The following is a 451,830-nucleotide window of genomic DNA, read 5'->3' on the forward strand; positions in this document are numbered from 1 at the left end:
GGAGGGGAGAAGACAAATTCCCCATTATGTGTATGATTGCTGTCTGTTGCTATAGCTAGGTGATTAGGAAACTGCTTTGTAGCGTGTGCAGGTACTGAAGGTAATATGCAATTAGTAATATGACAATCCTCCCTTTTCTTCTCTTCCCATGTGCTGTTCTGAGAGTTCTTCTGAACACCGCCCCAAGCCAATTATGGGAATTGTGGGGGTGCAGAAGGGAGAAGAGAGGGGAACCCCACTGCTCAAACAGTAGCCATTGCACAGGGCTTCTGCTGATGGGGCTTGTTAGGTGAATTCCACCCAAAACAGATCCCTCTCTTTTGCCTCTGACATTACTTTTTGTTTGGTCTTGTTTTGTTTGCCAGGCATGGAAGAGGTGAGTGGAAACATTTTCCTTCTGGTGAGGCTTAAAGTACGACGTTAACAATAACAGCAGCAGCAGAATGCATAAGGTTCTTCCATGTGTGAGTACTATGTGGGCATCAACACATTCTACTAGTTCCTTCCACAGGGGAATTTCTTCTAGAACACCAGGGGCATATCTGCCATTTCTGTATTTTCTGGTTGTGTAATTTCCTCATCTCTGCCCAGGGTGAGAATATACTCGATATGGTAGTTGCTCCACAAGCACAGAAGAGGCATATCTCTAGTTATAATGTGTTTATAGGTTTGCTTTGCTAGTTGGGGGGGGTATTGACTTTCCATTTCCAACATTTTTGTCATGTCGTCCAGTCATCATGAAGGAATTTGTGAAAGATCAATTTGGGGCTGCTTCTCTGAAATTTTATAATTCTGATATTGATTCAGGCATCTCAACCTATTACTACATAATGATAGGCCTGGAATGTGTTATCAGTAGTTTTTGACCCTTTATGCATAATCCAAATGGGAAATCCTTGTGCACAGGCCCAACTGAAATAAATGGCAGCTCCCTTTCATTTAACAGGCTTGCACAGGAGAACGTTTCATTGGATGGTATCCATTGCTTTGCATGAAAGAAATGAAGGTTGCTTTGGCTAAGGTGGCATAAATGGTTTTGTGTGCATGTTGAAAATCACAAAGGACTGCCTTCAGGAGCTTTGGAAATACCAAGTTTTATTGCAAAGCTTAAATCAAATCCTCCCCAGCTGGAAAAGTGTGAGACAAAGCTCTGGAAAGAGACAGGAGGAGAGCTATTTTCAGCCATGCTTTAGTGAAACATCCAGAGTCTATTGCGGGCCAGGAGGTGGGGGGAGCACAGAGGGTGAGATTGACAAGATGCATGTGCAAAATGACTCTGGCCTCTTACCAAAAGTGGAGTCAAAACGGCTGGTGATAGTCTGCTCAGCAGCTGGAGATCTAGAAGGGTATGGAGCATTGGTCTTGCAGGACTAACCTCTAAGGAGGAGGGGGGAAAGGAAGTAGTGGGCTTTAGGACGGACTTGAGAAGGTTGATGCTCCTTGCCGCAATGGAAGAGGAAAGCACCATACCTTAAGAGTAAAAAAAGGTTTATTTTTATTTTCGAAAAGGACATTTGTCACCAAAGGAAAAAGACTGTGCTAAAAGCATGGGAGCTGAAGAAGAAGAGGTCGTTGTCACTCTCTCTGGAGGGGCACCCTGGGGCTTCCGTTTGCAGGGGGGCTCTGAACAGAAAAGACCCCTTCAAGTGTCAAAGGTAGGAAAGGAATATATTCTAATCGTCTAAAGTTGAAGAAAGGCCAACGGTTTAATATGTGGTGAAACTTGTTTGACTGCTTCGCTGCATTTAAATAAATTTATTCTCAGAGCAGAAAGCATGCATTCAAACTACTTCCACCAGAATTGGAATGCCTGTCTTAATCCTTGGACTGTGTAGTTACCCATTTGAATATACAGTAGCAAGGCTTATTTCCAAGGAAGCATGCATGGAATTGGACTTCAGGATAGTATTAGGCAACATATAACTTGTGAGGTTCATATAGTATTGTGGGCTGGTTTGTGCAGCCAATGTTTTTGTTAGCATCCTTTTTATTTTTAAGGTAAGCTTCTAATGCAATGGTTACAGTAGCACATTTTAAAATGTAACTCATGGATTGAAAATGAGGCACTCAGTAAAATGAAGCCTAGATTCAATATGGTTTCAAGTATGGATGCAACATTTAAATGGTTAATTAGATCAACCTATTTCCAAATTTTCTGTTGATTAAAATGGTGTTCCTGATTAGTTGGGCAAGTGCTTGTAAAAAGTGCAAATGACAAGCACCATCTTTGTTGGAATTTTTTTTTTAATGACAAGCACTGTCTTAAAATGACTGTTTCACCCTTTTCTCACATGAGAAAATGCCTAATGTCTGCACACATCATGTAAAAACAAAAGTACATGTTTTGCTTTGGAACTATTGTTCTACTCCATATGCACATTTATTCAACAATTAAATTAATTAAGAAAGATTACATACATAAAACTCTCTAGATACGATGCTTTTTCAGATCTGTGGTTTGTTTAAACAAGGCAGGTGCATGTATCTCTCAATTGTTATTTGCCCCTTGTAGATTAATGAATATGTATGCAAACTGATTGTGGGGCTTTGTCCCATGAAAATAATTACATAAATTCTTCTCTGGTTTGGAACAAATTTCACGAACATCTGGAAAGTCAGCTGCTTCTCTGTCTTTAAGAAATGCTGTATTGACCTATCATACACGAAAGAGCATTTTGGATGGAATGATCTGATCATGCCCAGCAAGAGGGGAGGGTTCAACCATGCAGGCTGCTGAAGTAAAGGCTTATAGTCTTTCTTGTGTGCAAGCTATCAATTTCTACCTATCTAATCTGTAGGCATATGCTGCAATACTGCTAAAGGTAGCAGTGATTCATGTTGAAACTAATGGAATATATTAATCTTGTTTTATATAAGTTGCACAACATACAAAACATTCAATCATGCCTAGTCATGATTATTAGCTGGACGCTGGGTACCTTGCTATCTCCCACTGAGCAGCAAAATGTAATAGCCAATGTAGTAGCAGCAGCAGCAATATTAGCATAGTTTATTTTTTATATGCCACTGTTCTACCAAATTAAGTTGTTTTAATTTTTTGATGTTTGTTGCTCTGGGCTCCTTTGGGAGGAAGATTGGGATAGAAAATTATCAAAATAAACAAATGTACTCAGATACAGCATAACCAAACAAGCCATTCAATAAAATAATTAAAAATTCAGTTTACAATATCTAAAAGCAAATACAAAGAACACTAAAATAAAAGTAACAAGGCTGAACAGTTTTGTACCTTTAAACTGGCAGTAATAAAACTAGGTGTTGCATTTTAAAAGGCTGTTGAAATAAATGCATCTTCAGTTTCTATCAAAACAGACACACAAAGCAGAAGCCTGTGCAATTTCGATAGGGAGAGCATTCTTGAGTTGCACCCTGCCACAGAAAAAGCCTCATCTATTTTACACACTTGATGAATGTCCCAAGATAGCACCCCTAGAACAGGACCTCTAGAGTTAATATTCAGTCCCAGGTGGGCCTATATGGGAGCATGCAAGAGAGGAACAATAGAACATTAATTCATCTTTATTAATTGTTCAAAACTTCATGCACTGTACAAACTTTAAGAAATTAATGAAGCAAACCAATCCTCATATTATCACAGGACTGGAATTAGGTTACTACTGTGCTGTTCAGATGGCCACCACATTGAATGGGTGCTAAGCTTGCAGTGCAGGGCAATGGGGGGGGGAGGGATAATACAAAAAGCAGTGTAAAAATGACAGACATGCACCCAGCATCCCTAGACAGTTCACCAGTGCTCACAGTTGGGGGCTGTGACAGCACCCACGTTCTACTGACACATGAAGGAAGCCAATGAAGTCACGATGAGAGTATATCCACAGCGCACACCCATGCATCACTACAAAAAGCATGCAAGATGACACCATTCTCCCTCCAATGACCCCACTGACACAGCCCCTGTCGGTTTCCATACAGGGGTCCAAACCCCTTTATGCTCTTCGCAGCCACTGTTTTTGAGGACAGTACAGAACCGAAAGGAAGACTTGCAACACAGCACTCCCATAGCTTAATGGGCACATATAGTCTCTGGGATATGGGTTCAAGAGCTGCTTTGGGATGGAAAAGAACCTTTCCCTAAGCACCCAAGGGAAGGGGGTGATGGGACACGCAACAAGGGCAGCCACAGCTGCATACTGGCAGCAACTTCCAGTGGTTCACACTACCAGTGGGCGTAGTGTTGAGAAGCAGCGGGTGGAAGTTTAAACCCCATTAGGGAGAAGGGAGGAACATTTACATCTTTCTCATGCACAGGGAAAAAGTTGAGAGCAAAAATGTAGGACTCCCCAGGACTCAAGCACTACAGAGCAGATGCCTAACCACTCAGCCACAGCAGCATATAGCATTCAGATGCCAGGAGCAATGGGAGGGAAAGTCAGTAGTGAAGTCCAGGGAGGGAAAGTGAACTGGTGTAAGGTTGTGCTGTTGATGGCTGTGTGAATTAATGGGGAAAAGAACACAGCAGGGTGCTACTCCCTCATGCTGCCAACGTCTCTACCCTATTTCAGCCAACACATCTTTTGCTAGTGCAGCAGCTCAGCTGGAGAAGGGTTCAGCCAACACTAGCTGCCACTGCATCCAAGATGATCCGCTGCTTTATCTGGAGTTCCACTGGAGTAGTAGGGCTTCTGCCAAATGCTACAGCCCTTCATCTGCCAGATCTTCAGTAGTTATCAGAAATTCAACATTCTTGGATGAATCGTTTAGCTCCTGTAATCCTACTATTGCAAATGTAGCCTCTATGCAGCTTCCAGAAATACCTGTGTTACTGGAAAATGGGATTAGGTTCCAGACCTAAATGCTTTGGTAGAAGTAAGCTGTTAAAGGGAATGAGACCTTTGGCAGTCTTTGAAGCTTTGGTGACTAGTGATGGGATACTACATGCAGGCTCAAGAGCATATGTGCACCGCAAACTTAAACAGGTCTTTCTGTATTGCCCTTGGGATTCTCCCTAGACCACATGCTGCACACAAAAACCCCTTGAGTCTTTTTGCCAGGACATAATGTACTCCTGCTTGCCTTGGACAAGAGAGAGGTGTGAGTATGTAGAAACTCATCTGCACTGTATAGTTGTACCACTTTAAGAGTCATGGCTTCCCCCAAATGATTGTGGGAACTATAGCTTGTTAAGTGTCCTGACAGTTGTTCGCAGGCCCCTATTCCCCTCACAGAGCTACAGTTCCCAGAATGGTTTAACAGTCAGTCTCTCCTCCCAGGGAACCCTGGGGATTGTAACTTCAGCATTCCCTGGAGCAGAAAAGAAAGCTTGTGAAGTAGCAGCGTCAATTCTTTTTTCTTAATGATCTAGCCAGCTGCAGCATCACAGTTTTATGTGGTTGAGAAAATAGATGTGGAGTTACTTCCTCCCTAGAAGCATAGCCATGTGCGGAGAGGTGCCCATGTCTTCTCAAAGAGTGCAACTCTGTGGAATTGGGGGGAAATGGAAAAGTATGCACACAAGTTGGGCTGCTACTAACGTCAAGTCCTTTTGTCTATCTAGTGTTTTGTATTTTATGTTGGGGTGATGTTGAACCCTGTGTAACTGAAGATTAGGGTTGGTCTCTCCCGTTAGGCCTCAGGCAGTGGATTTGAAATGTCACTGAAAGGCAGCAAACATTAGTTATTTAATTTATTGTATTTTACTCAGAGGTATTTGCTGTATTGGGGTGCATATTTGGGAGGCAGGGTAGCATATGTTGTTTTGCCCAAGGCAGCAAAATGCTTCGGGATAGCCAAGCCCGGTGCTCCTTCTTAAAAGCAATGGAGAAATTGAGCAGTTTATATACCAATACTGAAACTATGCCAGATTGTATTGGGTCCAAATAATCCATCTCATCAAAGAGCACATGGAGTCACTGTGGTCTATCCACATTTGAGCATTATTTAGCTGTTAATCCACTCTGCCCGCCTGCCTTCAAATTGGACCAAAGCAGTCAACACCCACACATATTTGAATTTGTTTATAAGAAGCAACTTCAGTTTCCCCCATTCATATCAAGAGACTTTCCCTTTTTCTAATTTGTTGGTTCTGTTATGCCAGTTAACTGCCAAACAGGGCATTTATACAGATTTGTGCCACAAACAAATTTGTAAGGGCACAATCCACTATGAATTGCTATGTAAGCCCCATTGTGATGTATGTATGTATAAATCATCTTTTACATGTGAACAAGTAGAAATTCTAGTGTTAGTGGGACACAGTTGTTGAATACCATCCTGTGAACTTTGTTCAGTAACAGATTGGCAGCCAGTGTAAATTCTACAAACAAGGTGCTATATATATGCTGGCAGTAGTTTGTCCACATAAGCAATCGAGTAGTTTTGCACTCCTGCAACTTTTTGACCAACCTCAAAGGTAGCCCCATATAGACTGCATTGCACTACTCCAACTTTGAGGATACCAATGCATGGACAACTGCATTGGTCAAGCTATCCCAGCCCAGGAACGGCCACATCTGTTTTACAAGCCCAAGCTGGTAATAGGCACTCCTATTTATTTATTTTTTTAATATTTTATTAAATTTTAAGGATAACAACAAACAGAAAAAAGAAAAAACACATACACAAAAATATAAAGTTATAAAATACAAAAATTTAACTTAGAGAAAAAGAAAAATAAAAACAGAAAAAAGGAAAAAAGCACATTAAAAGAAAACACAAAAATCCCTCTTTTTAATTTCACATCTTTGATTCACTTATTTTCCTGACTTCCTCACATCTCCCTTTTTTGTATCCCTTTTAAAAATTAGTTCAGCAAATTCATGTCCAATTAATTTATCTATTTATCAATCCAATCTTATTTTTTACCTCGTTGCTAGAACCCCTTCAGTTCATTTCAATGTCATTAACATTCAAAAATTTTACAATGTTTCTGTAAATAAATTTTAAATTTCCTCCAGTCTTCTTCCACCAACTCTTCTCCCTAGTCTCGGATTCTGCCAGTCATTTCTGCCATTTCCATGTAGTCCATTACTTACATCTGCCATTCTTCCAGAGTGGGTAGGTCTTGTGTCTTGGTAATAGGCACTCCTAGCCACTGAAGACACCTGTGCCTCTAATGACAGAGCAGGATCCACAAGCACTCCCAAACTATGCACCTGCCTTTTCAAAAATAGTGTGACCAAGAGCAGGCAACTTGCTGACTTCCTGGTTTTGGGAACCACTCACCCACAGAGCCTCTTCCTTGCCAGGAGTCAGACTCAATTTATTAGTCCTCATTCAGTTCACCACTGCATCCAGACACTGGTCTAGACCTTTCTCAGCCATTCCCAATTCAGACACTACAGAGAAAGAATTGGATATCATCAGCATACTGTTGACACCTCGGTCCAAATCTCCAGATATCCACTCCCAGCAGCTTCATACGGATGTTAAATGGCCCTGGGCTTAACCTCAGATAACATGCTAATCAACAGAGCACTTCAACCCTATAAACCATCAAGCTGCCTTTAGCATGCTCTCTGTTCAAAAACATATGGCTGTTAACCAGAAGATTATTAGGAGGGTCCCAGCCTGTGAACACCTATTCCTGCTGGGAGATTTTGATGCCAGAGTTGGGGAACATTGGGATGGCAGGCTCCCCAAGGCTATGGGGAGCTGGCTTCAGGCACCAACTCTGTGTTACAAACATGTCTACAAACAGATTGGCAACATTGACCCCGTCATGGAGGAATACCTTGCAGGCGACTGCAGTGCCTGGAAACAGTCAGGTTGTGTATCCACAAAAGTGACTAGAGAAGGAATGACCACTGGGAGGAGCACAGAAAGAAGAAACTATGGTGCATCTACAACAGCAAAACCGGATGCCTTCATCTGCCCCAACTGCAGCAAAACATTTCTGCCATAACAAGTCTTTACAGCCACAGCAGGCACTATAACTCTCCAATGGTTTGATTTGACCTCTGAAGGCACACTCTTCCATTGTCTCCTGAGACAGACAGATGCCAACTAACCAAGCAGTGGTTTGAGCCCACCTAAGGACAGCTGTGGGTAGGATTCCTTCATTCTAGGTTGTTGATCTAAGGTCCCTTCCATCTCTACAGTTCTATGATTCTATGATTTTGTTATCCTGTCACAGAGAACCCAACGATGTATTCTCAAAAGCCTTTCATCTGGTGTATTTAAATTTTCTTCCATCAGCAGTTCTGAAAGGGAGTTCCAGAAAATCCTTTATTGTCAACATAATTGCCTCTGTGAATCAATCCGATGAGGTAGCATCTATAACTCACATCTTACGTGCTGCACGTCTTATCATGATATACATAAGATTTTTATGGATCTCTTTTATCAGAAATTTCCAGGATGATTGGATTAAATTGGATTGTTAAATAATACTAGATTGCTTTTCTGCTTAAAACTGGACACTTAATGTGATCGTAACTACAAGACTGAGAGCTGTTTTGTGAAACCAACAAAAACTCCAGTTGGAAATGGGACATACGAACTTGCCGTGAGTGAATGGATTTTTAAACTCCACTCATTGTGGCAGCTGCTGGTTCTGCTGAATTAGCCTTTTGGAGGAGTCGGGTTATGATACTTGACATATCCTTTCCATTCCAGTGGAACAGCTGTTGCTTAATACCTTTTCTCCTCATCAGTGCATTACGGACACATGTATTCATCCTTCCCTGTTTAATTGTGTTGCTTCTCTCTGGTCTTCCTGTAGGAAGAATTAGGATGTTTCTATATATCAGGATTTCTGGCAATAAATAGTATTTGTTTTCTATTTGTAATGCACAGTCCATACACTGGTTGAGCATCTGTTGTGAAGATAGTGGTATCACCCCCACCCCAGACCTTCCATGTGTCCCTATTTTCCAGGGACGTTCCTGATTTAGAGAAGCCATCCCAGTTTCTGTTTTGATCCCAGAATGTCCCACTTTTCCTTAGGATGTCCCTATTTTCATTGGAGAAATGTTGGAGGGTATGGAGTTATCTAACCCCTGAGCCAATCCCGTACAGAGAAGTTTTTTTTACTGTTTAATGTTTTATTGTGTTTTTATATATGTTGGAAGCTGCCCAGAGTGGCTGGGGCAACCCAGTAAGATGTGTGGGTTATAAATAGTAAAATTGTCATTTTGGAATGGGACATCCCTATTTTCATTGGAGAAATGTTGAAGGGTATGCCAGCCCTGCAATTTGCATCCCCCCTCCACTGGGGAAATCCAATTATTCTCTCACATAGTATATTTGTATCTATTAGGATGAATTATTTTCCATTGCTTGTGATGTTTAGGGAAGTTTTTAATGTTTGATCGTGTTTTTAATATTCTGTTGGGAGCCACTCAGAGTGGCTGGGTGAACCCTGTCAGATGAGCGGGGTATAATTTTTTAATTATTATTATTTTATTATTATTCTTTAGATGGGACAATGAGAAGAGGCTGGTTCACTCTTCTGAATTACAAACAGCAGCAGTTGAACTTTTCAAACAGCATGCAGCAAATAGTAGAGGGGATAGTAGAAGGCATTTTGGATCAGTTCAGTTTCTTGTGTGTGATTACACAGTATGTGATTACGAAGTCACATATAAAGTCAGCCACAAGGTTTATTGCGGCACACTTTGAAAAGTACTTTATAGTGCTGCACTTAATGAGTTTAAGTGGGTCCTTACTGTTTGTTTCAGGTTTTATATCTAGGAAGATGTTTTTTTGCATTGCTTGGAACGGCCATGCTGACTGGAATTGATTGGAGTTGTAGCCAAAAACACCTGGCGATGTAATATGTGCAAAGCCCACACGTACAGAGTATGGGTTGCTTTGAAAGTTTAAGGTACACATTATACTTTTAAATATAGTGTGCACTTTCGTCCTCTCTTCCCAGATCATCTTTTTCACTGATACCAGCCCAGGCTATAGTTGCAAAGAAACTGAGAACTAGTCAGTCAAGTTGTGTTGGCAATGTTATGTTCCAAGGGATTTATGAGTTTTTGAAAAGCTGCCTCTGGGAACAAGAACAGTTGGGAAGTCTTTCATCCTATTTTTAGAGTTTCTCCCTCTGTGTGGGGAGCTGGCTGTGAAGACCGAGAGTGGACTTTGTTGATTTTAGATGCTCAGGACATACAACGTAGTTGGAGACTGCTTGGCAAATGAAGAGCTTTGCTGCAGAGTTTTTTCCTTGCTCAGTTCCGTACAAACTGGAGTTCCTGAATTACCATAAATCCTGGCATGGACCAAGCTGTGGTTAGGCCAGAGCACTCTGATCTGGCTCCAAGCTCCAGATTTCATAGCCATGGAGGCTGAGAGTTGCTTAGGAGTACACTCCAGGAGTGCAAGATTCTTAAGAGACAAATTGTATGTGATGGTTGCCATTGCCCCTTCAGCAAAAATGGGTTTGCCATTGAATTCCTGTCATGTGGCGTTAAGGCTTAAAACCCAACATGGGTAGGTTAGAGGCAGGAGCTGAATCCACTTGCTTTTCCTGACCCTCTGAAACAGCCTTTCAATATCATCTTTCCGCTGGTGAGATGCCATGGGTTGAAGTAATTCTAGGAGGAAACATCTTTAAACTATGTTTTTGGCTGTGGAAGAATTATTTAGAGAGAGAAGGTTCAGACACTTTCAATGGCTTTTCGATTTTAGGCTGCTTTTACTCTTGGGAGGGCCTTGCAATAGGGTTGTTTAGATCCAATTTGTCAATGTGTGTGATTGGCACACGAGGATCCACACACTTCTGTTTTTTCACTCACCATTTCATTGCTTTGCTGCTTCTTGTCATCCATACCACTGGGTGGAGTTTGGTAGAAATATCCTGGGTATGTTTGGGATTTTTCTGTCCTCTCAATCCTTCCTCCCCTAGTTATCATACAAAATTTAAAAGCAGTTTGCTTGGTCTATTTTTAAGATTAAAAATATATTTGTTTTTGCAGAATTGTAATTTAACAGAATTGAGGCTAAGAATGGCTTTTGTTGTAAGGGTTTTAGAAATGGACTGACAGTGTAATCCTATGCAATGTTTACTCAGAAGTAAGCCCCACTGGGTTCTTACTCCCAGCTTCCAGAATCCAGACTGTCGCTATTTTGTTAGTCTGATGCAGCTGTATACCAACAAATTTAGGTTGCACAATTAAAGTGGATTTGGTGCTTTTGCGCACGCGCGCACACACGCACACACACACAAACCCCACATCCCCCAAAATTCACAGAATGTATGTGGTAAGAAAAGTGATGGGAATGTGCATTGGAAAATGTGGAATAAGGGCGATGATGGGCAATACCATACAATGTCTGTGCAAACAAATTGGAATGAAAACTCAACAAACAACAATGTCATATAATCTCCACACAGATTTTGTGCAAACAAAGCAGGATGACTGCTTAATAAATAGGTTGTCTGGAGAAGCACTTGAAACTCTGCAGCTAGTGCAGGCTGGTCCTTCCCTACCATGATGGGATAGAGAGTTGTTAGCATGATCTTTAGTTCCAAATGAAACCCTCCCCCCATTTATTTTTATTAATTTTCAAAATATTATGGAACCACGGAAACATGTAAACAATAACAAAAAAATCAATAATACATCCAACTAAAAGCAGGGTATACAAAACCTAAACATATAAAATAATAACAATGATCTGTTCTGATAGTGGAGCAAGAGGTAAATATAAATGATCAATTCCTCTTTCTGCTCTATAGCTTTAAAAACTTTATTAGTGTGGTGGAGCACTCCACTCCTCAGGTACCGGACTGAGTGGGTGGAAAAAGGTAAAGGGGCCCCTGACCATTAGGTCCAGTCGCAGATGGCTCTGGGGTTGCGCCGCTCATCTCGCTTTACTGGCCATGGGAGCTGGCGTACAGCTTCTGGGTCATGTGGCCAGCATGACTAAGCGGCTTCTGATGAACCAGAGCAGCACACAGAAACGCTGTTTACCTTCCTGCCGGAGTGGTACCAGTTTATCTACTTGCACTTTGACATGCTTTCGAACTGCTAGGTTGGCAGGAGCTGGGACCAAACAACGGGAGCTCACCCCGTCACAGGAGTTTGAGCCGCCAACCTTCCGATCGGCAAGCCCTAGGCTCTGCGGTGGAAAACTCATTGCCAAACCCCCAAATCTGACAATTACCAGATTGCATGAGAGTGTTGGGGGGGAATCGGGTTTGGGAGAATTTTAATTTTAGCAGTGTGCTAAGAATTCCCCCTTAGAACTCATTGGCATGCGTATGCACACACCTATTAGAATGCTGCCATTTTCAGGGGGTGACATCTAAATGTGTCCATCTACTTGCACAGCAGGATTTCCCCTTCCTCTCTTCCACCTGCACCCTTAAATTGTGTGGGACCTTCCAGAGCAAATGGGGGTTTGAAGGTTGGAGGGGAGAGAAGAGGAAGGAGAAGTACTATTGTGTAAGTGGAATCCCATTCATGTAACGTTGGGTATCATCCAGAGAAGTCTGTTCTCCCCCTTTTTGGGCAGGTGGCTTTGTGGGCAGGACCTGGGCCTCCCTCGTAAACTGGCCTATCGCAGGCCAGATCGTATTTCTGCCGCCAAATGGGCCAATGGCGGCAGGAGTTAGTGGGTGTTCCCCTGAGTGTGGGACCAACCAACCAATTGCGGCCCTTGGCCCAGGGGAAGTTTAAATGCCTGGCTGGCAGGGCTTTTCTGCCTTTTTTCTCACTGTGTCCATTCTCCCACCCGCCCACCCCCGGATTAGGGTTTTTCATGGATGGTTTGACCTTGCTATGGACAATGTCAGCCACCTAAATTTTCAGGGGCCGGGCAGGAATTTTTTCCACTTGATTAATTGGCACCACCACTTGGGTTTTCGCCTACCTCGTAGCAATCGTCACAACTTTGTAAGGCGGATAGGCATTGGGTAAACCTAGTCTTGGTTGGAGGTGAGGTGATAGCCTCTGCCTGCCACTCCATGGGTAAGGGTATCCTGTTAAAAGAATCCAGGAGGAGTGGCTCCTGTCCGATACCCAGACGCGGGCTAGGGCCATACTACTCCTCCAATGGGGACCACTTGACAGATGCCCCGATTTGACGTAGGGTGTGTGCCCCCCCCCCGCCACCGCCATCTTCATCCTTAGAAACACTCCCAGCAGATGGGCAGGTGTGACATATTCAGTTGCTTACCACACTGCCTATGTCCAAATCTCACATCTGTAACCAATAGAGTTGTAGCCTTTTTTTGATTCTAAATCAATATCCTGTGTGGTGTCTAGTTATTTGCACCTTAGGGAACAGGGTGGTCATGGAGCCTCAATATGCAAATGAAAAGCTGATAGTCTATGGCTGTGTACATCCTCCATACATTTAAAGGACATCGTTTCCCCCCAAAGAATCCTTCTGTGGTTCATTAAGAGTGCTGGAAATTGTAGCTCTTTGAAGGATAAGCTGTGGTTCCTAGGATGTTTGTGCTTTAAATGTATGGTGCATGCAGCATTCTTTGTGGAGAAATGTCTCCATGAAAGAGTTGTTTCTCTCCAAATATTGGGCTTGAGGCACCTTTTTCTCAGTCAATTACATTCTTCAAATACAAGCAGATACCCTCGCTCCAGCTTCTCCCAACGATAGCATCTCACATGAGTGTACATAGTTCTTTATTTTGTTATTTGCCTACAAACTGTACCCCATAAAACTTGGTGAAATGAGGGAAGGAAACCAGATGGAAACTGCTCAGTTTGATAGGAGCAGGAGAGCCTGTTTGCTCTGTTGCTCTGTTACTAGGTTTCATGTTCTCATTCCAGATATATTTTTTTTCTTTTCCAAATGTTAGAGGCAGAGGAAGGGCAAAGTCTCTGGAAGGCCAGGATGATGGCATTTGTGCTGATGAATGTGGCAGATGGAATGAGCAATTTCTATTTTAAGATTGCAGGAAAAGCCTGGAGCTGATCCCCAGAGGCTGATAAAGATCCAACAAGTGTCTAGACAGCTCATACCTCCCCCAAAAAGATAGGCATTTCTTCCTTTTCCTTGCTCCTCCACTTTGCAGGGGAGACACAGAGGACCAGGATGTTATGCTAGGCTCACCATTAGCAACTATGCAATTTTTTTAAAGTAGGGGTACACTGGGAAAGGGATTTGTTTTCATTGGGACCACAGCACACTGAGAGGGAAAGGTTAACCCTATCCTCCCCATGTCACCTAGGTTCTGATGAAAGGACCCCAGTTGTTGCTATTAACTGCCAGCTGGCAGGAAGTGGAGTGCCTGGTTTTAGCCAATGGGGGATGAGTATATCCCATGCATTGAGAACACTGCCCCCACTGTTGTGGTTGGGGGATTGCTGGAGCAATACAGTTCGGCAAAGGAAGACGGTTCTCATGTATGGCAATGCGGGGGAAGGAAAAGACTTGGGGTGTTTGCAGCAGGTCCTTTGAATATATCAGCCCCACACTCACTCCAGTTATTTGAGTGGAGGCTGTTGTTACCTATCCCAATTTGACGTACCCATTTAGGGTTGTAAGGAGAGAAGTCTTGGTACTGTGCTCAAGCTTAGGCCATTCTTTGCAGAGTAGTCCCTTTGTGTGCAACATGTCCTTTCTACGTCGTTTCACGTTACTGGAGTTGCCCCTTGTGAGGGCTAGGTGTGAATGCCATGAGACGAGAGAGAGGACACACACTAAGCAGCTGTCATCTGAGTTATGGTCTCCCTATGTGGGGTTCGCATCAACGATGGGGTTGTGGCCATGGGCTGAAGGGATATAGGATGTGGCATAAGTGTGCCCCTTTCGTGTGCTGACCAAACCCCCTTTTCAGCTTTTCCATGATGGTAACTGTCATGCTGTTGGTATCCCTATTGATAGCCCAGGAGGGAACTTTCTCCTTCACTCTCTCTTCTCTGCTTTTCCCTTTTCAGATCCGTAAAAGAAGCAAAGCATGCCGTGGGGGCTTATGGGAAAATGATGAACTGGTAACCATCAATGGGAAATCATGTGCTGGCCTCTCACATGCCAGCGCCATGCAGATCATCGACTCCTCAAATGGCATCCTCAACATTGTTGTTAAAAGGTAAATGATAACAGCTGTTGGCTCTTGGTGTCAGCTGAGCACGGTGAAAAATGCAGCACCCTGTTAAGGTAGCACAAACTGATTTTGATTAAATGTTCAATGTAATTATATACCTATGTGACTTCATATACCTTCCCAGCTATGCCTGTCCCAGAATGCATGCGAGTGTCATATGAAAATGACTCCCCCCGCTAACAGTACAGGGACTCTTTTTCATTATATGTAGTCTGTTTTTTAAAAAACCTCAGAATGACTCATATTAGGCTTCTGGACATGTTGGACATTCAGAGTGTGACCAGGCTGGCCTGTTTAAAAGAAGATGTCAGACGTGTAAGAAAAGCTTTCCTGCACCGTATTCCAAGTGCCTGATGTCTCTTTTAAGCCACAGCTGTCTTGCCTTCTAATACAGCATTAGGACACTAGTGATCCTTGTGGCCTGAACGGGTGTTGCATTGACATGCTATTATTGCACATTCAGTAGCTGAGAGCCTGGTTTAAATTTGAAGCCAAGCTACATGGAATGCTGCATGGGTAAATTCTTGCTTGCTCAGCACTTAGTCTAAATAGGATCAGTGTAATAGCATCATGTATCCGAGTTCTCATTCTGAAGGCTTATGGTTACTTTACTTATATATTTTTTTATAATTGCATTGGAGGGTAGATATCAAGAATATGTGAGCCAGGTAGGTAGGTAGGTAAATACATACATACATACATACATACATGCATACATGAAATATGAAAATGTGGGAAAATAAGATAGAAGCCCTTGTGGAGATTCTTAAGCAGTTAAAAAACAGAAAGCAAAAGGTTAGGTTAAACAGTTTTTATATTTCAGGAAAGTTAGCAGTGCTATAATAATAATAATAATAATTTTTATTTATATCCCGCCCTCCCCAGCCGAAGCCGGGCTCAGGGCGGCTAACAACACCAAAATAGTGCAACATTATAAAAACATTATAAAAATTAATTAAGATCAAGATTGATGGCAACCATAAAGTTTTGTAAAGGTTGCCAAAGGAGGGAGTCAGGCTGCACCCTAACCAAATAACCTGTACAGTGGAGCCTCGCAAGACGAAAAGAATCCGTTCTGCGAGTCTCTTCGTCTAGCGGTTTTTTCGTCTTGCGAAGCAAGCCCATTGACAGCTTAGTGGATTAGCACTATTAGCGGCTTTTAGCGGCTTAGCGGCTTAGCGGCTTAGCAGCTTAGAAAAGGGGGGGGAACCCGCAGGAACTCGCAAGACATTTTCGTCTTGCGAAGCAAGCCCATAGGAAATTCGTTTTGCGAAGCACCTCCAAAACGGAAAACTCTTTCGTCTAGCGAGTTTTCCGTCTTGCGAGGCATTCGTTTTGCGGGGCACCACTGTACCAAGACTGTTGCTATATATCAGGAGTAAGACGCGGACAGTGAGTGAGGAGAGAACCCCTGTGGGCTTGAGTCTTCTTCTTTGAATGCAGCTCCTTGTTGTTTTGCTGATAAACAGGCCACCATGGCTGCCCTCTGGAAGCATGGAGATAAGCTGCTCAACAACAACAACAACAAAAATCCGCTGAGCTAATGCAAACTCTTGAGTGAACCAGAGCAGCTCTTTAGATCCCAGCCACTCGGCTCAGTCAGCATGAGACCCACTGGAAAAACTCATGGCTGTCAACTGAGCCTTAGTTTAAAGTTGTGTTCCTGGCAACAGTGCCTGCATCATCACTAGCAGCGCCAATGCAGCCTCTATGGCCTTTTGGCAGCCTTCTCTGGGCTGGAGTATGCTTGTGGGCCCTCTATTAAGAAAGATGTCCAACGTGTAAAGAATTTTATTCTGACACAAGGTCAGCGTTAATTAAAGCATAAGTTGGAGCCATGGGACACTGCCATGCATGCTCATTTGTATAAAAATTAAAGTAGTTAACAATTTTCTCATTTATCAATTGGATGCAGTTAGCAGCTTCTTTAAGTGTGCCACAACAATGATAAAGCATAGGCTTAGGCAACTTCGACCATTTTCACATAAGGTGTCACTATTTATTTTTAAAATGCATTGATCTGATCCTAGATCATCTGGTACTTGCCCCTCCTGTTACTTGCATATATCTCTGTGGTGAATGTCAGATTTTGCACATACAAGAGGCCATGTTTAGTTCCCTGGCTCTCCCGTGAAAAGGACTGTGGATAGCAAGGCTGGGAAAGACCTCTGGTTGTTTGCCAAAACAGATGTGACCCAGGATCAGATTTCCTGATTACTTTCTTAAAGCAGCAGTGGGGAAGGAGGGTGCTCTCATTTGGATTGGAATCACAGTGCTCAGAAAGGAGGCATTGACACATTTTCCTGGGTGCTATCAGTGCCGCTTCTTAGGTCAAAACTGGAAGCCCTGGTTGCTGCTTTAAAGAGAGAAAATGTTGGGAAATCCAATTCTTCTCTCCCACGTCATATGTATTTCAGCCTTGAGACATTGGAGAGTACTGCAAATCAAAGGAAACTCTTAGCTAGTGTGACCAATGGCCTGACTCAGTATTATCTACCAGACCCCAAACTTGCATCCTAATTCCTTGAGAAATTTGGACTTCTAACTTGAAAATAATTTTCTCAAGAAATTAGGATTCACTATACAAACTTGATAAAGACTTTATCAAGTTGAGATGCGCTTTTAACCGTTTTTTCTGTCAGAGTATGTATATTGTGTGTTTACTGTTTGTATGGTGTTTTGTTAATGGAAGTATTCTATAAATCACGGGTATCCAACCCATCGATCACGATCTACTGGTCGATCCCTGCAAGGTTTTGGTAGATCACAGTCAATCGCTGGCCCCCTTCCGGCCCCAGCCCCTCTCCCTGCACCGGTGTCTATTGTTGCAGAAGGGAAGTTGCACCCTCCCTCAGAAGAGCTGCAAAAAAGTCCCTGCCCCCCTAAAAATCGGGGCATTTCCCCTCCCCCCAAAAGGTGAACAGTTTTGAGCTAAACCCCTAAAAAATTGGGGTAGATTACTGCCAGATTTTAATTTTGAAAGTAGATTGCAGTCTCTCAGGAGTTGGCCACCCCTGCTATAAATGTCATGTAGTTTTAGTGTTTTGTTTTGTTTTGTTTTGTTTCTTTTCTGTGTGGGGACACTTGTTATGCACTGTACCTAACCCAGTATAAGGCAGCTTCATATTTCTCTTTCGTTAAGAACTAGCTATTCTCCAAGCATCCAAGGGCATTGTGCATTTTCTCTGTTTCCCATTAAACACCATTCTTGCGGGGTTAATTTTTCTTAAAAACTATTTTATAGAAGATTGATAAATATCAAAATCAACAAACAACTAAAATTTTATCTCACTTTTCTGATAACTGAAGCTAACAAATGATGGATATTAGATATGCTGAGACCACACTCTAAATAATATGCACAGTTGCAATTGCTTAACCTAAAAAAGAGCTGAGTTAGAGGGAGTTAGAGCAACTCCCCTGTGGTGATGAAGGGGTTAGAGCAACTCCCCTGTGAGGAAAGGTTACATCATTTGGGGTGTTTTAGTTTGGGGGGAAAGTGAGCAAGTGGGGAGATGATAGAGGGGTATAAAATTATGAATGGAGTAGTGAGAGTGGATAGAGAGATTCCTGCCCCCCACCCTTTCTCACCTTACTAGAACCAAATCCTGTGAAAAATTAATATGTGTGCATGTAAATGCACATTTTTGGTATACTGTTTCAAGGGCTTTTGGGGGGCGTTTTTGAACAATCAAACAGTGTCAAAATTTTATGAAATATAGTGAAAATAAGATACAAAAATGCATTATATTATTGAAAAATGCCATGCAAAAATGTGCAGATTAGGGAAAATTACTTACATGTGTACACGTGTTGTTCCAGATGATGAATTTTTATGAGGACTTTATTTACTGTAGTTTTCCATGTATAAAACTAGATTTTTTTCCTTTAAAAATTATGCTAAAAAGTGGGAGTCATCTTATATATGGATAGTGCATAGGGTGGGCATTTGATTGGTTACTGCCTCGGCTGTCAGTGGCTATTTGGCGTGTTATTGGTTTCTGCGTCAAGGGCTTGTGTTGATTGGCTGATGCTGCAGCAATTGGGCGGGCGATTGGCAGCTTCTGACAGTGAGGGGATAAATGAAAGGTGGATTTCGCACCATGTGTGGGTGAGCGATTATCGGCAATCCCCTCTAAAAAAAGCTCAACAACCCTGAGCCATCTCCTCCCATTTTCTTAAATTTGAATCCCCCAAAATAGGCGGGCACCTTATACATGGGGGCGTCTTATACACTGAAAAATACAGTATTTTTATTCCTTGGCAAACCAATGTGGGAAATTGAATTTAAGATTAGAAAAAGGAGAAACTGAGAGAAACTGAAACTAACAGATTCACCCAATACTATTAACAAGCCATATTTCATGTTGTTGTTGTTTAGTTGTTTAGTCGTGTCCGACTCTTCGTGACCCCATGGACCAGAGCACGCCAGGCACTCCCGTCTTCCATATTTCATACTAAGAGGTTAAACTTCTTCATGAGAGACCAATGCATGCATAACTAGATACCTTTCCGATTTTTGCTTAATTTGTATGAGTGGCCTTCTGACTGCCATATATAGGAGGTTGGGGATTCACTCTCTGTATCTTCATTAGCCATTGTGTGACACATTTTCATAATTTCCTAACCATAAATTGACTTTGGTTCTCAAGAGAGCTATATTGGATATTCTGCACGAGATCCACATAACTTCATGAAATATTCATCTGCTGCTTTGTGTGTAACTGACCCGAATCTCTTGTTTTATTTTCTTCTTCTTTCCTACAGGGTGCTTAGTGGGAACCCATCTGTTGAGGGGCTCCTGCGTTCCCCTTCCCCCAGGCAGCTGCAAGTGCCCTCTCCAACGTCACCGCTCAGCCGGGCCTCCCAGTTGCGCAGTCCTGAACTGGCAGTTCCCCCTGCTGCCCTGGAACCTGAGCAGCAGCCCCGAAAGCAGCAGCCCCTGGAGAACATAACCTCACCCCCTGATAGCGAAGCCTACTATGCCGAGACCGACAGCGACGCTGACAACATTGCCCAGGAAAAGCACCGGAGAGCTCGCAAGAAGAGCCCCCGTTCTCCCCCAGGGGGACCAAACAATAAAGCGGGCGAGCCGCAGGACGAAGTGTCCCTTTCCGAGCTGAGCGGGTACGACAGCACCCCCGAGGCAACAGCGCAAGCTGCAGAACGCGGAGAAAACCTCAGCGGCGTGGCCAAGAGGGAGATAGTGTGCCAGCCAGGAAGCCGCACCGACACCCCCTTCTCAGAGAGTGAAGCTATGCTACTACAGCCACCCTTACCTGAAGACAGAGAGCCTTCCCCAGAAGCTATGCTCCTCCCACATGCAACTAAGAACATTCGAGCAGAGAGGCACCTCATCCCCATGATAGGGCCTGTGGAGCACCCCGTCGATGAAGACCTGACCACCACCTATGCAGAGAAAGCCAAACAAGCCAGTAAGTGTTCCTGGCAGACCTGCTTCCCTTTCCCCTCTCACCTCTTCCCTCCCTGCCCCTCTCCTTTTTGCAAATTCCAGCTTTTCTTCATGCATAATTTGGATCCCCTTAGTGCAGAATTTTAAGGAGTACACACAGCTCCAGTTATAATTCCGCATTGGTCACCATTACCTTAATATTATCTTCTTTTGATAATTGTATTGGCTCAAGTTACAACTCAGGAAACCCGAGAGCTCTGTTAACTGCTTCTCCACCTGATGTGCAACAGACCCTCATCCTTGCTTTACTACATTTATGTCCACTCGACTTCTTCAGTCTGTGGGACTGGCATTGTTACAGCTGCCACATAATACCGTATTGGCCCAAATATAAGCCGCACCTGAATATAAGCCGCTCCCTTAAAATTCTGCAGGCACTCACACCCATTCTGTTTAACTGTATGTCTGTTTCAGCAAACTGTATGTCTGTTTTCAGCTGCACTTTAACTTTTCACAGTCAGAATTTGGGGAAAAAGTAAGTCTTATATTCAGGCCAGTACGGTACTTGTTCCACACTTGTAAGAAATCCATCTTTTATAGGTGGTGGCACCTATACTTGGGAACTCCTTGCTTATTGACATCAGTCAGTTCTCTGGGCTATCCTATCCAGACATGCAGAATTTACATGCCATATTTCATTTTAGCTATTGTTGATCTTAATCATATTTTGACTATTCCAATACTCGTTTATAACTGCTTTATAGCAATATTTTTTAATGTTTTACTTGATACTGTTCTAACCACTTAGAGGTGTGTTTTATACATTTTGCTAAATATATAAATGTTTGTGTATTCCTACACATGGAAAGGGACAACAGTATGAGAACTAGCTTTCAAAACTATCTTTGTCAGGCACAAACAATGGTCAACCACATGTCCAAAAAAGCCTCGCCCAAAGTCTAGTTTACTGTTGAAAATTTAGATCTCTGAGTCTTCTTCAGAATCTTCCTGGGGGCTGCTGCTTTCGCTGCCAAATGATGTTATGGCCCTGCTTCTGGGATCACCTCCAAGTTGCGAGTGGTACTCCTCGTAGATTGCAGCTGGCCTGACTCATTTAGCTTGCTGCTCAATGATACAATGCCTTGGATTGGGTAAATGATGTCAGCAAAGGGGCTCTGGATCAGTGGTGATTTCTGCTCAGTAAGTGAGCCCAAGCAGTGACTCAGCAAGATGACAGCATTGATTTATTCTGTTTGGGTGGGGCGTAATGAACTTAATGCAGTTCCCCTGATAAAACAATAAAAATCAAAGAAAATGTGACGATATGCATGCTTTACAATACAATTTTATATCAGGTTTAGATCATATCTAGTCCAGAATCCACTTTGTTCAGATATAACACTAAACGATGGTTTGGCATTATGTGAATGATCCTCATGCTCACATGCTCCCGTTTCCCTCCTCCTGTGGTGCAGCTGTGAGGTGGTGACCAGAAGCTTTCACTTCCAGTTTTTTTAAATTCTATGTGGTTACCATTGTGTCCAAATCTAGGCAAACTGTGATTAGTCTCAACCTGTGGTTTAGTACACAGGTAGGCAAACTATGGCCCAGGGGCTGGATCCGGCCCAATCACCTTCTAAATTCAGCCCACGGACGGTCCAGGAATCAGCGTGTTTTTACATGAGTAGAATGTGTGCTTTTATTTAAAATGCATCTCTGGGTTATTTGTGGTGCATAGGAATTCATTCATTCCCCCCCCCCCAAAAAAAAATAGTCAGGCCCCCCACAAGGTCCGAGGGACAGTGGACCGGCCCCCTGCTGAAAAAGTTTGCTGACCTCTGGTTTAGTAGAACAATCCACCCCCCCCCAAAAAAACACCTCAGTGGTTTATGAATTTGACTTGTTTCTCTAAACAAGAGATAACCCTCAGTTATTAAAAAATGGAAGTAAAACCTTCTGATATTTTAATCACTGTGCCAGAGAAGGAGAAAATGAGAAGGAACCCAAGGTTCACCCACGTAACACTAGACCATAGTTTAGTGTTATGTCCGAATCCAGTCAATGAGTTATATCAGTTAAATTGTCATCTGAGTGATCTGTGCTCATGTACTGTTATCATTGGTGCTAGATTTCAGAACTCATACTGATACTCAGAACACATATTTCCCCATGTATAAGACTAGGTTTTTCACCTTTAAAATAGTCAAAAATTAGGGGACATCTTGTACACGGATAGTACTGAGTGTGGACTGGTGATTGGTTGTTGCCACAAAAATAGGGGGCGTCTTATAGATGGGGAAGCAGTTGGTTTAGAACTGTTACGGTTATATGCAGTTCACAGCAGCCTTTCTTGTGTTTTTCAATGTTTGGTTTACTGGTATACACAGCCTGCAATTCTAGTGTGTGGAGGCCTACCAAGTCTCTCTATTTGCAAGGCCATTTCTCCTAAACAATGCCCATCAGCTCACACCTGACATCATATGTGACATCAGGTGTACAGCAGGTAGATATGTAGCTGCAGACAGCAGGACTGGACCTCCCTCAAGCACACCAGCTGATTTACAAGCAATTCAATTCTGTTTGGTTTGGATGTTTTGGAAGGGAAACTAACCGGTACTACCAAACCTTGTAGAAAGTAGGATTGAACCCTGTGTGCATCAGTTGAGTGGGACAGCCCAGCTTCCAATCACCTGACTTCACTTTAACACTTGTCAAAGTGGGGGAGATTTTATTTTATTTTATTAAGAATCAAATTTCAGAGTCAAGAGCTGAGTGATCTACACTGCAATCCTATGTATGTTTAGTCAGAAGTAAGTTCCGTGGGACTTACTAATAGGTAAGTCAGGCAAACCTAAATTGCCAGCCCAGGAGCTTTAGCCACCTCAGATGGAGTATTTTTCTTTTTTGAATAATGCGCAGCCATGAGGCCAATGCTGAGCAAGGCACCGCATGCCCAGCTGTTCTCTGCTATTTGATAGTCCTAGCAGTGGGTGAGCAATGTCTTGCATCATGGCTTATTTTCATAGGCAGAGTCAGAAGGGTCCTAGGAAGGCCAGATTATTTCCTATGGAGCATTTCTGAGGGTGCTATAACTAAAGTATTCTGTGTTATGGGGCAATCCCAAGGCAGGTGGTGCTATGACTTTTTTTAAAAAAAATTGGTTGCTACAGTGAGGACGGGACGCAGGTGGCGCTGTGGGTTAAACCACAAAGCCTAGGACTTGCTGATCATAAGGTTGGTGGTTCGAATCCCTGCGACGGGGTGAGCTCCCGTTGCTCGGTCCCTGCTCCTGCCCACCTAGTAGTTTGAAAGCACGTCAAAGTGCAAGTAGATAAATAGGTACCGCTCCGGCAGGAAGGTAAACGGCGTTTCCGTGCGCTGCTCTGGTTTGCCAGAAGCGGCTTAGTCAGGCTGGCCACATGACCCGGAAGCTGTACGCCGGCTCCCTCGGCCAATAAAGCGAGATTAGCGCTGCAACCCCAGAGTCGGTCACAACTGGACCTAATGGTCAGGGGTCCCTTTACAGTGAGGGCAGCTCCTAATGTGACACACTTCCTCGTCCTAAACAATTAGCATTTGCATGTAGGAACAAGAATCTGAAATCAGTTACTTTTTTTCTTAAAAAAAATGTGTACACACACATTTTCACACACACCTTTACTTCCCTATGTGTACAACTCTGAGGAAGCCTCAGCCAATCTAGCCTTCCTAGGCTGTCTGTAAAGAAGAGGACCAGTGAACATACAACACAATCTGCTTTTGTGCTACTAGTGATCTGGGAATTTTTGCAATTGAAGTGTGCCTGCATGTTTTTGGCACATGGGTTACACATATAATACTTATCTGTAGTTACGGTATACTTTGAAGAACACACCATTCATTCCCCACTCCTCCAATCCTGAGCTGTAATGCAGAAACAATCCCTCAGCAGGAGTAGGGAGAAAAAACACCCAACTACCGTTGATTCATTCCGGACTGAGGTTGAATCCCGGGGGGGAAAAACTGTTTCTGGGGGGCAGGGTGTGGGGGACTCCTTGGTCCTGAACGGGGTAACTCTGCCCCTGAAGCACCAGGTATGAAGGCTAGGAGTAATTCTGGACTCACAGCTGTCCATGAAGGCACAGGTCCAGGGTAGCTGTTTATCAGCTGGTATGCTGGCTGAGTATGCCGGCTGAGACCATACCTGTCTGCACACTGTCTCACCAGAGTGGCACATGCCCTCTGGTATGCCGGCTGAGACCATACCTGTCTGCACACTGTCTCACCAGAGTGGCACATGCCCTGGTTATCTCCTGTTTAGACTACAGCAACATGCACTAGGTGGGGCTACCTTTGAAGATGGCTCAGAAACTACAACTAATCCAGCTAGACTGGTGACTGGGAGCGGCCCCCGGGAGCCTATAACACTGGTCCTAAAATATCTACATTGGCTCCCAGTTTGTTTCCGAGCATCATTATTCAAAGTGTTGGTGCTGACCTTTAAATCCCTAAACAGCTCGGCCCTGTATACCTCAAAGAGCGTCTCCATCCCCATTTTTCAGCCCAGACATAGAGATCCAGCTCTGAGGGCCTTCTGGTAGTTCCCTCATGGCAATGTGATTACAGGGAACCACTCAGATGGCCTTCTCGGTAGTGGCACCTTCCCTGTGGAATGCCCTCCCGTCAGATGTCAAGGAGAGAAAGAACTACACAACTTTTAGAAGGCAGCTCTGTTCAGGGAAGTTTTTAGTGTCTGATCCTGTTTTAGTGTCTGATACTTTTTTGTTGGGAGTGTACAATTATTATTGTTGTTGTTATTATTATTATTATCATTATTATTATTTATAGTAGGACACAGCTTAGGTGGGCACACACTGTTTTCGCTGTATTGTTCACACAGTACATTTGTTACTGTGGCTGATACTTCATGCACTCAGTTATATGAAACTCTCAGGCCTAAATAAGACAGTTTATTTATGATTTTTTTTTCTTTAGTGACAGTCTGAATCATGAGAGCTATATACAGTGGGAGGGTTGTTTCCCTCTTTGAAACATGAAATACACTCTGAGTATTTGCTTTTCTTTCATGTTTGATGCCGTTCAATCAAATTGGGGGGTGAAGGTTATAGGGTCATATCTTCAGGGGGTTGGATTAGATGACCTTTGGGTGTCCCTTCCAACTCTACAATTCTATGGGCAGGGGGAGCTAATCTTGATGTTTATTTTGCTCAAGGAGGCTTAGTTTGGTCAGAATCGAGTATAAACCTGCAGAGATAATGAAAAATACAATACTTTTGTTAAATGGGCCACCACAACCACTAGAGGGCCATGAAAATGGGCTTATTAGACTCATCTACCTATGTACTATCCAAAGCGGCACATTGGTTGCCAGATATGATTCCCCACCTCCAGCTCTCCCACCCCACTAGCATATCAAGTACCCCCACCCAGCCTTGTAGACAGCAGGATCTAGAAACAATCTAGATTAAAAGCAACGTGCTAAGGATGAGCATGGATAATTCTGGATTGGGAAAAACTCAGTTTTTGTTCTACAGACTAGTCAGTGTATACAAAGTCTGTGTTTTGTATCCAGAGACCTATGGTACTTGTAGCCAGAGGAGACACTAAAGGAGCTTTATTGAAAAACAGTCTATAAATCAGCTATTGGCCTGCCCTCCTTCTGCATCTATCTTTTTCTCTCATCATTCTGGGTAATTCTTCTACAGTTTCTTCTTCCCAAGCATGAAACTTTGGAGTCCTATTTCATTCCTCTCTTTCTTTTTAAAAATGTATATAAGTTACTGCCATTTTTGACTTTTTAAATATTGCTAACATTCTCTTTTTGTTCCCTCTTTTTGAATACTACTTAATGGTTTATTTGCTGGCTTCTCTACATTTCATCTTTGTTTAACCCTTTCTTCACTGACTACTTTTTTCTTTACTGGATTCAGTTTAAGCTACAATACTACTTTTTGCTCTTAAATCCCTTCACTCTTCCCCATCTTTCTCTTTTGCCCTACATCCTTCTGCCAATATGTTCCTCTTTGCTAAACCTTGAGTACTTCCTCTGTTTGACATCACTCCACCTTGCTATCCCTTGTCTCTAAAAATCCAGACCTCCTGACATTCAGCCAGTGTGGTGTAGTGGTTAAGAGCAGTAGTCTCGTAATCTGGTGAACCGGGTTCGCTTCCCCGCTCCTCCACATGCAGCTGCTGGGTGACCTTGGACCAGTCACACTTCTCTGAAGTCTCTCAGCCCCACTCACCTCACAGAGTGTTTGTTGTGCGGGAGGAAGGGAAAGGAGAATGTTAGCCGCTTTGAGACTCCTTCGGGTAGTGATAAAGCGGGATATCAAATCCAAACTCTTCCTCTTCTTCTTCAGCCATCTCTCTCCCTTGAAACAGGGCTTAGGCCACATTCCCAAAGAATCTCACTCTTCTCCCTTCATTCTGCCTTCTGTGCCCCTTCCCCTCTCCTTATAGCGGTATCTTTTTTGATCTGTTCTATTTCATATACGCACTGAATCGCAGGGGTGGCTAACCATGTTCAGGCAAGGGCCACATGGTAAATTGAGTGTGACCAAAGCAAAAATGTAGGTATGGCTGAAGTAGAAAATTGAAGCCCTTTTAATAATTTCCCCAGAATTCCCATTGCATATTTATTTTATTTCTTTGTTGTTTATTTAACTCCCTGCTTCCGTCCAAATCCTTCCCTTCGTTTAATTGCCTCCCCCCCAAAAAACCCATTTATCGCTATCTCTTCTTTCCATCAACGAACTCTTCTCTTTATGAAACCCCAAATCATTTTGTCTTCTTTCCATCCAAAGTGAATCCATCCCCTTCCTTAATCATCCTCTCCAATTAATTCTATTTGTACAACATCCAGTGACTAGCTATTCAGGCATAATGATAAACAAGTAATAATAAGCAGTCTGTTTACAGGGTTGCCAGCTTTTGATTTCAAAAATTCTGGGACCTGGCTGAAGCCAGGGTTGGGCCAGTAGAGCTTAGAAGATTTGCTGGGTCCAAGAGAATAACAATAGCTTCCTACTTATTTTTTTGTAACATAGTTTATGTTCATTTTCATCTTTAAACTGTTTAAATGGTTGGGTCAAGATGGATCATTGTCTACATTAGACATATGACATGCAACAATTACGTAAAAATAAAACAACAAAAAACACTCAAATAAACATTGCTGAATATATAAACATAGTTGCATTGAAGTTTATATACCAAAATCATTACAATTATTACAGATATGAAACGATGTGTAGTAATGTTTATTGGTTAGATTGGTGACCATAAGTAAAAGTATTTTGTATCAATAATGATTTGAATTTATGGGGGGGGGGAATATGTATAAAATATGTATTTCCTTCACTCGACTGTGCTGTAAACTCTGGGTGCTGTTCCACCATATACCTCATTATTTGTGTAATCAATAAAGTCACACTTTCTTCTGCAGTTTTTAGCATGGCATTGAGGAGCTGAGCAGGGAAAGTGGGTGTGAGGGCAGTCTTGACTCCTGCTGTAGATACTTCCTCTTTCTTCTGATCATGCCTTCTGCTGCTATGCCTTCCTGAGCTCTGCGGAACTTGTGGAGGGCAGCTATGGTGGAGCTGCACACACTGCAGCAGGGATCAGCAAACTTTTCCAGCGGGGGGCCGGTCCACTGCCCCTCAGACCTTGTGGGGGGGCCGGACTGTATTTTTTTAAAAGAAAATGAACAAATTCCCATGCCCCACAAAGAACCCAGAGATGCATTTTAAATAAAAGCACACATTCTACTCATGTAAAAATACGCTGATTCCTGGACCGTCCGTGGGCTGGATTTAGAAGGCGATTGGGCCGGATCCGGCCCCTTGTTTGCCTAACCATGCAGTACAGCATGTCTCACGTCTCACAGAGTGTGAAAGGGTGTTCTCTGCTTCATCTCCCATTTACTTAGGAGACATCTGAAGGCAGCCCTGTTTAGGGAAGTTTTTAATGTTTGAAGTTTAGCGTTCTGTTGGGAGCTGCCCAGAGTGTCTGGGGAAACCCAGCCAGATGGGTGGAGTATAAATAATAAAATTAGTAGTAGTAGTAGTAGTAGTAGTAGTAGTATACTTGGTGACTCAGGACTTGAAATGGGGAAATCTGTTGATTTCGGTTTCTCATCTTTCCCATCTTAAGTTCAGTTTGCCATACCCATTTGAACCGCTGCTTAATTGAAGGAGTGTGTTCAAGCTGGCTTTTCCCTGAGAAGCTATGTCCTGAATCAGTTGGGGGCACGGGAGGTCTTGCCGTTGCTGGATGGCACACCTGGGCCTTTAATGGGCAGGACATAGAGTGTGCCCCGGAACACATCTGCTGTTTTTGAACAGGCTGGGGGGATGCTTTGGGGTCCAAAGGACCTTCGTGGTAGCTTCTTCTTGTTGTTTTTAAACACACACTCACTCTACCTTGCACATATAAAGGACATGCAGCTGCTCTTATTCTCTAACCTCTTATATTTGGCTCTCTGTGTTCACTGTGACAACTGCCGTGGAAAAATTGTTTTGCCTGCCAAAGTTCACTCAACTTTGGCTATATTGAGAATGTGTTCTTGCTATACTGCATCAGTTACTCTTTATGGATCATATGTAAGGATATGAACAGGGTCAAAATGAATAGGGCATGATCTAGCCAACCTTAAGCACGTTTAAATCCAATAGATTTTGATTGAAATGATGTAAGCGCATGTGATTAACTCTGCAGCTGAAACGCATGAGACAACCAAGTTCATAGCTTTGCTGGATCATGCGCATAGTGTTTTGTAGGAGTTAAAAATTCAGCAAAGCACAGGACATCATCTGTTCTGTAAAACATTTCAATCTTTTTCACTTCAAATTCAAATATCTCACCAATAGAAATCTACTGACTGGGTTAAAACTTGATAACACTCATCATATTCTACAGGCTCAATATGTTTTTCACTCCTGTGTCTACATACACTGATTCACACACTGCTATATATACTTCATGAAAACATACAGATAACTCTCTTTCAGCCTTTATCAGAGAACCTTTGCCTTTATCAAATACCTGTTGATCTGCTATTGCAGTGAATTTCCGTTCGTATGGACAGACTTTCACAATTCGTCCTGTACTATAAATAGTCCAGCCTTTGGAGTTGTTTGCTTTGAGGTTGTACTGCAATGTTGCTTAATCTCTGGCTGATGTAAAAAGTGGTTCATATGACTATGTCATTCTGTAAAGGTTATTTGTTCTTTATTTTCAATGGGGAGTGAGATTGAGCTGCAGAGAACTTAGTTACATGGTTAAATAAACTGCTGCTTGCGTGGACCTCCCCCTTTTAGGCATTGGCACGGTCTAGATCTTATACTAGGACAAGGGGTTTCTACGAACTCCAGTAACATGCTGGAAAGTATTGGAGATATTAGGCAGTCCAAAACCACCCCACAGTGCTGCTCCACTTGCTTTCATATGAAACTGGAAGGGAAATGAGGACATGATGTGCTCCTGATTCACATTGCAGTAATTTCAGGTGTTCTTTATAAAATCAAAGCTGCTTGTTTTGAGTAGCTGTGTTAAATGGAGGCCCTGATGTATATGACAGCATGTGTCACTTTGGCAGTAGTAAGAAATACACCAGTAAGAAGAATTTGGTGCTTTTGGGAGGCAGTGTATGTCCAAGCCAATATCACACAGTAATGCATGCAGACATTTTTGTGACAAACAGTGCAGTAGACACCCTTCCACCTTCTCCCCCTGCAAAGTTCATGATGGGAAATAGTGGAGGAACTACCTGTTCCAGAGAGAGGAAAACACCTATTACACTCTTTCCTTATCCTGATCTCACAATGGATCTTTGCATTGTTCCGGCAGTACATTGTAGCAGGAAGAGCTGGGGCTATATATATTTTACCTTTGCTGATAAATTTCAGTCTTATAATTCTCCCATCAGGTGGCTTCTTCCTTGGTGATTCCATGTTACTTTGCCAATTCAAATTTATCTCTCCTTAAAAATCTCATACTCAGCTACAGCTGTTAGAACAGGGAGCATGTTGATAATTGTGTAACATCTGGAAAGTGTGGCGCCACTAAGGGCTCATCCATGCTTACTTTTTTGCCACTTTTCTAGGCACAGATCTGGGCTTTCCACGTCCAGGTCCAAGCAGGGGTATGTGTGTGTGGTTTGTCTTTCTTCTTCCCCTGGCATGCTTTCCCTGGGGAAAGCCATGTTTTACCACTGATCAGAGCAAGTTGAAACCGGATTTTCCATGGATTGTCATTTGCTCCAATTCAGAAGCAGATTGTGGGTTTTCCTGGGGCAGACTGGGACATTCTTCTTAGCAGTTTAGGAATAGCCTGGGATCCCACATTCCGTCGTGACCACCTCCTGATGTTTTAAAACAAAGGAAACATAACTCCAAGATGGGAAACAATCCTCTTTTAACTCCAGTAGGACAGTTGCCCAGAGTCCAACTAGGATATGAAGGCAGTCATGTTTGTTTGTTTTATTCACGTGTCTGCTCCATTTATGACTAATTATTTAGGCATGGTTTCAGGCCAGAGTCAGTCTTGGTTGCTCTGAGGGGATGTTACCTATTGTGAGAGGGGCAAGCAGACTGTGACCTTGCTTCTCCTGCTTGATCTCCCCATGGCTTTCTGTACCATTGATCATGGCATCCTTCTGATCTGTAGAATGGGCATTGGGAAAACTGATTTCAGTTTTCTGTTCCTACCTGGATGGAATTGCATTCTACAGAAAAGAGCAGGTTCGCAGCTTGCGGATGCTGCTGGATTCAACAGTGTCAGTAGAGGCTCAGGTGGCCTCAGTGGCTCGGAGTGCCTTTTTACAGCTCTGGCTGGTTTGCCAGCTGCAATTTAGGTCCCAGGTACCCCGGGGATCACCTGAACCCTTATATCCCAGCTCAGTCACTGAGAACAGCATCTCTGGTTGTTCCCCGAGTTGATGAGGCTCATTTGGAAACAACAAGAAACCAAATCTTTAGTGATCAGCCCAGTCCTTTGCCAAAAGAGATTCAACAGGCTTCAGCCGTTTCAATTTTTGAACGCCTGCTGAAAACTTTTCTGTTCTGCCGGGCCTATGCAGGCATCCTTCCGGAGTGGTCAATTGATGCCTGTTTTAAACTTTTTAACGGTGATGAATGGCCCATCTCCATTTGGAGAAATCTATACCGATGTTATCCTTTGCAAATGACTGTATCAGAAAAATGCCATTTGTGAAGCATGCCTGAGTATCAGGAAAGATGACAGTGTTTTTGGATTTAGTGCCTTCATGCTCAGTGACTCAAAGAGTCCCCTCTCCGGAGCGCAAGTGTGGAAACATTTGTGGCAAGGGACATGTCCTATTTTAAACCCCATCTATGGGAGGAGGATGGGAAGTGGAGCAAGTGTTTGACAGTTGACAATGTCCATCACACTGTTTAGTGATGATGCCTGGGGGGTAAAAATAGAGAGAGTTACCTCATGGCTTTCAGCAGCAATGTCGAGGAGACAAAAGAGAGGCTTTAAAAGGCTAGTGGAGCTGCAGGCAAAGGGCCTGGGCTCTTTTAAGGTTTTGGTTCTGCTCCAGAAGGGAGTTGTTCTGCTTCTCCCTCTGTTTATGGAGAGCTGTGAGTTAAGGGTGTGTGATATGCCCTTCTCTCCGGGACTAGATGTTGCTTTCAAGAGCTTGGACCAACCATATGCAGGTACCAGTTTATTTTGCATGCCAAACTTTTGCAAGCCTCCTCACAGGCAGAGGCTCCACGTGGCATAAGGGGCTTTGCTTTCAGATGGTTTGTGGAAGGAAGCTGTAGGTGAAAGGTAGCTGAATTTTTGGACAGTAGGAAGTGGAATGAGGAGAACCAGCTGGAAGGGGCTTTAAACATCCGGTCAGTTGTGCAGTGACTAGTTGCCTGATGCGATCACTAAATTATAATGGCTGTAAAGAAGGTAAAACAGTGCCGATGAAAATACTTGGTGGTTGATTCAGGACAAGGAAAAGGAAGCATGCCTTCAAAAAAGATGCACAGTGATTTTATGGAATTTGCTCCCACAAAATATAGGGGTGACCCCTTGGGGAGGCTTGCTCTGGAGGGTGACTAGAGAGAGTGACTCATGGGGGAGAGAGAACTCATTGGCTATTAGTCATGATGGCTACTGGGGATCTCCACATGCAGAGGTGAGGAGGGCAGACAATGCTGCCTCCGTCCCTGAGCTACTTGGAAACAGCTACCTTTGGAAAAAGGATGCTAAACTAGATGGATCCTTGGTCTGATCTTACATGATTATTAAACACAGAAGATTTCAGGCTTATTGGAATTTCAGCTATTGTTTCCATTGTACTTTGTACAGTCCGTGATTTTTTTATGAGGTGTATAGAGCCCTGTTGGTATCTTCAGCACCTTCTGTTCCCACAGATTTGTCTGTCACTCGTCTTGACCTTCAGTGTGCCCAACAGTGGAATGGATAACATTCCAGAACAGCCTGTATCTCAGTGATTGTGCCTTTAGAATGGATGGAGCAGCAAAGGGAGGAGAAGGAGGGAAAAAATGAGAGGAGGCTGAAGCAGGAAGCGCTGCCATTTCTCTTAGGGCATTTTAAACATGATATTAAAAATGTGTTTGAGACTCCTTCCTATTTATTTTTTTAATGTCTCCTATGAATACTGTTCATGCATGATGAGGGAGAGACAAGAAACGGAATGTACACACCGACTACACTGGAGTTAATTTTCATTAAGAATCGTTTTACAGGCAATTTAAGTCTCACACGTGAAAATGTTTCACTATGGTTATCTTGGACCATTGATTAAACGTCAAGAAAAATCCATCGGAAAAATATTTCCCCCCCTTTTTCTTTTAAATGTTTTCCATCAAGTTACCCCCTCAGATTCCAGAAACTCTTCAGCAGAGAAATGGAGATGGATGATAGCCTTGACTGCAATTGACAAGGCATCATTTTCTTCTTTAAGGTGATGAAATGTGTTTGGAATCGTGTATCCGCTCGTGGCTCCCATCATGTGCTCTCTCCTTGCAGCACGCCCTTGGCTTGTTGTCTACTGACCGCTCTCCCCCCCCCCCCCACTCATCCCCACTTAAATTCTCTCTGTTACAAACACACATACTATGCTTCTCTGTGCTGGAGTAGAGGACACTTGTGCTCGAGCAGCACATCCAACAAAATGAGGTTGCAGAAAAATACCGTTTCTGATATCTGCAAATGGAAGATCATATTTTTACTCTTTTTTTTTGAAATAATTTTTATTAATTTACAACAAAAATACATATTAATTTCACATCCAATTTTCACAAATTATTCCTTTTCTGGACTTCCTTCAGCTTTTCCGTTAATCGTCCATAGTCATTATTTAAATTACGCATTCCTTAGGTTTACATTGACATTATTTATATCTTTCTTTTCTATTTCCTTTAGACAATGCTTCTCAATTTTTCACAGTGCTTCTTTAAATCCCTCTAGCGTTATCCGTCCCTCACTTAAACTTTCCAGATATTCCACAAATTTCCCCCAGTCCTCAAACTTTTGGTCTCTTAAATATCTAATCTTCCCTGTCAATTTCTCCAACTCCGCATAGTCTTAACAGCTTCATTCTCCAGGAAGAAGATCATATTTTTACATGCTGCTTTACATTTATTTATTTATTTGAATTTATATACTGCTTGATTGTAGGAGGGAAAGAGACAAAGTGGTTTACATTCTAATAGAAAACTAGCATAGTGCAGGAAGGGGGCTACTTGAGCAAAAATCATAGAATTGTAGTCGAAAGGGACCTTTCACTTTGGTCTGCCAGGGGAGGAGGTGTTTCCTCTTCCTGGAAGCTATTTATGGGGGATCATCTCAAAAGTCGCCCACCTGGAGCCTGACATGGTACACCCTTCTCAACTCTGCATGCGTAGACCCAGCCTCAGTCCTATGAAACCTGTCTTGGACTACCACAGGCAGTGGGAAATTGTGACCTTGATTTTTGTCCAAACCTCAGATCCAAACTGGAAGAGCCAATGTCAGAAGTTTATTATTTTCCCCTATCCAGCCAGCTCTGATATCCCCACATTACCTGAATGCCTGGCACAGTACTGGTAATAGTTAGCAAGAGGGGCAAGAACATTCCTCATGTTGATAGGTAACTCTTAAGAACATAAGAAGAGGTTGCTGAATCAGGCCAGCGGGCCATCTAGGTCTGCTCTCACAGTGGCCAGCAAGATGCCTGTGAGAAGTCCGCAAGCAGGTCCTGAGTGTAAGAGCACTTTCCCCTCCTGCAGTTTCCAGCAACTGATATACAGAAGGATACAGTCTCCGGCTGTGGAGGCAAAGCATAACCATCATGGTAGTAGCTGTTGATAACCTTCTCCACAAATTTGTCTAATCCTCTTCTAAAGCCATCCAAGCTGGTAGACACCACTGCCTCCTGTGGGAGAGAGTTCCATGGTTTACTACAGTGTGAATAAGTACTGTATTTTACACATATGAACATAAGGCAGGCTTGGCTTTCCAACCAGATTCCCCGCAGTAGCCTGACTGTGCCTCTCTTTTTGTCACTGTTCCTTGCAGAGCTTCATCGCAGTGAGAGTATGCAGGATAAGAATGTGAAAGAAGCCAAAACCAAATGCCGAACCATTGCATCCCTGCTGACAGATGCGCCCAACCCCCATTCCAAGGGTGTCCTGATGTTCAAAAAGCGCCGCCAGAGAGCAAAGAAGTACACCTTGGTCAGCTTTGGAAGCGTTGATGAAGACCGCTGCTATGACGAAGAGGACGGCGTCTTCCCAACCAGTGAATCCGAGTTTGACGAGGAAGGCTTCTCTGATGCCCGGAGCCTAACAAACCACTCAGACTGGGACAATACTTACCTTGACATTGAGAAGCCCAAGGGGCCCCCTGCCCACGAGCAGGATCAGGCTCAACAAGGCCTCAGCGGAGTATCAGGCAGGGGGGCGCAGTTGTTTGAGCAGCAAAGGCAGAAGGCTGGTGAACATACTGTGGAGAGAGTCCCTACTCATGAGCCAGAAGAACAGCCCCAACCTCCACCTGTCCTTCAAGTGCATAACGTGTTACACAATGAAGCCCCCACTCCACAGAAGGCAGAAAGGGCCCCTCTGAGTGTCCAATTAGAAGCTGTACAGGTCTCTAGCCAGCTGCCATCACCAAGTCCTGCCCAACTCCAGTCTCCATCAGGCATCTTCGGAGGAGGAGGTGTGGGCTCCCCGAACTCGCCAAGTGCCACCAACATCTTCAACCGATCCGCCCGACCTTTCACTCCCGGTTTTCCCGGGCAACGTCCTATGACTTCCTCTGTCGTGTTCAGACCATCTGCACCAAGGAAAAGCAGTGAGAGTTTTGGTGGACAGAGAACAGCGGCGCCTCCTTTCTCCCCTGTCACTCCAGGGACCACTCAGCTTCCTGCCGCTCCCATGGCAGTGCAGCCTAGTGGCCCAGCAAGTGCCTCTGTGTCTCTGTATATCCCAACCCCTCCATCGTTGGTGCAACTCTCAGGCCCTGGAAATTCTGCGGAGGCCAAGACACCTTCCAACACACCCCGAACCTCCACAGCTTCCATATACCTATCGGCACCTTTTAAGCCAGCTGCAGAGGCTGTCGCTGCTACACCCCAACCATTGCTGCCTTCTCAAGGCCAAGAAACAGCTTCTTCGACTTTGTACATCAGCCCAGTCCAACAGCAGCCCCTCTCCCAGCCCTTCACTGCTGTAGTGCCAGCCATCTCACGGCCTGCTTCTGAGCCCTTTGCCTCCAGGGAACAGAGAGTTGCAGTTCCGGCTCCCAGAACAGGTATCTTGCAGGAAGCTCGCCGGCGGAGCAGCAAGAAGCCCATGTTCAAGACTGCGGAGGAGAAGAAGAAGAATTCCCCCAACCCCGAGTTGCTGTCTCTAGTGCAGAACCTGGACGAAAAGCCCAAAGGAGACCACCACGGGGCAGGCTTTGAGTCTGGGCCCGAGGAGGACTTCCTCAGCCTGGGGGCCGAAGCCTGCAACTTCATGCAAGCCTCAGGCCGGAAATTCAAGACCCCGCCCCCAGTAGCTCCTAAGCCCCAGCAGTCAAAGGCCTCTGGCGGACTGGTGAACGGCTCCTCCTCTGCCAACGACATATCCCATTTGAAGGGGAAAGGGGCAGAGCTCTTTGCCAAGCGACAGAGCCGCATGGACAAGTTTGTCGTGGAGTCTGCTCTAACACCGGCCCCAAAGGCCAGAACCCCATCCCCGACCCCTTCCCTGCCTTCCTCCTGGAAGTACTCCCCCAACATCCGTGCCCCACCCCCCATCGGTTACAACCCACTGCTCTCTCCGTTTTATCCCCTGGCAGCCAGCAGGTCGCAGGCCAGCAAGGCAGAGAGCAAAGTGAAAAAGGGGCCCACCCAGAAATCGGGGATCAAGGCCATCGACTTCATGCGGCACCAGCCGTACCAGCTGAAGTCCGCCATGTTCTGCTTCGGGGATGTGCCAGGCTCTGACGTCCAGGCCTCCTCTGCAAGCCAGGCAGCCCAGCAGTCCAGCCTGTCTTTCACCCCAGCCAAGCAAGTGCCCGTGAAAACAGCCCGGACCTATGAGATCCGCCGCTTCTCCACACCTGCTCCAGCGCCGGCTTCCAGCAGCCTGGCCCCTACGGTGCTGGCCCCCCGCTCTGCCACCACGTTGGATGAGCCTGTGTGGAGGACAGAAATGACCTCCACCTCTGCACCCGCTTCCCCAGGGCCCTTCCAGGTGGCTCCCCCACAGTATCTAAGCTCCCCTGACCTCAGCCAGCCAGGCAGGGGGCCTTCCCCAAGCCGACCCTCCTCATCCTCCAGTTTCCAGGTAGCGAGACCCAGGTTCTCAGCTGCGCAAACTGGGATGCAGGCACACATCTGGAGACCAGGTTCTGGTCACCAGTGAAAGTGCTTCCCCATCCCCATCAGTGGGCTTCTTCAAAAATTGTGTTTTTTTAGGTGTACACCTAAGGGTTGGGGGGCGTACATCTTCAAATTTAAAGTGTAAATGCAGCAGTTTATCCTAAAAGTGCACCCACCAGAGAGCTACGATTGGCTGCAGCTCACTGCTGAGTTCCCACTTTGTGGCAAACCCAGGTTTGCTGCCGTGTAGGAATGTGTTGAGATGGCCCACACGTGCAAGGCAGGCGTTTGGACAGAATAGTTACCTTTAGCTCCTCCCTTCCCTTTTCTGTTTAAGTTGAGTTCCTGTAAATTAGGACAATGAAGCCAAATGGGAGGCAAGCAGCCTCCTTTTCCGAATCACTGAACTATCCACTTTTTGGACTTGCGACGTTTCCAAGGGATTTAACTGTGTGTGGCCGGAGCAGGAGAAAAGTAGCAACGATAGAAGGGTTTGCCATTCACGTAGCAGCAAGATTCATAACCGCCCTAGGAAAAGCAGTGCTGTGCAGCTGTAAGCAAGGACATTTTCATCTCTGAGAACAGCTCTTCACCTCATCATCCGGAAGCCCCGTGTAGCTTGAGCGTGGTGGTAAGGTGGAAAAGAAGCAGTCGCAGAGGCATGGATGGACCCTCCTAATTGTCTCTCAACATCTGCCTGCTAAAGCCCACAAATTCAAAGTTTTCATCACTCTCTTCCAAACAGGATTGTCTTGGAAGCTTGTTGTGAGTTCCTTGGGGAGGCAGCCAGTGATGTATTGCAAGTTTCCGCTCATGCTAGGTGTAAGATCCCCAGTCTTTGCCCTGCCTTAACTGAGAGCAATGCTGTAGCACAGCCAAAGTTTTCCAAGGAAATGCAAATTGCTGTTAATATTTCTTAAATTTGTATACGGCCATTCATCTGAAGATCCCAAGGTGGATCACAACAGAAAATCACTTTCTCTTTTGCATTTACAGGAAAGGCTTGGCAGGCATTTCCTCAGTATCCCTGTGTTATGTCTCTGTCTCCACGTTAGCGTTACGAAGCAAATATGGGGACTGCCAGGCATGGCATTTGCCTTGTAACATGCCGTTCTCTCTTGAAATGCCCCAAGACTGTGCCCCAGAATCATCTGCTTCTTAACAGATAAGTCAGATAGAAAGTTTGAAAGCAACTGGTTGACACAGATGTGTGTGCCATTTGCTACGTAATTAAATGAGACAGGAGACATAAATTCCTCAAAGTTTCCTGGTCCTCCTCTGAACAGCTGAACGAGAGGCTGTGCAGGACTGCAAGGGCTGAAAAGCAGCATGAGATGAGAATTCGAGGTGGAAGAGGCACAGAGGCAGCAAGCAGTCAAATGACTACTTCTTTAAGGCAGTAGTGGGATGAAGGTGTGTGAAAATGCAGGGAAGATCTTCTCTCCATCTCTCTCTGCTTAGTAGCCAATTTGCGTTGGTCAGAAACCGGACAATGTTGTGTGTCGAAGCACCAGAGAAGGAGAACCCTTTCAGAAAAATGAAAGGAAGACCAAGTGTGGAATTTTGGAGTGCAAGGTTTGACATTAATCTCTTGCTAGAATAGGACACTGTAAGTGGGAGGGAGGAATATGTGAGCAAGTGTGGGAGTGGTTTTCAGAGTCCACAGGATAGAGTTTAAAGGCGTTCCTGTATCTCAGATGCTTGGTCTGACAAGCTAGCAACTGGAAATGCAATTCCAGGGCCAGTTTTCGTAGACTCTCCCAGGTCAATGAAAGCTAGCAGGGGGGAAAGGGATGGCTAGGAGTCGTATATCTACCGGTACTCAAAGCCAGGAAGGGATAGAACAGGCAGCTTGCTGGAAAAACTGCCCTGGATATGCTTGGGGTGTTTTTTGCATCCTCAGAAGCAGGTAGTGGCCATACTAAAACCAAGAAAGTCGGGGGGGGGGGAGAGAGATGGCATTAATCAATGTAATATCTTTAATTTCTGTCAACATAACTTGAAGCTTCTGAGTTTGGCCTCTTTACCCATTTGCACGAGAAAATAACTATGTAAGGTATGAAGCAAACCCAGCCCCTGTCCCCCAAATATTTAATATGATGGTAGGGAGATCCGTTTTAACAAAATGCTGTACAGTGTATATCTGATTCCCATACAAACTTGACCTTGCCTGGCTTATCTTGGCCACTGTCCAGGCCAGTTCACAATGTATTATTTGTATGGAGGCCCAGGTAAAACACCAAAGAACAAGGGACAGGCCACTGTTTACCTGCAGAAAGAGGGGCCTAATTAATTGTTTGTACTCTTAGGGCATTCAGTCTCTACTCAGAGAAAAGCGAGGGCAGGGCTTTTCCCCCAGCTCACTGAAACTCCGTTCCGGCACCTCTCAGATGGGTGCCATGCTCATTATAAGAGAGCAAGGGAGGTGAGCTCCAGCACCTCTTTTTCTAGAAAAATAGCACTGAGCAAGGGTGAATTGACTAGGCCCACGACCTCCTGTGGTGTATCATTGCTGCACAGTTTAGAGCCATTCGTGAGTTTGGGGGGTGAAGTTCTGAAGTGGAGAGGCTCCCCATGTGATTTAGAGCCCTATGCGTTTGCACATGAGGAGACTGAGCGGCTGAATAAGGCTTGTAGCATGGAGAAAAGCATGTCTGCCATTTGAAATCAATGCATCATGTATATGTTTTGGCCAGTTATCATGAGGCTCAAAAAGCAGCTGAGATGCCGATTCCTTACTCCCTGCTGGTTGGAGAAGATACACACAAAAAAATACATATATACTGTATATATGAGAATACTCCTGATCCTGTGAGTCAGGTGATAGCAAAGAGCCAATGCCCTGTCACTGCCTGTTATCGTAACAGTTTGGTGCACTCTTATCTTATTGTAGATGGAGTCTAGATATTGTTGGGCTACAAACTCCCATCATTCCCAGCCACCTTAGCCAACTGTAAGAGATTATAGGTGTTGGAGGCCAACAACATCTTGAGACGCAATGTTGGAGAACACAGGCCTGATCTCAGCTGTCTGTTGCAGGAAGTTATCCTTTCAGCAGGCGAGGGTGGTTGAGGTGGGGCTCCAAGTGCAAGAGGGTGGATAGGTTCAAGGAAGAGTAGATCTGAAATACTGGTTAACATTGTCTGAAGAATACTAAGTCTGAAGAATGCAAACCTGTCATTCAAGAGGGAGACAGATGGAGCACAAGGGTGGTTTGTAATGTGTGGTTTCCACAGCCAGATATGTACTTAGGCCCAAGGTCAAATAAGTTTGGGAGGCCTCAGCCTCCATGTAGTCCTACTGACCTTATGCAGCCAAGTTTGAGTGTTGAGACCTAGCAAAATCGGGCCTGGGGAGGTGGGGTTGATCACTGAGAGCCAGTGTGGTGTAGTGGTTAAGAGCAGTAGACTTGTAATCTGGGGAACCGGGTTCGTGTCTCCGCTCCTCCACATGCAGCTGCTGGGTGACCTTGGGCTAGTCACACTTCTCTGAAGTCTCTCAGCCCCACTCACCTCACAGAGTGTTTGTTGTGGGGGAGGAAGGGAAAGGAGAATGTTAGCCGCTTTGAGACTCCTTCGGGTAGTGATAAAGCGGGATATCAAATCCAAACTCTTCTTCTTCTTCTTCTACTTCTCAAAGTTGTGGGCCGTGAAATACAGGTTGCCAGTTTCCGACTCTTCTGAGCCTCCTGTGTGTTTTACAGCTGCTTGACTGTCTGCGAGAAGCACTGTAGTGATGGTAGCAGAACCTCCCTGGCCTGGCCTGGCCTGGCTTGCTCTGCAGCAATCGAAGGCAAAAAAAGCTCTCTTGGTGCCCTTTCACTAAGAGCCCTCCTGGAAAGGCTTAGTACAGGCAAGAAGTACGGATCAGGGTAGTGATATGCTTACCTTTGAAAACGGGTGCTGGGCACCATGAGAATGTAGAAGATAGGCTCTTCCCATTCCTTCATCCTGACATAGGTTTTCATAGTTTAAGAAGAAATGTGAAATGGTGGAGGGAGGCAGCTTCTTTGCAAGAAGCATGAGAAGAGAACGTACTAGAGGAAGGGATCCAGTGGCTCTGTTCTGCATGACAGCCCCTGTTGTGCCAGTCTGTGCTCTAGAAAGGTTCCAAGTCCAATCTTACAGCTTAGGAAGTGAAACCAGGAGCTAGAATTCAGAACAGCTTAGGAAGCAATACCGGGAGCTAGAATACAGAACAAGAGTTGGGTGCAAGGCATTTGGAGGAGCTCTTGATGAGGCTTCTGTCATTTTCACGGTCACACACAACCCAGCTGGAAACCACATCAGTGAAATTTTCAGGTTACCCTTTGTCAGATACCTTGTCATTGTTTGCTATTTAGACCGGCAGCTCGCTTGCTTCTCTGGGAGGGTGTTCAAATTTCACATCCAAGAAACGAACCGGCCAGCAACATCCTGAAATACACAGGGCTGTACATCTCAAGCAGTAAGAAAACTTTGTTCTGTTCTTTTGGAAATATTTTTATTTCATTTTATTTTTGAAGTTAAAAGTCACTTTACAACTGCTTGTGCTGAGGAATAAATTTCTGATACGCACTTTAACCGTTGCCTTCATTTGCCTCTTTCATTTTCAGTTTCTTTCACGGTGTGATCCCAAAACATCTTCACATTTGAACCAATGCTGTTACATTCAGTCAAAGTGACTCTGCATTGCACTAAACTGCTGGTCTAAGATAATGAGAAAAGGCGGCATTTAAGTAGCATTGATGCTGCTCATGTAATAAGCTGCTTTATTAGGCATTGGGAACCGCTGGTCAGGGATGATGAGCTCAGCCACAGTTTCAGTATATCCGTGTGATGTAAAATCTTCAAGGCAAGTGAATGAAACATAGTGTATCCTGAGATGGGGAGGGAACTCTAATGACGGACTTCAACCTCTCACCTGTTTGATTCTGAGAAATGTATTGCTCCCCCTCCTCACACACATAATGTACACATCTTGACTGCCTTATATTTCCCACACTCCTGCAATCCAGCCCTTTCTCCTGGTACATATCCTGTTAGTGGCAAACAGGTTCAGTGGGAAACAAATACACAGAAAACACTGGAGAGTCAGAACCAAACCTGAAACTCCCTAACAGCCAAGAAAAAAATCAGGATTCCATACTCTACATCCTTGCTCTCATCTGTGAAAGTGGTGGGATTCTCCAGCACCATTTGCCCCTCCCCCTTGAAAAAGTGGCTCTCTGTTCCTCTAAACCTATTAAGAAGCTTCTATCTTCTTCCCTCACAAACAGAGGAAATGATGGATGCCTCTCAAATCCCCAAATCTCCCCCTGGAGAGTTCTCAGTGGTCTATGCCCTTTTGAGGTTGCCCTTTGCGGTTTCAGCGTGAGGTTTAAGGCAGGGAATGAGGAAAAGCTCTTAGTCACCTCCATTGTGCTCCTAAACTGCAAGTTGTTTACAATATGGCAGATTTTAAAAAACCAGTGCAAATATGTGCCTTTTCTGCTATCATGTATTAGGCCCACTATGCATCTTGCAAATGCCTTCACTGAAAGGTCAAACCCACCCTGTACATGGCTTCCCCCAAAGAATCCTGGGAATTGTAGTTTACCCCCCCCACACACACACAAAGCTATAATTCCCAGCACCCTCAACTAACTAAAGTCCCCATGATTCTTTGGGAGAAATAATGTGCTTTGAATGTATGGTGTGGATGTGACCAGATTCTAATTCCTTCCTCCTTTACAAAGAGGATATAAGGCAGGCACACACGGCCACTAGATGGTGGTCTTGTGCTTCCATAGCTTAGCAGGGTTCTGCATTCACCTGCTGTAGTGATAAGTTGGGAGGATTTAAAATCTTATGGCAGACTTACAAATCCTCTCCACTTAATCTTTTGCCCTTTGGACTTCACAGAGAATCACATCTGGCAATTACTCTGTGCCACATATTTGCAGGGTTGCAAACCGATCGCACATTCTTGACTCTGCAAACGGATGGCTTCCAAAAAAATCTATTTCGCTCCACCTGCGCTGTTAGGATCACAGGCCATGTCACAATTCTTCCACTTCGCCCAGCAGGCAGCTGTGGTCTAATGATGCTAACCTTTTGTTGCTTGTGCAGGTTACAACTAGTAAGGGCTTGCTGTTTGCTGCTGCCTTAGGCTCTCTGCAAGGGTGAGATGCGTCACACGCCACTGAACTACAATAAAAACAAACGTCTGCGGAAAACAGAAATATAACAACTCAGCATGGAAGCAACATGTATGAGGTCTCATTCAGAGGTATGATTTTGCATTTAGTGGTAGGAAAATATGGTCACATCATCAACACCATATATTTAAAGCACATGGCTTCCCTAAAAGAATCCTGGGAACTAGTTTGATCCCCACAGAGCCACAAATTCCTGCACCCTTCACAGACTTCAGTACAGGATTATTTGGGGGGAAGTCATATGCTTTACATGTGTGTTGTGCATGTGGCCACATACCGTATTTTTTGCTCTATAAGACTCACCTTTTCCCTCCTAAAAAGTAAGGGGAAATGTGTGTGCGTCTTATGGAGCGAATGCAGGCTGCGCAGCTATCCCAGAATGCAGGCTGCGCAGCTATCCCAGAAGCCAGAACAGCAAGAGGGATTGCTGCTTTCACTGCGCAGCGATCCCTCTTGCTGTTCTGGCTTCTGAGATTCAGAATATTTTTTTCTTGTTTTCCTGCTCCCAAAACTAGGTGTGTCTTGTGGTCTGGTGCGTCTTATAGAGCGAAAAATACGGTAGCTGGGTTTGTAAAAGCCTAGAGGTCATTGCATTCCCTACGTCAGATGCAACAAAATCATCAGTGGTTTAAAACCAAATACTGTACACAGAATAGAAATACAGCAGAGCATAATTTTCTAAACCAGTTCATCCAACAACAGAATGAAAGGGTGAATCTAACCCTAGCCCACAATATTCAATCTATAATAATAATTTATTATTATACCCCGCCCATCTGGCTGGGTTTCCCCAGCCACTCTGGGCAGTTTTCAACAAAACACTAAAATACAATAACCTATTAAACATTAAAAGCTTCCCTAAACAGGGCTGCCTTCAGATGTCTTCTAAAAGTTTGGTAGTTATTTTTCTCTTTGACATCTGGTGGGAGGGTGTTCCACACGGCGGGTGCCACTACCAAGAAGGCCCTCTGCCTGGTTCCCTGTAACTTGGCTTCTCACAGTGAGGGAACCACCAGAAGGCCCTCGGCCCTGGACCTCAGTGTCCGGGCAGAACGATGGAGGTGGAGACGCTCCTTCTGGTATACGGAAACAAAGAAGATAAGCAGAAAGAAAAAAGGGGGAGTGTCAATTACTTAGGTTAAAATATGAATAAAGGTAAAGGACCCCTGGACGGTTAAGTCCAGTCAAAGGCGACTGGGCTTGCGGCGCTCATCTCCCTTTCAGGCCGAGGGAGCTGGCATTTGTCCACAGACAGCTTTCTGTGTCATGTGGCCAGGATGACTAAACCGCTTCTGGTGCACGGAACACCGTGACAAAAGCCAGAGCGCACGGAAACGCCGCTTACCTTTTAGAATATGAATAATATGAGAAGACAAGTGTAATCACAAAGAGGAAGAGGAGGGTTTGTTGTGTGCTTTTGAAGCAAAGCACATGAACCAAAGCTCCGCATTCTGTTTTAAAGACAACAATCAAAAGTACTTCTCATAAGAGAGCACCTTCCAAAAATGGGACAAAAGGGAACCAACCCTCCAAGCAGAGAATCAGCTCCAGAAAAGAGAGCATCTGCCTTACTTCGGCTCAGTACAGTGACCACTCTAAAGTCATCTTGCCCTTCTCACAATGTTCCAGTTTCTGCTTCGGTATTCCATTGCGCTAAAGTTTAGCACCTGGCTGCAAACAGCAGAAGAGCTATTAGGACTCTGTTGTGAAATTTAAGGACTTGTTGAGGCAGCTTACAATAATTGGATTGGGATAAATGACATACACTACAAAGCACACATTTAAACCAGAAGCATTCGGTATTCAGGCAATTCTACTACAGGGATGCGGGTGGCGCTGTGGTCTAAACCACAGAGCCTAGGGCTTGCCGATCAGAAGGTCGGTGGTTCGAATCCCTGCGACGGGGTGAGCTCCCGTTGCTTGGTCCCTGCTCCTGCCAACCTAGCAGTTCGAAAGCACGTCAAAGTGCAAGTAGATAAATAGGTACCGCTCCAGCGGGAAGGTAAACGGTGTTTCCGTGTGCTGCTTTGGTTTGCCAGAAGCGGCTTAGTCATGCTGGCCACATGACCCGGAAGCTGTACGCCGGCTCCCTTGGCCAATAAAGCGAGATGAGCGCCGCAACCCCAGAGTTGTCAGCGACTGGACCTAACGGTCAGGGGTCCCTTTACCTTTACCTTACTACAGGGTAACAAAGGCCTACTAAGTGACCTCAAGCCTCCTTTCAGCTTAATCTACCTCACAGGGTTGTTGTGAATGAAATGTGGAGTGGGGATCATATACAGTACATTGGGCCCCTTGGAGGAAAGCCTGAATATAAAGATAGCAAATGAAATAAAGTTCACCTTGTAGTCACATTTCTTCTGGCTGTGTTCATAGCTTTAACAGCAAGAAGACCCAAACACCTGACCAGGTTCCTGAAGAAAATTGTGCTAATTTGCATGCCAATAAGCTGCTTACTTGAGTTTGTTGGCTGCTGTGATAGAATCTCCTTTTTAAACACGTTGAGCCTGTAGCCTTACGAGCTGACCACATGACAACTGGCAACAGCATTGAAATGGACAAGATGCACCAGCAACCGCCGTCCTATTGCAGCTTGTTATCCGTGACCTTAATTCAATCTTGCAAGAATGTAAGATGACACAAATGTCTAGGGCTGGGAGTGTCGATAGCTATATGTGTGTACACATGGGGCAGAGCCAAGAATTTTGCCTGCTATACCTTTCGGTAGAGCTGCACATGCCATTGGCTTTGAATATTTAGGGAAGTTCTGTCTTCTGAAGCTCTCTCTCTCACACACAACTCTAAGTGCTGTGGACTTACAAGAGGAGTGACACACACTGCCAACAACGTGTGTTCCTTTGACTTTTGTATATATAGACAAGGAGGGTCAAAATAGCTTCTGCTGGACTGGAGAGTACATAGATTTGTATGCAGAGCAACAGAGTTGCCATATCAGCTTTCATAATGAGGGGCACCGCAAGCCAAACTCAGAAAACGATGTTAGGGACCTGAATGTGACACTTCTGCAATGTGTGGTGATACAAACCAGGACAGGCTCCCACAGAGAAACGGGGGCGCTGCATTATATCAAATTAGAACTTGGTAGGAACGACACGGGTGGCGCTCTGGTCTAAACCACAGAGCCTAGGGCTTGCTGATCAGAAGGTCGGTGGTTCAAATCCCCGCAACGGGGTGAGCTCCCATTGCTCGGTCCCTGCTCCTGCCGACCTAGCAGTTCAAAAGCATGTCATGTGCAAGTAGATAAATAGGTACAGCTCCAGTGGGAAGGTAAATGGCGTTTCCGTGCGCTGCTCTGGTTCATCAGAAGCGGCTTAGTCATGCTGGCCACATGACCCGGAAGCTGTCTGCAGACAAACGCTGGCTCCCTCGGCCTATAGAGCGAGATGAGCGCCGCAACCCCAGAGTTGGCCGCGACTGGACCTACCAGTCAGGGGTACCTTTACCTTTACCTTTAGGAATGACAAGAGACTCTTTTGCCAAAGCAGTGCCCCTCAGTGCTCAGCAGGGATTTGCTTATCCCTGGACCCTAATTTCAGAGCACCAAAGAATCTCAGGTTTCCCCAATTCTTTCTTCGGTTTTGTCAGAGCATCCTTACAATGCTACCACTCTAAGGAAGTGAAACAAAACATCAAACATCCTTTCGTTCTTACAGTCATGAGATTAAAAAAAATACATATTTAAATATAATAAACTGCATGTAACCTTTCATGTAGGTTTTATATAATGTGATAGTGAGAAGCATGGACAGAACGTGGTCCGTACATTTAAAATTATCCCACTGTCACTACTGGCCATGCAAAGCAAAGAACGAAGAGTCAGGATGAAGACCTTTCAGTCAAGCAGGCATAGTGGAAAGTACTTTCACTCAGGCATAGTCCCAGCCTGCCGTGATCCTACAACATGAGGACTCCACAGAAGCAGAGTCCACTGGGAATGACGGCTGGTCCATAAACACCCTAGTGGATCAAGATGAGAGAACCTTGAAGAGAGATCCCCACAGCTGGGAACCTTGACTGCAGCAGGAGAGTCTGGCCCTTTAACTACAGGAGACAGAACTTAGTGGGTGGGGCTTCCAGTCAATAACTACTATGTAGACAGGCTATAAAACTCAGCCAGTTGCTCTAGGCTCTTGCTACCACTTGGATGTGTTGCTTTAGCAGCTTTATCTATGATGCTGAACTCACAACTTGGGTCCTTTTGCCTGTACAGCCAGGAACTTCTGACCTCCGGTTTTGTGGACTATCACCCCTATTTGTGGTGGACATCCCTGCGGATCACAATACAGCCTGACCTTGAACTTCATATAGTTCTTCAACATGGAGGAGAGGCCAATGGACTGCCTGGGTGGGTAAAGTTATCTTAAATATAGAGCCTAAAGGGACATCATAGCTCAGCAAGCCATTCAACCTGGAACCTCAACAGCATACCATCTGGGGGTGGGGTGTGCAATAACATAACTTTTCAATTTGTAGCCCTAACAACTCCTGGCACCCACATGGAGAGGCCTCCATGGGATAGCCCATGTCTGAGAAGGGTGCTCTGGCCTGATAGCTGATTGCAAGAGACTGAGAGACTGAAAGACTGCTTGGGAAGGGTTTTCTCTTTCAAAAAAGAAAGGGAATCCAGAGAGTGGATGCTCTGCAAGATCAGGCGCTGACGTGAAACGACTCATATGTTCTTGCACAAGGCTATGGGAATGAGGTTACTTGCAGGGGAGAATGCTGAATGTATGAACCAAGACATGGAGAGCCTGCTTACAAGCAGCTGGTAAGACCCCAGCAGCACAGGATCCAAGGAAACCTTCAAGAGATCCATCAATAGCCAGCTAAATCCCAAGTCTTGATGACTCCCAGAGCATTGTCCCACAATTGACAGTAGTTATGTGAAAGAGGAAAATTCAGCAGGTGTAGTTTGCACAACAAGCTGTCATTCCCTCTTCTGCACGATTATTAACAGCGCAAGAGCCCTGCCGCCTTTTGCAACGGACCACAGTGGTTCAGAGTGTGAGTGCAGCATCCTCTTCTTCGGAAAGGCCTTTTCCTTTCAAATTCTATTTCTGATGGATTCAGGGACTCTGAGATTGTGTTAGGGGGTTTCAATAACTGAGGGGTCAGGGGCTGGGTCACAACAGTGCTGAGGGTAAGCATAAAAGCTCCTGGTGTCACATATCCCAAGCTGGAATTGCAGCAGTTACCAATGCAGAATCTGACAGCACTTGGTGTTTGGGAAGAAACACCTTGAATATGACCACCTTACTTGACTGCATCTTGAGGTCAGCAATTCCTCTACACTGCACCCTACACTGCACCCACCTGGCTGGGTTTCCCCAGCCACTCTGGGTGGCTTCCAACAAAACATTAAAAATACAATAAAACATCAAACATTAAAAACTTCCCTAAACAGGGCTGCCTTCAAATGTCTTCTAAATCAGATAGTTGTTTATTTCCTTGACATCTGAAGGGAGGGTGTTCCACAGGGAGGGCGCCACTACTGAGAAGGCCCTCTGCCTGGTTCCCTGTAACCTCACTTCTCGCAGTGAGGGAACCACTAGAAGGCCCTCAGTGTCCGGGATGAACAGTGGGGGTGGAGATGCTCCTTCAGGTATACTGGGCCGAGGCCATTTAGGGCTTTAACGGTCAACACCAACACTTTGAATTGTGCTTATAAATGTACTGGGAGACAATGTAGGTCTTCCAGAACTGGTGTTATGTAGTCCCGGCAGCCACTCCCAGTCACCAGTCTAGCTGCCGCATTCTGGATTAGTTGTAGTTTCCGGGTCACCCTCAAGGGTAGCCCCATGTAGAGCGCATTGCAGTAGTCCAAGTGGGAGATCACTAGAGCATGCACCATTCTGGTGAGACAGTCCACAAGCAGGAAGGGTCTCAGCCTGCGTACCAGATAGAGCTGGTAGACAGTTGCCCAGGACACAGAGTTGACCTGCACCTCCATGGATAGCTGTGAGTCCAAAATGACTCCAAGGCTGCGCACCTGGTCCTTCAGGGACACAGTTACCCCTTTCAAGACCAGGGAGCCCTCCACACCTGCCCGCCCCCGTCCCCGCCCCCAAACAGTACTTCCATCTTGTCAGGATTCAACCCCAATCTGTTAGCCACCATCCATCCTCCAAATGCCTCCAGGCACTCACACAGGACCTTCACCATGGCTTTCACACTTGCAGCTCTTGCTTGGCATGTTTTGTGCTTCCGGTCCCTTGCTTCCCTGTGTTTCTCCTAGGGCGCCTCCAGACTGCTTAATATTTTGTGAGACATTTAGGTTGCAAAAAGTGAAGCAGTCTACCCTCTAGCACAACAAATCCATTTTGAAATTGAAATGGACTGTGGAAAGTGATGGGGAAACACTTTGAAAGGCACAAGATAAATGAATGATGAGCAGGACAGGACATAAATGCTCATTGTTCTTGCATAACCCGCCTCCATGCAAACAAATCAGAATGAATGCTCAATAAAGACTGGATATAAACGAACTTCTGTGTATGCTTTGTGCAAGCAAACCAGGATGAATGTTAAATAAATAGGTCATCCAGGGGGAGCCCTCTATTCCCACAGTCCTGCTTTTCTCCAGATTTCCTGACACACATTCCTCTCAAGGAGTCAGGATTGCTTCATGCCTTACTTCCTTGCTCTGAGGCTTTCTAAATGGAGAGGCAACTTATAAATGTTAAAAGTAAATTTAGAAGTTAAATAATTTCCCCGTCTGCTGCAAGTACTCATACTTCTGTTGGTAAAAGTATGTGAACTGAAATGCAAAGTGTCTATTTTCTTCCTGCTTCACGCACTGGAGAGTTGAAACAAGTACACTGAGTCACCACCATGCCAACGGCAGCAGAAGTGACACGTGGCACGACATAGAGGGGCTGTGATCATATTGCTCATCTGTATTCCCCTCCGAGCCCCAGAACCTTTCCACGCCCATTCATCTCACAGAGCTGCCTGCCAAGTTCTGCAGAACTGCATGCCCCAACCGACCCATCTCTTATCAGCTTACAGCCCATTGCCCTTAAATGCGTGATTTCAAACATGTAATTCATATAGCTTTTTATGCAGGTAACAGCAATGCTTACAACCCAGAGGAAGGAGAGTGATGTGCAGAGCTGGTCCCCTGCTTGGTATCTGGCCCCAGGTTGAGGTAGCTGTCGTGGGAGTGCTGAGGCGCACTTTTCTCTCTTCCCAGCCTTGCCTGGGCTGGTGCTATCTGAGACTCTTGGACTCCGAGATCCCGTTGACTATTAATAACCCCAGGATGTCTGTGTGAGCAGTGTCTCCAAGAGTCAAATTCGCAGCACTCCACATCAGCACTTTGTGCCGTGCAGACCCTGAGCAGGGAGCGTGTGGGCCCCCGGATACCCAGGGGGGTCAAGAAGAGCTCCTAAGCCTCCTGCAAGACCAAGCAAGCGAAGAACGCCAGACACACCAAGGTCTGCTCTTGCTGCTGAAGGCTCTGTGGAGTAGCCTGTGCATGCGTGCCTGAGGTGAGTGCCTCCACAAGGTGATGGTGAGCTGGGAAAGGTAGCTAGGAGGGACGGGACATTGAGAAAGGGGGCGGAACAAATGGTGGAAAGTCTGCATTGCATTGCAGCGCACTGCCTGGCAGTGGGGTAGGGGGTTAACAGGCAAAGCAGAAATAAGTACTTGCACCTGTGAGCCTCAGACCCCTTTCCTCCCGAAACGCTCCCGAAACCACTAAATCCAGCGGACCCTCTTTCCTACACTAGAACAGCAAAGTCCTGCTGAAGTCCCGCTCTTGGGGACAATGACCATTACAGAGATCCCTTTTTCTTGAAGCGATCCACTCAAAATTGTCACCGCCGGCACTGGCAGCTTCAGCAGTCTTAAGTTACCATCCAGGACATTTGGGAAGGCTGCCAACTCTCCCGTTCCTTTCGTGGCCTTACTAAATGTCAAAATAGATCAGATCTTTCTCTTGGATGTATCTCGGTATACTGCACATAAGGGTGTTTCCTCCCATGTTTCCCCACTTACTAACTTATCTCACTAAGTAATGCTACAGCAGAAGTTCTTTCCTATTCCCCATGAGGTCAGGTAGTAGCACCAATGCCTTGCCACCTCATTTCTGCTCCTTTTTTCCATCACCGGAGCAGCTGTCCAGGGTCTTGCCGAAGTATGGGGCACATCTGCTACCCTTGATTTGGAGACATACACATTTGGCAACTACATGACATGGAGTTTACACTTCTTGGATGGATCCCAATTAGAAAGAAAAGTGTGGAAATCAGTAAATAACTCCATTCTAGAAGACATTTTGTTGACCTGTAGGGTTCTCATTTGCTCTGGCCAAGGTGCTACACAGCAACAATCAGCCTTCACTTCTCACCTCAAACTGTTCAAAATGGAATAAATAAAAATAAAAAAATACAATAAAAGCAGTTTTAAGATGAAGGAGCTCTTGGGCTCAAATGAGGAATTACAGGGTGAAATGTGTTTTGTCTTTTGAGACAAGAGTAATGCTGTCCTTTGCCCTTGAAATCTAAGAATAATGAATGAAAAACCTTGCTTGCAATGGATACATTTCACAAATCCTCTCAGTTTAATGCCTGCAATTCTGTGCTTTTAATCAGAGACTGGAGAGCAGATGGCAGAAACAGCAGAATTTAGATGTCCAGCTAGCTGATTTCTTCTGCTGCTTTAAATAGAAGGTGCAATCAGCTCCCTGGACAGCTAGATTCTACCAGTTATGCCATCTGTCAAAGAAGTCCTACCTATTTTGTCATGGCTGAGAGTTTGGGGTGCAATTGCCAGAACTCTCCCACATAATTGTATTTTTTAAAAAACTTCTTTTTATTCATTTTCTATAACCAAACAACAGCAAAGAAAGAAAAAGAAAAATAGCCAACACATACCAAAAAAAAAAGAAAACAAAACATCAACCAAATCAAAACACCTAAACCAACCAAAAAACAAACATTAATTAACAATAAATAACGTTTGACTTCCCTCCATCTCGGTTTTGGGTTATGTGAATATTAAATCCATTCTGCAGTTTTTCATTTTTTAGCCTAAACACATCGCAAGGGTTATATTAAACCTACTGTGATTTTTATATCTCTAGAATTTGTTTCCATATATGTTATGAATTTAGACCAATTGTCGATAAACCTTGAACCTTTTTGCTGTCTAATGTTCTGCGTCATTTTTGCCAGATCCATATACTCAAATAATTTAATTTGCCAGTCTTTAACGGTCGGGGTATTTGCGGTTTTCCAATTTTGTGCTAACAGAATCCTGGCAGCTCCCACATAATTGTAGAAGCAAAACTGGAAGTCCAAAGGTGGTCTTGTTTTATTTTTAACCACTTCCACAGCCTTAATTTTAATGATGGCTAGCAAATGAATGTAACAAATTCATCTGTTGAATTCCTTGTCTCAGACATTCCTCATCTTGCCAAGAGAAAATCTGGAAGACAAAAGGGTGAATTAGGATTGTGTGGTGAAATAATATCCCTGTGCTTTTGTTCCTACTGGTGTAAATAACTTCTGCATTAGCAAAAACAAAAGTTAATGGAAGGGGTTTCCCTATGCGATCGGTTTTTCGAGAAAAGAACTTTTTAAGTTTCAAGAGCTTGTCCTATATCTATATTCAACCTTCAAAGTGTACAACAAAATACAACGGCAGATTAATTATCATTTTATTGCATTGATTATGACTGGGAATGGATGAATAATTCCATTTTGGTTTATGTCAGTTTCTCATTTTTCCAATCTGAGCACAGTTCTTGACATTTCCACATCAGTTTCAATTTTTTTTAAAATCTCATAAACATTCATCAGCATTTTAGTGCAAATTTCTCTTCGTATACACATTTTTGTATGCAATTTTTGCCTAACACATTTTTCCAAAGCATTTTATTTTCCCTAATAGTTCTATTTCTCCAAAAATAATGTATTTTTGAATGTTATTTTCACGGATATATCCATTTTCATGCATATTTTATCTCAATATGTGCACTTTTGTACACATTGCTTGGCTGGCAAACTGCACTGCAAAATTCGGAGACGTGAATTTTGAACAGTTGCATTTCCGTTCACATATTGTTTCGTAAAATGTGAATTAGGCAGATTCACCTTTGTTTGTGAACTGAATTGAACCTATGCCTACCTTGTAGGAATGTGGCACATACGTAAATAGATTCATTTCTACACAGTCTTTCAAAAATGTTGAGGTTCTCAAAGGCAAAATGCAGTATACAGAGACCAGAGCGGCTGCTAAGGAAACCAGAATACACTGATTGGTGAGATTCTGGGAAACATATAAGAAAATTTAAATTTCCAGTGAATGCTCGTGATGCTCATGATTTGGGGGCAATGATTTGCTTACTTTAATGGAGGAACCCCTGCACAAAACCTTTGGCTAATGTGGTGGCTGCTTGCTTCATGGGAGATGAGACACAATTTCTGAAAGGATGTGAAAAATATAGGAAGGAGCGTGATGGCTGGGAGGACCACAAGAAGTGTTGTTTGCCCAGGTATGAAGTTGGCCAGTCTCTTTAGGCAGCCATATAGGGAGCAGCAGGAATAGGCCCGTAGAAGTGTGGGTACCGTTGGCATAGGGAAATGTCAGAGGGATGACCTGGGTGCTAAATTTAGGCTGTTCGGTAAGAAATTTGGGACCTCCATGGTGGCTTTCTCTAAATAGACCTCCTGTTCCCAAATAGGAGCAGTAGGGCAAGCAGAGGTTCTGATGATCAACGGATTAACAAGAAACCAGTAGTTCTAACAAGTACATTTCCCCCCCGCTATTAACAAAGGAATATTCTGTGCAGGAAAGAGATTACAAGCCAGCAATGAATTTAGAACTAAAACAGAACGGAATTGGGCATTATGATATAGAAACACTTGAAGAAGTAGTTGCAAATTAGAGAGTGGTGTGGACATGAACAGATTTTGCGGGGGGGACGGACTCCCGACGAAATTGCTAAAATCTAAGCAGGCCCTGGAGGTTACACAAAAATTCCCACAGTGCCGTTTCTTTGAATAAATTGGCAGCCCCCTATAGCTGCCTTGAAGTTAGGGGGGAGGGGGTAGATCTAAATTATGGTTCTGCTGAGTCAAACCTAATTTGGCTCTTGGACAGGGAGAGAGAGATTAAAAATGTCTCTTAACAATTAAACTTACTCCTGGTCAAATCATCACCTTCTCTGTCTAATCTATGAGGCCACCGCTTTCCTGAAGTTAAGCAGGTCTAACCTCCTGGGGAACCACATGTATGACACTTCCAGTTCCATTACAGAAGAATGGGTAAAATGCAAGTGTAAGAAAATGGCCGCTTACTCAGTCTCTGGGTGGGCAGCAGTTGCGGAATTCCCCCGGTCAGCTGCAAAGGATGGTGGGATAATCCACCACCCCTAGATTTCAAATTGGCTATCAGGTGGCCAGAGGGCCCAGCTACAAAGGCCAGCTGCATCCAAGTTTCGGACCATATTCAGATCCGAGAAGGAATTTCCTGCAAACAAGATTGACCCTGTTTGGAGGTTTTGCCTTCCTGATAACAAATAGTCACAACTTTTGGCAGATAAGGCATTGGGTGGAATCCTTTAGTCTAATATCGGGTTGGTGTGAAGTGGTGCATGACCTCTAATCCAAACTGGAGCGATCGCAGGGTACTCCATTAGAGGGGTCTAGTGAGAACTCTGTCCAGAAGCCAAGCATGGGCCACCTATGTAGACCCATGTTTTGAGGAAGTTCCATAATCTCAGGCACAACCCCATTCAAACATCTGCCACCCACCTGGAGGCTGAAATTGGATATGCACCTAATGGCTGAGCCAAAGCCTACCTAAAAGCTGTGGCCAGTTTTAAAATCCCAGAATGTTTTCTTGTTTGGTTTGTTACACATAAACATTGCCTAGGCCTTTGCTGCCTGGGTTGGGGGTCACTGGGAGTGGGTCCGCTATAGCGATGCAGGCAAAGAGTATTTCAGTGGAAAACGAGCAAAATTACATTTGACTAGAAATATAGGATTGTGATGCCAATGCAGAAGTTTGACAACTGTCAAAAACTGAGGCGTAACTAATATAGTCTTAATAGGGTACCCAAATGTTAGTGAGGTGATTATGAGGAATAGGCCAAAAGAACCAAAAGAAGCTCTATGTGCTGTTGTTGTTGTTTTAAATCAACGTAACAGAAAGGAAAGTGGACATATGCTGGACCTTTGCCATTGGGCTACTAAATGTGGAAGTTTATTGGTGCATTTTTTTCTGGTGGGTGGCTTGTCAGGTGTGTGGTAAAATTTCAGTGGTGGTCCCTTTTGCCACACCCTTGCTTCCATTTGCTTTCCCTTAAGCACAACCTAATGGGACGCGGGTGGCGCTGTGGTGTAAACCACTGAGCCTAGGGCTTGCTGATCAGAAGGTCGGCAGTTCGAATCTCCACGATGGAGTGAGCTCCTGTTGTTGGGTCCCCGCTCCTGCCAACCTAGCAGTTTGAAAGCACATCAGAGTGCAAGTAGATAAATAAGTACCGCTCCGGCGGGAAGGTAAACGGCGTTTTCATGCGCTGCTCTGGTTGGCCAGAAGCAGCTTAGTCATGCTGATAACATGACCTGGAAACTGCGGACAAACGCCGGCTACCTCGGCCTATAGAGCGAGATGAGCGCCGCAACCCCAGAGTCTGGACCTAACGGTCAGGGGTTCCTTTACCTACCTTTACCTTTTTAAGCACAACCTAATCATAAATTTAACATAAATTTATACATATACCATGCACTTTGCCCCTTCTGTTCCCACCCCAATATATATTTTCCTCTGGTAACTCCACTTGTAAGGAGCAGATTTCACTCATTTCCCTCTTGTGTAACCTACACATATGGCTAAGCATAGGCAGTCCAATGGAAGAATGGAAATCACTTAACTGTTGCAGTAGGGGGCTAATCCTGTCCCATATTCATCTTTATTTCTCTTGGCCTAAGCTAAGGGTATTTTGAGGGTAGGGAGGGTATATGTCTTACCAGCTGCCAACTGTGCCTTTGACTGGGGATGTGGACAAAGATTGCACTTTTTGAAATCGCTTACAAAATGTCACGCAATTCGCTGTTTTGTGCCCCCAAGCACAGTGAGTGAAATTCTTCGAGCAATCGCAGGATTACAGTGCTTTGCGTGGTGGTGGTGCTTTTTAAAATGAAAAGTCTTTTTTCCATGATGAATTCTGCTATTCTAGCGTTCCGTTATACAAGTAATCTCCTGGACATATGGCAAGTAGGGTGGCTATTATTATTATTATTATTATTATTATTATTATTATTATTATTGAAAACCTGTTAAAATTCCCAGAAAATCTCCCCTCATTTTAGGGGGGGTGTTCCCAAAGAAAGCTAAACAACTTTGCCCCCCAACTTTGTCTGGAGTTCCACTTTGGGGGATATGGCAGCCCTAAAAATATGTAAGATTACGTAAACCAAAACCACGCTAGAATTTGTGGCTGGAATTCATGTTGAGAAACATACAGTCTGTCAAAGTTTTTGAAAACAATTATGAATTTTGTACTTCTTTTTTTTTACTCTTTTTACAACAGACGTATCACATTTATGAAAGAAAACAAGGTTTAAAGTGGGATGGGTTCAATAACTTGAGAAAAATAAATGAAATAAGACAACATCACAAATCGCATCGCTATTGATAACTGAAACCAGAAAGAATAGAACATTGATAACCCAAGCGAGAAACACATGGGGACACATATTGCAGACGAACGCGCATCTCTGGAATACCTGAAACAGGCAGCAATTGTTAGTGGCAGAACTAATTTTTTTGCTCAAGCCAAGTCTGCCCATTTACCAATATACATTTTCATGAGCACAATATAGATACTCCCAATGTTAAAAACAAAACACCTCAGAGAAAAGCACTATCAATAACTAACCTTATTCTGTTGCAACGTAGATGTGACCTTTAAAACCAAAAAGCAGCTATGCTTTTAAGTAACAGATTTAAATAATAAATCTGATAATATGTAAACTAATCATCAGATTACGTTTCTGCCATACAGCATGTTGTATCAACTTCTATTAAACATTGTTGAACAGATTTCTAATAATATATCTGGAACATTTATATGGTCCAGAGTTAGCAGAGAATCTTCCTTAACTTCTTCAGCCTAGAAATCAATAAAGAGACTTCCTGGTCCTATCTGTCCTCCTCAGGGACATGCCACATTATCAAATTATTTGTTTTGGTTTACTTTCCAAATCTGCAGCCTACACAGTTATCTTACTGAATAAAATCTCCCGCACAGCTTATTCATCACTCAATTTCATTTGTTGTTTTGCTACATCCTTCTGTATATTATCATAGTTAACTAATCTAGTTCTCTGTACTGAGGTGACACGTCTGTAGGCCAGAGATCTCAGGTGAATCTCAACGAACCTCAAACATACCCAGCAGCTGGATACCAGGTCATGAAATTCCTATTGGTGCTTATTATTATTATTATTATTATTATTATTATTATTATTATTATTATTAGTCACCCATCTGACTGGGTTGCCCCAGCCACTCTGGGTGACTCCTAACAAAATATTAAAAACACAATAAAACACTAACCATTAACTGCCTTCAGATGTCTTCCAAAAGTCATATTGCTATCTTTCTGTTTGATATCTGATGGGAGGACGTTCCACACGACAGGTGCCACTACTGGGAAGGCTCTCTGCCTGGTTCCCTGAAACTTCACTTCTCGCAGTTGGGGAACTGCCAGAAGAGATTGCTGAAATTGGCCAAAACTGCAGAATATGCAGCCAGAATGAAAAACAGGTCATGTGCCATCATTGTTCCTCAGGGTTTGCTGGGGCTAGGAAAGATTCCAGAAGCATCTGTGTGGACTGGCCCCTTTTGTCTTGAGAGAGGAAGTTGGTAGACACCTTTTCTATATATGCCAGATGGGGGAAGGGATTAGCAAACAAAAGAAAACTCCACCGTGAAAGAGGCAACAGCTCTGTATTTAACTTAACACGAATGAGAAGTTCATTTACGCTATTCTATTCTCGTACAGAAACAGCATGCCTCTTGCAGGAACTCCGGCTCCCAATAAGAAGAGAAAGCCTACTAAACTCATTTTAGAACTAACCCAAGAAGGTAAGATATATGTGCACCTGAACGCAGACATAAAATCCTCTCTGAGCACTTCCTCCCTAGAGTATCTGTGGAGTGCCAAACAGAGAACAAGCATAGAAGCTTCTATGTAAATGAAGAGTCACGAGTGGTTAGGTTACAGCTTATGTAGAAGGACCACGACAGTCTCCTGCTTTCTAGAATATTTACAGAGCCAAACAGCTCACCCCAAAGAGCCAAACTGTATGTGATGATGTTTAGTCACATGCAGTTCGTCTCAAGTTTTTTCTTTTTCTTTTACAAGATGGAACCCACAGCAGAAGAATGGCACAGTAAGGGACACAATGGCTACCCATATTTTCCCAGCTGAGGAGAAAATATGGATATTTACGGTATTTCAATCTCTCACTGTCACTGATGTTAAGTCCTTAGATTTCAAGTAGCACTGCAGCGGCAAAGGTTATTTAGATATACACTGACCAGTGCCGGATTTACGTATAAGCTAAACAAGCTATAGCTTAGGGCCCCACTTTCTTGGGCCCCCCAAAAAAAGTTCACTATTAATATACTTCTTCTAAATTGTATTTCAGTTCAACAATAACTTTGATAAAATACATATTTTGTTATATGCAAATTGCTTTAGATACCTATTAGGTCCATAAATTACCATATAGCATATATTCAACACAAAAAACAGTGACAATTTGTTGTTGACAAAGGACAGCTAGACATATAAAGGGCCCCATTACCTTCAGTGGTTTAGGGCCTCATCAAACCTAAATCCAACCCTGACACTGACATATGTGCCTCTCCTGCGCTACACATTGAAAACAGTATTATGCCACTTTAAACAGTCATGTTTCATCACAAAGAATCCTGGGAACAACCACAATTCCCAGAGTTCACTAGGAAGAGGGATTGAGTGTTAAGCCACTCTCAGGATTGCAGCTCAGAGAACTCTGGGAACTATAGCTCTGTAAGGGGAATAGTGGTCTTCTCAAAACTCTCAGCATTGTTAACAAACTATAGTCCCCAGGATCCTTGAGGGCATCCATGACTGTTTAAAGTCATAGTACGTACAGTGGTACCTCGGGTTAAGAACTTAATTCGTTCTGGAGGTCCGTTCTTAACCTGAAACTGTTCTTAACCTGAAGCATCACTTTAGCTAATGGGACCTCCCACTGCCGCTGCGCCGCTGCTGCATGATGTCTGTCCTCATCCTGAAGCAAAGTTCTTAACCTGAAGCACTATTTCTGGATTAGCGGAATCTGTAACCTGAAGCGTCTGTAACCCAAGGTACCACTGTAATGCGTTAGAGGTACAGACAGGGTGGAAAAGAATCGGGAAATAAGTTATCTTGCTGTTCTGGCTTCTGGGATAGCTGTGCAGCCTGCATTCGCTCCATAAGATGCACACACATTTCCCCTTACTTTTTAGGAGGGAAAAAGTGAGTCTTATAGAGCAAAAAATACGGTAATTGTTTAATTATCTTGCTTTGACTGGAAAATAGGCATGGCTTCATTCTGAATATCTAGTTCTTTGACTTGTTGATGGGGGGGGGGTGCATAAATATACCTGCACAAACAAGCCACACGAAGCTCTGATTCAGTATAGTAAATGAATGGCAGCGCCTTGGCTGAAATGCTTCAGTATTGCTTGAAACCTTGTCGCATGGCCTCCAGCATGCTGTGCACATAGTTTATCAGCACAGCAGCCACAGCAAGTGACTGCTGGGGTTGGGATATGAACAGCTGTGACCTAAGAACCATGAGGGATTTTAATGGTGGCAGAAATTTTAGGACCAGGTGGCCTTCAAACATATGCAGAGCTCAGACCCTGCAAGGTGAGCAAAATGGTGTTGCTCCGATTGTGTGGCGTATAACTGGGCTCATCCCAGCTCTGTACTATGGAAACATCAACAAAATCACAGAGATTCCGTTGTTACAGTTCTCATGGTGGATTCCTGCTGAGGAAGCAACAATTGAATCCATGAGAGGCAACCGGGATTGCTACCTTAGAAATGAAATGTTAACAGCCTGTTTTGTTTGTTTATGTTTGTATGTAGTTGGGAAAATTAAATAAAAAATATTTCCTTTTTAAAAATGACGAAGACCAAAAATTGGCTTCTGCTGGCTTCCTTGGTGTCAGGGCTAGTGTACATTAGAATTTCTAATGAGCATAATCTGCCAATTTCTGTTTGGATTAGGGTGGAAATCATCAAAAGTAAAAAAAAAAAACCAGAGATACAGAGACTAAGAATTCTGCTGTCAGGTGTGCAAATGCCATGCCCATTTTCACCTGCCTGAGTCAAACATCTGTTCTGACAATGACCCCCGATATCTGCTGTAAACGGTGGAAGTGGACATGGCGAGAGAGTTCCGATCTCCACTTCATAGAATAAGCAACTGAGGACGACAGGTTGGCTTGAAGTAATTTTAGTTTGTAGGCTAGTGTTATTGCTTCTCAAAGGTACCGCCAGCCCTGCTTGATGCCACCTGAGTGATATTGCCATTAACTGAGAAAGAACCATTTGTCTGTGATAGCTGGTAGTGTGTAAAGATGGGTGAAGTTGCAGGGTGAGTAGAACAAAAAACTGAACATGTTCAAAACTCAGTGGTGCTTGCTAAGCAGGACAGATAGAAGTAAACGTGGTTAAAACTCTAAATGTCACTTCTGGGATAGCCAGATACTTTCTTCCATTGTGGGACCATCTCTGCTCTCCACATAATACCACCCATGACACAGCCCCTTCCTACCACCTCAAGCTTATTGCTTAAGCTTGGCTGGCAATGGCTTCTTTGCTGCTGCTCTTCCTCCTCCTCTCTAGCTCTCAGGTAATCTCACTCCCTTTCTACTTCTTCCTCCTGCAAAATTTTCTCAGCCTCATTCCCTTTATGTCCTCCTTTGTCCCATATACTCCCATTAATTCTGATAGCCTGGATCCAGAGGTCCTACCGTTGCTCTCTCCTCAGTCAACTGTTTGGTATTCCTGTCACTCCAGCTGTTCTGGGCCTGCCAGGGTCCCTCATCCTCTTGGCTCTGGGCTTCCCTGCTCTCTCCTGGCTTGGTCTATCCCTCGTCTTGACTCCTTATGGTCCTCCACTTGCCCTCCATCCCCATTGCTTCTGGAACACAACCATGGCCAGAATCCCCCGGTCTTCCACAGGGAGAAAACAACACACAGTTGCTGAGGAAATAGCAGATAAGAAAACCTTGTCTGTTATTTCCCCCTTCATTGATAGATCATAACAACTGCTTTTGATATGACAACATGTGGCTTTTCTGGTCATACTTCTTACATGAAAGAAACATGACTAGAAAAGGTACCATTGTGTGCATTACATGTACAGTAACAAACTGTTTGCAAGGACACACAATTTGATGTCAATAATGTAGGAATTTTTACAGGGCAAGATTGAGGCTTTTTGTGTGTGTCTTTTTGGTGATTAGTAACAAGATGGTGGCCATTCAAGACCACTATTTGTTTCTTCATTTATTTACTTATTTCACTCATTTCCTTTAGCAATAATACTTGCAAGGTAGTCTACAAACCAAAATAACAATGCTACCAATAAAATAACAATAAAACTATAATTGAAATCAAATTAATCAAAAGAAACATACCCACATGGTAATATATGCTTGAGTCAGGAGAAAACATGCACAAAAGTATTGTAAAATAGATGACATCGGTGTTATTTTTCTAGAAAAAGAGGTGTTGAAACTTACAATGAACACTTCCCTCATTCTCTCAGAATGGCAATGGCGCCCACCTGACAGGTGCCAGAACTGAGTTATGGAGAGTTCCGGCTGAAAAAAAGTCATTAATAACCTATTCAGAATCTATTTAAAAGCAATGAGAGTTCTCACAGAAGGGGATTCAACCATAGCAGAGCTGCTCCTGAAAAATCCTTGCCCCTGTGTCCATTCATCTAATCTTTGCTAAAAATGGGTCAGAGAGCAAGGCCTCAGCAGCTGATTTTAATGGCTGAGGTAAGTTTGTGTTTGCGGAATAGATCCTTCAAATAACTTTTGAAAGGTTAAAACCAGCACTGAAATGACTCGTTGTTAACCAGCATAGTTGTGGTACAGAATCAATAACTGCCTTGTTCATCTCAGCAAGTTGGAGAGCCAGAGTTTGAACCAACTGCGCTCTCCAAACTGTCTTTAAAAGCAGCTCCACTTGGAAAGCATAATTGTAGCCCAGTCTAGATGTGACCTGTGCACTGTGGAGACTGGTCCATTTGGGTGAATGGGGGCGCTGCTCCATCAGTCTTGCTCTCAGCCAGCTGTTACCTGTTTCTTCCAACCACTCCAAGGGATGGCACTGCCTGTCTGCTTCCTGCTCCTCCTCAGTCTCAGTACTACCTTTATGTAACTCAACAAGGAGGAGTAAGGTGACTAAATCTTGACTGTCATTGGCTCTGGTTCCACCTACTGCAGATTTCTTTAAAAGGCTGTGGGGATCATACCCTGTTAGAAACAACATAGGTTAGGGCAAACAACGCAGTTGGTAGGCCGCAAACCTTCAAGCAGTCTCCTCAGGAAGTGAACGCTTGAAACCTAACTGGGCGGTATACCATATACACTCATGATACAGGCGAAATCAAAGTCAGAGTGGACTCGAATGATTTTTATCTGCAAAAAGTATCGAAAACCTGTCACAACAGGCCACTGATAGCTCCATCAGCTGCTCCCTTGGGCTTGGCTGCAATAAAACCTTCACCACTCTGAAAAAGGTCAGCTGCTTGGCACTGTGCAAATGTGTGTTCCCAAGCCTACATTTTGCCAATATAATGGGAATGGAATCAATTACACAATATTTACAGAAAGGAAAGAAGGGTGCTTACCCCCACCAGCACATGTAGATTCTCTCTTACAATCCCAGGTCATTTAAGTTCTTCTTACCTATTATTAAATTATCAAGGGCCCATAATTTCCTTTCAGAGAAGGCCAGCTCCACCAGTCATACTTTATAGGCTTTTTGTTTTTTTAACTGCTCTGGTTGCACTGGTTTGGAGGAATGAAGAAAGAGGTCAAAATGTAGGTTTCTTGTAGTTGTAACATTGTCCTTGTTGTACACCTTCAGTCATGCCACAAGAAGGGTCCAAGCTGAACCTGGGGAAGAAGATCAGCATCCCCAGGGATGTGATGCTAGAAGAACTCTCTCTCCTCACCAACAAGGGATCCAAGATGTTCAAACTTCGTCAACTAAGGGTAGAGAAATTCATATATGAGAACAACCCAGATGTGTTCACCGACAATTCTGTGGTAAGTATAGAAATGTGTGGTCAATTGCATTTGTCCATGGTGATCAAAAGGATACCTAGATGGTTGCATGCTGTCAAAAGTGCCCAAAGGCAGGACCGGCTGTGGTTCCTGGTGAAGTTTGTTTTTGTGCCTATATAAAAGCTGGCCCTAATACAAATACTGATCTTCAAATTAGGTGTATACCTCCATACAAATGCATAGTAGTTAATAATAACTCTTTTTTTGGCAGCACTGTTGCTGAATGGTTGGATATATTCAGGAGGGGGCATTTGAAATCATTTGGGAAGCCAGATCAGGCCCACAGCTCACCAGAGTGGTTTTGGGTTAGTAGGTTGGACTGAGATATAAGACATCCAAATTCAAATTCCTGCTGTCAAGCTCATTTGAACAGACTCAAGCTGGTCTGTCCCTCTCATCCTAGCCTATGGTACCTGATCTTTTGAGGATAAAATGGAACAAGGACCTCTTGTCTAGATGAGGCAGAAAAGCAGGTCACCTTTCTATCTCCCTCGTATATTAATGTTCCAATAATATTATTTCACCTACTTCTGCAAATTGTTTGAAGTTCTAGCGGCAGTCGCTACAGGAGCTATTTCCTTGTGAGGAGAAAGTTCTGGAGATGTGTGGCCTTTTTTTTGGTGATATATGTTTGTTTATAAATATACAAATTGTGCATAGAGATCTGACAACTGTGTTCCCACATGGGAGTCTAAAACAGTGCAAGGGACCCAAAAGCAAATATAATCTACCTGCTGTCCTGCCCTGCTAAGAACAGACATAGATTGCTGCCTGTAGCAGAACTACAAATGATTCCCCTTGCTCTCAATCAAGGTGCATAGAGCCTAAGGCTAGGCAAGTTATTTTAGCATCTGAGGCAGAAAATCCTGCGAGTGCTTCTCCTTGGGAGTGGAAATACAACAGCAGGAACAATTTGCTGATCTTTTGTGACTCTCAAAATTAGTTGCCCCACTCTGCCAAATGTTAGAGCTGGCACTGCAACTGCAGAGGATGATTACCATCTAGAAGCAAGAAAGCCACATCACTTAAGAACAACAAGAGGGAAAATTTACAGCATACATATATATTTTATTATACATTGTTAATATACGTGATGCTATAAAAGATTGCTTTTATTCTTGGATTTGACTCACTGTGTTCGAAGTTGTACAAAGCGTTTTCGAAGCGTACAAAGAGGAGCACATAGGTTATAATGAATCAAATGACCCTTCTACCATTTTAAATATAGCTGAAATAGTTTAATAGACCTGGAGTCTGTTTTTCAACCCAAAGGGCTGTAATTCTCGTGGGGAGCTTCCAGGGGCTGCATACCAGGGGGAAATCCAAAGCATGTCCTGGATTCACATGTTGCCCTGTTCTGCATAGTGTGATATCTCATTATATTTCCTAGACCCTCCCTAAGTTTTGCAGTCAAACTAAGGAAGCAAGAGATAGTGGCAGGCAGAGGCAGAGCTTCGCTGCTTCTTCTCAGGCCACTGACTTCCATATGGCATGCAAAGAAGGTCCTAGTCTTTCCTCCATATCTAAGTAATGGGCCTTGGACAAGGGCAGCTTTGTCAAGCTATGTGCCGTCCAATAATTGCACATAATTGCATTCCTAAAACAGGTCAGTGGCATAGTGTGCAGGGGCTCAGGGGCAATTGCCTTGTGTGCAACATTGTTAGGGGCGCAAAATGTCAACACCCGGTGCTGCCTCAAAACAGCTCTGCGCTTTCGTCGCTGGACTCTGTTGTAAACAGCTTCTCCATGCGAACCAGGAAGTGGCCTTTCCAGACAACAGAACGACTCTCCTCTGCGGCTGCAATCTCCTGGGTGACACAGATGCTGTTAGGCAGTTGAATGCACATGCAAACCATGTCCATTTCCTTCCCTCCCATCCCCCCTCCGCACCTGCAAGGCCCCGGATGCTGGCAACCCACGCTATGCTGCAGACCGCCCCTGGACTCCCACAGGACTTATTGGTCCAAGACAGTGCCAGAGGTTAGAGTTCCTAATTCAGGATCCCCAACACCATTAGTGGTGCATGTGGTTCGCAGACATGATCACTGATTGGCTTTATTTTCAATGGCTGTTGTTTTTAGCAATGTTGGGGTACATACCCTCCAACATTTCCCCAATAAAAATAGGTACATTCTATTTAATAATAATAATAATAATAATAATAATAATAATAATAATAATAATAATAATATTTATACCCCACCCATACGACTGGGTTGCCCCAGCCACTCTGGGTGGCTTTCAACTTATATAAAAACATAATAAAACATCAGACATTAAAAAACTTCACAATACAGGGCTGCCTTCAGATGTCTTCTAAAGGCTGTATAGTTACTTATCTCCTCGGCTCAGGGGTCACATAACTCCATACCCTCCCACATTTCTCCAATGAAAACAGAGATGTCATACCATAGCTTCCTGAAGGACGCGGGTGGCGCTGTGGGTAAAACCTCAGTGCCTAGGGCTTGCCGATCGTATGGTCGGCGGTTCGAATCCCCGCGGCGGGGTGAGCTTCTGTCGTTTGGTCCCAGCTCCTGCCCACCTAGCAGTTTGAAAGCACCCCTAAAGTGCAAGTAGATAAATAGGGACCGCTTTATAGTGGGAAGGTAAACGGCGTTTCCGTGTGCTGCGCTGGTGCTGGCTCGCCAGCTGCAGCCTCGTCACGCTGGCCACGTGACCCGGAAGTGTCTTCGGACAGCGCTGGCTCACGGTCTCTAGAGCGAGATGAGCACGCAAACCCTAGAGTCGGACACGACTGGCCCGTATGGGCAGGGGTACCTTTACCTTTACCTTACCATAGCTTCCCAATATTTCTCCAATGAAAATAGGAACATTCTAAGGAAAAGCAGGACTTTCCGGGATCAAATCAGAAACCGGGGCAGCTTCTGTAAAGACTGTCCCTGGAAAATAGGGACACTTGGAGGGTGTGGGGAAGGGTTCAGGGTTCAGAATCTTAGGTGGCCTCTCACTCCTGACATAGAAGATGCAGGCAGCAATTCTGTCCCAATGAGCATAGGGAGATTTACTTCTAAATAAACATGTACAGAATTGCAACGAAACACCTCACAGTTATTATTTTAACTTTTTATAGAAATATTACCTGCGCAGGTAAGGGCAGGGTTGCTCATCATCATCAGTATCGCAGATTCCAGCCGTTAGCGATCCGTGACATGCAAAAAAAACCAGATCCTTGTAGCATTCATTGCTTGTCATGGATATATTGGAGTTTTCATTACTTTGGCAGCAACGGTGAATAGTGGTTTGAGTACTGGGGAAATGTAGTTCCCAAACAATCTGGCAGGCTATTTGAGGAAAGGCGTTTGACTCCCTTATAACAACTGACTAATTACAGAGGATTTCAGCTTCCATGTACAACACAACATGGATTTGGAGAGGTCTTAACTTCCCCCGTTTCAAACTAAAGGTTCCTTTCTACGAGGGCTGAGGACAGTGACTGAAGGCGAGTGACTGTAACTCCAGACGTGTTGTTAATAACATAGACTGTAAGTATTTGGGAAGCTCTTCATCAGGGAGGTGGAAATAGAAACACACATGGTGGTCTCAATCATTCCCTTTAGGGCACACTGAAAAGAGCTTCATGGCATCTCCCCAACTCAGCAGGCCTCCTCCCCCAGTGACGTCAGGACCTTGAGATGCCTAGCAGTTCCATCTCCCTGAGGTGGATCATTTTTCATTGCCTAGTTCTCCTGAAGCACATATAGAAATGCTGGAACTAAAGACAGCCAAAGTGCCTTGCGGCATCAGGAAAGTTGCCACTATTGGGACTTCCATGTGAGGCAGCTGAAGGGCACACAAGTGGAGTTCTCTCTCGTTGAAACAGAAGGCTTGGCCTGCACCAAACTTGAAGGTGCCCTCTGGGCTACCCAGGCTATTTGGTGACCAACTCAAGCCACTTTGGGCAAATGTCCAAAGGACATCAGTATGCCAGCTGTTAAGTTGTGGGCGAACATATCAGACAACACAGCGATTCTTCAAACAGCTCTGGGTTATTCAGAGCCAGAACAGAACTGAACTGAAGAGCTCAGTCAGCCTGCTTATATAGAGCTCCAGAACAACGTAACTGTAGCAACTTTCTAAAACTATCCAATCACTGAACGTCACTTTCAGTCCTTCATTTGCATACAAACTATCCAATCACTGAACATCACTTTCGATCCTTCATTTGCATACAAACTATCCAATCACTGAACGTCACTTTCAATCCTTCATTTGCATAACTATCTACAGTATCCCCCTGCTGGCCCAGAGTGAGAACTTCAGTACAGCCTTTAGTGTGCAGTAGACAAGCAGCTCCTGTGCCTTGGGGATATTTTGGTCCTATATTAAAATGGCATTGAAAGTAACAAACAACAAAAAGAAAAGTGAAATGTATTCAAATGCCCTTTGCTGATGTTTGAAGCAGTTACTTTTTACATGAGCTGCACAACACTTGGTCCTGTGTCCCACTGCAATGAGCACTGTACTCATGGGGTGATTAATACCTCACAGAGCAGGAATGAGCCATACCACATTGTCACTTTGCCAGGACAAACATTTTTCTAATGCCCCCGCCAAACCGTTGCCCTCCCTATCTCTTCTACCTTTGTGTGTGTGTGTAAATAGAATTTGCACACATCTACCTTCTCACTTGTCTTCTTCACTAGATATCTCATATCTCATCTCTGCCATTCCATCATTCACCAGCCTCCCAAGCTTGCAGAAATATGGTTGTTTTACACATATTTTGTTTTGTGTGTGTGTGTGTTGCAAACATTTATCCCCTTGGTTTCATGTTCTGTGGATGGAAGTTCTCATTTGCTCATTTCCATACCATTTGCCTGTACTCAAGATATTATGAAGGGGGGAAACCTTTCAAGATTCATCAGCATCTCTTTTTATTATGCCCAGATATTTATGAATGGGGACACCAATTGCACTGCCGGAATTAACCCTAAGAACTGACTTTTTGGCTTTCAAAGAAAGAACACGTTAAATGGGGTTTCTGTTCACCTGATTGTTCAAGAATTAGAACCAGGTATATTATTGGTTGGTGGGGGAATGTGAACACTGTGTAAGATGATGAACAGTGTGGAAAGAAGAAATAGGTAACATTTCCCCTTGCCCTCACACAAGAGCCCCTTTCAGCCATATCATATTAGGGTTAAATAAACATGCAAGGGGGAGCCTTGGGAAGCAGCACATTGTCTGCAAATGCATCCCTCTCCCCATAACTCTCTTTGAGTGGGAGGGCAAACCTGTGAACTCAGGAGCCTAGGGAACTCTAGGTTCCAAAATGTGGCGGGAGCCCTGACACGACGGCTAGGAGTGTTAGTCGGCAGGGTGTAAATTCAGGAAAGACAAAAATAAGGACTTCTTTGCACAATCAATGTATGCGATCCATTGTCCCAAGATGTAGTGAATAGCCACTCATTTGGATGACTTTCATTATTATTATATAAATGTGTGCAAGATAGGTCTCGCAACAGCTGTTGTATCCATGATCAATTGGTCCTTCAGTGAATATCTTGGTGAACAGCCCATCATTTTATCCCTTTTCTGTTGCCTCTGAACAAAACATACCTATAGCTATTGCAGACAACACACATCCATATGTCTCATCCCATTATGTCTTCATAATGCCAATATAGGTCATAATCCTGCTGGTGCCCCCAGTCTCTCCCAATCATTTTTCATAATAAATGCATTTTTCTATGTACAAACATCTAAAACAACCTGATGCATCAATACCCCTTTTTCCCTTTGGCTGTTTTCTGATTGGCACCGTCCGCTCTTGATTTTGCAGACTTTGCCTAAAGCACAGAGAAGAATCCTCTTTGGACTTTTGTCTCTCCTTTCCACCAAGCCTGGTGTTTGGTTTTGTTAACCCTTCTTCGCTAGGCCTTTTCAAGTCACCATCCGAAGATTCCCTTCCTAATTGTACTCAGGTAGAGCTCATCTGTCCCCAGAACTCTTGTTTTTTTCCTGAACAGCAGCTCTTGGGTCACAGTCACACTAGCTATTTAAAGCACAACACGTTGCTTAACAAACTACAGTTCCCAGGATTCTTTCTGGGGCATGCTTCAAATATATGGTGTGTGTGTGTGTGTGTGTGTGTGTGTGTGTGTAGCTGTAGAAAGGACCCAGTGGAAGGGAATGTTCCAGTTTAGTGTACCAGATAAGCGTGTCAGATTTCGAGCAGGAAGACCCACGTTTAAATCCCTGCTCAATTATGAAGCTCTGGGGCAGTCACCAGCTCTCAGACTATCCTACTAACATAGTGGTTGTAGTGTCCCTATTTTCCAGGGGCAGTCCTGGATTCACGGAAGCCAGTTTCTGATATGATCCCGGAATGTCCCGCTTTCCATTAGGATGTCCCTATTTTAATCAGAGAAATGTTGGAAGGTATGAAGACACCTGAAGGCAACCCTGCATAAGGAAGAGGGTTTTTTTAAAAATGTTTAATTATTCATTATGTTTTAAAATCTGTTGGAAGTCCCCGGGGCAGCCCGATGGGTGGCGGGGGTAGTAATAATAATAATAATAATAATAATAATAATAATAATAATAATATACTATTATTGAATCAACCATCCCTATTTTCATTGGAGAAATGCTGGAGGTGGTCAAGCAAAGAATATGTTCTTTTAAATACCCCACAGGCCAGAAGCTAAACAACTGTTTCAAGGGCGGGTGAACAGGACTGCGTCCGTACAAAGAGACAGAGAACAAAATTAAGGAAGTTGTTTACCAAGCCATATACAGCATATCTCACTGAATGAGACCTCCATCTACCATATGATATACCCAATGACTTAGGAGCAGAATTATGTGGGCATCTCCATTTGTTTGATCACCTCCATCCTTCCGTATACTTTGATCCTCTTGTGACAAGGCTGGTAAACTTGTCACCCTTCAAATAGACTTCACCTTCCATCCTCCTTGACCACTGGCCATGCTGACTGATTCTGCTCTGTGCCCTCTTTTGGTAGGAATATGTGGTCAAAAGAGTTTCTTTACTATGTGCCTAGGAATTAGGATTGTAGTGTATGGGACGTTTTGTGATTGGGCTAGACAGAGGCTACAGTATTGATGTTATTGTGCAGCTAAGTTAGATCAGTGCCCAGGGATTTCCTCTTCTTCACTCTCATCTGCCCACATCCCCTGCTCAGTCCGGCTTTCCATTTTCCTTGTTGAAGGCAACCACCAAACTTTTGAGCTGTCTGTAGAAAATCCAGGTGGTGCATGATTGGATCTCAGTAACTGAAATGCACTGGATGCATTTCCCTGCATGTGCACTTTCTATTTTCTACTGCAATCCCCACTAAATACCACCGGTTTACGTGCATGCGATTGTTTCAAATTGTGGGCCTAGCCATTCTTAGAACAGCTCGGCATTTCAGAGGATCAATTGCGGCTTTGTTAAGAGTGGGTGCTTTTTGCTAGCTCCTTTTGCTGGATAATGGGACGCGGGTGGCGCTGTGGGTTAAACCACAGAGCCTAGGGCCTGCCGATCAGAAGGTCGGAGATTCGAATCCCCACAACAGGGTGAGCTCCCATTGCTCGGTCCCTACTCCTGCCAACCTAGCAGTTTGAAAGCACGTTAAAGTGCAAGTAGATAAATAGGTACCACTCCTGCAGGAAGGTAAACGGTGTTTCCGTGCGCTGCTCTGGTTCGCCAGAAGCGTCTCAGTCATGCTGGCCACATGACCCGGAAGCTGCATCCCGGCTCCCTCGGCCAATAAAGCGAGATGAGCACCGCAACCCCAGAGTCGGTAACGACTGGACCTAATGGTCAGGGGTCGCTTCACCTTTACCTTTGCTGGATAAACACAAGGCTGGGGCGCCCACAATTTTGGTAAGCGCTCACAGGGACTTTAGCCTGGCAGAAGAGGAAGCAGATGCGAGGGAGGGAAGCAGCCCAGATGGTTCTTGGTGGCTGGAGTTTAGTGAGAAGCTGTGCTGAGGAATTGCCCACCTGCAGACGTAGGCATCATCGTCACATGTTCACCCTTCAAGCAGTCTGGCCTCCTGAACTCAGAAACCAGTTGCGGATTTCAGTTCGCATTTGTGCCGCTCCGTGCTTCCCTGTTTAGTACGGGAGCAGACAGCCCTACCAGCCACAGCCTCCAGCTCCAGGCAGCATCAGAGATGAAACCTTCCATGACTCAGATTCCCTTCCTCTCTTCCTCTCTCCCCATCTCAAGCCCCAATCCCATATTTCCTAACATTCAGAGGGAATTCATTCTCCTTGTTCTTAAAATGGGAAATTTATATAGGCAAGGGAGGGAGATTCCCCAGAGCTCTGTCAGTTTAGTTTGCTTGATGGCTCTGTGCCCAGACTGCAGATTGGGTGACCTGCCGTGAAGCCCTGGCGACTGCAGCTGAATACATGGAGTGGAGTGTTAGATAATTCTACACTCAGCCTTGTGGGGTTTTCACTTCTTCTCTCCTATATTTAGCTGACCGAACAGCTGGCCTTGGAAGCCTGTTTACAGCCTGGAAAGCTTCTCATCACCAAACAGTGCTGCATGTAACAGACAAGCAAAGAGCTTGACTCTTTAAAAAAACACCAATGTGGGATTTTGCTAGGATCTCTCAGAGGTGATTTTGCAGGTGGACCCAGTGGGCCTTGCAATTTTGCAATCATGCGCCTTTGCTCAACAGAACCCGAGTAGTTGCTGCTATCTCTCTGTTTCATGATTTGCACAGGCTGCCTGTGTGATTCCTTAATTTTTTTCCTGCAAAATGTATTTAGTGAAGGCAAATAGCTGGATAATATGAACATCGTCTAGTTAGTGCACAGATTGCCTGTTGTTGGCAAAAGTCAAAATGACTTGCTGGGATTAGCTACATGGAGAAGGAAACAACCTGCAGGAAAAAAACGCCCGACAAATCTGCATGCAGATGGCATAGCAGAGGTGTTTGTTTCTAATCATGGGGTGGAGAAGGGCACCCTGCTGATCAACCTATCTCCATTCTATTTCTACAATATTCAGAACTGGTGGAGGAGGTTCCCTTAGATGACAATTAAGCTGCCAACCAACCAATGTCATACACTTGTATGGATTTTCTGCCCACACCCAAATCTAAGTATGTAGGCAAACTTGACTAAGTCAAGTTTAAAATTGCAGGTAGGCTTGGTAATTTTTGTTCCTTTTCTAGCAGGTCTCCTCCTGCTGCTATGCATTGTTTGTGTCTTAGTTGTGCCTTTTAACCACCCGTTACATCTTGAGTGCTGCCCTAGTATCGCAACAAGGGGCACTTTGTCCTAACAATCTAGTTCTCAGAACCTAAATTATTATTATTTCTTAATTATCATTATTATTATCAATTAAATTTGTATCATCCGAATATCACAGGGCGGTTCACAATGTAAGTAAACCTAGCAAAGATACAGAGACTCTTCCCAGCGCCAATTCTCACTGTTGCTCCTTTCTAATATTTTATTTTATCTAAAGAATTTATATGCTGCTTAACTACAACACTCTCTAAGCGGTTTACAAAGATAACCTTGAGGCCAATGCATTGACACCTATGGCATAATTGCTCACAGGGTGGATTTGATTTAAATCAAATCAATTTAAATCACGATTTAAATCACTAGCTAGTAAGACTTGATTTAAATAATTTTTTACAGAAAGACTCATTCTTTCTGGTATAATCTTGATATTTACAACCAGATTAAGGTTTCATTTTTTGAATAATAAATTTTCAGAGTAGTTTTTACAGTTATATAAAAATTACTGATTTGGTTATACTATTAGAAATACATAGACTGATAATTATGAAATTATTGGGAGGTTTAATAAGTTAACTGTTTATCACTGAACAACTTTTCTGCTGTACTTCATTGGAAGGAGAAAAACAATCATTTCCTTAATAACAATTTAAACAATTTATTTAACTAAAACAATAACATCAGTTTGTTAACTGATGTGGTTAAGCAATTAAAAAACAAAAACAAAACCTAGACTGAGTTTTAGCATATATGAAAAACTTGAACAAATCCTTCTTTCCTGATGAATTGTATTTGGACTATAATGTAACTTAAATAGAAAACTTTCTTTAGAAATATTTTTCCTCCAAAAGCATTTTATTTTAAAAATCCAATTTACCGTATTTTTTGGTCTATAAGACTCACTTTTCCCTCCTAAAAAGTAAATGAAATATGTGTGCGTCTTATGGAGCGAATGCACGCTGAGCGGCTATCTCAGAAGCCAGAACAGCAAGAGGGATCACTGCTTTTGCTGTGCAGCGATCCCTCTTGCTGTTCTGGCTTCTGGGATTCAGAATATTTTTTTTCTTGTTTTCTTCCTCCAAAAACTAGGTGCATCTTATGGTTTGGTGCGTCTTATGGAGCAAAAAATACGGTACATTTTAAAAAATTGGATTGATTTTTATCCACCCTGCCAACAGCAATAGGGCCCACTAAGAATTTTGTTAGCTGGGAATAGGTGTAATGAATCTGCACCTTGATGTTCACACTTCTCTCTCTCTCTCTCTCTTTCTCTTTCTCTCTCTCTCCTCCCTTCCAGGATCATTTTCAGAGATTCATCCCATCTGGGGGACACTACGGAATTGATTCTCACGGTTATTCACACAGCAGTGGGAGGATGGTGGGCGGTGTAACTGTAGGGCAGTATGGATCCAGTAAACTGCAATACCCTCCTGCTCCTCCTCCAAAACCTGGGAGCAAAGGTGGAGCTGGAGGAACAGGAGGAACAGGAGGAGGCCACACCGAGGGATCTGCCGGCACAGGAGGAGGCGTGGATGGTAGCGGAGGAAGTGACACCACTGGCGGGAAAGGCAAGTATCTGTGAGCATATTGCATATATATATATATATATATATATATATATATATATATATATATAAAACACATACAAGTTTAAGTGAGGAAAGATGCCAGGTTTTTGGGGCTATTGCTCCAGAGATTGAAATACGTGTTTTAGTTGAGCAAGAAGCAATCCGCATCCTGCCTTTTGCATTATCTTTCCCAAAATCTGGATACCCCTGACAGTCATAAAACATTCAATTGTTTATGCTTCCTGGTCCAGGAAAAGGACAAGTTTGCAGACATTTCAGCACCACTGAAAGATGGGTTGGGTATAAAAAATATTATTATTATTATTATTATTATTATTATTATTATTATTATTATTATTATTATTCCTACTACTAACTTATTCCAGCTGCATCCAAATAAATGATAATGTGGCACTCTGGTAAATTCACACAGAATGGCACAACTTGCGTAATTTATTCTGAATGGAGGTTTTCTGATTCTTTGGTGCAGAATTTGGATTTTGTTTGAAGCAACCTACTGCTACCTTTTGACTTTATAATTCATAACATTTCTTTGCCCCACTGGCATTCTTTTATGTGTTCCTCTGCTTTGCCTTTAAAAAATGACCTAAATCATCTGTTGTTGTTGTTGTTGTTGTTGTTATATTTCAGGTGACGGCAAAGGTGGAAGTGGGAAACATGTCTCCATTTTTAAGACCTACATCTCTCCATGGGAAAGAGCTCTAGGCATGACTCCTCAAGAGAAAAGTGAATTCACAATTGACCTCCTTTCTTATGGCTCCAAAGCAGACCTCTGCCATTATAAATCTTTCAACAGGTAAGGGGAAACTTTTGATATATTGGTGGAGGCTGACAGTGGATGGTAAGTAAGATTATTGTGAGTTAAACGGAAAATGGATTTGATCTGGAGCTTCAGCAAAAGGAAGTAAGACCCTCGTATTAGGAAAAAGACCCTTTCCCCTTAAATGCAAGGGAGATGAGCTGTTTGGTTATTAGGGAAGCTGTGAGTACAAGACAAAATAGCCAAGGTCTGTTGATACTGGAAATCCCTGTTCCCTTCTAAGACTGAAACAGGCTCTGGTTCCACCCATTGTGAGAAGCCAAGGGGTAGACCTGAAACCCATGCAAAATGGCATTTTGGTTTCTTCCAAATTGATGATCCTATAAACTGTGAAGGGCTAAGCATAGAAGATGCAGAGAGTACACACACAAAGAAAGATGGAAACTGACAGGGAGTTGTTACGAGGAAAACTGCACGACGAAGTGGCAGGGGAGGGGAGGGTACATTGAATGTGGACAGTACAACACCAGGGAAAGATATTTGATTGTTTGTTTATTCAGTATCTATACTGCCTTTCATCTGGGGATCACAGGGCTGATTACAGAGGCGTACTTGGGGGGGACGAACATGAAACTAAATAGCAGACTTCTCTGTAAAAGGTGAGTGAATGAAGGAGCAAATCAGTTTATATTTGTTACAAAGCTCTGGTCTTCTAGGATGCAGTCATGTAGAAGACATGGGGTAAGCCAGACTGGTGTTCTACTGGACACAACCACCTTCCCTTTTAAATAAAATTCTGATGTTTAACATTATGATCAAACACAATCTGTATTGTGACATTATTATTTCTGATTATTGTTTTCTTCTACACTTTGAGATGAAGCCTGCAAACCCGGTCTCAATACATTTATTAACAAAGATTTTGTCTCCATGTTGATTTGTTCATACTTCCCTATTTTGGAATGTCTTTTTAAAATAATAATAATTTTTATTAAGTACAAATTAGAAAACATACATATTTACAACAAAAGAAAATACAAAGGGAAAAGAAAATACATATAACCAAGGGAAAAAATTAGAGAATACTTTGCCTTTTTTCATATTTACAGTTATTTATACCTCTATAAAATGCTATTCACAATAAAGGAGTGAAATGAAAGATAAGATATCAGAAAAAAGAACAAAGAAAAAATAAAGAAGTAAAAGAAAGGGATCATAGGTGAAAAATTTTAAAAGTAGATAAGTATTCACTATACATAGCCTTTATGGGACACAGGCTGTGGGTTAAAGCCTCAGCACCTAGGACTTGCCGATCGAAAGGTCGGCGGTTCGAATCCCTGCTGCGGGGTGCGCTCCCGCTGCTCGGTCCCAGCGCCTGCCAACCTAGCAGTTCGAAAGCACCTCCGGGTGCAAGTAGATAAATAGGGACCGCTTTCTAGCGGGAAGGTAAACGGCGTTTCCGTGTGCAGCTCTGGCTCGCCAGAGCAGTGATGTCACGCTGGCCACGTGACCCGGAAGTGTCTCCGGACAGCGCTGGCCCCTGGCCTCTTAAGTGAGATGGGCGCACAACCCCAGAGTCTGGCAAGACTGGCCCGTACGGGCAGGGGTACCTTTACCTTTACCTTTATACATAGCCTTTACCCATCTATATTTATATTCAATTGTATAATTTCATATTGTCCTTGTCCTTGTCTTTTTTTTTTTTGTAGTGTGGAACAGAGATGGGACTGCAATTCCCATCATCCCTGACCACTGGTCCTGTTAGCTAGGGGTGATGGGAATTGTAGTCCCAAACATCTGGAGGGCCGGAGTTTGCCTATGCCTGAGCTACGGCTTCCTTATGCACTGAACTGTCCCTGGTGCTGAGGCCAAAACCTTGATTGCCAATTCTACTTCTCCCTAGGACTGCAATGCCGTATGGGGGATATGAGAAGGCAGCCAAGCTGATGACCTTCCAAATGCCCGAATTTGATGCTGGCCCTTTGGTACCCGAACCTATCATTGTGTGCAACCAAGAAGTCACCAATAGACCGTCTTTCAACAGAACCCCGGTACCCTGGCTAGGGTCTGGAGAGCCTACTGAATACACCATTGAAGTGAACGTGCCAGTTGCAGGTGAAACAGAAGAATTATAGAACCTTCCTTCCCTGCCCCCTCCTTTCTGCATCTGCCCACATGCCAGTCTGTTACAAGGAGCTGAAAAATGCACTTCCAGTCCCAGAGATTCCTAATCTTTGTCCTTAGAACAGCCAAGTTCCCACTAGGTTCTCAAACGTATCTTTGCTGTGGTATTTATCCATATCAGAGGTAGAAGAAGGAAAGCACTAAAGTAGGAAAGAAGAAAGAGAGATGGTGTGGGGAGGGGGAGATAAATGACTTATATATCTGCCCTCCAAAACAAAACAAAGGGACAGTCTTGGAATGTTTAAGCTGCCTGCCTGCTCTGTACCGGGTTTGATCCTGTTTTATCATTTGGCAAAAACAAATAAAGCATCTAGAAAGAAAGAAGACAAGACTCTCTAATCTTTGTTTCATGTTCACAGTTTATTTAAAACATCCACATCCTACTGTGCTGGTCCAGGGGGGAGGTTACCGTGGGGCGAGGTCCAGGACCTGAGTTGAGGGTCAGCAGACAGTCCTCCATGGGCGAAGCGGGGTCCACAGCGAGAAGCCGGGCAAGGACAGGAACTCTGGGGGAACAGGACTGGATGCTGGCCAAAACAGCTCTTCGACAACGTTGCTCCCACAACCTGGGACCGGGCTGACTGGCCTTTATCTTCTCTGAGGCCAGGGGCAGTCCCGGCCCCCAGGAGACCCGCCTCTCCTGGCCTTAAGGCGAGCACTCCTCCTGGGAGACACCAGTTCCCTTCGCCTCTCTGCCCTGAGCCTCTGCAGTTCAGGAGAGGCTGAAGGGTTACTGGACCCAGGGGGAGACTCACCTGTAGGCACTGAGTCCTCAACCACCTCTGGAGCCAGAGTGGATTCACCTGGTGCCTGCTCCTGAGGATCCGGCACAGGTGTAGGCGCTTCAGAATCAAGGCCCTGCCCCAGCTCAGCGGGCCCTGGAGGCGGGGACTCCTGTGCAGGCTGGGATTCCTCCGGTTCAGCCTCTGAATCTGATTCCCGGGCCATCACACCTACTTTACATTGTGAGGGTGGGGGGAATCTAACAGGGCACAAAGAACTACCATTCAGCTTTGCCATGATCCAAGGTTGCCAAATATATTTGTGGCTCTGGCATCTAAGGATGGACCAATGGGACTGGCACCAACAACCGGTTCAGTTGCGCATCAACTGCCAATAGGTAGCTTTTGAAGTTGCGCAGGTCTTGTGGAATTATGCTGCTCATCTGCTTAGCAGTCCAAGAAGAAATTTAAACCTTTTACTCATCAACTTCCTGTTTGACCAGCCACAGTCTAAAGGCTCTTCCACGTAATGGCTGGATCCACACTGCAGCCCCTTACAGTTGCAAGGTATTGCTGTACTAGGTTGTTGTTGTTGGTTTTTTACAAATGCAATATCCGCTCATTTTTAAAAAATATATAGCCATTTGGTATTGAGAATAAAATGGAGAATCAAACTTCATTCCTAGAACTATTCAGCTGAGATGAAAGGTTAAAAGTCAATTTCAAGCTGCCTATTTTCAAAAAGGAAATTGGTTGAATACAGTGGTACCTCGGGTTACATATGCTTGAGGTTACAGACTCCGCTAAGCCAGAAATAGTACCTCGGGTTAAGAACTTTGCTTCAGGATGAGAACAGAAATCGCACGGCAGCAGCGGGAGGCCCCATTAGCTAAAATGGTGCTTCAGGTTAAGAACAGTTTCAGATTAAGAATGGACCTCTGGAACGAATTAAGTACGTAACCAGAGGTACCACTGTACTGGGGATTTATCCCCCCCCCCAAAAAAAACCTAAAGTAGTCTGACACAAGAAATCTACTTTAAATAGCGCCAAACTTTTTGCTGTTAGGAAAGTGATGGATAATGCACTAAAAAGTGTGGGGGGAATGATTGATTAATGGGAAGATGTATAACCACATGAAAGGAAATCAGGATGAATGTTCATTGTCATATAGTCAACCTGCAAACAAATCAGAAGGAACATGGGGAGGGGGGGAATCCTGACATCACCTAACTGCCACATAAGCTGTGTGCAAGCACACCAGGAAGCATGCCCAAGAAACAGGAACCCAAATATGGTGTGGGGGCAGAAGGTGAGGAAAAAGGGTACCTAGCTGGTTTTCCAGGACTGACACCACTCCTATCCGTAACTGTATTCATGTCATGCAGGTGGTTGACGTGACCTGAACTGCAGAAGGAAAAAGCAACAACTCAGCAAAGTCACCATAAAAGTAGGCTGCAGAATCCTGAAATAAAGGGTCAGTAGTCGCAGTATTACTTCAGGTTGGGGGCTTGTGTCGTGTACCTCACAAGCAAGCCAGAAACACAATACAGTACCGAGGCAGAGTGCAATTTTGGATCTGACCGAGAGTCATCGTATCCTAGCTGGGATTTCAGACTTTACTCAATACACCTCTCAGTTCCTGTTCAATGGTAATAGCATGCAACCACTTGCCTTGGAGCCTCACTTCCTGTGAATGAGATAAAAATCACACTGAGATGGGAGACTGGAAATTCCCCAGGTATGCTGGCTGCACTTCAAAACGTTACAAATTAATTGACCTTTTTCATGGAATCCCATGCTTAGTGCAGTCAGATGTAAGTGAATATTAAGCAGCGTTTGTGCAGCCATCGCTACCCCACATTTGGCAAACCCTCACCATGATCAACTCCTGCCCAGAAACCTATGTCCCCATTGTGGAAGGACGTGCAGATCCAGAATTGGCCTCCACAGTCATCTACGGACACACTGTTAAGACCATATTAATGGAAGACCATCTTACTCGGCTACGAGTGTTAAGTTGTGGGCGAACATATCAGATGACACAGCGATTCTTCCAAAGCAGCTCTTTATTTGTAAGCTGGAACAGAACTGAACTGAAGAGCTCAGTCAGCCTGCTTATATAGAGCTCCAGAACAACCTAACTGTAGCAACTTTCTAACACTATCCAATCACTGAAGGCCACTTTCGATCCTTCATTTGCATACAAACTATCCAATCACTGAACGTCACTTTCAATCCTTCATTTGCATAACTATCTACAGTATCCCCCTGCTGGCCCAGGGTGAGAACTTCAGTACATAACGAGTGATCGCCAAAGAAGAAGGAAGACATTGCAATAATGCCATGTTCCATGCTTTGCCTTCTCCAAAGAAAGAGAAAGCAGTCTGTTTTTGCTTACCCTCCCAACACCCTATTTCGTTTTTCATCTATTAGGACCCTTATTCTTCTAACCCTGTGTTGTTGCCTAAAAACTCAAGGAGTCACTCAGTATCCACACATGTAACTGGGAGTAAGTTCCAGTGAATTTGGCTGGATTCAATTCTGTGTAGACATAGTTAGGAATAAGCTGCTAGTCTCATAAGCTTCAGAAGCTTATATGTTGGGGAAAAAATCAGTTGGCAATTATTAAGGTGCCTAAGCAGTATGCTTACTCATAGGATTCAAAGGTAACAGGGTGGTAAATTAGATCTATTATGCACTGGCTACTGCCCAACGCAGTATGTTTGCCAAGTCTGCATGTACGGCAGTACCTTCTCTGCTAGAGTGTGAAAGTGCAGTAATGGAGAAGAATGGTATCCTAAGAAGCCACACTGCCTGCTTGGTCCTACGGCTGAAGAGAGAATATCTTTCTCAATGAGTCCAGAGGCATTGCACAAAGAAACAGAGAGGGGGACATGTGAGACAATTCGTGCTGGAAGATGGGTTGGAAAAGTTCAGTACTATCATTAAACTAAACTTATTAGGAAGAAACAGAGCATAAATTAGATAATGCATAGTTCTTCCCAAGATGGGTTTCTAGACTACTTATGTAAGAAATTCAGGCCAATCAAGTGTGTTTTGGGATTTTAACATGCAATTTATTTTATTTCAATGTTTTGTGCTTTTGTAAACCACCCTGGGGAGGACACAGGTGGCGCTGTGGGTTAAAGCCTCAGCGCCTAGGACTTGCTGATCAAAAGGTCGGCGGTTCGAATCCCTGCTGCGGGGTGCGCTCCCGCTGCTCGGTCCCAGCGCCTGCCAACCTAGCAGTTCGAAAGCACCTCCTGGTGCAAGTAGATAAATAGGGACCGCTTACCAGCGGGAAGGTAAACGGCGTTTCCGTGTGCAGCTCTGGCTCGCCAGAGCAGCGATGTCACACTGGCCATGTGACCCGGAAGTGTCTCCGGACAGCGCTGGCCCCTGGCCTCTTAAGTGAGATGGGCGCACAACCCCAGAGTCTGTCAAGACTGGCCCGTACGGGCAGGGGTACCTTTACCTTTTTTAAACCACCCTGGGAGCTTTGCTGAGGCATGGTATACACATTAAGTCAAGAAAACGGTTTTATTTAGCAAACTGCATCATGTTACAGTGACCCTGTTAAAGCAGATTCTCAGCGTGGGATTTCTTGTCATTGTGACTATGTTGTAACTCTTCTGAATATCAGTTGCCAGAAATTATGAGCGGGGAAAGTGATGTTTCCCTCAGTCCTGCTTGTGGGGTCCCCATAAGCATCAGGTTGGTCACAGGATGCTGGTTCAGATGGGTCTTTGGTCTGATCCAGCAGGGTCCTTCTTAAATTCTTATATTCTTACTCTTGAACCTAGTTCTGTTCCTTGAAAGGAGTTGGGCAGCTTGAAAGCACCTTTCATCAATTATATCTGAAAGGCCTCTTGTGTACGCCTTACACAGAAACAGGGATTGAGCTAATGTCTTCCATGCATTCAAACTTCAAAGCACAGAAACGTCGTGATGCGGGTGGTGCTGTGGTCTAAGCCATTGAGCCTATTGGGCTTGCCGATCGGAAGGTCGACGGTTTGAATCCCTGCGGTGGGGTGAGCTCTTGTTGCTCTGTCCCAGCTTCTGCCAACCTAGCATTTCGAAAGCACACCAGTGCAAGTAGATAAATAGGTAGTGCTGCGGTGGGAAGGTAAATGCCATTTCTGTGCACTTCGACTTCTGTTACAGTGTTCTGTTGCGGCAGAAAAAGTTTAGTCACGCTGGCCACATGACTCGGAAAGCTATCTGTGGACAAATGCCAGCTCCCTCAGCCTGTAAGCAAGATGAGCGCCACAACCCCATAGTCGCCTTTGACTGGACTTAACCACCTTCTTACCTTTTACTTATTAATGTGTGGGAAGGCAAAGGTAGGCAAAAAGAGTGTTTATTTTGGTAGACCTGTGGAATATGGAACACCCACAAGCTCTGAAAGGATTTTAGCAGAACAAGTCAGACTGCTCACAGTTGCCACACAAATTCAGTTACACAGCGCCTCAGCCAAATTCCACAGTGCATATTGGATGAGTAATTACTTCCACATTCTCCTGGAAGCACACAAGCATCTTCCAGTAGCCCTGAAGCAAGTGCAGACTCGGGGCTTTCTTCTATTTCTTCTTGTTAAGTGTTTGCCTTAATTATTTTGGGTCCCGCAAAGAATCTCAAGGCATCGCCTCCACGGCACCTCCAGTTTCTGAACGGGTCAGTACACAAAGACGATGACTTAGAGAAATGAGTGACTCTTGTGGTGAAGAGACAATTCTTTTGAAAAATATGTGCATCTCCTTGTAGTTTTCAGATAAACATATATACTTTAAAAAAATATTAATAACTTGGTGTTGCAGTTAAAACATTTTGCAGATACTAAAAATCCCAGCTCTATCAAAGACAATAAGCAAAAGATAGCTGGATGAAGCTTGGACTGCCCCCTATAGGCTTCACTGATTATTTATTAACTAATAAACACAATACAAAACAGAATACTTTGCAGCACTACCCACATCAATCCAAACCATGCCCAGCAAGTCCAGCAGCCACAATAGAAATATTCTAGAATTTATAGAAATTAATTCTCGTTTTCATGATAGTATTTCATAAACAGCTGAAACAGAAGAAAAATCAATAAAATGCCATTCTTCAAGCTGATCTACCTCTGGTCATTCTTGAGATCTGCATATCCTTCTAATTTAAGCATTGCATGCATATGCAGAACTTTTGCCAACAAAGGTCCGAATAGTTAAAGCTATGGTTTTTCCAGTAGTGATGCATGGAAGTGAGAGCTGGACCATCAAGAAGGCTGATCGCCGAAGAATTGATGCTTTGGAATTATGGTGCTGGAGGAATTATGGTGCTTTTGAATTATGGAGTCCCATGGACTGCAAGAAGATCAAACCTCTCCATTCTTAAGGAAATCAGCCCTGAGTGCTCACTGGAAGGACAGATCCTGAAGCTGAGGCTCCAATACTTTGGCCACCTCATGAGAAGAGAAGACTCCCTGGAAAAGACTCTGATGTTGGTAAGATGAAGGGCACAAGGGGGGATGACAGAGGGCGAGATGGTTGGACAGTGTTCTCAAAGCTACAAACATGAGCCTGACCAAACTGTGGGAGGCAGTGGAAGATAGGAGTGCCTGGCGTGCTCTGGTCCATGGGGTCACGAAGAGTCGGACACGACTAAACGACTAAACAACAACAGAACTTTTGGTAAGTTATCCTTCAATCCAACTCCATCTGCAGCAACGTTCTTGTACATTTGTGTACAGGGGAAGCTCAAAAGCAGAAGTGATCCACAATTGCACTCTGATCTGGGTTCACCTGTGAGGCAGGCGAGGAATCCTTCCTTGGGGAAGTAACATACCAGTCCTAGGGTTTTGAAAGATCTGCCTAGGCCAGCAGAACAGAGGCAGCTTGTGCTGGAAGAAGACTCCTATGGCAATCTCACAAGCGCCACTGAGTCTCTTTAGTCCTATATGCAAAGTTGAAAGTAGACGGCAACTACATTTAAATCATCTATTTGAGATTATATATTCTAATTGCGTATGAGGATAAATGCAAAACCCATTTACAGTAATCATTACTTCTGAAAACAACCATTGCTGCTCTGCATTGAGAGGCTCCACCACGGGCAACCTTCCTGAAACTGGTGGCCTCCACACGAACATCTGCGAATATGTGTGTGTGTCAATCTGAACTTTTTCTATGGTTTATTACTGTAGATCAGTGCTTTTTTGTCTAACAAAAATGTTTATCAGTACTCTCATTTTTCTACTCATATTGAAATACTGCCCCTCAATGAGGCCAAACTTAGATTCACAAAATGTTTAGGGGTATGCTTACCCCTGTGTCCCCCCAGAAAAAAGAACCGCTGTAGGTCATAAGTAAAAAGGTTGACATAACTTAGCATGACAGGAGAACCTTCCTGACTCAGGCAACCAGTCTGATCTCCAAAACATGTCCTGGAAGGCATTTAGAAACACCCTGAGCTTCTAATACTTTGCATAAAGGTCAGCACATGTAAATCTAGCTACCATTAAAATTTACTTACCACTTGAATGGATACCTATCAAGATCATAGTGGGATAATTTTGAGAAAGGAGGCAGATAGGAACGGCCAGTTTTGTCAATCCATCGCTAGAACCCTGTTCTTTCAACTGTTAATTAAGCAAGATGGAGATGGGCAAAGTTGGGAAGGAGGCAGGAAACTCTGGGATAAGTTTCAATAGCAGTGTAAAGCTGTGGAAATTATAGGACTTGCTAATCTCAAAGCCCACTGCATTCTCCTTTGGAATGCACCAACTAAAAACAGAACAAAAAAACACTAGATTTTGAATGCTTAGTCAGCTCTCCTAGCTCCCACAAAGAATTTATGCAGGATTCTCAAGGAATCCAACACCTGCTTCGTCTTAAGGACAGATATACCCTTTCCTTCCTCCTCTTCTCATCTTTCTATTAGTGTGAGTTCTGTAGCAAAATTGCCGCACTCACTTCTGTAGGCTTACGAGAATAGTAGAGATTCTTTCACTCTTTAGCTCAAGGTGTGTCCTGTATTATAGGATTTGCTGCCTGCTTACTTTGTAATTTTGCTGTCTGAAGCAGCATTTATATATTCTGTCCCTTTCATTTGATATTATTATACCAAATGTTTTATTAACCAAGCTTTCTTTATTCATTTTGTGTAAGGACTTATTGTGGGCGTAAGGTTTGTTATAAGAATTTAAGGACTCAGATATATAAATTAAATGTACAAGGCAAACAGGTACATAAATACATAAACCACATGTCTGAAACAGTACAGGAAGACAGTCCTGAAACCATTTTGACTCTCCCAAACTGACCAAATGTTTCTTTGCAAGGAGAAAGGAAATGAAAAAAACCTCCCCATTGTCTCTGTGCTCAGAAATCCTGCCTTAAGGGCACCTTTAAGGTGTGAATAGGGTGAGCCTGTGACCTGTGACCTGGATTCAGGAATTAAGTTGTTATAATAACAGCAGAGGATGAGATGGTCGGACAGTGTTCTTGAAGCTACCAGCATGAGTTTGACCAAACTGCTGGCGTGCTCTGGTCCATGGGGTCACGAAGAGGCGGACACGACTAAACAACAACAACAATAACAAAAGAGTGGCCAAAACCCAGATAATGCAATCAGGTAACCTGCCAGACAGGAGATAAGCAACATACTCAGGATTCTGTTTTAGACTGCGCCCTGTGATGTATGTGTGAGATATTAGGGGAGGTGGTCCTGGGCTACACCCCTTCTGTGATGTATGTATGATATTTCTGGTGGTGGTCTGGAGTTTGAGGGTGGGCAATTTAAAATGTCTATATAAGGGCAGGCACACCTTTGTTCTGGGTCCTCCTCCTTTTCTGCGTGTGAGGACAGCACCCTGTTGCAACAGCTTTGATAAAGATCAGGCTTACTAGCTGCTTTACTTCTCAGTACAGTGGTACCTTGGGTTAAGAACTTAATTCATTCTGGAGGTCTGTTCTTCACCTGAAACTGTTCTTAACCTGAAGCACCACTTTCGCTAATGGGGCCTCCTGCTGCTGCTGCGCCACCGGAACACAATTTCTGTTCTCATCCTGAAGCAAGTTCTTAACCCAAGATAATATTTCTGGGTTAGCGGAGTCTGTAACCTGAAGCGTGTGTAACCTGAAGCGTATGTAACCTGAAGCGTATGTAACCCAAGGTACCACTGTATTCTCTGGTTGGCCTCTGTTATTGTCTCCTACCGATGGAGAACCTACAAAGGACTCTATAAGGGCTCTTCTGTACCCCATAAAGGAATAAGGGCAGATTTTGTTTACAACAGGTTAAGGGTATACAAATATTCATAACGGATGGACATCCTAGCTCTAGCAAAAGATCCCAAACACTCTGGACACAAATGTGGATTGAGACACATACAGCTGTATTGGCTGGAGCTGATGGGACCTGAAGCCTGAAACATCTGGAGGGAATCAGGTATGGGAAGACTGGTTAAGAGCAATGCACAAAGCTTGAATTAAGCAGTGACATTATATAACTCGGGCTCACACTGCATGTGATATGGACTTCAATCCATCTCTCCCATTTTTAAAAAAGATACAATCTTCCTCTGTGCGCTGGAGGTGATGGAGAATGGATGTCACCTAACCATTCATGCTCTGCTTATTCACTGTGGCTATAAAAGATACAGGATCTCCCTATTTATTTATAAAATAGTTTTTATCCTGCTTTTCAGCCCCACACAGGAACACAAGGCAGCTGAATTCACAATCAACAGTTTTAAACGTAGCCTAATAAAATTAAATGGAATGTTAGAAACCCGAGCCTTTTCACAGGGGGTGAAAAAAGAAGAACTCTACAGGATCAGACCAACGTTCATGATTCTGCTCCCCACAGTGGCCAAACCAGAGGCCTCCAGGAAATTCACAAGCAGGGATTAAGGGGATTAGACCTTTTCTGCTGTTTCTCCCCATCAAGTGATATTTAGTGTTGTATTGTACTGCCTCTGATCCAGGATGATTCACTATAGCCATCACTTTCACTACTACTGACCTTGGGCAGAATGTACTGATGGCATGCTAGGCAAAATGTCCTTAGCAGTGAACAGGAGAGGGAACTCTGCATGCTCAAAACTCTGTGGTTTCCCAAAATACAAAAAAAAGTGAGAAAGCCACATGCCCCTAAGAGAAACAAACAGCCCACCCAGACTGCACACGAAACGGCCACTAGGTAGATCTAAGATAGGCATAGGCAAAACCAGACTACAATTCCCATCATCCCTAGCTAACAGGACCAGTGGTCAGGGATGATGGGAATCGTAGTCCCAAACATCTGGAGGGCAGGAGTTTGCCTATGCCTGGTCTAGGATGGTGCGTAAAAGGAGAGCTAGGAACAAATGCAGAAGTGAGAGGGGCAGTCAGCTAAGCTGCCCACACATAGCACAAGCCACCTTTTAATCACAGTGGAAGAGAAAGCAATTGTGCTGGATCTTGGAGGTAGGAGAAATTAGGGGAAGGAAGCGGTGGGGTGAGTTAGGATCCAGGAAGAAGGGAGGGAGAGGGAAAGGTAACAAGTGCAGCAGCGGCGCCCAAGAGACATGGTGCAACAGCAGAGAGAAATAAAGGGTGCAGGAGAGATAGCTGGTAGAGAAGAATCTGGAGGCAGAATGTCTTCCGCACATACACACAAGGCCTCACTTGTCACAACTAATAGTCGTTGATAAATCAATCCTCTAATACAGGGTTCCACTGGGCTCCAGGCTGTATCTGGCTCCTCTGCCATGCCCTGCTCCCAGCTCACATGCTGCTTCCGGTCCATCATCTTGTCTGAACATTGCCTAGGAGAAGGCAGAGAAGGAAGAAAGATTAAGCTGCCCTTCATTCCCCAGACGATCAAGAGACATGACACATGAAGGACTGATTGTGTGTGTGATTTATTTCTGAGTAAAATATGCCCAAGAGGAACAAATTTATTGAAGGGATCTAGGTGAATATTTTTGAGGTGGGGAAAATTGACTCTGGGTGATCTCCAGGTAGGAAATTAATTTGGGACGAACTTATTGATCAGAGCCAGAGGGAGAGGGAGGGCTCCAGAGGGATTCCGGAGAGCGTTCCGGGAGGGAGAGAAGCAGCTCATCTTCTGGGGAAGGAAATCAGCGTAGCACCAGTGGAGAAGGGGGGCAGATGGGGGAATCGGCGAGGTGGCTCCATGACTCCTCACCGGGGACCAGCTGGGACAGCACAGGTCTTCCGCTGCCCACACCCTCCCTGCGCAGAAGGCTTCCGCGCAGGGAGAGTAGGTGGAGACTAGGCATCAAAGAGCTTCTTTGCTGGAAGAGGTTCAAGAAACGCCCACTGACGGATTCTGCCAGCGATTGAGACAGCCACAGGCGAGTGGCTGTCTGGACAGAAAGGGTTCACTCAGGCTAGCCAGCCAGGTGTGGCTCCGGTTTACCCACGAGCAACCCCTAGAACCATTACAGTGTGGGAGAGAGGGAGAGAGAATGAATGAATGAATGAGGTGCATGTCTGTATAAATGAATAAGTGAGAGGTTGCTCATGTGTGTGATGAAATAAAAATATGATCCACCTAGATAATATCCCACTAGCCAAGTTACACCAGCAGAACAGGTGAAAGCAGGATGGAGATGTGGCAGAGCTACAATTTTATCCTAAGCTCCTTAATTTTTACTGACACCGATGACACAACCTCAGGCCAGATCAAAGGCGGGTGTAAATATTTCCCCTCCCTTTGAAGTCAACAAAGCAAAGAAAAATTAAAATTAAAAAGCTGTCTTCCTGCTTCTTGCCATGCCAATGTGGAAATGAAAGAGAACAGGATAATGTGTGGACCCACACCCAGCCACGTGACACCAAACGGCACACTGGGAGGCCACAAGTGAGATGAAAGGTGCCATGGCCCTTTCTAGAAGCTATTTAATTTGTTTCTTGTTCTTCTGATACTAGGTGGGCCTAGCTGCCACAGAGATGCATTAAAGTACCCAAGCCAAAGAAAAGCCCACAATCCTGAGGTAACACTACTTGGTGATGAAAGGATCTTAAAACTGCTTCACTCGGTAAATACATTTGGATAAGTGCTCCTGGAAATTTTAAAAATTGAAATGTATTCAACATACTGCATTTTGTAAATAAATTATGAGTACCACCAGGTACTTGAAGCTATATGCTTTTTCACCTTATTTCCTTCCATTTTAAATTTCTCAACCTGAGGAATAATCCACAGTTCAAAAAATATGGATGGGAAATACATCAAGAACAGGGGAGACTCATCAAGGGAACAAATCTGCAATATAGACGCGTTGCTAAAGGGGGGGGGAGTGAGCAAATGAGATTTTACTCAAATTTCCCACTGTATGTATAATATTTTTGTTTCCTCTCCAGACGTAAGGTTATCAGCCTCATAACTACAGCAATCCTCTTCAGAGGTCAACAAGGGAACACACCTCGCATTCTTCTAGCAAACGTGTCTTCTAGCAACGTGCCTGAGGCATGTTGATGCACTCAGTTGTGGGAAGCATAATGCACCGTTTGTTTATTTATTTAGATGAGTTATATTCCGCCCTTTGCATACATCACAGGGCAGTTTACAACAAGGCAGGTTATGACTGGAGAGTGGGCCCAATTCTCCTGGCTTATTAGTTCAGGGGCAGGAAAGCAGGTTGGGTGGCCTGTCTGTCCATGGTGGCAGTGCTGAGCAGAGAGCTCCAGCCTACACACCTAAAACCCATGGCTTTTTTTTCATCTGGAAATCACCAAAACTCAGTTCCGGCACCTCTCAGGTGGGCACCATGACATGGTGAGTTCTGGCACCTTTTTTTTATAGAAAAATAGCACTGCTAAAGCCTCACCCGTCTTAATAATACAGGACTTGCCCCTGATGCGTACATTCTGGGAATAGATGGCATGCTGGATGCTGCCAAGTTCAGATGTACAGGCCATTACTGTTGCCAGACTGCCCTCCCTAGTCTGAATCACAGTCAGTCTGTGTGTGCTGCTGCTGAATGAAGCTCTATGCCCACGTCTGAATTTCCTGGCCAGACCATCTATCTACTTGTTCTCCCTGACATACACACATTTGGTGTAGGGGCTGATACGAGTAAGATGCCAGTGCCAGAGCATTTTGGGTTTGCAGGTGCAAAGTTCTGCTGCTGCATCATTCACCATCCCTGCTGTTTGCCCCTCAGCCCTGGGCACCAGGCCTGCTGGAAACAGATGTTACCAGTATACATTTCTGAGATAGAATCCTAAGACATACACAAAATTTAAAACAAAATAAAAAAATTCCTTCCAGTAGCACCTTAAAGACCAACTAAGTTAGTTCTTGGTATGAGCTTTCGTGTGCATGCACACTTCTTCAGATACACACGAAAGCTCATACCAAGAACTAACTTAGTTGGTCTTTAAGGTGCTACTGGAAGGAATTTTTTTATTTTGTTTTGACTATGGCAGACCAACACGCCTACCTATCTGTAACAAAATTTAAAAATAATGCGATCTCAAGGACCTTAGAGAGCAAGCTTTCGCCGCCAGCCTGAAGAAAGCAAAGGCGGAAATGATGTTTGAGGTAGAATCCTATGTTGCAATTATTTAATCTTTTATTCATTCATTGTATGTATACCTATAGGCGCCAGGCAAATACGTTCCTTTTTAACCAGGCCTTTGGTTGACCTGATTGAAATCCTATATACTAAGGTTACCAGATTTTTTCCAATGAATCCGGGGACACTTTTCAAGTTCAATGTATTTTGTATGGGGACTGATTTGTAAATCCGGGGACTGTCCCCGGGAAGCAGGGACGTCTGGTAACCTTACTATATACCCTTTTAAAATGTGGCTCTTTTGGGGCGGATGTTATTGGGTTATTGTTATTATTTTGATTTTATATATTGCAATCTTTTCTGTGAACCGCCCCAAGACCTCCGCGTATAGGGCGGTATATAAATTCAATAAATAAATGAAAACAATAGCTAAGGAGAATCAGGAGGATGCAATCAGGTCGGCTCCCACAATAAAAGGAAAAGAATACAGTATTGTTAGTTTATTCTTTGCTGAGAAAACAGCCCCTTACAATAGAGCAGAACAGAAGGCTGGTATCTTCCCAGGACCACTTAAAAACATTAAGGAAATCACAGGGCGCTCCCGAGCAGCCCAACCACAAACACCCCGCCCCCAGGGGCGCATCTGGCTATTAACCAGCTGTTTAATATCCCTTCCATCTCCACAACTCTCTATTATTTATATACGCTCTGCAGTAGCGGCGGAGGGCCTCGCTGGCTCTCGCGATACTTGGGTTCCTTTATTCCCGCCGCCACATTCCACCCCCCCCCCGCCAGCCCCGTCCGCGAGCCGAGGCAACAGTCTCTCTCTCTCTCTCTCTCTCGGGCCGCGTCCCCTCGCGCCTGAGCTATCGCGAGAAGCGGTTGCCTTGGCTCCCCGTAGCTATAGCAGTAGTGACACAGCGGCCCGAAGGGCGAGGGGGGCGGGGAAGGAGGCGAAGCCGCCGAGGAGGCGAGGCGAGGCGATGCTCTTCGCGAGAGACGCTCCTGAGGGGGAACGGGCAGGGTTGGCCGGCGGTGAGTAGGCATAAGTTGGTAGACCCCGTTGAAACTCCTCGGAGCGGGCCTTGCTTCAAGCTGGGCCGGGTCTTTAGCCCGCCTCGAAGCCGGGGAGCCCAGAGAGACCTCGGGTGGGGGGAAGAGTGAGGCGGCGCGCGACCCCGGCTTTGATGAGGGGTTTTTTTTGGGGGGGCGGGATAAGCACCCCCTCCAATTCCCTCGAAATATGGGGAAGGTAAATCCCCCTCCATTTTCACTCACATTTTTTAGGGGGGGGCATTGTTCCCACCCCCGTCGTTTCAGGGCACCCCCCCCAAATATCGTGTAAATGCTGAACTAGACTCTTAATCCCCCCCATTCCGGTGTGGGCACCTTTTCGTTGTTGCTTTGTCACGCTACAGGTGTTAAATGGGCACAGCATAGCTGGAGAATGCAGTTGTCACACACAGACACACACACACCCCGAAACTGCAACAAAACACATCCTGTTGAATAATCTTAAGGACTCGGATTCATCAGATGCAGAAAAGTGTTATCATTTTGTCAGGCATGTTCATATGGGTTGGGGCAAAACATTGGCTCTGTTGGTATGGGCTATTTCGTTATCCTTGTTGGTATAAATTTGGGCTTTAGCAGGCCAGCTACTGCTACTTAGCATTTTAAGGCCTCCTGCAGCCTGGACCTAACTTTTTAAAATACCTCCCACAATTGTGTATGTGTGTGTGCATGTGTGTTATCTGGCAAGAAAAGATTATCTTTGTGGCATCTGAAAGCCTACTGCGGTCCACAATGCTGCCTACTGCGGTCCACAATGCTTATGCGACAATAAACCTGTTTTTAAGGTTCCACAGATCTCTTTTGCTCCGTTCTGAAGGATCATGCTTCTTTCATTGTTCCCTGCTTCACGTTACGCATTACTAGAAATGCCTGGTAACCTTTAGGAATCTTATAATTTGAAAACTGTGGATTAAGGCTGAAATTACAATATATAGACAGTTTTGAGCTATTCACTTTCCTCATCTTCCTAATAACAAGGCAGGGGTATTTTGAAATAAAGGCTGTTCATCATACTGTATGGCATTGGCTTCCAAACTATTATGCAGATTGTTGAGTTATTTACAAGTTTATCAGGGTTTTCTCAATGGGAAAATGAGTAATGGCAACCAGGGTTCCTTAAGTTTCTGCAAAGCAGGCTCCAGTCTTTTCCTGCAAGTAGATCCACTGCCAGTGGGCTGCAGAAGGTGGGAGGGTTTTGCTCTTCCATACAATGAAATCTCATCTCCCTCATGATTTGTAGCTGCAAGAGAGTATTATGTACAGTATTCTCCATTCAGAAAGAGCAGTGATGAACACCTTGTGTGTGTGTGTGTGTGTGTGTGTGTGTGTGTGTGCGCACACACACACACACTCTGAAATGTATCGTGCAACTCCAGGATCTTTTGGATGAGTTTGATCTCAGGTCTGATTTAAGTTCTAAAATTTCATTCCCCTGACAGGGGGACCCAGTTTATTTCCCCAGACCTCTCAGTGGGTTTTCATATGATCAACTGTGGTATCTTTTTGATTCATTGTCTGGGTTAGGGACACTGTTTTACAGCAGTTTTGTTCCCACTTAAAAAACTGTAGTTTAAATACACTATTGTCTTACAATATGCTATATAAACAGCTCGAAGAAAGCCACCCTAGCATATAAAATAGCTGCATTTCTTGTTACTGTGTAGTCACATCTACATACACGTGCAAAGAAACACAATGCCTCTAGTATCCCTTTTCGAGATTAAAGTTGCAGAAATTCTCTCACTGTAGTCTTAGGCATACTTATCTGGAAACAAGTCCAACTGAACATAGTGACATAGTGGGGCTCACTACTGCATTTTATTAGTACAGTGGTACCTCGGGTTACATACGCTTCAGGTTACAGACTCTGCTAACCCAGAAATAGTACCTCGGGTTAACAACTTTGCTTCAGGATGAGAACAGAAATCGTTCTGTGGCATCGCAGCGGCAAAAGGAGGCCCCATTAGCTAAAGTGGTGCTTCAGGTTAAGAACAGACCTCCAGAACGAATTAAGATCTTAACCCAAGGTACCACTGTACTGGTTTTGTGGTTCTTGAAGGGACCCTGCAGAAACATTTTTTTGAAGGGTTGTGGGAAATCAGGTGCTGTATTTATCAGGGTGTAATTCATTTCAAATCCGTAACTGGTATTTCAAGTTGAGCATTTTCTGAAGGCATTATTGACAAATTACAGTATCTTGAATTCAGAATTTAAAAATTAAAGTCTACCTGTATTTATCATTACAGTACCAACTAGCTGCCTCTGTCCTCATCTAACATGATGTTTAGCACACCCATTCAAACTGACTACAGTATAGGCATGAATGGAATCTCGTATTCAATAATATCCTTGACACATAGGGAAAAAATTCCATTAGTTTTGGGTGACCTCATAGTTTCACTAGATATGCACCAATTAAATCACTATATCTTCTCTGTAATGTAAGTAGTATATAATATCACATCTAAAATACTGTGAATATTTATGCAGTGCAATTTGATGTGGTTCATTACCTGCCCATGAAGAGCGGGGGGCAGCTGGGTACACTTGTCTTGGGCCGTGGTGGGCTAAGCTGGCCAGGGGCCCTCACCAAGGGCTTACTGGACTTATGCTGTCATGCCAAGAACACCCTGGGCCTCCCAGCTGACTGGAGACTCTTGCTTCAGTCAAGCTCTGCACTGGCCTGGTTCATAATGCCTGTCCGTGGACTGAAGCATAGTTTGAATGTTTAGAGCTCTTAGCCATTGTAATTTAGGAGTAGATTCTATTTTGCCAGTTTCCGTCAAACATTATACACCTTGTATAAAAAGTCTTTTTGGTCAAGAGAGGTCCCCATGAAAACTTCAGAAAGTTAGATTCCTTCTATGTATGAAAACAACAGCCACCTTCCATTGAATGCAGCTTCAAATTTCATGAATTTAAACAGGGGAAATGGTACATTAGACAACTTTTGTATTATTTAGCCAAAGAGAAAATGTTCCCCTGAGCTGTATTTTATTCTTAGTTAAAATGTACTAATTGCTTTTATACAATAAAAAGCATGCAGAGGGTGAGCAATTTAGTCTCATCTGTTCCAACTATCTACAGAAACCTATCCTCTTTTTAAAAAAATTCTTGCTAGGATAGCAGCACAATCATATATTTTAATATTCAATAAGGACAGGACTTCTGCCAGGCTTGAGAGAGGTCTGGGTAAAGAGTCCTCTGCTCCCTGGAAAATGAAGATAATGGTGGCTGCTGCAGGAGTTTTGCCAAGTGCTTCGCTTCTCTTAGTGCTGGGCCGAGCACCATCATCCACTGCTGCCGTGAGCCACCACTGTCCAGTGCTACCTGCCTCACTGTCTGTCTCCCATAGGGTTGCCAGGACTGTGATGGGGCAGACTGTGATGATGGGAAGAGAAACTTCACAGCAACTTCTACCTTGGTTTCCCCAGAATGCCCGTGGGCACATGTGGGAGAGTATCTTTATAACAGAGTTAAAAGGAAAGAGAAATCTGGGGCACACATAAAATGGCATGTAAGAGACAAGTGACAAATAAGATCAAGATACAGAATTTAGAAGGAAGTTAAATGACTCGCGTGTGAAGAGTTTTGATTTACCAGTGTCAAAACATTTTCATAAAGCTGCAGAATAAACTGTTAGACAGTAAAACGTCATTCTTCAGTACAGTACAGTCCTAGAATGAAAGGAGCTCTGATGTAGGCGGATTCAGCTCTGCCTGAGATTATGTCTGCTCCCTCCCACAGGTTCAACAAAGGAAGAGGTGTTGTGGCACCCTGTTGCATTACAAGTTATGTTGCTTTCACACCAGCTTTTTTCCCTGGAATGTTTCCTAATACCAGCTGGAGTTGCTGAATCAGGTTCCTCTTTTGAGTTTGGCTGCAGGAAAGCGAGTTGCTTTTCCTCAGCAATGTTTCCCAAGACACTGTTTTCTGAGGAAGGACAGCAGAACAGCTCCAACTCCTGCTGTATCACAAAGTGGGCTCCACTCATCTTGCAAGTCAGACCACTGCCATGGGGCTGGAGAAGGTGGGAGGGTTTTGCTCTTCCTTACAATGAAGCCTCCTCCTTCGTGACAGATTCCCCATCAGCTTGCTATGAGATGGAGCATGTTAGAACCCTTTCTTATCAGCTCGTTTATTAGTTGTTTCCTGTGCTGTTGTTTGCAGGTGTGAAATCCATGCATGCATGCAACCAACAGGACAGGAAGTCATAAGGCTAAGCAGGGGCAATCTTGAGAAAGATTGTTGCTTCCCCATCCTTCTTGGAAGTTAACCAGTGGGCACACACAAGTAGGAACAGTGTGCTAATGACAGCACTGCCAGATCATGCAACCCTGTACAGTTTTTCGGATATACAGGAGAAATCATGTGGGTGAATTATTAATTACTGTGTTCCACTGAACAACCAACTGCTGTCTTGGAACCTAACTTTGCCATTTACTATGTGTAAGCATGCACCTGACATAAAAAGCTACATCAATTTGTATTGGCACAAAATTGGCCTGATTCATGTAATCAGAGGTTATACACATCAGGGATGTAAAGAGCTTTTTAAATGGACAAGATTGTTGTTTTTCTTTCAGTCTTCATGGATACTAGGGACTCATCCGTTAACACAGTGGGACTTTTTTCTGAACAAATATGCATGGGATTGTGATGCATGACTGACAATGGATCACAAATAACTAGGTATGGTTGAGCAGGCAGGCTTATTCTTTTTTGAAAGCCTGTTGTATCCATTTAAAAGGAGGAAAATCAACATGTTCTTACATACTTGAAATCCAGGATGTGATTAATGAGGGAATAAGAAGACTGCTTGTTAGGGGGGGGAAACTGTGTTGCTTCTGTGTTGTTAACAGCAGCTAAGGATGCTTTCTGCTGGAATATAATTTTGAATAGCTACATTAAAGCTTGTTTCTTAGTTATTTCAGTGCAGCCAGATTAATTACTAAAACTGGTCTGAATACTATTTTGGAAGCTTGCAACTAAAAATGTTATTCAGGAGATTCAGTGATGATAGCTCTGTAGTACTGTATTCTTGCTGGGCTGATAATGAGTTCTTTAACAGGGCTACATATTCTGCCTGCCCAAGACAGTCTGTTTTGCTAGTAGATAATGTATTCTTCACTGTAGCAGAATTACATGAACATAAAATCTGGATGCTGGTTTTAATTGGACTAATCATATGGAGTATGTTGTTGTATTAGGGTAGAACATGTGTCTGATGCCCACCTATGCAGCCCGAGGTTTGGGAAGTTTTGAAAATGTCATCAATATTCAAACTATTCAGTAACAGGAAAAATACTCTTAAGTACTGTAATATCATACTGATAAATGAATACTCTTGGATCACTTATGTAACTGTAATAGAAACTAAACATTATTTCCCCTTTACAGCATAATTCCCTGCGAACGCACAAAAGGGAGGGCACTTTCTCTTTTAGAATACAGCTACATGGTTCCATTGTTAAAGGTTTTAGTCTCCTGTTCTGAAGAATGATTATGGCTGCTGTTCTGTAACCAAGGATTAGAGTCCTAAAAATAAACCAAAACAAAGCTCTTAAAATTTTGCAGGTACTACACTCCTTTTGTTGGATCAGTAAATCAGTGAAAAGAGAATTGCTATGGGCATCATGGGTATAATAAAGTGATTGCTTTCAGTATTGTTAGTACAGAAAATGTATGCATAATTTAATTTTTAGATTTTAAATTTTTTACTTTATGTATCCTCAAAAGATCAGATAGGCAGGGCTTTTTTTTAGCAGGAGCTCGGGGAAACTCAGTTCCTGCACTTCTCAGGTGGATGCCGTTGCCATTCTAAGAGAACGAGGGAGACGTTCATGGTGAGTTCCGGCACCACTTTTTATAGAAAAATAGCACTGGAGATAGGTAATAACAGTTTGTCTCCAGAATCTTCTGATTATCCCCTAAAATTAAATGCTCAATCACATAAGATTTCTCGCCTTGTTTCTGAAACACTGTACTATGCTCCCTAGCATAAACCCTTGTAGCAAAGTCAAAACTGAATTAGGCAAACATACACTGTAGCTAATTGTAGGATCAGAGTGGGAAGGGACCTCAGAAGTCATGTGGTCTATCTCCTACCCTGACTATGTAGTAAATGTGCTCCTGCAGCATCCTTGAAAGGTGGCCACCAGCTTTTGCTTAAAAATGTCTAACAAAGGAAAGTCCACCATATTCCAATATTTCCACATTTCCTTGCTGATCAAACAACAAGGATGCCAACTTGAATAAAATGTTCAAGGAGGGGCAGGTAAGCCCCACCCTCATAATCGATCACATGATGTGGTGCATGCACACTGTTTGAAGGGCGATGACCATCAACTTTGGGGGCCCCCTCAAATATTTTTGGGGGGGGCGAAGGGATCTTGGCCCCTAGGAGTAGGCTCCTATGTCAAACGGCTTGTACAATAAGGAAGTGCTTCTTAATGTTTAGTCTAAATAACTTTCTTACTTGTATCAGGAGCCATTTTGGTTATTCATCAGGAAAGCTTGTGCAGATGAAAGGGATAAAATGAACAAATTGATTTGCTTTTAAACCTATAGCTAGCTAGATAGTACGTACAGTTAGTTTAAGCAAGGAGTATGCCACTTATTGGGGCCTGAATTATTTAGTTTAGATGGAAAACAGTTTGACAGAAACAGTAATTCAATAAGCCAATTCCTGGAGCCGGTGTAGTAACCCTCCCTTCATTACTTCCATCAAAGTTCAAGTAAGGCAAAGGTCAGACCAGTTAATACAGTTGAAACCGAGAATTCTAATGCTCACTCAAAAACAAGATCAGCACATTCAAATGAGAGTGAAAAGTGTAGAGTTGTTCAGGTACATACTTCAGGTTCTCCGTTTAGCTGTTGTTACAATCTTATCCATTAGGCTCTTCGGACTGTCAAGCAATGCTTCATAGAAAGCCAGGAATCTGAGTCAACATTGTTTTGCTGTTCTTCTTTTTGTGATGTCCTAAGTGCATGTGCTGATAACCATGCTTGGTGTGATTGCTGAGATGCTACCACAGCTAAGATTGAGGTTTTTATCTAGGAAAACTAGGAAACTCCTCCCTCTGTCAGTACTTTGTTAAGGAGCTATGGTGTAGTTGGTGAAGACAACCAAAAGAGCATACTTCTCCCTCTGCATTTGCCATGTCCTCAAGTTAGTTTCTGAACACCTATTGTCCTTACTCTAGAAGTGAAGTGGCGTACATCTTTTCAGTTGTGGCACTGCAACGCTGAGAGAGGTCCAACTGGTCTCCTCTAGGTGAGCAGTGAAAACCTGATTCTTTAGCAAGGCTTGCGTGATGAGTTGACACTGCTTGACTGGTCGATTTAGATGGAGTTTTAAGTGTAGATTTCTGTGTAGCAATCTCTCTGTTGCTTCTCCCTGACTTTGTAGGTTATTATGGCTTATTGTTTTAATCTTGTATAAACTTTGTTGGTAGTGGAGGTCCTTGAATCCTAAATTTGTTGTATTAAATGGTCAAATAAATAATGAACTGCTGTTGGTTGATCATGTATGTGGGGCTAGCTCATCTTGGTTGTGACCTGGGTGAGCAAAGTATATATAGGGAAATAGTCTCAAGGCATATGGTGCAGTAATTTTGCTAAAACTAACATTTCTAGGTTTCATCATGTGGACGGTAGCCTCAAATGTTCTGTGTGCTGCTTTTAATTTCCATGAAAGAAATATGGGAAATAAATATAATAATTATGAAAACAAATGCCCATTCCCTCCTCTGTTCCCATTACATTTTTGTATTACGTGAGAATGATAGCATACCTCACACAATCCATTGGATCTTTGATTACATTTTGTCTGGGGGGGGGGGAGAGAGTTCTGTTGAACTTGAAAGTACCCAATTTTCCCAGCAAAAGTAATGGCTATGATGACACTATTAGCATTGAAAATCTTGATAGTCTCCGTAGCTTCTGTTGAGACTACCAGTTAATTTCTCACAGCTGTTGAACAATCTTTTTTCTTGATCTATGAGCTATCTTAAGTTAAACCAGTGCCTTGCCGTTGAAAAGTGGTGTATCCTGTTACCAATCCCTTGAGCCACCCAGATGCCTCTTTATCCCAAATCTTACTTGATCTCTGCTCCAGACTCTACCAAGTCCATTTAACAACACATTAAGACTGCCTGCTCTGGATGTGAGTAAACGGTTGGTTAAATATAGAAACGTTTTCTTATTTAGTGAAGATTTCCATGACAAATCCTTGTGGATCACCATATAAACACAACCATATGGCCAAGTCCAGTATTATCTTAAAACGATTAGCTTGGAGCTTAATACTGTCATTAACTGAAAAATACACACATCATTTTATTTGTATTCCACCTTTCCATAGTTCTAACCATGCTCAAGGCAGCTTACAACATGAAGACAATTGCATAATTACAAACATAACCAAAAGGAGCCTTAAATAATAAATAAAACATCAAAAAGTACATAATGAAATGGAACAATTTCCACATAAATCATAAGAAATAAAAGAAAGATACAAATGATTAATATCAATACCAGCATCAACCCTCAAGCGAACCCCCTATACAGTATTCCAGCCCAAGATTGAATTCACAGCTTTTGCGACTGGCTTGTGTCAAGCTATTGATAATTATATGTAAAAAAAGTTGCCGTAAGCATAAATAAAAGAACATTATCACTGATTGTTACCCCTTCATTTGTATAAATGCATTATAATATGGATTATTTTTCTTTTCTATATTAGCAAGTGAGAGCAAGTATGATTTAGTGGTTTGAGTGCTTGACTAGGACCTGAGAGACCAGGGCTCAAATCCTCACTCAGTCATGAAGATCACTGGGGGCCTTGTGCCAGTCATGGTCTGTCATCCTAACCTACCACAGGGGTGTTGTGAGGATAATATGAAGAGGAAAGAAATATGTACACCACCTTGAGATCCTTGGAGGAAAAGTGGGATCTAAACACAATAACCCACCTTTTTATCATTACAGCAACTGATTGATTGATTGATTGCTCAAATTTATATTGAACTGTTTGCTCCAGTGTGTAACACTTTACATTTACTTAAGATGGATCTCATTTGCCTATTTGCTCCTTTTTGGAGCTGTTCACAATTTGTGTTTTCACCATCCTAATATAAGTAATCCGGGGTAATCTGCAAACTGGACTTCCTTTCAGCTCAGCATTTACACAGATCATTTATTATTAAGTTAAATCATATGTTTGTCCTCATTATTTTTATGATATTCAAATATCTGTTTCGGTCCATTGTGTCTTTGCTGTAAGAGTTTTCAATTTCACTGTTTAGTTAAATCCAGAGACTTTTTTTCCCATGGAGAAAGTCTATTAGGTATATGCATGTCAACAGTACAGGTTGGACAGTGTTCCAAACTCCCATTGTTCTAGGTGCATTTTGTGACGGGGAATTTCATTAGTGCATGCAATTTCTGAGCTCTGGGTGCAGTACTATGCCTAAGATTTCAGATTAAACTGCAGAATGGAAAGAAAAGAGAACCCTTTTCTGCCTCTCCCCTTCTAGCTACTCTCTGAAGACTGGAGAAGAGACCCTCTTAAGAATATTAGGGGGGTAGGCAGGGGAAGGAATAGACCATGTGAAAATTGAACATAATATTTTAGCTGCAGTTTGTTCATTTTCAGCTTTGTATTATTATTATTATTATTATTATTATTATTATTATTATTATTATTATTAAAAGCACACCTAGACATTCCGCTGTTGCGCCCATAACCTAGGTTTAAGGTGCCATTTAGCTCCTATCTTTCATATCTCGGTTTCTAACACTGAAGTTGGAGAATCTTTTCAAGCAAATCTAAGACAACATTTGACTGAAATTTGTAAAATTTAATAGACACTATTGGTTAGATTAGTGCTTGTACTCTTTGGAATTGCAACTTCTTCTTTTGTTTAGCCAGGTTTCTCTTTCCCAGTTTTCTCTGCATGCTGTCCAGTTGAGCCTTTCTGTTTATTGATGTGTTTCAACTCAGAGAGGTATTTTCCAAGCAGTGGTGGCTGTGGTGATGTGCTACAAACTCATCTATTTTGCAGCGCTACGAAAGGCTCCATGTTTCTGTTGTTGTCAGCTGACTAGAGACAAGGCCCTTTGTTTTTCCATTGTTTTTTTCTACCAACTGGGATGTTGATGGAATTGATTGAAATGTATTGAAGTGTTTAGTGCTGATTGTGGTTGGGAAGTCAGCTCTGAAAGGAAACTCATTGTTCTGAATGATGTGTCCTGCGGTTTCATATTTAGCTGTCAAAATAAAGATTTCTCTCCAGGGCCAAGCTAAAAAAAATAATAAAGTAGAATTGCTAATTTAGCATATGCTTACAGGGCATAGTAATAAAGAGGAACAGCAATTATTTATTTTGTCCTCTTTCGATGTATTTTAGAATAAATATTAGATTTTGTAAAATTGCCGTGGGGGGAGGGAGGAAAGCTCCCAACAATGCTACAATTCTCTCACAAATTAATTTCCACCCTTTGCAGGGGCACTAGCCACAGTACCAGTATTTGGTACTAGTAGTGAGGGCTGAAAGTATCCCAGATACATGGTTTCCCTTATACCAAAACCATTATTTGTGTTTTTACCTCATTGCCTTGATATTATTTCCCCATCCATGTTTAGAGAGAGCTTATAAAAATAAATCTGATGACATTCAAATAGAAGCAGCCTTACAATTGTGTGTGTCTGGTTTTGGGATGTCAAACTGGAAGCTATTGCTGAGAGGTAGGTCATAGAATTTTCCTTATCATGGAAATGTTTGTGAAGGTCTGATTACACAAGGTTCTTGCGTGTGGGTGCTTTGGGGAGGTGGGTACCTAGATCAGTATTACCTTAGTGCTGTTTGCTCACAAGTTCTTACATGTTCCTTATCTTGAAGCAGCAGGTCAGCACCTGCTGGGAGATCTTTTGTTGAATAGTCTTGACTGTCTTTTTCCCTCCCAAAGAGCTAAAGTCTTTGAATATTATTGGGAAATTTATTTCTAGATAAGTGTCAGTTGAGAATTTCTGCTGGAAGGGTGGGGGGACTCCTTTGCTTAGTGTAAGATTGGGTTTAGCAAAGCTTGATGGATTTGGCTGCCAAGAAATCGGCAGCTATTTAACTGAGTCTTGCTATGCAACTTTAAAGATTTGCTGCGGCTGTGCTGAATCAAGTTCAATAGCTCAATGTGCAAAATAATGGCAATATTGTTCCATTCATATTAGTAAAGCAAGAGCTGAGAACTTGTGTACTATCAAATAGCTGTTTATTTCAACATCTGACTTGTGTAGTCAAAACAAAATTTCAGAACAGAACATTATGCTGGCAAAGAAAGTCAATTGATAGATGAAGTCTTAAGGATTAAGATTAAAGTCTGTGTTCAGAATCAAAGTTATGGCAAAATAGTTTTGCTTAACTGGTTTAGTGATCTCAGCCCAAAGCACCCGGTCAGTTCAGAATTTAATGTCTGCATATCTGTCAGCATATAGATAACTTGCTCCAATAACAAATTGGCTCAGTTCTCCTAATCTAACATCTGCAATGCTCTGACTTACTAAATTCATGTTGATATGGGGGGGGGAGACTATTGGAAAACTGTGACAAGGACCTCGAGTGTATTTGAGAGAATGGAACTAATCAAATTTTCTTTTTCATGTTTGTTTTTAACTTGCTTTATTATTGTGCTCAAGAGAAAATGGCATAACATTAAACTGTTGTATGTTTTGAGTGTTTGAGAAAAAGTTGGCCATGTCTAAGTGTATTGCTCCTTATATTACGTAGATGTCCATTGTGTACATCCTGGAGGCCTAAGTAGGAGGAGATACAGATTAGGAAATTACGTGGATCGAAGAGGCTTCCTACCCTTGCAGAAAACAAACAAACAGAAGGTTGGAATGGCCTCCCCACCTGAAAATCCAAATTCCCCCCCCCCCAAACTTTTGCAGGTTGTGAAAACCCAATAAATGTCCCAGCTGAGTGGGAATTTGAACTTGGGTTTCCCCAGTGGCGTAGCGTGGGTTGTCAGCACCCGGGGCAAGGCAAGTAATTTGTGCCCCCTAACCCATGGATTTGCGCTCCCTAACCCATGGATTTGCGCCCCCTAACCCTAACCCCCAGATGTTGCGGCCGGCCCCCCCTGCACCCCCCCACGCTACGCCACTGGGTTTCCCTCCTCTTAGTCTAGCCCTCTAACCACAAGTTTCCATTGCCTCCTTTTAAATGATTTTATGTAGGAATGTGTGTGAGAGAGTTGAACAATAAAGCAGATCGTGTATAGGAGAACTACCAACTACCCAGGGCAAATGTTTTCTTTCATCTGGAGAAAGCTCACTGCCATCATCTAATAACTTTTTCATCCGAAACTTATGTTGTATCTCTTTACAAAAAATCCTGTGTGTATTATTCAGTGGCAAAAATTGAAGTGAAATCACTGGGACCTGCTTTTTAAGAGATGTGTTTTGATGACAATCATGAAAATACAACCACCGTCTAATTTTGTGTGTGTCATTATGTGTCAGAGAACTCTTGTCACTTCTCAGTAGAGCATATTTGTAGAGTCAAGTCTTATGATTAGCCACTGTTTGAAGAGATACAAAAGAAGTAAAACTTGTAACATTTTAGATGTAAAAGGAATTAGCCTGTTATTGCTGTGTTGTGTTTGGAGTATTTAACATGCAGGTTGAAGATACCTGCTTCCTTCCTGCCGCCATAGAGTATATCAGCAGCAGAGCACATGGGTAACCTTTGCTATCTGGGTAAGAGAAGCCATGTGCATTCCCTCAGCTTAACAAGGCCCCCAGTGAATGTTTTAAAGGACAATGTTTGTTCTGTCATTTTGGTGAAAAGAGCGAGGCTTTACCTCCACTGCCAAAAGTACCAATCTGGTGGGGAGGGGTGGAATTGTGATTTAAAAAGAAAAAGGGCCTCTTTCTGCCTGAGACCAGTTCATCTCTCTGCTCAGCAACAATTGTTCCTAGGACAAAAGGCTACTAAGATCACTCTTGGCTACTGAAATGGAGCCAGCCTCTAAGGGTGGATACATTGCAGAGGGGAAGGAAAGGAGGGATACCACAATTTAAAAAAATCGATTTATAATGACCCCATAGTTTGGACAATAAATACTATGAGAACCAAAACTCCCTTTTTCTTTCCTTCTCCTGACAATTCCTTGCTGGTGTGTGTGTATAGTATTCTTGCCACTTTTTTATGCAAAACCTGTTGGGATATTGTCTGTAAAAGTTTGCTTTAACTTGGACAGCAGATCTTCCCACAGATTTCCTTAGCATATTCTAAAACTTTTAATGAGGAAGACGAGGCCTTCAGGCACAGAAGAACAAGCATGGCTTGGATTTCAGATTGCTTTGTCAACTAAATAGCAGAGCAAGGATAACTAACATGAGGAGCCATTGTTAGGGATAATGGGGTTTCAGTCCTGCCCTCTTTTCTTCCCAACCCTATACGGCATATAACACCAGTGTCTCACAACAAATTTAACTGAAGAACCTGAAGAAAGAGACAATGCATGTGTTTTTTAAAACGAGGGGAAATTATTGTTTTATTTTGAAAAAGAAAAGGAGTGTGCAGCAGCCCCCAGTATTTAAAGAGCCCCAACCCCATTACATCATTAGAACCAGAACATAAACTGGAAAAGAGCAAAAAATATCAATGTTTGGTCCAGATCATAGGTACCATAGACTGTATGGATGATTCACTAAATGATTGTAGGATGACGTGTGTACCTGAGCTTATGGCCTCAAATTCACTTTATCTTATATGCTGCTTTATTACAAAAATGATGACTGGACTACTGATCCTAAACGGAATAGTTGCCCAACCACCCCCTCCAGAACCCACCGCTCTCAAATGACTCTCAACTGCCTCGCATTCAAACTCCCTTTCAAATCCTCATCCAATCATCACTCACCACCAGAATTCTACAATCTCTCTTTCCCCCTCCCTCCTTAACATTCCCATAATAATTCTGATACAATTACCTTAATAACCTTATCACATTCAATATTTTATACACGCTGCTCCCTATAACCATACTGTTCGAAGCACTTGAGCTTCCCATTCCTGATTCCTAGGAAATGGGTGGTGAGCAAACTGCAGGTTCTCCATCCCTGTTCTAAAAACCAGATGTCTCCCCCCAAATGATCCTGGGAATTGTAGTTTGTTAGGGGTTTTGGGGATTGTAGGTCCGTGAGAGGGAAGCAACAATGGCACGAATCATTTCGGGGGAAGTCATGTGCTTTAAAGGCGCTTTGGATGCAGTGAAGGAATCTCAACTAGGTGATCCATGGCTGTTGGCCATCCAGGCTCTGCTTAAAAACCTCCAAGGAAGGAGAGTCACTGCTTCAGGCCCTAAGGGCCTCTGGAGCAGGAGAAAGCAAGATTGCTCCGTCCTCCATGTGACAGCCCTTTATACTTTAGTTATTGAAAAGGTGTGGATCTCATATTAGTGTTATGAGAGTGTAAGCAACACATTTCTCTCTCCCCTTTCTCCACACCATGAAGAATTGCAATGGTAACCAGAAGGCTGGAGTTTGGAGCCCAGCTAGGGCTGGCTGTGGGCAGGATCTTTGTTTTGCTGGGGGTTTGACTAGATGACCCTTGAGATCCCTTCCACCTCTGCCATGCTATGATTATATCAAGCAGCTAAAGGAACAAAAAGATGCTTCTGAAACATTTGGGAATCATAGGCACATTCTCCCCACCAGTGGCTTCCAGCAAGAGCTTGCATCTTCCTTAGGAGAGAGGCAGTCCAGAACAAGGAGGGAAAGTCTCAGAGTTCAGGTAGGTGGAAATGCCAATTGAATGCCCTATACTATAGGAATGCTTCCTTCCCGTGTCCCCCACCCTCATGTGCCAGACTGGTGCTAGCATGGCTGGGAGCCAGGTGCCTGCTTATTCCTCCATTTTCTTTGCAGGGGGGAGCCTTTCCCCAACATATACTTTGTTCTGACCAAATCCCTGAAGAGATGTGATGACCCTCAGGTACTGGGGCAGAGGGAAGGAAGGGGTCCTTATGAAACACATTTGGGGAGTCTGTGGCTTCCAGCAGGTGCTTTTCAGAAGCATTGCTCCCTCCAACAGGGGAAGCTGAGCATAGCCATCACAGCTAGTTGCCTTTGATAGGCCTCTCCTCCATGCAATTGTCTAGCCCTCTTTGAAAGCCATCCCATCCAAGATGCTCTTGTGGTGCATCTGATTCTCCTGTAGTTCCTTGCTCCTGCAAGGAGATGACTACGGTGAGATCCTTTGGTTAACATCTGTCTGGGCTGGAAAATATTAAAGAATCAGAGGACTGGTGAGCTTCCCTTGAAGCACAACTGATCAAAGGCAGGCAGATCTGTTAGCATCTTGATAAAGATGCTCAAACAGCAAAGGATGCTATCATACCCTGCAAGTATCTCAGAAAAAGCTCCCAAGCTGATGGAGAAGAGAGCAGTTAAGTGGTCAGTGGGGCTCCAGGTTGCCGTTTCCAGATCCCACCACAGCCCTTCCAAGTTGCCCAAGAAATCAATGCCACAACAGTTTTTTCCTCACACCTCCTCTCCATGATCCCTCATGGGGCCTTCTCAGACATATGCTGTGTCTGAACCAGCAGATCCCACCAAACCAAGTAATTTGAGGACCCAGTCAGAAAAGGAGTGTGCACAGTCATACCATAAATAAGCAAAATAACTAAACAGGTACTAGAAGTCACCCCAGAACTGGCCCTACTGAACATCTTCCAAAATAACAATGCCCACTCGCACTAGAAAGAGCTCATAACCCACCGACAGCATACGATTCAATATGGCTAACTTAACCCAACAGCCCCTCTCACCTATGCACAAACAAATCCCACTGCAGCCAGCCAAAGACGATCAGCCACACCCTAGGCCACCCCAACCCCTCTCACCACCAAGGAAACATAACAAGTGAATAGAAAGAGAACTTCCCCAAGTGATGCTGGCAGAAAACCCCCAAGCATACACTAAATAAAAGAACTTAAGCTTTGCCATCCCATCCCCTCTCTCCTGTCCCCACATCTGGAGGGCCACATGTTAACTAACCCTGGATCAGAAGAGTACTCTATTTCCCCCCTCCATTTTGCCGCCTCCATTTTGTTTTTTTTGGGGGGGTGGAGGTGGGAGAAGGGTAGAAACATGTGTCCAATCCCATATATATTAAAATCTTTCTCTGGGTGCCTGCACATCTGCACAGCTATAGTTGCTAAGTCATAGTGTGGCAAACCAGCCCAATAAATACTGTGCTTTATTAAGCAAAAGTTCTGGTGGATATTATTAGTGAGCATTTAGGAGTATTAAACAGGGATGCGGGTGGTGCTGTGGTCTAAACCACTGAGCCTCTTGGGCTTGCCGATCAGAAGGTCGGCAGTTTGAATCCCCGTGGCGGGGTGAGCTCCCATTGCTCAGTCCCAGCTCCTGCCAACCTAGCAGTTCGAAAGCAAGTGCAAGTAGATCAATAGGTACTGCACTGGCAGGAAGGTAAACGGCGTTTCCGTGTGCTGCTCTGGTTTCGGTGTTCCGTTGCGCCAGAAGTGGCTCAGTCATGCTGGCCACATGACCTTGAAAAACTGCGGACAAACGCCGGCTCCCTCAGCCTGTAAAGCGAGAGGAGCACTTCAACCCCAGAGTCGTCTGCAACTGGATTTAACTGTCAGGGGTCCTTTACCTTTACTTTTTTAGGAGTATTAAACACCTGTGTATGGTAGCTAGCATCTTTGAATGAAAGTAGCTTGTGTTCTTTATTACTAATCCATACCCAGAAACATTTCATAGATAAAGATTTGACACATGCATGTAACACCTCCCATACTGTTAAATATGGTGGTTTAATATATTTAATATTACCCCTCTTTTCTCTGCAATAGCTTGTCCTGCACTGGTTTAAAATCTGATAAGAGTCTGTTTGGTTTTTTGGCTAAAATTATACTTGAAAAACAATGAGTTTTCTCTTGGGTTATTAAGAATCAAAAGGAGCTTCACCAACATATGCAGTTGCTGTCTGTGCACTGCATGGTGCTTTAGTGTTTCTGCGCACATGTCTACATGCATATAAAGAGACAAGATGCATCCACCACCCCACTTCTTGTGAGCCTGGGAAGAGAGCTAAATATGGAAAACTGACAGCAGCTCTGGCAATTCCCACTAAAAAAATTTTATCAAGACTTCCCCCAAAGGCAAATATAGAGACAGTGATTGTACAGGAAATATAGATAATCAGAGCATATACTGAATAAGCATGTGCTGTGCAAGAACAACACTCTTAGGCATTTATGGTGGGAACATAATTTCAAAAGTTACAGAATACAGAGCATCTTTAGGCATGGGTTCGAAATTAGGGATGTACCAAGCATGTTGATGGAATGTCTTTATACAATATAGTCACTTTTTTCAGATTCCTTCTTTAAAACAGGGATTAAAAATTCCTAACTCAATTACATGAACCCAGCCTTAGATCAATGAGTGTATTGATGGAGGTAACTCAAAACTCGTTTATAGTAGATTATTCTAAAACAGGCTTCCCTAACATGATGATTTCCAGATGTTGGACTACATCACTGCAAAACCTCAATAATGGCCTCTCTGCATATAAACCAACCTAGACTGTGTTCATAATCTGAGGCCTGCCTTTGTGTGCCTCCTCCATGTGAGGTCTAGAGAGTGGCAACATGAGAATGGGCCTTTGCTGCAGTGGCTCCCAGTTTGTGGAATTTTCTCCCCAGGAAGGTTCATCTGGTGCCTTATATATCTTTAGGCACCAGGCAGAAATATTCCTCTTCAACCAGACCTTTGGCTGATTAATATTCTACAGCTTTTTCAATGTATTTGTAGGAGGGGGGTTATTGTATTGTTGTTTCTGTTTCAGCTATTTATTTGTGCTTTTATCTCGTGTTTTTATCTTATGAGATGCCCTGAGACCTTTTGATGAAGGGTGGTATATAAATCTAATAAAGAATATATCATCCCTAACTGCTGGCTGTGGCAGATGTGAGCTGAAATGGAACAGTATCTGGAGGGCACTAGGGACTTGGCTAGATTGGTAAAGAAAAAGTGTTTTACAGTGGTACCCCGCAAGACGAACGCCTCAGAAGACGAAAAACTCGCTAGACGAAGGAGTTTTTCGTTTTCTTAGCCGCTTCGCAAGACGCATTTCCCTATGGGCTTGCTTCACAAAACGAAGCTTGCCCCGCAAGCTCCGGGGATAGCGGGGAAGCGCAGAGCGTCTTCCCGGCTGTCCCCGGGCCTCTTTTGAAGCAAGGGGCGGCGGGGAGAAGATCGCTGTCCCCGGAGATTGCGGGGCAGGCAACGGAGAGAAGCAATCTTCTCCCCGCTGCCCCTTGCTTTAAAACAGGTCCGGGGACAGAGGGGAAGGCGCGCGGCGCTTCCCCTCTGTCCCCGGACGGTCTCCATAGGAACACATTGATTGATTTTCAATGCATTCCTATGGGAAACTGTGCTTCGCAAGACGAAAAACTCGCAAGAAGAAAAAACTTGCGGAACGAATTAATTTCGTCTTGCGAGGCACCACTGTATATGTGTTTTATAGGTGCTATAACACTGTGACACTAGATGGCACTGTGGAGTCCTGTCTTTCCATACCGGATATCCCTGTATGTGTTTAACTGAATTGCTTCTTTGACATGTCTAGATCCAGCCCAGCTTAGAGAAGACTGCTTTAGGAAGTGAGCAAACAGATTCTTCTTACTCATAAACTCACGCACACACACACAATCCAACAATCTTTCTTTGTCGTGTTCTATTCACCTAAGCAGGTGGGCAGGGCTAAGGTTGCTGGTTTGACCACAACACAGCCTTGAGCCTCATATACTAGGAAAAGATAGCCTAACATGAAGTGTAATGTGGATACGTTGCTGCTACTGTACCACAGTACTCTGCATCTATGTCTCCCCTTGCAGGCCAATTGCCACCACTGTGTTCCTCCACCTCTTCTCTATCCAGGTCAGTTGTGTACACACAATTTAAAGAAGAAAGAGGAGGGGTTGGAATGGTGTTAAAATCTGGCCTGGCAAGCTTACACTTATTCATCCTTTGTTGCCTGTGGAAAGCAAAAAACTGAGTGCTAGTCAGTCAATTCACAGCAGACAGGAAGAAAAAATCCTGGGTGTGTCTGTATTATTTGTTTGCTGAATTGTGACCATAGATCATATTTATATTATATATTGCAGTAGAGATAGTAGGATTAGGAAAAGGGACATTTTTGTAGTGACTAGAGGAGGGAATGGAGGTAAAATATTCAGAGATAAAATGTTTTTGAAATCTTAGTCTCTAATATGAAAGAGAGATTTACGCATTTGGGGCAGAATTACGGGACTAAACTGCATTGTCTTTGGTTTATTGCTTGTTATAGAGGAATTGTGAATTGTCACCTGCATTTCAGCGAAAAATGACATTTCTTTGCTGTGGGTCCCCTCCCCCCAAAGGAGCAATTTACATCCAGGCTGAGCAGAGCAGAACAGGAAAAATGCAGAAATTGAATGATTACGGGAGTATGTTCTGCAGTGCCGAGAACACACTGGCAAGGGCGGTCTCTGACTGTCACTTTAAAAAAAAATGACCTGCTTGTTGGAGGAGGGGCAGTTTCCTGAGAATCAGGTGCATGTCTGTAGAGATGATGTCATCTTTCTAAGTAGACCTGCTTGAGAGAGACTGATGCAGAGGAGGGAATGATTTCCTAATTGCAGATCTCCAGCTGGGAGGAGTAAGAAATGGATAGAGCACAGGCAGTTTGTAAGTATTAAAAATATTGCTGAAGTCATCTGCAGTCTTCAGGAATTAATTGCTGTGTGAAGGTGATACAAAGAGCATGCTTCTTAATTGAGGACTGGAAAGACACTGGTTTGAAAAGGTGTTTTTAAAAAATTACTAGTGCCCGATGTTTAGAGGTAACATTTCATAGGTTTCTTCCTAATGACAGTAAGTGTCATATGCTTTCTTCCTAGGGAAAAAAGCATGCTGTGTAGCTTATTGAGTAATTTTATCTGCCTTTTCATACTGCCTTCTTCATACGAAGAGGCAGTGCTGTAGCACTCACTTGTAGTAAAATGTAGTCCTGTATTGATGAGAAATGTCCTTGGTCCCCAGGCACTGCTTGCTTGTACCTTGGCTTTTAATTTTTGGCTTGCAAATGTAATTAACACATGCAAGATGGGCAAGAACAACAAAAGTTAGCTGCTTTCTTGTCTTTGATATCAGCTGTCAGCCTGCTTAATGGTCTGTGATGTGATTGTTGGACTGTGCTGAAATAGTTCTGGCATTGCACCACCTTATCTAGGTGAACAGAGGGTCTCTAAATAGTGGCTTCATGGTGACTTATTAGCCATTCTTCTCAGTATTCTCTTTCTTCTGATTCAGAAATAACCAGGCCTCTGCAGACTCCTTAGGCACCCACATACACAAGGAGAAGCAGTTAGTGCTAGTGGATAGGTATGGTAGGTATTGATCTGTAATAGTAGACCTAAATTAAGCTAGCACAGAACCTAGAAAAACTGCAGTTACAGCATGTGGCTGTAGTGGATTGTTGTTTGCGCTGACATGTGTAAATTTCAGGAGGAAGTGAAATGTTTACTTTTGATGAAAGCAGTACTTTAAGGGAAGAGAATCTGCAATTGGATTGAAAGACTAGCAGAACTTACTGGCTATTTCAGAAAAGGTTCTTTGTGTACACTACTTGCATCTTTAGTGTTTATAGTACTGTATCTACCAGGTATGAAGCAGTGAACATAAGTAAAATGTACCTGCTGTTGTGTCTTGTGAAGTTGAAAGTAGAATTATGGTTTGGTGGAGAAAGTTGCTATAGGCAGTGGGGTACTGGCATATAGACAGAAACAGGCAGTGTGGAATGGCACCCCTAGGTGAGCTGAGTTTCAGTGTGAAGAGGCCCAGAGTTTATATACAAGGAAGGTAATTGGTTCATCCTGTTCACATGACTCCTTTGCCAGAAGAATTCTGTTTGAGGTTTCCATCTGATGATTTGATAGGCCTGCAAGCTCCTATTCCGATGAACTCTCCTGCTAGCACAGCATGTTAAGGGAACAGGAACCTGACTCTCAGTGTTCTGATGAGAATGCTCCAGTCCCTGACAAGAATGCTGCACTTATGAGTTGGTGCTGCCTCAGTTTTTTTCTCCCATCGTCCCCTTGGATGCTTATCAGTACATGGCTTTCAGTAGGTTCTAGGGCACACACATGCCCTGTTGTGGCTGTCTTACTGCCTGAGATTATTCCATCAGCTTCATAGGGTCACAGGAGAAGAAAGTACCTGATCTTTGGGTAGGCCCATTTCTACAGAGCTAACTATCCCTTACTGATTAGGTGTGTATTTATTATAGGTTGAAGATGTACATTTGGAAGTTGGATTCATGAATGGAGGGGAGCCATGTATTCAGAACTACTAGAGGCAAATGGACTTGCTTTAGCCCAACATAAAACATGTTATGAAAATGTACACCGTTTATTAGAAAGGGAGTTCATTAGCTGTGTTCTTAAAAGTTTTAATAATTACATGGTAACTGTTAGAGCTGCAAGTTTAGTCGAGAGCTAGGAATCCACCTCTTGTAGTTCCCTAGGTGTACCACTTGTGCCACTTAGAGCTGTGGAGGTGGGGACCCTGCTGTGGGATTTTACAGACCTGCAAATGCTGCTCTACCACTTTGTTTCATGCTGAAGGTAAAGGGCTGTTCTGTTCCAGGTAGTGGTCTCGGCCAGATGAGGTTATAGCTCAAGGTGTGTTTGTGGGTTGATGTTATCCAGGTTCTGGTCTAGCAAGGCAAGGTTCAGCTTCTACTAAAGCAAAGACCAGCAAAGCGGAAGCCAGGTTCCAAGGAGGTTGGGGTAGGGAACTTTTTCAACCTGGAGACCACATGCTAGTGGTGGGTAGAGCCATAAGCAAAAATGAACAGAACGGTGAATATTAATGTTACCTTTGTATAGTAGGCTTACTGTACTTACCCACACTCTTCTCCATCCAGGCAAGCAATAAGCATTATTAACGATATGTTCTAGCCAGGCAAAGTACTCAAGGAGAGTACACAACAGGCATGGTGAGAGGATGTGTCTGGGGAGAATTCTAAGAACCGAACAGAGAGGCACCAAGAGCTGCATTTGGTCCCAGGGCCTGAGATTTCCCATCCCTCCAGTAAGACAAAGTCTAGCAAAGCAGAGATCAAATTCTGCTAAGGCAAAGCAAGCAAAGCAAGTAGCACTGTGGATAGCTCCATTTGCCACTCAGGCTGGAGAGTCAAATGTTTCTTCAGCAACAAGGAAGCTCAGACTGAGCCAGCAGTTAAAGGGTCTTAGTCTGCTTCGGTAGTAGTAGTAATTGTTGTTGTTGTTTGTACTCTGCCCATCTGACTAAGTTGCTCCAGCCACTCTGGGCAGTTTCCAACAGAATATACAAAAACACAACAGAACATCACAAATTAAAAGCTTTCTGATACAGGGCTGCCTTAAGATGTCTACAGAAGGTCGTATAATTATTAATCTCTTTGACATCTGCCGGGAGGGTGTTCCATACCCATGGGCATCACTACCGAGAAGGCCCTCTGCCTGGTTCTCTGTAACCTGAGTTTTCATCATGAGGGAACTACCTGGACCTCAGTTTCCGGGCTGAACAATGCGGGGTGGAGACACTCCTTCAGGCTTGCAGGGCCAAAGCCGTTTAGGGCATTAAAGGTCACCACCAACACTTGGAATTGTGCTTAGAAACGTATTGGGAGCCAATGTAGATATTTTAGGACCAGTGTTATATGGCCCTGGCGACCATTCCTAGACACTGGTCTAGCAGCCGCATTCTGGATTAGTTGTAGTTTCTGAGTCACCTTCAAAGGTACCTCCCTGTAGGGGGCAATACAGTAGTCTAAGCAGGAGATAATCAGAGCATGTACCACTCTGGCAAGACAGTGGGCAGACAGGCAGGGTCTCACCTAGCATACCAGAAGGAGTCGCTAAACAGTCGCCCAGGACACAGAGTTGACCTGCGCCTTTATGGACAGCTGTGGATCCAAAATGACCCCAAGGCTGCACTGCTGGTCCTTTAGGGGCACAGTTACCCCATTCAGGACCAGCAAGTCTCTCACACCTGCCTGTCCCCTGTTCCCCAGAAACAGTACTTCTGTCTTGTTGGGATTCAGCCTCAATCCGTGGACTGCCATTTCCTCCAGCCACTCACACAGGACATTCACCGGTTCACTGGTTCTGATTTAAGTGAGAGGGTAAAGGTAAAGGGACCCCTGACCATTAAGTCCAGTCGTGGCCGACTCTGGGGTTGCGGCGCTCATCTCACTTTATTGGCCGAGGGAGCCGCTGTACAGCTTCCGGGTCATGTGGCCAGCATGATTAAGCCGCTTCTGGTGAACCAGAGCAGCGCACGGAAACGCCGTTTACCTTCCCGCTGGAGCGGTACCTATTTATCTACTTGCACTTTGACATGCTTTCAAACTGCTAGGTTGGCAGGAGCAGGGATCGAGCAACTGGAGCTCACCCCGTCGCAGGGATTTGAACCACCGACCTTCTGATCGGCAAGTCCTAGGCTCTGTGGTTTAACCCACAGTGCCACCCACGTCCCGCCAGTGAGAGGGTAGAGCTGGCTATTATCTGCATACTAGTGGGCACTCAGCCCAAACCCCCAGCCATTTTATATAGATGTTAAAAAGCATGGGGGAGTGGATGAAGCCCTGAGGCACCCCACATGTGAATGCCAGGGGTCTTAACACTTACGCCCCAACACCACTTTCTGGACATAGCCCAGGAGGAAGGAGTAACCACTGACTGATGGCACAGAAGTGACTGTAGTTTTCTGGAGTCCTCAGAATTTGAGGATGTCCGTGTAACTTTCTCAGGCTGGAGTGATGGTGATGAAACAGTCCGCTCCTGTGCTACAGCTTTGTGGACAGTAAAGTTTGACTTATTCCAGGGGCAAATCCCTCTCTTACTTTGATACTTCCTCTGAATCTCTGGCCCCATACCCCAAAGATGGGGAGTCTGTCCATGGGTCTTGAAAAGGGGACAAGGTGCTTGTGCTAGTGTGTGTGTGTACGTACGTGTGCACACACATATACACGAGGAATGAAGTACTGTATATGTGAGAAAGTAGGGTGTTGCTGTATATTTGAGGGTTGATGCGGCATTTATATTTCAAAAGATACCATGGGTTTTCAAGAAGAGATGCCTGTGGCAGCATATTAGCTCATGGACCAAATTGTACTTCTGTCTGTGTGGTGGTAGGATTTTGCCGTCACCTCTGCTCACATCTTTTCCAGTGTATTATCTTGCAAAGCCATTGCATACATTCCACCTCAGTGCACTGAACCCTTGGAGCTAAATGATGCCGCGGAACTTGGATTTGTGGGTCATGCAGTTTGAGTTGGTGCTCCTCAACTGTAGGTTAATAGTTTCAATGTCCATGCCTATTCCGGGCTTTAGTGTTATATGAATTTTTCATAGCAAAATGCCAGGTATGCTAGTAAATTCAAACTGTTCAGAGTAGTAAACTCCTGTGCAGGTCCATTCTCTACCTGTTGGTGGAAGTGACTAGTAGATGTCTTCTTCAGTTAATTTATTCCACTTAGCTTCCCAGTGTAAATTGAGTAAAAGTGTCATATTTGTATTGGAGCAGCTGCACTGAAGTACAGCATAGAAAGATTTCCTATGCTCTGTTGTTATTAATGATAGTTCTTTGTGGTTTCTGTTCAGTCCAGGATTTGCGATTAAATATGTACAGGCCATACTACTTGGGAATCCCAGAAAGTTCCGATAGTTGAAAAGGCCTTTGGCTCATGTTTTTCAGGGAGTGTGTGGGAAAGTGTGTGATCTTATACTTGTGTTTTTATAATATCTTTAAACAGGCATAATTACATCTGGGCAGTATTGTTTCACGCCATGCTGTTCATCATGAATAAGTGGTAGCTTCTCACGATCTGTTTGAACTGAACAAATCTCAGTGCTGTTTGTTATGAAGATGCCCTCTATTAATAATTTTATGAGCTATAGATCCCAGAACAAATAGCAGAATTAAAGGATAATGCTGAAACTAGGGCTGTGCTAATATTTTGGCCATTTTTTTTTCCAGCCGCTCACAGAGGTTGGGGAAGAAATTGCCCTCAAAAACTGGGGCAAGATGGTGAAAATTAGGAGAAATTAGCAGGTGTACTGTCAAAACGCCGGGGGCAGGGTGACAATGCACTGACATATACTGACATGTACTAGGACACTTACCTTTTATTTAAATTACAAGATAACTGAGTATGTGTGCATGAATGTTTCTATGCTTGTGTCCATGCTTCCTTTAATTTTTTAAAAAACCATAATCCTTGTGCAGTTCTGCAGCTGGAGCACTTGAAAGCAATGCAAAAATATTTTCCCATTCCCAGGCTCTCCACAGGTAGCATCACCAGCTGCTCACAGGTCCTTCTGTTTCGAAACACCTTCCAGGAAGCACAGGCAATAGTGAGACTGCAGAGCTGCAAAAGCATTGTTGGGGATTTTCGGTGATTAAAGGAAGTGCACACATACACCCTCAGTCATCTCGTAATGTAAATAAGAAGTAAGTGTCACAGCATACCCTTGCTAATTTCTAGGGATTTCCCCAACAGTTGTTCTGCAGGTCAGCAATGCTCAGTCTGGTAGAGCTGCCAGGGAATGAGGTGGACAGATGGAATCAGTTGCCTCTCCCCCATCCCCAAGCTTGTACTGCCTGGTTTGACAGTCAACCAGCATCCTTTCCATCTTGTACTGTCAGTGCTTCATGTTTCGGCTGCTTGCTCTTGGCTGAGAGCTGTAGGATTAAAACCCTTAAATTGAATTTGGACCCCACTTATACAGTATTTTCAGGAGGTATACAAAGATTAAATATCTGTGGAGATTATTTGACTTAAGATAGAGAGGTTAAAAGAGAATCAGTTTTAAGAAGAAATCTTAATGCATCTAAATTTAAACAATCCTTACTTCTTCCTTCAGGGCAGTTTGACTTTGACTTGGTGAAATTTTGCACTTCCAGGACTGCATCAGTCTAGTACTGGGTGCAGTACTAGATTATTTGATGTTTAGAAAACAAAACTTGTCATTGTAGCTGTAGAGATAGTGTTTGGAAACATAGGTAGTGACTGCAGAAGTTAATCATTTAGCTAATTGGTTTAAAACTTTTTTTCTACCCTGCTTGCCAATAAAATGTTTTCAATGTGGTTTGCAATAAACATGCAAAATAGTGATGAAAAACAGTTAAATAAAAGATCAGCAAATTCCGTAATAGTCAACCATAGACCAATCTGGAAACAATTAAAAGACTAGGAAAACACAGTACTTTTAATCTGGTGCCAAAATGAATTGATATGGAGAAGGAGTTTCATTCCATTGATAAAGCCTAATCCTGACAGCCAACCTCCTCATTTCTGGGTACCATGAGTCAAGTTTCTAAGAAATACTTCCCAACTCCGCTTTTAAAAGGCCTAACACTTCCTTCCTCATTAGCTAGATCAGACGGTCACATCCTCTCCAAGCAGTTTCATGTAATATTGAATGGCATGGGAGTTTCTGAATAGCACAGGAAACTTGCAGAACCTCGCCACGTACGGTAAATGTCATGGTCCAAAGCACCTGTGTCTCCGTTTTACCTTCTGGAACTATTCAGCCAAATTATCAAAATGTTAAGCCTTCCATTCCCACCCAGACAAATCCGTCCAGAACAATACAATCATACCAAGCGTGATATGCACAGTTGTTGTCTCTTTCCTGATATGTGTCACCCAGTGGGGTGGTTTTATTTCTCAGAGGTTGCTGGAAGCAAGACTGAAGTGGGTCTAGATCAGGATGTGAAACCATGTGGCCCTACAGATATATTCACTTTCCTTTCCAATTGCACCCACTCATCAGCTGGATAGCTCAGTTGGTTAGAGCATGGTGCTGATAAGGTTGCAAGTTTGATCCCTGTTGAATTTTATTGTTTTATTTAACTTCATAGTTAAATACCAGATTTCCTGGCTTTGGCAGTTAGACATTGTGAAACAATAATATCCTTTCTTTCCCTAGCGTTTAGATTTGTAGCAAACCAAACTTGCTTTTTGCTTAGGGACAGGTTGTGGGGGGAGGCTTGACTTCAGATATGTTTGAATACTGTCTCTTTTTCTATCAAGATAAAGAAGATAACTTTGCTAGTTCTGTTCACTGTAAACAGCTTCACTGTTAGCTGCCAGCATTGAAAGAATTGAGGTTATATATTTTATTGGATCAGGTGCTATTGGTGTACATTATTAAGGAAGATTACAATGTGTTTGATGTAACTTACAAACAAACAAACAAAAATTTTGCTGTTGTGATGTGATCTTTCTGTGTGTCCCCCGCCTCTTTTTTCTGTTGAACATTTTGCTTCTGAAACAACTGTTATGGAATCCCTTTCCCCCCTAAGCTATTACTTGGCAGAGGGAGCAAGCTGTGAAAACATTGTGCTCTGTTACTTTATTGGGAAGTTTGTATCATAAAAAGCTAAAGGTCGTGAAATGTTAGTGGATTTTCCCACGTTTAGGAAACAAAGATTTAGCAGGTGTCTGGGATTTGACTAAATCATAGTGGTTCTCAAAGGGTAGGGCATGCTGCACTGGTGTGGCAGGAGAGAATGGCAAGTGTGGCAGGCGGAGTTGAGGACAATCAAAGAAACATTTAAATGTTTCAGTGTAATATAGGCTAGGAAAGTATCATTTATTAAATATATATATATATATACAACCAGAAACAGTATTCATGCCTCTCTTCAAGAGCATTGGCTATTCCTCAACGGTTTTCCACAGCGTATCTTTGTCAACAAAGAATTTTATCTCTGACAAATATGAAAGGCCAGAAAAGAGAGAGGCTTATTCCATGAAAAGAGTGGTATCAGTAGGTTTCCAGAAATAGGAAAAAAAATTGAAGGGGAAAAACCTGAATGAGGAAAGTGCATTAAGAACGGAGCATGTGCAGTGGCCATGGAATGCTGACTTCCTGATCAGGGGAAGAGATGGAAAACTTGGGGAGAGAGTGATACTTCCAGGAATCCAGGATGCTTTCCATATCCTGGGAAATGTTATGGTTCGCTAACTGGAACCCTGAACAGGAGCACTCCAAACAGGAGCATTTTGTTGCAGCTCCCACTTGTATCTATTTAATGCACAGTACTTTGAGGCTGCTAATTTATATGATTGCTAAGTCATTTGATCATCCCCTGCCTCCTGGGAAAGAACATTATGGCAACGGGAAGACCAGCCTGGTCCATCCATCACCCCAAGAATGAGCAGCTGAAGGGGATTTCTTTCCCTTCTCCCTGCCAGAGAGAACACTTGGCTGCATCTGTGGGTTGACCTCAGCAGCATCTACCTTAGAGCCAAATAACAGGGCGCAAGGCCAGGATCCCGTAGCTTAGCAGGGAGCCAAATAAATTACAGGGGCAGCTGCACCAATATATTTGTTCACCTTTAAAAATCTCTTTTGCAGAGGTGGGTGTATTGCAAAGTGAAGCTCCAACTGCACCTACCGTCTTCATTTCCCCAGTGTGCTTGTGGTCCCAGGCACTCTAGGGGAATGAAGTTGGTGGGCGTGACTCATTATTTACCCTTAGTATGCTTGGCCATTGTAAGAGAAAAAGAAACTAAAGGGATCTCTTGGTGTGCAGCTGCAATGAACCTTCTGTCACGGCCACTATATTAAATTTCTCTAGGGAAATGGGTGCAATTTGGAGCTTTGCTGCCCAATGCACATTACAAAAACCTCTGTCAGAAGACAAAGGGATTAATTTCTCTGTGCCCCTGCCCCCCCCCCGGTACAGGTAGAAGGGATAAATGGGTCAACCAGGCTGCATAGTGGGTGGTGGTAGGAAATGAGTCCCTTTTAAGAACCCTTTTTACAGAGTTTCTTGTTGGGCATAATGGACAGCAAGCTTCCAGTTGTGCCCACCAGCAACCTCTGTATAAAGTTTAAAGGGGGGGGCAAGCAATTAAGGTTGCTTTGCTGGTGGGCGGAGAGAGGAAACAGGACAGCAGAGTGACTTGGGTACTACGGGGGTGGGCAGCAGTCATCTTGCACAGGGACCCTTCAAAGATGGAGAACAGAAGACAAGTGTACCCTGGCACCTTCTGTCAGGCACGGGAAAAAAAGGCTTCATGTGTGTACGTGTGCGTACATTCATGTGCATGGAATTTTTCTCTTCCTGTTATCACAGCCTGTTGCTTGTAAGCCACTGTGAGAATAATTTGATTGAGAGTTGGGGCATAAACCTTCTAAACAAATAAATAAATGGAAAGTATTCAGCAACACTTCTGCCTCTTCAGTTCCTGCTGCACTATTAAATATTTATCCATTCTTATTTAGCTTCTTATAAAAAGCTTTGCAGTGTCAATAGTTGTGCTGCTTTTTCCCAGTCTTTCTCAATATTTACTCGAGTAAAAACACATCACGTTGCAAGCATTAGTGGATATATGCCAGTAGACTGCCTCTCCCTTCCGGTGTGTAAGGGGCATACTCACATTTCTTTACAGTTTGTACATCGTATGGTGAGGCAGGGGCTATTACAAGACCCTGCAGTGTGTGGCCTTTTCTTTCTTTGGGTTGTATTCAACCATTAGCACAAAGACTTCCTTTTGTTCAATAAAACTTCCCCTCCCCCCCTCCAATCTCTTATGGGGTTTTCCTCAACTCAGAACAGGTCTGTAGGTAGAAGAGAGAAGTTTCATTGCTCAAGAAGTCATCCTTCTGCTAACCATAACCTCATTATTCTATATTTATTTATATCCTGCCCTTTCCATAACAGAGATACTAGGCAGCTTGCTCATAAAATAAGAACAACTAAAAGCAGGGATGATGATGGTGGTGATGATGATGATGATGATTAATTAATAGAAATCTATCTTTCTTTCATCTATCTATCTGTCATCTCTATCTAAAGATCTATTAAAATCATACAAATAATTACAATAAAACCAGCTAGGCACCCTTTCATTAAAAGCAGATTTCCCAAAAGCCTGTTGAAATAAGAAAGTTCTCACCTGCCAGTAGAAAAATGAGAAGGAGGGAGTCAGTCAAACTTCTCCAGGAAGGGAATGCCAAAGTCTGAAAGCAGCCACTGAGAAGGCCCTCTGTTGCATCCCTACCAAGCATGCCTGGGAGAGTGGCAGGACCAAGAGAAGGGCCTCCCCAGAAGAACCTTGACAGGTTTGGATGAGGTCCTTGCATGCTGTGGCATTACATGAAATACAGACATGTACCTGATACTTTCAAAACTTATGAACTGTCCCTAGATAATGAGGGGTAGTTGGTCAGTTATGGAACTGTTTTAAGTAGCAGTTTCAAGAGAGAAGCTTGTTGCTTTGGGGTTTTCTATAGAATATTTGTCATTTTCTGACCTCTCCCCCTCTCCTTTTTTTCTTGCTTTCTTCCTTTCTCATAGCAGGGAAGAGGTAAAGTGGATAGCTTGTGTGAGAATGCTCCATGTTCTTGTAGTATTTCCAGGGCTTAAGCATAGCTTGAGCTTCTGTTAAAATTAAAGATACCATTCTCTTCTGTCTGGTTATCAAGTAGCAAATACTTAACTTCTATACCAGGGATGGCCAACTCCCAAGAGACTGCGATCTACTCACAGAATTAAAAACTGGTTTAGGTCAAAGTTGTTGAGCTTTTTGAGGGAGGGGGAAAGCCCCGATTTTACAGAATTCCAGCCTAACCTCAAGGGAGAAAGTGGAACAGCCACTCATCAATGGGTCGCTGAGTAAGCTTCATTTTCTGTTCTGCAGACCGTGGAACAATGGAGGGCGGAGCGACGGAACAGGTTGGGATTCTATTTTTACCTATGCTAAGGAAAGGGATCCAGCGATCTACCAAAACCTCCTGGGAATCTACATCAGATTGATTTGAGTGCTCTTTGTGTATTAGAACAGATTTCCTATCAGGAGAATCAGATGGTTTCAGTGTAGTAATTTGAGGCTGTCCCAGAGTTTTCCTCAGATCTCTTTCCTATGGAGGAAGTAGTCAGTCAGTCACTGCACTCTCCATGGCATCAGAGGAACAAATATTTTACAAGTAGGAGTAATTAGAGAAGAATTTATACCTGCTTGTCAGGAAAACTGAAGCATGTTGAGGGCTTGTGATGCCCCTGCAGCTGCTTATGTGAGCTAAAGTGCCTTTTAAGCCTGTACTGTCACTTCAAAATTGCCTGACTTTTGTTAGATGTTTGATTAAACTTCTACAAAGCAGAAAATTGCTCAAAAGGATTCACAGGAGTTCTGTGGTCTCTGTTGCCTTTATCCTACTTTGTCTGTTTTGCCTGTATTAACCTGAATTTGAGTGTTATTTCTCATTATATGACCATTTCACAGGTAGTGCCCATTTGCAATAGTGTGTTTCATTCTTTCCACATCTCCCAGTGTCACATTAGAGAAGATATTAAACAAACACCAACCCACAGACATTTACTAGATTTCAAGATGATGCAGCCTTTGAATTACTCTTAACAGCACACTCCTATTTTTATAAGCCTGCTTCTCATATAAACTGATAGGTTATTCTAGGGGTGTGTGCACATACTCTTTTTACTGAGATTGGTGTGAAAAAAATAAGTTGACTGTCCCATGGGAAAGTGAGTAGTGTTGACAGCTCTTGACATAAAACATTATGGCACCTGGATGGGGCCTTAGGGTTGAAACTTCTCATGCCTAGGGGCAGGGCTTGCAGAAAATGCTCTGCTCATCTGAGCAGTACATCTGTTGCATGTACATACAAGTTCTGTGCAACAAGCAATGCTGTGAATGCAAGTTCCCCTAGATCACTGTGCAATCCAGACTACAACTTTTCAAGAAAGCAGGGAAGAATTTCTCTTCAGAACAGATAACACAACAAAATGAGCCAAGCTACTTGGTGTGCGTCAAGTCACACATATAGATTATAAGGCAAAGGGATTTGTTGGAAATCTACAAAACTCACTTAGCATAGTCCTTAACTGGCACAGTTCATTTTGGGTGGGTGAGCAAACAGGCTTTGTGGATGTAGCTCCTGGCCAGAGGACTGAGGGGGCATGACGGGGACTGCAGCCACAACTGGCTGTGCTAGGCGTGTGGGACCTATCACATGATTGATTGATTGATTGATTGATTCATTCATTCATTCATTCATTCATTCATTCCAATGAATCTCAAAGTGGCTTACAACCAATAAATAACCATAACAAAATAAAACATAATAGCATATTGTGAATACAGCATACATTATATAAAATAATTAACAAATTATTAATAAAACAGTTGCAATTTTTTAAAAAATTAACAAAACAGCAACTAAAAAAATAAATTAAACCTCACAATTACGACAATTCGTGTGATTAACAAATCAATGCAGCACTTAGAATCTATAAAATGATATTAAAAACATTAACAAAACAGCAACTAAAAATATAAGCTAAGCACTAAGTTCATTCACACAATCTCTGTACCCCCATGACTCATAACCTCTCCCATTTAAACAAAGTAAAGCTATACATCAAACCAACAAGACAATACTAATTGAAATAATGAGGGTTACATTTATACTAAAACTAAACTAATCCCCAGCCCCGAAAAACGTCTGTCCCACCCACAAAGCGCAAAAAAACAACATTTAAAACACCATAAATTAACAAGTATTTTAAACATCGAAAAACTTTTTAAAACATTTTTGACATACTCAGAGTAAGTCTGGGTCCTGCACCCTAGGCCAGGTGAAAATGGGCCTTGCAAGCAGGGAGCGGTCTTCCTTCCACACTCACAGCAGCAGCAACGTCCCGGTGGCCTCCTAGGAGCCATTTAGCTGTTCAGGGAGGGTAGGCTAACCAATTAGAGAATAAGATCTAGCCAAATAGCATCTGTCCCTGCTTTTGGTCTTCCTTCTAGACCGTGGAATCCTTGGTACCTTGTTATCTACCCACTCTCTGTATGATTCATTCAATTCATTCAAGTTAATGTTGTGTCCTTTCTCTCCCATAAAACATACATCTTGCAGGATTAGATCCTAAAGAAAGAAGCTAACCGGTCATATGATACTAAGACTTGGCTTGTATAGTGGCCGGAGTATCCAGCTAGGACCCAGAGGACCCAGGTTCAAATTCCCATTCATCTGTATTGTTCAAAACGTGACTTTGGGCCAGTCACCATCTCACAGCCTTACCTACCTCACAAGGTTGTTGTAAGGATAAATTAGGCAGGGAAACCACACACTGAGCTCTCTGAAGGAAAAACAGTAATCTAGTGAAATAATGTACAGTATCAACATATGGAGGTTGGGCAGGGAGCTGGAACAGATGTGGTCCACAAGGATATCATCTCACCCATCAGACGTTTAGTCTAGCAGAGCAGCTTTATCGTGTGTGTGTATCTAGTGTTCTTGGGACAGAATAGGGATTTCTGTTCGTCTGCTCTCCTGACTGCCTAACATATTCTCTAATTGAGCTCACAGAAATGGTCCTGGAACCAGTGTTGGAAATGCCCTGAATGTTAGTCCTGGATGAGATTTCAACATCCTTACTATGGTTGCTTGTGGCTACTGTGACAGCCATGTGATGTCCCACTGTGTTTCTGGCCCTATGCAAGTTGCTGGTAATGTATCAACATGGAGTTCTGTAGCAGTCAAGAAAAGGGACAGTTTGTGAGTGGAAGACACCAATCACAAACCTTTTGTGATGGATAGTTGTAACAGTGGGTTGGAATGGAACTCTTAGGAATGGAAAAAAACCTTTGCAAAGATAAGGGGCCAGATAAAATTTCTCTCCCCCAGAAGCTTGCTGCATTCAGGAGGATTCCAAACTCCCTTTGGAGTTTCCAGCTGACCTGGCAAGCTCTCTTGCTCAAGAAGTTTAAAGATGCTGAATTGACCTAGTCAAGTGGCACAAGTATTCTCTCTGGGACTGTGGTTTACTGCACAGCTGCTAGAAATTAAGCAAGCGAAACAATAGCTAGAGCACAGGAGTTAGAGAACCCAGAATGAACCTGGCAGTTTTAAAGCGATCTGGATAGAAAAGTGATCCTGTTGCTGCATTGTGTCTAAAGCAGGCTTCCTCAACCTCAGCCCTCCAGATGTTTTGAGACTACAATTCCCATCATCCCTGACCACTGGCCCTGCTAGCTAGGGATCATGGGAGTTGTAGGCAAAAAACATCTGGAGGGCCAAGGTTGAGGAAGCCTGGTCTAAAGTATGCTGTGCAGCAGAACTTTTCATACTGGTTCATAGCCCTGGATGATTCCCTGCAGCCATCAATTAGTCCTCTGTGACTTATTTGCAAGGCGTTTTGAGGATAAAGTTCCTTATGCCCCCTCCAATAAGGGTTTCATATTAGCTGCATAACCTTTTGCTTTATTTTAATAAATTGTGTTCCCAATTTTATAATCACTTTTGTCTATATCAGTTAGCTTAAAAACAAAGTGCATTTTTAATTCAAAGCCCTCACACCACTTCTTCTTTTATGACTGGATGTTATCAGAAATCCTCATGCTTGGTAATTTATTATTACTGTTCTACCTTTCAGGATATAAATCCTTCCAGGGCGGCGTAAAAGTAATGGTAAAATACGTTAACAGCAGCAACAAATAAAAAATCATTGGGATCGTTACCACAGGGCATTTGGTGGTACATGGGTCCAATGGGGAGAGACCAGCTGGAGCAGGCTCAGGTCTTCCTCTTCCTCTTGGGATCTTTCACATGGTGGCAAATGGCCCTGACCCACTGAACTGCTTCCTAGCATTATTGATCTGAACAAGTGGGAAAACCATAGCATTGAAGTCTAGCGGGTTTCCCAATTTCTTGTCCATCCCTTTAGCAGTCATCTGCTGCTCCTACTTCTGAATCTAAAGGGGGATGGATGGTGCTAAAGGGTCTATTGATAGCTTCTTGCCCAAGGGCCCAATAGATAAAAGACTTCTTACACATTTCTTAGAGAATGAATTTTAATGCAGTTGAATGAAAGAATAGCCCTTTCCTTAATGTCATTAAATGTTAAGACCTCCTTAAGAGCTTTCTGCAAGGAAACAAATGGAACCTTAAAATTTAACTGATTGTTAATTTAATTTATATTATAGGTTTTAATCACATTAAGTCTTATTTTTTAAATTAATTGAAACTAGATGTTTTTTATTGATTGGCTACAAAAATTAAAATGAAGTGCTACATTTGTAGCTTCATCTAGCATGAGAATACAAAACTGCACAGATTTGTTTATGTCATTATGTTGTTTGACATACATCTGTTCTGCTTCTTAACACATAAAATATTTTTCAAAACATGTTTTGTTTACTAGATAATTAACATTTACCACATGATGCTGTGTCATGCTGGGACATTAGATTCATTTATAATATTGCAAGAGAGAGAATTTGGGAAACATTAGTTCAAATTGTAAGTTGTGTGGGCACATTATTACAATCCCCCCCAATTGCTTTTAGCAACACAGCAAGCATTTATTTCTTATACCAATACATTGGATAATGCAACACCTGTTCATTGGAAGTATATGAAACTTTGGAACAATAGTTAAGTGTGTCCAATTTTCCATCTACACTTCTGGGATGAATTGTCAATATCTTTGAGGACATAGATCCCATGGACATGATATTGACATGATAGATCTCCGCAATGCGCCCTGCAGCAAGAACAAGAACAGACTTTATTCTTTTCCATTATTTTTATGTCTGTACAGTACTGGTATTTCTGTTGTATATTGTTATAATAATAAAAATGCACTTACTAGCATGAACTGGTGGGTCCATTTGGGGATCCCTTGACTTGATGCAGGTTGGGAAGCCTGTAACCTTCCGATGCTGGGTTCTACTCCCATTATCCCTCACCGTTTGCAATGTTGGCAGGGGCTGATGGAAGCTAGAGTCGAACAACCTCTAAAGGGAAACAGGTTCCTCATCTCTGTCTTAATATGCTTTCCAAAGGCTATAGCCCTAAAATTCTGCCTTCAAGTGCTCTCCCCAATTTCCTCTTCCTTGTCATACCACTTGTCTATTGCTGTTCCAAACACAGCAGAAAATTGTTTGTTGTAGCAGCTATCCAGTTAGGGTTGCTTTCTTCCACAGCAAACAGCTCTGCTTTGGCTGCCATGCCTCTGATCTTGAGTCTTGCCATATTCTCATCATTTTTTTTTTGGACAGGGTTCGCTATTGTTTCCCATGAGAGTGTGAATGAACCCTAATCAAGAGTGATTTTATCAAATTCAAATGTGGCTTTTAAAATACATTTCTATTTGCAAGGGGAAATCTAACAGAAACAAGCCATAAGACAAATGCTCATCTGAGTTAGTCCATATCGGGCTTCCAAGCAATAGGGAATACTTTACTACATGACATAAAAATAGGCATTTGTACCCACATATATAACATTTAAATGAAAGGAGAGCTAGATTGCTTTGGAGTATCACATAGTTTCTCGGTGTGAGTTCCTACTTGTTTCTTTAGCCCCACTGAATTTAATAGGGCTTCCTTTTGAGTTGTTAGTAATTAGGATTGCACTGTTAAGTGTCATTTCCCACCCACCCCATGTGCTGTTGCTTGGTATGTGCCATTTTAAAGTACTCTTGTACCATGTTCTTGATTGAAAAGAATTCACTCTGGTTATGCACCACAACAGCAAAAGTGGCATCCTGTTATCGTGTTGCAAGCACGAACAAGCACATTATGAGAGATGGAGAACAAAACTGTCTAGCTTTTTCCATTTGCTGTGTTGTCACTAGGCAGCAGCACATAGTAGATGGGTTTTTAAAAGAGCATTAATGTTAATTTTCACAGTGAAAGATTAAATACTTACATGCATCATCTGATAATTGGCTGGCTAAATCCTACCCTTGTTTTACAGACTTAACCTGGTACATATTAACTGGGTCACTTTGTTGTTTATGAAATAATTGTTAAATTATCTAACCCGGTTAGAAATATCCAAGAAAGCTTGGAGCACCTCAGCAGCCCAGTCCCAAAACAACCCCTGGCTTCCTATCCTGACTGCAGGTTTAGAAAAAGGGGGTAGGGTTTATCCCTCAATTGCACTGGGCTTTGAACAGGAGCTTGTTTGTGTTGTGCTAATAGGACAGAACAAGATATTTTAATTTCTGTTTCAATGGGTCTTCTGTACCACATAAGAAAGGAACTACTTGTTTATTATACCAGATAGGACAAGTTTAGAAACTTTAGGAGTTTGAAACAATTGTTTGTTGGTTGTTTTTTTTTCAGAAGACCTGCAACATTATATTCTTTGTGCTCTGATTAAGAAGCATCCTTTTTTGTTGAAGTAATCTGATCTGGATAGAGTCTAAACCGTTATAGCTTGCCCCATATATTTCCTTGGACTCTCTCTGCCATGCTACTGCAGAGGTGTGTAACTTCTAGGAAACTGAGTGGGAAGAGATTTGAGAAGCTGGCAGAAAGGTGACTCAGTACCCTTGTCAGAAGCTTGATCCTCAAAATATTTTGAATCTTACTGCTCTGTTAATTCAGTAAGTGGCAGCAGTTAGCAATTCATTATTGTCCCAGTGGTAAATCTTCGATGCTTAAGGCACCATATTTTTATTTTTTTTAAATTGACTTGCCTAGAGACTCTAGGGTACTAGGATAATTACTCACATATGCCCCATATATAGACCTCTTCCTTCCGAGAGATGTTATTTAAGAAACTTGTTTACTCTCATCTCTCATTTGTGGCTTCAGTTTAGATCAGTGTTGTTTTAGTTAGATTTTTAGTTGGCTGATTGACACAGGATTCAAGAGTCCTTTTTTCACTAATGCCCCCCAAACTTTGATTTACATGTGGAGTAGCTTTATATAGGTGAAGGTGAGAATGGATTTCTGTACACATACACTTTGAAAAAGATGTTCTTAAAGATTGAGAAAACCCTCTGAAATAGAATGGGATATGCATGGCAGCTGCAATTGATGGACTACATGGAATTGGCGGAAATGACTGGCAGAATCCGAGATTTGGGAGAAGAAACAATGGAAGAGGACTGGAAAAAGTTTAAAGATTATTTACAAAAACAGTTTAAGTTGTATGAAACTTAGGAAATTGTGTGATTTATAAAAGTATGGTTCCAGTAAACTTATGGTAAACTTAAGTTATAATTAATGGATAATAACTATTATAGGTTAAGAAACTTTACATGTGAGAAGTATAAAATAAGGGATGACACAAGGTAACAATTTGCTGATAATCTTTATTGCAGAGAACGCAGGGTAAGGGAGATGCGAGGAAGTCCAATAAGTTATTTAAAAAAAGTTATGGAAAGTGTGTTTTCTTTTTCTTTTTTCCCCTATATTTTTCTTTTTTCTTCTATGTATAATGTTGATGTATTTGTGAGTTTAAGGTGTGTTCTATGCTTGAAAATTTAATAAAATATTTTTTTAAAAAATGAAATAGAATGGGATATGGCAGTAGACATTTGGGGGTGGGTGTTTTTATTTTTGCAAATTTAGGTACTCTGACTTGGCGTAAATATAAATATTTACCTGTAAGGCAAAGTCACCATTGGATATAACCTCTTTCATGTTCTACTGCTCTTATTGCTGATACTTTGCAATAAAGGAATTTGTTTTGCTTCTGTCAAACTGAAATAATTAGTTTGGAATCCACAATGTAATCCTATTTTTTTTCTTTTGCCACAATAGAATTAATTCATATAGTAAAAAGACAGAATAATTTAACTTCACACTTTTCCCTTTGCTCTGTGTCTCTCAAGTGCAGAATAAAACAGTCTTGTGAAATAAAGTATAAATGGTGGGAATGGAATGGACGTTCCATGCTCTTTTATTTTCTAATTATAATATCTACTTATGTGCATCATTGATACAGGTTTTTCTCTCTCTTAGCATAGTTATAGATAACGTGGCTATATTTTTGTTGTTGTTTAGTCGTTTAGTCGTGTCCGACTCTTCGTGACCCCATGAACCAGAGAACGCCAGGCACCTCTGTCCTCCACTGCCTCCCGCAGTTTGGTCAAACTCATGCTGGTAACCTCGAAAACACTATCCAACCATCTATATGCCTGTTGTCTTTGTCCATGGAGTTTTCTTGGCAGGGATACTGGAGTGGCTTGCCGGTTCCTCCTCCAGGTGGATCACGTTTGGTCAAAACTCTCCACTATGACCTGTTCATCTTGGGTGCCCTGCTCGGCATAGTTCATAGCTTCTCTGAGTTCTTCAAGCCCCTTCGCCACGGCAAGGCAGTGATCCATGAAGGGGGGCTATATTTTAAGGCTATATAAATGAGTAGTTGTCACTGAATTCATTGCATTAAGTGCTTCTGGATTGGCTTTTGAGTTTGAGCAAAGACTGGGCCTGGCATTGGAATAGGTCTTGGATATTATGCAGTGTTTAGGAACGTTGGAGAACTGGTTTGTTCTTATTCTTTGTACTTGCATCCCCTAAAGGAGCATAGATGGATAGTTAGGGCACTAAAGGAATAATTCTTCTGCAAAATCTGAATTATGCTTTCTTACTTCATAGGGATATGGAAGACTTAATTAATATTTTGTAGAATATGATCTTCAGATAATGAAATGAAAGAGCAAAATACCCATTAGGATGACTGAAGCTTGCATTGGAACACACATTTGTATTTTTTTCTGGACTGTGTTCATTATATTCTAATAAGAAACATGGTATATAATGGAGGTCTGGGAAGCAAAGGCAGTCTCCAAATGCTTTTCATTTGGTCCCCAACAATAGCCCCCATCTGAAAAGCTAATGGACACACCATTTTCTTCTACGAACACTTTCATCCTGTATCAACAGAAAGTAAGACACTGCAAAAGGCTTTTTAACATACACACACCCATGTGAACAGCAAGAGACTCTATAGTAGAACTCTCCTCTTAGTGTGTAGTTCAGGTGCTCACTCCCATGTGTAAGCCAAGACACGAGACAGTAGTGGTAAACAGCTGTAGGTTGTCCGTAGCCTGTCCTCTCTGCTGCCGTATAACCCTATGCAAGCTGATATCCCAAGTGTTCTGACTGTTTATCCTGCTTGAATTAAGAATTCCCTAACAGGGAAGAAATTTTCTCTCCTCTCTCCACGTCCACCGTTTAGTTCTGCAAACAGATTATTTTTTTCATGGGTTTTTCGCTTTTATTTGCTGATTTTTTACACATCTGGAAGAATGTGCTGCCTGAATTAAAAACATCTAGGTAACAAGCGACACTGGGAAATAAAAAAAATAAACCTTTGAAGGAATCTTAATCTTCATCATAATGAACTGAATTTTGTGTCTGCCATCTCTTCCATGTTCAACAGTGATTTAGGAACCATATCTATAATACTTAATAGAAAACTGTCATTTGTAATTATTTATCCAGGATAGAGCTAGGTAAATAACTGGCTACTTTGAGATTTCTCTGAGCATGTGTGTAGCAAGAGATACTATAGCCCAGCCATAGGCAAACTCCGGCCTTCCAGATGTTTTGGAACTACAATTCCCATCATCCCTAGCTAACAGGACCAGTGGTCAGGGATGATAGGAGTTGTAGTCTCAGAACATCTGGAGGGCCGGAGTTTGCCTATGCCTGCTATAGTCTCATCGTAAAAAGCTATGTGTAATGTCTTAAAATATGCAAGTTTTCTGTTCTAGGAGTATCTATAAACCTGACCGTGATAATGCTTCTTAGCTGCAATGGTTAGTTTCTGGTTGGGATTTTGTTTTGCTTTGTTTTGACTCTGGTCCCGAGTTTCTGGTAGGAGGTGAGGCAATGCTAATCTTGGCAGAAGAGAACAAAACCAAGTGAGTAATTAAGTGATGCAAGCCTTTGATTATTTTTCTCTCTCTCCTCTCTCTCTCTCTCTCTCTGGCACAGCTAGGCATTCCATTTGCAAGAGAAGGAACACTAGAAGAAACTGCTCAAGTTCTACGCAGGACGTTAAAAGAACTTCAGGAAGACCTTTTTCTGCTCGGATTAAAGAACATTATTCTTGAATCTCTCCTTTGCTCACCTTCTAAAGAGCCAGTTTGCCTGAATCTGTATTCCAGCAAGAAACTACTGACAAGAAGCAGTAAGGGGGTTGGCTTTTCTTTACTGGATCTTTTCTCTGTTGGATTTGGCTCATCAGTCTGAGAAGATTTCATAAGAAAGGGAAGTTGTTTTTGGTTTTGCTTGTTTTGTATCCATTTTGAACACTTGCAATTTTATTATTTGCAAAGTGTTACCTGAATTGTTACTATTTTTATACTAAAGGATGACACATAATCACAACGCTCCTTGAAAAACTATGACTTCTTTTAGTTTGCCTTCTATCTTTTCAGCTGTTATGACAGGTGTTTCTCTACATGGACTGTAGTTTTATATAGCAAAATTAGCAGTATTTGAAGAAAATTATGGTTTACTATACCTTGATGCAATACAAATGAGAAATCTGGAGACAGAATTTAGTTTTGGTGTTATGCAAGCTACTTCTGATTTTGAATCAAGGAAAGGACTTTGCGTACATAACATGCAGGTATAAAACCTTCCATATGATAAAGACTGAAGTGTGAAAGATGTCTTGGAAGAGGAATTATTTTTCGGTGGGACGGGGTACTGTGCAAGGAATGTTCACTCCACGTAATACAACATCTATAGCACCTAGTAAAGGTCTCAGCAATGAGCCTGGACAGAACAGCTGTTTCTTGAATAGTGCATTACAGGTAAGAAATCTAAAAGAATGTGTGCCTATCTTTTATACATAGTTTTTCTCTTAATTTTTTTTGTGCTATGGATTATGGTGCTTCTGTGAGAACATCTAAACAGCAAAGCAACAACGTAAAAACTATCAAACCCTTCTATGAATTTATTTCCTCTTAATTCAGGTACCAGTCACTGGTAGAGTTATTGTTTCTTGTCTTGGATTTGTATAAATTCATTTAATTATTTTTTAAAAAGTTAAAAAGTTAAAAGTTAAAAAGTATTTCAGAGTGGTAACAAATGTTACTTCGAAATCACATACAATTGCAAGGCTGTTAGCAGTGGTTTGGATTTGACACTGGGTTGAGGTGAGACTCTATTGCACAATCTTTATGTAGGCTTTTCAAATTGGCTCCCATGTGAAAGTTGTGCTTGGGAATAAATGGCCTGGGCACACCCTGTTCTTGTAAATGTAGTATGTTTTCACTGCTTTTAATTCTGAATTTTGAAATTGTTGTAACCCACCGTAGGGCCTGCTGGTGTACGGTGCATAATATATAAATTGTGTAATAATAATAATAATAATTTTTTAAGCAAGCATTAGTTGGAATGTAATAATGTCAGGAAATGCCCCATTAGCTTGTGACAATTATTTATAATAGTCCTTTGGATTAATTACACAGTATGTTTAGAATAAGTTTAAGTGCTACCTATTATTCTAATTTTATGAAAAGATTTGCTAAAGCATTTGATCTAATTGCTCAGGACTATGAAACTGGTAATAAAGCCAAGATAGACATACATCTGATTTTGTTTACACCAGAGATCGTTGGTACTAGTACAGGGTAACCAATAGAATTACTAAGTTTTATGAGAGCAAGACATATTCTTTTTGATTAGAGACAGAAATACACAGAAATATTTTTGTGCAGGTGTGATTATTGCTATTGGCTGCTTTAGTTCTATGGATAGTGGCATATCACTTGATTTTCTCTTACTAAGAGAGGCATGGAAAACTGTTGAGCAAGTAGTTCCAGGCAGTGTTATGGATACACATGATGGTTCACTAAATGACATTGATAGCAAAACCGCAGGGTTTTGGAGTATATCTGTGTCTAGCTCTGTGTTAAATGGAGTTGCTCTGAAGCTGGACATATATCTGCTTATTTTTATTGAGGCAGCCCATTCTTATTTTTTGCATGGTTGCCACTTTGAAACTGAAGAAACTTTATTTAGTAGTGGACCTGAAATGGTTTCACCTGGAAAATATGATCAACCCTATTTAAAACTAGGTCCTTGACATGGGCATAGCCAGGATTTATGTTGGGGGTGGGGGGAGAACTGATCTATCTGCGACAGAAATGGTCAGTATTTTTATTTATTTACTTGATGGGGGGCAAGTGCCCCCCCAGCCCACTGGCTGTGCCCATGGTCCTTGATCAATAGACCAGAGGAAAAGCTAGAAGAGGAAGTGTTGGTTTACTGTCTCATATTAAGAGGCACTCATTGTACTTCTGTTGCTTTATCTGCAAACATCCAGGACATCAAGCTACATTTTCAAATAGTTATATTTAGGTTTCCTATCTTTTAAATATGAAAATTACTTCTAACAGTAAGCTGGCAGTGAACAGGAGATAAACTACAACTTTAGTAGTTAGAACTTATACCAGACCTAGAATTTGGTCATATCCAAAATATAGAACCATTATTATGTTATAAACTGCAGAGAGAACTTTAATCTGCTTAGTCAGTGAAATGATAAAAGCCCTTAATTCAGGGGTCAGTAAACTTTTTCAGCAGGGGGCCGGTCCACTGTCCCTCACACCTTGTGGGGGGCCGGACGATATTTTTTTGGGGGGGGGGATGAACAAATTCCTATGTCCCACAAACAACCCAGAAATGCATTTTAAATAAAAGGACACATTCTACTCATGCAAAAACACGCTGATTCCTGGACCGTCCATGGGCCGGATTTAGAAGGCGATTGGGCTGGATCCAGCCCCCAGGCCTTAGTTTGCCTACCTATGCCTTTATTTGTTAGATGCTATGAAGGGCTGTAGCTCAATGTTAGAGCATAACTGCCTTGCGTGAAGAAGGTCCCATTTTTTTAACCTTATCTATTTCTATCCCAATGTTTGAGTTAGTACCACAGAATTGCAGAGGTGGAAGGGACCATGTGGGTCATCTGGTCCAACCCCTGCAATGCAGGAATCTTTTGCCCAACATGGGCGTCTTTACTAGTCCTATCTAGAGATGCCAATCAGAAACCGTGGAGATCCATTGCCAAGCAGTGTAGACAATACTGAGCTAAATGGACCAGTATTGTGACTTGGTATAATGGAGCATTCTTGTGCATGTTCATAAAATTAGTTTATTAAAGTTATTATTTTAAGAGCCATATTTTATTTTTTTAGGATTATCCCTTACTGCAGATAATGCTAGCCTATATAAAATACAATATGACCACCCTAATTTGAACTGCTCCCCAAATCCAATATTATGGGATGCTTTAATATAAGAAAGAATTTATTGAGCCATTAAACATTTGACTACGTTGGTAAAGAAACTCAGATCCAGACAATAACCAAAGCTTTTTAATTAAAAGAAGATGAAGAAGACATTGTCCAGGCTTTAATACCTTGCATTGTTATTAAACTTTCACACAATCAAATTAGCATTTAAATATATTAAAAATAAGACCATTTTGATAGTGAACTTTCTAGCAATTTTGAAACAAAATGGGGCCACTTTGGGACTCCCAGTAAGCGGAAGTATAAGTTTGTACACTAAAAGAAAAATAAAGAAAGAAACCTGAGCTTCCATGACCTATGGAATGTTGTGAGCATGAATATAAGAATATTCTACATAATCCATATAATTGTTTGGAGAAAAGCTTCTGGGATTAACGTCTGCCTTTGCTGCTACTTTGTTCTGGGTTGGAGGTGGAGAAAGAATATGCTGCTGGCAATTACATTTCCTCTAAAATCCTGGATTTTTAATTATTTTCTATAGGCAACTCTCATTTCCATTTGGGGAGAGAAAAAAGCGGTAAAGGAAAAAAGTCAGGCAGACTAAGACTATGAGTCCGGCAATTAAGTTTGTGTTTTAGGACAGTTGAGCCATGGAAGTTGAAGGTATCAGTTAAAAACAGAGAATGAAGGAAGAGAGGGAAAGTTGACATACTTGAGCATTGGCTCTGTGGGGGGTATAAGCCAGAGTTAAACACACACACACACACACACACAAATAAATAAATATATACCCACACTGATAGCCGATATACAGGCAACTCCCCACTTTTGCGTGACCATGCATACATGTAGTGCTGGGAACCCAGAAGTGGTTCGTGGGGAGACCCACCCCAGAGCCTGAAGAGGACATCCTTTTCAGGCTTTGGAGAGCATCTCCACACAAGCCAGAGGCGCAGTGGGGCTTTGTTGAGGCTGTTCAGCCTCCCTACCTAACACCTGACATGCACTTTCCCCGCACGTCAGCTGAAGAGCCTTAACAAAGGCCCACTGTGTGTCCAGCTCACGAGAAGGCCCACCCCCAAAGCTCAAAGAGGGCACCCTCTTTTCTCCAGGGGTGGACTCCTTGTGAGCCACAAGGACTCAACATGAGTGCTACCCACGTACATACATTTCACTTAAGCACTCAGGGCCTGGAACGTAACCCTGTGTAAATGGGTAGCACTTTGTAGCACTGGGTGGAAGAAGAAGGTTTTAAGAGGGTGATGGGGGCGGGGGGAAGGTGCCAACTTCAAAAAGCTCTGCAAACCCCCTGTTGCATGCTGTCTGGAACCATGAAGAGGAACACTCCTAATAGTGGCTGGATATATAGTGTAGTATTTTGCTGCAGCTCCATTGCTGGCAAAACTAGTAGGCAGTGGTAGATCCGTACTCTCTGAATTGGTCTAATTGCTTTTCCCACATCATGCATAATTTTATACAACTCTGTCGTATCACACCTTAGTTGTCCTTATTAAAAAGAAACTAAAAGGCACCGATTCCTTCTCCCTTCCAAACTGGGAAACTATGGTTACCAGGTTTGGAAGAAACCAGGATTTTACAGCAAGTTCCAGCCGTGGTTTATGATCCTAGCTTGTTATGAATTTTATAACCATAGTTTCCTCGTTCTCATGAAATGGGAAACTATGGTTAATTAAAAACTCTGTGACTTACTGTGGCCTGCTTAAAAGAGATTAGAAAAGGCTCGAGGACAGAACAAGTGGGCAAAAGGCTCATATAAATAAAGTGGCTGAATAATGTGAGGTATGTGTTTGAAATATACTAGGAATATTCATATCACCTAGTTTATTCTGATAATGCATACCTCTTTCAGTCCTGGATCTTACCCCCTTTTACGCGTTTAATTTTTATTCTCTGGGATAAATTGATTGGTAGAGCATGAGGCTCTCAATCTCAGGATCGTGGGTTTGAGCCCCATGTTGGGCAAAAGATTCCCGCATTGCAGCGGGTTGGACTAGATGACCCACATGGTCCCTTCCAACTCTACAATTCTATGATACTAACTCAAACATTGGGATAGAAATAGATAAGGTTAAAAAAAATGCTAATCTCCGGATTAGATTTATCCCAAAGGTACTTAGATGCTGTTGATGAATTTATTATCTATCTAATTTTAGCCAGAGATTCTTATTTAAGACATTCTGAAATCACATTCTTCTTCTTTGCTTTACAGGTTCTCTGGCATCTGGATATATTTCGACGTAGTTTTCGACAACTTACAACGCACAAGTGTATGGGAGATTCCTGTATATTTTGTGCTCTCAAAGTGAGTAATTTGTCAGTTCAGTTCAGTTCAGATTTAGATGAAAAAGTAAGTGTATATTAGCTGCATCTTCATTCATTGAAGATTCTTATCCTGCCCTTCCTCCCGTCAGGAGCTCAGAGAAGCTCACGACTGATAGATAAACAATCATACAAAATGAGATTTAAACAACAAAAGTCATAATAATGTTGTAGCAGTATTTCAAGGTATGTGCCTCGCTTTACTTTCAAGCTATACTTTGGTCACACTGAAGTGAAGCCATGAGATAGAACTTTGTGAAGTGCTTCAATTTATGGACTGTAACTCGGGTTTCTCCAGCAAGAAATTCCTCACTGTGATTTTTCCATTCATGTGAATATAAATTCACATTCTGCAAGAGTTAATTTGTGTCTTACTGCTCATATGCTTTCGTCTACATTGAGTGTCGTCGTTCAGAACCTGTCATACCTGCTCATATCAAAATAAGACGTGCTCCTATTGTAGCTTTCATAATCTGAGCTGCAATCTTAAACCTCTGCCTTGGGAAAACAACCGTGAGTGGTAGTGATGCATGGATCAAGGCTCCTACTTGCTTTCAGGCCAGCTGTCTTAGTGACTGTAGGATGCAGAAGTGCTGCCTTGACACTAGAACAATTTTCAGATCTATTATTCATTTTGATGTCTGCTGTGCACAGTCCTTGCTTTCTTTATTCATCTAATGTATGACTTTGGTTTGGAGTTTGTTTATCTCTGCTCAGGGAAAGGGGGGGGAATTGGTCTGTGGTACTAAGCATGCCACAAAGAGTTTGTTTGCCTTCCAGGGATTGTAGTGCCAGGATGTAGGACAGAGGGTGTTTTGTTGTTGGTGGAGAAGAATGCAGCATTGATTTGTACATTCTGCTAGAGCTTCTGTATTAGAAGTTTTTCATACGTAACAAAAGCAGGAAGAATTAACTTTCTGGGCAGAACGGGTGTTTTCTGAGGTGAAAGCTGAGACAGTGTTTGGACTGACATTAAGGACAAGAAATATACTGTTCTAATTTTAGTAGGTAAGTCCATATTGAGCAAGCAAAATAAATTATGTACATCTGTACAGACCTACTTACATTGCTAAAGCTGTGTTCTGGTTTCTGAGACTACTGGCGCCACTGGCAACTTGTTCTTTCAAAATGTCCTCTTGTTAGGCTAGACACTCCCTCTGTTCTAGAATTGGGGAACCTGTGGCCCTTCAAATGTTGTTAGACTCCAACTCCCATCCAGAATGACCAGTGGCTAAAGATGGTTGGAGTTTTCGTAGAATCATAGAGTTGGAAGGGACCACGGGGACCATCTAGTACAACTCCCGTGATGCGGGACTCTTTTGCCCCGTGTGGGGCTCAAACCCACAGCCCTGAGAAGTTGTAGCCCAGGAGTGTCTGGAGAGCCACAAGTTTCCTGTTCTGTGTGTAATCATACATTCATTCACTAAGATACATACACGGAAACACACATGTCGTTAAGGCAGACTTACACACGTTCTTCTCATTTATGGAGCAGGATAAACACACACATTATTTTAAGGAACGAGATACATACCTGGATTAGTAGGCATTCTCTCCTGCAGTCAAAGGGTGTATTGTTACAGGCCACCCAAATCTGTGTCAAGCGGTGCACATGATTCCAAGGGTCTTGGCGCTTAGCCAGGGTTTGTGTTTCCTTTGCAAAATTAGGCACAACAGAGGCTATAGTGTCTTTATGATATATGGTTTATTTACACGTATATGCAACCTGAAGCTTTCATTGGAGGGTCTCACAACAGCAGCAGCAGCAGCTCAAAGTGTGCCAGCTTACTCCATAGTTGCAGCATCAGGATCTTTTCTCTGCAGCCTCTCTTGTTCTGCATGGCACATCCCAGCTTAACTGTTCCTCTCTGCTTCCTGGTTACATCCTTTCCCTGAACTAAGCCCTCTTTGTCTACGGAGGGAGGGAAGACTCCATTCATTTGCACTCTTAACACCTATTTCTTTTGAGGCTTTGAGCTCCTAATGGTTAATCCCACAGACTATTTTTGCTTTACTTCATTAACACTTGTTGATTTGACTAGTATTACAATGTCCTAGGAAGTATTACAACCCAGGAAGTGTGCCTAGAATATACACTATGCTTCCTTAGGTTTTAACCCCTAGATAGTATGACTCAGTTTTTAACACAAGCTTAATTAAACACCTCAAGTCACCTCCTCACTTAATTGGCTTTTGATGCTTAGCTTAATTGCACACTTAAATGCATGAGTCTAGCTATCACTTCACACCGGGAGACTACCGTATTTTTCCATGTGCATGATGACCTTTTTTTCTGAAATTGGGGGGGGGAGCGGGTCTTCTTATACACAGGTTAATAAGTTAAGTAATTGAGGGCTGGAGCTGCTTGCAAAAAGAAACTCAACAACTATTTTTGCAATTTCCTAAAGAAAGCTCAACAACTTCCTTAATTTTTAAATTTCTTAATTTTGGCTTCCCAAAATAGGGGTCATCTTATACACGGGGTCAGGTTATACCTGGAAAAATATGGTAGCTTTTGCCACCCCAAACCTTAATTAAATCATGCACTAGGCTGCCTTGTACCCCCAAATTAATATTATTAAGGCTTAACATTTTTTTTCTCTGTCTCTCATTCACACCCCAGTTGCTATCATCTGCAGCAGTGTTACTAGAAACATTTGTCTTGAGAAAAGGCAAGGAAAATGATTGTTGTCTATCATTACCTTTCTTATTTTTTATCATTAGCCATTAGTTATTAAGTAGACTACTGTTACTCTGGGGCAATGTTGCTGGGTCCAAGAAAAATTATTTCCTCCTATTTTGGTAGCAGATTTTTGTTGACAGCAGATTAAATAATTGTTAATCTATTTATTAAATTTGTACATATTTGCACAAAGGTAAAAACAATATTTCTTAAGCAAGATGTATATTTTCCTTGCTTTTTAGGTCATACACAGGTGTCGTTTTAGGAAAGTAGGTGTGTGAAAGAATGGTGAATGCCTCTTTTAAAATGATACACTCTTCTTTCCTTTAGTCTCTTGCCAACCCTCCTTTTTCCTAATCTACACTTTAAGTATTCATTATTTATTATATTTCTTGTTGGAAAATGCCCTGGGGTGCCCCAGCAGCCCCCAAACTCACTGTTCTTCCTAAAGGAGCCCAGAGCTTGTCTAGTGTGCAAATTCCCTGCCCTTCTAGAAGCTAGGATTGCTCCATATTAGTAAACAGGCAGCCCTAAAGGTTCATAGGGAAATCTCATTGGACTGCAAATACAATGATTGTAGTATTGCTTTATTGTGGAATTTGATTTTTTAAATGAATGTTGAAAAGTGCCTTTTTAAGCTCCTTCCTCACCTATGAAAATTCTTTATTAAAAAAGACTGACTAAAGGTGGCATGACTCATGATTTGTATTCAGAAAAACTATTACACATAAAAATTGAAATTAAAGGTCCTAACGGATTATGCTTAATTTTGAAAATAGAATTAGGATTAGGAAAATGGAACCAGAAAATAACTCTTAGGATGTCTAATTCTAATAACGCTTACTGGTGGTTTTATTTCCGTTTGGGGGAAAAATTAAAGATCACTGGATGGAAATTAATATTTTATTCAAGGAGCTTGAACAAAATGTTGGAGCCTTCTCCCTCATATTGAATATATACTTGTATATATAAATCTACACCATATTGATTTGATGCGATCTGAGGAGAAGCCAGAGTATATTGTTTTGATAAGCACTCGCTGGTAGATTTTCACCCTTCATCCCAAAAGTTTTTACCCTTGAAGGCATAAAGCCTACTCCATTGTTTTAAAATGATTTTTATTAATTTTAAAGGAAAACATAAAAATGAACCATTTCAATCAGTGCTAAACAATTTACAAAACTTAAATCAGGAGCCAGGATTCTTACAAATAAACAATCTATTAATAAGCATCTTCCTTACAGATTCCAAGTTACCTTTTACTCCCAAATGAGAAGCTTCCCACTGAGCTTATTCCTTAGAATCCTGGTTTATGAAGCACCTTTCAGTTTCTTCCTGCCCTTTCCCTTGCCATTAAGAGCTTCTAATCCTGGTCCTTCTTGCAAAGGACTTCTAGCTGAGCCTTTTGTTCCAGTTTGCTCCCAGTCTCTCCTCATGGTAGCTTTCAGTCCCTGTGTCTCAAGTACTCCCTATTCTCTCAAATTCTTGACCTTTCTTGCACTCAAGTGCCTGCTTCCTCTGCTCTTGACACCACACCATCTGGAGCGTTCAAAGCTAAGCTGGGCCCCATGGCTCTTCTCCTGCTAGCTTTAAGCCCCGGAGGGCTGTTGCAAGGGCCTTCTCCCCAGGTGAACTGCAGGGGGGCACCCCAGCAGCTAGCTATGCTGATCCCTCCAGCCCCCAGGCAGACATGAGGCAGATGCAGGAGCTCCTGAGCTCCCACCTGCCTATCCATCAAAACTTTCTCCACAACCATATTGGCTCATACTTTATGACTGAGATTTTAAGTTGAAATACTGATTGGGAATTTGAAATCTTATGGCAAAAATAGATCAAAGGAAGGTATGTGATAACATGATTTTTTTTATTTATGCGTTTTATTGTGTTTGTTCCCTGTCCTTTCTCCAAAGAGCTCAAAATACTCCGTTGCATGTTTTGGAATAGGTAAACAAAATGTCGAAACTGATTTTTGCCAGCTAGGAAGATTTTGTGATGCTTAGGAGACAGTCCTCCACAAGATTTCATTAGTGTTACGGTTAGAAGCCCGTTAGCATCATAGGAAGTTAATTGCTCATTTAGAAAGGTAGAAATTATTGCAAACCGGAAGAAGTGTCCCTAAGGTCACTAACACTAAGAAGCTTTGAGTTAGTTGTAATGAAAAGTGGATTGGAATATTTCTAGCCATAGATGAAAGCAAATGGGGTTGCTTTTAGTAGTAAATTTTTTTAAAAGGAATATACCAGAGTTAAAATGGATAGAATAATTTAAACCATTTGAGACAAAAAAATGTATCAATGTACCAGCAATCAGCAAACAAGTGGGTCTAAGACTGTAAGACATACATGGCTGGGGTGTACTAGTTAAAGTGCCAAACTAGGATTGGAGAAGCTCAGTCTCAAATCACTCCACCATGAAGTTTGTTCAACTTGACACAATCTCTCAGCCTAACTTACCTCACAGGATTGTTTTTAGAATAAAAATGGATAGTACCAAAAATGGATGTATGAAATATTTTGTACATATTTATTCTTAAGTCCAATTTTGCTAAAGCTATATTTGCAGATGTTTTCCCCATGACAATTTATTGATAATATGAATGTTTAGAATAGTTGCCATTGGGTACTAACTAAGGACTGCAATTTGCATTTTCACATTGGGGCTTTTTAAGTGCCTTTCCTGTTGCATCCCCTTGCACACCTGAAAATTTTCTCCTGGTTGTTGGAACCCTTTGCAGCAGAATGGAGTCCAGTGCAAGGAGGTGCAGTCAAACTAAAATAGTCAAATCCCCTATATGTGTTTCAGATGCTGATGTCTTTTGTTATGCCAGTCAGATGCCTAACTATTACAGGCAAGTCAGGAACCTATAAACGACCACCTGTTTGCCGTATCTTAAGAACATTGAAGCCTGGTTGTTTATAGGGTTGTTAACAAAAATACATGCAAAATGTTTTGTGCAGTAACATCCCTGGTAGTAATCTCTGATGTGGGGATGGTATGCTGGTGCAGTCTAGTAAACACTCCAGGTGGTGTGGTGTCAAGAGCAGAGGAAGCAGGCACGTGAGTGTGAGAAAGGTCAAGAATTTAGCACGAGCATGTGAACTAAAAACAGGATAAAAGTAATACATGTAGCTAAGATGCCAAAAGCAGGAAAAGAGTGAAAGGGTGAGTCTGCAGTTAGTATCAAGGTTTTCATATATGACATGATAACATGACAGATACTGGTAACTGGATTCACTTTGTGTAAATGTACACTCACTTAAGATATGTGAGTTCATGTAAAAGTTGACCTTTAACTTTCCTCCTCTCCTAGGGTATCTTTAACCAGTTTCAATGCAGCAGTGAGAAAGTGTTGCCATCTGATGCACTTCGTAGTGCTCTTGCAAAGACTTTTCAAGATGAACAGCGTTTCCAGTTGGGCATCATGGATGATGCTGCCGAATGCTTTGTGAGTATGACTTCTGTGGAGTAGCTGAAAATTCTTGCAGGAAAGAATGCCTTGCCTTGCTAAGCACAAACTAGCAGATAAAATCTCCATATTCTCAATTAATAATAAGCATTTTACAGCAGAGGTAATAGTGAGGAACGCTGAGCTGCTTCTAGTGAGACACTTAGGTAGGCTATACAGTGTAATAGTGAAGATAACACTGTTGCAAAAGCAGGCGAATTTAACAACTATTTTAACCCATCTAAACAGCTGTATGTTTGTGAATAAGACTGAGAAAAGCCACAGTTTGGGGCTTAAATAACGATAGCATTAAATTCTACTAAGAATATAGTTTAGCCTTCAGTCTCTTGCTCTCTCGCTGCTTAAGTAGAAGCATAATTTTAAAATTTCAGATCTTTGAAGCATCTCTTACATACCCATATTTTTCGCTCTATAACACGCACCAGACCATAACACGCACGTAGTTTTTAGAGGAGGAAAACAAGAAAAAAATATTCTAAACGAAATAATGGATATATGATTTTTGTGGTTCATGCTGTGGCCACAGACATGTGATCTGACACTGAGTTTGGAGTAGCCCAATGCAAAAATCCTGAGGATCCATGTGGATCCATGCTTTGTAATCACAGAGGAGGGAAGGAAGGGGAACCATGGATCCTCTGCTCACGACTGCAGCAGATCCCCCCCGCCACCCGCAGGCATTCGCTCCATAACACGCACAGACATTTCCCCTTACTTTCTAGGAGTCAAAAAGTGAGTGTTATGGTGCAAAAAATATGGTAAATCCTCCATATTTCCATTGTTCTAGAAACAATCATGTCAGCTGTTAAGAAAGTGATCTTTCTTGAATTCAGAGACACTGTTGTGATAGTACTGGCCAAGTCATTGTGTTAATTTTACCAGGAAGAGAAAATGTTATATCTGGCATAATTTAATGTCTCTGCTTGGTGCCTAGTGGGTTGCATCTGCTCCCTTATTTTGCTATTTTAGATGATTCTTGCCACTAACCCCTGCCATATATTTACCATTTTCTTTTAAAAAAACCCCTATAACTAGTTAAAGTTTTGAGGTGCAGTATTTATTCTGTTTGGAATGTCAGTGTTTTGCGTATCTCTGTTTTCTCGGGCTTTTGGTGCATGGTATCCAGACTTAATTGAACTGGGAAATCTTAGTTGATATGGCTCCTGTTTCCCTGTGATTTTGGCTAGGTTTGTGAAGCTGCCTTTCTGTATCTGCTGATGAAAAGGGGGAAGTAATATTAATTGGCAGTCACTTGCATATTGCGTACCCATACTCACAATAGTAAAATGATATGTCATAACTGGTTATATAAAACCCACTTGTAATGTTTTGTAGCTCAAACTGGAAAAGGATAGGAACTCAAGACTTGCCAAGCCAGCTTATAGATGCTAACAAATACAGTATACAGTGTCATCACAAAATGTGATACAGTGGTGCCTCGCAAGACGAAATTAATCCGTTCCGTGAGGCTCTTCGTATAGCGGTTTTTTCGTCTTGCGAAGCAAGCCCATTGACAGCTTAGCGGATTAGCGCTACAGCTGTCAAGCGGCTTCCAGCGATCAGCTGTTAAGCGGCTTATCAGCGGAACAGCTGATAAGCGGCTTAAGAAAAGGGCGAAAAAAGCGAAAAAAACCCGCGGGGGGATGCAAGATTTTTTTCGTCTTGCGAAGCAACCCCATAGGGGAATTCGTTTTGCGAAGCGCCTCCAAAACGGAAAACCCTTTCGTCTAGCGGGTTTTTCGTCTTGCGAGGCGTTCGTCTTGCGGGGCACCACTGTATTTGCTAGCATTGCAGGCTGGTAGGCTGGCATAAAGGTTGTGGATGGAGAATGCAGATAGGTTCCCAATTAAACCTTATAACAACTTCATTACTTCACTTTCTTTCCTGAAAAGGTATGTCAGTGCTGCTTAAGCCAATATTATATGTACTTGAGAAATCACTGAACAAAAGATAATAACGTTATACCAGGTCAGTAAGCAGATAGCTAGGCTCTGCCTGTCACCCTTTGTCAGCCCACTATTTAGATGCTGCTTTGTATTTCAGCCAAACCACTGACATTTGAATATTTGTCAAAATTAATAATGGCAAAACCTGAAGATTTGGTGTAACATCCAATATGGATGGAATACAGGCTAGCTTTCTGAGTTACATTAACTCATTCTTGACATTAGCTGTCAAACTCCTAAATTCTTAAATAAATTTAGAATACTTAGAAGGTATATCCCACCTGACCCTAAAATGTCACCTTTATTTGTCTTTTTGAAATTGTTGAATAATTCTTATTTTTATTTCCTCTCTCCCCGGCTGCAGGAAAACCTCTTAATGCGGATTCACTTCCACATTGCAGATGAATCTAAAGAAGACATCTGTACTGCCCCACACTGCATTTCACATCAAAAGTTTGCAATGACCCTATTTGAGCAGGTATGGCACAACATAACCATCCCAAACCAATTCAATCCTGTGATATAGAAATGTGGAAATGTGCATGAGAAACTGTTTTCTGTTTTGACTACTGACGGTTTTTATTTCTCTGATTTAGTGTGTTTGTACCAGTTGTGGTGCCACCTCTGATCCATTGCCCTTTATCCAGATGGTACATTATATCTCAACCACTTCACTCTGGTGAGTCTCAGTTCTTTGCAATGGAAAAGAAAAGGAAAAAAATTCCCTTTGTCTTATCTACATAACATACCATATATGTTATGTATATTATTGATAATTGGCCCCCAATTCATGATATAATAATACTTTTCAGATATCTTTTATTTATATTATAAAAGCATTTGTATACCTCCTTTTGGCTCTAAGAGGACGCCCCTCCCTGTGTTTTACAGCACTAAAATTATAAGAGGCGCTTGCTGGATCAGGTCCATCTCTGGTATTCAGAAGCATTGCTGCCTCAAACTGTGCAGGCAGAGCAATAGCCATCATGGCTAATAGCCATAGATAGCTCTCTCCTCCCAGGAATTTGTCTAATCCTTTTTAAAAGCCATCTCAGTTGGTGGTCATCACTGCCTCCTGTGGGAATTCCATAGTTTAACGCGCATTGCGTGAAGAAGTGCTTTAGACAATTAGAATTAAAATTTTAAAATATGAAAACCAGAGGTAAAATGAGATAATTTTTACACTGCATGATGTGATTTGATTAAATATACAAATTAAACAACACATGGACAAGAAATACCTACAATTTATATTGCAATATGGTGTAGACAAGCGGGCACTGCTCATTAGCTCACTGCTGCTATTCTGTATTTTCCAAGTTGATTCGTTGAACAATTCATTGAACTGGTCTACTGTAATCGCTTCATTATTATGTTCCGTAAAATAATATGTTTAGTATTTTACACTCCTCCCCCCCCCCGTGGCCCTTTTTTTTGTCAGTCGTCTCATGTTTTATTATTTATGTGTGTGCAATTTTGTAACAGGAAAATAATAAATAAAATATAACAAATAGAGAGCATTAAATCAAGCTAACAAAACAAAGCTGCAAGCAGGTAGGAATTAAAATAAATCAAAGGCATGGCAAATTAAGAAGACCTGCCTAAAAATCATTATTGAGGAGACTTGTCTCTTGGGAGGGAGTTCCATAGCTGAGGGGCTGCAATAGAGAATCTGATCTTTTTTGCATTTTAATTGGCACAAATGTGGCTTTGAGTATTTTAGAAAAGGCAGCATAATATAGGAAAGAAAATGATTAAAACAATGTGTTGTAAGTATTCACCCTTGAGGAACTTGTTACTGTATGTTTACATGACTAACAAGTTCCTTTCTGATCAAATTAGTAACTAATCTCTCCCTTTCTCTGTCACTGTAGTCTTCCTCCCAATCGACATTAAATGTAAGCTCTTTTGGGGGAAAGGAACTGTCCTCCTTGATTAACTTGTTTTCTAAAGCTGTGTGTATTCTGAAGCTTTTATCCAAATATTATATTGCAAGAAATGCACACAAAAAGTTGGGTATAAAATCTTAAGAGATTTCAATTAGTTTTCAACATTTGTAGGATGTGGAGCAGCAGAATAGTGTATCCAATACAGGGCAGTCCTTCATTGCTAAAAGCATCACTCAGATGCACATTAGATTCTGAATCATATGTTGCCCATGCACATGTTTCTGTTCAGCTTGTGAGTTTGATTTTTAAGCTGAGACTCTGTACTTCTACACCAGATCTTAGGATAAATACGCTTTATTAAAGTATTGATCACAGTCCAAAGTCTAATGTTTTTAATTCTTGCTCTATACATTTCCCCCCTCAACTTAAAGCAATCAGGCAATTTGCATGCTGGAAAGACGGGAGAAACCCACTCCAGATATGTTTGGAGAGCTGCTACAAAATGCCAGCACCATGGGGGACTTGAGAAACTGTCCGGTGTGTATATGCTGTTTTCCTTTAATAGAAGCAGTAGACTGAATGGTATCTACTGAAATCTGTGTCTGCCTGTATCTAATTGTAGAATCCGCCATGTCTTAATTCATCAGCCTACTAGAAATAGTAGAAAATATTGCTGGTTTCATAATGGAAATTGTACAAGTTTGTGTATAACTGTCAATTGTCAATATTGTCAATGTTCTAACTGGGTGAGGTTTTCTGACTCCCTCCTTGTTTCATATTGTCAGTTTACTTAAACTCACAGTGGGTGCTTTCAGCCAAGGAAACCTGCACCACGTGCACTCTTATTTACTTTGTGAATCAGTTACATTTCAAGCCCTTTCTGTCTTAGAGCAATATATTTAGGGTGGAAAGAGGTCAGGATTTGAGAGGATACTAAACAACAGGAAGCCGCATTAATTCCAGTTTTACTTAACCTGGGACTTTATTTGTTACTCTTTTTTTCAGAGCAACTGTGGGGAAAAGATCCGCATTCGTCGTGTACTGATGAACTCTCCCCAGATCATCACTATTGGGCTGGTTTGGGACTCTGATCACTCTGATCTGGCTGAGGATGTCATTCACAGCCTCGGCACCTGTCTTAAACTGGGAGATGTAAGTCCATTGCATTCTATAGCAATATGTCTCTTCTCCTTTTTGTTTTAGTTTATGCCAGTGCTGTTAAATTTTTGTTCCTTTTTACTATCAAACGGACTGCATGGGCTAGATTTAAGGTTGAGCTCAATAGTTAACTTCCTTTCTTTTCTTTTTAAAAGAAAAAATAATAATTACCTTTCAGTAGTTTTTAGATGCAATTTTCATACAAAAGACAATACAATTTTTGCTTTTTCTTCTTTTTAAAAAGCTTTTCTTCAGAGTAACTGATGACAGAGCAAAACAATGTGAACTGTATTTGGTTGGAATGATCTGTTACTATGGAAAACATTACTCTACCTTCTTCTTCCAAACAAAGATCCGCAAGTGGATGTACTTTGATGATGCTCATGTCAAAGAGGTAAGAAAATTAGATTTGTTTATTTGAAAGTTCAGTAAAGACGTTTGGGTGTTTGTGAGAATGTGGGTCTATTTTGTTTTTCCTAAAGATTTTTAGATCATTTTAGGATGGGTTTTCACATTTCAGCTCATACTTGCTTTACCTCATGCAACTTGTTCTTGTACAGCTTTCGTTTATTTCCAGGGATCTCGTGCTGGAAACGTGCAAAGTAAGCTGTGCTCATTGCATCTAAAAGTGTCACTCACTAGCAAGGCACTTTATTTTTGAGAGCAGAGGCTGGTGTTCATGTAACGGCTGCTATATGAAGGGCATTTTAAATCACTTCATGCAGTGGCTTTCCATGTAGTGAATGGTTACAGATTATTATTCTAGGGAAACTACTTATCATTTGAATAAAACAGAAATGGGCTGCCTCCCTATAGCAATATGTGTTCTGGTCCATATATCTTGAGAGCTGTGCAGGGCAAAGGCAGGTTCTTATAGAAAAGTGATCACTTAAAAAGGAAAAAGAATGCTGAGTGTGAGGGTAGGGTACCGGAGAAACATGGAGCGGGGCAGAAAAAATAGGAGGCTTACTTAACCACACCTTCCTTTGACTATACACGATGGATGCCCTTTCTGATATATGTTCCCCATGCAGCATGTGTAATGTTTGGTTGTGTGATATATGGGTGGTATTTATTTCTAAGTTTGCATTGTCCATTGCTGAAATTGTTCCTGGCTGTCAGTGCTGCTTGTGTCTACATTTCAAATACCTGTGGACTTGCATACAGCACAGCCACCAATGCCTGATATCATGACACTTGGTGCATTGCTCAGAGTGCAACGTTTGGGTTCCTTGTTTGCCTTCCTGCATCAGGTTGGAACCCTTCAATTTATAAGCTTTATGTCTTATTCCCTTCTTCTCAGGTGTTTCTGTACAGCTGGCTTTTGCAAAGCTTGTAGCTGAATGAATCATAAATAGCTTATGTAGTTCACCCATCAGTGGCCTGTCCCAGCTGGTTCCCCGTTCTTGTTCTTTCTGCAAAATGAAATACAACAGACTGTAGCAGATGTTGGCTAGTGCAAACATGCCATCATTTAAGCATGCTGTTTCCTAATTAGAAGTTCTTCTCTCTTGCTGCTCTGGATGAAGTACTTGCCATGAAATCCATCAGTTTGAGCATACAGTTCACTTTGATATTCTCTGTGGTTCTCATCTTCTGTTCCTACTTGTCAAAAGCCAAAAAGTAACAAAAGGAACCATCCTACTGCAATGTGAATATTCACAACCCCTAAAAGAGGAACTTTACCTCTTTAATTTATTTTTGGTTGTCTTTCTCTGCCGTAAATTACCTGTATTTAAAAAACATCCCTGTGTAAGGATAAAATGCATTTTAAGGTCTTACTTCAGTGCATGTCTATGAAGTACAGGTGGTGACCATTTTGCATGGGGGTTCTGTTCTTGGCCCCCATGTGCATCAGCGGAGTGTACATAAGCCTGCCCCACCCTGTTCTGCCACCCATTCTGCTCTTTCTGGGTCCAAAAGGACCTGCACATCAATTGGACATGTGTGTAATAGTCACCACCTGTACGAAACAGAGTAGTGGTTATTGGAACACTCAGAATGCTACTTGTATTTTGCATGCTATACAGATCCTTTTCTGTATATTCCTTCTGATGGACATCAAGCCTTTGATCTTGAAAGTATGTGCAACTCAGATTTAAATAATTAAGAGGTTTTGTCAACAGTAAATACTCAATTGGCATATCATTTTCATTTTTAAGGCTTTTCGACTTATTTTATATCTCGGAACGTTACTCCATTGCTACATTAAATCTTTTGTATGTAAGTTCATAATGGTCAATCAACATTTGATTCCTGCCAAGACCAATGTCTTTTTCATATTATGGTGGCAAAGGAGGGAGGCTGAGCAATTCTGGCAAGGGACCAGGAGATTTAGAGTAGCTGGTCCACAAGCGCATCCAAAATCCTATTGGCTCATGCTAGCCACATGGAGGGTAAGGTGGTACTTTAAGCTGGTGAAACTGGAGGACTGGGCCTTTAAGCAGATCCATGTAGCTTTGAATCCATCATATAAAAAGCTACCCCCACCCCTACCCTAAAATGGTCCATTTCAGAATTTCCCACTGGCTACTGCTGGTGAAAAGGCTACTGCCATGCTGTCCTTGTCCTCAGCTACCAGCTTTTTGTCTGCATGAAGAAATCTGCTCATGAGAATACAAATTATCACTAAAATCTTTAAATCACACAGCCTTTAAGAATATCCACTGAGGGCAATTCCAAAAACCTAAAAGTTCTTGCTCAGGTTTGTCTTGGGAGATGCGTCCAAAAAACCCAAACCCCTCTCCAGCGAGTATTACATTTGCACATATAGCTTGCTGGGGAGAATAAGATTTCGTGACTTTCTCCAACTGTAAGCATTAACACTCATTCAAAAGAAAAAAAAGAGAATTATTTTTAATGTAACCTATGTTCAATGTGAATCTCTGTTGACTACTGATGTGTTAAATTTTATCGTAATTCCAACTAAATGCAGGTAACCTCTACTAAGATGTGTTTTGAACTTTTCCAAAAATTTCAGATAGGCCCGAAATGGAAAGATGTTGTGACCAAGTGCATTAAGGGTCATTATCAGCCCTTGCTACTACTATATGCAGACCCGAGAGGAACCCCAGTGTCAACGCAGGACCTTCCCACACAGGTGGACATACAACAGTATAGCAGGACCTACTATGATAGTGAAGACTCAGGTAAACTTTGAGCCCTCTAGTTTCAGAGTTTTGCGTGTATTTTTGCCAGTCACCAAGATTTATGGTGTGTTTGCCTGGTGAAATAACAGAAAGCAGAGGAGTCGCAAAGAAATCTTGCTGGATAAGAGATGGTGTTGAAGTGTTCTCCAAAACTCAGTATGCAAATAAAATACCATTTTTAATATCCAGAATTTCCAATGTGACTTGGAATCATTTGTTAATGTTAGGCTGCCACAGTGCAGGTTATGGCCTTCTGGTGAATCCTCAGGTGCTTAGATTTCATACTGAAAAACACAAGAGGGAACAGACAAGGACTTGCAGAGGAGCAAGGCAGAAGTCAGGGGCAAGTGATTCTCTGAATTCTTCTGCCTACCTGTTCTTTTCCCCACAAGGAATTGACCATTGCACAGGGTTAGATTTGGTTTAGATGACATTTCACCTGAGCCCAGTTCCTGTCTTGCAGCAGTGTCTGTTCACACAGTTGCCAATCACTGTAGGTTTGATGTTTTCGCTTTTGCCAACCCTTGGTGAAGCTTTTGCAACCTACTTGTATCCTCGCCCTTTTGTCATTTTGCGGCTGAGCTACATCTTGAAGTCTACTGCATTCCTGATTTGGAAGCAGGAAATCTTCCCCTAAATTCCTGTTCTTGAGGAACAAAGGAGGGACTATTTTCTCACTTGTTTTTATGGGTTTGACTCATCATTTTTATGGGTTGGGCTCATCATTCTGAACAACAACAGCTCCACAAGGAAGGGCAAATCACGACTAGCTCTTCCTCCTGCCTTGAAGACTGGAGGGCATAACTCAGCAGCAATTAATTCCTTCATTTCATCTTTGAGAAGAGGAATGTATGAACTAAAAATTCACCCCCCCCATGCTTTCCATGTATCATGTGAGGTAGCAAAGGCCCAGGGAGATATATTCATTATTCTCTTGAATACTTGCCACTGCTAGAGCATCTTTCAGATGCACCGTAAGAGCTTTCCATTTGATGAACTGTTTGGTGTGGCAGGGAGCTAGGTTAAAATGCTACATCTCTCCCAGTGCTATAGGATCATTTTCAGTTGATTTTGACTTACTTGCGGTAATGCATCCAGCCGTGTGCCCTCTGGCCCCCTTCCCTTCCTGACTGGTTGAAGCTAGTTGGAGGGGGATGATCAGGTAGACCAAGGGTGTTGTGAACACATCATTGTGTGATGGGGTGCTGCCTGCGGCCCTTAAGGAGGCGGTGGTGTCCCCTCCAACCCTATGGTGTGTAATAAGTACTGTCCGGTCACCAATACCCCATCTTGAACAACTTGTGTGCAGGATACTTTAAGTGCCACCTGAGTCCTTATGTCCTAGCTTGATCACTCAGTTCATCCAGAGTACTGCTGTTATTTATCCCCGTGTTTCAGGAGCCGACTGGCTTCAACTAGCAGTCCGGCTGTTAGTGTCGCCAGACCCATGCTGTGGAATAGTCTTCCCGCATAGATTCGGACATCTCTTGAAGACCTTTTCAGGCCAACAGGCTATTCAGTAGTTTAAACTTTTGCAAGATGAGATGCTTATTTTGTATTGGTTTATGCTATTTTATTTTGTATTGTACTTGCATGTTTTGCTGTACACCACCTTAATATTCTAGATGAGTGGGTTTTAAAAAAGTACTTTGTATAATAAGAGTTGCTTTTTTTTGTAAGGTAATTAAAACATTTCCTGTGCTTTTGAGGAAATTTATCAGTTGCAAAAAAAGGTTGTTCTTGGCTGCACTGAGATATGTTATTATGCACAGTGGTTGTTGTACATCATTGTATAGCACTTCTCAGTTACTGTTTTCCATCTTAGCCCTTTTCAGATTTGCCCTTCTAATTCTCCTATCATTTCTTTTTATCAGGGCGTGAGCCTTCTATCGCAAGTGACACTAGGACAGACTCTTCTACAGACAGCTATCCCTATAAACATTCCCACCACGAATCTGTGGTCAGTCACTTCTCTTCTGATTCTCAGGGAACTGTCATTTACAACATGGAAAACGATGTAGCTTCGCAAAGCAGCAGGGACACAGGTAATCATTTTCTTCATTAAACGCAAACACAAAGTTGGCCTTATTATGAGCTACACAGAGCCACATGGCTTAAGGCAGCAGATCCGGGGTGGGGGTGAGGGGGGTGTCATTTGTGTTGACTGAGCTCCCATATGCCTCCTGCAGGGCCACCCACCCAAGTTCAGGCGATCAAGTGTCTTATCAGAGTAGGGATTTTTCAAAGGTCTGCTGGGCTACCAGCCTGCCTGTCAGATCCTTAGAGCTGTGCTTCCCTCTCCTTATTTCTTGGGTTGGGACTATGAAAACAAAGCCATTGAAAGATATGAGCTGGGTTTTCTGCAGCTGTAGAAAAAATCAGCAGTATCTGTCAATGGGTGGGCATTTACTATCACCCAATCCAGCTCAATTAAGGAAGGAAAATGAATGGTAGAAGGTAAGGTGAGCTGAGGGGGAGCAAGTGAACACTAAGCAATGGGCTAAAAGCAATAGGAATAGTTGAAGACAAGAAACAATTTACTTTCCTTTCTTCTCTCTGTGATTCTTTGATCTGCTTGCTGCTGCTTGCCTTTTGCTACCTGTTTTGTCATTCTGTTGTGCGTTCCCATGCTTTGGATTATGGTCAAAGCTTTGCAACCCGCCAAGCATTGGATATGGATGTTGTGAAAATAAACTGTTCAGAGCCAAAATAGTGCCGTGTGGCTAGTGGACCTGAATATGAAAACCCAGGTTCAAATTCCCACTCAGACATGAAGCGCTTGTGGGATGCACTTGGGCCACTCCCCCTTTCTCAGCCCAATCTAATTCACAAGGATGTTGTGAGGATACAGCTTGGAGGAGACAACTGCTACCTTAATCTTTGTTGAAGAAATGTAAAATATAATTGTAACACATGAATATGCTGGTGTGAAATGAATAAGGAGCTCTTTTGGATGTGGCCCAGTCTGCTCCCACACCTGCAAGAGGGAGTTGCTGAATAATTAAAACACCAGCAACACAGCATTACACAAAATATATTCAAAACAATGTGTTGTTTCCCCCACACCAGGCTTTATTTCTGTTGGTTCTGTTTTCATGGTTTGCAAATGTTTAAAGTTTTAAATACACTACAGTAATAGGCTGGCAGCCCTAATAAGAGAGGAAGGTAAGCCAGAAAAGGGGGCTGAAGCAGGTATCACTGGTATGTAAACATGTAATTAGTTGCAATTAACTAATTCACCCTGTGCATCCTTACCTGCTGAGTTACCTGGTGCCCTGTGTAGTTCCCATGGTGATCGGAAGAGTTCATGCTGGGTCCAGTATATGTAATCTTTGTATCTATAAGTTCTTTCAGTTGCCATGGGAACCATACAGGCTGGTGAACAGCAAACATGAAATCTTTTTCTTTCAAAATATTAATGCTTAAGGACTTTCTCAAAGCTTGCCCTTGTCAAAATTTTGTATTGTTTCATCTCTAAATTTCAGGTTCACTTAATACTTTCCCTTGAAGTACTGGGAGGGGCGGTTATTTCCTCCTATTGGCTATGGGCAAATCTAGTTGCTGGGGCTCCGTTAGAAAGAGAGTTGTGGGCAGATAGTGATGCAAAGATACGTTCCAGACCTTATGGGCAATTTTAAAAAGTAACATCATCGTTGTTTCAATGCCACTTTTATAGAAACAAATCTAAAGGTGTTTTACAAAACCTTAAAACATCAAATAAAACTGTGCAGAATAAAACAAATCACTGCATCCAGATGACATCTACTCTGAGAGGACTTAAATAACTCAGATAGGAAGCTGTTGATCTGACAAAAATATGTAACTTTCCCCTAAGATTGGTCTTCATAATGGTGGACTAGAAAATGGCCATTGCAGTGCGCTCTCTTTCTTTTTTTAAAGTAATGGGGCGGGTAGCGGCGGCGAGGAATGCAGAAAATTGCAAGCCAGTTAGCTTAACATCTATTCTAGGTAAATTGTTGAAACACACATTGCTAAAGATAAATTTATCAAGCATATGGAATAGAGTGATGGACAAATCTTGCTGAAGAAGGATCAATATGATTTTTGTAAGACAAATTTTATCTCACTAACTTTTTAGATTTTTGTTAAGTGTTCCAGTGAGCCCGCTGATCTTCTTTTAATTGGGGAAGGGAGGGAATCTGGAACGGCACAGCCATTGCCGAGAGCAGAAATGCTCCGAGGAGGTTTTCCTGATCAGTTCGTACAGCTGGCTGATGACACAGTGAGTCAATGCCAGTACTAGGGCACAGCAGAGGCATTTGGGATATTAGGTTGGGGATGCGAAGAAGGTAGTCAGGAGGGAAACCAAGCTATAATGTAGCAAGCTTGATCATCTGTGGTACGACTGGAATTTTAACCATAGTTTGTTAACTAAAGCATGACTTAGCGTCACATGCAAACCAGACCATTGTTGGGTGGGGGGTAAGTAAGGGACAGATGATGGGAGCTGTATGAAATTATGCATGGAGAAAGTGGATAGAAACCCCTTGGGGTTATCTCCAGGGTCATCTGGAGAAGATGGATGGTGGGAGATTCAGGAAAGGCAAAAGGAAGTACTTCACAAAACACACAGTTATACTTCAGAATTCCCTTCAAAAAATATTACCATTTTGATGGCCACTAATTTAGACAGCTTTAAAAGGTCATTGAACAAATTGATTGAGGATAAGACTAGCCATGTCTCCTAATCATGACATCTGTACCATGCCTCTGAGTAGATTTTGGAGAACAACTGTGGCAGAGGACTGTTGTTCAGGCTTTGCTTTTGGGCTTCCCATAGGCACTTGACTGACCACTGAGAGAAACAGGATGGTGGACTATATAGGCTTTTGGTCTCATCCAACAAGGCTCTTCCTACATTCTTTGCATACCATGTTGTTATAGAAGAGCTCAGGTATGGAAAGGGAATATATACGTATTTGAGAAGATAAGAGGAAGTTCTTCTGAGCTGTAAGGCAGAACTGCAAGAAAACAAAAGTAGAAAATGATCCCTTCCCCTTCTTGTTACATACATTATTAAATGTATTTTCAACCTTTTCAGACTTGATTCCCCCTCCCCCCATTATTATCTTACACAATATGCTGAATTTCTGAACTGGGGTGGCCAACCTCTGACTTTCCTAGATGTAGCTGGACTCTAGTTCCCATCAGCTCTAGTAGTCAGGAAAGAGGGCAGTTGTAGTCTAGCAACATCTGGACCAACCACAGGTTCTCCACCCCTGTTCTCAACTGGGCTGATAGCTGTGGTATGATACCAAGAAATGACCGTAAGTGCAGCAGGAGGAAGAGTGAAAGATAGGTATTCACATTTGCTTGGAGAGATGCATGAATTCTGTCTGTTAGTATGGTAGTACTGAAAGGTGCTAGTGGCCCCGGAGGATTTTGAGCCAAAGCTCAGTGCATTGCCTCCTGTCCCTCTGAATTAGCTATTTAACTTACCACATCTAGATGGATAGTTGCTTTTATTATACTGTAACTCTTCACTTCCAGATACACTTGCTGAAAGCTATTCATTTTACTCAGCTCTAGCTTTAACCGGCAGTTTGTGGGGAGTGAAAAAGGTCTGCTATTCTTAGAATGCAACACAGCCAATTGGAATGCTCTTTCCATCTGAAGTATATTCTTTTCTTTCAGGACACCTGACTGACAGTGAATGTAATCAGAGGCATATTTCCAAAAAGGGCTCGCTGACAGACCGCAAGAGGAGTTCCAGCAGGTCTCGGAAAAAGGGAGATGAATCACAGCCGTCAGGATATCACAGTGAAGGCAAGAAGAATGGTTTAATTCTTCTGTGTGTCTGTCCAGCATAGATCGAATCTCTTCTTTTGCCTCTGCCAGTTTAGAAAGATGATAAAAGTACTGTTAATTTAAAAGAAAGTTATGTAGCTCATACTGTCTTCTGCTTCTATTCTTGAGCTGCAGGGGAAACATTGAAGGAGAAACAAGCCCCAAGAACTGCCCCTAAGACATCCAGCAGTACCAGCAGGCTAAGGGAATTTAAAGAGACTGTCAGCAACATGATCCACAACAGACCATCACAGACAAGCTTGGGCTCTCCACGAACAGGGAAGGATCAGACTGAGATACAGTCACTGCCCAGAGCTCTGCCTGCTCTGTCTCGAGACTGGGAAATGGAGAGCACAAGTAGCGAATCCAAATCAAGTTCTTCTAGCAAGTACCGTCCAACTTGGAGACCCAAAAGGGAGTCACTGAACATAGACAGCATCTTCAATAAAGAAAAGAGGAGACAATGTGGTTACACACAACTCAGCCCCTTCTCTGAGGATTCAGGTAAGAATTTGGGAGAGGTGTGGGTTGGGAGAGTATGAAAAATGCATTCCTTTTTTTTATTAGTCACTATGTAGAAACAACTGATAACATTGTTAACTAGTATGCATAGCCAGTACATTTTCTTAGGCTGTATCAGATGAATCTGTGAGGGAAGCCTGAATTATCCTTTGTGCCGTTTTGACTCTGTGAACAACGTGTTTGCTGAAATATTTCAAACACACTCAAAGGTCTATATTTTCATTGTGAGAGGTCCTTTCGTCATTCCCTTTCACTTGTCTATGCAAAACACAGCAGTGATATTTTGCTTTTTTCTGCTGTGCAGTAATTTAGGACGCTAGATTAGAAAAGCAATTGAGGACAGCTACTCACTACTGTTTCTGTTGAATCTCTCTGACAGTGAAATTGACTGATACAGAATCAGCGAGTGACTAACCCTGGTTTTCCTCGAATAGAAAAGCCCTTTAATTGTCAAACCAAAACCCAGTCTTCAGTAAGGAAACATCAGAAACTATATTCTCCGTGTGAAAATGGAAGATGGGCGTACTCGCTAATCCTGCTCCTGCTTATCCATAATGGTTAGGGATGCAAACTTTTTTTTTAAAGCAAGAAACCTGCACAAGGAATGGTGAAGACATTTTGAAGTGGTCTCCACTTCAGAGGTTTCAGAATTAGGATTGCTTGGATTTAGGATGAAAAGAATTGAGGCTGTTTAATGGTGTGGCAAATGGATGGGAAGGAGGTAGTGGAAACTATTGATACGCTCTTTAAGAATTGGAAATTGCTGAGAATTCAATAGAAAAAGGAAAGGCATCTTTCTAGGTGAATTAAAGAAATCGAGACAGGAAGGATTGATTTACATAACCAATTTCTGTCACCAAGTAGAAGCAATTCATTTAAAGCATTTGTTTTAATTAAAAATAATTTATTTAGATGCTTCTTTAACATGAATATAACCTTTATGCAGACTCAGGTGGCACCCTCCAAGATTCTGAAACACTTAACTTTGATAAAATGTTTATTCTTATTTTTAGATAATAAACCAATTACAGGGATCAGGTAGTTGCAAAGCATAAAATAGGCGCAAAAAGGTCATTCAGCTAAATCAGCGGAATAACAATTCTGACCTGACCTGGTCCCAATTTCAAGCCATAATCTAGGTATAGGATGACAGATTGTGACGATTTTCCTCACAGGACTTCCTTTGCCAAAGCAAGCAGCTTTTCATCATTGTTTATGGTTGTGTTTATTGTAAATCAAGAGCTACTTTCAAACACTTGGAGAGCACAGTCCGCTAACTCATAATCTTAATTTGCTAGGTATTGATCTGCACAAAAAAAGATAATAAGCAGAGCACAATTAACAAGTTCTTTGCAAAGCAATGCAGGAGGTTTTGTGGCTTGAAAATAGTGCTTTGGTAATTGATGAGAGCTCATTCACAACTGAGCATACCCAGTGGGTTTTTGTTTACTTGCTTGCTTCATTCTGTTTGCTTAGGGTTATTTCCAGTCTCTATAGCAACTGACAGTCTGTTAAGGGCAAGCTTATTTATCATGTTGATTTGTATTAAAGCCAGATTTCATTTAAACCATTTTTTAAAAATATACTTTCAATATAACTTATTAAAAACCCCAATTTAAATCTGATTTTCAAAAAATTGTCTTTTATCTTTCATCATAGTTATGTCTTAGGGGACCTCTATAGAGTAGGGAAGAGGAGCCTGTGGTTCTGCAGACATTGTTGCATTCCCAGTAGCCCTAGTCACTCTGGTCAGCTATCTGGGACAATAACATCTGGAAAGCCACAAAGAAGAAAGACTGGTTGCTTACCTGCAGTTGATGTTCTTCAAGTGGTCATCTGTTTAGTCACACAGCCCTGTTGGTGCTTCCCCTCCCCCCCCCCCAGTCTGCTGGCAGTTAGAAAGAACTGAATGGAAAAGTCCTTGGGTCACCTTTTTAACCAAAAGTTCCTTGTATTTCTGGGAGGGAAGGGTAGCTGTTCTCTGGTGAAGGTTCTAGAAGGCACTGGGCCCAGCAGTGTTGAGTGCACTGATAACAACTGAAAGGACATCAATTACAGATAAGCAATCTTTCTAGGATGCTGAATTGTATAGAGAGTGTGACAGAATAAAATTTGATTCTTCACTCATGTTCTTGGTATCTTATCAGCTAAAGAATTTATGGAAGAGGAGCCAAAGGAGCCAATCTCCCAAACAAGATCAAACCAACCCAACAGGTATAAGCAATGGACTCTAGGTCGGGGTGCGCACTATATGATGGATCAACAACCTCGTCTGATCCAAAGGATGGAATCTGGCTATGAAAGCAGCGAACGTAACAGCAACAGCCCAGTCAGCCTGGACATGCCTTTATCAGAGAGCTCTAGCACCTCCAGGTAAGTTTCATAAAAATATAACCTGGTTCCAGTTTCAGCGCTCTAAAGCTCAGTTCACACATTATTCTCTTAATAAATCATCGCAAGATTTCCCTGTTAACCACATTGGGAGCTTACATGGAGAGATGGTCTGTAAATTAGAATAAATTAAAAATCTGCACAGGCCTCCCAAGGGCTTTCATGGCTGCTAAATTGACAACTGAAGAAGAGTAGAAGAGTTTGGATATGATATCCCGCTTTATCGCTACCCTAAGGAGTCTCAAAGTGGCTAATAATCTCCTTTCTCTTCCTCACCCACAAAAAACACTCTGTGAGGTGAGTGAGGCTGAGAGACTTCAGAGAAGTGTGACTAGCCCATAGTCACCCAGCAGCTGCATGTGGAGGAGCGGGGAATCGAACCTGGTTCACCAGATTACGAGTCCACCGCTCTTAACCACTACACCACATTGGCTACAGGTGCATGTGTTGATGGGATGCTTTTCATCTCTCACTTTGCCCCATTCCCCAAGCAGGCAGGGCAGCCAACATTTGCCAACAGTGCCCCACTATCTCTTGCAAAGAGGAACAAGGAAGTCCCAAACTGTTTACTTTCTTGTTCTATTTGACTTTAGTTGTTCCCACCCACTCTTTATGTTCTGTTCTAAACTGCAGGCAAGAGGAGCCGAGCAGCTAATATTAGAGATAACAGGGAATGATAATTGCTGGGGAGGGATTTCCTTGTTTCTCTGTGCAGGGAAACAGTGTTGCTGGGGGACAGAATTGCCCACAGTGGCCAGATAAAGAAGCTTCTCTACCTGTTAAGAGGTTAATGTATAAACTAAGCCTAGGATCTTGGAGTTTGAGATAAAATATAAATTCACTACAGTGTTGGAAGTAAACAAAACACCAGAGATTTCAGCCCCTTGTTCTTAATTTTAGACCATTCTATGGGAGTGCATTTTGGGGTTCTAAGGAGCCAGAATGCCATATGTGAAATACAGGCTAGGTCTCTAGCTTCTACTTTTAGGATCTGTATACTTCCGACTGAAAAGGTAAAAATGTTAACTAATGTTGAGGAAGGTATGGAAATCACCTTTTGAAGATCTGGCAGGTCTAAATCCATGGCTTCTAGGGCAAAGGCTATACAATAATACTGCACTTAAAGTGTAAAAACACTGGGAGGGCAGGGGAGGAACAAAATGGGGAGGGGTGAGGTGGAAAGGGAAAGGGTTTGGTCAGGTGTGGAAAGTGGGTTGGCAAAGGCCTTTGTGAGTAGGCAGGGTTGATGTGTTGGACAAGCAAGGACAGCAGACCCTAGTAGTTCATATTAGAATAACCTTGCTTTTCTTCGGGTTAAAGAGATTCTCATATGAAGCGACCTGGAGCTTTTGTTCCTGCCTGGCGTAACATTCCCAAATCACATAGCAGCAGTATCTTGGAGGTAGAATCTGCGCCAACTGCTAGTTGCTGGTCAAAGAACAAGCACGCCATCGGTAATGGTAAGGTTTTATTTTCCCTCCTAAAGAACTTGCAGTCCTTGGAGCATGTTATTTCTATTACTCCCTCCGCCTGCTGGGTTTCCCCCCCTGATCTCACACAAGTAGAAGGCATCAGAGCTGTGGGTATTCCTCACTGTGTCACACTAGCACAAGCTCATAGTATTGGCGGCAGAGTATCATTGGCCCTCAACACCAAAAGAAAGGCTGGTGAAAGCTCAAGGGATAGGCTGTGAGGGCTCAGAGCACCTGCAGTGCGAACAGAACACACTACATACAGAATTCGCTGAATAATCAGGCATATTGAGAAAGGAATGAATCTTTTCTCTTATACTTTCAGTTCCATTTAATAGAAATGCCACTTGACACGTTTTCAGTTGTATTATTTTTGCTTGGTGCTGTGGTAGTGGGGAAAATGAAAAGCAACCACAATTAGAAGTAGGCTGTTGTTATCCAGAAAAATACATGGTTTTTTTTGTAAATAACAAAGAGCCTTGTGGCACCTTAGAGACTAACATTTGTTATGGCATAAGCTTTTGTGAACTGCAGTCCATACCATCAGATGTATGAAGCGTTATCCTAAATTGCTGGCATGGGTGTCTGTCTGTACACACACACACATACAGACACACACACACTGAAATATATTTACTAGGTAAATCACTGTTTAGATGCCTGCTTTCATTTTCAATCTATTCCACACTGCTACATCTAGGCGCAAGAGCCTTCAATGGTGGAGGAGTGATCATAACCATGGTTTGTAAAAGCATACTAAACAATAGCACGAAACATTGTTTGCAAACCCACTTCAAACTGATTTCTGATTTGGGTTTATTGGCTGATTACAAGATATGGTTGCTCCCTTCATTGCAGCAACCACCCAGAAGTTGTAGGATTGTGACCCCCATCATTCCTTACCATTGGCCAAACTCCATGGGAGTTGTGAGAGTTGGAGTCCAACAACCACAGAGTCCATAGGTTCCCAAGCCCTGCACTAAACATAGTTAAGCTTTATTGGTTGTGGTTTATTATGATGTCCGAACTCTGAGAGATCGAGAGAGAGAGAGAGAGATTTAACGTAGATTGATCTGAATTAGCAAAAGGAAATGGGGTGGATGAGAAGCCCAAGGAACAGCCTATCTTTTCCAGACTAATTTGGGGAACAAGAAATTGTACAGCGGTTTGGGTTTTGTGGTGAAAGAATAGAAGGTATAGGAGATGATGCTGAAATTGCATGCCCAGCAGGTAGAGAGGTATTGGTGTGGGCAGAAATAGCAGGTTTTCACCTCCTTGATAAGTCTCATATTGGAAGTAATTGCTTGGTACGAACTTTGTATGAGCTATAGTAGATTTAAGAAAACTGACCAATTTTTTTTGGGGGGGGAGTGGAATCCTGGAAAGAAAACGGCATGTTTATTAACAAAATGTGGTGTTCTTGATGTGTTTTTTTCCTTCTCAAGGCGGGGAGGTGCTTGTCTCTTCTAAGAGTGAACTGGATGAATTACAGGAAGAAGTGGCAAGGAGGGCCCAGGAGCAGGAACTTCGAAGGAAGCGGGAAAAGGAACTGGAGGCTGCAATGGGCTTTAATCCCCGCCCAAGCAGGTTCATGGACCTGGATGAACTGCAAAACCAGGGTAACATGTATGGGCAGGCTATCCATCTTGCACAGAAGCGGCAGGATTGGGGTTGACTGATCTGTGCCTAGGATGATAAATGGGGAGAGAATGGTTTACTACAAAGATCATTTCACACTCTTTGGGGGTTGCAGTGTAACTTCTGTAGCAGTTTCATACATACTTGCAGAGTTTGTTAGATGTGTTTCAGTAGAAAAAGGAGGTTCTTAGCTTTATTGATTTCCTTTCCTTTCTGTCCTATCATTGGATCCCAAAGGGTTCCAAAGGCAACTGACATTAAAATAAGTGAAATATTTTTTTACATTGGAGCTGCTGTCAAGAGGGAACTAGCTGCTGTCAAGAGTGAACTAGAGTGAACTAGATGAACTAGTGAACTAGATAAAACGCCCAAGAATTTAAGCTATATCTGGGCCATATGAAAAACAAATATACAAATTTCCACTAGAGATAATATGTTTTGTGATACCTCTTATTTTGAAGTTTTTTTTCCTGTCTATGTTATATCCACTTTTAAACAAAGTTCCTCAAAGTAGTTTACAGAAATGGAGTTAACAAACCAACCACTCTAACCAGTAGTTTGAACTGAGCTTGAAAATGAACAGAGAGCTAGGGAAGCTGTTTTTAAAACCGCAAGGTATGTTCCAAACAATCAGTTCTGGTTAGTAGCCTTTTCACTGCATTGTACACAGGTTGTCATTTCTGAATAGTCTTCAAAGGGAGTCCAACATATAATATGTTGCAGTCGTTAATTTGGACGTTGCCAGGGCATAGATGACAGGTGGTTAAGCCATCTCAGTCGGGGAAGAGTCTCAGCTGGTGCACTAGCTTTAGATAATGAAAGGGTCATCTGAAGTTGGTGCTGAAATTAATACAGTTTCAGACTGTGAATCTGACCCTTTAGGGGAAGAAGAAACTCTCCAGAGCAGGCTGAACAAATATTCTACCTTTTCTGTACTTGAGCTTCATTTTATTAGCCCTTATCCAGTTCATTACTGCCCCTGGGTTCCAAATTTAGCCTACCCACCTCCTCCCTGTATTAGAGGAAAATGAAGGATAAAACTGGGTATCATCAACATACTAATGATACTTGCTTCTTAATCCCTGGGTAGCTTGGCTGCATTTGACCCACAGTTTTCCCTCTCTTTCTCTCTACTGTGCTTGTGATTCTGAGAAGGGTCTGCTATGCAAAATGTTGCAGAGCTAAGGTTGCTCTGCGTTAGGGAGGGGATGTTGTCTTTTGCTGAGGTGAAGCGGGGAAACTTGAAAAGAATGTCAATGAAAACGAAGAGTGCTGCCCCCTTGCAGGGAGGACTGATGGCTTTGAGAGGTCTGTGCAGGAGGCAGATTCAGTCTTTGAAGAGTCACTGCATCAAGAGCAGAAGGGAGACTGTGCTGCAGCTTTGGCTCTCTGTAATGAAGCTATATGTAAGTAATTCTTAATTGCTTCAGCTTACCCCGCTTTTTGCAGTTTACTAATATCTAATATCATCACTTAGGAAAGTAGAAGTGGACAGGTCAATGCAAACTCACACTTGGAAAAAGCTTGTGTGTGTCTTAAAAGTGTATGGAAGCATCTTCTTTGTGAGCACCATCATCCCTGGAATTCAGTCGTAGCGTTTTCCCCATCCCCTTTTCCTACTGGGGCTCCTTTTGAACCAAGGCAATAGAAAGAGGAACAAAAATGTTCCACTTGATGCCAATGGTTCTGACTGCTGTATTAGTCTAGCTCCTGCTTTCCAGCCGCCCGTCTCCCCGGCGGCATACATTCCCCCCCCCCCCAGTTCAGAGACTGGTTTCTCAAAAAGTTTAAATTCCCAAAGTACAGCATATAGTTGCCTGATCCCCCCCGAAAGGAAAGAGTGTATGCTGTACCAATTGAAATTTTGTGATGGAAGAGGAGGCATCAGTGTTTCAATAAGTTTAAGACATGTGCTGTGACTTTTGGGAACATGTGCTGCTGCATTTCTTTATTTTGATACGTTATATTTTTGATTGGCTGACTCTTTCCCCACCCTCCATTCCCTTCTTGCTGGTTAGCAAGGTTGCAGACAAACTGATTTCTAATGTCATGGCTTTGGAAGGTTGAAAGTATTTCTTTTTGGAAGTCTGTTCTCATGGATTAAAGGAAACAAGAAGGCCAAACACAGACTTCATAAAGGCTCTGGTAGCAAGTGTCCCAACTGGCTATATCTTGGATTTCATATCCTGACCAGATTCATTTGTATAAAGAGTATTATTACAGTATTTGGAGCTAAACACGGCCATCTGAAATGAAACAATTAGTTGCTTCAATGCATCAGGGAGTGACCCATGTCACAGAGAAGAGGGGGTTTCCTAAAAAAAGAAAAATAACAAAACTCAGCTTCGTATCTTTTCAGTTTTGATTAACCTGTTTGGACACATAGCTAACCTGAATGTGCATTAATGGGAACGGATGCATCCTTGTGGACTCTTCTGTGGCAGTATTTGCATGTTTCTTTTTTATGTTTTTGTTGCATCTTTTGTTTTTCTCTCCCTCCCCCCCAGTTTTGTTTTTGTTTCTGCTATGTTTTCTTTTGCTTTTTAGCTAAACTAAGACTTGCCATGCATGATGCCAGCTCTAGCACTCACAGCAGAGCTCTAGTCGATAAGAAGCTGCAAATCTGTATCCGAAAAGCACGGAGCCTCCAGGATCGCATGCAGCAACAGCAGCCAGCACAGCCGCCGCCCACCCGCCACCCGCCACTGGGGGGCAACATGACCCAATCTTCAAGGTAGACTAAGAATATCGCAGTAGTCCAGATCTGAATTGGGCCTGATCTGGAAAGAAGAAGTGAGCTTATATGTTCCCCGGTTTGTGTGAAACCCCTTCTTTAACTCATGCCCCCAAGCAACTTAGAATATCGTGGACCTCTCCAGGTGGTGAGGATAATTGGATTTTGTTTTTTGGTGTTGAACAGTGCAAACCCTGATCCAGAACTAGGACCACAATCCATTGAAAGGTTAATGCCTCTGTAACAGATGTGGGAAAGGTGTCTTGTTGTAATGGAAATGTTCAATTTGGCAGGGGTAGGGGGTGGAATATGCATTCTAGTGCTGAAGATGGAAGTATACATCTCATTTTAAAAAAGTCTGCAAAGTATGCACAGTGGTTGAGGAACGCTGCTCATAAGGCAGTAAGCTTGCTGGTTTTGGGGGGGTTTGCTGTGCTCATTTCTAAAGGCCACTCTTCTTCCATTCTTCCAACAGGGAATAATAGTACCTCTCCTATTTAAAGGCTGAGAATGGTGTGGGCATAGGAGCTAGGTGAATGTTCCTTATCACTAGTGATACTGTGGATGCTGGCCAACAAGGAACCAGCAGGGGCACACAAGGAATTTTACTGCATGTGCCTAGCTAAGGGGGAATCACAACAACAAAATGGCAGTTTAGATGCTGAGAAAACAAAACAGAACCACCTATAAGGAGAAAGACAGAGAGAGAGATCCATTGCAACAGCCAAGTGCAACAACTTTGCATTAATTGTACAATAAAACAATTGTCTAGTAAGGTATTTAAAGAAATTGATAGTAGTTTGCTAACCCAGGCAGGTTTTCTTCACCACAAAGAAAAAAATAATAGATAGATGACAGTACCATTTAAAAAAGGAGCCGTGTGAAGGCAAAAATAAGATGTGAATGAGTGAGAGTAAAAAAGAAGAAGAAATGCTTTACAATACCAAAGTTGAATACGCCATGTAGATAAAAGAAAGCCCTTCTATTAATGAGTTTTGATGAGACATCTTCGGAAATCACAATGATGACCCTGCAATAGCTGTCCACAGGGTGTGTGCGCCCCAGCAACCCAACACTGACTGCCATACAATCAGTTCTTGTCTGATTTCTGCAAATCCTGAATATTTTTTTTTTAAAAAATAACCAAATTTGTGTGTATGGAGGCTTCCTAGTCTGCAAAGTAGTTTTAGAATGTGGCACAGTTTGAGTATGTTCTTCAGTACCAATCAAATTGTCATCGCCAAGTTACAGGTACTGAACCAGGATCAATACTTATGTGGTAGCAAGCTGATTTTTAAAATTGTATCTGATGTCCCAAAATGCACACAAACTAGCAAATAAAATGTGGAAGCATGCCTTTTTCCAAACTAGTATTCAGTGAAGTCCTTAGTAGATAGATAGTCAGTCTTTGGAAGAATCCTGACTTCTGCTCAGCTCTGGGGCATGCCGTTTCTTTTTCCATGCACTGGAGGGTTGCTTCCTGTGTTCTGAAATTTGGGGACTTGGAAGCAGGAAAACTCTCTTAGTATCAAGGGGGATGAGAACCTCCCTACTCTAGTACTTCAGAGATGCATCTGAAAAGAGACACATGTTCAAATTTTCCTCAGCTTCAACAATAGCTGTATCATATGGCCAAATTGCTTTATACTAAAGGGCAAATAGCAATTGGGGTGGGTGTGAAGAGAGTGAGTGGCGGGCAGGAAGTTGGTATGATCCACAAATCCAAACCAAGAAAACATTTCAGACTTGGGACGCACAGCTGCTTTTTCTTCAGAATGAAAGTGGCCAGTTTGAGTATGCTTTTCAAAAAGCACAAATAACACAATGCAGATTTATGCTAAGCCTTGCTTGTTACAGCTTTCTTCTAGTCCTTTTGAGATTTAGCTGGAAACTGGCCTGAAAGCCAAAATCCTTTGGGTTGGGGGCAGGCAGAAAGGGCTGGAGAAAAGAGACTCTGCCCTTAGGTATTTCTTCCAAAATCCAGGCTAGTTTTGCTTCAGATTTAATAGTTATCAATTTACCCACCTTATGGTGGTCGTTGGAGAGATGTTACATTGAAACCGGACCATATCACCCCATTTCCTCTCATTCAGACTGTTGTGGTTGTGACAATCTCTTGTGGCAAAAAACTTAGAAGACATCAAAACTTAGAACATGTCACGTTATTAGACTAGAGTTCTTGTTATTTCCTCCATTACAGTGTGCTGTGGTGTACTGTATACTAATTTAGATCCCTACAGTGTGTATTATACAGACATGAGTGAAAATAAGATCTCTGGAAAATAAAGTTCCATCACAGTTTTAAAATTTCACATCACCATGCACACAAAAAGTATTCTTTTACGTATTATATTTTGTAGATATGTATCTGTTACAGAAATGCTCATGTTAAAACAACATTACTTCAAAGGTAATTTTTAATGTGGAGAATAAATCAACTTGTAACACTATTATAGTCACTGGTTCTCAGGGTGAAGAGTCAACTCCATCTAAAGCGCTTACTGGTTGAATCTTCTGCATGATACCTTCAAACTTCCTTTTACACTTGCTTTTGGAAAACTTCAGCTTAAAAAAAATGTGGAGAAAATAAGTTCTAAGAAGAGTTCTACCATAACACAGCAGATGATGCACATAAGCTAGGAATTGCATCTTCTTGGTTTTATGAGGATCTCCTCTGCCCTACTCAGATTAAAAAAACATACTCCGTGTTTGGGTTTCCCTCTAGATATCTTCCAAGCTGCAACTGCATTTCACATGCACTTTAACTAGGAGTATTTTGACAGAATGCACACCAAAGCTCTTTGTTATGGATACTGCTTTGTGAATGATGATGATAAGTACCAATGGGACTCATGCCTGTAAGAAGACTAAATGTTATCCTGAAATCAGTAGCCTTTCTTCTCCCACCCCACCAATTTATTATTTTTTTAAAATGCTAGAAGAATTAACAATGTGCCTTGTTGAAGGTGAATTAGAGTGGGCGTTGGTGGAGCACAAGGGGTTTCAAAGTCATCCTAAGATTTGTTTCCCAGTTAAGAAGCACTAAAAACTGACTGTGATTTTATGTGTGTTTCAGTGAACAGACTGGCCCGCTCCAAGTACTGCTGAGCCAGAAGATTGCACTGGAACCCAGCAGAGAAGCAGAACTTGGGTCCAGTTCTTACTTCCATCCACCTGCTTCCCATCATGAAATGCAGTCATCCTATCCCAAGTCCTTTCTCCCACCTCCTCCTGAAAGCAACCCCTCTTGCAAGCCTTCTCTGAACTTTCAAACTGCTTCTGCTGGTTTCAGTGATCGAGCTCCCTCTTTTCCAAGTAGACATGGGGTGGGTGACAGATCCACTGGAACGGAGAATGAAGTCTGCCATGATCCAGTGCGAGAGGGAGTCTCTCCCACTAGTCTAAAAGACAATACGGATTGCAGCAGTAGCAGTAAGCTCGAAGAAGTGCATAACATAGTGGCTTCTCTCACACCATATTGCAAATTGAAAAGTAACATGGTAAACTCTGGATCTTTGCCTACGCTCTTCCCCTCTTCACATCCAGCGCAAGCACCATCTGATAAAAACAGCATTCATAACCCATGCTTCAAACCATCAGGTTTTTCAGAGAGGCCTCTTGTTGAGCAGCAGTGGGCCAATCACGTCATAACCCCGACTTCTCTTTCCCCTTTGCCCCGCTGTCCTCCAGATCCATTGCCGACTGCAAATAGGTACCCAAGAGCAAACAGCCATGAGAGTTTACATCACTCACAGGAAGAATTTGTCAGTGGGGGTTCTCTGAAACCTGAGACGATCAGTGCTAAGGGGCATGTTCGCTCCCTTGCAGAGCAATTTCAGCGGTTGCAGGGTGTCCCCCAGAAGGAGGGCACTCATGAGAAAGAAAGGGAAGTGTCTGTCTGTCATGATCAGTATGCTCCAATGTTACAGCAGGAGCCCTTCAGCAATCATCAATTCCTAGGGCATAGGCAGCCAGTAGTTGGAAGGCAAGAGAATGGAATATGGCTTGCTGAAAAGTTGAACTCGTGCCTGAGTTCTAGAGACAAGTTCAGTTCCGGAAATTATTTTAGTGCTCACAGTAAAATGTCTGAGAGTTCTGGATCACACAATGAAGAACTGTGTAACAAAGGGGAACAATGTTCCATAGATCCTGACTTATCCCCAGGGAAGTTCAACCACGAGGGAGAAGTGAGAGAGGTGAACGACGGCAATCTTGCTGGCTTGGTTACATCTATGCCTGTGGACTGTTGGGTAGACAATGTTAAAAGGTATTATAGTTCTCAGCTGGATTGCAAGAGTGCCACCTGTCTTCCGGTGCCTAGGAACAAGTCGCCTGTGTCTCATCAAGTAGCCTTTGGGGAGGACCCAATACAGAAGCACCCACAGTGGAATGAAGACACAGAACAGGAGATTTCTGAGCTGGAGTCACTGTATCAGGCTAGCTTACAGGCATCTCAGACAAGCCAGTCTGTATCGGGAAGGCTGGACAATCCCTGGCATCCATTGGGCAAGACAGGTAATGTAAATGCTATGAATTGCCATATATATATATATATATATATATATATATATATATATATATATATAGGCCTAGACTGGCAAAATATTGCAAGTACTCAGTGCCTTGGAGTGTATAAAAGGCATTTCGATTTAAATCAAAGGCCAGTGGCATTGCATGTTTTGACATATATTGCACCAGCTGGTAACATTGGGAGTTTGCAGTATAATTTCTGTTGCTCAAAAAGGCACAATATGATTTTTTTGGAAACAAATGTGTAAAACGAACATGTCATGAAATAAATGCTTAAAGCACACAAGTTATGCAGAGAAATCTATATCGCCAGGAAAATGCTGCCAACATTTTCCTCTGAACTGATAGGCTTTGATGTTCAGTTACTTTCTTCTTCATTCAATCTGTGCACATTCCTTGTAAAGGTTTCCCTTGGTGCGCAAGTCTGTCAAGCTCCATGCAAAAGTTCAAACCTCTGCCATTAACTGGAGTGTTCTTGTACTATTTCCTACAAGTCATACCTACTTTTCTTCTATGCCAGAACCTCAAATTTGATGGGTTATTATTCCTCAGAAGAATTCAGTTTTTATGAACACGATAATCAACAGTTTTGCAGCAATTCTCATTAATCATGACCTATCTTCAGTCAAGATAACCCTCTTAGCTTGGCATCTGGAACTGCATTTTTTACAAACTTTTAGCAAGCTGTGGCTTTCCCTAAGTTTAAAAAATAGAAATGTGCATTTCATGAGGAAGAAGCCACGGTTATGCAATATTCTGACATTGTAGGATGAGTCTTTTACTCAGCAGATCATGCCTGCCTTTCCCCTAAATTGATGGTAATAGCCAAAATTGGACTGGTAGAATAGAAGGGGTTAGGGTAAGGCCCTTGTAATAATAATAATAATAATAATAATAATAATAATAATAATAATAATAATAATATTTTTTATTTATACCCCACCCTCCCCAGCCAAGGCCGGGCTCAGTGCAGCTAACACGCAATAATAAAAACAAGTTGAATGAATTCAACTTAAAAACAAGATTAAAATACAACAATTAAAATATTGAAACATTAAAATATTAAAATGCAGCCTCATCACAGGTGGAGAAAGGAAAAAGAAAGAGGCCAGGCAGAACAACTCTGTCTTACAGGCCCTGCGGAAAGAAATTTGTAGTCTTAAGGTTCTAGTCTTCCCCTCCCCTGCCATATCCTTCCTTCAATCTTTCCACTTTTCCTGGTTTTGCTCCCTGTATATGCTGAGCTTTCAATGCTCCTAGGCCAGCATGGGTTGTAATTGGGAGGCAACAGGATGAGTAAATTTAATTCCATGTGTTGAATGGCCATGCCCTACCATTCTTCCTGTGTTCTGCCGTCAGTGGCCTTTGAGTGCTCCAAGCAAAGTTCAGTTGTGCAGCTTAGTGAAAAATAGTCACTGGTGCAGACAGTGCAGCTCCTTTGCCAAACACATATACACTTTTTCACCTTGGTTAATATGAAGAAACTAAGGTAATAGCTGTGAGAGGTATAGGAATGTGAAACTAAGTTATGAGTAATTTAGCTAATTTTTTTTACTACTGATAATCTGTGTAATAAAAATGAAATGGAACTGTATAATTTTAAATTGTGACTTAATTGTTTCTGGACCTTAAATGTGGTGTCCTGTAAAATAATAGGTTACGGGATAGATGATAAAGATCTCTGTTCTTTTTGCTAGCTCTCATAGTTTATACTACTGTACTGGTCACTGATGGTTGGCAGGAAAAACCTGAATGTTTTACAGATGTATGCTTAAAAGTTCAGCTTACCACTACTTTTCCCCCTCCCCTTCCCCCACAGCATCTGCAAACTTACCTACCAGAAAGATGCGCGGTGTAGCTTGCATGGGTCTTTCAAAAACACCAACAGCAGAGATCGAACGTAACCTCTATGGAACCATTGCATCTCCAGTCTCCAAGGTAGCAACACATTGTACATGTGTGCTGAAAAGAGGGTTGTGTTAAATAAAGGAATGCTAAAAAGATGTGAGGAAACGGAAGAGGTAGAAGCCGGGCAGTTATAAATACTTGTTTTAGATTAAACCTTTCATCATATCCAGCATTAGAAGTAAGGTAAAGGTAAAGGGACCCCTGACCATTAGGTCCAGTCGTGACCGACTCTGGGGTTGCGGCGCTCATCTCACTTTATTGGCCGAGGGAGCCGGCGTGCGGCTTCCGGGTCATGGGGCCAGCATGACTAAGCCGCTTCTGGTGAACCAGAGCAGCACATGGAAACGCCGTTTACCTTCCCACTGGAGCTGTACCTATTTATCTACTTGCACTTGACGTGTTTTCGAACTGCTAGGTTGGCAGGAGCAGGGACCGAGCAACGGGAGCTCACCCCGTCACGGGGATTCGAACCGCTGACCTTCTGATCAGCAAGTCCTGGGCTCTGTGGTTTAACCCACAGCACCACCCGTGTCCCTAGCATTAGAAGTAGGGGCAACTAAATAAGTTTACCTGGTCATGATCCTAATAACTTTTTAGTATGGTTTACTGAACCATAAGATGAAAGAAATAATGTTCTAAACCCAAGCACACATATGCCAGTCCTTTCCCAGTGGACTTAAATCAATACAGAGCAAACTGTTCAATTTCCACGTTCTGCTGGAACAGTTCTTGAGCTGGGCTAACCTGATGCTGAACATAGTTGCTGCATTTTAAGATGGCTTCTCCACACCCAGCATAATACCATTATTTTCTAAATCTGATGCAAACTGATTTCTATTGCTTTGCAGCCTTGGGTGGAACCTAACATAGTGCTAAGACAGTTGTTTCATCAATGCAAGTATGTCTGCTTGTGCAATGGAACATTCTCCCTCTCTCCTCCTGCTGTTCTAGGGGTTCCAACAACCCTCTGAAGCAGATTTGGGGATGGCATAGAGCATGTGTAGGGGGAGAAGTCCTGGGGCACAAGTGGAAATCCATTCGTAGAATGCCCCCCTTTGCTTCCTTATTTTTTTGCCATTTCTGAAATGGAAATGTTAATGGTCGATGTAATTTCAGTGTCCATTTCTGAAACTGCGTGTCATATTGCTGTGGTCTCCTTTAGCTAACAGTGTTGTATGCCCGTTTTCAACGGCAACATCTCTTCAGGTACCATACCCAAGAAACCACGACAGAGAGCCAGAAGAGGAAATGTACAGTGCAGAGAACTTCCGCCGCATTGCACGTAGTCTCAGTGGGACCGTCCTCACAAACAAGGAGGAGACACTTGTTTCTTCCCACAGTTTTGTAAGTACAAGATTCAAATATGAGTGTGACTGAGTCACCCCCCACCCCAAATAATTTCTTTAGCTTTATTGCCAAGTTCTAAACAGGGGGGACATTTTAATAAGCTTGTTCTATGAGCCATTCTTGGTGGAGAGTGTTATAGTCCAAGCCTTCTTGGGGGCATCCTACTCTGTATCTAAAACCTTTCAACTGCTTTTCCAACACTTTCCCTCAGAACCCCACATCCAAAGCCTTTGCATTAAAAGATTGTGAACAGCCATGCAGTCAGTAGAGTGCTATGGCCAAATTTCAAAGATTCTAGGGCTGTGTTTGGTGCAACATACACTCACTTCTACTAATCATAAAGTGCTTCGAGTGCAATCCTGTATTCAGAAGGGAATTCCACGGTGATCAGTGGGGCTTATTCACAGGTACAATCCACCCAATAGTGCTTCCCTTCCTCATCATCTCCAAAACAGAATACAAGTCCTTGGAAATGAAATACACTTATAGAGACCCTATAAGAGACCCTTACAGGAGTGTTCCTTTGGGGCAGGAATGCCTCAAATCTTTCTTCAGAGGGCATATGGTATTCAGCTCCCACCTTGAGTTTTAGAATCACTGGAGATGGTGAATATGTTTTGGAAGGATAAATCTGAGTTTGTGTCTGAGGAATCTGCAGGGAAGATGGAAGAATTGGAACTGGAGACCTGAAGATACAGACTGATAGAAAGATCAGGATATCTGGGAAGGGCAGAGAAGATCTTGATTTTCAAACCACATGCAATGGGAAGACTGGTGTAAGGCATTTATTCTTTGTGTTCCCTGTTCAGTGACAAATAAATCATGCATTTATGCAGCATGATGTCTGGAATTTTCTAAAGCTAAATTCAACCCCTTTTTGCTTTCTCCCAAGAGGAAGCTACATGCCCAAATAGGTGGAGCAAGAGCCCTCCTGCTCCATTCTCTTGACAGCATCAACACCAATAGTTTTCTCTGTGGCTTTCTTCCACAGTGAGCCTGCTATACCTTTTCTTCCTTTAGCCATCTTTTTTAGTCTTCCTCATTCTCATTTTGCATTTTTGCTAACCCTCCCTCAGTGTACTTTCCCTAACAATCATGTGCTTTGGGTGCAATGACCTTCTTTAAGTAAGTGTTGGAAGGATCGTGGCAAACCCCTGAACCCCTCAGATGTGACTGTTCTGCCTCAGTGCAGTGCACATGATGGCACTAGCTAGCAGTCAAAAACAGGCTGAAACAATCATGCCGCAATGTATTTTTTCCTTTCGATGCCATTCTGTGGGAGCACACCCTTTCAGCTTTGGATGCCTCAGGCTCCACCTTCTCCCTCATCACAAACCTGCTCTCCCCCACCCCATGCTTTCGGCTGATCCCAGTGCCATAGCAGCTTATTCCACATTGGTACTGACCTCAGGTTCTAAACAAGCTGGGGAGAAAAGAAAGCTGCTGCTGACTCTTTTCCACCAGGAGATCCTATGGGAAAGGGGAAGGAAGGAAGGAAGAAGAAGCAGTGCCATTCACCAACTTCCAGCACCAGTTGCAGCCCTTCCTGGACAGGAATAATCTTGCTTCAGTATTCATGTGCTGGTGACTTCCCATTCTGTGCCTGGGGCTGCCTCTGAAGACAGTCTACAAACTTCACTTAGTTCAGAATATGGCCATGAGTGTATTAAGTGGGCCTGGGTGAAATGAGAACACAGGCTTCAACATATTCACTGACTCTCAGTTTTGTTTCTGATCTGAATTCGGAGTGATGGTTTTTGATCTTTTAAGGTCCTTCACCATGGCTTGGGACCAGGGTTCCTAATGGACTCCCTCCTCCTACCTGTACCTGCCCAGACAGGGACATCTTTGGAGGCCATTCTCAGGGTGCTGCTGTTGCCAAATGAGGTGTGGCAGGCAGCTACGAGAGACAGGATTTTTTGTGCGGCGCCTTCCCAATATTTTATTTTTACACACACACACACACACACACACACACACACAAACCTGACATTTTCATTGATCCCTTTTATTTCCCCAGATCCTTTTAATCTATTTGAGCTTTAAGGTATATTTGGTTTTATGCTGTATTATACTTTTATTGTCAATTCTTTTACTCTTCTTGAATATGAAATTGTTTTGTTGCTGTTGCTTGCCACCTGAGAAGAGAGGGGCTTATAAAGACTGATAGCAAAAAGGAAGAGAGCAGAGACCCAGGCTAAACTTCTCTAGCAGTGCTGAACACCCACTCACACACCCATTTGGTTTAATATCTCCAGTCTTTGCTCCTGTCCAGATTGCCACAACTCCCAGCTTTGGGAGACAGACCAGGCACATGTCTATTTATTAACAACTGCCCACTAGTTTGGCAATAAACTGCTTATGGTGGGTTACCTTTTAGTATTAAAAGGAGTGGGACATCTTATGTCCCTGTGTTTTGATGCTTTAAGACTTTCACCCCTGCTCCCCAGCCCAGTTGCAATACCAGGCTTAAAGCAGTAGAATGTGAGGGAGTAAAACAGAGCAAAGGGAGAGAAAAGGCTGCTCCCATTTCTTGCCTTCTCCTTTTAAATGTTTTATCTGCCACTGCTGCTTTGTAGCTAAAGCCGTTGATTGCATGTTAAGTATGAATGCATTTGGTCTTGCCCTGAATTGTTACTTCAGCCGATATTAGGACAAACTCCAGCAAATGTTGTTGTGCTCTCCTGATATTCATGTCCTTGGCTCAGAAGGTGAGATCAATGAAACAATTTTGGATTCATTCTCTGTGCCTGAATCACTCTCCTTCTAGCTCAACCAGGCATTATTCACCTCATTCTCACCTCTCCTTGTCCTGTTCTCCAGTAGGACAATTGCTTCAGGTATAATAATCACTTGCAGGCTTGGGACTATGACTGCTTAGAGCATATACACTCCATCCATGCTGCCAGTATTGAACCCAGCACCCACTGAAAATCTTGCACATAAAATCAGTTTGTCTAAAGGATTAATGAAACCAGTCACTATTTTGGGGGGTATCCTTTTATTGCTTATGTTGATGCTGATGCTCTTTGCCCTGGAATGATGCAGGCAACCTTCTGGAAAGACTTAATTGGTTGGTCTCAACTTCTTTACTCTGTTATGCAGTGACAAGTGGGACTTGCAGCAAAATGTTGCAGTTCAGAGTGCTCCTGTTCAGTGTTGGTCATGTCTTCTGTCAAGATAATTCCATTCCATTTCCTCCGCCTCCTTTTCCATTCCTGCCCCAGCATTCCTTGTCCACTCAATAAGCTCGAACCTCATTGGACTGTTTAGGGGTTTTGCTTCCCCTTAGGGTTTTTATCCACATGTTTTATTTAATACTTTTTCAAACCTTGATGTTCCTCAAGGTTACTAATAACTTCCTTCTGTTTGTGAATGGTACTGTTTTTACTACCTAAGGGTTGGCACTCTGAAAATTGAGTTAGCTATTGGTGTATACAATGTTTGCCAAGTAATGTTGGTGTACAGAAACTCTATTTTATTAAGTTAATAGTATATGAAGTATTTTTCTTGATATTTCCCGATGCTGTATATATCTGGCATTTCAATAAAATTTTGCAGGTTGTTTTTTTTAAAAAGAAATCAGCAACAAAAAGTTGATTCTTCAAGCATTTCTGGTCATAGTCACCCATTGGTTGGTGAAATAACCAGTCTGTATGTCTGTACCTTGACTTTCTCATCTATGAACATGTGGGTTGATGGGAATGGTATGTGTCTGATTATCGAAGGGAACTGTGGAGCTGAGCAACAGGCAGCAGTGAGCAAATTCACAAGTAGATCCTTGGTTTCTGAAACCTTCAGGAAATCACTGGAAAGTGTAGACATGGGATTTATTTATTTATTTATTTATTTATACCCTGCCTATCTCGCTGGGTTTCCCCAGCCACTCTGGGCGGCTCCCAACCGAATATTAAAAACACAAGACAGCATTAAATATTAAAAACTTCCCTAAATAGGACTGCCTTCAGATGTCTTTTAAAGTAAGATAGTTGCTTATTTCCTTGGCATTCCACAGGGCAGGCACCACTACCACAAAGGCCCTCTGCCTAGTTCCTTGTAACCTCACTTCTTGCAGTGAGGGAACCACCAAAGGCCCTCGGTGCTGGACCTCAGTGTCCGGGCTGAACAGTGGGGGGTGGAGACACTCCTTCAGGTATACAGGACTGAGGCCCTTTAGGGCTTTAAAGGTCAGCACCAACACTTTGAATTGTGCTTGAAAACCTACTGGGAGCCAATGTAGGTCTCTCAGGACCGATGTTATATGGTCTCGGCGCCCACTCCCAGTCACCAGTCTGGCTGCCGCATTCTGGATTAATTGCAGTTTCCAAGTCACCTTCAAATGTAGCCCCGTGTAGAGCACGTTGCAGTAGTCTAAGTGGGAGATAACTAGAGCATGCACCACTCTGACAAGACAGTCCACGGGCAAGTAGGGTCTCAGCCTGCATGCCAGATGGAGCTGGTAGACAGCTGCCCTGGACACAGAATTGACCTGCGCCTCCATGGATAGCTGTGAGTCCAAAATGACTCCCAGACTGTGGACCTAGTCCACATCCGCCTGCCTCCTGTCCCCCAAGAACAGTACTTCTGTCTTGTCAGGATTCAACCTCAGTCTGTTAGCCGCCATCCATCCTCCCAAATATGTTGTTAACACTCAGATGTTTGTTGCACCTGAGATTGGGATGAAGGCAGGTTACAGGTAGGTTGTGAGTTGGAAGGGAAACTTCAGTGGTCATGAGGGTACCTCAACTGAAAACTGCTTACAAAATTTATGTTTAAGAACCGAGCAGCATAGCTCTTCACTAGCAGAAACTTACAGACTCCCTTCAAGGGCAGCTTCCTGTAGAGTGCTTTACAGCAGCAAATAGAAAGGTAACCAGAGCTTGGGTATTGTGAACAGAGCTACATTGTCAAGCCAGGTGATCAGTTTTCATTGATAAAAGCCATTCCTGTAATTTGCTATGATTATTAGACACATGAACTGGGATTTATCTTGCCCTACTTCATTATGATTTTCCTGACTTTGTGAAATTGCTTGGATTTGTGTAAATGGACATGTCTCCTTGCAGTTTAACCGTTTCATTTGACTGCTTCGCAGGTCTGCGATATCGGGGAGGGGGGGATTGTAAGGGCTATGGTAAAATTAGCATGTACGGGGTTAGCAAATGAGAACTATTTTATGTCTGTAATCTTATGATTCTAATCTTGGTGTGTCATTGGTCATTTTAAAGATAATAGGAAGGGGGGGTTGGATATTTAAAAAGGGGTGTGTGGTATCTCTAAGTCACAACCTGCCCTTTTTTTCTTACTGACAGCTGGCTTCAAAATGAGAGTTGATTACGATACAGAATTCCTTCCATCCTCTCGCTGCTCTTCAATGGTTTTGCACAGTGTGGGATTGCTGAAAAGCAGACACACCAAATTCAGATTATGAATAGAACTAAACCTGGCCTTACTTACCTGGTGTCTATGCATTGCATATGCCAGAGATCTTGATGCATTGCAACCTGGAAAAAAACCAAAAAAACTGAATCCCCCTTTAATGCTTCATGTTATCCTGACCCTCAGCTTACTTTGAGTGTGGTTTGTGCTGTCCACATACTTAACATGCTGGGGATATTAAGGGTTATGTCCAAGGACAGCCAGTATTGTGCCCTCTAGATGTTGCTGGAGCACAGCTTCCATCCTTGACCTTGAGCATCTTTATTTATTCTCTGTCTCCAATCCACTTAATTTACAATGATGACATGTGTTGTTTTTGATGAAGACCATGGTTCTTTATTTATTTTAAAAGTTGATCTTAGTCATTTTGTTCATGTCTGTGTCTTCAAATTACGTTGCACTAGATTTTGCACTAGAAATAATCATAAAATAACTATACAATAAACAAGTTTTTTAATAAATAAATTTTGGCAGTTCTTTTACAAGTTCTGAGAACTGTGATGGCCGCACCTACAACATTTCTACTTCTCTTCGCAAGCAGTTGCATGCCCTTTTTGGAGTGACCATATCGCTCAGTTGTCCCTGCACTCTCCCCACCTGTTATCCCAGTTCTTTATTTGCCTGGTTTTTCCCCGGTTCTGTGTTTAATCATCATTTTCAATTCTATTTCCCTTTTTCCCTTTTGTCAAAAGGAAGTGTCCAATGAGAGGAAAATGCCAGTGGAAGCCAGACACCGTTCCTCCAGCACCACTTCCCTCACTTTCCCTCACGATTCTCCTCCTGTGTTACCCTTTGATCCCCAGCACTATTCAACCCAACTGCAGCACCTCTCCCATGATGCACCAGTGCCTAGCATGGTGGGCAAGACACATAGGCCATCAGGTAATCACTGGGCTCTTCCTCCTCCTCCTGTGTCATGGGAGAGTAAGTACGCCGCTCTTTCATCAGCTGTAGCACAGGGTTCTGGGCTGGGCTCTTCTGCAATAGTGATGCTTTTGATCCCTCCAGCTGCCTGGAATGATGCATGACCTTTCCACAATACGCTGTCTGAACACACCTCACTGCTCAATCCATACTGTAGAGAGTGGGCATATAAAATAAACGGTTCATCTTTAGCCTATGTTAAGTAGCGGTATTTCTTCATCCTGTCATGGCGGTATATCTGTCATATGACTATATCCCCCCACAAAGAAAAGGGTGTGAGAAGAGTTGCATTGTTTGTTTGAGTTGTTGTTTTTACATACTAGTTATAGGCTTATCAAGTTTGATGGAGGTATGGGATGAAGAATATCAGTCATTTTCCTCATCTTACAACACCCTACCATCCTACCGACCATTGAAGCCTTTACTCTGGAGAAGCAAGGGGCAGTACTGTGTTGTTGTTTTCTTTCCCCAAACCTGAACCTGTTGTCTCTTCCTTCTAACCCTGGAGTCACCTTTAGGAGAAGGAGGATGTACGATATTTCATATCTGTCATAAGCACCCTAGTCACCCTGTGTGAGGGGGCCGTAGTCAGGTTTTGCCTATAGTTCAGTATTGTCCCCAAGGAATGAATAGCAGCTATTTACAAATTTTGCTAGTGTTTTGTTTTAAAGCACTCAAATACCTTTGTTAGTAGCTTTTGAGGTACATTGTTGATATATCATTACTTAAAAAAACAACAAAAAACATCTGCTCGGGGCAAATAATTTTACATTTTTCCTTTTCTCAGGAAATCAGAAGAACATCCAAAAAATTTTGGCTGTGCCTGACAGGGGTGAAACTTTCCAAGGTGAAGACAACCCAGCTGTGGCACTGAACTATGGGAACCTCACGTACAAACAGCAGGGCCTGCCTTCTCAACTTGGGCAGAGACCTCTTCTTAATCAACATTTAGGAAGCAAAGAAGCATCTGGCCCCGCTGGCCACTGGCTGCAGATGAGTCACACTGCCAGACAAACAGCAACACTGCCAGATAGACAAACAGTACACTGGGGATATGCTGCTCCAACAAACAAGGGATCACAAAAACATTTACTCCAGCAGCCACTGCAGCAAGGAAAACGGGATGCTTGTGCCGCTGACTGTAGGTCGCCGCTTGGCACGAGTTACAGTACCTTAAGCATACCTCAGTGGGCTTCAAGAGACACAGGTGGCTTTCAAGGTTGTCCAGTGCCACCCACACAGGCCAAGGCTCCAGGTCCCAGAAGGGTAGATATGCCCCCAGATGAAGACTGGCGGCAGAATAGCTATACCTCTCAGCCTGGAGCAAGGAGAGTGTTGCCAGTGCACATGATAGATGGAACTTACTCATCTGCTTCTGAAGCTCACCGTAGGATGCTTGCCCGTGCAGCTGCTGCTTCCATGCACAACAGCAACTGGTGAGGTCTCTTTAACTTCAGAAGGGATTGCCCCCTTATGAAACAGGTTGTCCGAGCTATAGTTGATAAGACAGCAAGATTTTTTTTCAGTCCGTGTCTGTGCCAGTCTTGTCTTTAAAAGTAGCTATACGATAAGTGGAAGCTAATTGCACTGTGTTTCTGTACTGCCGAACCGCTGTCCATGGGGAACTTTTTGGAGATTCCATTCTCAGCCTCTCCGCAGAAAATGGTTTCAGGCCCACTAGCAATTGGAAGAAGAGCAAGAGCTGCAAATGAAATCGGTTGTTGACAACAGGCTGTGTTTAAAAGGACTTAAGTCATGAAAAGCATCGCTACTAATCCCATACGCCAACCCATTATTCAGTTTTGAGTTCTTCTTCTCCGTTAGGTGGGGCCTGATAAACTTCCCATGTTCTCCGAAGTTAGAGATTTGGCAGTGCTTATGGGTTAATGAGGCAAATGTCTCCTTCTTTGTGTTGAGATGTTAGGCACAGAAGACTGCTGTAGGTGCTAGTTCGGAGCTGGAAAGAAGGCATAGCTCATGTGTAAATCAGGCCTTCTCCCACTTCCTCAAAGCAGACTAACAGTGATTCAGAAAGCAAAGACTGTTAAGGCTGCACACTTAATTAAAACATTGTAAACACAGAATCACTTTAACTATTTTAGGGTCAAACATACTTGCCTTTGTAAGTATTTTTCAAATAAATTTATGAAATAGTTATATTTATTGGGTGGTGTATGAATTGCTCATTTTGTCTTTCAACCAGGTGATTTAAAAAACCTAACAAACTGGTATTCTCAAGTTCTTGCACATTCATTAGCTCATACTTTTGCTTTGCACACGAGCTGCATATTATGGAAACTATCCCCTGGCATCTGATACAGGTTGGCTCATGATCCTGTATTTGGAGCAAACCTCTGGAAACAGGTAGGACTTCCCACGCTATAGGCAGGGGTGTAAGAGTACCGTGCTGCTATGTTTTTGGCATCCTTCTGTCTGGAGAGACAAGGGAGTGTGCCTCCAGAGGTGAAGACAAACGGCTGCATTAGCAGCACGGAAGTAACCTCAGGGCACAAGCCTGGGCAGTGTGTTTGGAGGTTTTTGACTGCCCAGATGACAGGACTCCCCCTCCCCTCTCATCCTCACTGATGTGGTCCAAAGAGAAGCAGAGCTATACGTTTGACACCAGCTTGGCTGCAGGAGTTGCTAGAAGGGGGCGTACCAAGGCACCATCCAGCCACCGTAGGGACTCCAGATTTGCGTAGGATTTACTTCTTAGCCTTTTCTTCTCCCGAAGATGTTCCTAACTCACCAAGGATTTGAGACCCATCAGCTACCCTCCCCTGGTTTAGCCAGCCAATCAAAGCCATTTCCAGGGTGTGGCTGCTGTTACATGCTGGCAACTTCTAGTAGCCACGGGTGAAAGCTGAGTGCGGGGTATGGACTAAAGGTGGACAAATTACCCCAGAAGCAGCACAATATGTCCCCCAACAGAGATACTACCTCTCCCCTAACACCCTATACTAGTGTGGTTATTCTATAAACATATGTAGAAGTTCACCAGTGTGGTTGGATGAAGGCCAAGAAGTTCAAATCCCAGCTCAGTCATCAAGCTTGCCAGGCAACTTTTGGCCAATCGGTCTCATACCCTACCTCATAGGGTCGTTGTGAATATTAAATTGAAAGGTAAGGCACATGTATGCTGACCTGAGCTCTTTGGAGGAAAGGGGGCAAGTAATTAAAGATAAAAATTAAAAGATAAAACAATTTGTTAACAGGTAAGGAATCTCCATACCATCTGCTGCCTGTCAAGAGTTAGTCTGAGACTTTATTTGAAGGAAAACTGCTCTCTGCCTGTTAGAGGGGCTGGGCTGGCTACTGACTTCCATATGATCTCCGTTCCTTTTGGGATTTTTTTACATTGCCTGTAGCTGCTGCTAAGAGGTAGGTGTGTTGAATTGGTAATTAATTGCTTTTTAAAAATTAGATATTTTGAACTTAGGAGCTAGCTCTACCAGGAGTGTTGGTGTGTGAAAAATCTGAGCTTTGTGAATTGTTCTTCTTTGTCTCATTGCTTGAGTCCTGCAAGAACCTGGCACATTGTTACATTATCCTTTTAGGGAATATCGTCAAAGACTTGCCAGTGTTACAATGAACACCATTGTTTGCTCCCACACAGAAACTATTAGACTGAAAAGTGGATTGTTAAGTTCTTGACCTCCATATAAAACCTAGACTGCTGCCTAGTGTTCCTTCTAAATACATATGCCAAATTGTCATCCTGCTCAACAATTAGACTTTTTTTCCCCTAGTGCAACTTACTAAATGTACAGCTCATTTAACATGATGCTGTGGTTTCTGGGGTTTGTTTTTGTTTTTTGTATGCAGTCTGAGCACTGAGCTGCAGATAATATTTTTACACCTGACCTAAATGTGATATGGTTGCCCATTCAATTTTCAGTATTCCTCTGTAGCACTGTAATATGATGTCTCTAGTAACAACCACGCTCAGAGCAACCTTTTAAAAGCTCTCGTGTCACCTGCTAGTGGTGATGCAGGAGCGATCAGCTGGAGTGAATTGCCTTGTTACAAAGCTGAATAGAGCACAGCTGTGCCAAAAACAGTCTTACTAGGCTGCAAATCAAGGCCAAAGGCTCGTATCAGTGATGTGCGAGCATCATTGTGAACACAGACTTCTGATGCTGCCTCGATTCTGGTGAAAAGTAAGTACATTGAGTATAAGGTGAAACACAGGCTGCTATTTCACTTTTGATTTTATTTTTTGCTTTGTAGATGAGGATTTGTGAAGACACTGGTTTTCTTACATTTTAATACTTTTAAGGTGGTAGAATAAGGTAACAAAAGACAACACACAAATTAGGTTGCAAGGTGGTGATCTATATGCCCTTATCGCTTGGCTGGAACCCAGGCTAATGAAGAAGGTGCTAGTGAGAGGGGCAAGGGTTAGCTGGAAAATAAATGCAAATTTGATCACGTTTGAATTCCTACATATTGTAAGTATTTTGTTGCAATCAGCTTGGCCTGTGGTCAGGGATGTTGCTATAGGCACTATTAATATAGGTGGGCTATAATTTTAAATAAATGGGATTGGAGAGAGAAGTATGTGTGTGAAGAGAAAGGTGAATTAAGGAGTGTTTGAAAATGTGGCTTGGGTTAAGGATTCAGCATGTTCTGTGTCGGGTGTAGCAATGTGTATAGATGTTAGGAGACTATATATTTATTAGATGTTATGCGTCCTCACATTTGTGAGTTCGGCAGAGTGCATCCTTTTGCAGCTTATAAAGAAGCTTAGATAGGCTAGTTTTAGCCTTTCAGTTTAAGTAATGCAGGATGCTTTAAGGCAGACTGGATTCTCCTGATATCCCCCCCTTCCTCCCCCTTAAAAGAATAATCACACAAGCAACATTGTAAAAGGTAAAAATAACCTTTACTCAGTTTCTGTTGCAGAATAACAGATACAGTAGCTTTGTTCAGGTAGGCTTAAAATGGCAATTCAATTAGACATGCTTCAGTTTAGCTTCAGATGATGTCTGAACTACGAAGCTCAGCCATGCAGATTGTTTTCAGCTTTGTGGCTTGTGGTGGGCTAACAGCTTTTTTGCCTGGATTTTCACATTTTGAAATATGGCAACCCAATGTTCTCTCTAGCAAACTGGTCCACGAGCTTCGACTTATAACACTACACAGGTAAAACATTCCCTCAAGGGACACACCTGCTGCTTAAAAATTATTTGTTGATAGCAAATAAAAGCTAGGAAGGAGAAATATGTGTAGCAAGGGAAGTCTAAGCAAGCTAAAAAGAGATCAGTGTTGTTTCATAAGAATCTCATTGTTAGGATCCTGAGTTCACATAAAGATATACAAGGTGAATATATTCCCCTAGATGTAGAAACTGATGCAGAATAATATTTTCTTAATATGGATGGGTTTGTCAGTTATAAGTCCAGCATAAAAGCCTCTAGGCAGAGTAATTTAATATTAATGGTGATTTAATATGAAGCTACCAAAAGAGCCTTTTCTTTGGACAATCCACGAATTGTCACATCAAATACTGTAATTTATGCAGCATGATGACACTGGGGAAGTGAGCTTCCTAAATGTTTCGGACCGCTTGAAGGCTTTTTAAGGGAACTTTATTATAGCTTCTGCCTGTGCAAAAAAAAAAAATGTAATTGCAGTTTCGTTCACTTTTTCTTTTATTCTTATTGCTGGTGCTGGATTTATGGAAGCCTTAGCAGTTCCCCTCCACAGGATACTGAGCCGAGAGGGTCCAATCCCATTTAAAGAGCAATCGTATCTGTGTGGAAAATAAGAGATATTATGGGAGGTCCCTTGGGACTGCGGCTCTCGCCCTTGTTTTATTGCTTGGGGGAATTTCGACACGCTTCTTTTTTTTACACTTTTGTGAGCCGCCTTGCAACAGTCCGATATCAATACCGCTAGGGGGGGGGGGAGTTAATATGCCACAAACTAATATTCCTACTGAGAGGAATAGACGCTTTAAAAAAAAAAGAAAGGGGGAAAGAAAAGCATTTCGGAAGCACCCTCATTTATTTGCATGAGGAGCCTTTAATTATGGCGCCTCAGCCGAGCACTTCTGAGGCGCTCCCTTAAGCCTCCTCGTGGCGGGGGCGGCGGCGGGGGGGGGGGGAATTGCGGGCGCGGTGCATGCCGGTCCCGAGACGGGCTGCACCCGCCGCCTCGTCACTCGCGCTCGCGCGCTCTTTTTCCCTCAGCGGCTAGTCCGCCGCCATGTTGCTTTGGGCCCTGGCTGCTCCCGCCCGCCCCTAGTCTCTCGCCGCCCGCCCCTCGCCCTCGCGCTGGCCGGGCCCCGGCGGGAGGCGGATAAAGAGAACCGCAGCCGGGGCGGGGGGCGGCCGGGGCGGGTAGAGACGCTGAGGGAGCCGCCGTCGTTGCTGCTGCTGCTGCTCTCGCCACCCGCGCCATGTCCGGCAAGGAGGGGACTCGGGTTGCGCTGGCGACGCCTCACGGTACCTGTGAGCGGGCCGTCAAGGGTGAGTGACAGGCCCGGCCAGGCCCGGCCGCCTCGCTAGGCCCGCCTCCTGGGGCTGGGCTGGGCGATCCCGCGCCTCGCCCGTCAGTTCCCCTCGCTCCGCGTGTGTATGTGGGGAGTTCATACGTGCTGCGGGTGCGGGCCTGAGAGGCGGTTGCAGGCGCCACTCGCGTCCTCTTCGTGCCCGCTTCCTCACCCGAGGGAGGGAAGAGCGCATTGGCTGCTTGTTTGCATGGCGCCTGCCTGCGAGCGTGGTTGTGTGGTGGATGTCCATCGGGATGCCGGGGCGGGGCGGAGGGATTTTTCTGTGGTGTTGCAGTTGTTTCCTTTATGCAGCGAAGGTGCCGGCTGGGTTTTGTTTGGTAGCCCTCTTGAGTTGGGCTGAGAGAGTTTGTGGGGTTGCCTGCCCCCACCTGAAATTTCGGCGGGGATTGCTTATTTGAATCCTGGGTTTTCGGGTTAGTATTTTTTTTCCCCAAGGCAGGGAAACAAAAAGGGATGAGATGGAAGGGAAATACATTGAGGGTTCCAGCTGGTATAGCACAGCTGTTCTCTGTCGAGGGCAATACATATAAAATGTGTATCTGAAGAAGTGTGCATGCACACGAAAGCTCATACCAAGAACTAACTTAGTTGGTCTTTAAGGTGCTACTGGAAGGAATTTTTTTTGTTTTGACTATGGCAGACCAACACGGCTACCTATCTGTAACTGTACATATAAAATGTATTATCATCATTATGTATTTTATTTATACCCTGTCTTTTCCCCCTGATGAGCACTCAAGGCAGCTTACAGATAAAAAGAACTGCTAGGAACGTGATTAATAATATTATTGAAAAGCTTTTCTTTGTCAAGGGCAGTATAGCAGAATTAAATATTGTTATCTATATATTTATACCCCAACTTTCCCCCTGATTGGGACTCATAGTAGCTTACAGATAAAAACACAAACTGCTAAAAACATCATCATCATAATACAGAGTGACTTACAATATAAAAACAAAAAATATATACATAACATAGTAACAAACAAAAAACAATAACACTGTTCCCTCCCAGACTTTTTAATTAGCCAAAGGCCTGGGAGAAGATAATTTTTTGCCTCCCACAGGGGCCGCAACAGAAAAGACCTGTTCTTTTGTTGTCAACCTCCCAACCTCTCACGGAAGGGGGCACATGAAGAAGGAGTTCAGGTACTGATCACAGGGTCCAGGTTGGTTCATATGGGGAGAGATGGTAATGTAGAAAAAAATCATTAACATACAGTTAAACATTAACAGAAAACTATATATATATATATATATATATATATATATATATATATATATATATATATATATATAAAACATACTGTTAATTACAATAAAAACATATAAATCAGCAACAACCCGTTAAACTTGGCTTGGTAGTTCAGTTGAGCACGTGTGTTATGTGCACAGTAGAATGTACCACTGAGCATCCTAACCACTGTGTTTTGCACTAGCTGCAGATTCTGAATAAACTGTAAGGACAGCCCTACATATAATGCAGCTTGGTGATTCAGCAATATAAAAACAGCAGAAGTACGGTAAATAATAAAATAAAATAAAAAATTCAATCTGGAGGCTACTGTATCTAAACTGTCTCTGTTCAGGAAAGGGTTCACCAGCCGAAAATTGGGTGTTTTTTGGTGGTAGAGAGTTGAGACACATTACATTCATTTTACACCAAGTGGACTGGTTGACACTGTGCTTCCAGATCCAGTTTCCTGTCCTGATGTTTTTAAACTTTTATGTATTGCCTTTATGCCTATGAATCTATCTGTGGCTTAAAACTGGCTTTGCAGCCTTGCTCCTTTCATATCATCAGCTCCCATCAACAACCTGGTTGCCAAATTTTGCATGAGCTGCAGATTCTGAACTTCCTTTAAAGGCAGCCAGTGTACTGCAGTAGTCCAAACTAGGGTTACCAGTGCACAGGCAATAGAAGTCAGGCTTCCCCTGTCCAGATATGGCTGCAGCTGGGCCACCAGTCGAAGGCTCATGCAACATAATGGATCCAGAAGTACCCCCAAGCTATGCACTCACACCTTCCAAGAAAGTGTATAGTATTCAGCCTTGATTATTGTAAATCTTAGATCTGTTTCAACATCATCATATTGAAATCAGAAATACTATGTCTGATCTTGCTCTAAATGTAGTTTTGTCATCCTAAAATCAATTGATGAGAAATCTGGCATAACATAATTTGTTTACAATTCCTGAAACATGAGTTCTTTGCATGGTTTAGGAGTGGCTCTAACAATCTGACAGACATTTTATGTGTAATCTCTTATTTGTTTTTTTCTGTGAGTCAGTGGCCCTTAAAAAAAAATCAAAAATTTCCCACCCCTGCTTTATACTTATCATAGCAAAAAGACCCAGACATGGATTAGTCTCCTAACCTAGTAACCATCTTCCCCACTATGGGGAGAGCTAATTTACCTATAAATTAGTATATGCAAATTTGTATCCTCTTTTAGGAGGGGCAATACATATATAGTGTACTGGGCCCAAAGAACTCTGTTGGCACACTGGTCCCTCTTGTGTGCCCAGAAACCTGTCCCCTCAGACAACCTCTCAGACGTGGGCAGGGCAGCAGGACCAGACCTTCGTACGGCTTGTTCACATTGCTGAGGCAACAGCTCTCCTTGTGGGAGGATTCTCTAGCCACCACCTTCAGGAGTGTGCTGTCCAAGGTCCTGATAGCCCCTACCTTACCTGTTGTGACCCTGCCTTGCTTTGCCTGCTGTGACTCAGACTAACTGCTAAGTGCCTCTGCAGCCGTATGCTTCGCCTGAGCTTCAAGCTGGGTCAGGGCAGGACACATGCTTTTCATTAGACAAAGTGGTCCAGGCAGCTGCTGCTGAGGGACTACTTTTCTTGGCTGCTTACAGCAACTTTCTGCCTTTACTGAACCCATTCCCAACGTAACATAATTTTTTTTTTTTATGTTAACAGTGCCATCCTACAAATTTGTATTCAAAAGTCTCGGTATGTTCAGTGGTGCATCCTCCAGTGTCATAGGAGGCATATAATAAAGCAAAACATAAAATAAAAATGACCCCTCACAGCATCTAAACCTATTACAAAGTAAGCCTTGTAAATGCAAACAAATTCATTATTGCTTTGTTACAGTAAAGCTAAACTTGATTAAGTGGGAGCTTCTTTTCTATTATTTTGGTATTTGCATTTGATGGAGTAAAGTGTAGTCCACAAAAGCTTATGTTTTTAAGATGCCACAAGACTTTGTTGTGCTACAAAAACCTAGCATAGATATCCCTCTGGAAGTAACAGATAATGAATCTTATAATGTATAAATTATCATTGAATAAAATCTGTGTGGTCTTCTGTAAGCTGAGTCAATGTTTTGAACCAGATACCGTTTTTAAAATGAAATAATTAAATTTGGGTTAGCTAGATAATACATTACAGATAGCCATCCACCCTCTGCTTTAAAGCCTTCACAGAATTGTAGAATTGTAGAGTTGGATAGATATTGGCATTGATTCTTTTTCCATAACACCCAGCAGGATTTAATTGGGAACAAAGGGGACTGAATAAATTCCCAGTAACAGGGCAATCTGAGCCTTCAGTCTGCTTTACTGGATGGGGTTTGGGGGTGGCCCTCTGCTGAGCCCTGCTTGGATCTACCAACAAAGAGCAAATACCCAAATGGGGAAAAGTTGCTACCAGCACCACTGGCATTAATTCCCACCCCATGTCTTCCCTTTTCACCTAGGGAGATTAAGCCCTTCCTCATTTAGTGTTGAGTGCGGCAGCCAGCACACCTGCCATTTACCACTTGACTGGGACTATCCCAGTCAGTTGGAAAAATCTAACTTTAAAAACTCTCCTTTAAGGAACAAAACAAGTCCAAAAGGGGGTGGCTGCCCTTGTGGCATTCTCCTTTGGTGTCATCCCTTTGGATGGCACTGGCCTGGCCTGTCACATTGCAGCATGTTGCTTTTATGGGCAGGAAATTATGCCAGAGTTAATTTTTACCATCATATCTCCATTTGGTAATGCCATAACCATGGAGCTTCACAGATGGATGAGGACTTTTAGGAGTTAAGGAGAGGTGATGATAATATGCGTCCCCTGCCCCTTTCCTCCGCACTGTCCAGCACAAACACAGAAAAAAAGCAGAGTTCGTGACTTTCTACACCAAACCATAGCTTGCTCTAACCACAGCTTAGAACCCAAACAGTGTCCTGAGCTTCCCAAAGTAGCTGGTTTATAATTGCTTTTCTGTTTCCAGTTTCATTGTCAGATTTTTTTGTTTACTCCAGTCCTTATGGTGAATCAGCCTGTGGAGCTAGATTATAATTATGGCTTTGTTTAACTGAATTCAGACAGCTCCTCAAACTGCTTAATGAACTTTAGTTTGGCATTATGTCTGAACTGAACCATACTCTTGTGCTCTAGACCAAAAAGGGAACTGGGAAAGGAATGTACAAATAGCCCCCAGCTTGGTTTTCTAAGTTGCTGCAGTCACAAGACACAGGGAATATGTTTATTTCAAACCTCAATGGTATCCTAAAGCACACCCTTTTATTTCTCTAATAATAGTGCCTGCCACTTTTCCTGTGTGGAATACTAAATCAATGCACATTCATTTCTGAAACTGAATGGCCTTGCCCTCACTGCCAAGGAAACTATATTTTTGTGTGCTTTGTGCACACCCTATAATGTATTCCATCCCCACACATTCAGCCCCCTCATTTTCCTAGTATACATACATAAATAACCAAGCCAACTGTTTCTTCCTTTTTTAAAAAAGTCGCTTTTTTGTCTGTCTTAGATCAAAATGGTGCTCAGAGCTTTTTCAAGTCATTGATTGTAAGTAATATTTGCGGTATTTCATTTTCAGCTGTCCCTTTTCCGCCAACACACCGATTAACATCAGAAGAAGTGTTTGATGCAGCTGGAAAACCTCGGGTTGATATTTTGAAAAACCACCTAATAAAAGAAGGTCGGGTAGATGAAGAAATTGCACTAAGAATCATCAATGATGGTGCTGCAATTTTAAGAAGAGAGAAAACCATGATAGAAGTTGAAGCTCCTATTACAGGTGCAAGCTCTGGCTAACTGTTGCCACTTTTAATGTCATAAATGCATGGAATGAAGTTTCAATACCTATGGAAGTAAAATAATTTAGGTAGAAAGATTGAAGTTGTAGAATTTTCGCATGAATGGTAAAGAAAAGAAAGGGATTATATGAGCTTTGAAATATACTGGGGTAGTGATGTCATTGATAAGCCTTGAGCACCTGTCCTCCCACTTTTTCTTCCTCACGTGGTACAATTGCAAGGAGGTGATTTTATGCTTTCAGTTGACTACAGTTTAACATTACATCAGAACATAAACCATCTAGTACTAGCTATGATTTGCGGCCAGGTGGGAGGAATATTCATAATCTCTGGTTGGAAGTTGACTTGTTTCAAACAAATCATAGTTAATATTAACCGTAGTTTGTTGGGTTCAACAATGCAACATGCAATGAAAAGCTGCAGTTAAAATGGCATTGTATCTAATCTCCCTGCTTGGTGTGCCAAAGGAGAGAGCAGAGGGTGAGTGTGCAAGTCTCAGACTTGTCTAATATCATTCTTGTCATTATACAAATCATGATTTATTGTGATGTTTGAACCAGCTCACTGTACCTTGGATGAAGCTTTGCTTTTCAGCTTGCTAAAAAAAATACAATTTAATGGTCCAGTGGAAACTAGAACAAGTCTTTCTGAAATTTTATATTTGCTTAATAATTTTAGTAGTGATATAATTTACACTTCTGAAATTGAATACATTTAAATTTTATCTAAGGCTTGATTTGGTTGTTTATAAGTTTGGCTGTGTGTCAAGTTTTGCTTTTTATAGCTTATATTTTTGGGGAGGCAGGATTAAATACTTTAAATTATGACATAAAAGTTGTATTTCCTAATTTTAGAGTTTTAGTATTTCCCAAAACAAATTGGACTTCATAGAATAAATAGCATATTTATGCACCCTTATATTGTCATGCTTTTAGACTTCTGCATCATTTGCTTTTGCTACACATAAAATACCCATCACTTTATGTGCAAAGATGAAGGTGCCTTGTGACTAGGAATGCACAAGCATTGCTGCTGCTGCTTATCTGAAAGAGACCAAGCCTTTGTGAACCTTCCAAATGAATGCTTCCCTTCCTTTGTGAATGTTCACTAAGTCTTGAATTTTTGTTTAGTGTTTCATTAGTGAGTGACTACAAAGCATCCTCTGCTGCTGTCTTTCCCATTTCTGCTCTAAGGTTCAGTAACTTATCTTGGAGCAGGACGGGGAAAGTGGCAGAGATGCCTTGTACTCCCCTAAGGTAAAGGTAAAGGGATCCCTGACCATTAGGTCCAGTCGTGGCCGACTCTGGGCTTGCAGCACTCATCTCGCTTTATTGGCCGAGGGAGCCGGCGTACAGCTTCCGGGTCATGTGGCCAGCATGACTAAGCCGCTTCTGGCGAACCAGAGCAGTGCACAAAACGCCGTTTACCTTCCCGCCAGAGCGGTACCTATTTATCTACTTGCACTCTGATGTGCTTTCGAACTGTTAGGTTGGCAGGAACAAGGACCGAACAACGGGAGCCCACCCCGTTGTGGGGATTTGAACTGCTGAACTTCTGATTGGCAAGTCCTAGGCTCTGTGGTTTAACCCACAGCGCCTCCTGCATCCCTTGTACTCCCCTAGCCCCAGAGAAATGACTTTTCCTCATGAGGATTGAGATTACTAGTGGGAAACTGATGGATGTGCATCATTTCTGCCTGGGAAGAAGGCCCTCGGACACTGCTGGGATATGGACACTGCCTACCACCTCTCCAACCTTACTTTGGGTTCTGGACAGAACAGAGAGATCTTGGGGCAGGGAAGGGGAGACGGTACTCGCAGGATAAATGTGATCATGCACCCTGCATGCAGCAAACCTTTTCCCAGGCAGAAATGATGTGCATAGCATCACTTTCCTTATGGGGACTTTGGAACTGATAGTTAAGAGTTTGTGCCAAGAAAAGCTACTCTACCAGGACTTTCATCATCCCCCCCCCAATCCTTCCCCCCAAGATTAGTTACTGGTCTTTGGGGCAAGGAAAGGAGAAACACTTGCTGGTGTTCACTGAGTCAAAGCAAGGACAGATTGCGCTTTTAGCAGGCTGTGAACATGGCTGTGCACACAAGCATTCAGGCTGGGATGCTGCTCACTGTTGCAAGTGCTCCTAGCATCTTGAAGATTCAATGGGCATGATTTTTCATAGACCAGAGGTTAATTAATTAATTAGATGGTAGATTAATTTGGAAAGCTGGTAGATACATAGGCAGTGGAGGTTGAATCCTAAATAATAGAGTTCATTAGCAAATTTGACAGTGTTTATTTCCTTTTAAAATTAAGACTATGTTTGTATATTTCAGAATATAGCTTTATTCTTGAACACCTAGAACTGGTAGGTATTAGTAATCTACTGATTACTGCAAGATGATAGTAGTATGTGTATATATATATATATATATATATATATATATATATATATATATATTTGCTTTCGTAGATTTTCACGGGTACAGGAATGCAGGTTTTGGTGTCCTTGGGTGTCTTCCCGTGTAAAAGTTGGGGTGTCTAGGCGACGTTTCGACGAGGTCTCACTCGTCATCTTCAGGCTGGTGCTTTCGGCTTCTTGTTACTGGAACAGAGCAGGATCTCAGTGTTTGAGTTCCTATAAATACTGTTGAGGGGGTGTGGTGTATAGCCTCCAATGTTCTGGGCAGAGAGGAAGTTCCCAGGCTAGTGTGCCTTTTCTTCTTTTGTTCCTTAATTACTTGAGGGATATCTTGAGTGATTTCTTGAGTGATATCCTGAGTACCACTTAGGTGGGTCATTAGGTGTGGATTAGTTGCTAAAGTCTTTGTGTCTTGACCTCTTGAACTTTGTGAAGAGTTTTTCTGAGAAGATGGCTGTACTGCACTTAGTTGTGCTCTGGCTTGGCTTCGTGTATAGGGGCGAGCTGTGGTTTTGTGGCCTGTGTCAGCCAGATCTGTGTAGGGATTGCAGGGGGGTGCAGCATCCGGAGGTGCCACCATGGTTTGGCTACTGGATGGTGTCTGTAATTTATCTGTGGAGAGGGTCTGGGTTTGGGTCTGGTGTGGTTGATTGGTGATGGCGTTCTGTGTGCCCCCCTGCAATCCCTACACAGATCTGGCTGACACAGGCCACAAAACCACAGCTCGCCCCTATACACGAAGCCAAGCCAGAGCACAACTAAGTGCAGTACAGCCATCTTCTCAGAAAAACTCTTCACAAAGTTCAAGAGGTCAAGACACAAAGACTTTAGCAACTAATCCACACCTAATGACCCACCTAAGTGGTACTCAGGATATCACTCAAGAAATCACTCAAGATATCCCTCAAGTAATTAAGGAACAAAAGAAGAAAAGGCACACTAGCCTGGGAACTTCCTCTCTGCCCAGAACATTGGAGGCTATACACCACACCCCCTCAACAGTATTTATAGGAACTCAAACACTGAGATCCTGCTCTGTTCCAGTAACAAGAAGCCGAAAGCACCAGCCTGAAGATGACGAGTGAGACCTCGTCGAAACGTCGCCTAGACACCCCAACTTTTACACGGGAAGACACCCGAGGACACCAAAACCTGCATTCCTGTACCCGTGAAAATCTACGAAAGCAAATATCTCACCTCTACGGGGAGGAAACCTTCCAGCTGACAAGAACCTACGAGAAACTAGAAGTCCGAAGAGCCACCATCTTATGTGATCTCTTGTTCCTACGCAACTGCCGAGACAACAACTTAATTCCCACATGCTTCCAACTTAAATTCCATTCTAAAACCCCAGCTACCGAAAGGATCCTGAAACGAACTGAACTATCCCTAATCAGAAACGAACTACACAAGAAAAGATACCTACTAAACCAAACCAACAAAGATCTGCTCACTCTTCACCTCAAACTCTGTAACAAAATCCACCCTGCACTCTGGGACAAATGCAAACAACTAGCCGTCTGGAGAGCTGAAACGGAGACCTCACATAAGACAGACACACACACCAACAAACTCCACAAACTAGAGAAACGCCAGAAGCCCAGCCACCCTCCACAACAACCCATGAAACAAACAGTACATAACATATCAGACAGGATCCTCACCACAACTGAAACCAAAGTACTCTCCAAAGGTTTCAACTTTGCAGTCGCCCCGAGACGCATCCCCACGGAAAACATCATATGCGGAGTCGAAGCTAGCCTAACCAAAATCAACCCAGATGAAGCCAATAAAATCAGACTTGAAGTCACCAACATCCTCTGCTCCAGCAAACCACCCAGAAGCAATTTACACAAAGAAGAACAGAAAGCACTCACCAACCTGAGGAAAGACAACAACATAATCATTCTCCCAGCAGACAAAGGTAATGCCACTGTTGTGATGAACACATCGGACTACCAAGCAAAACTATCAAACCTACTCCAAGATCCTACCTACCAACCTATAAAAACAGATCCCACCACCTATCTGGAAAAAACCACCAAATCCAAAATAAAAGCCTCTCCTATCAGTGAAGAAATCCAGCTAAGAATCATCCCCAGAGAAAAATCATCCAGATGCCCCAAACTCTACGGCCTCCCCAAGATACACAAAGAAGGAACACCACTCAGACCAATAGTCAGCTCCATAGGCTCACCTCTACAAAATCTCGCTAAATTTCTCGCCAAGCAACTTCAGCCCTATGCAGAATCCATCTCTTCACACGTTCCAAACTCCTTCCAGTTCATAGAAACAATAAAGAAGCAAAACCTACATCCTAATGACCTACTTGTGAGCTTCGATGTTGTATCTCTCTTCACACAAGTGCCCATTAATGAAGCCTTGACAGCCATTCAAAACAAATACAATCCCCCCGAATACATCTTGGACCTGACCAACCACTGCCTAACCAACACGTACTTCATCCACAATGGACAAAGATACAAACAGATAGAAGGAGCACCTATGGGATCACCCCTCTCACCGGTCATCGCAAACCTGTACATGGAACACTTTGAAACCAATGCTTTAGACAAGTCAGAACACAAACCCAAACTTTGGCTCAGATATGTTGACGACACCTTTGTAATTTGGCCACACGGGAAGGAAAAACTGGATAGCTTCCTCACACATCTCAACAGCCTACACCCCAAAATACAATTCACTATGGAAATAGAAGCCAACAACCAACTTCCCTTCCTTGACGTCCTAATCTACAAAAAACCTGATGGCTCCCTAGGACACACTATCTACCGGAAAAAAACACACACCAACCGCTACTTACATGCACAATCACACCACCACCCTGCACAAATAAACTCCGTAGCCAAGACTCTCATCTCCAGAACCAAACGCCTGGCTGACAAAGACCACTTGACAACTGAGTTACAGAATCTCTCAAATGTGTTAATTGCCAATGGATACCAGCAAAACAGGGTTACGAAGCTAATCCAAAAAGAAACACCCCCCAAAAACCAAGACACAGAAGAAAACAATGGCATGGCCCTCCTTCCTTATATCAAGGGCACTACAGATAAAATTAGCAAAATCCTCCATAAACACAATATCAAAACAGCCTTTTGCACCAACCAAAAAATAGCCAATATCCTCAGAAACCCCAAGGATAAAATCCAGTTGGAAAACCAAGGGGTCTATGAAATACCCTGCAAAGTCTGCCCAGCCACGTACATTGGACAAACAAACAGACGAATAAATGCACGTATCGCAGAACACAAGAATGCCGTCAAAAAAGAAGAAAAAACTTCCTCTCTTTTCCAACACATGAAAGAAACAGGACACGAAATTAATTTTGCAGATTCCAAATTGCTCTTTAACATGGAACATCACCACAAGAGAATAATCATGGAAGCCATCGAGATAGAGAAACACCCTCACAACATGAACAAGCGTGACGACACATCCCGCTTGCCAGACATCTGGAAATTAGCCCTCCCCACAAAAACTGACACCAGATCCAGAGGCACACAGAACGCTATCATCAATCAACCACACCAGACCCAAACCCAGACCCTCTCCACAGATAAATTACAGACACCATCCAGTAGCCAAACCATGGTGGCACCTCCGGATGCTGCACCCCCCTGCAATCCCTACACAGATCTGGCTGACACAGGCCACAAAACCACAGCTCGCCCCTATACACGAAGCCAAGCCAGAGCACAACTAAGTGCAGTACAGCCATCTTCTCAGAAAAACTCTTCACAAAGTTCAAGAGGTCAAGACACAAAGACTTTAGCAACTAATCCACACCTAATGACCCACCTAAGTGGTACTCAGGATATCACTCAAGAAATCACTCAAGATATCCCTCAAGTAATTAAGGAACAAAAGAAGAAAAGGCACACTAGCCTGGGAACTTCCTCTCTGCCCAGAACATTGGAGGCTATACACCACACCCCCTCAACAGTATTTATAGGAACTCAAACACTGAGATCCTGCTCTGTTCCAGTAACAAGAAGCCGAAAGCACCAGCCTGAAGATGACGAGTGAGACCTCGTCGAAACGTCGCCTAGACACCCCAACTTTTACACGGGAAGACACCCGAGGACACCAAAACCTGCATATATATATATATATATATATAAATAATATTTTGGAACTGGACAAAATACTGGAAAATCTTGCATAAGAAATTTGGGTTCTGAAATGAGATAGGTTATTGTGCTTTATTTTTAATCTAAGAATTGCTTTAAAGTTGTAGACAAGGATATTTGAATAGTATGACATCAAAAGTGTGAAGGTTAATTTTTTCTGCAGTTCTCTTCTGCATTTTTAAAATATTGTATTATATATTTATTATTGTTCAATTCAAGTTAAATACTATCGGCTTAACTGATGTTCTGACTGACCTTATTCATGATTCATTTCTTGGAAATTAACTTTGCCCCCTGATGCATGTGCTACTCAGTTGACAACAGGTAGGTCTTTCCTCAGTTAGCAGCCTTATGTTCAACTTCCCAGACAGAATTTAAAAGTTCCTTTCTTTGATAAAGCAGATGGTTCTCTGCTTGCTACACAGATGCTAGACTTTTTAAGAGCGGTTTTAAATCATTTTTTACTTTGAAGTCTTTCTGTCCTTTTATCTTTATGAAAAAATTCCCCTATTCCTCAGGAGATTGTGCTCTTTTTACTTTCAGGCTGGGACCTTTTCAGTTAAAGAGAATCTGCTTTCTGAATGCATTGCAGCTGGAATATCATACTTTTGACTGGTTTCCATATATAGTGTGTCTGCCTCCATTTGTGTGTATGTGTTTTTCTCCACCCCCCAAAAAAGTATCTATCTATATGGGATCGTAGCCCCAGAGAACTCTGCAGCAGCATTAGGAAAAAACTGGGAGCCAAATGCACAATGCTTTCTATTAAGTCAAGTATGTTTTCCTATCTACCACCATTGATGGTGGAGCTGCATAGTGAACACCACAGGGAACATTCAGTCAGACTTGGTTGTGGAATGGGATAAATTCTGTGGTCACTCAGAAAACAAGTCCATATAGGAAACTCTGTTTCACACTACCTTGTTAAACAGAGTAAATGCATGAAATGTCATGTGCCAGAGTTGGTTGCCTCCAGGACTATATGCCATTGGTGTGTGAACACTTCCACCCAGTACCACGTGGTCATGGGAGAGGTGGAAATTACATGCAGGAATAGTTAACAGGAAGAAGAAGGGATGTAAGGACAAAGACTGAAAGGAAAATTAGGAAAAAGAAGAAAGGTCAACATGAGGAAGAGATTGGAGCAAAAGTTATGGTAAAAAATGAATGGAGCAATAGCAAGTGATAAATTAATGAGGGGGAAAAGAGGACAAGTTTGCTTGAATACAATTTAAGATTCTAGTTCTGCCATAATCTAGATTTGAGAAAGTTCAAATAACTTTAGTCTTCCTTTAGGGAAGTTGGCAATAAAAATGTTTGATAGCTACTAGGGTATGCAGACAACCTACTGAATAGCCCTGAAACAGTTTATATGTTCCTAACACTTGAACATTCTTGGTGGCACCTGACACTGCAAATATTTTTTCCAGTCCTATTAATCTGAGTGTGAACAATAGCTGAAAAACAGATGGTGCAAGATTGGTGCTGGGGTGGGAAGTCATTGCTACTTAAAATTAATTTTAATTGCTACTTAAAATTAAGATGCAATGACTAGATTATTGACCTGAAATTCTGATTGAATCGAGTTTGGGTGGTTTTCCCACCAGTAGAACTTCATCATGGTTTTTTAATCAGCAGCATTTTTATTGCAGTGTGTGGTGACATTCATGGCCAATTCTTTGACCTAATGAAGCTATTTGAAGTGGGAGGATCACCTGCTAACACAAGATACCTGTTCCTTGGTGACTATGTAGACAGAGGATATTTTAGCATAGAGGTAATTGAATGTGTGTGTCCTGATGTTAATATCAACAATGGTTTTCCCATTTATTTGCTATAGTAACTGTTTCACCATGGTAAGATGTATGTTTATTCTCTCTGAAGGAGGTGATGATAAAACTGCTCTTAAAGAAGCTGAGTCTAGATTCCTCAGCTTTAGAAAATTACTGTCCCATTTCAGGCTTACTGTTGCTCAGCAAGGTCCTAGAGTGAGTGAAGTCTTGCCAGCATCAGGCAGTTTGGAGGAAGCTAGTTATTTAGAACTGCTCCATTTTTTTTCCTTTTTCCTTTGCCTGGATTCAGGATGGAAACTGCCTTGTTTGCCCTGGTGGGTGACTTATCCTGAGAACATTGAAAATATGACCCCACTGGTTCTTCTGGGCCTCATGGCAGCTTCCAATAACATCAACCATTATATTATGTGCCTACACCCTTTATTAGCCTTGCTTGGTTTGTAATTTTTTCCACAATCACAATCTTTCACATATTACTACACCATAAGGCAGTGTTTCGGTCTGCCTGAGGTTTCCATGTGCTAAAGGACTTCTGTTCCTCCTCTTGACCACTGATCTTTGGAGTTCCTCAGGGCTCTGTTTTACTCCCATGCTTTTCATCATCTACATGGAATTGTTGGGAGAACTAGTGTAGAGATTTGGGCCGCAGTGTCATCAGTATGCAGATGAGACACAGCTCTTCTTGTTTCTGTAATCTAATCTCAAGGAGGCGCGATGGAAGTTCTGAGCAGGTGTCTAGAGGCAGTTCTGGGATGGATGAGGGCAAGTCAGATTAAGCTTAATCCTGACAAGATGGAAATTTGGCAGGTTGGGAAACTGCTGATCTGGATGGATGTATGCAGTCTGTTTAGAGAGGATTGCAGTCCCCCGGCAAATGAGCTAGGCACTCTGGGTTTGCTTCTGGGCTTGGCACTCTTGATGAAGGCACTAGTGGCCAGAAGTGCTTTTCATCAGCATTGGCTAATTTTCCAGCTATCACCCTATCTGGAGAAAGTAGCTTGCCTTAGTGGCATGTTCACTGCTTATGTCCAGGCTGGATTACTGATGTGTTCTATGTGAGGCTACCTTTAAAGATGGTTTAGAAACCATAGCTGGTGCAGAATGTAGCAGCAAGAATGCTTATATGGGCCCAAGCAGCTGGAACACATTGCACCAATTCTGTACCCGTGGTTGCCTGTTGGTTTCATGGCCCAACTTAAATTTGAAGCCGCTATGTTTCAGATTTGATTTGAAACCTATAATAGCCTCTTCTCTGACTTGTCAATAAGAGATGTTGGGTTGATGGGTCCCTAGTACTTTCTGGGAGTGGCACTGTCCCTCTGGAATTTTCTATCCCTGCCCAAGAAATGATTGTGGCACACATCACAGTCAGTTTTTAAGAGAAATGTTAAAACATGTTTATTTCAATCCACTTTTTATTAATTTTATTAATTGTGATAAAAATTTGCTCAGATTTCCTTCTAGAATGACCACCCTTGCTACACGATAGGCCTGAAAAATAAGTTGTACCCCTGTTAGCTGTACGTTGCCTGCTCCTACATTACATCAGTAAACAATTAGGAAACTGACTGATAGGCAGCAAGCATTCTAGAGTTCTGTGAAACTAGATACAAAGATTCACTAGATTAATTGTGAACAGCTTTTTATCTTTCTTTTTTTAAAAAAAGGAACTTTCTTTTCTGTGTGCTTAATACGCCATACCATACAGAATAATGTGCTCTTGGAGCAGAGCCATCTAGGTTGACAACTGTGTGTGCAAGGGCATCTTAAGACATTTGGGTGCATTTTTTTGGAAACACTGGGCCTTTCAGAACTGATGTGGCTGTTTTTATAATACTAATGCAAGGACATTCCACTGTGCTACTGTACACCGGGCATTTTGCACAGAATTTGATACTATGTTCTTGCACCAACAGGAAATATTCATTAGAATGCCTCTGAAGTGTCACGCAGTTATTGCCAAGTAGTAATGGATTTTAGGTTACCACCATGTTTGAACTCAGCTTCAGCCACAGAGTAGAATTACATACGAGTGTTGATGGAAGGATCCATTGGGCAGTATGCTTAACCCTTCTGCTTGTCAATTCCCATCTCATCACTTCCCCAGTAGGAATGTTTCTTGATGGGGAGGAGGTAAAGGGGTATCAGGGGAAAGATGGGCTCAGTATGCTATTCCCACCTGCCAATAATTGCCTTCCAGTTCCCTTGCCTCTCAGCAGTAACAGAATGCAAGTTGGGAATTCTGTCTTATTCCGTGTCATTCCTTTCCAAATTGCCATGGTAATTTTCTAATACACTGTCCTGAGTTCCCTGAAGGAAGGGTGGTATACAGATGTGATAAATGAAGTTTAAGTGAGCATTATTCTATATGTCAGCTGGATATTGTGCTGTAATACTTGAAATGGGGCTATCACATATGACTAGTACTCTTGTTTTTCAACAGTGTGTGCTATATTTGTGGGTTCTGAAGATTCTGTATCCAAGCACATTATTTCTTTTGAGAGGCAACCATGAATGCAGGCATCTCACAGAATATTTTACTTTTAAGCAGGAATGTAAGTATTAATAACAGTGGTAATTGTTGGCTTCCGGAATACTTAGTTATCAGTCCCCCTCCTTTTTTTTTTTTACACATTTTTGTCTTGCTTCGTATGTATTTGAAAGTTTTTCGGGATCTGGTGCAACATTATAGTCTTGAGATATCTATAACAGTACTGTGTATGTGTTTCTTTTGTGCACTTTCCCATGAAAATGTTAGAATAGGACATATCAGTATGGTTATTTCTCTAATAAATCTTTGTCCTTTCAGCCCAAGTGGCTGCCAGGATAGGATGGCAAGCCTACCTTGCTATTAGACTCACGTGGATTTCATTAAGTGACCTACCCCTATCTACAAATTGAAATTGATGGCTATCCCACAGCTCTTACCACTGTGCAAAACAGCAACAAACCCTTTGAGCTTAAGATAACAACCAGCCAATCAATTAAAAAAAATGAAGACAAACATGTAAATACATTTACCAAGAAACGAAGCTAGATCCATATACCACAGGTCAGTTAGCTAACTTTATAGAAAAGTTGCTTTACTATAAGAGGAAGGCTGCAGAACCTACATACAGATTGGGGCCTCCAGCAGATAAGGTACGTGTGGACCATATATCCACTTTTTAACTGAGCCAGGACAACTTCCTGCCTGCAGTTCTTGGGGGGTGCACCTGACCATGATCAGAGTATTCCAGCATTGGAATTTTGTATGGACAACCAGGCTACTAATTATTTTTAATGGAAAGGTGATTTTTAATGTACTTATTTGCAAAGCTGGTATTACATGAGCAGTATTACCCTTCTTTCCCATTCTAGCATATCATATTGTTACGACACATGTCAGCTTATATTCATCTAGTTAAATGTGCTTTGCCAGAGAGTTCTCCCTTTTATTTTATTTTTTGTTTAAATTATGATACCCATTCATAAATTTTTCAAGGAACAATCTTGATAACTTATTTTTAAATGCTCCTAAGATGTAAGCCTGCCATCATAAACAAATGTATGTCATAGGCTATGTCTCTCTCTCCCCACCCCCACCTTTATAGGTAAAATAAAATATTCTGAAAGAGTCTATGATGCTTGTATGGAAGCTTTTGATTGCCTTCCTCTTGCTGCACTTCTAAACCAGCAGTTTCTTTGTGTCCATGGTGGACTCTCTCCAGAAATAAATACAATAGATGACATTAGGAGGGTGAGTGTTACTGTGCTAAAGGCATGGGGATGTTGGGGTCTTTTGTAAAGCTCTTGACGTGCCACTCTTAAATGTTAAGCTAATTCTTTTCTTGTCCTTTGTTAGACATCAAATGAAAATTAACTGCAACCCTATATGTGCCTGCTAAGAAATAAGCCGCATTGAGGCTTAGTCCCCACTGTGACTTAGTTCCTGGTAAGTGTGTATAGGATTGCAGCCTAATTCTCTGATTTTTCAGTCTGAGAAGGTAAGTGATAGATGAAAAAAACATAAAGTAATGACTATCCTTTTATTTATTTGGTATGATTGGATGTTTGTGATCTATATAGCTTTAAAAGAGAGTGAGAATAATAAAAGAAAATGGACGTACTGAAAATGAAGATCACTGTGGTATTTTTCATTGAAACAGCTAGATAGATTCAAAGAGCCCCCAGCATTTGGACCAATGTGCGACTTGTTGTGGTCAGATCCCTCTGAAGACTTTGGAAATGAAAAATCACAGGAGCATTTCAGTCACAATACAGTCAGAGGATGTTCCTATTTTTATAGGTAAAAAATAAAACTGATCAAGTTGATAAGTGATTGCATGAAAGCATTACTTTATACTCATAGTTGTTTCATTTCACAGCTATCCTGCAGTTTGCGAATTTTTGCAGAGTAATAATTTGTTGTCTATTATCAGAGCTCATGAAGCACAAGATGCAGGGTAAGTATTTCGCCCTCCCATGATACAAATATTCAGTACTCAAATATTCAGCTTCACCACTTCCTTTGTGACACAAAGTCAACTGTCCTTATTTTACAGTTATAGAATGTACAGGAAAAGTCAAACGACAGGGTTCCCATCATTAATAACAATTTTTTCTGCACCGAATTACTTGGATGTCTACAATAATAAAGGTAAGAGCATATTGCTAAGAAAGGTAAACATGTCTGAAACATAATCTGTCTTTGTTTAAAAACATTTCTAAACTGCTTAATATTTTTTAAAAATCTCTTGTGGTGTATGCTATTTACAAAAAAGATTAGACAGTAAAACAAATACAAGATAAAAGAAATACAGTGGTAGCTTGGTTTAAGAACAGCTTAGTTTAGGAACAGCTTGGATTAAGAATGCTGCAAACCCGGAAGTAGGTGTTTTGGTTTATGAACTTTGCCTTGGAATAAGAACATGTTTCGCTTCCTGTTGAGTGTGTTCCATTTGTAAATTGAGTCCCCTGCTGCTATGGGAAAGCACACCTTGGTTTAAGAGCGCTTTGGTTTAAGAACGGACTTCCGGAACAGATTAAGTTAGTAAATGAAGGTACCACTGTAAAACAATATAAAAACATAAAAACAAGTGATACAGAAATTCAGGGGATTCATGCACATTAATCATGGTCCAGTCTTACAGGTCAGGAAAGCCTAGGCAAAAAGTTAAGTCCTTACAAGACATCTGAAGCAACTGGTGGTTGCTGCTTCATCTATAGCAGAGTGAAGGGTATTCCACAAAAAAGGGGGGCAACAGCAGAAAACGTCCATGTCCACTCACCCCCCTATGATACTATGCTGGTTATGGTTTCACGAGTAGAACGTTTGAGTAGTTGAAGGGATGAATGAATTGTACAATATGTATGCAATCGAACACAAACGTTCACAGTAACTTGTATAAAAGAATCCAGGAAATTCTTTAAAATGCTACAGTCTGGTTCTGTTTCATAGATTCCATGCCAGGCATGGGCAAACTTGGCCCTCCAAATGTTTTGGGACTACAACTCCCATCATCCCTAGCTAAAAGGACCAGGGGTCAGAAATGATGGGAGCTGTAGTCCCAAAACTTCTGGAGGGCCGAGTTTGCCTATGACTGTTCTATGCAGTGCCCCACACTGTCTGCAGAGGCACATTCCTATATGCAGAACCATCTGGAAACCTCTGGAAGATTAGAAGAACTGAAGTGCAGATGCAATTATATTTCATTACATTTCCACTCAGGGTAATTTCTCACACACACATGGCCACAGCAGAAATGGTCCTCTCTTTATAGAGCTGCTTAAACATTTGTTCGATATCTCTCCAATATTCAGTTGTTTCTCTTTAATCAAAATTTTGCACCATGGAGAGAGAGAGAGAGCTTTATTTTTTAAATGCCATAAGTGCAGCGTCTGCATTTAAAAATCAGGCGTTCATGGCTCCTGCCTTACATGGTTGAGTGAGAGCCTGGTCATGGAAATCTGCAAGTATTTTCAGAAACCCAGTGAAAGAATTTACAAATTAAAGGCTCAGTACCGGGTGGCGCTGTGGGTTAAACTACAGAGCCTAGGGCTTGCTGATCAGAAGGTCAGCGGTTTGAATCCCCATGATGGGGTGAGCTCCCGTTGCTCGGTCCCTGCTCCTGCCAACCTAGCAGTTCAAAAGCACGTCAAAGTGCAAGTAGATAAATAGGTACCGCTCTGGCGGGAAGGTAAACGGTGTTTCTGTGCGCTGCTCTGGTTCACCAGAAGCAGCTTAATCATGCTAGCCACATGACCCGTAAGCTGTACGCTGGCTCCCTCGGCCAATAAAGCGAGATGAGCGCCGCAACCCCAGAGTCGGTCACGACTGGACCTAATGATCAGGGGTCCCTTTACCTTTACCTTTTTACTTCCCAAGTCACTATGTGAAAGAAGCCTTTCAAGACATACTTCATCATACCAGTTCTCCTGTATTCCTAGGTGGAACTTCTCTCTAGGCTTCTGCCTTCCACACTTCATTATGTTCTGGCCCCTTTCCTGCTGTTTCTTCAGTATCTGACCTGAGTCACCTATATCTGGCTCCTTGTCACCTGCTGATCCAGAGTGCCCCAGGGAAAGCAACCCTTAATGCCAGTAAAGCCTTCTGGTTCCAAATCTTCACCTAAGAATTAGAACTTTGGGTATTGAACTACCAATGCATTGTCTTCAGTGTTTAGATTCTGAAGTGGGGGGTTATTGGGTTGTCGTTTTGATTTTGATTATATATTTTGTGGTTTTATATTCTGATTTTGTGCTGTGAACCACCCTGGGATCTCCGGTTATAGGGCAGTATATAAATTCAATAAATAAATAAACAAAATTATAAATCTTCAGCTCCTGAGCATTTCAAAGTTGCAATATTTAATCTTTCAGTTGGTATTAAGGTTACTTCTAGTCAGGACTCGGGGTGGCAATCAAACTCATAGCTCTCATGTAACTGTTAATGAGTGTGGCACAGATCTGATACCTACACTTTCCAACTCAGTTCCAACAGATGAGAACGGGTGGGGAGAATGAGGACATTATGCTCACATTGCAGGTCAGACAAAACCAGAGTTGTTTCCTTCTGTTATAGCGTAGGACACACAGAAACAGAGGGCAGCGGGTTGACAATAACTTATAATGTAATTCACTATTATCCCTATATTGCAGGTTATGGGGTGGGGGTTACCACAAATTGTGTTGTGTTCTCCAGATTTCAGATGAGGGCGCAAGCTGCTTAATAGTAGCTTACAACAAGTCTCTTTAATGGAAATTGTGTATCACAGATACAAGCCCTCATTGCAGTACTACAGAGTGTACATGTGTTATCAAGATGCAGGTAGTTACACAAGATATGCATTTCAAGTCTAAATCACCCGAAGCGCATCCACATTGAAAACAAGACAGCACAGGAAGAAATAACTCCTACAAAAAATATCTCAGGTAAATCTCTAACCATCTCCTTTGCACCACCAGCAGTGCACTGAAAGCCAGCCCTCAGTTAAAAGTAGACTCATTGTGCTTCACTTACATGCAGACACTTGCTTTTACCCCATCCTATAATGTAGAATAGAGATCCCAAATAGGAAAGCAGAGTGTGATTAGCCCTCTGGAAACAACCGGCTTCACCAACCTCACCCAGTTCATAGAATTCTATAATATGTGGGATGAGGGGCCAGTGTTCCTAATCTTCTACACCTTTCTGAAAGGTCACTACTGTATATGTGTGACTTCACAGAAAACTGACTTATAAGAACAGGTTACAGGTAAGCAGCTCTGTATTCACTCTCTATTGCCTTCGGAAAGTGGGACTAACACTGTTTGAAGTGAGATCAAACTTGCACTGGAGGCAGCAATTGTGTGAGCCAGTGCCTCTATGAGTGGAGCTCAGTTGTGGCCCAGCATTGACCCTGTGCATTCCTGAGGTGATGGTGAGATGTTGAACTAGCCCTAAAAGAGTGTAAATACTCCACTGAAAAACATTTTTTAAAAGGAGGAAAGGGGAAACTAAGGAAATAAATAACAACCCTCCCCCCCCCCAAAAAAATGATGGGGCGAAAAGAGGGTTCCCCCAGAATGGATCCAAAGAAGCATTAGTGGGAAGAAATAGGAATAATATGAGGGTTTCAGAAGCAAGGAAACAGCTAATATGAAAACCGTGCTGTATAATTTTTAAATAATTCTCAAAAGGACTCAAAACTGATGGAGATGCTGTATTTCATATAGATGGAAATGGAGAGCAAGTGTCTGGGGCACTGAAGAAACAATAATAGGGCCTGGCTTTAGAGAATGCTCACATGAGAGTTTGGCTGTGACAATGGAAATACAAGGATGGAGCCTCAGTGTTGAGAGAGAGAAAAGGCAGCAGGTTTAATTCTTTTTTGAGCAATGTCACACAGCATCATGTATGTGTGTGGCTGTCTGGGAAACACTTGTCAGGAGTTTACAGGAGAAACATCCCCACATCTGCTAAGACAGACAACCAGGTTATATATTGGGAGTGGGGAAAAAGAACTTTCTATTTTCTGTCTTTCTAAGGGGAGCAGAAGTGCACAGATATCAGTGTACCTGGCATCTGCTTATACATCTGTTCACTAGTGGTGTGATCCCTTCCCTGTTGGATGGAGGGGAATGTTCCCTCCTGCTTGCCATCACTTCAGACTTCTGCATTTATACTCTTCCTCTGGGGAGGTGGCTTGGTCTTTATGCTCTTCAACACACTAATTCCTTGAGTAACTCATGGTGATCTTGGTAGGAGTGGGAAGTAAAGTAGGGTAGCCTTAAAGTGCTCTTTCTCTGGTACAAATCTCCACACATCTAGGGCAGATGACCACTTTCTACTGAGCTTTGGAGCATTGCACATGGCTACTCTTGGGATAAAAGTCATTTTGTTTATCAAAATATTTCTGTCTTGCCTTTCAGCTCCAAGTTAGTTCAGTCTCAGATTAAAGCAAAATACAGTATAAACCACAAAGGGAAAGCAGAGCTAGAAGACTTGTTCTTGTTTATATTTTGATTATGTATTCTGTGTTTTTATATCGTGATTTTATCCTGAGACCTGTGGGTATAGGGCAGTATGTAAATTTCTTAAATAATAATAAAAGTCCAAGCTTACTACCAAAATATATGTGCAGCAGGAGGGGAAGGGGGGCAATAAGAACCTCAGCAAAACAAGATATATCTACAGAATGTTGGAAAGTGTTTAGAGAATGGCCTCCCAATGTAAGAATTCCCACAGCCTAGGTGCTGAAACGGCAACCGCTGATGATAAAGAGATGCAGAGCGAGTCCTCAGATGAGAATCACAGTGGGTAGACAGGCTTATGTGGAAGAAGGCGATCCTTCTAATAGCTTGTTCCCAAAATGTTATACGTAATAATAAGCACTTGAATTCTTTCAGCCAGGATGAAATTAACGGTACAGTGGTACCTCTGGATGTGAACGGGATCCATTCCGGAGCCCCGTTCGCATCCTGAAGTGAACGCAACCTGCATGTGCGCAGGCCGCGATTTGCCGCTTCTGCGTATGCACGTGACATAATTTTGAGCGTCTGCGCACGCGCGGAGCGCAACCCGAAAATGCTCAACCGGAAGCTACTTCAACCCGAGATATGACTGTATCAGAATTAATATGCTCTGAAAAGCCACCATATTTTGCACCACCTAAAGTCTCCAAACACATTTAAGAGACTGCGTCCCATAGGGTGCATTTCATTACTGTCATCTGAATGTGACCAAGATAGTGCAATTTGCATACCTGAATTATATTTGAGTCAGATATATAGACACGTGTCATGTAGACACAATGTTGTAGTAGCAGCAGCAGCACCAGAATTTTGTGAGAGTCCGAAGGGAAAACTGCAGCTAGTCATTCCAACATACCTACTTCTTCAGGGCAGAAGGAATGTTTCATTACTCAGGAAGATACATCTATGTTAGTGAATCTGATGCCATTACTCACTTATCTTTCCCACCTTCACGTTAGCTAAAACCAGTTGGCAAGGCCACAGTTGTTCCAGATGAGAAAGAAGCACAAAGGTCTCTCAGTATACCCTGATACAGTGGTGGTAAAGCCTCAAATCTGATCATCTTGTGCAGAATGAGAATTTGACTCATCTAAAGCTTTAACTGGCTTTCCTTCCAGCATCTGCAACTTTCAGGGAGAGCACTCATCTATCTTTGGAAATTCCTGCTATGTCCAAGATGACACTAGCTTGATACTCTGTGTTGCTGCTGCTTGTTAGAGGCCATATTGGATTACATCCTGCAAGTTCCACTGTGTGCCTACTATGGTTGTGGTTGAATAGTTATAGGGGCTGTTTAAGCATAATGCCAAATGCTAACTGTATAGTGTTACAAGAATAGGAAAGGCATGGGCCTGGTGTTTCTCTCCTCTTGTGCTCTGAAATTAGTAACTCCTAGTCCTTGTTTGTGACAACTGTTTATTATTTTGTTCAAACAAACCAATTCATGGTTTGTGTTTGCTTGCTAGCCAGGCTCACAAACCAAGGGGCTTGTGCCTGCTTAAACTCGCATATGAATAGCCCGATAGAATCTACAGTTGACACAACTGTTGGCTGTTTAAAAAATGTCAAACAACCCTCAGGTGTTGGAATGAATGTGCTAGCTGAAAGGTTTGCAGTTATTATTGATTGCTTGATACATAATTTCAGCTAATCACTAAAACTTTTTTACAGCTGCTGTATTGAAATATGAAAATAATGTTATGAATATTCGACAGTTCAACTGTTCACCGCATCCTTATTGGTTGCCAAATTTTATGGATGTCTTCACATGGTCTTTGCCATTTGTTGGAGAAAAAGGTACGTTATATCATGAAACAAGGCATAAAAACAGGTTGTCACTCAAACATTTGCCACTTATCTAGTGTTACATTTATGCAAGTAGATTTAAATGCATGCTTTCAACTGATAGCTTGTGTGTATCTGTGTGGCCAGATAAAACCTGCCTGTAGCCCAGCAATTCAGACACTGCCTACAAACTGTATTTTTGCCCATTGTTTGATATTCACTTTGGGTTTTTTTGTTTGTTTTGTTTCAGGCAGGTAGCTAAATTACAGTGCTTGTTGAGCCCCGTTGAGTTGCCATATTTGACTGTTCAGCATAATACGTTACACACAGTACTATAGTTGTGCTTTACATTGTTGGGCTGCAGATTTTTATTTATGTATGTAAAACAGACATTTCTGTTAAGAGTCAGCAGCCATCAATATACTGCACAAGCCCTCCCCGTTTTAGGCGCAACTGGTGTGCATGCAATCACGCACAGCACCGAACCCAGAAGTAACTCGGAAATGTCATAAAAAGTGTCATTAGAAGGGCAGGGCAGGGTGGGGTGGAGTAGGGTGGAATGAGGCAGAACGGGGTGCTTGCAGGCTGTTTAAATTGCATGTGATTTCACACAATCACCTGGAACGCAACCCCTGCTGGGAGCAAGGACTGATGCCTTCATGCCCTGTTTGTGAGCTCTCTAATGACACCGATTGTTCTTACTTAATTTCTGATCCAGCAATGCTGTTCTTTTATTAAATGACTTACAGTGAAGGATTGGAAGTTGACCTATTTGGCTTTTCATATAATTTTGTTCTGTCTCCCTCCAATGTATTTTGCATTTTAATAGTATTGTAGCATTTTAAACTATTCAGCTTATAATAAGTATTATGATGTGTTGGATTATTTTTTTAATTTAGTGACAGAAATGCTGGTGAACGTTCTGAGTATTTGTTCTGATGATGAACTGATGACTGAGGGTGAAGATCAATTTGACGGTAAGGCTACTTTTATGACTTACGGGTCTGTACTGTGAATTCCTGAAAGTTTTATTCTGTGCATAATTTGTGAACTTTTAAGGGTTTCACTTTTGAGGAATGCTATTAGATTTTTAAAAGAGAGTCTTCAAATGATTCTGGTATATTAAGAATTGAAAACTTGGTGTGCTTATATTTTCTGTATTAAAATTCTTAAGGTAAAATATTTATTCCATTGCATAGAATAAAAAGACACAAGATCTGCTTCTTCATTTTCTCCCCCTGCAACACACACACGATTGCCATCATGCAAGGGGCAGAGTAGGGATGAATTATTTGTCCCCAACACTTCCTACACATCCCCAACGTATTGAGGGCTAAACCTCTTCAGTAGGGAACTTGACTAGGCTCCCCGGCGCAGTCTAGAACCCTGACTTAGGGGCTAAATCATAAGTGGAGCCTGTGCAAGTAGAAAAGACTCCTTGCTGCACAAGTTCGGCCCCAAACACTGGGGAGAAAGATGGGATTGGTAGCAAGGAAAGTTTGTCCAAAGGGGAGAATGTCTGAATAGGGCTGTAGATTATCAATTATTTAGCCCATATTTCACATTTCTGCTTCTTGATACATGTAATTTATTATTACTCATTGCAAGGAAACCTATGAAGTCTGTTTTGTTTATAGAACTTTTACTTATTTTGACAACTTTTACTTATTTTGACTTTGGGGTGCTTTTTATACTATATATTTAACAGTGTTTGTTTGTATATTTGTGTTACTTGAAATTTATGTCCTTCCTACACTTTATATCATCCTGTCAACAAACTCACTGAACAGACATTACAAATGCTACCAATATATTTTAAAAATGCACTCAGCAGTATGCAGTATTCTATGAGAGTAGCAGTTTTCCATTTTTCCTCCTCATTTTTCTTTTCAACTTCCATTCTTTATTATCACTGCCAATGTAAAAGCTCTTCCTTTTAGTTTTCCTCACTCACCTTTTTCTCCATCGTTCACTTTCTTTTTTTCTGGACTCTCCATCTGAAGAACGAATCATATATGGCAATAAAAAAGGTACAGAAAAGACGGAGTAATATTGTTTTGAAATATGACTTATCAAAGTTATCAAAGTAGAGAACACATTTATATATTTTCCTTATATAAATGTGTAGTATTTGTTTTATTGCCAGTCTTTCTGTGCATGAAGGGTTTCTCCTCTTTTCCATTCCCCTTTTGTAGTAGCTTTCATATTTTCCCTACTTTTAATATCTCTTTTTCTGATCCTGCATGTGTAGGAAAGTTTTCAGTTGTCTGCCTTGTTTATGATTTTAGTGAAAGCATTCTACATTACAAATGGTGCATGAAATGTGATCTCTGTAATGTTTCAGTTGCTGTTTGTGCAGTAATTTTGTTCTCTTCCAGCTAATATTTGTATGAGAAAGCTTTACATCACTATTGTGCTAGTTTCAAGCTGATGTGTATAATAATAAGTTAGAATAATTTATATAGTAGGTAAGGCCAGCTGGGACGCGGGTGGCGCTGTGGGTTAAACCACAGAGCCTAGGGATTGCTGATCAGAAGGTTGGCAGTTCGAATCCCCGCGATGGGGTGAGCTCCTGTTGCTCATTCCCTGCTCCTGCCAACCTAGCAATTTGAAAGCACGTCAAAGTGCAAGTAGATAAATAGGTACCGCTCCGGCGGGGAGGTAAAGGGCGTTTCCGTGTGCTGCTCTGGTTCGCCAGAAGTGGCTTAGTCATGCTGGCCACATGACCTGAAAGCTGTACGCTGGCTCCCTCGGCCAGTAAAGCGAGATGAGCGCCGCAACCCCAGAGTCGGCCACAACTGGACCTAATGGTCAGGGGCCCCTTTTAACCAGACCTGCAAGCAGAAGTTTGCGCAAAGACTTTCGCTAGCACAACAGGGCTTTCCCTGCACCGTCCTCTCCCCACAAGCCCCCTGTTTTTACCCCTCCCCATTTGCATGGAGGAGGTTAGGAGAACTCCCAGAAAGGCACATGGGAGGCAGGTGAGCAGAGATTGCTCCATCAGCATAAGCATAAGTGTTTGCACTGATAGAGCAATCTGCTTGGCGCTATGTGGAATTCCTCGCAGAACTTTCATAATGAGCAGAAGTATATTTTAATAGCTTTGAAAGAACCCGTTACTAAATATTGCTGCAGTGCTATTGCCAGAGATCCAAAGAACTGTGCAACTTGCTCTACACACGTGAGGGAGCTTTCGACTTGTGTTTCTTTAATGGCCCTCTCCCAGCCTCCCAGTTGCATGGAAAACCATTTTTTTGGGGGGGAGGGCTTTTTAAAGCTGTGATATCACATAGTGGGGATGGTTCTATTGTTTAAAAGTAAAAATTAAACATTCCATGGGGCTTGCCCAAATCCTTGGGTGCACCAAATATAACCCAGACACAACCTTTATTGACCAGGCTTTGGGGACAGATATTGAACACAATTATGATAAGAATGTAAATTATGCAACCAGTATGCTGGTAGTGGCATGTTAGATTGCCTACTAAGTGTGCATCTTAAATAAAGAAGAAATGTCCCAGTAATTCTCTAGTCTTCCTTTGAAAACTATATTGGAAACTGCCTTTTGTTCCTTATATGTCTCCCAGTTGCACACTGTATTAAGTACAGTCTTGCAGTTCATTGGTTGAGGAGACAGCTTCCATTCTAGCCCCCCCCCCCAACCTTCCTGCTTTCTTGTGTTGTTGGTGGGATTTTTGTTCCTATCCATGCCTAGAGCTTAGAATTTTTTAAAGAGGGAATCATGCAACTGAGTTTCATATGTAGTTCAAGCAAGTAGCCTGCAGTACAAAGGTAAAGTATACATGCTCTTTGCCTCTGACGCTGCCCACCCCTGGCAGGCTGCCCAGAAGAGAATGTGGCCCTTGAGCTGAAAGGTCCCCCACCCCTGTCCTACAGTCTCTGCAGACCACATTCCTGAAGGAAAATCATGTTCATGTGTGTGTATGGGAGTCTAATCTAACTTTTCAAACAAAGAAGAGATACCGTGTTTTTCCATGTATAAGACGAGATTTTTTGACTCAAAAATGAGGTTCAAAATTTAGGATCATTTTATGCACGGGTAGTGCTGAGGGGGGGTGGGCGAATGGTTTTTTGGCACGAGCCTGAGATTGTAAGTGGTGATTGGCCGCTTGCTTGGTGGGGCGGGATGCTGAAAACCGCTCACCCGCCAGAACACAGCACACAGCTGCTCGTGTCGCTTACAGTCGGCGCTCACAAAATCAGGCTCACGTTTCTTTCCGGTGGGTGAGCAATTTTCAACATTCCCCTCCCCACACACAATCAAGCGGCCAATTGCCGCTTACAATCTCGGGCTCGCGCTTCGTTCCAGCGGGTGAGCAATTTTCAGCATTGGCCGTTGGAACGCAGCACACAACCGCTGCCCCATCACCGCCATTAGCCCTCCCGATTGCTGCTGCGGCAGCCAATAGACAGCTGCCCTTGTTGCAGCAAGCAGGAGCATGATTGGCGGCCGCTGGTGGCGATCGGGAAGCTGATAGGTGGTTTCTGCTATCCGCTTCCTGAGAGGAGTGGGTGGTCCGTTTACTGCGTGTGTAGCGAGGAGCGACGGCAGTGGTGGCCCGCTCCTTGCGAGCGTCGTTGCCTGGCTCTGTGTGATCGTGTCCTGCCTGTTCCCTAGCCTCCAGCAAAGCAGAGCAGCTCAACAACTCTGCCCCCCCCCAAAAAAAGTGAAGTGTGTGTGTTTCTGCCACGAGGTAACAGCTGATAGGCAGCTTGTTGGATGTGTGCGGCTGTCAGCATTTGTCAACTATTTTCCCTAAAAAAACTCTACTAGTCAGGGCAGTCTCCCCCCACTTTCTAAATTTGGAGTCCACAAAAATAGGGTTGTCCTATACATTGGGGTGTCCAATACATGGAAAAATATGGTATATGCCTGGAAGAACCTTACAAGTGAAACAGCACTTAGGTTGGAATGAAGTATACATGCCAGGAGAGAGGATGTTAGCTAGCTAATTGAATTCATGAATCACTTCCCACAACAGAAAGTTCTGAACTGATTTACATGAATAAAATATAGTGAGTGTGGGAGATAGAGGGAGAGATGGAGATGGATGAATAGACATGCTGTTCAGTGTTCTAGAACACTGTCGATTTGGAGCACAATTAGGTTGCCAGTTAGTAATTTGAATGCCAGCTATGGTATAAGTCCCATGTATTCCTTGAATTTTCTATTTGCGCTCAGTCAGGTTCATAACTGTTGAAGAGATCAGCAGTCAAAAGCCTAAGAATGAAATGCCATCAGTAAACAATTGGCAGCAATTAATAGTCTTGATATTTGTCACTTAGTGTTTAGAACTGTTTAATCTTTTCAGGATGTTTGGTGATCTGTGGACTGAAGAGATTTGTCTGTGATGAGGCATCATTATTCAATCACCTTAAGTTCCAGGCTGAAGGAGAACCATATGTTATCACAGTTTTATTGATGGTCACATTGTATGCAATTTTTGTTGTGTGCTCCATTAGCTTGAGACTTTCTTCTTCCATTGGAAGTAGGTACAGCTGCAGCACGAAAAGAAATAATCAGAAACAAAATCCGTGCAATTGGCAAGATGGCAAGAGTCTTCTCTGTTCTCAGGTAATTACTATTCTCAACTTGCCTGATCTGTTTATATGGAACGACTACGTGTTAGCCGCTCCCTACCCACTCTTACAATTAAGTGCAGCTGTAACTTTTTAAATAGATGAGTTATCTATTGTTAATACTGTACTTCTGCTAAACATTTATTTAGCACCAATGCTTGTTTTTCAGAATGTGGAGCTATCCTAACCCTTTCTCATGCAGCTGAATAATGAGAGCAGAGCAAAGGTGATGGCAGGATCAAAGAGTAAAAAATAATAGCAAGAAAAGCTGTGCCAAAGAAATGGGCTCTGAAAGACAGGTGCAAAGGAGGGAAGGGAAATGATGTCATGGGCGCAGTGAATGGACAACACAAAAAGCAGAATTTAAAGGCAGCAGGCGTAAGAGACGAGAACAAAGGGATTCAGTATTTGGTTTCACTTAAAAATAATAATCCTGCCATATCCAAGCTCAGAGTAGCTCCTGACATATAATATTTTTGAAAGGCAAAAAGATGCCACAGATGTACAGTCGTACCTTGGAAGTCGAACGGAATCCATTCTGGAAGTCCGTTTGACTTCCAAAATGTTTGGAAACCAAAGCGCGGTTTCTGATTGGCTGCAGGAAGGTGCTGCAGTCAATTGGAAGCCACGGAAGCCCCATCGGACATTTGGGTTCCTGTGAATGTTTGCAAACCAGAACATTAACTTCTGGGTTTGCGGCATTCGGGAGCCAAAACGTCCGAGTACCAAGGTGTTCAGGATCCAAGGTACAACTGTACGTATAATGGGAGGAGGAAATGCCTTCCTTTCCTTCCTAAACACCAGGGAGCAGGGCTGGCAGACCTCTCCTGGGATTGTGTTCCCCAGCCTTCACATCCCTCTCAGTATTCTAAATCAGACCCTCCCTGCTATTTTCACATGCAGTATTACATTTCCCGGTTCTTCAGTGTTAGATAGGAGACAGTGGATTTGGGGGATGAGAAGAGCTCAGGCAAGGACCTGCATGCAAGTCTGAAGCATATTGGGTATGAAGACCTCTTTGGATAAAAGAGTTTTTCCCCCTCCCCTTTTTTGTCTCCTAAATTCAGGGAAGAGAGTGAAAGTGTACTGACACTCAAGGGTTTGACTCCCACTGGAATGTTACCTAGTGGAGTATTGGCTGGAGGACGCCAGACCTTGCAAAGTGGTAATGATGTTATGCAACTTGCTGTGCCTCAGATGGAATGGGGCACATCTCACTCTTTCGCTAACACCACACCCAGTGCATGCAGGGAATTCCTTATGCTTTTCAGTTCTTGTCTTAGCGGCTGATGATAAAAGCATAACTTTATGTATTAATCAGGCAATGTAAAATCAGTATTTAACCAGGGTATTAAACAAAAAGCAAGCAGTATTAGTCACGCTGTGCTAATCTTTGTCTGTCTTTGAGCTTTCCTTGATAGAGCATTTCAGATAGCAAGATTATTTATGAACTGGGAAAAGATTGGCAGGGTAGGTCAGAAAATTAAAGAGACATCGTTATTTCATTAGATATCGAATATGGCCTTATTCTTTATTCCTACAGTTTTATTACAGACGTTAATCCGTTTAGTAAATGCCAGTTGCCTTTTAGTATTGATAGCTACAAGTTTCCAAGCTCAATTTTGCATTCCACGGATGGAAAATGTGCTTTGTTTCGTACCCTGGTGATTGATGCCAAAGTTTGTTCCTTCATGTTGTTTGTCAAATGTTCTGTGTAATACTACTTGACTTCCCTGAATTGTCCTTGTAAGTTGCTATTTCCTTCCTCTGCAGATGTAGCTGCTTTTTCTAGATCTGTCTGTCTTTCTCTAGGTATCGCTGTATGTCTGTATAAGTGTGTAAAAAAATTAAATCACTATCTCAGACACTTGTCTGTCTCTTGATGTACAAACAACTTCGTAGCACCTTATTTTTGAGGTTGGCTGCATTTGACTCTGCACCCGATGCATTCTGATGGCTAATGTAACTGAAAAATAAGCAATAGCTGTTATAAAATCCAATTGAGAATAAAGGGGCTAAATGAAAACCTTGTAAATAAGTCAGACTCAAAGGGTGTTTAAGTGTGCTTATATTTTTTGCATGAAAATAAAAAGAAAATACACCTGTAATCTGGCTCATTGAATACTTTATAAAAGTTGATGGATTAGTTGTTGCCAGAAGAATATTGTGAGATTCTTTTTTCTTTTTTAATTTCTTCTGACTATATAGTTCATTTTTTTGTAATGGATGTCAAGAAAGAAAGTGGGCGTCATAACATTCCTGAGCTTTATTAACAGAAAACATTTTAGTTTTCTGTTTCGATATTTCTGTAATATCTGAGTTCAGTTTTACAGCACATGTTTTTTCTTGTCTGTCAAAAAAAATATTTTTGCCACCTAATGTAATCAAAATTCAATATTTAAATGTAAATTTGTGAAACTTTTCTGGTACTGTGTCAGTCTAAAATAATTTTTGTTTGAGTTAACACCTTTTAATATTATTTAAACTGTTTTATTTACTATCATTATCCTCTTGGAGCATATAATGTCTCCAAGTTCACTTTTCATAAGTCCTTATATATGTATGTATGTGATCTGTGAATGTCTGTAATAGCAAATGGTGTGTTCCTTGTAGCAAGTGTTCCTTGTATCATCAGATTTCCCCCTCTAAATGTTACTTTCAGTGTGTATATTCACTACCCAGCTTGCATATTGTAGTTTTCTCAGCACTATGTAAGCTGTAGAGAATTGGAACATACGCATTTGATCGGACTTGATAATGTTGTCTCATGTTTGTTTTAAAACAAGACAAGTGGACCTGACATATAACATCAATCAAAAATTTTAATTTCAGCATGACCACAACTTAGACTTTTAACTAACTTTACTCCTTTAGGAGCCTCAAATGGTAACAGTTTAACAGAAATGTTGTGAATTCAGTAGATTTTTAAGGTGCTCACACAATTTCTACTGTTGTTGATAGGGTAAACCAGATGATTCCTGTTGCAAGTTAGACGTTTCTAATGTTTAATGGAAAGTTGTAACACAAATCTTTCATCACTTACAACAATGAAACGTTATAGTAAATTGGACAAATAGAAAACTGGCATTCAGGAGTCATTTTGTTTTCCAAAGGAGTAATGCCATAGTGTTGTCTACATTAAAATTAATGTAGTAGCAATATAAATCAAATGGCTTCTTGTGATGAAAGATTTGATTGAGCACCATTGCTTTTATCCTATATTTTATTTTATTTTTTTGTAAAAGCAGCTGCATCTTATGGGTGAAGCTGTTGGGAGTGGGCATCCAGCCCTTAATAGCCTGACATTTCCATTCTTTAATTCAGGTAATCTTTCAGAACTATGAGGTACAAATGAAATACTACATCGAGATATTTGAGTTTTGGTATCTCTTTTGCTAGAGGGGGAAAAAACCCTGCCAGATAAATGATTAGCATTTCAGAGAAGCTAATTCAGCTCACTAATTTAGTTTGTGCCAGACCTGATGCAAGTTAAGTAATTTCATCATGTTTGGTTGGAATTAAATGCTTAAAATGGTATCTCTGATTGTGCTGGTATGTGTGTGTTCTTGCATCCCACAATCACCTCCCTTTGCACTGTTGTTGTAGTCTAGGATTTAACCATCTTACACACTTGTAGATGGACTGGTCTCGTAGTAAGTAGTAAGATGGTTGAAGGTGAACTCTGTGAGGTAGTAACTGCATTTCCAAACCAGCACCCTGATAAGTGCACTGTTCCTGCTGCTGTTTTGCTTGCCATCGGAGGAAAAATTACTTGAAGAAAAAGGCAAATGTTTCCTTGTCTTCCTTGACTAGACTGAATTATTTTTAAAAGACAGCAACCTTTATGTCACTGGTTTTCAGTGGCCTGGGTTGTGGTGCAATGGGATTCAGAAAAAATATATGATATTGTCTCTAAGTTTGAATGGTGCCCAGTAAGAACAGTCCAGGCTTTGCCTACAAACTAATGCTGTGGCCCTCTTGCCATGTCCACACAGAATGATAAACTGTTTTCCCATTACAAGAAGGAGCCTAGTCAACCATGTGCTCTTCTCTGTCACGTTTACAACAGCCACAAGGAGGAGATTGGAATCTTCAGCTTCAGTTGTCAATTAACCACAGTTTAGGGATAACATTTCACCTGAACTGTTCAGAAACCACAGTTTGAAATTGGCTTGTTTCAGTAAACCACAGTTAGCACCAACTGCAGTTTATCCAGTTTCAAACGTAACATGAAACTGCAGCTAGTCAAAAACAGAAGCAGAAGCTTCTGATGTTTCTTCACAGCCAATCCTATAGGACAAAGAAGCCCACCGCCTGCCTAGGTTTACTTTAAACAGTAGGGGGGTCACATCCATTTTTAAAATCTGGGGATTCCCGTTATTAACTGCAGCTCACCTACAAACATGCAGACTTTCATCTTCTTAGTTTGCATGGCAACTGGTTACATTTTTTAAAAAATATCATCATCATTGTATGTAAAGCAGCAGTTACTCATGATGATGATAAGAAACGTTCCTTTCTTAAATTCTTGTGTTTGGCTCAGGAATAAAATACTTGATATTTTATTGCATGTTGGTATTGTGGACTAATGAAGAAAGTCCTCCCGAAACATTACAAACGGTCCCTTTCAGCCCTTTCCATGTTGTTGGGAACTCATATTAACCTGTGGTTTCTTTAAAAATAAATAAATGGTAGTATCAAAGCCAAAAAAGCAAGGAAATTTTTATTTTCAAAAAGGACTTCTTAAATCAACCTTCAGCTAGTATAATATTAATCATATTTTTTTCTGCTATGTGATATTACACTCTTCATCTTTCTCATTCATTTTGCATGCATCTACTCACTTCTGTACAGCCACAGTAGAGGCAATTGAGGCTGAAAAAGGTATGGTCTCAGTGTCTTTGCTAATGGCAGGGATTGGGGTCTGGGAGGGATTTAAAAGTCTGTTCTGCTCTTTCAACTTGCACAACCAGAGATGAATCAATACACTGATTCATTTGTTATCCGTAGCATTTTGTCTTGTCTTGATGATGATTGTTGCCTTTTGCTTTTGGGGTGATTTGCTTTTTCTGACTGTGGAATAAGGATGTGTTTTCTTTCGTTAGCATAATAGCATGCTATGTTTATGTCCCCTCTTTTAGTTGACATACTTCCTCTGGTGATAATGGATTTTAAATGTTGTCTCCAATCCAGCAGGCCACTTTTAAGTATTTGCATGGCTTGAACACTCAAATTGAGCTTTTCATATTTGCTAGTCTCCCCCCCCCCCCCCAAATATTTTGAATGTGACTTCTCAACAATACATCATAGCCCGGAGTTTCAAAAGTAGTTTCTGGTGCCATAGAATAATGCAGCCCTCCTCTCTTCCACTGTGCGCAGATATCTTCCCATATGGTTTTCTGGATTGAAGTCTGTGTCTTTTCGTTTCTTTCTCATAACCCATCTGGTAGTGCAAGATTTAGTTTTACAAAGGTGTTTTTATAATGTGTAGTATTCATTTGTGAACATTAAGTGCCAGGAAGCTGGCAAAGTAGAAAACGTTATCTTTGGATGAGAGCCGAATAATAATTTAGACATGGCCAAGGGCTTGCCTATTTCCAGAGACGCGTCTTATTTTGGAATGGCAACCTTTCATGCCATGTCACTGCTTTGGCAACTCTGCTCAGATTGCTTGGGTGGTGTGGGTAAAGGTTCCTGAAGTCTTCTTTGGATCCTAGCCTTAATAGCAACTATCCATGATGACTTATATCCCATCATTTGTCAGGCCATTGCTTTACTATAAGTGACAAAGTATGTCTATGTGCACAAATGAGCTACCGGTACCAAGCAAATCTGTGGTCTAATCACGTTTGCAGACTAATCTGTAAGGCTGGTGCATATGCTGCTTTTTAAATGTGTGCCAAGTCTGAAGACTTGGACTATACTTATTAGTGGCTCAGCATCTCCTTAAAAATCTTCAGAGGAACTTGCCGGGCCAGCAAGCTCCCTAACAGTTCAAACACCACATTTATACATCACTATTGATGATTAGTTACATTTGCAGGGTGGGATTGTCTTGGTGGTGGAAAATGGAGTAAGATGCTTGGTACCATTTTACAGAACTCTAGTTTCTATAGCAGTGTGTGCACGTGTCATTATTCTTCAAAACTGAAAAATTGTCTTATTATCAGTGATCAAAATAAAATGGGCTCCTGCCTGATGTGTAAGGTGATCTCTTGAAGTCTAGGTACTGTCCTTATTTTAAGGTGGCTTCCAAGGCTGTTGTGGTTATTCTCACATGTTTAGCCTAGGTATTCACAGTCATATCTTGCATTGCTGCCAACTTTAGTTTTTGTGTTCTCATAAGTGATGTTTGGAATCCCTAGTGGCCTTAAGCAAAAATTGGTATGATATAGTGAAGAAGAAAAGTCAGAGAGGCTGTACACCTCTGCTCACTTTTTCTAAGAGAAGTGTAAATACATAAAATCACATTTAATCTAACTTACTGGTTTTGTGGGTGTCTCACCCCCTTTTTTTTTTACATTTTGATATTATTTCTTAGAAGTTACTAAGAATACGCAGAGCTTTTTCCCATTACTGACATGTCTAATTTGCATTTTGTTAAGCAATACGAGGATTCTCTCCACAACATAAAATCTGCAGTTTTGAAGAGGCAAAAGGACTGGATAGGATTAATGAGCGAATGCCGCCAAGGAAAGATGCTCTTCTTCAGGGTGGCATTAATTCTGTGAATGCAACAAATGCCAATGGAAACAATGGTGCTGGCAACAACAATGCACAGTGACCGTCGCATCTGCTTACTTACGTAACAATTCGTTGAGGACTGCTTCTTGAAAAGACAGTAGCCAAAACATCCCAGGGAGATGCAGTTCCCACGCTTTACCCGGAGCGAAATCACAACTTGATCTTACCGAAGAGAAGCCATGATGCTTTGGAGATGACAGCCACTCTTCTAAAAGTGACAGCATGAATATTAACAGTTTATATTTGGAACTCACTTGTGGAGAGAGATCCAGGGACAAGCTTCTGCTGTTATCACTATAGACTTAGCATGTTACTTTTTTATCATTGTCAACACTTTTTATGTTTACAGAATGGGATTGTAGAGCTAGGTGGTGGGTTTGTGAGGTGGTTTTCTTTTGTTTTTAAATCGGACGTTCTAATGCATCCATATTTATTTAATGGTCTTATGAACTGTCTTTAAATGATAGTTTTACAGTGGTCTTAAAATATAAATCTGAGGCTGCAGACATGTCTGTGTTTTAAATAAGTGAGGAAGAAATGCCAAAAATCTTAGTAATTATGTAAATTTCTGGTCTTGGGTATACTCCTGTTGCTAATTCTGTATAATGTTCAACATATTATTTTTAGTTAAAACTTATCAGAAGATTTCTATATAAAAATGTTTATTACTTGAACCATAGCTTTTGAAAAATATTTTAATTTAGAAACTTTTTTGCCCAACTTTTTGAGACTTTCCCCACACTTGAATGTTAAAAGAACTATTAACAGTAAAAAAAAAAGTTTAAAATTAAGGTACTTTGTACATTACGTTTCAAGTAAATTTGATTCATATCAGATCTGTAAAGCTTGGCTTTGTATTTTCTGTATGCATGTTTTAATTTTGCAGATATTTAATATATAGACCTAGGGTGTACAGGAGAAAACATCCTATAGGTTATGCAGCACAGCTGTTATGGGTATTTTTTGTTTATTGTATTAAAGTTGCTTAAATAGTTAATAATTGTTGGGCTGAGTGGCTGCAAGTGTGTTCTTTTAATTCTGTTTGTTTGTTTTTGTTTTTGTTATGAACTTTTGGCCATACAATGCATAATTACTCTGGACATATTAAGATGTTAGTGAAGATATAAAATCAAGATGCATGTTATGTTTTTGATAGCTGGACTGTTCGGTTAAAATAAAATCAAACCATGTGTTGATCTAACGAATGATGAACTGTAGTTAAATTCTCCCAACATTTTGTTACCTACCTTTCTTATTCTGTGGGAAGCTGTTGGAATCTTACGGCAATGGATTTCACCTGCAGTTTGTTTGCCACAAAGTGGAACTTGTGTGTGGCCCTAAGTTGGCTATTTGATGCATGTTTTAAACCATTCAAGTATTTTATAATAAGAAGCGCACAATAAAGTTTGTGCATGGGCCTCAGCTCGGATTGGTTTGCTTCTGTTTTTGTTTGCGTAATGAGGAACACAACACAACCAACCAACCATTCTAGTTGATCTCCTGGGGGCAAATATCTGGAATGGGGAGGTTCCCAGCACATTTTAGAATCTTTGAACTCCCTGAGTTAGGGAAGCCTCCCTATTTCAGAAGTTTGCTGCAACTTGAGGAAGGTGACAGGGGCAGAGCTGGTGTGCTCATTCCTACAATCCTTCCTCATATAGTTACTTGGATGTAGAGCAATGTTGTACTTAATGAGACTATTATATGGTGATTAGATCTCAAGCACAGCTAACTAAAATGGCAAAGGAACATTTCATTTGAAAGTCAGTGATGGTTTTGTATGTATGGACAACGTAGAGTTGCCAGCTCTGTTTATTAATGATGTGTGTAATTTGGGGTGGGGTGTTGTTGTTAAGTACCAAAGTTTATTTTGATTGATTTTTTTTAAATAATATTGAAAAGTAACAGCCATATTTGTGCCCAGCGTTCCCAGCCTCCTCCATCCCTATCACAGGTGACCTCCCATGACCTATGTCACAAGGTGGTTGTGAGGTTAAACGGGGAGAGGGAGAGCCATGTACGCCACCCCGAGGACCTTAGTGGAAAAGTGGAATATAAATGAAAGAAAGAAAGAAAGGTAAGCCCGCAGGTACAATACAAAAGCAGCAAAGAATGTCCACTTTCCAGTGTCTCACGTATACAATCATAAATGTGTATGAAATACAGTGGAACCTCGGTTGTCAAATGTAATATGTTCTGGAAGACTGTTCGACAACCGAGGCTTAATGGGCGGTCAGCAAATCCCATTGAGAAAACCGAGAAACATGCCCCAGAAGCCATTCAGCTTCTGATGCGCTCAAAAACCGAGGTTCCACTGTATATTGAAAGGGGGGGGTCATCTCCTCCTACATCAATTAGACCGTGCAACAAGTATATGCAATTTAACAGCAACGCTGCTCCACAATAAAGGGTGGGGGAGACATGAAGTGGGTGAGTCCTCGGAATGCATGTACATAATGTGGGACAATACTGACTTTTCCCACTTTTCCCACAGGTTTATGTGAAGCTTCCACCTTTCCCAATCTGCTATGCCATTCACTAAAGAGGTGAGAAACAGCAGTGTCTCTTAACTTGTGAGGTGGGTCTGTGGTTGGGGAGATTAAATGGTTAAATATCTGAAATGTTTAACTGCAAGAAAATGCAGTTCCACTCAGCTGCATGTGTTGTGAGTTGACTGAGTGACTTGGCCACAGACTTATTCCATATTAATTTTATACTTTGAGATGTCCATCAAATGACTTATTTACGTGCATTACTTGAGGCACAGCAGCTGTCCTAGAAGTAAGATAAAAAACTGCACACAGTGCAGTTTTGTTTTCTTGGCATAAAATACTGGTTCCTTTTAATGTTTGTGACCTGATGTCTTGAGGATGCCAGAGCAATATAAACTAACAAGGGACAGCCCTGCCACTGTCTTTTAGCATCTTCACATACAGCCCTGAGCACAGACATAATTATTTCCAAATGCTTGTTAAGCATCTTCTCAATTTAGAACTCATTCCAACTGCTGGGAAATACTATTTGTGGTATAAGTCTGATGGATATGTCCAGATTTCACCCTCCCTGCATGGAAGGGCTCCTGTCAGTGAGGCTTTTGATATAGCAGCAGGATCTCACTGGTAGAAGGGAGGTGACTTGCCTGTTTCCAATTCCCTCTGCAGCCTTCACACACTAATCCAGAAGGTGTCTCCATCTTTCAGAGTAGGTTTTTGGAGGCTGCAGGGGAAGTGGAAACTGGGAAATGTCACCGCTGTACTACTTCCAGTGGGACCATTGTGTTCTGGGTAGTTCCCACCAGCAGGAGCAAAGTCTGGAACCAAGCCTACTATTAAAACCTCACATATTATTAAACTTGAAGCAGGCAAACTTTTGGTCTCTTCACTCTCTGCCCCTGCTAATGCAACTATTTCTGTCTGCTTACTGTTGTCTTGCTTTTTTCATCTCGTTCAAACGTACATGGAGTTAAATATTACTAGCCTCTTAACTGTGAAGAACACTGGGTCAACATGGCCTGGGCTGCTGCTCCACAAGCATCTCCTTCACTGAGGTCTTCTCTCAGTGAAGACAACTGGTTTAGTTTTGGGTTATAAAGTTCTATTGTTAAAAATTATATGAGAGTCTGTGCTCTGGTTCCTCACTGCCATAACTGGACTGAGTCCTAGATGTACTGGTACAAACAGTTGTTGGATAGTCTAAATGTTCAACTTTTAAAGCTGTCATTAGCACTGTGTGTTAGTTGAATAGGTGTTTGTTAATTCAATGCTCATTACTACATTGTGGCAAGGGCTTTCCATGTTCACTCAAGCTACAAAATGCTGGGAAATGACCCAGCTTTGTGATTAGTTTCAACTTTCTTTGAGCTGAACGGCTGTCAGAGGCAGAATGTTAGATCCAAGTCCCAGATTTGTCTGTTCATGTTACAGGGGTACGCTAGTAGTACAGCTTAAAAATGTATAGGAATTGGGAGGTAGGTTGAGGCTTCAACCCTGAGGTGTCATCAGTCTGCCAGACTAAATCACTAGTGTCTGTTTCAGCTCAGATTTGTTGTTGTTGTTGTTTAGTCGTTTAGTCGTGTCCGACTCTTCGTGACCCCATGGACCAGAGAACGCCAGGCACCTCTGTCCTCCACTGCTCAGCTCTCAGCTCTGTCCTCCACTGCTCAGCTCAGATTAGGAAACGCTTACTGCATATTATACAGATGAGTCTTTTTTGTATTGAATCACATTGTTAGTACATTTGTGATCTTCACTCTTTTGTTGTTTCTTCAGCTAGCAAGCCTCCTTGTGTATAGTAATATAGAGAGGCGGTATACAAATGAACAGTGAAATGAAATGAAATGAAATACCTCATGCCACTGAACTTTCCTCATATAATCAGGATGCGTAAACCTGAGTGCTGGAGAGGTCAAAAGTTTTGTAGTAAAATTCCTAAATTTGGGCATACAGGGATCTTCCTCTGTAGATAGTGGTGGTATATATTACTTCACTTCAATATGTGCTAAACCAGAGCTTTTCTGCTTGGGGCAGAAGAACCAAGAGGACTCCCAAAGTCTGTCCTGCTGGCACCGCTGTGCTTGAATAGTGAAAATGTTTCTGTCACTAGCAAGTAACAGGGACTTTGACAGCCCAATTAGATGCCTCGCTCAAACACGTAGTAGCATTACTACCATATGAACAGGGTTTTGGTCACTTCATACAGTGGTTGAAGGTCTAGTTAAATCATAATCCTTTTAATGGATTGCTGTTCCATTTTATCAGTAGCTAGTATTTGCATACTTTGAAAACTGGAAGGGTGAAGGATAAAGCCCCGGCTTATGCACTTCAGGTTTCTAAATGAGACTGCAACAATGTGCTGCAGTGCAAAGAGCTGCAGGTTTCAGCTCTTAGTTGTTTTTTAAAATTGTTTTTATTAAAGATTTTCTTGGGTAACAAAAGTACATACATCTCTGTTTTGCATCATACAGTCCTTTCAACAGATCAGTTCTATTCGATGTTGTATACAGTATAAGGTTGTGGGAAGAGAGGTGGGGCGTAGTAAACTTGCATTTTTACAGTGTATGTGCAAGGTTTTTGTGTCAGAGTCACATGCATAGGTTCCCTTTCTATTCATTCATTCGTGTTCATGGGGGCTACTGTAAGTTGCTACAGTAAGTTTTCTTTGTGCATGAAGGGTTGTTGGCTCAAGTTAGCCATGTCAATTTGCATGCTGTTGCTGGGTTCTTGTTGGGCTGTGTGTGTAATACAGCGGTGCCTCGCAAGACGAAATTAATTCGTTCTGCGAGTTTTTTCGTCTTGCGAATTTTTCATCTTGCGAAGCACGGATTCCCTGGGTATTAACGGTTTTAAGAAAAAGGAAACAACTTGCAAGACGTTTTCGTCTTGCGAAGCAAGCCCATAGGGAAATTCGTATTGCGAAGCAAGTCAAAAAACGAAAAACTCTTTCGTCTTGCAAGTTTCTTATCTTATGAGGCATTTGTCTTGCGAGGTACCACTGTAAAGGGGAACCACACTGGGGTGAAGGCATCCTTGTTTATTTGTCCCTGTGCTAGTTTTGGTTTGTTGGTTAGCTTTTCTAGTAAGGCTATTTCCCATACAGTTTGGTACCAGTGCTCCACGTTCACTCCTAACAGCTCCCTCCAGTTTTGATGTTCTTGACTGCTGAGAGTAGGTGGGTTATAAGCTCTTTGTAGTGTGAGTGATTGTCTTGCAAAATGTTCCAGCGGGGATAATTCTGGCATGGCTTCTAGTACTGTTTTGTTATTTTGCATATTTGTTGAAGGTTTCAGCAAGACAGCCATGCATTATTCCAAGATACTTTATTATAGCCTTTTCTCCCCACCCCGGCATGTTCTGAACTGCTACAAACTTTGTACATATAGGAAAAATTTCCTAAGTAGAAAGGACTCTTTCTTGTATGTGTGAAATGCTCACAAGAATAAGGGGTTGTATTCTACTAATGTGGTTCATTAAGTCTACTCTGAGTAATTTAGCTACAATCCAAGGTTATTTAATATTTGTAAATAAGTAATATTGGTTTATATTAATGTATTGAGTATAGCCACAGTAACAAGAAAAAGACACTTCACTACAACTCAAGACAGCAGGTGTCTTATTTTATATTGTAAAGTACATGATGTGCGAAATTAAGGCAATTATATGTGCAAAATAAACGATTCATTAGAAGCATACTTGTTTACATTGTCTAGGATAACTTATGCTCTTATATGCAATGATAGTCATTTGCCCAAGCAGCTCATTTTCCATTTTCTTTGTTTCAGCCTGGTCTATTGACCAACAAGGGCCAAGAGCAGACGCCTGTAATCTCCACTTGTGTCACTTTGTATCATTGTGCCCAAAGTCTTCTGATACATCTGGGTGAACATCTGTTTGATTTGTACAAGATCAATCTGTGCGAAAAGAAACAAAGCAGATGACTGAGAGAAGACACAACTTAATTCAAGAATCCCATTAAACTCAACAGGCAGGTCTAGCGCCACTGAAATTCCAGATGGATTGTGCCCCATTCATCCACACCGGGCATTAAAACTTCAGTGCCAGTTTGATGATGAGGAAGAATTAATTTGACACCAGAAACACAGTCTGCAACATGTTACAAAGCTACTCAAGACATAGGTTTGCCTAGCGATCCAGCCTCTAATACTGCTCTCTATGAACAAGTAAGTAATGCATATATGCTACTCTCTGGTACAGTGGATGATGTGTAATGCAACCTTCATTTCCATAGCAGGGGAGAAGTTCATGTTATTTGTATGCCACCTTTCCTGAAGGCATGGTTTTCACTATGGAAAGATAGCATACAAATAATAACTAGGGCTGGGCAGTGTTACTGTATTTTTCGCCCTATAGGACACACCAGATGATAAAGACGCACCTAGTTTTGGGGGGAGGAAAACAAGAAAAAAAATATTTTGAATCCCAGAAGCCAGAACAGCAAGAGGGATCTGGTTTCTGGGATACCATGTGGCTGTTCTGGCTTCTAGGATAACTGCGCCAATCCTCTTCAGGGCAGAGGGATGAAGGCTTCCCTTGCCCGAAGAGGCAGAGCAGGCGCATCGCTGAAGGGGCGCTGTGCAGAGAGGGAGAACTGCGCAGCGCCCCTTCAAGCGAAGCTGGAGAAGGAACAGAAGGAGACCTCCTCTGGCTTCCAGGCAGGTGCGTGGCTGAAGCCTTTGGAGCACAGCGGGAACTCGTGCTGCGCTCCAAAGACTTCGGGCGGCTATCCCTGAAGCCAGGAGTCTTGCTCTCCCGGCTTCAGCAAAAGGAACCCGAAGCCTTCAGAGCGCAGTGCGAGTTCCCGCTGTGCTCCAAAGGCTTCGGGCGGCCATCCCTGAAGCCTGGAGAGCGAGAGGGGTCGGTGAGACCAACCCCTCTTGCTCTCCAGGCTTCAGTGAAAGCAACGCGAAGCCTCCGGAGGGAGTGCTCCCTCTGCACTTCGGAGGCTTCGTGTTGCTATCACTGAAGCCAAGGAGCCTGCATTCACTCCATAGGACACACAGACATTTCCCCTTAATATTTGGAGGGGAAAAAGTGTGTCCTATAGAGCGAAAAATACAGTACATTTTCAACATTGTGGTGTCTCACCAGCAAGGGGTGAAACCAACCTCAGCTCTCACTGTGGAAGCTGAGGTGCTTTCACCCCAACGCCTGGTGGATGGGAAGGCTCCTACCCCCCAACTGAGCAAGCCCTGGTGTGCCAGCAGCAGGGACCTCTTTTTGGAGGCGTTCTCTGCTGGTGTGGTACCTCTTTCCCCTGGGAGGAAGAGGCAGCAAACTTACCCCCCACCCCGAAGATGGACCAGGCATCAGTAGCCAATTTCACAGAGCCTGTCAGGCTCTGTGCGTTGACTGCCCTTGCCTATGCAGGCAAGCCGCCACTTTCCTTGTGGGGTGGTAACAGACAGCCCACCCTCCCAGACAAAGGCAGCCACGTGCACAGAGCCTGGTCCTCAAGCCATCGGGTGCAAAACCACTGTATCCACGCAGCCTCTGCACCTCCTGGCTGAGCCCATCCAACCCCCTAAGCGGCAGCAGTTGAGGCAACTGCACATAGACTTCACCTGCTGAGGCAAGCCTAACAGAGCCAGGAGAGGTGGGGGTTCCTTTAAACGTCTCTGTTGAGGGGTGCACACCTCAATGGAGAATTGTGACAGAGCCTGTGCCCTTCCCCAGCCAAAATCCTGCCCACATGCAAGCAGGAGTGGGGCTGGGAAGCACTTTAACAGAGCCCCCACCCTACTGCTGGCTTGTGCGGTGTCAGGAGATCTGCAAAACTGCTTGGCGAGGGCAGTGGCGTGCTCAGCCAAGCCGTTTAAAGAAGCACAGGGAGGAACAAGCTGTATTGTGCCTCGCCAATGCAGCTTGTCTCTCCCTCTGCCGGTACGAGGGCACATGGGATGGCAGCTTCACTCAGGAGGTGGCAGTTTCACCCATACCATTGAATGAAGCTGTCATCACGGTCTGCCCCTCCTAGCAGTCCTGGGCAAGATATTGATGTATTGCCAGGCCTAATAACATAACAAAAGCAATCACACACAATAAATAAATACATGAAACAGTACATTGCTTTCATTCTTGCTCCAACCTGTCTTGGCAACTGCAGCTACCCCACCTCATGTTCATAGCCAGTCTTTCTACCTGGAAAGCCTCTAAAGCAATGACTCAATAATGAAGACTGAGGTTGGGGCAACTATCACTGCCAGGAACAATGTGGCACTGAGTCTGCTACCTAAAAGAAGAGTGCTTTCTATCATCTAGATCTGTGCCAGCTCAGGTAACTGGCATCACCGCTAATGGCCTTGAATCTATACAATGTGCCACTTGGGTTGTACAAGTTTAATAAAGAAAGCTGCTTTTAATACCAGAAAAGTTTCAACTATCAATTTGTCAAAAGCTTCTGTCACCTTCCATTGTGCCTGAACAGTAAAAGACCGTATGCATATGCGTTTTAATAAAGGAGCCATTTGACCTCTTTGGAAGTATGGCCAGATGGTGTGTATAATGAACACAAACAAGATTAAATAACTGGCCTTTAATTGCATATTAGGTAAAATTTACACATAATAAATTCTTACCTCGCTGCGAGTGACTATAATTCGAACCAAGGTAGAGTCATCTGTGCCAGCTCCTTTCATGGAATGATAAAGCCTCTCTGCAAAAAAGGCTGGGCGGTTCAGAGCACATTGCACTGCAATAAAACAGTATTATGATCAACTCGGAGTTGACACTGACAGCTCAAAGCCACAAGATTCTAACAGCATCAACCTGCCAGAATCTTTAATCCAAATTGCATTTTTTGTCATTGCATTCCCCTCCAAGTATATTATAACATAAAGACTAAAAAGACCAAGAGTCCAAAAGCATAAAATTAACAATCATGTCCTTAACTAGGTATATTAGATTTAAATGTTGTTAGATCAGTCCTAACTGGTTCTAGGGAGGAAATGGGTGGTGCATCTAAGCCCAGTCTCCAGTGAGGGCTTTCTTTGGAGAGTGTACCTTCTAGTGGAGAGAAAGGATTACTGCACCACCAGCAATCTGAAGCAATGGTACCTTGGTTCTTGAACAGCTTAGTTGTTGAACAAATTGGCTCTTGAACGCCACTAACCCGGACGTAAATGTTCCAGTTTGCGAATGTCTTTTGGAAGCCAATCATCCGACGCGGCTTCCACTTGAGAATCAGAAGCCACGCCTTGGTTTTCAAACTATTTCGGGAGTCGAACGGACTCCCAGAACAGATTAAGTTTGACAACCAAGGTACCACTGTACATCACATGTGCAAATTAAGTAACTGACATCAGTCCTCTTATTTTGCATAAATTATTTTATAGGTCTGGGAAGGGCACTGAAGCCCCAGCTAATGCTCATTAATCAGTGAAGTTTCCAGCACCTAATAGTTGTAGGTGCTTGGTAAATAAATTGTTCAATGAGGTCATTTTTATGGGCAATGAAATGCAGGAAAAGTCCCTTACCGATAGCCTTCAAACCACGTTCTACATTTCCTGAAAACTCCCGGCCAATGCTGCTTAATAAATCTCGGTTAGCAACCTGCAAAAATATAAAATAATAATAATAACAATAATTTTTATTTATACCCCGCCCTCCCCAGCCAAGGCTGGGCTCGAAGCGGCTTACAGGCAATAATATAAACAAGTTGAATGATTACAACTTAAAAACAAAATTAAAATACAACATTAAAATATTGAAACATTAAAATATTAAAATGTAGCCTCATCACAGGAGGAAAAGGAAAGGAAAAAAGAAAGAAGTAGGAAATATTAAGTAGGAAATGTTAATTTTTTTAGCCAAAAAACTGATGAAAGCCAAATCCAGTCCTGTCTAGTCCACACAAATGCCCTCCCCTTCTTGACTACCTGAGAGTAGGCTTCAATTGTGGCTTTCAGCTGGGGAAAGCTTCTAGTTGCCAGGACCATATTGAAGGCAGACTCATCAGTCCCCAGCTTCCCTTCACCAGCTTGGAAAAGGCGCTGGGCATCTTGTTGAGCCTTTTGGTAATCCACAGTTTGATTCTCATCCCGATTACCCTGTAGGAGAGAAAAATATTCATTACTACTATTATATACAGTAAGCCCACAACGTATGCAGGGGTTACATTCCAGGGATCCCAGCAGAAATTGTGTATAGTCAGAACTCATTGGGGTCAATGGCAGGCAGGATTGCCAAGTCTTTTTCCCTGGCTGCCCACCCTCTTTTAATTTACTTTTTTGCCAAGTACACAGGTTAAATGCATGTGAGTTGCAGGCTTACTGTACTAGCCTTGCTTGCAAGTTGCCTTCAACTATTTAAAAATGAAGTATAAGCATGGTGATTCCCTTTTCTCTTTCATTTAGACATAGCAAATCAAATGGCCTCCATTTATGCTTTACAGTATCCTTGCCTGAACACAGGTATGGCTCCACAAATATGCAAAACGAAATGAGCAAACCTAAGATCAACTGTTCAGTCATCTCATAATTTAAATCCTCTAGAGGACAAGGCAAGATTGCCCCCCCCCCGTTTAATTTATATTTAAAGCCACTGGTAACTGTGACCAGGGAGAAATTAGAAATTAATACTTGCACATTACAGTGGTAGCTAAATTAAGCAGAGCCACAGTGTAAGATAAATATTACTAACATGACCAAACTATTTTATCTTTCTATCAGTTAACAACAGACTAGTCCAATACTTTTATTTTCATCAACAATGACAATCACTTAGGGAAGAAATTTAAACTGAGCTGGAAAGACAGACTAGTTTCAAACTTTCTTGGCACTGTAAGATTGTAAGCATTGAAATGAACCAATTTTGTTCCCAGAAAGAGGATGGGGGAACCTGCAGCTCTCTAAATGTTGCTGGACTAAACCTCCCATCATCAGTGACCCATGCGGACTAGAGCTGGAGTCCTTCATCATCTGGAAGACCACAGGATCCGTCACCCCCACCAGAGAGCAAGATATGAAAGAATGGCAGCACATTAATAAATGTGCCTTTAAAAAAAAAATTCAATACAATGTGCAAAAAGAGGAGGCCTGGTCCATGATCTGTGCCTGTATCAACACATTAACAGGCTGAACTGGTTAGGAGAGATGTATTCCAAATCAGAGTTTTGGTTTGGGCAAGATGGAACAGGTCTATTTGACGCAGTACTTTGGTTGCATCTAAGAGAAAAAAAATTGTCCAAGGCATCCTGTTTTTGAGTGCCATGCTCACACATGAGATCACAGCCTGATACACAACATTGCCGTGCACCAAAACACACGTTTTTGGGCACCATGTTTTTGTGTGTGGGCCAAATGACTCGTGCAGGAGCGCAGCCCAGAAGACACACATCCTGGTTTTTGTGCTGGGACATATTGAAGGGTATGGTGGCACCATTCACATAACAAAAACTACCACATTTTCAAAAGTAGGTCTGTGACTTGGATTTTGAAAAATGGGGGTCCACAATACTAAGCTAATTGGGAGCTACTGATCTATTGTGTCTGTTTTATTCAATAATATTATTCCTCAGTAATAGGTCTCCTTCAGAGCTGGATGTCACATTGATTGGGTCCTAGAGGGTCATGATAAGTCAAAACGATTTACTTCAAGAGATAGGTATCTGAAATCTCCATCTGATACAAAAAGCCTAGTCCTATCATCAAATCCTATTTCATACAAGGAATGGTACCTAACCCAGGATACATTTCAAAAGGGGTGGAAAACTTACAGCTGGAACTGTACTTGGCGCAAACTAGATACTTATATGGTGGCCTTGTTATCGAGAACAAGGTAAACATAAATGTAACAGAAGGTTCATCCTACCTGGCACATAGATACAAGTAATCGTTCAAAGTGTCCTGACGTATCGGACCGAATATCATGCTCGATATCTCTTCCAAATTCATTGTTGTAACATCTGACAATTTCTCGAATCTCCTGGTTTGTCCTTGTACACAGAATCTCAATCAGCACATTCTCCTGTGTGCCTGCACCCTGCAGGCAGAGAAACAAAGCACTACAGACATTACCTCAATGCAGGCTGCTCGGAGAGCTGACCAGATCATCTAATTGTTTTATTACATTAGAAAGAAGATTGATCACTTTTTTGTACTGTAGGAACATCTGAGCCATATTGCTTCATTCAACTAGATCATGTTGCAAGCCATTGTGCATCTTTCAGCTCATGCAAAAAAAACCTACCCAACAAACTTGCTTCATTTAGCAACCAGCTACCGATAGTTCCCAAGGTTTGTTACAGAAGAAAAGTATTATAATCTAAGAGCATAATCCAGTGATGATCTCACTGGAAATGAACAGGATGCAGGCACAAGCACGGGCAAACATGACTTGGGTCTATGCGTTAGTAAAATTCAGCTGGCTACAACCAGGGAACTGTGTCTATAGGGCATTTGTCACTTGTATCTCTAACACATACATATTTCCATATCTGGGTATATATAGAAGTCATGCAGCCAGAAATGTAAGGAGCTTGAGCAAGGACACCAATCAATCCTTCAGTTATTCAGAACATAGAAGGCCTTCTCCATTGTTAGGGATCGGTACCATGTACATATAAATTACGCTTGGGCACTGCTATGCTCTTTGCGCAGGTTTCATTCATTGTCAGTGGAGCAATATTTTCAACTAGACTGTAGCTTAAATTCACAGAGTGAGCATTCCTCCCTCCCTCTTGAAGTACTCCCACAGTTGTCTTACAGGTATTTCTGCATCTAGATCAATCATAGTCACCCAGCCCTGCTACTGGTGACAAGCCAGCGCTGCATATCTGACTTGTTGGCTGAGGATGACAGAAGCATCACTCTCCTTCTGTATGCCTGACATTAAAAGTTTCTCTCACCTGCCTCCCCACTCCAGCTCTTGCCACTCCCAACCTGCCTTTCTGGAGAACTGAAGGGGGCTGAGGAGAAAACCAGGAGTGGATTCCAATGGATTTGGGGGTGGGGGTGCAGGGTGTTAATTTGATGGTTTATTTGTTTCTGCCAAGCACAAGGTGTTCCTGGATTGCACATGTGCCCCATTCCTCCAACAGGGTGGGGGGTGGAATAAAGAACTGGGAGAGGGAAGAACAATCATCTCTGACTCTGACTGAAAGCCAAATGAATAAGAAAACAAGTGGGGTTCTGTGCGTAGCACAAAAGAATATGCAAAACAGAGGACCATGGTTAATTTTGCAAGAAAGGCATTGGGGCCTATTTTTATGAGAGATTTGCCGTAATTTTGAGAGAGTGGGAGCAGGTTGCATTTGTCTATGAATATTCTGGAAATGTACACTGTATATATTCCTTAATTTTAAAAACTATTAACACAATTTTCACCTTTATTACTGAAAATAAATTTTGAAATGACTTTGATCTAGTTGAGCATTTGCAGTCCTTTACAGTTAATGTGATCATTTTACATGAAAATAAATGCCAGTGAAAAATCATACCTTCATGGCATGCCGCAAACTCCAAGCATCATAGTAGGTACTTGGCATGAACAGTGCAAGGATCAGCTCTTCCATATTTCCACTTAGCTCCGACTTCAGGTCTTTAATTAAATCCTGTCCAATTACAAAGTGGTATCAGAAAGACATACATTCATAAAATATGCATGTGCACACAGACTGAAAATGTACAGTTCAGCTGCTGGCAAATCAATGTTTACTGAAGTCTAGTGAGACATAATTTCAAGACAGAAAATGAAGGCAGCAATCATGATAAATCAATTTAAAACTTCTTTTAAACTAGGGGACCATAACACAGGCAGCCATTTTAGAATAAATTACTATTTTATTTTATACAGCAGAATGCAAAAGAGTTGGTGTGTTGTAGACATGTGCCTTGTATGTCAATACTAGTACAGTGGTGCCCCGCAAGACGAACACCCCGCAAGACGGAAAACCCCCTAGACGAAAGGTTTTCCGTTTTGGAGGCGCTTCGCAAAACGAATTTCCCTATGGGGTTGCTTCACAAGACGAAAAAAATCTTGCGTCCCCCCGCGGGCTTTTTTCACCCTTTTCTTAAGCCGGTAAGCCGCTTATCAGCTGTTCCGCTGATAAGCCGCTTAACAGCTGATCGCTGGAAGCTGCTTGGCAGCTGTAGCGCTAATCCGCTAAGCTGTCAATGGGCTTGCTTCGCAAGACGAAAAAACTGCTAGACGAAGAGAATCGCGGAACGAATTCTTTTCATCTAGCGAGGCACCACTGTACCTCAACAAGGCCCATACTGACTTTTTATGTCAAAGAGCTATTTGGAATCTTCTATGATAGGAGAAGCCGCTGTCTGAAATAGGTTACATCACTCAGGACATACTGAACATGAAGCTACTGTCAACAATTCACTGTTACACATTATACTAGTAAAGCACAGCCAGAGGCTATGTCCACTCCTAGCTTTCTTGAAAACCACTACAGGGGGAGGGTCCAGTATTTGACAAAATAAAGAAATGAAGTTAAATTACAGGCCTCACTCTGCTCACGACAGTTAAGCACAGAAGCTGTCCATATGCTGTACCAGCTGCTGATTTGCTTTTCATTATTATGACTAAAACAAAATCACCAGCAATCATACCTTGCCATACATGGTCTTGAAAGCAGCCTTAATTTGCTGTCTCTGACTATTGGAGCGGTTGGACACAACATCAATGATTGCCTGTTCATCCGTTCCTAGGGAGCAAGAAGGCAACTCAGTGTAGTCTCGTATCAAGCCATTTCATCCCTTTTATTCTACACCCCAAGGTGTACATCGGGCAAAAACACTGCTTTAGTACAGAGACTTTGCAAACTGCTCACATTCATAGATTTCCTGTACAAAATGAAACTAGCACTTCACTGCAGAGTTTGAATGCAGTGAGATAGGCTTGCTTAAAGCAGGTATTTAGCAATGCACAATATAGGGAAAAGATTTCAAACCCGGGAACATCTGACAAAAGCTCTGGGGTAGAATCCAACTTGGTGGAAATGGACTTCTCTTATACAATGGAAATTCACCCTCCTCTCCTCCCACCTGCAGCCACCAAATCAGGCACCACCAAAATCTGCCCTGGACAGTGTTGGATACACTTTAAACAAGGGAGTTCCCTCCCAAGGACAGTCTTGAGGAGCATCTAGTGCCCTGCATATTGTGCAATACTCTTTCATGGTTATGATTCTTCATGCCCCGCTCTACAGACCCATCTATCCCAAGTCTTGCTGCTCTTTTTCACTGTTGCCCGTATTTCTATTTTTAAAAATCCAAAATGGAAACCGAGCCATGGAAAGAGGAAGCCATGTTGAAAAAAATATTCCATATAAACAATTCAGGTTGTAGAGTGAAAGGCTGATTTGCACCCCAAGTTATGTTAAAGTCTATGGTTAAAATATATACAAGTGTTGGAAGGATCTAGTGAGAGACGTGCAGGATTAAGGTAGAGAAGAGAGTTTGGTTTCTGGGCCTACACAAGTTTAAACACAAACACTGTATGAAACACAAAACCGCTCTTACCAAACCCTTTCATAGCCTTGCGCAGAATTTCTGCATCCCGCCCTGCATCAAAGTTCGGAGCTGGTCGAATTGTGCCTTGCATATGTTGAGTCATGGCTGCAGGCTGAGATTGAGAAATCTGTTTTACCATGTTATTGATCCATGTGAAATGCTTATTCAATCTCAACAATGAATTCTTAGGCATCAGTACTTTAGAGGGAAAGGAGAGACATCCTAAGCAGTCGGGAGGCCAATATATTCCAGATGAACAGAATCGGTTTACTAATATGATGGGGCACCTGTCGTCGGTTCAAGCCTTTATAAGTATTTGCAGGAAATTTCCCCAGCAATCAATTTCAGGCTGGAGGACACATCTCCTCCCTTAGCATTCAGAGTTAAAACAGAAACACAGAGAGGGAGAGGTAGGCTTGAGGCGAAGAGAGGGAGAAGGAGAGAACAACTGAAGATGCAGCTGCAGGAAAAACTCCACAGCATTTGGGGCTTTCAACAGGAACACGGGCACAGGAAGAGAATGTAAGAACCTACTAAGGATTTTTAGAGCCTATTGGATCAGGCCAATGGCCCATCTAGACCGGCATCCTGTTCTCATAGTGCCCAAACAGATGCCTGTGGGAAGTTTGCAAGCCCAACAGCCTTCTCCACTCCTGCGGTTTCCAGCAACTGGTATTCAGAAGCATACAGCCTCTGACTGTGGAGGCAGAACACATGCATCATGGCTAATGTTGATATCCTTAATGGATTTGTCTAACCCTCTTTTAAAGCAGCTGACTCAACGATAAGTAGGAGGGTGGCAATCCCTCACTCCCTTGGGAGTCAAAGGAAAGTTTACTGGGTGAGGCAAGAGGCAACAGCACTGCCTGTGTCAACTGTGTACAGGGGCCAGTCTAAGAGAAGGAAGGAGGAGGAATCTGAGCACAAGGAGGTGGTAGAAGAAGCCCCTAGGAGGGTCCTGTGAGGAACTGGGATCCTGAATTCTGAGAACGAGGGCTCACTATGTCTACTCCAAAGCAAGAGTGGCCTGAACCTCAAGGGAAACCACCCTGTTGTGAAGTGTAACTTTTGCCAAAATCTATTATGTTCCAAGGTACCACACTGGAATCATCAAGGCTGCAATTCTCAAAACATGGCAGGCCTTTACAAATGGCTAGTGCAGAAGGGTTTTATCAGCATTTAATTTAAAAGCAGATTTAAAAAAACTAATATCAAACTTTCCCCTCTATTTAAATATTACTATTTTGACAATTATTATTATTTGCCCCCAGCTCTTTCTTTTACATGGAAGGCTACAGCTCAAGCTTGCCCAAGCGATCTTCTCCTTGCGTACTCCAATTCATCTACCATCCTTCCCGATTCATGATAACAAGTTTATTCAAAATCAGACAAGCAAAATCATTATAAGTTCCTCTCCAAACCATAATTGGAAACCCATTTCAAATCATGGTTTCCAATTCAGGCCTGGAGGCAAAATATGCAGCAACTATGGTTTGCCACATATGGATGACAAACTATGGTTATCACAAAACAAGGAAGGGAGGTAGGTAATTTGACACACACTGGAATTATGGCTTGCGTACGCCTGAGCTGAGATTCCACAACCTCCCCTAGAAAGTTTTTCGCACACTTTCATTAAGCATACCTTTTTGTAGTTTATTTTTTTTTATATAATTTTTATTAGGTTTACAATATACAAAATTCAAATTCCAAATACATGTTTCCATAAATCTAGTGGACTCCCCCCATCTTCCGGACCCTGCATTCTCTGTAAAACCAAAACCTCAGCAATTTGTTGACTTATTTTAAACATAATAATATATCTTCCATTTTATCGTGATATCTGGTCTCTAAACATTTCAATCCGAATCCATTAATTTTTAGTTTCAACACAATAAAATTATTTCATTACACCATTTCTGTCTTGTTGTGCCTTATTTACCAATTCAAAAATTTACCGATACTGAAGCTATAATTTCCTAGAAAGAAGCATTTTTTAACATTCATACAACTTATGCTTTTTCAAATAGTCCTTAAATTTTTCCCAAACTTCCTCCGTTTCTTCTTCTCCCGAGTCTCAAATTCTGCCAGTCATTTCAGCCAGTTCCATATAATCCATCAGCTGCGTCTGCCATTCTTCCAGTGTGGGTAGATTTTGTGTCTTCCAGTGCTTTGCCATCAAGATCCTTGCTGCTGTAGTAGCGTACATAAAGAAAGTTCTATCTTTCTTAGCCACCCTCTGGTCTACCATGCCCAGGAGGAAGGCCTCCGGTTTCTTAGGTAAGGTGAGTCTAAGCACCTTTTTTAGTTCATTATGTATCATCTCCCAGAAGGCCTTCACCTTCGGGCAGGTCCACCAGAGGTGTAGAAATGTCCCTTCCTCCTCTTTACATTTCCAACATTTATTATCAGACAGGTGATATATCTTTGCAAGCTTGACTGGGGTCATGTACCACCGGTATGTCATTTTCATAATATTTTCCTTCAAGGCACTACATGCCGTGAATTTCATTCCGGTGTTCCATAACCTTTCCCAGTCTTCAAACATAATGTTGTGCCCCAAGTCCTGCGCCCACTTTATCATGGGGGATTTAACAATCTCATCCTGTGTATTCCATTTAAGCAGCAAGTTGTACATTCTCGAAATTAACTTAGATTTTGGCTCAAGCAACTCTGTCTCTAGTTTCGATTTTTCCTCCTGGAAACCCACTTTTTTGTCCGCTTTAAAAACTTCCTGGATTTGAGCATAATGCAACCAATCTCGCACCTTGTTTTTTAACTTTTCCATACTCTGCAACCTCCATTTTTCTCCAATTTTTTCAATTATTTCCCAATATTTAGGCCAATGGGCCTCCATATTGAGTCTTTTACGTGCTTTGGCCTCCATCGGTGAGAGCCACCTCGGAGTTTTACTCTCCAATAAGTCTTTATATTTTGACCAGACCATAAAAATTGCCCTTCTGACAATATGGTTTTTGAACGATTTATGAACTTTAACCTTGTCGTACCACAAATATGCATGCCACCCAAAAGCATTATCAAATCCCTCCAGGTCGAGGACATCGGTGTTCTCCAACAAAATCCAATCCTTCAACCAGCAGAGGGCTGCAGATTCATAATATAACTTCAGGTCCGGCAGGGCAAACCCCCCTCTTTCTTTCGCATCTGTTAGTATTTTAAACTTTATTCGGGGCTTTTTGCCCTGCCAGACAAATTTAGATATATCCCTCTGCCATTTTCCAAAACATTCCACCTTATCCACGATCTGGAGGGCCTGAAACAAAAATAGCATTTTCGGCAAAACATTCATCTTTATAGCAGCTATTCTGCCCATCAAGGAAAGTTTCAGTCTTGACCATGTTTCCAAGTCTCTTTTGATCTCTGACCAACATTTCTCATAATTGTCCTTAAACAAATTCAAATTTTTGGAGGTCAGGTGCACCCCTAAGTACTTTACTTTTTTAACCACATTTAGTTCTGTTTCTTTTCTGAACTCCTCTATTTCAGTAGTTGTCAAGTTTTTTGCTAAAACTTTAGTTTTTTGTTTATTCAGCTTGAATCCCGCCACCCGACCAAAGTCAGAAATTAATTCTAACGCTCTTTTAGTACTAGAGGCTGGCTCCTGTAATGTTAATACCAAGTCATCTGCAAAAGCTTTCAGTTTATATTGTTTCTCTCCGACCACAATTCCCTGTGTCAACCGGTCATTTCTAATCATGTTCAATAGCACCTCCAGGACTGAAATAAACAACAGAGGAGATAGGGGGCACCCCTGTCGTGTCCCTTTTTCAATTTTGAACTCCTCTGTCACCACGTTGTTTACTATCAATTTAGCTTTTTGTTCTGAATAAATTGCTTCTATTCCATTTTCAAACCCCCGCCCTACTCCCATCCTTTCCAAATTTTTCTTCATAAACATCCAAGAAATGTTGTCAAAGGCTTTCTCCGCATCAATAAAGATCAACACCGCTCTTGTATTTGAGTTAATCTGTAAAAATTCCAAAATGTCAATGATGTTTCTTGTGTTGTCAAATAAATGTCTGCCAGGGAGAAAGCCTGCTTGGTCCTTATGAATCACTTCATTTAATACTTTCTTAAACCTGCTTGCCAGAATGTCTGCAAAGATTTTGTAATCCACATTTAGGAGTGAGATAGGATGGTAGTTTTTGAGTTGAGTTTTTTCAGTTTCTGATTTTGGTATCAACGTGATGAAAGCTTCTTTCCACGTTTCCGGTGCCTTCCTCCCCTCCATAATCTGGTTACAAACTTCCAACAATGGTTGTATCAATGAATCCTTCAATGCCTTATAATATTTGGAAGTAAGTCCATCAGGTCCCGGAGACTTGCCCAGTTGGAGGTTCTGAATGGCGCATTCAATTTCTTGGATTGTAATATTACAGTTCAGGGTTGCTCTCATTTCCTGGGGTATTTTTTGTAATCCATTAGTTGTGACAAATTGGTCCACCTCCGAGCCTTTTTGTGGCCTTTGTGAGTAAAGTTCTTTGAAATATCTCTGGAAACACTTTCTAATTTCCTCGGGTTTCTGAACCATTCTCCCTTCAATCTCTAGATTTGTAACTGTATTAAGCTTTTGTCTCTTTTTCAACTGCCAAGCCAACAACTTCCCGCACTTATTAGCAGATTCAAAGGATCTTTGTTTCATTTGTTTAATTTTCCATTCCACCTCTTGATTTATCAGTTTCGAATATTGTGCCTGGAAAAACTTCACTTCTCTCAATACTTCCTTTGATTTAGGCCTGGATCTCAGTTTTTTCTCTCCTTCTCTTATTTTCTCCAAAATCTTCTCCTTCTTTTCATTCCAGAGCCTTTTTTTAATCGTGTTCTGCTGTATTAGAAACCCTCTCATAACTGCTTTACTTGCGTCCCAGATTGTTCTTTTTTCCACATTTGTCTTTAAGTTTATTTCAAAATAGTCCTTTAAAACTTTTTGGGCCTTCTTAACAATCTCCTGATCTCTTAACAAAGCGTCATTCATTCTCCATCTGAAAGATCCGGTTGTATTTAATCTCAATTCCATTCTCAAAGCGTTGTGGTCGGAGCAGGTTTTTGGGCAGATTTCCACTTTTCTGGTCTTAGGTGCCAGCCCTCTAGTTATCCATATTTGGTCGATTCGCGTCCATGTCATGTGGGCCTCAGAAAAGAAAGTTCCTTCCTTCCCTAGAGGGTTCTTGATCCTCCATATGTCAATCAAATCCAAATTGTCAGTCATTTCGAAAAAAGTTTTTGGTAGTCTGCCGTCTTTCGTTATATTAGCACTTTGCGACTTATCCATATTCACTGAGGCGACTCCGTTCATATCTCCCAACATGATAATGTTGTTGTAATCCAAATAGTCCAGCATAGTCTCATGCAGCTTCTTGAAAAATTCCGATTTTCCATCATTTGGGGCGTATATTCCTAGAATTAAAAACTTTTCTCCTTGTGTCTGAATTTCAATTGCCAAAATTCTACCCTGTTCATCTTTAAATACGAATTTTGGTGACAAGTTCTCCTTTGCATATATCACCACTCCTCTTTTCTTAACTTTGTCCGATGAGATAAATTCTTGGCCTAGCCTTTTGTTAATTAACACTTTCCTGTGGAGTCTTGTCACATGTGTTTCTTGCAGGCAAATAATGTCCAATTGTTCTTTTTTCAAAATATGAAATACTTTTCTCCGTTTTTCTGGAGAATTCCCGCCATTTATATTCCAACTAAGAAGCTGTAGAGACATCCTGGTCTACTTCTTAAGTATCACAGTTGGGTATCTAATTTGTCCTCCGTTCCCGAAGGCTGTGGTGCCGGTCCGCCTCCAGATGGTACGGGTCTTGGTGGTGATCCCGGTGGTGGAGGCCAAGAATCTACAGCTCTCTTTTGGAGGTCCTCCTCGTTGTCGTGTAGGAACTTCTGGTGGTCCTCTGATGTTTTAATTCTTACCTTCTTTCCTTTATAGGTGAATGATAAACCTTGAGGAAATTCCCACCTGTAAGGGATTGCGTTGTACCTTAACAGTTTAGCCAAGTCTGTATATGAAGCTCTAAGGTCCAACAGATATTTAGGAATGTCTCTATAAATTTCTGCCCTTTTGCCTTCAACTTCCAGAGATTTTTTAAAATGTTGGCCTAGTATCTTGTCTCTTTCCTCTCTTGTTCTCAAACAAACCAAACAGTCTCTGGACTTGTCTTTCTTAACCGATCTTCCCAATCTGAAGGCCGTCACAATTTTGAAGTCTTTATCTTCCTCAACCCCCCAAAATTTAGAAAACAACTGTGTCAAAAATTCCTCTAGGTTGCCCTGCTCCAGCTCTGGGACGGCCCTCAGCCTAAGATTACATTCCTTACTTTTCAGTTCCACCATTGACAGGTAGGCTTGCTGTTCTCCTACCCGTCTTTTCAGAGGTCTTACTTCCCCTTTGATCTCCTCCACCTTTTTGCACGCTTGCTCAGCTTTTTGATTGGCTTCCGCAGCTAATTTGTAGTTCTCCACCGTAGCTCCTTGCAATTTCTCAATAGCCTGAGTATGCTGGGAAACCTGATCTGTTAACTTACTGATAGTAGATGTAGCTCTGTCAATTTTAGATGACTGATCGTCCACCTTCTTATTCAAAAGTGCCAGTTGTTCCAAAATTTGTTTCAAGACTGGATCAGTTCCTCCAGTTGCCATATCTTCTGTTGCAAGCGTTTCAACTTCTTCCTCCTGCGCCGTCAGCACAGTTGGTACCGAGGATCTGCGTTGATGAGTCAACGTTGTTTGAACAAGCTGCCCAGCTCTCTTATCTTTTTTCTTTTCTTTAGCTTCCTCAGCCAAGGCTTCCTTAGCTTTAGATGCTCTTGTTTTCCCTGGGCCACTCATTCCCCAGCTGCCTCTGTTCAAGGTCAAATAGTCTTTCAATCCATGAGAAAGGCAAGTCCAGAATGTAAACAATTAAACCACAAAAAATCCCAATAAGGTACAGTTCCCAGACCTCTATGCCTCCGCAAATCCGCTAGGGGGGGTTTTCAAAAGAAAGAAAGTTTCTTTTCCACCATCAAAGTTCCTATTTCAACTTTTATAGTCCCCAAGTTCGAAAAGGAGGCTTTCAGATAGTTCTGTTTCAAAATAGTGCCACAAGGTAGCAGAAAGGTTCCAATATCAGTATTAAAGCGATAGTGTATCCATCAATGCAACAATTTGTACTTAAGAAAAAGTTTCAGCAGCCTGACAGTACTCCTTTGCAACACTGGCAGTCCGATAGCTCGGTTATCCCTTCAATTCCACGTCACTTCACAATAGGAGGAAGATTCCTTAGCGCAGTAAACCAAAAGATTTAATCCTTCAATCTTTTTGATTTCTAAAAGAACACAGTCTGTTAATGCCCCTTCATACTAATTTCAAAGTCTCTTTTGAGCGCTTCAGCCCACATCGGGTTCTTTGCTTTGCTCTGATTAGCAGGACCGGGAGACGGACTTCCTGTTACTCGCCTCCCGTTTTCAGCCGAATTAAATAAATTTGAGTCAATCTTTAGTACCCCTTACTCACGGGCAAATTGCAGCCAATTCCGATGATTTTCAAGAAGAAAGGTCGACGCTCATCAGCAACAGCAGCGCGGCTTCACTTCCGCGAAAAGAGCGATGAACTCACAGCGCCGCTCCCCCTTTCACGTTCCGGAGCCTCTTACGAGGTCCCTTCCTCGTTTCTGGGGGGGCTTCTGGCACCCGCCGAGTCCCACGGCCGCAGGCTCGCTCTGCCAACGGTTTGTCTTAATGGGTCTCCGCTTTGCCGCAGCGGACGACCCTTTTTCGCGGAGCCCCTCTTCACACGGTAAAGAGGACCGCCATTGCCGTTTTGCGCCGCCTCCGGAAGTCCGCCGCCTCCGTAGTTTAAACTGGTTCTATTTGTCCACCCAGAGCTCTTGCAACAACCTAGCCAATACAACACTAAGTTTACTTAGCTTGATTTCCCTCAAAAGGAAAGCTTGCCCCCTAAGACTGAAGGACTCAGTTATTCTCTGGCTTCTCAATCCAAACTCCAAGAGGTGTATTCAAATATGCTGCATACACAAGTGAGTAGTTTTCTATACTGATCTGCAGAACTGGACCACAACATTTTTTTCTTTGTCAAAACAATTTGCATTCCCCACCATGATCAAATAAAACCAACAACATTGTCCCATTTTATAATACAAATGACATACCTGAGGTGGTGTTGGAGTTGGTCCACCTGGATACCCAGCTTAAGAAAAATAGAAAATTGAAATAAGATTTTATTGTTGCCATGCTGTGTGCATAAAATATCATCACAGCAAAATGTGAAGTCTGCTACTGATTCATGCACTGGTTTTCAGCTAATATTTCCTCATGCAGAACAGGGAGAACTTCAGGACTTGCAAAGCAGCCTGCAGGCTTCACAGTGACATGAGCACCCACCAAACTGTGTCACTTTCAATCACATTTCGGATTTCTGTCTCTTTCCTTGCATCTCCTGCTCCCTTCAGGGAGCTGTGCATGGAAGAAATACTTGCTGGATGCAAAGCTGACCATTAAAACACTATCACTTGCAGCCTGGAACTCCCTATCTTTATTTCCAAGGTCCTTTCTGACACAAGGTAAGGAAGTGGGACTTCAGTAAGGCACAGTGCAGATGTGGCATTAACAGCAGGATAACCAAGATGAGGAGGAATGCCACAAATTCACAGGTTCCCTCTCGCTTTTTTGCACCAATTTCCCCCCTCCTTTTCCTGGTTAGTATTTACTAGGGTGTCATGTCATATCTGCATTGCCACTGAGCAGATTAACATTAACGAGAGGAGCCAACTACAGCAGCATCCATGCAATCCAGGATCATGGAGGACCACTAGTGGACTCACAAGCCAGCTGGGGCTGTGCATAGATGCTGTTTCTGTGAATCACTGTCCCCACATGGGATTATACATGAGGCCGGTGCAAGAGCTGCAGGCATTTGTCTGTCTCGAGAGACTATGAAGTACGCTTCTGGGGTTGAAGTCAAACTACTGGAGAATCACAGCACCTGCTGTGGCTGCAGAGACTGGTAGTTCATAGCTGTTGCCTCTCACATTGTTTCTGGTATGTTAGCAACATCGAAGTGACCTCTCTGAGGCAGAGGCCTGGGCGGTGTGTATGGAGGTCCTGGGCTTCCTAGATGACAAGAACTGCCGCCCCGCCCCACGGCGTCTAGGATGTGGCCCCAAGGAAAGCAGAGCAATACATTTGGCACCAGCTTGGCTGCAGGAGTTGCCAGAAGGAGGTGTACAAGGCCCCATCCAACCATCTTAGGGACTTCATTTCAAATTTGCATAGGGTTTCTTCCTTGGCCTTTTCTTCTCCTGAAGATGTCCCACAAGGCAGTGGGTAACAGTACTTAACTACTATTTTGTGTTTCAGCAGTGGAATACAGACTTACAGTAAGACTTACAGATACAGGTTTGCTTCACTAGTCTCATATTTTACAGGTGCATTCCACCTCTAAACCCATAAACAGAATGATTTATCCTTTCCATATCCAATCACAATAGTCGTTCAATACCTGGTACTTGTGCTGGTCCACCTCCCATATAATTTTGGGTTGGAGGCTGCGGATAGCCATAGCCAGAACCATTTGAAGGTACTCCAAACCCAGCGCCTGGAATAAATACATTTAAAAAAATAATTAAAAAATCTGATACCATGCAAGCGCAACCAAAATATTTCAATCACAAAGTACAAAACATATAGTTAATACATCAATTTAAAGAGCTAGAAAATGCTCAGTTGATTTAATGTCTGTTTGAAAACCTATATTACTTGTGCTCACTACCAGAATCCTAATAATTTTTTCACCTTTATATTAGGTAAGGAACTTTCCCAAATGAATCAGGCAGCTCACTGCATGCTATGGGCAGAGGGGGGTGGGGGCAAGTTAAAGAATCATTCAGCAGACACTGCAGAGTTAAGGCTAGCTGTTTCAAGGGCCAGCCTTATCCACACTTTCCTGAGCACCTTTCTTTGTTTTTGCTCTAGAGCTTTCACCACGAAAAGCTGGTCTTTAAAGCTGAATCAGAGCAAATGGCAATCCTCAGAAAACCCAAATTGCCATTTGCTCAAATTCAGCTTTAAAGAGTAGATTGTTGCAGGGAAAGCTCCCGGGGGGAGTGGGGTGGCACACTCAGACACATGGACTGTGCCTGGAGAGAGCAAAGGAAAGGTATGTCTGGATAAGCCAACCCTTGTCTGAAGCTTACCTATTCCTTAACATGGTTCTGGTTTTATAGTAGGTTTTTAAAAAGTCATTCATGTGGGGCCAATGGTGGCAAGTATGCAGTAAGCTAACACTATGTGGGATTGGGGCTGGTGTGTGGCCTTGAATAGTCACTCTCAGTTACGCAGTGTCCTTCCCTACCCTGTTTAGTGCCTGATTGGAAGACAAATGGGAGCTGAGCATTTACCTTTGCCCTTTTCATCTAAGCTTCTCTGACCTTTCTGAAACACAGAGAACATAACCAGCACTTCACTGAGAGCATTGATTCATTTCTTGCTTAGGGTTTAGTATGAAGTTGTCCCGTTAGTCAAGGACTTCCTCTTCCTCATGCCTACCCTCCGCAAGCCCATTCCACAACCTTCCAGAGCAGATCTGGAGAGTGTGGGGATAGATGGGTAGAAAAAGAAGCCCTGCTGCACAGGTTGAGGGTCCTGCATTAACAGGATGGTTTTGCTGGGTACAACCTTGTATTTCTTAAGCCACCAAACAGAGGCATTCAACTACAGCAGAGATAAGCAGCCAACAGTGTTTCAGCACATTACCTCCAGGATAAGTTGGCATTCCACCAGGCTGAGGAGCCCCAGGGTATCCAGCAGGCGCAGGGGGGTACCCACCAGGTGCGGGTGGGTATCCTGTAGCCCCTGGGAAGCCACCAGCTGGTGGAGCAGCAGGATATGCACCACCTCCCATAGGTGGGAAGCCTCCAGGAGCAGCAGGGTAAGTATATTGACCAGCAGGTGGGTACGTAGACTCTTGCCCTGTAGGCTAAACACAAGCAGTACATCAAGAGTTAACGCAGTTGAGAAAGAAAGACCTAGAGAAAGTCACAGAAAATTGAAAATCTATACTGAGGCTCTCACTTCAGCTCCACCACTTGCTGGATTAAAGAAAACAACTCTGCTGTACTTAAAAGAAACAAAAACCCACACATGGAACAAATATGCTTGCCTAATACATACAGTGCAAACCTGACCATTAAAACAGTTAATGCAATAAATTTTGGGGGGACAGGGGTGTGGGGGAATTCCCTGGCGGGTGTGGGGAATTCCCTGGTCCTGAATGGGGTAACTGTGCCCTTGAAGGACCAGGTGCGCAGCCTGGGAGTCATTTTGGACTCACAGTTGTCCATGGAGGCACAGGTTAATTCTGTGTCCAGGGCAGCTGTCTACCAGCTCCATCTGGTACGCAGGCTAAGACCCTACCTGTCTCACCAGAGTGGTGCATGCTCTGGTTATCTCCCGCTTGGACTACTGCAATGTGCTCTACATGGGGCTACCTTTGAAGGTGACCCGGAAACTGCAATTAATTCAGAATGCGGCAGCTAGACTGGTGACTAGGAGTGGCCGCCAAGACCACATAACACCGGTTCTGATAGATCTGCATTGGCTCCCAGTACGTTTCCGAGCACAATTCAAAGTGTTGGTGCTGACCTTTAAAGCCCTAAACGGTCTTGGTCCTGTATACCTGAAGGAGCGTCTCCACCCCCATCGTTCAGCCCAGACACTGAGATCCAGCGCCGAGGGCCTTCTGGCGGTTCCCTCATTGCGAGAAGTAAGGTTACAGGGAACCAGCCAGAGGGCCTTCTCGGTAGTGGCGCCTGCCCTGTGGAACGCCCTCCCAGCAGATGTCAAGGCAATGAACAACTATTTTACTTTTAAAAGACAACTGAAGGCAGTCCTCTTTAGGGAAGTTTTTAATGTCTAATGCTGTATTGTTTTTAATATTCAGTTGGAAGCCGCCCAGAGTGGCTGGGGAAACCCAGCCAGATGGGTGGGGTATAAATAATAAATTATTATTATTATTATTATTATTATTATTAATGTAAAGTAAAATGTAAATGTAAAATTCAAAATGCATTTGCTAGGACCAGAGACAGGTTTCAATCTTGGAGTCCTCTTATGTACTCAAAGCATACATTTCAGAATAACTTCTGCAAAATGTATGCATGCATGTAACTAAGACAAGTTTTCATCAAGAAGATGGAACAGTATCTATTCTACAGAAAGCAACATCAGTAGTGACATCCTCTCAACTGCAGTTGTTTAATCCACTTCTTGAAGAGGTTTGAAAGTGGGGCGTATTTGATTTATATGGTCTATTTAGTTCCATTTATGGTCTATAAGTAAGCCAATATCTCCCTTGTTAATTTGTAGTGTCCTCAATAGATGTTTATAAAACTATTTGTTCCACATTTGGTGCATTTATGCCAACTGTTGCTAGTTTTGCTCTGTGCATGGTTTCATTTAAGGAAGATAGACCAGTGATTTGCTTAGGACTATAGTTATTGGATCTCTGTTTCTAAAGTTTCTCAGTATACTGCAACTCCCTTAGATCTTTTATCCTGTTTTGGAGTGAGCTCTTAAACCTACAGTTTCCCACTTAAGATTTCATGGAAAGCATGGTTAAGAAACCAAAGCTAGACAATGTAGTGATGATCAGTAATTTAGATGGTTCTTGAAAGGGATTATGAATTCATGGACGATGAGCATTCCATGTTGGTATTCTGCTATCTTTGGAAGATGCACCTGTTTACGCAGTCATTTTTAAAAACACACCATAAAACAATTGCATTAAAACAACACAGTAGTTAAAACAGGAGACTCAGGTCGATAGGTCAAGGGAATGACTGCGTAAACAGGTGCATCTTCCAAAGATAGCAGAATACCAACATGGAATGCTCATCGTCCATGAAGTGGGAAACAACTGCAATGATTAAACAACTGCAATTGAGAGGATGTCACTACTACATACCATCAAGTGCCAGATATAGAGAATACCTCTGCCTCTTCCACCTGAACAGCTTCTGACAACATTTGATGTCAGAAGCTAGACTGAAGATCTCTAAGCTCAGAGGAGAGAAAGACAGAAAACTCCCTGCTTATCACCCGGGCTACAAGCGTCTTGCAAAGAAAGAAACAGATACCCAGCTCTGCCAGAAGTTGGGCTCCCCTGTGAGTGTTTCTCCCTTCCTCTCTGAGCTTGCCAGAGAGGCAGAGAAAGCTCCATCGCATGCACCCAGTTTCCAAGCACTTTGCAAAATGGTGAAATTATCCCATCCTGCAAAGCTGTTGGAGTCTACCACTGAAGCAGAAAAAATACAGATCTATACAGAAACTGCCTCCGAGGTTGTGGCTGAGTAAACACTGGCCCTTATTCACCCTACCCACAACACTGGACTTCGGACTAAAGTAACAGAAGCAAGGTCAACCATAATGTCTACTGTTATCAATACAGAAAGAGAAACTTCATTGATCAGAAATCCCAAAGGAGCAATGAAACAGACAATTAATTATTAGGGACAACAGGGATCTTTCCCAGAGGGATTCAAATTTCTCTTTGAAAGGAGAAAGTCTACACCACAATCAAGCATAAGCAGACTGTGGGCAAAGACACCCCCCCCCCGCAACTCAAGCTGGAAAGAGGGGATTGCACATTCCAGTTCACATCACAGATAATTTATACCCTAAGATGGTTCGAATATTCCTATTGGTTAAGAAACTGCAGTTTACAGGCTTCCCGATCCGCCTACATCATGTTTGCTCCTAAAAATGTACCCCCAACAATAGCATATAACCCATGTCCATTCAAATTAGCAGTTTTTACAATAGGGGTGTGTTTTATAATATTCATGCAGCATTTAAGCCTGCGTACTAGCGTGTGGTGCTGTAGGTTAAACCACAGAGCCTAGGGCTTGCCTAACAGAAGGTCGGCGGTTCGAATCCCCACAACGGGGTGAGCTCCCATTGCTCAGTCCCTGCTCCTGCCAACCTAGAAGTTCAAAAGCACGCAGTTCAAGTAGATAAATAGGTACCACTCTAGCGGGAAGGTAAACGGTGTTTCCGTACACTGCTCTGGTTCGCCAGAAGTGGCTTAGTCATGCTAGCCACATGACCCAGAAGCTGTACGCCAGCTCCCTTGGCCAGTAAAGCGAGATGAGCGCCGCAACCCCAGAGTCATCCGCGACTGGACCTAATGGTCAGGGGTCCCTTTACCTTTTTTTTACTAGTTCTTAAACTATCATCTGCTATTTCTCCTCATTATCTCGGGTCACCTCTAAACTATAAATCTATCCCTCTTTCAAGGCTAACAATCTAACACATTCTTTACTTAATTTTAACATTAGCCAGGAAAAGAGCCTCTTAGGGAGTCAAGCTTCTGAGTCCAACATTTGCTTTGTCTCAGCAACTCAGGATGTAAGACATTTACAACTCAGGTAGTAAAACATGCTAATAAACAGTTCTGCAAAGGGGCCCTCCTTGGGGCTTCTTTGAACCTCTTTGTTCACAGAATCGTTCTTAAGGCAGGCATGCTCATCTTCACCATACCATCCCTAAGAATAAAAGTCATTTTCATTCATTTATTCCACACCTATTCCAAAAATATAGTATCAACATCAAGACAAAGGGAAGTGAGGGCAATAAGCACATCATACAGTAGAGACTGTTCAGTCTCAGGGTAGATTAAGACCTACAAACATTTACAATATATGGTTCTGGGATTGATTAATATTTCATTGCCCTGAAAGAGTGGGGTGGTGCATCTCCCTCCTTAAAGAGGACCTGCTTGGATGCAGAAGTACAAACAATTTTGCCACACACGCACACAAACAAATCTAGTAATACACCACGCTACCTGAATAAAAAAGTAAAAACTCTTTACACAATACCAACCATATCACTCATGGGAAAGATAAAAACAAACAGTTAAAATAGTGAATTACAGTACAAATAAAATGTAGGCATGGAACAAACAAACAAAAAGCAGCCAAAAGGGAAAAACAACACCAAAATGAATAAAAAAGGGAGGAGGGAGAGAATGAGAAAAACACTGGGAGAAATAATACACATTATAGTAGACAAAACTAAAGATTATAAATAAAAAGCAACATTATAACAAAAAAAAATGCCAAAACCAAACATGAACAAAAGACCAAACAAGAATTTAAAGCATAAACACTGAAACAAGAAAAAAATTATGAACAGAAGTAAAATATACTATTATGAAGAAGTGGACGAACACAAGAGCGAAACAATGTGTGTCCATTGAGTAAACATGAAACAGGAGAAAAATAGAGAAGTAAAAGTGCCATTGAGAGCATTTGCTGGAGAAGCACAAACTGTGCTTTTATGTGGTGAAACCTCAGAGCACTTCGGAGGACAGAAGATGCCATTATGCATGACAGAAGCAGATTGATGTGTGTGAGTCAATATCCTTCAGCACAACAATTCAAAACACTCTTAACATTTTCTTTTCCTCTGCAACTTCAAAACCCAATACCAACACAATGCAATAATGCTCGCAACAATAAAATAATTTCTAGACCAGTTGCACCTTACAAATTACATCTGTGTCAATAACAGGGGAAAAATTCAATTTAATTTTTATTAAGCAATAATATGCGCTTGTTATTATATATAGTTACAACACAAGCCTCAGTGTTCTCACAGTAGTCCTGGTTTTGGACGAGAAGCACTGGCAATATCTCTGGGAGCTGCCTAAAACCCAAATAAAATTGATCCAGAAAGCTACCCTGGGACTGCTTCAACCACTGGGGGCTAACCTGCAACTCTCCAGGTGTTGCAGAGTTCCAACTCACATCGTCCCTGACTATTGGCCATTTCCAACAACAATCTGGAGGGCCACAGATTAGCCATACCTGGCTTAAAGGCACCATCTGATTGAAGCTTTATGCCTACTAAATACATAGCAAAACAATGCAAATCATCATTGTCTATTGCTGTGCTAAAGTGTGAAAAAGAGATAGAACTGAAATATAGTAAATACTTACAGGATAGCCAGGGAAAGCAGGGTAACCTGAAGGGGGATATCCTGGGTACGACATTCTGTAAGACAAAAGAAAAGCACTTGAGAGCTTTTACTTAAGAGTTTAGTGATTTCCTCATGTGAGCACTTCACCACCAGAAGGATATAACAATCTGTTCATTGGTTGGTGCACCTCGCTGTAGGGTTCTGGTTCACCAGCATGTTGCTTGTGGGGGAATATGCCAGCAAAACAGACTTTGGCAGGTCTACTTGACAGGACCCACCTATCAGCCACCATGATGTTGAGCAAATGACAGGTGGCAGCCCCTCCCACATGTCAAAATTGACCCACAAGGGCTGGAGGGAAATAACAATCTAGTCCATGGGCCAAAAAGGTTTCCCAGTCCTGTTTTAATGCATGTGCCATCCATATTATGGCCTTGGTAGTCATTCATCAGAATACAGAAAAGCAGGTTCCTTTTTTTCCTTGCTGAGCAACTGGGTACAATGTTAACCTTGCCTCCATATAAAAGGGAGAAAGACTTAAAAGCTTAGAAATCAGAGGTGGTGAATTGAAGTCAAGCCTCCACAAGCTCCACAGTGCCTATAGCCCTCTCAGGCATTTTCTGTTTTTCCAGAGAACTGAAGTCACATAATATGAGCTTACTGAAAGGCCAGCCAGCTTTTTTCCATCTCACAATGAGTCATTAATCCATGTTTCAGTGTATCCTCCTGAAGTAAAAAATGAGCACCACACCCTCCACAAAGGCAGTTACGTAACGCCAAGCAGAAAACAGAGTAGTTCATTTGACTGTGGAAAACTATGTGTGTGTTTTAGGAAAAACAGTCTGGAGTTTAAAAGCTTTTGAGATAATTTAAAAGGACCTGCCTTTTTTATATTAAGGCTATCTGGGTAGCATTCAGTTACAACAGACTCTCTTCTGCCAAGCTTCATAGCAATGAAAATTAAATTAAGACATTCCTCCTAATTCTGAATCTTGGAAGAGAAGCAGTGATGAGGCATGGCTGTGCACTTTATCGCTGGATCAGTAAATCAAGTCTCCACAAATCTACTCCCCAAGGAGTAGAATCTCCCCTCCTTTTACCATGGGAATGGGGAGGAGAGGTTTAATGTCACAAACAGCTCCAAGTGTTTCTCAATGCAAAGCTTGGAAGGAAGCTCAGGGTAACAAAAGCCCCAGCCTGTTTGTCACTTGGCCAGATATGAAGATTCCCTTCTTCCTACTAGGCAATTCTCATCACCCTGCAGTCTGGAGGTGGTCACGGTGCAATTGTGCAATACACTTCCTCTTGTACATACAGGGGACTTGGAAGTGAGGGGTCAGAGGTGTCCATAAATTATGACCTGCTAGTGAGCCAAGTCAAAATCTGTAGATTCCTGTACCAGACTACAGTCAAACCTGTTTCTGAAAACATCCCCTTCTTCCATGGCTAAACCTTGCACATTTGCCGGTGCAAATTTAACTTTGTTACAATGCCCATTTAACGGGGTCAAATCTGGGATACAGAGGGCATGTGAGACTATGCCATCTATTTCATTTCGCTTTACCATATGCTTCTATGAATGTAACAGTTGGCAATGAAGTTGCTAGTCCCTTGCTTTGTCTGTGATCCTCTTCCATTTCCTCTTATTTATGTGGGGCCTGTTCTCTAATTCAGCCCCAAGTATCGCTACAGACCTCTTCTATTCCACACACAGAAATCTTATTCATTAACTGTTTATTCATTAACAGGTTCACTCAGCACTTTCTTCCCCTTCCATACTGTTTCCTAGCAAGCCATGCAAGAGTAAAACAAAATCCAAAGTTGACTGTTAAAACTGTGACGACCTTCAGCAATGTTTGAGAAATCCTTTTAAAGAGATCTTGACAAGGGAGCAGACACGCAGAGATATGTCTATACATATCCACAGTCCAGGACTAGGTAACCTTGCATTTACAGTTTCTGCTAGACTGATTTTCAAAGGAAAAACCTTTACCTCTTTTTCCAAACCTTGTCTTCTCTATGAATGATAGCAAAGCACGTTTCTGGTCAGAGATTGTTCTGGGAAGCTTTAGGGCATTTTTGCTATGCTATCGTTCTTGCATTAATTTCCAAAGCCTTTTCAAAATGGGTAATGGTGTTAATAAAACTGCCTAATCAGGGAAAATGCATGAAGGAACACAGGAACAAGGAAACTTGGTTAAAGAGTTTGAGAAGGATGATGCACCAAAGCAGCATCATATCAAGTAACTGCAGGAATGGGAGATGGAACGAAACCCAAACATGAGATAAAGCTACCCACTACTTCAAATTAAGCTACAAATATAGAGGGAAGGTTTTTACAATTTTTAAAAGTGCAATAAATGCATCCTTGTTACTAAATTGTTTTTTGGAATCCAGATATCCTCTACTTAAGGTAATGTTTTAGTGACAGGAGACACCAAGATTTTTTTAAAGCATTCAAACCATCATGTTTTTGTTGCTGGGAAAGTTACATTCTTCCCACACACCAGTGAATCCAGTGCTCTTGCATAAGCATCTACAGGCATCTACTAGATAGCACTGCAATACAACTGGAGAAGAAAAAAATAGGGGAATTCCGTAAGTAAGATTTCACAACAGAAATGGACAGAGCCACAGGGAATAAGAGAGCCAAAGCATTATGTGGGAGATCGACTATGGGAAATAAATACTGACAAAATATCTCTCTCTCTCTTTTAAAAAACCTCAATGGAGCAAATATTAGGTTACAATATCCAAACACTATGTTTATTAACTTACTCTAAAGACAAGAGAGTAATGCTGCCAAAGGCAGCGTTAGTGGCATATTAGTGGCAGCTAGAACTATACCTAATCCTGAGGACAATGAGAAATCAGCCTGAGAAGATAAAGCACTATGTGCTAATGACAAAACTGATAAGCTAAATGAGGGTGAAGAAAAGAGAGGAAAGACACACCTTCATTAAAAAGGGGAGCCTGTTTGCTGAATGCTGCAACAGAAATCAGCTGCATTTAAATACAAATACAGTTATATTTTATTATCCTAATGAAGTATTTGTTTTTTTAAAAAAATAAAATAAAAAATAAAGCAACCATAAGAGGAACTGAATGAAAGGAGTAGCACTGAGAGAGCAGGTGGTGAAGGCGCTTTAACCCTTTTCGTCCCCACCCTGTTTCTTCACACCCATCAAGCACAATCTGCTATTAGCCCTTTCTGGGTGAAGACAGATAAGATGCAGGCAATTGTCCCATTCCACAGCAGGGCTAACACCAGCAGAGAGAAATGCCTTGCCCTAGCTTCTCTACTCCAAGTCAGTTTGGGGCCCCTTAAAAAAACCCTAAATACATATAACTATATGCAATAGTTGGCCCAGTAATAACACAGGGCTTAACAGGAAAATTGAATGAAGGTAGCAAAAAGGAATGTAGAAAGACAAGAGTTGAAGGAAGAAAGACCGGAGATGTGCAAGGGGGCATACATGAATACTCTAGGAATCTGGGGGGCCCTTTATGGATTGCCTGCGCTGAAGAACAAATAAATATATCATATATGACTCATCTGCAGATTGTCACACGTAATGGCCCTACATAAATGTATTTCAGCATGTATGCTTCAGTTCACAAACATTTATAGTGTTATTTGTCCTATCTGATTATATACTCACTGGTTTCTAGCCTACACTAATTCCTATATGATAGTGTCTAAGAAACCCATATATATAGCGTGTAAAATTGCTTTCAATATTATATGACTGATTTATTTTATTTCGTTGTTGTTTTTAATCAGACTACTAAACAGCAGCCACTTTTTTTTCTTATAGTTGCGTTTGTTTTCAGCTTGGGCTGTTTTGAATTAACAGAAAATAATGATGTACCATGAAGCTGTACTACGTGTGCTCAGAGAGATTGTTCTCAAAAACAGTGTCTCCTAAAAGGCAAGTCAAAAATCGTAACAGCCTGCTTAGGAGTTCAAACACAAGCTATTAACATCAATATGGAAGGTTCACTTTTGGAGAGAACATAAAATCACTTTATGTATGATACTCATTTTAATCCCCCCCCCCCGTCTACCCTTTCAATTAATGTTTTTGCATGAAATAGTAGCTAGAAATCTACAGGGGTAATTGCTCACTCATGTATGATCAGGGGTGATCATTAAGAGTGCACACAGGAACATAGGAAACTTGTTCGTTTGTAGGGATAATCTGTTAGGGCTAGTTTTTCAGGGTAGTTTTAATATGAGGTAAGTGCTGAAGAATCATGTAATGGTCATTATCTGGTTATTTAAATTTCAGTCTTATGGACTTAAAATCTTACCCATCTTTGAGATGGGGCAGTTTATATGAATAAATGAATTGCAAGTACAGGACCACATAGCATTGTTTGATTAAGGAGAAAGTACAATCTCATTCTGCCTGAAGTCCCAATTTCAGGATTACTTCATAATCTCCACCCCATATATAAATAAATGCCACACCTTTTAACTACTCAGCCTGCTTGTTTGCAAAGAAACTCAACAGCAGTTAACAGATCTTTGATATTAACTCAAAGTTCTGCAGGGAGCACCTGTTGAATGAAGGGCACTGTGAACACACAAGGCAGGATGGCAAATCCAGGGTTACAGCTACCTTGTATGACTCATGCGTTTGCCCACTGTCACGCTTTCTGTTTTGGACATACTGTACAACTAAAAGCAAATGTGTCAAGAATCATTGCATCGCAAAAGGCACACAGTCATAGAATCACAGAATTGTAAAGCTGGAAAAGGCCCTCAAGGGTCTTCTAAATCCAAGCCCCTGCAATGCTTCACTTCAGCTTAATCCAGAAAAACTCCAGTACTTTCAGTGTGTTAAACAAGAGGAGGCAGCTACTAGTCACTGTTAACATTGAAAGCACATCGGCAAACAAATTTCCTCCAAAGAGCATGCATGCAGTTCAGTAACCACTTTTTTTTAAAAAGCAAAAGCACCTATTTATTTATTGAATTTATATACCGCCCTGCACCCGGAGGTCAAACCTAGACAGCATCTTAAAAAGCAGAGACATCACCTTGCTAACAAAGGTCCATATAATTAAAGCTATGGTTTTCCCATAAAGGCGGCTGATCGCTGAAGAATTGATGCTTTTGAATTATGGTGCTTGAGGAGACTCTTGAGAGTCCCATGGACTGCAAGAAGATCAAACCTATCCATTCTGAAGGAAACCAGCCCTGAGTGCTCACTGGAAGGACAGATCCTGAAGCTGAGGCTCCAATACTTTGGCCACCTCATGAGAAGAGAAGACTCCCTGGAAAAGACCCTGATGTTGGGAAAGATGGAGGGCACAAGGAGAAGGGGACGACAGAGGACAAGATGGTTGGACAGTGTTCTCGAAGCTACCAGCATGAGTTTGACCAAACTGTGGGTGGCAGTGGAAGACAGGAGTGCCTGGCGTGCTCTGGTCCATGGGGTCACGAAGAGTTGGACATGACTGAACGACTAAATAACAACAGCCGGAGGTCTCAGGGCGGTTCACAGTATATATATATATATTCTGTATTCTATATATTCTGTTGGTTTGCCTCTGCTGCTAGGCTGGTCCTGAGTCTTTTTTATGATGGTTGTGGCAAGAGATATATATACAGAATATATATATATATACGTATATATATATATATTCTGTTATATACATTCTGTTTTATATATATATATTCTGTTATATATATATATATATATATATATATGCAGGTTTTGGTGTCCTCGGGTGTCTTCCCGTGTAAAAGTTGGGGTGTCTAGGCGACGTTTCGACGAGGTCTCACTCGTCATCTTCAGGCTGGTGCTTTCGGCTTCTTGTTACTGGAACAGAGCAGGATCTCAGTGTTTGAGTTCCTATAAATACTGTTGAGGGGGTGTGGTGTATAGCCTCCAATGTTCTGGGCAGAGAGGAAGTTCCCAGGCTAGTGTGCCTTTTCTTCTTTTGTTCCTTAATTACTTGAGGGATATCTTGAGTGATTTCTTGAGTGATATCCTGAGTACCACTTAGGTGGGTCATTAGGTGTGGATTAGTTGCTAAAGTCTTTGTGTCTTGACCTCTTGAAGAAAAGGCACACTAGCCTGGGAACTTCCTCTCTGCCCAGAACATTGGAGGCTATACACCACACCCCCTCAACAGTATTTACAGGAACTCAAACACTGAGATCCTGCTCTGTTCCAGTAACAAGAAGCCGAAAGCACCAGCCTGAAGATGACGAGTGAGACCTCGTCGAAACGTCGCCTAGACACCCCAACTTTTACACGGGAAGACACCCGAGGACACCAAAACCTGCATTCCTGTACCCGTGAAAATCTACGAAAGCAAATATATATATATTCTGTATATATATCTCTTGCCACAACCATCATAAAAAAGACTCAGGGTCAGCCTAGCAGCGGAGGCAAACCAACCCCACGAAGGGGCAATTCCTGGGGCTTCCCCTGCCGCTTTAGGCGAGGCAGCACCTCTGCCCCTACTTTCTTGAGCAAGCAGCCGGTTTTATAGAATGCTAGCAGCTGAAGAAATCACGCGCTGATCTCCGCGGCTGCCGCCTGGGGCGCAAGGTTGAGGGGAAGGAAATGTGGAAAAAATAATGCGCATTTATCCCTTAACTCTCAGCCTCGGTCGCCTGATTTCCAAGGGAAGCTTCTCATTCCTAACCTTGCCCTGAGTTGAAAAGAGTCGTGGTTTGCCCTGCGGCTGTTAATCCGAATTTGATCCACCACCGAGGGAGGAGAGAGAGGGGGGGAAAAGGCAATGTCCGCAGCATTCAGAGTTTGCAGTTCAACTCTCGAGAAAGGGTCTGGAGGGGAGGAGGGGGCTTGTTTGTTTGCTCGAGCCCCTGAACTTCAAAAACTTGGCAGGCTCAGAAGCGGGGAGAGAGACCGTTGTCCAAAAAAAGCGGGGCGAGGGCTGAGGAGACGTCCACGTCGTCAGGAAGGAAAACAAACACAAACACGGGTTTGGTTTAAAACACACACACACACAACACGGGAAACGTCGCTAGAACTTAATACCCCTATTACCCCTATTACTACTGCTACTATTACTGCGGTATTTTGCCCCCCGCGGGTTCCCGCCTTCCCGCGCTCACCTGAGGCGCGGCCGACAATCCCCGCGAACGCAGCTCAGCGAAGCAAAATGGAGACGTCGCCCGGGCGAGGTGAGGCCGGCGGAACCCGGCCCGCCCCTTCCCTGGGGCCGGGATTGACTTTCGCCCCGCCCGCCTTGAGGAAGCGAAGACCCGCCGCGCTGCCCCAGCGGCTGTGAGGAGAAGCGGCGTCGTTGTTCAGGGCGGCTCTTCTCGCGGGGAGGGCCCCGCCGTCACGTTCGCACGTTCAGGGCGGCTCCGCGACGCGGCGGCGCGTTCCCCACTACCGAGGAAACTGGGACGTTTGAACGGCCCGCAGCTGCTCGCGAATGTCGGGCAAGGTGGTGGCTATACCACTCCAAGCTCACTTAGCTGATAGGTGGATTATCTAGACCAGCTGTGGGTGGGCAAATTGTGACTCGCAAGATTTTTTTACCGGATTGCATTCCCACCACCCACAACCATGGGTTGTTGATGGGAGGGCTGCAAGGTTCAGGACCAGTGTTAGAAACTGGGATGGGAGCTAAAGTTAGCTAGGAGCTAAATGGCACCTTAAGCCTAGGTTATGGGCGCCACAACGGAATGTCCAGGCAGGCTTTTGAATGCAAGGCTGAAAATGAATGAACTGCAGCTAAAATATTATGTACATTTTTCACATGGTCTAGTTCTTCCTCTGCCCACCCCCCTAATATTCTTAAGAGGGTCTCTTCTTCAGGCTTCAGCTGGAAATGGGGAGGCAGAAAAAAAGTTTTTCTTTCCTTCCACTCTGGAAGTTTTAATCTGAAATATTAGGCGCAATACTAATAAACAGCTCACGCTAATGAAATTCCCTGTCACAAAATGCGCCTAGAGCAGGGGTCTGCAACCCGCGGCTCTGGAGCCGCATGTGGCCCTTTTACACCTTTGCCGCGGCTCCGGGGCGGATACTAGCGAGGGGAGGAGGCGCATTTTGTGCCCCGACACTCCCTACTGTGGTGGGCGCTGTACTGGCTGTGACGTCGCATGGGGGCGGTGCGTGCGTTAGTCACGCACCGTGCCAACGTCACCTTCCCGCCTGCTACATTGTAAGGGGCATGTACACTGGTCACTGCATTGAAAGGGGGCATGTACGCTGGTCACTGTTTTGAAGGGGAGTGAAGAACACACACACACAAAAAGGTAACTTATTAATTTAACGTTTATTTCTATTAGGATGAGTAATTCTGAGGGGTCAAACAAAGAATTAATTTTAAAAAAGTGACCAAAAAGTTATTTTTATAATGACGAGTTTTGCGGCTCCCAGTTTTTTTTCTTTGGAAACGGGTCCAAGTGGCTCTTTTTGTCTTAAAGGTTGCAGATCCCTGGCCTAGAGCAATTGGGGTTTCGAACGCTGTTCAGAACCACTAATCTACACCATTTCAATCCAGCCTTGAAACTGCTTTGGTCGCTCTAATAGCAGGAGACAGAATGCAAGGGTAACAATTTTCTTGGACCTTCCAGTGGCTTTTGATACCACTATCCGCAGTATTATTCTGTGGGTAGGAGCATAGAGAAAGGAGATTCATTCATGACATCTTGGCTGTGGATCCCCAGCAGGGTTCCACCTTATCCCCAATGGTTTCTAACATGCATATGAAGCTGCTGAGGCAGCTCATCCAGAGCTTTAGAGTGAAATGTTACTAATAACACTGATGACCTCTATTTCTCCTTGTCATGGGAGTCATGTGAGGCACTTAAAAGTTCTGAACCAGTTCCTGGAATCAGTAATGAGCTGGATGAGGGCCAATAAACTAAAGCTAAATCCCAACACACTGAGGTTCTGTGAGTGGAAAACTTCTCTGGGTGGTGTTTAGCCTTGTTTTGAATGGGGTTGCAGGACTCGCCCCAAAAGATCATGTTCAGTCTGGGGGTGCTCCCTGGAGGACCACGTTTTTAGTTGCATAGACCGTTTTAAAGAAGTGTGTGCATATATATAATATATATACACACACACAAAACAAACAGGCAGTAACTCACGTTTTTAAAGTTCCAAGTTATGTGCCACATCTGAAAATCCCCACTGAGCAAAGATTGCAATTGCCATGAGGGTTCTTTATTTGTTCCTTTTCTCTACCTTGTTTAACATTCTATGGTTCTGGTGTGGCACATACCTATGCTATTACTCAAACCCACATAGCTAAAGGAACACTTAGCCCTGTATCAACCTGACCACACATTGGACTCATCTGTTGACTCCCCAGGGTGCCCTCACCCTCAGCTGAGGCAGGTGATGACTAGGGAGGGGGACATTTTCAGCAGCAGATCCCCACTGAATTCTAGTTCCTAAGAATCCATTATTGGCACCTGCTTTGCTATCCATTTGTTGCCTGGCAAAAACTTCATTCTCATGAGTCTCAGTTGTGGTTGGTAGTTTTGAGGGCTAACCTGCAGCCCTCTAGGTGTTGTGGGCTACAACTCCCATCTTCCATGACAACTGAATGTGCTGGCTAGAGCTGAGGACAGTTGGAAGTCCAACAACATGAGTAATCCTTCGTAATAGATTCAGGCAGGTAGCCGTGTTGGTCTGATGCAGTTGAAATAAATTAAAAAAATAGTCGAGTAGCTTATAGCCAGAACAACCTTCATAATAGGTTTGATTCACACAGGAACTGCTGCTAGAGATGGTCTCTATATATTTTTGTTGCCTCTCAGTCTTCTATGTTGTTCGAATATCATGTTTCATTATATTGTGTTCTCTATTGTATACCAACCTGCAGTTTGCTGAAGGCCAGTTTAGACATTAAAAATAAATAAATTAGAGGTGAGCTAGGGAAATGCCAGCCTCTTCACCCACCACCCCAAGCGATGGCGTAATTTGTTGCCTGGCTCTGAACTAGCCATCAAGGAATGCTGAAAGAAAATGCAACAATTGTATAACCACACTCTATGGTTGACTTTTCCCTATGCAAATTCCCTATGCAAATTACTGGTCAATAGTCCAGAATGGCTAATTGATGTCTCATCAGTGGGAGGCAATTGTTAGGTAGGAGATCAGAGTTCGAAGGATGATACACCAAGCACTGCTTGACACAGCTGAGAGGAGGCGATAAATATTGGCTGAAAACACTGCAAAATGGAGAGGAAGAGGGTCCAAGACCTCTGCTTGTCTATTATATATTTTGAACAATGATTTTCCATCTGGTCTCCAAAGTTTGGAAGTCTGTTGATATATCACAACCAAACAGCACAAGAGTTCACAAGCTGGGGGTGGCAGACATTGCTGACTTTTGGACTCTGGACACCATTTTGAATCAAGATGGTAGACTGAAATGTGACTTTGGTGTGATTTTTTAGGCTTAAGTTCTGCCACCTTTCAAGATATCATCACCAAACTTGGTATGAGGGTTCCTGGGGTGGATGCAGCAGTCTTTGTCAATGTTTGGAGTCTGGGTATCATTTTAAATAAAGATAGCAGACCGAAATGTGACTTTGACATGACATCACCTGCTTTTGGTATGACACACTGTGATGGGATAATGAGCTGCTTGTGCTTAAAAAGGCTTGGTCCCTCAGAGTTTGCTCAGCGTAGCAAAGCTCTGCCTTGAGCGGAGCCCCTTGGCATGGCTCCGTCAGTCGCTGGTAGAATCCGACAGTGGGCGTCTGCGGAAACGTTTCCAACATAAAAGCTGCTTAACGGAAACGCGTCTCCTGGATTCCCTGCGTGACAGTTTCCGGCGAGGGGTGGGGGTTCCTAAAGGGGGCCTTGATACCTCCTCACTGTTCTCACTGGAAGTATCCTAGAGCCTCCCCTCCGACTCCCTTTCCCTTGGAGCTCCTGCTCCCCCCCTACTGGTTCCCTCTTCTGCTGCAGAGTCTCTCCTATTCTCCTGGAGCCTTTCCGCCACCTGTTCTTCCGATGGCAGTTCCCTGACACACACATACTATCCATTTAACTCACAGTATTTTTCAGTTTCTGAAATTTTCTGGGCAGCACCGAGCACTCCCCACTAGTATATTTACAAATAGTGAAAATATTACAAGGACACCCTCTATCTCTAGTGCACTCTCATCCAAAAGGAAACCAAAGTTGCATAGGGTTGGCTTGAAACTTTTCACTGCTCATCATCACTAAGATGCCAAAGTGCAAAAGAGCATGCAGGCATAAAAAAAGATGTCTGAAAGCAAAACACACATAGGTGTCACTAGAGCTCACAACTCTAATGTGCTATATAAACAGTAATATTGTCAAAACCACAATATAGGTGCATTTTGTGATAAGGAAACGAAGAGGTAACAACCAACCATATGTGAGAAAGGTCCCTTTCTTTCTCTCTCCTTTCCCCTATCCCACCTATCAAAACTGGTGGAAATATGTAATCTCCTCCATGTTTTTGTTCAACAATAGGTTTCTATTTGTAATGTTGATGAAAGTCTAGGGTAAGCTTGCAGTGTCTTGAGACTATGAAGGGGCTCTGTAGCCTTGCTAACAGGTAGAATGTCAAAAGGCTGCTGATTGAGAAGACAACTGTCAAGGCAAGCTTTTAGGATTAATGAGTTGAGTGGGGCAGGCGACAGGCAGAAACTGCAGTTCTTTCATTCATTAAAGCACATGCTTGTGAACAACCTCAGAAGCGAGATATACCTTTGCCTCCTCCTTTTGTTTTTTTCTGCCAAGCATACAATATATGCTGATAGGGGACAGACTAGTAACAATGGCGTGTTTTTACAAGCATCACAAAGGAGACCACAGATGCTGCCATCTCAGGTTTCTCAAGGGCCATTGTGTCACTACCATTAGAACAAATCATGGATTGCCTTCCCACCATTTGACAGTCCAAGTAAAAAATAAATAAATCCCAGTACAGACAAGGGCAGTAGAACTTCCAGAGATATGTCCAAGTTTAAAGGGCTGCTCAAGCAAAGTGACCACTGGTGGGGCCCCTCTGTCAACAGGTTCTCTCCAACTAACCTGGCTTTGTTGGCAGCACTCAAAGCTGAGTTGGGTATAGCCATCCTTTTAATTTCCCGTAATTCCTTTACATGGCACTAGATCAGGGGCATTGTTGGTACTGTAATTAAAAGGTTGGCTAAATCCAACCAGGTGGCACGTCTTGGAGTATCAGACTGAAAATAGAATTTACAGTGGACCAGGGCAGGAATCGTTAAAGCTGCTGGGATCCTGGCACCTGCCCAAGGAAATCAGGTCCCAACAGTGGCACTGAGACCATCACAGGCAATGGAAAGTGCTATTCACATCCTCAGTTTATAGAGTTTGCCACCCTGACTTAACTTTGCAAACGGAATACACAATTTGGGCAGGCTTGCATGCGTTTATTTGTCTGTTTTTTGGGGTTGCAGTTAATAATAATAATAAATGCTACTGTTGAGCACAAGTCTGCAATGGGCAAAATGGCTGACCAAGTCAGGATCTTTGAAAATGCTGATGCTTCCCTTTTATGTGCATTAAACTACATTTAAAAGGTTCAAATCCCTCTCTGATGAGTCCTCACAAAGACATCACAGTGGGGATATTTTCCGCAAATGTGGAGATGAAGTGTGGTTGCTCTTGTACTTGGGGTTTAAAATCACAAAGGATATTATTTTTCCACTTCATCCTTAGGATAGCAATAGAATTTTGTTGCCCAAAAGGTTCTCAAAATGAGAAACCACACTTTCCAATCAATATGTTGGCTATTGCCCATCACAGACTAAGCTAGCAACTGTGTACTGTATTTTTCACCCTATAGGACACACTTTTCCCCCTCCAAAAATGAAGGGGAAATGTGTGTGCGTCCTATGGGGCGAATGCAGGCTTTCATTGAAGCCTGGAGAGCGAGGGGGGGTCGGTGCGCACCCACCCCTCTTGCTCTCCAGGCTTCAGGAAGCTATCCGCTAGCTGTGGGAGTCGCAGCTCTCCCACGGCTAGCGGAGAACTTGCCTGCACCCAGAAGCTTGGGGCGCGCTGAGCTCAGCACGCCCGAAGGTTTGGGTTTCGCGCAGCTCTACGCTAGCCGTGGGAGAGCTGCACGACTTCGCACAGCTCTCCCACGGCTTGTGGATAGCAGCCTGTTCTGGGGGCTGGTAGGGGGAAGCTCGGGCTTCCCCCGCCCCAGCCCCGCACCTGGGGGGGGGAAAATATTCCCCCCCCTTTATTTCCCCCCCCAAAAAACTAGGTGCATCCTATGGGCCAAAAAATACGGTAAATGTTTTTAAAGCATAATCTAGGAAGGTCAAATTGATCTAGAAAGCCCTAAATGCTTATGTTCCAACAGACTGTGCCCTTCCGTGATAAATTATAAGTATAGGCATACAGAGAGGCTTTCAGAGGTTGCTTTGTGTAGTCCCAAAGTGAGGAACTCTGGTGCACTCCATATGGGATTCCAACAACTATCAACCCAGCAACCCTGGGAAGAGTGGATGGGAATTGTAGTGCAACAACATCTGGAGGGCCAAAGTTTTGTAATATTTTTTTCCCCTATTACGTATGAGAAATAGCACAGCTGTAGAGACCTGATGAAAGTGAAGGCTTCAACAAGCTTGGCAACAGTGAGTGTCAGAGAAACAAGAGTTTGGAATGCATTTTAGAGAGATTATAGTTAATCATGAGATACACAACTAAGTATCATATGCCTCTTGGCAGGATAGCTCCCTGTTACAGAGGAGACACTGTTATGTGCTTAGCCGGAAAACATGCTTAGGAGCCATACCCCCTTGATGACACATGTGCTTTATATAGAAAAAACTGGGACTTTAAACAATGGCTCCTTGCCATGGTTTAACATCAGTTCAACACTGTTCTGAACAAGTCCACTTCCAATAAATTATTGTTGCCGCTTGGCTGGAATCTAATCTGCACCCCCGACTCCAAGAATATTGAACCCTTAGAGCAGTGTTTCCCAACCTTGTGCCTCCAGCTGTTTTTGGACTACAGTTCCCATCATCCCTTGCCACTGGTCTTGCTAGTCAGGGATGATGGGAGTTGTAGTTCAAAAACAGCTGGAGGCACAAGGTTGGGAAACACTGCCTTAGAGAGTCTTGGGGCAGAAGCCTCTAGGCCAAGGAAAAGTCAGCCAACATCTCCCGCTCCATTAGATTCTCACAATTCTTCACTATATTTTATGGTTTCCCCCCACCCCAAGGCCTTTGAAGCCCAAGCAGAGTTTGGGTAGTGCTGAAAGAACTTCGGCCATTTAGTAGAAAGGTTTCAAAGATCAGCAATATTTTATGTAGTATTTTTGAAATGTTTGTGGCATGTATTATTAGGTTGTTCTTCCTCTACCCTGAGGTGCTGAGGTTAAGAATAGATTTGTCAAAAAATGAATTAAAAAGGTCGGGATTTTACTTGGTTGGTTATTAAGATCGAAACATGAATGGGCAAGACTCAGCAGCTTGGGAGTTGCTAGCTTATTTTTAATTATTGTCTTCCTCTTTGTGATCCTGTTTGTTCGGGGGTGCGGTTCTTCAAGGGTTGGAAAGAGGGGCCAGGATAAAGTTGACAGTTTAGTTATCAGTCATTTCAAAAGTTATAGTCCAATTATAAGAACTGAATGACAAGGTTACAACTCCATAGTTTTCTTCACCTTCTCCTCTAATAAGATGGTTAGGAGTTAATTACAGGTTTAGGATTTTTTCATTGAGTGCGATCTGTGACTGTGTGAGATTTGCCAAGTAAGTCACCATCAGCAGGTCCTGAAAAGAAGAAAGGAGCATGCATAAGATTAGCCACAAAACAGTCGTATAAAATAACAATCTGTTAATTTGCAGGAGTGTATTGATACTTGGGTCCACCTGGTTGTGCCAAGACACTGCAGAGCCTCTTCAGCTCCCAGTTCCAGATTGTTTAATATAGCTTGAAAGCCTTGCCAAACAGTTACATTATCGTGAAGCTTCGTACCAACAGGATTTAGTCCAGTAAGAGAGGTGCTCTACTAATTTTGATCTCATTCTCTGCAATATGGTATAGGAAGGGAAACCTTATTCCACCCGAGGGCCACATTCCCTTATAAGCAACCTTCTGGGGGCCACTTGCCAATGGTTGGTGTGGCCAGAAGCAAAAACGGGCAGAGCAATAAATGAAACTCTTCTCTCTGCATGGTAGACTAATTCCAACCACACAAAAGCCAGAGGTTTTTACATCTCTCCACACACAAACACCCTCATCCAAACAAACAAGATGAATTATCAAAGTCTAAGGACACATTCCAATCGGGCAAAAGGACTTGAAGAGAGCATGGAGCAGTGTCAATGAGGTGTGTGGCCTGGGTAGCCAGGCCCCAATGTTCCAGACCCGTTGTCCACAAAGGCTGCACAGTTGTTGTGCCTCCATTTTCCAGACAGGAAACCTGAACCACAGGTAACCACCACTATCTTGAGTTATGCAGTCTGAACTGCTTGGCCACTGCCAATAATTTTACATGTCCAAGACTGCGGTGTGCAGTTGGGTAAACCAAGGCTCTGGTCAAGACCTAGGCTGTGACTGCAAAACTACACAAGAGCATTCAAGGGAGCTTGTGGGAAGGAGCTTATACATAGAACATACTGACTTGGCTACCATCCTTTTATAAGCAACATGTGTATGCACACACCCCACCCCAATGCTAACTTTGGAACTGGTCAGAGTCCATATTTTTATCCAAATGGGCAACTTTTCAGGATATGATCCAATACAACGCAAGTTCTTGATTTGCAGGGGAATAAGCCTTCATAAAAAGCAGCCAATTCAAAGTCCCCTCTGGTTGTGCAGGAGGGTTGCTGCACCAGAGATCTAAGGCAGCCTTGCAAGTCAGTACACACAAGAGGTGCTACTAAACCAAACAGGAATCACCAGCTTACCCACCTATACATCTATATCTTAGCCAATTGTGGCACATTGCTTGCATGGAAGAAGCTTCCAAGCGAGCGATGCTTTTACAAGCCAGCTCTACGGACTTACGTTGATATTGCTGTTCAACATTGTCTCAAAGTCCTCTGGCGAAATCTTCGGAACCTGGGTGATGAGGTCCATCAGGAAGCGGCCAACAGTGTTGTCAGCAGTCACCTTACCAGACTAGATATGAAGACAGGCAATGTTAACAAGTCATTCAAAATAAAGGTGCACACAAACAAGGGTGCATTTAGTTTCTGGCCAGACCACAACACTATCCTCACCAGCACATCTTCAGCATACTGCAGCACCGTGCTCAGGGTATCCTGAATCCGAGCAGAAGCAGCTCCCACTTGCTGAAGGTCACTGGATAAACTGATCACTCGATTTGGACTGAAGCAAGTCTTCATGATGAGATCAACTGAGAACACAGGGTGTGGGAATGACTGTTAGAACAGCATTTGTCGCCACTGACAATTCCAGAAATTGAACCTAAAGCCATGTACCATAGCAATAATGATGCTTCACTACTCATATGCAGCCTTCTGAATCCACTGCCACACCCTTTCTAGTGGGAATTCAACAACTACTATTTGATGCTACTGCCTCATCTCTTCCCCCTGGCCACTGCATGGTTATTCAGCTGAAAGCATTGTTGGCAAAGCCTTTCACTCATTAGAAATTGAAATCCAATTGTTAAAAATCCAGATTGCTGAAGGTTGATATTGCCAAATAGTGTGTGCCTTCCAATTTAGAGAAAGCATTTAAAAGCTGAACATGTTTAGATGAAGAACAGTGTCTCTGGGCACACAAGCATGTTGCTACTGTAGCTGCTATTAAGTGCTTAATTTCCTTCCTGACAGCCAAGTTCCCCTGCAAGTCCCTCCCTCCTACCTGCTTTCCCTCACAATGTGGCAAACATATTATCTAGGACCTGAGCTGAAGGAAGGGAGTTGCAGGGGCAAAAAGCAATCAACGGAGATTAAGGCCCCTCACTCAACCCACTCGATTCAAGCTATACACCCACTGCCTTTTTGCAGCTGTTGTCAGCCACCGAAAACCCAGCTGGACCTAAATATTTATAAACACAGTGGTATCTAAGCACTGAGCAGCGGACAGCTATCATTGTGCTCTCACTGCTGCTAGGAAAAGCCAGCACCATCCTACTGCCCAAGAACAGGTTCTCCAACCCCAGGAACAAAGTCATGTGGTGGTGGTAGGCCGTTTTCCCACATGGCCATGGCCGAACTTTGAAAGAGCAGCAACTGGAAAAGAATACCTTTCCCACAGCCTTATTTCTGAAAAAGAATCTTACATTTATTGTAGGTTCATTTTTATTTTTTTACTGTGAGCTGCCTTGGAGGCCTACTGACAGGCAGAAAGGCAGGATATATATGGTTTAAAATAAATTTTTAATATGAGCTAAATAAATGTCAGTTCATTCAAGAAAATGCATTAGTTGATCAGCTGGCTATTATAGCCTTAACTATTACTACTCTACATCATTCAGCTCCAGCCTTACAAAAGAATGTCAGGTAACTGAATCCTCCGTCTTTTGTTCTAAATCACCCACAGCAAACCACCCCACCCCCACTACTTGGAAGTAGAGAGAGCATGCATAGAGACAGCAGCCATAATATGCGGAGGCAACACAAAGGAGTGCTATGAATGCTCTAGACTGGAATACACAACTATGGTCAAGTTGGCGGTATGTGCATTTGATAACTACTCACCCCAAGCAAACCAGATGGCTGCTGTGGATTATTTAAATAAAATCCCAGTCTTCCAACCTAAGGGTCAGCATCACCCATAGGAATGACTGGCAACTATTTCACTTATACGGGGAGCAGCAAAGGGGTGATCACAAACAAGCCCCACTCCTTATCCCTAGTAAGATCAGCATCAGGCATAAGTGGCAGGTTAGGACACTCTCAACTGTGTCCTAGATTATAGCCCTATTACTTTATCCCACAGAGCACTGTCAAGCCAACCTCTACTTGTCTCAGCCCCAAATAATGAGAAACTTGGGAGGACAGGCACACACTACAGTCATACCTTGGTTTACAGACGCTTCAGGTTGCATTTTTTCAGGTTACGGGCCGCTGAAACCTGGAAGTACCAGAACGGGTACTTTGCGCATGCACAGAGGTGCTGAATAGCAACCTGCGCATGCGCAGACGCAGGTTGCAAACGCTCCGGGTTGCGAATGTGCATCCCGCACGGATCACGTTCGCAACCTGAGCGTCCACTGTACTTTAATCACTCAAAGACATTTATAAAGTATCAAAAAAGGACAAGAATACTTACCACCTATCCGTTCTGTGTCGTAGTAAGTATACTTCACTGTGAGCGGAGTGAACATTACTCCCATAGTCTTACCAGGGACTCCCATTGCAGTACTAGAGGAAAAATAGATTTTCTTAGCACAAACAATGGCTCAGAGGAAGCTTTATAGCACCCAAGAAGGTGGTTACACTGGCTTGATTCATATAGCATGGTAGGACAAACTATGGCTTACCGAGATGGTGACAATGCATGGTGTTTTGGAGGAGCTCACAACCACTTGGCTCTTCCCAAGTCATTTTTGTTGCCACACTACACCAGACTATGCCTAAGTTTGCCTTAGGGTGTCATCTGAACCCAGGATCATGGTTAAGCTCCCTCTTCACTAACCATCAGCTAACACCAAGAACAAACCTTGGTTAACACAGCTCATAGTTCGTGAAAGGAGAGCTTAACTATGAATCCTGCTTCGGGCAATACAATAAGCCAAACTTTGGCAAGAACTGCAAATATAGAAATAGTACTTCTGAATGCTCTGGTGGACAAATACCTGATTAAAAAGCAAGGAAATTGCAGAATGGTAGGAAACAGAAAAAAGCACAAATGAGAACATTAACACCTGTTCTCATCCCATCCCTTCTCCATACATAGTACGTGGAGGACCCTATCTCCACAACAAATGCTTTCATCCACACAACTGGGATCCTTAAAAGCGGGATGACGGATTTTTTCTCTCCTTCCTCTGTAATGCCCATTGAAACGTTCTCCAAATCCTTTGTTAATTTGAAACTTACAGTCAGGAGCCATGGAATGTTTTCATAAATTGAATGTCCTTGGGTATATGAGACAGACAGTGCCTTCTCTATGGTAGCGACTATATAAGAGACAGTCTCCCAGGCAAGTTCCACTGGGCTCAGTCTTTCTGTTTATAGATATGCTTTGAAAACATTTTTTATTTTAAACAATCATACTTATTTGATGGCCTATTGCATTTAGATTTTCGTTTTTGATATTTTATTGTCTTACTTGTTTTTGAAAGGCTATTTTTGTAAAACATCAGATTTCTAGTTAAAAGGAACGAAGATGGAGGTAGAACAAGTGCAGTACACAAAGGTTGTTTTCTAAATACCTGATATAGGCCTTAATGCTCATGCGCCCATTTTGTAGACTGGTATCCACCGTGAGGTGAATTGGATTGTGTGCTTCTCGACTGTAGTATTCGTGAATCAAGACAGAGTGTTCTGTGATGTCATGCCCTGTTGCATACCTTCAAAAACATAATTTAGACTAATTAATACCTGCACACAATGAAGCCCATTCATTCAACACAGACCTTTTAGACACAGATGAGATATGCCAGTGATATATATTAAACAACGCTAATTCAGATGTAGATACATCCATAAATCATTCTTGTGCTGCCCTCTGAATTACATTAAAGAAACATATCATAACTTGGTTTGGAGGCAAAAGATTCCTGCATTGCAGGGGGTTGGACTAGATTACCATTGTGATCTTTTCCAACTTTACAATTCTATGATTTGTTGATAAACCAGCTGCATCACAAAATAAATACAAGAGGAAAAGATAGCAAGAGAATTGCCAGTACCTCTGCTGAGAAAACATAAGCCCAGTGCAATTAGAAACTGCACTTAGTTAAAATAAACCAGAATCAAATGTTTGTCATTTGTTTAAACTAACTACAGTTAGAACTAGCCACAGTTCTCTAAGTCTGGATAAAATAGAGAACTGTAGTTAATCTAAAAGTGAAAGCAGATAAGCTTATAATATCCTCTTGGTTGTGCAGAGACGAAAAGTAACAGGGAGGTATATGCTTCTGAGGCTCACAAAATACTCATTCCTTTAATCACAGCCCAGTTTGTCATTATGTCTGAACCAGGCCCTTACACAGTGAACATATGTTATAGATATGGGCAGACTGGCACATCCAACATTCATAAGTAATGTAGCCACATGATACTCCGGCCATTTAACCAATTGGTCAATAATAATAATAATAATAATAATAATAAATTATTTATATCCCGCCCTCCCCAGCCGAAGCCGGGCTCAGGGCGGCTAACAACATTAAAACAGTACAAAGGTACAGCACAAACAACACTCTAAAATCATTCATTATAAAATTGATTCAAATCAAGCCACTGGCAACCATTGTGCCAGAGCTCCACGAAGATTGCCAAGGGAGGGAGTCAGGCTGTGCCCTGGCCAAAGGCCTGGTGGAACAGCCCTGTCTTGCAGGCCCTGCGGAAAGATGTCAAGTCCCGCAGGGCTCTAGTCTCTAGTGACAGAGCGTTCCACCAGATCGGAGCCACAGATGAAAAAGCCCTGGCTCTAGTTGAGGCCAGCCTAACTTCTCTGTGGCCTGGGACCTTCAAGATGTTTTTATTTGAAGGCTATATGGAACAAGAGGTTCCTCTCCTCCAACTAAATGGGCAGTCAGTTATTTACTACAGTCACTGAAGTCTCTTGTTGGGTACAAAAATGTACTTTTGAAATGTTTTTGTGCGGAGTGTAAGCCATCAAGGGGGGGGGGGCTTTGGATTTTGAAAGATGGCATAAAAATATTAACAAATATGTATTTATTTAACATGCTTATATCCCACCTTTCTCCCAAGTTGGGACTTGGCAGCAGTGCTTTAAAAAAAAAAAAATCAAATAAGATGCTCTAACATGGAACTAACAGAAGTCACGAAATTGCTGTAGTTCTGCCATTTTTAGGTAAGTCACAATTGATTTTACCTTCACTGGCATGAGTTATGCAACACAGGAGTAAATACACTTTTGCCCCAGCATAATTTGTACTGTACATCAACAATTTAAAAAGCCAATTAATGCTGTTCTGTTTTTGTAACAAGAAGAATAGCAACCTACCATCCCAGAATAATTTCACTGGGAGAAACTTTCTTGTGCAGTTCATACATATTCTTGGCAAATTCCATGTCAACTGCCACCTAGAAGTAAAGAAAGGAAGTAAGAGAATCTGTAGCAATGAGTCTCATCTATTGCAATGGGAGCAACTCTCCAAGGTCTAAGCAGTCTTCCCTGCCTTGTTAACTAAGTTTTTGTGACTGTAGATGTTGAGGATTGAACCTGGAACTGTGCATGCACAAAACCTGCTCTCTGCAAATGGTCTTATAGCTTCCCTGCCTTCATTTCAAACAATCACCAGGTTATCAAATTTCCAAGAAATGATGCTGCACCAGAGTCACAGGGATTTTAAAACCCAGAATTCTCTAATCTAGCTATCAACTATTTCAACACCACACTGGGCTTAGCTCTGAGTGGCCAGTACATGACATAATACAGCATGGGGAGGAAGCAGGAACTCACCTCATCTTCTGACTCATTGTGAGGCACTGAGAAGCAGTTGGTGACTTCTACTGAATGCTTGTCAATGGTGCCTGCAAAATTAAGGACAACATGTTTCTGTAAGAGAAAGCCTTTCTAACCAAGGCCCCAGGATCATGCAAGGAGAGATTTTGTAATTAAGGTATAAGACAAGGATGAGCGATTTGTCAGCTGCTGGGCTGCTCTCAGCTCATGAAGCCTTGCAATTCCAGAATGTTTGTCAACTGTGCCTGTGAAATTAAGAGATATGTTTCCATGAGAAAGCATCAGACAGATCCCTGCCATGGCCCTCTCCACAGTTTTGTTGGGAGCTAGAGGGAGAGGCAAAAGTGCTGGAGGGTAGAGGGAGGAAACCAAGATTAATAGGCAAAATGCCTTCTTTATGCTGGAGAGTGTCTGATGCAATCGAATTGCAAAGTGTTGTGGGTCTGTGGGGAGAAGGAAACAAAAATTTAGGATGCTGGAGGCGGAAGCAAGGGGCTTGTGTTTTAGGGATGCTGCTGCTGTAGAGTATCAAAGTATCTGATGTACTCAAAATACAAAGTGCTTTCCCTTTTATTGCTTTCTCTCGGAGGGAGAAAGGGGGGGGGGAAGGATGAAGTCAACAGAGTCACCAACATAATGTAACCCCTGACATCTTACAGCTGGTGGATTGCAGCCCTTGACAGAAGGTTTCCTACCCTTGGCACAGAACTTAGGAGAAGCCTGACTAAAAGAAGCAGAAGATTCAGGTTTGCTAAGAAATTATATTGGAATTAGAAACATCACCCAGCTTTCTTCTCCAACTTCTGTTTCTTTCAGTATCTATTAAAGAATCCTTTTTGTTGTGGTGTACAAGAATGTGGCCACAATTTACACTACCCCATGGGATCACGTTTCAGTGTAAGGCCTGAGTATTTTGACCTGGAGCTCCCTGTTCCTTCAATAAACTATTTAGAAAAGTACAATGCAACAGATGCACTTTTCCTTGCCTTTTATGACAAGCTATCCTCTTCCAAAATCCCCTCTTCCACGTAAATTCACAGAATTGTAGAGTTGGAAGGGATCCTGGGGATCATCTAGTCCAACTCCCTGCAATGCAGGAATATGCAGCTGACTTATAAGGGGATCAAACCTGCAACCTTGATGTTATTTAAAGCACATTTAGTTCTCCACTTCATTTGGGCATCCTAGGGCTGAGATGTGACCATGCAAGAGGTACCACAGCCTAGCGGCTTGACCTACAAATCAGTACGTTCCTGGTTTGCCTTGTCTCTTTGCCATAAAGTCATAAATTCAACACCCATCTGCAATATGGGAATAATCATACTCACTTGCCTGACAAACTGGTTGAGATACCATAGTGAGTGAAGTGTTCTGAGAGCCACTACAGTTGACGTGAATAAAACAGGGAGATCAAATTCCAAATTCCTTGCTCAGCCACTGCAGTATACATAGGTGGGCTGCTTTTTAGGCTACTTCACAGGAATGATTCTGCACACCAGCCAAACAATGACAGAGGAAGCAGGAACAAAATGCAATCAATAATGCACCATTACAAAACGGGAGCGTCGAAGCAGCAAAGCTGCCATGTGACCTCTGCTACAAGGCATGAAGCCCAGATTCAAATTTCACCTCTGCCTGTCAAATACACTTGGAAAACTTTAAGAGGAGGAATGGGAGCCTATGACCCTCCACTTACTGTTAGGCAAGAAATGATGGGAACTGGAGCCCACCAATGTCTGGAGAGGCCAAAAGCTCCCCCATCCCTGTCTTTAAACTGCAATCCATGCAGTTTCAACCCCTGGCCTATGGGTAACCCTGCACAGCAGTCTAAACTAAGCACCACATAAATGCTGCCAAGCAGCTGCTTTTAGCATTTTAGCTTCTTGTACATTTTCAACACATGGGTAGCTTTTCACCGGTTTATCTTTTTGTAACATGCTTTGAGGGTTTGGGTTGTTGTTTACAAATGACGTATAAACTTCATGAAATAAAAAAGCATAAAAATATTAACTAGCATAGCTACATTTTAATTAGTATGGTGATGACTAGCTGGTTTTACATCTTGATTTTATTCTGTGAACCGCCCTGAGACCCCTGGATATAGGGCAGTATATAAATTTAATTAATAATAATACAGTGGTACCTCGGGTTAAGTAATTCATTCCGGAGGTCTGTTCTTAATTCATTCCGGAGGTCTGTTCTTAACCTGAAACTGTTCTTAACCTGAAACGCCAATTTAGTTAATGGGGTCTCCTGCTGCTGCTGCGCCGCCAGAGCACGATTTCTGTTCTCATCCTGAAGCAAAGTTCTTAACCTGAAGCACTATTTCTGCGTTAGCAGAGTCTGTAACCTGAAGTGTATGTAACCTGAAGCGTATGTAACCCGAGGTACCACTATAATTATTATTATTATTATTATTATTATTATTTTGCGTTTGATTGACGACCAGGCGATGTATATATTTTATGGGATAAAAACATAGGAAGCATAAAGTTATTAACGGGCAAAGCTACATTTAAATGAGTTCACAGTTGGCTGACTTCCGAGTTCCACGCTTGTGTTTTAACACCCAAGCGGTGCATACATTTTACGAAATAACTACGAACTAATGCTATGCCAGTCAATTTATTGCTTCCGTTTCATAAAACCTATACACCAGTCGGTTATAAAACAAAAGCAAGCCAGCGAAACTCCAAGCCGATTATTACCAGCCTAGCGACGAGTGCAAGGGAGGTAAAGAACGAAAGGCGGGCTTCTGAGCATGTGCAGAGTTCCGGCCACGCGGAAAAGCGGCGGTTGGGACGGAAGGGTGTCGTTGGCCTTACCGAGCAGCGTCCCGATGACCCGGGCGGCCCCCTCGTTCCGCCGCTCGAAGCTGTCCACGATGGAGGCGAGCACCACCGGGTGGATCCGGACCGCGCGGCCGCCGGGGAAAGGCGCCGCCAGAGCCGGCGGCGGGGCAGGGGCCGGAGTCGGGGCCGGGGCGGCCTGAAGGGGAACCGGAGCGGGAGCCGCGGGAGGCGCCGACGAAACGGCGGCGGCGGCGGTGGAGGCAGCTGCGGACGGGGAAGCAGCCGCGGGAGCAGGAGGCGGCGAGGGCGTCGCGGCGCTCTGAGGGGAACTGGCTGCTACGGCCGCCATCTTGTCGGCGAAAGGGACCCGTGGAAGCGGCTCCTCGGCGCTGATAGGCTGAGCCGAGGCCGCTGGAGAGTCACGTGCTTCGCCCTCTTCCCGAGGAGGCGCGTCACGCCTCCCATCCCCCGCGACGCTTTGGTTGCCGTCACCATAGACGTATAAAGAGTGCAGAGTGACGCGTTCAACCCGAGTGCCGTGGAGCTTCCTAGCTCCCTTTTCAGTTTCTCCTTCCTCCTCAAGGCGCCCATAGAGGAACAATGGAGAAACTCAGGGTTTTCATCGTGCTTGTTATTGCATAAGAATTGTAGATTTGGAAGGGACTAATCCAACCCTCCCCCTGTAATTCTGGAAGCCCTTGACCAATGTGGGGCTCCAACCTACGACCCTGAGATCTAAAATCTCATGCTCTAACGATTGAGCTACCCCATGTTAAATAGATACTGGTTCTTCCCTGCCAGATTGTACTTGTTGTGGATATTTAATTTCTTGTGGGTTGGGGAGAGAGCTTTAAAAAGGTTTATTTTTATTTTTTTAATACCAATACAGTCCAGTTACAGTGCTGGTGGGTAGACTGCACTTCAGGCAGTTTACAACAATCCTGTAGCATGGACTAATTGATATTGCAGGTATGAGTGGCACCGAAGGCATATAGATTCTTACATCAGTGCCCTACAACTTACTATACCCATCACACATGGGCATGACGACAATTATGTTGATGCATGACAACCCCGCAGTGTAGTCCAATATTATCTGTTCATCTGCTACAGGGTATTTTTACGGAAACACTCTTGGGGCAGAAAGAAGGATACGTTTTCCTTACGCTGTTTTGGTTCTAAAGGATTTTCCAGGGGATGCCTCACATTTTCTGAGTGTTGCTGTTAGGAAAGCCTTGGTATCTTGGATGGTTTTCTTATAATTTGTATATCATTTTTCTGTTTTAAGGAGGGGTGTGTGTGTTGTTGTTGTTTTTTCCATTACTTTCAATATGTCCATATAGAACAGCAAGTATTTTTTTTATCAGAAACACAGAATTGTAGAGTTGGAAGGGATCTCAAGGGTCATCTAATCTAACCTCCAGTAATGATGGAATCTCAACTAAAGCATCCCTAATGGATAGCTATCCAATCTCTGTTTTGAAACCTCCAAGGAAGGAGAGTCCACCTCCTTCTGAGGGAGTCTGTTCCACTGTCAAAGACGTCTTATCCTCCTGAAAAGTTCTTCCTGATGTTTAGTCAGAATCTCCTTCCTTGTAACTTGAAGCCATTGGGTTCTGGTCCTACCCTCTGGAGTAGGAAAAAACATGTTTGCTCCACCCTCCATCTCACCCAACTGCATAATTACATTTATAGGTAACATATGCTGAAAATGGGTTGCACTCTTATTGGAACAGAAATGAGAAAGACCTTGAGGAACACCACACACGGACACCTAAATCAGAAAATCAAAGTTTTTTCTGCAGGAGGATCTCTTAGTATTCTGTAGGTACTGCTCTTCCACACAATCATGCGAAGACAGCAACAGAATCAGACCTTTAGCTCTACTATAGACATGATGTCTGCTCAGTTGAGAAGTGAGTCCTGAGGCTACGCAATCACACTGTTGTAGGCCACCCCAATCTCTGCCGAGCCGTGTGAGATTCCAGGGGTCTTGAAACTCAACCAGGGTTTGTGTTGCCTTTGGAAAAATGAGGCACAGTGGAGACTGCAGTGTCTTTAAGATATATGGTTTTATTTACACATATATATGCCGAAGTCTACAGTGGAGATTGTTCAAAGCAGTGGTTCCCAAATATCTAATTACAGAGGACCCCTTGTTTTTCAAAAGCCAAGTCATGCACCAGTGACTTTTGAAAAATTTGATAACTCTGTAGTAGTTACCTCTGCAAAGCAATTCTTTGAACAAAATGTGGGGTAGTCTCTAATAAGCAAAGAATTTTAGGTATACAGTGGTACCTCTGGTTACAAACTTAATTCGTTCCAGAGGTCCATTCTTAACCTGAAACCGTTCTTAACCTGAGGTACCACTTTAGCTAATGGGGCCTCCTGTTGCCGCCATGCCACCAACGTGTGATTTCTGTTCTCATCCTGAGGTAAAGTTCTTAACCCGAGGTACTACTTCTGGGTTAGTGGAGTTTGTAACCCGATGGGTTTATAACCCAAAGTAAAACTGTACTAAAAAATAGACTAGGGCTGAGCGATATCTGGTTTTTAACATTGTGATATATCAGCAGCGAAACATCACAATATTCCAATATATCGTGATGTCTGAAATTGGAGACTGGGTGTGGGGATGAGGGAAGGAGCAACCTTGGAGATCGGATGGGTGGGGGGAAGGAGTGGAAGCAGAGTCACCTCCACCGCATGGTTTTAATGGGAGGGGGGGTTGCATCAAGGCACCATCAGTGGGGCAGGCAGCAGTGGCAGCCAGTGAAGATGCATGTCCACTGTGGCTTCTGCTGCTTTCCTGCTGAGAAAAGCTACTCTGCCCCAGTGCCAGGGGAAGGTAGTGCCACGGTGCCTTGAAGTGAGGGCGATCAGTTGCCCTGTTTTCCCTCAGCACGAGGGAAGGCAGCTCAGATCAGCAGCATTATCGGCGGAGATCTTAATGTGATATAAACGGTGCCTTGAAACGGCTGCCCAGCTCTCCATTGCACAAGGAGCAATATATTGCTGGCTCAAAATCATCATTGTGGTGTAATTTCAAAGCCAATTTTGGCCAATAAATTGAAAAATTGCACAGCCCTAAAACAGACATAAAATTTGAGATATTGCCATGCAAGAATGACAACAATTCAGTTGGGAGGGAGGCAAGAGATGGGGCCGTGACCCCCCCTGGGTGCATTTCCCGGACCCCTAATTGGGAACCACTGGTTCAGAGCATTCACATCTCAAAAGGGGCTTGCTTCATGCAGGAGCACAGCTCTAGATTCCAGGGCAAGGGAAATAATTTTCTTGTTCCTTTAACAGCTGTTTGGCAGTCAGAAATCCAAAAGGCTTACCTTTCTTATTATGGAAATACAATTATAGGAAAAGCTTCACCCTGACTACTCTGATTTTGTGATGTCTCATGCCCCCTCTTCTGGGTGGCAGTCTTTTGTGTTAGTCACACCATGGCTCCTGTGGAGTTTGTCCTGGGTCTCAGCACTCACTCAAAATCCAAGATTTGCCCACAGGTAAAAAAATCTTGGCAACCCCTGGTGCAGGACCTAGGTACCTCGATGACTGCTTACTCCAGTATAAACCTGACATACGTTGAGGTAAGCTGGTGCCCCATCTATGAAACACTCTCCCCACCCTCTGGCTGGCTCATCTGGTGCCTCAACATTGCAAGCTGCACTAAAGGGCTGAATATAAACAAATATTATGCAAAATAACCACATCACTTAATTTGCTTATTTTGTTAAGTTGGCAGTGACATAACCCTTGTGACATAATCTAGAAATTTTTTTGGAACAGGAAACAAACCACAAATTGGCAAAAAATATAAATTTCTCACTAGTGGCATCCATATTGAAATTCTGGTCACTGTTCTAATTAGTTTAAGTAATATTTCCTGACAATGACAAACCTAGACAGCATCTTAAAAAGCAGAGACATCATCTTGCCAACAAAGGTCCGTATAGTTAAAGCTATGGTTTTCCCAGTAGTGATGTATGGAAGTGAGAGCTGGACCATAAAGAAGGCTGATCGCTGAAGAATTGATGCTTTTGAACTATGGTCTGGAGGAGACTCTTGAGAGTCCCATGGACTGCAAGAAGATCAAACCTATCCATTCTTAAGGAAATCAGCCCTGAGTGCTCACTAGAAGGACAGATCCTGAAGCTGAGGCTCCAATACTTTGGCCACCTCATGAGAAGAGAAGACTCCCTGGAAAAGACCCTGATGTTGGGAAATATGGAGGGCACAAGGAGAAGAGGATGACAGAGGACGAGATGGTTGGACAGTGTTCTCGAAGCTACCAGCATGAGTTTGAGCAAACTGCGGGAGGCAGTGGAAGACAGGAGTGCCTGGCGTGCTCTGGTCCATGGGGTCATGAAGAGTCGGACACGACTAAACAACTAAACAACAACAACATTTCCAGTTTCCAAACAGAGGCAAACATCTAATCTACTGTGGATCATAATGTGCTATGCATCCCACTACTGTGCAATCTGCAAGGATTTCCATGAAGTTTGTGCAGAACCACTATGCACTGCTACCTGAAAAAATATTGTCCAGTAACTGTATGGAGGATTTAATCTGCTCTATTAGAATTTATGAATAAAACCAGTGTTTATAAAATGAACTGCAAACACTACCAAAATAAGAGGGCCAAAATCATTTAATATCTGTCTGCCATTTAGATATGAAAAGAACTGCAGACCCACCATGGAATTTAACTACACATATAAAACATTTCCAGATAGCCAGCCACAATTCACTTACAGTAAATTGTATTTATTTCTCCTCTTCCACAATTTTCCAAGGTGAAAATAAGTATCCAAGTGAACTTACCTCGGGAAAAACTGTTTTCGCTTTATACATACATACACACACCATACACACAGTTTAGGGCTAACCACCTCCCCTCACAGTAATTTGTCTTTTGGGAACACCTGGGTTATTGGGAATCTGCCTTGCCGATACATGTTAAAATTAATCTCCAGTCATCTTTGAAAACAAGGAACCCTGAAGGCCTTGCTGCAACAAACCTCCAGAAATAATGGTCATTTGTCCACTATCTATTTCACCATCATAGCCTGTACACTTAATAGGTGCCTCTTCTCATGAGCCAGAAAGCTTCTTTCTAAATTAGCAAAGCACACTGGAATTGGAATGTGACCTATCCTCTGGCGTTTTGATATATGGAGAACATGTAGCACTTTATTCAAGAATTGGTATTCTGCAGTACTGCTTGAAAAAAATTTCCAAGTGTGAAATTTATCTATTTTTTACAATCAGAACATTTGTCTGGAAAGTTTATTTCAAATTTTCTGAACACTTAAAGCAGCACTGCTTTAGGTGTTACACAAGTGTCCAGAGATAACTAAACAAAATTAAACTTATAAATTACAAGTTTTTGCTTCTGAAAGAGCTTCAGTCAACAGAAAACATGAGACACACACACACACACACACACATTGCGAGGAAACCCCCCCCAAATTCATGCAACAGCAGGCAGGATGTAAAAAGCCACCTAAATTCACACGTTTGTACATTGAATCATCAGAAAAAGTATTCTTTAGTAAATCTGTACATCCAAATACATTTGGGACCTACATCTAAGTTACATCATTTAATGTTTTATACACTTGTTACCCCTTTTAATCATCAAGTAAACACGCCAAACCGGGGATGGGCGGCTGAGTTAGGAAAAAAGAAAAAAAAATCATTGTAGACATTCAATTATTTTTGTTACCTAGACCACCAAGTGTTGAATAAAAACCGATGGCATCATCTTTATTTACCGTTTTTTCTTGCTAACTGTACAAAAATTGCAGTGCAGAGAATTCCACCTTTGTACTTAAGAATCTTTGGATGGATCTCAGATATAGCTGGATATTCCTTTAATGGCGAACCAATGGAAAGTCGGTCCTATTAGACTGATACTGCATGCAAATATTTGCCTTTTTAAAACAAATGCATGTAACTGTTAGAATAGGCGATGCTGCAAATTATCCTGGTAGCATCCAGTGTCCCCTTACCCTGTAAAATAGCACTAACAACTGGATGGAGGAAATCTTTCCAGAATAGTATTTTAAAGTACCAGAAACTAATCAGCAAAGTTTTAGGATCCACAAGTTTCATTTTCCTTTTTTAATTAAATGGAACAAATGTGTAAATACAGTTTTGTCCTCTTCACTGAAGAGAGCTAGTCTATTTCATCTTTGTGAGCTAGTTTTTGGGAAGATTAGCATGTACTGGGGAGTGATGCCTACCGAATACAATCCAAGCTTTTGCTGAGAACAGTTGAAGAAAGTCAGTAAGAACCTAGGATCAATGAAAACAGATGTTGCTTTAAATGATCCACAAAAGAGAGACCCACAGAGTGCCCAGTGTTAAATACACAATTTTCTCCTTGCGCTTTCTGGTGTGCAAGTTTATATACTCTGTCCCCCACCCCACCCCAACCCAAGGGTTAACTGTTCCAGAGTTCACTTTCCTTAGTCAATTTTCACATTAGTGTAGATTTTTCGAACAAAGGCACTTGTTCCCATATAGCCAATAGCTCCTGCAAAAACAAGGCAAATATATATAGGTTAGATTCGCTTAAGTTCTACAAGACAATGCAATCCTCAGCATATCTGCTACGATTATGTATTACTGAATTCATTAGGGCTTCCTCCCAAGTAAAAGCACATCAGATAAGCTTCAATAATTATGTTTATGTCATACAACCATATTGCCTGCAAAAAAGCTCCTTCCTTAAAAAGCTTAAGATATGCACCATTGTCATTTTTGGTATATAATTTTTTTAAATTACATCTTGTTCACCCTGGAGTGGAAGCTTTTCATCTCAAACAACACATGCATTTCGGCCTAGTGTTTGTGCATGTGCTGCCAAGAGCCATACATATGACAAAAACCTTAAAGACTAAAAATCTGATAAGCTAGCAAACTCATGTTCCCCACCAGAATGAATCAGATCCAGAAAACCAATTTATGGAATGCTTCCCCCCATTTAGGAGTCTTCCTAGCTTGTGTTCTCTGTTTTCTCAATAGACTACGAACTCACAAACAGGATACATGCTAATTTAAGGCTGAAACACAATATAACAGAATGGGCCTGGCAGAAAAGAGAGATGACAGCATTTCAGTATGCTGCAGAAAACTTACCGCACATTATTCCCAGCGCTGTGCTAAATACTGCCATATAACCAAAGTAAAATGATGTCTGAAACAAGCCATACATCCTGAGGGGGAAAAAGAGGAAGAGGAATATTTTTTGTATCTCCCTTATTACCAATAATTAATCTTTGTTTTAAAATGTGAAGTATTAGCTTTCTTAATTTAAAAGGGAAGGAAAATACAAAATGTCAAAGGCTACGTACTTTGTCTTGAAAAAGTAGTAATAAAAGGAGTACATGTAAACATAGATTGCAGTTGAAGCAGCAGACAGAAAACTTGTCCATTGCCTGAAAAACAGACACAAATATTTCAAACAACTGGGAGTAAAAGCCTGGCAAACAGTACAAGAAAATCTAGACAAGAACCGTAACAGGAAGTCATAAAATTTGTTCAACTATTTTCCACCTTGCATGAAAAAACAAACTAGCTTTCTTCATACTGTTGAACAAATTGTCCACTTTTGTGGAACCACCATTTTCCAGTTCTGTTTTTCACACTTCAGAGGGAGAGATTTCTTTTTCTCGGCATAACTTTTAAACAATGCATTTAACATTGGAGACTCATCACTTAAATGGCATTCATATTCTGTTAGGTAAATATTTTTATTTAACTGTAAAAATCTTCCAAGCATTTTACACAACATACACATTATAATTGTCAATAAAAAGATGTCAAACATAAGTAGACCAAAACAATTCAAAATATAATTGAATCACCAGTTTTACGTTTACATTATTTAAAGAGTACACATAAAAAGGCACAATGTTATGTATCTGGTTAGGCTTGCTTAAAACACACACACACACACACACCTGCCTGCCTGCCTGCCTCAAAGGCTACGTGTTACCCCACTGAAAGACAGATTTCTTGCAAGTGCAGAATAGACTTTCTGTGGCACTAATTTTTAGGGTTTTTTGCTGCTCAAGACTGACTTGTAAGTAGGGAAAAATATACTTACCACCTATAGTCTTCTGCATTCAGTAGAAAGTATGTACACACGATTGTCACACATACGGTCACAATGCAGAGAATAACCAGAACTAACATCATGAAGCCATAGACATAATAGATTTTGTAAGCCCAGAAGGAAGTGAATATAAAATACCTACAGAATAAAGAAGCATTGTTTATTGTACAGACATGAACGTTTAATTAAACCAGGCTGATAAGGCCTAGTAAAGCGCTTGCAAAGTTCTCTAGGCAGAAGACTCACATTTCAATGAAAATGGATCCAAAAGGGAGAATCCCACCTAGGCAAACAATAACAGCTGGTTCCATAAACCTGAAAAGAAATTAGAATTAACTTTCTCATTTGACCATAACTCATGGAATAGCTCACTTAAGAGAGGGGCTCTTGCAGAATCACTGAAATCAAACGGATAGCTGATTTAAGGATGCACTGGTGGCAAGATCTAAAAGGACTGTGATCACTTCAGTAAGGTTCAGACCATGTGAGTCCTGATTCTCCAGAACTCTTGCTGGCTTAGTTGCATTCTGCATGCAGTTACTGCTCTGGATTAGAGCGCCAACCCCCTGAATTCTACCTGTGCAAGGAGTTCATCACTGCTAGACCAAAAACATGATAGCAGTTCTAAATCAGGAAAAAGGAACGCCTGTTCTTCAGGCCAAAATTAGGCACACAAAGTCTTCTCCCCTCAGCCATACCCACCTGTCCCCACATCGACAACATGTGTGGGGCAAGTAAGGCTATGACTGCAAAAGAAACAACTGGAAGCTTTAATGTGCATCCCCAATTGTTACTTGGCAGGCTGGGATTGCGTTGGCCAAAAGCGGATTGCAGCAGTGCCAAATCTTTGCAGCCCCAGCCTGAAGGGAAGAACCGGGAATACACTTAAGAGTGAGCTCCCAATTCTTCCTTTGATGTTTTGATCACCTGATGTCATATGATTGACAGCTGGTGACTGCCCACCTGTCAAAAGCAGCCCACAGAGGGTAGCCCAGTTCCCTAATCCTGCTGTTCAAATTATCTACAATACTCATCATTGGTGCTGTGGTATAAACCACTGAGCCTCTTGGGCCTGCCAATTGGAAGGTCTGTGGTTTGAATCCGTGTGACAGAGTGAGCTCCCATTGCTCTGTCCCAGCTTCTGCGAACCTAGCAGTTCAAAAGCATACCTGCACAAGTAGATAGATAGGTACTGCTGCGGTAGGAAGGTAAACAGCGTTTCCCTGGGCTCTGGCACTCGTCATGGTGTCCCATTGGGCCAGAAGCGATTTAGTAATGCTGGCCGCATGACCCGGAAAGCTGTCTATGGACAAACACTGGCTCCCTTGGCCTGAAGCGAGATGAGTGCCACAACCCATCGTCACCTTTGACTGGATTTAACCATCTAGGAGTCCTTTACCTTTACCTTTTATTACAGGCAACAGACCAGAAATAAGACCGTACATTGCCTCAACCACTGATAAAAAGATGTGGCAACTACCAATGACACCCATAGGATTTTTATCTCTCAGCAAGTATTTAACCTAAAATTGAACTGACCTCCTTGGTAGTTTGGCTAGTAAAGGGGCAAGCCTACTTACAAGGGCAACCACCTACTTCACCAGACGCATGAATGCCAAGAGAAGCCATTTATACTTTACCATTTTTTCTCTGGGATTGGACGAGGAACAGCATTGACTCGGCAAGGAAAGTTGGGCTGACCCGAAAGGTTCCGTCCCAGGATTGTGCCAACGAGGTTCAAAGGAAGGATAACAAAGAAGCAGATGCAGCACACAGCCACCTGTAAACTCATAATCACACAAGAAGAGAGGATATAAAATGCATCAAAGCACATGCACCCTTTATAACAATTTCTGCTTCCTAGCAACATTAACCTTAACATGACTATTCAGAATAGCAACACTAAGATTCATTCAGTGAAAGGATAAGTATCTGAAGGGGTGGTGGTGGACAGCACCAGGCATGAATTTGTCTTCTCCTCTCCTGGTGGAGGGAACTTTGGGAGCCCACTGCATCAGCTGTCCTGGAGCTCAGGGTTGGAGAACTCACACTCTGCTTGGCTTCTCCCCCAATAAAGACAGATTGTTGTCTGGGGGTCAGGAAGACCCCCAGGGGGTCCATTTCCAAACTTGGACTGCATTCTCAGGGCCCTCCTAATACTTCCCTCAAGAGAGCAGCGGATGACTTCTTCTTTTTTTAAAATGGGGGAAGTAGGGATTTTTTGTGAACATTTTAGCCGCTGATGTCCCTTTTTTTGTTTGTTTGTTTTCAACTGGAGTGAAAACCGAACTTAAAATAAATTATGTCAAAGAAATATGCTGGATGATTCCTATCTCTGTTGAGGGACCAGCTGCCTTTGGTTTTCCACAATGGTCATCTAGAAACAGTCATTATATCAGGCTAGTTTGCATCCTGAACTGCTTCCATGTAGCTGGCTGTTTTTAAAAATTAACTAAGATTTGTGGTGGAGCTTACCTTCCTTCTCTCTCTCCGCCCCCCCCCCCCCCGCAATCCCTGTTTCTTGGCATGTTGTGTATTTTATGTTATAAGCTGTGGGGCAGGGACTGTCTTACTACAGATCTTGCAAGTCACTGACATGCAGACCCTCAAAAGGGTCCTTGCTTTAAATAAACTAATTATCAGGATGCATCAGTAAACCTAAGCTTTTAGCTTTCTTGTTGATGTGATGGAATTCAAAGTTTTGCATGCAAGTTCCTGCCTACTTTAAACTGTTAATTGCCCAAGGCAATGTACAGCAGCCTTCTTGATTTAATAGATCAAACCTACAGTGCTAATGTACTCACCATTGTTCCAAAGGGAATAGCCCTCGATGCATGATAATAGATGGCAATGAAATTAATGAAGAAGGCTGTGCCACACACCATTGCAGGAATAAGGAATGCCCCAATGAACATCTGCTTTATCCACCGCCTTCCTGCAAAGAGAAATACCCCAATGAAATTAAGATTCAGGACTCAAGCGGCATGTGAACATGTTCCTCTCTGTAACCAAACACTGTGTTGTGATATAGGAATGATTAGGTAAAAGGAAAGCATTATGTATATTCAGTATAGCTCTGAAAAACTAATTTTGGTTCAGGGAAAATATTAATATATTAAGATCAAAGTCCGATAATTTTTAGGCTGGAAATGTCTGGATCCTAGTAGTATCTTTCTTGCGTAGATCTAAAACAGACTCACATCTCAAATGATTCTATCACAAACCTTACTTGTTCAGTGGTACCTCAGTTTAAGAACAGCCCTGTTTACGAACTATTCAGTTTAAGAACTCCGCAAAACCGGAAGTTGTGTCCCGGTCTGCGAACTTTACTTCGGTCTACGATTGGAAGCCGAACGGTGGAAGGGCACCGGTGGCGGGAGGCATCATTAGGGAAAGTGTGCCTCAGTTTAAGAACAGTTTTGGTTTAAGAACGGACTTCCGGAATGGATTAAGTTCGTAAACCGAGGTACCACAGTATATGCTATAGTCAAAAAAGTATTTTGAAAGGTAAAAAAAATGACAATCATGAGTCATTAATACCAGGAATAGCTTCTGTATCTTTTTAGAAAAGGCTCAAAGTAAATTCCAGGGCAGACAGAGGACATTCACCATCTGGTGGCCAGACCTGGTTCAATGCTCTCCTTTGATAGTTACTAGTATGGTAGATCATGGGAATGCCATGGACGCAGTGTATCTTGATTTCAGCAAAGCATATGATAGAGACTCCCTATGGTAACAAGGTGCTAAAATAGGGGCTAGACAATACTATGAGATAGAGCCACAGCTGGTTGAGAAACCATAGCTAACAAGCGCTCATAAAACATATATGCATCCACCTGGAAAAGGGCATTGTCCTAAGCACTCTACTGTAAAACATCTTGGCAAAATTCTGTCTTTCACCTCTGGGATTTTCAAGACAAGGAATAGATACAACTGATATGGTATCTGCAGGAGAATGGCCCTCTTGTTATTTGTGGTGCCTTCTGTCACCTAGGAAAAGTCTGCAGCCTCCCATTCCTCTCCAAAGCCTTAAGTTGGGGTGTATATTTTCCCATAAATGAGAACAGAGTCTGGCCTTCAGTAGATTCCAAAGGGTTTCTTCAGATGGCAACATGTGCTCAAAGGGACATGAGAAGATACTGCAGCACCTGTTCAGCTATTCCGATTATCATGCTGCTGAGGTACTGTGAACAAGAACCTTTCTCTACCTCTGCCACAGGACACAAACATGCTTACCCTTCACTGACTTAACTACCGAGCCCTTCTTGACTCCTTTCTGATCAGGTGGGAGCAATCTATCCCAAAGACAACAGCATACTACTACTGTATTTGCAACATCTAACTGCAGCCAGTGTTAATTTACTCTGCACACTTACTCAAGGTATTCTCGCCACAGAGAAATTTGCTAGGCACAAAGCTGTCTGCAGAACCCAGAAAATTCACAACTGTGCAGGTAATCCCAAAAAGTCAAAAGCAACCCAGGATGGTGATAAGATATTAAATTCCTTCCAAAATTACATTTAATACAAAAGCAATTTTAAAAGTCTCACCTCCTTGCCTGGCATAAAGGCTTCCTCCAAAGTAGCCATTCACTGGGGACGTTGCAGCATAAACAAAAATAGCGGTACTTAGCATTGATCCTCTCCTAAAATGAAAGACATGTAGTTTTGGCTACACAAATGACTGCCTGAAGTCTACCAATGTAAAAAGTTACAAGGAGCAAATTGTGGAAGGTATGCTGAATGTTTAGCTTAAGCTAGTGCAAAACACCAACAATTTAATGTGCAGCAAGAACAAAATCCTAAAGTGCTTTGAACATCTGGATTAAGTATTCCATTATAGCCACAGTTACATGTCACCATAAGCTGCCACACGCTGCTCAATCACACTTCCCCTAACCAGGATCATAAACCTTGGCTTATTGGAAAAACAACCCATGTTCCCAGACTACATTGTTAGCCAAAGTTTGTAGTATGTTCCTCCCCTAGCGTGAGCAGGAGCAATAATCAAGCAGTGTGACTCATTTGTCATAAGCTATGGTTTGCAGCTTACCATGACATGCAAACTGTGTCACATTGCAAAAAAAGTAACAATTAGAACAGTTTAACTGTTTCGGGAATAAGCAACATTAAATTATGTTCAAATATATTTTTAAAACTTTGCCTTAAAATCTTCTCGCCAAATTCTATTACAAGATCTAAATTATTTAACAATTATTCCCTTATAATTAAACACAATTCCTTGCAGATCAGAAGTGCTGGTATCACTGTTGTAGCCTAGCAGTACAAGAATCAAAACCATAGGAGAGACAGCTAATTCCGATGTTGGTCTTTCAATTCACAAGGCAAATCATCATAGGAGACCTCTAGTGAAATTTAAGAAATGTCATTATTTTTCAGATTACAGCAGTCTGGAAACGATACTCATAATTTTTCGTTTCTGCTAAGTTCTACAACAGGGGTAGACAACCTAAGGCCCAGGGGCCGGATGCGGCCCAATAGCCTTCTCAATCTGGCCCACGGACGGTCCGGGAATCAGCGTTTTTTTACATGAGTAAAATGTGTGCTTTTATTTAAAATCCATCTCTGGGTTATTTGTGGGGCATAGGAAGTCATTCAGTTTTTTCTTCCCAAAATATAGTCCGGTCCACCACATGGTCTGAGGGACGGTGGACCAGACCACAGCTAAAAAAGGTTTAAGACCCCTGTTCTACAAGGATCACTTGGAAGCTTCTGGCTTGTACATACAGTTCCAGAGGGTTTCCACAAAAACAAAGTGTCTCTCCAGAAGAGAGACTGGGAGAGCTGCAAGAAGCTGTTTCTCACCACTGGCCCGATGCTCTCTCTTGCTATTCTATGCATTTTTTTTAAAAGCAGACACCCTTTACACCTTTTGAATGAATGTCAGTCGCTGGAAAAACAGTCTTGGAATCCAGCAGGTTTTGGGTTCTTATCTAGTTCATGGCCAAATCATCTCTTTTGAAGTCTGGGACATAATTCATCATTTTTCCTCATCTGATGGGATGCACCTTTCCAGGTTCCCTGAGCCTCTACAATGCTCCCCCAAGTAATCAGTCTGTGTTACTAATTATGCTTTTAATCTGCACATGGAAAGTACAAAAGGAGGTTTCTGCCAACTTCTCCCTTTTTTCATTTGCACCACACTATTTCCAAAGGGTTCCCCAGCCCTCAAGGGGCACAGGGAACAGGAAAACCTTGACATGAACTCTTGTTTTGTTCATAGAAAGAAAGCCAGGATCCAATATGTTGTTTTAAACTTTTCATTTCTGAAATAGTTCTGCACCATGATGGCCGTTGAGAATTATTTATGCACACGGTGGTGGTTCTCATCTCCTGGGCATAGAAAAATTGCCCCAATGTGATCCACTTTGTAAACTGTAAGGAGTTCCTGAATCTCAGCCAAGGTCTTTTAAGATATGATGAAGGCACGAAGCAATACTCACTCTGTGTATAAATCCTCCAGCATTGCAACAATGATCACTATGAAAGAAACTGCAAAGATCTGGCAGCCAGAACCAATCAAAGATGAAAATATTAAAGGATGACTGGATGGTCTGAAGACATCGCCGTGAACCTGTTTCCAGCCATATTCATCACCTAGATCTCTGTCCTGCACACAAAAAAGTTTGAAAACAATCACCAGGAAGGAAATGGCTAGTAGTCAATCCCATTTAAGCAAAAATACCCATTTAAGGAGGAGAAAAAAGAGACAATGGCCAAACTGTTATAGGAAGGAAGCCCTTTGTGAGACGCTATGTATCATGAGATGTGATAAATATTCCAAAGCACTGTACATGAGGGTACTAAAGCTCACTAAGTGCTTGATACAGCGAGGCATTCAGCTGAAGGTTCAGCCAGGCATCTGGCTACTTGTGGTTAGAGTGAGTTGTCATGGTTGGCTGTGATCCATTCTCTTTGACTAGGGTGCTACAACATTTGTATTTTAGCTGTACCCATTCCCTTAGTAAGAATTCCTGGAAAAATAACAACACCAAATCCTGGGGCTCTGTCACTCAAATGCTAGATCCCAGAGAGCTGCTCTCCGTAGACAATCAGCTTAGGCAGGGGAAGGGCATTCTGTGCACAGCACCAGAAACCTTGCTAAGGGCTCTCAAGGACTGCCCCAAGGAGAAAAATCTTTTCTTTCAGAGGAGCTCAAGCTTAGAACCTCCGATGTAAGGAGAACATTCGAGTACTGTGGTTCTTGGTCATTCATTTCCAGTGTTCTAAATGTTGGGTGTTTCAGAGGATCTCTCTGCAACCGTTTGAGCACCGCCAAGAGTGGATTGCTTGGACATAATTCCTGACTTATGTGTTGATTGGCTCCGGAGTCAAAAAGCTCTTTCGCTAATGAGAGCTCATGCTTTTGAGTGTCAATACTCTGCTATACTACCAGTGGGGATTAAATGGCTTGGGCACTTGCCTCAATGTGTATTCAATTGTGCCAGGTCAGCAAGCTTTTGAGAAAGTTCTTTGCCATAATCCACTTGCATTCCTTTCTTTGGAACAAGGGTCAAAAGAGTAAAAGGAATGTTGCTCCAAGCAGCTTTTCTTTTATGAGGCCTTGCATATTTGAATGCTCTGAGACTTTCCAACACCACAGTTGCACTTGTTTGAAGTCTACTCCTTGCACTCCTAAATAATTCCCTATACAGTCATACCTCGGGTTGAATACGCTTCGAGTTGAGCGCGTTCGAGTTGCGCTCCTCGGCAACCCGGAAGTAACGGAGCGCGTTACTTCTGGGTTTCACGCGCATGCGCAGAAGCGACGAAAAGCGACGCGCGCATGCGCAGACGCGCCATCACTAGTTACGTTTAATTCTAGATGCGAACGGGGCTCCGGAACGGATCCCATTCGTATCCAGAGGTACCACTGTAGTGGTAGGGAGTTCTCTTGACTTTCTGTCCAGGCATGTTGGGCTTGGGGGTTGGAAATGCCCTCCAAAGAAGGGAGGGAAGGAAGGAAGGAAGGAAGGAAGAAAGGAAGGAAGAAAGATGCAAGCAATTAAACTGAATATATGGGGGAAACTGACAGAATAGGATTGGCTTCCTAGTCACCAAAAGGACTAGCTGCACCTCTGAAAGTTGAACATAAACTGAGCAGCAAGACACCCCCATACCCATATCAAAGAACTTCAATGTTCCTGCATTTAAGCCCTCACATAAATTACACAGAAACACCCAGAGGAACTGAAATCTGACCGAAAACTTGTTCTAGAGATCCTTTCCTTTCACCGAAAAATTACTGTCATTTTCTAGAAATGAAAATGCAATTTTTAAAAAGAAATAGTAGCAGATAAACAAGACTCTTACCATATCATCCATTTCTTCTTCTTTACTGTATCGTGCATAATCTTTTCTCAGTGTCCTCATTAAAATCATAGAAACCAAGCCCACCAGGAAAATAACCATCATGAAGGAATTGAAGATTGAAAACCAGTGAATCTAAAATAAAAAAGTGGAAATGTGTCAGCTTGTTTATTGTTTAAGCAAGCTACTCAAAAGACAAAATAAATACTGTAGCCCAGCGATGGGGAACCTCAAGAAAAGGGTCAAATGCTGCCCAGAAGGCCTCTCAGCTTGGCCCTTGGGACTGTTCCCAAGCCACGCCCCTCACTGTCCTGCTCCACACCATCAAATGCTCCCCCCACCTGGTTAAAATGTGACTTTGAAATATAATAATGCTTTTTGTTTGACTGGATGGAGAACGGTGGTGGGTGATCATTGCATAGCTGAAATGTAGCCTACTGCACTAAGGTTTAAGAGTCACATCTAATAATAAACAATAATAATAAGGTTGGAGGGGCAGGGTGAAATTAAAAGATTGAAGGAACATATCCTAGAAGCAGAGCTCATATGTAAAGCTAATGGAAGTTAGGGACACTAAAGAAGAAGAAAAAACTCTTGTTGCATGCTGGTGTTTAAATGCCACAGGTTTTAAGTGACCTCCCCAACCTTAACCCTGGTTAAAGATCTGAAGGAGAGTTCACTGTCCGATCTGGACACTACCCATTCAAGATTTAACCAGGACAGGAGTTTTTTGGGTTACTAATTATTATAATGTGCATATACATAAACTGAAGAAAGGAAACATACCCTGTGTTGAAAGAAAGATGGGTCGAGGTACTTGTCAAATCTGTCTTCAAACTTCACGTCTGACCTTTTCCATTTCACCTAGAAAGAAATTAACACTTGGAAAGCTGACAATATTTGGTTATAGGTCTACTGAATTCCATTCAGCAAATCACCTATAGTTAGGAAAAAATAAAACAGGTTGTGAACTGGCAATCTGAGTTGCCACCTTTCTTCGTGACCCTACTCCTGTGACTAACATGCAAGAGAACCTTTTCCTAGTAGGGAGACAGAGACTTGTTTATTTCACTTGTTTATTTCAGTCATTATTTTCTCCATGTCAACTGAAGGACCATCAAAAAAATAGCAGCAAGCTGGCAACCATACAGGAAGAAGGCTGTTGAAGCAGAAGACCGTGTGCAGAGCACCGTTAATATGCAAGAGCCAAACTCAAGAAAATCTCTGCTTCTATACAACCCTTTAAAGCACAAAGGTGCTTTTCAGGGTCTGGACTTGGAAATCCTAAGCATGCAGAGAGACCCAACATACAGCAATCCAGAGCATGAGGTGAGAGAGTAAGTTTTTGAAGATGACCTGCAGTTATATTCAACTGCAAGCTCTATTTTTATATATCGCTGGGAATAGGGTAGAAAGTGACAACGAGAACACCAGTTAGCTCTCAACACAAGGCTAACCGAAGAGATTAGCTCAGCTCGCTGAATGGCCTAGTCACCACTAACGTAAGAGTATAAATAATGTTACCCATGAATTTGAATTACTTACAGAGTAAGACATTTGGATTTTGGTGTTGGGAACTAGTTTAACTTTTCCTTCACTTGTCAGATTCACATCTACAATTCTATTTCCATTATAGCCTATTTCAAGTTTTTTGTACGTCCAGAGATAGTAATCTTCACCATTTTCGTCAGCTTCACCAACAATACCTGCAAAGAGAGGGGAATGGATATAAGTAATATTATTAATCCATGCACCAAAGCAGGTTTTGTTTTACAGCAGGCTTGCCGTCTACAAGTGCGGCCCCCTGAGGGGAATAAAGATGGGCTTCAAGAGTTAGATACTTCCCTGCTGTTGCAGAGATAGAGAGAGATGAAGCCTGAAGGCAAACTCTGCATTCCACGCACACAAAACGATCCCACAGGAATCCAAATTCTGGGTAAGAAAGCTAAATTACACAACATAAAGCAAATGTGTGTAGTTTATTTTGCTTCCGCTAGTCATGGAGAGGGATAAGGAGCAATATAGGCACTGATGCACTCCTCTGAGCACTGTTGATTCAATTCAGCTACACCTTCTCTGAGTTCCCTTCCGAGATTTCACCAAGTTTGCTGCCCATTAACTGATCAATTAAAATAAATTTGGATATAAACATTAAACCTGGAAGTTTAAAATCAACTTACAATGTAATAAAAAAGAGCTATCACACACTGGGAAGGGATGGCTTCCATTTTAACAATCTCATTGCAGTACCCCAGTGGCCTTAAACAGATGCCTGCAAGTTTATCATTATAGATTAAAACTAAATTAACTAAATCTGTAGTAGATTAATCTATCAACCAGACAAATTAAAGCTTGTGCCCCTACTCAAATCAACGGTCTCAAGAACATTACCATATCCTTGGAAAACATGCACGGCTTAAAAAAAAACAACCTTTAAAAATCATGGACCGCTTCACAGCATGCAACCATCAAAGTGTTGTACCCAGTAAAAACAGAGTACAATTCAGAAACACAAGCTTGAAGAACAATCGAATCAATTCAGCAAACTCTAAAACAACAAAATCATTTTATCAAATACAAAATTTCACCTCAGCCTTCCTAAAAAAAAAAATATTCAGTAGGTGCCTAAACACCATCAGCTGGGAACCAATTCCAGAAAGATGGAGCTACCACACTGAAATCCCAGTTTCCAAGTGCACTTCTTGGGATATATGGTAGTCTCAGCATGCAGTGAGGAACACAGTTGCCAAGAAGGGATATTATGGGCAAGGTGGTTCCTAAGATATCGTGGTCCCAAGTTATTTAGGGCTTCAAATGTTAAAAGCAACAGCCTGAAATTGTGCCCAGTAACGTATTGGCTGGCAACCCCAGTCAACAAGCTGTTGCATTCTGCATCCCCTGCAGCTTCCAAGTTAAACCCAAGGGAACCCCATGTAGAGCATGTTGCAGTAATCCGGTCTCAAGGTTACCAATAAAACAGTAAAAAACTAATCAGGTGTGTTGCTCCAGCTGAGCAACACATACCCGTTCCTTCCAGCATGATGCAGAGCTACAAACCCAGAAGCAAGCCTAAGTAGCTTGTGCCAATTCCCACTGCCAGTTATTCAAGGTTCATATGGAAGAGGCAATGCTTGATCAAATAGGGAAGCAAGTAGGATAAAGCAGGACAGAAAGGCGTCAGATAAGATCAAGGGTATACTACTTATTTAAATGTTTTCCGGTTCTGCAGGCAAATATTTCTTACCCCATATTGGCAAGTCATCTATGTACATCTGATACCAATAATGATTTTTGATAGCATAAACAAATGCATCTCTTGTTTGCTTATCCAAGTCGATTTCACAGTAAGTTGTCTGCATCACATCATCTGTGGAAATTATTTTAAAAAATGCATTAATAGTGCATTAATTGAGCCTTGGATATTACACTAACATTATTTACTAAAAAGATCAGTCACTCAAAGATCATTTCCCCACTTTCAACCCCGCTGAGCTCCTTTATGCTGCACTATTGCTAACCCTTACTCCTGAACTACAAATAAAACTAAACCCACCCACAAGGCCCCAAAAGTCTATTGATGGGCATCAAATGCTCAAGGAGTTAAGAGCAACCTATATCCAGCTTTTTGGCTTTGAGTATATACAGCTCTCAGTCCCTCAAAACACACAGGCTGAATAGAACATCACTCCTGCCATGCTTTTCTCCAAACCAATAACCAAATCACCAGATCAATCACACACACACACACACACACACACACAAATAAGACTCCCACAAAAAAGAGAATGTGTATATACCTATACTTAGGAGATAGGATTCTGCCTGTGCAAATTTTCCAGCCATCCTTCATCATGGTTAATGGTAACCAAATTAAAACCCTGGTTTCAAATACTGGTTAATAGCAATTCCCACTAAACCTTTTTCCTAATCTTAAGGTCAACACCAGAATTAACCTTTATGATGCTGAAGACAGGTGTGGGAAAGGCCCATGGAAGGGAACAGGAGTGTGGCCTGCTTCTGAACCCTTAACAATAATTGTGAACATAAGTAGTATCAATGATGGTGTTGGAGGGTTAACGAAGAAGTAACTGAGCTGCAGTAAACAATTTTCTGAACATAAGACAATATACCGGTAATTCCAAGTGTGTGTTTAAGACTTGAACAGTCGTGTGCAAATTTAGAAAACGTCAACAAAAGCAGTTTACCTTTAAATTTAATGTCCAGACCACTGAACTCCAATTCGACTCCTTGCAGTGCTTCTCCGAGCGTTTCATGGTAGTGACCAATGCTTTTTTTGGATCCACCACAGAAAGGGAGAGAAAAGTATTTGTATGTCTCCTGGCGATTGTGGTATGGTCCTACTGTATTCATCCATAAAACAACTTCTTCTTTATCTTGGTACTGAAAAGAAAGCATATTGAAAAGCAAAAGGATTATAAATAAATGTGTTATTTGGAACGGATCAAATATTCACAGGAAAATCTGTTAAGAATGTGCAAAAACACAGTGAGGAACATTTTTGCTTTCAAGGGCCACATTCCCGCAGAAGTAAACTGTTGAGGGCCAACTGAGCTGGAGCTAATTATAGGCTCCCTCCTTGCCACTCACATGAAATTAGGCCAAGCTTGTACAGCCTTACTTTAAAATTAGAACTGCACTACATATTCAAATCCTTTTCTCTCTTGTATCCATCTTCTGCAGATAATAATAATAATATTAATAATAATAATAATTTATTATTTATACCCTGCCTACCTGGCTGGGTTTCCCCAGCCACTCTGGGAGGCTCCCAACAGAATTAAAAGCACAACAGAACTTCAAACATTAAAAACGTCCCTAAACAGGGCTGCCTTCTAAAAGTCAGATAGTTGTTTATTTCCTTGACATCTGATGGGAGGGTGTTCCACAGGGCAGGCGCCACTACTGAGAAGGCCCTCTGCCTGGTTCCCTGTAACCTCACTTCTCACGGGAAGGGAACCGCCAGAGGGCCCTTGGCACTGGACCTCAGTGTCCGGGCTGAACGATGGGGGTGGAGACGCTCCTTCAGGTATACTGAGCCGAGGCCATTTAGGGCTTTAAAAGTCAGGACCAACAGCACCAGGTAGCACACTGTTGGCTGAATTGTGTAAGTTTAGAAGGATAATGAAGTGTTTGTCATTTGTTACATATGGGCATTAAAATGTCCAAGAATCCCATCTTACTTTTGATGGCAGCTCACATTCAGCAGACAAGAGTGAGATGCTGAGTTTTCTCAAAAAAAAAAAGTACCGGTACATTCTGCTTATCATCTCTTGACTTCCTTTGACAAACAATTATTGGTGGTTTGCCACCAAAACACACAGCTCCCTACTGGTGGCACAGCAGTTGCAGATCATTGCACTAATAGAAGCTGCCTCAGCTCTGCCAAGCACAGTGCCCTGGCAGTTGTCCATGCACCCTCACACAAGGCAAAGAAAATCTTGGAGCATAGGGCTACTGCAGTGTCAAAAAGCTGAGGCAGGGCTGCAGCAAGTGGGTAGATAGTTAGGAGAAAAGCAACTGAACAAGGCACAGGGAAGCTTATGAGATAGTTTTTGCTACCTACCTCAAAGTGCACTAGGTTTCTACCTAATTTGGGCTGCTAAATGTAAAAAAAAAGTGCAGTTAAATATATTTTTTCCTATGCAAAAAGTAAGTAGTATCTGTACTCCTTTTTAAGTAAGTGTACACGGGTCAAGTAATCGTCAAGGAAGATGTTAAAGAGGCATGGGTTAGAAATCTAGCTGGAATATGGCATTTTAAGATGGGAATCAATGTCAAAGGCTTCAAAGGAGAGAAGCAATTAAAAGAAGCTAACAGGGTAAATAAGAATAAAGAGTCCTGTGGCACTTTTAGAAATGAACAAATTCATTGTGGCATAAGCTTTTGTGGACTACATTTCCCCCCCATCAGATGCATAAAATATTATCCCAAGTTACAGGTACATATACATTGCTTTTGGGGTGTCTGTGTTATGAACAGTAAGGTCAGAGAGAAACCCTGTCTCTTAGTTGGTTCGTGCCAGGGTAACAACCAATGGGCTGAGTTTGTTAATTGGCTTCACAGGAGGATCAAACTGTTTTAACTAGGAGCATTCTAAAATAAGTTGTTTATCATCATATTTATACCCTGGGGGACACAGGTGGTGCTGTGGGTTAAGCCGATCAGAAGGTCGGCAGTTTGAATCCCCGTGACGGGGTGAGCTCCCGTTGCTCGGTCCCTGCTCCTGCCAACCTAGCAGTTCGAAAGCATGTCAAAGTGCAAGTAGATAAATAGGGACCGCTCCGGCAGGAAGGTAAATGGCGTTTCCGTGCGCTGCTCTGGTTCGCCAGAAGCGGCTTAGCCATGCTGGCTACATGACCCGGAAGCTGTACGCCGGCTCCCTCGGCCAATAAAGCGAGATGAGTGCCACAACCCCAGAGTCAGTCACGACTGGACCTAATGGTCAGGGATCCCTTTACCTTTACCTTTATTTATACCCCACCTTTTTATCTTGACAGGGACTCAGTGTCTGTGTCGTTAACAAAAGCTTATACATCTGTTTGTGTATTAAATTTCATTTAATAAATATATTAAATCTATACATTGTGTATTTAATTATATATTTAATTAAATATATATTAATTGTGTATATTAAAAGTATTAACTATATTACAAAAACTTTAATTTATGACATGGTAATTTAATTCAGTGTATGGCCCACGAGTTCTGTGTCCAAGTACTCTTGTGGCCCACTTAAACTGAGAGGCTGGACAGAGGCTTGACAACCTTATGTCAGGAGTGCTCTGATGGTGTTTCCTGCTTGGCAGGGGGTTGGACTCGATGGCCCTTGTGGTCTCTTCCAACTCTATGATTCTATGACCGCCCTGGTCTAGGATATAAGGCAGATGGCTGCTAGTGAGGTGGGAGGAGAATTCAGTGAAGAAAACATCTCTGAGCCACAAAACTGAAAAGGACTTCTGGCATGTAGGTTTGCGAAATTAATGAAATCTATTCGATACATAACTCAGAAGCTTTCTTTTTACCATGTTATTTCTCTTTCGGCGTATCTTATTTTTTAAACACTTGTTCCATGCCACCTATGCTAACCTCGGGGAAAAAAGCTTAAAACATTGCAGATAACTATAAGGCATAAAATAGGATACATCCGCATGGACTCTGGCTTATCCTGCTGATACAAGCTACGCTGCAATGACCAGCTAGTCCCTCTGTCCTGTAGGAAGCCCCCAATATAGTAATTTATATGAAATGCAGATTTCATGATATATTATTTTTAAATGGGGGAAAAGACCAGTTTGGATTATTTCTGAGGCTTCCAATGGACACTAGGGCCAAACACTTCTCTTGCCCTTCCCACTGTGCATTGACCGGCACAAAGATCCTGGCTTGTATTAAGCCAGTTCCTCATTTTGCCCAGAACAGCCAATTCTGGCTTAATGTCTGTTAACCAACCAAGAAATAAGCCTGATCCTGGCTTCTTTTCCCGATTTAACTATACAGTTGTACCTCTGCTTACGTATCCCTCTGAATACGTTAACTTCGGGTTGCGAACGCGGCAAACCCAGAAGTGTATACTTCCGGGTTTCACCATGTGCGTGTGCAGAAGCGCTCAATCACACCGCGCGCGTACACAGAAGGGTGCCTCCAGTTACAAAGTTTTCGGGATGCAGCCAGGCCTCTGGAACGGATCCCATTCGTAACCGGAAGTACCAATGTATTCGGTCTGACAAAACACAGAACTCTTGGTTAATATACAAACCAAGATGTTTGCACTGAAACCAGTGTTTTCTTCTGTGTTTACCCATTCATCACACCCAAGAGGAGTTGTGGCTTCCTTCCAAGAAGCCGCACACTTTTTGATTCTATGGAAGTGAAATCAGCTACACAAAACCAAACTATGCCTTAGCAGAAATAAGCAGGTTCCCGAAAAAGCTTGCAGTCACTTTACTCCTCCACAGGCCCTTTTGTTGCTGCGCTGTGGCTTAGTGCACCATCCAAAGCAGGGCTTCCGGTTCAGAGAGGTGAATCCAAGGTTTGATCTTGGTTTATAGTTCATGGTTAGTCTGGGAGAGCTAAACAATTAACTCTGATTCAGACAACATGGTAAGGCAAATCTTGGCTTCACTTATTTCAGCACAGCTCCAGAAACAATGGCAGAAAGAAAATCAGCTACCAGCTACTCCATGGGAGCCCACACATTCATGTTAAGCTAATGTTTGGCTTAGCATAACGTGCAAACCAGGACGGTCTGTGGTAGAATACTGCCTAAAAATCAACACAAGAGCATTAAGAATACCATTGTTCCCCAAACTTTCAGTTATATCACACTGATAAGAGAATCTGTTTTTCCAAGCATGGAATAGCTCCCACAAATTATATATCCTCACAGGATACCTATAATGTTATTGAATATTCATCCCCAGTAGCCAATGTTTAACCAACGTTCATAGAGAAGCTTGATTCACAATTTTAAAAAATCAGCTTTCATCAGTATGACAAACAATTTAGGTTTTCCTATTTGCCTTAGACAACCCCTTGTTTCTATGTACATGTTACAAGCATTCCTGCCATTTATCAAAAACTGTTAACAGCTGCCCTACCTATGAAGTAAAGCATTCAATATTCTGCCAGGGAAAACTTTGTTGGTTTAGTAGCACTGTTATACCAGGGATTAAGGCATATGCTATGTGCCAGAATACACTCATCCCTCCTTGTCTTTAACAGAGAGTAGCCTTTGAACAGCACTACATAGGCTAAGGCTGCAGTCCTAGCTCCACTGAATTCAATGTGACTTACCTCTGAGTAGGCATAGGACTGCAGCCTTAGTCTAAGATCTGGCCATTTGCTGTAGTGGCACCAAGACTGTACAACTCTTTGTTGAAAAAAATCTGCTTGCTGCTATCACTGCTTCTGCTTGCCTTTCAATAAACCAGGATATCCCTGATAAAGGGTCTGGAAACCAATGGTTGTGGGAGTTGGGTATGTTTAGGGGAGACTGAGAGGAGCCATCTTCAAATATCTAAAGGACTGTCACATGAAAGATGGAACAAGCTTGTTTTCGCCCATTCTGAAGGGTAGGACCTGAATCAATGGATTCAAGTTACTAGAAATGAAATTCTGACTAAACAGCAGGAAAAGCTTTCTGAGAGCAAGAGCAGTTCGACAGTGAAACACACTCCCTCTCCTTTATTAGAGGTTTTTAAGCAGAGGTTGGGTGGCCATCCATCATGGATAGGTTTTTTCAGAGTCCTGCATTGCAGGTGAATGGACTAGATGACCCTCAAGGTCCTTTCCAATTCTACAATTCCTCTTCCAATAGTTTTCAACAGGTATTGCTTTAAAAAAGGAATTCTGGTTGTTGGTCAGAAGACCAATGACCATCACCCACCTCCAGGAAGTCTGCTTTGGCCCCATTCGCTATGGATGGAAAGGCTGCAGGATGTTTGCTTCCCCACTTGCTGCCAGAAAGAACATTCAGCTCCACTTTAATGAAGGATAACAAACTCTGGAACCATCCACTAGTTAGAAAACCATGGCCTGCCAGGTGATGTGTATGTGAGAGTTGTGCATTACAGTTGGTTGCTTGAAAGGGAGAGCACAAATCTTTAAAATAAATAAATAAACTGTTCGTGGGGTTGTTTTCTGTTGTTGTTTTACAAATTTACTTTGTAAATATGTACTGTGGATTCTTATATTTTACGTTGTTTTAATTTTCTATAACACAATTTGCCACTTTGAATATTCTTTTTATAGAAAGCCATAGAGAGAGGGAAAGAAAGCACACATGAACAGGAAGTCCCAGAATCAAACAATTTCATGGCTTTGCAGGTTCACCTGTAATGCTAAGCCAGCCTCTGGTTTCCTTCTTCCCCACCACAGCAAAGGGTTAGCAGGGGGAAGAGCGAACTGGAAACTTGAACAGTGTGCACCAGCACACTACTTGCTTGTATGAAACCATAGATCAAAATAAACAATGGCTTAACTTGACACGCGAACCAGGTCAGTATTTTATGTGGTGCGCATTTCCTATGTGTTGTTATAGGCTACGTGCTGCAGGTCGGCCACGGCTTATGGCAGCATATCCAAGATTGCACATGCAAGACCCTTGCTTAACTGCTCTCTAATGGGTCAATAACCTGCCACAGAAACGTAGGAATCCCCCACCACCTTTTGCCATGCCAGAAGCCAAGACACGCAGAGAGGCAAGCTGCTGCCTCTCCCAACTTTCACGTGAAGGGACGACTATCACTAGCGCATCCACGCCGCTGTTCTCAAAACCTGCCAAGCCCGTTATGCGATGCGAGACGAACGGTTTTTTGCTTTTTTAAGCGGATGTGGCTGGCGTTTCCCCACCATCACCACACACCAAACTCTCGCAGCGCAACGTTCCCTCAAGGAAGCGAAAGGGGTGGCGATATCCAGCGAATCTCTCCTCCTCCAACGTGACACGAGGCTACAAAAGTCTGACTCGCAATCCTATGCTCGGTGAACTTAACGGGGCCGGGCGGCAAAGGATGGAGCTGCACGGCATCCTGAGCTCGGTCGGCCGCTTCGCCTCCCCCCTCCACTGCAGAAAAGGCGGCTCCTGACGAGGCCCCCTCACCCCCCCAGTCCCAACAGGACAAGAAGCCTTCCTCGCTCGGAGAGACGCGCGACGGGCCCTCGCCGCCACCAAGCGAAGCCCCACTGGGCCCTCTCCCTCCTCGCGGCCCTCAGGACAGGCCTGGAGGAGGCAGAGGGGCCGCCCCGAACCAGGCCCTCTCAGGCAGGGCGGGCAAGCGAGCGACTGACTGACGGCAGGGCGGAAGGAAGAGGGGAGGCCGCCCGACCCCGCCGCCTCAGGCCCTCCGCGGCGCGCCGCCTCACCGTGTGCTCGTGCTCGTCGGCGCGGCCCCGCAGCACCAGCAAGGCCGCCACGCACCACAGGAGCCCGGCCGGCGCCATCCCCGTCTCCACCAGCCGCCGCCGAAGAAAAGGAGGCGCCGCCGCTTCCGCCGTTCCCGCCACGTCATCCGGGCGCACACCGGAACAGCCGGCGCTTACGGCGGCCGGCGCCGCCCAAAAAGGCTCAGAAGGCGCAGGCAAAGGAGAGTGGGGGGGGAGGCGTCGGCGGAGGGGCCGAGCACCACCCCGCGCGATCTTGTGACGCGGGAACGAGAGATAGAAGAGAGAGTGCGGGAGGCGCCCGACGTGCGCCGGGTTTCCGATGAGTGGGCGGGGCGAGGCGAGCTGTCAATCCCGCGTGCGGGGAGGAGCTAGGAACGGCATGTTAAACGCATGCGGGGCCGCGGCTGCTGAATTAAGCGAGAATTTTCCTGAGGTTTTTTTTTCCTTCGCGGGGGACCAATGCAGTGTCGCATCTCCACATTGTCTGCGTCTAACGATTATTTATTAATTTTTGCATCCCGATTTTTTTAAATTATTATTATTATTATTATTACTTTCAAATAAAAAGGCGGGGTGTAAATAAATACAATAATGAATATAAGAATCACAGACAGAAACAGAAACCGCTAAAAACGTAGAAGGGAAAAAAAAGCAACCGATAAAGATCATAGGTTTGGAACAGGAGCGGGAAACCTGATTTTCAGAATTTGTAGTAAATTAATTTAATGTGGTTCAATTTGTAATACAGTGGTACCTCGGGTTTCATACGCTTCAGGTTACAAACGCTTCAGGTTACAGACTCTGCTATCCCAGAAATGGTACCTCGGGTTAAGAACTTTGCTTCAGGATGAGAACAGAAATCATGCTCCTGTGGCGCAGTGGCAGCAGGAGGCCCCATTAGCTAAAGTGGTGCTTCAGGTTAAGAACAGTTTCAGGTTAAGAACAGACCCCCAGAACGAATTAAGTTCTTAACCTGAGGTACCACTGTAATTTGGAAAATTAATTAAAATAATTTGGGAAGAAAATAACAATTAAACATGGATAGAAAGAAAACTCTCTGTGCATGAGTGTATACATATATAAAAACTAGCTCCGTTGGTCAGAGCATGGTGCTGATAATGCCAAGGTTGCAAGTTCGATCCCCGTATAGGACAGCTGCATATTCCTGCATTGCAAGGGGTTGGACTAGATGATCCTCAGGGTCCCTTCTAACTCTACAATTCTATGGTTCTATGGAGATAGTGTGTGGAATGGCATAATATGAGTTATGCCCATGGACCTTAATTCCCAATGTCTACACCTTGACCAGATACTCTGCACATAGGCTGCATGCAAGAAAGAAGTGAGATGTCTACAGTTCCCTTACAGTTCTGCTGTCTGCTCTCCTCCAGACACTGGAGACCTGCTTGCCATAGCAGGTGAGGGAGCAGACCAGACCAGCACACTGCAAGCACAGGATCCAGGGGAACCTCAGTTGCCCCTGCTCCCACTACAGCATGTCAGGAAGAGTAAAAGGTGCTGACCCTAGACAGCAGATGAAGAAAGCTTAGGAAACACTTCCACACAGGGGCACAGTACAGTATTGTGACCTTTTCCCAGGAGAATGCAAGCTCCCTTTTCCACAATGCACCGGAAGCAAGTTACTGCAGTGTAGCTCTTGAAGCCACTAGCTCTGCCTCCTTACTGGAGCTAACATTGTATGGCTCTCCCTCCTGGCTTTACTCTTCACATTGCTACGCTCCTGGGAAAACCCTAGTCAGCCACAGAACATTTCCTTGTTGACTCAACAGACACCACACTCACACTGCTGATCATTCTCCCTCCTCCCCCTTACATGACTATAGCAAGTCAATTCATTAGTGCCTGGAGAAGATAGCAAACACTGCGGAAAAGGCATGTAGAAGCAGAGAGGACAATCTTTACCTAAGTCATACCCAGGAATGACCACTGGGAGGAGTGCAGAGAGAATAAATCCTATGGTGTATCTGTATCTACATCAGCACAACCGGACGCCTCCACCTGCCCCAGCTGCAACAAAACATGTCTCTCCTGTTTTGGTCTCTACAGCCACAGCAGGCGCCGTAATTCTCCCACGGTTTGACTTCACCTCCGAAGGCACACTCCTCTGTTGTCTCCCGAGACAGACGGGTGCCAAGAACGTACTCTGGGCAAGCCCGGCAAAATCAATGGACTTAATTTATTTAAATGGTTCTACACTGAGTATGATTGGATCTCACCCATAGACTTACCTTCACATACACCTGACTGTAAAATATCCAGGATTTGCAAGATGGGAACTGGCTGGACATGTGTCTTTGCTTAGTTCAGGCATAGGCAAACTCGTCCCTCCGGATGTTTTGGGACTACAATCCCCATCATCCCTGACCACTGGTCCTGTTAGCTAGGGATCATGGAAGTTGTAGGCCAAAAACATCTGGAGGGCTGAGTTTGCCTATGCCTGGCTTAGTTGCTACCGTTGCAAATGGGCAGTAAAGGTGGGGGAATGACTCACCCTCTTATTTCATAAAATTTATATACTGCTTGATTGTTTTTAAAAAGAAAGCCCTCAAAGTGGTTTTGTCCTCCACCTGGCCGGGGAGAGGGGACAACCTAAGGTTGCAGTTTTGGACTGAAGGTTGAACTACCGTATTTTTCACTGTATAAGACGCACCAGACCACAAGACGCACCTAGTTTTTGGAGGAGGAAAATAAGAAAAAAATAATTCTGAATCTCAGAAGCCAGAACAGCAAGAGGGATCGCTGTGCAGTGAAAGCAGCAATTCCTCTTACTGTTCTGGCTTCTGGGATAGCTGTGCAGCTTGCATTCACGCCATAAGACGCACACACATTTCCCCTTCCTTTTTAGGAGGGAAAAAGTGAGTCTTATAGAGCAAAAAATACGGTACTCTCTGGAAGAATCCTGTGGTACTGGTGGCCACCTAGGAACTGAATGGAAAGTCATATCTGCTAGACTGTTAATGGTGTGAACTGTCTCTCTTATGCTCAACTTGTGTATATGTGTAAACAAAACATTATAGTACAGAAGAACCTTCAGTCTCCAATGACCCGCATTCCAAGGAAACAGAACCCTGGGTGAACACAGCACCCCTGAAACTTCACATTGCTCAGCACATGCCTAACAATACATTTGAAAGCATATTGGTTTGTGCAAAAATAACCTGAAAAGGGCATTGCTTTTGTACCCTGGTTTGATATCAATGCCTCTTTTAGGATTCCAGGCATTGTACCCCCAACCTTAAGCAGTAAATCCTCAAACTTTTAAAGTCAGCTCTCCATCCAAAACTCAATTTCACCAACAACCACAACCATGCTAATGAGCAAACGGAGAGTAGGGATAGGCAAATCAGTCAGTTTGGTTTCTCTCAGTTTCTAATTTTCCCACTCATAAGTTCAGTTCATCACATTTTCACATCAGTTTGCACTTTTATTTTTTTAAATTCAGGAAATTCAGGAGCATTTTAGTGCAAATTTGTCCCATGAAACACACCTTTGTAATTTTGCTTATACACATTTCTGCAAGGCTTTCCCCCCTAAATATAATGCATGCTTCTTTCACAAATATATGCAGTTTTGTTCACATGACTTGGTTGGAGAACTACCTTACAAAATTCGGAGAATACAAATTTTGAAGAATGATGTGTTTTGGTTCACATATTGCTTTGCAAAGTGTGGATTAGGTAGGTTTGTCTTTAATGCAAACAGAATCAAATTTATCCTCCATCTCTAGTGGAGAGTAATGTTCACATGCAATCATGTGTGAGAAGCACTACTGCATGAGAGGATTTTCACAGGATGGGAGGAACTGAGCCAATAACACAAAATTAGCAGGCAATGAGGCAAAGTGAGGAGACTGCCTCAGGCAGCAGGATCCACAGGGCAGGAATGCATCGCCCTCTGGTGGCATGGTGGCAGTGACAGCTGTGGTGCACTGCTTGAAGGCCACATCTTCTGCCTTCTCAGCTTCCCTGCAACATGTCGCCTCTACAACAGCCTTTTGGCAAACAGGAGGTGCTGCTGACTCCCACTCTTGTTCCCAATGTAGAAACCCACAGCGAAGCCTTACCAGTGTTCCCTCCCTTGATCCTGATGTAGCTCTTCATTTCACCCTTCTTCCCCAGGGCACCATTTTGTGGTTTGCCTCGGGTGCCAAAAAGTCTCAGGTTGGCCCTGAGGATTGGAATAGAGATGGTGTAGGCCATCTCTGATGTTGGGAGATGGAGTAGGCTATTCCCTGATGGAGTAGGCTATTCCCTGATGTTGGGAAAGATGGAGGGCACAAGGAGAAGGGGACGACAGAGGACAAGATGGTTGGACAGTGTTCTCGAAGATACCAGCATGAGTTCGACCAAACTGCGGGAGGCAGTGGAAGACAGGAGTGCCTGGTGTGCTCTGGTCCATAGGGTCACGAAGAGTCGGACATGACTAAACAACTAAACAACAACAGGCTATCTTTGGCTGTCTCCTAAAATCAAACCTAGAAGTTAGAAGGACCTCTTCCCAGTGTTCCTTTCTAGGCTTTACAAATGCACTGGGGGTCCTTATCTAAGGCACATTAAGCACGCACCACTCTAAGCAGCCATACTTCCATTTCCTCTTCCATATGTATTTTCCTCCAGGAAATTTGCTATGAGAGATATTCTGCACAGTGGTGTTTTTTGTTTTGTTTTTGTTTTGTTAAACCTGATCTGAGGAGTTTGCTCAGACCTTGGAACAGACCCTGGAAAATAGTATCACCTGAGATGGTCAGGTCAAAGGGCTGGGAAAATAAAGATCTGCCTGCTGCAAGATCTTAGTCTTTTCTCACTTCTCCAGATGTGTTGTGCCTTCCCAGGGGTTTTTACCCAACCGTTGAGAATGCACATCTTAAACCTTTTAACTCTGATCTGCTGCATGCCTTTACAGACTGCCTCTGAAAAAAAGAATTCAGACTCTGTAAAAAGAACTATGTTAAACATCTGTGCATAAACTTTATTGATATTCATAAATTATACAGAACCCAGGTTCCTTAACATCCACAGTTTGCTGGGTGGCTTTTGATAAAATCACCACAGAATTAATACACACCAAGGCATGGACGAAGATTCCACAGAGGTCCTGTGTTCTAAGGCACAGGACTTAAAGTGCAAAACAATGCTCAATGTTTCCCTGTTATCTGAAAAAGCTACTTTAGGCACCAATTTGGTAGTCTGAAATATAAAATCATCATAAAACCAGTAATCTGCCTGGGCAGATTTCGAACGAGTTACTCCATTGTGTACTGTGGCTGAGCTTCCACTGTACTGTGAGTGGGATTCAACAAAGCTTTACTCGAAGTACACCCATTGAAATTTATGAAAATCGCTGAGTTAGGTCCATTAATGACAGTGGGTCTACTCTAAGTAATACTTAGTTGAATACAGCCCTATGCCATCTCCAGTCTGCCTACGTGAAAGCGTCATTTGTTACCTCATTTGTAGATAAACAGAGAAAAAGGTCCACTTGTAGGTATTCCGTTTTCATGTTGAGGGATTGCCACCTTTGATCTGGTGCTATTAAGAAGGATGAATCGCATAATCCTGAAGAAGCTCAGTGTGTACTTTCCTCTGCCATAACCAGTTTGTTCTGAAAAGCCATGACTGCCAAGAGGACAGCCAAATTCTCAGTTTGGTTTTTCAAAGAAACCTGTGCCAAAATTATTCATCTGACGGGGCGGAGTGAGGAGAAAACCTTTGCTGGATATTCAATATTATTAAAAGTCAACCTTAAGAATAAACATTCATTTTCGTATTCAGCATCCTGAAGATTTAACGTGGCATTTCACGACCTCTCGGAGGCACAGGGGGAGGAGGGCAAAAGTTGTCACTGCTAAAAAGCCTACAGAAAAACATTTGAAAAGCAGAGCATAAGCATAGCTTTGGAATATTACACATGCTGAACTTCAAAAGCAAGGAAACAACAGAATGTCTTTGCGGTTTTTATGTGAATCACCAACTCAAAATTGAAACAGAAAAGCTATTATTAATATTCTTACTAATGATGTCAGTCTACATTTATTTATAAAAATATTTATATTCTACTAGTCATATAAACTATCAGACCAGCTTACAACTGTTTTACATAAAGCCATGTAATTAAAACCATATAAATGTTTGTTTTTAATTGCCAGAAAACAAGTTTGGCAACAGGGGCTTAAAGGTGAAAAGAGAAGGAGGCTGGATGGGTTTCTTGTTGCTGTCAAATGAGTCTTGCCAACTTAGGAGACAACCAATGGCACTCTGGCAGATGATCTCAGTGATTCAGCTGGGATGTAAGTGGTTAGGCAGTCCCCAAGGACCTAAGTTGTTCAGGACATTGTAAATTAATACAAGGACCTTGAACCTGGGTCCGTATTATCTGGGTAGCCTGTTCAGATGTTTTAACCATGGGGTCGCATGTTCTCAACCAGAAGCTCTCATCTGGAGTCAGGCTGCAGCATCCTGTACCAGCTGGAGCTTTGAAACGAAGCCCAAGGCAGGACCACATATTGCTGTAAGGGACCCCTGACCATTAGGTCGTCGTGGCCGACTCTGGGGTTGAGGCGCTCATCTCGCTTTACTGGCCAAGGGAGCCGGCGTACAGCTTCCGGGTCATGTGGCCAGCATGACTAAGCCGCTTCTGGCGAACCAGAGCAGAGCACGGAAACGCCGTTTACCTTCCCGCTGGAGTGGTACCTATTTATCTACTTGCACTTTGACATGCTTTCGAACTGCTAGGTTGGCAGGAGCTGGGACCGAGCAACGGGAGCTCACCCCGTCACGAGGATTCGAACCACCGACCTTCTGATCGGCAAGTCCTAGGCTCTGTGGTTTAAGCCACAGTGCCACCCGTGTCCCAAATTACATATTGCTGTAATGCAGCCTCAAAGATGGGCCACAGTGGTCAGGCTCTCTCTGTCCAAGAACAGATGAAGCTGGATCACCAGACAGAGCTGGTAAAAGGCACTCTTAGCTTTTGGGCCTCTAACAGCAGAGATGAATCCAAGACCAGGAGTAACCCCAAGCTATACACTTTCTCCTTCAGAGGGAATGTGACCCCATTCAGAATGGGTAACTTGCCAATCTCCCAGACACGGGAACTACCCACCCAAAGAGCCTCTGTCTTCCCATGATTCAATTTATTGGTCCTCATCCAATCCACCACTACCTTCAGACACTGATCCTGAGCTTTCACCACCTCTCCAGTTTCAGATGTTAGAGATAAATAGAGCTGTGTGTCATCAGTATAGAGATAATAATTTTATTATTTATACCCTGCCCACCTGGCTATTTAACATATTGATGTTAAGTAGTGCTAGGGAGAGGATAGTACCCTTTGAAACTACATAGCATATGACACTCTATAGAGTAACACAAACAAAAGAAACAGGCCCCTGCCCTGAGGTGCTTACAGTGTTGACAGTGGGGGGCAGAGAAGGGGAAGAATGAGGGAGGCAAAGCATGGAAATATGAGCAAATCCACTTATGCATACATGCAACTTCGTTTCAAATTTCGATAAAACTAGAGGACTAGGTCAAAAGCTTTACAAAAAGAAGTGGTTCAAATATAAAACTGGCTTTTACCTCACTGTGCAATTGGAATAAAAGTGAAAGAAATACTGAAAGAGATCACCTTACAGCAGCTATTTATGACTTCCAACTCTTTTTATATCTGCACGCTATTTATAATCAGCACACTAAATATTTTTACTGACGATAGGGAAATGGCAAAACAACTGGCTTCCACGAGCCTTTTACATAAGTCAAATGGTTGCTTTATTTCCCCGAAGTTTCGAAAGGCTCTAAACTGGCAAAAGAAAAGGGGGGGGGGCTGTGTTTTGTGTAAACATCCCTCCAATAGCTTCCTGTCTGCTCCCGGATCCAGCAGGACTTCATTGTCCTCCTTACCATCAAAACCCTCTATGACCTTGCCCCACTTACTTCTCCACATGCCTTCCTGTGATCTTTGCTTGTCCAGGTATCCCACCTCAGATATCTGATGGTTTCCTGCTCCTTGAAAGAAACTCTGCCCTTGCTGTCACTTATGCCTAGAACTCCCTCCCATAACACCTTTGTATGATTATCTCTCCTACTTCCTTCAAATCTTTCCTCAAAAATCATCTTTCCCGCAAAGCCTCTGGCAGGACCACCTAGTTCCTATGTCTTACCATACCTCCATCCGTATTAAGCCTAAGCAGCTGTAACTGGAACAAAATAATAATCACACAGTCTCTTGTTTATATCTGCCACCATCACATTTCGTCTCTCCCCCCCCACCCCCCCGTTTCTATCTTAGATTGTAAGCCCCTTGGGGCAGAGACCTGTCAAACCTGCTCTTGAGGTAGACGACAGTAGAAAGGTAACAATCATGGTATTAATAACAGCAACAACAACCTGCTAGTAACTCGAGGGGGTATCTTTGGAGGTCTTGCAGATGGTCTGTCTGGCGGCTGGGTCCCGGGGTTGAAATTTCTCTTTACTTCTGGTATTTCATTATCCTACATAAAGATGTGAAAGTAAGCTTTCCCCACAGCATTTCCTTGGAAAATACACAGCCACATTTGTGTGTTTGTTCTTGTGTTTTTTTTTGTGTGTGTGTTTTTCCAAGCACAGTTCAAAGTGTTGGTTCTGACCTAAAAGGCTTTGGCCCTGTATACCTGAAAGAGCATCTCCACCCGCATCGTTCAGCCGGACACTGAGATCAAGCTCCAAGGGCCCTCCGGTGGTTCCCTCCATGCAAGAAGTGAGGTTACAGGGAACCAAGCAGAGGGCCTTCTCAGTAGTTGCACCTGCCCTGTGGAATGGTCTCCCATCAGACGTCAAGGAGATAAATAACTATCTGACTTTTAGAAGACATCTGAAGGCAGCCCTGTTTAGGGAAGTTTTAAATGTTTGATGTCTTACTGTTTTTTAATTTGTTGGAAGCTGCCCAGAGTAGCTGGGGAAACCCAGTCAGATGGGTGGCATAATAATAATAATAATAATAATAATAATAATAATAATAATAATACACATACATGTTTGCATTGCCTAGGACTATGCTAGATCTGCCTTCAGGCCTTCTTCTATGAATGAATCAGTGTGCTACACAACACAGAACGCTGCCTTAAACCAAGCCAGACTACGGCTCTATAATTAAATACTTTGGAACTACCTCGTCATCTAACTAGTTCATTGATTTTGAAGTTTTATATACTGCCTGTGAATATGCAAAGCATTAGCACAGTAATCTAAAACAGAACAAACGGGGGCAAGGGGAACCCTGCGGTCCTTAGTCCTCTGGTTGATGGCAAAGGCAAGAGTGGGTTTCTCTTCAACTTTGCAGCCCCAGAGCTCCTGGCATTAAAACAGTGTATTATTTCAGGCAGGGTAGGGAGTATCATGGCCCCACACCCTGGTCCTTCTTATGTGGATCTGCTGGCACCAGATCCCATTTCCCATAATATTGTTCCTGGGAGACAAGAGTGCTATTCTGCCAAAGCGGTCTTTTTCTTTCTCAGTTCCCCTCAGCGAAGCCTTCCAGTGTCACCACAGCATCAACAGTCCCGGCTTGGTGCCTCAAATTAACTCTTCCCGCTACTCCTTTATCAAGTTCTATGCCAGGGTTGGGGGACCTGTGGCCGTGCAGGTACGGTTGTTGGGCTCCAACTCCTATCAGCCCCAGCCAGATTGCCCAATGGGCAAGGATGATGGGAGTTGTAGTCCCAACACCTCATCACTGCTCTATGCGGCCTGTTTGCCATGTATTCTAAGCCCACAGTCAAGCGGCTACTGCTTGTACACTGAAACATGCATTTCTATAGCTTCAGTGAGGGATCAGGCCAGAGCAGTTGTGCAAGTTTGTTAAGAGAGAAAATTTCCAGTGAGAAGTGTTACCTCGTTGTCTCCATCCATCCCACTGCTGGCACTCAGTATACTTCGTGTACTGGATCGGTTGCTTGAACTACCTGGTTAGATGAGGAAACAAGCCCAGTTAGGGATTTTCAAGCATTTCATTCATGTTTTCTTGTGAGGAACCACCTTCCAATCCTTTCCGCTGGCCCTGAAACCACCATTCCGCTTATTCCTATAATTTCTGAATTAGGGAAGAACTCTGTATGAAGTTATTTATTCTTACCTCTCAGTTTCTTTTTCATTTTGTGTCATGTGTCTGTTAGATTGTGAACCTTTAGGCAGGGACTGAATTATCTTTCAATATGTGTACAGTGCTTAGAGAATTGCATGTACTGAGAAACAGGCTTTATACATGTTTATCTTACAGGTAAAGGAACGAAGAGGGAAGGCTTTTCCAATTCCCCTCAGAACAGCGTCAAGGAGGTGTGGAATTCTGCACCAGAAAATTAAATTATTGCTATTGGATAAAACTGCAGCATGATGACACTCAAACTTTTGCCGATCAGCAAAAGGAAAACAAGGAAGTAAAACATGTTTTATGTTTGGTTATCTGAATCTGTGGCGTGTATAGCGAGGTTTGGGTACTAATTCCTCATGTTTGGATAAGTGAATTTTTGCATAGGAAACATTCATAAAGCGTATAAACAGACTGAGCAGTAAGTTCAGGGAGAGTAATATAGAGCATTGGCTTTTCTTTTTTATTTCCCCCCAAAAAAACTTGGTGCGTCCTATGGGCCGGTGCGTCCTATGGGGCGAAAAATACGGTACTTACTAGTAGTACTTGAGGCGCTTTCTGTTTTCCAGTCCCCTCGCCTGATTTCTTTAATTGGTTGGTAGAGGTTTTTCCGAGGACGAGCTTCATAAATGCTACACGCTGGTTTCTTGGGGATGTTTTGGGAATGGCCAACAGGGACAGTGATTTCCAAATCTAGGAAGAAAAAGTCAAGAGTCAAGGCAAGGCAACTTATTATTACTATTAAAACACATTTATTCAAAAAATTACACTTCAGCTTTGTCGCTTTGGCAGTGGGCAAAACTTTTTCAAACTGGAAGTTATGCCTCGTTGCTCATCTAGTACCTTCCTTGGCATCGGCAGCTAAAATTCTGATTCTGCCCCAAACAAGGTAATCCCTCCTGCACTTTGGAAATCTGTGCATAAGGCTGCTTGGATTTTCCACTGATGTCTCTTCTCCGCCCTCACTGATTCTGTGCAAGTAAAGGATCCCTGGATGGTTAAGTCCAGTCAAAGGCAACTATGGGGTTGCGGCGCTCATCTTGCTTCAGGCCGAAGGAGCCAGCGTTTGTCCGCAGTTTTCCGGGTCATGTGGCCAGCATGACTTAAACCACTTCTGGCACAACAGAACACCGTGACGGAAGCCAGAGTGCATGAAAACGCCGTTTACCTTCCCACTGCAGTGGTACCTATTTATCTACTTGCACTGGAGTGCTTTTGAACTGCTAGGTTGGCAGAAGCTGAGACAGAGCAACGGGAGCTCACCCCTTTGCGCAGATTCGAACCGTGGACCTTCTGATCAGCAAGCCCAAGGGGCTCACTGGTTTAGACCACAGCGCCACCCACGTCCCCTTCAGTAATACAACAGGCAAAATTGGCATCTAGTAGGCACATTCCTGTAGTTACAATAGCCAGTCCAAACCATACTTTTTCCACCAGTGTCTTGCTATCATAAATGATGGCATCTGATGAGCTACAACGAGAGTGAAAAGAACATTATGTTATCTAGTTGCTATTTGGGCAGTCTTGGTATGCTTGTGCACATACAGCCTCGGATATTCCTGCCCTCTGTGTGTCAAATAACAGTAACCACAGAAGAAAGGTTATATTTTGCCTCAAGTCTTTATCGTAGTGTTTTTATCCACAATCTTGTTTGCGTCCCAGGACTTTCACAAAAATGTATACATCAACTTAGAATTTATGGGAGTTGTTTAGCCTTCTGAAATGTAAAGACTGCAGCAAAGTAACAAAAAATGAGTTATTGGGAGAACACCTGCTTACCAGTGATGGTTTCAGGTTAACTCCCACATTTGAGGCTCTTCAGATTGCTGGGGCCTGTTTTGTTTTTGCCTCAAAAGCCTCACAATCGGATCAAAGTCAAAAGAGGTTAGAAAACCAACTAGAAAACCATTACTGCAGAGTAATGGGCTAACTAAATAAATGCACAAGTGGAACTACTTCTGCTTTTGCATTGCGACTTCCCCCTGCCCTTGTGCAGGCTCCATAATGTCCCCAAATCTGCTGTGGAGGGTTGGGAAAAACCCATAAGAGATTTAGGCAGAGCACAGGGGGAGGAGAGGGGGGAAAATGCCCTTAAAATATACTGCAAGAGGAAGTTGTTCCACTCATGCAAAGTAGCAGTTAGCAAAATGTTGTGTACAACCCCTTAGCTCCACCACACTTGGCCAACAGACCAGGAGTGGGAGACGTCCAACTGCTGCACTTTTCAGCATGGTCACCAATTAGTCAAGCCCTTTACCTGCATGTTTGCCAGCCTTTTGCTTCTCAAGTTGCCGCCGAGTGATGCTGTCACGTAATCTTTTCAGGTTTTCCTGGAAACGCAAAATGTTATTTTCAAGGATCTGAACAAACATATAAAACTATTCATAATGGTTTGCAAAACTGGCAAGATCTAACTGAATCCGAGCTAGATAATCCCATTTCTTCTACTAATATGTGGGCCTCACCGTGTAAGATTTTAGGAAGGAGATTCTAGTGATCATGAAGCAAGATTTAACTAATTATCAGCAATTCTCCATAGCTTCCAGTCCATGTTGTTCTGATCTTATAAAATGATCCCTGTCCATGCACTTTTTTGTGAGTCCTCCTAGCTATGACTCCATAGGTGCTGAAGGTATTTCAGAAGGGAACGCAGGAAATACTTGTGTAGCTGATGAAGTTTGACCCACGTTCAACACGCAATCAATAGCAAAATGAGTTTTGCAGCAATTTGGTGTGGTTAACCAAGATTGTGTTACATACTCCAAACAGTCTCTCTTTCCAACCGTTTCTGATTATTAGCAAAGACTCCAGTATGGGCACAACATCTGGCTTCTCTCTTAGCCTGTAGCTACTTGCATATTTTTTAAAACAAAACCACCCATCAGTGTGGCTTCAAAGACAAGGCTACAGTACAGCTGGGTACTATGGGCTTGTTTGTACAAGGGAGATGTTTGGGATGGTGAGATTTTCAAGGGCTTGAAATGCAGGCTCCCTCCTCGCTTACTAGTCAGCTGCAATGCAAGTTGGACAATGTCCTCTTTGAGCTTGCTGTGAGTTTAATTGGGTCTCCTGCCCCAAATACCACAATTGCAAATGGAGCAGCAGAGCAGAAGCCCTCAGCTGTGAAGAGCTGTCATCCATTTGACAGGGGAGGGACAGGGAGGGGAAATCTAGTAACTGGACTCTGCCAGGATTCCTTGCAAATCCCCTCAGGTTCTTGTGAGGAAAGCTTGCAAAACTCAAGATCGTTTTTGAGGTGGAGAGGCTCCGTCCATCCCTAGAGATTGTCCTCATTGTCCTTTTTGTTAAAGACACATTTGGGAATACTTGGCTCTGCATTCTGAATTCCACTATGCCAACTTATGGAAAGGCGCAGAAGCGAAAACAGCAGCTTTTTACCTTTCCCAGCAATGATAACAGAAAGACAAAGAAAGAATTACCGTATTTTTTGCTCTATAAGACTCACCTTTTCCCTCCTAAAAAGGGGAAATGTGTGTGTGTCTTATGGAGCGAATGCAGGCTGCGCAGCTATCCCAGAAGCCAGAACAGCAAGAAGGATTGCTGCTTTCACTGCGCAGCAATCCCTCTTACTGTTCTGGCTTCTGAGATTCAGAATATATATTTTTTCTTGTTTTCCTCCTCCAAAAACTAGATGCATCTTATAGAGCGAAAAATACGGTATGTGTGGTATGTGGTAGGGTAGACTCAGTAATGCTGTTGCTTTTTATATTTCCCAATGAAAGGCACTTTTTGACCCACACACCTGCTGAAAGCGAAATGATTCCGACCGCTTTTTCTGATTCAGCTGCCACTCCTTGAAACAAAGGACAGCTTCATCCACAGTGAGCACCCCCAGTTTCACTTGCTCCTGTAAAGTGATGAGTTGCCTTTGGCCTGGGGTTTTCATCCCAGCAAACGGGTCATATATACTGGTTTGAGGCTGAGCCTTTGGATCTCTGTCTGCTTGCTCTGGAATGGAAGCAAAGGAAACGCTTGGAAAATATCATCAGAACTCCTGTTAGAATAAACAAGTTCCGCTTTAAATACTGAAATAGTAAATAAGGTGGGTAACACAAAGGTGGGGTAAGGGGTAGTGGATGGTGATGAGAAAAGGAATTATCTGTGGGGTTGAGTGTGGGTATGTTTGAATATTTTTAAGGATTGTATGAAATGTATGTTTGTATGCTTGTATATTTGCAATATGTGTGTATTAATGCTGAATTATTTTAGCAATAAAACCTTTTCTAAAAAAAGAGTAAAATATCATTTTTTAAAAAAGCAAAACACTGCTAGATGTGTCATATGGTTCAGTTCAGGGACGGTGTTTGAAAAGGGCTGAGGGGCTGCCGGCTCTGCAGGCAAGGGGTGACATAACTGGGTTTGTGAGGCTCGGGGGTTGTTCCCCCACAGGGGAGCTGCACAAAGAATGTAGTTGGTCAAGTGAGCCGTGGACTCAAAAAGGTTGAAAACTTCTGCTTCCAAAAGTCTACTTTAATGGAACACCTAGAGCACATCATTGCTTTTCTAATCCAAATGCTTTTGCTACTGCCAGCCCACTCACTTCTCCACTACAGCAATTTTCACAGCTCATCTACACACTTAATATGGTAAATGATATTAACCATGAAAGGAAGTCATACCCAAGAATTAGCCTGTCAGGCAAGGGGAAGAGTCGCTATAACTCCGACTTACCTTTCCTAATATTGCCTGTAGACACGTAGAGGTTCCCAGGTTTCTCCTGGTGCTTTCCTGCAAAAACTAAACAGTGGCAAGCTATTTAAGCCATGAGACAATACGGCAGATCCAGACCAAACTTCAGTCAATGCAACTATTAGGAGAAATCCCATTCTAAGCAAAAACAACAACAAACAAACCCAAAACACTTGAGTTAGCTGATCGGCAGATCAGTGTGGGAATCAGCCAGCCAACTTTCATTGGTCTATAGACAACACAGTAAGACAGATGCTATACTCATCAACGTTGCCATCTGTTGCCAACACTCACTCAATAAAGTATACTATTGCAGTCTATGAAAATCTGAATGACAGAACATACTAAAGACTGCTATGTTTAAAGGAAAAGGAATGGGATGGGATGTACCAGCATTGTGATTTGCAATTTGAAAATTCTAGAAGTTGATTTAAAAATAACCACCAAAGGTTTCACATGAAAGAAGGCCATATTAGAAAGAAACATAATTCCTGCCATTGCTGCCTGCTTCCCATTTTAGGGTGGCGCTCAAACGCTGCTATGGTGGCATCTTGCATTTCCAAGGGGAGTTCTGCTTTCTGCCCAGGGAACATTTCAAAATTTAATTTGTGTTTGATTTTCATTTACTTTTTAGAATTAAAAATAATAATCTGTAAACTGGGCTATAAAACAGGATTTACATATTCTGAATAACTGAATGAATGGCTTCTCCAATGAGAACACAGAAATCACCTAGCGAGGCAATGAGAAGATGGTTCTAGAGTAGGGTTGCCATATTTCAAGAGGCGAAAATCCAGACACAAAAAGTTTTTGAGCATTCTTTTTAGGGCAATCGTCCGATAGCCCCTCCTCCACCGCCACCAAGCCTGGACCGCCCCCACCAGAGCCAAAGTCTGAACCAGAAACACCTGCACAAAATTTGTTTTATATACCCCCCCCCCAAATCCAGAACATTTGTTTTAGATTGCAAAATTCCCTCCGAATGGGCATGTAGGACCCCCAAAAGAGCATGTACGGGAATTGCTGGAATATTCTAGAGAAGAGCCTAGATCACCACTTCAAATGCTGTTTCTGCTGTTCAAACACTACTTCTACTGGCTCTGGCAAATCTCACAAGACAAGATCTGGAAATCTCAAATAGATAAAAAGGAACTAGGTTCGCACAACCAGGTTCGCCTCATTTTTTTTCAATCTGCAAGAATGGGCATGTTGCAGACTGGGTCACCCTCTCAGGCCCCAGCAAAGTGTCCTCATTCCTCTCACGCTTGGGCCCTGACACAAGGAGGTTCTGGATCATATAAACAGGTTTGTTCTCTCCACGAGTTCCTCCCAGGAATGAACCTAACTGTGGCCTTGAACGTTCCTGGAGGCGGTCGTATGTTGGCTGTTAGTTGCCTGGACAGGCCGAAATAATGGGAGCTCACTTCTGTTTCCCTTTTATTTTCATTCCTTTGGTATTTGGCAAACATGTTGTTGGGACCCGGAAGACTAGACAAAACCTCTTTTAAAAAATAAGAAGCATAATTCTTTGAACTCAACTATAAGCATACAAGCTGTGAGTTTTCCTATCCTAGGCTGTATAAAAGGTAAAGGTAAAGGGGGCCCCTGACCATTAGGTCCAGTCGCAGACGACTCTGGGGTTGCGGTGCTCATCTCGCTCTATAGGCCGAGGGAGCAGGCGTTTGTCCGCAGACAGCTTCCGGGTCATGTGGCCAGCATGACTAAGCTCCTTCTGGTGAACCAGAGCAGTGCACGGAAACACCGTTTACCTTCGCGCCAGAGCGGTACCTATTTATCTACTTGCACTTTGATGTGCTTTCCAACTGCTAGGTGGCAGGAGCTGGGACCGAGCAACAGGAGCTCACTCCGTCGTGGGGATTCGATCCGCCGGCCTTCTGATCAGCAAGCCCTAGGCTCTGTGGTTTAGACCACAGCGCCACCTGTGTCCCTTCCTAGGCTGTACAGCCTACAGGAAAGATGGAGAATCTGTGGTCCTCTTGACGTTGCTCTGCAACTCCCATCATGGATGACCACTGATTTGGGATGATGGGAGCGGACGTCCAACAACATATGGGGACCAGAGGTCCCTCATTCCCTCGCTACAGGCTTTTGCAAAACAATGTTGAGATAATTCTGCTTCCTCAGTCACCTTTATAGATGTATGATTCTTTGTCCTGTGGTTTAGTGGAGGGATCAGGTCTCGGAACAGGGACAGGTGGCCTATTGACCAATTCCTGAGGAAAACTGTCCTGTTCCACCGTGTGATAGAGTTCTTCATCTTCACAATCATGGTATATATCCTCTTTCGGTTCTGGCACATCCATGCTCACACCTAGAAAACAAACTCATAATAAGAAAGGGGAAAACTCATGCAGAGTGAGGCAACTGTGGGCATTTAAGTTTTACATAACTTGTAGAGTGTGGGGTGGAGAGAGCTTTTATATATCTTATGTTAGTCTGAATATTTTTGTTTTGTTGGTGTCAGGGAACTGACATCTAAAGCGCCGCAGGTGCAAAGGCTCCCTGAGGTTGAGAGAGCAGTAGCAGCGGAAGAGGGAACCAGTAGAGGGCGAGCAAGAACTCCAAGGGAAAGTGAGTCGGAGGGATGGCTCAGAGACGCTTCAAGCGAAACCAGTGGGGAGGTCTCAGGACCTCCTATAGGGACACCCACACCTCGACGGAAACTGTCACGCCGAGAGGCCAGACGACGTGTTTCCGTTAAGGAGCTTTTATGTTGGAAACGTTTCCGAAAGCAGCCACTTAACGGAAACACGTCGTCTGGCCTCTCGGCGTGACAGTTTCCGTCGAGGTGTGGGTGTCCCTATAGGAGGTCCTGAGACCTCCCCACTGGTTTCGCTTGAAGCGTCTCTGAGCCATCCCTCCGACTCACTTTCCCTTGGAGTTCTTGCTCGCCCTCTACTGGTTCCCTCTTCCGCTGCTACTGCTCTCTCAACCTCAGGGAGCCTTTGCACCTGCGGCGCTTTAGATGTCAGTTCCCTGACAGTTGGCTATAGAGTCATTGAGGGAATCTCTAATATTGGACCCGCTGTATTTGAACATATTTACCCCTGCATCACTCTGAACGAAAGCCAAGGATTGCCTTAGCGTGTCATTTGAACCCAGGTTTGTGTGTAAGCTATCTCCACGCTGATGATGAGCTTAGACCAAGAACAAGCCTTGGCTACAGCTCGCAGTTAGTGATAAGATTTGTTGTTGTTAATAAAATTTGTATATCCTCCTTCATCTGAAGATCCCAGGGCAGTTCACAACATAAAAATACAAAATATGAATACAAAATAGATAATAAAATGAAAACAAAACAATAACCCCCTCCCACAAACATATTTAAAAGGCCATAGAATGCTAATCAGCAAAAGGCCTGGTTGAAGAAAATTGTTCTCGCCTGGCACCTAAAGACATGCAGAAGAAGAGGAGTTTGGATTTGATATCCCGCTTTATCACTACCTGAAGGAGTCTCAAAGCGGCTAACATTCTCCTTTCCCTTCCTCCCCCACAAGAAACACTCTGTGAGGTGAGTGGGGCTGAGAGACTTCAGAGAAGTGTGACTGGCCCAAGGTCACCCAGCAGCTGCATGTGGAGGAGCGGGGAAGCGAACCCGGTTCACCAGATTACGAGACTACCACTCTTAACCACTACACCAGCCTTCCTAGGGAGAGCCTTCCACAAACTGGGAGCTACTGCAGAAAAGGCTCTCTCTCATATTGCTATCCTCCAGATCTCTTCATAGGGAGATCTTAACTCTGAGCCTTCCTCTCTGCATATGCTCACCTTCTAAGAACTTGCGCATCATATAGGCCTTTGTTGTCCGTGCAGAGGAGCTGCTAGTCTCCGACTGAAGCATTTCTACGTCTGAAAACAACAACGGACAAACATCATCCACTGGGTTCTTGGAAAAGCTTCTCTCATCAGCATCTAAGAACAACTGAGACATGACTCCCATTGACAGCTGCTGAAAGGGGAAAGCTGCTCAAAAGGCTCCACGGCACTGCAAATTGAGGCTGAAATGGGTGAAACTGACTCCACCAATATCCATGTGAACGAACCCACTCGCGTGGGGAGTTCCTGTTGCGGCACCGCAGCTCTTGATTTTGTTTTGGGTGGGGAAAAGCCAGGTTTGCAGTATGAGGGTTCTCCTGCGTTCAGTGTTGCATCAGGATGCTGAGATAGTGGCTGCGCACATGCACTGCTGATCTGTGCATGTTGCTGAAAAGTCAGGTCTGCCTATGATAGCACATGCCCTAGTGACACCCCGATCCAGATTGGATTATTATTGCAATGTGCTCTACATGGGGCTACTTGTGAAGAGTCTTTTGACACTCCCACTGGTCCAGAATGTGGTAGCAAGTGTCTTAGTCCGCACTGTCCACTCTCGAGGGATATAAATTTAATTAATATAGGCCTAGGACCCTTGTACCTATGGGACCGCCTCTCCTGGTATGCCCCATGGAGGACCTTAAGGTCCATGAATAGCAACACCCTAGTGGTCCCGGGCCCTAAGGAAGTTAGATTAGCTTCAACCAGAGCCAGGGCCTTCTCAACACTGGCTCCGGCCTGGTGGAACGCTCTGCCTCATGAGACCAGGGCCCTGCAGGATCTGATTTCTTTCCACAGGGCCTGTAAGACAGAGTTGTTCCGCCTGGCCTTTGGCTTGGAGCCAATTTGATTCCCTCCCCCTCTTTCTTTTTTTCCCCTTTCTCCTCCTGTGATGAGGCTGCATTTTAATATTTTAATGTTTCAATATTTTAATGTTGTATTTTAATCTTGTTTTTAAGTTGTATTCATTCAACTTGTTTTTATTATTGCTTGTTAGCCGCCCTGACCCTGGCCTTGGCTGGGGAGGATGGGGTATAAATAAAAATTATTATTATTATTATTATTATTATTATTATTGTTGTTGTTGTTGTTGTTGTTGTAAAAAAATTGCCCATGGGACCACCATATTACACTCATCCTGCAACGGCTGCATTGATTACCAATCTGTTTCCAAGCACAGTTAAAAGTGTTGGTGATAACCTCTGAAGCCCTAAATGGCCTGGGTCCAGGGTATTTCACCCTGTTTCAGCTTGCCCATTCCCTAAGAGCTGGTAGCAAAGCCCTTCTCTGTGTCCCACCAATGATGGAGGTGCAGTTGGCTGGGATAATAGGAAGGACTTCCTTGATGGCTGCACCCAGACTGTAGAAAACCTTGCCCTGCTAGGTTTATCTGGCCTACTCCCTTGCCATTCCTGTTGAAAATGTGCTGAGCCTGTCTTGATATTGCTGTTTTATCCTGGAACGTAGTACTTTGACTGCTGCAAGCCACTCAAATAAATAAATAATCCAGTGGTAAGGTGAGTCATTTCCTCATACCTACCAAACAAATTCATCCAGAGGCCACAATCTGAAAAATTCTTTGTTCTAATTTCCAGTGTTGTGTGCATTTGGACTTGAAACAAGGTTAGAACATTCTGTGTTTGAGCTCCTCTGCATGATACCCTGCCATGTTAGGTACAGCCAGACCCAGTTTATTTACAGATCTTTGCAATGCACTTCCTTTCAATCTGAGTAATTTACCAGTCCTAGAGAAGCTGTTAATTGACACTGGCTTTGTTCAGATCTTTTTTGTTTCTTTGCTTTTTTGGATAATGCTTTCAAGGTATTTTTCATGGTACAGAAGATACATTTTGAGAAAACAATTGTTACAACAGTAAACAACTATTAACTTGTTCTGATAAAATGCTTTGTCTAGATCTTGATCAGGCATAGGAGGAAGGAGACGTTTCATTCTACTTACAGCAATACACGGTGGCAGCCATGACAGACTCTTTAGTCTGCCCTTTAATACAGTATCTAAATTTAGCTTAGTGGATAAGGAGTCCAAGTTCGATTTATTAAGCTCATGTAAACTGAAGGAATTCTGAATCTCCATAGGAATGGCTTGTTAAACCATGGAAATGTATATGAATTCTGTAGATGATTCTGAACCATTTGTGGAATAGATACATTGATTATTACAGATATGTTGATACTAACTCTAAAGCCGGACACACTTCCAACATTCTCTAATTCAGGAGTGGCCAATGTGGTGCTGTAAGACTATAGCTGTTCTGAAAGCATCCCAAACAAATAAAAAACTGCCAGTGTCTGCTTTTAGTTAAAATAATATAAAAGGTCCGTATTGTTAAAACTACAGTTTTCCCAGTAGTGATGTATGGAAGTGAGAGCTGGACCATAAAGAAGGCTGATCGCCAAAGAATTGATGCTTTTGAATTCTGGTGCTGGAGGAGACTCTAGAGAGTCCCATGGACTGCAAGAAGATCAAACCTCTCCATTCTGAAGGAAATCAGCCCTGAGTGCTCACTGGAAGGACAGATTGTGAAGCTGAGGCTCCAATACTTTGGCCACATCATGAGAAGAGAAGACTCCCTGGAAAAGACCCTGATGTTGGGAAAGATGGAGGGCACAAGGAGAAGGGGACGACAGAGGATGAGATGGTTGGACAGTGTTCTCGAAGCTACCAACATGAGTTTGACCAAACTGCAGGAGGCAGTGGAAGACAGGAGTGCCTGGCGTGCTCTGGTCCAGGGGGTCATGAAGAGTCAGACACAACTAAACAACAACAACTATATATTTTAAAAGAATGCTGTTCAATTTCCAACATTCATATTAGGATTCCAGTCATGCCCTCAGTAATACTCATGAGCAGTCAGATCATATCTCTGGGACAATAATGGAACCTTGAGTTTATGAGATCACGGAAACGGATTCCAGAATTAGATCAATCCTTTTGGAAATTAGAATAAGATGCACACTTACTTATCTTTCCACACACGTGCTACTTAAGGCTTTCCAGGTGTCATTTAAGTTGATCTCTGGCTACACCTATTTAGCAACCTGCCTAAGTAACATCAGGGCTGGCCCAAGAAATTTTGCTGCCTGAGGCAAAGGACAAGAAGGCACCTTGTCCCCTTTGGAGGAGGCAGTTAAGAGAAATAAAGAAGAGAACCAAGAGATTAAAAGGGATCAAGAAAGAATGAAAACACAGAAACTCAAGAGAATATTCTCGATAATATTGCACTTCTGGAATTAAAACAAAAACACTATGTCTGAGAGGCATTCCAGAGCATCAGAATGAACAAATCAGGGTCTTAATCACAGAACATCAAACTCTTGGAGATGGAAGAGGAAGAGTTGAATAAAGAGATAGATAAAGTTTTCAGAGTAAAGTCTCCATATGTCAAGGCTAAAAAACTACCAGGGGACTGTTTAGTGATATTTAATACAAGAAGCATCAGAGACTACATTCTCCAAGCCCATTTCCAAAAATCACTACAAACAGAGGAACAAGAATTATCATCTTAAAGGAGATCCCCAGAAGGCTATTGAAAAAGGGACCAACTACAGATTCTTGATGGAAGCACTGAATAAGTGTTCCATTCCGCTGGGAATACCGTTCCCCTATAAGGGTAAAGAAACACAAAGATGTGTCGAGTCTATGTCTCAATTGCCTAATGGTAGGGTCGCAAGCTTATTTCTAACTTTCTCTTGTAGTATGTAATTTAAAACTATGAAGCCCCCTGTTAAGATTACTCCCCCTGATCAAAAGGCTTTGAGGTCTTGGAAGTTTGAATTTGTTGCTAAGTTTATAGTCACTTCTCTGTCAGAGATGAGCTATGGGCAACAGCCTGAGATGAGCCAAGAAAACAGAAAGCTGCCAGACCAGAGGGCAAACTGGGGGGCATTTTGACTCAGCGCTACTTTACGGATGCTGTTCTCTTACAGCATCGTATAAACGTGGAGCTTAAGAGCAAGAGGAAGACTATACATACACAAGTCCTCAGTAGTAGCACCAGGAACCAAGCCAGCCATGGATTCGTAGAGCTCTTCATCACAGCCAGGGTTCAGAGAGCATTTCATCAGCAGGTCACTGGAAAGGTGAGCCATGGACTCATAAACCGAATCATCTTCCTCGCCCTGCATCAGCTGTTCCTTTATGTGGCTTTTCAGCAAGTCTGCTGTCTCCTAGAAGGTGAAGAAAGAAAATCAACAGACCCACCGAGGCAGTGGTGGTGGTGAATGCCATTGAATCAATCTAAGAACATGCCCATGTAACCAATCCAAAACATGACCCCTCCTACCACACCTGAGTCTTTATATGCAGTGGAGCGTTCATGGCAGGGCAGACCTTTGGGGTGGAAGTCAGCAGAATGAGCAGAAAGACCACCATACAGGGGAGCAGTCTAATCTTACTGCATTTTGTTCACTAGCTGACGCCAACAACATTTCGCTAACTCTTTTAAACGTTTAGAGGCAGAGCCCCTACACAACCATCAGCTAGCCACTTTTGAAACACATACAAGCAACTTTACCCCTTTCCTTTGCAGTCACGCACCTCTAAACTTCATGAAACGGCAAGGTGGGTGGGTTGGTGTTAAATCATTATTTTACCGCATTTCGCTTTCTGCACCTTCCACCCTCTAGGGCTGGTGTACACATCTGCCCCGATTCCGTAAAAACGGCAACCCCTCAATGGCTGTCTTCCCCACATTAAGCTACCTCACTGCCCATTATATGTGGAAAAGGAAAATGTCACAAGTGATGCTAAATCAGGAACTATCATGTCTATGCGGAGAATAACATTCAGAGAAGAGGGTGGGTCTCCTGCAAAGGCCTAAGCCATACATTAAATCTTTAAAGCATTCCTGTCTCATAAATTCCAGTAAAGCAGAGCAAAGAGGTGCTGTTACCTTTCACCTCTGCCACTGATCCACAGAGACACCAACCTGCCTGTCTCCCACTGACAAATCCACACTGCTTCTGCTTGTGTTTTCTCTATCTACTTGAAGATCTGTTCAACATTGTTCACAGGTGTCATTTTTCCTCCTACAAACACTGAAGTGTGCCAATATCTCCAGGCCCTAATTTCACAAGTATCATAGAATCATAGAGTTGGAAGAGACCACAAGGGCCATTGAGTCCAACCCCCTGCCAAGCAGGAAACACCATCAGAGCACTCCTGACATATGGTTGTCAAGCCTCTGCTTAAAGACCTCCAAAGAAGGAGACTCCACCACACTCCTTGGCAGCAAATTCCTCTGTTGAACAGCTCTTACTGTCAGGAAGTTCTTCCTAATGTTTAGGTGGAATCTTCTTTCTTGTAGTTTGGAACCATTGCTCCGTGTCCGCTTCTCTGGAGCAGCAGAAAACAACCTTTCTCAGCTACTCTATCAATTACTCTAGATCAGGCATAGGCAAACTTGGCCCTCCAGATCTTTTGGGACTACAGCTCCCATCATCCCTAGCTTACAGGACCAGTGGTCGGGGATGATGGGAGTTGTAGCCCCAAAACATCTGGAGGGCCAAGTTTGCCTATGCCTGCTATAGATTCTAAAGCAGTGTTTCACAAACCTGGGTCTCCCGCTGCTTTTGGACTACAATTCCCATCATCCCTGACCACTGGTCTTGCTAGCTAGAGATGATGGGAGTTGTAGCCCAAAGAAACAGCTCAAGACCCATGTTTGGGAAACACTGTTCTAGAGTAATTTGTAGAAGGGGGTGTTGGGAGTTTTCTCCTTCAGGTTATTATTTTGCTGTCAGAAAGGAATCATACATGTGAGCTAGAGAACTTTAAGTAAAATGCATCTTCAGCTTCTGGAGAATTGGGGAAGGGAACCCACATTCAATAAAACTACAGCAATCGAATTCTTGCCCCTGCAGTGCAGTTTCTACGTGAGACACCACCCTAAGCAGTGTGAAGATTCAGGAGTCCCCGTACTAAGGTACCCCCCTCTCCACCAGCCTGACAACAGGGAATGGAAGGGCAACCAGCCCCTCTTACCACATATTCATCAATGAACTGCCGCAGATCTTTGAAGCCCTCATTCTCGGCAATGTTGTTGGGATAGTGACCATATTTGTTGGCAACACTGTAAGCCTGTAGGGCTCCTGGGCACGAAAGCAAGAGGGCAGTGAGGTTCTTCAGACCATATTTAGCAGAAAAGTGCAGCAGAGTTGGCAGCTCTTCATCCCTCTGGCCTGAAAAGAAAGAAGAAAACAGGCATGCAAGGTGAGTTACTTTTTTTAGTTTTACTCACGGATGATAAATTCAGCAGTTCTCAGTCGTTATACTGTCTCGGAGCTAGTGTCGTGCCCAAACCTCCGATTTCTCAGAAGTTTCCTTCCCAGGTGAAAGAAGCTTTTATTTTTTCTACCCTAATTGCAAGGTGCATTAGAACCTTGAACCTTTTGGACCAGTCACCCCATGGGCCAACTTTCACAGATGAGTGGGGCACCCACCTGTTCATCATCTAACATCAAGGTGACATCAGGTGATGGACAGGAGGGTGGTCCTGTTCTCCTCAGCTGACCTGTAGGGGTGGAGGTGGGGATCTGCCTCCTCATTGGCTGCTCTCAGACTTTGGAACTCCCTCCCTAGAGAAATAAGATTGGTTCCCTCCTTGTTGCCCATCCACCCTGGTGAAAGCTTTCTACAGTGGTACCTTGGGTTACATACGCTTCAGGTTACACACTCTGCTAACCCAGAAATATTGCTTCAGGTTAAGAACTTTGCTTCAGGATGAGAACAGAAATCAGGTTTCGGCAGCGCAGCAGCAGCAGGAGGCCCCATTAGCTAAAGTGGTCTTCAGGTTAAGAACAGTTTCAGGTTAAGAACGGACCTCCGGAACGAATTAAGTACTTAACCCGAGGTACCACTGTAGTTCCAACAGGCCTTTGGGAACAGACTGTTTTTAAGGAAAGAGATGGTGCTATGATTTTTATTGAAATGGGGTGTGGGTGTGGGTGTAAACAGTCATACCTTGGTTCTCAAACACCTTGTGACTCGAATGTTTTGGCTCCTGAATGCCACAAACCCGGAAGTGAGTGTTCCAGTTTGTGGACATTTTTTGGAAGCTGAACTTCCGACGCGGCTTCTGTGGCTTCCAGCGGAGTGCAAGAAGCTCCTGCAACCAATCAGCAGCTGTTCCTTGGTTTTAGAATGTTTTCAGAAGTTGAACAGACTTCCGGAACAGATTACGTTCGAGAACCAAGATACAACTCTATACTATTAGCGTTTAATTGTTTTTTCATGATTGCTTTCTTTTCTCTGTTTTTAGCTGTTTTTATTTTAGTTGCAAGCAGATCTAAGTTCATGCCAGGGGTAAAGGCAGGATTTAAATAAATATAATACAACAACATCAACAACAACAACATCCAGAACATTCCCTGCAGAGAAGGCACTGATGAGCAGGATTTAAAACACACCCAGCAGCTGATGAGCCAGGGGGCTAAATTCTGATGTTTAACCCTTTCAGAGCACATTTGTCTCTAGAAGCAGATGTGTTACTCTCAAATGTTTGTGTTGAGCTGAGAACAAAAGTTTGTGTTGAGCTGAGACTAGGGCCCTGCGGGACTTGACATCTTTCCACAGGGCCTGCAAGACAGAGCTGTTCCACCAGGCCTTTGGCCAGGGCACAGCCTGACCCCCTCCTTTGGCAATCCTCACAGAACTCTAGCCCAATGGTTGCCATTAATTTGATTTGAATTAAATTTATAATGAAATGATTTTAGAATGTTGTATCATTTTGCTGTTGTTAGCTGCTCTGAGCCCGGCTTTGGTTGGGGAGGGCGGAATATACGGTAAATAAAATTTTATTATTATTATTATTAAGACAGCTTGACCAAACCCTCTATCCTATACTACCTTGTACTGTGTGGGATGGCCAAACACGTCAAACTGGCATTTCCTCTCTTTTTTTATTCCTACTTTTGTACTGTGCCTTTTCACAGAACACAATAACTTTCAAACCACCACCACACTTACATGCAACGTCTTCTTCCTCTAGCTGGTTGATCCCTAACAGGTGCAAGCCACTCGCCGGAAGGTTCTTTTTCATTGACTCTGTCAGGATTTTGTCTAGTGCTTCTGTGTTGTAAGGGATTATTTTAAATGCCTGAATGCAAGGAAGGAACCCGTTCATATCAGATTATTTCAGCCAGACAGTATGTTTTAATATATCAAGAGTTCATCCATCACCTGTAAATCTCCAGAACAGAAGTCATCCCCTTCTGGGGAACTGTTTACCCACATTCAAAGGCACACCTGATATTTAAGCAAAGGTGCCACAATACTGATTGCACCATTGTCCATCTAGAGCAGCCTTTGCCAAACTGATGCTTTCCAGATGTATCAGGCTACAGCTCTTACCACAACTGTGCTGGATGAGGTTGATCAGAATTGTACTCTGATTTTAAAGTATATCTTCAAAAATATTGTAAAATTAAGGATTGCTAGAAAGATGTTGGAAAAAGAAAATTATGTGGTTTTGGTAGAAATGATATAAAGGATTAAGTAAAAATGAATTGATGAATTGATGAAAGAGAGAACGTAAAATAACAATATATTAAAACAAATTATTAAGATAAAAATAAGGTTGGAAGGATTTGCTGAAATAACAATTTGAACTAGAATACAAAAATGGGAGGTGTGAGGAGGTCAAGGAAATAAGTAAAGGAAGAAAGTTATGTAAAGGTTTAATCTGTTCTTTTTCCTTTTTTAAATGATTGTATTTTTTATTTGTATTTTTTCTGTCTTTTGTATTTTTCTTTTTTTGTAATTCTTAAAATTCTGAATAAATATTATAAAAAAACAAAACAGAATTGTACTCTGATATGTCTGGGAGGCCCCTGCACTGGCAAAAGCTGCTCTAGAGTCTCCCCATAGGAATCAACCCTGCGCTTATCATGTGAGGCCTTTCTCTGTGTCCCCATTCCTTGAGAGGTTTGGAGAGTGACTCCAAACAGGCCTTTTCTGTGGTAGTTTCCCATCGGCGGAATGCTCTCCCCAGAGAGGCTCACCTGGCCCCATGTCTTTAGACCCTGGGCAAAAAACATTCCTCTTTACCCAGGCAAATGAACAGTGTATGGCCTTTTAAAAGTGGGGGGATGGTTATGACTTTTTCATGTGTTTTTTTTGTCTTTTATTATGACACTATGTAAATGTTGTTTCTAATGTTGCTCACTGACCTGGGATCGTCAGATAAAAGGCAATATATAAATTGAATCAATAATAATAATAATAATATGCACACTCTCACACACTTACATTTAATGAGATTATAAAGGTAAAGGGACCCCTGACCGTTAGGTCCAGTCGCGGATGACTCTGGGGTTGCAGCGCTCATCTCGCTTTACTGGCCGAGGGAGCCGGTGTACAGCTTCCAGGTCATGTGGCCAGCATGACTAAGCCGCTTCTGGAGAACCAGAGCAGCACACGGAAACGCCGTTTACCTTCCTACTGGAGCGGTACCTATTTATCTACTTGCACTGTGTGTTTTCGAACTGCTAGGTTGGCAGGAGCAGGGACCGAGCAACGGAAGCTCATCCCATTGCGGGGATTCGAACCGCTGACCTTCTGTGGTTAATCTTTTTATATCCCAAGGTCTCTTATCCAATTTCACACTGGAACTAAGAAGTAACAGGGTTTATGAGTGCTCCATTCTTTCTCTGAATTTAGAAACTTTGCGTAACATGTAGAATAATATCCATTCAGCAGCAGCTGATGTCAGAGTCACTCAGCCTTTTCACAGTGTTCAGGTAACCCCATCGCCAGCCCCATAGACCAGGGGTCAGCAAAGTTTTTGTGGCTTGCAACGGTTCACAGTCCGCCAGACGCCGTGGTGGGCTAGAGTGCATGCGCAGGCATGCACAAATGCTATTTCCAGCACTCTTTCCGGTGCAGAGGAGGCATGCGCAGCTTCCTGCAGCCAATGGGAAGCTGACCAGCGTCACGGATGGCGGTCCCTGCTCTGCTCCACGCCAGTTTAGCACCGCGCACGGGAGCCAACCGAGCAGGCAGTGGGGGTCCCCGAGCACGTGGTGGGGGTCATGGGCCGGCTAAACAACCCCCATGGGCCTCTTGGGGCCCATGGGCCTTAGGTTGCCGACCCCTGCTGAGGAACGAGACCTCATAATTGATTTTGTTGGCTTTTGGACTCCAACTTTCCCAACTATTACAGAGACTATCTAAGCACCTAGCCTCTTTTTTGCTTCGCTGCAGCAATGAGCAAGCCCTTCCTTTCATCACTGCTATTGCAAGCACCTTCCTCCACTGTTGCTCCCAAACAGAAAAAGTGAATGCTTAACTTGTGGTGCCATGGAGCAAATTCTTTCTAGCTACTGCTGCATCTAAAATATGTTTCCACATCACACAGTAGTAAACATGCTCCTTGTCCCTTCTTGAAATAGGAAATAAAACAGGAACCTAAATTTCCATTTAAATTCATAAATACCTCCATGGCTGAATTTTACATGGAAGGTATATTGCAGTTGTTTGACAGATCTTTTTCAAACTAATCATTTTTGTTGCCACCCTGGATTTTAAAACAAAACAAAGCAGCATTCCCATCAGGCATAGCTTGTGTCTCTCAGGAGTATAAGAATTACGCTGATATGCAGTTAGCTATTTTTCAAGGTTCCTCGCCGATTCCTCGCTCCTTTGCCCCATTTTTTAACATTTACCTGACACATAAATTCCACTGGATTTGCTGCAGTAGACAGCAAGTTGCTAATTTCTTCCATGTCAGTGTAATAGCAAATGCTTGCTTCAGCTATCATCAGATCCCCAGAAAACAATCGCAGGCATACAGCTCCAGGTGATAGGTCTGTGGGATAAGGCAAAGATTAATCAGTAACAGACAAGGTACAAAAGAAAACCCACTATGCTAGAAGAATCAATAAAGAACAATGCTTTTGAACACAGTTGGTACAGTTCAGCTTTCGAGGGATACTACGGAGGCTCACCTGTTGACAGGTAGTGCTTGGTTTCTTGGTGGATCTCTAAAAGCAACATCGGCTACTACCGTATTTTTCGCCCTAAAGGACGCACTTTTCCCCCTCCAAAAATGAAGGGGAAATGTGTGTTCGTCCTATGGAGCGAATGCAGGCTTTCGCTGAAGCCTGGAGAGGGAGAGGGGTCGGGGCGCACCGACCCCTCTTGCTCTCCAGGCTTCAGGCAGCTATCCGCAAGCCTTCGGAGCGCTCCGGAGAGTTCCCACCGGGCTCAGAAGGCTTGCGCAAAGCAGCCTGTTGTCAGCAAGCCTTCCGAGCACGGCGGGAGTTCCCGCCACGCTCCGAAGGCTTGCGGATAGCCTGTTCTGGGGGCTGGGGTCGGGGGAAGCCCCCGTCCCCAGCCCCGAAAGCTCTGGGAGCTCTTTGGGGCTGGGGGGGAATAATTACCCCCCTTTATTTCCCCCCCTAAAAACTAGGTGCACCCTATAGTCCGGTGCGCCCTATAGAGCGAAAAATACGGTAATTCATTCCCTAACAGCCAATGTTGCTGTTAGGGATGCGCCAAGAAACTAAGTACTACCTGTCAACAGGTAGGCCTCTGTTTTCCTCGAAAGCTGAACTATACCAACCATGCCACCCAAAACCAATGGTGGAGCTGCTATTGCTATGCCTCTTTCACATGTATCTGAATGTGTGGAAGAACTTAACATGCCAAGAGAAACCTACAGGCTTCAGCAGTGGAAGCGATGACGTAAACCTAAAGTTATCAAAGAGAGCAAAACTGGAAGGTCAAGAATCACCCAGCAGCACAATCAGTGCTTTCAACTTGCTTTAGCCATGATCATGTGATGAAACCAGAGAATGCAGGAAGTATTTACTCAGAACTCCTGGCCTAAACAAAGCCCAAGAAGAAATCCTGAGTCCTTGCTATTTATTTATTTATTGGAGCTGGCCGGAGGGGGAAGCACAAGAAGGATTCAGCACTGCCACAGTCCTCTCTGATGAGCAGTTTCAACGAAACCTGTTGCAGTTTACAGTCACCAACTCCCTTAAAAGATTCATGCATGAAAACTAAACAGGGTCCCTGCCAGAGCCCTAAGCACAATTAACTGCACTACTCAGCCCTTAGGAAAATGAGAACAAATCCCTACATATAGGAAGAAACTTGTTTTAAGGATTTTCGTGCTCTCCAGGCTGTCATTTGAATAAAAATTAACTTAGCTTCCACAACATAACCCTTCCTATTTTGAATGACAAATTTAAGTTCCGTTATGCTTCTAAAATTACCACACAGCAAAAATTAAGCGCAGCTCTGGCCATTTGGCAGAATGTGGGGGAAAGAGGAAGCGCAAGACAGCTTCTGCTTCCTGTGGAGGCAGCCCTCTACACATCTGGAGCTCAGACATCAACCAACACATGATGATGAGACTTGCAAGCCCCCACTTCGGACGCAATGCAGAAAGCTAACAGGAAGCATGGTCTAATCAGGCTGTTTTAGCTCTACTACGCTCTAGCAACTATCTATTTGCGGCTTCGTGTATACAGTTTTAGCTTCCAGTGCTCACTTTTTCGGAGCCTTCATAAGAGGACATTGTTTGTTTCACTTTCTGCTTACTTAGCTGGTGCTAAATTTGCCTCTGAGAGAAGGTGCAATTCTGTTTAATGTTTTCTGATGCAGAGAAGCGCTTTAGCAAAGCAATGCCAATTTTGGCACCTACCAGGTGCGGAAACCGAAACGGTGTACTCATTCTCTATCCTGGCCAGAACTCGCAGTGACTGGCAGCTCTCGGAGGAAAATTCCACTTCCATTTTTACGTGGCTATCCAGCTTACATTTTAGGACTATGTAAACTATTGTCTTCACCTAGAAGTAGAGAATAACATTTTAGAAACACAGTAATATCTGCAGGCTCTTGAATGCTGTACAGTCATTATTTATTTGTTTAGCAATCCCTTTCTCCACAAAATGTGCCCAAAGTGACTTGCAATACTTTAAAGCGTTAAAATGATTCTAGAGAATCGTAGCGTTCACAGCACAGCATCACACACACATTTTGCCCTTTTACAGCAACTTTGAAAGAATGGAGACATACCGTACCCCACAGCGAATGCGATCAGGCTGCACTGTAATTAGGCTTCCTAGTCTGGTCACCAAGTTCCCATGCTCTCGGCTCATTGCACTATTGCACGAGTGGTGTGCGTCTCTGTCGTCTTCCGCTTCTGCATCAGTCACTGAATCACAGCCAGAATCTAAGTGCAGGACAAAGGTTAGTGTTACTTCTCAATGCAGTCCAGCCAGAAGTTCGCTAATTAACTAAGAAAGTCCTTTAAAAAGAAGTCGAGTGGTTTAATGAAAGCTAGCGCTAGCAAAGGATGCACATTCTGCACACAGATGGGATTATCTTACATTGGCCTCAAGCATAAATTAGTTGGAATTAACTAATTAGTGGGCTCTTTAGTCCACTGGACTCATTTTAAGCTGCAGGTGCTAAGGCAGAATTAAGTAGGGCCTGGATGAGTTTGTGACCGACTGGCTTCACTCACGTTCAGTTGGAAAAATGACACTTTGGGTTTTCAAAATGCCTGACATAGATGTGGCGGAATCAATCTCTGATGCTTCCACGGTGCCTGCCATGTCACTCCCTCCAACTCAGGAGTTGTCAAGACACTGTGTCTGAATTTGTCTCTCCAGAGGGGGGATCAAGAGGCAGAAACACCTCCCCTGTCACCTAGGTCCTGGAGATGCTAACAGGGGCATGAAAACGTGGTTCAGTGTAGGGGTCAGATGGGATTACCATGAGGAATTATAAAATATACATCAAGCCATCGTGTCCACGATGAAGACATTGTGTTGACTGGGTTTGATATATTGACGATAATTTCTGATTAAATCCCAGAAGATTCTACATTCATGCCATTTTGCCTCTACTGCCCATTTCTCTCCAGTCACATGTCACGTACACAGCAGCTCAGCAGTTGCTTCGCCAGGCAGGCATCCTGGGCCATAAAGATTGTGGGCAAGTTTATTTGATGTAGGGTGTTAATCTTAAGGCCAGGAATGAAGGTGATACTGACTGCTATCCTCCTGGCCATCCTCCTTATCATATGTGTATTGCTTGTTTATTACCTCCTGGGTTGCCAGATACTTTTCTTTGTAGTTCTCAACTTATTTACCCCAGAAATATTTGTGCTTAATTAGTTTTAGTGGTTTAACATTCTCCCCACCTGGGTTTGTGGAAATGCTCAGAAGAAATCTGATTGGTTCTTACGAACACTCTGTAAAAAGTTCTTTTGTGAATAAAAAACGGCCTGGGCTGCAGACACGGACAAGCACAGAGAGACACGATTATATGCACCCTTCCCAGAGTTTTGCTGGTTCAAGCCTCTGTGTGTATTCTTATTAATCAGAGTTCAATCCTTCCTTTACTTTGCGAACGCAACAGTTCAGGCCTCCAGGCAGAGTTCCTCCCAAGTTCCTTAAGTGTTTGCCCATGTACAGTCCAGGAAGAACAGTTTCCCCGACTTGATTCTGTATTGTTTGCACTAAGGATTAAGGGTTTCACACGAGGGCTGAGCTACACATTCTCCACAGAAGACTTTTGATTTGAGAGGTGAATAGTGGAGAACAGCAACCCCTGGCAAATTTTGAGCTAATGGTAAGTGAAACTTTGGGGTGGCTGAAACACTTCCCCGCCACTGCCAGGTCCTCCTGCCTGGCAGCAGCTGCCACCCCCCTCAAAAAAAAAGCCCCCTGCAGAGACGTTAAATAGCACCACTCTGACAGGGACTTCTGGAGGAAATGGTGGGCGTTAGTATTTTTAAAGACATCTTCGTCAAACGATGCAGTAACATCACATAGTATTGCTTCAGGGAGTTTTGGCGGTGGGGGTAATAGCTAATAAAAGCTCCAGTGGCAACAGAGAGTTTCAGCTACTGCACATCTACCATTCCACATCCTGAAAAATCACCTCTCCCCACCGCCTCAAATTTTGTAGCCCACGAATGAGACAGTGAAATGGAAGATTGCATTCTGACACTGCATGAACCCTATAGAACAGTGTTTGACATTTGCTCCTTAAGGCAATAAAATCTGTGAAGTTCATGATCATCAAGTGTCACTGCTTGTGCAGGTATATTTGGACCAAATACAGAGTATTCACAAACACATAGTGTTTTTTCCTTAGTTTCTCCCCCCCCCTTAAAGAAGATGTCTCTTTAAATATCAAGAGTACCAGTTCGAAAGAACAACTTTCCATTCATCCCAGGTCTTTGTGAGAGTGAAGTTGTTGGAGATTGTGCTTATCTCATCCGAAATCAGCGCTGATGCCTGCGCCACGTGAGCAATGCAGGTGTCATCGTCATAGCGACGCTTTCCATTTCGCCTCAAGCGCTGAAACAGGACGCCCTGCCCCCAACAGGGGTGTCCAAACTTTTTTCAAAGAGGGCCAGAATAGATGAAGTGGACATGTTTGAGGGCTGACCAAAGTTGTTGAGGTTTTTTTTAGGATTGCTGAGCTTTTTGCTTTTTTTAAAAAGGATTTTGCCCCAGGACATATACAGTAGTACCTCTGGTTACATACTTAATTCGTTCCGGAGGTCCGTTCTTAACCTGAAACAGTTCTTAACCTGAAGCACCACTTTAGCTAATGGGGCCTCCTGCTGCTGCCGCGCCACTGGAGCACAATTTCTGTTCTCATCCTGAAGCAAAGTTCTTAACCTGAGTTACTTTTTCTGGCTTAGTGGAGTCTGTAACCTGAAGCATCTGTAACCCGAGGTAGCACTGTACTGCCACGGGGACTAGATTAAATCAACCGGTGGGCCAAATTAGGCCGCCGAAATGGACTTTGGATATGTCTGCCCTAGGATGTCCAGATTGGCATTCACTGTGTCTGTGAAAACAAAGCCCTCAGTGAGGGCATCTGTTTAGTTCCTGTATCAAAGGTCCTTCGGAAACATATATTTAGATTCCTCTTTTTTATGTGCCTTCTACCGTGAAGATGTAACTATGAAAATGTGCACATGAACAGCACCAGTGACCTCAGTAGAACTTTACTGCTCCATCTGGGCTGTTTGAAAATGTGCTCTCCTGAGTGCGTTGCAAACTTCCACAGGCATATAACCTCCAACTGCAATAAGCAGGTACTAACTAGCAAGTTGTGAAACTTTGCACTAAACTACTGAACAACTGGACCAGACTACTGTGACTTTCAGACATTTTCAAAGTCATGCAGTTCTTTTAATGAACCAAGCAATGTGATAAGAATCACCCACATGGTTGAACACTATGTAGTTTTCACCTCTGAAGTATCATTTTGGTTAAGTTTTTGCCTTTTTAAATCTCTGCCACAAAAGCCACAAATTCTTATAACGGGATATTTTTAGCACCGCTCTGCTTGTGGTTAAGATTCATTTTTAACTTCGCTATGATGGTGGTTTGTATGATACCTTTAGCTCTTAGGCTTACAGACGCAGCCTAAACATGTTTTCTTGGAAATGGGTACCGCAAATTTCATTTTCTATTCAGGAAGCTTGGATGCATGTGCTCAGAAGCAACACAATATGCTGAACTTGCAATTTACTTGTTCTCTAGGCATTCCCACTGACAAGGATCCTGTCACTTAAACTTTGGTTTGGCAAATCGTTCGGATCAAATTTGCAGCCTTAGGAATCAGCAGGGACGAGGCATCTCTTTGCAGATTTAGCAGCCTGGCTCTCTGGGCACAAGGGGCTGGGATGAATGCTAAGGTCAGTAGAATATAAACAGGAAGTAAGCATGCTTAGGCTTGAAGCCTCTGAAATGCATATGCTGAACATTCCTGCAGACACACCTTAGCAACAATTCCTCAGCATCTTAACAACTGGAGCACAATGGCGAGTGGTGGAAATCTCACTCTGAATACAACCGAATATGTGTTAGTCATATTTCTTCTTGTTGCTGCTGCTGTTAATTCAATTTATATACAGCCCACAGATCTCAGGGCGGTTCACAAGATAAAATCACAAAATAAAATCTCAAAATAAAAACAAAAGTAACCCAATAACTCCCCCAACACTTTTTTAAAGGGTATTGGATGGTTAAAGAAGAACATATTTGCCTGGCACCTTAAGGTGCATAATGAAGGTACCAGGCGAACCTCCCAGGGAATAGCATTCCACAGATGGGGAGCCACTGCAGAAAAGGCTGTTCTTGTGTTGCCACCCTCCGGACCTCTCAAGGACGAGGCACAGAAAGAAGGGCCTCAGAAGTTGATCTCAGGGTCCAGGTAGGTTCATATGGAAAGAGGCGGCCCTTGAGGTATACTTCTCTGCTGGTATCCTCAAGGAGTTGCCTGGTCGAGTTCTTCCATGTGGTCCAGAGATTAGTTAACCCAGATTTGGGCATGTTGAACTTTGTAGCACATGGTGACTATCTCTGAGCTGCTCTGACAAAGTCTCTTGACTTCGTAACAACTCATCAAATCTGGTTGCAGTGTCCAATGCTACATCTGGCCCAGTTTCAAGGGATCGTTTCCTGTTGGTGTGGCCCAGTGACGTGGACAAGATACTTGCAGCAGTGCATCTGACCACGTGCCCTCTGGGGGTCCTGCTCTCCCTGGCTGCTTAAAGCTAGCCAGAGTCGGGGGGCCGAGGATGTTGTGATTGATGCATCCTCAGAAAGAGTCTGCTCCTTAAACAGCCCACACAATGATGTGTAGTAACTACCAGCCAACACTACTTTGGGGGGAAAGATGGTACAGAGGGTTGTTGTGGAGCAAATGCAAGTGTTCCTGGATGAAACGTTGTTCTGGGCTCAGGCCTAGAATCAGTTTTGGTCATCCTGTTGGATGGGTTTTTTACTGAGAGACAGAGGACCCTGTTACTGTTCCACAATCTCTCACTGGCTTTTGAGACCATTCAAAATGGTACCCACTTTGACCGAATGTTCAGGATGGGCATCGGAGGCATTATATTACGGTGCTTTCGTTCCCACCTGCATGGTCGAGTCCAAAGAGCAGCACTGGGGAAGTGCTCTTCAACTCCCTGGCACTTGGGCTATGGAGTACTGCAGGGAACACTGAGTTTGATTTCTGGGAAGGTGGAGGCTCTGTGGGTAGGCAGTTCTCATGTAGAGAAGACATGCCAATTGCCTGTTATGGAAATGCAATGTCCCAGCAGCACTAAAGGGCTCTACTCTCAAGGCATGCAGATGTTTTAGCAGTTTAAGAATACCTAAAGCTTCTGAAACTTCACACTTTGCTATAAGGACATTGTAATGAACGTGTGGCATTTAAGCAGCATAAATGGTATGCAGGATTGTATCACAACTGTAGTGGTAGGTAGGTTGTGCGCAAATTGCTCAATATTTGAAGTTTGGCTTTACCAAGACTTGACATTACTTTCACTAGCCCTCGTTTCTATGGTTACCAAATACTGGTATATAATAAGGTCAAATAGTATTTTATTTTCCATTCATGCTCGCTCACTAAGGCTGGCATCACCTGTTTTCTGGCTCTTATTCTCTTGGACTTAGATGGCAGCAATACCAGAGAGTCTTCTCTGCAGTGGCCCCCAGGTTCTGGGTAATGACCCCCCCTTCAAGGTGCATTTTACACCATCGTTGCATTCTTTGCAACGATTGGTCATGGCACACCTTTGGTCTTCTCTCCTCCTGCACAGCTGTTTTGCACAGCTGTTTCGTTAACTTAATTAGTGGTTAGTTTTGTAGTTTTATTTTATGTTATTAACGACGATTTGTACTTGCTTTTAATTGAGATGCTTTTGTAGCCAACCCTAAGACTATTCAGTGAAGGATGAGTTATATGTGCAAATAATAATTAAATAAACTGGAAGAAACACCATCCATACTGTATATGAAATGGTAATACAGTGGTACCTCGCAAGACGAATGCCTCGTAAGACGATAAACTCTCAAGAGGAAAGAGTTTTTCGTTTTTTGAGTTGCTTCGCAAGACGAATTTCCCTATGGGCTTGCTTCGCAAGACGAAAACGTCTTGCAAGTTTGTTTCCTTTTTCTTAAAACCGTTAATTCCTATGGGAATCCGTGCTTCGCAAGACGAAAAATTCGCAAAACGAAAAAACTCACAGAACGAATTAATTTAGTCTTGCGAGGTACCACTGTAGAGCTTCCCATAAACATTCTGAATTTATAATATTGGCAGCAATTTTCATAGGGTTTGTAAGGTACTGATGAGGTACCCATGACTGAGACGATGGAACAGGAGGCGGATGAGCGACTTAAAAGCCACAGTCAAAATCAAAACATTTCAACAGGTATTACCAGGTTACCTCCTTCTGAAATAGCCTTCATGACAGCTTCGACATAGGCATCTGGGTCATCATCGTAGGTAAGCTGCTTCCACTGGGACCAGTCCTTGAAGAATTCTTGATAATTCCGACATTCTGATATTCCGCAGAACAGCTTCACCACTTTATGGGGGGGCTGGAGAACCTTCTGCAGGCTCTGAAGGACGTCGGGGACATAGAAACTCTGCACCAGCTCAGAGGACAACAGAATAATGATGCACTTGCTGCTCTTGAAGAGGTCCAGCTCCTCAGTGGAAATAGTAGTTCCGCTCTCCACTCGATAGCTCCAGACTTCTTGGCACGAGCGAAAGATGCTCTCAAGGTAGTTGCGCCATTCACTGGCGTCGTTCCCATATAGAATCAGCACACTGTGTGCACTGGAGTGTCCTTCTGCGAGGGAATAAATAATGTAAACATTATACAAACATTATTGGTTACATTGCTCAGTTGGTAGAGCATAATCCCACGGTTGTGAGTTTGAACCCCATGTCAGATAAGAAGATTCCTGCAAGGCAGGAGGTTGAGTAGGGACTTGAACCCTGGTCTCCCAGGTCCTAGCCTAGCACTCGAACCACTACACCTGTGGTTCATCTTAACCTGCCCTAGTTAAATCACCAAGCTTCACAGCAGCGGGCAAGGTAAACAGGATTAGGACAGAAGTGTGTCAATAACGACTACGAACAAACCAGTGTTTGGAAACCATAGAAATGAGGTCTGGTGAAAGCAACGTCAAGCCTTGGTAAAACAAAACTTTTTAGCAATTTGAGCGCAACCAATGCAATTGAGATACAATCCCGCAAACCATTTAGGCTGCTTAAATATCCTAAAATTAAAATGACACATCTTCTGTATAACTTAGCATTCATCTCAGAATAAGTATATATCTTGATCTAGCAGTAGTTACCGTATTTTTCGCTCTATAAGACACACTTTTTCCCTCCTAAAAAGTAAGGGAAAATGTGTGTGCGTCTTATGGAGTGCATGCAGGCTGTGTGGCTAAGCCAGAAGCCAGAGCAGAGAGAGGGAGTGCTGCGCAGCGCTCCCTCTAGCTATTCTGGCTTTTGGATAGCCCCCGTGAAGCCTCCGTAGGGCAGCGGGACGAAGGCTCCCCGCTGCCCTGCGGAGGCTTTGCGCAGCTCTTGTGGGAAGTGGGGGGAAGGGACAGAGCGCGCGGCTCTGTCCCTTCCCCCACCTCCCAGAAAAGCCCCCAAGAACCATGTTCCCTTTAAAGAGCGCGCGGTTCTTGTGGGAGATGGGGGAAGGTCAGCTTACTTGCACGTAGCCTCTTCCAGGCAGGGGGAGCCTTCATCCCGCTGCCCGGGAGAGGCTTCAGCAGCTATCCCAGAAGCCAGAACAGCAAGAGGCTATCCCAGAAGCCAGATCCCTCTTGCTGTTCTGGCTTCTGGGATTCAGAATTTTTTTTCTCTTGTTTCCTCCCCCCCCCCCCCAACTAGGTGCGTCTGATGCATCCTATAGAGCGAAAAATACGGTATATCCTCTATCTTTACATTGTGCTGGAAATCGGTCAGTTACATGTGATAAATAGTTGTGAATCATCTGCCTCTAAGTAGTAGTAAATGTGGCAATTCTTTTGGTTCCATAGACATACGCAGTACATGCTCATGCACGACACATGAACTGATATTATTCTGCTCAAATCGTTGCTGTGTGTTACATGTAATCTACATTTCTTTAGAGCACAGAAAGCACTCTTCATGGAATTATTACTCCAAGAAGCTTTACACAAAAGCATCCATCAGTTTATGATGCAGAAAAAATATATGAGCCTCTCCTTTTGAACATAATATAGCAGGGATTCTCTTACCAGGCAACTGTTGGTTGAAGGAGCTATTTGATCAACAGTAGTGAGATCAACCACAGGAAGTGGTTTTTATTTCCCCATTTTTTGTTAAACTGAATTGTTCTTTTATGCATAGAGTCATGGGATTAACATATAATGTTGATACACTGCTAGAAAACTCAATGAAGCTCCCAGTGATTTCTGGAGCTAACAGCTCAAGCTCCTTCCTGCTGATTGCTAGATTTGGCATTAAAGATGTGCCAATTACTCACAAAATTTAACAAAAGCTTAGCCATGTGAACTTTAGCACAGCTGAAGTACAAGAAAGGCTACCATTTGTTCAGCTGGCAATGCATAACAAAACATCTTGCAGTGCTAATAATTCACTGCAATTGTTGACAAAAGCTATCAAAGCTTCACGGCTTCTTCAGGAAACTGCACCTTGGAAGAGATCTTTGTGCAAGCCGGGAGAAAACAACTTACCTAGCTTGGAAATCCTGGAACAAACAGCAAGCTGTATAGGATTATACAACACAACAGTCCAACTATAAAACCTTGTTACCTGGTGGCCCTGGCACCTCTATACAAGAGGGAATAGGGTTGGGGTGACAGTCCTCACTTGCTAAAATGGTAAATCCTAGCACAAGCCAATTATGCCGGAAGCCTGCTGTGTGAAAAGCATGGCAGCTTAGATCAATATATTGAATTAACCTCCCAAGGCTTACTGTTTGGAGCTCTTTGTACCCCTTACAATTGCCAGGTGTTAACATGGCAGTGACAACATTCCTGACAAAATTCCTCATGCGACCGTCCTCTACGCTTCTCAGAGCGTCCAGTCCTCCAACCCTTCCTTCTCTGCCAACTTTATTCCTTCCAATAATGGCATCCTGTCTTGAGACCTTGTGGGAGATTCTGCGGAGGTTCAACAAGCTCAATGGCTCGTCCTTCTTTTCTTTCATTCCGTTTCTTCAGCAAGCATTGCTTCCTCAGGTCTCTGCTTTGCGGACAAATCTGTACTTTGTTCCCCATCTGTTATCTACTGCGAATTGTTCCTCTGGACTTCTCCCCTCAATCTACTCCTATACCCTCCAAGTGTCCCTATTTTCCAGGGACAGTCCCAGAATTACAGAAGCCGTCCCGGTTTCTGATTTGATCTTAGAATGTCCTGATTTTCCTTTTTCCTCCCCTCCATATCCCAGAGAACAATTAAAAGTGATGTGTGTATGTAGGTACAAAAATGGAGTCTTGTTTATACTGGGGGGAATTCTGCACCAAATGAAGGAAATGGTGAAGCTGGCCGACGAAGCCCTTCCTATAATTTTTAAGGAAAAGGTCACCAATCCACTTTAAATTATTTAATTGCAGGCAACCATTTAAAAGAAAAAGAAAAAAGAAAATGCAATTAGTGCTTATTCCTTTATTGTTAATGGAACCTTGCACTGTCTACTGAGAAGTTAAGTCCCACTGAATTCAACAGAGCTTACTCACAGGTAACTGGGTAAAGACTGGGCAGCCTTACACGGCAATCCTAAGCATTTTTACTCAGAACTAAGTCCCACTGAGTTCAATAGGATTTACTACAACTAATCCAGAATGCGGCAGCTAGACTGGTGACTGGGAGCGGCCGCCGAAACCATATAACGCCGGTCTTGAAAGACCTACATTGGCTCCCAGTACGTTTCCGAGCACAATTCAAAGTGTTGGTGCTGACCTTTAAAGCCCTAAACGGCCTCGGTCCAGTATATCTGAAGGAGCGTCTCCTCCCCCATCGTTCTGCCCGGACACTGAGGTCCAGCTCCGAGGACCTTCTGGCGGTTCCCTCACTGCGAGAGGCCAGGTTACAGGGAACCAGGCAGAGGGCCTTCTCGGTAGTGGCGCCCGCCTGTGGAACGCCCTCCCATCAGATGTCAAAGCGATAAACATCTACCTGACATTCAGAAGACATCTGAAGGCAGCCCTGTTCAGGGAAGTTTTTAATATGTGACATTTCAGTGTATCTTTTATCTTTGTTGGAAGCCGCCCAGAGTGTCTGGGGAAACCCAACCAGATGGGCGGGGTACAAATAATAAATTATTATTATTATTATTATTATTATTATTATTATTATTATTACTCTCTGGTATGTCCCTGATCATTCTCACAGTTTCGGTTGTTGTTGTTGTTGTTGTCACCTGCCTTTCCACCTGACAGGGACTCAAGGCAGCTTGCAGCTAAAATTTTATTTCATTCCATATCTGTTGAAGGTGTTGTCCATAATCCCTTCCCTCACACATTTCTTTACAACAATCGTGCGAGGTAGGCTAGGGTGAGAGGTTGTCATTGGCTTAAGGCGGCAGATGAATGTGTGTATGTGATGTGTATGTTTGCGGCAAGGTCAAACGCGGGAGAAGCTTCCTGGTGCAGAATGTCTCTATTTTTATCAGAGAAATGTTGGAGGGCATGCACTCCCAGTCACGCCATAGCACATACCCTCTCTTGGCCTTATCAGGGGCCCTCTCTCATCAGCCCATTTTTACCTCACACCAACTTCCTTTCTCTCCAGCTCTTCCCTCAGCTATGCTGGCCCTGCACTCCTGTGACCTCAGCCTGCTCTATAACCCAACTTCTGTACCTAAGGCCTATGAGAGGTTCATAACCCCACCAAAGGGGGCATGTCCCCATTTTGAAAGATGCAAAACAGAAAGCGATGGGATAAGTTCCCCGTGAGAGGAAGCAGCCCCCACAGGGAGCAAAAAGGCTTTAAAAAGAACTTTCAGGAAGAGAAGTACACGTGGGGAAAGTTTATCTGCTCCCGGGAATCTGGTCCCATGGCGCTTTCAATCGCCCTTGACTCCTTTCTCATTTTGTAGGGATGTAGCACAGGGCTGGCCCAAAACCTTTTGCTTCCTGAGGTGAAAGACAAGATGGCAGCTCTCTTTAGTCAACATACAGAAGCTGACTGGACGGGGAAGTGATTCTTAATTCACTGCTGGCAGCGGGGTAGTATCCTTCACAACGAATGCAGTAGGTTAGCTTGCAGGGGCCAGAATATGTCACATAGGGTACAAAGCTCTCTTCCCAGAGGGGAAATAAGAGAAACAGCAAGGCGGCTGCCACCACTGGCACCCAGCATCTGCTGCCTGAGGTGGTTGGTTCACTTTGCCTAATGGTAGGGCTAGCCCCAATGAAGCATGACTTGAGCTGGGCTATGGGTGCATTGTGTTCAGCCTTCAAAGAGGCTGTCCTGCAATTTGTGACACCTTTATTTCCCAAGCCAAATGGGTGGACCGGGCACTTCTGCAAGGTATTACAAGACTCTTAGCTGTCTATATTTTGCCATGGTTGCCTGTGTCCAGCTAATACTTCATATTGTCTTGGAAGTATAGGGTGAATAAGAACCTGACTGCATTTGATGTTGAAGATTTGTAATCAGATCTCCCAATATTTTTTATTGGCTTCAAAGCAGCAACAAGGGTCTCCTAAGTTGATCTGAGAAGTGAGTGTTTGACACTGCACTAAGTTAGCAGCCTTCTCCCTGCTGTTTTGATACAGCATCAGTCATTCCAGCCATGACTCTTCCCAGAGTATAGTAGTTTGGTCCTATGTTGCTAGAACACAGCCATGATAGCTTGGGAAAGCAGGCAAGGTCTTCTCGTTGCATTAAATTATTAGAAATGTGAGCCGCCTTGAGGAATTTGATGCACTGAATGCCAAGATATGCATGCAATAAACAGGAATTAAAATAGCTATAATTTCACATACAGTTGCATTGTACTTCCTTTGTATGCGCTTCTGGGTAATGTGGGTGTGATCCTCATGTGAGAATAGCTCATGCAGCTCGCCATAAGGGACATGCATGAGTTCCCCCTTTGTAAATTACTCTCACAGAAGCACACAGACAAAAAAGGAAGAGAAACTCACTTGTGCTTTCTGCCTCAGACTGCAGTCTTTAGTAGACTTGGGGATGCACAGAAGACAATTGATTTAAATCAACCTAGTTGTGGCTGGCTTTGCACAGGGCACACATCCTATCCTGCTAATATGTGAATCCGCCCTTGGAATGATGCTCAGTCCGATGCAAACTACGTACCATTCTGCTGCTTACATCGGGCTACAACAACAAGCTCAGCAAGCCTGTCTAATGCCTTTTTTAAATTAGCAGTGCTCAGTCCCCAATTCAGCAGTGGAACTCGAGTGAACACTAGTGAAGCAAGCTGAGAAGTGCTGCCAAGCTCTATCACTTCCAAAAACAATCCCTAACCATTAGTGTTACCCAATCTGGATATCCAAACAAGAAAGGACCTTGAACTGCTGATTCATAACTGTCAAGATTATTCTGAGTGAGAGTTTTAGAGGCCAGCATGGGAGGGAGGGGGTTAACTTCAAATGCCCAAACTTTTAACACCCTGACTACATATGACAGTCCAGGTAAAATTACAGTATACGAGAAATCTAACAATAAGAAATTAAGGCTGCAGTCCTCTAAACCCTACTGGAGTCAGTGGGATTTGCTTCTGAACAGACATGTATAGAACAAATTGCGTTGTAAGACTGCAGTTCTTATTTGACAGCAAGCTTAATTTAGATGAGCAAAATTTATGAGCTAATTCCCCGAATAAATATGCACAGGATAAAGGATTGCTAAGTACAGTGGTACCTTGGGTTAAGTACTTAATTCGTTCCGGAGGGCCGTTCTTAACCTGAAACTGTTCTTAACCTGAAGCACCACTTTAGCTAATGGGGCCTCCTGCTGCCGCCGCGCCGCCAGAGCATGATTTCTGTTCTCATCCTGAAGCAAAATTCTTAACCTGAAGCACTATTTCTGGGTTAGTGCTTTCTGGGTTAGTGTGGAGTCTGTAACCTGAAGCGTATGTAACCGGAGGTACCACTTTAGCAATCTTATGCAGAGACCGTCATTCTTAATGTCACTGAGCACAGGTGCGCCTAACTATGCATAGAACATGACTGTGTGCGGCACAGTTAGCTGGGAGGAAGCCCCACTGGATATACAGGGCTTGCTCTTGAGTAAACATGCATAGGATTGGGTTCCAATACAGTACTACAATCCTAAGCATCTGGTAGGACCTGAAGTGTTTGGGGCATTTCCTTCCGACTAAACATACTGCAACACTGGATCAGCAAGATGTATGAACCAACATACACATCTATATACAGTGGTACCTCGGGTTAAGCATTTAATTCGTTCTAGAGGTCCGTTCTTAACCTGAAACTGTTCTTAACCTGAAGCACCACTTTAGCTAATGGGGCCTCCTGCTGCGGCCACGACGCCGCTGCACGATTTCTGTTCTCATCCTGAAGCAAAGTTCTTAACCCGAGGTACTATTTCTGGGTTAGCGGAGTCTGTAACCTGAAGCGTATGTAACCTGAAGCGTTTGTAACCCGAGGTACCACTGTAATAGTTGGGAAAGTGATCAAGCAGAATCACCTTTTCCACCCGTGAAACAGCCGGGGGTCTAATTGTCCCACCTGATCTGCATTGATTTGGTGAGATTGGGCAAAGCGCATTTTTAGGGCTTCTATTGCCGAGGTCAACCTGACCAAGCAGCCGGGTCTGGGCTTGAGAAAGGAAACATGGGGCCCGTCCAAGCCACCAAGGGTTTCCGAGGTCCTCGGGGTGGCCACCAGTTTTTTCGGTTAAGGAAGGCGCCTCAAACTTTAACATCGCAGAACCCAACTCGTGCTCCCCCCCCAAACCTCTACAAGGGCGGCGAAGGGAGCTTGTGAACCCCCAGACGGCTCTGCCTAAGCCCCCTTCGTCGGGGCTGGGAGGCGTCCGGAGAGGCACCTCCGGCTTTGCGCGCCACGGAAAGCGCTCCTCTGAAAGCGCACTTACCTGGAGCTGCCGCCGCCGCCATGCCGGACTTCTTGGCCTCGGGGAAGCCGAGCTCCGGCCGGCAGCCAGAGGAGGAAAACCGACGGGGCGCTCCCGCTAATCGCGCGGGGCGCCTGGCCCCGTCGGCGCTGCGGGACAGAGAGAGGGAGAGAGAGAGAAGCGGAAGGGCTGGCTCCCTGCGCGCCTCTGCAAGAGTCTGGCTGAGGGCGGAGACCACTTCCTCCAGTTCCACTTTCTCCTGCACGAAAGTAAATGGGGGGTGGGAGCCAACCGCTTCTCGGGGGGTGGGGGGTGGGAGATTCCCCGCTGTGGTATATCACCCTGACGTCCTCTGAGAAGGATGGGTTTTTAATTTAATTTAATTTTTTCAAACATAGCCCGGGGAAATAGACCCCTGCCTTGCGTTACCAGACAGTAGTAATATGCAAAACAAAACTAGCACATCCTTTCCCCCCCCCCCCGCCGGTGTGGAAAAGTCTGGGCTGTGCTATTCTTGATGCGTGGGGGTTTCATACCTGACTTTATGAAGGAGGTGTTACAACACCCCTAATAAGAGGGACAGGTTATCCTATCAGACGGAACACACACTTTTACCTGTGGTTGATTTTGGTCTTGGAAAGGCAGTGCCCATCGTTGGCCATCTCGGAGCAATGCACTCAAAAGGGTGTTTATTTATGTGATTTATAGACCACCTTTTATCCAAAGATGCCAGGGCAGTGTACAACATTATTATAATTTATGGAGCATAATAATAATAAAATAATAATGCAGAGCATGAGAATAACAGGCCATAGATTATTTAATGGCCAAATGCCTGGGTAAAGAGGAGCGTTTTCACTTGGCACCTAAAGATATGTAGTGAAGGTGCCAGGAGAGCCTCCCTGGGGGGAGCATTCCACAATCAGGGGGCCACCACTGAAAAGGCCCATTCTTGTGATGTCCCCCCCCAAATCTCTCAGAGAGGAAGGACATAGAGAATGGCCTGGGATGACAAATACAGGGTCTGGGTCATGTATTGATGTCCTGAGCCATGTAAGGCTTTATAGGTCGGAACCAGCAGTTTTAATTGGGCCCGTTAAATAACTGGCAGGCAGTGCTGATTTTTGTTACAATTATATTCACTAAGCATTTAGAGGCAAACTGCTTTGATATTTTTTCTACAAACAAGAGATATATAAATTTTATGCAACAAATGAATTGAATTTGAAATTTCTGAAACAATATGAGAAATAAGGCATCCTTTGAAATTTACACTTATCCATATTTTGCATTGTGTTTCTCCAACCAACCAAAGTTTAAAAAATGGGATATAAAGTGAAAACAACATACCAAAAAATGCACTATATAGGGGGGAATTGCTTGTAAAAATGTGCACATTAATCGAAACTTATGAATATTTAATCACAAATTGCAACAGAAATGTGAAGAACTGAATTTTAGATCAGAAAAATGAGAACCCAAGATTGAAAGATCCTTCAATCCCCAGATCATTTGTGCTATGCTCCAGATCTTATGCCCCCTTGACATGATTTCCCCCCCTGTTCTTATTACACTTTTGGGCACAGTGCCAGGGAGACAGCCCACCTTCAACCTACCACCTTAATTTGCTCAGATACCTAGATTTGCATATATAGTGTATATACAAATTTGTTTCATGAGGCTGTGCTCCCAAGTCTTAAGTATCTAGCAAATATCTCGGTAGTGGCGCCCACCCTGTGGAACGCCCTCCCATCAGATGTCAAAGCAATAAACAACTACCTGACATTCAGAAGACATCTGAAGGCAGCCCTGTTCAGGGAAGTTTTTAATATGTGACATTTTAGTGTATTTTTCATCTTTGTTGGAAGCCGCCCAGAGTGGCTGGAGAAACCCAGCCAGATGGGCGGGGTACAAATAAATAATAATAATAATAATAATTATTATTATTATTATTATTATTATTATTTCCTTGCTGTGAAACAGCCCATTGTATTCCTGCTTTAAAATGCTCTTATTTTCACAATCCTTGATGGGTGAGTAATACCTGTTTCTTCTGTAAATCCTTCCGTCTGATACTACTTTTCTTCCTTCCTTCCATGCTGGTCTGGTGCCCTATACTAACCCATAGGATAATAATAAGAGCTTGTGTTAGTGGTTGCCAGCCTAACCTAACAATTGGGCCAGTCTGTTACAATGCAATGGTATACATGCTTACTTAGAAGTAAGTTCCCTATGCTATGAGTCTTTTGCAGCCCAAACATTACACAAATGAATTTCACGGAGTCCAGCAGGACTTACTATTCTTATGTATTGTTAGATACAAAAAAATTGTTAGTTGCTTTATCTTGCCCAGGGCAACCCAAAGCAACTTACAATAAACAGACAGACAATATACCCCATATTGTTATGTTGAAAACAAGAGGAAAGAGAAATACAATAAAAAACATCCCATCCATTTTCTCTCATATAAGCCTCAGTTGTTGTGAACAAAATTTCTAAGTCATATTAAGCGAATAATTGTCAGACTAGAACCTGGGAGCTCTGGATTCAAATTCCAACTCAGTAACAAAGCCTGCTGGGTAGCCTTGGGCCGTCACTGTCTCTCAGCCTAACCTACTTCACGGGGTTATTGTGAGACTAGTATGGAGACAGGGAGACATTACCCTAGGTTCCTTGGTGGATTATAAATACAGTGGTACCTCAGGTTACATACGCTTCAGGTTACAGACGCTTCAGGTTACAGACTCCGCTAACCCAGAAATAGTACCTCGGGTTAAGAACTTTGCTTCAGGATGAGAACAGAAATCGTGTGGCGGCAGTGCAGCGGCAGCGGGAGGCCCCAATAGCTAAAGTGGTGCTTCAGGTTAAGAATAGTTTCAGGTTAAGAACAGACCTCCAGAACGAATTAAGTTCTTAACCCGAGGTACCTTTTTTCAGTCAGAACTCAGCAGAACTCAGTTCTGGCATCTCTCAGGTGGGCGCCATTGCCATTATAAGAGAACAAGGAAGGCATTCATAGTGAGTTCCGGCACCTATTTTTCTAGACAAATAGTGCTGAATACAATATAAATAAGTAAATAATCTGGCATATGCACTTCTCAACATGGGTGTAGCCAGGGGGGTGCAGTGAGGGGCAGCTGCCCCCCCCAATCAAGTAAATAAATAAATAGAAATACTTAACTAACTGACCAATTGAATCACAGATAACTCAGTTCTGCCCCCCTAACATAATGCCTACCCCCTGTAAAATAAATCTTTGCTACACCCATGCTTCTCAACTCATATAAGTGTTTAGTTCTGCCGTCTCCCAACCTAATTTTGAGAATGATAAAGGCGCTTAGCATTATCTGCAGCCAATATTCATTGGAAAGTCTGTCGCTTTAAACCAGTTTAACTCCGGTTTTTGCTCTGGTTCGTGCATCAGTGTAAGAAAGAGCATTGCTAGCCACATCAGAAGTCCTTCGAGTTAAGGAGTCCCGCGGCACAGATTTTCCCTTTGGGCTACCATTGAAACCCTAACGGGAGCTCGCCACCTACCGCCTTTTCCAAGGTAAAGAAAGAAGTAGTCAACGTGTCGGCCGCCAGGTGTTCCTGGACTACATTTCCCATCATCCCTGGCGATATGAACCATGCTTGCTGAACATGCTATATCCATCTATCCACAAACAGTTCAATGGTCGTCTTATATTCTCGCGTAGCAAACAAATAACTAAATAAGTACCGTGGGCTCGACAACCGAAACATTCACTTCTGAAATCAAGACGCTTTGAACTTCCCAATCGTTTACGCGCTGCGTAAAATCCCACCGCGTCGGCGCAAAAACCCCAAAGGTTGCGCCAAGCCATAAAATAATCAGCTAATAATAAAAATAATCAGCTAGTGCCTCATTAAGACCCCAAGATGCTAGACATCTCTCTTTTTAAAACAATCCCAAAATAAGGAGACGCCAGCTCTCCCTTTGGTTGGAGTAGCGGGAAGGAGAGAGCGAAAAGTCGATTGAATTTTGCGCGGTGTCCCTTGATACTTTTTCCTATCTGTATGTTTTGGGGTGGTGGGTTTTCTTGTTGTTGTTGTGGACGGGAGCCACTGCTTTTCAAATAAATAAAAACTAGATTGTGTGCTCTTGTGCACGCGCACGCTCGCGTGCCCGCGCGCGGCGTGGGTTTTTTTTTTTTTTTTGGTTAAATATCCGGTGCCGGGCTCCAGCTTCCTTTTCCGGCGACGACATGGCGAAGGCGCGCGTGGTGCCGAGCGACTTGTTCCCGCTGGTCTTCGCCTTCCTGCAAGAAAACCATTTCGAGGGGGCGGCGCGGGCTTTCGGGAAAGCTGCCGGCGTGGTGAGTGAGGGGGCAACGCGGGGGGGGGGCTGTTGCTTTTATTTGGGGGGGCGGCGCGTGCGCGTGTCTGTGCGCGTGTGGAGGCGACAGGGATGCATGAAATCCCTGGAGAAGGGAAAGGGGTGGGTCTCGGGGGTCAGGCCTCTTTCCCCGCCAGCAGGGTGCCATAACCTCCAACATTTATCCGGTGAAAATATGGACGTCCCAAGGGGAGATCTCGCCAGGTGAAGTGTGGGGGGGGGGGGAAACGACTCCATATTTGGAGATCAGGGTTCAGGATCCTGAACTGAAGGGGCTGGTTGGGGGGCGTGATGGCAGTTGCAAAGGGAAAACAGTTGGGGGGCAGCCTCCTCCCGTGGAGAGGCGACGTCTCAAAGCAGCAGATGTTTCTCCTCTCCGCGCACGTGGGGGGCGGGAGGGCTAGGAGACTGTTGAGTTTTTGCAACTTCCGCGTTTCCAAAATGAGGGGCGCGAACCGTTGTCACGTGGCTGGGGAAGCCAAAGGTGTGTTGGGGTTAAATTAATAGAATTTAGTTGGCTTGGTAAGTAGAACGTGTGCAAAATGGCGTAGAGTCGTTAGATCTGTTGCCAAGTACAGTGGTACCTCGGGTTAAGTACTTAATTCGTTCTGGAGGTCCGTTCTTAATCTGAAACTGTTCTTAAGCTGAAGCACCACTTTAGCTAATGGGGCCTCCTGCTTCTGCTGCCGTGCTGCCGGAGCACGATTTCTGTTCTCATCCTGAAGCAAAAAAATAATACCTGAGGTAATATTTCTGGGTTAGCGGAGTCTGTAACCTGAAGCATATGCAACCTGAAGCATATGTAACCCGAGGTACCACTGTACTTGCAGTTCTATTCCATATTCATATTACTTTTATCATTCACCTGACATTTTCAGAAGGTGAAATTAAAATTGTTTTTCTGAAAACAGTTATGTGCTTGGTAGACCTCCCAAGCTAGATGTTGTCCATTCACAAAAGCAATAGCAGATTTGAATTCCTCACAACCAGAAACATACTTTTAAGGCCCCTCATTGAATAAATTCACAGAAATTAAGTTTCATCCCCTAAAATGACATGCCCTAATGATGTGGGATGGAGGTGATCTGTGGGCTTCTGTGGAAGTTAGATAATTGTTATTTATACATTAAATTTCTATACCACCCTTCATCCGAGTACCACAAAGTTTTACAATGCAATCTTTTAAGGCACCATGTATATGAGGGAGTGGTAAGTAATTGATAAAGGAGGAAGGAAATGTGCTGATGGACTGAGGCAAAGTGCATTTACTTTGAGGGGCTGTTGGGTTTGGGGGTGGGGAGAGTGGATTATTGCGGATGGGCAAAAGCGCCTGAGGAGCCCAAGGTGTTGGCAACAGGAGGCTCCAGAATTCGCAGCACATGGTACTTGCTTGCAAGGAGGGCAGAGTAGTGTCCCCCCCCCAAAGCATCATAACTTACTGTCAATAAGGTCCCCCCCACCCGTATTTTATCATTTTTGCATTGTTTTCATTTCAGACAAAACAAGACCCCAATGCCGCTTCTCTCCTTGATGTCTTCAACTACTGGCTGAAGTAAGTAGTGTAGTTTTTCAGAGAGAATCGCTGCGGGTTGGTTCCAAGCAATTTTTCATTGGTTACCTGTTTGTTTGTTTGTTTGTTTTAGTAAAGCTGTTCATTGTCAGTCTCTCTCTTTCGGGATGCCAAACTAGGAATATGAGTGTGGGTAGTTCTGGTGAATCAGACTCAGGACTTGCCTATAAAAGATGCTTCACAAATTGGAATAACACCAAGTAAATGGGATGGTAATGAAGGAGTATGAATTCTTTGACATCATCAGTGCCTCAAAGGAAGTCCTAACCTAGGTCTAGCCTACGTTTGATTGGTTTCATCATGTGTTTTTCTAAAGCTGTTCTAACTTGTCTCCTTTGCTCCTAATGCATTGCTAAGCTTAAGCAACCACACAGGCCCTACTATAAAGCAGGAATTCAGGAGAAGGGGCAGAATTGCATATTTGTAGCAATGCCAGACTGGCTGTGGGTGATCCACAAAGCACACATGGTGAGGTAATGCATATTAAAAGTCAACGGGACTACTTACGAATAAATGTGCACAGCTGGATGTTTATGGTAAAATATCATACATGAAATGTTTATGAAACGTATTATTTCCCAAAAAAATGTTTGCTACACCAGTTGATTCACTGGTGGCATTAATCTCATAGGACATGCTTTTCAAAGGCACATTATTCTTTGCCGTCTTTATCAGCATGAAGACGGGATGAATATGTATTTATTTATTTATTGCATTTGTATGCCTCTATCATGGATCATCAGGAGGTCTCCTATTCAGACACTGACCAGATCCAGCTGCTGCACATGTCTTCAGATCCTGCTCTGGGATCAGAGGAGAACCACATGTTCTTCTTTTAAACTGGTTCTGTTGACCTTGGCAAATCTAAATCCAACTGCTGAGGGATGAGAACCACCAAAGAAAATCTAGTGTGCAAATCACCTCTCAATATTGGTACAAATATATATGCCCATGCGTTCTCTTTATTTGTCCTGGGTTGCTTTGGGAGTAAACGTCGTTGTAAAAGTAAGCTAAGTGTACCAATTCACAAGCATTGGGGTGGGGTGAGGTTTTCACATTGCGCTTGTGCAAATGGATGTAGTTCTGCACATCCTGTTATTTGTGTGTGCCTGATGCACACGTTTTTATCACACAGCAGTGTAGCAGGGAGTGTTAAATTTTAATCGTTAGCATGAGGACCAGTTTAAAATGCAGTTCCCCCTCCCCCCCCAAAACCCCCAAAACATGCAGTTCCTGCTCGTTCATACTTGAGAAATCAGGAGTTACCACTACAGTGGTACCTCGGGTTACATACGCTTCAGGTTACATACGCTTCAGGTTACAGACTCCGCTAACCCAGAAATAGTACCTCTGGTTAAGAACTTTGCTTCAGGATGAGAACAGAAATCGTGCAGCGGTGGCAGGAGGCCCCATTAGCTAAAGTGGTGCTTCAGGTTAAGAACAGTTTCAGGTTAAGAACAGACCTCCAGAACGAATTAAGTTCTTAACCTGAGGTACCACTGTATTTGCAAGGGGAGGGAAGTCTGTTCAGCACTGATGCGGAGACACCCCACCCTGAAATCCAGGGAGTTCTGTGGTGCTCAGAAGGCGGTAACAGGACCTTCCTGGTTATTCTAGATATTGAACCAAAGCCAAGAATGAAAGGATGCCGCTCTCTCAAAGTAGGTGCACTGTGGTAGCCAACAATGCAGTCCTACCCATGCCTACAAGGAAGTAAACCAAATTCAGTTCAATAGATCTTGCTGGATCCTAAAACAACAATAGTTATACCTCTGTTTCCCATCTTCCTTCAGCCAGTCCTGCATTCCTTTTTGGCTGCTGTTTCTTCTTGCCTATCTTTCCCCCCACAAGATGGAGCATTAGTGAAGGAGCTAGGAGAGAGGATTTAAAAACTAAATACCGGTTGTGAGGTTTCCACACAGACACTTGGCTGGACATTGTCAGAAGTGGGTGTTGGACTAGATGGGCCATTGGCCTAAGTAATCCAGCAGCCTCTTCTTGTGTTCTTAGGAACAGAAAACCTAATACTGTTGCCTTTCCACCAGCACCTGGGGTCACTGACGAACCTCACACACAGCTCAGTTACACAGTAGTGACTGTGATGTTTTCCTTTAGGTCGCCTGAAGCCAAAAAAAGACAAGCTGTTCCCAATGGCCCACCAGCGAAGAAGTCAAAGAAAGAATCTTCATCCAGTTCTGACAGCTCCAGTGAAGACGAGAAGCCCCCAGCTAAAAAACTAGGTAAATTAAGCTAGTTTGCTCCAGTATACAGATAAGGTGCTTCATTCTTGGGTGCTGATTTTGCTTCCGTAAGGAGTAGCCCAATTGCATCACTTGTGTGTGGAAACGCCTTTCTCCTCCCGTTGTTTCTGTCCACATTTGGATACAGGTCACTGGCTCCTTGAACAATGCAGAACAAATACGTTATTCAGTGCCCTTGAATAAAGGCTCCATCAGCCACTATACTGTAATGTTTACATAAACATAACTCAAAGCAGTTGGAAGTCCATGGCCAAAGAATATTAGGTATGGGGGGCTGTAGATTCTTTAAGGAGTCCTACACAGCAAGTGGGGGGAAATATGGAAATCATGTAAATCCACTTGAAGATTTTTTTGGGGGAAGAAAACAAAATCCAACCCAAACTGAGGGGTGTGTTTTACACGACTGATATTAAAACTAACACATGCAGATGTTTTACAAATGTAGCTTTATTTTAGGGTTAAAATAATCTGTTCATAGGGTGGGAAGAAGTGGTTTATTTTTGGGGGGGTGCTCTTTGCAATAGCAACTTTTGCTGACTGCTGTCTGCCATTAAGATAAAGAAGATGGGGCTTCCTAAATAACTCAGTATTTTCTTTTTCTCCCCACCCCAAATCTAGCAGCCAAGCCTGCTGCTGTAACCAAAGTGCCGGCAAAGGCAGCTCCTGAGAGTAGCAGTGATGATTCCAGCGACTCTTCCGATTCGGAGCAAGAGAAGAAGTCATCAGCAAAGGTGAGCTTCTTGCCCTTGCTCCTCCTCTACGTCTTGAAAAGCCCTAAAGATGCCCTGAAAGCTACAAAACATGGAAACTCATATGGCTCTGTGAGCTGGCCAGCCCTGGTTTTTTTATTATTAGTGTTCTTAATAACAATGCCATTCTTGTTTAGGATAGAAAATAATGCGAAGGCAAAAAATGGTTACCATGCCCCTAAGATTTATGCTTGGTCGCTTACAAAGAACTCTCAACCTTTATCCAAAACATTTAAAACATGGTGGCAGATAATTTTGGATATTGGGTGGAGGTAAAGGCTAGGACACGACGTCAGTGGAAATGAGGGTCATTCTGGAAAGGGGTTGCTTTTTTAAAAAGTGCGCTGTAAGAAATGGTTTTTAAAGGAATCGAGGGGAACCAACTGAAGTTGTGAAGCCCTGTTCTCCTCCAGCGAAACTTTACTGTACAGACTATTTCCAAAGGTATTCTAGGGAACCCTGTGATTCCTCCATAAAATCGGTAATGGTGGCAATCTTCTCTGAAAGGCAGTGAGGCCACCATTATTCATCTTAACCTGCAATGCATAGGGGCAGAAATATGTGCTGTATATTCTAAACTGCCCTCTTGGTTCATATGGAACAGTGGTGGGGTCCAATAGTGTCCAGTGCCCTACATAAAATAAGCATGCACACTAGAACTTTTCCTGGAATTCTCTGCTATGGGTCTCCTGGTTGTTCCAAGTGTCTAGGAGTCCCTTGGTGGGTATGGATTTATTGAATCTTTAATTCTGAAAGTGCTGGTTTTGAATATACTCTGTACACAGTTTGAGGGTGGAATGTTTTAAGATATGAACATGGAATAATAGAGGCGTTAAATCAGGGTTTCCCAAAGTTGGGTCTCCAGCAGTTTTTGGACTACAATTCCCATCATCAATGACGACTGGTCCCACTAGCGAGGGATGATGGGAGTTGTAGTCCAGAAACAGCTGGAGACCCGGCTTTGGTAAACTGTGTTAAATGGTGACCATGGGCTCTTATGAAAGCGTATTGGACTCCATCCTCCAGGCTTCTGGCATGTATTTGTAACTTATTCATGAAGTTTCCAGCAAATGTACCATAGTGAGAGCAGAGAAGGGTGGAGCGCTCCTCTGCTATGACAATGGACTGGTAACATTCGCATGCTTTGCTTCCCTGGGAAAACATAGAATGGGTTGTTGATGTGTGAAAAGCAGAATGGGCATTTGAGCATTTAGGCCAAGCAAGGCTGCACTCCAGGATATGCTGTTAAGGCCAACTGTGCTGGTCCTGTGGGCTAACCGAGAGGTGAGGTCCAAGTCCAGTCCGAGGTCGAAGGTGCAACATGGAGGTAGTCCATAAAAGCTGAAGCTGGGAGCAGGGCAGGGAGTCGGGTGAGGTCAGGCGCTCTGGTGGAAAAGCAGGACAGGGTACAGGCAGGAACTGGCTACCAACAATGTTGCTCCTGCAACTTGGGACTGGGGCTGGCTGGCTTTTATCTGCCCCGAGGCATAGGGTGGCCCCGATCCTCAGGTGACTTGCCTCTCCTGGCCTGGAGGCGAGCACTCCTCCTGCGGGAACTTAGTTCCCTCTGCCCTGAGCCTCTGCAGCTCAGGAGAGGCTGGAGGGTTACCGGACCCAGAGGCAACCTAAGCTTCCTCTGACGGGGCTGAGAGTGGTGCACCTGCAGGCAATGGGTCCTCCATCACCTCAGGATCCAGAGCAGACACAGCTGGTGCCAGCACCTGAGGATCCAGCCCTAGCTCAACTGGTTCTGGAGGCGGGGATTCCTGTGCAGGCTGGGATTCCTCAGGTTCAGCATCCGAGTCCAAATCCCAGGCCATCACACCAACTTTTGCTGAAGACAGGGTTATAGTCAACTAAATATTACGTAAAATATTACTAAAGTAATGTGGCTTGTGGTGTTTACTGACTTCTCTCGTTAGAAGGGAACAGGTCCTCCGGTTAAGAAAGCTATCGTGAAAACAAAACCGCAGAAGAAATCCAGCAGTTCTAGTTCAGATTCAAGTAGCTCAGAAGATGAAGCTCCAAAAAAGCAGCAGCCAAAGCCAGAGGGAGGCAAAAAGGGAGCAAAGCCAGCTTCTAAACCAGGTAACTCACCTGCGTTAGTGCAGAAAACCAAAATGCAGTTAACAAGTTCTCACAGGGAAGCTCTGAAAGGATTTTGTGGCTCTTGAGTTCATTGAATACGTGTAAAACCAGAGTTTTGTTCTGTAGACGCAGCTGACTTTTTTCTGTTGCTTCTAAGTTTGGATCGTTTCACAGACGATAGATACATAGGGCTGTCTTTGAAATGGTTTAGGAGTTCCACCTGGTCTAAGGGAGAGCTGCAAGATTAACTGGGAGGGTGAATCAATCATGTTATGCCAGGATCATACCAACTCAGCTGCCCCGGCTCCCATTGTGTTTCTGTGCCCAATCCAGAGTGCTAGTTTTAACCTTTAGAGCCCTTAATGGCTTGGAATCGGGATACCTGAAATACCACGTTCTGTGTCACACATACTTGCCGAAACAGTGAGATCTTCACAGGCCCTGCCACAGATGCCTCAGCCAGGTGATGGGCGAATATTGGGAACAGTGCCTGCTAAGTGGTGGCACCATAGTTGCGGAATGCCTTGCCCACAGAGGCTTGTCTGGCACCGACTTTATGCTAATTTTTGCGTCAGGCGAAGACTTAACTCTTTTTTGTTCTCCCGGGCTTTTTAAAAAATCTGATTTTAACAAAGAACTTGTGTTCTGAACCACTGTTTATGTGCTGCGTGTTTTTGAGACTGGCTTTTATTTTCTCGGCTGGACATGTTTCTGCTGCACCTGTTCTAGGTTACTGTGTTGTTGTAGAAAAGTAAAAGTTACAAAAGTGTTTTTTAAAAAGCCATTCATATCCAAATCACTGAAAACAGGGATAAAACCTGGACAATATTAATTTCCTTTTCTAGGCCTCAGGCCTGATGCAATACTGAAGACCCTCCTTTATGATAGCTCAGTTGGTAGAGAATGAGACTCTTAATCTCAGGGTCATGGGTTTCAGCAAAATATTTCTGCATAACAGGGGGTTGGACAAGATGATTCCCATGGTCCGTCCCATGTATCTGATTCTATGAATATATAATTCTTAACGTGCTCAGAACAACAGTGGGGGTTTTTAACAGCATGATACCAACTTGTTAAGCCCAAGTACAAAGTAATATGAATCCTCTTTAAAGTAAACTAAACTAATCTTGCTGAAAACAATAGAAAATGATGTTCGCTGTTTTGGATTGTTAACCGTATCATACTGTAAAGGCCAGCAAATTGAACTTGGGAAAGGGGCGGTAAAAATTATTGTTGCGTTATGCACATGCAATAGCTGAATTCAGTGGCGTAGCGTGGGGGGTGCAGGGGGGACCGGGCGCAACATCTGGGGGGGGCGCTCGCACTCGCAGCTCTCTGCCCCTACCTGGCTCACTCACTCACTCACTCCCTCACTGCAGTGCTGGCTGTGCGAATCCGATCCGAGCCGCCGGGTCGCCGCCCACTGTGGAGGGGGTGGGTGCCAGGCGTGCGGTGCGGAGAGAGAGCGAGGGACTATCTGGGGGAGGGACAGTGCAGCGGCCGCTGAGCGCGGGAGAGAACCACACCAGACCAGACCAGGCAGCAGCAAGAAGAAGCTGGCAGCGGCGGCAGGTTAGGGGGCGCAAATTACTTTCCTTGCCCCAGGTTAGGGGGCGCAAATTACTTGTCTTGCCCCGGGTGCTGACAACCCACGCTACGCCGCTGGCTGGATTCGAGCTTTCTAATTTCCTTTGTGCATCAAATATTATTTGCTTTCGCAATCAGCAGCAAAAGTCACCAAGGTGACGCCCAAAATTAAAATTACCAATGGCAAAGCGGAAACTAGCAGTGGCAGCAGCAGCAGCAGTGAGGATTCTGATGCAGAAAAGGGTCCACCTGCGAAGGTAAGCAGTAGATCTTTGTATGGTGGCTAGAATTGCTAAGGCTTGTCTTTCCTGTATTTATTTATTTCTTGTTTGGAGGGAACTCAGTTACATGAAAGCATGGGAACTAGGCAAGCATACTTGGGGTGGAGCCTTCAGATGGGTTCTGCAGCCTATTTACACTCAGAGCAATCAAGACTTCGTATGCTATTTTCGCAATCCTCTACTCAAGTCTGTCTTAGACTTGTGGCGCACATGTCTGCTCCAGAATTCAACTTAGGAACTCCTCTGAGTTCAGACAGGCTTACTCTCAGATTAAGCGTGCAAAGGATTGCAGACGTAATCTTCTAGCTGTTCCCTGTGAACATGGAGAAAGTCAAAAGTTTCTCTTGGCTTTTATATTTTCTCCTTGCGCCCCAGAATTTCTCAGCTGATACTGTGCCTCTACTGTATTTGTATTGTGAGTCCCCCCCAAAGTATTTTTTTGAATAAATTTTATAAAAAGAAATCCAAAGCTTAACATCAAATGTCTCTCTTTTTAATCCAAAACTAAAACATTGATTTAAATGCAATAAAAACATAGGGGGGAAAGAGGGAAGAAGGAAAACAGGGAAAGTAGAAAGAGAAAGGAAGAAGAAGAGGAAAATACCGTATTTTTTGCTCTATAAGACTCACTGTTTCCCTCCTAAAAAGTAAGGGGAAATGTGTGCGTGTATACACTGGAAGCCGCCCAGAGTGGCTGGGGCAACCCAGTCAGATGGGCAGGGTAGAAATAATAAAATAATTGTTGCTGGTGCTGTTGTTATTGCTGAAGGAATCTCAAGCAGAGTTTGATGAGCTCCAAAAGCATCAAAACTGAAAACAGGATGACAGTTGAGAGAGTGCAAAGTAACGTACTCTGGGACAAAAATAACTAACTTCTGATACTGATTGATTAGCTGCGTCTATCCAGGGACGTTCTCATGCTCTATTGGCAAGTTAAAGAGTAATGAGTAAGTTCACTGGGAGAGGAGAGAGATTCAGTATTCCATTCACAGCAGAAAAGGCAAGTTCCATGTTGGGAAATGGACTGAAAATCACAGGGCAAGCTTCCTAAATTAATATAGAAATCAGATGCAGTCAGATTTAGATTACTATGGCAAGACCTTTAAAAAAAATTATGGATATAAAGGGCAGCCAGGGGTCCAGTTCTATGCGTTTTCACTAGGAATGACCTACTGAGATCAGTGAGGCTTCCAATTAACTGGAGGACAGTAACCTCAAACTTGGCTTTTGTAGCACTTATTCCTTTTTGCATGAGAACTAAGGCTGCAGCTCTTAAGCACAGTCCTTGCTATAATCAAAATGATTGCTCCGTATGGTGGGAAAGGAACCGTTTCACAGGGCTATCTCCTCATCTGCAACATGGAAAATGGTCTATAATGTACATTTGTGCATTAATATCGTTCAGGAAGTATTTCTGGTGTGATTCAGTAATGCTAGCCTGGTGTAAACAGTAAGCGGGTGATGCTGTTAAGGAGAACATGCATGTAGAAGCAGCTGGAGCGCTTCAAAGCTTGTGGCAGCTTAAAAGTATTAGCGGTAAGATAATGCCACATTATTCTGCCTCTTGCATTGCTGCGTCATTTTACATTGCTTACGAAGAAAGAGAGAAAAGGAATGAGCTGGTTTTCATTTTCCATCCTCTTTTGATTCCTGGTATGTAGTCCGGTCCTCCTAGACAGCTACTTTATTCATCTGACAAACTAGACTCTAGCCCCACAACACTTATGAAACAATACGTCTTTAAAGAATCCGTATGACTTCTTCCTGCAAGAGTCTTTAACTATCCCTCTGGAATAAATTCTCTTTTAATAGCCTTTCATGTCTCCGGCTTGTATTTGAGTTGCGTGCCTGGTAGGGTAGCAAATGATTAGCTTTGGATTGTGATTGCTCTTCAAACTTCACCCTTAATGAATGGGCAACGGTGGGTCATTTTCTCCCCTGTAATAAGAGCGAGCCAAAGAAAACTCCGCAGTCCAAACCTGAAGGTGCTCGACTACCCACAAAGAAGGAAAGCAGCAGCAGCAGCAGCAGCAGTAGTGATGACTCTTCTGACAGTTCAGCAAGTGGGAAGCCAGTGTCAAAGCCCAAGGCAGGTGAGTTGCTGGCAGATGCTTAAAATCCATCCTGAGGATCCAGTTGATTCCAGAGCAGCGCCACAAGATTATTAAATGGGATGGGGCATTTTGACCAGGTTATTATGCCAATGCTAACATACCCATCAGGGAGAGAGGACCCTGGTTACAGAATAGCATTTCCAGGGAGGTTTACCCTCCTTGTGTTCTTTTGAAGACCTTTCTCAGTAGTTTTTGTAATTTTAAATCATGTGTAATTTTAAATCACCCAGGGAGTGCACCATGTTTTGTGAGTGCTGTGTCGCTGTTGGTGTTTTGACTTAATGGCTTTATATCTCATTTTGTATTTTACAATTCTTTTTTTGGGGGGGGGGAATAAATATTATTAGGATTTCTAAAGAGAAATATAAAGCTTAATATCAAATATCCCCTTTTTTGCGGCCAACGCTAAAACCTTGATCTAAATAACATAGAAAAAGAGTGAAAAAGAAAAGCAGGAAAAATTATTATTGTCCATGCCGGATCGGTCAACCTTTGCTACTTTGCCCTTTCTTTTAGCAGATCAAGATGATCAGCAAAAACTGAGGTTTTTAGCGGGGGCAATTAGAATAGGATCTATTTTTTGATTATTGATGTAAACCCCCAAAATGTATTTTCTACAGTTTTTACCTCTATCTTCAGTATATTTTATTTTATTGCTATGGCTAGTGGCTAATGCAAATAAAGATTCTTCTCTTCTCTTCTCTAGAAAGAGAAATAAAGAAGTAATAGACAAGAGATTTTAAAAAACAGAGAAAGAATAAAGTTCCAAAATTAATTATTTTTCGTGCTTGTTTATTGTAAAGTGCCCAATCTGTGCCTTCCTGGAATCTGCGTTAGATGTAACATGTAACATATGGGGTGTACTAGTCTGGAGATGGGGTGAATTATAGCCGCAGCCCTCTTTCCTTCCCCAGAGTTTGCCTGAAGCCAGAGTTGGCCCTGCTGTACACAAACCACAACTGTCCCCTGCCTGCTGTCTCTTAAAGCTTGAGTAGAACATAGGCTTGCTTTCCCACCTGACAGCCAGAGGAAACACATGTCCTTCAAGCTCAGAGCTCGAGGGACGATGAGGAGATATACGGCTTTCGCTGTAGCGGCTGGTGGAAGGTCCAAGACTTCCATAGGCTGCGTGTCGAAGCAGAGCAGTTACAAATCATTGTAAAAGAGGGAAAGGAGAGGCATGTGGGCCTAGTCTGTGCCTAATAGGCACTGAGGCAGACTGCATGCCTGTCCCCACTCCAGCTCTGAGCTGTTGGCAGACAGGGGTTTTCCGGCCCAAATCCAAGCTTAGAGCTGGAGAGTGGAGCAGGATATTCACCCCCCAACCCCAACCCCCCCACAACTTTATGCTGCGTTTCAGAGACATAGCACAAGGTTAGAGACAAGACCCTGCCACTTGGGTCTGAGAGAGCTACCAGCAAGATTGGCCATAAATGGTTGACTTCTTGCGGTATCACTTTGAGAAGCATATGTTCCACAGATCCTCTTGGCTAGATGATTTAAGACACACACACAGTGTAATGTTACTAGCTTCATATTTGTCTCTCGTATTTTGGTTGTTGGCAGATCTCATTCCACCAGATTCTCTTTTGTCCCTTCTTCGCAGGCCAGTACAGCGCTGTGCCACCTCCTTCGTCCATAGAGTCAAGGAAGGGCAAAGCACAATCTCTGCCTGTAAAGGCTTCTAAGAAAAAGGTGGAAAACCATGATGAAAAGGAGCAGGAGCCCAAGAAGAAAACAGCAAGTATGTATTTGTGGAGAGGAATTAAACATTAAGGTGATGGAGGGGTCTCGAGAAACAGTCCTCGTTTTGTTGCATTTTGGGCAGGGAGTTCATGTGCATGTATAAAATAGGCTCACTGTTGGATACTGCCTAATGACTTGTTGAAACTTCTAGAAGACCAAGGAAGCTTCCAAGGTTGGCCTTGGTTCTGTATATTCCAGAATTCCTGGCTTCTCTGGCGGGCACAAGGCTTTGTTACCAACAAAGAGATACGCCTCTACCAGTTGAACAAAGCTTTTCTCTGTCATGAAACATGTAAGCTTACAAGTCCCCACAATCACTGGCTGAACGCACGTTAACAAACACCTTTTGCACATCAGTTTAAAGTGCCTTGTTTGCAAAATGCCAGGTGCCTTTTTTGGTAGCCTGAGATCAGGGTGCTACTAAGTACCCCAACTCCAGAAACCTTCGTAGTTAAAGGGACTGTTCTGATTTGTGCTGGGCTGGCTGCTGTTAAAAAGCTTTCTTGTACATACATCTGGGTATGAGCGTTTGTTAGACTGGAATTGTTTGGGGCCCCTTGAAGAGAAAGTTCAGTGAAAGCAGACTGTTTTCCTTTGTAGCTAAAGGACCTGCGGCTAAGCCATCGCCTGCCCCTAAATCGGCTGCTGTTTCCAACCAAAAAGAAGAGACTAGTTCAGACAGTGACTCAGGTGAGTACCACAAACAAGCAAGTTCTCTGGATTTTTTATCACTGTGTCTTTTACTGAGGAAATGTTTGGATTTACATACTATGGAGGCAGTGAGCGAGACAGAAGTACCTTCTGTTTCAGGCTACCTGCCGGTTGCTTTTGATGTATACAACTGGTGCAGAATTACTTTGCACAGGGGATATCTCACACATGGGCAAATGTAATCGCTTGATGAAGAATCGTGCTTAGGAAGGGATTGGGGGATTCTCTTGGAAGTTTTATGTCCAGAGGCTTGAGGCAGAATAGCAGAATGAACGGGCCTTTTCTGTAGTAACTCCCCGTTTGTGGAATGCCGTCCCCAGGGAGGTTCGCTTGGCGTCTTCATTATATATATTTTAGGTGCCAGGCAAATGTGTTCCTCTTCAACCATGCCTTTAGTTGATTAATATTCTACAGCCTTTTAAATGTATGTGGGAAGAGAGGGGTTACTGTTTTGCTGTTTGGTTTTACCTATTTACTAGTTTTTATCCTGTATTTTATTCTGTGAACCATCCTGAGATCTTAAGATGAAGGGTGGTATATAAATCTTAATACATAAATAAAGTCGTGCCTTGCATCTCAAATACCGAACAAATTGGCTCCTGAACGACTGAAACCCGGAAGCGAGTGTTCCGGTTTTTGAACGATTTTCAGAAGCCAAACATCCAGGGCAGCTTCCAATTGACTGCAGGACGCTCTTGCAGCCACGTGGAAGTTGCGCCTTGGATTTCAAGAACCAGGGTACGAATGTAAATAAAATACCTGACATTAATGATGCTGATTTATTACTTACACCCCGCCCATCTGACTGGGTCACCCCAGCTACGTGGGGCAGCTTCCAACAGAATATTTAAAAACCCCATAATGAAACATCAGACATTAAAAATAATCATGCCCCAAAAGTCTTACAAGCTCCTTGTATACTCTTGCGCATGTCCCGGGGCAACAGAGAGCGATATCGTATGCCTCCCTGTTAGAGGCTTCATATACTGCTGGTAGGGTGCGGGTGGTGCTGTGGTCTAAACCAGTGTTTCCCAAACGTTTTTGGGCAACGGCACACCTGTTTACTGAAAAAAAATCTCGCGGCACACCACCATTAAAGCCCCGCCCCGTGACGTCAGCGCACAGCGTCACGCCGGGAGGGACGCACAAAAGTGAAAGTTTTTTCCCTCCCCCTTGCTGGGGAACCTCCAAGCTTTGGGGGTGGGAGGAGGCAGCAGAGCGAGGGACTGAGGGACGGCGGCAACTGAGGCGGCGGCGGCTGAGGCAGAGCTGGGAAGGGGGTTTCCAGGGGACACGGCAGCTCCTCGAAAGGCTTCTCTCAGCTGCGCTCAATCCGCCTCGGAGAGGATTTCCCCTCCGGTCCCATGCGTTCGTTTGGGGCATCGCTCCGGCTGCTCCCTCTCCCGCCGCGCAGGAGCGATGCCTCTCTCTGGCTCTCCCTCCGCGCAGGCTGAGGGAGGGAGGGAGGGGCGCGTGTGACCCGTCTCTGCTGGGAGACCAAACCCAGCGAGGCAGAGTCGCGCGGAGGCGCCCAGGCAGCGCTGCCGGCTGCGAGGAGGAGCGCCAGGCAGCAGCAGGAGGCGCGGCCTCTCCTCGCCGCCGCCGCCCCGCCTCTCGCCGCCCGACTCGCCCGCCTCCCTCCAGGCATCTCGCGGCACACGAGGCAACGTCTCACGGCACACTCGTGTGCCGCGGAACACCGGTTGGGAAACACTGGTCTAAACCACTGAGCCTCTTGGGCTTGTCGATCAGGAGGTCGGCGGTTCGAAACCATGCAACGGGGTGAGCTCCTATTGTTCTGTCCCAGCTCCTGCCAGCCTAGCAGTTCAGAAGCACGCCAGTGCAAGTAGATAAATAGGTCCCGCTGCAGCTGGAAGGCAAAGGGCGTTTCTGTGTGCTCTGGTTTCCGTTACGGTGTTCCCTTGCACCAGAAGCGGTTTAGTCATGCTGGCCACATGACCCAGAAAGCTGTCTCTGGACAAACGCCGGCTCCCTTGGCCTGAAAGCGAGCTGAGTGCCGAAACCCCATAGTCAATCTTTGTCTGGACTTAACTGTCCAGGGGTCCTGGTGGAGTGGGATAGGTTGCTTGTTTAGCCTCCATTGATTCAGTGTGTGTTTTTTGACCTGTACCACTCCTGAGGTCAGCGTAATAATTTATCAACGTTGGGCTGTAAGGGAGCAGAGGGTTTGGTGTATGTCCACTCCTTGCCTATCATACTCTAGCCTCTACCCAGTGTTAGACTTCCTGCTGGTCATTGTTACATCAGCATATCTGTGATGTTGCACCACTTGATCTCCACTGACAGAGGCCTATCTCGAGAGATGCTGGCACAACCGGGCTTTTGCAACGCTTTGAAAACCCCACCTGGCATATCTTGAGCACAGGGACTGTAAAGCTATCATTTGCACTTCTGTTTGTTTTCGTTTAAAGCACGCACCTCGCTTGGAATCTCTGCGGTGCGAGGTTAAAATGTGCTGGGACTTAAAACCACTGTCTTGTTTGGATTTTGTGCATAGATAGTAGCTCTGAAGAAGACAAGAAGCTTCCTGCCAAATCGTCTGCAGCAAAGGTTGCTGCTAAACCCGCTCCGTCAAAGGCAGCGACCAGCTCTTCTGATAGCTCAGGTACCGGGGTTGCAAGAAAACAAGCTCCATGTTGATCATTACTGCTCCCATATTACGAAAACTTCAAGATCTGGCCACAGTTACACAGATCCCTGGACGTGTTCCTCGCCATTTCTAAAACAAGTAAAAGCCACAATGCTGCTTTGCTTGATGTTCTTCTACCACTCCTTGTGCCCTTTAGGCTTTCATTGTGGCCCTGCCGATGAGCTTTAGGATATAAATCAGGGCTGGGTCCACAGCAGTGTCCAAGGGCTGCATGTGATCCTTGAGGCCTTTTTAGGCGGCCCTCAGCAACATTTTACGTCCCCACTTCCCCAGCCCTCACACTGCCTTCTCAAATCCCAAATTTTGAGCTTGTCCCCTCACCCCATGCGGCAAGGCAGTGTGTGACCTGTGGGTTCTCTTGCAGCTCACAAGAGACCGCCATGATGTAGATGTTCCATAGAAAAGATAACCTTCCACCATTTAAGTAGCCATTGTTTTTTATAAGGACTTACAGTCACTTAACCGAGCCTATTCCCTATGTTTATTTATGCTCCAGTTAGCCACAGAAGAGGTCCCTGTCTGTTTAAAAACCGGCAAGTATCCTTGCTTCGTTTAAATTGTCTCAGTTGATCAATGAGTAAATATTCCAATCACTGCACATGAAATGTGTACACATAGATATCTCGTGTGCCAATCTGTCTGATAATTAGTAAGGGCAGGGACCCTATAATTAAACTCACACCCTCCTGTCAGCCTTCCTAACAAAATCCTTCCCCCTCCTACTCTTCCTTGAATAGTGAAAACACTGGTATTTGGATTCGTCCTGTGGGTGTACAACTCGCCCCATCTGACACTGAACTGTGAAAATAGTGTTTGCAGAACCTGCAGTGCTTTTGTCGTTGAACTTTCTCCTTTAAAATTTGCAATGCCCTTCCCTAGATTCTGACAGCTCTGAGGATGAAACTCCTGCAAATGCTGCAGTTAAACCAGCTGCAAAGGCGGCAAAGAAGATTCCTGTGATGGTTGGAAAGAAGGCGGATGCTGGCTCTGGGGATAAGAGAGTTGCTCCCCCAAAAACTGGTGCAAAGAGTCCCAAGTCAGGATCCAAACCTAGCCTCTCTGCCTCCCAAGCAAGCAGTTCTTCGGACTCCAGCAGCAGCTCAAGTAGTGAAGAGGAGCAGAGCAAGCCTGCCCAGAAGTCGGCTAAGAAGTCGCAGGCCAAACCCGTTCAGAAGCCGGCTAGCAAATTGGCCACCGGCAAGAGCACAGCGGCTTCGAAGCAAGCGGAGTCCGAAAGCAGCAGCAGCTCTTCCGACAGCTCCAGCGACGACGAGCCCAAAGCGGCAGGGGAGGGGCTAAAGAATAAAGCCAAGAAAAACAGCAAGCCGTCGAAGAAAAAGGCATCGAAAGCTTCATCTGCGCCTGCAGGCAAAACGCCGTCTTCCAAGACTCTTACATCTGAAGCAGCTAGCGATGGGGAGAGCAGCAGTTCTGATGATGATGACGACGACGATGGGGCTGTCAATGGAGGTACGTTACTGCTGGCCAGGAAGGAAGTAGAGAATTCTGAATATGAAAGAAAGTTAATAATGCATGCAGGGTGGGTTTGATTTAAATCACGATTTAAATCACTAGTCAGTAAGGCTTGATTTAAATCATGTTATTTTGCAGAAAGACTCGTTTTTGCTGTGCTGGTATAATCCTAATATTTACAACCAAAGGAAGGTTTCATTTTTGGAATAATAAATTTTCAGAGTGCTTTTTACAGTTATATCAAAAATTACTGATTTGGTTATACTATTCGAAATAGTATGTTTGGACAACTTTTCTGCTGTACTTTATTGGAAGGGGGAAAAACCAATAATTTCCTTAATAACAATTTAAACAATTTATTTAACTAAAACAGTAACATTATAGCATATGTATTCATGTTTGTTAACCAGCGTGGTTAAACAATAAAAAACCCCTTAGACTATGTTTTAGCACACATGAAAAACTTAAATCCTTATTTCCTGATAAATAGCCTTTGGACTATAATGTAACTTTAACAGGAAACTATCTTTAGACAGATTTTTCCTGCAAAAGCATTTTATTTCAAAAATCCAATTTAAATTTTTAAAAATTCCAAATTTAAATTTTTTAAAAATGATTTTTATTTTTAAAAATAAAAATTGATTTTTATCCACCCAGACCGCATACATGAATGCCGTAAGTGCAATATTTCCCCAGTAACTGCAGTGCATCTTATGTTCAGTGGGCAGTCAAAAAGAATATGGGTCATTAAAGTAGCACTGGATGTGGGTTGCAACAAAACATTTCTCACTTTTACTCCCACCCCACCCCACCTGACTGCTTATTCTATGAACTGTTCTCTTATATTGAGTAAGATGTGATTGTGTTAGGGACGCGGGTGGCGCTGTGGTCTCAACCACTGAGCCTAGGGCTTGGCGATCGAAAGGTTGGCAGTTCGAATCCCCTCGACAGGTGAGCTCCCATTGCTCAGTCCCTGCTCCTGCCCACCTAGCACTTCAAAAGCACAAGTAGATAAATAGGTACCTCTCCGGCAGGAAGGGAAACGGCGTTTCCATGTGCTGCTCTGGTTCGTCAGAAGCAGCTTAGTCATGCTGGCCACATGATGTGGAAGCTGTCTGTGGACAAACGCCGGCTCCCTTGGCCTATAAAGCAAGATGAGCGCGCAACCCTAGTGTCGTCCGCAACTGGACCTACATTTACCTTTTACCTTTATGATTGTGTTGAAACACGGCAGGCCAATCCAAGAAGAAACGAAAAAGGGAAGACAGCCAGGAGCAGCAGGAGACACCAAATGCCGGGAAGAACAAGAAACCCAAAACGCCACATACGTTCCCCAAGATGAAGCGGGTAAGAATCATGGAGCTGTAGAATCGGGAGGGACCCCGAGGGTCATCTAGTCCAACCCCCTGCAATGTAGGAATCTCAGCTAAAGCATTCCTAGCAGATGGCCACCCAACCTTTGCTTAAAAACCTCCAAGGAAGGAGAGGCCTACAACCTCCTGAGGGAGACTGTTCCACCGTCGAACAGCTCTTACTGTCAGAAAGTTCTTCCTGGTGTTTATTCGGAATCTCCTTTCTTGTACCTCGAAGCCATTGGTTCGAGTCCTACCCTCCAGAGCAGGAGAAAACAAACTTGCTCCCTCCTCCATGTGGCAGCCCTTCAGATATTTGAAGATGGCCACTATATATCTCTTCTCAGTCTCCTGAAGAAGACTGAGAGGATCTCGGGAGAAGGGGTGGAATTGCTTTCTTGACAAGAGCTGCGAAAAGCTTTCATCTCTGTTGGTTGTCTCCTTTTACCCTGAGAAACCTTATTGAGGTGCTCTAAATTTGCCAGGAGCAGCCTGGCATCTGTGGTTCTAGTCCAGGGGTTGGCAAAGTTTTTGTGGCTTGGGCCAGTTCACAGTCCAGCAGATGCCGCAGTGGGCCGGGCCGGAGTGCACACGCACGCATGCGCAAACGCTATTTCCGGCGCGGGGGAAGGTGGCCAGCGTCGCAGAAGGTGGTCCCTGCTCTGCTCCGCACTGGTTTAGTGCGGCACACAGGAGCTGACGGGTGAGTGTGCGGCGGGCGTCCATGGGCCGGTTAAACGACCCCCATGGGCCTCTTGTGGCCCATGGGCCTTAGATTGCTGACCCCTGTTCTAGTCACTGGGGCATCATGAAGCATTTCTGTCCCAGGAAGATTCTTAACTTTACAGTTTGGGTGCATACGGCCATAAATCCAATGTAATATGGGACTCATTGCTTTAAATTAGCACGACAGCTACTGCAGGAAAATACCAAAATACCAATTTTCTTTCGACAGCAGTCCAGTCCTTTCCGCAGAGTAAAAGCAGAAGAGATTGAGGTGGATGCACGAGTCGCAAACAATTCATTTGATGCCAAGGTAAGAGGAAGAGTTGCATTCCTCCAGACTGTACTTCGTTCAAAACTGGAAATTTTTGCACAGTCTAGGACCTGTTTGCTTTAGGGAGCATTGCCTCTTCAGTAACTACTCAGTGTTCTTTTGCTGACTGGTGGTCACTGACTCGCTATCTCTTCCAGAAAGGAGCTGCGGGTGACTGGGGCGAAAAGGCCAACGAAGTCCTGAAATTTACGAAAGGGAAATCCTTCCGACACGAGAAGACAAAGAAGAAAAGGGGAAGTTACTGCGGCGGCGCGATCTCCACGCAGATAAACTCCATCAAATTTGAAAGCGACTAAACTTCAGTTGCCGCTGCAGAATCCAAGGCCTGAGCATGTGAAAAGATGCGAAGTGTAGTGGGATATCTCTTCCACATAGCATCAACTCTTGTATTGGTAACATGGGAAGGTGGTTGCTCTTTTGCGTAATGACAAAACTTAGCCGTGTCTGTGACTGTCTCTTGAGGACTTCCCAGACTTTCTTAATTAAGTACAAACTTATTTTTAGATGACACAAGTTCAGTTCTAGCAGACCTCATGAAGCAATATGTATGTTGTTCTTGTTTTGCTAAACACCCTTTTTTAATCTTCCAACAAATCTAACATTAAGGATGTACCGAAAGCGACATGCATCTCTATTGCTCCGCTCCTTGGTAGAGAATCTGGTCTTGCCTGCTGTCAAAAGGGTGATCCCACCTTCGCAATCTTGCCTATCATTTCCCCCTCTTCATTTGGGGTATTCATAAAACATTTCCATTAAGAGCTGGGCAACTTGGTTAAATCCAGGCAAATCCTCCCTTTTCCTATAAATGGATTGGCTAGAACTACTTGAAAATCACTGAGTTAATTTTTTGGGGCCATTGTTTTTGTAGATGAGGCAACAAAAATGTCTGCCTGTTTATTTCGGTTTCTCCAAAAGCCAGGAAAACACCCAAGGCTTGAAAAAGCTCCAGAGTGCAGGGCCACTCATTGTTATCTACGTTTTGGCAATCATGTAATACCTTCAAGGGGAAGTGAGAGTTCTTGCATGGTGGCTCTGCCAACTAATATGTCGCTCGCAATGGCCGTTCTTATTTGGATAGTGTGCAGTTGGGCCCGTTGAAGCCTTTGTCCATCTGCTTTGTTTTGTTTTTGGGGAACGTGATGACATTTTATTTCCCAGAGATGGCCAGATCCAGTTAAGGCTCTTACGTGAGAAGCTTGCAACCTCAGGCATGTTAATCCTTGCTGATGTGCTTCAATGTGGCCAGAGAAGCCACAATGCCTCTTTAGGGTGCAGCCTAGACGCCTGATCTAGAACCCAGCTGCTAAAAGAAACCAGACCTGTTCAAGAATTACCATCTGATAATGGAAAGATGGGAGAAGTGGTTGTTGGGAGCTCTCACCCCACCCCACCCCCAAAGAGAAAACCTTCAACCATGTGTTTCCTCCACTTGGAGCATAAAAGTAATAAAGCCCAGCAGATTAACTGCGTGGGAAGCTGGCTGTCAAGAGAGAGCATTTTAGATGTTTCCCTGTTGTGGATATCGCTGTACTTCAGAATCCGTCCACAGTAAATGCTATGCCAGCAATGTCTGCGGGTTAAAGACAAAACAGCCAAGGTTATAATGTGTCTTAATGCCCCAAGTGGCTATTCTTTTCACAGCCTTGGCCCCTTGCCTTTTGATGTCTTCAGATTCCATTGGCATGGTACAAGAAACTGGCAAGACTCAACTCCTTAATGGTGTTGGGACGGTTGGATATTTTATTTGAATAGACAAACATTTAGTATAATAAAAATGTTTTTAAAATGTCGATAAGGGTTGTTGTTGTTGTTGTTGTTGTTGTTGTTGTTGTTTAATCCAGACCTAAGGGTGTTTGAATTGAGGTGGACAGAAATTGCTTTATTAAGTCCCTAATGCATTGGCATTTAACAGGGCAGCTTTTCAGCCCCAGTTGGGAATGGTAGAGCTGTGCTCATTCCATATATACAAAGAGCTGTCTGATGGGGTGGGCAAGGTAGGGTGAGTGGCCCTGATTTGTCAAGAGGCAGTTCTGGGTGACTAATTGCTTCTGCCTAACACGGGTGGCACTGTGGGTTAAACCACAGAGCCTAGGACTTGCAGATCAAAAGGTTGGTGGTTCAAATCCCCGCAACAGGGTGAGCTCCCGTTGCTCGGTCCCCGCTCCCGCCAACCTAGCAGTTTGAAAGCACGCCAATGAAAGTAGATAAATAGGTACCACTCTGGTGGGAAGGTAAACGGCGTGTCTGTGCGCTGCTCTGGTTCGCCAGAAGCGGCTTAGTCATGCTGGCCACATGACCCGGAAGCTGTACGCCGGCTCCCTCGGCCAATAAAGCGAGATGAGTGCCGCAACCCCAGAGTCAGCCACGACTGGACCTAATGGTCAGGGCTCCCTTTACCTTTAGTAAGGTCTAGGAGTTCCCCTGGATCTGTCAAGGTGGCAGCTAGCACACAGCCTTATATCCGGCTCTGACTGATTTGGGAACTCCACGCTGTGCTGGGCAAGGAAGTATCTTTCACCACTCTCAGACGCACCATTGTTCTGTCCAGATTTCAAGAAAAGGGGTGTTTGTCTGGCCACGGTAAGAGATCCTTTCCTGCCCAGGAGAGCACACAGCTTCTGTGTTTTGTGCCAGCCCCCACCTAGGCAGCCAGGAGCAGGGCAAGATCTGGAACAATCCTCGGATAGCCTTAAAAGCCACCCTGATCTTTAAAGCAGAGGGTGAGGCACAAGGGACCAGAAGATCTCCATCCACCCTACAGTGCCTTCTCCCACCACCCTGCTGCAGTTAGGTTTTTTAAAACCTCCCAGAACCAGTAAGTGTTCTTCTCCAACCAGAAATACAGCATAGGCACAAGCTTGTTTTGTTGTTGGGGTTCCCTGCCACTCGCCCTTCTCCCGTATCTTGAAAATGCCAGCAACTGGTTTCCAAACCAAGCATTTTCCAAAGTATAATTGCCCTGTGTCTGTAATTAATTGCAGGAGTATCTTGACTCTTTCCACTTTCTGGCTCACACCCCACTCACTTTTGGAATGTGGCTTGCAACAAGAGAGTGAGAGTGACTCTTGACCCAAATAAAATGTCCAGCACCCACTTTTAAAGAACAACCTACCTCGCGGTTAATTGGGTCTTCCCCCCCCCGCCCCAATACAAATCGTAACTGGAGTGCTAACTAGTTTTATTAGCTCTCATCTAGCCCAAATTAAGGACACCTGCTGCCCTAGCTGACACAGATGAAAGGGGAAAGTAGAACATTAAAAGTAGAACATGTAGAACATTTAAAAAAAAGAACATGGAACACTTTCTTCATATGGCTGGTTTCCAGTTCAACAGCACCCGGACTACGAAATGGAAAGTTGTGGGAACTTCATGCCGAAGGAATTACAGTCGTCTTAACGCTAGTTGAAGCCTGCTGAGGTCTGCATTGTATCCGCTATAAAGCCATCCGTCTATTTCCTACCCAACACATGTGATCCAGGATCAGGCCCATGTAACGTGTCAATTACATAGGTGCAAAAGGAGCGACTTGAAGGGTGCTAGTTAAATGTTAGGCCATCTAGTATCCTCCAGCAACTGTTTAGTTGTGAACGGCTCCTTGAGCAAGATGGCTCACTTTGAGCCCGTTTATTTTCTGATATCCTTCATTAGTCTGACCAATCCTTTCTTTATTTTTTAAGTCATCTCTGTTAATGGCCAGTACCATAACTAGAGGCGGGCACATCTCCTGCCCAGATACAGATGGGCTTATAGGTGCAATTGAGACTGGGGGTGGGGGGAGAGAGTGTTCATAGTATCAGTTTAAAGTTGCAGGTTCTCTGAGCACCGGATAGACTGCCTTTATTACTGGACGCAGCGTTTCCCAAATCTCCAATGTCCTGGAGCCATGTGGCAAACTCAAAAGTCAGCCGATCTTAGGCAGCATCTGACAGGCAACTGCACATGTTCACTTAGGAGCACGTTGGGTTGGATTCAGAGGGATTTGGTTCTGCGGCAATGTGAATAGCCTCATTCTGCAGCCCTAAGTATTTCCCCGTTCTGCTACTATCCAAAAAAGTCATGGGCATCAGAGCATCTGAATTACGTTTGCTACTCGCCTACAGTTTATTCCTATTCATTTTCCCCTTCCGTGCTTTTATGATGTTTGTTTGGGATTTGCATTATTTAGATGAGATACCTCTTCTGCTACCAAATCTTCAATCTGAATATCTCGGGAGTCAGTAAAACCTGGCACACCAGAGAGCAGCAAACCAACAGGCCAGAAAGGAGTTGTTTTTTTGAGAGGGGCTGCAACATCAACCTACCAATGTCCAAAGTGGGCATAACTAGAAGTCTAGTGCATTGCCATTGCTAAAACAGGCAGAAAAACTATTGGGTGGTCTGCCCGTTTTCAAGCAGTCCATGTGGCCGTGGGCTGTTTGGAAACAGCTGGTCTGGACTTTGGCTGGAAGTGGCTTTCCTTAAGTTCAGATAGGGCTCTCTCTCAGCCCTACCTGGAAATGGCAGGACTTGAACCTGGGACTTGCTGCGTGCAAAGCATGACCTGCCACTGAGTCCTTCCTCTATTTTACGGTAACCACCCATAAGAAAAATGACAACTCATGCTTGGTTCCAAGAGGGACTTAGAGCGGATCAGTCTGCTAGGGTTAGGAACCTAGGATTCTGGAATAAAAGAAGCACCTTGCTATGTAAGAGTAGGAAAACAAAAATTCTGGCTGGTAAATACACCATTACTCTCCTTAATTATTATTTTTTAAAAATCATTGTGTTGTCATGACGGCAGCCAAATTTGAGCTGCATCTTTGTGTGGGGCGTCCCCAAGGGCTAAGTGTGCTCTGTCCCCAGTATCAAATCAGGTTCTCTTTCTCTCGCCTCGGTTCCCGAGGCTGTTAGGCAACAGGCAACACAAATTAAAGGGGAATGAACCTGTTCCTAGCGTGCAGCTTTAGTTACAGGCATACAATGCAGTTTTAATAGGGTGGGACACCGGAGGAGAAGAATGGAATCATTGTTGACAAGAGAGCATCACACACATGTGTCAGGGTGGAGTGTGCACCAGTTTGCTCTTCCACTCAGCCATGGCTTTCCATTCAGGTCAGTCTCCCATCTGGCTTTCCATTTCTCTCTAACATTTCACAGCCACTGCGCCCAACAGTCCCCCATTGGCCTGGTTTGGTGGGCTTCTTCAGAATTGTTTTTCTTCTTCCGACAAACTTTGGGGTTTCTCCAGATCTACTGCTACCTCATGCAGGGGCGGGGCCATTTGAACACCAGAAACCATTAATGAAGATTGTTTATTTTGCTGCTTGACGTTGCCCCAATATTGTGCCTCACTCAGCCTACTATTAATAACACTGTCTGAAGGCAAATCTAAAAACACAGTATAAACACCGACAAATGGGAAACACTTGCCTGTGAGCGCTCCAATTGGAGAACAGCCTTTACTAAAGGTGTCATGGGCTTTGAAGACACTTGAACTCAGGATGAAAGGGAGAAATGTGCTAAGAGGAAGGCACGCTTGGCAAACCCACACCGTGATCAACTCCCGCCCAGAAACCAATGTCCCCACTGTGGAAGGACGTGTGGATCCAGAATTGGCCTCCACAGTCACGGACTCGTTGTTAAAGCCGTGTTTATGGAAGACAATCTTACTCTGCTATGAGTGATCGTCAAAGAAAAAGATGATTAATAATAAATAATAATGTTCAATGGCAGCTTAGCCTCACAGAGTGGTTGCAATCCATAGCTTGTTTTTAGAGTCTGCTAGCCTGGTTTCAGTAACTCGTAATAATATGCTTTTAATAATAATAAATAATAAATTACAGTTAATAAGTTATGGATTGCAACAGCCCTGTGAGAGGCTATGCCACTGAGCAGTAGTAGGTGTGGGATTGTTAATAATAATAATTATTTTTATGCTGACCACCCGACTAGGTTGCCCCAGCCATTCTGGGCAGCCTCTAACAATTAAAACATTAAGCACGGTAAAACATCAAACATTAAAAACTTTCCTCTGGGCTGTCCCTTCCAACCCTATAATTCTATGCTTCTATGAATAAAGGAGGCTTGGAGAGAAGGGTTTCAGTCCTTTCCCAGTGCCACTCTGCAAGCAGCAGAGAAGGCGCCAGGTGTTTTTTCCCCAACCTGCAGGAGGGCATCCACTTTGATGCTGATCCCAAATGTGAAACTTACTGGAGCAGCAGAAGTCAGCCTGCCCGCCCGCCCTCCTCGTAAAATAGAAACTGGGTGTTGTGGCAAATTGGTACCTTGGTTGCCACAGTTGATGATAGGGAAACAGAGGCCGCCCCCTTCTCCCTTTGGCGACTCTTTTCCTTCCGTGAATTTGGCAACAGGCAGCGAAAGATCCGGCTGAGCTTTGATGGCGTGGGTTTCGAAGAAGGTGCTCCAGCTTCTTCCTCGCAATGAGAAACAGGTGCCTGCCCATCTTGTGTAGGCTGAATGGCAGCTTGCTGGCATGTCTGTTCCTGTCTAGTTGCACCTGCCGAGCAGCTGCCTCTCCTTAAAAAAAGAGAGAGAGAGAGAAGAGAGTTGGTGGTGAAACGAGACAGGCACACACCAGACGGGTTGCTTGCTTGCTTGAAGCATCCCCATGTTGCCTTTTGGGTCAGATTGCGCGCGGGGGGGTGCCTTTTCAAACCGCTCTTCCTTCGCGTGCACGAGGGCGCGCGCCGGAGGTGCGGGGTCTCTGCGTTGTAACATTTACCTCCCAGCTCTCCTGCAAGGAGCCACAGGTGGCCCGTGGTTCCCCCATTTTATCCTCGCAGCAGCTCTGCCGGTTGGTTAACGGGCAAGCACCCAGCGAGATGCGCGGGGATGCTAGCCTTGCTCTCCCCCAGGCCCGACAGTCCAACACCTTCAGCCGCTATTACGCCACCCTGGGCCACAATTTCTTCTCCTAGAAATTGAACCAACCAGCCAAGCCCAGGATTTACTGGCTTAAAAAAATGTGGGGGGCGGGGGCGAGAGAAATCCCACCACGTTCTTCTGTTAGACGGCGAGGGTCCAACCACGCGCGGAGCTGTGCGTCTTGCGCACGCCTTGGAGACTGGAGAGGTACCCAAAGCGGTGCAATTTTACGCGCGTACCCGGAAGCAAGCCCCACGGGACCCTGTCCCGCCAATTCCCTCAGAGGGCCGCAGAGGAGCCAACTCTTAGGGGCCAAGGTCCAAGCCGCTCAATAAAATATTCGAGGGGGCTGGGCCTCCCCGAAATGGATGGGTATTGCCATTCAAAAATAAGGTGTGCGTCCGGGTCTTGCGATCCATTATGTAGGACAGGGCTTATCTGGACACCACCCTCCCCAATGTGTTATTCAATTGGCACTCCTGGAGAGGGCCCTCTCCCCCCTGCTGGGCCAGAGGGACCCCATCCTGGCTTCTGGGCTTAGGCGGAGAGCAGGCAGGGCCGCCTCGGAAAGGCGGCGAGGCCTGGCCTCCCGCTGCCGGTAGGAGTGCCTCCCGTGGGCCGAGCCCCGCCCCGCCCCGCCCCGCCTGTTCTCCCCGCCGCCCGGGGCGGGAAGCGCAAGGCAAGAGATGGGACAGGACCAGAGCCAGCTCAGCCACCAGACGAGGCACCGGGGAGCACCAGACGGACGCCAGGGACCCCGCTTCCGCGGGCGGGCAAGGTGGGCAAACACAGTCCCGGGAGGATGGGGGTGGGTTGTGGGCTTTTCTCTTTGGGGTTTTCCCTGCTGCGTTGTCCTCCCCCCACCCCACCCCGCCACCTCCATCCTCCTCTCTAAGGGACGCGTTTACGCATTAGCACCCTCTTCCCCCAATGTTAACTCATCTCCCAGGGGCGCTTCCAGGCCGGGCAGGTGAGGGGGGGCTGGGCTCAATGTTTGTTGTTGTTTAATTGTGTCCGACTCTTCGTGACCCCATGGACCAGAGCACGCCGGGCACTCCTGTCTTCCACTGCCTCCCGCAATTTGTTCATAGCTTTGAGAACACTGTCCAACCATCTCGTCCTCTGTCGTCCCCTTCTTCTTGTGCCCTCCATCTTTCCCAACATCAGGGTCTTTTCCAGGGAGTCTTCTCTTCTCATGAGGTGGCCAAAGTCTTGGAGCCTCAGCTTCAGGACCTGTCCTTCCAGTGAGCACTCAGGGCTGATTTCCTTCAGAATGGAGAGGTTTGATCTTCTTGCAGTCTCAAGAGTCTCCCCCAGCACCATAATTCAAAAGCGTGCTTTGCAATATTTCAGCGATCGCAAACGGGACCTTGGCAGCAGTTTTGGCTTTTTTTAGTTCTTGCGACCGGTGTGCGCGGAGGTTGTACGATGACGCCGCCGTGGAGCAATGGTCCTTTCTGGTTTGCTTGCACCCCGGAAGGCTCTGTGACCTCTCCTCCAGCAGTTGACACCCCATCTTTACCTTTCCCCTCGCTTCCCACGGAGGGCGCTTCCTAGGTAGGATCTAATCACTGCCTGGCAAATGTAGCTGGACACAAGTCTTTTAATCGTTTGTTGTGGGTTCAAGCCCTGCATTGGGCGAAAGGTCCCTGCGTGGCAGGGGGTTGGACTAGATGACTCGGGGTCCCTGGAGACTCTGCAGTGCTATGATTCTAAATTCTGGTTGTGCAACTGCCCTTGATGCGCAGGCCTTGTGCAACATATAAACCAGTTGCCCTGAAAGATTTGGTGATTACAACAGGGATGTGGAAATGCAACTGGGTAATGCAATGGAGGTGACTGTTGCTTGGCTCAGCTTCTTTACCTAATCTCCTGGCAAACAAAGGATGGATGCTCTACCATCCGGTCTTTGGGAAGATGAAAAATTGTGCAACCCTGCTCTTGTGCTACCCAGGAGAAGGAGATGAACATGGAGGCAGCAGACACTGCTCCTCCAGCAGCCACCTCTGCTCCTTGCTTGCCTGCGCAGCACAGGCAGGGCTAGAGAGGCAGCGTGGTGCAGTGGTTAAAATGTTGGACCCAGGACCTGGGAGGCAAAGGTCCAAATTCCTACTCAGCCGTGAAATCCACCAGGTGACCTTGGGCTGTCTCTCGGTCCAAACTACCTTACAGGGTTGTTTTGAGCATAAAACTGGGGAGGGGAAGAAGAGTTTGGATTTGATATCCGGCTTTATCACTACCCGAAGGAGTCTCAAAGCGGCTAACATTCTCCTTTCCCTTCCTCCCCCACAACAAACACTCTGTGAGGTGAGAGGGGCTGAGATACTTCAGAGAAGTGTGACTAGCCCAAGGTCACCCAGCAGCTGCATGTGGAGGAGCGGGGAATCGAACCTGGTTCACCAGATTACGAGTCTACCGCTCTTAACCACTACACCACACTGTCTCTCCAGAAGATCTGTGTACGGTGCCCTGAGCTCCATGGAGGAAAGGCAGGATAAAAATGTGAGGATAATTATAAGAAAGGTCCAGCTGGGAGCTGGAACAGCAGCAGCAGCAGCAGCTGTGCTCACCTGTCAGCTCCCTCCGGCCAGGAACGCTGGGTCCATCTCATTCTGAGAGTCTGTGGTGGAGAGAGTGGAGGCAGGTGCTTCTTTGAACAGCCACTTACCTGCTTAGGGTAGATGGTGCTGCTGGTTTGCTGGGAGGGAGGGCGCAGTGACCCAGCGGCAACTAGGCAAGATTTGGTGCCAGAAGTTGCCAATCTGACAGGGACAACCGCTAATCCTGTCCCTGCCCCATAGGGCAGCCTCAGGTAAAGGAGGCTACATGAGCCTGTAATGACTGTACAGAAGAAGGAACATTGTGCAAGGCAGGGGTGGGAAGCCTGTAGCCTTCAGCCTGAGTTTGGGGGTCTTAAGCCTGGCTTTGGCCGTTCAGACCTCTGGCAGGAGAAACCTGCCTTTCCTCCTGTGGCCTGCTAGACAGGAAGGTGATGGGTAATAAGAGAGAGGAGGTGGCAGATTGATGGGTGTTTCCCCCCACACACAACAGATGATCCCTGAGGGAACGTGGCCCCTAACAGATGGAGATTGCCCATCCCTGGCCTAGCAGTGGTTGGATCAATTTAAAAATCACAAGGAAGCAAATTAGCTCAGTTGGTTAGAGCACGGTGCTGATAATGTCAAGGTTGCAGGTTTGATCCCTGCATGGGACAGCTGAATATTCCCGCATTGCGTGGGGTTGGACTAGATGATCCTCAGGGTCCCTTCCAACTCTACAAACCTATGACTCTAAATTTAATATAGGAGTGACTGCCCTTTGCTTTTGTTTTAAAAGGCATTGTAGGAAAATGTGCCGCTGGTACAGGACAGGGTAGGAGACCCGTCTTCAATACAGCTGCAGTCTTAAGATGGGGCCGGCCAATCCAGGGCCGGCCCTGTCATGAGGCAGAGGGAGGTAGCTGCCTCAGGAGGCAAATGCTGACAGGTGAGGAGAAGGCAGAGCTCTGTGTGTGTGACCTGGTCTGCCTTGCACCCCCTGAGATAGCCTGCTGCCTTCAGAGGCAGTGGTGGATGCTGTAGTGCTGCCAGTAAAGTAAGATTCATCAGCTAGTCTGCTTGTCCACAGAATGGGAGGGACTGCCATCTTGTCCTTTGCCTCAGGCGGCGAAAGTTCTTGGATTAGGCCCGCAGCAGCCCTGCATGTACTTACCAGGCAGTCGGCCCTTTTGAACGCAATGGGACTGTTAGAGAAACCCACAGTTACTTGTTGTGAGGGAGATATTGTGAGTGGATGCAAGGTCTTTTCAACAATGGTACCACTTTATGAAATCCTTTGCCCAAGTTTTTCTGACACTGTCTTTCTTCTTCTTATTTTCGGTGCCAGGTGAAAACCATTAAATTTGCCAAAGGTGTTTTTTTTAAAAAAAAAAAAAACCCTGTCTAAGAGCAGTGGAGTTGTAATCTGGTGAACCAAGTTTGATTCCCTGCTCCTCCACATGCAGCTGCTGGGTGACCTTGGGCCAGTCACACTTCTCTCAAGTCTCTCAGCCCCACTCACCTCACAGAGTGTTTGTTGTGGGGGAGGAAGGGAAAGCAGAATGTTAGCCGCTTTGAGACTCCTTCGGGTAGCAATAAAGCGGGATATCAAATCCAAACTCCTCTTCTTCTTCTTCAGCTTTAAAAAAAATTATGTGCTGCGTTCCTCCCCACCATGTTCCACTGTTTTCATTCTTGTAAACCTCCCTAAAATCCCTAGAGCTGTAAAGTTGGAAGGGACCTTGAGAGTCATCTAGTCCAACCCTCTGGCAAGGCGTAGCTCCCTGAGAGCTTTGGGGAGAAGAGCAGCCGGTACTCTTTTAAGCTAACCTTAAAAAAGAAGACGAAAGAAATAGATAAAAACATGCAATAACATTGGGGACACATAAACTCTTGAGTGACGTTGCATGTTCTTCCCATGTGTGCCGCATCTCATTCAGCCTGAAGTTTGAGTGTGTTCTGTAGAAAAGACTGGAAGTTGCCCAAAACCTTGTTGGAACAAAGCCTCAGCAGCCGCTTCTGCTAATCTGGCTCTAGCACCAACTCAGGGATAGGGAAATTCATGCCATTCCATACCCTCCAACATTTCTCCAATGAAAATAGGGGCATCCTAAGGAAAAGCAGGATGAAATTACTGGATGAAATCAGAAACCGGGACGGTTTCTCTAAATCAGGGATGTCCCTGGAAAACAGGGACACTTGGTGGGTCTTCCATCCCAATATTGTTGGACTCCAGTTCCCATCAGGTTCAGCTAGCAAGGCCAATTGATGGTAAGGGAAGATGGTGAGCAACACAGGCTCCCTATCTGTGCACTAATTGGACAGGCGGATCTTTGGGTGCCCCTAGACTGCTATTCTGGGGTGGGATTCAGTCACATAGCCATAAGCGCAGGTTGTTCATTTACAGTTCATTGGGATCTAAAGACCAGACTCATGGGCATAGCCAGGATTCACCTTGTGGAACACCCTCCCATCAAATGTCAAACAGATAAAACAACTATTTGACTTTGAGAAGACATATGAAGGCCGCCCTCTTACAGGAAGTTGTTAATAGTTGATGTTTTGTTGTGTTTTTAATGTTTTCTTGGGAGCTGCCAAGGGTGGCTGGGGCACCCCAGTCAGATGGACAGCTAATATTTTTATGATTATGATTATTTTATTTAGAGGGTGTCCCCTGCCTGCGACTGGGAAAGCAAGGCAATGCAGTACCTGACTTCTGTTAGCTTGGCTGTCAAAACCTGTGGCTGCCAGTATTAATCAAGATAGTAGAAAACACTGGAGGAATATTGCTTCATCAGCATATGTGGTCATATTCCACTATCTCTTGGGAGCGGGATTATTATATTCTCAGGAGTATTCTGAAAAAGTGACGCCTTTCTTGCTCTGACTAAATAATCTTGGTGTGGAAGTCTGTCAAAAGCCGGTTTAAACGATGAAATATCTTAATCAGCTTTCTCACTGCTGGCTATAATTACCTAAGTAGGTGTTACAACTCTGCATTGGATTGGGTGTGCCTAATGGAGTTCTTATACCTTTCGTCTGCTTGGCTCAAAATGTGCCAAAATCTGAGCTGGCATTGTCTCTGCTCATTGCATAACAGGCCGGAGAGAAAGTAATCCAAAAGAAAGTGAGGTGAAACCTTGTGTTTGCTGCTCTTCGCCTGGAGTCTGCTAGCCTGCACCTTCCCAATTTTTGAACTGGGCAAAACCCTATTCTTACTCTGGAACCTCAGGCTGGTGAGGCAAATGTGCCACTCTGTACCTCTCTCAGCTTGGCCCTCACAACACTACACAACTCACAGTTCCTTCACCAGCTGCTCCCACTCTCCCCAGGACACATTCCTTGCCAGCCCTGCTTTGCACCCTCCTGGCTGAAATGTGCCTTTGAACTCTGATAATGCCTGCCTGCAAGTTTCTGTAGAAACTAGCCTGCCATACAAAATTAACATTTACGTTTGCTGTTCCACCCACTTTTGTCTGTGGCCCCCGGAAAGTTGCCCAGAAGCAAAGGTGGCCCTTGAGATTCCAAAGTGTTCCTCACACAACCTCTGGAGAGATATCCAGATGCTTTTCCTTAGCATTTTTCTCATGCTGAACTCTGCCCACTGTGGCTTTTGTCGTCAGTTAAAAACTGCCATCTTGATCAGGAGCAGTTGGAAAGCAATCAATGTTCCCCTTTTGGTTTCAGATAGTACAGGGTTTCCCAAACTTGGGTCTCCAGCTGTTTTTGGACTACAGTTCCCTCATCCCTGACCACTGGTCTTGATAGCTAGGGATGATGGGAGTTGTAGTCCATCGACAGTTGGAGACCCAAGTTTGGGAAATTCTGACATAGTACATGGGTAGATTATTATTATTATTATTATTATTATTATTATTATTATTATTATTATTTGTACCCCGCCCATCTGGCTGGGTTTCCCCAGCCACTCTGGGCGGCTTCCATAGAAACCAAAAATACAGTAAAATATCACAGATTAAAAACTTCCCTGAACAGGGCTGCTTTAAGATGTCTTCTGAATGTCAGGTAGTTATTTATCGCTTCAGATAAGTCTGAAAAAGCCTCGGACACAAATTTTCACAGCCCTCTAGCAGGTATGGTGACTTTCATTTGCCAGAAGTAATGTATTTAGCGTTAACTCTGGAAATGTATACTCAATTCTGACCAAACCAAGCCTCCTGATGTATATTTTGCTCTCAGCGGTTTAGTTTGGTCTCCGCCACCTTGGATCTGGACTGTTTTCACACACTAGCAACACATCCTGTGGAATTCTATCTGTGATACTTTATCTGCGCAATCAGAATGGATTTCAGGAACCAAAAGGTCATATTGGCCCCAAAATGGTTTTTTTTTTAAAAAAATTAAATGATATTTATTGAAGTTTCAAAGAAAGCTTACAGAAATTTAAAAAAGATAGAAAAAAGAAACAAAAAATACAAAATACAGAAAAAATAAAAAACAATTAAAAATAAATCCATCTTTCCATGCTTATCTTTCATTTACTTATTTCCCTGACCTCCTCACAGCTCCCTTTTTTGTATTCCAGTTCGGTTGGTTAATTCAGCAAATCCTTTCCCTCTTTGTTTTTATCTTAATCCCTCATCTTAGTATATTGTAGCTTTACTTTCTCGCCTGTTCACAATCCATTTTCACATACTCCTTTATAACATTACTGCTAAAATGCACTTAATTTCATCCCGACATCATTCTAACATTCATTAATTTTACAATACTTCTGTAGATAGTCTTTAAATTTCTTCCAATCTTCTTCCACCGACTCTTCTCCCTGGTCTTGGATTCTGCCAGTCATTTCCGCCAATTCCATATAGTCCATCACCTTCATCTGCCATTCTTCCAGGGTGGGTAGATCTTGTGTCTTCCAATACTTTGCAATGAGTATTCTTGCTGCTGTTGTAGCGTACATAAAGAAAGTTCATATTGGCCCCAAAATGGACACTAGGCGTTCTGTTTTGGCAACTGTAACCCTGGTATAAGGAGCCATTCGGCCCCTAGCTTATACATCTGACTTTCTAACACCGCTGGAGGGCATTACTGCTTAAAAATCTCTACCTACCACCTAGGCAGCACAGTATTGTTCATTCTAAGAAAAGACAGGTGGAATTCCTATATAGCAAGGATGGAGAATCTGTGCCCCTCCCAATGTTGGCGGACTACAACTCCCATCATCTCTGACCACTGGCTATGCTGACTGGGACTGATGGGAGTTGGTGTCCCACAACGCTGGGAGGACCACAGATTCTGTTATATAGCATATTAGGGAAACGTTGCCTCAAGAGAGCAATTCAACTACAAGGTTACCCTACTTCCAACTACAGGTTTAAACTCGGAGATGATTCTTCTCTACTGTTTTCTTCCTTTAGACAAAGGTTCTTTTTTTAAGTCCCTCTGACCCAGGGAAACTTTTCTGGCCAGATTTGTTCCAGGGCCTTCCTGGAGAGATCTCAGAAGCTCACCCACAACCCAAGGCACTGTAGCAGTGGCAGTTTCTGGGCACTGTGCTGCAGGGGCCACCACAACAGTGCTTTGAAACGGAGCGCGAGAGGCAGCTGGCACTGAATGTTAGCATCACACAGGGTGTCGCTGAAATTTGAGAGCCCAAAGTCCACCGCTGAATATTACAGCTTCTCTCTCTTCCAGTGGAGCCTCCGTATCTGTTGAGCATCTTTATGTTATTATTTAGTCAGTTTCTTATACCAGCTGCTGTAGAACTTTGCTCCAAAGCGGTGTAAAGCAAACCTGAAAGAACTGCCACACAAAAAAAATACACAATCATCATCTTCTCCTCTTCTTTGGAGATCACTCATAGCTGAGTAAGATTGTCCTCCATAAACACGGTTTTAACAATGAGTCCGTAAGTGACTGTGGAGGCCAATTCTGGACCCACACGTCCTTCCACAGTGGGGACATTGGTTTCTGGGTGGGAGTTGATCATGGTGTGGATTTGCCAAGCATGCCTTCCTCTTAGCACATTTCTCCCTTGCGTCCTGAGTTTGAGTGTCTTCAAAGCCGTTTATAAGTCGTCCATGTTTCACAAGCATACAGTAAGGTTGGTAGTACAACAGCTTTGTAAACAAGCATTTTAGTTTCCTTGCGAATGTCCCGGTCCTCAAACACTCTGCACTTCAATCAGAAGAAAGATGCAATCACAGAGCTCAGGCGATGCTGGATTTCGGCATCAATGTTGGCCCTTGTGGAAAGATAACTGCCTAGGTAGGAGAAGTGATCGACATTTTCCAACGTTACACTATTGAGCTGGATTTGTGGCGCTGCAGAGGGGTTATTTTGTACTTGCTGGTGCAGCACTTTGTTTTTTGGGATGTTGAGTGATAGGCCATGTTTTTCGTAAGCTTCTGCAAAGATATTAGGATGGTTTGAAGGTCATCCTCTGAGCATGCGCACACTACGTTGTCATCAGCATACTGAAGCTCTATGATGGAAGTTATAGTAACCTTAGTCTTCACTTTCAGCCTCCTCAGATTGAAGAGCTTTCCATCTATTTGATACATGATTTCTACTCCAGTGGGGAGTTTCCCTTCAACAAAGTGTAGGATCATGGCAATGAAAATAATGAATAGAGTTGGGGCAATAACACAACCCTGTTTAACACCTTATCCCACTGTGAATGGTTCACTTTGAGAGCCATTGTTATCTGCGATTGTTGCTGTCATATTATCATGGAGGAGTCAAATGATGTTTACAAATTTGTCTGGGCAGCCAATTTTCAGAAGGACAGTCCACAGGGCATTACGATTTACAGTGTCGAAAGCCTTAGTCAGGTGAATAAACGCCATATACAGGGGTTGGTTTTGCTCTCTACATTTTTCTTGAAGCTGTTGAGCGGTGAAAATCATGTCCACTGTCCCTCTAGAAGGCCGAAAACCAATTTGGGATTCAGGAAGGGTCACCTTGGATATTGTTAAGAGATGGTTTGCTAAGATCCTTGCAATAATTTTGCCAGCTGCAGCTAACAGAGAGATGCCTCGATAGTTTCCACAAACATTTCTGTCACCTTTTTAAAAGAGATTGATAATTTTGGCATCCCTAAAGTCTGCTGGGATCTCTTCTCTTTCCCAGATTTTTTCGATGAGCTTGTGAAGTTGTTGTGTAAGTTCAATTCCGCCCACTTTGAAGATTTCGGCAGGTATCCCATCAGGTCCACTGGCTTTGTTGTTTTTCATTTGGTTAATAGCTGTACAAAACTCTCCCAGATTTGGAGATACAGCAAGCTCATCTCTAACTTGTTTTTGCGGAATTTGAGAGAGGATCTCAGCTGCTACGGGGGAGTTGTGGTTCCAGCTCAGTGCAATAGCTTCTTTCTCTTTTAGAAGTGTGATACCATCTGCTGAGCATAGGGGGCATATGCCATGATTTATTGGCCCATAGATGGTCTTTGTGGCTTTAAAGAAACTCTGTGCATCATGAGTGTCGGCTAAATGCTGGATCTCTTGAGCTTTTTTTATCCACCAGGCATTTTTTAGTTCTCTGGTTCTTCTTTGAACCTCAGCCTTAGCGTTGGCATAGGTTTTTTTCTTAGTGGCACAGTTTCTATCTCTTTGCCAAATCTGAATGGCCTTCCTTTTCTTGTCAATCATGCGTTCAATCTCACTGTCATTCTCATCAAACCAGCCCTGGTGTTTCTTGGTTTGGTATCCAATAGTTTGTTCACAGGCTGCAATAATGGATGATTTTAGCTTGGTCCAGTGTTCCTCGATGTTATCAGGGAATTCTGAAAGCAGATGGTCCTTAAGAGTCGTTTGAAAGCAATCCCGCTTAAGGGAATCTTGAAGGGCTTCAGTGTTCATTTTGTGCCTTGGTTCACTAAGTATTGATAAGCATATAGTAATATCAGTTATGTCACCTTCTGATGTACACATGCATTCAATAACCCCTTGCTTCCTAGCTCTTGCCCAGGATCCCACCCAAGCACCCTAGAGGAGGAGGAGTCTGGATTTGATATCCCACTTTATCACTACTCTAAGGAGTCTCAAAGCGGCTAACAATCTCCTTTCCCTTCCTCCCCCACAACAAACACTCTGTGAGGTGAGTGGGGCTGAGAGACTTCAGAGAAGTGTGACTAGCCCAAGGTCACCCAGCAGCTGCATGTGTAGGAGCGGGGAAGCGAACCCGGTTCACCAGATTATGAGTCCACCGCTCTTAACCACTACACCACACTGGCTCTCACCTACAGCCTCAACAAACTCACTGATCATCCCGCTGCCCCCCAAAAAATCGCACTGAAGAAGGTGCACTCTAGACTTCCCTTTACAACAGGCACCGAGGTTCATGGAGTTTCTGCAAACTGCCCATTCAGCACTGAACCAGCTGCACACCCAGTTGTTCCAGGCTGCAACAGGCTGGGTTGGGTGACTTTCCCAGGGAGTCCAGAAGATGGCAAATAGGACACCCCTCCACTCACAGCTCTTTCTCTGCACACGGCTCCTCTTCTAGCCCCCTTCCTCTGTTTCTGTTATCACTCTTCTCTTCTGCAACAACTAAACGATTGCCTGTAGCTGCTCCAGAGACCGCAGCAGAGAAGGACTCCTTATTCAGGCTAATGATGCACAAATGCCTGTGTTTTGTCATCTTCTCTGGAGTCATGTTTCTCACCTACCTTTCCAGGTAGATGCTGCTGGAACGAACACCAGAACGGCAAGTGGGTGGGAGCAAAAAGAGGCAGGTATAATTCAGTGGCTTGGCTTGAAATCTGGAGGAGAACTCAGGGTGGAAACGCCTCATATTGAGAGCAAGCTTGGTGATTTCAAGCCTGATGTCTGTTGACTTTAATGGCATCTCTTGTTTGGTCTGGGACTTGCAGTGTTTGAATTAATGATAAGATATTGGAAATGTGGGATTGGAGGAAGAGGAGAGGACCTCTGCAAGTGTATGTTTACATGTTTAGTAGAGTTGGCACCGATTGCACTAAAAGCAGTTGCATAGCTTCCTTAAATATGTAGATTACCTTGTGCTGAATGTATTCCTAACAGGTTCCTGTTTTAAAATAACTGCTTACTATGGAATCAGGTTAGACTTGGTTAGACCTTATTTTGCATGTTAACAAAATGCATAATAATGTTCCACCACCATCACAACATGCTGATCTTTGGAACTGATAATAGTGCTTCTGAACTGTTGCAGTAGCTTTGAATATTTAATATATGTGCTGTTATATGAAACAAATAATTGAAAAAGAAAAGAGTGAATGAAGGTGACACAAAGTGGGCATAAACATGGGGGCACCTTCACCAAATCCTGGGGAGGACCAACTGCCATAATTTCCCAAGTCCTTTATAAAAGGCTGTTGAAATATACTCGGAGTCGAGTGTGGATTTCATGCTCTTTATTCAGCTCATAGTGGTAAGGAATGAAAGTTTCCCCAAAATATCTGCTTTATATACATCAGTGTTTCCCAACCGGTGTTCCGCGGCACACTAGTGTGCCGCGAGACGTTGCCTGGTGTGCCGTGGGAAAAATTAAAAAATTTGAAAGATATCCGGAGAGGCGGCCTTCAGGCGAGTTTTAATTTTAATTTTCCTTCTCCCACTTAATGCCCCACGCTCGCCCGAGCAGCTTGCAGTCCTCGGTAACCACGGCAACCTGAGGGAGGGGAGGGAACAGGGAAGTCGAGGGCGGCGGCGAGCCGTGATGACGTCAGTGGGCCGCGCCGCCTCGCCCTGGCACAGTGTGAGAGCCCCGGCTAGTGGCGCGAGCTTCGGAATAAGTGGGATCCGCGTGCGCGAGACCGAGATCGCGGGTAAGGAGCTCAGCCCTGGGCAGGAGGAAGCGGGGCCGCGCGTGTGGGCCACATCCCCACAGAGAGCGAGCCTCCCCCGGCCCACCACTCCGGGCAGGTCCACTCGCATGAGGGGGCGGCGATGGCGACGGCCGGCAGCTTGCCTGCAATGCCATCCCTCGAGCAGGCGAGGAGCCCGGAGGCTACCAGATGCGATTCCTCTTTCCCACCCTGCTCGGGAGTCCAGAGCACTTGGTCGCATTCAGGATCTAGAGTGGGGAAGCAGGGCTTGTGTCTGGGCTGGACACATTGGGCTGCCTGTGCCGCTCGACCTGTGGGGAGAAATCAGGGTGGGAGTCACGACCGTGAGGCAGGGCTGCCAAGTGTGGCAGAAGAGGACACGGCCGTCGCACCTGTCCTTAGGTAGGAGCTTCTTCCGTGTCGACCTGCTGCCCTAAAGTCTTGGCTTTTTTCTTGGCTTTTTGGCGGTTGGCACAGAAGGAAGGCAAGGGGGAGGGGGAAAAATTGAAACTTACACTTTCGTGCGTCCCTCCCGGCGTGACGCTGCGCGCTGACGTCACGGGGCTGTAATGGTGGTGTGCCTCGAGATTTTTTTCATGAAACAAGTGTGCCTTTGCCCAAAAAAGGTTGGGAAACACTGATATACATTATTTACACAATGGGCCGCACGTGATTGGCTAATTCTGGGATTCTCCTGTAGGCCAATCCGGTTGCGGATTCACTTCCACCTGGAGCTGGATTCGGTGGCTCCTGCGGACCAATCATACTGCTGCATTGTTCTAGGACCAATCAGACTGCTGCGTTCTGGACCCTATTGTTCTAGAACCAATCAGAGTGCTGCACTCTGAATCCTATTGTTCTAGGACCAATCAGACGGCTGCTTTTTGGATCCTATTCACTTCAGTACATAACACCCATATAACTTTACTATGGGAAAATGTATTTCTGATCTTCCCAAGCTGAGGAACATTTAGTTTTCTTAAGTTGATATATCTTTCCTGGTCAAACAGGAAGGTTTCTTCAGGCTTTCCTGTGGAGGCATCGCCTCAGAGCTACTCTGCAAAGGTGCACAAGCAAATGTTCCAGTACTTGTAGTTTGCACCGAACCTTCTCAGACCTGAAATTATGCCTGTAACCAAGCCTAAGCCTGTGGAACTGGGATAACTACATATCCTACCTATGTCTACCATAACTTTGGTAACTCCCATCACTCCAGGGCTGGGATCCAGGCTGGATGGGAGATGCAGTTGACAACCTGAGGGAGGGCGCCATGTTGGCTGTCCCCGCCTCCTCTTCATTCTTGTCCCCCTTTTTTCCTTGTCTCAACTTTTACATGGAAAGCCCATTAGGGTTTGAAATTCAGCAGGCGCATTTTGCGCCTGGCTATCGTTGGATCTGGACTGTTTTCACGCACTAATACCCCACCCTGTAGCATTAATAATAATACAGTGATACCTCAGGTTAAGTACTTTATTCGTTCCGGAGATCCGTACTTAACCTGATACTGTTCTTAACCTGAAGCACCACTTTAGGTAACAGGGCCTCCTGCTGCTGTGCCGCCACCGCTGCACGATTTCTGTTCTCATCCTGAAGCAAAGTTCTTAACCTGAAGCACTATTTCTGGGTTAGCAGAGTCTGTAACCTGAAGCATATGTAACCTGAAGCGTATGTAACCTGAGGTACCACTGTAATAATACATTTTATTTATATCCCGCCCTCCTCAGCCAAGACCGGGCTCTGGGCGGCTAACACCAGATATAAAACAATTGATTAAAATACAACTTACAAACAAGATTAAAATACAACATTAAAATGCAGACTCATTTCAGTAGAGACTCAAATCAAAAACCTTTGGGGGATAAAAACATCAAATCTTCACCAAGGCCAACTATCCAGACTGGTCCTATGTGGGCCAGAAAAAAAAGCCAGGGAAGTTCCCACTGAAGGAGAAAGGAAAGAGCGGGAGGGGATCAAGTTGATTTCAAGCCAAAGGCCAGGTGGAACAACTCTGTCTTACAGGCCCTGCGGAAAGAAATCAGATCCTGCAGGGCCCTGGTCTCATGAGACAGAGCGTTCCACCAGGCTGGGGCCAGTGTTGAAAATTCTCTCAGTTATATTTTTACCTGCACAATCAGAAGCAATTTCAGAAACTAAAATGCTTTTTCTGTGCAGCCTGAGCAAGAGCAGTGAACGATGTTACAGTTCATTGTTGTCGCTTGTCTTTCTTTTTTTTATATAGAATATTTATTAAGATTTTCAATAATAATACAATAAAAAGAAAAAGAAAAAATAAGAAAAATACAAAAATACAAAAATAGAAATAATTAAAAACACACAGATTTTCCATTACTTATTTTCCTTAAGCTTGTTTCCCGGACCTCCTCATACCTCCCTTTTTTGTATTCCAATTCAGATTGTTAGTTCAGCAAATCCTTACCATTAAATTTTTACCTGTTTCTAAGCCTTTGTTTCATATTCTCTTAAAGCATTACAGCTGGAAACCACTTAATTTCTATCCAACATCATTCTAACATTCATTAATTTTACAATATTTCTGTAGATAGTCTTTAAATTTCTTCCAATCTTCTTCCGCCGACTCTTCTCCCTGGTCTCGGATTCTGCCAGTCATTTCTGCCAATCCCATATAGTCCATCACCTTCATCTGCCATTCTTCCAGGGTGGGTAGGTCTTGTGTCTTCCAGTACTTTGCAATAAGTATTCTTGCTGCTGTTGTAGCATACATAAAGGTCGCTTGTCTTTCATTACCCTGCCCTAGTGCCCTGCTCAAAGTTGTGGAGAATATTCTTACGTTTTGAATGGTCCATGTCGTAATTAGGAAAAAGAGGTTGGAATAGGCTCCTATGACCTTGGTTCAAGTGACTTTTCTTCTCTAAGTTCTCAGAGCTCTTAACCTCGCTCAAGCCAGGTGTTTAACTGAGAATCAATCACAGTTAGTCCATCATTTGAAAAATAAGGCATTGGGGCCATCTTGCCCCAAAATGGCAACTAGACTTTCTGTTTTGGCAGCTGAAACTCTGGTTCCAGGAGCCCTTTGGCGCCTAGACTATGTATCTGAGTTTCTAACAGATTGTTGTACAGATCTGTCGTCATGTGCACCCTGTAAAATGCCAGACACACTGTTGGTGCTGCACATCTGTATGTATATATAAAAATAGTGCACAGAACTGCAGGTTCTGCGATCAAACACTTTGATTTGCATTACACTAAGTAGGGTAGAGAGGGACGCAGGTGGCGCTGTGGGTTAAACCACAGAGCTTAGGACTTGCCAATCAGAAGGTCGGCAGTTTGAATCCCCGCAACGGGGTGAGCTCCCGTTGCTCGGTCCCAGCTCCTGCCAACCTAGCAGTTCGAAAGCATGTCAAAGTGCAAGTAGATAAATAGGTACCACTCCGGCGGGAAGGTAAACGGCATTTCCGTGCACTGCTCTGGTTCGCCAGAAGCGGCTTAGTCATGCTGGCCACATGACCCGGAAGCTGTACGCCGGCTCCCTCGGCCAATAAATCGAGATGAGCGCCGCAACCCCAGAGTCGGTCACGACTGGACCTAATGGTCAGGGGTCCCTTTACCTTTACCTAAGGAAGGTGTGCTTCCTCCACACCTGGCCCGCACTGTGAGCCCTTCCCGACTTGCACTGCTAAAGGATGAGGACTGACTTTTTCTCTTTCTCTGCAGCAATTGACATGAAGCATTGCCTACATCTTGTGGCCGCCCTCTTTGCTGCAGTAGCCATTTGCGTACTTCCTTGCCACAGTGCCAAAGTCCTGCTGGTGCCCACCATCGTCTTCGACAGCCACCTGCATAACTTTGTACGGGTAGCGGAAGCGTTAAGCAGCCGGGGTCACGATGCCGTCCTCCTCCTCCACGAAGGTCGAGTCGTGGAGCCTTTTCCCCGGGGCTACAGAGTGCAAGATTACCAAGGGGTCTTCAGCACGGAAAGCGCCGATGACTGGCTGCAGGAGTTGCTGAAGCGAGTGTTTGAGGGGAAGATGACCTCCATGCAGCTCTTTTCCATCCTGGAGAAGTACCTGGAGAACTGTGACTTGATACTGGGAAACAAAATCCTCCTGCAGCAACTTCAGAGTGAGGACTTTGACTTGGTCTTGGTCGATCCCAACGAAATGTGTGGCTTCATTGTCGCCCACATCCTAGGTGTAAAATATGTGGCCCTCTCCACTGGCTTTTGGTTTCCTGCTGAGATTGGAGCCACTTCACCTGTGGCCTACGTCCCCGAATTTAACTCCCTGATGACTGATCAGATGGGCTTTTTCGGCCGGACTTGGAACATCGTGGTTTTCATCATCTCTCGTGTAGGCACCAGGCTGTTCATCATCCCCAAATTTGACCACCTCATGGCAAAACATGGGGTGGAGCCGCAGAAATCCATGCTGGAGCTTATCCAGGGCTCGTGCCTCTTTTTCCTGTGCAACGAAGTGGTGCTTGACTTCCCGCGACCTTTGCTTCCCCATGTGGTTTTCACCGGGGGGATTCTCACAGAGCCTGCCAAGCCTCTCCCAGAGGTAAGTAAATGGAACGCGATACACCCAGTGGCAGATTTATGGCATGTGGGTGGGTGGATGTGGGGCATTCGTTCACCTAAATAAATGTGAATTCCTGCAAGAAGAAGGGTGTATGCGGAAAAGGTGATAACATTTCCTCCTTTGTGTTACCCACTCCCCCAAATGGCCTGGAACAGTCCCTGCGGTGGGTCATACAGAGGGAAAAGGTGATGGTGATAATCGTGCCCTGAAATGGGTGTCCCATCCCTCCAAAAAAGTGATAATAATTATGGTGGTGATAAGGACTCTGCACTCTGCAAACAATTGGGGAGCAGTCTGGGGAAAGCTGATAATATCGACAATGCCTTTGCACTGGCATCTTCCCCCACCCCCCCAAAAAGAACCCGACAAATTGAGAACAATCAGGAAATAAATGATGGTGCGACCTCAGCACTGAGCTCCCCCCGCCTCCAAAAAAACAAAACTTGGGAACAATCAGAGGAAATGTGATGCTGATAATGATCCCTTTGCCCTGGGCTGCATGCACACATACAGATATGCGCCAACAACTTAGGAATAACTGCTGCTGTGCGGCAGGCACCCGAAACAAGAAGAGGATGCCACATCCTCCCATCACCCTCATATTCAGCTGTGTGTGTTGGGATGTGGAGGGAATTGCGGGAATCGCCCATCACTCATTTTGCTGCCTGCCACATGGCTGGCAGGCAGCAAAATGAGTGATGGGCGATTTCCGCAATTCCCTTCACATCCCAACATACACATTTTTTTTAAAAAAAAGTAGCTGCCTGCCGACAGCTTCCTGTGGATGGATGGTAGCAAAACAAGACAAGTGGAGCAGATCCTGAGCATCTTCCTCCACTGCTCCGCACACACATTCCCCCAAAACACTTCCATGACCAGAGCAGCTGCTCCCTGTTTGCTCCACAAAGCCACTGAGCAGCAAAGCAAAGAGAAGGCAAACAGGCCCCAGCATTCCACCTCCAGTATAGACAGCTCCCTGCACATTAAACTTTGAAATTCTCTTTCTAGAAGGGCTAAAGACTTCCTTTAAAAAAAAAAAAGCTCAGAGTCTGAAGCCCCTGCTGGCATGTGTCCTGGTGCAAGGTGCTCTACATGGGGCTACCTTTGAAGGTGACTCGGAAACTACAACTAATCCAGGATGCGGCATCTAGACTGGTGACTGGGAGTGACCGCCGAGACCACATAACACATAACCTGGGCTGCATGCACACATGCACACTAAAGGATCTTCGTTGGCTCCCAGTACATTTCCAGGCACAATTCAAAGTGTTGGTGCTGACCTTAAAAACCCTAAACGACCTTGGCCTAGTATTCCTGAAGGAGCGTCTCCACCCCCATCATTCAGCCAAGACACTAAGGTCCTCCTAAGGGTCTTCTGCTGGTTCTGTGACTGTGAGAAGCAAAGTTACAGGGAACCAGGCAGAGGACCTTCTCCATAGTGGCGCCCTCCCTGTGGACCGCCCTCCCTTTAGATATCAAGGAGATAAAGAACTACACAACTTTTAGAAGACACGTGAAGGCAGCCCTGTATTGGGAAGTTTTTAATGTTTGATGTCTTATTATGTTTTCATATACCGTATTTTTTGCTCTATGTTTTTTGCTCTTTTTCCCTCCTAAAAAGTAAAGGGAAATGTGTGTGCATCTTATGGAATGAATGCAGGCTGCACGGCTATCCCTGAAGCCAGGAGAGTGAGAGGGATCGCTGCTTTCACTGCACAGCGATCCCTCTTGCTGTTCTGGCTTCTCAGATTCTGAGATTCAGAATATTTTTTTCTTGTTTTCCTCCTCCAAAAACTAGATGCGTCTTGTGGTCTGGTGCGTCTTATAGAGCGAAAAATACGGTATGCTGTAAGCTGCCCAGAGTGGCTGAGGAAACCCAGGCAGTTGGGCAGGGTATAATTCATAAATTATTATTACTCCAATTGCACCATTGCAAATATAGACCTGAGGATCTTCTGTTCCAACCTCCTGCAGGAATATGCAGATGTCCCGTTTGGGGATTGAACCTGCAACTTTGGCATGGTCAACACCATGCTCTAACCAATGAGTGCCATAGCTGAATTTTCTGTCACCGTTCACGTCACTTTCCAGTTTGTGGAAGGTGACTTTCTGCAGCAAGGGAACCTCCTGCCCCCTGCAAGTGCCTCCGAGCCTTTGAGGAACCTGATTTTCCAGAGTTATGTAATGTGTCGGAGCATCAGACTCCCAACTTCAGGCCTTCCTTGAGTTGTGACGTGACCTGAATTGCAGCAGGAATGGAGCTAGCACATTCATCCCCACAACCCTCCCACCACCACCCCCACACACCATCAAATATTAAGTAAACATTCTTTGAAACACTTGCATAGTGCCATTGCTTTCAATCATTTCTGTCAGCTTTTTATCCAGGGTGTTGAGCAACTAAGCTCAGAGGCCAGTTTGCCACGACACGGATGCTTTGTCTGAGCAAGGGAGACCCGGATAATAATAATAATAATAATAATAATAATAATATCTTTATTGTCATTGCCCCCTCTCGGGGACAACAAAATTACTTGGCTGCTCCATCCACCCAGGTAGGGCACTCCACACAAAATCAAAACAACTATAAAAACACTAATTAAAACAATACAGTATAATACAGCAAGGAAGATTAGATGACTTTCAAAGTCCAGGCTTCCCATTCAGGGCCAAGATCGCTCTGGAGAAGAAGCTGTTCTTAAGACGGCTCGTTCTAGTCTTCATCGTCCTGTATCTCCGTCCCGACGGCAGGAGCTCGAAGAGACAGTGACCAGGATGCGATGGATCTTTTACTATGTCCAGTGCCTTCCTATGGCACCTTGTGGCATAAATCTGCTCTAAGGTGGTTTTAAATAAGAATTGTCCCACGATTCCTTTCCTCTGATATTCTTTCAGTGCAGAGAGATTTCTGAGTTTGATTTCAGAGTCCTGGTGAAGAGGACGCTAGTTTTGCGGCGTCTGCTGTCTGCAACGATGGGGATCCCACGGGAGAAGGGCAGAGAAGTCCAACTGCTTTGCCAGAATCCCTGGCAGGCCACCATGTATGGTCTTACCTGGGCTTCTATTCTCAGCTGAACGGTTTGAAGTCTCCCATCCAAATACTAACCAGGCCTGACCCTGCTTAGCTTCCGAGATCAGGCACGTTCAGGGTAGTACAGCCATAGACCTGAAGGGCTTAAAGCGAGAAAGCTTGATATTGCTCTGATCTGCAAATCTGGGGGTACTTTTATACGTGCAGGGCCTGCGTCTCTGGATGGAAGCCGCAGATGCTGGTGTCGTCGTGGTCTCCTTTGGAATCGGTATACGAGTCCTGCCCAAAGACCTGGTGGAAAAGATGGCCGGGGCGTTTGCTCGCCTTCCCCAGAAGGTTGTGTGGAGGTAACACCCGTTATTTCGTGATCCGTAACTGCATTGTGCTTGTGGACAGCCACAAAGCAGAGGAGGGATGCCTCTGCACTGCCATGGATTCATGGAATCTGCCCCAGATCCCAAATAAATGGGGGCCATGTTCTAGAGGGGCAGAACCGATCTGGACACCCCATCAGGCTGCCTTTCCCCCCTTTTTAACTGCCTTTGGCATTTTGCTGCCTCAGGGAAAGGTCAAGATGATGCTGCGCATACAGAAGCCAATTGGACCATCAATTGCACCTTAACACCAAAGCTATTAATGGGATAGTGTCCACCATTGCACCTGAATAGGGTGGCAGAATAGTTATGGGGGTACAGGGTGGGCTCACACAGCTCCCATCTGCCACCAGCAGGGGCCTCAGGAGGAACAGCTGTGGGGGGGCTGTCACAACTGCTTCCTAGCATCTGCCCCCCCCCCCAAGGAGATCATCTCACTCTGCCATAGGTCCAGCCTTTCAGATGAGAGATGTCATAGACATCAAGGACCAGGCTGTTTGAGAATGCACCCAGACGCAGTAACTGCCTCTTCCACCTGCCAAAGAGCACCCTCACGTGATTCTGTTCACGTTTACTCAGAAACAAGTCCCGCTGGATTCAGGCAGATTTGCTCTAAAGAAAGTGTTTATCTTCTTTCCTATACAGCGGTACCTCGGAAGTCGAACGGAACCCGTTCCGGAAGTCCGTTCGACTTCCAGAACGTTCAGAAACCAAGGTGCAGCTTCTGATTGGCTGCAGGAAGCTCCTGCAGCCAATCAGAAGCCGCGGCAGACATTTGGGCTCCAAAGAACGTTCACAAACCGGAACACTCACTTTGCAGTGTTCGGGAGCCAAAACGTTTGACTTGCAAGGCGTTCGTCAACCAAGGTACGACTGTACCTGTTTGGCACACTCCGGCCACCACCGGTGTTCCCAGGAAAGCTGCTCTAAGTGGGATTCTCTTCCTCACATTTAACACAGCTGGGTTGCTTTCTCAAGCAGCTGGAGGGATGGTGTTCTTTGCCGTTGGAGTGGAGCAAACAAGAGAAATTGTTTGTGTGTGCACTCTGGCCAGAGACACCAAGAGGTAGCATATAAAGGTAAAGGTAAAGGGACCCCTGACCATTAGGTCCAGTTGTGACCGACTCTGGGGTTGCGGCGCTCATCTCGCTTTATTGGCCGAGGGAGCCGGCGTACAGCTTCCGGGTCATGTGGCCAGCATGACTAAGCCGCTTCTGGAGAAAGCAGAGCAGCGCACGGAAACACCGTTTACCTTCCCACCGGAGCGGTACCTACTTATCTACTTGCACTTTGACGTGCTTTCCAACTGCTAGGTTGGCAGGAGCAGGGACCGAGCAATGGGAGCTCACCCCCATTGCGGGGATTTAAACCGCAAACTGAGACCAAGAGGTAGCATATAGCTGGTTGCAATTTACCCCTAAATCTTTAGTTGCAGTCAACTGGTATTTACTAATCTTTTCGGTACCCATGTTTGAGATATCTTCTTCCTGGCAAGTGTAAAAGCAGCTAGGGTAAGGTCGTGGTACGGGACAAGGGAGAAGGGTTAAGTGGTTATTATATTTTAGCCAGCATTTTTTTTTAAATGCAGAACCTGCACATAATTGGCACTTTCACCCTATGTATTATTACATCACACACTGTGTATTGTTAAACGTTTATCGTTTCCTCTCATTCTCCCCTGAGTCAGGTGGGAAGGAACTTATTTTAAGTGACGGATCTTTTGCTGTACCCCTCCCACTGTCCTTTGGCAGATACTCTGGTCAGAAGCCACATAACTTGGGTGAAAACACACTGATGATGGATTGGCTGCCTCAGAACGATCTGCTGGGTAAGTGAAAAGGGATCAGCCAAACGAGGGGGTTGGACCAGATGGCCCTTGGGAGTCCCTTTCAACGCTACCATTCTATGATTCTATGAGAGCAAGTTACTTTTCCTCGCCCGGAAGGAGAGAGCAAACCATGCCCTTCTCCCTCCACACTCTATGTGAATGAACTGCTTCAATGTCTTTTCCAGTCCTGGATAACTGTCAAAGCTAATGGGTTTTTGTTTTTGTTTTCTCCTATAACATTGCTGGTTCAGAATGCAGTGGTACCTCGGGTTAAATACTTAATTTGTTCCGGAGGTCCGTGCTTAACCTGAAGCACCACTTTAGCTAATGGGGCCTCCTGCTGCTGCCGCGCCGCCGGAGCACGATTTCTGTTCTCATCCTGAAGCAAAGTTCTTAACCTGAAACACTATTTCTGGGTTAGCGGAGTCTGTAGCCTAAAGCCCATGTGACCTGAAGCGTATGTAACCTGAGGTACCACTGTACCTGAATTGATTTAGGACCAGAGTTGAGCATAAATCTCCCCTCCTTTCAGCCAAATGCCAGCGATTTGTGCTTTAAAAAACTTATGTGCTTAAGGGGACAGATAGCGGAGCAGCTGATGTTTATTTAATTTGACCTTTGGGTGTTGCAGTGACCTCTTCAGATTTTGGAAACCACCTTCCTCCTCCTCCTCCTCCTCCTCCTCCTCCTCCTCCTCTTCTTCTTCTTCTTCTTCTTCTTCTTCTTCTTCTAATAGATCTTTTTATTTTTTCATAAAAGTATTTTTATACTTCCTTTTTGACCCTAACAAGGATTACATGAAAGCTCACCAGTTTGCTGCTCAAACATTCAGGTATTGCCGTACAGTGGTACCTCGGGTTAAGTACTTAATTCATTCTGGAGGTCCGTTCTTAACCTGAAACTGTTCTTAACCTGAAGCACCACTTTAGCTATTGGGGCCTCCCGCTGCTGCAGCGCCACCGGAGCACGATTTCTGTTCTTATCCTGGAGCAAAGTTCTTAACCTGAAGCACTATTTCTGGGTTAGCAGGGTATGTAACCTGAAGCGTATGTAACCTGAAGCGTATGTAACCTGAGGTACCACTGTATGGCTATAGCAGTCACCAGCCTGTATCACCAGATATTAGGAGGGCTTACATAAATAATAATCTGATTGAAGAGCCTTTTAATAAGGATGTGCCAGTGATTTTAGGACCTCCCTATGATGGGATGGATGCATGGTTTGAGTTACTGTCTTCAGAGCTTCTGCAGCCTTATTCAGCTTCCGATCAGCCATGCATAGATATCAATACCATTTTTAAAAGTACAGTGGTGCCTCGCAAGAAGAATGCCTCGCAAGACGGAAAACCCGCTAGACGAAAGGGTTTTCCGTTTTGGAGGTGCTTCGCAAAACGAATTTCCTATGGGCTTGCTTCGCAGGACGAAAATGTATTGCGAGTTCCTGCGGGGTTTTTTTTCCTCCCCCCCCCCTTTTTCCCAAGCCGCTAAGCTGCTTATCAGCTGAGCCGCTAAGCTGCTTAACAGCTGATCCGCTAAGCTGCTTATCAGCTGATCCGCTAAGCCGCTTAACAGCTGATCCGCTAAGCTGCTAAGCCGCTAAGCCACTAATGGGCTTGCTTCGCAAGACGAAACAACCGCAAGACGAAGAGACTCGCGGAACGGATTCTTTTCGTCTTGCGAGGCACCACTGTATCTAGTTACATAGTGTAAATCAGATGTGTCCACACCATCATTCGCCAACTCGGGGCTCTCTAGATAGTTTGGACTACAACTTCCATCAGCCCCAGCCAACATGGTTAATGGCCAGGGATGATGGGAATTGTAGTATAGCAACATCCAGCAGGCGCCAGTTCCAAAGATTGTTCTACACTTACAGCAGTGGAATGGCTTGATTGGGGGGCAGGGCAGGCGGGGAATTCAAGGCAGCTGCTAGTAAGGTAAAATAAGGACACAAAACCGGCCGTGCAAACTTTTGTTAATCTTCACAGGGAGCGCAATACCTTAATCAGGTGACTGAAAAGCATTGGTCGTGGTTGAGTTTAAGCGGTGGAATTAACAAGAGAACTTTGTAGTGACTGCATTGTGGCCAATGCTTTTTGGGGAAAGAGGGAGAGCTGTGGGGGGAAAAACTTCAACTTGCGTAACTTGGGATGCAACAAAATGTTGCCTGTAAACATATTGATAGGATAAGTTCAACTGTCAATAACGCAAGTGATTAAGATTTCAGCGTTATATTTCCAATCAGTACAAAGGGCGATAGCAATCTTCCTTCAAATTACAAATTAGTCTGTGGGCTGTTGTAACGTAGCCATACGAGACAGAGAACCATAGAATATGATGTCAGTCCTTTGTAAAATTGAGGCCCGGGCATCAATCGCTTAGATTTTTCAAAGGAACGTCCTAGTTTTGGAATTGACTGTTCCTCCTTAGTCACATTTTTGGCTCCCTTTCATCTAATTCATTATAAAACTAGACCGCATCTGTCAATCCAATTTCAGCACAATTTGCAGAAAACATTTAATGGCAAATTTCTACAGTCCTAATCTCAGTGGATGGTCGTCAGCTAAATTCTCCTCAGAGAAGACCATTGAAATTAATAGTATCAAGTTAGTTGTGCCTCTTAATTTCAACAGGTCTACTCCTCTGAATAGCTTGAGTGCCTCATAGTGAGTCAGAAAACTACATAATAGATAGTGTTTAGCAGATTTGGTAATTCAAGTAGATATTATGGATGCGAGCTTTTAACATTGCTCTATTTCTGCTGCAGGCCACCCCAGTGTGAAAGTCCTTGTGAGTCACTGTGGCATGAACAGTATATTTGAAGCCATTTACCACGGGATTCCAGTTGTGGGCTTCCCTTTCTACGGCGACCAGTTTGATATTATGACGCGGATTCAGGCGAAAGGGATGGGTATCCTTGTGGACTGGGGCCGGGTGACGGAAGACAGCCTCTACCAAACTCTGTCCACAGTAACGACTGACCCAAGGTAAGTCAGCCTAATAGTAGCCTTATTCAAAGATATTCAAAGGCTCTATAGATAAGTTACTTTCTGTTTTAGCCCCGCCCCCTTTACCTTCTCTCAAAGAACCCTGGGAAGTGTGGTCTGTTAAGGGTGCAGAGTTGTAAAGAGACCCCTATTCCCTTCACACAACTACAGTTCCCAGACTGGTTTAACAGTCAATCCTCCCCAAAGGGTACTCTGGAAATTATAGCTGTGAGGTGACTTGGGGCCCTCTAACAACTCTGACTTTTAGGAGACTACATTTCCCATGGTTGTTGGTTTTTTGCAGGGTTGGGGAGTTAGCCATGGCTGTTCAAAATGGTATGATATTGTTTTTACATACCAGTAGTGGTGATGAGGCCTATGGTTCTGTGACAGTGAATGAACCATGCACTTTATTTCTCCAGGTAACACCATAACACTCCATTTTTTCCTCCTAGAAAGTAAAGAGAAATGTCTGTGCGTGTTATGGAGGGAATGCCTACGGGTGGCAGGGGGGATCTGCTGCAGTCGTGAGCAGAGGATCCATGGTTCCCCCTCCTTCCCTCCTCCGTGGCTCGCTTTGAAAGAGCAAAGCGGGAGAAGAGCCGCTGAGTGGGGAGGAGAGAGGGACAGAGAGCCTGCTTCTTTAAAGGAGCAAAGCTCCTTCTTTAAAGGAGTAAGCGGCTCCTGTCCGGTTGGTTCCTTTAAAGCAAGCAGGCTCTCTGTCCCTCTCTCCTCCCCACTCAGCTCGCTACATAGCAGCAAAGTTTTTCAGCTCGCTAAGCCGGGGATGAGCGGGAAGGAGGGAGAAAAGCAGAGCCTGCTTGCTTTAAAGGAGCAAAGTGGGAGAGGAGAGGAGCCTTCTCCCCTTATACCCCTCTTCTGCATTATTAGCAGCATCCTTCTCTACACACCCCACGCGTGCTCCTTGTCCCTTGAGTGCTTTTCCTTCCCTCCCCACTTAAAACGTGGTTACAAAGCATGGATTCACATGGATCCTCAGGATTTTTGCACTGGGCTACTCCAAACTCACTGTCAGATCACATGTCTGTGGCCACAGCATGAACCACAAAAATCATACATCCACTGTTTCATTTAGAATATTTTTTCTCTTGTTTTCCTCCTCTAAAAACTATGTGCGTGTTATGGTCGGGTGCGTGTTATAGAGCGAAAAATGTGGTATATGGAGCACTACTCAGAGAGACACACACCCCAACTCAGTTAACTGTTTTTGAGAGAGGCATTCAATTTGCATGTTTGCTTCTCCATCTCATGGATTCAGCTGATCTAGACAGATTATTCTGCGGGTGGGTGCAGGCACCAGGAGAGCCTGTAGCTCTGTGGTGAATTGGCCAGGTACCAGTAGATGCCTCTGCTGAAGAGATACAAGTTTGTCATGGAGGAATCTGGGAAATATGCGGATGAATTATATGGTGTCCTGTCCCGGTCCTCAGGAGGAGCCCATGAGATGCAGCAAACCAGGCCACTTGCTGCAGCCACAGCGCTATGGAGAGCTCCAAGTGAACCTCATGCTCCAAGGAGGGCCTGAGGTGAGCTGAGGCCATTTGAGCCTCTGCTTCCAGTCCACCTCTCCTGGGCTTTGCCTCCTTTGTTGGACAACATTGCTAATACTCTGGCTTGAAGATGGACACTTGACCTTCGCCCTCGGGCCTCCTGTCTGGTGTGCTTCTTGCACCACTGGACCGCAAAGCTCTTCACACCCAGGGGAAGGTCTCTGTGAAAGTCCAGGCCACAGTTCTATGGGCGCCGGGGCTGTGGAACCAAATTCCTGCCTTGGTTTCAGTGGGCTCCTAAACAGCATCAGCTGGTGGTCCTGTAGCTTCTGATTTAGTGTCCTGGTCATTGTTGGACTCCAGGATAATGTCTGATGGATCCTTTGTGCCGTTGATTTGGTAACGTAGCAGTCAGTGGGGGACACATCATTCTCCTAGCATTATTGTTGACGTTCCTCTTTTGCAGTTTCTCCAAGGTTGCCAAGAAGATCTCAGAAATCCACCTGGACAAGCCCATTCCTCCCCTCAACCGGACAGTCTACTGGCTGGAGTACGTCCTTCGCCACGATGGAGCTCCATTCCTCCGCCCGGCCCTCTACAAACTTTCCTTTTACGAGTATTACTGCTTGGATATTTTGGCAGTGCTGCTGCTGTTTGTGGGAGCCATCGTCTACATGGTCTTCAGGCTGAGCTGGCGGTACAGAAGGTCCGACGTCAACCCAGCACACCTGAATGGCCACGTTTTGAATGGGCACGTCTTGGAAGGGAAGAAAGTGCAGTAGGACTTGGCTCTGATCTGAGTAGACTGTGCCTCTCTGAATAGAATAGATAAGGGCGGTGATAAGGCCAAAAATGGATAGGGCTGGACTTTGTGGGAGCTTTGAGATGGGATCTAAGTCTGTGAAATGCTGGGGAGGACAACATCCTCTTTGCCATTCTCCCATGCTATGTAAGACGGTGAGGAGAGAGCCGAGATTATGCTTTTTAGAGTGAGTGAGTAGCTGTGGAATGCCACTGCCCCATATTGTGTAAGGATAAAGGGAGGTCCTTTATTATTATTGCGAGGAATCTGAAAAGTGGTGCTTTAAAAGTTTGTTTCAAACAGCTGGTACTCATTGGCTTTCATTGGCACACCGCACTCTTGCCTTTGTGTGATACTGCATCGTTTTTTAAAATAAAATAAAATAAACCGCAAATTGCTTCCCTCCAACCAGAGTGTGAATGTGAATTTGAAGGCAGAAGCAGATGTTTCAAGTTTGCGGTTCTTGTTGGGATTGAGGTGCAACCGAAGGCAATCTGCCCCATCCTTGGCTTCAAGGGAAGATCCCTTATTCCTCAACGAGAATGATCTAAATGATTGGGAGACGTTGAGCAAGCAAGGTTCTGCGCCACTAGAGCCTTTCAAATAACTGAAGGAACACTGCCCTTTCCTCCTACATATTATACCTGCCCTGATTTCCCCCTCTTTTGTTGTTGCTTCCCCAAGAACTGCTCTCCTAGGTCTTTCCTGTCCCCACTTGGAATGCCCCTGCATTGCAGACTTGAAGAGGAAAGGATGAAAACAGGGAATGGTCAAGGAAGGAGAGAGAGGGGGACAGGATGGGTGCTTCTGACCACGTGGGCTCCTTTCTCCCTCTCTAGGCCTTCTCATTCTCCCTGCAGGGAGTTGCCAGAATAGCGAAGAGTCTCGCAGTAACTCGCAAGACTTGAAGGTGCCACAAGTCTGCTTGTTGGTTTTGCACAGCGTGCTAATGCAGCAGTTGTGGTTGTGTTTTGGGACATCCTCCTGGTTCCTTCTCAAGTTTTAGAAGCCTCCCATCTGCAGGGTTATGGTTGCATAACCTACGACGTCAAAAAGATAGCAATCACTGTTTTTCCTGCCTCCATCTCCAAACCCAGGCACTATTGTGTGCCCTGCTCTCCAAGACTGTCTTTTGAAGATTCCCCTCAAAAATCTCCTACAGATGCTTACTGTTGGAAGGGATCCCAAGGGTTACCTAGTCCAACCCCCGGCAATGCAGGGATCTGAGCTAAAGCATCCATGACAGATGACCATCTAACCTCTGCTTAAAAACCTCCAAGGAAGGAGAGTCCACAACCTCCCTAGGGAGACCGTTCCGCTGTTGAATAGCTCTTAGTGTCAGAAAGTTCTTCCTGATGTTTAGTCGGAATCTCCTTTCTTGTAACTTGAAGCCTTTGGTTCGAGTTTACCTTCCAGAGCAGGAGAAAACAAACTTGCTCCCTTTTCCATGGGATAGCCCTTGAGATATTTGAAGATGGCGGTCATATCTCCTCTCAGCTCCTCTTTTCCAGGCTAAAGATACTCAGCTCCTTCAACCGCTCCTCATAAGGCTTGGTTTCCAGACCTTTGATGATCTTGGTTACCCTCGCCTGCACACATTCCAGCTTGTCAACATCCTTCCTAAATTGTGGCGCCCGGAATTGGACACAGTATTCCAGGTGTCGTCTAACCAGGCAGAACAGAGTGTGACTATTATTTCCCTTGATCTCGACGCTATATTTCTGTTGATGCAGCCTAGAATATCATTAGGGGTTTTTTTGCTGCTGCTGCATCACACTGTTGACTCATGTTAAGTTTGTGGTCCACTAAGATGCCTAGATGCTTTTCACATGTACTACTAGTAAGCCAGGTGTCCCCAATCATCTTATATTTGTGCATCTGGTTCTTCCCGCCTAAGTGAAGAACCTAACATTTGTCCCTGTTGAAATCAGTTTTGTTAGCTTGGGCCCAGTTCTCCAATCTGTTCAGGTCATTTTGAATTACGATTCTGTCTTCCGCGGCATTCGTTACCCCCGTTAGGTCCAGTCGTGACTGACTCTGGGGTTGCGGCGCTCATCTCGCTTTATTGGCCGAGGGAGCCGGCGTACAGCTTCCGGGTCATGTGGCCAGCATGACTAAGCCGCTTCTGGCAAACCAGAGCAGCGCACGGAAACGCCGTTTACCTTCCCGCCAGAGCAGTACCTATTTATCTACTTGCACTTTGATGTGCTTTCGAACTGCTAGGTTGGCAGGAGCAGGGACCGAGCAATGGGAGCTCACCCTGTCGCAGGGATTCAAACCACCGACCTTCTGATCGGCAAGTCCTAGGCTCTGTGCTTTAACCCGCAGCGCCACATAGCTAGTGTTAAATTCGAACTTCAGCTTAGTCCCCGTGCTTCTGGTGTGGTGGGAGGACAAAAATGCAAAAAAACCAAACCTCCAGTGCCTTTTTTTAAATGCATTTTGCCTTACTAATGACATGTATGTTGAAGCTGCTCCCAGTTTGACCCTTTTGTTTTTACTGTTTTCGTAGAATCATAGAATTGTAGAGTTGGAAGGGACTGTGAGGGTCATCTAGCCTAACCCCTTTCGATGCAGGAATCTTCTTTGCCCAGCATGGGACTCGAATCCACAACCCTGGCTTTAAGAGTCATATGCTGTACGGACTGAGCTATCCACTATCTGCTATTGTCCTGTGAGTTTTCCCTTCCTAGACATTGAGGGGCGGCAGAGGAAGAAATAAACTTGCATATCTGAAAAGTTTGTCCCATTTAACCTCTTTTTCTTTTTTTCTCTTTCTTTATTTCTCTCTTTCTCTTTCTTTAACCTGCCCCCCTTCTCTTCATGCTTATATGGTATTTAGATGAAAGTCTTGGTTTGTACAAAAAAATAGGAAAATATATTTAATATTAACTTTTGTAATTCTCTCTATAAACCCTAATAAAATGTATTCAATTTTTTTTGTGTGTGTGTGTGAAAAGTTTGCCACAGGGCCCACAGCACTGAGACGAATCCCATTGGTTTGTAAGTATTTATTTACCGTATTTTTTGCTCCATAAGACACACCTTTCCCCTCCTGAAAAGTAAGGGGAAATGTGTGTGCTTCTTATGGAGCGAATGCAGGGGGGAGGCAGACAGGAAAGGCCCCCAAGAGCCACACACAAAGCTCCGTGCAGCTCTTGCAGGCTTTTCCCCAGGAGGGAGAAGGGACTGACGCGGCCAGTCAGTCCCTTCTCCCTCCCCATAGAAAAGCCCACAGGAGCTGTGCGCTCCTTAAAGGGTGCGCTTCTCCTGTGGGCTTTTGCGGGAGGTGGGGGTATTGCTGGCTGTCTTGGCTTCTTTAGCCGTGCGCAGCCCCTCCAGCAGGGAGAGGCTGCACGCGGCTATGGCTTCTTTAGCCCTGCGCAGCCTCTCCCGGCTGGAGAGGTTGCGCTCGGCTAAAGAGGAAGCCAAGCCAACCAGCGGGATGGATCCCGCCGGCTGTCTTGGCTTCTTTGCTCTTTGGGGCTGGAGGGGGGGGGACACAAGCTTCCCCTGTCAGTCCTGAGCAGCTCTTTGGGGCTGGGGGGGAAAAATAATATTTCTTTTCTTGATTTCCCACTCTAAAAACTAGGTGCGCCTTATGGTCCGGTGCGCCTTATGGAGCAAAAAATACATTACTTGCCTTTGGTGCCCAAGATGAAGGGCAAGTTGTACGGAAGCCAAGCAGACCAGCAGTTGACAGAATAGAATCCTCAATCATGCCTGAAAGCAAGGAAAGTCATAAGGCACACACACTAGTCTGTCTCCTGACATTTTCCACCGCTGCTACTTTGCAGTATCCGCTGCCTGAGATGTCTGTCTCCCTCCAAGTAGAGGCAGTTGGGGGCCAGTCTTGTTCACAGCCCTCCTTCCTTTCACCAGGGCACCCAGCCCCAAACACCAACCAGACGCAGGCCTGCTTAGCTAACACTGCAAGGGACAGGACGCAGATAGCTTTATGAATTGCGGCTTCTACGAGGTGTGAATGAACTTGCTGTTCCTGTTTGCCTTCCCCTCCCAATCAGCTTATTAAGAACCTCACCTAGTCATGAGGAAAAACTGCTTGCTGTGGCAGATGGCACCAGAGATAATTGTGGTTACAGGAATGAAGAAACAAATGAGTGTGCATTTGGGTGGATAGTGGAACCTAAATATTAGTAGAGTTGTCTGCCAGTTCTGGAAGTGTGTGTACCTTATTAAGAGGAGTCTCTTTTATATTGTGGCTGGAATGTGATTTACGGGCTTCCTCCTTTCTGCTTTCCTTTAGATGCTTTTGAAAATAAACAGCTGAGGTTTCTATATGGAAATAAGTTGGGCTTTTTGGGGGTTGTTGTTTTTTTAATTTAGATTTTCAGATTTACAAACAACCATCAAACAAACAAACAAAACCATTTCCACAAGTTCCCTTGAACTTCTCTCCTCCCTGCCTGTGGGTAATTTTGTTAACTTTTGCCATTTCCACATAGTCCACCAGTTTAATCTGCCATTCTTCTCTGGTAGGTGTGGTGGCTTACAACATAGGGAATGTTCCATAGTTGCGGTTTTGGAAAGAAAGGCAAGGTGTAACTATTTTAAATAAATGAGGTTCATGGGAAACTTGGGACGAAGCGGGCAAGGCTTAGAAATTTGCATAATTTACCATCTTGCCGAAACTATTACTTGTCGATGTCTGATAGCGTGTGCAGAATTCTGGGAATATTTTCGAGGAAGCACTTTACAGCGTTGATGAAAGCATTTTTGATGTTTCAGTTGGGAAGCATTAAATGCATGTTCAGAGGCTATTCTGAAATAAGCAAAAGTGAGACTTCCATAGATTTCAAACTGTGTATGTAAATGTAATATAGCACCTTACCAAATTGCACATTGTCAAACTTCTCAAATTTATACTTGCAAGCCATTCTGCATTGGTTCATCAGGACTACTTTTGCTGTTGCAGCAGATAATATATTCTTTAACGTCTCTGATGCATTTGCAACTTTCCAGTCTCTCTTTCTCATTCCTGCTGGAAGATCAGGAACTTTGCCATTAGTCTTCCTCCATGTAACCCACTCCCAACTGTACATGAAGCAGGTTGCTGCATCCAGTTTTTTTCTGATACATGCAGTAAATTCATTGCAGTGATAATTTCTGTTCGTGTAGAAATCAAATTGCAATGTATTCAAGTTCTGTACCTTCAGATTTCCCTCATATAGGCATATCGGTGTTTTCAGGGCTGGATTTAGGTTTGAAAAGGCCCTAAGCTACTGAAGGTAATTGGGCCGTTTATATGTCCAGCTGTCCTTTGTCAACAACACTGTTGCTGTTTTTTGGGTTGAATATAAGCTATATGGTAATTTTGAGGGACACGGGTGGCGCTGTGGGTTAAACCACAGAGCCTAGGGCTTGCTGATCAGACGGTTGGCAGTTCGAATCCCTACAACGGGGTGAGCTCCCATTGCACAATCCCAGCTCCTGCCCACCTAGCAGTTCGAAAGCACATCAAAGTGCAAGTAGATAAATAGGTACCACTCCAGCGGGAAAGTAAACGCCGTTTCCGTGCACTGCTCTGGTTCGCCAGAAGCGGCTTAGTCATGCTGGCCACATGACCCGGAAGCTGTACGCCGGCTCCCTCGGCCAATAAAGCGAGATGAGCGCCGCAACCTCAGAGTCGGTCACGACTGGACCTAATGGTCAGGGGTCCCTTTACCTTTACCTATATGGGTAAAAGCCTCAGCACCTAGGGCTTGCCGATCGAAAGGTCGGCGGTTCGAATCCCCGCGGCGGGGTGCGCTCCCGTTGCTCGGTCCCAGCGCCTGCCAACCTAGCAGTTCGAAAGCACCCTCGGGTGCAAGTAGATAAATAGGGACCGCTTTCTAGCGGGAAGGTAAACGGCGTTTCCGTGTGCAGCTCTGGCTCGCCAGAGCAGCGATGTCACACTGGCCACGTGACCCGGAAGTGTCTTCGGACAGCGCTGGCCCCTGGCCTCTTGAGTGAGATGGGCGCACAACCCCAGAGTCTGGCAAGACTGGCCCGTACGGGCAGGGGTACCTTTACCTTTACCTTTTATATGGTAATTTATGGACCTAATAGGTATCTAAAGCCATTTGCACATAACAGAAATGTATTTTATCAAAGTAATTGTTGAACTGAAATACAATTAAGAAGAAGTATATTAATAGTGAAATAATTATTAAGCTCTAACTTAAAATGATTGGGGGCCTACACAACACAAAACACTGTTGCTGTATGTAGGTTTTATTTTATTTGTGTTTTTTTATCTTATATTTTAGAAATGTACATTCAGTTTGTTTTTTTCCTTTAAACTTTTTTGGGGTCCCCCCAAGAGAGTGGGGCCCAAAGCTATAGCTTGTTTAGCTTATACGTAAATCCGGCACTGGGTGTTTTGCACCCCAAGACTATAATTCTTTTAGGACTCACATTTTCTTGTGATTCAAGCTGAGATGCCCGAATCAGTAATATTTCAGTGTCAAGATGCTGTCAATTGTCGTTGCCAAACAAAACATTACTGGTGCAATACCCAGTAACTGTGCGTGCAAAGATTGTAATCTTGTACCTTTCTTTTCCTGATGATTCTTGCCAGGAATCCTAGTCAGGGAGACTGCTGTCACCCAGGCATATAGTCCCAGCCTACAAAAGGAGTGTCTTTAACACCCCCAGGGGTGATAAGCTTATCAGGACAGGAGCTGGGAAAGTCATGGATTTCACTAGGGCATGGAATCTCCTGCCAAAATTCCAGGAATCAATTTTCAGGCCCATAGACCTCTCAGTCTATGAGAAAGTACAGATCGTCACGGATCTTTCTAGAATCTTAGAGGTGCTGTACATTATATTCTGAATGGCCTGGGACTTGTACTATCTGTCTGTGGTAGAAAGGTCTTTCGAAGATCACCCTAGGAAGTGTGATATGAGCTGGTTAGAGCATTGCTCAGTGCAGTAATAATTTTTGTGCTATGTGATTCTTTGTGAGCCTTGCTGGAATATATGTGTTGCAATTGTAATCATATTTTGTCTAGTCTGTTGCAATAATACTTTGTCTATTGCCTTGTAACTTCTTATCGGATGAGGTTGTTACGGTTGTGACCTTCAGCATTTTTGGGGGTTGTTATATAGAGACATCGCCTTGCCAACAAAGGTCCGTATAGTTAAAGCTATGGTTTTCCCAGTAGTGATGTACGGAAGTGAGAGCTGGACCATAAAGAAGGCTGATCGCCAAAGAATTGATGCTTTTGATTTATGGTGCTGGAGGAGAGTCTTGAGAGTCCCATGGACTGCAAGAAGATCAAACCTCTCCATTCTGAAGGAAATCAGCCCTGAGTGCTCACTGGAAGGACAGATCCTGAAGCTGAGGCTCCAATACTTTGGCCACCTCATGAGAAGATAAGACTCCCTGGAAAAGACCCTGATGTTGGGCAAGATGGAGGGCACAAGGAGAAGGGGACGACAGAGGACGAGATGGTTGGACAGTGTTCTCGAAGCTACCAAAATGAGTCTGACCAAACTGTGGGAGGCAGTGGAAGACAGGAGTGCCTGGCGTGCTCTGGTCCATGGGGTCACGAAGAGTCGGACATGACTAAACGACTAAACAACAACAGTCAAGACCAATATAACACTGCCAGCCCCCACTCCCGCCCCCCGCATTGGATGGAACTTAAGAGCAAACATAGACTTGAACCCGCCACAGTTAAAAGGGGGAGGGTGGACCACATTGTTTTATTAATCTTTCTTTGTCGGTGGCTTTTAAGATGCAATTCACTCCATTCGTGTGAATTCAGCGGCCACTTGTAATGCTCTGCTGCCACCTTCTGGCCAAATATATATTGCATGGTCACCCTCTGAGCAGATGCACCCCTCACTGGGTTATTGTTGATGGGTGCAGCTAGCCTGGATTTTTTGTTGGGAGGGGCAGGCTTTTGTTAGGGAGCAGCAGAACCTCGGATTTGCATTGAGCTGTATTGATTTGTATTGACTGGATGGACAGCTGCCCCCCTTCCCCCCTTGGCTATGTGCATGTTGTTGCTGGCATCCGTCTGCCTCAAGAGACAATGGAGTGCCCCTCCAGGGGTGAAGTAAAACTGTTGTGTTGCCAGCAATGAAGCCATCTCCCCAAGGCACAAGCCTGGGCAGTGTGTCTGGAGGTTCTGGGCTGCCTAGATAACCCCCACCGCCTTGGCCTCACTGATGTGGTCCAAAGGAAAGCAGAGCAATATGTTTGGCTAGCTCTGCCTTTGAGGAGCTAGGAGCCTTGGAGCGGGGGGAGATCCCCACTGGTGTCAATAGGGATTACCCCGCCCTGCACAAAGTCTGCTAGCTGTGGGGGATAGTAGTGGGAGGGTCTCCCTTGCCAACATGGCCTTCTCAGTAAGAGAGATGTGGGTGGCGCTGTGGTCTAAACAACTGAGCCTCTTGGGCTTGCCGATCGGAAGGTCAGCGGTTCGAATCCCCGTGACGGGGCGAGCTCCCGTTGCTCTGTCCCAGCTCCTGCCAACCTAGCAGTTCGAAAGCGCACCAGTGCAAGTAGATAAATAGGTACCACTGCGGCGGGAAGGTAAACGGCGTTTCCGTGCGCTCTGGTTTCCGTCATGGTGTCCTGTTGCGCCAGAAGTGGTTTAGTCATGCTGGCCACATGACCCGGAAAGCTGTCTGTGGACAAACGCTGGCTCCCTCGGCCTGAAAGCGAGATGAGCGCTGCAACCCCTTAGTCGCCTTTGACTGGACTTAACCGTCCAGGGGTCCTTTACCTTTTTTACCTTCTCAGTAAGAACTGAGCTCTCCTGTGCCTTGTGGACACGTCAAGTTCCTTGTTCCAGAGCCACACTGCTCTGCCACACACCAATATGAACCTGGAGGTACACCCCCCGTCCCCGGAACAAAAACAGAAAAGAGGTAAGTTTCGGGATTCAGGCCCAAGGACAGGAAAATAGGTTAGGGAGTTCAGCCAAGTGGCAGGCTGAAGTTTATCAGGCAGGAGGCGGGTAAGTCGAGTAACCGAAGGGAAAATGCAGCAATATCCCCTAAAATGCCAACTTTGCCCAGAATGAGGGGGTGCAGCAGACTGAAAACTTTATGGCCGGCAGCAACTTTCTGGTACGCCAGCTAACTCTAAGCCAAGAACATTTTGGGGCCGTGTTGAGAATATCCTGATTTGACACATGTCACTGTTCACTCCTCCAGTCAGAGCTGGATATGCCGGACTCCTGATTTGAATTCATAGTGGCAGATGGGGAGCCTTAGCGAAGGGACACTTGCACAAAAGTGGGCAGGTAATAAAAACAGCCAGCGAGATCCTCTAGAGAAGAATGGAAGGCAGTTCCCTAAGCACTTAGACGGCAACCAGGAACCTCAGATCTGCGCCCGCGGCAGGAGTGAAGGGTACAAGAACCAAACAACCCATACAGGTGAGCAAAGGAGAAGGGATACCCGGTGCCTGACGCCTCTAATCTTCCTTCCTCCATCCATGAACCATTCCCAAAGCAGGAACGCTGAAACACCAATGGCCACAAACCATTGAATAAACACATTGGATTAACTTCTCTCTCTCTCTCTCTCTCTCTCTCTCTCTCTCTCTCTCTCTCATGGGTTTATTCATCCAATACTGGTGAGACGCTCTGCTCTGTCCTGTCCTCCTTTGCAGGAGCTTTCCATGCCATGCACTCTATTGTAAAGCTGCAGCAGGGCTCTATCAGCAAACAAAAATTCAGCCCACGCTCACAACCTCCAAATCCAGATCCTGAGGTAAGGAGCATTGAATTCCACCTACATTATGTAAGGGGGATGCAGGGAGGAAATAGCCTAATTTCCCTTGTTCTACATTTTGCTAGTTATGGGACACAGGGCTCGTCCTTTAACCACTTGCAAGATTGATTCTGTTCATTCTCTGGGTTGAGCAAATCCCATCTGTGGTCTATGGCAGCTTTTGCCAAAAAAAAAAGGTGTGCTCTGTGCTGGTGCTGATGTAGCCCCAGAGAGCATCAGATTGGAGAAGGCTGGTGAGAATTCACTTAATGTTCTTGTCCTGGGTGACATCGCTGACCTTTTCAGTCTATTGTCAGGCCACAAAGGGACCAAACCCTTTGCAAAAGTTGTGCTCTGTTGCTGGAATTTGCTGCCATCTGTATGCTGTGAAATCCCTGAACAGCTGTCTGAAGTAAACAGTAATGGGCTGGATGAGGGCCAATAAGCTGGTCAGAGAGATCCTGTTACAAAGGTCCTCAGGCAACCACATTGCTTACCAGTTAGTTTCAAGGCCTGATTCAAAATGCTAGTATTGTATGGGAAGCCTCAAATAACAAGGCTATTCCCATCCGCTGGGATTCTTAAAGGAGAGTGTGAGAGATACAGGTGGCCCCACACCTCTGCCCAGCCATCTCTTGTACAGTAAAGTGGTAAAAAGGCAAGATTTGGAGATTAGGATGAACTTCATGTTAAAGAAATTAAAATTTTATGTGCATAAAATGTTGTGTTTGCATGCATCATGTTTGAAAAGTTATGAGGTTTTCATTTCATAGAGTTGGAAGAGACCACAAGGGCCATCGAGTCCAACCCCCTGGCAAGCAGGAAACACCATCAGAGCACTCCTGACATATGGTTGTCAAGCCTCTGCTTAAAGACCTCCAAAGAAGGAGATTCTACCACACTCCTTGGCAGCAAATTCCACTGTCGAACAGCTCTTACTGTCAGGAAGTTCTTCCTAATGTTTAGGTGGAATCTTCTTTCTTGTAGTTTGGATCCATTGCTCTGTGTCCACTTCTCTGGAGCAGCAGAAAACAACCTTTCTCCCTCCTCTATGTGACATCCTTTTATATATTTGAACATGGCTATCATATCACCCCTTAACCTCCTCTTCTCCAGGCTGCTAATCGATGACTCATCCCAGGGAACCGGAAGCCAGCTATCTCTCTCAGCAGGAGCAAGTTGCTTAGACGGAGCTCTATCTGGGACCAGAGAGAATAGTTCTTGGACAATATTAAATAGTAAGATCTTAAAAAGAAGACTGGCCTGTATTACTAGTTGTTTAAGAACAATGTGTTCATTTGCTTTTGCAATGTTTATTTTGTAACTAGTTTAAGACAGTTTGCAGTAGAACTTTAGGAAGTCTTTATTGTGGTGAGAGCTTATTGATTTTTACTCTGCACAAGGTCCACATCAGGGAACTCCACTCACAGCAACTAACACTTCACCCCTGGACGAGGGAGTATTTATCGTGTTTCTCTGCTTCTGCATTGTCTTGTTTTGTTGTGTCGATTTAACGATGCATTGTTTTAATGTGCAAAATATTTTACATGCTGTTTTGGGTTGGTTAGCAGGGTGCATATAAAGAATGGAGCGATTAGCTAGCTTGCTTTTCCTATAGGGCAAAGGGGCTGCGTCTGTAAAGGAATAGCTGTGGGGAAAGCTTTTGCCAGCTTGAAGGTCCAAAATATTATTTCAGAATTGGCTGCTACACCCAGGGAACCTACAAACTACCAGCATAACCGGGAAGTTTAGGTTTGTGCAATTAAAGTGGATTAAGACACTCGTGTCATGCCAGCACAATAAATAAACTTTTAGAAAGAAATTGATTTTTTGTGTGTGGTTTGGAAAAGTGCCTGGGAAATGCATTTAAAAGTGTGGGGTGAATGGAAGATTTAATGGGAAGACATGTAAACAGCCCACTGACAAATCTCGATAAACCCAGGAGGAATGCTCACTGTTATATAACATTCCTGTAAGCAAACCTGAACAAATGCTCAATAAAGACCAGGTACAATGTAGCCTCTGTGAAAGCTTTGTGGAAAGCAAATCATGCTCAATAAATAGGTTGTCTGGAGCAGTGACTGGGTTCATGATACACGTTTGAAGACAGTTTTTTTTTTAAAAAAAGGGTTCTCCACGTCAAGGCTGCAGTGAGAACATAATGGATAGACAAAATATACCAGATAAAAATAGGCATACTTGTGTCAGTTTACATTTTAAACTTTAGCAGGACCAAGAATAGCCTGGGAATGAGACAAATTTCTGGTTTTGAAGTGTTCTCAGTCCACGTCCCCTTGGAACAGTGTTCCACATTAATTCAAGCTTCTAAACTTTTGGAGGCTCAAATTCGACTCTCCAAAAACATAACTAAAAGCTGATGTAAACGAACACGAGTAAAACGTCCAGAGTACCAATATCTCGGCCTTTCAGTAGAAAACGTGCAATCTACCCAAATATGAAAATGTAAGACCTAGCGATCGGCTGCATGGTGCTATTTTTGACAAACTCGAGGGTAACACCTAATTTTTAGACACTGAGTTCTAGGATTAAAAAAAAGGTCTGCTTTAACTGCAGAGCCCAGTTTCTCCACCTTCAGGGGGGGAAAGCAACGGAACGCTTTCATCCTAGGTGTTGGCTCCACGTTGCTCTTGCAATAAACAGACACCCATAAAGATTGCGAGGATTTCGTCCGATTTATTTTGTAATGGAATTTATTGTTGAGAGCACGAAAGAGCCATTGACTGTAAAAGGAAAGCAATGGGGTTCTGTAGGTGGATATACTGATATTTAACTCCCGCCTGGTCGAAAATGAAATCCAACAGGGAATGTTTTATTTGCTCATATTTCTCTGTATCTTTTCACTCTTCCCTTCCCCGACTTCCACAGGCAGGCACGGGAGGGACTATGCAGCTCTCGGTTGTCGCTGTTGTTTTTTTGCTAAAGTCAAAGTTCTGTATCCCTTGTGGCGACCTGCTAGCAGCTTCTGCTGTAGTCTAAGAAACCAGTGTAAATCGGGGGCGGGGGGGCAGGATCTTATCATCGTGCCCGAGTGGATCTCTCCATTCAGCTGGGTCCCAGACCCTCCCTACGGCTCATAATCCCTCTCTCGCCCCTGCCTTCACGAACTCTGAACCTTTCCATGAGACCACATCTTCCTTTGCCGACTCTCAACCACAAAAGGCCGAAATCTGCAAAGGAAAAGAAGGAGAAGCGACAGGACATTGTGCAAACATTCGTGAAAGAAGTCTAATCCTCATCTGTGGTCTTTCCAGCACAGCGTTTAGACCTCGAAGGGTTTCGTGTCGGCAGGCATGCAAATCGCCGCGGCGCACAGACATACGTTGGTGAGTGAAATCAGCAGCTGCACCGTTGTGTCTCCCCCCTCCCTTTCCTGGGTCTCCCTCTCTCCGTATTGTTGCACGAACGGGCTGCCTGATCTCCGGCGGGAGCAGGAGCAAGCCCAGAGCTATCGCATTACAGCGCCGGATTGACAATGACCTCAGAGCCTGGCAGAAAAGTCCTCTTTCCCAAAAGGGCTTTCGATGAGCGGTTGTGTTTACTTTCGCCAAAAACAAAAGAGAGAAGTCGGAAAGTTTATAACAGCATGGTCGTCACGAAGCACATCTTCCTGGAATTTGGTCGGTCTGGGTGTGGCTGTCGGGCTAATGGCCAAGTTCCTGATTAACGGGGTTGGGTGGGTGGTTGAAGGGTCCTAGGCCTTCATACTGGCCTGTCCACAGCGTACTGGCAAGGGCTGAGGCTGGAGGCTGCTGTCTGAACTGCCGGATAGGTGAAGTTGGCATGCTGTTTGGCCTTCAACCTCAGGCTAGCCAGGCTGGAGTTGCACGTGTCCCGGTACGTGTATGGGCTGGCTGGGGAAGCGTATGGGCAGGTACTGGATGAAACGGCCGAGTTAAGGCCGGGGCTGTTGAGGTTGTTGAGGCTGGGGCCTGGCACACCAGTCACTGTGGAGGGAGCTACCATGGAAGAAGGCATGGGCATGGAGCCGATGGAGCTGGGCGTGGAGAACATGGGCTGCGACGAGAGAGGGCTGACGTTCATCGAGTTGAAGAAGGGGAAGCTCTTTGCCGACAGGGTGCTGGTGGCAAGGCCTTTGGTGGCCCAGCTGTTGTACGAGTAGCCGCTGTACATGTCATCGTAAGGCTGCATCAGTCCATTGAACTGGGCTCCAAAGCTGTTCTTGCAGAGTTCGGCCTGTTGGTTCCTTTCTCTCTTCCTCCACTTGGCCCTGCGGTTCTTAAACCACACCTGTGAAAGAAAGGGGGTGTTTCCTTAAGTTAGCATTCTGCGTGTGTTAGCTTGGTAATAATAATAATAATAATAATAATAATAATAATAATAATAATAATAATAATAATAATAATAATATATTTATACCCCGCCCATCTGGTTGGGCTTCCCCAGCCACTCTGGGCGGCTTCCCAAAAAATATTAAAATACTGTAATACATCAAACATTAAAAGCTTCCCTAAACAGGGCTGCCTTCAGGTGTCTTCTAAAAGTCTGGTAGTTATTGTTCTCTTTGACAGGGCGGGTGCCACTACCGAGAAGGCCCTCTGCCTGGTTCCCTGTAACTTGGCTTCTCGCAGTGAGGGAACCGCCAGAAGGCCCTCAATGCTGGACCTCAGTGTTCGGGTAGACACCAAGCGGGGCGGAACTGCAACTCCCATCGGCCTCAGTGAACTTCGTAAAGGATTATGGGAGCTGCAGTTACAACGGGTTCTCAGCAATAGAACAGGTGGAACTTGTGACAAAATGTGGCAGGCATCCTCACTTCTAAAATGAGTACAGGATCCCAGCCAACCATTATCTCCCACCACCCAGTGTTCCAACTTTCTTTCTCCTTCTGTTACTCCTCGTTCCACGTCTACTGAGCATGCTCAGTCCACAATGGGCTTTTGTTGGTGTTCCTCTTCCCTGTGTGTCCCCCGTCCTTTCAGCTTGTTCATGTTTGAGGGGGGAAATGTACTTCTGCAAACCTCAGGCTTTCCTCAAGCGTGCAGGTATCTACCCCTTGTTTCTTAGTGGTCCTACATTGGTGGCACTCGCCGCCTGAGTTCACTATTAGGAGGGATTGTGAGAGGAGTGCCTCACTTTTTAAAATGCACGATTTTGAGAGCAATCTGTTCCTCAGAAAGTACTTGCGCTGTATAACAGCTCACACAAAAGGTTAAAAGCCACATGCAGAGGCCTCTTCCATTCTGCTTGGTCTGCTATGTGGTTCGCTATCGAATCCTCAAATTCTGACCACATTAAGAGAAAGCAGAGCGGGTGTGAATGAGGCCTACCCGGACTCTGGCTTCAGTCAAGTTGGTCCAGACAGCAATTTCCTCCCGGGTGCTCATGTCCGGATAGCGGTTCCTCTGGAAAGTGGCTTCCAGCTCCTGGAGTTGTTGGCTTGTGAAGTGAGTTCTCTGCCTGCGCTGTTTCTTTTTCAAGGAGCCATCCTCAGGATTGGAGTCATCGGTCTGGTTCTGCTGTGACTTTTCTGTGTCTGCGAAAGCAAAGGCAAGAGCACCGATTTGTTATAATATATTATTGACTCACAACTGCATGCAATAAAGGGTTAACCTGAGCTCAGGTTGCCAGTGGGGGCGGAGCTTAGCAGGTTCCGGTTCTCTTCCTGCTTCCTGGAACAAGCAAGAAGTCATGTGGTCATGGCTCCCTGTGTGTGAACCGAATCTCTCAAAAAATGAGATTTCGAAGCCTGCATCTTTACTAACCCAAAGATTGCATGATCTTTTTCGTAAAGAAACAAAATACTTTTCTTTTTAAGCCATTTGGAACCTTTTTCATCTCTGTTTTACTGCCAGTAGTTGGAGACTTATTTGCTGCAACTTCTGGAAACTTTGTGAGTAAAATATTCACTTACCTGCAAAGTCAAATGTCTTTGATTTATTCTAGCCTAGGGGATGGATGGGACGAGGGTGGCGCTGTGGGTTAAACCACAGAGCCTAGGACTTGCCAATCAGAAGGTCGGCGGTTCGAATCCCTGCAACGGGGTGAGCTCCCGTTGCTCGGTTCCTGCTCCTGCCAACCTAGCAGTGCGAAAGCACGCCAGTGCAAGTAGATAAATAGGTACTGCTCCAGCGGGAAGGTAAACGGTGTTTCTGTGCACTGCTGTGCTTCACTCGAAGCGGCTTAGTCATGCTGGCCACATGACCCGGAAGCTGTACACCGGCTCCCTCGGCCAGTAAAGCGAGATGAGCGCCGCAACCCAGAGTCGGTCACAACTGGACCTAATGGTCAGGGGTCCCTTTATCTTTTTAGGGGCTGGATTGGGGAGAGGGCGCGGCCTGGGCAATCCCTGAGGGCCAGCTAGAGGCCTGGATTTTGGCCTTCAGGGATGAGGTTCTGCAGCTCTGCCCTACCAGTTATGATACGCTCATGTCTAAGAAACAAATAGAGCATCTCCCTTTCTAATCAGGCCAGAGCTGGAGGCTATGAAATGAGAAGCACCGCTTGCTGTTCAGAGCAAAGCCAATTTCGTACTTACCGCTGTGCTCTTGTCCCTTGCAGCTGTGCTCATGTTGTGGTGTCCCCGACTCTGAGAGGGAGAGGTTGGGACTGTGGGCCTCTGAGTCAGTGAGCAAGTTGAACTCCATCGGCCTGGAATAGGAACTGGAGAAGAGCTGAAAAAGAGGCCCAAGTGATGTCTGAGTAGCATATACGATTAGGAGGTCAGTTGACTTGGTGGGAATAAGTTCAGTTAAGTGGGGTTAACGTCCAATAAGTGTGGTTGTTCACACTGTGAAGAATTAGTGTCTTTACTCCAAAACAGGTTCCATTGTGCACAGTGGGATTTAATTCTGGGAGTGCAGCTACCTTTCAAAGCTAACAAATAAACCTTTATGTTTGTGGACTGGTAGGTTCATGCCAAATGTTTGAGATCTGGTGACTTTCAGAAGCTAAAGACAAAGCTGACCTTTGGCCTCTGGTGCAAAATGTATACCTATTTCCTCAATGCAGGCTGTGTCAAAGCTGGGAGACAATGTCTGCTTTTAAATTGGTGGGCATCTTCTTCCTTCCTTACCTCACGTTTCCCTCCATTTTCATCCTGCACTGTTATTACAGGTAACAACATATATGCAGTTAGAAATATTTGTGTCCCATCCCGCCCAGACTCCTTTTCTAAGATAAAAAAGGTCAGCGTTTTTAAGAGGAAAAAACCTCTGGAGGGCTTTCCCCCTCTGCAGTAGACGTGAAGGCAAGCACAGTGGTTTGGCGCATGTGCACACGCATGCATAGACAAGCGCATGTGCGCACGCCACGCACATGAAAGCGCACGAGTCGCCCTGGCACTTTGCGATGGTGCACCTGTACGTGAAAGGCTGTGAAGGCAGGAGCCACGTTTGCCTCAATATACCTTTTTCATGCAGCATTTTGTGCAAGGAGGCGAGTCCATCTGCGGCTCTGGCTATTGTCATAGCTTTTTTGCGTGATTCCTGGAATTATGCAGAAACGCACAGCACATTAATTCCTCGGATTAAGACTTGATTAAGATGTGTGTAACTTTGCAGTCTCAGAATTTATTAAGGCCCCCTTCTCAAGGAAGCAGCAGATGGAATTTCTTCCCAGTGTTTGTAGATGATAATTCCACACACACACACCCCACAGCTATTTGCATACGACTGCATCTGCCGCCCGAGCACAATTTCCTCTCTTCCAGGGACTGATGCTGCAAGGACCTGATTCAAATTCCTCCTTTTCACCTGCTAAAGACCTGAAGCGAGACAGTCGCCCCTCCGGCAAGAGGTGACTAGTTTAGCCAACTTGCAGAAAGGTGAGTGGCATTAAAAAAAGAGATCTGTAGGCACCCCAGAAACAGGTTTTATTCTGCCTGAAGCAAAAGGTATTTTCTGAACTATTTTGCTTCTGTACAAGAAGGTACAGATCACATCTATTTTTGCAGCCCTGGCCCTGTATGTTTCCATTGACTGAACTGGGACACAAACTCAAAAGGGCATGTTTCAGAACACAGCCTCAAATATTTGTTGCTGAGTGAGCAGTAACAGGCAGGGAATTTCTCGTTGTTCTATGTCCTGGCCCCAAATCAGCTTCTCTGCTTGTCATTGTTCCGAAAATAATATTTTTTTGCTCAGTCTTGGTGCTGTTTGCTGGTATGAACTAAGTATGAATTCATCTCTGGCTATTTCCAAGCACAAGAACTACATTTCACTCTTCTCCCTCATCACTGAATAGAAGTAGATGTTCTGAAGGAAGCCATCTTCCACTTGATGATGTGAATCAACACGCAAACGTATCAGCCGAAGACCAGAACTACCCAAAGCACAAGAAGAGACTTGACACAGGACATTTTTAGCTCAACAACAGAGATAGGCCAAACCACAACAGAAAAAACAACTCCCACCCCCAAAATCAAAGCCTCCTTCTGAAAGCCCCGGAAGCTTCTGCCTGGCTTACGGAGGGAGGTAAAAAAACAACAACTGGTCATAACATCTCCAAAATCCCCCTTCTTCTTTTTCCCATGGTTCCTCATGCTGTCCGAGTTGACTTTTGCCAATGGCAGTTCAGCCCCATTCCCCAGTTCTCAGTTCCCGGGGAAAGCACTGACCCTAGGTATGTGCGAAAGGAGGTGGGTCACTTTGGGGCCTGAGTCATTTGGGGCTTCAAACTCCGACACAAACGGTTTGAACTGGGCCTCGAAAGGAACCAGCAATCAGGGCAGCTGTTTTAAAACGGAAGGGTGTGTGAGATCGAAACGGAACTGGAATCTGGATGCTGCATTTTGGGCCCATTGATGTGTTCTGAGTTGTCTTCAAGGGCAACCCCACACAGAGAGCATTGCAGTCATCCAGTCTGGAAGTTGCCAGAGCACAGGGAACAGTGGCCAAGTCTTCTATGTCCAAAAGAGGTTGTAGCTGGCAGAGGCGGAGGAAGCCGCTCAGGCTCCTGAGGCGGCACTTTCAGGGGCAGGGTGAGCTGCCCACAGAGGCAGGGTGAGCCCACCCATAGGGGCAGAGCACCCCATGGGGCCTCTGGGGTCTGCCTGCCTCCTCCCACTCAAGACGTAACCGGCTGTACTTTTGAATAAATAAGGTACTGCAACCTCTACCATGCTATGAGATCCACTATCCTGTAATATTACATATGGTATGTACAATTGTTTATGGTTTTTTATATTAATTTTGCTGTAAAAATGTGTGAGATTACGATATTGTAATCATTTGCGTTACCTAGAGCCTGTTCTACTGATGAAGCCTAGGATGGCGAAACAAGGCTAATATTCCGGAAATCCTTGTCTTAGACTCTGTGAAAGGATTCTGTGGAACTGTAACAACCCTTCATGTGGATTATTGGACTCTATGAACAGACAGGTGGAATAGATACTTATACATGTATGGACCTTATGCATGAACTGACTACAGAATGAACTGATCCACTGGGTCTTTTCTCGTTGAACTTTATGAGACTTCCGTTGAAATCTACAATTTGATACAATGAATATTATACCTTATTTATTCAAAAGTACAGCTGGTTACATCTTGTGTGATTATTGAGTATGTTTCCCTTAACCATAGGTTTGTTGTTGTTTTGCCCTCCTCCCACTCAGCTGCACTACAGCTGGGTGGGAGGCAGCAGGCAGACCATTTGGGCAGCACAGAGCCTGCCCATGCCCAAGCCACTGCATCTCTCCCAGAAGAGACGCTTGGCTCAGGTGCGCTGCAGGCCCCACGGTGAGTGCCACCCAGCAGTTTGTCACCCCCCTCAGTCGCACGCACCGCACCCCCTTCCTCTACCCCTAGTAGCTGGCGAACCAAGCCAGAGCTAGACAAAGCCACTGCTAGCATTTAAGGGTAGCTATTCAGAGGGACGCGGGTGGTGCTGTGGGTTAAACCACAGAGCCTAGGACTTGCCAATCAGAAGGTTGGTGGTTCGAATCCCCGCAACAGGGTGAGCTCCCGTTGCTCGGTCCCTGCTCCTGCCAACCTAGCAGTTCGAAAGCACGTCAAAGTGCAAGTAGATAAATAGGTACCACTCCGGTGGGAAGGTAAATGGAGTTTCCGTGCGCTGCTCTGTACGCCGGCTCCCTCGGCCAGTAAAGCGAGATGAGCACCGCAACCCCAGAGTTGTCTGCTACTGGACCTAATGGTCAGGGGTCCCTTTACCTTTACATTGCAAGACTATCGTAAGCTGTTCTTTTCAGCACAGTTCCCCAGTCTTCAAAAAGAGTACAACAGCAGTAGAGCACATTACAGTGATGCTGCAAGCAACTCCCTTGGCCTCAGCCTAACCCTCTGAAGTTTTCAGAGTGAGGTTTATTCTCACAAGCCACTCTCTCTCAGCCCCAGCTTCATTGACCCTCAAATTTCGGGTCCACAGACATCATTTGCATTGGGAGGATTATTTTAAAGTGTTGGCAAACCTTAAACTAACGTTTTACATAAGAGAAATATGTCAGAAAGTAAATTTGGCTGGGAGTGGGCATTCTGTCGCCCTGTCTCTGGTAAATTAAAACCTTGGGTTTCTCATTTGATTTCCACAGGCAGGGAAAACCATTTAAACATTCAGCATGGAACAGCATATGTAGACAATGAGATGGTTCTCTGTAACTTTCTACTCTCTGTAGTTTTCATGGTCTATAAAAGGAAGGAAGGAAGAAACTGCAAGTCTTTCGCAAGCCATTTACCCCTTAACTTACAGAACTTTTAAAAATCTGTCATAGTGTATTTATTTTATATTAAATTGTAAATGCATAGTGTAATGGTTATATGGGGTTGCTCGTTCATAAGTTGCCGCCACTCCTGGCTAGGTTGCCTGGTTAAACCTTTTTCTGGCTGGACAGCCCTTCACTTCGTGGCTGTTTCAGTCGCTAGCAGAATCCGTCAGTGGGCGTTTCTTGAACTTCTTCCAGCAAAGAAGTTCTTTGACGCCAAGTCTACGCCTACTTTCCCTGCGCGGAAGTTTTCTGCGCAGGGTGGGTGTGGGTAGCAGAGGACCCGTGCTCTCCCCGCTGGTCTCCGGCGAGGAGTCCTGGAGCCCCCTCACCGATTCCCCCATCTGCCCCCCTTCTCCACTGGTGTTACGCTGATTTCCTTCCCCAGCCGATGAGCTGCCTCTCTCCCTGCTGGGCCCTTCTCCAGCATCGCTTGGGAGCCTTGCCTCCACCTCTGGCTCCGATGTCAGTTCCCTGACATATAGCTACTTTCCATCTAAAAGGTGCTCAGAGGTTTACAACAGAAAATTTAAAATATATATAGCTGTTAGAAAGCTGACTGTGAATAAGTTGTGCGAATGATCCCTTTCTTACAACAAAAGGTCCTTTGGCCTTAGTTGCTGGTCTTGCTTGCTGATCGCAAAAGATGGAGGCAACAAACAGGAGAGAGAGCTGTCTAAGGCTACACTGGGACTGGGCTTTAAATAACTGGTGCAGTGGTACCTCGGGTTAAAAACTTAACTCGTTCTGGAGGTCCGTTCTTAACCTGAAACTGTTCTTAACCTGAGGTCCGACTTTAGCTAATGGGGCCTCCCACTGCTGCCGTGCTGCCACCGCGCAATTTCTGTTCTCACCTGAAGCAAAGTTCTTAACCCGAGGAACTATTTCTGGGTTAGCGGAGTCTGTAACCTGAAGCGTATGTAACCTGAGGTACCACTGTACCTTGAACTGGTAGCTGGTTCAAATAAACGTGATGGAAACAGAGGACTGGATAATGCAGAAACCTGCGCTCAGCTACTTCTGAGTAGCAGGCTAATCGTGGCTGTTTATCTTCCGGTGATTAATGGTTTCCCATGGTTCCCGTTTCAATTCCATTAAGATCACAAGTGTAGGAAAATTGCCCTGATGCTTTATGCTCCCGCCCCGCCCCCCCCCCCCGCCGCCCCAATTCTTATATACAAGAAATTCATGACCTTTCCTTGAACTTAGATCGCTTTCCCCCCTTTGTGCGTTTCTGGGCTATACGTTCAAAATCAGAAATCATCTGAATCTTCTGCCCTGGTCCCCAGAACATGATTGGACAGAGAAGTGCATATTTATGCTGATGACACCACACATGGCCCAAATGACAAACCATCTCTCCTGCTGGCTCAGGGTGTGTGTTTAAAGCAGTAATGAGGACTAGATAGAGCCATTTGTGGTGCCTCAGAATGGACAGCTTCAGAGCGACAGAGTGGAAGTCTGCATAGTACTCTGAATAAAAGGTAAAGGGACCCCTGACCATTAGGTCCCGTCGTAGCTGACTCTGGGGTTGTGGCGCTCATCTCGCTTTATTGGCCGAGTGAGCCGGCGTACAGCTTCCGGGTCATGTGGCCAGCATGACTAAGCCGCTTCTGGCAAACCAGAGCAGCGCACGGAAACGCTGTTTACCTTCCCACCGGAGTGGCACCTATTTATCTACTTGCACTTTGACGTGCTTTCGAACTGCTAGGTTGGCAGGAGCAGGGACCAAGCAACGGGAGCTCACCCCGTCGCAGGGATTCAAACCGCTGACCTTCTGATTGGCAAGTCCTAGGCTCTGTGGTTTAACCCACAGCGCCACCCGTGTCACTAGTCTTGCAGTGTAGTCCAGTGGGATCAAGTGGGACATAGGCTGGTATGGATTTCTAGCCAAATTCTGCCGCTGCCCCCCCAAAATAGATTACACTTCAAACTTCTTCGCAAGCCAAATTACTGCTTGTTCAGTTATTTTAAATATTTTATACCACCTTTCAAACATATTCTCTGGGAGGCTTACAAATCCAGAGCTCAACTGAATTCAAAAGCCACGTTGGCATGTCACATTAAGTCAAGCCGTGAAAATACAGTGGTACCTCGGGTTAAGTACTTAATTCGTTCCGGAGGTCCGTTCTTAACCTGAAACTGTTCATAACCTGAAGCACCACTTTAGCTAATGGGGCCTCCCGCTGCTGCCGCGCCACCGGAGCACGATTTCTGTTCTTATCCTGAAGCAAAGTTCTTAACCTGAAGCACTATTTTTGGGTTAGCGGATTCTGTAACCTGAAGCATATGTAACCCAAGGTACCACTGTAGGAACATCGGGGCATTCCGGGATCAAATCAGAAACCAGGACAGCTTCTGTAAATCCAGGACTGTCTCTGGAAAATAGGGACATTGGGGTGCAAATGTATTGGCAGGGGCAAACGTTGGTAATATGGTGCCCCAAGAGAGGACAAAATTTCCGCCTCCCATTTCTTAGGTAAAGGTAAAGGTACCCCTGCCCGTACGGGCCAGTCATGACCGACTCTGGGGTTGCGCGCCCATCTCGCTTAAGAGGCCAGGGGCCAGCGCTGTCCGAAGACACTTCCGGGTCACGTGGCCAGCGTGACGAAGCTGCTCTGGCAAGCCTGTACCAGCGCAGCACACGGAAACGCCGTTTACCTTCCCGCTATAAAGCGGTACCTATTTATCTACTTGCACTTAAGGGTGCTTTCAAACTGCTAGGTGGGCAGGAGCTGGGACCGAACGACGGGAGCTCACCCCGCCGCGGGGATTCGAACCGCCGACCATACGATCGGCAAGTCCTAGGCGCTGAGGTTTTACCCACAGCGCCACTCGCGTCCCGCTCCCATTTCTTATGATAGCAATAATTTTTTTTCCAATCCCAGTTGCTCTTTTTATGCACCTTCTCGGTAGGTACCAGTTAAGGTAAAGGACGGTTAAGGTAAAGGACGGGGTGCGGTGCTCATCTCCACATTCAGGCCGAGGGAGCCGGCGTTTGTCCACAGACAATTTTCCGGGTCATGTGGCCAGCATGACTAAACTGCTTATGGTGCAACAGAATACCGTGACAGAAGCCACAGAGTGCACAGAAGCACATTTACCTTCCCGCCACAGCGGTACCTATTTATCTACTTGCACTGGCGTGCTTTCGAACTGCTAGATTGGCAGGAGCTGGGAAAGAGCAATGGGAGCTCACCCCGTTGTGCGGATTCGAACCTCTGACCTTCTGATCGGCAAGCCCAAGAGGCGCAGTGGTTAAATATTTGTTGTTGTTGTTATGCACACACACCCTGGCTCAGCGCCCTGTGTGTGGGAACTGCCGGCACCGCCTTAAATCCAGCACTGCTGCTGGATCCCAAGGAGATGGTAGCTGCTTTATCCCTCCCTGGCCAAAGTTTGGCTCAACATGTCATCCAAACCCAGGTTTGTGATTTAGCCTCTTTAGCCTTTTATCAAACCTGGAATCATGGTTAATGCAAGCCTTGGCTTAGCTGCTGCCCTGCACTAATCTGGGGTGAGACTATGCTCTGAGAAGCTGCAGCCATCAGGGTAAAATGTGTCCCATATCACATGTTGTTTTCGTTCTTCACCAGCTCTGCATTGCTTTCAGGTTGCTGTTTCCTGCACAACTGTGTCACACATACAACCTGGAATGATCTAACTATGGCAGGGAGTTGACAAAGGACTAAAACAAACTTCCACGTTAAGTTAAGAGGTGATGTCTGGAAGCTTTCTAGACAGTTGTTTTCTCTGGTGTTCTGATGCCACTGCAAAGCCAAAGAGATCCATGGGTCCACACAACTGCAGTAATGGGGAAACCTTTGATCCCACATCCTAAGGTTCGTGGGCAAATTAAACAGCAAAATAATGTGCTGTATTATAAAAGTAATTTATGGATTTACAGTACCTTATTGAAAGACAGATCCATGTAGCAAGCTTGGAACATTTGTCAAAGAGCACAGGCTTCCCTGCTAGCTTATCAGGTAGAGAACGCTTATCAAATATCACACACTCTATAGTCTAAAGATAGGGGGTGCTGTATAGGTAGGCAAAAAAGAAGATGTATTGTATTTTCGCTCTATAGGACGCACTTTTTCCCCTCCAAAAATGAGGGGAAATGTGTGTGTGTCCTATAGAGTGAATGCAGGCTTTTGCTGAAGCCTGGAGAGCGAGAGGGGTTGGTGCGCACCAACCCCTCTCGCTCTCCAGGCTTTAGGAAGCTATCCGCAAGCCTTCGGAGCCCGGCGGGAGTTCCCGCCGGGCTCCGAAGGCTTGCGGATAGCAGCCTGTAGCCCGAAGCCCGGGGAGCGGATAACAGCAAGCTCTGGAAGCGAAGGCGAGGTTGCGCGCAACCTCGTCACCGCTCCCGGACCCATTCTGGGGGCTGGGGTCGGGGGAAGCTTGGGCTTCCCCCGCCCCAGCCCCGCGGCTAAAAATGAAGCCAAGACAGCGAGCGGGATCCATCCCGTTCGCTGTCTTGGCTTCTGCCAAAGCTGCACGCAGCCTCTCCTGGCTGGAGAGGTTGTGCGTGGCTAAAGAGGAAGCCAAGACAGCCAGCGGGATGGATCTGTCTTGGCTTCTTTGCTCTTTGGGGCTGGGGGGGATAATTTTTTTTCTTTATTCCCCCCCCTAAAAACTAGGTGCGCCCTATGGTCCGGTGCGCCCTATGGAGCGAAAAATACGGTATTTTGTATACCCTTCAACATTTCACTCTTGTAAATGAGTGTGTAGTCCTAGGGGCAGAGTCCAAGGCCTTAACGCAATTCAGACTCGCATTCGCAACAACTAGAAAACAAGAGCTAAAAGTGTGCGCATGCACTCATTCCAACTAGGCGATAAAAGCTGTGGGGCAAGCCACATACCCCACAGCAGTTCAAATACACATGAAACACATGTCTATGCACATAGCTTCTTTCATGCAATTTACAACAGGAATCAGGGATCTGAGGCTATAGTGCAACAGAAGCGGAACAAAGATTTGCAGCATAAAAGGTTACGGCATTTCAGCAGGAAGTTATGGGATATGCACAGGTTGGAAATGAAGCTCCTGCTTTAAATCTTCTACGGCCAGAGGGTGCAAAAGAAGGACCGAACCTTTTTTATGTATGCTACAACAGCAGCAAGGATACTCATCGCTAAATGCTGGAAAACTCAAGATTTGCCCACACTGGAAGAATGGCAGATGCAACTGATGGACTATATGGAACTGGCGGAAATGACTGGCAGAATCCGAGACCTGGGAGAAGAACTGGTGGAGGAGGACTGGAAGAAATTTAAGGACTATCTACAAAAACATTGTAAATTGTATGAATGTTAAGAAAGATGTAAGATTAGTAATAACATGGTTCCAACAAATTAGTTATAAGGAATATGAATCTAAATGCAATTGAAAGAAAAGACAAATTTTGGATAAACAATATGTTAAAACTAAGTCTCCAAAAGAGTGATCTAAATTTTCTAAAATTTGAGACTTAATATGGAAAATTACATTACATGAATTGAAACAAGTTAATAATTTGCTGGCAAAATTTATGAGTTTGGAATGCAGGAACAAGAGTTGTGAGGAAGTCCAATGATGAGAATGAAATGTGGATATTGGAAAATACTATGTTACTATGTATGTCTTTTATTGCTTAAACAAAATGTTAATAAATATTATTTAAAAATATATATATCTTCTACATGCTGAAACAGGATTGGAAGGAGGACCAAGTATGACCTCTCTGAGACCATCATCCTAAGTGTACAATAAAAAGGTCCTCCGGAGGGGCCCTTTGTTGTTCTGATACACAAGCTCACCAGAACTCAGCCTAGGGGATCTGATATGATACGAGATCCGAGTCCTGGAAGGTAGCTCTACAAATGCTGAATGCATTTTTCTCAACAGTTAACATGGTCTCCCTCCCATTCAGAATTTGGGAGCTGGCTGTCCCTGAATAAATGTTGTCATTATTAGAGCTGCCTCCACAATCCATCCCACACAAAAAACTCACTCCTGGTTTCCAGTCCTCACCCTACTTTGCCTTCATTTCAGCAGCCCCAAAGGGTGTGTTTCTTGCATCTCAGGAGAGTGGCACTTTTTATCTGTATTGAAGTTTCCTGTCCGCACTAGTGGGTGGAGTTTGATAAGACGTGTTTGCTCACTATTTTTGTCCCCTCCCTGCAATTTATTGTGTCATTGACATGCTGCAGAATTCACCTGCAAAAAAAACCTGATCTGTCTGGGTGGGCTCTGGGGCAGGCCTGCAATGTGTGAGCTTAGGCCAAAAGCTAATACAGTGGTACCTCGGGTTACATAGGCTTCATGTTACATAGGCTTCAGGTTACAGACTCCGCTAACCCAGAAATAGTGCTTCAGGTTAAAAACTTTGCTTCAGGATGAGAACAAAAATAATGCTCCGTGTGTGTTTCCCCAGCCACTCTGGGCGGCTTCCAACAAGACATTAAAAATACATTAAAACATCAGTCATTAAAAAATTCCCTAAACAGGGCTGCCTCCAGATGTCTTCTAAAGACCAGATAGTTGTTTATTTCTTTGACATCTAGTGGGAGGGTATTCCATAGGGTGGGTGCCACTACCGAGAAGGCCCTCTGCCTGGTTCCCTGTAACTTGGCTTCTCACAGTTAGGGAACCACCAGAAGGCCCTCGGCACTGGACCTCTGTGTCCGGGTAGAACGATGGGGGTGGAGACGCTACTTCAGGTATACATTAGTGACTTAAAACACAGAGAGCCCACCCCCCCCCCCCGGTTGCATTTCAAGTCACATTTTCACTCTGCTGTGCACATCGGAGAGGGGCGAGGATGCCTTCACCTGATACGCATTGCCTGCTTTCCTGCAATGTCCCCCCAACTCATTTTCATGAAACTGTCATTTGTGCAGAAGCTGTCATCCACGCAAGCAGAACAGCTATCTCAAAAGTACATCTGAAGGCAGCCCTGTTTAGGGAAGATTTTAATGTTTGATGCATTACTGTATTTTAATATATTGTTGGAAGCAACCCAGAGTGGCTGGGGAAGCCCAGCCAGATGGGCGGGGTATAAATAAATTATTATTATTATTATTATTATTATTATTATTATTATTATTATTATTATTACTACACAGCTTAACTGTGGAGGAAATATGGCTTCAGTTTTCCTTTCAGAATGGAGCTGGTTTGAGGGAAAATATATCAAACAACAGTATTTCTCAAGACACTATGAGGTAACGTTGCAGGTAAAGGTAAAGCGGCCCCTTACCATTAGGTCCAGTCGTGGCCGACTCTCGGGTTGTGGTGCTCATCTTGCTTTACTGGCCAAGGGAGCCGGCGTATAGCTTCCGGGTCATGTGGCCAGCATGACTAAGCCGCTTCTGGCGAACCAGAGCAGCACATGGAAATGCCGTTTACCTTCCCGCAGGAGCAGTACCTATTTATCTACTTGCACTTTGATGTGCTTTCGAACTGCTAGGTTGGCAGGAGCAGGGACCGAGCAACAGGAGATCACCCCATCGCGGGGATTCGAACCGCCGACCTTCTGATCAGCAAGCCCTAGGCTCTGTGGTTTAACCCACAGAGCCACCCGCGTCCCTAACGTTGCGTGTACTTAGATTCAAAACCAGAGGCGGGGGCACAACAGATTAAGGTATACACAGCCTTAGAATGGCAACAGCCAAATAAAGAGAGTGTCCCATTAGGATTACATTAACACTTCCCCCTAGGGGGATCATCCTGCAAATGTTATAGCACAGGGCTGTCCAACTTCCAAGAGACTATGCTCTACTCCCACTATAAAAAAAACAGGCAGTGATCTACTCATTGGCTTGACCAGGGTTGTTGAGCTTTTTTGGGGAAAGGGGGAACTGTCAGGGGCCCGTGATTGACCAACATTGACCAGGGACATCCCGTAATCAAACGGTAGATCTCAAGATCGACCTGTTGGACAGGCCTGTTATATCAGAACCAATCCTTTGAAACAAATCCGAGAGGGTATTTTGTTCGGATGCTACACCCATAACAAATTATACTCCTGGAGCTGGAAAAACGCATGAAAATTTGGGTCACTGATTCTCATTCTGCTCCTACTTTCTCCTAAGTGTGACAAGGAACCACATTTTCGAAGGACTAAAGTGAGTGCTTGCTTGCGGATATAGGTAATTATTAAAGTAACAACAACAACAACAGAAATCCTGTTTGCTTTATGTGGGCTGCAACATTCCCATGCATATTAATGGACGATGAGTTGGTTTCCCTGGTGCAATATTCAGAGATAAAAGAAGAGAAGCCGGGAAAGTTGTTTTTAAAAATTATTTAAAGTCAGATTCACTTCATTTCCTATGCAAGGTACTGTTAAGGCAGATTTCTTAGCAGCGGAGGAAAGAAACAACATTTGGGAAAATGACAAGTTGGAGAGGCCTTGCCTTTTAGGTAAAGGGCTACCTGCTCCAGACAGCGAGCTGAACTTCCCGTCTATGAAACAGGGATGACAAAAGGAAAACGAAACACTGTGTGCTGTTGTTGTGATAGTTCATCTGTTCTGTAGGCTAGGGGGAATTTGCTGACTCAGCCTTCAGGAACCTCTCCAATGGGCTGCTGCAAGAGCTACTAAAACCATTTTAGGTGAACCACAATTGCTCCGATGGTGAGGTGTGGAGTTTCTCTGGTCTTACAGCTTTTGAGATCACGTTCTTCTCCAGGGATGGGAGCTGTGACCCTGTGGTGCTGCTGCTGCTGATTTTGTTGCATTTATTACAATTGTTTAAATTTGTCCTGATGCTACTTGTACTGTACTACCTTGGAAGCTTTGGAAACGTGGATTTATAATTTTTTTAAGCAATGGCAAGACTTCACAAAACTGCCGATTTTCATTCTTGCCCACCATTCAAAGGAAGAGCTCAAGTCCTGCTAAGGAGCTAAGGATGGCTGATTTATCACTACTGTTAAACATCCTTTACTCTAAAAGGTCTAAGAGATTAAATACTGAACATTCAGAGGAGAGATTGATAATGTCACTTGTGCTCTGGAACAATTCAGTGTATATTATTTATCATTTATAATTATAATATAATATCATTATATATGATATTATCATTGTGCTCTGGAACAGTTCAGTGTATATTATTTATCCCACCTGTCCCTGTTCAGGAAGACGTACAGTGGTCCCTCAGGTTAAGTACTTAATTCGTTCCAGAGGTCCCTTCTTAATCTGAAACTGTTCTTAACCTGAAGCACCACTTTAGCTAATGGGGCCTCCTGCTGCTGCCGCACCGCCAGAGCACGATTTCTGTTCTCATCCTGAAGCAAAGTTCTTACCCTGAAGCACTATTTCTGGGTTAGCAGAGTCTGTAACCTGAAGTGTATGTAACCTGAAGCGTATGTAACCTGAGGTACCACTGTACACTATTTTATGTTATCTCCTTAGGAATAGTTTGGAAGAGACAACAGGGCTGTTCATCTGTTACATTCAGTGCAGAAACAGTTTTTGTACAGTGTACACAAGATTGCTAATTTTTACACATATGATTTTATGGACATTCTATACATATTTGGTGGCATATGATCGCGTGCAGCACTTTTTGATAAAAGTTTTTTTTCAAATTCTTGCAGAGCCTATTCCAAAGACACAACTATAATACATATTTTGAAATTAGATTTTTTAAAAAATTGGTTGGGACTAGAATGCTGCTTCTTAAATATTGTGGGGTGGTATCAAACATTATGTCAGCTTGAATGGCTTGAAAATCTGGTAGATTGCTATTATGGCAACTTTTGAAGCACTCTCAAAAGCTACAGTGGGATTTATTGAAGCAATTTTTAAGAATTGCTAAGAAATAGTCATTATGGCTGCAATCCTACACACATTATAAAGTTTTTAACATCGTTAGGGTTATTGGCATCATTGGTCTTAATTTTTTAAAACAATATCACATTTTTATATTATGCTTGCTCTTTTTATACCTTTGTATGGTTCTTTTTGTTTCAGATTCTTGTTTAATGTACAAAGATTTGGACATTGCTTTCTCCCATTTTTTCCTCTGCTTTCCCTCATTTTCAATTTTCTAATAAATGGATTTTTTAAAAGGAAGTGGGTGATAAGAGTTTTCAGCCCGTTTATTTCAGTGGGTCTAGTAAGTCTAACTGGACGCGGGTGGCGCTGTGGTCTAAACCAGAGAGCCTAGGGCTTGCCGATCAGAAGGTCGGCAGTTCGAATTCCCGCAACAGGGTGAGCTCCCATTGCTCGGTCCCTGCTCCTGCCAACCTAGCAGTTCGAAAGCATGTCAAAGTGCAAGTATATAAATAGGTACCACTCCGGTGGGAAGGTAAACCGTGTTTCTGTGTGCTGCTCTGGTTTGCCAGAAGTGCCACATGACCCGGAAGCTGTACGCCAGTAAAGCAAGATGAGCGCCACAACCCCAGAGTCGTCCGTGACTGGACCTAACGGTCAGGGGTCCCTTTACCTTTAGTGAGCCTAACTAACGTTGGACTTCACCCAGTTAACATTTCTCCACTTACAAACATTGATTTAACAAGAAGGGAAGAAGCAAAATGAACAGTTCAGAAACAAATATTCAAATTAAGGTGGGTCTCTAAATAACTACAGCAACAGAAACAGGAGAGGATAGAGTTCAAAGAATCAGCTATGTACCACTGAGTAATTAGGGTCTCTTAGAGCAGTCTCTGTTCCCGCTGCTACAGTCTTGGACTGGGAAGTAGATGTAGGCTTCATCCCGTCATTCCCTGGCTGCAGAATGATGTTTTAGTGCAGGAGGCAGCAGTTCCCTGCTCCACTGTCTTATCTGCATGTTGCTTTTTACTCTGTCTCTCTCTCTCTCTCTGTCTGTCTCTGTGGTTTCACATGATCTTCCCTCTCCCAAATCTCCCACTCTCCCGGCAAAACAACAACAACATGTCCTCTTAATCTCCTGTCAGCAGGCTCCTTAGTGCCAAAACACTTGTGTTCCAGGTATCCCACAGTAAGCCACACTTTACACAGGGTCATGTAAGGTTATAATGTGCATCCCCATCAGTTCACATGAGGCAGAAACATTTCAGGAGGGTGGAGAGGAGGGATGTGCCTTGTGGAGAGGGTCTTTGACCCAAGGAGGGGCATAGCCTGGGGAAAGTCCCAAGGACTGGACAGAGAAGTTTTGGGGGCTGCATCCCCCCACCCAAATCAAGTGAATAAATAAAAATACTTAACAAAAAGTAGAAACAATCAGAATCATATTTGAAGCTGAAATACTTGCTCAGGTCACTTGGATTTTCACCAAATCCAAGAAAACTTGCTTTAGTTGAAGCTAAAGGTAAAGGGACCCCTGACCATTAGGTCCAGTCGTGACCGACTCCGGGGTTGCGGCGTTCATCTTGCTTTAATGGCCGAGGGAGCCGAAGTACAGCTTCTGGGTCATGTGGCCAGCATGACTAAGCCGCTTCTGGCGAACCAGAGCAGCGCATGGAAACGCAGTTTACCTTCCCGCCAGAGCGGTACCTATTTATCTACTTGCACTTTGACGTGCTTTCCAACTGCTAGGTTGGCAGGAGCAGGGACTGAGCAACGGGAGCTCACCCCGTTGCGGGGATTCGAACCGCCAACCTTCTGATCGGCAAGTCCTAGGCTCAGTGGTTTAACCCACAGCACCACCCGCGTCATGTAGCATGGCTGAAAACCTATGCAAGTTGCCTGGCTGGGCAGTAAGCTGCGTCAAACTCCCTGGTCCTGTCTTCTGACTGGTTTTGTAAAACAAAAAGAGCTTGAGTCAGCAGAAACACATTCTTTGTTTAGAATCAGCAACGCAAGCAAAGAAGTGTTACCATTGAGACTGCTAGCATGAGATGGGAACCCAGACAAAGGAAAAGAAAGAAGAATCTAGCCTGATTATTTTCCCACATCTTCTGACATCCTCTATGCTGATCTGTGTCAAACAGCAGCAAAACTGAATGCAACGTTGTCACCTTGTTTACTTGTTGGAGAAGGGAGAATCACACTCCTGTCCCACTAGGCCTGAAAATACCTAGGATGGCCTCAAGTTTTCATACCAGAGAGAATTCAAGGCAACCCTGGTGTTTTAGTAGACACAGCAATCCAGGAACATCTCAGGGCTGCCAACTCACAGCCCCGTCAGGGGCAGGAATCCCATCTTCCCGTCATGGATGCAAAAAGGGAAGAATAGAGATTTGGTTCCCATTTCCGGTAAAGTCCTAGTGAAATGACCTCCCATCATTCCCCACCCCCAAAACAAGCCCACTGAACTTTACACCACCTTCCCACTTATCAAAGCTGCCTGCACGTTAGTCAAAATCCACACACAAAATATGGGATGGGTCGCGATTTGCTGTTCAAGCCAGGCGTTCTCAAAGGATGTGGCAGAAAAAGATGTGTGGCAGGAAGATTCAAGGGCAATCAAAGAAACACTTAAACATTTCAGTGTAGTATAGTATAGCACAGCCCAAAGCAATTATTTTACTTGCAGAATATGCACAGATGTCTTTTTAAAATGAGAGCAATCCTACTTGTGATTTTATTTCCCAATACATTTCTTATCATAGAATCATAGAATGGTTGAGTTGGAAGGGACCAAGAGGGTCATTTTGTCCAAACAACCTGCAATGCAAGAATATTTTGTCTCCAAAGTGGGGCTCAAACCCGTGGCCCTGAGATTAAGAGCCTCATACTCTACGAACTGGAATGCGGGTGGCGCTGTGGGTTAAACCACAGAGCCTAGGGCTTGCCAATCAGAAGGTCGGTGGTTTGAATCCCTGCTACAGGGTGAGTTCCCCCAGCTCGGTCCCAGCTCCTGCCAACCTAGCAGTTCAAAAGCACGTCAAAGTGCAAGTAGATAAATAGGTACCGCTCTGGCGGGAAGGTAAACGGCGTTTCCGTGCGCTGCTCTGGTTTGCCAGAAGTGGCTTAGTCATGCTGGCCACATGACCCGGAAGCTGTACGCCGGCACCCTCAGACAATAAAGCGAGATGAGCACCGCAACCTGAGAGTCGGCCACAACTGGACCTAATGGTCAGGGGTCCCTTTACCTTTACTCTACCAACTGAGCTATTTCACCTGTCAATTAAAATAGCGCCACCTGCGTCCCATATATATATATATATATTACAGCAAATTTTTATTCTGAAAATAGTTGCCAGAGGGGGAAAAAATTGAGAACCACTGTCCAAACCTACCGGGGCCATCTCATGCGCCTTTGAAAGCCAAAGCGGCCCCAGTGGAGCCACTCAGTCAGCACCCTTCGAACCCGCAGCGCTGAGCTCCCGGCGAGCAAGGGGCCAGCGGGTCGCCTGCCGTCGAGGCTCGAGGGGGCGCCCCACCACCGCTCCGAGAGGGGGCTAGGAAGGAGCGTCTCTTGCTCCGCCCGCTTTGGGAAAGGATATCAGGCTGCCAGGATGCGTAGGCGCCGCCTCGCCAATCGCCCACGAGGCGGGCTCTCTCTTGCCAAGCCGAAAGCGGCCACGTCGGGGCGGTCGGCAGCTGCAAGCCAGCTGCCTCTTTTCTCGGCCGCGCTGTCCCCGCAAAACCAGGGGGAACTGGTGGGGAGGAGCCACCACCGAACTGTGGATCGGGACCACCAGGTGCTCCTCCAGCTTCCTCCGCCGGGAAGAAAGTGTTGCAAAGCGTTAGCCACGAATCGCACCAGATCAACCCGGTGGCGCGCGGGGAACCATGAAATTGGAGAGTTTAGAAGGGATCCCCGGTGGGGGGGGGGTGTCATCCAATCTAACCCGCTGCAACGAATGAGAGCGGGGGTGGGTCGGTGGGTGGGGGTCGGGGTGGTACTTCGAAGGGGCCGCCTCTTATTCCTGCCACCGTTCCGCCGCTCTCGCTGAACTTGCGCGGAGTGCAACGTGCGCAACTGACTCATTTCTTTCTTTACCCAGATCCACTCTTGGGAGAACCGATTGCGGCCCAAACGGCTCCCCGCACCCCCACCCCCTGATCCGAAGCGAGGCAGCGGGGCTGCTCCCTGGTTTGTCCTGAGTTGGGCAGCCAGAAGGCGTCCACTGCGCACACGCGGTTCTGTGGTTGCGCCCCGATGGCAACTAAGATAGAGAGCAGGCGACGGCTTTCCGCCTTCTGAATGCTACGGTGCTTTCTTACGGTGTTTTATATGCAAAAGTCTGCGCAGCAGAAGCGAGCAAGGAATTGCGGGAAAACGATTAGGCAGCAGGGGCCGGCCTCCCCTTGCCCCCCTGCCCCCTTTCCCAACGCACAGCGTGGGGAGATGGGTGGCGACGTGGGGGGAGTCCAGCTTGTGCGCGAATAGTCGGCCGAGTATTTGGCGTTTTCAGTCCAGATTAGATGCTGAGTTTTTCTTACCGGAGTCACAGTTTGCTTGTGGCACCGACTTAGCAGTGCCTGCTGGTTTCTGATCATATGGGATGGGGAGAGTCATTTGTAAAGAGCACAATGTCCCCGCGCTGGTGATCAAATGCCAATTAAGCCCTGATAAACTAAAACCACACAGTAATTTCTGCACAATATTCGTGGGGGGGGGGGGACCGGTTATTATGGGCATATTTTTAATTATGGTTTTACTATGGACATAAAACTTTGAATACCGTTGCATTCCGAGTAAGAAAACAGGCAAAAACTGAAAAGGTACTTTGGTGTCAGGAATGTGCAAATTACTGCATTCTATCTTGTTGAATTATAATTGCGATTATTTTAAATTAACGGACAAACGTATTGATATTGTGGTTTATTTAGATGCATTTACATCTTCTTAATCGCCTTGGTTTTCATTCCGAAGAAAGGATGCAATATGTTTTTTGAACAATTTTACTGTTAAATTATTTTTGATTTGGTCTTTGAATAATATTGTCTTCTGTAAGTAATGTTAAATTATAAGTAAAAACCTGAGTAGAGAAAATAGTCCCAAAACTATTAATCAATAACTATTAATAAAGTAACTGAATTAATAAGGTGACATTAACATGCATTTCGGTTTTGTTTTGTTTTTCGTTTGCCGGCTTTGCTTTTTGCAGCGGTTTGTCGATTTAATAATCATTCTTCTCTGAAGGGTCTCCTTCCTAGGCAAAATACCATTTTTATTTTCGTTCACTGAGGACAGATTTTAACCAAAATTAAAAGTCCTGCTGATAAGGAGCCGTATTTGCCAGCAAAAAGCGGAGAAAATTTAAACAAGGGTTCCCAAGGGGGAGACTGAATATCTCCTCTTCTGGGAACCTGCAAGATCCCTCCGGTTGTAAACAGAAGAACGGTCCTTACATAAATATCATTTGTCTATCTGTCCAAAAGCCGACGGACTTTCCCCGCGCCATTTCGCTTCCTCTCTCTTCCCCCCTCTCTTCCTCGCACACCCGCAAGCTTGTTTTTAGCAATCCGTTACTTTCCAAAAGAAACCCCGGCTCATAATTTCGCGCGTCTACAAGCACCGCTTTTTAGACTCTGCGCGGAAGCTAAACCGGCGTCTGGGTTGCAGTTCAGAAAGCAGAGTTTATCTGAGTCGGAGGGATCGCCTCGGCTCTCCTGCCCAGGCGCCTCGACTGTGCCCTAGCCACCGGATCAACTCACCCTCGGGTTCCCGAGCCCCGTCCGTCAGTGCCTAGGAGCACTTCGCGAAGCCTCGACGGCAACCAGAGCCAGTGCGCTGCCGGGGAACCGTGGAGTGGGGGACTTTCCGCGACTGCAGAAAATCACGCCCGGCCCACCGGCTGCGGCAGGGGGAGGCTGAGCAGAAGAAAGACCGGCCGCCCTCCACCACAGGCTCGACGGGAAGGCCGGGACCAAACAAAGGACAAGATGCGCCCTCACCTTTCCAACAGCAGCTGGCAGAATAGGCATCACCACACGCGGCGGCAGCAAGGCAAGGGGCGCGCAATGCAAGCCGTCGGGCACACCCAGCCTTGTCCCGGCACCCCGCCCCGTCCCGCCCCGCTATCGGCTGTCTCCGTTGCCTTGCGCCCCGGGGAGAAGCCGGCGCAGCGACCACTTACAGCGCGCGGCGTCCGTGCGCCCGGAAAGAGCCGTCGGCTGTCCTCGCCTCGCCTCCGCGCCAGCCTTCGGGGCTGCCCAGCTCCGGCTCCGCTCGTCGTAAGTCCCTGCGGAGTAGTGCTGCCGAGCTGCGTGCGCTTGGCCGCAGCCTGCTGGAGGAGGGTCCCGCCGTCGAGTGCGTCCCCTTCGCGGGGGCCATCGGCTTTAAGGATGAGGCCATCGGCGCCCCCAGGCAGCTGCCATCGGGCAGCGCGCGCCTAGCCCGCCCCATTCGCAGCCGCGCGGCTGGCCAAGCACCCCCGCCCCCTTCCCGTGGCGAGGCGAGGCGTCGTCGGGCCCCGCCCTTGCCAGACTCTGGCGCTTCCCCGGCCCGCCCCCTCGGAGGCCCGCTTGTGGGCAGGGGCCGGCCAGCTCCCTCGGGCGAGGAAGGAGGGGTCGCGGTGGCAGCGGCTTACCTAAGCCTCCAGGTGACAAGGAAGGTCCCGGCAGGAAGGTCGTCCGTCCCCTCGGGGCTTCTCTGGAGCACCCAAAGACCAGAGAGTTAGGGAACGGAGGTAAATGCAGGCATGACTGGCAACCCATTTAAACGGTGAACATGATGATCGGTGCCGGATTTATCTACTGTATAGGCTAAGTAGGCTGAAGCCTAGGGCCTCTAAATCTAGGGGTACTCGCCAGCCCTCCCGCTCCCCAGCTGGCAGTCTCCCCTCTCCCAAACTTGCAAACCCAATACTTCATGCAAGGGCAGGGCAACTCAGGCCCAGCAACTATTAGACTCAGGGCTAGCCAGTGGCGCTCAATTTGAAACAGTGGGGTGCAACTTACAATTTTTTTTTTGGTAGGGCAGCAGTTCACAGCCAAAGTATGCAAAACTTTATATCTTATAGATCCAAATAAAATCCATCTAGATTGCCCTGGTGCAGGGGCCCCCTTAGGAGCGGCCTGCAGGGCCCAATTTCTCAAATTGCCTTAAGGTCAGCCCTGATGAGATGTGCAGGGGTTGGACTGACAGGCTCTGCACCTTCTAAGTCCCTGATGTCACCATTCAGAGTACAGACTCAAGGACTCGTTATGGAAATACAGTGGTGCTTCGCTAGACGAAAAGAATCCGTTCCGCGATTCTCTTCGTATAGCGGTTTTTTCGTCTTGCGAAGCAAGCCCATTGACAGCTTAGCGGATTAGCACTACAGCTGTCAAGCGGCTTCCAGCGATCAGCTGTTAAGCGGCTTATCAGCGGAACAGCTGATAAGCGGCTTAGCGGCTTAAGAAAAGGGCGAAAAAAGCGAAAAAAAACCATGGGGGGATGCAATATTTTTTTCGTCTTGCGAAGCAACCCCATAGGGAAATTCGTTTTACGGAGCGCCTCCAAAACGGAAAACCCTTTCGTCTAGCGGGTTTTTCGTCTTGCGAGGCGTTCGTCTTGCGGGGCACCACTGTAAAGGCGTGGCACTTATTGGAAATCAGTTTTGTCACCTCTTCCCCCCAAACCCCGAGACAATGAGCCCAGCCACCTTTTATTCACAGTCGCATAAGTACTACACTACAGTATGGCCATAAACTTGTACACTCAATCGCTAAAATATACACCCAATATGTAGCAATGGAGATTTATGTTACTGCTTTATGAATTAACACTGTGTGTTATGAATGGACTCTGTATTTTGTGAATTACCTAAGAGCCACAAATAGGGAGCTCTAGAATCTGACAGCTAACCAACTTGGTTCTACCAAACAGCGACCCCTATTGCTGAAAGCAGGTAACCAGCAGGGAATGCTTCAGCTCAGCCTTTGCACTGTTTACTAAACACCCCCTGCTGTCCAGATAATGAAGAAAGCTTGTAAATTGTATCCCTTCTGGCATCCTAGCCAACTCTATTACGCTGGTGTAAACCCTGGTGCACCAGAAGCCCAGAATAGCAGCAAACAAAATCCGCTCATACGTCAGCGACTGATAAGACTTGTCAACCAGTTCTTCCAAAGTCTTCCTAAATCATAAAGCTCTAAAATACAGGCCAAAAGAGAGCAGGTCTGGGAAGAGCAAGGCATACAATGGGCACCACCAGTGAAAAGGCCCTCTTTGTGTAGCTCCTGCCCTGTCATTTGATAGGGTGCCCACTTGCCCTCCTTCTTGACATAGAATGCTCTCTATTGGAGTCTCCAGGTCCAGTACAAAAGCCATAAGAAGGGAGAGCAGGGACCTTTAAGTTCCCAACAGCTGTTAATCAAGCAAGCAAGCACACAGGTCATTGATGTCACAGTCAGGATGCCTATGTCCTGGCCAGACCAGCACCCAATCTTGTTTTTGTACAATCTTGTTTGTTCTCAGTAGCCAAAATTATATTATCAACATATACAAGCAGAAAGTTGTTTTCCTTCATTTCCAAGGAATTGTACAAAACAAAGTGGCACTAATAAGGAAAAGTTCCAGGGTGGCGACAGAAAGCAAACTAAAAATGCTTTTGCAGTTCATCAAAACTATCCAGCAATATCAGGTTATAGGAAAACTGGTGCTATTAACAGTAATCCTTCTAATTAGTTAATTGGTTCGACAATTTCCATGCACATGACGTGTGATGCTACTTATTTCCCCCAAGAGTTAAATGATAACTAATCAGAGGCAGCTACAGGAGAGCTATGAGATTCAGGTGAGGGTCAGATGCCTTGGCAATCTCAGCAGGTATATAAGAGGACGACCCGGCCTGCGGCCTGTGTGTGGTCAGCTTCCATTCTGTCCTCCGCACATATGCACTGTTGCGATACTCCCCCCACCTCAGTTCATAGTTTTATTGTTCTATCCAAAGGTCATGACAAGGGTATAGCAATAGCACTACTATTACTAATACAGAACACATTTCCATAATAAGTCAACATCCATGACGCCAACCATCTTATATGTAGCTTGATTTCAGATTAAAAACCTCCGACTCACCACAAGTATTGTAAAAGGTTTCTGTTGCATCATTGCCTCCCTAGAAGGCTTCAATGCAGGTAGGAGCAATTCTTTATTCCGCTAATGTTCATCTGTTTTAGCATTTTAACTTTTTCATGTTTTTGAGTAAGGTTGTACATATTTCTGTGTTGCAGGGGGTTGGTCTGGGTGACCCTTGGATCTCTTCCAAGTCTACAATTCTATGATTTATCTTGATTTTATTGTTTTAGGTTTTTATTAATCCGCTTTGAGTTTGTATTTTTTCACAAAACGAGCAGCGCATAAATTTTATGTAATAAAGAATAAAATTCAGTGCAACTAACACATGACAAGGTAAAAATGTAGTAGTGCGGTAGCCAGCGATGCATTTCCTTATTTTGTTTTTTGGGTGGTAATTTTTGGGAGAGATCAAAACACACACACACAAACCAATGAGTTGCGCGTTTGACCATTCACACGCTCCCGCAGCCCAGAAATGACAAGCTGCACCCCATAATGCACAGCAAACCTTCGCTCTGCAGTGCAATCACTCTTGATTCTCTTTCTCTC

At 43.8% G+C, this 451,830-nt stretch overlaps 11 protein-coding genes and 5 long non-coding RNA genes across 34 annotated transcripts; 9 read left to right on the top strand and 7 right to left on the bottom strand.

Annotated features, from left to right (window-relative positions):
- The first annotated feature begins 448 nt into the window (after positions 1–448).
- Positions 449–39,363, top strand: SYNPO2L (synaptopodin 2 like). Its single transcript, XM_081913505.1, has 5 exons — positions 449–464; positions 1,510–1,655; positions 14,832–14,983; positions 19,766–20,433; positions 34,953–39,363. The coding sequence occupies exons 2-5, from the start codon at positions 1,548–1,550 to the stop codon at positions 37,286–37,288; spliced, it is 3,264 nt and encodes a 1,087-aa protein (XP_081769631.1). The 5' UTR covers positions 449–464; positions 1,510–1,547; the 3' UTR covers positions 37,289–39,363.
- An 11,361-nt stretch (positions 39,364–50,724) lies between these two features.
- MYOZ1 (myozenin 1) lies at positions 50,725–77,911 on the top strand. Of its 2 annotated transcripts, XM_081913777.1 has the most exons (6): positions 50,725–50,934; positions 58,464–58,546; positions 63,612–63,793; positions 74,347–74,617; positions 75,269–75,434; positions 77,302–77,911. In XM_081913777.1, exons 2-6 carry the CDS (start codon positions 58,471–58,473, stop codon positions 77,531–77,533), a joined length of 927 nt encoding a protein of 308 aa, XP_081769903.1. In that variant the 5' UTR covers positions 50,725–50,934; positions 58,464–58,470; the 3' UTR covers positions 77,534–77,911. The 2 variants fall into 2 exon arrangements, with proteins under 2 accessions (XP_081769903.1, XP_081769904.1); XM_081913778.1 differs by lacking the exon at positions 58,464–58,546.
- A 13,798-nt stretch (positions 77,912–91,709) lies between these two features.
- USP54 (ubiquitin specific peptidase 54) lies at positions 91,710–183,522 on the top strand. 4 transcript variants are annotated; one of them, XM_081913458.1, is made up of 23 exons: positions 91,710–91,854; positions 132,741–133,567; positions 138,246–138,338; positions 144,349–144,483; positions 146,815–146,928; positions 147,047–147,129; positions 148,771–148,876; positions 149,345–149,491; positions 149,742–149,891; positions 152,478–152,646; positions 154,521–154,691; positions 158,302–158,433; positions 158,590–158,958; positions 161,124–161,349; positions 162,688–162,827; positions 164,285–164,458; positions 165,764–165,883; positions 167,025–167,211; positions 170,288–171,726; positions 173,561–173,679; positions 174,856–174,993; positions 181,128–181,317; positions 182,147–183,522. In XM_081913458.1, the coding sequence occupies exons 2-23, from the start codon at positions 133,421–133,423 to the stop codon at positions 182,797–182,799; spliced, it is 5,202 nt and encodes a 1,733-aa protein (XP_081769584.1). In that variant the 5' UTR covers positions 91,710–91,854; positions 132,741–133,420; the 3' UTR covers positions 182,800–183,522. The 4 variants fall into 4 exon arrangements, with proteins under 4 accessions (XP_081769584.1, XP_081769587.1, XP_081769585.1 ...); XM_081913461.1 differs by having other exon boundaries at positions 158,302–158,427; positions 158,584–158,958; XM_081913459.1 differs by having other exon boundaries at positions 91,740–91,854; positions 132,745–133,567.
- Positions 183,523–185,388: 1,866 nt separating this feature from the next.
- PPP3CB (protein phosphatase 3 catalytic subunit beta) lies at positions 185,389–225,857 on the top strand. 8 transcript variants are annotated; one of them, XM_081913687.1, is made up of 15 exons: positions 185,389–185,519; positions 192,723–192,923; positions 201,171–201,295; positions 203,755–203,866; positions 204,905–205,050; positions 205,460–205,599; positions 205,679–205,756; positions 205,856–205,950; positions 211,977–212,102; positions 212,990–213,067; positions 214,094–214,120; positions 217,602–217,686; positions 218,759–218,856; positions 222,546–222,575; positions 224,297–225,857. In XM_081913687.1, the coding sequence occupies exons 2-15, from the start codon at positions 192,896–192,898 to the stop codon at positions 224,473–224,475; spliced, it is 1,347 nt and encodes a 448-aa protein (XP_081769813.1). In that variant the 5' UTR covers positions 185,389–185,519; positions 192,723–192,895; the 3' UTR covers positions 224,476–225,857. The 8 variants fall into 8 exon arrangements, with proteins under 8 accessions (XP_081769813.1, XP_081769809.1, XP_081769811.1 ...); XM_081913683.1 differs by lacking the exon at positions 185,389–185,519 and adding an exon at positions 187,553–187,832; XM_081913681.1 differs by lacking the exon at positions 185,389–185,519 and adding an exon at positions 188,043–188,061.
- LOC309371312 lies at positions 208,731–209,317 on the top strand. Its single transcript, XR_014169039.1, has 2 exons — positions 208,731–209,239; positions 209,275–209,317. It is a non-coding gene; the product is annotated as an uncharacterized lncRNA (long non-coding RNA).
- A 4,376-nt stretch (positions 225,858–230,233) lies between the features above and the next one.
- ANXA7 (annexin A7) lies at positions 230,234–263,673 on the bottom strand. The gene is made up of 13 exons (XM_081913772.1): positions 263,516–263,673; positions 256,433–256,487; positions 251,187–251,409; positions 249,934–250,029; positions 248,585–248,622; positions 240,421–240,523; positions 239,509–239,603; positions 238,386–238,499; positions 236,759–236,929; positions 234,826–234,996; positions 234,424–234,499; positions 233,527–233,639; positions 230,234–230,841 (listed from the first exon to the last, which is right to left on the bottom strand). The coding sequence occupies exons 2-13, from the start codon at positions 256,484–256,486 to the stop codon at positions 230,719–230,721; spliced, it is 1,377 nt and encodes a 458-aa protein (XP_081769898.1). The 5' UTR covers position 256,487; positions 263,516–263,673; the 3' UTR covers positions 230,234–230,718.
- LOC309371257 lies at positions 231,968–233,367 on the bottom strand. Its single transcript, XR_014168978.1, has 2 exons — positions 232,836–233,367; positions 231,968–232,799 (listed from the first exon to the last, which is right to left on the bottom strand). It is a non-coding gene; the product is annotated as an uncharacterized lncRNA (long non-coding RNA).
- Positions 235,950–236,458, bottom strand: LOC309371304. The gene is made up of 2 exons (XR_014169031.1): positions 236,212–236,458; positions 235,950–236,141 (listed from the first exon to the last, which is right to left on the bottom strand). It is a non-coding gene; the product is annotated as an uncharacterized lncRNA (long non-coding RNA).
- A 5,987-nt stretch (positions 263,674–269,660) lies between the features above and the next one.
- Positions 269,661–271,065, top strand: LOC309371196. The gene is made up of 2 exons (XR_014168888.1): positions 269,661–270,359; positions 270,504–271,065. It is a non-coding gene; the product is annotated as an uncharacterized lncRNA (long non-coding RNA).
- EIF3F (eukaryotic translation initiation factor 3 subunit F) lies at positions 270,860–281,368 on the bottom strand. Its single transcript, XM_081913747.1, is given in 9 exon segments — positions 270,860–271,159; positions 272,403–272,516; positions 272,618–272,754; positions 274,641–274,732; positions 275,746–275,883; positions 277,509–277,588; positions 277,968–278,038; positions 280,796–281,270; positions 281,273–281,368. Coding segments are annotated over 9 exon segments (1,266 nt in total). The 5' UTR covers positions 281,354–281,368; the 3' UTR covers positions 270,860–271,081.
- Positions 281,369–285,410: 4,042 nt separating this feature from the next.
- On the bottom strand, positions 285,411–308,277 carry TM9SF3 (transmembrane 9 superfamily member 3). Its single transcript, XM_081913675.1, has 15 exons — positions 308,117–308,277; positions 301,438–301,633; positions 300,477–300,599; positions 298,778–298,938; positions 298,019–298,096; positions 297,236–297,367; positions 295,366–295,532; positions 293,453–293,547; positions 291,707–291,837; positions 290,543–290,682; positions 289,149–289,217; positions 288,894–289,040; positions 288,139–288,222; positions 287,924–288,000; positions 285,411–287,318 (listed from the first exon to the last, which is right to left on the bottom strand). Exons 1-15 carry the CDS (start codon positions 308,192–308,194, stop codon positions 287,251–287,253), a joined length of 1,746 nt encoding a protein of 581 aa, XP_081769801.1. The 5' UTR covers positions 308,195–308,277; the 3' UTR covers positions 285,411–287,250.
- Positions 308,278–313,101: 4,824 nt separating this feature from the next.
- On the bottom strand, positions 313,102–357,504 carry PIK3AP1 (phosphoinositide-3-kinase adaptor protein 1). 3 transcript variants are annotated; one of them, XM_081913561.1, is made up of 17 exons: positions 357,231–357,504; positions 346,063–346,470; positions 339,875–340,026; positions 339,496–339,640; positions 337,508–337,650; positions 334,812–334,941; positions 332,829–333,025; positions 330,820–331,012; positions 326,780–326,860; positions 325,140–325,322; positions 322,973–323,038; positions 322,044–322,249; positions 320,538–320,610; positions 318,818–318,973; positions 318,028–318,098; positions 316,546–316,649; positions 313,102–314,011 (listed from the first exon to the last, which is right to left on the bottom strand). In XM_081913561.1, exons 1-17 carry the CDS (start codon positions 357,346–357,348, stop codon positions 313,942–313,944), a joined length of 2,496 nt encoding a protein of 831 aa, XP_081769687.1. In that variant the 5' UTR covers positions 357,349–357,504; the 3' UTR covers positions 313,102–313,941. The 3 variants fall into 3 exon arrangements, with proteins under 3 accessions (XP_081769687.1, XP_081769688.1, XP_081769686.1); XM_081913562.1 differs by lacking the exon at positions 357,231–357,504 and adding an exon at positions 353,715–353,843; XM_081913560.1 differs by lacking the exon at positions 357,231–357,504 and adding an exon at positions 348,444–348,940.
- A 390-nt stretch (positions 357,505–357,894) lies between these two features.
- Positions 357,895–379,505, top strand: NOLC1 (nucleolar and coiled-body phosphoprotein 1). 3 transcript variants are annotated; one of them, XM_081913612.1, is made up of 14 exons: positions 357,895–358,030; positions 359,547–359,602; positions 361,736–361,860; positions 362,500–362,612; positions 364,553–364,718; positions 366,444–366,562; positions 368,535–368,679; positions 370,307–370,444; positions 371,047–371,136; positions 373,676–373,783; positions 374,708–375,298; positions 376,536–376,648; positions 377,609–377,689; positions 377,848–379,505. In XM_081913612.1, the coding sequence occupies exons 1-14, from the start codon at positions 357,920–357,922 to the stop codon at positions 378,004–378,006; spliced, it is 2,115 nt and encodes a 704-aa protein (XP_081769738.1). In that variant the 5' UTR covers positions 357,895–357,919; the 3' UTR covers positions 378,007–379,505. The 3 variants fall into 3 exon arrangements, with proteins under 3 accessions (XP_081769738.1, XP_081769740.1, XP_081769739.1); XM_081913614.1 differs by having other exon boundaries at positions 366,447–366,562; XM_081913613.1 differs by having other exon boundaries at positions 362,503–362,612.
- Positions 379,506–385,217: 5,712 nt separating this feature from the next.
- On the top strand, positions 385,218–412,382 carry LOC309371107 (2-hydroxyacylsphingosine 1-beta-galactosyltransferase-like). The gene is made up of 6 exons (XM_081913707.1): positions 385,218–385,352; positions 400,577–401,421; positions 404,681–404,820; positions 406,599–406,675; positions 409,442–409,661; positions 411,639–412,382. The coding sequence occupies exons 2-6, from the start codon at positions 400,585–400,587 to the stop codon at positions 411,952–411,954; spliced, it is 1,590 nt and encodes a 529-aa protein (XP_081769833.1). The 5' UTR covers positions 385,218–385,352; positions 400,577–400,584; the 3' UTR covers positions 411,955–412,382.
- Positions 412,383–424,380: 11,998 nt separating this feature from the next.
- Positions 424,381–448,623, bottom strand: PITX3 (paired like homeodomain 3; the record flags this gene model as incomplete). Of its 4 annotated transcripts, none has more annotated exons than XM_081913761.1 (4): positions 424,381–425,975; positions 427,016–427,221; positions 428,224–428,336; positions 448,355–448,623. In XM_081913761.1, 4 exons carry the CDS (start codon positions 448,621–448,623, stop codon positions 425,427–425,429), a joined length of 1,137 nt encoding a protein of 378 aa, XP_081769887.1. In that variant the 3' UTR covers positions 424,381–425,426. The 4 variants fall into 4 exon arrangements, with proteins under 4 accessions (XP_081769887.1, XP_081769888.1, XP_081769890.1 ...); XM_081913762.1 differs by lacking the exon at positions 448,355–448,623 and adding an exon at positions 448,173–448,233 and having other exon boundaries at positions 428,224–428,359; XM_081913764.1 differs by lacking the exon at positions 448,355–448,623 and adding an exon at positions 447,933–447,946.
- LOC309371214 lies at positions 427,295–430,086 on the top strand. The gene is made up of 4 exons (XR_014168923.1): positions 427,295–427,578; positions 428,247–428,407; positions 429,397–429,510; positions 429,930–430,086. It is a non-coding gene; the product is annotated as an uncharacterized lncRNA (long non-coding RNA).
- Positions 448,624–451,830: the final 3,207 nt, after the last annotated feature.

The sequence above is a fragment of the Podarcis melisellensis genome, assembly GCF_964234715.1.
Source record: "Podarcis melisellensis genome assembly, chromosome: 5".
NCBI lineage: Eukaryota > Metazoa > Chordata > Lepidosauria > Squamata > Lacertidae > Podarcis > Podarcis melisellensis.

What these genes read in the sequence shown, in the direction of transcription:
- ANXA7 (XM_081913772.1), bottom strand. Translation starts at nt 256,486, where the DNA reads ATGTCGTACCCAGGATATCCCCCTTCAGGTTACCCTGCTTTCCCTGGC. An exon ending in AATGCCAACTTATCCTGGAG is followed by an intron (nt 250,030 to 251,186) that starts GTAATGTGCTGA and finishes TATTTATTCCAG; the next exon opens with GCGCTGGGTTTGGAGTACCT. An exon ending in TCAAGACCATGTATGGCAAG is followed by an intron (nt 238,500 to 239,508) that starts GTATGATTGCTG and finishes GTAATTGGACAG; the next exon opens with GATTTAATTAAAGACCTGAA.
- MYOZ1 (XM_081913777.1), top strand. Translation starts at nt 58,471, where the DNA reads ATGCCTCTTGCAGGAACTCCGGCTCCCAATAAGAAGAGAAAGCCTACT. An exon ending in TTTAGAACTAACCCAAGAAG is followed by an intron (nt 58,547 to 63,611) that starts GTAAGATATATG and finishes GTACACCTTCAG; the next exon opens with TCATGCCACAAGAAGGGTCC. An exon ending in TGTTCACCGACAATTCTGTG is followed by an intron (nt 63,794 to 74,346) that starts GTAAGTATAGAA and finishes CCTCCCTTCCAG; the next exon opens with GATCATTTTCAGAGATTCAT.
- TM9SF3 (XM_081913675.1), bottom strand. Translation starts at nt 308,194, where the DNA reads ATGGCGCCGGCCGGGCTCCTGTGGTGCGTGGCGGCCTTGCTGGTGCTG. An exon ending in AAATCCAAATGTCTTACTCT is followed by an intron (nt 298,097 to 298,777) that starts GTAAGTAATTCA and finishes ATTTCTTTCTAG; the next exon opens with GTGAAATGGAAAAGGTCAGA. An exon ending in AATGCAGAAGACTATAGGTG is followed by an intron (nt 288,223 to 288,893) that starts GTAAGTATATTT and finishes TCTGTTTTTCAG; the next exon opens with GCAATGGACAAGTTTTCTGT.
- SYNPO2L (XM_081913505.1), top strand. Translation starts at nt 1,548, where the DNA reads ATGGGAGCTGAAGAAGAAGAGGTCGTTGTCACTCTCTCTGGAGGGGCA. An exon ending in CTCAACATTGTTGTTAAAAG is followed by an intron (nt 14,984 to 19,765) that starts GTAAATGATAAC and finishes TCTTTCCTACAG; the next exon opens with GGTGCTTAGTGGGAACCCAT. An exon ending in AGAGAAAGCCAAACAAGCCA is followed by an intron (nt 20,434 to 34,952) that starts GTAAGTGTTCCT and finishes TGTTCCTTGCAG; the next exon opens with AGCTTCATCGCAGTGAGAGT.
- PPP3CB (XM_081913683.1), top strand. Translation starts at nt 187,763, where the DNA reads ATGTCCGGCAAGGAGGGGACTCGGGTTGCGCTGGCGACGCCTCACGGT. An exon ending in CTGTGAGCGGGCCGTCAAGG is followed by an intron (nt 187,833 to 192,722) that starts GTGAGTGACAGG and finishes TTTCATTTTCAG; the next exon opens with CTGTCCCTTTTCCGCCAACA. An exon ending in CATGAAGCACAAGATGCAGG is followed by an intron (nt 205,757 to 205,855) that starts GTAAGTATTTCG and finishes CTTATTTTACAG; the next exon opens with TTATAGAATGTACAGGAAAA.
- USP54 (XM_081913458.1), top strand. Translation starts at nt 133,421, where the DNA reads ATGTCTTGGAAGAGGAATTATTTTTCGGTGGGACGGGGTACTGTGCAA. An exon ending in ATGATGCTGCCGAATGCTTT is followed by an intron (nt 144,484 to 146,814) that starts GTGAGTATGACT and finishes CCCCGGCTGCAG; the next exon opens with GAAAACCTCTTAATGCGGAT. An exon ending in TCTCTGTAATGAAGCTATAT is followed by an intron (nt 165,884 to 167,024) that starts GTAAGTAATTCT and finishes TTTGCTTTTTAG; the next exon opens with CTAAACTAAGACTTGCCATG.
- LOC309371107 (XM_081913707.1), top strand. Translation starts at nt 400,585, where the DNA reads ATGAAGCATTGCCTACATCTTGTGGCCGCCCTCTTTGCTGCAGTAGCC. An exon ending in CCCCAGAAGGTTGTGTGGAG is followed by an intron (nt 404,821 to 406,598) that starts GTAACACCCGTT and finishes GTCCTTTGGCAG; the next exon opens with ATACTCTGGTCAGAAGCCAC. An exon ending in GCCTCAGAACGATCTGCTGG is followed by an intron (nt 406,676 to 409,441) that starts GTAAGTGAAAAG and finishes TTTCTGCTGCAG; the next exon opens with GCCACCCCAGTGTGAAAGTC.
- NOLC1 (XM_081913612.1), top strand. Translation starts at nt 357,920, where the DNA reads ATGGCGAAGGCGCGCGTGGTGCCGAGCGACTTGTTCCCGCTGGTCTTC. An exon ending in GTCTTCAACTACTGGCTGAA is followed by an intron (nt 359,603 to 361,735) that starts GTAAGTAGTGTA and finishes GTTTTCCTTTAG; the next exon opens with GTCGCCTGAAGCCAAAAAAA. An exon ending in CGTTCCCCAAGATGAAGCGG is followed by an intron (nt 376,649 to 377,608) that starts GTAAGAATCATG and finishes TTCTTTCGACAG; the next exon opens with CAGTCCAGTCCTTTCCGCAG.
- PIK3AP1 (XM_081913560.1), bottom strand. Translation starts at nt 348,840, where the DNA reads ATGAAAGAAAAGAAGGACGAGCCATTGAGCTTGTTGAACCTCCGCAGA. An exon ending in AAGCGCCTCAAGTACTACTA is followed by an intron (nt 318,099 to 318,817) that starts GTAAGTACCGTA and finishes TCATCTAACCAG; the next exon opens with GTAGTTCAAGCAACCGATCC. An exon ending in CCCCCTCGAGTTACTAGCAG is followed by an intron (nt 314,012 to 316,545) that starts GTTGTTGTTGCT and finishes GTTTTTCTGTAG; the next exon opens with GCTTTTTAGCAGTGACAACT.